This window comes from Lissotriton helveticus, chromosome 7, assembly GCF_964261635.1.
Source record: "Lissotriton helveticus chromosome 7, aLisHel1.1, whole genome shotgun sequence".
Classification (NCBI taxonomy): domain Eukaryota; kingdom Metazoa; phylum Chordata; class Amphibia; order Caudata; family Salamandridae; genus Lissotriton; species Lissotriton helveticus.
This window is the reverse complement of record NC_136068.1, coordinates 401,367,365-401,881,556: the sequence shown is the minus strand read 5'-3', so window position 1 is coordinate 401,881,556 and position 514,192 is coordinate 401,367,365. Positions and strand designations below refer to the sequence as shown.

The following is a 514,192-nucleotide window of genomic DNA, read 5'->3' as shown; positions in this document are numbered from 1 at the left end:
TCTCCAACATTTGATGTTTTGGAGATTCATAACAGCGATAGTAGTGCACCTTGAGACTGATGCACCGTGTGGACACCAGCTTTAGGTAGTAGTTGTACTTCTGCTTATGGGTCCTGTTAGTCGGAGTTTTTTTATATGGTTTGTACGTCACCACAATAGAAGAGCGCCTGCCTCATACTCTACTGCTAGGAGTGTGTTACCCGAATACTTTTAATGCTGGGGCCTCCACATCCACCACTAGAAATGACTCCAGCTCCTCAGTCTCCCCTCTACTCTTACCTGCCTTTATTGTTGTTTGCTTAAGTACATGATCCAACATCTTTTTTGTGCTTTTACTATCTGTTGCTTCACAGCACGGCTTTCACTCTAGAAATATCAGTTCACAAATCGAGTGGCCTCTCAAGACTCTGAATTTATGCACTGCCCATTCATGGGGGGCCATCAAAAAAGCTCAAAGTTCATTCACCAAGATCACATTGCGGAAAGCTGCATGTCTTGTGACTTGATCACATCTTTAAATCTCCGGAATAATGGTGAGGCATGTCACTCTGTGCTTGTGGCACCCTAGCGTGAAGTTTTGGAAATCCTCTATGGAAAGGACTTTAAAGCCTATTTTGGTGCTATGGGCAGAGTAGTATTTGGCCTCTTACACAGGTCTCTTCAGACATGAAACTATACAGCATCACATTAGATTATAGATTGCTTTTGTTTTCTGCATCTTACTTTAATGTTATGTGATAAACTAACCTAAAAGTCGTGTTAGTTTGGACATAGGTATGTAACGATTTCAGGTTTGCGATCGTTTTTCCAGGAAAAGATGATAATGAATCAGTCAAACCTGAGACAGAATAAGTGTACTCCAACGACAATAATGGGTACTGTATACATACATGTATGAGAGCACAAGGTGTGTCCTTTGGTGATACTTAATAGAGACCTATTAACCCATACCTCACCACTCACCCAATACAGTCTCATCCAGCAAACAACCTGCCACAATTCTTACTGTTAGGTCCAACTTACTCAATATATCAGCACAAAAACCTAAACGGTTCAATATATAACAACTCAATTCATTAAAACGTTTTTTACAAAGTTAAAAACATTGCAGACAGTAATCATATAGTTTGCGCAAAATTTATATAATGAAAAAAGAACATGACGAGAGTTTAAAAAACAAACCAAAAAAAATTAATCTCTGTCATCACAGACCATATCCGTCTATTCAGATTGTTCAGATGAACCCTGATACTAAACAAACATTCAGCATCTAGGGAAACATCAATTTGACGGATTAATGGAAGACGGGCTTCGACACGTTTCGATGGTTATGTTGTTTCGACCATCTTTATCAAGACTACACTGGATAAGCTCTCGGATCAAACACATTCAAAAGCCACTTTCAGTGGTAGTATGTCTACTTAGGAAGCTGCTGCAATGATCCAGTTCCCAGCCAATAATTAAAAGACATGATAGGCACCTTTTATGAATACGTATAACAGATCTTGACAGATTTCTGCTCATCCATAAAGACTGCGTAAGTACATAACAAATCTCGTATTAATGCTACTTTAGGCCTCCTTGATTGGCTCCAAATAGGGCAAGATGTTTAAAAAAAAAATAATAATGAGGGACTACTCCTCTGATGAACACGATATGTTCTGGTCCTCTACGTATGAAGATTATATGCCTCGCAGTGACTGTATCTGAGGAAAGCGGCGGCGTTCCTTTGCGTCTGTCCTTATCTTCTAGTGATCGATGATGTATGTACTATACACAGAAACGGAACACGGTGGCAGAAGTAATGAATTGTAAGCAATAACTCTGAAGTCCTACATTGTGCAGTGGTTCGCTGTTGCTACGTTAGACATCTCGGTCATGTACAGTGATTCATTCCAGGACAATATATTGGTATCACAGAGCACAGTTTATTGGCCTAGTGAAAGAAGGTATTATTTATGTGTGAGATTTGTATTTAGTTTTTCTAATTTAAAAAACATCAAACACATACAATAAGCATTGAGATGAATGCACATGTTCATAGCTGTCAAGTTTTCAGATTGCATTTGTGTGACATTTCCATTGCTTCAGTGTACTTATGAGTGACATTCAACTGCCAAATAAGAGTGTCACTTTCTCACGAATAAAACCAAGCATTTAAGTCTATGGAAAGAGCGAAATAGCAGAAATAAGGCCCTTTTGGCCAATAAGAAGCTGTAAAAGAAGCTGTAAAAGATCCAAACTGCTGCAGAACTGGTTCATTGTAAAGTGACTGGCCTACTGCCCCTTTCTAAGACAATAGACACAGGGAGGGCATCCAAGCAGTATTTCATGATGTCAAAAGACAACTTTTACAACTGCATAGGGCTTGAAACTGCCACTGATCATTTGTCGCAATTAAAATATTTACAATCATTAAATGCGAATTGTAATGCCCACTTTTTACAAGCTGCACACCAGGTTGCAGCAGACCAGGGCAGTGATTATAGCTCGTTAGGTACGGCCTGCAGCTGATGATGAATCTTTATTTGCAGTGGGCTTTATCAGCCCCTTTGTGATCCTTCCATTCTTCTGCAGTGGTCCTTAATCGGCACCTTTGTGATATTTCCATTTTTCTGCTGTGGGCCTTAATCTGCACCTTTGTGATCCTTCTATTCTGCTGTGGGCCTCAATCAGCACCTTTGTGATCCTTCCATTCTTCTGCAGTGGGCCTTAATCGGCACCTTTGTGATATTGCCATTTTTCTGCTGTGGGCCTTAATCTGCACCTTTGTGATCCTTCTATTCTTCTGCAGTGGGCCTTAATCGGCACCTTTGTGATCCTTCCATTCTTCTGCTGTGGGCCTCAATCAGCACCTTTGTGATCTTTCTATTCTTCTGCTGTAGGCCTTAATCGGCACCTTTGTGATCCTTCTATTCTTCTGCAGCCGGTCATCCACTACTGTGGCCCTGGATAGCCGGGACTCAGTGCATTGGGCCAGTCTATGGGGCGTACTTCATGTCTGAGATGGCCGGCACTGAGGGCGCTTTCCCAGAATAGACAGAGCACCCGAGGGATGCCCCCTCATGGCGCACATGTGGCAGTGCTATTGTTGTTGGTTTAATTGGGGTGACCAAATGTAATTCCCAGGAGGCTGTAGGGTAAACATTCTGCACTGTAATGTGCCACACACACCGCTTCCTCCGACCACCACACAACATCACTAAGGGGTTAACGGCGCCACTTGTCTGATGCCGCCTGAACCAATTATTAATCGGAAAACAGGAGGGCTCTGCTAGACCAAACCCAAGCTGGACAGACTCGCTGCACTTCTGTAAGGAGCAAAAAATGCTTAATTCTGTCACTGTGAGTGACTGATCAACCCTCTCCGAGGATCCAAATGAGACATCCCAGAGAGCCTGTGTCTGTTAGTAGATTTGTTTGCACGCTACTGTGGAAACAATATATTACCAGTCAAACTACTGGTGTAGCCACCATAGCAACGAGTCCAGGCCAACAGCGCCCAAGTAAATTCATTGTCTAGGGAAGGCTGCAGAACAGTGAAGCCGGGCTCCTTTTGTTCATTCCTGTAGTGCCTCAAAACCGCACAGTCACAAGAGAACTGAAATGCCTGCCTCTTGCATTTTAGTGCGGTGATGCGAACACCAGCATTAAAATGTTATTCTAACCCCTGATGCTTGCGTATTTATCAATTTATTCTGGAATTACTTTTGTTAAAATATATATGTATGTCCACTTATAACTTCTTCTGCCTCCGTCCTTCATAGTTGAGTTTAGAACTTGGCTATCACGCACTCGGAAGTGAACTGAGCAGGCAAGTGACTGCTCAAAACCTAACAGCCTCTCAAGGAAGAAGTATGCCCTTTTAGCTTACTCAGAGCACAGCAGTAGGGAACACCCTGTGTGCGACAGGCAGGACTTAGCTAAAGCCCATACCTTGTATTTCCGATGCTGCTGAACACTGAAGACCCCACCGTGTTCTGATTGTGGAATAAGTAGGGCTTGGCCTCAGATATTTTTTGAAGTTTTGAGGCATAACCATAACACCACTGCAACAGTTTTTTTTATCTAGGAAAGCCGCTCGCAGCCTCGGACTGCTGAACCTGTCCCTGGATTCCTGTCTTAGTTCCTTTTCCCGGTTTGCCGTGCCTGAGGACCATCCACTCACTGGAGTTTGACTGCTGCTGACGGGGCCGGGACTGCGAGACCCAGGGTGCACAGCGCTCTGACATCATAGCGCACCTGGTGTCTCTTCCCGCCCCCAACTCCCTCTTATAGGCACCATTATCCCCGCGCACGCGGGACTGAGCCCGGGGCTAAGCCCGGGCAAAGGGCAGGCGGTTTGAGGCCGTTCGAGGACGGGAGAGACCGGACCGGGCCACCTCCCTAAAACTCCCATCTCCCGGAATCCACACTGAAATCGTATGTACTGTTTCTCTATTGAGTTTGCATTTGTGAGCTCTTAAAGACCCAGCTTTATTGACTTTCTGCTCATGCAAGACACTAACTTCCTGTATCGGTCTAATAGGTACAATGGTATTAACTAGAGGAAACAAAACCAAGGTATCGGGGGGTGGGGGCAAACTGCTAGGCCCCATGGATGACTTCATAACCAAGGCAAATATATTTATTGACCAAAGCATCACTTTGATGGAAGGTAGGGTGTCCTTGGACTTAGCGCATGCTAAGAGATCCTCTATGGGTAACCTAGCAGACGCAAGAACCCCTGTAACAGACAGCAATTTTGTGCAAAGGACCCTCTGTGAGGGTAGACGTAGCCTACCAAACAATGTGGACCTGTCGGTTTCCCAGCTCTCGGATGCCCAGATAAGTTCAGATTTAGAAAGGACTCCAGAGCTGCTACCCCAAATCACACCGGATGAAATAAGGCAAGCAAGAGGGAGGAGGGAGGGCGCCATAAGGAAAAGAAAGAACGATCATAAAAATTCCATCCTCAATGAGATCGGAGCTACGGCTAGTATGATAGAGAATGCACCTCCTAGAGCTGAACAGGTAGTAGTCTCTGCGATTATAAACCAGTCAGCACATGATTCTTCTGACCCTATTAGCTTGGAATCCCCTATCCATCTATCCTGTAGTAATGAAATGACTGATAGCAATAACTCACAGCTGCTAAATAACATCGCAGGCATACTGAAATCCTTTCTTGAGCCAGTAGAAGCATGACTAGCGCACATAGAGAACCAGTTATCTAATCTCACAAATCTTATAAAACCCACGCAAGTCCCGGGGGCCCAAAAAACGGGGGGAAATAAACATAACAAACAGAGCATTCCCAATCACTCCGTTACACAAAACAACGTTCCTATACCAACAAATGTAATATGTAAACCAACACCGCCTGAATCACTAAACAATAATAGACCAGTGAAACCCTCCACAAATGTTGCCATAACTCTACCCCAGGGTAATGCCCCGCCAGTAACAACATCCCCGCCAGTAACAACATTGGCGCCTAAGACATCGGCGCCCAAAAAATCGGCGCCTAAAACTCCGGCGCCCAAAACTCCTGCTTCTAAAACTCCGTTTTTTAAAACCCCGGCTCAAAAAACCTCGGCCCCAGTATCCAACAGAGGTAGCCCTAGAGGACCTCCCGAAGTTAGATTCCCTGTTGAGATGCCACCGGAAGCGTCTCCCTTCGTGGTGGTAATGTTAGGTGTCCCCGAGTTAGTGGATTACAATGCAGAACCTACGTGGTCATTGAAAAATAAGGCCCAACATTGGCTAAATACCAATCGCCCTATCCCACCAACCTGGCCATCCAGGATTCTGATGGTACGTAGGACTCCCTGGGTGGGAAACGGCAGAAAACCAATTCCGGGAGATTGTATTGTGATTACATTCGAAGACCCCCGAGTAGTAGACTATATTTGCTCTTGGGAGTACTCGAATGTAAATGGAGGTATAAGCACCAAGCCACTTTCCTTTTTTTACCCCGCAAGACAATGCAATGGTCCCTTCAACGATCATGACACCCCCTGGGAAGTAGCAGCTCCCGTCTCTTTGAATATGGTAACACAAGGCAAATAGCGGACCCTCGTCGCCATGATTATGATAGCTCCTGGCATACAGTGGGCCCACGCCATCGGGGAGGTGGATGGGACGATTGGGGTCCGCATACGCAGAGGACGGCCTATAGAGAGCTGCCTCGCTGGGATACTTGGTTCAGTGTCCCGACGAGGAATAGATTCAGTGGCCTCGAAATGGTCGACTGAACACTAACAGCGACCGAATCTATTAATCTTAGCCCACCCCAATTAATGCCAAAAATAAAAACAACTTGTTCAGTAAATGAAGCTGCGGCGGTTAATCCAGAACCACCGCCCCTACCTATCCTCTTCTGGAATGTTGCGGGTCTCCGTCCTAAAATTGAGGATGGGACTGCCTTGTACTTTTTGGAGCAGGGTAAAATTATCTGCCTCCAGGAGACATGGTCCACGACGGAGCTCCACCTCCTGGGTTATAAAACATACTTCATTCCAGCTCTGGCCAGTAGTGTAGGAAGACCTAAGGGAGGGCTGACCACGTATATTGCAAACACTGTGAACCACCTAAAAGTGTCGATAGTCGATTCTAACCCAAATTTCCATTTATTTTCCCTTTCCTTCAAGAACAAGGACTCTATCCTTTTAATTAACCTTTATAACAACTTAGAAGAGGGCCAATTTTTGACCCTTCTCTCTAATATACAGGAGAAACTAACCCAGTTTCATCAATCTAAGGCAAGCAAAGGGGCGATTCATCTTCTATGGGGAGGGGATTTTAATCTGCATCCATGCCCCCATGCTGAGAAAAATCGATGTGGGATAGTGGATGAACATGACGCTCCACTCATGCATTGTGCCCATACTAAGATGGGGATTGCTATGAACAATATGTTATCGGACTTAGATCTCGTAATAGCTAATAGGTTAAGCTCAGGCTCATACTTCCTGCAACCAACATATGTGGGAAGGGGTTGCCAAACGACAGTTGACTACATCCTTCTGTCGCCTGGATTGTTACGTATAGCTAGATCTTTTGAGGTCATGATCAACACACTAAGTGATCATTCTGCCCCAAGGATGGATCTTTACTTAATTAATTCCAAACCCCTAACTACAGCTATAGCGAAAACTCTTGCCCAGAATAAACTGGAGATAGGTAAACAAAACGGATACACATTAAAATGGGGGAAGATAAATCCGGCCGAAATTACCGGAAAATTGGTAAAAGCGGCATACCCAAATATAATTAAATGTCTGGATTTACTAGAAACGTATTAAGAAGTCCTAAATAATTTTATCAAGATATTAGAGATAACTAAGGGACTTCTTACAGTAAAACCCAGGAGCTTGAACCCAACCACCAAAGGGTGGTTTAACCATAGTTGTAACGGTGGAGCAGGCCCTTAATCTTAGCCTGATAGTGGGCAAATATACCCAAGCAAAGAAGGACACGATCTATATGGTGTACGTACACCTGTCCGCCGCTTTTGACTGCGTCTCGCACGCTAAACTCTGGATAGTTTTGAGACAAATGGGAGTGGATCCCCCTCTCCTAGATTTTTTGAGAGAGCTTTATTCCAAAGCCTCTGCGAGGGTGTGCTTCGAAGTGAGGGGGTAGTTGACAGCATCTTTTGGAGTGGAGCGTGGAGTCAGGCAGGGGTGTGTCCTGGCCCCCTTCCTATTCTCATTGTATACGAACGGCCTGGAGGAAGAGATGTTGAGGGGAGGCCAGGATCTCCCGCGGGTAAAAAAGCGCCTGATCCCCGCTCTGCTTTACGCAGACGATGCTGTCATTCTGGCACGCACTCCGCGTGAATTACAGAAGTCTCTGAATAGGTATACGGACTTCATGGGTGGTCTGGACCTACATGTGAATGTCAAAAAAACATTCGTCATGGTAGCAGGCAGTGGGAAAAAACGAGCAAAGGATATCTATCTCAAAGACCAAAAACTTGAGGTAACTGCCCAGTACCCGTATTTGGGTATTATGATTGACGAAAGGCTGAACTGGAGGCCAGCAGTAGAGGCAAGGTGTCATCTTTTTAAAAGAGCTATAGTGGCCCTGATGAACTTCTCTCAGAGACTGGGGAGGAGGGCACCAGTGGAGCTATTAAAAATTTATAGTGCAAAGTGTCAGGCGATTGCAGTATATGGGGCGGGAGTCTGGGGTCACGTAGATGTTAGCCCCCTCCAGGTGGCAGAAAACTCTTTCCTCAGATTCCTCCTAGCAACACCGAGATGCACCTCAATCTATGCATCCCATTTGGAACTTGGCATCCCCTATGTAGAGGATTTGTTAAAGATTCAACCATTATTGCTTTGGTGGCGCATCTGGACCTAAAAAAAAACGCGCTGACACAGACAATCGTGGCAGACTCAATGGCCCTTGATCAAACTTTAAAAATAACATGGCTTCGGTATATTAGAAATTTCTTCAAGGACCTTGGCATTGAGAAGTATTATCTCCAACCCGAAGGCATCATCGATCTATCAAAGAGAGCGCTGAAACAACTGGCTCTAAGCCACCTAGAGCCCTGAGGCTGACCTCTGAGTCTACAAAACCCTCGGTCCTCCACGCCAACATGATCCAGGTTACATACCTTATCCAGCCTTATTTAACATTACAGATTAGTACGTACGATAGAATGCTACTGACAAGATTCAGGTTAGATTTTTTTCATAGATTAGTAGCTTTCCCCGACAGAAATAGGTGGGACTCCACTCTCCCTGCCTGCCCCTGTGATGAGGAATCAATACAGACGAATTTACATACAACATTGTTTTGTAAATTCCATCATCCACATCGGAAAATCTGGCTACTTCCACTATTAAGGCGATGGGGACTTAGACAATGTCGCCCTGCAATGCTACGTCTCCAATTGCTAGAATCTGAACCTGTTTGTTTTCATGTCTTGAACTTTCTAAAATGCGTTATGAAGCATACGAAAAATCTGTAAAATCCATGCTGGATGTAGTTCTAGATGACGCAATGAAATAATTTGATTTTTTGTCCTAAACATATTAATTTGCCTCTGTCTGAATTTTAACCTGTAATATGATCACTTTTAATTCTTTTTTAATATGAAATTGTCGCTTTTATGGATTTCCAATGTGTAAAGCCGAATAAAGAAATTTATATATATATTATCTTGGAAAGGTATAAGCTTTTTGTAGTTACATAACATACATTGGTAAAGTATCTTAGTACAAAACCATAAAGGGCCATATGTAGGTGGCCAAATACCGGTCGGTAACACCAAAAATGGGTCGTTTTTGGCGTTACCGACCGGTATTTAGCCATGTGAGATCTACGTAATACCAAATTGAATCGATAATAACGAATCGGTAAAAAATTACCGATTCCTTATTTACCGATTGGAGAATACCGAAACAATGAATACCGTTTCGGAAATAACGATTCGCTAAAAACCCCAAAAATGCGATGTAGCAAACCTCGTTATTACCGAATATGACAAAATTCGGTAATAACGATTCGATATTTACCACTTTTCCAGAGCAGGTGGTAATCAGGTGCAGTGCATAAAAACAGGCCCAAAATGCATCTGTGTGAACACAATGGCGGCCCTCTACCTCATAGCAAGGCGGCTACGCTTGAGAGCAGCAAGAGTGAGAATCTGGAGACAGGAAGAGCGGGTGTACAGACTACGCATCACATTGTTCCAATTGCTTGAACCTGAAATCCATGAAAGGTACAGACTGCACCCAGATAGCATCCTTGATCTAATATGGGACCTAAAACCCTATCTGGAGCATCAGACACCAAGGGCCCACGCAATCCCCACCCATGTCCAGGTACTCTGTTGCCTGCACCTCCTTGCATCAGGAAGTTTCGAGGGTGTGATAGCCGCAGTGGGTGGTGTGTCACAGAGCTGTCTATCCCGTTTCTTCAACACCTTCCTGGATGCCATGATGGACAGAATGGAACATTACATTACCTTCCCCAGTACACAGGCGGAGCTGCAGAGAACCAAGTTGGAGCTCTACCAACTTGCGCAGTTCCCACATGTAATTGGCTGCATCGATGAGACCCATATACCCATCTGCCCACCTGCAGCAAGTGAATACATCTACAGAAAACGCAAATCCACCCACTCCATCAATGTGCAGGTGATATGTAATGGCAATTACATTATAACTGACATCGTGGCCAAATTCCCCAGGAGTAGCCACGACTCGTACATCTTCCGGAACAGTGGCATCCATACACGTCTGCTTGCTGATGAATTTGGAGACGGATACCTACTAGGTAAGTCAATTTTTTTTTTCCCTCAAAATGCTTTATTCGGTATATAAAATATAACCATATAGCAGACAAGATAAGATTATACATTGTAATACATTTGAAGAAAATACAATTACCATACTGTAGAAGGCATGAGATTAGTCTCCGCAGACAAAATAAATTTAAAACATTTTACAAGTGTGCACATTTCACAATATAGTCGATCTTACCATTGTAGGGATAGTTTATTTAATTAATTCGAAAAGTGCAATATTAAAGTGACCTGTGCTGATAACAATATATAGACTCATTTCTCTTGCTAAAATATTACAGAGGAATCATATAATTCATAATCATATAATAATAGATTTCCTTCTCGAAAAGCATTTTAAAATATAGGTAGCTACGTAAAAACATATCCGTACTATTCAGTTCAAACATTAACCGCAGAGCATCTTTAGTTGTTCTTTTGTTATATTTTAAAAATATGGGCTTTAAGTACAATTTCCTTAAAAAGATATAAAATTTACAAAAAAGCATAAAATGGCAACAACTCTGTTTAGATATTCCATCACATGGGCAAGGTAAGATGCTATTCCGTCCGATATAAGGGAAGGACACTAGGTGGTGCACAGTGCCTAATCTCAACCGTGTCAATACAAAGCGGTGGGAACTTCTTGTAACGACTGTCAGATATTGCTGGAAACCTTCTTTAACATTATGTTCCTGATAAAATGCATATGTACGTTGATTTGCATATTCAACAGCCCTGGCCTTCTCTACATGTTCTAGAAAGGATTCCTTCAACTCTTTTTTTGAGAAGGGAACACCCAGTTCCATATTTAGAAAAGGGTCCAAATCAAAAACTGACTTGTACCAGAACCGGATGTGCCTGAGCCAAGGGATACGCATACAATGTTCCAATTTTAGGCAATCCTTAATTACGCCTTGGGTGAATTCAGTTTCGGATTTGGACCATATGGACAGTGGGCGCAGGGCAGCTAGATCCCTGATATAATGTAAGCCCACTTCCTTATGAATGATCTCAATGGAAGCAGATGCAGGGGTACATAGTAAGCGGTTTAGAAAAAGATTTTCATGGTGTTGAATCAACCTGCAGCTATTGGTATTATGTCCCCACACACCTGCCCCATACAGTGCAGATGACAAGCACCTCATAATGTAAATATTGATCATCTCTTTTATTCTGCGGTTCCCCAATTTGGCAGCAAATCTGAAAACACTGTTAGTGTTCCTAATCATTTTTAACTGGACACTCTCCTGTTCACTGGTCCATCCCCCATCACCAGAGAAAGTAATCCCAAGGTAACACAATTTCTTAACGGGTTCTAACCTAGCATTTTCTAAAAAGAAGATCCTGTTTTGTTTAGTCTTCTTCCCACATGTCATTGTAAAAGTTTTATCTTTGTTAATTAACAATTTCGGTTTGGCTATAAACGTATGAAAATTGTCAATTAGACGTTGCAGGCCATTTTGGGTGCGTGATAATAAAACCTCATCATCTGCATAGAGCAGAATTGGGATAGGCTTACCATCAATTAGAGGTGCATCCACGGCGGACGTTATAAGTATTGCATCTATCTCATTAATAAACAAAGAAAACAAAAGTGGTGCTAAAACGCATCCTTGCCTTATGCCTCTGTTAACTTTAAAATACGGGGTGCACTCACCGGCCATCCCATAGCGCAACTTGCATGTCAATGTTTCATATAGTCTGGCCAGGAAATATATAATCTCTTTTGGTGCACCCATTTCTAATAAAACAGGCCATAAAAGTGAGTGTTCAACCAAATCAATTACTAGGTAAGTCAATGTGACACACCCTGATGTACACCCTGGCTCAAGCTGTTGGTCACACAAATTAATGCCACTTTCTTCTGTACATAGGTGACAGCGCATATGCCCTCCGGCCTTATCTACTCACACCATATCTCAACCCAACCACCCCAAGAGAGAGGAGATACAATGTGGCACATAGGAGCACACGCAACGTGGTGGAGCGCACATTTGGATTGCTCAAAAGCAGATTCCGTTGCCTCCACAAAACTGGAGGTGCACGTCTGTACAACCCCATGAAATGTTGCAAGATAATTGCTACATGTGCAATGCTACACAATCTGGCCACAAAAAAAGGAACAGAAAAGGGGGTGGTGATGAACAGAGTAGCTGAATTAAGCAGACCACTCTTACCCAGTCCAAAGATCAGGGCTTGATCCATCACCGTTTTTTAGCTCACTGCACCATCCCAGCTCAGAACTTGGCTATATGCAAATTAGTCTGTTCCTGTCCCAGTGCATGATGGGAACAGGGCAAACCAAACTACCAAGCCAATTCTTGTACTGGGAAGGAAACAAGCTTCCGGGGACCGGTTTCTGCCATTTCAGGCGTCGTCGGCCCGTCTTGCTTGAATCCTGATCAAGCCCTGATCTTTGGACTGGGTAAGAGTGGTCTGCTTAATTCAGACACTCTGTTCATCACCACCCCCTTTTCTGAATCATTTTGTCCACCATAAGCGTGGAAGGGTATACTCAGACATGAGCCCCTTGCTCAATGCTCCATCAGGATTCAAGCAAGACGGGCCGACGACGCCTGGAATGGCAGAAACCGGTCCCCGGAAGCTTGTCTCCTTTCTGGTGAAGAATTGGCTTGGTAGTTTGGTCTGCCCTGTTCCCATGATGCACTGGGCCAGGGACAGACTAATTTGCATATAGCCAGGTTCTGAGCTGGGATGGGGCAGTGAGCTAAATAACGGTGATGGATCAAGCCCTGATCTTTGGACTGGGTAAGAGTGGTCTGCTTAATTCAGACACTCTGTTCATCACCACCCCCTTTTCTGAATCATTTTGTCCACCATAAGCGTGGAAGGGTATACTCAGACATGAGTCCCTTCCTCACTGCTCCATCAGGATTCAAGCAAGCCGGGCCGACGACGCCTGGAATGGCAGAAACCGGTCCCCGGAAGCTTGTCTCCTTTCTGGTGAAGAATTGGCTTGGTAGTTTGGTCTGCCCTGTTCCCATGATGCACTGGGCCAGGGACAGACTAATTTGCATATAGCCAGGTTCTGAGCTGGGATGGGGCAGTGAGCTAAATAACGGTGATGGATCAAGCCCTGATCTTTGGACTGGGTAAGAGTGGTCTGCTTAATTCAGACACTCTGTTCATCACCACCCCCTTTTCTGAATCATTTTGTCCACCATAAGCGTGGAAGGGTATACTCATACATGAGTCCCTTGCTCACTGCTCCATCAGGATTCAAGCAAGCCGGGCCGACGACGCCTGGAATGGCAGAAACCGGTCCCCGGAAGCTTGTCTCCTTTCTGGTGAAGAATTGGCTTGGTAGTTTGGTCTGCCCTGTTCCCTTGATGCACTGGGCCAGGGACAGACTAATTTGCATATAGCCAGGTTCTGAGCTGGGATGGTGCAGTGAGCTAAATAACGGTGATGGATCAAGCCCTGATCTTTGGACTGGGTAAGAGTGGTCTGCTTAATTCAGACACTCTGTTCATCACCACCCCCTTTTCTGAATCACAAAAAAAGGAACAGCAGTGGAACTAACTGACTCAGAGGACGAGGACAACCCTCAGCCTGAGCCCTGCGCAGCTGGTGTTGCAAATGAACATGATGTGAGACAGAGACGGGCAGAGATTACGTCAAACTATTTCTGAGTGAGTAACGAGACAGAGCCAGTAACAGTTACATGTTAAGGTGTTTATTAAGCACACCTCCAGTATTGTGATCAATGTCCAATCGGACATGGGTTACATTACCCATCTCATGTATGGCAACAGGCATAGGTCTCTACTTCCTGCGTCCACGCGCTGCACGTGCACGTTCCATATCAACGCTGCCTGGTGTGTTGGACTGTTCCTGTGCAGCCCGTGGCGTTCACTGCGCCTCCTGCACTCGGTGGGTGAGGGCGTAATGCTACCACGGCTGGCAGCCTCCTCACTGTCCTCCCCCTTCCATTGTGGCCGCCTTAGCATTTTGCAGGAGCTCTAAAGCTGAGGTCATAGACACCATCCCCCTGGCCACATCCCTGCTGCAATGTGCAATCTCCTCCTGCATGGCGATGGACCTGCGACACATCAGTGATGTTGCAGTGGCCAGCCGGTTCACGGACTTGGTATAGGCCTGGAGCCTCTGCCTCTCCCTGCGCCTGCCAAGACGGTCCTGCTCCAGCTGGCTGCAGAGGTTGTCCACAGAGGTTGCTACTCTCTCCATTCCCGCACACAAGTTATCTCCCATTGCACTGATGCCCTTTTCCATCCTGTGCATGTGCTTGTTGATGTGTGCCACCTCCCTGTGGATTGATTTAATCTCCCTCCATTGCAGGCGCTGGACCTTCAGCATGTTGCCTTCCAGTCCAGCAAACACACTTTCACCCTGCTCGGATGCTTCTGGACTGTCCGGCCTTGCCCTGCGGCATCTGGATGAAATGTGGGCGCCCTCGGATGGAGTGCCAGCCCTCTCCCTGTTGGATCTCTCATGTATTGGACTTTGTTCGCCCACTGTGCCCTCCTCTGACGACTCCTCCATCTGCTGGAGGGTGGCCACGGCATGCCTCCTGCCTGACTGTGGTGGTGGTGGTGGTGTTGGTGATCGTCGCAGTGGGGACTGGGTGAGAGGGGATTGCGGCCTTCCCTGGTGCTGTGGTGATGGCTGTGGTGGAGGATTTGATGGCTGTGTTGGTGCCGAGCTTGTGGTCCCTGCAGGCATGCTGTCATCCTCATTTTGCCTCCCCTCTGGCCTGGCTGACTTAGCTCTGCTGCACTGCGAGATGACTCGCCTGGAATGACACACATGTAGATATACTCACGGCTCTGTCTGCAATGGAATTACATTAAACATCATGCCTACAGTGCACAGTGATTGTCCTGACGTAGCCAATTACTTTACCATGCTATTGTGTTTGCTAGCCTGACTGTCCTATACATAAGTTCCCTCTGACTACATCACCCATAATGCATTGCAGGTAATCAGTAAGGCATGGAGTGGAGTGGGAGCCCCTATGCCACTATGGGGATTTTGGTTGGGGAGGGGGTAGCACAGCATGCTGGGCATGCTTCTTACCTTGTTTTCTTGCTGCTCTGGCGGAGCTGTCTGCGTCTCCCACGCCACTCACTCTCTCCGGCTGGATGGTGGACTACACCATCAGTTCCAGTGGTGTTGGTGCTGGGGCTCGTATTTTTCCTCCACCTGTTTTGGCAGCCTGCCTCTGTCTCTCTGCCATCCTTAGTTTTGCTGTCTTCCTGAGGTCGTACCACCTCTTCCTGATGTCCTCTATGGTGTGCTGGGTCACACCTATGGCATTGATTTTGTCCCGAATGCCACTCCAGATTTGCCTCTTCTGTGACTCGGGCACTTGGTGGGACTGGGCTCCAAAAAGCTTGTGATGGTCTTGGCTGACATCCTGGATCAGTACCTCCAGCTCCTTGTCACTGAACTTCAGTTTTCTTTTCCTATCACCTCCCTCCGTCTCCCTGTCCTGGCTTGCCTTTTCAATGCTTGTTATCTTGTTTTTTTTCTTGCTTGTAGCTGTGAGGCTCTGTTGCTGCTGGCTCCTCAGCTCACCTGCCTGCCTGCCTGCCTCACAGTGAGCTCCAGGTCCTGTGCACCTGCCTGGGTGTGGCCACTTCCTGTTTGGGAGGTAATTGGGTGATACAGGATTGGCTGATTCAACGAATTACGAATTTTTGAATTACCGAATCGGTATTTACCGAATCGGTAATGTATTCTGTAACTCCGATTCGGTATTTGTCTTTCGGTATTTTTATTTTTTACCGATACATTCACATTCGGTATTTATTACCGAATTTTAACGAATCGGTTATGTTTACCGATTTTTTTATCTACAACGCGTTTACCGAATTCTTAATACCGATTCGGTATTAAGGATTCGGTATTCTTGATTTACCTACATATGGCCCAAAGTCTCTAAAATAGAGGTTTTCTTCAGTGTTTTTTATGATGTACTTTTGCTCCTGCCAGCAGTGTACAGGTGGCCTTGCATGGCTTGATAAATCAAACGTAAAAGTTGTGTTGCTCTTGGGCCCCGTTACAATGGTGCAAAAGCGACGCAACCCTTTGATAAATATGTCCCTGAATTTCAGATAGCTTCTTAGGAGAGGTTTGTGCCAAGTCTTCACAGGGGTTACAAGTATAAACAATCCAAAATACCTTTTGCTGTGGTTTAACCAGTGGATGTGAGGTGCACTCTGATTTATTGAATTATGTAATATATTTATAATCATTCAATTCAAAGAAACTTTATTTGGTCAATAGACCATTGAAGTGCATATGCATAATAACATTTCATTAATACAGTAAAACAAATCCTTAATAGCACAGGGTCGAACCCCCACAACCACATTTATAAATAGCGTCGTTTGGTGCCTGTGCCCCATACATTATACAACAATAAATACAAATTTAAATGTTAATAAAAACAAATATGTGGCATAATACAAATATTAAAAAAGGACTTAAAATGTGTGTGTATTTCAGCAGTCTGAATTCCTCTGCACAGTGCTGTGTGCCTTAGTTTCTACATAGCTGTAGCAACCAGCGATGCCTAGCATTCCTGTAACCAGCACAGAAAAAGAGTATGTGATATTTGGTCTCCTCTGCAATACTGCATGCCGGGCAACCTAAAGAAATTGTGCCAGCCCATTTGTTAGTGAAGGCACGCAACAGGAGAACCCCATGCCTGAATTGCAAGTATAACTTCCTAGCTAGGGCAGGTTGAATATCATCCAAAACAGGCTCTAAATTTGTACTGGTCATTAATTCTCAGGAACACAGCAGTTAATGAGCCTGCTGCTTGGCTCCCCAGTAGCTGTGCAAATTTACTCTCGCTATAGCTCCAGGCCAGTTCCTTCCTAGAAATCGTGGGACAGACTGCTTCTGCGTTATATCAAAGATGTGCTCTACCCATGGCCAAAGTGTGTCCCTGACGTGCTATCCAAAGTAATTTTCCTGCACCATGTAGGCTCAGAACCACACCGAGCCTATTCTCTCTGGACCTCATAGTCCATTAACACCTTGGCTGCTACAGGGTTTTCCCCTCCTGCGCTGAGCTTTGATGTTTCCCATTATACATGACGAGTTGACCTTGTCATGAGCACAGCTCCAGTGTGCCTCATGACGAGTTCACCTTGTCATTAGCATGGAAAAGGTTAAGATCACATGACCGTGAATATTTTACCACAGCCCGATTTTGCAGTCTGTTGTACATTTTGCTCATCTACATATAATCTTGCATCAGACCTCTCATGAGCCTTTGTGAGTTATGCACTGAGCCCATTTAAATGAGCGAACACAGGACAACACTCCCATCGCTCCAAAAAAGGTTTTACTTTTCGCTGTTCCTCATCTCATTTGGAGTGTGAGGCAAAATGGCAGATATAATGCTGGAAACTGCATCTGCATCCCCATTGTAGCCATGCATGCAGGAAAGGAACCTGCTGAAGCTGATTGAGAATTGGCTGCCAATTTAGGTTAACCTGTCTGCCACCATTTTGATGCTTCACCTTCGTGACAGACCATCATAAAAGCCTGTGGTGGCCTGTCATGGATGTAAAGCAACGTTTATGGCATGCTGTTTGAAAATTCCAAACATGGCATGGAACGCTACATTGTTGGCCCCGGAAATGTTCTCTAAATTTGGGAGTAAATTTCCAAAATGTACATTTAGTGTAGGGATTGACTAAGCAGGTGGCATCAGACACGTGAGTCAAGAGGGGCAGGACATGGGTGTGTCTGGATGCTACAGACACCGGGGGAAGGATGTGTTGGCAAGGAGACAAAGAATCCGACTCAAGAAGTGTGAAAAAGGTGACAAAAGAGAAGGAATTTGAAAAGCCGCCAAAGGGGCAGGATAGGTTTGGTTTCAAAAGCTAAAGAAAAGTTTCATTCACCCACGTCCCTGCAAGAATGTGACGGTAAAGGTACTGACCAACCTGGTGCTATGCTCCAGAGTTGGCTCCCTACCCTCGGCCTGAACTGTCGAGGCAGTGCTTTCTCTAGACCACCATAAGAGACAAACCTCCGTGGCGTCAGCCATGTGCAGTGAGGGTTGGGTGCAGAGTGCCAACCCCTGCTTAGCATGCCCTTTGGCTGCCTGCATGACTTTTCTCCATTTATTTACTCATTTATTTTTTATATTTAGTGGAAATTTGCATAATGTTTTTTAATTTTGATTTTCAAAATGGGTAAAAAAAACTTCTTGATCAATCACATTTGAGGAAAAAGTATCTGGCGTAAATCTATCTAGTATTTTTGGATGTAGGTTTGAGCAACATTTCCTATAGGAGTTAAAATAGGAAAACACGTTTTATTCCACTGCCCCTGTAACGCTTTTCCTCTGCACAGACATACACACACATTCATTTTTTTTTAACATATCTTTAGTGACATTTTATAGTATACAACACAGTGACATGATCTCCGCACTTTGCAGAGTCAGGTTCAACAAGGTCCTAACATTGCAACAACTGGTGAAGAGTCGATATTGGGGGCACACGTGTACAATGCGGTTAAAGTTACATTCCCCTATAAATCAAGTAATCATTCCATAATATCCACACTGCCCTTCCCTACTGGATTGTCCCGTTCACTTATCTGGATGGATTGTGCATGTCGACCCAGATACCCCTCTTGCTCAGTCGTCATGCCCTCACTGTCAGCTTCTCCCTCCACTACTGCTCCCAGGTCCTACCCCAGTGTATCTGCAGTCCGAGCAGGTCTCTCCCTGAACTCGCAGGGCTTGTCAAAAGCTTTCAGATGGACATTTGTAGTGGCCATTGTAAATAAACACAGTACAACCACTAAAACGTAACCGAACTGTCTCTGAAGTGTTGCCACTAATCAATATAGGGCTTTGGTTCAAAGGCAGATGTCTACGTCTCCCCGACAGTCCCCCCAAAAAGGAGATCTCCCTCGCAGGGGTGTGACCAGGGACACATGGTGTAGAATCAATGCCCGTGGGAGAGATCCCCAAGGTCCTAGAAGGGGTGGTTTTTAACACCCCAGGTACAAGGACAGACTCCCTGGTAAGTCTCCTCTTTTTCGCGTCCTCTGTAACCGTCGTGTGTTGCAGAGGATCCTCTCCCTCTATGCCACTCCCCCCTCCTAAGTTTGCATCCCAACACAATCCCGATATGGGGTGCATACCTATGTCCCTAGCAACTTCCTGAAGAAGGGCCCTCTTCTCATCTCTAACAGAGAACGTTACATGTCTTACCCACATCTCTATCTTAGGCACCATTTCCATGCTAGCGCTATACGTCGTTTGCTAGGGTCAGTGCTAAATCTAGGAACTTGGTCTTACCTTCTTCGCCTTCGGTCTAGGGAATCGTCCCCGAAGACCTATGTCTAATATGCAGACAAGTGTGCGAACCATTGCCGTGTTCAGTGCATGCATGTACTACTCCCATTCAGAATGGCCTCAATCTGGGACAGCTCCAAGTCATATGCCCAAAGTCAGCATTTGGACGTGTGCATCTGGGACACAGGCGCTACGCCCACCATAAATGACCTGAATCCTGTGCGGTGTTAAATGGGTCATATGTACATAATTAAATTGGGTACATTTCAGCCTCTTATTTCTTGATACCCATTTGGGATATGCTAGTACCCTAGCCCACTCTCTGTCCTATAGGTTTCGTCCCAGCAAAGCCCCCACCAGGTGGCGTGCAGTGCCCAAGATCAACAGGAGCTGAAGTATTGCATGTGATTCGGGTTCCTGTCCACCACTAGACCACAAATCCCCAAATGATCGCGTCAATGCTACCTAAGTCAGGAACTGACCTGGGAGTTGGTCATATTATATTAAGTCCTCCAGTGGGATCAATGTTCCCAACTGGAAACAGTTGCCCATTGTAATTAAATCTGTGTCCGCCCATGCCGTAATCTGTTTGACTGTATTAAAGGTGAGCGGATCTCTATGGAGGAGTCCAACCAATGGCAATGCCGGAGCATACAGTGGAGTCCCTGAAGTTCTTTGTAAGCATCTTCTCCAAAACTTTAGTGCTACAGACCGCAGCACTCCTGGCCATGGAATCTCAACTTTCTGGGACAAGAGCTTCGCCAGCAAAGCACCTTGATGGGCAGACAGTTTCACATGACCTAGTTCCTCCTGATTGAGCTGTAGAGTAGAGCTCGAAATCAAGGGCCCCCAGGCCACCTTTATCAGGGGGATGCCTGAGAATCTCCAATGACACTCTTTGGTGGCAGCCATCCCACACAAGTTCCCTAAGCAGGGCATCCGAGTGTTTAAACCAGGAGCCGGGAATTTTGACTGGGAGATTAGTAAAGAAATGTGACAATTGTGTCAACATGACCATCTAAGACAGAGGTACCTGGGCAATGACCGGTAATTTCAAGGAACGCCGAAAATGTACACCGGATTTAAGCGACCGAAGAGCACCCTCCAAATACCTTAATGTCGGCTGAGACCAACTCAGGCCGTGTGGCATATGAGCAGGTCTCAGGGCGTCAGCCATGACCGGAAATAGCCATTATGAAGTATTGGGGTAACCCAATAAGTGTCCTTGGACCTGCGTATCGAGTGTACAGAAAATAATTTCTCATGGACCTTTCTTTTTACAAATCAAGCAATTTCTGGGGAAATGTATAGTTTAGAAATAACTTAATGCATGCATACAGTCAGCAAAAGGTTATTAAATCCAAGCAAAAAAATCTTTGATGTGCATCAGGCCTAAAAACATACTTGGCATCTGTTAGTTTTTATAAAACATATATTTATTGTTTACCAATTCATTTCAACAAATGGTAGACACTCTAACATGCTCATTGTTAAGGAAGAGAGGTTGCTCCAAAGGAGGAGTGCAGGGTAAATGTGCTCAAGAGTGAAGTGAGTAAAAGTAAAAGAAAGGAAATTGAAAGTCAAAAAAGGATTAAAAATCCATCGCTAAAGTTGTTCTAGACAAAACTGATAACAAAACCAGTTACATGAAGCCTGTCCAACATAAATTAATTTTCAAATAATTATTTCAATTAATTTACAAACAGCACAGAGAGCTATCATCTGTAGCTCAGGCAGGGTAATGGGGACGTGTGGTACAGGCATACTAGGGGGGGAAGGCGTTGACGTTTCGACCCGACTTAGAAACATGGAGGGTAATTGGTTCCTCCGCTGGCGGGTCTTCCTCAGGACAAAGGACAGGGGGGAGACAACCATTTCAAGGTGTTCGTAGATCAAGGCTCCCGGGGTAGCAACCCCTACTCATGTTGCGGTTTAGGGGCCCAATGTTCCAAAATTCGAAAAAGATGGGATCATCCTCATAGGTCCATTTAAAAGATAGGTGAAACCATCGCCATCCGCACTCGCGTTGTGGTCTGGAGACAAAATATCAGGAGGTCTTTAGCCGATGGTGAACTGCTAATTGAAGCGAATCAATCGCCACCTAAATTTACTGCAGCCCGGGGCGAAGTCAGCGCCTTGCATGACAGTGTAGAATTGACTCGAGCAAAGAAGAGTCTCTACCTAATGCTGTCTGCTCAATTGGTGATCCAGGCATTGAACTTTTTCCCTACCTGTTCTAGGTAGGTGGTAGTAGCAGGGTTGGAGGTGTTGAGGGTGTTTTAGCCCAGCTGGTCTATGAGATTTTATTCCACCTCCGGTGTAAGGTGTTGGTATCTTGGGGGTGATACCCAAGGGGATTATGGACGGAGCGTTTGAGCAAATCAAACACTCACCCCCAGTAAACTGATATGAGTTTAATCCGTCATCATTCTTTAGCTCACTCCACCACCCCAGTTCAGACATGGCCATATGCAAATCAGTCAGACCCTGTGCCTCATGGTAACAGTCCAGCCCGAACTGCCAAGCCATGTCTTCTCTGGACCGGAAACAAGAATCCTGCGGCCGGTTTCGGATTCATAATCCTCATCAGCCAGGCTATCTTGAATCCAGTGGTAGAGTGAGCAAGGGACCTACGTCTGGGCATACCCTGCCAACTCAGGGTGAACAAAGCGATACCAAAGGGGATGATGGACGAAACCGGTCCCAGGATGCTGGTTTCCGGTCCAGGGAAGACATGGCTTGGCAGTTCGGGCTGGACTGTTCCCATGAGGCACAGGGTCAGACTGATTTGCATATGGCCATGTCTGAACTGTGGTGGTGGAGTGAGCTAAAGAATGATGATGAATTAAACCCAGATCAGTTGACTGGGGGTGAGTGTTTGATTTGCTCAAGCACTCCGTCCATCATCCCCTTTGGTATCGGTATCTTGGGGGTAGCGGTCCAAGGGCTGGAGATACTGAAGTGTACGATGGAGTGATCAGTCCGTGTGAGTTCTGTGACATGGCTGTATATGACGCGGTTGCTGGAGGTGAAAGTTGGGTACAGTGTGTGTCCTGCAGTTTGTAGAGTCGTGAACGATCTGAGTCAATCGGAGCCTGCTCATACTGTTGAGGAGTTGTGCAGTGTTTTTGTCAGTGGGGCTGTAGATGTGGAAATTTAGGTTGGTGAGGAAGAAATAGACATTGAAGTCTAAGGCTATGGGTGCAGTGAAGTCTGAGATGGTATTGCAGAAACTGGAGCACAGGCCTTGGTGTCTGTATGCAAGGGTGACTGATGGCTGTCTTGTAGTCCTTGCCGTCCTTGAAGTTGAGATGTTCCATGGGGCTGGTGGTACACTGTATGGTCTCTTTGTGGATGATTGCTGTTCCTCCTCCCAGATTGTTGGTGCGGTCCCAATTAGTGATTTTATATCCGTCGGGGTTTGCAGTGGTAATGTCTGGGGCAGATGTGAGGGTTGAGCCAGGTCTCGATGAGGAAGACAGTTGGGTGCGAGGGTGGTGATGAGGTCCCATAACACACTTTAATTATAGTCTTTAATTACACACTTTAATTATAGCCTTCTTGTAAATTCTTACATTTAATGTGCTACCTTGGAATTTTGGGGCCACTTATCCTCTTGCACCCCTCCTCTAGGCTCTGCCATATAATACTATCAGTTTTCTTTTCTTTAAGATTTTCCAAACCATTTTATGTTTTTATTTTCATTCTGGCACCAAACTGTTCTCAACGTGTGCGAGAAGACTGAGTCTCCAGGAGGGCGTTTTTATACCAAAAACACTGGCTCTTCCCATTGCATAGTAAGTTAGTTAAAGAGTTTATGATTACACCAGTATTGGAGCTTTCATAGATTCACATGCCTGAATCATTCCCTGTTGTCGAGATGGGAGTCTCCGGTATATAAAAAAGCAATGCTTAGTGTATAGCAAACTGAAAAGAGGCCTAGGCCCATTTCCTTTTTGCAACCCTTCGTTATCTAAAAGAGACCAAACTTGTCTCAAGACCAATCAGATCTCATCGCCCTCTAAAACACCCCTGAGAGAACCTTTTGCCCCTCAGATTTTCTACTGCACGTTGTGCCAGGGAGTCTCCTTTGAGCTCTGCTCAAACTCTGCTTTTTCCTCAGCCTTTTTGAGGAACTTTTTTCCTTCATCTTCAGTTGGATTTGGTAATACTTTGGACTGTCTTCAGGTACATTCTTTTAGGAATGTCTGGGAAAGAGAAGAAAGGTCTATTTAGAGCCTGTGCCACTTGTTCAGAGAAGACGCTCTACACAGATGAACTTCATGTAGACTGCATTTACTGTCTATACCCGGATCACCAGGCCAAAGACTGCAAGATATGTCGCACTTTCTCTAGTAAGACTCTGAGAGATCGTGAGGGACGCCTTTTGATATGGCTTCAGAAGCTAAAGGCCAGAAAGGAGGTTATCTCTAGTGACAGCGATGAGGCATCCTCTTCAACATCTAGGAGACCTCAAAAGAGAAGAAAATCTCCTCATACTCATTCCTCAGAGGAACGTCTTGAGAAGGCCCTCAAAAATACCACTTGTGGGTGTTCTGGGCGTAGTCCTTCAAAATCTCCTCAACCTAAGGAAAAGGAGAGTAAAGGACACACTTCTGGTGAAAAATTGTCAAATAAATCTACTTCTGAGCCATCAGTCACCTCCTCAGGTCAGAGCCCTTCAGAAAGCTGTCTTCTATGCCTCCTGAGGAGAAATCTAAAAAACCTACGTCGTTGACGGGATCGTCGAAGAAGAAACCATAATCATCTATGACGAAGATAGCGGTGAAGAAAATTTCAAAGTCACCATCATTGCCTATTGCGGTGTCTTCTCCGTCGGCACCGGTAACATTGACGATGACAGCAGCGTTGACGACGACCATGTCGACGACTGGGTAGTCGACGGGAACATCGACGACGGTTACTATGTCGTCAACGAAGGAGAGCGCTCTACGCCTGGTGTTGACGACGGCATCGACGACAGTACTGTCGGAGATCTCGACGATGGGCTCTTCGACGAGAGAAATTCCAGAAAAACAGCTGTAAGAAGGGGATTACGCCAGAGGTCACCTCCCCAAGCAAAATTACTCCTCTGGTGCCATCACACCTACTGGAGGAGGAGGATTCAGAAGAGGAGGAGGATGGCGGACCCTTTGGTTATGCAAGTAGTCCATCACAACTACATGTAAAATATCAGGAGGATGATTACGAAGAGAGATATAGAGATTACCAGAACCCCTCGCAGCAACACTATCGCCAAGGGTACCAGGAGGAAATGGTTGGTATGCCAACCTCCATGATGATGGATCTGCAGTTTATTTATGCTGGCAGATTATAAAAAGAGATTTCCGCCGACAATAGTCTCTCAGGAAATCCCCATTTCACATCCACGTTCCATCCCTGCTACTCCACTCAGAAGCAGAGGGTCACTACAGGACATTATGCCTCCAACTCCTCAAACTCAGCACCACCAGGATCCGGCTACCACGGACAGTGATAACCAGGAAGAGTGAGAAATAACGGATCCCAACAAGGAATGGGATGACTACCTGGTCCCATCTCCAGCATCGCCCACACCAGTACCTGCTGATTCCCCGCCAGTGGATATCGGTGGATTCCATAATTTAATGGAAAGAGCTGCGAAGAGATTCCAGCTTCCAATGGCTACTACACAGACTGAATGCTTCCTCTATGATTTTAAAGAGCCATACCATAAATCGGTTCGATCTATACCAATTGTTAATCATGTGTGGGAAGAAGGCTTAAAGGTGATGAAGACACCGGTGACAGTTACACCTGTGCTCGCTAGACTGGAAAAGAAATATAAGGCCCCTTCGGACGCACCAGCGTGTTTACTGGGCCATCCTAAGCCGGATTCGGTAATTTCCCAGGTGACGCAACAAAAATCTAAGAATCCATCGGCGCCTATATCTGCAGTTCCTGACAGGGAGGGAAGACGTTTAGACAATGCGGAAAAGAGGTTTTCCTCCATGTTGGCTCTCCTCGTTAGAGCAGCGAATGCCCTTGCCGTTCTGGGCAGATACAACAGACAGATGTGGTGTGATATGGCCCCATACATGGACCTCATTCCGGAAGGCAACAGACAAGAAGCGAAAAAAGTTCTTCAGGAAGGAGAGAGGACTTCGGCTGAAGTCATTGACTGTGCAATGGACATCGCAACCACAGCCTTTCGCTCCCTGGTAGGTGCAGCAGTCCTGTGACGCCCTGGTTGGTTAAGAGCGACTGCCTTTAGACCGGAGGTCCAAAATAAGATTCTAGATCTCCCTTTCGACTGAGAAGATTTGTTTGGAAGGCAGGTAGGTAAGGCCCTTCAGGGTATCAAGAAGGATACAGATACGGCGAAGGCCCTTGGTACATTACAATATCGTAAGGTGCCCTTCTGAGGCGCCCGAGGAAGAGGCCAACCATTCTACAGAGGTGGTTACCAACAGGGAAGATACCCCTCTTATTCATCATCTTCACAACAATACCATCAACAGTACGGGCAGAGACAGTCAGGGAGCTAAACTAAGTCTGCTCCTAGAGGACGAGGAGGTCATCAAGGAAAATATAATAAAAGAAGACAATGACAACCTCCGGTATCATGTATTCCTTCCCCTCCACAAGTTCCCCTGGGTGGAAGAGTGACTTCCCATCTATATCATTGGCAGACAATAACAACGGACAAATGGGTCTTCAATATCATACAATTCAGACATACTCTAGAATTTCTTCAGTCCCCCCCCCTTGCACTCTACCTACAGGTCGATAGATCAAACATTTATCTCAAAGGCGCCGGGAGATTCGGACAATGCTCCGAACGGGAGCAATAGAACCGGTGCCGATCTCCCAGAAGGGGAAGGGATTTTATTCCTGTTTCTTCCTGGTCCGGAAGAATGCTCTCCAATGGCATCCAATATTAGACCTAAGATCTCTGAATACTTACCTCAAAAAACAGTCATTCCGGATGGTGACCCTCCAATACATTCTACTGCTCTTAAACCCAGGGGAACGTATGACTGCCCTATACTTGCAAGATGCATATTTTCATCTCCACATTCAACCTTCCCACAGAAAGTATCTTCGGTTTACAGTGGCCGGAGATCATTACCAGTTCAAAGTGCTGCCATTTGGCCTCAAGTCTGCCCGAGAATGTTTACGAAATGTCTGGCGCCAGTGGCAGCCTTTCTCCGAAAACGAAAACACCTAGTATTTCTATACCTGGACGATTGGTTGATAAAAGCACCATCGGAAACTTCAGCTCAGACTTCAACTATGGCATGCATACAGTTGTTTGCCGTACTGGGGCTGACTTTGAATATGGAAAAATCATCCCTTCAGCCTTCAAGAAAGGTCAGATTCCTAGGGGCGATTCTAGACACCTTAAAGAACAAAGCATTTCCCTCCACAGAGAGGCAACTGGGACTTGTAACTCTGGCCAAAGAGTTCAAGAGAAAAAGTGTCTTTCAGTACGCAAATACAAATCGCTTCTAGGGACGATGTCCTCGTGCATAACTATCCATTCTTTAGATGTTCAACATTGTCTGAAGTTTTACTTACAAAGAATGAAACCTTTCAGGAAGTCTACCCAATTATTCGTGGCTTTTATTACCCCCAGGAAGGGGTTCCCGTTGTCAAAACGGGGAATTGCCCGATGGATTTCAAGTGCAATACAGTACTGGGAAGCCGTTAAATGCACCTTTTCGTGCACATTCCACAAGAGCAGTATCCACCTCCACTGCTTTATTTTTGGGCGTACCTATCCAGGATATCTACAGGGCTTCTACCTGGAAGAGTATGTATGCTTTCACCAGACATTACTGCCTTGATGCATCTGCGGAGAAGGATGTGGCAGTGGGACAAGCAGTACTGAGTAACCTTTTCCAGTAATGGTGAGCCTTCTTTACCATTCCTCCTTCCTTGGTTGGTGATATAAGCACATTTTATTGTCACATGCTGTATTATATATGATTTATGAACATTTAACTATATGTATTTATGTCTGGATACTACTATTGTTAGATGACGTATGTTCAATTTATTTGATTTATGATTCTGGAACTCAGATGAGATCCACATAAAAAGAAACACAAAGGATAAAACATACATTTTGAACAATAGAATAAGATATAAAAATATACATAATCATGTAAAACGTCAAGTAAAATCACTGATGATAGTCCTAACATCCTTTAGAAATTTTAGTATAGATCTAAAAAACATTTAAAAAAGTTAAAAATCCTGTGGCAAAACATTTCATTAGGAGGATTATAAATGGCATCCATAAATGCAGTGGCGGACAAAATGGATAGTTGCAGGCAGATTGGCCTCATCCACTTACGTTGATACATTAAAAGAGCCGGACAAACAAAGAGCACATGTGTAACATCCTGGGTGGAATTATTGCACAAATTACACATAGGGGAGGAACCGTACCATTTGGATAATACATTGTTAAGTGGAAGAGAACCCTGCCTCAATAAAAGCCAAAAACGACGCACTCCATGAGGGAGGTTCCAAGTAATATAAGACTGTACTTTGTTTATCAGGCAAGAATCGATAACTGGATGAGTGCCTCTCTTTGAAATACGCGCTTCCCTGTCCATAGTAAAACTTAATTTCCAGGTGGCCTGCTTCAAAGTTGCCTTAAGCTGATATGAAGATAAAGTAAAAAGTACCGATTCATCCAATTGAAGCAACTCCACCGCAGTTCTAAATATTTTTACAACTAATGATTGCTCATTTAGGGTTCCTAATAATTCTTTCTGAATAAAGGATCTTAATGTACCAGGATCACCCTTTACAAGGCTTGAGACCCAGCGCACTATCCCTGCGAGACCCTGTACCCAACTACTGCGCAGCCCAAATTCCAGCCTAAGAGCCGCAACAGAACAGGCAGAGTTAACTGAGGCTAGATTCCGAAATTTTTTACCATCTGTTGTATTTAAAAAGCCCCATTTTTTTATATCGAGTAGTTCGATACCATACAACATGGACGCTGGGATTTTAGCACGGAAAACCTCTAGTAGAAGTGCGAAGTGTCTTCTGCCTGTGGATCTGTAAAGGGAGATTAAGCTTTTACCTTGTACCATTGCTTTCCTAATATTATTTCCTATATGAGCATTTTCACTTAAGTTTCCACACACTATTTTTCCTAGGAAGACATATAAATTTACCACTTCCAATTTTTGTCCACAAACAGACCAAACATTGTTCCCAAACTTCAAGGGCGTGGCTTGGACGCCGATGGCGGAGGTCGCCTAGCGTCTTAGCTCCACGGCCGAGCTCCTATTTATCCTGTTGTAGGGGATCCTTGGAGACACCATTGCCCCTCCGGCACACTTCAGGAGACCCGCTTGCCCTCCCACGACCTTGGTGGCCCGCGGGGACCCCTGGACGGAGTAAAAAGCCGAGAGAAGACAGCGGCGAAGGAAAGCCCAAGACCGGGACCCCGAGATACGCGGTAGCCCTGCCGCGTCGAGCGTTACCCACCCCCGCTAGGACAGACCGTCGCCTGCTACCCCGAAGATCCCCATGCCGGGGGCCTGAGGCTGGGACCGGGTGAGAGGCGGAGGCGCGGGGGAGGGGCGGCGCGACCCGACCGCGACCGGGAGGAGGTTCGGACTACTGCCGGCGGCGGAAGCGTGACCGCCTGACCAGGAGCTCGCCGAGTGGCGTTGGCAAACCGGCTGTGAGCATTGCGGGACACCCCTGGGCCCCTGGCAGCACTGATTACGTGCCGATAGGCTCCATGATGTGGCGCTGAGCTGCGGCGGACGGGGGAGGAGCGGTGAAGACGGAGGGCCCATTGGTGAGGCCGCCCTTCCTACCAGGACATTACGTGAGGGAAAACGTGGCCCACTGATAGCCTGAGGAGGGCGCCTGAAGACGATGCCCAGGAGCTGGCACAGCCCCCTATACTCGCAGAAGAGAGTCCTACGCCAAGCGTTATGAGGGAGTGGGGATGCTGTTGACCTGCGGGGACCTCCAGTGGACCTGAGATCCAGGAGTACAACCCCAGAACTCTGGAAGCGTTTCTACTATTACCCCCGCCGGCCTCCTGTGCGGACATGTGCTTCCTGTCCAGAAAGTGACCGCGCACAGCCACGGTCGGCGCCCCGTGAGCTTGCTCCGGCCCGACATCGGGCGGCCGCCCTGCCTATCATCCGCCGCCCTACTGACCTGACTGGAGGCGGCGCAGTGGGGAGCGACACCGGCATAAGCTTGACCGGCCCCGATTCAGTGGTGCTTGACCGCCGCACACCTCCAGCCATGGGGAAACCGAAAGGCCCGAAGGGGGGTGCCCACGCGACATCGGACGCTGAACCGCCGGACAACGAGGACCGAACTCACATGGGCAATCCAGGGGACCCCCCTATCCAAGCGCAGCTGGATAAGATCCTGCAGGCGATCACGGAGACCAGGTCAGCCTTACGAGAGGACATTGCGCAGGTGGCGACGGGATTGGGTCTCCTACGGGCGGATCATGGCAAGCTCTCTGACCGAGTGAAGGAAGTTGAAGGGTCGGTGAGGCACTTGGAGCCGGCGCAGAAAGTTCTGGACGCAACGATGAAGGACGCCTTGACCCGCATAGAAGCGCTGGAAAAGCGAGCGGAGGATGCGGAAGGGAGGAACAGGAGAAATAACATTCGCGTGGTTGGCCTTCCCGAAAAAATTGAAGGCGGGGACATGGTGGAGTACCTGGAAAACTGGCTGCGGGCAACAGTGGCGCTGGAGGGATTGTCCCCTTTCTACACATTAGAGCGGGCGCACAGAGTACCAGCCCGACCCCCGCTACAGGGCCGACCCCCCCGTCCGGTGGTGGCGCGGCTGCTCCATTTCCGAGACAGGGACCTTATACTCCAAGCTGCCAGACAGAACGGTCCTTATCAGGTGGACAACAGCCGAGTGAACATTTTCCCGGACTACACCTATGAAACGCAAAGGCGTCGGTCATCCATCCTGGCCGTCAAGCAAGAACTACGAACTGAAGGCATCCAGTACTCTCTACTATTCCCGGCGCGACTTCGTGTCATCGTGGATGGCACCACCAAGTTTTTTGCCACCCCGGATGAGGTATGCGATTGGCTGGAACTGTACAGAGCGGGCAAAGACGGTTTTGGAACTTCATCTCAAACCGTGACGGATGTTGCACCACCGAAGAGATCAAAGAGGTTCCGACTCCGAAGGGGCAGGACTACTGGACCGTCCACGCTGGAGACTGCGGCAGAACGGCGTGGAGCATTGGAAATGGTTTCTTCCATGTCTGGCCCTGCGACGGAGCGTGGTGCGGCTCCTTCGGAACCGGGAGAGAGTGGTGGCCAATCGGACACGGAGGGCTCCGAGACGGACAGCGTGAGACTTCCGGTGGTTACCCCCGAGACAGCTGAAGGACTACTGGATGAACAATAAAGATATGGGGTGAGGAGGTTCTAGGTGGGGGACTGCGGGGGGGGGGGCATGCGTGGGGGTCGAGGAGCTCAGGAGGGTAAATGTTATACTCGCTAGCTGCGGGAGGGGGGTTGTAGGGATTCCCCTATACACGTTCTGATATTGTAGAGTTCGGCCGCGCCGCGACCTGCGGAGGGATCCCGCATCGGCGCTCGGTCCCCCACATTGCCCTTAAGGCACGCCTACGGTGACTACCGGAAGGATAGAGGGAGGGGAGGTTTTGGAAACTACAGTTTGGATGGGGACTAGATGGTGCCATTTGGAACCTGTTCTGGGGGGGGTGGCTGGGGGTTCATGTTTACAAGTTGAGTTAAAGTTGGTGAGGGAGGGACTCGTCATCGGGGAGGATGTTGTTGAGCATTTACCCTTAGCTGTGCAGAGGGCGGAGAGACTGAGGCATGCGATATGGGACAATGGCTGATTTCTCAAACCTGAAATGCGTCACCTGGAATGTGCGGGGCCTGCACACCATGTCAAGACGTCACAAGGTCCATGCTTATTTAGTGCGTAGAGGGGTACAGATCGCTTTGCTACAAGAAACGCATCTCAATAAAGCAGAGGGTCTTGCGCTACAGCGCAGATGGCGGGGACAGTTATACTGCACTTCATACTCGGCTTATGCGAGAGGCGCGCTGATCTGGATAAAGGCGGGAGTACCCTTGCAGGTAGATGATCACACTATAGATCCTGAGGGGAGGTATGTCGCGCTAGCAGGGAAGCTAGGGGGCAGGGATTTGAGCATCTGCTGCATTTATGCGCCCAATACGGACCAGCTCGCCTTTTTTAATGCACTATCGGGTACTCTAGCTCGTTATTTGTCGGGACCAGTCCTGATGGGTGGGGACTTTAACTCGGTGCTCGACGTTGACTTAGACAGATCACATCCTCCCCTCCCGGACTCCCCGGCCCATAGAGTGGCGAAGGGTAGACTGACTTGGCAGACTCAGTGGGGACTAACGGATATATGGCGGGCGCATAACCCGGGTTCTCGAGATTACTCACACTTTTCGGGACTGCATGAATTACATGTGAGGTTGGACAGCTTCCTAGGGTCTAGGGAGGTGGCCGCTGCGGCGGTACGCTCCGAATTCCTGACGAGGACGATCTCTGACCACAACCCTCTATTGCTAGACCTTAGATGGATTCATGGGACCCCTTGTGTGCCTTCCTGGAAATTGCGGCCGGAGTTGCTAGAGGATCAGGTGTTTCGCGGAGACCTGGAGGATAAGATAGCAAGCTATTTTGCGATTAACGAGGGTACGACGTCGGAGCGAGCCACGGAGTGGGATGCCTTTAAGGTCGTGGTGAGAGGTTATTGCATAACGCAAAAGGTGGGAGTGCGCCGCGTACTTCTGGAAGACCTGACCAAAGCTGACCGGGCCCTCCGTGACCTGGAGCTTTCCCGCCCTGGCCGCCCGGAGCTTCAGCAGCAGATCCTAGCGGCTAAAGAAGCGGTAGCGGTTGAGGTTGAGCGACTACGTAGCTACGACTATAAGACCTACCTATCTAGATCACTGGCGGAAGGCGACAAATCAAGTGCGTTGTTAGCTTGGCTTGCTAACCCTGCTAGGCGCTCCCCTCCCACCGTGGCGATGAGGACGGACGGAAATGGGGAAGTTTACACTCCGACTGCAATCCTTCATTGCTTCCGGAGTTACTACGAGCGGCTGTATCGTAGCCGACTACAACCGGACACTTCCCCGACGGATGCTTTCCTGAGGGACCTGCCTATCCCCACTCTTGAATCGGAACAGGCGAAGGCCCTGGGTCGCGATGTGGAACTAGGCGAGATTAAAGGTGCGATCAAAAGAATGGCGCGTAACAAAACGCCGGGCCTTGACGGCCTGCCTGTGGAATTTTATTCCGCATACTCGGATATCCTAGCCCCAAAGCTCCTGCAGGTTTACAAGGAAGCGAAGTCCTTGGGAAGATTACCGGGCTCGATGCGGGAAGCACTGGTGATACCTCTCCTGAAACCGGGTCGTGAGGGAACGGACCCGGCCTCTTATAGACCACTGTCGATGCTCACGGTCGACTACAAGATCTTGAGCAGCATATTAGCCGAGCGTTTGCTGGAACACATGGGCTCCCTGGTACACGCCGACCAGGCGGGCTTCATCCCCAAACGCAACACGACAATGAACATTCGACGACTTTTCAGACTATTAGAGATGGAGCACGAGGATGCTCCCGACCCTATGATTCTCTCGATCGACCTGGAAAAGGCCTTCGACAGCCTAGAATGGGTCTACCTTCGCAGGGTTCTTGAGAGATTTGGATTGGGAGAGGGATTCCTGAAGTGGACCGAAGTGCTGTATGCCGCGGCGGTGGCCAGAGTGAAATCGGGCCGGCTGGTGTCCCAGCAGTACCCGGTAGAAAGAGGCACGAGGCAGGGTTGCTCGTTGTCCCCATTGTTGTTTGCTCTAGCTGTAGAACCGCTGGCTATCTCAATCCGCACAGGGGCCTACTATAGGGGACTACAGACTCCGCTGGGTCCTCAATACATTTCCCTATACTCTGATGACCTGTTGCTCTTTCTCGAGGACGCTGATGCGGCCCTGACGGGAGCAGACTCGGTACTCACGTTTTTTGGGGAGTTATCGGGACTTCGGGTAAATTGGGCTAAGACCTGCCTATTTCCGGTGCGTCAGGATGGCCCTCAACCGGACACTCACAGAGAAATCAGATGGGAACCGTCCTGCTTTAAGTACCTGGGGGTACATGTTTATCATCGCCCGATCGATATCCTGGAGGGCAATATCTCCAGGGGCATCCGAGCACTCAAAGGCAGCATGGCCTTCTGGTCTACCCTGCCCCTGTCGTTGGCGGGGCGTATCGCTCTCTTAAAAATGGTGGCACTGCCCCGATTGCTGTACTGCTTTCGAACGCTCCCGGTATGGATCCCCAGGTCGGTTTTTAGGGGCCTCGACTCCATAATAGTGTCGTTCCTATGGGGAGCGGCCCGCCGTAGGGTTGCGCTCGGGACTTTGCTGCGACCGAGAGCGGAAGGAGGGTGGGCGGCTCCGGACTTTGAGACGTATTATTTGGCGGCCCAGTTGCAGTTCTACACCCAAGAAGTCGCGCGTGAGTTCCGAGGCCCGGAAGAGCTGAGGGGCAGTGGCACACCCAGGCATGTTTTATCATATATTGCGCTGCAACAGACATTGGAGCTGAAACACCTCACTCAAGAGGACCGCACCGTACGTTCCTGCTGGAACCGTATACACCGCAGGCTCGGTAGATCGCGACCCTATGCCCCGGAGATCCCACTGGGAATGCTTACTGCATTGCCCCACGGCGGAGACTGGTCTCGTCTCAGTGTTTGGGAAGACATGGGGATACAGACGATGGGCGACCTCTACGAGGATGGGGGGCTGCTACCCTTCCAGACCCTTTTGGATCGCTACGACATCCCTAGAGGGGATTTTTTGATCCACGCGGCACTCACGAGAGCGATACAGGCTCACTGGAGGACCGGTCACGAGGAACCGCGACTGTCAACGACGTGTCAATATGTCATGATGTCTGCGGGGACAGTTAGGGCGGTGTCGTGCCTCTACTCCAGAATGGTGGAGGAGAAATTAACCCCCTTGACGGCCCTTAAGTCCAAATGGGAGACGGACATAGGTAAGGAAATTCCAGAGACCACATGGTCCCAGCTGCTGCAGAGGGCCTGGAAGGGGACGAGGAATGCACGCTTCCAGTTGGTCCATTTCTATGTGTTGCATAGAGCCTATCTGACCCCGGCGAAACTACAGCAGTATTTTGGTCTGGAGGTGGCAGCCTGTCCTAGATGTAGAGCACCCGGAGCGGACCTTATACACATGCTATGGTCCTGCTCTGAGCTGACCTCCTTTTGGTCGATAGTAGGGGACACGCTGACCGCAGTAACTGGTAGATCGTTACGGATGGACGTGGAGGTGGGACTTCTACACTGGTTCCCGCATACCCCTAAGACTAAAATTACCAGTAAGTTCATCGATTTGGGTTTACTATTAGCCAAACGGGAAATTACCAGACACTGGAAGGCGCGAGTTGGTCCGTCGGACGATAAATGGCGCAATGAACTGCTTAAATGGGCGGGGAGTGAGAGCACGCTGAGATTCCAACAGGCGAAGCGAAGACGAGATGAACGGGCGTTAGAGGCGGCGCAGGCTTGGGAAACGATAGTGCAGACCCTGCGCGACCATGACACACATGCTGACACAGACAGTACGGAGGGAGACGGCCTGAATCCCACTGTCGTGCCATGATAAAGTAGGGCGGCGCTACCGCGGCAGACTCACGGCCACTTTATCCTCAGATGACCACACACAGGTTGACCTACCGATGACGAGTGGGGGAGGGGGGGGGGTAGGGGTTAGGGGAAGTGAGATGTCTCTGATCCTTTGTAGCACTGAGACGATGAGTAGTGGTGAACAACCCCGTCTTCCACTGGGGGGGAAAGGCGAGGGGTGGGAGGGAGGGGGGATAGTTTTGAGGCAGTTGAATAAAAGCAGATGGGATTTACTCTAGTACCTGTGATTTGTTATGCGATTGGGGAGAAACACGCTTTATGGACATGACATACGCCGCCCGACCCCCGGGTTGTGGGCTAAATGGCCGTGTATGAAGACTAAGTGGATCCCACCCACACTGGATTGCGTACTAATACAGGTGGCAACGTTGTACTTACTTACATTTCCTGCAATAAAAATATATTTACACAAAAAAAAATAGTTCCCAAACTTCAACTTTTTCCTTCCCCGCATGCACATTATTTTACTTTTAGACACATTTATCTTTAAGTAATGGTGCCTCTGTATATTCATGTAATACCTGCAGACGACTATTTAATCCCCTCGGTGTTAAATCCAGTATTAATATGTCGTCGGCATATAGCAAACAGACTATCGATTTCCCCCCCAATAATGGGGCGATACCTTCACTTAAGGACAGGGCATAGGGTAGATCAGATATATATAAAGAAAATAATAGGGGGGCCAACAAGCAACCTTGTTTTAGGCCGTTTGTTGTAGAAATAACTTGGGATAGGCCTCTTTCCCCCCCCATCAAGACTGTACACCAGGTGTCAGTATGGAGAGCTCGAACCAACTCCAGAAGGGTGGCTGGCATGCTGAGGTCCGATAGTTTTCTCCACAGCAAAGGGCGATCTACTTTGTCGAATGCTGTGGAGAAATCTATGAAAGCTGCGTACACTTTCCCTCCTCGGACTTTAACATATTTTTCAGTTATTACTTGCAATGCCGTTAGATTATCCATGGTTTCGCCTAAATCCGGTCTGTTCAAATGGAAGAATTTCACCCGAGTCCACCCAGACATTGATTTGCATCAGGAGGCATTTGGCGAAGACTTTACCCACGGCATCCAAGAGTGCAATTTGTCTGTAATTGTGTGGGGCGTCACGGTCTCCCTTCTTGAAGAGGGGGACTAAAATACTCCCTTTCCAAGATGGGAGAACGGTTTTATTTGCAAAGCAGAATCTAAAGACCGGGAAAAGGATTTTACTCCACATTGCACAGTTTTGTTTCAAGACCGAGATTGGGAGTTCATCCGGGCCCATCGCCCCAGAGGAGCGCATACCCTTGATGGCCAGTTCAATATCTTTTTCGGAAGGTGGTTCATATGGAGACGGGTCTTCACTTACTCTGCTACAATCAATCACATTCCCGTTACTTGCATAAAGGTTCTGGATATAGCCAACCCATATAAGCTCCTCAATAGGAACTGGTATTGGACTTGATCTAACTCCATAACCCTCCCCGATAAGAGACCAGAATGTTGACTTATGTTGCCTAGTTCATGGTCTTAGGTGACATAACAAAATGTGCTATGGTTTACTGCTCACTATTCTGATTCAGGCATGTGAATCTATGAAAGCTCCAATACTGGAGTAAGTAAACAAGTTACTTACCTGTAACTGTAGTTCTCCAGTATTGGAAGCTTTCATAGATTCACATGTGACCCACCCTCCTCCCCTTTGAGGCTCACCTTGGATTTAGCACGAAAGGTATCTATGGCACAAGTGCGCGAAAATCTGAGGGGAAAAGGTTCTCTCAGGAGTGTTCTAGAGGGTGATGAGATCTGATTGGTCTGGAGACAAGTTTGGTCTCTTTTACATAACGAAGGTCAGGGGTTGCAAAAGGGAAATGGGCCTAGGCCTCTTTTCAGTTTGCTATACACTAAGCATTGCTTTTTTATATATCGGAGACTCCCATCTCAACGACGGGGAATGATTCAGGCATGTGAATCTATGGAAGCTTCCAATACTGGAGAACTACAGTTACAGGTAAGTAACTTGTTTTCTTCTGGAAGTTAGGAATTCTACTTCCTGTTGTACTTAGGAATTTTAAGTGTATTTTCTTGCAAACACATTTTGAAAATGTTTTCTCTTGCAGTAATTTTCCCTGTTAGAATCCACTGACACTGCTTTTGCTCAGCACTGCCGTAGCATACGATTAAATGGCAGGCCATACGGTTAAATGACATGCTGCCCTGGTAGAAAAGAGTATTGAAACATCACTCCTAAACATTGTAATTACAGAGTGTCTGAATCTCTCAGTGAGAGGATGTCATGGGGCAGAGGATGACTTGTTGAAATGCCAAATGTGGGGTATGTCGTGTTGCATGTTTGTTAAAACTGGTGTAAAGATGTAAAAGACCCAGAAGAGGTTGTCCATGTTCTAAACTATCATATAAGAGGGATAAGACTAGTTTTTTTTCCGTATTCTATCCTATTTCTACACACATAAAATATAATACAGTGAGCTAAAGTAACGCAGCCAAGTGTAGTTCACAGATGAAGCCTTGTTCAAAACTAGTTGATGAAGTTCATTTGTGGTATCTCATGGGACGTTCTACACAGAACCTTCTCCCACTGCACTTATCTAGAGCCAGCTCTTGGTGATGATGTGAGTAGTTAATATTGCCCTTGAGATAATTCCTCATTGAAAACAAACACCTATTAGTTTTCAGATTTTTGTGAAGATCTACCCGTGACGTTCACCACCATTACTAGTAAATGTGAGTTTTAAAAGTCATACGCAAGCTTTTCCATATATTCCCTTTGCAGATTGTTTGATGGTATATTAAGCCACTCAGGTATTTTTTGTGAGAACTGAAGGCCTCTGGGACTATGAATATAAACCCCGTCTTTGCAAGACTGATGATTGTAGGGCCCTTTCGGAACTGATAAATGTATTAATAATTTTTGATTTATTACTACGAGCAAAATAATGGGACAACTGCAAGCATATTTTGCACATGCTGTACACTGAGTGATCACTACATATGTAAATTAAAATAATTGTGACTAGGTTTATCAATTTTTGAAATTCAGAATAAAGTATTACTTGATATTGCTATCTAGTTTGAAGGGAATGTTGTATCATATTGCTTTTAGGTTAACACCCAACCCACAACAATGAGAATAGTTCTATGATCTCAAATGTTTGATCTGGTATTAACAGTTGGCACTAATTTTGTATTGTGTTTGTATTTGCATATAACCCCATAAGCTCATATAAAATTCAGTCAATTTCTATGAAGCCATTAATATTCAGCCATTTCATGTAGATCCTTATTGAAGTTTAAGGTTCTTGATTTAAGGACTTTATTTTTAATACTGTAGTATCATCTGCTCAAAAGAACTAACAGTTCTATCTTCAACTTTAACCTTCCTCCCCTCGCCCCAAATAGTTTTTGGTGTAAAATATTTGTATTCTCTTTTTCAGCAGCTCACAACTTTCCACCATCCACTGTGCATTAACATTATGCAGTTGACCTTGTTGGTTAGAAAGAGTTGCACGCAGAGCAAATACAGGAGCAACATCGTCAATGACTCGGACCCCCTTGCTGTGCTCCCCCGTCAGGGGTATCAAGAGTCAAATTCACATTCCCCCAACCTGGGTGATCTACATAGACATCTCTCAATCCCATGGGTAACTTGGACAGTCGGGCCTCCCCCTCCAGGCCCCCCACATCTTTCAGAATTTCACTGGGCAATCCCCTTGCTGCCTACACTGCCCTTTCTGCCACCATGCAGTGTGTCTTACCAATCGTCCCCTGTTCCCTGGTTGGAGGTTGGGGAGATTCCCCATTTCCTGGCCATGTCTTACTTCGCCAGGATAAACCCCAATGAGCAGTAGAGTAATTGCTTCCTGGCCAGATCCATGTCACATGGTAGGCCCATTATGGCAAACTGCGGGTTGTCTGGGACTCTGACCTCCTGGATCGTGGTAAATTCTGCAATTAACCTTTTACCAATATGTTTTTACTTGGGGGCATTCCCATATCGTGTGGCAGAAGGAACTATTCCCCTCTCCGCATCTAAGGCAGTTAGGAGTCATGGACCTGCCCATCCGGACCAGCCTACTTCTTTTGTAGTAAACTGTGTGTAGGATTTTTAGTTGAATGAGACTCAGGATGGTTTTGATTGTTACCTCCCATGGGTACATCAGTGCTGCCTCCCAGTTTATATCTTCCATGTGGCCCAAATCTGCCTCCCACAGGCTCGGAGTGGGCTCAGGTTATCTGGTATGTTGTTTCAGTGTTTGGTGTGTATGAGGGACAGCCTGACAGGTCATCCTCACCGTTAGTACTCAGGACAAAAACAATCAATTTGGGAAAAGGTCTTGTAGCCTCACAGAAAAAGGAGTTCTTCCTAGCTGCGGGGTGTTTAGTTCTCCACACATCTAGAAGGCTCAATGAGTATGTAAATTGTGCCCGTGGGGACTGAGTGCAGGTGGGAATTACTCCTGGGAAGGATCTGTCCAACATCCTGTCCATTATGTTTTTGAAGTCGCAACCTATGATATAAATATCAGCAGTGGAGTCTAGAAGCTTAGGACTCAGTGTGTCTAATATGGATTGTTTAAGTTTATGTGAGGGCAGATATACCAATGACTGCATCGACTTCTGCACCCTTGATTCGCGCACCCCTGCAACGCTGCTCATTGGGTCCAACCACATTTTCTTGCTCTGAAAGGGGGATTCTTCTTGCAGGTATTGCAACACCTCATGCCCGCTGTGCATAACTAGCATGTTCCGGGCCCTGTTTTGACTCCTGTTGAGGCAAGCGCAATGGTTTCCTGCCTGGTGTTTCCTGAAGCAGTACCAAGTGTGGGGCTTGTCATCTAATGTATTGTATGACGACTTGCTTAAGCTTACTGATGAGGCCGGTCTCGTACGCTCTGTGTACACTGTACATCGAGCTCCTACTGTGTGCGGTTCATGACACAGTAGGAGCTCGCGGTACAGTGTGCACAGAGCGTACGAGACCGGACACAGGGGAGAGTGAGAGATTCGATGCAGATTGGTGCGCGAGGAAATGCGCGCGCTGCTAGATGCGAGGAGTGCACAACATGCAAAAGTTAGAATATGAAGGATGTGCACAAGAGGTGCCGTATATAAGAGGGATGCTGGAAGAAACACACTGGACGAGTGAGAGGAATTATAAAGGGCAGCACGAGGGAAGGCACAGAAGGTGCACACCTGAGAGGAATTATAAAGGGCAGCACGAGGGATATATGTATATATATTCACTTCTGCGTTAGGGAGTTCCAGCATGGTGCAAGGGTGCATAGAGCCCGATAGTGTATCAGCGTGGTGCAGGGATCAGACGGTCTCGATCAGCACGGCGTTACGGAAAAAACCAAGCGCTGCCTTTTGTCTTTTAGCCCCGTCCTTTTCAGACTGGGCTCCCGGACTTCCTGCTGGGGTAAAAGGTTCCTTATCTTCTTTATGGGGCCATCTGGACCCATAAAGAAGATAAGAAATCTTTTACTTCTGCAGGAAGTCAAGGAACCCAATCTGAAAAGGACGGGCTTAAAGAGAAAGAAGAGTGTCACTAGGACCTCTTCTCCAATGGCTGGCCACCGTTTAGGAGGTCAGCCAATGGAGAAGAGGGGCGGGGCTTAACCTCGCTAGTGATATTCTCTCTATCTCATTAAATCTCGCCAGCGAGACTGCGCAAACGCAGCCATCACAGGCTGAGACCTAAAAAGAAAAGCAGAGCGGTGTCTTACTCCCCCCACACCCCCCCTCCCACCAGGCCCCAGTTACAGGCCTGAAATGGTGCAAGGACACTGAGTGCTCCTGTGTCTTTGGATTAGGCCCCAAGCAATACTCTGCACACCATCCATCCATTTATGGGTGGTGTGGCTGCGTCCTCCAGCATCAGAAGGCCACAGAGCAGTTCAGTCATTGAGGCCCTTGATGTGTCCGTCTTTGGAGAGGCATCACTTTCAATTGAGGCCCCATGTTCGATGGGTGAGGCAGAGCTAGCGGCATCTGAATGCTCTCCCTTGGATAACGACGAGCCCCTCTACCTGTCTGTTTCATCTAAAGGACACTGACCGGGTTCGGCCATGAAGTTTGTGGCATCTGGGCCTGGGTGGGAGAATCCAGCCGTCTGCTTCCCTGGCATGTTGGCTGCCTCCGGCGGCACTCAGTGGTGTTTCTTTTTTTTTTCTTTCAAACTTTATTTATTATGTTTTTCAGTTTTCATCTCCAGTACAGTAGATCCAGCAAGGTACAAAGTTACATTGTAAGCGCTCTAGTCATGGAAAAATCCTCTTAACAATTCTAGCAACCGGTCAGTTGCATAACAGTAACGAGGATATTGTAGTCCCCATCTGCCCCTTGTGTAGTCACTGTGTAGTTACATGTCGCTTAAATCTTATTAAACTCAATGAAAACTCCCTCCACCCCTCCTTCCCCCACTCAGTGGTGTCTCTTGATCCATCTCCAGGTTGCCTCCACATCCTCAAAAAAGTGTAAAACTATTCAGACAGAGACAATCCTTAAGGCAGCCCAGACTTAGCAAATAAGAATGCTGCAATCATGTAAAGGCGTGAACTTCCCAGGTTATATAGCGAGAGTCTAACAGAGATGAATGTTTGGAGAGTTGAAAATGAAATTCAGAGCTACTCATGCAGTATAGTCTCAGTGGTGGACGAGTACCCCCAAACTGTTCACCGGACACAATACTATGTCTAATGGTAAACTTGTCAGGAAATAGAAGTCCGGACAGACAGTTTGTGTATATTTCGTCTTTTTGGGGATCTGTATACCCTGAAACACTGTCTAGAACCAGGAAGTGCCAATAATAGAATCCAGAGTGCAGCCTTGTCTAACATTGTTCCACCAGATCACCTCCGGGGTAATGCTCACTAGTGTGTGTGTGTATACATATATATATATATATATTTATTCACAGAAAAAAACATAGGTTTCAGGGGCGTTAAAGTTAGCTGGACATTTCACTCGTACAAAACCAGTGAAATTCCCCTGTTGTAGTTAGTTCAGCTAACTATAATTTGCGCGCCCGCAATGCACTGCTGAATACGACACATATTACATCTCTCATGACATGGTCAGTGACATCACTCGTGACATCACTGATGACATCTCAAGGTTTTTTAAATGCTAATTCCTAAATATAACTTATCTGAAACCTATGGTTTTTTCAGTGAATTTCAAAGGTTTTTTAAATGCTAATTTCTAACTGCCTACAGAGGTAGGACGTGTGAAGAAAAACACACAGAAAGAAGAAAAACAAATGCAGAAAGAAGCAACAGAAGTCCTCAAAAATGAAGAAAAGTGCAGGAAGAAGGAAGACGTGCAGACAGAACAAACAGAGGAGCAGAAAGAGGCCTTGTTGCAAAATCATCCTGTACACTCAACTTTTTCAGATGGGTACTGGTGGTAACTGACTGACTAACCAGTCCTAGAGCCAGTGCTATGCTAAAACACACTTAGAATACAGTTGAAACACCTGCATACACTAGGGAACACTATGCGTTGGGGGCACCCCTGTTATTAGCATGACCTCCTCTGTAAGCCCCTAGTTGAAAGCCCCTAGTATCTAATAGGGCAGGGGGATTAAAACTACCTCTTAAAACGCGCCACAGGGCGCGTTTGCACACTGGTGAAGGGACGGGGTGGCTGAGCTGACGTGTGCAAACACGCCCTGTGGCCGTTTAAATTTGGGGGATAAAGTCACCTTGAATCCTGAGTGTCCCTTTGGTACAACTAGCCCATCAGGTATCTCTAGTTAGCACTACAGAGCTGTATTACAGAAAAAATGGGCACGGCCTGGACCACCTCTCTGCAACGTAGCGCAGTGGTGCTTTCTGGAAGCACCTGGTGGACTAGTTGGCCCCTCAGGATTGAAGGGGAATTATTTCCCCAATTTAAAACACGCCATAGGTTGTCTCTGCACACGTCACCTCAGGCCCTGTCCGCTTCCTTCCCCAATGTGTAAACATGCCCTGTGGTCGTTTTAAGTTGGGAGATTAACTCCCCTTGAATCCTGAGGGTCCCTAGGTGCAAATTAGCCCACTAGGTACGTCCAGTAAGCACCATTGCAGAGAGGTGTAAAAAGAGGCACGGCCTGCACCACCCAGGGCCGGACTGGGAACCACAACCGGCAAAGTGCTCGGCCGTCCCCCTCCCCACTCGGGGGTGCTGGAGGTGCCGCCGAGCTCTTTGCCGGGGCAGGTTTTCGGCCGATTTTGGTACAGGGCCGATTTTGCTGCGAAAACGGCCCTGTGACAAAAACGGCCCCCAGGGGCACAAAACCGGCCCCACCCGTGCTGCGCACCCGGGGATTGCCAAGTGCCCGCTATGGCCAGTCCGGCCCTGGCACCACCTCTCTGCAACGCTGTGCAGTGGCGCTTACTGAAGGTTCCTGGTGGGCTAGTTGGCCCCCAGGGACCCTCAGGATGGACGAGGAATTAATTCCCCAACTTAAACCGTGCCACAGGGTGTGTTTGCACACATGTGAACTCAGGCCCCGCCCCCTTCCTTCACCACTGTGCAAACGCACGCCGTGGCACGTTTTAATTTGGGAGATTAACTCCCCTTGAATCCTGAGGGTCCCTGGGGTGCAACTAGCCCACCAGCTACCTCCACTAAGCGCCACAGAGCTGCGTGGCAGAGAGGTGTAAAAAGGGGTGTGGCATCTGAACACTTCTCTGCAACACAGCTCCCTGGCGCGTACTGGAGATACCTGTTGGGCTTGTTGGCCCTCAGGGACCCTCAGTATTGAAAGAGAATTAATTCCCCAACTTAAAACGCGCCACAGGGCGCGTTTGCACAGTGGTGAAGGAAGGGGGCATGGCCTGAGGTGACATGTCTGCAAACACGCCCTGTGGCGTGTTTTAACTTAAAGAATTAATTCCTCCTCAATCCTGTGGGTACCTGGGGGCCAACTAGCCCACCAGGTACCTCCAGTATGCGCCAGGGGGCTATGTTGCAGAGAGGTTTTCAGAGGCCACGCCCCTTTTTACAACACTCTGCAACGCAGCTCCGTGGCGCTTACTGGAGGTACCTGGTAGGCTAGTGAGTGTTTGATTGGTTGGTTCAGATGCTCCGTCCATCACCACCCCCTTTTGTAGCTCTCAGCAACTGGTCCTGGCCCCCACTTTGGGGGGGGGACAACCGGCAGGAAAAACAAGTGAGGAAGAGAGGTATGCCTACCTCTGTCAACTCCACCCCTCAGGTGGGGGAGATGAGGTGAAGTACAACTCTGTCCATGCCACAACCCACGTAAGGGTGGCATAATAGGGGGTGTACCCACCCTATGGAAGGGACTCATTGGTCTCTACCTTTTACCTACCTCTAACGCCCCTAAATATAGTATTTAGGGGCACCACTGAACCTTGCATCCTCAGACAAGAACCTGCAAGAAGAAGGAGGACCGAACAACCGTGCAGCAGCTAACCAGAGGAAGACGCCAACTGACTTGACCCCAGCCCTAATGGCCTGTCTCCCCCTCGAACCTGCTCCTGCAAAATCCCGGTGTGTCCTGGTGCCAGCAATCTCAAAAACCCCGTTGGACCTGCCTGCCTTCAAGCACAAAGACTTTGTCTCCCGTGAACACTGGATTTGTTCACCTGCAACCTCTGGCTCCGGCCGGACACCGCAAATCCGCCCCACTTTGTGCCCGCCGTCCGCGGCCCGAGCTTGAGTGGGTCAACACCACGAGGTCACCCGGGCGATCCTGACCTAAGATCTGGCGACCCCTGACCCGCCAAAGCCTCCAGCCGATGCCGGCAGCCTAAATCCAGAAGGCCCCCTAACCGTGACCAGGAGCTGGAAAGAAGATCCGTCCCTAAAAGGCACCCCAGCCCTCGACGCCCCATGGCCTTGTGTGCCTAAACAGTGCCTAACCAACCCCTAACTTCCCAACTTACCTCTCAAAGTGGAGGTAGCACCCAGAAGAGCTTCGTCCCCAAGCCTTCAGTGTCTTTCCAAACTGGAGGTTCCCTATTGAAAACAACAGGGCGTCCGACGTCAAAACAGCACTCTCCATCCGGCCACCCTAGTGCCGCTGAGGGAGCACCTTTGGTGCTACTTTGTTTCCCCATTTGCCCTAAGCTAAAGTCCAGGAGCTTTGCTCCCACAGCCAAGTGGCCTGCTAGTCAGCAGCCACCAACCAGGGGCCCCCTATCCCCTATTGGATAACATTGGGCCTCAGTACCCTGCACCCGGCCTCCCTAGTGCCACTGAGGGTGTAACTAGAGTGCATCCTTGACCCTGGGGGGCCACTGAGTCTACCCCCAGAACCTCAACTCCCACTACCAAATACTTACCTCAAACCCAATAAAACTATTTTCCTCCACAGGTTAACATTGACTGTTTTTCTGTGAAAAGTTCTAAAGTGTGGTGTTTGAGAAACTAAAGAAATTCGTTAAAATTGCATAATCTAACAAAAACAATTTTACTTACCTGTTTTCAGGAAATATCCCAGAGTAGTATCTAGGTATACTACTCTTTGTAAGCCTAGTACTCTCAAAAGTTAATTACCTTCTATTTTACTAAAAAGCGTATTTAAGTCTATGTACTGCATTTGCTTAGTATTGCATTTCTCTGCATCCATACTGTAAATCAAAACAAAGTGCATATACAATTATCATTCAAACTGTATTTCAATTACATTACTACTGTAAAGTATGTATTGCTTACCTTTGTCAGGCTTGCTTAGTTCTAGAATATAAAATAACAAAAAACATTTCATACAAAAACAATTGGTCTGAAGTTCAGTCTTTGAGTGTGAATTCATTTGCTGATTGAGTGTGTACAACAAATGCTTAACACTGTCCTCTGATACTGCCTTACTGCTGGCCCACACTACCACAAATAGAGAGTGAGGTGCTGTTTAACTTTACCTCTGCCTCCCTTTGGGGATCCACTGGACTCTGTGCACACTATACCTCACGTTGGTATAGTAGTAATAGCAACATCTTTATTTGATTTTACATTAAAACCATAAAAGCACATCATATACAGTTCATTAAAAAGATAAAGTATCCCCAAGCAGCTATGTTTAGAGTAACCAGAGACCATATATTATTCCAGTAACAACCATACATATTTTAGAGTTTGATAAAGTGTATAGTGCGGATATCATTTAACATCTACAATCAAATTATACTAAGGTTGAAATATTTACAAGTATAAAATGTAATTTATAATATATTGCAATGTCAATTTAACCTAAACATGCCATACATCTGTAGGCAGTTTATATTCTACCTTTAACATATTTGATCAAGTTAATAACAATAACATTTACATGATATAAATTCCATCAATTGTAATGCCATATAAGATGCCTTCTACATACTATTTTCATCTTCCATTCACTATAGTCGTTTCAGCCTGGCCTAATTATTTTTTTAATTCATAATTTTACTTATCCTGCTTCTTGTAACCCATGCATGAAGAACGTATCTATATAGGGCAAAGACCAAATATTCTGAGGTATCACTTTCCAGGATTCTGGTAATCTCACTTAATCGGGTTGTTGCTAGAATCTGGCAAATCAGGATTAGCCATATTCTTCTTGTCTCCTGGTACATGGGACAGAAGAATGAAAAGTGTGTTACTGAGTGCTGATTCACACGCTGGGCAGCAAGGCGAAATATCAATCCCATTCTAGTTGCTGACAAAACTAATAATTGGAAGAATACCATACCTAAATTTAAGGAATAATGTTTTAGCAAGGGGCGGCTCTATTCGATTTAAGAATTCCTCTTATTGCATGTTATCTTTAATGTTGAGGAACCTACATGTCAATTCCCCTGCAGTACTCTTATTGAGACAGCTATCCATAACATATTCCAGTAATTATTTTTGAGGTGGTTTACCAAGCTTTTTAGAATTTTGCCAGGGGATTGTCAAAGGTCAGACATGCCAAGTTTGTTCAGCCATATCTTGATATGGTTGACCCACTCGATACTCCCTTTAGTGTCTAATAGTAGTATGTCTTGAATTGTCTCTTTCAATGGGAGTGGTGAGTCATTCACACATATGCGCATCCAGTAGATTAGTGGTCGAGGAGCAATTGCATGGGTAACGCTCGTTATTCATAGGTTTAAACGCATGGGTGTGAGTGGTGCGTTGTGGGAAAGTTCCATTACCGATCTGATTAAATTAATTTCAACCTTCTCAAAGGCTGCTACATTTGCGTGCCCCCATTGCTCTGTGCCATACAGCGCTGCCCCTAGTCCCTTTGCCTGATACTTGAGTGACTGGGATCAATGGTCAGTAACTTGACTTTTTTAACTTTTTACACAGGGCAGATCCCACGTGTTGTAGTGAGAATTGGCTTTTTTGTATTTGGGGTGACCACGATGATGTATTAATAAACCTCACCCCTAAATAGTCAAATTGTTTGACGCCCTCCAGTATAACTAAGCCTAATTTTATGCTTTGGTTAAAAGACTTATGGCGATTAAAAACCATGAATTTTGTTTTTAGGTGATTAATTTCCAGTCCTTGTTCTTCACAACCCCTCCCAAATTGGTGCACTAGATTCTGGAGCCTCACACCCTGCTAGCTTAGGGGATCAGCCCTACAATCCATTAGCTGATCAATCAAACCATTTATATAGAGTGTGAATAGGGTTGGTGCTAAGACGCATCCCTGCCTTACTCCGCGACTCACCACTATCCGACTAGTTAGGCCTCTTCCATTTCCCCATCTAATTTGGGCATAGTTGTTTGTGTGGAGTCCGATAATAATTTGCAAGAGGTTTGATGGCATCCCAAGTTTGGTCAGAGCTATCCAGAGTTTTTCCTTCTGTTCTAGATCAAACGCGGTCGAGAGATCTACAAAGACCATGTACAGAGAGCGTTTACCTATTTTTAGGTCTCGTCCAAGCCATCCCGTAGTGCTTTCGAAAAGTCTACCCAAACTGTGGATTAGGTACAGTTCATGTGAGCTGGGCACGTGCACGTCGGTCGCCAGCCAGCCTCGGCATCAGACTTCAAAGGAATCGGCTCTCCCGCCCCCCCCGCCCCCCCATCAGACTTCAAAGAAATCCGTGTTGCACTGTCAGCGCTCGCCCATACACCTCCCACTCAGTTTGTTCCACCACCTCCCTGGCTTCTCTCCCGCCGTGCTTTCACGCCTGCTCTGTTTATTCCGACCCCTCCCTGGCCTCTCTTCTGCCGTGATTTCACTTCCTTCCAGTCCGGCAAATCATTATTCATTTGTAGTGAATGCCAGTCTGTTGTGGCACACGCAATGTTTTTTTTAATATTATTGACATTGATATACGTTGTTCCAATAAACTGATTTTAAACCCTCTAACACAGGCTTCTTGCAATTAAAGGCGCACTCCTTTTACTCTCTCTCACTTGAAGTGGCCTCCCCTCGACATTAATTGTTGGCTTAGTCTGTGTTCCACGTATGTGGCTGCAGCGAGGTCCACTTTCAGAACAGTCAGTTACATATTTATCATGTGGGAATATCACATACGTACGTTTCAATTTATTAGAAATGCAAAAGTGAGCAAACTTATTTTTTTTGCTTATACCGGTGCACTATATAAAGTAACCCATTCATGGTTGTTCTTCGTCCTTTATTAATATCAGTGTTAACCTCTCCTGCATGTTTGAAGCACGCCCACTGTATTTGAAATAATCAATGACTATTTCCACCCTGTACTAAATATAGTTAAAAGAGCCATGTGTTTTTGATCTGGAGTCAAAGCACTCCTCTCTCGGTCCATCAGGCCGTTCAATAGGGACCTTTACTGAAAAAACAAGCAACCACAAACTAAGAGACATCACTCACTGACGGGGCGGGCGGGGTGGGAGTCAGGTGACGGGGCGGAGATGGCTCGTTAGTCTGCAGACTGCGGAGATGCGCGCTACCTTTCTTATGCAGCGTTTCTGTAATCGGTCTAGGATGGGCTAGGATGATACAGTGTTCTACGCAAGTTCTCTCAGGCTAATGGCCCTCGCCCGGCCCTCCCCTCCCCCAGCACAGAGCGCGCATCGCTTGTCTGTTTTTATCGCGTGTTCCTTCTTTGATCTTTCCCCTTCCTTATTTTCCTCTTGTCCCTTTGCATTTCCCTTCTGTTTATTCACCATTCTCCTTTAGCTCTAATTTCTTCTCCATTCTTTCTTTCATCTTTACCGATTTTGCTATTATCTTTGGAACCAATTGTGTGTATCAGATGCGTGGAAAATCGCAATTTTTTGTTTTTACATCTCCCTCACCCCCTCAATTCGCAGCCCGATCAGTGCTCCCTTCACACCTCGCCATAGCCTTGTGCCCCAAAACGCTTGTATTGGTCATCACGAGTTCAAACTGTGTGATCCTGGACACACCGCCCACCCCTCCTTTGTCCCCGTTCTCTGGCGAAGGTGGGAGCGCTTAGAAGCAAGCCGTATACCTGTGTTAAGCAGCATATATGGAACTGGGCTGTTACATTGGCAACTGCGGCTAGCGCCCCCCTCCAACACCCCCACAGCGCCCCCATCCCAGATGTAAGTCTCTCGCGCCCAGTATTGGCTACTTTACATGTCTCTCCCTATGAGTTCACTCCGTATGGACCCGGGCTCACTTAGCTGACGTCTCAGGGCAGGGAAGGATGTGCGCTGCCACGATGCCACCCACTCCCCCCCCTGCTCTCATATAACACATGTAAATATATGCCTGCGGATGGCCCTGTCTTTACATTCCTATTTGCATACGGTGCTCTTGCAAGGACATTTCATACTCCCACAATTTAAATCATCCCTCATGGTAGAGCTTTGTGAGTTATCAGGAGGCTGGGAAAGGGTACCAGAATGCCACAATAGAAGTCGGACAACTCAGTGGGTCGAGTGCCTGCAACAGAGATCTGAGTAACCTGCAGGGCTAATATTCGAATATAGACTGGGGCAACTTAGACTTTCATCCTTTGGAAGTTGATGATATAAGAGTCGTTAGATTTTACAATAGAAAAAAAACCTTTGTTAGCAGGACTGCAACAATGGCAAGTTGTGCGGCAGCAGGGGTTCTATGAACGCACACTTTGTTGCTGTTACAACCACAGAAAGACTGCGGGGGTTCTCGCAGAGTGAACGCCGACATGGCCATGTTTAACTGTGTATTTCGCAGCACATTTCACTGTTGTAACCCATGTGTGCAGAACCAGTACTATGAGCCTCGGGTGCTCAGCGCCACAAAGGCTGCAGCACAGTAACTTGCTACAGTACAGAAATCCAAGCTTGTGCGCACGATGCTGCGGTCCAGTCCTAGATATTCTTACCAGCCTGCCAGTCCTCTTCAGACAGCAGCTCCTTTTCTCCCCCACTGGAGATCTAATGTAAGTATTGCACCTGCCGCTGTCCATGGACTTCCGGCCGTGCTTGCCTTCACCCCTGCCCTCTAGCCCCACTGGCAAACCTGTTAATTACCATTTACACATACAAATCTGACCCCCCTGGCCAACCAAACGCCTGAGTAATTCATCGCACCAGCCCCCTGCTTTGAATTCGCGCCACTCCCCGCGCAGTCATATTTATATGCTTATTGTCTGTGGAGCTCGCGGCCATGAGTGAACTCCTCACTAAAGTAAAACCCTCCCTCAAACTTCAGAGGTCTCAAGAGGCGGTCCACCATCTCCCTGATAAAAAATTGTAGTCCAAAATCCCATCCTAATATTGACAAGAGTACACAATGAAAGTGAGTTTTAACCTTGAAAACACTGCCCATTGTTATAGCGCTCAACGCCCTCTTGGCGCTTGAATAATGCACGTCATTCGCACCCGCTGGTATGTGCCTTGCAGTGATCTCAGAAGGATGCTTGCACCCATTTAAATAGTTGTTCTTGTTCCATTGACCCCCCACTTCATTTACCCCTCCCCATTAGCCACCCTTTCCATCTCCTCCGCTCTCTCCTTCCCTGCTTTACCACCCCCGATTGTTTGCCCCTACCACCTCATCCTGCTGCCCTGCTCCACTGTCATAATACCTCCTAAATACTGCTCCTCTCCTCTCCTCCTCCTCCCTTACCCCTCCCCTTCCTCCTCCATCTTCTTCTGCTTCTTCTCTTCTACCCCACTGCTACCATGCCCTCTCCACTCCTTCCCCACTTCTGCTCTTCACTGTCCTCTCCCCTGGTAAACTGCCCCTAAGATCCCTCCCCATCTTCCCCGATGTTGCTATGTCCTCAGATCCCTCTTCTGACTTGCTCCCCTGTTCTCCACCCCGTCCTGCTCCACTGATGCACTGCTCCCTCCTCCCTCCTGACTGATTATTTGCTCTCTCACTAACTCACTCTCTCACTAACTAACTTACGTCCACCACCACCACATCCACCACCACCACACCCACCACCACCACCACGTCCACCACCACCACATCCACCACCACCACACCCTCCACCACCACCACGTCCACCACCACCACGTCCACCACCACCACGTCCACCACCACCACATCCACCACCACCACCACCACGTCCACAACCACCACCACCACCACCACCACTACGTCCACCAACACCTTGACAGCCACCACCACGTCCACCACCACCACACCCACCTCCACCACCAAATCCACCACCAACATGTCCACCACGGGGCCACTACCACGTCCACCACCACGTCTACCTCCACCACCACCAGATCCACCACCACGTCCACCTCCAAGTCCACCACCACATCCACTACCACCACGTCCACCACCACCACATCCACCACCACCACATCCACCACCACCATGTCCACCACCACCACATCCACCACCACCACGTCCACAACCACCACCACGTCCACAACCACGTCCACAACCACCACCACTACATCCACCACCACTACGTCCACCACCACCACGTCCACCACCACCACGTCCACCACCACCACCACACCCACCTCCACCACCACCATGTCCACCACCACGTCCACCACCATATCCACCACCACGGCCACCACGAGGCCACTACCACGTCTACCTCCACCACCACCACTTCCACCACCACCAAGTCCACCACTACATCTACCACCACCACATCCACTAGGCACCACGTCCACCACCATGTCCACCACCATGTCCACCACCACCACGTCCACCTTCACGTCCACCACCACCACGTCCACCACCACCATGTCCACCACCACCACCACGTCCACCACCACCACCACATCCACCACCACCACGTCCACCTCCACCACCACATCCCCCACCACAACATCCACCACCACCACGTCCACCACCACCACGTCCACCACTACCACATCCACCACCACCACCGCGTCCTCCGCCACCACCGCGTCCTCCACCACCACCACCACCATGTCTATCTATCGCCCTCACTCGATCGCCATCACTCTATCTATTGATCGCCTTCACTCTATCTATATATCGCCCTCACTCTATCTATCACCCTCACTCTATCTATCTATCGCACTCACTCTATCGCACTCACTCTATCGCATCACCACAGCATCACTCAGCACCACCACAGCATCACTCAGGGGCACCACAACATCACTATGCGCTACCACAGCATCACTGAACGCCACAGCATCACTCAGCGCCACCACAGCATCAATCTGTGCAACCATTCGACAACAACTGGTTCAAATATGTTCTCTAAATGTTTCAAGCTTTATTAAAAATTTCACAAAAATATGTTAATATTTCACTTCGGTTCTTGTATTTTCGTCACAATAAAATACACTGAACATAATCTTCACAAAAGTTATTTACAAAAGTTTAAGCTTTCGCCATTATAAATTACAATAACTTTTATTTAAGTATTAATTATTAAAAATAAATAAAAGCCATTGTTATTTGTATTATCAATACACGTAAATACAACACATATTGCATTACAAATGCTATAGGTGTCAAATTTGTGAAAGTTAAAACTATTGGCATTGTAAATGACAAAGCTACTAATTTCGCTATTTTCAAAACCAACAGATGAATAAAAAATGTATCATTTACAATACCAATAGCTCAAACTTTCCTAAGACATATTAAATTGCAAATGCTTGTTACATATTTCCATAGGATCAGGAGGAAGTGAAGCAACTGGTCTACAGTGCTGGTCTTCTCTTGAAATCCTGCCTGTAGGGGCGATAATAAATCTGCCTCGCTAATCCATTTGTTAACTCTCTTCAACAATTGCGACAGAATATTTTCTGTGATATGTCGATGAGGCTAATCGGCCTATAGTTTATCGGGTCACTTTTGCCTCCTTTTTTTAGGTCTCGCCTGAGCAAGCACATGCGCTACTTTCCGAGACATTTAGTAATTGGCTTTTGAAAGTGCCACCACAGGCTTTTGGTGGCCTCAAGCTTGCTTGCATGCACGCGTGCAGCCGCCATCTGTCTTTTCTCCGTCACACAACTCCCGCTTCTCCCCCTCCCCCACCACAGACTGCTTCTCGCGGCCGCTCGCACAGCAGCCTATGCTTGCATCGCTCGCCGCACTTGATCGCGATCACTTTCACGCCGCGTGGCTAATGCTTGTTTCCATGCTGGAAGTTTGCCGCTCCAAGTTTTGTTATTCTCAAGTTCCCACCCGTGCCCTCAGGCAGCGCCGTTTAATCCCTCAGAGACCTTGTATCTTCTAAACCGGGAGGAGGACTACAATGTTCACCTTTTGGGATGTCTCTCTTCTCTGCCTCTTTTTGTAATGTAAGCCGACAACTGCTTAACTGCCCCTATTTTAAATATTTCTTGTTTGCAAGGTCGTCTGCCCGATTAGCTGCATTCTGTGAGGCGCAGCATTTATAAGTTAAGGTCACAGAAAATGTTACTTTAAATTTATGAGACCTTCCATATTTCATCTGTTATCCTGTTGACCTGCTGGCTCTCTTCCATTAATCGGTTTGGGCTTTGTTGTGACAGCGCTGTCAGATGTTGTAAAACAGTTTTCAAGGCTTAAAAATAGTATTGCACTGAGGCGAGGCTTATTTTAAAGCTGTTGGTTTACATGAAACATGCCCAGCTCCACGAACGGGTCCCTGCGTCAGGCTGCTTGTATTCTTGGGAGCTTATCGCCCAGCTTTATATCTCTGAGTTGTTCTTTGAGTGAGTCCTGTCTCATGAAGATCAAACCAGCCTGGTCAGTTTTTGTTATCTAATTGTGTGCCGTGACATCATAATCGCACAATTCTATTTCTATTGTTCAGCTATCAACTGAATTTAATCTTCAACAACTGAATAAAGGTATTTGCAAGGTCACTGGAAATATGCGGCAGGGGAGGGACACATTATGCGATCTTCTTCCCCCCTCCCTTGAACTCCCCCATCCTTGCTGTCTACCTCGTCTCCACCCTCGCACGCTTCCTTCTTTCCTTCACCCTTGCACTATTACTTTTTCTCATGCCCTTGCACTCTTCCTTCTCTCGACCATGCACTCTTCTTTCTCTCGCCCTTGCACTCTTCCTTCTCTCGCCCACTTCCTTCTGTCTCCCGCCCTTGCACTTTCTTCTATCACCCACCCATACACACTTTCTTCTCTCCCCCAACCTTGCACTCTTTCTTTTCTCCCCCAACCTTGCACTTTTTCTTTCCCCGCCCCTTGGACTCTTTCTTCTTTACCCCAACTTTTGCTTGCTTTCCCCCTCTCACCCCTGTGCTTTTCTCCCTTCTCTTCTCCCTCCCACCCCTACTCTGCCACCCCTTTTCCCTTCCAGTCTTACTCTGTTCCCCTTTTCTCTTCTATCTCCCATCCGTGCTCTATTCGCCCCTTCTTTTTTCTCACCTAAGCATTTGCTGTTCTTTTTTCCCTCTTTGCTGTAGCTCTTTTGCCCTTCCCCGTGGCCCTCTTTGGACTCAGCACAGGGTCCTGCGAGACGCTACAAGGCTTCTGCAGACATTGTGCCTCATGCAGTAATTTGGAGTTCCCAAGGCAGGCACAGTGTTCTCCTCGCAGTACTAGTCCTATCCTGTGGACCTGATTCCATTGCATGTGCAGTGCCATCATTCATTGGCTGTAACTGTGAAATTAGCACTTTTTAGAGTGAATGATCGTCTGTGACTATGTTTTTGAAGCATTAGTTGAAGGCTGTTTTAGCAAAGAGTACTGGCATTCTCTGTGTACAACAACACCCAGGTATCTTCTTTCTCTTTGCCAGCTCTCACATTGCTGTCTTTGCTTGCTGTAAATTTTGGGACCCAAGTCACTGTGCCCGCTCCAAAATACATTTGTCTTACCACTATCCATGCTTCAGACCATGAACCTTGAAGAATTTTATAGTTATACAAAATTAAATAATACCTGTCATCATTGCCCGTTTCTCATATGTCGGCATTGTTTTAACTCAGTTTCGCAATCCCTTTTGCTCTCTCAACTCTAGTCATTCGTGTTACTTCCACCACCCCCGCCGTATATGTTGCTTCTGACCCGTGCCCTCCGTGTTGCTTTTTTCCACTTGCGCCCACCATGCTGCTTCCACCCCATGCCCTCCTGTTGTTTCCCAGACCCGCTTAATAAAAATAAACACTTTTGCGCTGCTTTTTTTCTTTTTATTTAGATTCAAGATCAGGGACACTAAAAACCATTGTCAATGCTACCGGGGCCCAAAGGCGAGACCCATTGCCAATGCTTTTTTCATTACAAGGTTGGGAAAATCCAACACATCTACCATGCGACGCCTAAGGCAATGTGCCAATATGCTGTTTAGACACTTCGCATGTGTTTTTAAGTTATTTGAAACGTGGGTCTTTGTTATTTGAAACTTATTTCTTCATAGTTTTGCACTAAGGTGAAAACGTGCCACACCTCTATCGTGTTGCGCCTCTGGCAATGTACTGTTTTTTACACTACGTGTGTTTCTTTAAGTTATTTGAAACCGATCTTTCATGTTTTGTACGATGTTGAAAACGCACAGCACATCTACCATTCTGCGCTTTCTGGCAATGGGTCAATGTGCTAGTTATACAGTACTTGTGTGTTCGTTCAGTCATTTGAAACAGGGCCGGACTGAGAACCAAAACCGGCCCTGGCAAAGTGCTCGACCGGTCCCCTGGGGGTGCGACCGAGCTCTTTGCGGGGGCCGATTTTGTTACAGGGCCGATTTTGCAGCTATGCTGCAAAAACGGACCTGTAACAAAAACGGCCCCCAGGGCAAAAAAACGGCCCCCACCCTTGCGGCGCACCGGGGGATTGCCCGGTGCCCGCAATGGCCAGTCCGGGCCTGATTTGAAACCAACTATCATAGAAATTTTGTACTATGCTTGAAACGCACAACAGTGCCGCTTCCAGACACAACAAGTCTAGGAACAATTGGTGCCCCAATCTTCTTTCCGCTACTAACAGGGCTGGAGCTCAAATACGCACTAAGCTTACAAGGGAAAAAAAATAAGCAAAGGGATACAGGGGTATTTTTTCTTTACTTGAAACAGGATTTAAAGTATATTGTGAACAATATCCAGGCTTTCACGTCAGGATTAACTCCAAAGAATGTTTCCCATATCAACGGAGGAAACAGGCAAAAAGCCAACAGATATTATTAGGACTCCCAGAAATACAAGCCTTTGTTGATCACAACCAGTAAATAACTTGGCTCAACACTTTTAATGCGGCACCAGATGCAGCTCACGTCTACAAAAGGTTTCTAAGCAAACGGCCGGAGGGGTCATAAAACTCCCGCCCCCCACTTCACTTCAAAAGCAAACCCAAGGAATTCTTCTGGTCGAGCAAAGGGAGCCCCATAACACTTGTGCTTATCTCAAGGAAACACATTCCTCAAAACGCTCGCAAAAAACAGGCAGAAAGAAGAGTGAGGCCCCAGGAACAACCCGGGTCATTCGTTAGCTATTACCAGGGCTCTCATACATGGTACAATATGCACTACAAGGGGGAAAAATTCAACAGTTTGCATTCCCTATAGCCGTCCAAACATTCAATTTCAATGCACAGCATTTAATGTTTATAAAGCGACAGTTCACAACTACCCTATCGAGGTGCATCATACACGCACTAACACGTGGAACAATGCTACATTTACCATTTTTCATTGATAAAAAAACAAGCATGGCACAGCCAATAGGTCTTGCTTTTGGGACCTTATAAGTATTTAGTTATGCAGCACAATATCGTTGGTGCAACAACATCAACTGTTGCATGGCTAAACACTTATAAGGTACAAGGTATAGCCATGCAACAGCTGACGTTGTTGCACCAAGGATATTGTGCTGCAAAACTAAATACTTATAAGATCCCAAAAGCTAGACCTATTGGCTATGCCAATGCTTGTTATAGATGGGCATAACTTCCACGCCAAGCCATGAGTGTGGTATCTCTGTTCCTTCTAATATGGCATTGAATGTATAGTTTAATATTACACTCCATATTTGGGGCTCAGAGAGGTAGAGGTCGCCCCGTGTAAGATCTAGACCTGGAGCTTTCCCCCACTGCATGGTTGTGATTGCCTCATCAGTTTCATCTACTAAGAATGAAAAACATTCAGTGTCGGCTCCCTGACTAGATGGTTCCCTAAATGCTACCTCGCTTTCCACTGGTCCTGCGTATAGTCTTGAAAGATGATCCCCCAAGGATGTGGAAGCTATCTTCCACAACTAAACTTTTTGTCCCTTTCGCAATTAAGTGCCAGAATTCTGTAAAGTTTTTAGTTGGAGCCGCAACAAGTAGATATTCCTACTGCCCTGGGTGCCAGTTCCTCTGTGCCTAATGTTGGACATTTTTATAGGCCTTTCTATAGGTAAATTATAAGTTATCTTTGGTCAGACTTGATTGCACCCATCAGGGACTGGCGTGCTAATTTGCAATTTTCATTAAACCACACATTTGATTTGGACCTTTTAGTTGTATTCTTACTAGAGGATTTGTGAAAAAATAAATTTATGTTATTTAATAAAGTCCTAAATACATTTTCATTCACTTGTGACTCCATATTATCAGACCATAAGGACACCAAGAAATTGGCACTGATGGTGTATGCTTTTGATAAGGTCTCAACATTGTTCTTCATTTGTGGCCACTTAATCCTTTTTTTGTTATTGCTAGGAACAATATAGTTCAAGGGTCTTGGGTCCCCAGATAGACACCGGGAGCCAACTACCTCTTTTATTCCAAGGAGAGAGCAATATGATCACTGTCTTGCCTCTCTATAACCCACATGTCAACAAGGTTTGGCCATAATTGTATGTCAATCAGGAAGTAGTCTATTCTTGTTTTGGAGTTCACCCGCAAATAGGTGTGGTGTATTCCAAGGTTTGAGATCAAGCGACCATTCACAGCTCGCAACCCATGTTTGTAGGTAAGGGAAGTGACTTGAAGAACCACTCTCACGTTCTTGGCTAGCTTCTCGTAGCCCAATGACGGGATGACTAGTTCCATGTATTCTTCATCAGTGATGTTTTTGGTGACTTCTAGGGGCTCGAATGTTACATTGAAGCCCCCTGCTATAACTATGTGATGAGAAGCCCTTTCCTTCTCAATTATTTTATCTTAGTGTGTAATAGTTAGAGAGACATGGTGTTGTGAGGCAAACCTGTTGTAGATATTCTCTAATAGAATGCACCTATTCGAGCTGGTGTCTAACAACCAGGGCCATTAAGTTAGGATTATCAAGTTGGATTTTTAATATGAATCCCCAAATTAATTTTAGTCAAGATTATTAATCCACCGGCTGGACAACCTTTTTTTGATGGAATATTTTCTATACTATAGTTGGTGAATCCCACTCTCTGAAATGTATCAATTGCCCATGTCTCCTGGAAGAGGCAGATATCATAACTGTCTATCAGTCTCCCCAGTCGTCACAAGCAATCTTCGGCCTCAGTCCTGCTAGGTTCAAAGACAAAAACCTGAGTCCCCCACCATTCTCTTTAATTGGTTGCTGGGCTCTTGCCTTGTTAAATGTCAATTGAGTTGCTAGGTAGGGTTGTTTGGTTACTTCATTCAGGGACCGTTTCCCCTCAACGCTACCCATATTAGGCCCTGATGATTCATTAGGGATACAATGAAGATTGCCTTTGTGTCGCAGAGTTAAGATAGCGCTGTGTGGAAACAATCCCTCAACCCGTCAGATGGACCTGTTCACAGGGGTTACGTTGGTAGAAGCATGGGCATTGCTGTTAGTGAGGTTAGTTGATGGATGCACCTGGCTTTGACCAATGCAGGGGGCATTTCTTGGAGGTGAGAACCTGAACTGGATGTGCGATTTAATTAGGGGCAGGGAGCGTTGCTCCAAGTCAACCAATCACATGACCAAGTCGTTAAGAGAGCAGATCCAAATCTATGTGGTCAAAGTCTTGATTTGTGGGGTAGTGCTTGGCAGTCTGGATATCAGATCTTATGATAGAGCAGCAATGCCTCACCTGCCTTATCCAGTGGATGGCGTTGTTCAACAAGGCGTCCCTTGAGTCTCTTTGGTCAGTGGTTAGTTTTGGTACATTTATCAAGTACACTCTACTGCTAGCCTCCTTGGGGTAACTGTTGGACCTGGCCCTTTTGGCAGGTTCACCCCGAAACTTTTTGCTTTTTCCTAGCCTGTTTCTGTGGCCTGGTGTTGGTGATTTTAGGCGTTTGCGCACTTTTTCACTGTGGTACAGTGTAAAGTGCTTGTGCTCTCTGTGTATGTATGGTGAGTGACCTGCCCTCCCATAGGAATGAATGGGGAATATGTATGCCCATGGTAGTTCCTGATGTGTGGGGAGTGCAGGGTCGAGTTTGATGTGTGAACTCGTGAGATTGAATGCTGCGTAATGGTGTATGCGGCATGGTTGTGTCTAGTCTAGAAGTGCCACTTTGAGAAGTTGGCATATTTGTGTAATTTGTGCCTGGCGTGTGATTGGCTGGTGAGCCTGGCCCAGAGTGTCTGGGCCTGCTTGTGGATTGACTGTCTGGTTTGAGGGTGACAGGGGCTGCAGAGCCCCCAGGAGGTTGTCTAAGTCAGCCCGTGGATGAAAGGCAGCATCTGCTGCCAAGGAAGTGGGAGGAGATAGCACCTGGGAGTGAATGAGATTGTGCCTGCCTGCCACAATGCTGGCTCCACCTCCCCGCTGGGCGACTGCCACCTCTGTCCCTGATACTGAAAGGGCTTCCCTATAACCAGTTCTAGCTGGTTCTCACACTGCCTGCACAAAGACTTCAAAGACTTTTCTCTGTATAAGAAGGGGCTGTGTCCCCTTCCAAAATGTTCTTGTTTCTGACTTGAATCTGCCAGGGGCGTGCTGCTGCTTGGGCCCAGGGGAATCCCTGGGCCCTGCCCAGCCCCTGGACACCTGATGGACTTTCCTGGATGCCTGGAGGACTTCTGGGGGATCTGCCTTGCTTGGGCTGATTGGGGGGACTCTGCTTTGCCCCTTGGAATCTCTGGGACCTTTGGCAGCATGGAGAAGCTGCATTTTCCTGCAGGGAGCGCTGTTTTCCTGTCCTAAGCACCTGGGAGTGCTTTCTGCTGTTATAGCGCTTGGGAGCGCTTTAACTGTCCTTCTAGCGCTTGGGAGCGCTTTATGGTGCTTTTTGCCTGGTTTCGGGCGTTTCTTCGCCCCGCATTTTGCGTGAGAGAGGGCCGGTGCCCACCCGGCATTTGCCCCGTATTGCTGATCGGATCGAGTGCCCACCTCGATTGGTTTATTTTTAAACGAGCCGGTGCCCACCCGGCATTTGCTGCTTCGTCCCCCCGCCGGGTCGCCACGCTGCCTGCGGCGACCCGGAAGCATTGCCGGCCCAACCAGAAGTCCCGCCTGCCGCCGCGCTGGGATTGCAGGGGAGTCCCAGGTGAAGAAAGAAGGCGGGGGCGGCCGCCGAAGGCCTGCCCGGGGCTCCCAAGTGAAAGGAGAGCCCTGGACCTCTCGCTAGCCCCAGAGGAGGGAGAGAGCCCTGCCGCCGCCGACCAGAGGCCGAGGAGAACCTGCACCGAGCCTCGCGGGCTCCACCCGGAAGGGAAGCCTGTCTCTGCTGTTCCAGGGTGCGGGGCTCTCAGAGTGAGGAAAGATCCCCGCGGAGCAGGCCCCCTACGCCTGGAGAGTCCCCCGAGGATAGCCCGGTAAGTGTAGAAGGGCTGGGGGACTCCCTCTGGGTATTTGTTCGTGTCGGCAGGGAGGAGTGAGGAGCCCAGAGGGGCTCAGGTGGCATCATTGTTAGAGAGCCCACGAGGGCTCCGGGCGGCCAACTGGTGCTGCCATTGAAACCCCAGGATAGTTGGGGTAGTTCGGGCGGTCCCGGATGGCAGTGGGCCGCCCCACCGTTCTACCCGAGCCCAGATGGCTCCAACGAAGGGGCAAGTTGTTTTTCGAGCCCAGCGAGGCTCGAGGGCCATTTTGTGTTTAGAGCCACGGAGGCTCTAGGGGGCATATTTGATTTACGAGCCCAGCGAGGCTCGAGGGCCATTTGGTGTTTAGAGCCACGGAGGCTCTAGGGGCCACAGTTGTTTTCAGAGCCTGAGGGCTCCATGGGCCTATTTGTTTTAGAGCCTGAGTGGCTCCAACGTTTGACTGTGCAGTTTCAGAGCCTGTGTGGCTCCCACGTTCTGCGCAGTGTTGTGGCAGAGCCTGTGTGGCTCCAACAGTTGGCGCAGTTCTGTTCAAGGGTCAGTGAGGACCCTGTCACAGTTTGTTTCCCAGCTGCCCAGCAATTAGTGGGCAGCTGCACCGTTTAGGTCTTGGGATGTTCCCAGGTGCCCAGCAAGTAGTGGGCACCTGCACCGTTTAGGCCCCTGACTTTTGGACTACAGGGCATCCTAGCCCCAACAAGGCCAGTTGGCCTAGGGACTGCCACAGGTGGTGGCTTATGTAGGTTTTGCGCAATTGTGTGGTTTTTCCTTGCACCTCTGAATGTTTTAGGCATCATGTGTCTTTGCGGTATTGAGTTGTGTTTTCCTTCCTGGCACCTCTGAATGTTTTTGATGCATCATGTGTCCTGTTATTACACCGCTGAATGTTTTAGGCATCATGTGTTTTCTTTCCCTGCACCTCTGAATGTATTTTTATGCATCATGTGTTCTTTCTTTCCTTACACCTCTGAATGTTTTATGCATCATGTGTTTACCTTTTTCCCTACACCGCTGAATGTGTTTTTGATGCATCATGTGTAATGTGTTCTTGCTTCTACCCCTAAATGTATTTTATTCTTAGGTGGTTGTGTTTTGCCTAGTAGTTCAAGTTCAAGTTATGTTATGTTATGTTATGTTACTGTTTGTTTTATAGAGCACTCAGCTGCTCCGAAGAGCGTCCCGGCGCTAAAGATCATCACACCAAATACCAGCAACTAACATACCTCCGTAACGGCACAACAATAACCATAATGGCATTACAGGCCAAAAAGGTGGGTCTTAAGTCCCTTTCTAAAGGCCGAAAGATTGGAACATGACCGCAGCGCCAGGGGCAGCGCGTTTCAGAGACGGGGTGCGAGGTAACTGAAGGAGCGACCTCCACAGCGAGCACGTTTCACTGTTGGGACGATGGCATTTGCCTGGGCAGCAGACCTCAAAGGTCTTGATGGAAAATAAAAGTTGACCCTTCTCTGCAGATATCCAGCGCCGACATTGTGAAGCGCCTTAAAAGCTGTAGTTAGAGTCTTGAAAAAAATGCGCTTACGAATAGGCAGCCAATGCAGGGAGACAAGGAGGTTGCTAGCCCTGGCTTTTCTAGTTAGACCAAAGTATAGTTTATACTAGAGAGGTTATGTGTCCATGCGTGATCTAGGCCTATGGTTATTAGTATTGCGTAGTGTGTACCTACCTTTACCAGTAGTTACTAGATGTGATCTATAATTGTTATTTTGTGCTATACTTGCTAATTTTTGCTATAGTGATTTTATATCCTTTTATTCTAATTTCTGACAGTAGTTCTATTTCTAAAAGTGTTGATTCTGACAGTGGCCTATGTGGCCCTGTCTTGTAAATAATCCCTTATGAATATTGCCCGTGCCAGTTGGCACAATGTACATGTGTGATTTCTATCTGATGGGTTTTGACAATACAAAAGTTATTTTAATATAACCTTGTGTGGAGTTCCTTTTGTGATGTGCCTAGGATGTTGTTGCTGTTGTGGACTGGCGCAAATGCTTTACACATTGCCTCCGAGTTTAGCCTCACTGCTCGTGCCAAGCTACCAAGGGGGTGAGCAGGGGTTATCTTGGCGTGTGACTCCCTCGCCCTGACTAGAATGGTGGTTTCTGCCTGGCTTTGGCGTCAGCCTTAGCCTACCAGAAATAGCCAGTTCTAACAGTAACTTTTATTCTTACCCAAGGTTCCACCTCACGTGATCCATCCCTCTCCTTTTCTATAACCAGAAATCTCTATGTAAGAGGTTAAAGTCAGGATCCCTTGGCCCGGTGTTACTGAATAAAGGAGCCCTTGAGTTGGATGATTCTCCAGAGTGCCTAACATAGGACCCATTTTGCCTCTAGTCCCCCGCCGGGCCATAGTGGCAGCCCATCTTAGATGGATTATAACGCATTGTGGCTTGATCTAAGGTGTTTCCTTGGGTAGGCAACAGGGACGTAGGTGCTTGGTAGTACATTTGGGGGTTGGTGTACTGCTGACAGTTTGGGCCTCTAAGATGCATAGTATGGCTCCTGCTTCTTTTGAGACGAGTCTCCCCATTATTACTATGGTGGTACATGCGACTAGGCTCAACACCCTCGCCTTGAGTTGTGTTAGGGAGCATCGTACTGGGATAAATCATATCAGGATGCACCCCATTAAGCTGATTCATCAGGTCCCTTATGATTCCCCTAAGTACAGACGCTTCAGATGAGAAGTCCTTGACATTAATCTTAAGGTCATGTAATTCGAAGTGTACGGATTTAATGCCTCCATTCGACAGAACTTCCACTCCTTCCCCTTCAGACCTAGCCACAATGCAATCCATGCGAGGGCCTAGGACCAATTTATTGTTAGTGTCATTAGAATCTGGGTCTTCAGTAACCAGGAGATCAAAGCGGTTAGAGCACGCAATGTTCACAGTAACAATTCCTTCCGCCGTGTTGTTGGGTGGGACGGGGGCTGAATCACTCGACTTGCTTCCTGGTGAACTTGGTGGTTTGTATTACTAATAGGTGGTTTGTATTACTAATAGGCGCTTGGCATGTTACAATATCCTTTGGTAATGAACCTGAGCGTGTACCTTTCCGCTTAGGGTAATTTTGTGAGAAGACGGATGCCATTTTGGTACCTGCTTGTAGATACTTATTTTGGCCACTTAACAGTCTCTACTTCCTCAATTAGTAAGTCTATGTCGTCTGCTATACAGCAGTAGCGCTTGCTGGTGGTCTCTTAGCCTGTTCGGTCACTCCATTTGGACTTCCTTTGGCCTTTTGTTACCTCATCCTGCCACGTTCTCCCCACAATTCCAGTGCACATACTAGTAATTATTTGAGACCAAAGACAGTACCTGGGTGGTGGTGGGTGTTCGTTTCCCTTGCACCAGCTTGTGGTCAGCAGTTCAGAGGGGTTGCCCAGCACTGCCTCTTCCATGCTTTGACGGGCCTGCGCTTGACCCTGCCCGCGCTGCGGGACACCTGGCTGGTATTTATGCGCCTCCTGGCACGTAACGACGCTGGGCGGGCAGCGCGACTACCACGATGGTCCCTGGGGGTTGAAGTCCTCCCCTTCAGCAGGCACGAAAGGTCTCCCACGCAACGGGACACCAGGCTGGTGTTTATGCGCCTCCTGGTGCTTAGTGTTGCTGGGCGTACGGCGCGACTCCTGCTATGGTCCCTGGGGGTTAAAGTCCTCCCCTTCAGCAGGCACAAACGGTCTCCCGCACTGCAGGACACCTGGCTGGTATCCATGCGCATTCTGGCGCGTAAAGAGGTTAGGCGGTTGGCGCAACTGCCGTGATGGTCCCTGGGGGTTGAAGTCCTCCCCTTCAGCTGGCACAAACGGTCTGAAGTTCAGTCTTTGAGTATGTGAATTCATTTCCTGACCGAGTGTGTACAACAAATGCTTAACACTGTCCTCCGATACTGCCTTACTGCTCGACCACACAACCACAAATAGAGAGTGAGGTGCTATCTAACTTTACCTCTGCCTACCGTAGGGGATCCACTGGACTCTGTGCACACTATACCTCACTTTGGTATAGTACATACAGAGCCAGCCTCCTAGATTGGTAATTCAGCGGTCGGATATACAACTTTGCATTTGTTGGACTACTTGGTTACCACCTGATCACACAACAGAACTCTTAAATTCTCTTTAGAATTGCGATTTTTTTCAAATTGGCATTTTTGCAAAATTAATAAAAGACTGGTTAGGGCCTTGGTTAAGTCCCTTTAGAATTTTAGAAAACTAAAAGTCACTTTAGATAGGGTTAGACTTTTTTTTTTAATAATGTCTCAAAACAAGAACCCAGCTGTAGGTGAAAATAACCACAATGACATAGAGGACTTGGTTGAGGAGCTCGACCTCACCCCCTACCTTCACTTGTCTTTCAAGGAGGTAAGGTCCCTATGTAAACTTAAAAACATAGCCATGGGTCCCCATCCCACCAAAGAAAAAGTTACAGGAGCTGTTGGCTGGGTATGCTAAGGACAACCCATCTGAAAATAGTGAAGACCAGACAGATGGAGAAGGAGGGGAAGGGGATGACCTGGTAGATCAACAACCTCCACTTCCTAGGGAGAAAAGGGTCCAATTACCCCTGACTCGAAGAATCAACTCCTCAGTACCTGGATCACACACAGGTGGTCAAGCACTACTGAGGACATTGAGGACAGCCTCAATGAGGAGGACAGCCTTTTAGCAAGCTTGACCAAAAGACTGGATCTAGAGACCAGGTTGCCTGCTCTAGAAAGAGAGAGAGCAAAGATGATGGCAGCAATTTACTTAATAAAGATAAAGATAAAGAGCAATCTTATGATCCCCAAAGGGATTGTCTCTAAATACGAAGAGAGTGATGATATCACAAAATGGTTCACAGACATTGAGAGGGCTTGTGAAATGAGAAAAGTGAAGAAGTTACACTGGGGGGTACTCCTTTGGGAACTGCAGAGACAGACTCCTGACACTTACAGGGGCAGATGCGGGGTCTTAAGACCTTATTACGAGAACTCTGATTGAGGGATTTGGACTCACAACTGAGGAATACAGAATTAGATTCAGGGGGGCTCACAAGACCCAAAACCAATCCTGGATTGACTTTGCAGACTACTCAGTTAAAATAGTAGATGGTTGGTTAACTGGACACGATGTGCATGATTTCAATGGACTTTACAATCTGTTTATGAAAGAACATATTTTAAGTAATTGCACTAATGAAAAGTTAAATCAGCATTTGGTAGACCTAGGTCTAATTTCTCCCCAAGAACTGGGAAAGAAGGCAGACCGCTGGGTCAAGAAAAGGGTGACACAAACGACCAAAAGAAAGGGGTTACCTGGGAAAGGTAGTGAGAAGCCCCACAGCTTGACCATTACCAGATTGAACTCTTAGGAACAGGGGGACCCTCTAGGGAAGAGCTGTGCCTTGGACAGCAGGTCTGTCCAACTCTTGAAAGCCTGAGGCAGCAAGTTGCTGCACAGGAAAAGGGAGATGGAAAAGGGAGATGTCAGTGGTACCCACAGAGTTTATTGGGAAGAGGGACTACTGTACGCTGAGGTCAGAGACCCCAACCTTGGAGGCACTAGGAGAGTGGTAGTGCCTCAGAAGTACAGGGAGTTCCTCCTAACTTTAGCTCACGACAACCCCCTAGCTGGACATCTGTGCCAAACCAAGACTTGGGAAAGGCTAGTTAGCCACTTTTACTGGCCCCGATGCACTAAAAGGTAAAGGAGTTTGTCAGCTCCTGTGTCACCTGTCAGGCGAGTGGCAAGAAAGGTGGCCCCTCAAAGGGGGTGGGGGTTCCCTTTGAAAGGGTAGGTGTGGACATAGTGGGTCCGCTTGAACCTCCCACAGCATCAGGGAACAAATTAATTCTCTTGGTAGTGGATCATGCCACTAGGTACCCCAGGCAATTCCCCTTAGGACTACTACAGCTCATGCAGTAGCCAAGGCCCTCATTTGTGTCTTCACCAGGGCAGGGTTTCCTAAGGAGGTGATTTCAGACAGAGGTTCCTACTTCATGTCTGCTTACCTAAAACACATGTGGAAAGAGTGTGGAGTGCAGTACAAGTTTACTACACCCTATCACCCACAAACTACTGGCCTTGTTGAAAGATTCAACATTGTATTGAATGGCATGATTACGGGGCTCCCTGAAAAACTCAAAAGGAGATGTGATGAACGCTTACCCTGCCTGCTTTATGCTAACAGAGAATTGCCAGGGTTTTCCCCCCTTAGAACTTCTGTTTGGCCATTCTGTGAGGGGACCACTCTGTCTTGTAAAAAAGGGTTGTGAAAAGCCTCTCCAAGATCTCAAATAAGATATTGTGGACTATGTGCTTGGCCTAAGGTTCAGAATGGCTGAGTACATTGAAAAGGCAACCACAAATATTGAGGCCAGCCAGGCGCTTCAGAACCACTGTTATGACCAAAAAGCAGCTCTGGTTGAATTTCAACCTGGGCAAAGGGTGTGGGTTTTGGAGCCAGTGGCACCAAGGGCACTCCAGGACAGGTGGAGTGGCCCTTACCCTATCCTAGAGAAAAAGAGTGTGGTCACCATTCTTGGTTGACCTGGGCACAGGCAGGACACCCAAAAGGGTAATCAATGTGAACTGCCTAAAGCTCTTTCATGACCGGGCTGACATCACCATGCTGATGGTGACTGACGAGGATCAGGAGACAGAGAGTGAACCTCTCCCTGACCTCCTCTTATACTGCCCAAAAGATGGGTCAGTGGATGGAGTTGTCTTTTCAGACACCCTCTCCGCCCAACAGCAGACTGATTGCAAGCAAGTCTTGCAGCAGTATGCTAAGCTCTTTTCCTTGACCCCATGTCAGGCAAACTGGTATACCCATGATGTGGACACTGGTGACAGTTCACCTGTCAAAAACAAAACCTACTGACAGTCTGATGAAGTCAAATAAAGCATTAGAGCTGAAGTCAGCAAGAGTTAGGGGTTATTGAACCCTCTGAGAGCCCCTGGGCAAGCCCAGTGGTTCAAGTTCCCAAACCTCACCCACAGGGTGGAAAGAGAGAAAAGAGGTTTTGTGTGGACTATAGAGGGCTCAACTCTGTCACCAAGACAGATGCTCACTCTATCCCAAGAGCGGATGAGTTGATAGACAAATTGGGTGCAGCCAAATTTCTAAGTACCTTTGTCTTAACTGCACGGTACTGGCAAATTGGCATGGCCCCATGAGCAAAAGAAAAGACTGCATTCTCCACACCTGATGGGCATTATCAGTTTATTGTTATGCCCTTTGGTTTAAAGAATGCCCCTGCCACCTTCCAGAGGTTGGTGAACCAAGTCCTTGCTGGATTGGAGTCCTTTAGTGCAGCTTATCTAGATGAAATTGCTGTTTTTAGCTCCACCTGGCAGATCACCTGATCCACCTTGGGAAGGTTTTAAATGCCCTGCAAACTGCAGGCCTAACTATCAAGGCATCCAAATGCCAGACAGGGCGGGGAACTGTGGTGACTTGGGCCACCTTGTTGGTGGAGGCCAGGTACAACCCTTACAGCCCAAGATCCAGGCCATCCTGGAATAGGCAGCTCCAACAACCCAAACCCAAGCCAGGGCATTCATTGGCTTGACTGGGTACTGAAGGAGGTTTGTGAAGGGATATGGGTCCATTGTGGCTCCCCTCACAGAACTCACCTCCAAGAAGATGCCTAGAATGGTAAACTGGACAGTTAGTTGTCAAATGGCTGTTGACAACCTGAAAGAGGCTATGTGCTCAGCACCAATTCTCAAAGCTCCAGACTATGTCAAGTAGTTCATTGTGCAGAACGATGCCTCTGAGCTAGGGATAAGAGTGGTCCTATCCCAGACCAATGATGAAGGCCAAGACTAACCTGTTGCTTTTATAAGCAGTAGGCTTCTCCCCAGGGAGCAGCGTTGGAGTGCCATTAAGAGGGAGGCCTTTGCTGCGGTGTGGTCCCTGAAGAAGCTGAGACCATACTTGTTTGGTACTCACTTCCTAGTTCAAACTGTTCGCAGACCTCTCAGATGGCTAATGCAGATGAAAGGTGAACATCCTAAACTGCTGAGGTGGTCCATCTCTCTACAGGGAATGGACTTGGAGGTGGAATATAGACCTGGGAATGCCACTGCAGATGGACTTTCAACGTTCTTCCACTTAGAAAATGAAGACTCACTAGGGAAAGGTTAGTCTCAGCCGCTTTCTTTTTTTTGGGGGGGGGGGGGGGGGTTGTGTGAGAAAGTGCCCTCTTTCTGCATGGTTGTCCTGACTTTTAGCTGAATTACTGATGTACTTTGACTGAGTGTGCCCTGGGCTCCTGCTAATCAGGTACCCAGGGCTCATGTTCTTTCCCTAAAACTACATTAACGCCTAAAGCCAATTGGCATCTCTGGCCACAGGTCAGCCACTAGTAAAAGGCACCACAGGTACCCAGGGCACTGTGACCAGAGAAGGTCCCTAAGGGCTGCAGCACTTATTGTGCCACCCTTAGAGTAGAGGTCCTGTTCCCTGACACTCACACACTGCCTTTGCAGGCTGCGTGTCTTGGTGCAGAACAAAGTGAAGAGTCGACATGGCACACATTCCTGTGTGCCATGCTTACAACCCACTGCCCTGGCATAGATCAGTCACCCCTCTAGCTGGGTGCACTATACCAGTGGTGCGGGTACAGGTGCATGAGCCCTGTACCCCTACAGTGTCTAAGTCCATTCTTAGGCATTGTAAGTGCAGTGCTGCCATTAAGGGTATATGGTGCTGGGAGTCTGCTTTTACGAACTCCACAGCACCAGAATGGGTACACTGAAAACTGAGAAGTTTGGTATCAAACTTCTCAGCACATCAAACCCACACTGATGCCAGTGTGGGATTTAATGAAAAATGCACACAGAGGGCATCTTAGAGATGCCCCCTGAAAACCAACCTAGCACTAGTGTCCAGGCTGAGTGGCTACTTTCAGCAGGCCCTGGACCCCTGGGTCCAGGGCCTGCTGCTCTCTGGGGCCTGAAACAATGCACATCCTGGGACGAGGTGCCAAGCCTTCTCCCCCAGGATGGGCAGGTTTCACGAAGGGAAGCTTCAAAGGCTTGCTGCCTTTGTGAGATTCCCAGGCCACTTGCTGCTCTCAGTAACTGGTACCCACTGGTTCTGACCCCCACTTTGGGCGGGAGAACTGGCGGGATCTGAGGAAGAGAGTTGTGCCCACCTCTGCCAACCCCACCCCTCAGGTGGGGGAGGTGAGGTGAAGCGCAACTCTCAGTCCACGCCATCTTGAAGATGGGGGTACTCAGCCAACCAGGGACATGCTCATGCCCCCTCCCACTGAAGGGTGGCATAATAGGGGGAGTACCCACCCAAGGGAAGGGACCAATTGGTCCTTGCTTTTTACCTACCTGTAACACCCCTAGATCTAGTATTAGGGGCACCCCTGAACCTTGCTTCCTCAGACAAGAACCTGCAACAAGAAGAAGGACCGAACAGCTGTGCAGCAGCTAAACAGAGGAAGACCCCCACTGACTTGGCCCCAGCCCTACCAGTCTGTCTCCCCCTCGAACCTGCTCCTGGGAAATCCCGGTGTGTCCTGCAACCAGCAACCTCAAAAACCCTTGAGGACCTGCCTGCCTTCAAGCACAAAGACTGTCTCCTGTGAACACCGGATTTGTTCACCTGCAACCTCTGGCTCCGGCCGGGCACAACGAATCTGCCCCACTCTGCACCCGCTGTCCACGGCCCGAGCTGGCAAACACCATGAGGAGGTCACCCCGGTGATCCTGACCCGTGCAACCCCATAGCTGCCTCAAGCCTCCAGGCGACGCCTGCAGCCTAAATCCAGATGCCCCCCTAACCGTGACCAGGAGCTGGTAGGAAGATCCGAACCCAAAAGGCACCCATGCACCCGAGGCCCCACAGCCTTGTGTACCCAAACCGAAAGTGCCTAACCGACCCCTAACTTCCCAACTTACCCCTAGAAGTGGTGGTCGCTCCCAGAAGACCTTCGTCCCCAAGCCTGCAGTGTCTTTCCAAACCGAAGGTTCTCCATTGAAAACAACAGGGCGCCTGACGTTGAAAGAGCACTCTGCCCCCGGCCGCCCTAGTGCCGCTGAGGGAGCACCTTTGGTGCACTTTGGTTCCCCATTTGCCCTGAGCTAAAGTCCAGGAGCTTTGCTCCCACAGCCAAGTGGCCTGCTAGTCAGCAGCCACCAACCGGAGGACCCCTATCCCCCATTGGATAACATTGTAATTGTATTGTATTGTAATTGCATTTATATAGCGCTTACTACCCCATACGAGGCGTCGAAGCGCTTTTTCGGCGGGTAGCACGCTACTCCGGGACCCACAGAGGATTAGTGTTGAATTAGTATAGTGAACATGCAAGTACATTTTAAGTGGTGGATAGGTTAGGCAGTTATTTGGATTTGGAATGATAGCAGGATAGAGTAGGACAAAGGTCTGTATTTATTTATCGCTCGCTTGTTGACGCATGCTATTCAGGGAGCCTATAAAGGAATAGTGGTGAATTAATATGGTGAAATAGGAGGTAATTTCAGTGGTGGATATTAGTCTGTTACTTGGAGTGGAAGGATAGCGGATGGGTAAAAGGGGAAGAAAGATTTGCATTCATATAGCACTTGTTACCCCCCTGATGGGTGTTGAAGCGCTTTTCTGGCGAGTAGCACGCCACTCCGGAACCCATAAAGGATTAGTGTTCAAAATTAGTATAGTATAAGCACAGAGCAAAGTAGAAATTTGGAGGGAAAACAGATTTGTCACCAAGGAATGAGAGGGACAAACTACAGAGGTTGGACTGCAAATCCCACAATTCAACACACTAAATGAAGGCAATCATGGGCAGGGAAAAACCACACATTTAAAACACGTTTTCAAATATGCAATTACAGGCAGGCTAAAACTACAATTTTTAACTGTAACAACCACAGGCATAGATAGTAAACACAGAAAGTGAAAATCGTTTTTTAGACAACTTTTTGTCTTGGGAAGAGACCGCACTAGTCTGCCTCCTTACCACTTCCTGGACTCCTCTCACTGCAATCGTTGGCTTCTGGCTGAATGGGAAGAGTGTGTGCCAGCTTGTTTCTGCAAATAATAATGGCTGTTGTATTGTCCCTCTTGAGGAAGACTTCCTTCTCCTCACCGACCTGGAAGGCAGCTTAGAGAACAATGCGTATGGAAGGTAGTTATAGGTAACTGAAGTGGCAATCGGAGTGCTGAGGAGTCTACACTACTTGCAAAACTTTGGCACCAAGAGGGAAGCGTCCATGATAAAGGTCACCTTCTCCAGGAGGTTCGAGAAAGGCCTGCCCTACAACAAGTTGTTGCTGTTCCACCAATGCAAAGAGAGGTGAGTGTTGACCTTAACCAACACTAGATCTTCCCAAAGACTCTCTCCCGTTACCACAACCTCTCAAGGCACTTTTTAAGGGGACATGTGTGAAACATGACGTGCAGTACAATGTGAATGTATGAGGTCATCACTTCTAGAAGAAGCTGATGACTGGACTGAAAATGAGCAGAAGCTGTGTGAATACCAACACTTTCTGGTGGTGGGGGTAAGTCTTCCTTGTAACTACAGTCAACAAAGTACCAGTAAGGGCAGCATCTGTTGAGGATAACATTGACTGTTTTTCTGTAAAAAGTTTCCAAAGTGTGGAGTTTGAGAAACTAAAGAAATCCTTTAAAATTGCAAAGGAACTGTAATTCACACTTATGCAAGGGTTCAAATGGAGGAACCATAAGTCTAGTGAGAACAATGTTTAGATTCCATACAGGGGCTGGTGGTACCCTGGGAGGAATTATTCTTTTGAGTCCTTCCATGAATGCTTTGATGGCAGGTACTCTGGATAATGGCAGATGTTGTCTGTTTTGAAGATAAGCTGCTATAGCAGCAAGTTGTAACCTGATTGAGGAGTATGCTAAACTACATATTTGTAGATGGAGCAGGTAACATATGATGTTTTGGATGAAAACCATCTAGTGGGTTAATGTTGTTATTTGTGCAATACACAACAAACCTTTTCCACTTGGCTGCAAAACATGCCCTAGTGGTGGGACGCCTAGCTTCTTTTATAACATTCATGCAATAAGGCGGGAGATTGAGATATCTAAATTCTAAGACCTCAGCAGCCAAATCGCTAGGTTGAGCTGCATGGGGTCGGGATGCATGATCTCTCCATGGCTCTGTGTCAGTAGGTGTGGAAAGTTTTAATTTTTGATGTGGTACTACTGAGAGCTCCAGTAGCGTGGTGTACCACGGTTGTCTTGCCAACGTTGGTGCAATGAGGATCAATGTGAGGAAGTGTTGCTGTAGCTTGCGTACCACTAACGGAATCAGTGGGAGAGGCGGAAAAGCGTACGGAAATCTGTTTGACCAACTCATCCATATCGCATTGCCTTTAGACAATGGGTTTGGATACCTGGCGGCGAAGCTTGGGCATTCGGAGTTGAGGTGTGTGGCGAACAGATCTATGTCTGGTTGGCCCCATTTATGAAAGAAAGGTTGAAGAACTTGATGATGAAGTTCCCACTCGTATCTGTTGACTTTGACGACTTAACAGATCTGCAACTTGATTGTGAACTCCTGGTAGATGCTCTGTTAAGAGAAAGGTTTTTGAGGAATGGCCCACCTCCATGTGCTCTGCACCAGCCGGGAGAACTGTAAGGAGTGTGTTCCTCCCTGTTTTTGGATGTAGTACATGGCTGTCATATGGTCTGTGCGGACTAATACAGCCTTCCCTGACAGGTAATGTTGGAATGACTTTAGAGCTGGAAAAATGGAAAGCAACTCCAGATGGTTTATGTGGAGTAGCTTTTGTTGTGGTGTCCACGTGCCCTGTACTGTGTGCTCTGCTAAATGAGCTCCCCATTCTGTAAGGGATGCGTCTGTGGATAGCACCACTTGTGGAACTGGTTTTTGGTGTTCCACCACTGCAGAGAGCGATGTGTCCGGTCGCCCACCACTACCAGAACTGTTAATTGTTGTTGAGCTTGGTTCCACTGGTTTGCTAAGCACTCTTACAGGGGGTGCATTTGGAGTCTTGCGTATGGCACTATGAAGATGCAAGATGCCATCATTCCAATTAATTGCATGAACACTTGAGCTGGTAGTGAGCGTTGCGGTTGAAATTTTTGTATAAGAGCTTGCATACTTTATATCCTTACCAGATTGGGGGATGCAAGCGCTTTGGAGGTATCTATTGTGGCACCCAGATACTGCTGAGACAGGGCTGGTTGGAGATGCGACTTTGTTTGATTTATTGTGAAGCCTAACTTGTGCAGCAGGTAGATGGTTTGATGCGTGTGCACGCACTGGTGGTATGACTTGGCTTTTATTAGCCAGTCATCGAGGTACGGGAAGACATGTATGCTGTCCCTTCTCAAGTGTGCTGCTACTACTGCGAGACACTTTGTGAAAACTCGAGGTGCTGTAGTCACACCGAAAGGGAGTACCTTGAACTGGTAATGTTGACCATCCAGTACGAACCGAAGGTACTTTCTGTTAGCTTGGTGGATGGGAATGTGGAAGTAGGCCTCCTTGAGATCTAGGGTGGTAAGGAAGTCGCCTTGTTTTAACAGAGGAAGGACCTGCTGTAATGTGACCATATGGAAGTGGTCGGATTGTATGTAAAGATTTAGGGGTCTCGGGTCTAGTATAGGTCTGAGGGAGCCGTCCTTTTTGTGGTTGAGAAAATATAGGGAGTAAACTCCTGTGTTTTTATGGTGTGCTGGAACTGGTTCTATTGCATTCTTTTGCAGTAGAGAGGCAACTTCTTGTTTTAGGAGTGTGAGATGCTCTTGTGACATGGGACGCTGTCTGGGTGGTATTGTTGGAGGAGTGGAAGTGAGCTCCAAGCAATATCCTGACTGAACTATTTGTCTCACCCACCTGTCTGTGCTGATGGAGTTCCAGACAGGTAGGAACTGTTGTAATCTCCCCCGACAGGAGTGGAATTGTCTGGGGGGAGGGGAGGAAAGTCACTGCTTGGGAGTGGAGGCATTGCGGTTGTTATTGCCTCTACCTTTAGTGTCATTTCCTATATATCCTCCTCTGTAATAACCTCTATTGGGCGAGTATTGGGTGGTTGCCTTGTAAGAAGAGGAGGCGTTCTCTGTTTTAACATTTTTGGAGGCGCCCCTGTTAAGAGGAGCTACGAAAGGAAGCTCTGGGAGTTTGAGTTTGCAAAGCTCCTATGGATTTTGCTGTGTCCGTATCTTTTTTCATTTTTTCGAGTGCATTATCAACTGTAGGACCAAAAAGATGTTGCTGGTCAAAAGGTTGATTAAGGATGCTGGTTTGTACCTCTGGTTTGAAACCAGATTAAAGCAACCAGGCATGCCTACGTAACAGTACGCCTGTATTTACTGCTCTTGAGGCTGTGTCAGCAGTATCTAAAGCACAACGCATTGAGGTATTAGTAATGACCTTACCTTCTTGTATCAAGTCAGAAGCCCTGGTCTCATATTTGATTTGGCAAATGTTGCATAAGGGTTTCAAGCTCATCATAGTGAGCTCGGTCATATCTTGCTAATAGGGCTTGAGTGTTAGCAATTCTCCAAACGTTGGCCGATTGCGAGATGGTGCGTTTGCCTGAAGCATCTAAAAGTTTGGACTCTTTATCAGGGGTTGGAGCATCCCCTGTTGTCTGTAAATTAGCTCTTTTCCTGGCGTTTGAGACTATTAATGAGTCTAATGGCAACTGGCCTTTGATGTATACTGGGTCAGTTGGAGCTGCTTTATACTTTTTCTCTAATCTGGGATTAATCACCCTGGCTCTGACGGGGTCTTGAATACCTCTGGTGCGTGTTTAACCACTCCCTTAAGCATTGGTAATGTGGTTTTGGTTTTATGTGATGGCAATAGTGTGTCCATAAGGAAGTCTTCTTCTAATGGATCAGTGTGTAGATCTACCCCATGAAAGGTTGCTGCCCTATGAATAAGTTGTGTAAACCCTATAGTGTCATCTGGAGGAGATGGCCTGGAATGGTATGCGTCATCTTGTGGCAGATCTGGGGCATTATAATCTTCCCAGGGATCATCTGATCGACCAGGAATGTTGTCTGGGTCATCTATGGGTTGCTCATCTTCTACCCCCCCTGAATAGTCATCCTCATCCCCATCATCATCTGGTGGTGCAGGGCTGTGTGTGGTGGATGGTGAATGTGCAGGGGAAATCTCTAAATTGGGTAGTTCTAGCAGTGGTGAAGGTATTCTTATAGGAAAAAGTTTGAGCATGTTTCTTGAGGGGAACTGGAGGTATTTTAGGAGGGACCAGCTTCCTTTTTTCAGGCACTGTAATATGTCCAGTCTTTGGTTGAATAAGAAGGGGCTTTTGTTTTGGATCTAGCCAAAAAAGCTCTTCTGAGGAAGTATCCTTCTTCTGCACTGACTTGTTTTGTTGTTTAGCAGTGTCCATTACAGTCTTTGGAGCAGATATTGGTTTTGGTTCCGAAGTCTTGCAGTCGTAATCTTTCTCAATGCTGTGTCTTTTGTTCGGATCGGATGTTTTCGGATCCGGAATTTTTGGTTCCGAAGCACGTTTCGGGTCAACAACTTTAGGTGCCAAAGTGTGTTTCTGTGCCGAAGTTGCTTACGTCGACTGTTTTCGGCACTGGAGTTGGCTTTCGTTCGATATGTTTCGGTGCGGAGCTTGTTTTCGGCTCGACTGGTTTTGGTACCGAGGGTTGCTTCGGTGCCGGAGGCAGTTTTAATTTAAGGACTTTTTGTTTGTCTGGACCGACATACTGACTCGAGCCTGAGTCGCCTAGAGGCTTTTTGGTTATTCTTCGTTGCCGAGCCGGAAGGCGGGGCGTCAGACGTTTTTGGCCAGTGTGCACCTGGACCCGAAGGTGGAGGTGGAACCGAAGCCTGGCCCAGTATGGTGGTGGGAACAGGGTCGACGCTTGTACTCACGACCTGTTGACCAGCTGGAAGAAGATCGTCATCGTCTGATTGTCCTTCTGCTCCAGAAGCTGAATCCTCTGCTTCGGAAGCGACGTCGTCCTGCTGTTGTTCTTCGGACTCTAGATCGATTGGAGCTTTGTCTATGAGGAGATCTGGTGTCGATGAAGAGGACTGCGCCATGACTCTTCGAGCTTGACGGTCTCTGATAGTTTTCTTGGACCGGAACGAATAGCAGGCCTGGCAATCTCGGCTCTCGTGCTCTGGGGACAAGCACAGATTGCACACCTCATGTAGATCAGTGTGGGGAAATTTGTGTCCACACAGAGCACTTCTTGAAGGGTGTTCTTTCCATGAGCCAAAGGCCCAATGGCGCAGTTGGGCCCAACGGCCCGACGAACGCTGGAATTGAGAAGCGCAAAGTTTTTCGACACGAGTAACAGGGAAATCGCGACTGAAGACGATACCGACCATATGATGGAGGAATGGAAGTCGAAAGGAGATCGGTAATGGGACCGAATGATAAGCACATCCGAGCCCGATGGCAGAAGCTCTACAGGAGGAGTCATCTACCAAACAAAGACTCTTCCAAGACAACAACAAAGTGTAATCATCCGAGCCCACCACCAGATGGCGATCTATGCACTAGTGTGTGATCTGCAGCCCATATGCCTCGAACACAATTTTACATACCTGTTTTCAGAAAATGTCCCAGAGTAGTATCTAGGTATACTACTCTCTGTAAGCCTAGTAATCTCAAAAGTTACTTACCTGCTATTTTACTAAAAAGCCATTTCAAGTCTATGTACTGCATTTACTAAGCATTGCATTTCTCTGCATCCGTACTGTAAATCAAAAGTAAGTGCATATACAATTATCATTCAAACTGTATTTCAATTACATTACTACTGTAATGTATTTATTGCTTACATGTGCCAGGCTTGCTTGGTTCTAGAAAGGAATATGCTACTTACCAGTATGCATCTGTTCTTGGCATGTAGGGCTGCTGACATTCATATTTGTGCATAGATCGCCGCCTAGTGTTGGGTCCGGATGATTGCACATTGTTGTCCTGGAAGAGTCTTCGAAGTATCACGAGATAGGTGGCTCCTCCCTCGGACTACAGTGCGCATGGGCATCCTCAGATTGTTTTTCGCCATTGTGGCAGAGATGGAGTATAGTACAGTAAGAGATGTCCATGCAAAGAGTGAATGCTGCAGCTGCGACAGACACCGGGGAGGTGGGTGGGCGATATGAATGTCAGCAGCCCTACATGCCAAGAACAGATGCATACTGGTAAGTAGCATATTCCGTTTGAGGCATGTGGGCTGCTGAATTCATATCTGTGTATAGAATGTATAGCAGTATCTCCCTTAGCGGTGGCTAACTGTGCCAGCTGCAGCAGTCTGGAAAAGAGTTTTGAGAACAGCCTGTCCTACAGCAGCTTGCTGTTTTGAGTGTACATCTACACAATAGTGTTTTGTAAATGTATGTGTGGTTGACCATGTGGCTGCTCTACAAATTTCGTGTAAAGGAATATTTCCTAGGAAAGCCAAGGATGCCCCTAGCTTGCGTGTGGAATGCGGTCTAGGGGGGACTGTTAAGGTGCGTTTTGCCTTCAAATAACATATTTGGATGCACTTAACTATCCATATGGCTATACCTGGTTTTGAAATAGGGTTACCCTTGTGTTGTGGTGAGAAGGCAACAAACAATTGTTTTGTCTTTTGAAATGTTTTAGTTCTGTCAATGTAATATGGCAGAGCTCTTTTGACATTTAGGGTATGCAAGGCCCTTTCAGCTACTGTTTGTGGGTTCTGAAAGAACACTGGCAGTTCTATAGTTTGAGTTATATGGAAATGGGATACCACCTTTGGCATGAATTTAGGGTTTGTTCTAAGAACTACTCTATTTGCATGTACTTGAATGAATGGCTCTTGAATAGTTAGGGCTTGCAGCTCACTAACTCTTCGAAGCGAAGTAATGGCAATAAGGAAAGCCACTTTCCAAGTAAGAAATTGTAGCTCGCATGAGTGCAGTGGTTCAAAAGGTGGTTCCATTAGTCTGGTTAAGACAACGTTTAGATTCCAGACTGGTGAAGGTGGGTGTCTTGGAGGAATTACGCGTTTAAGTCCTTCCATAAACGCTTTAATTGCTGGCACTTTAAATAGTGAAAGGTGTTGCCTGTTTTGCAGATATGCTGCCAACGCAGCTAGGTGTATCCTGATGGAAGTGAAGGCTAAATTGCACTGTTGGAGGTGCAATAGGTAGCAGATGATGTTTTGAGTGGAAGCATCAAGTGGGTTAATGTCATTGTTGTTACAGTAAATGACGAAACATTTCCACTTTGCTGCATAGCATGCTCTGGTAGTGGGTTTTCTTGCCTCTTTGATAATATTCATGCAGTCTGGAGGCAAGTTGAGGTATCCAAATTCTAGGATTTCAGGAGCCAGATTGCTAGGTTCAGCTGTTGCGGATCTGGGTGTTGGATTTCGCCATGGTTCTGAGTTAGAAGACTGGGTGTGAGTCGCAGTCTTTGATGAGGCACCACTGATAGTTCTAGGAACGTTGTGTACCATGGTTGCCTCGCCCACATGGGAGCAACTAGCATCAGAGAATGTTGGCGCATTTTGCGTGCCACCAGCGGTATTAATGGAGCTGGGGGAAAAGCGTACGCAAACTTGCCAGACCAGTTCATCCATATCGCATTGCCCTGCGACTGCGGATGTGGGAACCTAGCGGCAAAGTACTGGCATTTTGCGTTTTCGCTTGTGGCAAACAGGTCTATTTCCGGGAGTCCCCACTTCCGGAAGAATGGTTGGAGCACTTTGGGGTGAATTTCCCATTCGTGCATCTGTTGGCTGTGCCTGCTTATCAGGTCGGCAACGCGGTTGTCCTTGCCTGGGAGGTGTTCTGCCATGAGGAAATGTTCCTTTGAATGGCCCATTTCCACATTGCTTGAGCTAGGTGCGACAGCTGTGGCGAGTGTGTTCCTACCTGCTTTAGAATGTAATACATAGCTGTCATGTTGTCCATCCGGATCAACACAGCTTTGTTGCGCAAGTGTTTCGCGAAAGCTTTTAGTGCTAGAAAGATGGCCATCAACTCTAGAAGGTTGATATGCATTTTCTTTTGCTGTATAGTCCAGAGTCCCTGTACTGTGTAGTGTAGGACATGGGCTCCCCATCCTAGTAGGGATGCGTCCGCTGCTAAGTTTATTTGTGGGACAGGCTCTTGGAACAGTCGCCCTTTGCAAAGGTTTTGTGGATTCCACCAATGCAGAGAGTTGTATGCCTGACTGGTCAACAACACTGTCTTTTAATTGCCCGTGAGCCTGGTTCCACTGCCTTGCTAGGCATTCTTGTAGCGGACGCATATGTAGTCTGGCGTGAGGGACTATGAATATGCACGAGGCCATCATGCCTATTAGCTGCATAAACACTCGAGCTGGTAGTGAGTGTTGTGGTCTGAACTTTTGTATCAGCGTCTGCATTCCCTGGACCCGTGCTGTGTTGGGATATGCTTTTGCTGACAGTGTATCTATTGTCGCTCCCAGGTACTGTTGGACGTGGGAGGGTTGTAGGTGTGACTTTGGGTAGTTCAGTGAGAATCCTAAACTGTGCAGTAGGTGTATGGTCTTTGACATGTTGTCGGCACATTGCTGGGCTGTTGGCGCGTGTATTAGCCAGTCGTCCAGATAAGGGTACACATGGATGTGTTGCCTTCTGAGATGTGCTGCCACTGTAGCTAGACATTTGGTGAACACTCTTGGAGCTGTTGTCACCCCAAATGGCAGGACCTTGAATTGGTAGTGTTGCCCTTGAATGGTGAACCTCAAATACTTTCTGTGAGCAGGGTGTATTGGTATATGAAAGTATGCATCTTTGAGGTCTAAGGTTGCTAGGAAGTCTCCCTGGCGAAGCAGTGGTAAGACTTGCTGGAGAGTGAGCATGTGAAAATGCTCCGACAAAATGTACAGGTTGAGGGGCCTGCGGTCCAATATTGGTCTGAGAGACCCGTCCTTCTTTGGAATTAGGGAGTAGGGATTATACTCCTGTTCCCTGATGTTGCAGTGGGACTGGTTCTATGGCCCCCTTTTGCAGCATACTGATGACCTCTTGCTGAAGTAGCGTTATATGTTCCTGTGACATGGGACGGTGCACGGGTGGTATGTTGGGTGGTTGAGGTGAATTCGAGGCAATAGCCATGTTGGATAATTTGCCTGACCCACTTGTCTGTGGTTATATTTAACTAGACTGGCAGAAATTGTTGTATTCTTCCCCCGACTGGTGTTATGTGGTGTGGGGGTAGTGTCAAGAAGTCACTGCTTTGTGTTAGTGGAGGATCTATTTGCATTGCCTCCACGACCTCTACCCTTGGTATGGTTTCCTCTATAACCACACCTGCTGGTGTTTTTGTTATATGTGGATTGTGTGTTAGTTTTGTAGTAGGAGGATTGCTGTGATGTTCCTCGTGCTCCTCTATAATTGGAGCGACGAAAGGAGCCCCGGTGTTGTTGGGACTGAAAAGCTCCCATAGACTTTGCAGTCTCTGCATCCTTTTTCATTTTGTCCAGAATTGAATCAACTGCTGGACCAAATAAAAAGTCTGGGTTGATTGGCTGATTAAGAATTGTAGATTGGACTGCATTCTTAAAGCCTGATATACGAAGCCATGCATGGCGCCTTAGCAGCACGCTTGTATTGATGGATCTGGCAGCTGTGTCTGCCGCGTCTAGGGCACATTTAATGGATGCATTGGTGATGAGCTTTCCCTCTTGTATAAGTTCATCTGCCTGCTGTTTGTATGGATCAGGTAAGTGTTGGAGAATTTCTTCCAAACTGTCGTAGTGCGCTCTATCATACCTGGCTAGCAAGGCCTGTGTATTGGCTATTCTCAAGGAGTTTTCTGCCTGAGCCGCCACTCTTTTGCCTGATGCCTTAAAGATTTTAGACTCCTTGTCTGGTGGTGCGGCCTCACCAGTAGTCTGTGAGTTTGCACACTTACGTGCGCTGGATACCACTAAGGAATCTAGGGGTAGCTGCCCTTTGATGTATGTAGGATCTGTAGGTGCAGCCCTGTATTTTTTCTCAATTCTAGGGTTTATGACCCGTGCCCTAGAGGTGTCTTTAAAAATGTCACTTGCATGTTTTAATACCCCTTTTAACATTGGGAGTGTCTTAACGTGTCTCTCAGATGTTGTCAGTGTATCAAAGAGGAAGTCTTCCTCAACAGCATCAGAGTGCATCTCTACATTGTGGTAGGTTGCTGCTCTATCTAGTAGTGAATTAAATGCTACTGTATCCTCTGTGGGTTATGGCTTAGTAGGGTATACTGCAGGGTCTGTAATGGGCAGAGTCCCTTCAGTGTCCGGTTCCCCACCTCCACCCTATGGCTGTGTGTTTGGCTCTGAAAGAGGGTTTTGTGGATACCCAAAACCTACATCTGCGTCCTGATCTTCATCAGGGGGTGTAGTCAGAGCGTGCAGGTGAGGTTGGGGCATAAGAAATAGTAGGCATAGCAGGAGTGATAGGTTCAAAGAATATAGGAGAGGTAGTACAGTCTCTTTTCTTCTTTAGGGGGATCCTAGAAAGGTCTTCAGTTGGTAGAGGCCTTTTCTTTTTGGTATAAACAGTCACTTTACCAGTTTTTGGGTCAATGTAGATTTTTGACTGGTTCTCTGCGGAGGGGTCTGGGTGAAGAAGTTCCTCTTCCACAGTTTTTGTTTTTGGTGCTGTAACCTTTTGTTTTTGTGTCTTAGGCTCGAGGCTTTTTGTGGCTTCGACCGTTTTCGGTGGTTGGATTCGTTTTGGGCGTTTCTCAACCGGTTTTGTTGTTTGAACGTCCTTGGCTGGCTTCACAACTTGTTTCGGACCGAGTGGCTTTGTCGGTTCGGCAGTATCTTTATGTTGTTTTGGAGCCTGCTGTTTCTGCTCGATGCCCTTTTTCTGATCGATGGGCTTCGGCTCATCCGTTTTCTTTTCGTCCACCTTCGCTTTCGGTTTCGGGTCGACGGTAGTTTTGGGCGTAGGCCTTGTTTTGTCGTCGACTGGTTTCTTCCCCTTGTCGATACCCGAGGCTGATTTGCTCGATTCGACGTGCTTTTTGGGGGTCGATTCGACGTGCTTTTGTTTTTGTGTCGAATCGACGTGTTTTGGCTTCGAGGTTGACTCGACGGCCTTCGACTTCGAGCTCGACTGGACTGGCTTGCTCTTCGATATCAACTCGACGGTCTTTGTTTTCGAAGGTTGTAACGGTACTGGGGCCCTCGGTTCGACACCTTTGGTTCGACATAATTCGGTCCGAAGACTGTATTGTCGATTAGTTTCGGTTTCGATGGAACCGATGTCTTGTGATGTGTCTCAGAGGGCTCTTTTGATATGTTCTTAGCCGGGCGGTATAGCGGGGCTGTAAAACGAGGAGGTTGATCTTGGCTAAGGCCTGCTGGCGATGCCTCGACCTGAGTCTCTGATAGAGGTGTAGTGTCTATATGGGGTGGTGTACTCACGGTTCGCCCCTCGTTGTCATCGGAGTCGTCTTCAACTGCTACGATGTCCTATCATAGTCCTCGAGATCAACGATCAGTTCTCCCTCTTCGGGTAATATTCGGAGTCGGGCTCCGAGTATTGTCTGTCGCCTTGAACCGAGTCTTCGGCGCTCGCTAGATATTCTTCGTCATCGAAGATGTTATCGGGCTCTTGCGCCGATCGTTGCATTTCTTGCCTTGCCGCCCGTCGATTACGAATAGTCTTTTTTGATCGGAACTGGGCACAGGCTAGGCAACTATCTTCATTGTGATCTGGAGATAGGCATTTGTTGCACACTGGATGCTTGTCTGTGTGCGGGAACTTCGAGTTGCACTGAGGGCAGAACTTGAATGGACTTTGTTCCATCGACGGTCGGTCCACGTGGTGTCGAGAAGGCCTCACGGCCCGATTCGACGACCGGAGTGCAACAAAGTTGTAAAAAGTGTATCGGCACCTATCGCTGAACAATACCGACAGATCCGAAGGCCTTTTGAAAAGTTTTTCTTGATTCCGAACTTGGAGTAGGAAAGTACATCCGAACCCAATGGCGGAGAAAAACAATCTGAGGATGGAGAGGATGCCCATGCGCACTGTAGTCCGAGGGAGGAGCCACCTATCTCGTGATACTTCGAAGACTCTTCCAGGACAACAATGTGCAATCATCCGGACCCAACACTATGCGGCGATCTATGCACAGATATGAATTCAGCAGCCCACATGCCTCGAACATAAAATAACTAAAAGAATATTTTTATAAAAAAACAAGTGGTCTGAAGTTCAGTCTTTAAGTGTGTGGATTCATTTGCTGACTGAGTGTGTACAACAAATGCTTAACACTGTCCTCTGATACTGCCTTACTGCTCAACCACACTACCACAAATAGAGCGTGAGGTGCTATTTAACTTTACCTCTGCCTACCTGTGGGGATCCACTGGACTCTGTGCACACTATACCTCACTTTGGTATAGTTTACACAGAGCCAGCTTCCAACAGCCAGGTCTTGAGATCCTTCCTGAATTAGGTCAGCAACGGGGATAGCCTGAGGTGTCTTTGTTGTCGCAGTCTAAATAAATCTAAATCCAGTATTTATAAAGCGTGAACTACTCACCCCTAAGGTCTGTAGGTGCTAGGGGCTGTCAGGGAGATTAAGTGAGCTATTGACCAGAGTCACAAGGTGCTGAGCTGCTGCCGGGAGCCTGAACTGTGAGCCCTGCGGTCTGGAGTCAGTAGCCCTGGTCGCTGCACCATACCCCTCCCTCATTTCCTGAATTGTCCGATGTGCTCCCGCTGCCTTTCAATTAGCTTGATATACTTGCCCTCTGTTGACGGAGTCTATGCTCCTTTCATTGCCCTCCTGCTTAGCCTCCGTGCTTAGCTTGCTGCTCCCTACCCTCCTTCCCTTTGCCCTTCGATGCATGTGTGCATGCCCCTGCTCCCTCCCTTTTGCCCAACATGTTCCATGGACTTGCCATTGCCCTTCCTGTCTACAAGTGTTCTGTTGAGCTGCCAATGCCCCTTCCACCTTCCTAGCATGGTCAGATGGCTGCCACCTCTTTCAGCCTCCTCCACCCTACTTTCCATTGTCCAGGTTCCATGCCCATATTCCCTCCCTCCTGTGCTCTATGGTTCTTTTTGCGGTCACTACCTTTAGCCTTCCATGCTCTGTTGAGCTGTAACTGCTACTCCTGCGTGGTCTGTTTTGAAGTATCTGTCCCCTATCCCTGCCTTCTCTTGCCTGTGTCCAGCCCCTACCCCTCACTTCTGCCCTTCATGGTCATCTGTGCATGCCCCTTCCCCCTCCCTCTTGCCCACCAGGGTCATTGTGATGCCTCTAACCCTCCCACTTGCCATGCATGGTCTTTTGTGCCGACACTGCCCACCCCACCAGCCCAGTGAGGTCAGCTTGCAATGGCACTCTTGTAGTTTCACGACCATTTTTACTGTTAGAGGCTGGCCCGTTTGAAAAAGAGGTAGCAGCTATTAGAATGCCATACCCACTGCCCATTGGGGTATGCTTTCAGCTAATGGCTTTTAGGATGGAGCCTAGAAAGGGCTAGATTAGTTGGGGTTGGAGGTGTAACTTTTTTTACATTGACAGTGAACCCTAGATTGTGCCGTTTAGACACTGCCCTTTGAATGTGTACTAGCCATTGTTGCTAGCTGCTGCTCATAATCAGCCAGTCGTCGAAGCACAAAAAGAAGTGGAAGGTGTTTTTGCACAGATGTGTGGCAACAACCACCAGGCACTCTGTAAACAACCTTGTGGCCATAGTGACTCGGAACGGCAGAACCTTGAACTGGCAGGATTGTCCTCTTACCACAAAGCAAAGGCACTAGTGGTGCACTGGCTGGATGGGCATATGGAAGTAGACATCTTTTAGGTCCAACGCTGTCAAAGTCTCTTTGTCAGAGCAGAAGAATTACATCCTGGAGGATGGTCATGTGCAAGTGTTGCAACAGCATGTAGGGAGGGGGCACTCGTTTTGTGTCGGCCAAAGGAACCATCTTTTTTGGCAATCAAGAGGTAACAGGAGTACACTCCTTGGCTTCACTGGTGTGGACAGTTCTATGGCGTCCTTCGTGCCTGTACTACGGTTTCCAGAAGCTGGAGGTGCTTTCAGCTGAGGATATGACATAGTGGCAGGGTGGGATGTTGGGGAGTAGCTGTGGAACTTGAAGCAGGAGCTATGCCCTACCACGATGAGAACCTACTGATCCGAGCTGATTCCATCCCAAAGTTGAAGGAAATCCTAGTCTCATGCCCACCTTTGCCCCCTTATTGCCCTTCAAACTACCACTGATTTAGAACTTGCCTGTCTGGTAATCCTTGACGGACGGCTGCTGGCGCTGGTAACCTTGCACCTGACCAGGTGGAGTGGTCTTCGCTTCACCTCAGGTTGTTGCTGAACTGCAGTTGAAAAGTTAGTGACCTGGTGATGATCCATAGACTGGGTGCCTTGAAAGTAAGCTCCTCCTCGAAGCTGAGCTTGTGTTTCTTGGGTATGCTTGGTGAGGATCTTTCTGGTGTCTGGGTGGAGGAAGAAAGCCTTCCGCTTGGTGGCGCGGACCTCGAGTAGCGGTAAGAACATCAGGGCCTCGACAGAGTCCAATCTCAGCACTGAATGTGGTTTCAGGGCCAAGTTTGGCAAAGCTTTCAGCATCAATGTGCGTTTTGATGGAGGATGCTTGATGACTTGGAGTGGAGTTGCCTGCCACCAAGGCTAAACACTGTTGGCGGGGGATGAGGCTTGGACTCAAGGTCGACTGGTAACAGATGTTGGAGTCGGACTTGTAGGACACAGCCTTTTCTAGTTCAGTTCAGAGCTCCACACCAGACTCCTGTGGTCTAGGCATTCTGTTAGGAACAAAGATTCATTGGGCATCAGCACTTGAGTTGCAGACCTAGACTTGAATCTGGTTTGAAGGCCAAAAGGTTTTGGAGCTGAAGCCTTAGATTTATTGCGCTTGCCATCAGAGAGGTTTGAGGAAATGGTCTTGGGGCTGCGTGTACCCTCTGCTAACGGAACGCCAGAGTGGGCTGCTTCTTTTTCTCTGCCTCGAAAGGATTATTTTCCCCAAAGATATTGGGGGTCTCAAATGACTGTTGCCACTATTTCTTGTAATGCTTCCGTAGCTCTTCCACTGTTACCCAATGTTGTTCTTGTAGTGGAAGACAGTCTAGAAGTCGCAGGTGTTGTGGTGGTCAAGGTAAAGATTGAAGACAATGAAGACACAATGCTGGTCTTACTACAGGTATTTGGTGTTGCACCTAGAGCAGAATTGGAAGGGTGTTCGTTCCATATCCTCCCCTAAGCTTTCTCTGATAATACAATGTGTGTTTGGTCGAAGATCATCAGCTGGTGTGCAAGTATTGGTCATGGGTATCAAAGGTCATTGACTGTGTGTTGCCAAGAAAGAGAATGTGCGGAAAAGGTTCCGCAGTTGTCTTTCGAATTGGAGTTGGCAAGCTAGGCCTAAAAAGTCAGAGTAAACGCATTGTTTTGAAGTTGAACTTCTGAGCACAAAACTAGAACGCAGAACATGCAGAGCAGGTGAATATACAGCCACAAATGCTATGAACATCGATTTCTACCCACCCTAGTTTTTCCCCGGTACTTGCATTACAGTTGGCTTTACCTGGCCTCTATAATGTGGTTTCCCTTCCTAAATCCATCCGTCTGTATTGACAAGATCCTTTGAAGTTAATCTGCAGTTTGCATGGTCTCAAACTCAAAGAGAATTTCCTGAAGGGATTCATAGCAGAATATGTTTAGATATTCGGCTTCACAAATATAATGGAGCAGCTATATAAATTACAATGGAATAACCTCAGGTCAGGACACTTGTATCAAGTACAATTACTGAAGGAACGTTTAATGTCCGGGTTCCTTGAACATCAAAAACAATGCGGACAGTAAATGTGCGGAAAAGGAACTGAACAGAAAACGCTTTTTAGTTTGCTGCAGATAACCTACTTTATCATCATGTCAAGGAAATATGGACGAAAAACTATCCCACTTACAATAAAGCCACACACAAACAACACAATTAAAAAAATATTTAATTAAAAATTGTAATCGTCTAGAAAACAATTTTTTTCAAAACAAAAGTAAACCATCAATTACTGCAAAAACCTGGCAAATGCTAAAATGAATAGGTTTAAGGGGACTATGGCGAATATGCTGTGCAGCCAGAAGAGTGGGCAATAGAGCACCCACGCACCAGCAACAACAGAGGGGAGAAATCTGCAAAGGGTCCTGTGCACCCCAGGTGACTGCGGGATCTTAACAGAGGGGCAGAGCACCACTGAAATAAGGCGTGAGTGATATTAATGCTATACAGATCAGACAGTGCAGGGTAGACATATGGCTGTTGTGTGAAAGTACCATCCTTTTTTTCATTGTCTACGTTCAGTTTATTTGAACCACATCTTGCGGCCTTTTAAAATGACTGCTGTCATCTTATCGGTGGCCTTCCACTGTATCACTTGACTGTGCATTAAAACATTTGACAGAATATCATTGGTTTATTGGACTGCACGGTTACAACATTTCACCATATTATTACAATGCTTCACTTTAAAAAGTATGATTGAATGCAGCTGTAATGAATTCAGGGGATTCCACATACCGCCTGCCAAAGAACAGTGCTGTGCTAAGGGATTTGTATGCAGCTGCTGTAATGAATTCAGGAGATTTCACACTGTCTGCCAAGGAACAGTGCTGTGCCAAGGGATTACCTACATACAACACAAACACTTCAGGAATTTCTATTTTAAAATAATTGTACATCTATCTTATATTGCATCTCTTTTTTATTTCTCCCTGACATTGTCTTCAAACTACGAGAGATAGGATGATTCCTACTCCCCAGTAAAATTCCCTGTTTCTTCACATGGCAGTCCACCTCCAAACCTATGTGTTTAGCAGCTGTAACATACTGAAATGGACACGTAGGCGAACATATCTCCTCACTGCAGTGCAGCTTCCCCTTAAAGAAGAGTGGTGTCGATGGAGGCCCCGGAGGCAGGGGTGGAGGAACGGGATGTGGCTGTGGATGTCTTCGCTAAGGGAGGGCTTGACACCTGCTCGAAGAGCTTCGGACCATCCGATCTCCCGGTGTTCGCAGGAGGAGCTTTGGTCAGGCCTTGCCAACCCTGCCCACAGATCCGATGATGCTTTTCCCAGTCTTTATGCTGGCAGAAAGAGCCACAGTATCTGGCAATGTTGCACCCACTGCATGTCTCGCTGGCCTTACGACCACAATTCCAGCAATTCTGAAACAGATTAAAATCAGCATAATTATTATACCAGTATGTAAATAGCTTGCACAGTTCGATAGTACATTCAATTTCAAAAGAAGCCCATCTCACGAGTCGGTGGGGTCCAAAAAGAATGAAGTGAATTACTTACCTGGTAAACTAGCTCTGCAGCTTGCTAGTAGGTGGTTTTAGATGGTTCTGTTTCAGAAATTATGGGCACTGACCATGGACCTCTCTCTAAAATGACTTTACTACGATGACTGCCAGAAACCAAAGTGTAACGCCACTGCAAAAACACTACCATGAAACCCCTAAAACTACTGTGGAAGTGGTGCAGTTTGCATGGAAACTAAAAACGTACTTACCAGTAGGAGCAGTTTTGCAGCTTTTTTTTTCTTTTTTTCGGAGTTTTATATAGCGCGAACTAGAACCGAACCGAATCAGTTATCAGAGCGCTTTACATAGCACCAGTTACGGTACGTTACATGAGGACACACTTTCATTTTTTTTTTAAGGCACGGGGAGATTAAGTGATTTGCCCAGAATCACAGGGGTTTTTTGGTGTCGTTACCGAGACTCGAACCCAGATCCCCAGGTCCGAGGTCGAGCGCCTTAGCCGTTAGGCCAACCCCTCTTGAAGAACTTTTTGAATTCATATTCTGTGCATTATTCCGCCATCTATTGGTTGGGTCCTGAATTATTTTGCTAGTCCTCTTTTTAGGTTCTGTCTGCACAGCGCTTGTGAAAACTCTTGTAATGAAGAAAAAAATCAATCTTAAAAGTGCTTAAGCCCACCCATTACTTACTTCTACTTAACAGTGCATGGCTCCCAAGTCACTCATTTCCTTTCTTCCTGATGGTCAGCATCTCCTCCTGCCTCCATCTTTCTTACTTTCCAGGGTAGCACTCCATAAGAGTGTATCATTTTGCAGGCCTTCTCTATCCTCTGCATTCTGTTCATTGCTTACCTGCCCCTCCCACCACCTCTCTCACATAGCTGTATGCCCCTTCCCATCGCTAGTGAATTCCCCCTCCTACCACCAGCATAGCTTGTTTTATATAGAGCAAAGTCTTGGGGCAATTTACATGAGCACCAGTTACATTACACCAGGACATATTCATTTTTGGTAGGCACGGGCAGATTAAGTGATTTGATCAGAATCACAGAATGTTGAGCCGATGTAGAGACTCACACCTGGCTCCTCAGCTCAAAAGTCGGCAGTTGTTGCCATTATACCACATCCCATCTTTGTTTACATGTTTTCAGGAGGGTGACCTCCAGGTGTAGTCAGTAATGACCTGAGTGTTCTTTGAGTTTAGAAGTAAAACAAACAAAAAAAGCATTGGCAAAGCCAATAGGTTTGGTCTATGCGAAATCTATTGGCTTTGTCAATGTGTTTCTACATGTTGCACAGCAGTTGAGCTGCTGTGCAACATGGCTTAAACAAAAAAAAAGAAACCCGCTATGACATGGTCAATGCTGGCCGCGTCATAGTGCTTTTGAATTTTTTTTTAACTTTAACCATGGTGCACAGCAGCTCAACAGCTGTGCAACATGTAGAAATATTGAAAACAAAGATTGTTTGCTTTCTGGTGGATCTGACAACCTTGGAATAGTTTCCCCCAACTTGTTGTCTTTCAGACTCCTTTTAGCTTTAGGACTCACGGTCCAGGTGCAACGTGCCTCTCATCGAGTGCGACACATCTCTGTCTATACATTGCTCGGGTGGTGCACGAGACATGGTAGCCCCACGTCAGCTCTCACTTGCAGGGTGGGTGGTCGGGTGGGTAAGTGCAGTCCGGGGGGACAATTCTGATGGTGCAAGATGCACCATTCTTGCTGGGTTCTTTGGTGTCCTGGGAAGGCAGTGCCATCTTGGTGTTTCCATTTGACCAATTAAAGATGGCGCCTTTCCTATTTTGTCCTATGGGCGAATTCACAATCCAAGATGACGGCCATTTGCTTCCTGTAGTTCTTTTCCTGTATCTGGTAATTTTACAGTATATAAGGCTGTTCGACCTTGCCAGATGTGCGTCGCAAACATCCTTGTTCTGTGTTACCTAGTTAGTTCCTGGTGTTCTTACTAGTCATTCTGATGGTGTCCTTGTTCCACGTTATTCTTCTCAGTGTCTCCAGCCCTTCTGGATTCTTCTTGGAGGTTTCAGTGCCTTTGGCTTTTACCCCCACAGAAGTGGTTCTTTTTCTTGGGCATCTGCTAACCTGGGATATCACCATGTTGGCAGGGTGGCTTTAAAAGGGATTGCGCTTTCTTCAATGCAAAGGTCTCCAGGATCCAAAGTCGACCACCAGGACGATTGACAGGTTGCAACGCCAACAACAATCCTTCCAGCCTGTGGTTATGAATCCAATGCAACAACTACAAGAGACCATCCAGCAACAAAATTTGTCTTGTTGGTGATGCTCTTGCCTGGTGGATGCCTTTGGACTTCTATTTGAATCCTTGTTTGGATAATTATGCATTGTTTCTGGAAACGTTTCGAAAAAGGTTGTGTTGCCCAAATTTAGAATACTCAGCTGACGATGCCCCATGCGATATTCAGCAGGGATCCCAAGATGTTATGGCATATGTAACTCGCTTCAGAACACTAGGGGCGGAAACTCAGTGAGCTGAGCTGTCCCTTCTCACCTTGTCTCAGCAGGGTCTACAAGAAGAAATGAAGGATGAGTTAGTACAAGTCCCTTGGCCACCCTCTCTAAATATGGGCATTGAAACAGCATTGTATATCACATTTCAACTGAAGGAATGGAAAAGGGAGAGGTAGAATAAACAAGGTGGTTACTCTTCCACCAAGTCAAGATAGAGGTCTGCCACCCTTACAGAAGTGCTAAAGTCTACTGAGCCCTCAAAGGAACAAATGCAAATCAAATCTGTGTAGGGCCCCTTGAAGGAAGAAGAAAAACAAAGGTGTCATCAAAGGAGTCTTTGCTTATACTGTGGTGAACAAGGTCATCTTGTAAGAGAATGCCCAGTTCACCCACCCAAATCATTGGGAAACGCCTAGGTACAACTCTGGAGAGAAAGGAGAGGTTGGAGAGGAGTTGGCCTAACGGCTAAGGCGCTCGACCTCGGAATCTGGGTTCGAGCCTCGGTAACGACGCCAACAACCTCCTGTGATTCTGGGCAAATCACTTAATCGCCCCGTGCCTAAAAAAAAAAAAAAATGAAAGTGTGTCCTCATGAAACGTAACTGGTGCTATGTAAAGCACTCTGATACCTGATTCGGTTCGGGTCTAGTTCGCGCTATATAAAACTCTGCAAAAAAATAAAAATAAAATGTACGTCTTCTTCAAATATCCGTCTCAAATTTTGTTCCAGAAACCGGGACTTAGTTATACCTTCTACCTATAATTTTACAATGGGACCCAGAAAGATCGGTATCAACGATGGCCTTGTTGGAGTCAGGAGCCATGGCAATTTTGTAGACACAACTTGGGCATCAGCTTATCAGATTCCTAGGAGGTAAAAGGATAAGGTTGAGATTATCCACACCATTGATGGCACTCCTTTGATTTCAGGTCCAGACACTGAATGTTCATCCAAGTTGCGGATGTTGATATTCAATCGTCAAAAATAAATATATTTTGATATGATTATGTAACCTAATCATCCTGTCATTCTAGGTCTTCCCCGGTTGTGCCTACATAACACTTCACTGAATTGGGCAAACTGTACCCTTTCCTCAAGATTAAGACATTCCAGCAAGTACTGCTTGAAGGGATCTCAAGAACCAGTAGACTGTGTCATACCAAGCAAAGACAGGCAGACTCCCCTTGTGGCTACTGTAACAACAGTTCCAAAGCCCTATCAGAAGTGCCTTGGCATGTTTTTGTCACCTAAGACCAAAGAGTTGCCTCCACACTGGCCGTATGACTATGCCATCGATCTAAAGCCGGGATTTCAGATTCCCTTTAGCCGTGAGTATTCTTTATCAGAATCCTAAAAAGATGTTCTACGCCAGTATTTGAAGAAATATCTAGAAAATGTACTCATCATGCCCTCTACCTCACCTGCAGGAACCCTTCTATTCTTTGTTCCCATGAAAACAAAGGATCTTAGGCACTGTATAGACTTCCGAAGATTAAACGAGATAACCATTAAGGATTGATATCCGCTTCTCAGAGACATTTTAGAAACTGTGGATTCATCAAGTTGTATCTTAAATGGGTGTTTCATATATTAAGGATGAAAGAGGGCGATTCATTAAATACAGCATTCCGTAACCTGTTTGGACACTATAAATACAGTGATGGCTTTTTGACTCCATAACGTCCCTTTGGTATTTCAACAATTCATGGATAGTATTTTTGCAGACATACTTAATCTATTAGTCATGACATATCTGGCCATCATGTATTCGAGGTATTACACAGACTCCTGTAAACCCAAACAGCATACCTTTGAAGTGCTTTAAGTACAGCATTTGCGTTTTATCAGAAATTCTACTGGGGTCGCCAAGGACCCAAGTAAAGACGCAGCAGTACATGAATGGCCATCTCTATCCACCGTCAAAGAACACCAAACATTTTTGGAGATTTGCTACTTTCTATAGACAGTTTATTGAGAATTTTTCAACCAACTTTCAAAATTTCTCGTCTCTTAGAGAAGGAACAGTTGGCCCAAGGGTTTAAATGGGATTCCAGGGCTGGAGAGGCTTTCCAGTTTCTCAAAAGACCTTTACTTGTGCCCCAGTCCTTTGTCATCCAGAACCAAGGAAACCGTTTGTAGTGGAAACAGACACCTCTGAGAATGCTTTAAGGGCAATCCTCCTAAATGAACAAGATAATTCCCAGTGAGCATCCTGTTTTTCACTATTCTCGTTCTTTGACAGCTGCAGAACAAAATTATTCCATTTTGGCGCAAGAATTATTGGCAATGAAAGAGGCATGTACTGAAAGGAGACATCTATTTCTGAGGGCCAAGTACCCTTTAGAAATTAGAACAGCCCATTGAAATCTTTCAGGCGTTAAAAAACAATTAAATGTTGAAATAGTTGTCAAGCTTAATGGGCCTATTTCTTCTCTCAATTCGATTTTCACGTTACATATGAATCAGGAACTGCAAATAGAATTGCGGTTTCATGGTCTCTTGGATATCCTGAAGACAAAGCGATAACACAGCAAACAACCCTGTCTCCCAGGACAGGGTAAATACAAGCATAACCTCTTTCAATCAAAAGATGCATGTGTCAACAAGAACTTCCACCACAGGAAATAAGTAAACTTCTTTTAAACATAAAAAATTTGATATATTTCCACAGGGACTGCCTTTTTTAACCCACTACAGACTTACAAAAAACTGTTCTTCAACTGTGTCATGACACCAAATTCGCAGGTCACAGAGATGGCCCTCCATGGTACAGGATACCAACAGTTATGTTTCTTGTTCCTCTTTTTTACACATAAGCCAAGGTATCACATCAAAGACCACCGTTACCGTTACCAGTTGCCCGGCTACCATGGTGTTCCACTGGGTTAGACTTCATTGTGGAACTACCCCCATCTGAAGGAAAGACAACTGTCAAAGTTGTATTGGACTCTCTTTCCAGGATGCCTCACTCATATGCCTTACCTAAATCACCTAGTATTAAAGAAACAGCCTAATACTACCTTTGGGATGTATACAGGTTACATGGCTGTCCATAAAAGATATAGTCAAATTGTGGACCACATTTTGTGTCAAATTTTTGGAAAGGTTTTTGCTTCGTCTTGGGAATAACCAGAGCCTTATCTTCTGGTTTTCACCCGCAGACCAATGGACTCACTGAGAGGACCAACGAAACATTAGAAGAATACTTAAGGTGTGTTTGCAGTCCCACTGGTGATATTTGGGTGTTCCTTCTTCTCTTTTCTGAATGTGCCTTTAATAATCGTGTTCATAGTGCCACCAAGGTTATCTACCTTCTTTAATTTACAAGTTTTCCATCTGAGATCATGCCCTGAGTTGGTGAACGACCAAATATCTGTCCCTGCAGTTTCTGACTTGTTTAGCCTATAAGTCAAAACAAGAAAGCAGGTAGCTAAGAATCTACAAATGGCCCTAGAAAGAACAAAGAGGTATTCTGACAAAAACCGATGCCTTGAGCCCAATTATCAGGTATGAGATCAGTTATGGTTCTCCTCCCAGTTTCTAGCTATTAAATGTGGGAAATCTAAAGTCAGCCCCTGATTACTGAGTCCCTTTTCCATTACGCAAAAAATGAATCCTGTCACTGTGTGTTTACTTCTTCCCAGTATTTGGAAGGTCCATCCCATGTGTCCCAATTGAAACCTTATGTGCCTGACCGGTTTTTAAGGGTTCCCCCAAACCCCTCCACTCATTTTGGTAAAAGGACAGCCTAAATTTGAGGTATCTGATATTTTGGATTCCTGCATCTTCCAGGATAAATTGCAATATCTTGTTAGGTGGAAAGGTGTATCCTGTTTCTGAACAGTCCAGGGAACCTGCCTCAGCAGTCCACCCTCCTACTTTTATCTGTAAGCTCTATCTCCATCACCCCACCAAGCCAGGGCCTTCTGGGAGGGGGAATACTGTTGGGCATGCCGCGCTCCGGGTACAACACACCTCACATCAAGCGCCTCTGTCTACGCACTGCTCGGGCAGCGCACAAGACCGGTAGCCCCACTTCGGCTCTCATCTGAACGGTGTATGGTCAGGGGGTAAGTGCAGGCCGGGGGGACAACTCCGATGGTGCATGAGTCACCATACTTTTTTAAAATAAACATTTTTATTTTGTAAATTAAACAGCGTCAAATAAAGCATGAATACACGATACACATTGAATGTCAGTCTAGAACATTCTTGAAGGGCAAATATAATAGCAATATTTCTTTTGCAGTTGAGTCTGTAGATGGGTGCTAACGACATGAGTGTACAACTATAGATGGTCACATTTATGTTATTCGCAGTTATCAACAGTAGGGTCAAACATTAGATTATTCAAGGCTCTTCCCCCAATCTTCCCGGCAGCAGTGCCCTTCCCTCATTCTTCCCCCTCCTTCTTCCAAACCATAGTATTTTATCCTCGGAGGCCATATCTTCCAGAATTCTCAAGTTCAAACCCGAGCCTTGTATGTCACTTGTTCAGCATAAATCAAGACTTGTTCTCCATTCATTGAGTGTAGGGAGTTGTTGGGCACCCCAGTATATGGCTACATCCGGTTTGGCTACCCCCAACCCCAAGTTAGGTAATGGGAGTTTGCATCACTTCCGTAGGGATTCCCAGGAGGAGAAAGGAAAATGCTACTTACCAGTATACATCTGTTCTTGGCATGTAGAGCTGTAGATTCGTACACTTGTGCATGGATCGCCATCTGGTGTTGGGCTCGGATGTTTGCACTTTGTTTTTGTCTTGGAAGAAGTCTTTGTAGTCACAAGTTAGGTGACTCCTCCTTAGGACGATAGTGCGCATGGGCATCGACTCAATCTCCAGATTGTTTTGCCATGGAGGCATACGATGGGAGTTAGTAAGAAATAGAAAAAGTATGTCCATGTGTAATATATCTAAGTAAGATAGTACTGGAACAGATAGAGGCATCCGGGGAGGTGGGTGGGCGTATTGAATATGCTACTTACTAGTATGCATCTGTTCTTGGCATGTAGGGCTGCTGACATTCATATCTATAGCATAGATCGCCGCCTAGTGTTGGGTCCGGATGATTGCACATTGTTGTCCTGGAAGAGTCTTCGAAGTATCACAAGATAGGTGGCTCCTTCCCTGGACTACAGTGCGCATGGGCATCGACTCCATCCCCAGATTGTTTTTAGCCATTGTGGCGAAGATGGAGTGTAACAGTGTGAGCGATGACCATGCTAAGAATAAGTGTAAATTCTGCAGCCGCTACAGGCGCCGGGGAGGAGGGCGGGCGATATGAATGTCAGCAGCCCTACATGCCAAGAACAGATGCATACTGGTAAGTAGCATATTCAGGTCGAGGCACGTGGGCTGCGGAATTCATATCTATAGCATAGAATAAATAGCAGTCCCTCCATTAACGGCGGCTGCCTGTGCCAGCTGCAGATGTCTGAAACAGTGTCTTTAGAACAGCCTGCCCTACAGCTGCTTGGAGTGCACATCTACACAGTAGTGTTTAGTAAATGTGTGTGGGGTAGACCATGTGGCTGCTCTACAAATGTCTTCCAAAGGGATATTACCAAGGAAAGCCATTAAGGCCCCCAACTTGCGGGTGGAGTGGGCTCTAGGGGGGACCGTTAAAGTGCTCTTAGCCTTGTGATAGCAAATCTGAATACACTCAACGATCCACCTGGCTATACCTGCTTTGGAAATGGGGTTGCCTTTGTGCTGGGCTGAAAAGGCAACAAAGAGTTGTTGTGTCTTCCTAAAATCCTTTGTCCTATCGATGTAGTACATTAAAGCTGGTTTGACATCAAGAGTGTGGAGCATTCTTTTTGCCACTGTCTCTGGGTTTTGAAAGAACGCGGGCAGCTCAATCGTCTGATTGACATGGAACTGCGAAACCACTTTAGGAAGAAATTTAGGGTTAGTGCGCAGCACCACCCTGTTGGAGTGAATCTGTATGAATGGCTCTTGTACAGTGAGCGCCTGCAGCTCACTAACACGTCGCAGAGACGTAATGGCAATGAGAAACGCCACTTTCCATGTTAAGAACTGAATCTCACAGGAATGCAGAGGCTCAAAAGGTGGGCCCATCAACCTGGTGAGGACCACATTGAGGTTCCATACAGGAGCTGGAGGGGTCCTGGGAGGGATGACCCGTTTAACTCCTTCTAGGAAGGCTTTGATGGCAGGCACTCTGAAAACGGAGAGATGCTGCCTGTTTTGGAGATAAGCCGCTATGGCGGATAAGTGTATCCGAATGGAAGCATATGCTAGATTACATTTGTAAAGATGTAACAAATAACAGATGATGTTGGGAATGGATGCATCTAGCGGGTTGATGTTGTGTTCAGTACAGTAAATGACAAACCGCTTCCATTTGGCTGCATAGCAGGCCCTGGTGGTGGGCCTTCTAGCCTCCCGTATGATATCCATGCATTCAGGAGGCAAGTCAAGGTAGCCAAACTCTAAGACGTCAGGAGCCAGATCGCCAGGTTGAGCTGTTGCGGGTCTGGATGCTGAATGTCGCCACGGCTCTGCGTCAAAAGCCTGGGTGTGAGGTGCAGCCTTTGATGCGGTACCACGGAGAGTTCTAGAAACGTGGTGTACCATGGTTGGCGTGCCCACGTTGGAGCAACCAGGATGAGTGTCATCGAGTGTTGCTTTAGCTTTCGTGCCACCAGCGGTATGAGAGGTGCTGGGGAAAAGCGTACGCAAATCTGCCTGACCAGTTCATCCATATCGCATTGCCCTGCGACTGTGGGTGAGGGAACCTGGCGGCAAAGCTTTGGCATTTTGCGTTTTCCCTTGTGGCAAACAGGTCTATCTCTGGATGACCCCACTGCTGGAAGTACGGGCGGAGTACTGATGGATGTATCTCCCACTCGTGCATCTGGTGGCTGTACCTGCTGAGCAGATCCGCCATCTGATTGTCCTTGCCCGGGAGGTGTTCCGCCATGAGGAAGATGTTCCTCTGAATGGCCCACTTCCACATGCTCTGAGCCAGATGAGACAACTGCGGAGAGTGTGTACCTCCCTGCTTTTGAATGTAGTACATGGCCGTCATGTTGTCCGTCCGGATCAACACGACTTTGTTGCACAGATGTACTTTGAATGCCTTCAATGCCATGAAGATTGCCATCAGTTCTAGGTAGTTGATGTGCATCTTTTTCTGCTGCGTTGCCCATAGTCCCTGCACTGTGTAGTGGAGTACATGAGCTCCCCATCCCTGGAGAGATGCGTCTGTTGTCAGGATAATCTGTGGCACAGGCTCTTGGAACGGTCGGCCCTTGCAAAGGTTGTGTGGATTCCACCAATGCAGAGAGCTGTATGCCCGACCGGTCACCAACACTAGGTCGTTCAACTGTCCCTGAGCCTGAGTCCACTGATGAGCCAAGCATTCCTGGAGCGGACGCATATGTAGTCTCGCGTGCGGGACTATGAAGATGTAGGAGGCCATCATGCCTATCAACTGCATGAACACTCTTGCTGGAAGCGAGTGTTGCGGTCTGAACTTCCGGATCAGCGACTGAATGCTGTCGATCCTCACAGAAGTAGGCTGAGCTGTGGCTGCCAGAGTATCGATTGTCGCACCCAGATAGTGCCGCATATGGGCCGGCTGAAGGTGCGACTTGGGATAATTTAGTGAGAATCCCAGATTGTGAAGGAGGTGAATGGTGTGGGACATGTTGGCGGCGCACTGCTGGGCCGACTTTGCTTGGACAAGCCAGTCGTCCAGATAAGGGTAAACGTGAACGTTCTGCCTCCTGAGGTGCGCAGCTACTGTCGCCAGACATTTTGTGAACACCCTGGGCGCTGTGGTCACCCCGAAGGGCAGGACCTTGAACTGATAATGCCGACCCTGAATAGTGAACCTGAGGTATTTCCTGTGTGATGGATGCAGTGGAATGTGGAAATAGGCATCCTTGAGATCCAAGGTTGCGAGGAAGTCTCCCCGATTGAGCAACGGGAGAACCTGCTGCAGTGTGAGCATATGAAAGTGTTCTGATAGAATGTACTGATTGAGGGGTCTGAGGTCCAGTATGGGTCTGAGGGATCCGTCCTTTTTTGGGATTAAGAAGTACAGGGAGTACACCCCCGTGCCTTCTTCCCCCAACGGCACGAGCTCGATTGCCCCTTTTTGCAGCATGACTAGTACCTTCTGCTGCAATAAGTGCAAATGCTCTGTGGACATAGGACGGTGTTTTGGTGGCATGTTGGGTGGAGTGGATGTTAACTCCAGACAATAACCGAACTGGATAAGTTTCCTGACCCACCTGTCCGTGGTGATGGATTTCCAGACGGGCAGGAACTGCTGGAGTCTCCGCCCGACAGGTGTAGTATGGTCGGGGGGCAGTGACAGGGCGTCACTGTTTACTGGTGGCGGAGGAGCGGGAGTTGTTGTTTCCTCGACCTCTGCCCTTGGTGCTGTTACCCCGATAGCCACCTCTACTCTGCTTGGTGTAAGAGGACTGCGCCCCACTTTTATTGTACTGCGTTTGCTGGGACATCTGGCCTCTGGAAACACCTCTATTGCCTGAGCGACGAAAAGTGCTGCCCCGAAACTGCTGGGACTGGAGAGCCCCCATGGATTTTGCAGTTTCGGTATCCTTTTTTATCTTTAGCAAGGTGGTATCCACCTCAGGACCAAATAACCTGCCTGGGTTCACTGGCTGATTGAGGATGGTAGTTTGTATCTCCGGCTTGAAACCGGAGATTCTGAGCCAGGCCGGACGTCTCAACATGACACTGGTATTAATGGCTCTGGCCGCGGTGTCCGCCACGTCCAGTGCACACTTAATTGAAGCGTTGGAGATAAGCTTCCCTTCCTGAATAAGCATCTCAGCTGCCTCTTTATACTGATCTGGAAGATGTTGCAACAGGGTCTCTAGGGTGTCATAGTGCGCCCTGTCATATCTGGCCAGTAGCGCCTGAGTGTTAGAGATACGCCAGATATTGGCCGCTTGAGCCGCCACCCTCTTCCCTGATGCCTCCAGCACTTTAGATTCCTTGTCGGGGGGAGGAGCATCACCAGTGGTTTGTGAGTTCGCCCTCTTCCGGGCATTAGAGACGACCAGAGAGTCCAATGGAAACTGGCCTCTGATGTAGGTGGGGTCGCCAGGCGCCGGCCTATATTTCTTTTCAATCCTAGGGTTGACCACCCTGGCCCGTGTGGGTTCCTTAAAAATGTCTGCAGCATGTTTGAGAACCCCTTTGAGCATGGGGAGAGTTTTGACAGTTTTTTCTGCAGTGGAAAAGGTATCAAAAAGGAAGTCCACTTCGATAGGGTCAGTGAGGAGGTCCACGTCGTGGTTTTTAGCCGCCCTCTCAATTAGAGCATTAAATGCAGCCGAATCCTCGGTAGGAGAGGTCTTGACAGCGTACACTTGAGGGTCTTGGGCAGCTTGCTGATCCCCTGGGTCACCTACAACTTTCCATGAGTCGTGGTGATCCTCAGGATCAGTGTTGGCAGGAAAGCCATACTCCTCGTCATCACCATCCCCACCCTCCACATCCGAATAAGTGGGTGAGGGTGTAGCCACTCGTGGAGTCCATGTAGCAAGAGGCTCCACTAGAACAGGGGATTCCGCAGCAGGCTTCTTGGGCTTCAGCGGAATGGTGTAGGACTCCAAAGGCTGGGTCGGGGTGAGTTTCCCGGTGTCGGCGTCGATATAGTGTTCCGACTGCTCCTCCACTGAGGGTTGTCGAGGTTTCAAGCTCACAAGCGGCTGAGAAGGCTTCTGCGCACTGGTACGGGCGTTTCGGTGACCGACCGTGGAGCGAAGGACTTTGGTGCCACCTTTGGCGGCAACGTAAACAGGAGTGGCGCCGAAGACTTTGGCGTCGAGGCAGCTGGCTTCGCGGCGGAAGCATCCTTCGGTGCGGACACGGAAGCTTTGTTCCTGATGCGTTGAAGAGAATCCGACACCTGCTTCGTAAAGGAAGCGGACGGCTTCGTCGATCCGACAGACGTCTTCGGTCCAGCAGCGAGTGAAGACTCGAGCGTCGATGCCTTATGTTTATCCGGCACCGGATCAGCCTGCTTCTGCGCGCTGTGTACCCCTGCCGTTCCGACGGCCTTCTGCGTCGACTGCTTCGTGCCGGCGGCCTTGACTACGGGGTGTGGGGCCCCAGTCTTCGGTTCGACGCCCTTAGCCGATTTTGGGTCGACGGCATTGACCGACTTTGACTCGGCGCCCTTGACCGACTTCGGATTGGCGCCCTTGGCCGACTTTGGATCGGCGCCCTTGGCCGACTTTGGATCGGCGCCCTTGGCCGACTTTGGATCGGCGCCCTTGGCCGACTTCCCCGGGTCGACAGCCTTCTTCGGCTTCGGCTGCCCCGACGTGTCCGAAGACGAGGAGGCGGCCGGAGGGGCAGACGTCCTCAGTTTCGATGGCGTCTCAATTACTTTCGCTTTCGTCGACACCGAAGGTTTTGTTTTGACCAACGTCGGCTCCGCAGAAGTGTCCTTAGCCGGGCCCATAGGCGAGGCCGTGGATCTGGGTGGAAGGTCTTGGGTAAGGCCGCGTGGCGATCCCTCGACCTGAGCCGTAGTAATTTCTCTTTCGGGGCCTAGCTCTTCACACGAGCTATCTTCCGTGGCCCCGTAGGCCTCATTGTCGTCTCCTACCTCGTCGACGACTTCTGCTGCCTCGACCACCTCGACGTCTGCGTCGTATCCGTAGTCGATCTCCTCAGTTGGAGGGGAAACTTGCAGATGAACTTCTTGCTCGTCTACTTCTTCTCTGTCAAAGATGTCCGCCGGGGCCGACTGCCGGGCCTCCTGGCGCGCCACGCGCCGAAGTCGAATCGTCTTCTTCGATCGAAACCTGGAACAAGCCATACAGTTGGCTTCATCGTGGTCCGGCGACAGGCACTTGTTGCACACAGGGTGGACGTCGATGTGCGGGTACTTCGATCCGCACACGGGACATTTCTTGAACGGACTCCGTTCCATGATGGCGTCGTAAGTCTTGCTGCGTCGACTGGGCCCCGAGTACCGAAGAGCCACGCGACTCCTCTGGACGTCCGACTCGGGAACTGAGCCGGAACAGAGTTGGGACCGAACGCAAACAATACCGACGTATAAGAGAAGGCCTTCGGGCCGTAAGAAAAGTCTATATCGATTCCGAACTGGAGATGTCGAATATACATCCGAACCCAATGGCGGAAAAAACCAATCTGGGGATGGAGTCGATGCCAATGCGCACTGTAGTCCAGGGGAGGAGCCACCTATCTCGTAATACTTCGAAGACTCTTCCAGGACAACAATGTGCAATCATCCGGACCCAACACTAGGCGGAGATCTATGCTATAGATATGAATTCAGCAGCCCACATGCCTCGAACACAAATCTACAGCTCTACATGCCAAGAACAGATACGTACTGGTAAGTAGCATTTTCCGTTCGAGGCATATGAGCTGTAGATCGTATACTTGTGCAAATATGTTCTTAATACAGCTTGGCAAACACTAGCTTGTTAGTTTGCTTGCATGTCAACACAATAGTGTTTTGTGAACATGTGTGGTGTAGACCAAGTTGCTGCTTTGCAGATGTCATCTAGGGGAATGTTCCCTAAGAATGCCATAGATTCCCCTAGTTTACGTGTGGAGTGAGCCCTAGGGGGAAAGGTTAAGATGCGTTTGGCTTTAGCATAGCAAATTTGGAAGCATTTATCAATCCACCTTGCAATCCCTGTTTTTGAGATAGGATTACCTTTATGAAGTAGGGAGCAAGACACAAAAAGTTGTTTAGTCTTTCTAAAGGATTATGTTATTTCAATGTAGTAAAGTATCGCTCTTTTAACGTCTAGTGTGTGAAGAGCCCGTTCTGCTACTGAGTCTGGTAGAGGGGAAAAACACGGAGTTCTACAGACTGATTAAGGTGGAAAGTAGAGACAACTTTAGGTAGAAATGTTGGGTTAGTCCTAAGAACCACTTTGTTATGATGGATTTGCAGAAATGGTTCCCGTATGGTTAATGCCTGGAGTTCACTGACTCTTCGGAGAAAGGTGATCGCAACCAGGAAAGCTATTTTCCAGGTGAGAAATTGTAATTCACATTTATGCATATTTATTTATTTATTTATTTATTAATGAAATTTGTTTAGCGCAAACAAATGCCCAAGGGCGTCTCGGCGCTGTAGACAGAGGCAGACCAAAGAGATGGTGATGGAAGTTTATTGGTTAAATAACCAGGTTTTTATTTTTCTTCTAAAAACAGTAAGAGTGGGGCAGGATGTGATGTCCGTATCAAGGGAGTTCCACAGTTTAGCTGTTGCGACAGTAAAACGACGGTCACCCCATGAGACTGTTCTGGTCCGAGGCACCGACATCAACAGAGCATTTGTGGAACGTAATGTTCTATTGGGGGTGTAGAATGCCAGGGATTTCATGAGAAAAAGGGGCCCTAGTTTACGGGATGCTTTATAGGCTAAGCAAAGTGCCTTAAATTTAACTCGATTCTTCACCGCCAACCAGTGATAGTTTTTGATCACGTGAGTGATTGGTTGGAATTTTGGGGTGCCAGAAAGCATTCTTGCAGCTGCGTTTTGTACAGACTGTAACTTGTGAATGACTTTCTGTTGAGCATTGATAAAAAGTCCATTGCAATAGTCAAGAGATGACATGACAAAAGCAGTGACCAGAGTTTTACCTGAGTTGGGGGGAAGGAAGGCAAGTATTTTTTTAATGGACTTAGTTTATAAAACGCGGTTGAGACAATGGAATTTGCATGTGCAGCAAATGTTAGTTTATCGTCTAACAATATTCCCAGGTTTTTTACTTTGGTAACTGGTATGGGCGGGGGGGGGGGCTAGTTCAATGGGCCACCATACTCCTGGCCAATTAGGGGAAAGGTTTCCAAATATCATTACTTCCGTTTTACTGGAATTCAACTTGAGACAGTTAGTTGTCATCCAGTTACTGATGGTTGTCATGCCGTGATGAAAATTGGCCGCAATTTTATCTCCGTTGTTTTTTATTGCTAAAATCAGCTGGGTGTCATCCGCGTAAGATGTTAGGCTCATCCCAAAGTCCTTGATGACCCTTGCTAGATCTGTCACATAGACATTAAATAGCGTTGGGCTTAGGTTCAAATGGGGGACCCTTGAGCCTGGTAAGTACCACATTTAGGTTCCATACTGGAGAGGGTGGAACTCTAGGTGGAATTATTCTTTTAAGTCCTTCCATAAATGCCTAGAAAGCTGGTACCCTAAACAAAGACAAGTGTTGTCTGTTTTGGAGATAGGCTTCTATTGCCGCAAGATGTAGTCTAATGGATGTATATGCTAGGTTACATTGTTGCAAATGCAAAAAGTAACAGATGAAGTTTTGATTAGAAGCATCTAGTGGGTCGATTTTGTTATTTGTACAATAAATTACAAATCTTTTCCACTTTGCGGCATAGCAAGCTCTAGTGGTAGGAAATCTTGCCTCTTTAATGATGTTCATGCAGTCTGGCAGGAGATTAAGGTAGCCAAACTCAAAGATGACTGGGATCTGGAAGCCTCATCTCTCCATGGTTCTGAGTGAGAAGCTTGGGTGAGAGGCGTAGGTTTTGATTAGGAACTACTGACAGTTCCAAGAGGGTTGTGAACCATGGCTGTCGGGCCCATATTGGAGCAATCAGGATCATTGTGAGGGAATGCTGTTTGAGTTTCCGAACCACTAGCGGAATGAGTGGAAGAGGCTGAAAAGCATAAGCAAATTTGTCTGACCAGGTCATCCACAGCGCATTGCCTTTAGACAATGGGTGTGGATACCTGGATGCGAAGCTTGGGCATTTTGCGTTTTGGTGTGTGGCGAACAGGTCTATTTCTGGGTGGCACCATATTTGAAATAATGGAAGGAGAACTTGAGGATGAAGTTCCCATTCGTAGATATGCTGTGTTTGACAACTGAGCAGATCTGCAATCTGATTGTGTACTCCTGAGAGGTGTTCTGTAAGGAGATATATGTTTTGAGGAATGGCCCATCTCCATATGCTTTGAGCTAGGTCTGAAAGCTGTAGAGTGGGTGTGTCCCCCTGTTTTTGTATGTAATACAGTCATGTTGTATGTACGGACCAGGACAGCTTTGTTTACGAGGTGGAGTTGAAAAGATTTCAACGCTAGGAAGATTGCCAACAATTCCAGGTAATTTATGTGGAATTGTTTTTGTTGAGGGGTCCATATGCCCTGAATGGTATGGGTTTGAAGATGAGCTCCCCAGCCGGTGAGCGATGCGTCTGCTGTTAGCACTATCTGTTGAACCAGGTCGAGGGACGGCCGCCCTTTGGAAAGGTTTTGTGTGTTCTACCATTGCAGAGAGCGATGGGTGCGATCGTCTACCAACACCAGATCTGTTAGCTGACCTTGAGCCTGGTTCCACTGACGTGCCAAAAACTCCTGTAAGGGACGCATTTAGAGTCGTGCATACGGGATTGATGAGAATGCAAGAGGCCATCATCCCGATTAGCTGCATGAACACTCGCGCTGGTAGTGAGTGTTAAGGCTGAAATTTTGCAATTAGAGGTTGTATGGTGCTTATCCTGACTGGATTAGGGTATGCTAGAGCTTTTGAAGTGTCTATTGCAGCCCCTAGATACTGTTGTATGCTGGACGGTTGGAGATGGGATTTGGTGAGGTTTACTGCGAATCCCAAGTCGTGAAGCAGTTGGATTGTTGTGTGTGTGTTGCATACAGCTGCTGTGTGACTTGGCTTTTATGAGCCAGTCGTCCAGATAAGGGAAGACATGAATGGCCTGTCTTCTTAAGTGGGCCGCAACTACTGCGAGGCACTTGTTGAAGACTCGGGGTGCTGTTGTCACCCCGAATGGGAGGACCTTGAATTGGTAGTATTGACCATCTACCACAAACCTGAGATATTTCCTGTGAGCGGGGTGAATGGGAATATGAAAGTAGGCGTCCTTTAAATCCAGAGTGGAGAGAAAGTCTCCCTGTTGAAGTAGTGGAAGCACCTGTTAGAGAGTGACCATGTGGAAGTGATCCGATTGAATGTAGAGGTTTAGCAGTCTGAGGTCCAATATGGGCCTGAGAGATCCGTCCTTTTTTGGAATTAGGAAACAGAGGGAATAAACCCCTGTGCCTTGGTGAGGCAAGGGGACTGGTTCAATTGAATGTTTTTGTAATAGAGAGAGAACCTCTTGTTTGAGAAGTGTTAGATGTTCCGAGGACATTGGACGTTGTCTGGGAGGAATGTTTGGGGGTAGAGGTGAGTTCCAGGCAGTAACCATACTGGATAATTTGTCTTACCCACTTGTCTGTGGTGATTGAATTCCAGACAGATAGGAACTGTGAGAGACGTCCCCCGAAAGGAGTGGGATGATCGGGGGGAAGTGCAGGGAAGTCACTGTTTGTAGGTAGGGGAAGTACGGTTATTGTTGCTGCGACCTCTTCCCTTACCATTGTTGCCTCTGTAACCTCCGCGAAAATATCCTTTAGAGGACGTTTAAGTGGGGCTCTCATAGGACGAAGAGGGATGGTTTGAGCCAATGCTTTTGGAGCCAGCTCTGTAGAAGGAGCAGCGAAAAGAGCCTCTAGGGGAAGGAACTTGTAAGGCCCCTATGGACTTAGCAGTTTCCGTATCTTTTTTCATCTTTTCTAAATATGTGTCAACTGAGGGCCCGAAAAGATGCTCTTGATCAAAGGGCTGATAAAGAATAGCAGATTGTACCTCCTGTTTGAATCCTGAGACTCGGAGCCAAGCGTGCCTGTGCAACAAAACGCTAGTGTTAATGGCGCAAGATGCGGTATCAGCCGCGTCAAGCGCACATTTAATTGAGGTGTTTGTGATCAATTTCCCCTCTTGTATAAGGTCATTGGCCTTTTGTTTGTACTGGTCAGTAAGGTGCTCCATGAGCTTTTCAAGCTCATCATTGTGAGCTCTGTCGTACCTGGCCAATAAAGCTTGGGCATTGGCAATCTGCCAATGATTTTCAGCCTGTGGCGCAATACGTTTACCAGATGCGTCTATTAGTTTGGACTCCTATCAGGAGGGGGGGCGGGGGGGGGGTCGCCTGTACTCGGAGTTTGCCCTCTTACGTGCATTAGACACCACAAGAGAATCAAATGGGACCTGACCTTTAATGTAAATTGGGTCATTGGGAACTGCCGTACACTTTTTATCTATCCTGGTGTTTAGAAGCCTGGCTCTGACAGGGTCCTTAAAAACTTCTGGGGCATGTTTGAGCATGCCTTTTAACATTGGCAGCGTGTACGTGGACTTTTGCGAGGGTGTAAAGGTTTCAAGTAAAAAATTATCCTCTAAAGGATCAGAATGTAACTGTACCCCGTGGTATTGGGCAGCCCTATTGATAAGTTGCATAAACCCAATATTGTCATCTGGTGGTGATGGCCTAGATGGATAGAGGTCCGGGTTTTATGTGGGTCGGGATCTGTGTTGTAGTCATCCCAAGGGTATACGTCGTGTGGGATAGTATGTGCACCATCATCCCAATGTGGATCTACATTCCCACCCCCATCGGTAGGATCATCCTCAGTATCTGATATTTGAGGTGAAACAACATGTTGTGGGGAGTGTGGTGGAGAATGAATATGCTACTTACCAGTATGCATCTGTTCTTGGCATGTAGGGCTGCTAATATTCATATCTATTGCATAGATCGCCGCCTAGTGTTGGGTCCGGATGATTGCACATTGTTGTCCTGGAAGAGTCTTCGAAGTATCACAAGATAGGTGGCTCCTCCCCTGGACTACAGTGCGCATGGGCATCGACTCCATCCCCAGATTGTTTTTAGCCATTGTGGCAGAGATGGAGTGAAATAGTGTAAATGATGTCCATGCTAATGATTGAATGCAAGAAAATATCTGCAGCCGCTACGGGCACCGGGGAGGAGGGCGGGCGATATGAATGTTAGCAGCCCTACATGCCAAGAACAGATGCATACTGGTAAGTAGCATATTCAGTTCGAGGCATGTGGGCTGCTAAATTCATATCTATTGCATAGAATACATAGCAGTCCCTCAATTAACGGCGGCCGCCCGTGCCAGCTGCAGAAGTCTGAAAAAGAGTTTTGAGAACAGCCTGTCCAACAGCTGCCTGCTGTTTGGAGTGCACATCTACACAGTAATGCTTGGTAAACGTGTGTGGTGTAGACCATGTGGCTGCTCTACAAATGTCTTCCAAAGGAATGTTCCCTAGGAAAGCCATGGAGGCTCCCAACTTGCGTGTGGAGTGTGCTCTTGGGGGGATCGTTAAGGTACGTTTAGCTTTTTGATAACAGATCTGAATACATTTAACGATCCACCTGGCTATTCCTGCTTTGGAAATAGGGTTGCCTTTGTGCTGGGCTGAGAAGGCAACAAAAAGTTGCTGTGTCTTTCTAAATTGTTGTGTTCTGTCAATGTAGTACATCAATGCCCTTTTTACGTCTAATGTATGGAGCATTCTCTCTGCTACAGTCTGTGGGTTCTGAAAGAATGCGGGCAGTTCAATAGTTTGATTGACATGAAACTGTGACACCACCTTTGGAAGGAACTTGGGGTTAGTGCGGAGCACTACCCTGTTTGAATGAATTTGTATAAATGGCTCTTGTATTGTGAGCGCCTGCAGCTCACTAACACGCCTGAGAGATGTAATAGCAATGAGAAAAGCCACTTTCCATGTTAAGAACTGAATCTCACATGAATGTAGAGGCTCAAAAGGTGGGCCCATCAGTCTAGTGAGAACCACATTGAGGTTCCACACAGGAGCTGGTGGTGTTCTGGGAGGAATGACTCGCTTCAGTCCCTCCAGGAAGGCTTTAATGGCAGGCACCCTGAAAACAGAGAGATGCTGCCTGTTCTGGAGATATTCTGGAGATAAGCCGCTTTGGCGGATAAGTGTATCCGAATGGAAGCGTAAGCTAGATTGCATTTGTAAAGATGTAACAAATAGCAGATGATGTTAGGAATGGATGCATCTAGCGGGTTAATGTGATGTTCTGTACAGTAAATGACAAACCGCTTCCACTTTGCAGCATAGCAAGCTCTTGTAGTGGGCTTCCTGGCCTCCCTGATAATGTCCATGCTTTCAGGAGGCAGGTTGAGGTAGCCAAACTCTAAGACCTCAGGAGCCAGATCGCCAGATTGAGCTGTTGCGGATCTGGATGCTGAATGTCTCCATGGTTCTCAGCAAGAGCCTGGGTGTGAGATGCAGCCTTTGATGCGGTACCACGGAAAGGTCTAGAAACGTGGTGTACCATGGTTGGCGTGCCCACGTTGGAGCAACCAGGATGAGCGTCATCGAGTGTTGCTTTAGCTTTCTTGCCACCAGCGGTATGAGAGGTGCTGGGGGAAAAGCGTACGCAAATCTGCCTGACCAGTTCATCCATATCGCATTGCCCTGCGACTGTGGGTGAGGGAACCTGACGGCAAAGTTTTGGCATTTTGCGTTTTCCCTTGTGGCAAACAGGTCGATCTCCGGATGACCCCACTGCTGGAAGTACGGGCGGAGTACTGATGGATGTATCTCCCACTCGTGCATTTGATGGCTGTACCTGCTGAGCAGATCCGCCATCTGATTGTCCTTGCCCGGGAGGTGTTCCGCCATGAGGAAGATGTTCCTCTGAATGGCCCACTTCCACATGCTCTGAGCCAGATGAGACAGCTGTGGAGAGTGCGTACCTCCCTGTTTCTGGATGTAGTACATGGCTGTCATGTTGTCCGTCCGGATCAACACGACTTTGTTGCACAGATGTACTTTGAAGGATTTGAGCGCCATGAAGATCGCCAGCAACTCTAGGTAGTTGATGTGCATCCTCTGTTGCTGCGTCAACCACAGGCCCTGCACCGTGTAGTGGAGCACATGAGCTCCCCATCCCTGGAGAGAGGCGTCCGTCGTCATGATGACTTGCGGCACAGGCTCTTGGAACGGTCGGCCCTTGCAAAGGTTGTGTGGAGTCCACCAATGCAGAGAGTTGTATGCCCGACCGGTCACCAACACTAGGTCTGTCAGTTGTCCTTGAGCCTGTTTCCACTGATTCGCCAAGCATTCTTGGAGCGGACGCATATGCAACCTTGCGTGCGGGACTATGGAGATGCAGGAGGCCATCATGCCTATCAACTGCATGAACACTCTCGCTGGTAGTGAGTGTTGCGGTCTGAACCGTTGGATGAGCGACTGAATGTTGTCGATCCTCACAGAGTTTGGCTGCGCCATGGCAGTCAGGGTATTGATCGTCGCGCCCAGATATTGCCGCACATGGGCCGGCTGAAGGTGCGACTTGGGGTAGTTCAGCGAGAACCCCAGACTGTGAAGGAGGTGAATGGTGTGGGACATGTCTGCGGCGCACTGCCGTTCCGACTTTGCTTGAACGAGCCAGTCGTCTAGGTAAGGGTAGACATGTATGTTCTGTCTCCTGAGGTGCGCCGCTACTGTCGCCAGACACTTGGTGAACACTCTGGGGGCAGTGGTCACTCCGAAGGGTAGGACTTTGAACTGATAATGCCTGTTTTGTATGGTGAACCTGAGGTACTTTCTGTGGGAAGGGTGGAGTGGTATGTGAAAATAAGCATCCTTGAGGTCCAAGGTTGCTAGGAAGTCCCCTTGGTTTAACAGTGGGAGAATTTGCTGCAGTGTTAGCATATGAAAATGTTCTGAGAGGATATACAGGTTGAGGGGGCGTAGATCCAGAATGGGTCTGAGGCATCCGTCCTTTTTTGGGATGAGGAAGTATAGGGAATAAACCCCTGTTCCTACCTCCTCCACTGGTACGAGCTCTATTGCGCCTTTTTGCAGCATCACAAGAACCTCTTGCTGCAATAAGAGCAAGTGCTCTGCTGACATAGGACGTTGTCTTGGGGGTATGTTGGGTGGAGTGGACGTCAACTCCAAACAATAACCGTACTGGATAAGTTTCCTCACCCACCTGTCTGTGGTGATGGACGTCCAGACTGGCAGGAACTGCTGGAGTCTCCCCCAGACAGGTGTTGGATGGTCAGGGGGCAGTGACAGAGAGTCACTGTTTGTTGGCGGCAGAGGAACGGGAGCTGTTGTTGCCTCTGCCTCTGCCCTTGGCACTGTTTCCTCTGTAACCCCCTCTACCCTGCTTGGGGTACGAGGATTGTGCGCCACCTCTAGTGAATTGCGTCTGCTGTGGCAAGTGTCCTCTGTTAACACCACGTGCACCTGAGCGACGAAAAGTGCTCCCTCTGAATTGCTGAGACTGAAGCGCCCCCATAGATTTAGCTGTCTCATTGTCTTTTTTGATCTTCTCGAGGGTGGTGTCAACGTCTGGGCCAAACAGTCTGTTGGGATTAACGGGCTGGTTGAGTATAGTTGTTTGTATGTCAAGCTTGAACCCTGAGATGCGAAGCCATGCTTGACGCCTCAACATCACGCTAGTGTTAATCGCTCTAGCCGCTGTATCTGCAACGTCAAGCGCACACTTGATTGCAGCGTTTGAAATAAGCTTGCCCTCCTGTATTAGCATCTCAGCTGCCTCCTTAAACTCATCTGGAAGGTGTTGTAGGAGCTGCTCTAGGGTGTCGCAATGCGCCCTATCATATCGTGCCAACAGGGCCTGTGTGTTCGATATGCGCCAGATATTGGCTGCCTGTGCAGCCACCCTTTTCCCCGATGCCTCCAGCACTTTCCACTCTTTGTCTGGGGGAGGAGCTTCACCCGTTGTCTGCGAGTTCGCCCTCTTGCGGGCATTGGCGACCACCAAAGAGTCCAGAGGCAGCTGGCCCCGTATATATGCGGAGTCCCCAGGTGCCGGTCTGTATTTTTTTTCTATTTGTGGGTTGACCACCCTTGCCCTTGTGGGTTCCTTGAAGATGTCAGTGGCATGCTTTAGGACCCCTTTTAGCATTGGAAGTGTTTTTACAGTCTTTTCTGCGGCAGAGAAAGTGTCAAACAAAAAGTCTTCTTCCACAGGGTCGGCATGCATGTCCACCTTATGATTAGCAGCCGCCCGTGCAATTAAGGCATTAAATGCCGCTGAGTCTTCAGTTGGGGATGTCCTTACACCATAAACCTGTGGATCCTGTACCACGTGTTGGTCCCCCTGGTCACCAGTGTCCACCCATGAGTCCTGCTGCTCCTCAGGGTCATTGTTATCTGGGAAGTTGTACTGTTCATCCTGGTCACCTTCATCTCCCCCTGAAGCATTGGGTGAAGGTGTTGGGCTCCTCCTTGGTTGTGGATGAAGAGGTTCAACAAGGGCAGGAAAGTCCTGTGCTGGCTTTTTCTTCTTCAGAGGTATCACATACGATTCTAATGGCTGGGAAGTAATTTTTCGCTTATAGAGCGTTAATTTTCCCGTGTCGGCGTCGATATACTGCTCAGATTGCTCTTCTGACGCTTGTTGTCGACCCAAACGTCCACTTAGCATCGAGTGTTCCGAAGCTTCAGTGTCCTTTGGCACCGACCGGGGTGTAAAGGCCTTCGGTGCCACCTTCGGCGGCAGAGTGTAGAGGATCGGCGTTGAAGTCTTCCTCGGTGCCTCCACTAATTATGTAACCGACGGCTTGTGAGTCGTCGACGGCAAACTCTTCTCCCGAATTCTCTTGAGGGAGTCGGTGACTTGTTTAGTGAAGGAAGCGGAGGGTTTAGTCGGCCCGACCGATGATCTCTGTCCGTCACCATGGGAGGACCCCAGTGTCAACAAGGTGTCCGTGCGTGTCGTAGACTCAGACGCATCCTCGACCCCAATGGTCCGGGCCTCCTTCCCAGCCTTAGGCGCAGAGGCCGTTGGCTTCGGACCGGCAGTTTTGTGCTTTTGCGTAGGGCCTCCGGACTTCGGCTCGGGGCCCTTTGTCGACTGCGCTTCAACCGGGCGTTTGCCTGTTGGCGCCGTAGTCGTGTCCGATGGTGGGTCGACAGTCTTCCTGGACTTCGATTGAGCCACCGTGCTCGACACGTGCTCGACGACCTTCTTCGAGCTTGGCTCCTTGGCCACCGTATGTAGCGGATCCGGCTCGACAGCCTTCTTCGGCTTCGGAGCCACTGAAGTCGACGGCGTCGATGATGTAGCAGGCGTCTTCAGTTTCGATGGTACGTCAGACATCTTTGTTGTTGTCGATTCCGAAGGTTTCGGTTTCGATATGCTCAATGGCGGCTCCGCTGGTGTGTCCGTAGCCGGGCCAGAAGGCGGGGCCGGGGATTGCGGTGTAGGGTCGTGGGTAAGGCCGAGTGGCGATCCCGTGACCCGAGCCTGAGTCATGTTACTTTCGGGGCATAGCTCTTCCTCCGAGCTATCTTCCGCGGCCCCATAAACTTCTTCGACGTCCCCTACCTCCTCGACGTTTTCCTCTAGGTCCTGGCCCACGACGGGTTCTCCGGATTCGGCCCCGACCTCCGTCGATGGTGGTGAAATTTGCAGATGATGGCTTGGGCCTTCTGCCTCGGGGTCGTCGAAGATGTCGACTGGTGCCGGAGCCGCTCGCCGGGCCTCAAGGCGCGCCGCGCGCCGAAGCTTGAGCGTCTTCTTCGACCTGAACTTCGAACAGGCCATACAGTTGGCCTCGTTGTGGTCCGGCGAGAGGCATTTGTTACAAACTGGATGCACGTCGATGTGTGGGTACTTCGAACCACACACAGGGCAGAATTTGAACGGGCTCTGTTCCATCGTAGTATCGTCGGGGTCTTGCTGCGACGACAGGGCCTCGATGTCCGAAGAGTCACTCGACTCCGCAGAAGACCAACTCGTAGAGTCGGAAGAAACACGAGACCGAACGCGAACAATACCGACGAGGTAACGAAGGCCTTTTGGCCTTAAAGAAGTAGTTTTTTCGATTCCGAACAGGAGACGTCGAAATCACATCCGAACCCAATGGCGGAAAAAAACAATTTGGGGATGGAGTCGATGCCCATGCGCACTGTAGTCCAGGGGAGGAGCCACCTATCTCGTGATACTTCGAAGACTCTTCCAGGACAACAATGTGCAATCATCCGGACCCAACACTAGGCGGCGATCTATGCAATAGATATGAATTTAGCAGCCCACATGCCTCGAACATTAGAAGATTTAGATCAACTGGTGGAGAAGGAGGTTTTAGTACTCCTCTCCTTTCTTTTCAAGGGTATTTTAGATTCCTCTGAAGTGTCCAGTTTCCTCTTTTTTGGAGGCTTGGCGACGACTTTGCCAGTCTCTGGAATAGAAAGAGTTTTTTGTTTTGGATCCACAAAATCAGGTCCAGGTTGCGTGGGTAAAATGTCTTTTCTCTGTGCCGAAGATTTTGGGTCAAAATGTTGATTGGACCGAATCTCTGAGGCTTTGTGTGGGGTCTTGGACTCTTTAGGTTTCGTTCTAGGAGTTTGTGGCTTAGATGATTTTTTGGGTTCTGAAGCAGTTTTTGGCTCCGAAGATTTTTTCGGATCCAAATGTTTGTCTTTGGTATGTTTCGATGTTGAGGGCTTCGGCATCGAGGCTACCTTTGGCGTCGACGAAGGAGGGCGTGGCACCTCCTTGGTCTGCTGCTTTGGTGTCGAAGTTGACTTTTTGGTGCCAGAATGGGGTTGGCTCGAGCCCAGGCCAGAAAGCTTATCTTTCGGTTTCATAGCTGGGCCGAAGGAGGGGTATCTGAGACATGTTGCCGGTGTCGACCCGAGGGCGAGGGTGTTACCAGAGGCTTAGGTTTGGGAGAGATGTTTCGGTACTCACGGACCGCTGAGCCGACTGTCTCCCCTTCGACATCAGAGTCATCTGCTTCGGAGACGGAGATTTCTTCTTCATCACCTTATTGCTCCAGCTGGACATTGGGATCTGCTCCGAAGATGTCCGGAATGCAGCTGCTACCGGGAGACATTTCATGACATTGAGCCCGACTATCACGGATGGTTTTCTTCAACCTGAACGATGCACAGGCCTTGCAGTTCTTGTATTCGTGCTCTGGGGAGGGGCAAGATTACATACCTCGTGCAAGTCCGTGTGTGGGAACTTAGCACCACACCCGGGGCATTTTTTGTAAGCAGTCCTTCCCAATTACTGCAGGCCTGGTCGGCGCGGAGAGGCCCATTGGCCTGCGTCAAAGATTGAGGAGTTTGTTTTAAAGTTGCGCTTCGCAAGGGAAATGCGATCAAGACAATACCATTGAGTGGAGAGGGATTGCACGTCGAAGGGAGATTCGAATGCGATTTCGACCCGGAGCACAGCAAATCACATCCGAACCCGATGGCGGAAAAAAAAATCTGGAGATGAAGTTGATGCCCATGCACACTATCGTCCTTAGAAGGAGTCACCTACATTGTGACTACAAAGACTTCTTCCAAGAAAAAAACAAAGTGCAAACATCCAAGCCCAACACCAGATGGCGAGCTATGTACAAGTATATGATCTATAGCTCATATGCCTCGAACCTTTAGTTCCAACTCAAGTTGGACTTCCAGTATATTATTGAGCTCTCTCACAATCTTTCCCCAGTAGGTCTGAATCCTGTCGCATTCCCAAAGGGTTTGCAGCTTTCCCTATTTTATGTAACCTTGCTCTATCAAAGTAAGTCCAATTTAAAATGTTTTATTGAATGATACACAACCTTAGTTTAATTGCCACTTGACGTGGGTGCATGAGAATGGCCTCCCAGTCAATGTTGTCCATTACACCAGTGGTTCTCTCCCATCTAGCTCAGAGCGGACCCAATTTGTCGGGCATGTTATTGAGTAATATATTATAGGTGAACGAAATGGCTTTGGCTGGAATCTCCTACTGTGAGAGTCAACCATCTTGCGGGAATATTCCGGTATTGTCTTCCTATCTAACCCCTCCGCAACCCATGCATGCTTCAATCGGAGGTATGCTTATGCCAGAGTATGGTGGAGCTGATATCTTGCTTGGAGTGTGTTGAATTAGGCCTATGCGCCTTCCTCAAAGACATTGCCTATTTTAGAATTGCCAATTAAGTCCCATTGCCCAAAGCCTCTCAGTGTTCCAATCTCAACTAATCTAGTTCCCTCCCATAATAGGGTCTCTCTGGTAGGTTTTTGGTCCCATTTCATTTGCTGCTCAGCACTTTTCCATGCCTCCAATGCCCTTTAAGTCGCTTGTAATAGCCGGCTACTTCACTTGCCACCACAGAATGAGTCACCGTTCTTGCTGGGTTCTTAGGCGTCCTGGACTGAGGGCGCCATCTTGGTTTTATCTTTTGCCGAATCTAAGATGGCACCTTCCATATTATGTCCTATGGGCGAATTCCCAAACCAACATAGCACCATTTGGTTTCTGAATTTTGTTTCTTATGCCTGATCATTTTACAGTATACAGGGCTGTCAGGCCTTGTCAGTAGTGTTTCACAAACATCCTTGTTCTGTGTTCAAGGTCCTAGTTAGTTACTTGAGTTCTTATTAGTAATTCTGCTTGTGTCCTTGCTCCAGGTTGGTCTTCTCAGTGTTTCCAGGCGTTCTGAATTCTTCTTAAGAGGTTTTTGCGCCTTTGGCTTTTCCTCCTTCAGAAGTGGTTCCTTTTCTTGGGCATCCGCTGACTTGGGATATCTCCTGTGGTAGGTTGGCTTTAGGAAGGGATGGCCCTTTTTTTAACGCCAAGGTCTCCAGGTTCCAAAGTTGACCACCACGACTGGCGATTTGACAGCTAACCAGTGCAAAAGTGCTTGTGCTCTCTCCTTTAAACATGGCAACATTGGTTTACGCCCAATTGGCACATTTAATTTACTTGTAAGTCCCTAGTAACGTGGTATTATGTGTACCCAGGGCCTGTAAACTAAATGATATTAGTGGGCCTGCAGCACTCATTGTGCCACCTACTTATATGGCGCTTATTGACACGTTTGCTAGGAATGCTAAAGCGGCCACTTTTTACCTTGTAGAATGAGCTCTAGCCCTTGCTTCTAATTATGTGCCTGCTTGGCAGTTCGGGCTGGACTGTTCCCATGAGGCACAGGGTCAGACTGATTTACATATGGCCATGTCTGAACTGGGGTGGCAGAGTGGGCTAAAGAACGGTGATGGATTAAACCCAGATCTGTTGACTGGGTGTGAGCGTTTGATTGGTTCAGATGCTCCGTCCATCACCACCCCCTTTTGTACCGCTTTGTTCGCCATAAGTTGGCAGGGTATGCTCAGACGTGAGTCCCTTGCTAACTTTGCCACTGGATTCAAGCAAGCCTAGCTGAAGATGGCTGTAATGCCAGAAATCGGTCCTAGGAAGCTTGAATCTGGTCCAGGGAAGGCATGGCTTGGCAGTTCGGGCTGGACTGTTCCCATGAGGCACAGGGTCAGACTGATTTGCATATGGCCATGTCTGAACTGGGGTGGCAGAGTGGGCTAAAGAACGGTGATGGATTAAACCCAGATCTGTTGACTGGGTGTGAGTGTTTGATTGGTTCAGATGCTCCGTCCATCACCACCCCCTTTTGTACTGCTTCCTAGAAGCAGCGCTTTATGGTTTGCACTATCAATCTTGAAATGGTGCTTTTTTGTTACGGACGATCCTCTGCCTGAATATGCAAATGATAGGAAGAACGGATTTACCTTTCTGATCTCCTTTGATCTTTCCATGTAATACATCACTTCCCTCAGCACGTCCACCGGGTGTAGGGCTCTTTTGGCCTAGTTTTTTGGCTGTTGGAAAATGGCTGGGTGATGGATTGTTAATTCAAGTGGAACTGTAATATCACTATGGAGAGCAAGTGCAAGTTTCTATACATGACAATCCTGTCTGTTTATTTGTAGGTGGGGTTCCTGAGTGGATAGCGCTTGCAACTCGCTCACCCTACGTGATGATGTGATCGCAATTATGAAGGCGTTTTTCTAAAATCAGAAACCCAGTTCTGCCTTGTGCAGTGGTTCAAAGGTTGACTTCATTAGTTGTGTTAGTACCAGGATGAGGTTCCACATTGGTGTGGATTCTGACCTGGGGGGAGCTAGTATCTTTGCCTCTTCTAGAAATGCTCAAATCACTAGCGTTGTGAAGAGACTTCTTCCTAGGTGTCCTCTTGTGTAGGCTGCTATGGCCGCTAAGTGTACTTCTAGCGAGGCGTATGTTTAATTGTTGTCTAGTAGGTGTATGAGATATCTAACCACTGTGGTGTTCCTAGTTCTGTGTTAGAAATAGTCCTTGTCCCTACACCACAGGCTGTATCTCTGCCATTTTGCGGAGTAACACCTTCTTGTACTTGACCTTCTTGCTCCTTTTAAGATTTCCATGGACTGTTGTGAGAGATTTAAGTGGCCAGACTCTATGCCCTCAGAAGTCAGGCCACCAGGGTCAAGATGCTTGCTTTTGGGTGGTGGACCCTTCCCCTTACATGGGGAGAAGGTCGTGCCTTGTTGGCAACTTTATTACATTCCCTTGTGCCATCTCCACCAGGTCCGAGAACCATGTCCGGATCATTGTCATGTGCGCCTGTTTGCACTAACTTAAGTTTGCATGGAATTGGAGGAAAAGCGAGGCAAATCTCCCTGACCAGTTTATCGACAGTACATTCCCCTTGGAGCGATATTGTGGGTGCCTGGATGCAAAGTCTTGGTATTTTTCATTTTCTGGTGTTGCAAACAGGTCGATATCTGGGGTGCCCCAGTGCATGAAGAGTTCTTGGAGCACCTGTGCGTTTAGTTCCTATTTGTATGTTATGGATGCTGTTTACTTAGCCAGTCTGCCTCTGTTTTGCAGTCCTACCAGGTGTATTGTTATTAAAGTTACTGTTGGCACAGAAATGTCCTCTGCATGGTTAAAGACATGTACCCGTGCCCAGTGTACCCAACTGTACTGCTGTCTGGATCTCTAATGCTGATTTGTGATGTCATAGGCAAACACGGATCAACCTTGTCCTGTTGGACTGTGGAAGGCTAATGCCTTCATCAAAGAGTTAAGTAGCACAAGCGCAGGGGTGACAGCATACCGTGCAGTGTCAGTAGGAGTGAACGGGTCCTTCTTGCCCTGTGCAACTGGAGTGAGACCTACTGGCTCGCTCACCAACTGGATGTAAAGTGCTGCGCAGTGCAGGAGCAGTGACTGTGGGGATGTATTTGTGCCTGGGAAGCGTACAGGTCAGGGATATAGCAGAGCTGTGCAGTACATTCATGGCGAGTATGTGCACTGGCTGGAGGGATACATTACATGAGAGATGTAGTGCTGTACAGTGCATGTGTAATAAAAGCATGTGCTGGGTGTATGTGTGCTTGCGAGAAGTGCAATACATCAAGGGTCGAGTGTTGTGCAGCGTATACATTGTCAGTGTGGGTGCTGACTGTCTGTGCTTGCAAATACAACGCCATGGCACAATACACAGAAGCTACAGAACTTAACAGTGCACAGAATTTGAAAGTGTGTGCTGAATGCAGGGATGTCATTGGTTGCACTATACATGGAGGTAATAGTGCTGGACAGTGTGTGTGATGTATGTGTACACTGAGTGAAAGTGTGCCTGCAATAGTAGATTACATGGAGGATCCTGGGTTCCATTTTGGGACGCTCAAGCCTGCCTGGTGAAAACATCCTCCTAGATAGATGTGTATTGCTGCAGTCCTGTGAGCTGGGTGGGAAACACTAGAGGAAGGGAGAAAGAAACTCACCTTTTACACTTCAGAAGAATGCTCTTTGATTCTGTGACAGATCACAAGAAGGGGGTCTGGAAACATCTCATGCTAGCAAAATAAGGGAAGGTGCTGCAACGCCGCTGGAGGGATCAGGCATATTACACCACATACTGCGCCTTTGCGAGAGGAGTGTTGATATGGATACGGCTGGTGTCCCATTCCAATGCACAACACAAATGATTAACCCAGATGGCAGGTATGTGGTGGTGGTGTTGTGGAGGCTTGAAGAAAGGGACCTCACAATTGGTAGTATTTATGCGTCCAACTCAGATCAACTGGCCTTCTTCTCTCTCCTATTGGGGAAGCTGGCGTCCGTCCTCACAGGGCCGATGCTGTTGGGGGGCGACTTTATTTGTACCTCTGATGTTGCACTTGACCGCTCTCACCCTCCACTCCCTAATGCACCTGCACACAAACTGGAAGACTCGCACCATAACTGTCAACAGAAATGGGGCTTTATTGATACCTGGAGGGCGCAGCATCCCATGACCCGAGATTACTCCTTCTCGGCCCTCCACAAACTACATGTTAGACTAGACGCCATTCTATGTTCAACTGATGTCCATGAGGGGGTTGACCATAGCGTATACCTGACCAGGACATTATCAGACCACAACCCTGTCCTGGTACAATTACAATGGTCACGTGCATGCCCGAAAATCCCCGCCTGCGTCCAGAGGCAATAGACGACCAAGCGTTCCACACCACAATAGGTACAGCTATGACTATTTCCAAGACAACAAAGGTACAGCCACCTCCTCCCTCGTGGAATGGGATGCCTGGAAATGGTCCTTAGGGGGAGGTGCATTTCTGAGATGGGTGGGGTTAGGAAAACTCTCCTCCAAGATATAAAAAGAGACGATGAGCGCCTGCGGGCCCTGTAAAAAGATAGACCTGAAAACCCAGCCAAGCAACAGGAGCTATTAGAAGCCAGGGAGGTGGTTGCCATGCAAGTAGAGCGGCTGCGATGCTTTGATTACAAACATTACATAACTCGAGCGCACTCGGAGAGGGATAAATCAGGGGCCCTTTTGGCCTGGTAGGCAAACCCGGCTAGGCGCGGATCAGTCATATTGGAAATCAGGGACCAGAATGGGGCAGCCAGATACGACCAACAAGGGATCAATGGCCTATTCTTAGAATATTATACTGAGCTCTATCGAAGTCAGTTGTCCCCAACGGATGAGGAACTGCAGGGGTTCACACAAGAGGTTGACCTAATTGTACTAAAGAGGACACAGCAACCTTGCTAGGATGAGAGATCGAAATAAGAGGTGCGTGGAACCATCAAGGTATCCGCTGCGAATAAGTTCTCTCTGCTGGAGGTCCCAAGAATTAAGTTATCTAAATATTACCAGAAATCTTGGGACTTGCATGGCGCCAGCAGCTTGAAGATCGTTGGCCATTTCCCTCTGTGGCTTCCCGTTTTAATTTCCAAACAAATTGTGTGTGGCTCTTTGCTGCTGATTTCAGCTGCTTTATAGCGGCTTCCCTGTTTCATGAGGTGTTGCATGGGCTGCTCTGGGTCATAAGCAATGCGTCACAAGTACTCTCTGAAATGGTTGATGGAAGTAGCATGCTAGCGACACCAATCTCGACAAAGCACTCCAGGCCTGAATTGTTCTTTTCTCCATAACGTTTGAAGCTATCAAAAGGTATTGCCATAAGAGATACATGCATGTCCACAGAAAATCATGAGGTCCACAATGTGTGACATTGGATAACAACATTGGTGTCCACGGCAAGTCCCATGCAACCTTCTTCAGGAATGGCTGCCCAGATTTTGCTGGCCGTACCACAGAAGGCAAATGTATAGTGCCACAGGAAGCATACTGCATTCAGGGAACACAATACCATAAAACCTCCATAGGAAACAAAAAACTTCTAACAAAATGAGTTAATGCGGTTTGATTTCCTGTCCAGCAGGGCCTTGGGAAACACAGTAGCTTTGTCTTTGCTGGTAGAAACCTGAACTCCAAGTCCTAAGGGTTAGTACTGGGTCACGAAGGCATGGCCTCCTGGAGAAAGACTAATATTTTGCTAAGGGGGGAGGGAGAAATTGGTTAGTTGGTAACGGTCTTTTTCAAAGACTCCTCAAAAGGCAGCAAAATCTCCTAAGACACAACTTGCGTTTTGGTCCTGGACAGCACCAGGATCTGAACCAAAAATGGATCAATTCTTCAATAGTACTGGCTTTGAGGTAATCGCACTGCCAGGGTATCACCCCGGTGCTAGATCCGCTTTTGGGGATTAGAGAGTTCTTAATGCAATTCTCAAAGTTGGTCTCAGAACTAAGCATATTACCAATGCAGTTTGCCATCATTAACATGATCCTCTTTTCAATGACAATTTCCAACTGGGGTCGATCTTTTCAAGGTAGTTAGGAGACTAGACAGACATTCCTCTTTACACGATAGATCTCCAAGTCTAGCCTGATCTTTTCTGTTGTCTACAGCAGTTTGTATTGAACGCGCATTACTTAGATCTGGTATCTGACCTTTACTTTGTTTGTTTCTAGGGAGATTCAAGAGTTATATTTGCTCCGGCACTTGATGCCTTGGACTCAAAATTTCGGAGCTTTGATCTGATTCAACTTAGTCTGTTACCCTGGATGGATCATATTTGTCCTCTTCACGTGTTTCAGTGTCTTCCTCAGTTATTGCAGTTACTCAAAAGACCTTCTTTGTGATACTGTGGTGTAATATGCTTAGCATATACCTCTCCTTCACTAAATTGTCTATTTGCTACTAAACACTTGCAATGCTGAACACCTATATTGATGAAAACAAAAAAGGTGATGGGTGGAAAGCTTGAATAACTTGCAGTGCTAATTACTTGTGGCTGCATTCCAGTCCATCTTTTGTTGGCCCACTTTACTCGTTCACATGGCAAATCAATCTGTGTCCTGCGCCAATAGAACATTCCAGCCTAAAATGCCAGGCCTAAAGCCTGAAAAGGTTACCATGTTCAACTAAACCATGTTAAACTAAATCAGTTACTCAGGATGGATCATAGTTTTCCGGTTTCAAAGTCTTCCTTAAATTCTTCTAATACCCCTGCAGTGACTGACTCAACGGATACATTCTGTGACATTTCGGCCAACGTCTAGCCCTCCTTTGCAAAATTACCTATTTGCACTCTAAATACTTGTCTAAAACCCTCAATGTACAAGTTTCAGATTTTATAGTGGTATATGTAAGAATATTTTGTATAAGTCTTTCTCACAGGTGACATGACCTGGAACGTCAGTGTGGAAGTTGAACGCAGTGTTTAAAAACAATCTTTCAAAACTAGACTTCTGCTGTCCAACTGCATGCAGTTGTCCATTTGTCAAAATTCTCCCTCTCTGCCCTGTTTCTCGAGGAGCACCATCAAGCACTCTGAAAAAGAACATACATGACAACAGGCCCAATCCAGACAAAAAAATGGCTACATTTTAGCTGTCTCCAGTCTGAATTCCCTTTTGCTTCAATGTACGTCAAGGTGAGAAATCAAGTCCCATGTTTAAAAAAAAAAAAAAAATCTCCCCGTCTTGGTTTAAATGAATGCAGGATGCCTGAAAGAAAACGGTCTTTGGTGGAGCCTGTGTCCTGATGCATCGTGGATTTCAGCGTATACAGCCGTGAGTCATTCCATGTACAGTCAAACCGAAATGGACTTCGAAGATTAACAAATTACACTTATCATAACCCAACAATTTATGGCAGGAGTATATGCAGGATGTGATAACAAAAGAAGACCTGCTGCAAACATATCATTACTTCTTCTGAAATGTACTGCAGAATCTAATCGAGAAGAAAAGGTGCCCGGCAAGAGTATCGTTGGGCGGCAGGTCACCAAAAGCTCCTTTTTTTTAACCTGTGTATTAGTTAAAGGCTAGGTGTCTCCACTAACGCGGTTAAATCATAGGTGTCTCCACTAACGACAGAGAGCATCTCTCAGAAACCTTCTCATCTCTTCTGCCTTTGGGAGCACAACTTGATGTTGATCGCACTGCCAGAGCAAGGAGCTCATGGACCGGTGGACCTGTAAATATTCCTTTGCCAGCTATTTCTCAACTTGGAATGGGTATAACTAGGCTTTCCTGTTTTCAGTTTCTATTTTTGGTAAATTCTGGTGGTGTTTTTTCAGTGTTTTCCAGTGAGTGCTTTTCAGTGGTTACTCATTTTCGCGCCAATCAAATCAACTGAAACAGTGTTTTATCAGTGTTTATGGAACGCTTCGCTTTTATTATTGCTTTTTCCATTTTCTTCAGAAATTGTATACTGCTCTACATTTCAGAAGTTAATACAGTCATGAAATACTTTCCATTTTCCTTTGATTCTGCAGCTCAGATTTAACAAGCATTTGCAATGCAATGGGTCTCGCATTTATGCGAATTTAAGCTATTGGCATTGTAAATGACAAAGCATTTTATTAATGTTTTGAAAACGAAAACAAAAATAAAAGGCATGGTTATTTGCAATGTCAACAGCTCAAACTCACGTAAATTCGAGATCTATTGCATTGCAAATGCTTGTTTTAAATGAAAGCGTGAATTGGTCACTCGGCGTTTGTCAATAAATATACGTAGAGAATTTTTTTAAATGCTGTGATGAAATTGCAGTGTGGCCAAAGGGGCATATGCAAGCCCCAAAAAAATGGGGTTAAGAAAAAGACTTCCTCTGGCAAAAAAAAAAAAGTATTTGGGGCTTTGTTATTGCACTTGATTTTTTTTTTGTCTGACAGAGATGGTAGCTTTTTCTCTTTTGACTGCTCTCCAACAGGATTGTGTAGCAAGTGCTGAAATACAATAAGGTACTGTTAGGTGCACCATGCCAATAGGTCTCACCTTATTAGTGTTTAGTTATGCAGCACAATATCCTTGGCGCAACAACATTAACTGTTGCATGGCTAAACACTTATAAGTCCCAAAAGCGAGACCTATTGGCTATGCCAATGCTATTTTTTAAACCCATGTTCTTGTTTCTTGCCCAGTCGTTTTCTGGCTGCCGATTTACGTTGAATGTTATACATGGAGATGTTACTTTTGAGCCAAAGTCAAATATGATGTAACACAACATACTTATAAAATCCTGCTGCCTACCTCATTTGCTACCAACACTAATCTATCAATAACACATTAATTTGTGAATCTCAGAAAGAAAAAACAAAATAATTTATAACTGTACACAAATAAAACGACTTGAATGTTAAAAAAACACATTGCAATTTACGTGGTGCTTGTTTGTGTAATTAGCCATTTTTTTAAAGCAGAAAGTAGCCAATGTAATCACATCGGCCCAACTGAACAGTGCCCATGTTATCGATTTCAGAAGGATGAAGGGTGGAATCTGCCTTGTGGTGGTTGCTGCTGTGGCCTGTAGGCTACCCCGAGAACCTGCGTGGGAGCGTTTAACTGAGCTTTCTTTCTTGCCTGTGTTGCAGTTTGCATTCCTATCAATAACAATTATAATCCCTTAAAACGTTAGTTACATTTAAACACTCACACTTAGAGTTGCAGGAGCACTGTTCGTTTGATTCCAAATGTGACCCTTTCTGTTCAATCATATAGCAAACCCTCTTTATTTTTAAGTCCTCTTCCCCACGGTCGCTTTAAATAGCACCAGTTGCGTTACATGAGGACAAATTCATCATTTTGTTAGGCATGGGGAGATTAAGTGATTTGCCCAGGATTTTCAGTGTAGAGCAAAATGTGGAAACCACAAAGTATAGTCAAGGCTTCTGCCATGACTCTGCTCTAGTATGCTAATGCCGGCTCGCTATCACAGATACTCAAATGTTCTCACTGCCAACACATTAGCTGCAGAAACTGGGAATTTTTGCTGAAACCTAAAGATATTGCAGTTGTTAACTTCTTTTTGCTCTGGTTGTGCCGTGTAGTTGTTTTGGAGGCAGACTGACCATTGCACTCCAGAAATCTAGTATCCAAAGCTCCTCTCTGTGAAAACGGAATTCTCAACATTGGAGCACAGAGTATCTTGATTTCACACAAACCAGGCGTGGACTTAAAACCACTTCAACCCCTAGGGAGAAGAAAATGCAGGCAGGGATTGGCTGAAACTATGTAATGAGATTAACGATAATCAACTGTTTAGCTTTTCAGGTCGGAGACAAATTTGCCCTCACAAACATATTCTGGGTCTGCTTTATGACACCTCGGTGCTCTCCGTGACCCCCAACACTGCTGCAGTTTAGCCTAAAGGGGTGGGAGTGCGTCAAAGGGAGGGGAGGTCGGGTAGGTTAGCGGTGCCACACATCGAAAGGGGCGCGCTTTTGTTCCTGCCTCTGGCATTTATGCGCAAATACATCTTCTTAATAGCACCCTGCCAGGAAGTGTTAAACCTGCCAAATGCAGACAATTACAGGCTGGCTCACCAGCGAAATGCAGGCAGGGCGACGACTGACGCAAGGCCTCCGAGCTAAAGGGGAAGCGTTTGCATTTCTTTTGGCTTGCAAATATTTTGTGTTTCCTATAAATGCAATGGGGGGGCGGGGCTTAAGTCCATTGGTATCCGGAATAGAGGCAAGTTCTTCTTATTCTTCCTCAGCCCCTTGTGCGTCGAATTCGTGCTCGGATCCTTAACCGAAGATGTACGGCGTGCATTCGACGTTTTGACTCTGCATTTTGCAACGTCGCTCCCGGAGCGTTTTCTGCGATCGAAACGATCGTCATGCGTCGCAGTGCTGTTCATTGTGCCCAGGGGACCAGCACAAGTTGCACACTTTGTGAGAATCGGTGCGTGGATGCTTCGCGTGGCACAGAGGACAGAATTTGAATGGAGTCTGTTCCACTGACTGCGAGGTGGACCGACACGGTCAGGCCAGACGACCTTCTCAAAGTTTTACGATCGAAATAGAGGTTTTCCTCGACTGATACGGTACACGGAGGAGTGGGATACGCGTTCTAAACAATACCGACGCAGGTAGCATGGATTGCGCACTGAGGGGGACCCGAAGAATGGTTTCAAACTGTTGTGCAGAAATAAATGTCCAAGCGCACTATCACCGAAAGAAGGAGTCACCTTACCTCATGACTGGGAAGACTTCTTTGAAGACAAACAACTTGCAAACATTCAGACCCAACACTAGATGGCAGGAGTATGCAAAGCATGTGACCTGCAGCTCACATGCCTCGAACACCTCCCATTAGGGGCTACGCCATGAGCCAAATTAGGGAAATGGAACGGAATCATTCTCAACAATTAGCTCGCTCGGTAGCCCGGGCCCTTCGGTTGGAAAAACACCTGGCTGCTGACCCTGTGGAAGAGACAATCCAGCAATCAGCCGGTGCGTGAGGAGATTTGCCTCCAATCACTTGAAACGACGAAAAAAATATGGTGTGCCTCGACGGCCAGAGAGTACAGACATGGGAAAATAACTGCAAGCTATTGTACTGGCTTGCCTTCCGCCTACAGGCTAATACCTGAAGTTATAGACCAACAGGGACAAATCCACCTGGCCCTCCGCAGTATCGCACAAACATTTGTAGACTACTATAGAAGTTTATATATGGCAGCCTCCAAACTGGAAGGGAATCTGTCCCCCATTACTTACACAAGTACCCCTCCCTTGACTGTCTCCTTCAGAGATACAACTACTGGAACAGCCACTCTCGCCTGAGGAAGTGGGTGAGGCGGTTCCGGCTTTGGCCTCCGGGAAAACCCCTAGCCCTGACCAAATACTACACCAAGTTTCAGGAAAGCCTAAGGCCCGGCTTCTGGCACTCTACAATGAAGTGTCAACGGATGGACCTTTCTGCCCGAACTGGATACTGCCACTATTGTGGTAATTCTAAAGACACAACCCCCTTCAACATCCTACTTAGACGATCGTCCGATCTCCCTTATTAACAGGGAGGTTAAAATATTTGCCACACTTCTAGCTGCCCTTCTCAAAAGGGTCCTCTGCATTCTTATACACACCCAGACCAGTGCAGCTTTATGCTGGGCAGAAGCGCAAGTCTTTGACGCCTCCACATTGCTCTGGCCCACCGTCACTTGCTTTCCTTTCAGTTAGCTTTACTTCTTATTGCCTGTGAGAAGGCGTTTGACACAGTGGACTGGGCATACCTGGAGCAATTGTTGCAGAGAGCTGGCTTCAGAGATCGCTTCTGTGGATTCGCCTGTGCACTGTACTCCAACCCCACTGCATAGGTCCAGATAAACAACGGGATTTCCATTGCAATTCCTAACAGAAGAAGGACTCAACAGGGTTGCCCCCTGTCCCCCCTCCCTTTTGCATTGGCAATTGAGCTGCTGGTCCACCTCCTCCGCAATGACACCAAGAGGTGGGAGTGGCACAGGGAGGAAGGACATGAAGATCGTATTGCGCTTTACACAGACTATGTCCTGCTCCTCCTAGCAGACCATGCAACCAGCGGCCCCCTCGGTCTCCAAATTCTCCAGCTCTTTGAGGAAGCCTCGGGTCTCTAAATTAACCCGGCAAGTCGGTCCTAGTGGCCTTGGATCCGGCCCGGGACTGCGTAGCCTGGCAGACTGATATCCCAGTGCATCGCTTTAGTTTCAAATATTTAGGAATTTGGGTAGCGCTTCACCCCGAACCCACTTGGTCCTTTAATCTTGTACCCTTAACACAGAAAGCTAAGCAAGACCTCGGTAGGGGGCAATCCCTTCTGTTGAACGTGATGGGTAGGATAGTTCTTTAAAAAATGATGGTGTTACCAAGGTTCCTTTATGTCTTCCAGAATCTCTCAATCCATTTACCTCAACGATGGTTCCAAGAGATGGACACATTGTGTCCTCGTTCCTCTGGCATAAGTCTAGACCTCAATTGGCTATAACCAGCACGCCCCATACGAGGGGGGCCTGGGTATGACCAACCTTTACCTCAAGCTGCTCAGCTATTGGTGATCAACTATTGGCTCACCAGGGGATGGTCTGACATGCCTACCAGCTGGAATTGGCATCCCTGGGGTTTCCACAGATAATGGCTATGCTTTATTGCTCCACGGTCCAGGTCATGAGACCAATGATGACTAGGGTGGGTTTTCTCACTTGGAGGGCTCTGAAACACCAAATGGGACAATGCAATCATGCTTCAAACTCCTTAATGGCACAGTACATGGTTGCATGAAGTGTCGACATTGGAAGGGTTTAGGAAATGGGACCTTATTGGTATAACGCAAATTAATGACATGTGGACTGGGACCCACATGCACTCCTTCCAAAAGCTACAGGACACCTATGCTCTCACACAATTCCATAAATACCTGCAGCTACGTCAACTCTCTATGCCCACATCATGCAACGCCTCTCCACCCGAATTCAGTCCTTTAGAGGTCAAACTCTTCAAGGAGGCCCTAAGCAGGGGCGGTATCTCCCAGATCTATTGCACCGTCATCATTAATGCCCCTGGTACACTGGATCATCTTAGGACCCATTGGTAGGGGTGGTTGGGTCCCCTTGAAGACGACGGCTGGCGAGACGCAATGAAGTCCCCTCTTTTTATAACAATTTCATCCAGACTGCACCTGATTCAGACATACTATCTTTACAGTGCCTACCTCACTCCCACCAGACTTCATTAAGCCAGCCATCTCCTCACCCATACATGTCCCTGCTATTTGTGAGCTTGTGCCGTCTTCTATGGTAAGCAATTTAGTACAAAAAACTTGCAGAGGGAGCCGTTTATCCTTGATCTCTGCAAGTAGAGAAAAGAAAAGCAGGTAGGACCTAGCTAAGTGATAAAGGTATGGAATCGGGTACTAGGAAAAGGCACTAATAATCAGGCTTCTAATGCTCAGCTTTCAAAGTTGTTAAAGTGCAATGCACCTGCACCAGCATGGTGCTTTTGGAGGACCTCCGATTTATAGAGCTCAAAGGAGAGGGACTAGGGAAAAGGATTGATTAGCTTGTGCTGAACATTGCAGAGTACATGTTAAGTATGATGTAAATGGTAGATGGTGCTGGAATGGGTGTATTGGATTTGACCTTGTTTAGGGTTCCCGCCATCAATACAGAGATTGCTGCTGGGAAGTCTGCCATTACCGTTAGCTTTTTCTCTGGGTCCAAGTGATCAAGCTGGTGGAGATCTATTGGTTCAATATCAAGGTAGAGGATGTATGGTAGCCTCATTCAGGCAGCACTCTGAGTGTTTGGAGAGGGCACTGTACAGTGAAGACAGAAGGGTAAAGCTGAGCAAACAACATAGATTACTTTGTGAAGTGTGAGACCCTTTAACTCGCAGGGACATGACAATGTGCAACCTCCAACTCTTCTCTGTTCACTTGAGCATACCGTATGGCAGTGCTACTTTAGACTGATGTGAAGTTGTGCTTAGAATCTGCTAGCATTTAATGTTACCATGTTCTTCATTATAAACTACATTAACGGCAAAGCTTCATCCAGAGACATATGAATCAAGCATTTGTCTGGACTTTGGAATAGAAGACACCTAGGGGCCCGAGTAAGGCACGTCTCCAATTTTGAAAGGGGTAACCATAATGAACACTCCTTTGGCACACCTGCTGCACTCAAAATAAAATACAAAAACCACAACAAAAATGTGAGGGATGGAATGCTTGAATTTATCTCAGTCACTGGCAATCACTCACACGCATCCCAATCCATCACTTTTCGACCACCATGCGACCTCAGTTTGGACAAAGCCAGGCCAGGCCAGCCACCCCTGAACCGGAACACAAGCAATCTAGGACACATTTTGCACAAGTTAGGGCTCAACAGCCAGGTATAGCTTAGTTTCCGTGGCACAGTGAGCCCGGGACCCATATCTGGGCATACATAGAGCACTTGGGGCGCCAAATACATAAACAAAGTGATGGATGGAATACTTGAATTAATCTCAGCCACCGGCAATCGCTTAGCCGCATCCCAATCTATAGTGTTTCACCTACCATGACACCTCATTTTGGACCATCGCCATATGCAAAACAGTCTTGACCCTGCTTCTCATGGGATCAGTCCACTCAGAATCAAAGCACTGCTAGGCAAAACAGTAAAAAAAATGTATACACTGGCCAATCGGCACTGCAACAGACCCAAAAGAGCGAAGATAACGTCTGTAAAAATTAACCATAATACATCAGGTGAACAAGAGCGTGCTCTGGCACAGCATCAGTTGATGGACAGTGCAAGTGCTCCTTGCTGCTGAACTGATAAAATTACATTTGTGGCTTTATGAGGTGCTCTCCTAAAGACCCTTTCTCTTCCAACTCTCCATAATTCTCAGCATTGGGATTCTTTGGTATAGTCTCAAAGAATAAGGTAACAAGGAAGAGAGTGATAATCAGGGACGAGATGGAGAGAGGTTTTGCTTAAGTAGTGATGTTCTGTTGCTAAAGCCAATGCCTCAACAAATTAGCCATCATCTAAAGGCATGGGCATTTAATGACACCTACCGCCGTAGACTCCTCCTGCTCGTTTATGATTATGAAGGCATTCTCAGTGGCATGCCGCTTTGCATCTGCAATGGTCTGCTCCATCCTAGCCCTTTCAGAGGCGATCATTTCAAATGCCTTCTGCTCTGCCTCCCCCACAGCCCTCTGTACCTCGGACAATGCCTGGCGCTTTACATCATTAACAGCTTCCTCTGCAAAAACAAAAAAACAAAAAAAAACAACAAAAAAAAGAACAAGCAAATTTAAGAAAGAGAACAGAATACATTTGTATTCACGTTTTTCGAAAGATAGCTCCCAATTTATGTGCATGCATTCTGCCTCCATTGCCTGCCATGGTGCACGCCTGCAAGTGCTGTGTCTCACTGCAAGACCCATGTGCTGGCTTCTGTATTATCCTACCATCTAGTGTCTGAAAACAAATTAATCTCACGAAGCGTGAAAAATAGCCCAATGAGTGCCAAATGAAGAGTATGTCCAAAGAGATATTTGTTGCAGTATATGCTTAACTGTAGCACGGTACAAAGTGAGCAATTTGTGCTGTACTGAAATATGGAAAGTTGTTCTGTTTTCTGGAGCACCGGGCCAATGACTCACTGCACCAACAAGGTGATTCAGCTCCTCAGCTATATGTTTTTCTTGCATATTGGGATAAATTCAACTAAGCAGTATATTACATCTGAGGATATGTAAAAATACAATATGCTTATACCATGAAAATCTGCACAACAGTAGGAATTTATTTTACACAGGATTAAGAATACCACATGTAGAAAAATGTCCCTTACTGCATGGTTACCCCCTAACTTTTTTCCAGATACCTGATGCCAACTTGAGAGAGTGAGTGCTGGGATGCTGCTAACCAGGCCCCAGAACCTGTGTGTTCTTTCCCAAAAATGTACCTATGTTACCCACAATTAGCACATCTCTGGGCCACCTGTAAGTCCCTTGTAAAAGGTACCCCTTGTACCAAGGGCCTTGTGATCAGAAGGGCCTCTGAGGACTGCAGTATGAATTGTGCCACCCTCAGAGACCCCTCAGCTTAACACCCACACACTGTCATTGCAGGCTGCGTGTTTTGATGCAGACAAAACTGAAGAGTCTACATGGCACCCCTGTATGCCATGCCCACATACATTGCCTGTGGCATGGGTAAGTCACCCACCTAGCAGGCCTTACAGCCCTAAAGGCAGGGTGCACCATACCACAGGTGAGGACATAGTCGCATGAGCAATATGCCCCTACAGTGTCTGTGCCATTCAGACATTGTAAGTGCAGTGAAGACATTTTGAGTACATGGGCTGGGAGTTTGGCGACACAAACTACACAGCTCCAAGATGCCTTTACTGAAATCTGGGAAGTTTGGTATCAAATGTCCCAGCACATTAAACCTACACAGATGCCAGTGATGGATTTTATGAAAAATGCAAAAAGAGGGCATCTTAGAGATGCCCCTTGGAAATGACCAACTCTGTTGTGGTTCCTGACGGCTCCCAGCCATCTGCCACCACCAGACAGGTTTCAATCAATACGGCACAGATACAAAGGAGCCCATGGTTCTGGTCCATCATGTCAAAGTTACTCCTAAGCAGCTTTTTAGGAGTTTCACATCCTTTACCAAGGAACTCGGCACAGTAGCCACTCCGATTATCTGTAAGGAGCAGAACCACTGTTGCCATCTCCCAATGAGCACAGGGATTGCAGGACAACAGGCATATACCATTACATGAAAAGGGGGCCATGACACCTGACAGGAACACCTTCTTCCCAATTGTTTACTTCCATTTCACATCCAACGGGGCAGATGAAAATGAAGAGAGGGGCTGTCAACACTACTGTGCCCAATGACTATCGCCATGCAAAACTATCAAACTCACCACTAGAAGAGAGAATCAGGGTCACTAAAGCTAGGCAATTGCACCGGTAACTCTACCACTGACCCCTGGAGAAGAGGTTGGCCCATTCTGAATACACTTTATAAGTTCCATTAGAGTTTCATTAAAAGGCACCAATGGCTCTAATGAGAATGGACCAGAGTAGGGGATTTTCATTTAAGAAATTAAACCATCATCATGAGTATTAGAAAATCCAGGAATTCTGCAGTCTCACTTTAATAAGGCTCATTTAAAAAGGAAATGTCTTCAAAAGAAAGACTAGGGGCGCATTTAAGGTCCACCTCAGGATCTCATACACTGGCACCCTTAAGAGCCCAATAGAAACCTCAGACAACCCAGAGAAGATGCGCAAAATGCATCCTTGATGCCATCAACATCCTTACACACCTTCCCCAACACCATTATGGAGTAAGCAGAAGACCTGGAAGATCAAGCAGAGTCTCCAGGTTTCTAAGATTGAGATCATGAGACACAGGGATACACAGTGCCAGGATCTGGCTGATGGAAATATCAGGAGATGGCCCAGCATCAACACCAGCCACTGCGCCATGAACAGTATAAACAGTAAAGAAATTGAACGGACCTTTAGCGGTAGAGTGAAACATGCTGATTCTGAGATGGAGAATACCAGCTGTTTGAAATGGACTGGCAACAGGGAGAGACCGACAACAGCGGGGCATTCAAATTGGCCCAGAAGCTTCTTCGGTCTTCCACCGCAACACAACCCAATACTAACAACCACTACTGTGTCATTGAAAATGACCCACAACCCCGATCCCCCTCCGCAATGTGGCACCAGTGTGGCGCAATGTCATCCTCCACACTGCAGGAGACCTTTTCTACTGAGCGAGCGGGAACACTCATGGGGTGCTGCAGATCAACTAATTTATTGGTGAGGGTACTCTCAAACCATTCCCAATACTCAAGAGAGAATTTAACCTCACCTAGGCAGACTATGGAAAACACTTCCTTTGCAAAATGTGTGTCCCCAGTGAATGGTCTATTGATGACGGAGGTTTGAACCTCCTGTTTGACACCTGATATTCTGAGCCAGGCATGTCTTTTCAGGATGGTGCCTGTGCACATTTGCCTACTAGCAGTGTCTGCTACATCATGAGCTGACTTAAGGTATGTATTTGTCACGTTTTGGCCTTCCTGGACAACAGACCTTGCTCTTTTCTTGTCCTCTTCGGGGAGTTTGTTAAGAGGCTCCTCTATGTCGTCCCACTGTTGGTGGCTGTATCTGTTTAGAAGGGCATTGGAATTTACGATGCCCCACTATGTTGCCACTTTTTTTCCATTCTTCTCCCCACCATGTCCATTCTCTTACTCTCCTTCTCTGGTGGAGGGCCGGTATTGGAGACTGCATTAGCTCTCCTTCTGGCTGTGGTGACAATAATTGAATCAGGCCCTGTGTTCCCTGAATATATTTAGGATCCTTTGAGGAGGTCTTGTATTTCTTCTCTACACTGGGTGTTACACCCTTGCTTGAAGCTGGTTCCTCAAAGGCTTCTTTACCTTGAGCCAGAATACTAGGAAGCATTGGTAGGTATTGGGTCTCCTTGGTGGCAGGGGCTAGGGTTTTCAGGAGGAAACGTGTCTCCTTTTGTTTCCTTGAGGGTGACTCTGAATTGGTTTGCTGCTCTCTTGACTAGGCCATTGTAGAAAGCTATGATGTGTGGTGGAGATGCTTTCAAAGGATAACTGCATACCTCCTCAACGGGGCTTTCTGTGTCGAGATCGTTCCAGGAATCCTCAAAATTTTCAGAGCTTTCCTCCTCTTCAGGTAAGTCCCCGTATTCCTCGGGATCTTTGTCGCGAGGTTCTGGGGTTGGGGGTGATTCGAAGATACCTTCTTCTCCCTCGCCGTCTTCCACCTCTTCAGCGTTGGCGTTTTCTTGTTTCAGCAACCGGGGCTTTGGGGATTCGGAAATCCTTCAGAAACGCGTCAAACTCCTCCTTTTGGAGGAGCGTCTCCATTTCGTACTCAAGTCTGTTTCTTTTCGACTTCGAGAGCCCTCTTTGCGTCAGAGACCGGGGATTTCCTCTTTTTACTAGTGTCAACGTCAGATTTCAACCGTGTATCGCTTTTCTTCGCGGAATTGTGCTCGACCCTTGGCTTCGGCATCTTACACGATTTTCCCTCCTCGGTAACCTTTGGTTGGGTTACATGGGGTTCTCCTAATTGCAGCTGACCTGTGATCACCTTTTTGCTCGTCGTTGGTGCTGCCATAAGATTGCGCCTCATGTTTGTGGCACTTCGGTATCGATGGATGTTTATGGTGTATTACCTTACCTGTCTTCTTCATTGGTTCACTCGACTTCTTCTGGGCGTGGATTTTTCCGGAGTCCCCTTCTAGAATTTTGATGTCCGATCCCTCGTGCGTCGATTCTGCTAGTACTTTATGTTCTTCCTCGTCGGTGGACAAACCCAGGTCTCTGAGGGAAGTTTTCTTCCCGGTCTGCGTCATTGTGGCGTAGTGGGCCTCTCTTTGTTTTCAACGTTTTCTGAGTGTTTTCGACAGGAACGCCATGCAGGCCTCACAGTCCTTGGGCAGGCGGAGTTTGCAGACGTCATGTGGGTCGTGCTGAGTGCACTTGTGGTGTGTGCATAAAGTACACAGGAACCCAATTTGGATCAGTCAGGAAACTTGGGAGCTAACTTATTTTAAGAGACAGTGGTCTCTGAGTAAGTAAAGAACAGAGATGAAATCAATATAGCCCCAATCAGTTCTATATTTTAGCCGTTATGTAGCTGGATAAGGGCAGTTTAATATGCAAATAAATGAAATAAGAAAAACATGTGAATTAATTACAGTGGGACACAAGCCTGTATACAGGAAGTCACATAACAAAGGAACAGGGAGAAAGGCTCAGGCGGCTTGTAGTTGTCTGTATCAAATAATTACAATAAAACAAACAACAATTGCAGAGGGGTCACCTTTACACATGGTATAGTATACAAATCACTGTGTATAAGGTTGACAACTTTGTCAATGGCGTTTCGATCCTTAACCAAGGGATATAGGATAATAATCAGGACTTTCAAAATATAGTGCCTGAAAAAAATTCATGTAGTTTACTGAATAATGAAAGGGTAGAGTTGGGGAAAAAAGAGGAAAAAACTCATAAGACAGTGAGTCAAGGCTATAATCAGTAACGTCTCATAGTCCGCCAAGAATAGAGTAGGGTCAGTTAATATTTTATGCGTGAAATCATTGATCGATATCCAGGTAAAGATGTTGCGAACTAATAGGTTGTGCTTTAAACGAGTGAGCAGAGGAGAGCCACAAAAATGTGGGTGCGAGGCATCTTCTATCAAAAGTGAGTGAAAAGACTGGGTTGGCAACTAGCGGTCTAGGCATGGTTAAAGGCGAAGAGGTTGCCTTGTGTGGCTAATAAGTGGAGGTATAAGACAGAGGAATAGCCGTAAATTAAGTGTAGAAAAGCCGTGGGGGTGAAGCAGTATGCGATGGAAATGACGACTTGGTGATACGGGGATTACCAGTAGCAATGTTCTAATCTGGTGGAACAAGGCGGTAATAATGAGGGAGCTGGCAGTGGTGACCGAGCAGTCGCATAGACACAGAGGCAAGGGTGCTTACCTAATAGGGTATAGCCTGTGTACCGAAGGCAGTCCATACTGCTCACTGTGCAATCGGCCGCGGGGGTAATGATGACCTGGACACAGGATTATGAGGTCTGTGTTGTTAGTGGCAGCGTAGGTCCCGTTCAATGCGGAATGGTGTTATGAAAGCCGGGGCACAAGGGATACTATTAATTACTGCAGGGACTACAGATGGAATGAGTGGGAGAGGCGAAAAAGCGTAGGCAAATATCCCTGACCAGTTCATCTATAGTGCATTGCCTTTAGAGAGCGGGTGTGGATACCTGGAGGCAAAGTTTGTCCTTTAGGCATTTTCGTGTGTGGCGAAAAGATCTAGTCGAGGAAACCCCCGACTTTGAAAGTACAGGAAGAGAACTTGAGGGTGAAGTTCCCAACCATGCATTTGCTGCCTCGGTCTGCTGAGAAGGTTGGAAATCTGATTGTTCACTCCTGGGAGTTGTACTGCTAGGAGACAGATTTTGTTGTGTATGTCCCATTTCCAAATGTTATTAAGTTAGGTGTGACGGGTGGAGAGAGGGTCACCTCACCCTGTTTTTGTATATAATACATACCTATCATGTTGTCGGTGCAAACTAGGACAGCTTTGCCTACAAGGTAAATTTGAAAGGCTTTGAGCGCTAGAAACACTGCTAGCAGCTCTAGATGATTTATGTTGAGAGGTTTTGGCTTTTTACTCCACAAGCCTTGAATTGTGTGTTTCTGGAGATGCGCTCCTCAACCAGTGAATGGTGACTCTGCTGTAAGCACGGTCTTTTGACAAATTGTTTGAGTTTCACCACTTCAGAGAGCGAGGAGTATGGCCGTTTACCAACACTAGCTCGGTTAAGAGACCCTGCGACTAGTTCCACTGGCTTGCTGAGCATTCCTGAAGAGGACGCATGTGAAGTCTGGCATGGGGAGCAATCATGATGCAAGAGTCAGCTGTATATACACTCGAGCTGGAAGTGAGTGAGTGAGCTGAAACTGAAGAATCAGAGCCTGAATATTGTGAATTCTGGCTGCATTGGGAAAAGCCATAGCTTTTTGAGTATCTAAAGTGGCTCCTAGATAGTTTTGAGTGTTGAAGGTGGAAGATGGGATTTCAACACATTGAATGTAAACCCCAGTTGGTGCAGTAACTGCATTGTTATGTGAGTGTGCTGGAGACACTTAGGGTATGTTCTGGCTTTGATGAGCTAGTCGTCCAAGTACGGGAAGACATGAATGTGTTGTCTTCGTAGGTGAGCAGTGACTACTGACAGACATTTCGTAAAGACTCTGAGAGAAGTGGTGACTCCGAATTGGAGTACCTTGAACTGGTAATGCTGTCCAGCTACCACAAATCTGAGAAATTTGTGATGAGCGGGATGTCCTGGAATGTGGAAATACGTGCCTTTAAGTCTAGAGTAGACAAAGTCGCCCTTTTATAACAGTGAGAGCACTTGTTGAAGCGTCACCATGTGAAAGTGGTCTGATTGTATGTAAAAGTTTAATTATGACGTCTAAAATAGGTCTGAGAGAACCATCCGTTTTGGTTAAGAGAAAGAACAGAGAGTATACGCCCGGCCCCGGATACTGTAATGGTACAGGCTCTATGGCTCCCTTCTAAAGGTGAGATTGACCTCTTGTTTGAAGAGGTTTAAATGGTCAGGTAACATTTTGTGTGAACGTGGAAGAATGTTTGAAGAATTGTTAGTACGCTTTAGGCAATAACCCGAACTGATAATTTCTAGAACTCATTTGTCTGTTATGGATTTCCAGACAGGTAGGAATTGTGAAAGACGTCTCCCGACAGATGTTAAATGATTGGGGGGAGGAATTAATTGGAGTGTAGGCAAGTCACTGTTTGGTACTGGAGGGTGAGGTGCGTGTGTTGGAACCTCTACCTTTGCCATTGTTGCCTCTGTAGCCCCCTCTGAAAAAACCCTTGGAAGCAGAGGGCTGATTGCCCTTGTACGGTGTAGAGGCAGAGAGGAGGTATTCCTGGACCCCCTCCAAGATAGAAGGAGCGCCGAAAGAAGCCCCGGCCATAGGGGGACTGTAGGGCTCCCATAGATTTTACCACGTCTGTGTCCTTTTTCATCTTTTCTAGGGATGTATCTACAACAGGACCAAAGAGGTGTTGTTTGTCACATGGCTTGTTAAGAATAGAAGCTTGGTTTAAAGCCAGAAATTCTTAACCATGCATGCCTTTTTAGTAGCACACTGGTGTTGACAGCTCTAGTCGCACTGTCAGCTGCATCTAACGCACACCTAATGGAATTGTTAGAGATGAGCTTTGCCTCTTGCACTAGGTCTTGAGCTGTGGACTTGTGCTCATAAGGCAGGAATTGGAGCAATTGCTACATTTCATCCCAATGTGCCCTATCTTGTTTGGCTGAAAAGACTTGGGTGCTAGAAATGTGCCAGAAATTTGCAGCTTGGGAGGCTACTCTTTTTCCCAGAAGCTTCTATCAACTTAGACTCTTTGTCCGGAGGTGGAGCATCTCCGGACGGTTGAGAATTGGCCCGTTTACGGGCTTTAGAAACTACTAAAAAATCTAAGGGTAACTGGCCCTTGATGTAAACTGGATCTGACAGTGCAGATTTATACTTTTTGTCTATCCTTAGGGTGAGAATGCATTCCCGAACAGGATCCTTAAATATGTCATCCTCATGTCTTGGCATACCTTTGAGCATGGGGAGAGTGTGAGTGGATCTTTGGGAACTGCTAAGTTTTTCAAATTGAAATCCTCTTCTAGAGATTCTTTGAGTAATTGAACCCAGTGATAATCAGCAGCTCTGCTTAATAGTTCTATATAGCCTATGTTGTCATCGGTGGAGAAGGTTTAGTAGGGTAAAGATCAGAATCGTTACCTGTGGGAGAATCTGTGTAGTAATCCTTCCAGGGGTCTACAGGATCATTGTATCCATCCCCGTCATCCTGATCCTCCGGTATGTATGGTGGTGATGAACTAGTAGGAGTAATCACCAAGTGTTGTGTTTCCGGGGAAGGAAGTGATGAAGGAGGAGAAGGGTTAGTACCCACATGTTTCTTCTTTAAAGAGTGTGATGGGCTTCCCCGGAGTCAGATTTGCGTTTGAGTGGCAATTTGGTCGCAATATGTTCAGTTTTTGGATTGATGTACATTTCCATTTGTTTCAGGTCTGGTTTTGGAGGCAGGACATTGAAACAGGGCTACTTCGATGGTATCAGAGCTTTTTATGTTTCAGTGTTGAAGTTTTCGGTGCCAGTGTCTTTGGGGGGCAAGGATTTTGCTTCCGAAGACAATTTCGGCATTAAAGGATGTGGGCCCAAGTAGGGGTTTGGCTTCGACCCCGAAGGTTTGGGCTCGGTGCCCGAGTGTGGACGACTCGACACCGAGCCAGAAGGCTTTGACGTATGTTTTGATGCCAAGCCCGAAGGCGGGGAGTTGGAAACATGTTCTCGGTTCCCTGCAGAAGGCAGAGGTGGATGAGTTGGACTTTGGGGCAAGGGAGGATCGGTATTCCAGATACGCTGACCTTGCGGAATATCTTCGTCCACAACGTAGCCGGACTCTGAAACGGAGACAGGGTCCTCTGGTTCTTCCTTGGCCTCTATGGCATATCTGGTTTCTTGTTCGGAATCTTCTCCGAAGAGGGCCAGAATAGAGCCTGCATTCTGATTCTGCATGTCGCGATGTTGAGCTCGATGGTCGCAGAGCGTTTTCTTGGTGCGGAAAAATGTACACGCTTTGCAGTCTTGTTCGTTGTGCTCCGGAGATAAGCACAGGTTGCACACTTCATGTGAGTCGGTGCGCGGGAACTACATGTGGCACCGAGGGCAGAATTTGAATGGAGTCCGTTTCCATCGTCTGCAAGGCGGACCAACAAGTGTAGGCTTGACAGCCTTCCACGAGTTTCCCCAATCAAAACTATTTTTTTCTACTAATGCTATATGCGCAGAAAGGGAATGCATGATCGAAAACAATACCGTTGAGGGTAAGTGGTTTGCGCAACAATGTGAACCATAAAAAATGGCGTTGAACCATAGCGCAGCAATTCACGTCTAAACCCGATGGCGGAAAAAAATAATCTAACAATGGAGTCGATGCCCATGCGCACTATCACCGAAAGGAGGAGTCACCTACCTCGTGACTGGAAAGACTTCTTCATGGGGTACAGGGTCAAGACTGATTTGCATATTGCTGGGTTCAAACTGGAATGGCATGGTGAGCAAAAAAACGATGGATTTAGGCCCAGATCTCTGTACTGGGGTGAATGTATGACATTGTTCTGCATTCTATCCATCAACTATTGTTTTTGCATTTACAACCCCTTTAAGCATTGGTAATGTGGTTGAGGCTTTATGTGATGGTAATAGTGTGTCCATAAGGAAGTCGTCTTCTACTGGGTCAGTGTGTAGATCGACCCCATAAGAGGTTGCTGCTCTGTGAATGAGTTGTGTAAACCTATAGTGTCATCTGGAGGAGATGGCCTAGAAGGGTATGCGTCATCTTGTGGCAGAACTGGAACATCTGGCGCATTATAATCGTCCCAAGGAGCATCTGAGGGTCCAGGAATATCCTCTGGGTCATCTATGGGTTGCTCATCTTCTATCCCCCTGAATAATCATCCTCATCATCAACTGCTGGTGCAGGGCTGTGTTGGATGAATGGTGAATGTGCAGGGGAAATGTCAAGGTCTGGTACTTCTGGAAGTGGTGAAGGTACCCTTATGAGAAGTCTGAGCATGCTATTTGAGAGGGACTGGAGGTTTGGTGGGAGGGTCCAGTTTTTTTTTCAGGCACAGTCTTTGGATGAATAAGAAGAGTCTTTTATTTTGGGTCTGGACGGAAAAGCTCTTCTGTGGAACTATCCTTTTTGGGCACTGACTTTTCTTGCTTGGGGCAGAGTTGTTTACAAGGTATAGCAGTGTCTATTACAGTCTTTCGAGCAGATTTTGGTTTAGATTCCGAAGACTTGTGGTCAGAAGCTTTCTTTGTGTCGTGTTTTTTGTTCGGATCGGATGTTTACGGATCCGGAGTTTTTGGTTCCGAAACATGTTTCGGTTCGACAGCTTTAGGTGCTGAAGTGTGTTCTCGGTGCCAAAGTGGACTCTGGTTTGACTTGTTTCGGTACCGGAGTTGGCTTCGGTTCAATAGTCTTTGGTGTGGAAATGTTTTCGGTGATGAGCTTGTTTTCAGGTCGACCGGTTTGGGTACCGAGGTTTGCTTCGGTGCCGGAGTTAGTTTTGATTTAAGGACTTTTTGTTTATCTGGACCGACAGGCTGACTCGAGCCAGAGGCGCCTAGAGGCTTTTTAGTAGTCTTCATTGCCGAGCCGGACGGCAGGAAGTCGGACGTTTGTGATCGGTGTGCACCTGGACCCGAAGGTGGAGGTGGAACCGAAACTTGGCCCGGTATGGGGGTGTGAACAGGGTCGACGTTTGTACTCACGAACTGTGGACCAGCTGGAAGGGGATCGTCATCGTCCGATTGTCCTACGGCTCCGGAAGCTGAATCCTCTGCTCAGGAAATGACAACTTCTTCCTGCTGTTTTTCTTCGGACTATAGATCGACTTAAGTATCTTCGACGATGATGTCTGGTGCCGATGAAGAGGATTGTGCCATGAAACTTCGAGCTCGACGGTCTCTGATCGTTTACTTCGACCGGAGCGAAGCACAGGCCTGGCAATCTCGGCTCTCGTGCTCTGGGAACAAGCACAGGTTGCACACCTCATGTAGATCAGTGTGGGGAAATTTGTGTCCACACTGGAGGGCACTTCTTGAAAGATGTTCTTTATATGAGCCAATGGCGCAGTTGGGCCCAACATTCGCCAGAATCGAGAAATGCAAGATTTAACGCAAGTAATAAGGAAATCGTGATCAAAGCCGATGCAGACTGTAGAATCAAGGAATGGGAGTGGAAAGGAGATCGGTAACGGGACCGAGCGATAAGCACATCCGAGCCCGATGGCAGAAAAAAACAATCTGAAGATGGAGTCAATGCCCATGCGCACTATGCTTCACAGGAGGAGTCATCTACCAAACAAACACTCTTCCAGGACAACAACAAAGTGTAATCATCCGGACCCACCACCAGATGGCGATCTATGCACTAGTGTGTGATCTGCAGCCCATATGCCTCGAACATTCAAGTTACTGGTAAGTACGGTTAAAATTAATTTTCAGGGTCAGTGCTGGGCTAACAGATGCAGCACTGGGTTCTCCCCTGATAACAGGTGAGTAAATCGGAATTCGTAGTTCGGCAGATTTTAGATGAATATTTTAAAGTTTCAAAACTCCACACTTAGAAGAATTTTCAAGTGAAACCAGCCCATGTTACTCTATGGAAGCAAAGTGAGTTACCGGCTTTTGGGTAAGTACTCAACTGGCAGAGTTATGGTTCTGGGCATAGAATCAGGGGTCTCCCAGCGTCAGGTAGGTACAGTTGGTACACGCTCAGCAGGATAGGGGCAGCAGGGTGCAGAGGTAGTTAGGCCCAATGTTATCCAATGAGAGGCAGGGGGGCCTTTGGTTGGTGGCTGCTGGCAAGCAGGTCACGTGGCTGTGGGAGCTGGGCTCCTGGTCACTTGCTCAGGGCAAATAGGGAAGTAGGTTAGGACCAAGGTTGCACTGCCAGGGGCACTCGGGCGGCTGGGTGCAGGGTGCTTTTGAGCCATCAGGCACTCAATGTTATTCAATTAGACATATAAGACAAGTGATGGATGCAGGAGGCAGAGCCGCCCTGATCCTGCTAGACCTGTCCGCGGCCTTCGATACGGTCCACCACAGGTTGTTGGTGGACCGGTTGGGGGCCTGCGGGATTCAGGGAAAAGCCCTCAAGATCTTGCAGGCCTTTCTCTCCAGTAGGACCCAGGTGGTGGCACTGGGAGACTTTGAATCGGCCCATTTTGTACTCCCTGTCGAGTCCCTCAGGGCTCATCCCTGAGTTCGACTCTTTTTAATGTGTACGCCTCCACCCTGGCGCCAGTTATTAGATCTTTCGGCTTTAACTTAACATCGTACGCAGACGACACGCAGATTGTAGTGTCGCTGCTACCGGGTGGAGTGGAATACACAGCCAACAAGTTTAGGGACTGCATGCGCGAGGTCAGCAACTGGATGGCAGAAAACGAATAGTTTTCTTACCTGTCGGTGTAGTTTTGCAGCTTGAAGATCTTTCTGGATTCACTATGCTGTGCATTATTCCGCGGTCTTGTGGTTGGGTCCGGATTCGTAGTCTTTTCTTTTTTAGGGCTCGGGCCTACGTCACACGAAGTGGGGCGGGGCTTCCGAGCTCTAATGTTATAAAAAAAAAAGAGTTCAGAAAGGGCTGTGGGCTGCCGCATTCCAGAAAGCGCGCGGTTTTTGCGTGTGGTATTCTGCCATGTGAACGGTAATTGGTCCAGGCAAGGCTGTGTTTAAGTAAGGCAGCACGCCATAGGGCTTTGGAATTTTTGCAATGTCCACTTCCTGCATAAAGTGTTCGGACACGCGCAGAAGAATACATAAATCCTCAATTACCAGCTGTCCGAGGTGCCGGTAATTGAAGGCAGATGGTGCTGGGAGCGTGTGCACTGCTGTGTTTTTTTTCCCTTGAGCTCTGTGTGCGCGCCGGCAAACCCGCGCCTGCTCTTTGACTGAGGTAGGCTAAACAAGCATTGGCAAAGCAAATAGGACTCTCCTATACAAAATCTGTTGGTTTTGTGGCGGTGCAGAGTGGCGGTGCAGAGTGGCGGTGCAGAGTGGCGGTGCAGTGCAGCAGAGTGGCGGTGCAGAGTGGCGGTGCAGAGTGGCGGTGCAGAGTGCAGAGTGGCGGTGCAGAGTGGCGGTGCAGAGTGGCGGTGCAGAGTGGCAGTACGGTGGTGCAGAGTGGCGGTGCAGAGTGGCGGTGCAGAGTGGCGGTGCAGAGTGCAGAGTGGCGGTGCAGAGTGGCGGTGCAGAGTGCAGAGTGGCGGTGCAGAGTGGCAGTGCAGAGTGGCGGTGCAGAGTGGCGGTGCAGAGTGGCGGTGCGGTGGTGCAGAGTGGCAGTGCAGAGTGGCGGTGCAGAGTGGCGGTGCAGAGTGGCGGTGCAGAGTGGCGGTGCAGAGTGGCGGTGCAGAGTGGCGGTGCAGAGTGGCGGTGCAGAGTGGCGGTGCAGAGTGGCAGTGCAGAGTGGCAGTGCAGAGTGGCAGTGCAGAGTGGCAGTGCAGAGTGGCAGTGCAGAGTGCAGAGTGGCAGTGCAGAGTGGCAGTGCAGAGTGCAGAGTGGCGGTGCAGAGTGCAGAGTGGCGGTGCAGAGTGGCGGTGCAGAGTGCAGAGTGGCGGTGCAGAGTGGCGGTGCAGAGTGGCGGTGCAGAGTGGCGGTGCAGAGTGGCGGTGCAGAGTGGCGGTACAGAGTGGCAGTACGGTGGTGCAGAGTGGCGGTGCAGAGTGGCAGAGTGGCGGTGCAGAGTGGCGGTGCAGAGTGCAGAGTGGCGGTGCAGAGTGGCGGTGCAGAGGGGCGGTGCAGAGTGGCGGTGCGGTGGTGCAGAGTGGCAGTGCAGAGTGGCAGTGCAGAGTGGCTGTTGGACTTGGGCCTTCTGGCAGGGTCACCCCTGAACTTTTTGCCTTGAAATTATAGTGATCTCTGGTCTTTGCGCACTTTGACACTGTGGCGCAGTGTAAAGTGCGTGCTCTCCCTGAGTGCGTGTGTGAGATTGGCCTGCCCTCCCATAGGAATGCATGGGGAATGTCTGTGTCCCTGGTAGTTCCTGGTGCGTGAGGTGTGCATGGTCAAGTTTGGTATGTGTGAACTCGGGGGAGTGAATGCTGCGAGATGGTGTATGCCGCATGTATGTGTCTAGTAGCGAAGCGCCATTTCTAGACATGGCTGTACGTGTGCTGTGAGGGTGCTGACGCATGATTGGCTGGAGCTGGCTGGCATGCCAGGCTCCAGGAAGTCTGGATGGGTCTGCCCCGGTGGTGAGTGGGAGATTAGCATGAGTGATGTGTGGGAGGAGTGTACCTGTGTCCTGGATGGGCTGGGTTTTCCCCACACAATGCTGGCTCCGCCCCCCTGTGGTGTGTCTGATGACCCTAGCCCTGCCTGTGAATAGAGTGGGTGGTTGGGCCATCAACAGTGCTCCAGAACCAGCTGCGACTGGTTCTGCCCCCACCCTGCACCTAAAGACAAAGGGAAAAGGTGTATAAAAGAGGGGCTGTGACCCCATGGAAATGTTCTTGTTCCCAACTTGAATCTGACCAGGGGCATGCTGCTGCTGAGGCCCGGGGGAAGGCTTGCCTCCCTGGGCCCTGCCCAGCCCCTGGACTCCTAATGGACTTTTGCTGGACTGTGGAATGCCCTAAAGCGCCTGGGAGCGCTTGTTCTTTGCCCTAGCGCTGTGGAGCGCTGTGTCTTGCTCTTATAGCGCCTGGAAGCGCTGGATTTCTACCTATAGCGCCTGGGAGCGCTTGTTCTTTGCCCTAGCGCTGTGGAGCGCTGTGTCTTGCTCTTATAGCGCCTGGAAGCGCTGGATTTCTACCTATAGCGCTTGGGAGCGCTTGATCAGCTGTTAGAGCGCTTGGGAGCGCTGTATTCTTGGAAGCCGGTGCCCACCCGGCATTGGCCCAGAGGTTGCCGCTGTTTTTGCCGAGCGAGTGCCCACCTCGCTTTATTGTTATTTGGAAACCGGAGCCCACCCGGCGTTTGCCCCGCTCCGTGACGAGTCTTGAGCCCCCTGGCAGGTGCCCACCCTGCCGGGGACATTGCCGCCGTTCGAGCGCGTGCCCACCGCGCTTTATGGTAATTAAGGCCGGTGCCCACCCGGCATTGCCCAGGACTTCACCGCCGCAGCCCGGAGTGTTTAGAAAACGTTGCCGGGCCGCTGCCAAGTGCGACCCGGAAGTGCTTGGCCGGCCGGCCAATCAGAGCGCGGCCGGCCGGAAGTCCCGCCCCCGCAGTCCGCGAAGGAGTGATGGCCGCCCGGGGATCCCGTGAGCTGGGGAGAGCCCCGGGCCAGCCAGGAAGCAGTCGCCGGATGTCGAGGGGCTCCCAGGACCAGGAGGGAGCCCCGGTGGGAGGAGAGCGCCGCCGAGCACCAGAGACCCGGTGAGTGCGTGCGGAAGGGAGGGGGCGTCGGGGCACTTTGCCGGTGCCCGCCCCTCCCCTCCAGAGCGAGGCTCGTTGTGTGCAGAGGCCCGTGGGGCCTCACCTAATGCCGAGTCCCCCGAGAGGGACTCCGCCTGTGTTCTGAGCCCGAGAGGCTCTTGGGCCCCATAACTGCTCCGAGTCCCCCGAGAGGGACTCTGCCTACTCTGCCTGTTGTCCCGAGTCCCCCGAGAGGGACTCCAACGTGCCCACATTTGTTTATTGAATCCTGAGAGGCTCAGAGCCCTGAGAGGGGCACCAGGCGCCCTAAGTGTTCCTGGGTCCCCCGTGAGGGACCCCCCTGCCTAGTGAGGCGGAATTCCTGTTGGAGAGCCTGAGAGAGGCTCAGAGGGACATTCTTTTTGTGCAAAGAGCCCAGCGAGGCTCAAAGGGGCCAGTTGGTTTGTTCAGAGCCTGAGAGGCTCCAACGTTGTCCCCACCAGCATTGCTCCCCAGTTGCCCAGCACTTTGTGGGCAACTGCAACGTTTAGGACCCTGACTTTGGGACACACGGCGTCCTAGCCCTAGAGAGGCCAGTTGGCCTGAGGGACATTTTGAGTGTTGTGCTACATGCACCCTGCGCATTGTGATTTCTTTGCTAATGTGATTTTGCGCAATTGTTCTTACACCTCTGAATGTATTGTGATGCATCATGTGTTTTCCTCCTTTACACCTCTGAATGAATGTTATGCATTGCATCATGTGTTTTCCTCTTACACCCCTACAGGTATTGTGATACATAGGTGGTTGTTTTCTCCCTAGTACAGGTGGTGCTAGTGAGATCCTGGTTACCAGTGATTACTGGTTGTGTGCTATTTTGTGCTATATTCTATGTACTAAGTGCTATTTCTGAAAGTGCTACTTCTGATTCCTGACAGTGGTCCAGGTGGCCCTGTCTTGTAAATATCCCCTTGTAACTTCTGCCCGTGCCTCTGGCACATTGTAAAGTGTGTTTTATCTAATGTGTTTTGGTGTAATACAAAGGCTATTTTTATATAACCTTGTGTGGAGTTTCCTTTGTGGTGGGCCTTTGGTTGTTGTTGCTGGGGTGCGTGCGCAAATACTTAGCCTACATCGCCTCCAAGTTTAGCCTTGCTGCTCGCGCCACGTTACCTAGAGGGTGAGTAGGGGTTATCTTGGCGTGTAACTCCCTTGCCCTGAGATGGGGGTGGTGGTCTCTGACTGACTTTGGCGAAAGCCCTGGCCAGCCGGGGATCCCATTTCCAACAGTGGCGGTGCAGAGTGGTGGTGCAGAGTGGCGGTGCAGAGTGGCGGTGCAGAGTGGCGGTGCAGAGTGGCAGTGCAGAGTGGCAGTGCAGAGTGCAGAGTGGCGGTGCAGAGTGGAGGTGCAGAGTGGCGGTGCAGAGTGCAGAGTGGCGGTGCAGAGTGGCGGTGCAGAGTGGCGGTGCAGTGGTGCAGAGTGGCGGTGCGGAGTGGCGGTGCAGAGGGGCGGTGCAGAGGGGCGGTGCAGAGGGGCGGTGCAGAGTGGCGGTGCAGAGTGGCGGTGCGGTGGTGCAGAGTGGCAGTGCAGAGTGGTAGTGCAGAGTGGTGGTGCAGAGTGGCGGTGCAGAGTGGCGGTGCAGAGTGGCGGTGCAGAGTGGCGGTGCAGAGTGGCGGTGCAGAGTGCAGAGTGGCGGTGCAGAGTGGCGGTGCAGAGTGGCGGTGCAGAGTGGCGGTGCAGAGTGGCGGTGCAGAGTGCAGAGTGGCGGTGCAGTGCAGAGTGGCGGTGCAGTGGTGCAGAGTGGCGGTGCATAGTGGCGGTGCAGAGTGGCGGTGCAGAGTGGCGGTGCAGAGTGGCGGTGCAGAGTGGCGGTGCAGAGTGGCGGTGCAGAGTGGGGGTGCAGAGTGGGGGTGCGGTGGTGCAGAGTGGCGGTGCAGAGTGGCGGTGCAGAGTGGCGGTGCAGAGTGGCGGTGCAGAGTGGCGGTGCAGAGTGGCGGTGCAGAGTGGCGGTGCAGAGGTGCAGAGTGGCGGTGCAGTGGTGCAGAGTGGCGGTGCAGTGGTGCAGAGTGGCGGTGCAGAGTGGCGGTGCAGAGTGGCGGTGCAGAGTGGCGGTGCAGTGGTGCAGAGTGGCGGTGCAGAGTGCAGAGTGGCGGTGCAGAGTGGCGGTGCAGAGTGCAGAGTGGCGGTGCAGAGTGGCGGTGCAGAGTGGCGGTGCAGAGTGGCGGTGCGGTGGTGCAGAGTGGCAGTGCAGAGTGGCAGTGCAGAGTGGCAGTGCAGAGTGGCGGTGCAGAGTGGCGGTGCAGAGTGGCGGTGCAGAGTGGCGGTGCAGAGTGGCGGTGCAGAGTGGCGGTGCAGAGTGGCGGTGCAGAGTGGCGGTGCGGTGGTGCAGAGTGGCGGTGCAGAGTGGCGGTGCAGAGTGGCGGTGCAGAGTGGCGGTGCAGAGTGGCAGTGCAGAGTGGCAGTGCAGAGTGGCGGTGCAGAGTGGCGGTGCAGAGTGGCGGTGCAGAGTGCAGAGTGGCGGTGCAGAGTGGCGGTGCAGAGTGCAGAGTGGCGGTGCAGAGTGGCGGTGCAGAGTGGCGGTGCAGAGTGGCTGTGCAGAGTGGCGGTGCAGAGTGCAGAGTGGCGGTGCAGAGTGGCGGTGCAGAGTGGCGGTGCAGAGTGCAGAGTGGCGGTGCAGAGTGGCGGTGCAGAGTGGCGGTGCAGAGTGGCGGTGCAGTGCAGCAGAGTGGCGGTGCAGAGTGGCGGTGCAGAGTGCAGAGTGGCGGTGCAGAGTGGCGGTGCAGAGTGGCGGTGCAGAGTGCAGAGTGGCGGTGCATAGTGGCGGTGCAGAGTTGTGGTGCAGAGTTGTGGTGCAGAGTTGTGGTGCAGAGTTGTGGTGCAGAGTTGTGGTGCAGAGTGGCGGTGCAGAGTGGCGGTGCGGTGGTGCAGAGTGGCAGTGCAGAGTGGCAGAGCGGCGGTGCAGAGTGGCGGTGCAGAGTGGCAGTGCGGTGGTGCAAAGTGGCGGTGCAGAGTGGCGGTGCAGAGTGGCGGTGCAGAGTGGCGGTGCAGAGTGGCGGTGCATAAGAAGGACATCACAGGCAAGTGGTGCAATATTCGCACATTCACAAGGAGATCACTAGCAGTACAGTACACACCACATGAACACACTCCATAACACATAGCAACAATACATTGGCATTTACAATGCCATTAGCTCAAACTCAAATAAATCCGAGCCCGATTGCATTTCTAATGCTTGTTTTTTTTTTTTGTAGCCCAGATGGGCGTCGGCGTCACACCCCCTTGGGTGTATTTCCGGTGACGTCGGCATGCTTCCTGCGGAAGCTCCCACTCTTGGGCGCCATCTTCGGGTTCTTTTTTTCCGTGTTTCTTTCGTTTCCGAAGTAATGGCAATGTTCTATTCAGGTGATATTTTACCGCTTTGTACCTTCAAAGTATTTTCCACTTGTTCTATTTCCACCTCTTCTCTCTCCAGCCTCATCTTTCTGGCGGAGGTGGGTGGGTTCGCTAGTGAGTCCAGAAAGATCTTCAAGCTGCAAAACTACACCGACAGGTAAGAAAACTATTCGTTTTGCAGCGTGAATCTTTCTGGATTCACTATGCTGTGCATAGATTTTGTAGCGGTTTCTCATCTCTGTGGCGGTTGGGTGGAAGATGAGCGTTGGGTATTGAATATGTGCTGTAGCACCTTCTGTCCAACTTGAGCTTCCTTGTTCATCTGTATGTCCACACAGTAGTGCTTCGTGAACGTGTGCACCGAAGCCCATGTTGCCGCCAGGCATATGTCTTGTATGGGTGTGTTAGCCAGGAAGGCTATTGTAGCGCCCTTTTTCCTAGTGGAGTGGGCACGTGTCCCCTCTGCTAGCTCTTGTCCTGCACGCTTGTGGCAGAGTTGGATTGTCTGTGCGATCCATCGTGCAATGGTCTTTTTGGTTACTGCTTTTCCCATGTAACTGTTGGCGAATGACACAAAGAACTGTTTTGTTTTCCTGTGTCCCTTCGTCCTTTCGATGTAGTGCATGACTGCCCTTCTGGCGTCCAGGGTGTGCAGAGCTCGCTCTGCGGCAGTTGTTGGTTTTTGGAAAAAACTCGGTATCTGTATAGACTGGTTCATGTGAAATTTAGATACCACCTTCGGCATGAAGTTTGGGTCAGTCCTCATCACAACCCTATCATTGTGTATTTTTATGTAGGGTTCAGAGTGGCGGTGCAGAGTGGTGGTGCAGAGTGGCGGTGCAGTGCAGAGTGGCGGTGCAGTGCAGAGTGGCGGTGCAGTGGTGCAGAGTGGCGGTGCAGAGTGGCGGTGCAGAGTGCAGAGTGGCGGTGCAGAGTGCAGAGTGGCGGTGCAGAGTGGCGGTGCAGAGTGCAGAGTGGCGGTGCAGAGTGGCGGTGCAGAGTGCAGAGTGGCGGTGCAGAGTGGCGGTGCAGAGTGCAGAGTGGCAGTGCAGAGTGGCAGTGTGGCGGTGCAGAGTGGCGGTGCAGAGTGGCGGTGCAGAGTGGTGGTGCAGAGTGGTGGTGCAGAGTGGCGGTGCAGAGTGGCGGTGCAGAGTGGCGGTGCAGAGTGGCGGTGCAGAGTGCAGAGTGGCGGTGCAGAGTGGCGGTGCAGAGTGGCGGTGCAGAGTGCAGAGTGGCGGTGCAGAGTGCAGAGTGGCGGTGCAGAGTGGCGGTGCAGAGTGGCGGTGCAGAGTGTCGGTGCAGAGTGCAGAGTGGCGGTGCAGAGTGGCGGTGCAGAGTGGCGGTGCAGAGTGGCGGTGCAGAGTGGCAGTGCAGAGTGGCAGTGCAGAGTGGCAGAGTGGCGGTGCAGAGTGGCAGAGTGGCGGTGCAGAGTGGCGGTGCAGAGTGGCGGTGCAGAGTGGCGGTGCAGAGTGGCAGTGCAGAGTGGCAGTGCAGAGTGGCAGAGTGGCGGTGCAGAGTGGCAGAGTGGCGGTGCAGAGTGGCGGTGCAGAGTGGCGGTGCAGAGTGGCGGTGCAGAGTGGCGGTGCGGTGGTGCAGAGTGGCGGTGCAGAGTGGCGGTGCAGAGTGCAGAGTGGCGGTGCAGAGTGCAGAGTGGCGGTGCAGAGTGCAGAGTGGCGGTGCAGAGTGGCGGTGCAGAGTGGCGGTGCAGTGGTGCAGAGTGGCGGTGCAGTGGTGCAGTGTGGCGGTGCAGTGGTGCAGAGTGGCGGTGCAGAGTGGCGGTGCAGAGTGGCGGTGCAGAGTGGCGGTGCAGAGTGACGGTGCAGAGTGGCGGTGCAGAGTGCAGAGTGGCGGTGCAGAGTGGCGGTGCAGAGTGGCGGTGCAGAGTGGCGGTGCAGAGTGCAGAGTGGCGGTGCAGAGTGGCGGTGCGGTGGTGCAGAGTGGCAGTGCAGAGTGCAGAGTTGCAGTGCAGAGTGGCAGTGCAGAGTGGCGGTGCAGAGTGGCGGTGCAGAGTGGCGGTGCAGAGTGGCGGTGCAGAGTGGCGGTGCAGAGTGGCGGTGCAGAGTGGCGGTGCGGTGCAGAGTGGCGGTGCAGTGGTGCAGAGTGGCGGTGCAGAGTGCAGAGTGGCGGTGCATAGTGGCGGTGCATAGTGGCGGTGCATAGTGGCGGTGCATAGTGGCGGTGCAGAGTGGCGGTGCAGAGTGGCGGTGCAGAGTGGCGGTGCAGAGTGGCGGTGCAGAGTGGCGGTGCAGAGTGGCAGTGCGGTGGTGCAGTGCGGTGGTGCAGAGTGGCGGTGCAGAGTGGCGGTGCAGAGTGCAGAGTGGCGGTGCAGAGTGGCGGTGCAGAGTGCAGAGTGGCGGTGCAGAGTGGCGGTGCAGAGTGGCGGTGCAGAGTGGCGGTGCAGAGTGGCGGTGCAGAGTGCAGAGTGGCGGTGCATAGTGGCGGTGCAGAGTTGTGGTGCAGAGTTGTGGTGCAGAGTTGTGGTGCAGAGTTGTGGTGCAGAGTTGTGGTGCAGAGTGGTGGTGCAGAGTGGCGGTGCAGAGTGGCGGTGCGGTGGTGCAGAGTGGCAGTGCAGAGTGGCAGAGCGGCGGTGCAGAGTGGCGGTGCAGAGTGGCGGTGCAGAGTGGCAAAGTGGCGGTGCAGAGTGGCGGTGCAGAGTGGCGGTGCATAAGAAGGACATCACAGGCAAGTGGTGCAATATTCGCACATTCACAAGGAGATCACTAGCAGTACAGTACACACCACATGAACACACTCCATAACACATAGCAACAATACATTGGCATTTACAATGCCATTAGCTCAAACTCAAATAAATCCGAGCCCGATTGCATTTCTAATGCTTGTTTTTTTTTTTTGTAGCCCAGATGGGCGTCGGCGTCACACCCCCTTGGGTGTATTTCCGGTGACGTCGGCATGCTTCCTGCGGAAGCTCCCACTCTTGGGCGCCATCTTCGGGTTCTTTTTTTCCGTGTTTCTTTCGTTTCCGAAGTAATGGCAATGTTCTATTCAGGTGATATTTTACCGCTTTGTACCTTCAAAGTATTTTCCACTTGTTCTATTTCCACCTCTTCTCTCTCCAGCCTCATCTTTCTGGCGGAGGTGGGTGGGTTCGCTAGTGAGTCCAGAAAGATCTTCAAGCTGCAAAACTACACCGACAGGTAAGAAAACTATTCGTTTTGCAGCGTGAATCTTTCTGGATTCACTATGCTGTGCATAGATTTTGTAGCGGTTTCTCATCTCTGTGGCGGTTGGGTGTGGAAGATGAGCGTTGGGTATTGAATATGTGCTGTAGCACCTTCTGTCCAACTTGAGCTTCCTTGTTCATCTGTATGTCCACACAGTAGTGCTTCGTGAACGTGTGCACCGAAGCCCATGTTGCCGCCAGGCATATGTCTTGTATGGGTGTGTTAGCCAGGAAGGCTATTGTAGCGCCCTTTTTCCTAGTGGAGTGGGCACGTGTCCCCTCTGCTAGCTCTTGTCCTGCACGCTTGTGGCAGAGTTGGATTGTCTGTGCGATCCATCGTGCAATGGTCTTTTTGGTTACTGCTTTTCCCATGTAACTGTTGGCGAATGACACAAAGAACTGTTTTGTTTTCCTGTGTCCCTTCGTCCTTTCGATGTAGTGCATGACTGCCCTTCTGGCGTCCAGGGTGTGCAGAGCTCGCTCTGCGGCAGTTGTTGGTTTTTGGAAAAAACTCGGTATCTGTATAGACTGGTTCATGTGAAATTTAGATACCACCTTCGGCATGAAGTTTGGGTCAGTCCTCATCACAACCCTATCATTGTGTATTTTTATGTAGGGTTCTTGTAGCGTCAGAGCCTGAAGCTCGCTTACTCTGCGTAAGGACGTTATTGCAACCAGGAAAGCTGTTTTCATAGTTAGCATCTTTAAGGACGCCTTGTGGAGCGGTTCAAAGGGCTCTTTCATGAGTTCCGTTAGGACTATGTTCAAGTTCCATGCAGGTGGCGGCACCCGCTTGGGTGGTGCGATCCTTTTCGCACCTTCTAGGAATCTCTTCACCACCTGTGATGTGAAGAAACTCCTGCAAGTTTCTCCCCTTGTGTAGGCGACTATCGCTGCCAAGTGAACTCTCAAGGAGGATGAGCAAAGGTTCTTCTCTAGCAAGTGCGTCAGGTACTTTAGCACTGTGGAGTCCTTCTTCATTTTATTGTGAAGTCTTTCTTGTCTGCACCATATTGTGAACCTTTTCCATTTCGCAACATAGCACTTCCGAGTGCTAGGCCTTCTTGCCTCCCGCAGGACCTTCAGGGTACTTTCTGGCAATCTTAAATGTGCGAACTCTATGTCCTCAGGAGCCACGCTACTAGGCTCATGCTCTCTGGCTCTGGGTGTAGCACCTCTCCGTTCTGCATGGAGAGTAAGTCTTTCCTCCTGCTGAATCTGTGGGGTGCACACTGTGTCATCTCCATGATCTGCGAGTACCATGTCTGCCTCGCCCACTGTGGTGCGACCAGTATCAGTGTCATGTTGCTCGCTCTGCACTTGCTCAGTACTCTGTGCATCAGTGGTATCGGGGGAAAGGCGTAGGCAAATGTCCTTGACCAATCTATCCATAGGGCATTCCCTAGTGACCCTTCCTCGGGCTGCCTGGATGCGAAGTTTTGGCATTTTGCATTCTGGCGTGTGGCAAACAGGTCCACCGATGGAGTTCCCCATCTGTCGAATAGGCGCCTTGTCTCCTGAGCATTGAGCTCCCACTCGTGGGATGCCGATGTCTGCCTGCTGAGCCAATCTGCTTGTATGTTGTCCTTCCCTGGCAGGTGTATGGCCAGCAGGTCTATCTTGAGAGGGATGGCCCATCTCCATATCTCCTGCGCTAGCGTTGAAAGCGGGGCTGACTATGTGCCCCCCTGCTTGTTGATGTAGAACATCGCAGTGGTATTGTCTGTTTGTATCAACACCTTGTGTTTGTACAGTCTTGTTTGGAAGGCTTTCAGTGCAAGGAAGATTGTCTTCAATTCTAAGTAATTGATGTGCTTTGTCGCATCTGTCGGTGTCCACAGTCCCCTCACCTTGAGCTCCTCCATGTGAGCGCCCCATCCCTTCAGGGATGCGTCTGTGGTGATGGTCACTGTTGGCGTTGGGGGCGTTAGAGGCTTTCCCCTTGCTATGTTCTCCATGGTCCACCATGTCATCTCCTTCTGCACTGCGTGCGTTACAACCACTAGATCCTCCCAACTGCCTGTAGCTTGTGACCATTGCTCCTGTAGCCATTCTTGAATGGGTCTCATGTGGAGTCGTACATTCGGTACCAGGTGGATGCATGATGCCATCATCCCCATGATCTTGCTCGCAGTCCTCACTGTCCGAGCTTGTCCCTTCCGGTAGAGGCGAGTTTCCTTCACCAGCGCCCTCGCCCTCTTCTCGCTGGGGAACACCTTGCCCTGTAAGGTGTTGATCTGTGCTCCCAGGAAGATCTTCACTTGTTCTGGCTCCATTGATGATTTCTTCCAATGGATGGAGAACCCCAGGTTTATGAGCGTGCTTGTCACTGTATGTGCGTGCAGCTTGCATTTCTGGTATGAGTTTGCTTTCACCAGCCAGTCGTCCAGGTAAGGGTATACGTGTATTCCTTGCCTTCTTAGGTGCGCTGCGACTGCTGCGAGGCACTTTGTGAAAACTCTTGGTGCTGATTTTAGACCGAAGGCCAGTGTCGTGAACTGGTAGTGGCTTTCTCCGACGGTGAACCTGAGCATGTGTTTGTGCTTTCTGTTCATTGGAATGTGCAGGTATGCGTCTTTGAGGTCTATTGTGACCATGAAGTCCCCGATCTGCGATTGCGGGAGCACCTCTTGCAGGGAGGCCATTTTGAATTTTTGCGTTCTTATGAATTTGTTCATGAACCGTAAGTCGAGAATGGGTCTCATTGTTTCGTCTACTTTTGGTACCAGGAAGTACGTTGAGTATACTCCTGTGTTTCTTTCCTTGAAGGGTACCCGTTCTATGGCCTGCTTCTGCAGGAGTTCCTTTGCCTCCTCCTGCAGACACTGCAGCTGCTTGCCTGCTAGTGGCTTTCTTTTTGGTTTTCTGCTTGTTGGCCTCCCCTCCAACTCTATGCAGTATCCGAACTGGATAATGTTGAGGATCCATTTGTCTGATGTGATTTCTCTCCACTCTCGGAGGTGGAATCTTAATCTTCCTCCCACTGGTGTCATGTGGTCGTAGGTGTCTAGTTTGTCTTGACCCATCTGTACGTGCTACCCCCTGGGATCTTTTTTGTGGGCGGGCACACGGAGTTTTTTGAAGTCACTTGGAGGTGGGCTGCTGCCCCCCTCTTCTATTTTGTCCCCGTCCATTTCTCCCTCGAAAGGACTGGCCTCTTTGTTGGTACTGCCAGGACTGCTTCTGATGACCATGCTGAGTCCACGAGTCTGCCTGGTGCGTTTGCTGGAAAGCCTGGTGTGATGTACCTGGCTGGTTTCCGCCTCTACCGCCGGGCCTCCGTGACGGGATGCCCCTCTTGTTCCCTCTGAACTGCAATGCTCCCATGGACCTTGCTGTTTCGTTATCTTTCTTCAGTTGGCTGAGCGTTTCATCAACTGTTGTTCCGAAAAGCGTGCTGCCGTTGAACGGTGTGTTCAGGATGCTGTGTTGCACCTCCGGTTTGAAACCGGATATCCTGAGCCAGGCGTGCCTCCTTTCCGTGACGCCCATCATCATGAGCCTGCTGGCGGTGTCTGCCCCATCCAGGGCCGTCTTAAGGCAAGAATTTGCCGCGTTCTTTCCCTCTTCAACCAGCTTTTCTGCTTTCTGCCTGGCATCCTGGGGCAAGTCCTTCACCAACTGCCCTAGTCCCTCCATGATTTGGTACATGTGCCTGTTTATCAGGGCGTTGGAATTAGCCATGCGCCAGTGGGTCGCGGCATTCCGTTCGATCCTTCTGCCCACCAGATCCATCCTTTTCCTCTCCTTATCCGGTGGTGGGCCCGAGGTAGTGGGTACGTTAGCCCTCCTCCTTGCTGTGGCCGTGATAATGGAGTCTGCGGAGACCGTGCCCTGAATGTAGGCCGGGTCCTTTGTGGCATGCTTGTACTTCTTCTCAGTTCTGGGAGTTACTGCCTTGCATGTTGCGGGCTCCCTGAAAGCTTCCTTCCCCTGAGCCAAGACGCTCTCGAGCATTGGAAGGAACTGGCTCCTCGTTTGTGTTGGGAGCAATGTTTCTAGAAGGAAGTCTGCTTTCTGCTTCTCTTCGTCGAGCTTGAGCTTGAAAGCTGCTGCGGCAGCTTGTATCACCGAGTTGTAGGCCCCGATGTCGTCCGGCGGCGAGGGCCTCGAGGGGTAAGTGTCGACCACCTCCTCCGGGCTGTCGGTGTCGACATCTATGTAATCTACCTCCTGTAGGTCAGAGGGTGTCGAGTCTGCGTCTGTCCTGCTTTCTTCCTCCCCATAGTTGTAACTATCGTAGGGATTCTCGTACTCCTCCTGGTCGTCTATCACCTCAACGTCCTGGTCTTGTTCCTCGACGACTTCGGCGATCTCTTCCTCCTCCTCGACTGCCTCCATCACCGGTGGCTTGGTCTTGTGAGGGATCGTGAAGGCCTTCATCTTTGCATCGAAATCTTTCTTCCGCTGCATGATGTTCTCCATTTCGGCCTCGAGGCGCCTTCTCTTCTTCTCCATCTCTGCCGCGTGTTCCGCGTCGGATGGGTCGGCCGTTCTTTTTGGCGGATGGTTCGTCGCCGTACCTTTCGGCGTCGAAGTTTTCGACGTCGGACCAGGTCTTGGGTCTCTGGTCGTCGTCGTCAGTTTTGGGTCTTTCTCCCTCGGCGTCGATCGATCCTTTTCGGGGACGATTTTCGACGTTTTCTGCTGATCAGCAGCCCTCGGCGCCGGGGACTCCTTCTCGGAGGATCCGCTGGGCCTGGGAGTAGTCGCGGACGCCGCCCTTTTTGGCGTCGGCGTTTTCGGGGTCTTACCCTCGATTTTTCTAGACTCAGGGTTTCTCGGGTTCTTGGGGGCCGAAGAGTCTCCTACCTTGTCAGAAGTCTTCGTGTAATCGGTCTCTACGACCGTGTAGCTGTCGTCTTCGGCGGCAGCGTTGTCTTCTTCCTCGGAGGACATCCCCAGCTCGTAGAGGGACGGAGTCGGGGCCTTCCCCTGCAGGGTGGCATGTGCTACCCTCTGCCTCTCTCTCACACGAAGGGTCTTCGGGGCGAAGGCGGAACAGGCGTTGCAGTCTCCGCTTTCGTGGTCCACCGGTAGGCAAAGGTTGCATACCGGGTGCTGGTCCTTCTGCGCGTACTTGTGGTGGCAGTTACGGCAGAACTTGAACGGCGTGTTGTCCATCATCGAGCGTCCCGGGCCTCTCTGGTCGCGTGTTCGTCGACGGTCGTCGATGATTTCGATGAAAAAACGCCTTCTCCTTGCCGGCTTTTCGTCGATGAAGTCCCCTGCAGTCTTCAGATGACTTCTCCTCGTCTTTTCTGTATTTTCTTTCTTCTTTCTCCAAAAATGTCTGGAGCCCAAACGGGAACGATCCAGACCCGACCGCGGAAAAAAAGAATCTGAAGATGGCGCCCAAGAGTGGGAGCTTCCGCAGGAAGCATGCCGACGTCACCGGAAATACACCCAAGGGGGTGTGACGCCGACGCCCACCTGGGATACAAAAAAAAAAAAAAAAAGAAAAGACTACGAATCCGGACCCAACCACAAGACCGCGGAATAATGCACAGCATAGTGAATCCAGAAAGATTCACGCTGCAAAACTGTCTTAAATTGAACTCGACAAAGACTGAAGTCCTGCTGTTCGGGGCCAAAGATAACTTTTGGTCCCCAAGATGGTGGCCCGAGGAAATGGGGATAGCCCCCTCTCCAGTTACAAAGGTCAAAAACCTGGGGGTACTGATGGACGATACACTCTCCTTTAGACCCCAAGTTAACGCCCTGTCCTCATCAACTCACTATGTCTTAAAAACAATACGAAAAGTTCTGCCTTTTCTCCCTGATGAGCATAGAAAGACAGTGGTAACGGGATTAGTGATATCCCGGTTAGACTACTGTAATAGCTTGCTGCTGAATGCCCAACAGGGGCTGCTAAACAAACGTCATTTCTTGCAGAACGCAGCTGCCCGCCTGATCACGGGCACACCTAAATTTGCTTCGGTAGCACAGGATCTGGTAAAGCTACACTGGCTACCAGTACGCAAAACAATAGCTTTTAAGACACTTTGTGTAGTTTTCAAAGCATTAAAAGGGCTGGGCCCCCACTGCATGACCCCGCTCTTCCAGTGGTATAAACCTATAAGATCACTAAGGTCTGCCGATCAAGGACTGATTGTAGTCCCTAGAGTCAGGAAGGCTCGTTGGGGGGGGAAGGAGTTTCTCCCTAGGAGCAGCTAAGGCCTGGAACGCTCTGCCACTGGCCCTCAGGCAGACTTCAGACCTGCTGCCCTTTAGGAGGGCCTTGAAGACATGGCTCTTCACACATTAATCTTCCTGTCATGCACACCAGCGGTCATACAGCGCCAGAACACCGTTTGGTAACAGTGCGCTTTACAAATGTGAAAAATAAAAAAATAAAAATGGAGATCTTGGAAAGTGAACCAAGGCTGCAGGCTTGGGGACAGAAATTCTTCAGGAGCGGCCAACACTTCAAGAGGTAAGTTGCGATCTTGGAGGATAGGTAGGCACCCAGGAGTTGGGCACAGGGGGCCGTGGGGCGCCGGGTGCAGGGGTGTCTTTTGACGTCGGGAAATATTACTCTCTGCTGGTCGCGGTTGGAGGGGTCCCTTGCTGCAGGCGTCGTCTGGGTCGTCGAGGAGGGTCCTTGGGCACTAGATTCCAGGTCAGAATTGCCGGGAGGACGTCCTCAGATTCTTTGTCCACTCAGGCACAGGTCGGGCTCGGTGGGTGCGGAGTGTGCTGGATTCGCGGTTCCTGGCTGGCACCAGGGCTATTGCTGTTTGAGCAGAACCACTGCTCATGGGAGTCCCCGTCTTTAAGAGGTTCAAGGCAGGCAGGTCCTCCGGGGTTTTCAAGGTTGCTGTCCGCAGGAGTCGCTGAGATTTAGCAGGAGCAGGTTCAAGGATCTACAGGCCTGTAGGGATGGGGCCAAATCAGATGGTGTTGTCCTCTTGTTAGCAGTTGCACAGCGGGTCTTCTTCTTCTTGATCTTCTTTCTTGTTTTCGAATCGGGACCTGCCGAAGGAAGGTTCAGGGTGCTCCTAAATTCTGAATTATGGGGCGTTACAGGTAGGGTAAGGGCAGGTACCAGTGGGTCCCTGTCCTGGGGTGAGTACACCCCCTATCCTGCTCCTCTCCTGTGGGAGGGGGCAGGAGCCTATCTCTTATTGGGCAGGGCTCCCCATCCTCAAGATGGCGGGAGCCCGGAGATGTGCTTCACCTCGCCTCCCCCACCTGAGGGGTGGGGTTGGCAGAGGCTGGCACACCCCCTTCCCTTCCTTTGTTTTTCCTGCCTGTCTTCCCGTCAGAGTGGGGGTCAGAACCAGTGGGGGCCAGTTGCTGAGTACAGCAAGAGGCCTGGAGAAGCTTACAAAGGTGGCATGCCTTTGAAGCTCCCCCTGCCCATCCTGGGGAAGGAGACCTAGCACCTCATCCCAGGATGTGCATTGTTGCAGGCCCAGGAGAGCGGATGGCTCTCGACCCATGGGTCCAGCAACATGTCTGCTGTGTGGCAGCCTAGGCAGCCTCTCATTGAGGACACTGGTAGTTGGTTAGGTTTCAGGGGGCATCTTTAAGATGCTGTCTGTAGTGCTTTCTACATTAAATCCCACACTGGCATCAGTGTGGGTTTAATGTGCTGAGAGGTTTGATACCAAACTTCTCAGTCTTCAGAGTAGCCATCATGGTGCTGTGGAGTTAGTAATGACAACCTCCCAGCACCATATACTCTTAATGGCATCACTGCACTTATAGTGCCCAGGAGTGGCCCCGAGTACTGTAGGGGCACAGGGCTCATGCACCTGTGCCCACACCACTGGCATAGGGCACCCAGCTAGAGGGGTGACTGAAATATGCCAGGGCTGTGTGTTTGTGGGCATGGCACACAGGGATGTGTGTGTGCCATGTCGACTCTGTTTAGTTTTGTGCCAAGACACTCAGCCTGCCAAGGCAGTGTATGGGTGTCAGGGTACAGGGCCCTTAAGGGTGGCACAATAAGTGTTGCAGCCCTTAGGGGTCTTCCCTGGTCACATTGCCCTGGGTACCTAGGGTTACCATTTACCAGGGGCTGACCTGTGGCCAGAGATGCTAATTGGGTTTAGGCTTTAGTGTAGTTTTTAGGGAAGGAACACAGGCCCTGGGTACCTGATTGACAGGGACCCAGGGCACACCAAGGAAAAGTCCATCAGGTATCAGGCAAAAAGTGTGTGTGTGTGGGGGAGGGGGTGGAGGGGGGGTTACTGCAACAGAAACCCACTTCCCTTCAAGGGTTAGGTATGTTAGTACTGTGGTGCTTTTGGTTCTATTGTCGATGAGACCTTATTTTTTGCACCAATGGATATATTGAATCCACTCTGCACTGCAACACTTGTTTGTGCTTGGTCTTCTTGCATCCTTGAAGATCTCCATGGTTCTGTGTGTGAGGTGGCCGGATTCCAGGTACTCAGGAGCCTGGCCGCCAAGCATACAGTGGTGGTTTCGAGTTGGAAGCACCGTCCCCTATACCCCTTGCATTGCATGTCTTGCTCTGCTGGGAGGCTAATCTTTGCTCCTTGCAAGATCTCCATTATCTCTGAGAACAGCATGTGCCTGGCCCCCAGTATGGCTATCAGGATACAGCTTATATCCTAGTGCCTGAACTGGTTTATTAACACTTTGATCATTGGGTCGTGGTAAAGCGTATGCAAACATCCCTGATCTCTTGGATCGACTGTGTGGATACCTGAACGAAACGTTTCTGCATGTTGTGTTCTCGTGGCTTACAAATAGATCTACGTCTAGGGTGTCCCAGGTGCGAAAAATTTTGTCTAGTGTTTTTGATTTATCTCACACTCATAGGATGCATTTTCCTGTCTGTTTCAATGTTTTCAATGCCTGGTAGATGCACCGCTACCAGATTTGTTTTTGTTTGAAGTGACCATTTCCATGTGTCTTGGGCTTATTTAGACAGCTAGAAAGACCCTGCTTGATTATGTAAAACATTGCAGTTGTATTGTTTGTTTGGATCAGCACTGTTTTGCCCTTTGCTTATGCTTGGAAGGCCTTTATCGCAAGGAAAAGAGTCTTGAGTTTTAACAGATTTATGTATTTGACTGTCTCTTCGAACTTCATAGGCCTCTGATTTTGAGATTACCCATGTGTACCCCATCATCCTGTGTAATAGTCACTGTTGGAGTTGGTAGCTTGAAAGGTCTTCCTACGGTAACGTGCTCTGTTCTCCACCACTTTAACACGTTTTGAATCCCTTCTGTGACATCCACTAGATCTTCCATACTCCCCGTGTGTTGTAAAACCATACCTGGATTGGGTGCATTCGTAGCCTGGCTTGTGGAAACATTGGGGTGCAGGTGGTCATCAAACCCATCAGTTTAATTATTGTCCTCATTGTCAGAGACTGCCTCTTAGGAAGGACCTCGTTGTTCTTGAATTTAGTGTCGCTCCCAAGAACACCTTCTCCTGTTCTGGAAACGGAGAGGATTTTTCTGGTTCATCGCAGTAGGCATGTTCTGCTGACTTAGCCGCTTCATACACTTTTACCAGCCAATTTCCTAGGTAGGAACAAAAGTGTATGTAAACCGCCCCAGGTGTTCGGCAACCGCCGATAGGCATTTCGTAAAAACCTGTTGTTTCGCAGAGTTTATGCCAAAGGTTAACACTTTCAACCTTTAGTGTACCTTGTTTATGATTAATTGCCTACCATAACCATGTAATACTCTACGTTTAGGAGTAGAATGATTTCTTGTAACATTGTCATTTTGAAATATTGAGTTCAAATGCACTAGTTTAGTTGTCAGACATCAAGGATGGGTTTCAAAGTCTGATCTTGCTTTGGCACAAGAAAGTATGACAAGTATAGCTTATTTTGAGTTCTCTTAGGGGAACTCTTTCTATGGCTTGTTTTTTGAGGAGTTTTTACTTCCTATTGCAGTTGGAGTAACTCTTCCCTTGTAAATGACCTTTTCCTTGGTATCGAAATAGGCTTTTTGAAAAGTTTGCTTCAGTAGCCATGCTTTATTATGTTTAGTATCCATTTTTCTGTGGTGATTGACTCCCATTTGTGAAGTAATCCTGCCCCACAAGGTTGTTTTGCGCTGGGGTATGATTCATGGGAGTCACTTGTTTGCTGGCTCCTCGCTCCTTGGGGCTTGACTTTTTCCTCTGCCTCTCCACCAAAAGGGATGCCTTGGAGGATACTGCCACTGTTGTGTTGCAGCCAGTGGTGCTGCTGATTTGCTAAACCCCACTTGTTCTTGGCCTGATCCGTACTGGAAACCCTCTCTGCTTGACGGTCTTCTGGCCAGCATGGCTCACCTCTCGAAGGGCCCTCAAAACTCCAATGCTCCCAGTGCTTTGGCCATCTCATTGTCCGCTTTTATCTTTTGCAGTACCTCATCCACTTCTGGACTGAAGAGGGCATCGCCTGTGAAGGACATGTTGTTGAACCCGGAGATTCTCGGGTAGCCTTCACATTGTTGTTCATGTGCAAATTTGCCTGCTGGCTGTTTCCGCTGCATCGAGGACTGACTTGAGCCAGGTGTTAGAGATGGTTTTAACCTTCTATGCGCCGTCTTTCATTGCATGAGCTTTCCACTGGTGATGGCCATAGTGGTTGATTACGGCATTTGAGTTTGAGATTCCATCTTTCTGTCCACCATACATTTATTCTCCTTGTCTTGTGGGGGTCCTGGTTGACGTTACCTCTCTTCTTTGAGATTGCTACAATGATTGAATCCACAGCTACAATTACCTTAATGTAGATGGGGTCTTATGAGCAATGTATGTTCTACTACTCTACTTGCAAAGTTCCAGCCTTCAAGGTGGCTTGCTCTTGAATGGCCTCCATCCTCCAGTCGATGACGTCCAGAAGCATGGGCAAGTCCTGGTTCCTCTTCTGCGAAGGCATCAGTGTCTCAAGCAGAAAGCATGATTCTGCCTGCAGTTCCTGGAGGTGCACTCAGTAGGTATCTGCCACCCTCTTTAGGACTGCATTGTAGAATAGGAATTCATGTGGCTAAGTCCTTGTCAGATGTGTGTCAACACCTTCCTGGAGAGGATCGGCAATTAGGTCTTACCAGGCCTCCTCTTGTGTCTCCTGTTCTTCGGTGACTGTGGTGTCTTTGTAGCTGAAGAACTCTTCCTGTTCCTCCCCATGTGACTCCAGCTTTGAGGGTGGCTCAATGTCTGCCTTCTTGTCCTCAACTGTTTGACTTAGACCGTCTAGCTCTAATACTAAATCCCTTTAATGAGTCAGTCTTTCTTCCTCTGGAAGAGTGCTGCCCTTAAGGCCTCGATACAGTGATGCTTTCCCTCTACCACAAGCTCTCATAGTTTGACATCGGGTGTCGGCAGACTCTTTTTGGAGTAGGTGGTTTTTAGCCTTAGGCTCCTCTTTCTTTGCCCTTTCTTGAAGATTGTCCCAAAGGTTTGCCGTATCGGTGTCCTTGTGCAGCTCCTTCTGTTTCTGCAGTTCTTCAACTGTTTCGACATTGAGGCGGTTTTCAAGAACTGTGAATCCGTGCCTTTGACTGAATAATTACCTTCTGCCATTTCTTTGAATCGTCTTCCTTCAATGTTCTCGTAATGGCTGCCAGCCTCTTGACGTTGATCAGAATTTCTTCCGCAACCAACTTTTCTTCCTGGGCCAGCCCAGTGTCATCGATGTTTTCTGAGTCACTGGACAGGGACAGCTCTTTGAGTGAGAACTTATTATTATTATCGACCATGGCATAATGTTCCCAATGTTGTCTCTCGCTCACCTTCAGTGTCTTGGACTGAAATTCTGCTCAGGCCTCGCATCCTCTAACACTGTGTTCTCTAGGGAGGCCAAAATCAGCTGTCCAGTGATTGGATCTTTAGCTAGAGTCTTTTGAGCAGGGTCTGCATAAAGTATGTCCTCTGCAAGAGGCAATCTTTTGGTGCGGAAAGCTTTTTTCAGTTCCGAGGATTTTTTCGGCTCCAGTATGTTTTTTGGATCCAATGGTTTTTTCGGTTCCGGTTGTTTTTTCGAATCCGAAGCGGGCTTGCTTGGTTCCGACCTGGGTGTCGGTGCCGAAGGAGTAGTGGTTTGTTTCAGCGCCGATGGTTTGGATGCCGGCGTGGCCAGTGAAGTTGTCTTTTTCAGTGCCGGTAAGTGTGCGCCGGCACCGTGCGAAGGCCGACTCGAGCCTGAGTCGCCTGAAGGCTTGATTAGCTTCTTAGCCGGGCCCGAAGGTGGGGCAGTAGAAGCAGTGTGTCGGTGTGCACCCGAGCCCGAGGGCAAGGGTGTGACTGGGGCCTTCTTTGGGTGTGTCGAGGAAGGGTCGGGGTCGACGTTCTTAATTACGACCCACTGTGCTGGAGTGATGTCCTCGACTTCGGAGTCTTCTGCCTCGGAATTGCTGTCGACGTCATGTTGTTCTGGAACATTGACGCCTTCATCGAAGATGTCGTCGAGAATCGAAGCAGAAGATCGAGCCATTGTTCGCCTCGCTCTTCGGTCCCGGATAGTCTTCTTGGAGCGGAAAGAGACACAAGCAGGACAGTCTTTGGCCTCGTGCTCCGGGGAGAGGCACAGGTTACACACTTCATGAAGGTCGATGTGGGGAAACTTTGACCCACATTGAGGACACTTTTTAAATGGCGTCCTTTCCATGAGCTGGAGTCGAGGCCCGAAGGCCGTCGACGACGACTGGAATCGAAGTTTTCGGTGTTGAAGGGTAGCGTCGACTGGAAAAGCATTTGAAACTTAAGTTCTGTAAGTTGGTGAGGATTGCGCGCCAAAGGAATCGGTTCCAACACGGAGCGCTGGAAACACATCCGAGCCCGGTGGCGGAAAAAAACAATCTGGGGATGGAGCCGATGCCCATGCGCAGTATCATCCAAAGGAGGAGTCACCTATCCCGTGACTTCCAAAGACTTTTCTACAACAAAACAAACTGCAAACATCCGGGCACAACACTAGGTGGCCATCTATGTATAGTGTGCAATCTGCAGCTCATATGCCTCGAACATATACTTTTCTCGATATAAGTACTCATGTAATTACTTTGCAAAGAGGCAATAAACTTTGTGAACACAATAGATACAGGGGTTGCAGTAGGCAACAGAATTCTAAACAGACTATAGCATTGAGCTTAATGGGTTTTCATCATATCTGTACAGTTGATTACTTTGGTAGTTCCAGGACTGGATCCTAGGTTCAGTCCTGGGGTCTAAGCTGAAACCAATTTAGTAAAATCGTTTTAGTTATGGTAGTGATTTTTCAGGAATATAAAGCGGTTTTAAAAGTTCACACTTAGAAACTTTTCAATGAAAAACTGGCAATGTTATCCAATGGGAGAAAATTCAGGTTGCAGGTAAAGTATGATCTTGTTACTTTTGAAACCAGGACTGAGCTACTGGGTCCAGCACTGGGGTCTCAACTTAAAACAGGTGAGTAATTGCGTTTCAGTATTTTGTATGATTTTTACAGAATATTTCAAGTTTTCAAAAGTAGACACTTGGAAGAAATTTCATAGAAAAGCAGACAATGGATTCCTATGGAGGAAATACAGATTACTAGTAAACCCGGTAAGGATTACCTTTGCGGTTCAGTACTGAGCTAAAAGGTACAGTACTGCCTTCTCCCCTGATCACAGGTGAGTACTTCGGAATTCGGGTGATTTTATATGAATATGTTTAGTTTCCAAAACCGTCAGGCGCTCAATGTTATTCAATGAGGAACTTGAAAAGGGAACAAAGGCTGCAGGCTCGGGGACGAAGGATCTTCTGGAGTGACCACCACTTCGAGGGGTAAGTTGGGGTCTTGGAGGATAGGTATGCACCCAGGAGTTGGGCACAGGGGGCCGTGAAGCGCCGGGTGCAGGGGTGTCTTTTGAGGTCGGGAAATCTTACCCCCTGCTGGTCGCGGTCGGAGGGGTCCTCTGTCCTGAGGCTGCAGGCGTTGTCGGGGTTGTCGAAGAGGGTCTTTGAGCACTGGACTTCTGGTCCCAGTCACCGGGGGGATGTCCTCGTGGTCCTGGATCACTCGGGCACGGGCCGGGCACGGCGGGTGCAGAGTGGGTTGGTCCGGCGCTTCCTGGCTGGCACCAGGGGTGTTGCAGCAGAGCCTCTGCTGATGAGTCCCAGGCTTTAAGAGAGTCCAGGCAGGCAGGTTCTCTGGGTGTCCCAAGGTTGCTGTCCGCAGGAGTCGTCGGGATTAGGCAGGAGCAGGTTCCAGGCTCAACAGGCCGGTAGGGCTGGGGCCAAGTCAGTTGTTGTCGTCCTGTTAGCAGCTGTACAGCAGGTCTTCTTCCTCTTGATCTTCGTTCTTCTTTTCTTATCGGGATCTGAGGAAGGTTGGTTCATGGAGCCCCTAAATACTGAATTATGGGGCGTTACAGGTAGGGCAAGGACAGGGACCAATGGGTCCCTGTCCTGGGGTGAGTACACCCCCTATCCTGCTCCTCTCCTGTTGGAGAGGGGCAGGAGCCTAGCTATCATTGGGCAGGGCTCCCCATCTAAAAGATGGCCGGAGCCCGGGGTCGTGCTCCACCTCGTCTCCCCCGCCTAAGGAATTGCGTTGGCACAGGCTGGCACACCCCCCTTCCTGACGTAGTATTTCCCGCCAGTCTTCCCGCCAGAGTGGGGGCCAGCTGCTGGGTACAACAAATGGTCTGGAGAAGCTCACAGAGGCGGCACGCCTTTGAAGCTTCCTCCTGCCCATCCTGGGGGAGGAGACCTAGCACCTCATCCAGGATGTGCATGGTTGCAGGCCCAGGAGAGCAGGGAGCTCTCCACCCAGGGGTCCAGCAACATGTCTGCTGTGTGGCAGCCTCTGCAGCCACTCAGCCCAGACGCGGATTGTAGGTTAGGTTTCAGGGGGCATCTCTAAGATGCCCTCTGCTGCATTTTACATTAAATCCCACACTGGCATCAGTGCGGGCTTAATGTGCTGAGAAGTTTGACACCAAATTTGTCAGTCTTCAGTGTGGCTATTATGGTGCTGTGGAGTTCGTAATGACAACCTCCCAGCACCATATACTCTTAATGGCATCACTGCACTTACAGTGCCCAGGAATGGCCCTGGGTACTGTAGGGGCACAGGGCTCATGCACCTGTGCCCAGGCCTCTGGCATAGGGCACCCAGCTAGAGGGGTGACTGAAGTATGCCAGGGCAGTGGGTTCTGTGGGCATGGCACACAGGGATGTGTGCCATGTCGACTCTTTGTTTGGTTCTGTACTTAGACACTCTGCCTGCAAAGGCAGTGTGTGGGTGTCAGGGTACAGGGCCCCTAAGTGCTGCAGACCTCAGGGGTCTTCTCTGGTCACCATGCCCTGGGTACCTAGCGTATCATTTACTAGGGGCTGAGAGGTGGCCAGAGATGTCAATTGGGTTTTAGTTGTAACACAGTTTTAGGGAAGGAACACAGGCCCTGGGTACCTGGTTGGCAGGAGCCCAGGGCACACTCAGTCAACGCACATCAGCAGTCATAAAACAAGTGAGGGCATACCAATGCAAGAAGGATGGCACTTTCTCACACAACCTCAAGATGGCAGAGTAATTCACAGCATGTGTAACCCTAAAAGATTCATGCTGCAAAACTGAAAATTATCTATTGCTAGATAACCCATCACCTCACATTTAACATGGCTCCCCGATGGAGGTAAGTAGTGTACAGTATAGCGATCCCCCACCCCCTCTGATGAGCACAGTAAACTAGCATCAAGGGTCGCCCCCTTTCTCTTGAATCTTTCCTTTATAGTAGTTCTCAATGATAAGAATCAGCCAATCCACCCGCTTCCTACAGGGCTTTCACTTAAAATGACAGTAATCTTATCCTTACCAGCCTTCTTCCAGATCTCCTCTGTGACGTAGCCATTTCCGGGTCTACTGCTGAACTCCCGCTGGGAATCTGCAGAAATGAGGAACAGGATTTTTTAAATACTAGGCACTCACAAATAGGCATTCCTTTTTCACTCAGAAGTTTAATTAGGTTTCCTATAACAAGGCACTAGTTGTCTTTCTTCAAACATATTGCACCATATGTTGTCTCAGGAGGAAGGTAACAAAATCTACCACAAAACCTAACTGACACCATACTGTTACCAAAAATAGATGCTGTAGTGTGAAACAATATAACAAAAACGGGCCTGACTCTAATCAGTAAGGCTGAGTCCACTAAACCAAAAGCCAAACAAACTGCCAATACTGATGGACATTTTAGACAACTGAATAAATAGTGCAAGGATAACCAAGACAAGCAACAATACGCTTATTAATTGCTTTCATTTTCAGTATTCAAAAAATGTTTCATTTGAGAAATATATAAGGGATATATACATACATATGGTACAGAACAAATACATATTTACTACACACTATTACTTCCAATCATTACCCATTCAATTGTTCAAACAAACACTCACAAACATTCCAACTGCACTCGGCCAGGGCGACTGACGCTGGAATCTGGGGATCAGGGTTCGATCCCCGGCTCCGGCGGCAGGTTAGCCCAGCACCATGTGACTCTGGGCAATAGTTTGCTTAATCTTCCCGACGGCCCCCAGCGCCTAGAGACCCTTATGGGTGATTGTTTAATAATCCACATTTGTAAAGCGCACAATCACCACACTTGACAGACACCACAAAGTCCTAGTAGGCCAATCTAGATTTTTGAAAAAAAGGCCAAGCCACTAACCAAACAAAGTACTACTTGGAGTATTTTAAAATTTGCACCAGTTTTTCATAATATCTATGTTTTAAGTGGATTGAATAAAATAAATGGACTTAAGTCTCTGTATCTCTCAACGCTTGTCATGCATATCCACTAGTGTTCTCGTTATCACCTTTATTCTGAGTAAGTACAGCAACCAAACCCTGATTGCTCGCATCAACAGTGATGCAACACTGCAGGCTAGCGTCGTCAAGACATGGGCTTTGAGCTCACCAACTGTAACTTAACCTTGACCAAGTCAAATGGCTCTTGATACAACTCATCCCACTCGAAGGGAACAGTTTTCCTCAGCATAGATGTTAAGGGTTCGGCATGAGACATGAAATCGGGAATAAACTGTGCATTAAGTTTGCACAAGTTCACAAAAGGCTTGGGACCTGTACTGTCCGTTGACAGAGGGGCATCACCGATGGCTCACACCAAAGCCCGCCTGGGTTCAATACCAGCGCCTGAGACAACAGGTCCCAGGTACTGGGCTTTGTCCGTGAAAAATTCAGTTTTCTGCCTCTAATGCCACCCCATGTAAGATTGTCAGCATGCGTTCCAAAACATCATCATGCTCCTTCTTCGTATTGGTGTATACAACACATCTTGAAAAATGGCAACATCTATCACTCTTCTCAACATGCAGAACAGGACTCCTATCAAAACTCAAAAAGCGAAAGCAAGTCTAAACGGAATGCAACAGTACTGGAATGTTCCAACAGGGGAAATGAAAACAGTGTAGTGCCAAGATTCTGGCTCTAGTACAACCCAGAGGTAAGCAGAGCTAAGTTTAGTTTTGTGAAACACTTGAGGACAACCAGCATTGCTAAAAATTCAAGCTTTATTAAGACTATGCTGGTCAACACAAACCCCACTGTGCTTACGCGCGACATCCAAAGCGACTACTCAATGGGTTCAATGAAGGCCTTATCAAAGGGACCCAAAAGTTCCTTTAAAGGTCTTCTATTTGAAAGGGTGCACTGCCCAATTTATGCTTGATAGAGATGGCATCATCCTTGACCCCAATCTTATGTCTAAAACCAGTAACAGTGCCCAACTAACTGTCAAAGAGCGAAGGAAATGTGTTGACCATTTCTTCAGTACTATTGTCTGGGGCCGTATTAATGGTACACCCGGCGCAATGAAGGAAAATGCGCCGTAATATGATGAATGCGCTTCCCCAGGGCAGCCACGAACTTATGCTGCCTTGAGGCAGCGCATTTGTGTGAAAAACGGGGCAGCTGCTTTCAAGCCACTCTGTTTTCACAGTGCAGGAGGCAACCTGTCTGCACTTTGAAAGGGAAATAGAGATCCCCTTACAGGCAGGTGAAGTGAATGACTGCACCCGTCCGCAAAGGTATGGCTGGGGTGTCCATGGGACCCCCTTTCCCCTCTCCAGAGGGTTGCCATCTAGGGGTGCACTGACTGTGCACCAACTTGTAGGTCGTGCACTGTCAGGGCGCCTCCGGAGATAATTTTTGCCTCTGTGCCCACATTTGTAATACTGCGTGGGCGCAGGGGCAAGGGTATTCCCTCATTTGCATGGGAAACGCCCCCATGCAAAAGGCGCCCCCATGCAAATGAGGGAACGTCTTCTGAAGATAGTGCTGTTGCTTTACGTGCGCTAGCGCTAATGGTATTACAGAAGGGGCCGCACAAGAGTCTGCAGCCATTTCTGTAATACCAAAATGCCACGGCGGTGCGCAAAGTAGGTGCAAATGCCCATTGCGCCCCCAGGGCACTTGCTTAACACAGCCCGTGGTCTCTAGTCTCTGCTCTTAAAACAGTCCTCGATGAAACCATCTGAGGATGCAAAGCCCCAGACCAGCTAAAACATAAAATTTGGTAAAAAAATCTCCCTATCCCTGAACTCACGGATATCATCAAAATAACCGGAGAGTTCAATTTTCTGTCCTTCATAGGACACAGGCTTATACTTCTGCTGCGATCTTCGTATGGTGTGTGTGTCAACGTAACACGCAACTCGCTATTAATAAATAAGTGTAATGCTTAATGCAGCTTGGTAGTCTATTTTGTTACTGTGTGCGTTTTCTGTAGAGAACTGTCCACCTGCACAACTTTCAAGACTGCAGCACAAAGAAGAAGCAGCACAGAGAACATTGATAAATCAGCAAGGTGCCTCTTGCTAGTCCAGCTCACCATCGACCGCCTCCAAAGCTGCTGTAGGCCCGGTCATCGTAAGCATCGTAATCCGCCATTGCTGTCTCCTCTCAGACCAAGCAGGTCCAGACCGAAGGACCCTCGATATAGCACCATAGACGGGCTGCCCTGCGCACTGCCGGACTGCTGTGCAGACAGCACTTATCACAGGGGTGGAGGGTCGCCTTATGAAGCCAAGCTCCACATCTACACCCCATGGCAAACATTGGAAGCCTTTGAAAATAGGAACAAAGCTGATGGAAGAAAAACAATGCCAAGAAACTACAAAGAGACGAAAAATAACACTGGCGGGGTATTATCGACACCACGCCCCCTCTGGACAGGGGGCGGGGGGCGGTAGGGGAGAGAAAAACATCTTTGTGCGAGAGACCCTATTCCTTCCTTAAACCTCTGAACATCACTGGTGGGCGGGCCCATTCAGGATAGTCTAGTATTGCCCCAGCGCAAGAGCAGAGCATTGACTGAGTGGCTCTGGAGACCCGGTCCACGTTTAAGAGCTTTGAGTAGGCAACGCCGATGGTGGAGAGCGGCTCCTCCATGCAGCCATGGTCCTGTTACCACTGTGCCCATTCACAACCACAATACAATAGCACCCCTGTGACCTGACATCGCAGACTGAAGCTATGCTCGATGTTAGCAATACCACAGGCCTGAAACAGCTGGGTGCATACACCAAGGTTCAATGGCTATGGAAAGGGCCTCATGCGTATTCAGCAGGGCCAGAGTCCACGGACTATATTATGGATGGAGCAGGGGAGGGGGAAGTATGCTTTCAAAATGTTTAATGGGATGGCATGCATTAACGAGTAAAAAGAAGCAAGTGAGTGTTGAATATCGGGTGGAGAAACCAATTTCACTTACATTAAGACGGGGTGGGGTAAATCACTAAAGAGCAGGCTCAGGTGATAAAAAAAAAAAAATGCCAGCTATTTATGAAGGGATGGGGGCGCGGACCAAACTAAAAACTAGAGCTGTCAGTCCAGAATATCAAGTGACGTGTGGTTGGGGAGGGGCTGTATTTTCAGGTGCCGGGGGCAGAAAGCGTGGCTCTGACATTGCAGGTTGACAGGGCAGGCGCAAGATGAAAGGTTACCATTGTTTGTTGTACCTTGGTCCCTGGACCTGAGAACAAACGGAGTCTCATACACAGAGAGATCAACATTCTACTTCCTCGCGGCACAAAGAATACAGCGTTCTGCCTCCCACCTCTTAAAGGTGGGACTTCCAGTTGCACTCACTTCTGCCAAAGATGGGTCACTTGCTGTTTGAGTTAATGGGACCCCGTTCCAGTGCCCAGTTCCCCCACAGCAGACCGTGACAGGAAGCACCCTCCTCCTCTCTTTTCTCTCCAGTCTGAGAGCAGCCTCGGTCCAAGCGGGGATGTCACCCGGAGAGTTGTCAACCCCTCCCCCTCTTCAGCCTCTCATCCTCCGTTGCCCTGCTCAAGTATCCTCCCTCCTGGGGGAGACCTAGCCTGGAACGGTTAGTGGGAGGGCACCCCTCCTATGATTATTTGAGTACGAGTGCTAACCCCCAAACCCTTCGGACTGTTCTGATTGGACAGACTAAGGATACACAGGTGGGTGTATCCTACACCGGATGGCTCAATCGTTGGATTAACTGTTTGAAGGGGTACATTCCTCTGTCTCGCTGTGGTGGATTGCTTCGCCCTAGGCAGCAGCTGTTTTTGCACTGAAAATCAGTAGGACCTGGCTTACACTCCAGAGCTTTTAACAAGCGCTCGCCATTGGTCTCTAAGCCTCGTCCTTTTCAGACTGGGCGCCCGACTTCCTGCTGGGGTAAAAGGTTCCTTATCTTCTTTATGGGGCCATCTGGACCCATAAAGAAGATAAGAAACCTTTTACTTCAACAGTAAGTCAAGGAACCCAATCTGAAAAGGACGGGGCTTAAAGAGAAAAAACGTCACTAGGACCTCTTCTCCAATGGCTGGCCACCGTTTAGGAGGCCAGCCAATGGAGAAGAGGGGCGGGGCTTAACCCTCGCTAGTGAAGTTCACTTGGAGACATAAAATCTCGTGAGCTCGACTGCGCATGTGTGCAGTACGCCACGCGAGACCTAAAAACAGATAAGACGCAGGCGCTCAATACAATGTGCTAGCACAAAAAGACAATGTGTATTACAAACCAGACAAATGGCCAACGAAAAAATGTCATAAAGAGGGAACAACATGAAACAAAATAATGTGTCCTTCGTTAATTTTCCGGCCACATATGCGTTTACGGCGTTTAGACCGCTCTACAATCATGCTGTCATCATCAGGACTGGAAAAGTCAGTTGAGCTTCCAAAATTCTATTTCTAAAAGCACTCCAACGCTTTATTTCTTTCAAGCGTTCGAACAGTGTTCACAAATGTTCATAGAAATAAATGCTGGGCAAACATGGTATAAATATGCCACAGGGAAGAGAGATTTTCAGGCTGGCTACATCTGTCCGAAAAATTCCGCAGATCATGCCACAGAACAGGTGAGTAAATCACGAATATCGCACAACAATTTGGCCGAAGAATTCCCCTCTGACTCCTGTTGTGGGCACTTGTAGCAAAGGTTTGGCATTTAGCGTTTTCTTTTTTTGCGAAGAGGTGTAGTCTGTTGTTCCCCACCTGTGGGAAATGTTGTACACAATTTGTTTTTCGAGTTACCATTCATGGGAGTTCTCTTGTCTGCTTATATTTTCCGCTTCTGAATTCTGCACTCCTGACAGGTGAATGGCTATCACTGTTATGTTCCCCAGGGTGGCCCATCTCTAGATGTCTTGTGCCAGCAGGAAAAATGGGTGTGACCCCCCCCCCCCATTTGCTGAGGTTAGGTAGAACATTGTGGTAGTGTTGTCCATCTGTATTTTGACCTCTTGTTCCTTAATGCTTTTCTCGAAGCCTTCAATGCTAGGAAAACTATTTATAGTTCCAGTTTATTCATCTACTGCACTGCTTCCTCCAAGTTCCACAGGCCCCTGATATGATGTCCGTTATGATGGTCACTGAAGGAGTTGGGTTTTTGAAGGCAGGAGCGGCCAGTGCATGTAAGCGCTGTGGGTTGGGGTGAGTCACCAGACATCAAGGGAATATAACATTACAAAAAAAGAAAAAAGACTTACCATGCGCTGGTCTTCATGAAACTGAAGAGGACATGGTAAATAAGACTTAAAAGCTGAAGTATTGTACAGAAACTACGGATGCTGACAGCTTAAAGTACATTTCCAGTAGGAAGTGTTCACAGGAAAAGCACAATTGTCCACAAGAAAGCAAGGAGTTGTTTACTGAAAAGCATAAGTGTCCACAAGAAATCAAAGAAACTGGATCTCCACACCACGCAGCTACACCAGTGTCCTCTACAGCGGACAGCACCAGTCTAGGTGTGCGGCACTTATTCACATCATCTGAACAATAAACTTTCACCAGCATGCTACAACATGCTGGTGTATGCTTACTGCATTAAGAATAATAGCTACTTAATCTCTACAAGATACAGCTTGCCACTGTCATAGTGCTTTTTATAGTGCCTTGTGAATGAGTCTGCCACTACGGTGCATCGGAGTGATAAGAAATGAGTGGCTACACAGAAGCGGCATATGAATCCATTTTTCTTTGCTTTCAGGCAAGAGGTCAACTGCTGTGTCTGTGTCGCAGCTATATTCCGGCTCAGAGTAAGGATATGTGAGGGGTCACTGGGGAGTTAAAACATTTTTTATATACAAGTCAGCTAATTTTTTTTTTCCTATTTAGTCTTGATGCACCATTAGTACTATGAACGTTTGGCACAACTATTCTTGACATTTGAAATATTGTGTGAATCCAGTGTGCACTTTACCTTATGCATTGAGACGTGTGGAGCAACTGAGAGATCTTCTGTGACGTCGTCCTTTCTGTACGCCTTCCGAACTGCTGTGGGACGCTTTGCAGCCCGGTCCAACTCAGAGCCACATATCTTTCTTTTGTAAGATTCAATAAAGTCCTGAAATGTATTATACCAACAATTCTCAGCCGCCACAGCCTGGACATTATTGCTTCTAACAACTGGTGTAACTAACCAATGGTCTTGATTAAAGATGTAGGTGGTCCATCTCATCCCTTCAGGTCTGTTTCACGAGTACCCACTGGAGCGGCATTCTTGGTTTGAACTCTTTAGCGGAGCATTCACAATACAGATTGGTGAGTCAATTTCGCTTTTTGCTAATTGATCGTTGCTACACGCCGGCCCCACACTACTCATGTGGTTATAGAGGGTGATTCCTGAGGCTCACGTAATTATTATTTTATTTAAACTTTTTTTTTTATTAAACAATTGTTACAATCAACAGGTGTAGTAAATTACATCGGCATCATAAGCATACAGAGCAAGTGAGGAATCTCCACATATAAAACAGAGGTGGTAATGTTTGGTCACCTTAGTCCTAGCTGGTCCCCGGCATGGTGGCCACCATCTTTTGGAGCCGTGCCTAAACCAACTACGAAGGTGAGAAACCTAGGTGTCACCTTCGACGATAACCTGAACTTTATGGCTCATGCCAACCAGACAACCTCGGCAGCTTTTTATAAACTACGCCTGGTAAGAAAGATCCTACCATTTCTCCCTGAATCTGTGGGTAGAACCCTGATAAGTGCCCTTGTTTTGTCGGCACTAGACTATTGTAATGGCTTGTTTGCCAACGCTCAAATTAGAGTTATTAAAAAAATGCAACTAGTACAGAACGCGGCGGCCAGGTTACTCTCGGGTGTTCCGAGATTTAAGCCAATAACTAACACCCTAAGAGATCTTCACTGGCTGCCTGTAAAAAACCGAATAAAGTTTAAAACCTTGTGCATTGTATATAAAACACTACACCAACAAGCCCCACAATTTCTGAGAGATCATCTTACCCCATATCAGCCTTCTCGGCCACTTCGGTCCGCAAAGATGAACGATCTGGTAGTACCACGCACTAGATTGGTTAACTGGGGAGACAGACGCTTCTTGGTGGCTGCCCCGAAATTGTGGAACACACTCCCGCAAACCATAAGATCCAGCCCTAATTTGCTGGTATTCAGGAAGCAGCTGAAAACATGGCTGTTTAACCTCTAGAGCCCAGAAGCCAAAGTTAGGAGAGCCTGCAGTTTACAGCGCCGAGACGCCTCCGGGCATTTGTTCGCGCTATACTAAATGTTAAAAAATAAATAAATAAATAAATAAAAGTCAGGGACCACAAAAAACAACATGGTACATCATAGTCGTCCGGTAACAGCAGGATAAATGATGGCGTAACATTCCGTATACATTGGCATATGTAGCATGACAAAGCTGGGTTTCCCACCAGAGACAGTGCAGGAGCAGAAGAATAGAGAGGGGAGTGGGGTGCCCTCGGACCGAGCATCAAACATGGGGACTCAGGAGTCAGCATCAATAGGATGTTCAGAAAATATGTCTGCAGCGGGCCCCGAATGTCCCGGGGTTGTGAGGTGCAGGGGAGCAAGTCTGTATATGTACAAATTTGGTCTTGCCAAAGAATCATATCGCCTAACCACTCCTTAAATTTAGGTGCACGCCCGCAGCCCCATTTGCAGGCTACACAGCGCTTTGCCAGCACTAAACCGGAGGAAACTAATCTTCTGTGAGTGGCAGGGATATTTGCAGTATAGCCTAAGAGCGCAGTGAGTGGAGATCGGGGGATGGATGTAGCGATCATGGAGTCGAGGGCCCCGAAAACCTGCTGCCAGTATTCATACACCCCAGGGCACGCCCAGGCAAGGTGAAGGAAATCTGCCTGTCTCGCCTGGCACCTATCGCAACTATCAGATTCGCGTAGGCCATACCTGTGTAGCCGCACTGGTGTGTGGTAATAACGTTGGGAGGTACCTATAATGAATGATACGCAGTCTGCTATTTGAAGAGACCCCTGCAGTTTGTTTACAACAGTATGTCCACTGGTCATCAGTTAACTCCTGATCTAACTCCAACCCCCATTTGGCCCGGGAAGTACAAGGCGAGTATTCATGATCAACATACAGTGAATGAAAAAGGGTAGACACTAAGGGCCAGATGTAGGTAATTTCCATTTACCAATTCTAAAATACCGAATTTTACAGATTCGGTATTTCAGAATCGATAAATGGTATGTAGATAAAAATTCGGTAACATTTACCGATTTGGAAAAAAAAAAAAAAAAAAAAAAAAATCGGAAAATTAATCTGAATCAGTATTTACCGAATCGGTAAATACCAAATCGGTAAATACCGAATCGGAGATTCAAAATACAAGCAATTGAGGATTCAACCAATCCTGTGCATCCACCCCACCCCACAACCAAGCAACTGAGGAATCAACCAATCCTGTGCATCACCCCACCCCACAACCAGGAAGTGGCCACACCCATGCAGGTGCAGACAATCAGAACCTTCTGGAGAGCTGTAAGCAACTGAGCCACTGGGTGAACTGTGCTGAGCAGAACTGCAGGATGGCATCCCAAGAATCACAGAGGGAAGGAGCAGACAGAAAAAGAAAGTTGAAGTTCAGTACAAGTGAGCTTCAGGTTCTCGTGGAGGAGTTGGTGAAACACCACACCCAGCTTTTTGGGAAGCAGTCCCTGCAGGTAGCAGAGGCTGTGAAAAGGAAGACCTGGCTGGCAATCCAGGCGAAGGTGAACGCCATAGGGGTGAGCCCACGAGAGATTGATAATTTAAAAAAAAAAAAAAGGTGGTAGGAACATTACCAAGAAGAAGCTGGCTGCACAGAGGAAAGAGGAAGGAGCAGGGCACCTGCCCTCACTGACCTGGAGCAGCTGGTGGAGTCGACCCTGGAGCCCGAGTGTGTGTTTGGGATCGGGGATGCAGACAGCTCAGCCAGAGCTGCCACAAAACAAGGTAAGGAGCATGCCCAGCAATCCTCCCCCCCTTCCCTAATGTGGCTTTGTGGCTCACACTCCAGTACAGGTTTTGTAATGCATCATGGGAGATGTAGTCATTGAAACACCCATCATGACAGTCATCACACAAAACAACAAGGCATGCCATACACATCAGTCAGAAGCAGTAGAGGACATTGAGATAGTGTGATAGGAATGTAATTTAATACTGAAATACAGGGTTGCAGGACCACTGAGCTAATGTCCATATCTGTCCACAGGAGAGTCATCGCGCAGGACAGCGCAGGAGAAGGAGGGAAGGGCACCCCCTAAGGGAAGGACTGAGGATGCCAGCACGAGTGCAGGCCATAGCACTGAACCACCACCCGCACCAACACCACAGGCAGCTTCAACACCAGAGCCAGCCACAACAGCAGAGCCAGCATTGTCACTGCTGATTGAATCACCACAGCAGGACTCACAAGGACAGTCAGCCTCACCAGCTTCAACTTCATCTGTAGTGGTAAGGCCCAGGAGGCATGCTGTACCCACTCTCCATGTGATGGAGTCGTCCTCTAACGACACAGGGGAGGGTGACATGCCAAATGCTCCACTGGAGGAAACCAATGCTGGGCTGCAGTTCACCTCTGAGGGTGTGCGCACAGATGGAAGACGCCGTAGGGTCCGTGAGCGCAGCACAACTCGGCAGGGTGACTGGGTCTTCGGAGGGCTGGAGGCTACAATGGTTAAAGTGCAGCGCCTGCAGGGGAAGGCCATACAATCAGTGCAAAGACAAATGTGGCATTAAACCAAAACATGGGCAATATAGACCGGGGCATCAGCTCCATGGCGGAGGGCATCAGGGAAATGGCAGAGGGAATGCGGGACATGTCCCAGCCCTTGATGGTAGTCTGCGACAAACTGGATGAGGATAGGGCAAGAAGGCGCAGGGAGAGGCAGTACATGCAGCAGCACACCAAGGCGGTGAACTGTCTGGCAACTGCCACTTCCCTGCTCTGCAGGCGCTCTGTGCCAATGCAGGAGGGGCTTGTGCACTGCTGCACTGATGTATCCAGGGGGATGGGGAGGGTGACATCCGCAATGGAACTGCTGCTGACCAACCAGTCAGCCAACGCTGGTGCTCTAGGTGTGGGGGAGAGTGAAGAGACCACCAGAAGGAGCAGCAATAGCACACCTGTACCAGAAACACGGAGGAGCAGCAGGCCCCATTCTGCGGACCCTGGCTCAACAGCCAGTGTGGGAAGCCAACTGCAGGCATTCAGCACTGTTGTGCGTGGGCGCAGACATTAATGCTGTCCACACCTTTAAGAACATATTTAGGTTGAAGTAACCTGTGACTACCTAGTAAGGTTGTCACCAATTGGACTGCCATTTGTTAATTGTCGTAGTGCCCAGTCATTAAACTAAGTCATGCACATGCAACGCCTGGCTGTGTCTCCTTACTTACTTAAAAATAGTTGTGTGTGATCTCTGCCCGTCTCACTCTCCCATCTGTTGCTGGCGCTACTCCTGCTGCGTAGAGCTCTGGCTGTTCAAGTCCATCATCAATGTCTCATGATAAGTTATTTCAATTTCTGTACCTTTCTTGGTGGCAAGGTTGTGCAGCATAGCACAGGTTGCAATGATTTTACAGCAGATGATGGGTGTGTACTGACGTGCACCTCCGCTTTTGTGGAGGCAGCGGAACCTGCTTTTCAAAAGTCCAAAGGTGCGTTCCACAACGATGCATGTTGATTTGTGTGCCACATTGTAACGTCTCTCACTCCGGGTTGATGGGTTCAGGTAGGGAGTGAGGGCAAAAGACCGCACAGCATAAGCGCTATCGCCTAGGTGGGAAAGAGAGTGCCATTAGTTACATACCAAAGAAAAACATTCAGCTGCAGTATCTATCAGGGTGTGTCACAGTGATTTACCTAGCAAGTATCCTTCCCCAAATTCTCCAGCAGCCAGGCGTGTGTAGATCCAACTGTTCCGGAATATGTACGAGTCGTGGGTGCTCCCAGGAAATGTGGCCACAATGTCCGTAATTATGTTGCCAGCGTCGCAGATCACCTGCACATTTATTAAGTGGGTGCACTTTCTGTTCCTGTATATGTATTCAGTGGCTGCAGGAGGGCAGATTGGAATGTGTGTCCCATAAATACAGCCTATGACGTGAGGGAACTGTGCCATCAGGTAAAAGTTTGTCTTAGTTTTCTGCAGTTCCGCCTGTGTGTTTGGGAAGCTGATGTAGTGGTGCATTCTCTGCATCATGGTATCCAGGAACTTTCTAAAGAAACGGGACAGGCAACTCTGAGACACCCGGCCTACCGCAGCTATCACCTCCTGGTAACTGCCAGATGCAAGGAGATGTAGGCTACAGAGCACCTGCACATGTGGTGGTATGGCGTGCGCCCTTGGTGTTCGGTGCTCAGGAGTGGGTGCAAGTCCCTTATCAAGTCCAGGATGGTGTGGGGGTGTAGCCTGTACCTTTGTTAGATCTCTGCCTCAGTAAGTTGGAAGAGTGTGATCTGCTATCTGTAGACTTGCTCCTCCCGTCTCCAGATCCTCTCTCCTGCTGCCTGTAGCCGTAGCCGCCTTGCAATGACGTAGAAAGCCGCCATAGTGATCACACTGTTACATTTTGGGATTGCTTACATACCATGTGGCTGTTTACCACCTGCTTCCAGTTGGTGTTAATTACAGACTCTTAAATACCGAATTTCATCAAATTCGGTATTTCAGAGTTTACCTACATATCTTTTCTCATTTTACCGTTTCTTATTTACCGATTCGGTAAATAAGAATTCGGTAAATACCGATTCGGTAAATATGAATTTGGTAATGATGAATCTGTATTTACCGATTCATATTTACCGAATCCTTACATTTTGCCCTCCTACATCTCGATGGCCTAAACGGTAACAGACGAAATTCGGTAAATTAGCCGTTACCGACCGGTATTGGGCTACCTACATCTGGCCTCATGTGACCAGGGGTATCTGCCTGGAGCACAAGGTGTAGAGGCATCAGAGTGGGCGGTTCTGAGGGAACGTGGGATGACAAGCTCGCACCCCGTGTCGTAGGCTAGTACATAGAAATGTGTTAATGGTGGATGGCGGGGGGTCTTGACAACTGTTGGAGGGTATGAAATTTACCCTTAACAAAGAGGTCTCCCCATGTATGAATTTTCCGGGAGCGCGCCATTGTTTCTAAAAAATACCTTCTTGCAACAATGCCAAATCAATGATGGTAGGTTAATGGGAGACGAGGGGAATAGACACTGGATGTTGCCATGTATTCCAAGATGCAGGTCCAGGCCATATTTGTGCAGCCCACGGAAGTGGGTTCTTTAGCACAGAGGTGCAACTCTGGAGAGTATTACACCATGCAATGGGAGTGGGTCTGTTATCCAGTGTTCAGTGGCCACATGGGGGGTGTATGGGGGGGATGGAACCCGTAGTGAACTAAGTGTGCCTGTGCACTTAGGTAATATTAACTCAAAGTTTGGAATGTCCAACCCTTCTTGTTCATAAGGCCGTGTGAGCATGTCCCATTGGATACGGGGTTGTTTACCACCCCATACTAATCTAATCAATTCAGAACGGAGAGTACAAAAGAAGTGTTGCCCAGGATCGTAGTGGATATTGAGGAATAAATAAAGGAATTTTGGCAATATGACCATTTTAATAAGGGATATGCGTCCCGCCTTAGTTAGAGGCAATGCTATCCAGCGGGTGATGCAGCCAGCGATACGCTCCATGGCACATCCATAATTAAGACGCATGAGTTTCACGGTCCGTTGTGACCCTGATTCCCAGATACTTGACCTCATCATCGCACCATACAAGAGGATAATCCATCTCAAAGGGAGTAGCAGCAGTAGTCAGAGGGAAGATTAGCGATTTAGACCAGTTTATATTAATGTCCGAAAGGCCTCCAAATCTAACAAATTCCAGCATGAGCGGATTTAAGTTGTGGCGGGGCTCTTTTACATAGAGTGACGTCATCCGCATAGACCATAGAGGGATATAAGGACAGGGTGAAGGAATCTGCGGAGACCTACATGCTGGTAGTGTTGCCTAATCGTGGCCGCTAATGATTCCATTACAAGGGCAAAGAGGAAAGAGGACATCCCTGGCGGGTGCCACGGGAAAGGAAAAAGGAAGATGAGGCGTGCCCATTGATCAACTTTCTTGCTGTAGGCGCCGTATACAACAAACGGATCCAGGAAAGGAAACCAATAGGGAGTCCCATACACTGAAGAACAGTGAACAGTTAAATCTCATTCCACAGAGTCGAACGCCTTGGAGGCGTCTAAAAAAAACGCCGCCAGTGCCAGCTTGGGATCGACTGTCTGTAAGATGGAAAAAAGGGTGCGGAGGTTATGGGATGTCGCCCTGCCTGGCATAAAACCCGCCTGATCGAGAAGGACTAACTTGTCTAATAGGAGACACAGTCCATTTGCCAGTACTTTGGCAAGAATCTTGGTATCGGTGTTCAATAAGGACAGCGGGCGATAGGATTCACATCAGTCAGCAGGTTTGTCCGGCTTCAATAATGACGCGGTTAGAGTTTCCCTCATTGAGGGTGGAAGGATTTGAAACTCATGGGCTTCAAGAAAGACTTCTGTCAACACGGGGAGCAGTTGATCAATATATAATTTGTAAAAATCAACAGGTAGGCCATCAGAGCCAGGGGCCTTGCCTGAACTCATCTGCATAATGGCGTCTCGTAACTAGTCGTCTTCGAATAGCGCGGCCAGAAATTCCCGTTGCGTGTCCCCTAACCGCCCCCGGGTAATATCGCCAAAAAAAGATGTGAAGTCTGGGGGAGAGGTGCGTTGTGTCTTGTATAACTGATTGTAGAATGAGGTGAATGTGCCAGTATGTCCTGGCTATCTGGGTGTCGTGTGCCATCATCCTCAACTATCTCGAACACAAAACTAGAGAAGCGAGGCTGTTTAATATCATTGGCTAAGGGCCGACCGGGCTGCCCCCCTCCCCGTAGCAGCGAGCAGTTAAGTATTTGACACGGAATTTTACTTGGCGATCAGCCGTGGTCACATAGTCAGTCATTTTTTCCCGGAGTAGCGCTCTGCGTGTGCCAGTTCCATCTCTCCACATGTCAATCTCTAGTTGCCGGATCTCAACCTCCAGGCGTTGTAAGTTACGTCTAATATCCCGAAGGACCCCAAAACTCTTGGACATGCCTATACCCCGGACAGTGACCGTAAAAGCCTCCCTAGCAAGTCTAGGGATCCCTTGTTTCTGTCCAAAAAATCTTTGATTTCTTTCCCGAGTTCAGCTTGGAAGACCGTATCCAAAAGCGACTCTGGTAGCAGCCGCCAGAAATGGGGGGAGGCCATGGCGGTGGGAAGGGCTATTTCGAGCCACACCGGGGCATGGACCAGGTATGTGCGGGCAAAGCCGTGAACAGAGCCAAAAGTCAATGCGAGACCACATGACGTGTCCCGAGGCGTAGTGCGTACCCTCTCTCCCAGTGGGATGCGTGTACCTCCAGGCATCTACCAGCCGGTGTTCTTCTGAAATGCCTAATAAAACCTTGCATGCCCTGGTATAATGGTGGGACTGGGGTTTGGAGCGGTCCTCTGCCAAGTTAAAATCACCTCCCCATAGCACGTGTGAGGAGCCTGTATCTAGTATGCGTCCCCATAGAGTGGGGAAGTAGTTTGGGTCGTCATGATTAGGACCATAGCTACACACTAGGGTAACCGACTGCGTGCCCAAGGTGCCCCACATCATGCAACTACAACCAGAATTGTCGCTGTATGTGCCGCCTAATCTAAATGGTGTATTTCTTTTTATCAGAATAAGAGTACCCCAAGAATAAGTAGAGTAAGAGGAAAAAGCACGGGCGGAGGCCCATCTATTGCCATAGTTTGGGGGTAAGGGGGGGTCCATCTGAGTTTCTTCAAGCATTGCAATTTGCACCTGGTGCCGATCTAAATACGCCAAAATCTGTCTCTGCTTTCAAGGGTCTCGGAGACCCCTGACGTTCCATGTGAGCAGCTTTACCCTAGAGGCTGTAGGATGTGTCATCGTCGGGAACCAGATGAAGAGGAAGTATTGTGTGTGTATTGGTATACCCTTGTTGCAAATCCCTGTGCTCTGATCAACATAGTGAGAAAAGCGTATCGTACACATGACGGAACAATAAATAAAAATCGAAAACTTATTTCAGCAAACTTGACATATGAAAATCCAGGAGTACATGAACGCCTCTCCGCCCACAACGGCACCCCAATCGCGCCGGTAACTGACCTCCCCCCAAAGAATCCCAATGAGGCAATAAAAGTTTGTAAGTCCAGTAAGTCTGGCATAAGACCACATGATACAGATAAGATCCCAGCCCAGAAGGCAACTATACAAAGGGGAGCTCCCATAAGGGGGGCACCAGGTGGGCAACAAAACCACTCCCATGACCTATCACCGCTGTACTGCAGACCCATAGGGTCAGCACAGAAGAAGGAAAAGAAGGCCCCCTGAGGGGGGGTGCCAGCGGTGGGAAGGGGGGGGGGGGGGGGGGGGTTGGGCCAGGTAAAATATCGGATTTATCTACCAATCGTAAAAGCAGCATATATTCAAAGACATAGCATTAGAAGGAAAAAGAAGTAGGAAAAAGATAACAAATAAGCCCTCAGGGCACTTATCTAACCAAGCCTGATCGACAAGCATAGTTACGCCTCCAGCCTGGCGTCAACGTTCGTGCACAGCAATAAACTATTTCATGTCCAAATGGAATCGACAGAGTCTTTTCAGGGGGTCAGATCGCAATCATCATGTTGCTGGTCAGCTACCGGAAGGAGAGGGTGACCTGGAGAACGGGTCTCGTCGTGGAGAGTTTTTTGCCATCTTCTTCAGGAAGTCGTCAACTTGCTGTGCACTTGTAAAGATGTTTTGCTTGCCTCCATGAAAGATACAGAGCTTGGCGGGATACAGAAGGGCGTACTCAATGTTGGCTTTATGCAGTTTTTGTTTTGCTGGAAGAAATTTCCGATGCGCCTCCTGAACTGCCTGGGTAAAATCTAGGTAAATAGAAAACGCAGTTCCCTTAAATTGTAGCGGCTTGGTTTCACTGGCTTTTTGCAGCACAGTCTCTCGGTTTCTGTAGTCAAGAAGCCTGGCAACAATGGGCCTCGGAGGGGTACCAGGTGGAGGACGGGGCTCCAGGGAGCGGTGTGCACGCTCCACCACAAGGTGGGGGGAGGAGTCCGCTCCAAAAGTGGTCTTCAAAAGGCGCTCCACATAATCCTCCATCCTGCCTGTATTGGTGGTCTCTGGAATTCTCACGAGGCGAATGTTGTTTCGACGACTTCGGGCTTCGATGTCCTCGTTCTTGGCCGAGATTACTTTCAGCAACTTGCCTATGCTTGTGACGTGTTCCCGTAAATGAGATGTGGTATCCTCGGTTTCGGACACGTGTCTTTCAGCCTCCTTAATCTGGCCGTCACGTTTGTCCATTTTGTGAAGCAAGAAGTCTAGGCGGTTGTTCATCGTGTCCATTTTCCCGGACAGGTCTGTCAGGCTGTGCTGGACGGCTAATAGTAATGTCTTAACATCATCCACAGGTGCCGGTGAGGACTGACTGGGATCAACGTCCGGGGACGCGGAATCCATCGAGGCGGTGCGCGTCGCGGCCTTCTTGTTCTCAAATGTCAGTCGAGGCTGGCGATTATCAATTTTCCCCATGGCATTATGGTTATGAAGCAGAACACTAGTTTATGTCGCAAGTGCCGCCAACCAGGATCGCCCAAAGCGGACTCCCCCCGTCCGCAGGTGTAAGCTTGTAGGTCGCAGCCCAAAGATGACTAAGTTAAAGGCGTAGTTAGCTCCAGCAATGCGAATGGGTAGGCCGTAAACTGCGAGATATCCAGGGAGGGACAGTATGTGGATGCCGCAAGGAGCCACAGCGACTGTGTGTAGATGTAGGTAGGAACCCAACAGCAAAATTGTGTGCAGAGAAATCTGTAGCAAGTTCAGCCAGTACAGTCACGTGGTGTATTCCACAAGCAGTAATCAAACACAGCATCCAGTGTCTGCATCAATCGCCAGGTGTGTTAAATAGGTAGCCACAGTCCATTCAGGGACACAAATGCCAGTATATACAAATCAGGGCAGAGGGGGGCCTCAAAGCGCTTGTGTTCCCTTAGTAGCAGGAAATGCGTGCCGTGTTGAGTGGAGCAGACAGACGTGGCAGATCACAGCCGCCGGGATAACAGAATTAGAAATACCTGCCGGGAGGAGGGGGGGGGGGGGGGGGGGGGGGGTTGGCAGTGACGGAGACCCGCAGGGAAACGGGGCCTCCAGCAGGTGAGAAGGATCCCGGAGCGGGCGCAAGCCAGTCCCGCCGCCCGATGGTGAGCACCACCGGCACTGTACAGCCCAGCGCCCGCCTCACGTATCGGTGCACTCCCTGAGGTAAAGGGCGGCCAGCAGCATAGAAGGGTGTAAGGCTCCCCACCTTGGACGGAGCTCACAGTGGGAGGATGTAGAGAAGCCCCGGCCTATGAACACAAGGAGAGCTGGGGTGCTCGTGTGGATACAGATACCCAGCTGGGAACCGGCAGGGAGACCCGCAGCAGCGCCAGTTCACAGCGGGGCAGTGCAGGAGCGTCAGAGTTCACCCGGAGCACTGATTTTTGCACCACCGCAGCACAGGTTTCAGGAGCAATCGGATGGCAGCAACAGTCAAAAGAGGTAGATAAGCGGATTAATGACGGATTTGTTCACCAGGTCTCCGGAGCCTCACAGGTGTGCGGCCATATTGAACATGCGCCACCTAGCGCCTCTGAGGCTCACGGAAATCTACATGGTTCTGTGGTGTTTGTTTCAGCCTGCCACTGAACATTTTATCAAGCTGCAGTTTAATGTCACAATGTTTTTGACGTACTGTGGTAGTTGTGCAAATGGACGCAAGCACTTTGCTTGCACTTGAGTGGTTGTCCAATTTGGTGATGTCTTCTGACAGCAAATCCAGAGTGACTTTAAACGGCCTCTTTAGTAACACTCAAGTTTTTAAATCATGCCATGCAATGAGGCTTTTGGTACAGTCCTTTTGGGGTCACTACACTTGGTCAGATCACTACTTCTGGGGTGAACCAGACTAGAGTGTGCCCAGACTGGTTTACTCTGGTGAGAGGTCGCTCACTGGTGAAGTGTTTTCTGGCCACTAAGTCATCATTTAAAGTCATTGTTCTTTATCTTTGCCTGTTATATTGTTGATTCTGGAGCTATGTTCATAACTGGCATATTTGTTTTCTTTGCAATGTCAATTTACTACATTTGTTTTAGGTCAAACCTGATGGAGGTACAGCAAGCCGAGAACTCCATATTCTACAGACGGTGTTTCGTGAGGCAACTTATTTGTGTGGTTTTACTAGTCGTCCATTACTTTTGCGTAGTTGACATTCTTGCTGTGCTTACTGTAAGTTTCACTTCACTTTACACCTTACTCTACATTTTCGAATTGGAATGTTACTTTTCTCTTACTTGTGGTTGTGCTATGGGAGTGTACTAGGGTGTCCTAGGGTCTGAGTGGGTGTTTTTCACCCATTCTCCGCTTACACGTTACAGTCCCTTACAAGAGGACGGGCTTAATGTTATTGTGGGTGGTGGTCACCCATCTCTAGGTGTGTAGTTACACACATTTCCTGGAGTGATCGTCATATAGGTCGATTTGGCCTGTATTTGCATTGCATTACATCACATGACCCTTACATGAGGGGTGGCTCTATGGATGTACCATTTAAACAGTTTACTCTAAAAAGCCTTACACAGGAAATGTATTTATGAGCTACAGTCCCATTTCTGCTAGTTTGTTACCCCTACATGAGGGGTGTGTCAATTGGTGTCAGTCCCATTTACACAGTTTACATCAATAAAAAATTACACAAGGTATGTCTTCATGCATTACAGTCCCATTTCTCCTAGTTCGTTCATTACATTAAGTGTGTCAAGATGGGTTTTAGTCTAATTTTTTCCAGCTTACATTTCAATTCCTTATATGAGGAATTCCTGTGTAGCCAGGCATGTGGTACTAGTGGAATGCAAAATGCCATCATTGCCATTATTCCCCGCACTGTCCTCACGGTCATAGACAGTCCTTTTCTGGTAATTCTGGTAGAGGTGATCTTGCTGCATTAGTACCAATGCTCTCCTGTGGGTTGGGAATGCCTTGGCTTTGGTGCTGAGTTCAATGTAGCACCCATGAAAGACTTTTCCTTTTGTGGCATTTAAAATGACTTTTTGGGGGGGGTTATAGTGAAGCCCAGGTTGCTTGTATAACTGTCCTTCCGTTCCTCTGGCACTGGCCGAACTAATCCGATTTTACCATGGGGTGGGTAGAAGGGGGGTCTGCGCTAAAAAAGTGGTGGGTAGTTTATTTATTTAGTTGAGGTTTTATATAGCACAAAGACACGTATCGGAGCGCTTTACAGGGATAAACATGTTGTGTACAGTAAAGGCACAGGCAAAATAAAAGGATGGGGTTAGGGAATTGACTACAGTAGGATGAAAGTCAGAGCTACATACAGTTCAGTTAATAACTTTATTTCGGCCAACTTGGATCATAAAAGTGCATTACAAATATCAATCGACATAGAAATAAATAAATAACAGTAGACTGTACAATCATATATCTACATTCATTACAAAATAAAAATAATGGTGAACCATTATCCTAAAATCAAATAAAAACAATTGTAAAATTCATTTAAGGCTAGTGATTACTAGGGTAGGGGGAATAATAAAGCTAAAATGTAATACAGATTTCCCCTTTTAACTGGACCTACAGAAAATTGTTAAAAATAGCATACAAAAACCTCTCCACAGAGTCACCTCAGGAAGCCCCTGCGCCTATGCCACATACCATTTAAAAAGCACGAGACAGCAAAAACAATAGGGGGATGGGTGTCGTATTTTAAAATTCTATAGGCCTCATGACAGTGCCTGAACCCTAGGTTTCTGCATATTGGGGCTAGCCATCGTTTGCGGGATAAATGGTATGCGGGGCAGACAAAGAACACATGGGTTTCAGACTCTACCCTATATTTACACGCCGGGCATTCTTCCTTGTTTTCTATGGCCCATTTACTGGAAAGGGCCATCAGCGGGAGAGTCCCCATTCTGAATTGCATGTAAAGTTTCCTAGCCAAGGGGTGGAAGATCACATCCAGGCAATGTCCTTTTCTATACTCAGCCTTTACTTGGAGAAACTCTAATGTCAGTCGACCACAGCTGGCACTTTCTTGGATGGTTATTAGTTTGTAATGCCTAGAACGCTGCACAAAACCTAGCCTGGATATTAGTGGGCACGCTGACTCAGGGGTTTTCCAGAGGGCCTGTCTACCTAGCTTAGCACAGAGATCCCTAATGTGGATAAGCCACGGTATTTTCTTATTAGTTAGATTAGATTGGACCTCCCTGAGCTCGGCTCTGTAGCACGACAACTCTGGCGTCGCCCATAGCCTACGCCAGAATGTAACAGGCCTTAGGGCAATCTCTTCATCAATGGGTTGCAAACCCAAGTCCATGGGTAGGGGGACTAAAGGAGTGCTACAAGGAAGGCCCAACAATTGTCTCATGAAATTATGTTCTATTTTCATGAGGTTAGAGGGCCTACAGTGGCCCCACAGTTCAGCCTCATATAGTGTGGCCCCCATGGCCTGGGCTTTATATATTTCAATGACAGGGGCAGCTGGCTTGAACAATGAGGTTCTGTGCATTTTCATAATCCCCCCCACCGTCTGTGTTAACTTGAGACTTGCCTTGGCCAATTGGGTTTCCCACTCAAGATGTTCTGATAATATAATACCCAGGTACTCTAACGTCCTCACTCTCTCCAGAGGTATGCCCTCTAGGGAGGGATTTGGGCGGGCGGTTTTGGGGGATTGAAGATCATAAAATTGGTCTTGGTTAAATTGAACTCCAAGCCCCTCAAATTGCAAAATTCTGCAAAACCATCCAAAGTACGTTGTATGCCCGTTGATGTTTTGGACAGCAACAAAGTGTCGTCCGCGAACATCAACGCAGGAACCCTCCCCGAGACTAACCTTGGAGCATCGCTGTCTTTAACACTGTTTAGATGTTCAATATGCCCATTTATGTAAAGACAAAATAGTGTAGGGGCAAGCACGCATCCCTGGCGTACCCCCTTTTTGACAGGGAAGCGTGCAGAGAGTTCCCCATACTTTCCACATCTTACTTGAGCATAATTCCCTGTGTGTAGCCTTATTAACACATCAAGGAGGTAAGAAGGAATCCTAAGGTCGCGTAGTACTTACCAGAGTTTTTCCCTGGGAACTAAGTCAAAGGCTACATGCAATATACTGTACAGTACCAAAGTCAGCAAGTGACATGTAGTTGGTCGTGATCCCACCTTTCTTGCTGGTTTCCTCCATTTTGCCTGTCCTCCTCCGAAGGTCCCTTTGAACTGCAGTGCCCCCATCGCCTTCATTATGCCACTATGTTTTTTCATTTTTTGTATGAACTCATCCATTGCCATTCCAAACAAGTCGCCTCTTGTGAGGGTTATGTTTAGTACATCTGATTATACTTCCTGCTTAAAGCCTGAGAACCTGAGCCATGCAAGTGTCCATAGTGTTGAGCCCCGCATAGCTGCCTGCTGGCCATGTCGGCAGCATCTAAGGCTGATTTAAGACAGGTGTTAGCAATGCTGTTGTCTTTCTCCGCTATGGTCATCTCTCTTGCTTGGTAATGCTTTGGGGGGTGCTAAATGAGAGCCTCCATTTCTTCCCACTGCTGCTGTTGAAAATAGTTGAGGCCCTTCGAGATGGCAATGTGCCACTGTGCTGCTGCTGATCTCTCTGCCTTCCGGCCCACCATTTCTATTCTCTTGCTCTCTCAGTCAGGGTTGGATTGGGATTAAAAATCGCCACGGGCACGCTAAAAAGAAAAGTGGGCCAAATTTGCATATTCCCTTTCCGCAAAACACCGCTTTGGTGGAATTTTATAAAAAAGGTGGGGGAGCATTACAAAAAATGCACCGATTTATTCGCACTAGTGAAACATACCTGAAAACAAGTGAGGCCACTTCTGCTCAGGCCCCCTGCTCCCGCTCAGTGTGCACGCATTAATGGGCCGGCCCAGCAGGAGAAAGGGAATGACACCTCTGCCATTGAAAAAAAGGGCAGTAATGGACGCCCATCTGCCTCCAGAAAGTCCACTCTGGCACCCACTGGGCCGCTGGCGGCATTAAACAAGGCAGAAACCACCCAAATTGGCCCTCCAGGCTGCTCAAAAAAGCAGCCCACAGCTGGAACTGGACACCGCCCCCTCGGGCCCGCGTTACCAATCCGACGCCGCTCTCAGTCCGGTAGGGGGCCTGTGGTCGTGGGTGCATTCACCCTATTGCATGCCATTGCCACAATGATTGAGTCTGCACCCATGTTACCCCTACTGTATCGTGGATCTTTTGCGATGTATTTATATTTTTTGTCCACTAGGGGTGTAACGGCCTTCGCCGTGGCTGGCTCTTTGAAGACCTCTCAACCCTGGTCTAAGACACTTGGGAGCATGAGCAAAAACGGGTTCTTCCTTCCCATAGGTAGTAGAACCACTAACAATTAGTAGGACGTAATCTGCTCCTCCAACTGTACCCCATAGGTGTCTGCTGGCTTCTTTATTAGCGTATTGTACATGGCAATATCAAATGATGGGGATGCTCTGGTCGGGTAGTGTGGTATGGGCAGTATGGGGGCCGGAATTCACAAAAATTTCAAGATGGCACCCAAATGTGCACAGCCCGAGGGGAAGGTCAACAGTGCAGCCGAGCACGGAATGACATCACCGGGAGACTCCGAGGGGGGAGAAAAGACGGAACACTAGCGACGGAGGGGGTCGTGAGTGGAGAGCGAGGAGAAGCACGACGAGGACAGAGTGACCGGACGCCAACCATGAGGAGCAGCAGAGGACGGCGCCGAAGAGGAGCGCTGGAACACAGAGGACAGAGGAATAACGCCACCAACCACTGCCTCAGTATTAAAACGTCCCCAAGAGACAGGACGCCGAGATACCTTGCGCTACCGTCCCGAAGGGCCATAGCTCCAGGCAAGTGTCCCTTTTGGATTCTTGGAGAAGGTTTGCTGGGAAGAGGTTAAAGGGGTTTTTGGCATGAGTAAAACGGGGCACATTTTTTCCACTAAACCCTATCACTGTGTCCCTTCCTGCCCCTCTCCTCGCCAAACCTCAGGTTATACACAGACACTGGTGAAGGGATAGCACCATAGTAGAGATAAGGACTGACCAGTGACGGTATTGTGTTTTCTGTTTCTCTTTTGGGGACGCCGGGCCCGTTGCGGGTAAATGACTGGAGGAGTACTGACCTGAGAACGAAGGCATCTCAAGTGAAGACTGAAAGCCGGAGACGCTCTTATCAAGCGCTTTGTTCTCCTTTTCTTTCTCCGTTGTTGCTTTGATTAATCCTTCAACACCTGAACAGACTTATGGACTAAAATCCCAATAAAGTCTTACCTTCAACCCTACAGAACTTTATGTGATCCAGTATTCTGCCTCTATAGAGACCCTAAATTCCTAGATAATCCCTGGTGCTAGTAGGAGCCAATACCACAGGTAGGTGTCCACTCCCTCCAAATTTTTCTGCCCCTCCTTGAAGGAAACCCTGGTCAAATTGGTCTTGCTCCTCTTCCAAGAAGATGTCCTCCTCCTCTTCCAAGAAGATGTCCTCCTCCTCTTCCTGTGGTTCTGGGTCTGTTGGGGGTTACAGCTCTATCACTTTAGTTTCGCCCTGTCTGTGGTTTCAGAGAATTTCTGAATTCCTTCAGGGATTCGTCGCTATCCCTTTTCCCTCTTAGCAGGCCTCCATTTCAGCCACGAGCCTCTGTCTCTTCCTCTCGATGTCAAGTGTCTTTTGGTTGACGTTGAAGCCTTTCTGTTCAGCACTGAGGCTTCCTTTCCTCGAGGCACTGAGGCTTCCTTCCCTCGAGGCTCGTTATCCCTTCAGTGCTCTTGATTGGTTTTCTACAACAAGACCAGATTTGAGGGTCTTTCAGCTTCGACCAGTGTGGTTCCCTAGGTTTTAACCTCCCCTCGATCACCTTTGGTTTTGGTTTAGAATCTAAAGATGGTGACCAAACAAACAGACTTCCGGGGCAGTCTCCTCAGTCATTGGGGAAGTACCTAGAACATAAAATGGTCCACGGACACTGTCCAGCAGTAAAACAAAAGGAAACAAAACTTAAAAAAGCGGTAAGGAGAATGCCGGGCCCAACCAATACATGTGAATTTGAATGTAATTTCTAATGCGCAAACTTCTGCCCGATTGTGTCTTGGTGCCAATAGATAGCGGAATAATGCACAACTTATGAATCCAGAAACAGTTGACGCTACAAAATGAATAGTTTCTTACCGGTCGGTGTAGTTTTGCAGCTTGATGACTTTCTGGATTCACTATTCTGTGCATTATTCCGCGGTCTAGTGGTTGGGTCCGGAATTGTAGTATTTTTTCTCTTTTTTTTTGTGGCCCAGGTGGGCGCCATCTTCAGATTCTTTTTTCCTTGCCTTTGTGCTATCTTGTATTATCTTCTACCATTTTTCTAAAGTCTTTTTCCATCTTTGTACGGAATTTTTTTTTTCATTCTCTTTTTTTTTCTTTCCTCCTGTCTCATCTTTCTGGCGGAGGTGGGTGGGTTCGCTAGTGATTCCAGAAAGTCTTCAAGCTGCAAAACTACACTGACTGGTAAGAAACTATTCATTTTGCAGCGTGAATCTTTCTGGGTGACTTTGTAGCAGTTTTCTAGGTTCGTGGCGGCTGGGTGGAAGATGCGCGTTGGTTGTTGAATATATGTTGAAGCACTTTTTGTCCTACTTGTGCTTCCTTCTTCATCTGTATATCCACGCAATAGTGCTTAGTGAACGTGTGCACTGAGGCCCATGTTGCCGCCAGGCAAATGTCCTGGATGGGTGCGTTTGCCAGGAAGGCTATTATTGGTCCCTTTTTCCTGGTAGAGTGGGCTTGTGCCCCTCCTTGTAGTTCTTGGGCTGCCTGCTTGTGGCAGAATTGGATAGTCTGTGCGATCCATCGTGCGATGGTGCCTTTTGTTACTGGTCTTCCCGGGAAACTGTTTGCGAAGGACACAAAGAATTGCTTTGTTTTCCTATGATCTTTAGTTCTTTCAATGTAATGCATTAATGCCCTTCTAGCGTCCAGAGTGTGCAGTGCCCTCTCTGCGCTTGTGGATGGCTTCTGGAAGAAACCTGGTATCTGTATTGTTTGGTTTATGTGGCACTTTGACACCACCTTTGGCATAAAGTGTGGGTCTGTTCTCATTACCACCCAGTCATTGTGAATTTGAATGTAGTGTTCTTGTAGTGTTAGCGCTTGCAGCTCGCTTACCCTGCCTAGCGAGGTGATTGCTACCAAAAACGCTGTCTTTATTGTGAGCATCTGTAGTGAGGCCTTGTGGATTGGTTCGAAAGGTGCTTTCATAAGTTCTGTTAGAACTATATTAAGGTTCCATGCCGGCGGTGGCATTCTTTTTGGTGGGGCGATTCGCTTGGCCCCCTCCAGGAATCTTTTTATCACGTGGGATGTAAAGAAGCTTTTCCCAGTCTCTCCTCTTGCATAGGCTACTATAACAGCTAGGTGTACACTTAGCGAGCTACAGCTTAGGTTTGTTTTTAGCAAGTGCGTTAGGAATTTTAGCACTGGTGATTCCCTGGTGATTTTCTTGTGGAGCTTTTTCCTTATACACCACTGTGTGAACCGTCTCCATTTTGCTACATAACACTTTTGTGTGGTAGGTCTACTTGACTCTCGCAGCACCCGCAGTGTGCTCTCTGGGAGTTTTTAGGTAAGCGAACTCTAAGTCTTCAGGAGCCAGGCTGCTAGGCAGAGGGTCTCTGGTTCTGGGTGCAGCACCTCCCCGCTCTGCATGGAGAGCAAGTCTTTTCTTCTTGCGAACTTGTGTGGTGGCCCTTGCGCCATCTCCACTATTTTTGAGACCCAGGACTGCCTGGCCCATTATGGTGCCACCAGTATCAGTGTCATGTTGCTGCTTCTGCATTTGCTGAACACTCTGTGTATCAATGGTATCGGGGGAAAAGCGTAGGCAAATGTCTTCGACCAGCTTATCCATAGGGCATTTTCCAGGGACTGCTCCCCTGGCTGTCTGGATGCGAAGTATTGCATTTTGCATTCTGGTGTGTTGCAAACAGGTCTATTTGTGGGGGCCCCCACCTCTTGAATAGCTTTCGCATTTCCTGTGTATTGAGCTCCCACTCGTGGGATGCTGATGTCTGTCTGCTGAGCCTGTCTGCTTCCACGTTGTCTTTTCCTGGTAGGTGTATCGCCAGGAGGTCTATTTGTAGTGGGATGGCCCATTTCCAGATTTCCTGCGCTAGGTTTGATAGCGCCACTGATTGTGTTCCTCCCTGTTTGTTGATGTAGAACATCGTTGTGGTGTTGTCGGTTTGTATCAACACTCTCTGCCTGTACAGTTCTTTCTGGAAGGCTTTTAGAGCAAGGAACACGGTCTTTAGTTCCAGGTAGTTTATGTGTCTGATTGCATCTGTTGGTGCCCACAGGCCCCTCACCTTGAGCTGGCCCATGTGCGCTCCCCTTACCATCTGGGGTGCGTCTGTGGTGATGGTCACTGTTGGAGTTGGTGGTGTAAATGGTTTCCCCTTTGTAATGTTCTCTTTGTCCCACCATGTGATCTCCTCTTGCACTGCGTGTGTTACAACCACTAGATCTTCCCAACTCCCTGTTGCTTGTGACCATTGCTGTTGTAGCCATTCCTGGAATGGTCTCATGTGTAGTCGTACATTGGGGACTAGGTGTATGCAGGACGCCATCATCCCCATGAGCTTGCTCCCTGTCCTCACTGTCAGAGCTATCCCCTTCTGGTATCGATGTGTCTCCTTCAGCAGGGCAAGTGTTCTTTTCTCGCTGGGGAACACCCTTCTCTGAATGCTGCTGATCTGTGGGCCCAGGAAGATCTTCACCTGTTCTGGTTCCATTGAGGATTTCCCCCAGTGTATAGAAAATCCCAGTTCCGTCAGTGTCTGTGTGACCCGCTGTGCATGTAGTTGGCATTGTTTGTAGGAACTTGCCTTTATCAGCCAGTCGTCAAAGTAGGGGTATACATGGATCTCCTTCGTCCGTCGGTGAGCCGCTACAGCTGCGAGGCACTTTGTGAAGACCTTTGGAGCGGACTTTAGTCCGAAGGCCAGGGTTGTGAACTGGTAGTGCTCAGTAGATGTTTGTGTCGTTTGTTCATGAGAATGTGTAGGTAGGCGTACTTGAGATCTATAGCGGACATGATATCCCCGTCCCTTATTTGAGGAATAACCTCCTGTAGGGACGTCATTTTGAATTTTTGAGTCTTTATGTATTGGTTTAGGAACCGTAGATCCAGTATGGGTCTTAACGTTTCATCCACTTATGGTACGAGGAAGTAATTGGAGTACACTCCTTTGCTTCCGTCTTTGAACGGCACTCTCTCTATTGCCTTCTTGCGTAGGAGTTCTTGTGCTTCCTAAGGGAGGAGCGAGAGTTCTTTTGCTGGTCAAGTTTTGCTCTTTGGCCTCCTGTTTGGTGGCTTCCTTTCTAGTTCCATACAGTATCCGAACTGTATGATGTTCAGTATCCATTAGTGTGTTGTTATTTTCTTCCATTCTTGGAAGTAGTATTTTAGTCTGCCTCCTACAGGTGTTATATGGTCGCTCATCTCTCTTTTGTGTGCGTCTAATTGCTTTTTTAGTCTTTGGGTGTGCCGACCCCATACAGGTGTTGTATGGGTGGGCACGATCAGTGTAGCGAAGTCACTTGGAGGTGGTTTGCTGGCCCACTCTTCTTGTTTGTCCCCGTCCATTCGGTCGTCCCCGAAAGAACTGGCCCCTGGGTTGGTACTGCCAGGTTTGCTGTTGTTGCCGTTCCTGCGCTTGGTTGTTGCCCTGGTAGGTCTGCTGAAAGGTCTGGTGGAACGCTCCCGGCTGGTTTCCTCCTCTGCCGTTCGGTTTCCTTTGGGGGGGTGCCCCTTCTCATACCCCTGAACTGCAGCGCTCCCATGGACCTTGCAGTTTAATTCTCTTTCTTGAGCTGCGTCAGTTTCTCATCTACTGGCGCACCGAACAGCGTTTCCCCATTGAAGGGTGTGTTTAGATTGTTATTCTGGACTTCCGGCTTGAAACCTGAAATCCTCAGCCAGGCAGGTCTCCTCTCGGTTACCCCAATCATCATGAGCCTGCTGGATGTGTCTTCCGCGTCCAGGGCTGATTTCAGGCAGGAGTTGGCCATGTTCTTACCTTCCTCCACTAGGTGCGTTGCCCTCTGCTGATATTGTTTCGGGAGATGTTTGAGCAGTTGTCCTACCTCCTCCCAATGTTGATACGTATGCCTGTTTGCAATGCGCCAGTGAATTGCTGCATTCCTCTCTATTTTCCTTCCTGTGAGGTCTATCCTCTTGCTCTCTTTGTCTGGGGGTGCCCCAGAGTTTGTGGGAATGTTGGCCCTCTTTCTGGCTGTTGCTGTAATGATAGAATCAGCTGGTACAGAACTCTGGATGTATGCTGGGTCCTTAGAGGAATGTTTATATTTTTTCTCAGTTCGAGGGGTGACAGACCTGCAGGTTGATAGCTCCTTGAAGGCTTCCCTGCCCTGGTCCAGGACACTTGGAAGCATGGGCAGGAATTGGCTCCTGGTTTGAGTGGGGAGCAGGGTCTCTAAGAGGAAGCAGGCTTTGGGTTTTTCTTCCTCTAATTTTACCCCATATGTTGCTGCAGCATTTTTTATGACCATATTATAGATGCCAATGTTGTCTGGCGGGGAAGGCCTCTAGGGGTATGATTCTACGGCCTCTTCCGGGCTTTTGGCATTGAGTTCCTGCCAATCCAGGTCCTGCGCCACAGAGGATGTCGACCCCAAGTTCGTTTGTTGGTCTACCTCGCCTTCTCCCTCGTAGCAATATAGGCCATCCTCGTCCTGCTGTTCTGTAGGTTCTGGAGTTTACGGCGGATCTTCGGCGTCAAACTCCTCTTCTTCTACATCGATAACTGTTAATGGCTTCGACAGGATGGTGTATCTGCTTTCTCTGGGGGATACTGTCCATTTTGGCCTCCAGTCTCCTTTTCTTCCTCTCCATTTCGGCCCCCTGGTCGGCGTCGAGGGTTTCGACGTTTCTCTTCGATGTCGTCGATGTTGACGTCGAAGTCGCCTTCGGCTCTTTTTTCTTCGGCGCCGAGTGTGCCTTTTCGGCGGCGTGCTTAGATGACTTAGGTTTCTCTTGAGCTTTCGCCGGCTGGGAGTCCTTTTCGAAGGATCCGCTGGGCTATTTGTCCGTGGACGCAGCTGTGGCTGTCTATTGCTTCGAAGCCAGTGCTCCTTTTGAGGACTTTGGCTCTGTTTTTCGAGAGTCTGTCGGGGTTTTAGGGGTCAACGTCTCTCTTACCTCCTTTGTCGACTTCAAATCAGTCTCTACGACCGTGTAGCCCTCCGGTTTCCCGGCGATGTTGTCCTCTTCTCCACTAGAGAGGCCCAAGTCCTGGAGCGATGGAGGTTGTCCTTGGCCCTGCATGTTGTAGTTCGCTCTCCTCGGTCTTTCCCTTACTCTGACGGTCTTCTGGGTAAATGCCGAGCAGGCATTGCAATCCTTGCTTTCATGGTCGCTTGGCAGGCAGAGGATGCAAACCGGGTGCTGGTCCTTCAGCGCGTACTGTTGGTGGCAATTACGGCAGAATTTGAAGGGTGTTTTGTCCATTCCTGCGCTCAGGTGGCCCCCTGTATGCGCATTCTCCGTTGGACGTCGAAGTTTCTCGTCTTCCTCTCCTTCTTCGTCCCGGCTCTGGCTCTGTGTACTTGATTGCGATGTTGAAAACTCCAATTTTTCTGTGGTTTTCTCCTTGATTCTCTCTTCTTCTCTCCAAAAACTCTGGAATCTCTCGGTGACGATCCATCCAGAATCTGAAGATGGCGCCCAAAGGTGGGATCTTCCAGAGTAAGCACGCAGAAGTCATCGGAGGACACCAAATGGTGGGACGTCAACGCCCACGAAAAAAAAAGAGAAAAAAATACTACGATTCCGGACCCAACCTCTAGACCGCGGAATAACGCACAGCATAGTGAATCCAGTAAGTTTCACGCTGCAAAACAGCTATTTACAGAATGCATTTTAGTTCATCTGGCATCATTTAGTTCATCTAATGAAGACATATGCATGACCCAAAGGAAGCAGATTCCTGAGAATTTTTGAGTTGGATTTGTTTACATGTTTGGAATCCAGCTTGTGGGTTTGACAGAGAATACGTGATCATGCCTGTACCATCTTTAATGAAGCCTGGGCTGGTGGTAACTTCTATTCAGGAAGCCAAATTGTGCACAGAGTGCTCTTCATGGCACTGACATAACTGTTTCTATGGGCCATACGACCAAGCTCCTAGCATCAGGTGTTTGTTGAGTTAGGTTTCAACCTGGCCTGCAGTATCCCCTAAAAGAATGTGGCACGGCACAGCAAGACCCCGTCCCACACCATTCATTGCGCATGTAGTCTGCTCTCTAACCAGCCGGCATAACCAGGTCTTTATGTGGAGTTAGTAAGGCCTGTCCCAGCCCTGTACCTTACCACGAGCTCTGAATGCAGGTTATAGCCAGTCGCAACACCCACACACAGCCCACTAGGTGCACATTCTGAAGCCTTGCACCTAGTTCGTACACTTCCTTAGGCCTGTCCCAGCCCTGCACCCCAACACACGATGTGCATGCAGTCTGAGGCCAGTCCCAACACCACACAAATCCAGTGTGTGCACATTCTGCCGACTTGACCCTGCCACAACAACCAGTTGCCTCTGTGTTTCATCAGGCCTGTCTCAGCCCTGCACTTCAACACGAGCTGTGCATGCAGATGGAGGCCAGTCCCAGCCCTGCACCAGTCCAACACCAACACCATCCACTGTCTGCGTAGTCTGAATCCTTGTGACCGGCTCACACGAAAGGTGCATCTGCTGATAATAAAATCTGCCCCAGTCTGCAGCCCATCACAAGCTGTATGTGCCGACTGAGGACAGTCCGTCTACCCTGGGAACTTTCTGAAGCTTTGCGGGGAGCTCACACAGCTTGTGCCTCTATAGTTCACAAGGCCTGCTCCACCCCTGGACTCCAAAATGAGCTGTGTGCAGACTGAGGCCAGTCCCAGTAATGCCCCAGCCCCACAGCCTCCACTTTGTGTGAAGTCTGACGCCTTGCACCCAGCTCACATGAAAAAGTACTTCTCTTGTTATCAAGGCATGTACTGCCCACCAACATGAGCTGCATGTGCAGAGGGGGGCCAGTGCCAGCACCACGCCTGTCCCACACCATTTACTGGGTGTGCAGTCTGAAGACATTCAACAATCCCACATCTAGGCCCCACTGTGGTAAATAAGGCCAGTCCCCATCCTCAAACACGAGCTGTGTGTGCAGGCAGACACCAGATTGACTCCCGTAAAGGGGCTCTAGGACTCACCACCCCTTGCACAAACTCTTGTTGCCACATAGAGCTCTTTCTTACGGACCATTTCATTTCTTACCACCATGTCTGTACCATACATGCATGCACAGTGACAGAGTTGCTCTATGAATTGGGATGCAGCAGACCTATGGCCACCTATGGTTGCAATGTGTGGGGTTATAAAGATGGCATTGAACTGCAGGCTTCTCGCTGTCCCCACTTGCAGCCCCTCTCTTATGATTTATTTATTTATTCAGAGTTTTATATAGCGCGAACAAGATCTTTACAGATATCAGAGCGCTTCACAGAAACAGGGGGTGACGATAGCATGAGGGTGACGCAACATAATATTGGGTGCAATATAAAATTCAGTAGCATGATCGGATAGCAGTCATGTTCTAATAAAATGTCAGTAAACAATCAAATAAGCGATAATATAAGCCGAAACTGAGTCTATTATGCAACTACGATAAAAATCAGTAGAACTTATGCTAAAGGGATGGCTTATGCCAGTATCTAAAAGTTACAGGGAGCAAGGGGAACGGGCATCGATATTCAGTAGGCTAACATGAATAGTCTAATAATAGATATTTAGTGAGTAGCATAAGAGGATCGACTAACCATCGTGGTATTATGGCAAACAAGAAGAATAAACGAATCTAGATCATGAATAATATGACATTATTTGACGTTAGACAAACATGTAACCAGTAGTACCCTGGCGGTGCGAAGTCTCTGAGCAACAGACATTAAAGTTCAGGTGAACTTAGCCATGAGGATGGCTTTCACCTCTTTCTTAAAGAAGGCCGTGGAGGAGATAAGCCTGGTTTCGGGAGGGAGTGCGTTCCAGATTCTCGGTGCCATTCCTGAGAAGGAGCGTTTGTATGTTTTTTCCTTCCGGAATCTGCGAGGTTTCAAGAGTAGATTTTTGTACTTCTATTGGATCTCGACCCTCCTGATATAGTCAGCTTTTGATTGAGGTAGTTAGGTGCTTTGTGGTGTACGGCCGCGTGTGTCATCACAGCAATTTTCAATTGTATTCTGGCTTCAAAGGGCAGCCATTTCAGAGATTTCAAGTCAGGGGTTATATGAGAGTGTTTTCTTGAGCCCGTAATGAGTCTCGCGGCAGCGTTCAAGGAGGCTCTTAGGGGTGCAGTTGTTGCTAGAGGGAGACCACTGAGGGTCACAATTCCATAGTCTATGCGGGGGATGACGAGGGCTTGTACTGCATTTTGGAAGTCTTTGGCTGGGAGGAAGGGATTCAGCTTCCTCAATGTGTTGATTTGGAAATTAGCTCCTTTCGTTGCTTTGCTAATGTGCTGTTGCATGTTGAAGGATTTCGCGGAATCCACGATGGTGGGCCGGACATTGAGTGCTGTTAGGTGGTTGAGCCAAAGTTGGGTGGTGGTAGATTTCGCAGGGGGTGCTATCAAAAGGAACTCAGTTTTCAGAGCATTTAGTTTGAGGTGATTGTCGGCCAACCACGATTGGGTCTTTATAAGAGTGTAGTTCAGGAGTTTGATATCATCCGGGGATTGTACCTTTAGGTAGAGTTGAGTGTCATCGGCATACATATGGAAGTATACATTGGATGCTTGGAGCAAGGTGGCAAGTGGTTCCATGATGAGGTTGAACAGTGTGGGTGAAAGGGAGGATCCTTGTGGAACGCCTAAGTCTACTGGCACAGGCGAGGACAACACATTGTTGATCTTGAACTTCCGGTTATGTAGGAAGGAGGTGAACCATTTGAGAACAGACCCGGATAAACCCATTCTAGTGTTTAGCAGCTCAAGGAGGTTCTCGTGTTTGACCGTGTCAAAAGCTGATGAAAGGTCGAGGAGGATGAGGAGGCATGAATCATTGCGATCAAGGATTTGGAGGGCGTCATCAATTATGTGAGTCATGGCCGTTTCCGTGCTGTGTTTCGCTCGGAAGCCTGATTGATGAGGGTTGAGGAGATCAAACTTGTCAATGTGATTTGTTAGTTGAAGTTGTACACATTTTTCCAGCAGTTTGGCCAAGGTGGGGATGTTTGTGATGGGGCGGTAATTGTTTAGGTCAGACGGGTCAGCTGTAGGTTTCTTGAGTATGGGCGTGACTTGCCCCACCTTGAGTGAGTCAGGGATGAGACCTTGTTGAAGGGAGCTGTTAATGATTTTAGTCCAGAGTGGGAGGAGCATGGTGGTGAAGTCTTTTACCGCGTTAGCAGGCAGGGGGTCTGTGAGGTGATTAGAGGGCTTCAGGGTACCGAGCAGTCTGAGTATTGCATCTTCAGAGTAGATGTCGAAGGAAGCCCACGATGCGCTGTTTTTTGGCTGAGCGTTAGGCATTCTGATGTGCACAGGGTGTTGGCTTACATCATTGAGGAGATCATTTCTTATGTTGTCTGTCTTAAGCTTGAAGAAGGCGGAAAAGTCTTCACTGTGTGGGATATCGCTTGTTGGGTTGTTTGATAGCAAGGGTTGCGGCTTTGTTTGACTTTTGACTAGTTCGAACAATTTTCTTGGTCGGTTTTTCGCTTGGTCAAGCTGGAGGCGGAAGAAGTCAGATTTCGCACGCTTGATTTTCCTAAAATAGGCATTTCTCTTGTTCTTTAGCTTTTTGCGATGTAGTGATGAGGGGTCAGTTCTCCAAATGCGCTCTGCTGAACGCATAGCACGCCTGTCTTCGTTGAGTCTGCCGTCATACCAAGGGTTCGAGCTCTTGGTGGAGACTCTCTTTAGTTGCAGTGGGGCGGCTTCGTTGGTTATAGAGGTCATAGAGTCGAGGTAGAGGTCGGTCAGTGTTTGAACATCAGAGACGCCAGCAGGGGGAAGGAGGAGCTTGTAGGTGTGGGGAGGTAGGGAGTTAGGGTTGAGATTCTTCATGTCCCTTTTCCAGATCTTGCATTTGGTGGGTTGAGCCGGGGAGGGTTTGATTTTTTCATTGATAAAGAAGGTGATGACGTGGTCATCTGACCAATCACAGGGTTGGATTGACCCCAGTTGGGTAGTGTCCTCTTTGGCGATGATGAGATCGAGTATGGAGCCTTTATCATGTGTTGGGCTGTTGCATATTTGGGTGAGGTCAAGCGCATTAAGGAAAGATTTAAGACTATGCACCACTGCGTCTTTCTGGTCGTTCCAGTGGAGATTAAAGTCACCCCGGTAGATTTGAGTGATCTGCCGACCGGCGTTGGAAGTAATAGTGTCCATGAGTTGTTGAGAGAAGATGAGGTTGTCCCCCGGCGGGTGATAGATGAGGTGTAGAGCACATACTGGTTTGCCCTCACTGGAGATATCGAGGCAGAAGAGTTCACAGGAAGTGAGGGAGGGGGAGGTGACTTTGGTGACTGATAGATTGCTCCTGAAAATGAATGCGATTCCCCCGCCCGTCTTGCCGGTCCTGTCGAGTCTGATGATGTGGTAATTGGGGGGAACTAGTATGTCCATAATGGGCGTGGAGGCTTCAGTTAGCCATGTTTCCGTCAATATGGCTAGGTCAAGATCCATTGATGTGACGAGATCTGCAATGTCGGAGGAGTGTCTCTGGGCCGATCTGCAGTTGAGAAGGATGCATTTGAGTCTGGGGGTGAGAAGGGAGGTCGAGTGTTCTAGCGATAAGGGGACTCTTCTGAGGTTGTTTGGGACCGAACTTCTGATGCTTAGTGTTGGGTGCCTGAGGGGATTTGAGAGAATAGTAGGTATGGGGAGGTGCGTGGGGGTTATGTGTTTTACCGGTCCTGGGCCAAAAGAGCGGAGGAGGGTGCATAAGTCGTGGTCCGACAGGGAGTTAAGGGCACGCCGGGGACGGTGGGTGTTGTTGCGGACGGGGATAGAGGGCCAGTGTGGAGAGCGTTGAGTGCGAGGGACTGTGGGGAGAGTGCGTCGTTTGTTGGATACGGTGGTGATCGTTGTGGGTCGATGTTGTCTGGAGGGTGTGTGAAGAAACTCTTTGATGGTGCGGAGCTCGTCTTTGAGTTGTAGGAGTGTGGATAGAATCAGGTCGAGAGGTGTCTTGGTGTTAGTGTTCGTGATGTGGGCCATGGGCGAGGTGTTGAGAGGGGAGTTAGAGGGCGAATTTGGGGCGGGGAGGTGGGGTATGCTAACGTTAGTGGATGTCATTCCGATGTTGCAGTGGGCAAGGCGGGATATTTTGAGTATTGGAGTTGGGGGAAGTTGTGTAGCTTGATGTGTGTGGAATGGAGGTCCGCCGTTTGGCGATGTGTTCTAAGAAGGTAGGGAATAAGTTGTCTAGTCGGTCAAGGTTCATATCAGTGGCTTGGAGTAGAATGGTCCCATTGTTGTAGATGGTGATTGTGGCTCTGCCTGGGAAGACTAGGGATGGTGTGATAGAAAGAGTTAGGCCATGAGCTGATTTATTGGTGGTGTGAATAGTGAGAGTGGAGAGGAACGCTTTCCTCCATTGTGCTCTCCGTGTAGTGTAAAAGATGATATCGTTGTTTGTGTCTCCGTTGGTCAATGAAAAGTAGGTGTCCACACACGGTAATTCGGGGTGTGCCTTCAGGAAATTGTGTTTGTGGCGTTTGGCGTTTTTTTTGGTGAGCTCAGGTGGGTATATGATTTTGTAGGTGTGCTTGCCCAAGAGTTCCATGGCGGAAGAGGCGTGGGTAGAAGAGGTGGGGAGCTTGTGTGGTTGCGGGGCATTAAGCCTAAATGGTAGAGTGTGGGCAGTAGGTATGGTTGACTAGTCTAAGATGGCCGCTCCAGTGGTGAACTATTCAAAGATGGCCACCAGGGTGGCATATAGGGAGCCAGAAGTAGTCCTATCTCTATTGTTGCTGTGCCTTAGGGAGCTAGTTTCCCTTTCCGGGGCAGGTCGAGTTAGTCCATCCTCTGTGTTGTTAGGAGGGGAGGGGAGAGATTAGGTTTCAAACTGTTCAGGAGGTGAGGAGGAAGCCTTATCTCTGTTAAGGTGACCTGTGACCACGTTGGAATGCAGCTTCACGGTCATTTGGTGGGCAGTGGAGATACATCAGGATCTGGGGCAGGATTACATTTCTGACTTCAATGCAATGCCCCTATAACGCGATGGCTTAAAATCTGGTCAAGCCCCTTTCCTACACTAAATCAGTGCGTTTTGGAGGACTGTTTGGGGCTTGAGGGGGCCTTGAATATTCCTTGGTTGGGCTACGTCCTGGAACAGTTAAAGAGTTTAGGGAGGCCTGAGCTGTTCACGCACCATAGGCAGCTTTGCCCTAGAGAGAGGAGTGATGTTAAGGTAGACACCAGGAGCCAGGATGTATTTTCAAGTCTTCTTGATTTAGTCTTAGGTTCAAGTTACATCAGTCTTGAATCCAGCCAGCACTGGTGTGGTACCAGCCCCACCAGGAGCAGCCTGCCTAGCTGCTCAGCCCATCTCTAACTGTCACCACTCATCCACTCAGGCCTTCCAGGCATCACAGGCACACCAACATTCCATGACCATCTCACACTCTGGATGAGCAGCTAGGGGCAGCAGGGCTGGAGTACATGCAAATACAACTTAGTAGGGTATAACACATATGTTCTTGGCTAGGAGGATGGGAGCAAGGGAAGATGAGGAATTTACCAAGCCTACAATAAGACAATATATGATATTGAGTGCAGGCCCCTCAGGGCAACCCTATTGGTCTTATATTAATAATCCCCACCAGTGTTTCCTCCTAACTAGGTTTAGATATAACTTTATTCATTGGTGCCTAGCAGTCCCCAGAGGTTTAGCACAGCCAGGTGCCCTACAGCCCTGCCCCTGTGATTATTTTTCAGAACAAGATGCTCTACATTTTATTTTCTTCTGTGATTTTTACCGTTATTCGCGCAAAAAAATATATTCTCCGGCCAGTAGTGTAACAAAACTTGAGGGGGCCTCCCTGCATGGTACATGGAGGGGCCCCCTCCGGACTCAATCTGGAGCTCTCCTGCCGAAGAGCGGTGCTGAAGCGCCGCCCTGGAGTTTATTGCCCCCCCCCCCCCCGCAACGTGGGGGCCTGTGTTACGCCCCTGTATCCGGCTGCCAAAGAATTGCAATTTTGCACAAGTTAGGCCCGCCCTCATTTACTTACAAATGCTTTCTTCGCCCTTGATCTGTGTTGGAGTTCCCAACTCCTTTACTGGCGTACTTAGACAGAGGAAGAAGCTGTTAAGGATCAATGTGCCCCCTTCTGTTTCTATGCTGACAGGAACTATATATGTTTTAATCATGGTTTGTTCATAGATATTTGTATGTAATGGCTCTGCACATAACCACTTGAACTTTACATGCTTCTTGTACAACTCAGAATTTGCATTCTTGTTGCATTATAATTTATGCCCTGTATGATCGTTTTTACTGAAGGTTTAGACGGTTTTATATAATCTTAATATGGAACTTGTAGAGGGCATGCTAGTTTGTTCTATTTAACCGTCACACACTGATGGTGGTTTTAGTATTTACCTTTTTTATGTGGTTTTATGGCCTTTGTTGGCCGAATAGATTCTTTGATTGATCGATTGATTGATTGGGACGCAGCAGAGGTCTATACATGGTGTTGGGGTGGAGCTCAAGGAAGCACCACACCAACCTTATGACTATGAGGAGGGTTGGGACTGTCCATCCAAGCTTTGAGCTGAAACCACAAGCTGTTCTCCAGGGAGGGGTTATGGAGAAGCTTGGTGGCTGAGGATGGAATCCGTTGCAGAGGCAGTGATGTTTCGGCAATAGCTGTGGGATACTATACTGGAATCCTGCACCAACATGTTACCAGTAGAGATCAGCTAGTGGTTTAACCTGGCATGCACAGCTGATGTCCTGATTCGATAGAGTCGCTAATGGACAATGATGTGTAGCATGGTAGCTGTAACCCAGACAGACTCTTCTGTCGAGGGCTGCCTTTCACTTACCGCTGCTGAGTGAATCCGAGCTCGCCGGGCTGTGCTGTCGTATGAGGAGCTCGCAACCCTTCCTCGCCTCAGCACTCTCGCTGCACCGCCGCTTCCAATGGGTGAGCTCCTCGCGATCAGACTCCTGGCAGCGACGCAGGGCAGCCATTGAGCGTCTCGTCTTCTCTACCATTTCCAGGATGCAGTTCAGCGCCTGTGCGGAATCAATACATGGAAGTCGTATGAAAAAATTTTGCCTCTGCTCACTGAGAGAAAAGTTCAGATTCAATATCGAGATACTCTGCATTTCTGTGGCTTATGGGGAAAGGCAGAAGTCAAGACCCAAAAGAAAAGAGCTTGCTTTCTCTCTCGTACTGTTCCCTAACCCTTAGACTACCAGCATATCTCCGAAGACATTAGCTCCTTGAGTAACTCCACAAAAAAGATGCTGCTAATCCATACAATCCATTGGATTGCCACCCAAACTCTTAAACATGCATACATCAGACACCCATGTAAACTAGAATTTACACAGGTGGAAGGACACTGTGTGTGTAAAGTCTAACAGGTTTAAACTATATGTAATCCAGCATCATTAAGTAACTGCAGTTAAACATCAAGGGGGAGGGCACTTGTGTTTCCACAGCGGGCCCAACTTGGCCCAGGATGGACTATTGGCTCACGTAGCGTGGTGTAGACGCATGGACGCTCACTGCCACCCACCTGGCCTGGTCTCTCTCTGACCATGCGCCAGTGCTACTGAATCTCATATTGCCGGTAGCAGCGCATAGGTCCTTTAGCTGGAGGCTCCACCCTGGAGCTATCCGGGACCAGGTTTTTAGAGAATCAATCCATGCTGATATCACAGAATACTTTGAATCAAACAGCGGGACTGTGGATTTTCCCTCGGAGTTATGGTAAGCCTTCAAGGCGGGTATTAGGGGCAAGTGCATAGCTAAGCAGGCAGGGGTACTGCGCTCGCTCAGGGCAGACCTCTAGCGTTAGGAGGGGGATTTGTTTTTAAAAAAACGTCAATGTGAATTCTTTGAAATTCACAAATTCTACAGTGTTTTTGTGAGTGGGTAATCACTTGGAATGCTGCTGGGTTAAAGTCAACTCTTCATTCCAAATCAGCAGTGGACTATCTGAGCAACAGTCATATTATCTGTTTTCAAGAGACCTGGTGTCTGTTTCCATCGGCTATTCATGGCTACTATGAACTTTTTCAACCAGCATCCCAGTCTAATTCTTATGGTAGACCTTCTGGGGTCTCTCCATTTTCATTAAACACAGGTGTAAGATCGCAGCTACCCCTGTCTATCGGAACTTTACAGCAGGGCAAATTGTATTAATCACTGGTCTTTCAACTCCAAGCAGGGCTTTCCCTTTGCTTTTAATCAACTGTTAGCACAACACAGCCAAAACATCAAAGTCACTCGCAACAGCTCTTCTGGACTAGCATCTGGAAGAGATTTTGCTTGAGTTCGCTTCTGCTGAAGTTTTGTTATTAGGCGACTTTAACATCAGAGATCTGGGATCCAACGCTCATTTAGTCACCACAACCAAAGAGCAAGAAGCCATGATCACTTTTTTAACCAAGTACAATTTACATTCTGTGAAGCAAATGACATTGGAACAGGAGCCAAGTGCCCATCTATCTCCAACATTTAAGAACCTCTCGATCATTGATTATATTTTCTCATCACCATTTCTGGCAGGTCAGTTAGTTAAAATGGAGACCCCCTCACTCGAACGGAGAGCGACCACAACCCTTTGACCGTAATAATGGACCTGCAAGTTCCTGTTGCTGCCAAAATAAATGAAGTGGGGCATTCAATGTAGATCGAACTGCACACACTAGTCAGAAGTATCAAATGGGACTCTTTAGGCGCAGACAAAGTGGGCACTTGGCTCATGGAAATAAACCAAAATTTCACTCACTACTCTCTCACAGACTATCATCACTGGTGGGACAATGCCATTGCTAAATTACGAGACCTTCTAATAGGCTCTGAAGTCCATCACAGACTCCCCAGACCTCTCCTGCAGCGGATTTTCGATCCAGTCTTAGTCACCCAAAGAAGAGCCTTAAGGAGGGCTATGCGCCTGCATAAATTGAAAGGAACAGAGCTTTCTGCTTACTATGTAAAACCTATAAAAAAATCAACATGGGAAGCTAAGAAACGAAAAGAACAGACTACTGGCTAAAAACATTCGCCCTGTTAAAGGAAAAAAAACTTGACACACTTCTGGAACCATATAAACAAACTTAGTTTCTCCAACAAGAGCAGGGGGAACACAGTTTGTGAAGAAGCCTGGTCTCAGTATGTGACTCAACAATACTGCTGCGATACCCTGGACCTTGCTGAAGTCGAAATCAGAGATCCTGACAGTACTACGCGGATGGATACCCATGAGCTGACCACCTCGGCCCAGGTCTGTAAGTTCCTGAAATCCATGAAAATCGACGGTGCTCCAGGGCCCAACGGCCTTCCAACTGCTGTATTCAAATGTGCCCTGGAAGATTGGGCTAAGCTATTAGCTCCCTTATACAACTATACGTTTACTACCTATCCGATACCAGACTCATGCAAAGGCTTGATCTTATGCCCAATTTTCAAGAAAGGAGATCCCTCCCTTCCAGCTAACTACCGACTCATTGCCCTATTAGATCTTTAGGCTAAGGTATACGCTTGGTGTCTCCTCAGGTCGCTAGAAAAATGGGTAGCGGAAAGGAAAATGCTACTTACCAGTATGCATCTGTTCTTGGCATGTAGAGCTGTAGAGTAGTACTCTTAGCATTAGATCGTCACCTGCTGTTGGGCTCGAATGATTGCATGTTGTTGTCTTCTTGGTAGAAGTCTTTGTAGTCACGAGATAGGTGACTCCTCCCTTGGACAATAGTGCGCATGGGCATCGGCTCCATCCTTACATTGTTTTTCGCCATGATGGGAAATGATGGAGTTAGTAGAAGTAAAGAAAAGATGTCCATGCGTGTGCATCTAAGTAAGATAAAACTGGAACAGATACAGGTCCCGGGGAGGCGGGAGGGCGTTTACTACTTTGCAGCTCTACATGCCAAGAACAGATGCATACTGGTAAGTAGCATTTTCCGTTCAAGGCATATGAGCTGCAGATTGTACACTTAGCATCGATTGTGCAGCAGTGTCTCCCCTAGCGGTGGTCACCTGTATCTGTTGCAGTTGTTTGAAAAAGAGTTTTAAGGACAGCTTGGCCTACTGCAGCTTGCTGCTTGGCCTGCACATCAACACAGTAGTGTTTAGTGAAGGTGTGTGTTGTAGACCATGTTGCTGCTTTGCCTTATATGTCCTCTAGGGGGATGTTTCCTAAGAAAGCCATAGAGGCTCCTAGTTTGCGTGTTCAGTGCGCTCCAGGAGGAACTGTTAACGTACGTTTTGCTTTTTGATAGCATATTTGTATACATTTTACAATCCATCTTGCAATTCCACCTTTAGAGATGGGGTTGTCTTTGTGCGGTGGAGAGAAAGACACAAACAGTTGTTTTGTTTTTCTAAAAGACTTAGTTATATCTATATAGTAGAGAAGAGCTCTTTAATATCTAATGTGTGTAGAGCCCTTTCTGACACAGAGTCTGGGTTTTGGAAAAACACAGGTAACTCGACAGATTGGTTTAAATGAAAAGGAGTTCTGATTTTTGGAAGGAATTTTGTATTAGTTCGTAAGACCACTTTGTTACGATGTAGTTGTAAAAAGGGTTCTTGTAGTGTAAATGCTTGTATCTCACTTACTCTTCTAAGGGAGGTAATAGCAATAAGGAAAGCTGTTTTCCATGTAAGGAATTGCAGTTCACATTTATGTAAAGGCTCGAAAGGGGGTCCCATGAGTCTTGTAAGAACAACGTTTAGGTTCCATACTGGAGAAGGTGGCAACCTGGGAGGAATGATTCTTTTTAATCCTTCCATAAATGCTTTAATTGCAGGCACTCTGAAAAGAGACAAATGTTGTCTATTTTGTAAATATGCGGCAATCGCTGCAAGATGTAAGCGTATGGATGAATATGCCAAGTTACACCTTTGTAAATGTAAAAGGTAACAAATGATATTCTGGATGGAAGCATCCAGGGGATATATTTGGTTATTGTTGCAGTAAATGGCAAACCTCTTCCATTTAGCGGCATAGCAAGCTCTGGTAGTAGGTCTCCTGGCCTCTTTAATAATGTTCATACAGTCTGGTGGTAGGTTAAGATAAACGAACTCTAAGACTTCAGGAGCCAGATCGCCAAATTCAGTTGATTTGGGTCTGGATGTCTGACATCTCCACAGTTCTGTGTTAGCAGGGATGGAGTCAGTGGTAGCTTATGGTGTGGAACTAGAGACAGTTCTAGTAGTGTGGTGAACCACGGTTGGCGTGCCCATGTGGGATCTACTAGTATTAGTTTGAGAGACTGTTGTCTGAGCTAGAGTACTACTAGTGGTATTAGTGGTATTGCCGGAAAAGTGTATGCAAATCTGCCTGACCAGTTCATCCATATTGCATTGCCCTTGGACTGCGGGTGTGGAAACCTGGCGGCGAAGGTTGGGCATTTTGCGTTTTCTTGTGTGGCGAACAGATCTAGGTCTGGATGACCCCACTTGCAAAAGAATGGTTGAAGAACCTGTGGATGTAGTTCCCATTCATGAATTTGTTGTGTCTGCCGGCTCAACAGATCTGCTATCTGATTGTGAACTCCTGGAAGGTGCTCTGCCAACAGATATATGTTTTGTGGAAAGGCCCATCTCCAAATGTCTTGTGCAAGCTGGGACAGTGGTAGAGAGTGTGTCCCTCCTTATTTTTGTATACAATACATGGCTGTCATGTTGTCCGTCCGGATCAAGACAGCTTTGTTCTGTACTTGTACTTGGAATGTTTTGAGTGCTAAGAATATTGCTAGCAGCTCTAGATGGTTGATATGGAACAATTTGTGTTTACTGTTCCATTGTCTTTGAGTTGTATGATGTAGGAGATGGGCTCCCCATCCTGTGAGGGATGCGTCTGCTGTGAGCACTAGTTGTGGAACAGGTTCGAGGAACGGCCGCCCTATTGTCAAGTTTTTGGTGTTCCACCACTGCAGAGAGCGATGAGTGCGGCTGTGTACCAAAACCAGGTCTGTTAATTGACCTTGAGCCTGGTTCCACTGTTGTGCTAGGCATTCCTGTAACGGACACATTGGCAGTCTTGCATATGGCACTATGAAGATGCAAGATGCCATCATGCCTATTAGTCTCATGAACACTCTGGCTTGCAGAGAGTGTTGCTGTTGAAAGACTGTGACTAAGGCTTGAATGCTCTGTATCCTTGCTGGACTGGGATACGCTAGAGCTGTAGACTTGTTTATTGTAGCCCCTAGATACTGATGTATATGAAAGGGTTGCAGATGCGACTTGGTGTTTTTGATTGTGAACCCTAAGTCATGCAATGTTTAAATTGTCTGGTGTGTGTGTTGAACACACTGGTTGAATGATTTTGCTTTTATGAGCCAGTCGTCCAGATAAGGGAAGACATGTATTTGTTGTCTTCTGAGATGTGCTGCTACTAATGCTAGACACTTTGTGAATACTCGTGGTGCGGTTGTCACTCCGAATGGAAGGACCTTGAGCTGATAATGTAGTCCTTCCAGTACAAACCTTAGATACTTCCTGTGAGCAGGATGTATAGGAATGTGGAAATAGGCATCCTTTAGGTCTAGTGTTGTGAGGAAATCGCCTGTTGCAGCAGTGGGAGCACTTGTTGCAAAGTGATCATATGAAAATGATCTGACTGAATGTAATGGTTGAGGGGCCTGAGGTCGAGAATTGGTCTTAGTGTCCCGTCCTTCTTGGGAATTAGAAAGTACAGCGAGTAAACCCCCGTTCCTTGTTCTTGTAAAGGAACTAATTGTATTGCGTCCTTTTGTAGAAGTGACAGAACTTCTTGTTTGAGCAGAGTAAGGTGTTCTGCAGACATTGGACACTGTCTGGGTGGTATGTGTGGAGGGGTTGCTGTAAGTTCTAGGCAGTAGCCATACTGGATAATCTGTCTTACCCACTTGTCTGATGTGATGGAGTTCCAGAGAGGCAGGAATTGCGTTAATCTGCCCCCCACAGGAGTGGAATGCTGTTGGGGGAGCAGAGGAAAGTCACTGTTTTGAGGCGGAAGAGGTTTGATTACTGTTGTTACCACAACCTCTTCCTTTGTTGTTATTCCCTCTATATCCTCCTCTAAAGTATCACTTGTAAGAGGATGTTTGTGTGTTAGACTTGAAGGATGTTGTATTATCTGCACTTGTTTGTTTGGAGCCCCCTCTATAAAAGGAGCGACAAAAGGAACCTCTAGTTTGTGTGGACTGTAGAGCCCCCATAGATTTGGCGGTGTCTGTATCCTAAGTACGACACTGATATTTACAGCTCTAGATGCAGTATCTGCTACATCTAGTGCTCACTTGATTGAGGCATTTGAGATAAGCTTGCCTTCCTGTATAAGATCATTTGCCCTTGTCCTATATTGGTCAGGTAGATGTTCTAGCAGTTTCTCTAACTGGTCATAATGAGCTCTATCATACCGGGAAAGTAGGGCTTGTGTATTAGCTATACGCCATATGTTGGTAGCTTGCGCAGCTATTCTTTTGCCTGAGGCATTTATGACCTTGGATTCTTTGTCAGGTGGGGGTGCTTCACCTGAAGTTTGTGAGTTTGCTCTCTTCCTAGCATTTGATACAACTAATGAATCTAATGGGAGTTGTCCCTTAATGTAGGTAGGATCTGTAGGTGCAGGCCTATATTTTTACTCCATTCTAGGGTTTAAAATCCAAGTACGTACAGGGTCTTTAAAAACTTCTGTAGCATGTTTGATGACGCTTTGATCATGGGAAGAATTTGAACAGATCTTTGCGATTGTTCGAATGTGTCTAACAGAACATCCTCCTCTGCCTCATCAGAATGTATAGTGACCTTATGGTATATGGCAGCTCTGTTCAACAGGTGCCCAAAGCCAATGTTATCTTCTGGGGGAGAAGGTATTGATGGGTATGACTGTCGGTCAGGAATGTCTGGTATATCCTGTGGGTTTGGGTACTCCCAGTCTGTATCATGTGTAGGGTATGGGAAAGGCTCATCTGTGTCTAGCCCTCCTCCTAAACTATACTCATCATCATTTTGAGGTGAGTGTGGAGGTAACAGAGGAGAATGAGAAGGAGACATTTGTGGTGAAATGTTAAGAGGAGCAGGAGATGAAGGAGAAGGAAGTATTGGTGAAGAAGGGTGCATAGGGGATGTGGCAGAGTCCTTCTTCTTGGCAGGAACCACAGGTGTGGGTGTGTCATCTGCCTTCCCTTCTTGTGTGGTGTAGTGGACACGTGTCCTGTCTTTGGGTCAATGTAGATCTTCTTTTGGAGAGGATCTGGCTGGAAGAGTTCTTCTCCTTGAGAAACCTTTGTCGACCTCGATTTTTTCGGAACCGGACGAGATTGCTGCTTGTCTTTAGCCTTAGGAGTGGTTACAGTGTCCTTTGGCGTAATTTTTGGCACAAGGGTGTTGTTTTCAGTGTGGTAGGCTGTTTTGAGGGCTTTGGCGCATCGGAATCAGGCCTTGTCGGTTTCGGAATCGAAGACGATGTCTTCGGAGTGGAAGCTGGTCTCGTCGGCTTCGAGGCGTCGGACTCTAGCTTCGTACGCTTGTCTTTAGAAGGCGACGGTTTCGGACCCGAGACTTCTTTCAGTTTCGGTGCCGAGGGAGCTGGTGGGATCGGCACGTGTGGCTTGCTCGGAACAGAGCTACCGGAAGGCTTAGTTATTTTCTTCGGAGCCGGGATCGATGGCGGGGCTGTCGAAGTGGATTTTTGGTCGCGACTGGGCCCCGGAGGCAGAATGTTGACCTTTGCCTTTGATCTGGGTGCTGTGTGTGGTGCAGGGTCAGTAGTTCTCACGCGGTGACCCGATGGTATGGAGTCATTTGAGTCGTCAGCCTCTGATACCATCTGGAGATCATCGGAATCTTCTTCGGGAACGAGCGGAACCTCCTCGTCGAAGATATCCACCAGTTCCGGAGCTGATCTCTGCATGTCGTGTCGACGGGCTCTCCGATCTCAGATGGTTTTCTTGGATCGAAAGGACGCGCAGGCCGTACAGCTGGATTTGTCGTGTTCTAGCGATAAGCACAGGTTACAGACCTCATGGTGGTCACTGTGTGGAAACTTTGCTCCACACCCGGGGCATTTCTTGAATGGCGTCCTTTCCATGTGGTGTAGGTCTCACAGCGTGGATAGGCCCAACGGCCGACGTCGACGACCGGAATAGAGCTGATGGAGTCGAAACTATGTTAGTCGATATCGAGAGTAATTTGTCGAGTTTTGGTAAAAATTTTTGCGCTTCCAAGTGCTTGAAAAGTCTATTTCTAACCGGAGCGGAAAACTTTCATCCGAACCCAGTGGCGGAAAAAAACAATCCAAGGATGGAGCCGATGCCCATGCACACTATTGTCCAAGTGAGGAGTCACCTATCTCGTGACTACAAAGACTTCTTCCAAGAAGACAACATGCAATCATCCGAGCCCAACACCAGGTGGCGATCTAATGCTAAGTGTACAATCTGCAGCTCATATTCCTCGAACATAACATCTTACCATACTTTCAAACTGGGTTCCGATCTTCTGCCTACACAATTGACAACATCACCGCCCTAACCGTCCTGAGTCAACAAGCAGCGCGAAAAAATCAACTCCCCCTCTATTGCCGCTTTATAGACAACAGCTCCGCCTTCGACAAAGTGTCTCGTAACACTTTATGGAATAAATTGGATAAGTGGGGGATTCCACAGACCCTGCTCAGAGCCCTTATCTCCTTGCATAAGAACACATGGGTACGAGTTAGAACTGGCTCAATGATAGTCTCCGCAAAAATTCCAACTTCTGACAGCCTAAAGCAAGGATGTGTTCTTGCTCCTTTCTTGTTCAACCTCTACACCACTGACCTGGGGAGATTCCTGGAGACAAGTAGTCTCCTGCTGCCAAAACTGGGCCTCACAAAAACGAACTTGCACATTCTGCAATACGCCGATGACATTGTTATAATGGACCAGGCAAAGTCTGGCCTCCAAATAACCTTATGCACGTTGCACAATTACTAAACAGCTAATGCTCTTAAAATTAACCAGGAAAAGACAAAGGTCTTGATTTTCGGCCGTTGCAAGAAAAAGAAAACTTTAACAATGGAACATCGGGCCCGCAAAGATTAAATCAAGATACAACTACCTGGGGGTTTGGTTTAGCGAGTCTTCCAGACCAACGGTCCATCTGGCGGTCTTGAAAAAGGGAGCCTGAGCAACGACAGACAGTCTGACTCGACTTAACAAAACCATTAACAAACCCATTCTTAAGGTGACTAAAGCTACTCTACTTTCCGCCCTAATTTACGGGCACCAGGCCTTTCCTGGCGCATGCTCGGCCAGTCTCGACCACGCCAAGGTTACCATTTATAAAAAAATATTCCATCTCCCGAACTACATCCACAGGGCTAGACTACGACTGGAGCTGGGCCTTCAAAGACAATCGATTTTCTGTGAGGATGACACCCTGAAGTAATATAAAAGGGCATTAAAAGCCGCAGCCAACACGCTTAAAGCCCGGTTAAAAGAAACCCTCGCCAGCCCGGGAATCCATGGAACCGTCAAATTTTAAAAGCCGTAAGAATGCTACATATTTACGAAACATCACTAACTGCAGACCATAATCCATACACAGCCTGGAAAAGCGTTATCAACAAGCAGGTTAGACAAATTTCCTACCAGATGGACATTCTGGTCCTAAAAACATCAACTATCCTGCTTCCCTTGAACGACTCGTACCTCAACTGCACCTTCTTGATAGTCTGAACGCAGTGGCCCGCAAAAATTTAATATTTATGGGTCTCCTACCTCTGCGCTCCACGGCTTTCAACCGATGGGCTCCAACTAATGAGGCGGGGGCCTGCAGACTGCAATTATAGGTCTAAATCATGGCTGCACCTTCTGTGCTGTTGTTCCTCCCTGACGCTCTCAGAAGACTTCTCTTAAAACCCCTATATCTAAAAGGGGCATCAGCACATGTTGGGTGGCATCTGCCCTGTGCTTTACATTCCCAGATATGCAAGTGCTTGCAAGGTCTGGGAAGTATGTGAGACTCTTGGACAATCTGCTTTCTCCCCCTCCTGCCCCCGCCCTACCAGCTCCTCCTCCCCAAAAACTTATCACAGACTATTTCTGCACTTTGCCCTAATGTCTCTGCCCTAAAGTATTTTATACTTGGTTTTAGAAGCCTGTCATGTGATTACAACAGTAACTACTAGACTGCCTCATCAGTAATATGTGTATGAATTAAATTTGATGGTCTGCTCCGCTTTGCTTTTAATGTGGTAGCAGTGCTACAATGACATTTTAATGCAATGGTTTTAATTAAACTGTGCCAATTTAATAAACCATGAGTGGGTAATCACTTGGCTTGATTAATTTTAAAATATCGAACCAAGCATGTTTTACAAGTTCAGCATTGTCTGCTGCAACCCACAGACACATGTTTTCATGATAGCAGTTTTCCTGCCTAAGGCAAGGGCACGACCCTCAATCCCCCCTCCCCCCCCCCCCTCCCCAAGAGATCCCAAAGGGCAAGAATAACAGAGTAAATCCTTCCACTTTTAAAGTATGGATTTCTTACAGTTTACATGGATAGTAAATAAAACGGAACTTACATCACTAATGGGCATCTGTGCAGACTACAATGAATGCAGTCTGGTAAGGGTACATACACGCTAACTACTAAGCACACTACATAGCTTTCTGAACACCAATGTGACTCATCATGCACATCTGGATTGGCATTCAAGAAAAAACAAGCATTTGGAATGCAATAGGTCTCGCATTAGGAAAGTTTGAGTTATTGGTATTGTAAATGACATTTTTTATTCATGTTTTGTTTTAGAAAATAGCGAAACTAATAGCTCTGTCATTTACAATGCCAATAGTTATAACTTTCGCAAATGTGACACCTATAGCATTTGTAATGCAATATGTGTTGTATTTACGTGACTTACATGTATTGATATTACAAATAACAATGGCTTTTAATTTTTTTTCAATAATTAATACTTAAATACAAGTTTTTGTAATTTATAATGGCAATAGATTAAAGTTTTGTAAATAACTTTTGTGAAGATTATGTTCGGTGTATTTTATTGTGACGAAAATCCAAGAACAGAAGTGTAATATTAACATCATTTTGTTACATTTGTAATAAAGCTTGAAACATTGAGAGAACATATTTGAACCAGGTGTTGTTGAATGGTTGCACAGATTGATGCTGTGGTGGCGCTGAGTGATGTTGTGATGGCGAACGAGTGATGCTGTGGCGTTCAGGGATGCTGTGGTGCCCCTGAGTGAAGCTGTGGTGGTGCGGAGTGATGCTGTATGCTATGCTATGTTTTGTTTTGCTATCCTATGTTTTGTTTTGTTATGCTATGCTATGTTTTGCTATCCTATGCTTTGATTTGTTATGCTATGCTGTGTTTTGTTATGCTATGTTTTGTTATGCTATGCTATGTTTTGTTGTGTTTTGTTAAGCTATGCTTTGTTGTGCTTTGCTGTTTTGTTATGCTGTTTTGTTATGCTATGCTATGTTTTGCTATCCTATGCTTTGTTTTGTTATGTTACTCTATGTTTAGTTTTGCTATCCTATGCTTTGTTTTGTTATGCTATGTTTTGTTTTGTTATGCTAGGCTATGTTTTGTTTTGTTATGCTATGCTATGCTATGTTTTGTTTTGTTATGCTATGCTATGTTTTGTTGTGTTTTGCTATGCTATGCTTTGTTTTGCTATACTATGTTTTGTTAAGCTATGCTATGTTTTGTTGTGTTTTATTATGCTATGCTTTGTTTTGCTATGCTATGTTTTGTTATGGTATGCTTTGTTATGCTATGCTTTATTATGCTATGCTTTGTTATGCTATGCTAAGCTTTGCTTTGTTATGCTATGCTATGTTTTGTTGTGTTTTGTTATGCTATGTTTTGCTATGCTTTGGAATGCTATGTTTTGTTATGTATGCTATGTTTTGTTATGCTACGTTATGTTTTGTTGTGTTTTGCTATGCTATGCTGTTTTGTTATGCTATGCTGGTGAGGAGGGGTGTGAGTGTGTGGGGGTGAGGGGGTGTGAGGGAGTGTGAGGGTGGGTGAGGGAGTGTGAGGGTGTGTGAGGGAGTGAGGGTGTGTGAAGGTGAGTGAGGGTGTGTGAGGGTGAGTGAGGGGGTGTGAGGGTGAGTGAGGGGGTGTGAGGGTGAGTGAGGGTGAGTGAGTGGGTGAGGGTGGACGAGGGGGTGTGAGGGTGAGGGGTGTGAGGGGGTGTGAGGGTGAGGGGGTATGAGGGGGTGTGAGGGAGGGTGAGGGGGGGTGAGGGGGTGTGAGAGTGAGGGGGTGTGAGAGTAAGGGGGTGTGAGGGTGAGGGGGTGTGAGGGTGAGAGAGGGGTGTGAGAGTGAGGGGGTGTGAGGGTGAGGGGGTGTGAGGGTGAGGGGGTGTGGGGGGGTGAGGGGGTGGGTGAAGGGTGCAAGGGTGAGGGGGTGTTAGGGTGTGTGTAGGGGAGGGTGTGGGGTGGTGTGGGGTTGTGAGGGGGTGAGGGTGAGGAGGTGTGAGGGTGAGGGAGGGTGACGGGTGAGGGGGTGTGTGAGGGTGAGTGAGGGTGAGTGAGGGTGAGTGAGGGTGTGTGAGGGTGTGTGAGGGGAGGGTGTGGGGTTGTGAGGGTGAGGTTGTGGGGTTGTGAGGGTGAAGGGGTGTGGGGTGTGAGGAGGTCTGAGGGTGAGGGAGGGTGACGGGAGTGAGGGTGAAGGGGTGAGGGTGTGTGAGGGTGAGGAGGTGTGAGGGTCCGAAGAAAAGGGTGGCAGGGCAGACATCATAAGACAGAGAGAAGAGACTGCGTGGTGACTGCGTTGGTCAGTTTCAGGATCAGGAGGGGCAGTCAGCACAGTCTGCGAGGGATCAACGTGTCTCGAGGCAAAGCATAGCGGTTGTAGCATTGCAGCTAGCAAGTCGAGTGTTTTCAAGCTGAGTGTCCCTAGAGAGATGGCAACACAGCAACAGCATTTGAGGAGCAAGGCTACTGTAAACAAGCACTGTAGGCTTTCATTTTCGTCCAGAAAAAAAAACGAGAAAGGTGCAGAGAACGCCGAACAAACACGGCTTCCCTGCGAAATGGATGCAAAAAAAACCAAAAACCAAGCTCTCGGCATTGCTGTGGCCGGGGCGGGGGAGTGCATTCCTTTGAAGTCTGATGCCAAGGTTCAGACAAATGGTGGTGTGCCATGTGCACGCCGGGGGGGCGGGGTAGCGGCAGCCTTTGAAGTCTGATGCCGAGGCACAGACAAATGGTGGTGTGTGATGTGGCTGGCGATGATGTGCACGCGCATAGCTCACATGAACTGTACGCGATCCGCAGCTAGGTAGACTTTTCTTTTCCGCTTACTATAATCTCGCCTATTTATCCCTGCGGGATAGAATAGGCGAGACCTAAAAACTAATACTGGGATTGGGATAGCCATCCATCGGCGCTGCCATAAATGCATCTGGACAGGCATCGTTGCTCACTAGTGACCACTTCTGGATGGAGACCCTTGAACATAAGAAACGTGTTACATACCTCTAACAATAGCTTTGAAACTTGAAAGTTTTCTAGGTGCACATGAAGTAATATACTGAGCACCATGTCGCAATTCAATGTTTGGGTTTTCAGTTGTATCTGAATTTCTCGAAGTTTTAGTTTTGGAAGTTAACCATGAATGAAGTTATGATGACTCACTAGGACGTCAACCGTAAGTCTATAATGCCCCAATACATTACCACCATTTTTTAGGTTGAGCCTAGTGCTCATGCGTTGTTCTAGGAGATGACCTTTAGAAATTGGTCTGCTCTTTTCCACACACTCATGCATGTGGCGGCATCCACCTTGCAGGAGCGAGCAACGGTGCGCTAGCGCTTGGCTTCCGGACTGGATATCTGAACAGCTTAATTTTTGGGGGGGTCCACCCGATTAGCCTTCAGCCGAACATGCTTCAAAATTCATTTAAAAATGGCAGGACTCTTTCGAGTTGCATATTGATTATCGAATGTTTATTTAAGCCGATTTTGTGCATATACACACACAAACTAATGACTGATATGCAGATTGTTAATCAGATGTGCTTCTCATTCCTTGTTCTCAGTGCCAAAGGTCGATATTGAGGCAACATCTGCAAATGATTCACCTGTCTGCAGCACAGTTTGCCATGGACTCCGACACTGTTATAAGCTCCAAAGTGCCCCTTTTCACACCCACACCTAGTGCTGTGCTGCTGTTACAGCCACCAGCAGCTTGCAGCGTGAGAAGTGTAACCACACGTTTCCCATCACAAGTAGGCTTTACAGCCTGGCGGCATACAAAGCTCTCAGGTGTATGCCTGAGCCACGCATGGCATGGACCCAGTTGGCAGCGCTGCACAGACACTCCCGTCTGCTTTGCTGATTAAACTGTGACATACTGCCGCCAAAACAGGCTTGCACTCGGACTTCGTACCTTAATAGCAATCGTCTTGTGGGTGGGTGCAAACACTTTGTAAAGCAGTATGCCCAGGGATTGTGACCGGAATAACTACAGCCACGTCACAGGCATCATCGACTCCTGAATACTCACAGAGAATATCCTCCACTATGCATAGCCATTATTATGCAAACCAGAGATGGTCCCAACGTTGACCACAATATACCAACGTTTATTTACCAGAGACAGCATTGTACCAATTATGACTGCAAGATGCCAACGATGCCAATAATTGCCTCGTTATGACATACGTGGGTTCCATCATGCCAAAGATAGCACTTAAGGGTACAAGATGTACTTTAGTTAAAGTAATATGGCCAGTAAAAGCGAAAGACAAAAGTAACACATTTTCGTAGCGCTGTTACATGTCATAAATATTTTTTTAATTTTAGACCACATTTCACTTTCGAAGCACGCACACTTTAATGTAAAAAAAAAAGGACAGTATCAATAATAACAAATTACAGGATTTATTGGACTTCACCATTCAGGTCATTAATCCTACCGAGAGCCAACTTAAATACAGTTTCCAAATTGTGCATGCGCCATAGGCTATAGCGCAAGCTTTATATTCCTACCACCCTCCTGTTGTTTTTCGATTATGTGTTTCCAAAGTCTTACTTTGAGCACGTAAATGTTCCAGCAGGCCCATTTGCTTCATCCAGATTCCCAACCAGATAGTGCTGTCATCGAGACATACACTTTAGGAACCTCTGATCGGCTTTTACTAAAGCAGCCAGAGTCCAAGAAGGGCTGAGTGCGTGGTGTGCTAAAGCTGTACTTTAAGGTCGACTATGACTGCATTTTAAAGTGAGTTTTGCAGCGATTCATGAAGGGAAGCATGCAAGCGAGATCAGATATGCATATAAATTCTTTTAAATTGTTTGCACATAAAGTTCACTTTAAAATCTATATGTATATTATAATTTAAAGAGTCCGGAAATTGGATTGCAAATGAGGTAATACCTCATCACAACGGGAAATAAAACTGCCTGTTTCTACATTCTTTTTGCTGCTGATTACGTTGCACAAATAGATGTTCAATAATGTGTGAAAATTGTATTTCTGCAAGTTAGTTTCTTTCCAGAATGTTGTGAAGTGTCAAGAGGAATCAAAACCTTGAGGGCATCTGTGCTTTCGAATATTTTTTCCACAGACCCTGGCCTGACATTTTTGGAACGGACAGAGGCCTGCCATTTCACCAGTCTTTTTCCAAGTGACTAGATTTTAATTGTTCTTGGAATTAACACCTTCTCCGCCATCTATATCAGCTCCTAGAGTTAAGGCTCCTTGGGGCATGATGGTGATTTAAGAATAATTCAGATGTGCCTTTCCCTACTTTTCTAACATGCTTTCCTTGTTAACCCTCACAATATTGCGTAGTGGTAAATATGGGGACTTATATGGGGACTTAAATGAAGTGATGAAAATCTCAGACATTTTGTTAACGGCACGGTGAATTCCTGTAATTGTAGAGGTCTGGATATAAGACCTTCTGAATGTTTGCTTTTTTGTATTTAAGGCCTACAGATATGCTGCCTTTTGTACTCTCTGATGGTAGTTTCTTCTTCTGTCAGCCTGGGTACCTCTTTGTATGATAAGTGTATATTTATGTGTTCTAAGGAACAAGGGAAACCAAAGGGTATTTAATGGACCATGGGTATCAGTGTTTTAAGGAACAGTCGTCCCTAACTATAAAATCTCTTAAACCATATTACATATACAATTAAACCTATGTTAGTTTTCCTAATGGAATAGCAAATGCTTTTATTAATGCATATAGCATAACATTGAAGTAGGAAACACAACAGAAAAAAGGTCAAGAACCTTTAGAACTCAGACATTTTACATGTAACTATAATTAAGACTTGCAAAACAGGTCACATATTGCAGAAAGTTCCAATGCTCACATATCAAATTATATATCAATGATAGGAGTCATGATAGTGTTTGTCGATGATGTTTCAATCCCATTATAGAGTATTGGCACCATCATCAGGGCATAAGGAATTATGGCTAGAACTCAAAATGTCAATAGGTCTCGCCTCTGGGACCGTATAAGCGTTTAGCCATGCAACGGTTAATGTTGTTGCACCAAGGATATTGTGCTGCATAACTAAATACTTATAAGGTCCCAAAAGCGAGACCTATGATTATGCCAATGCTTGTTATTTTTATGTTTTAGAACACTAACATTCATCAGGTAGGTGGGATGTTCACATATGAATCGAGAAGACTTTCAAACCACAAAACTACTGTTATAGGTAACTATTCACGTGATCTGCATTGATTATGTAGTGGTATTTTTCCCCTGTGGAAACGGTATGGAAGGGAGAATAGTGCAAAAAAGAAGTTCTAACATTATCTGACCCATTTGAGCCTCCTTATTTGATTGAATATTCACACAACAATATTTTGTGAGGTAATGATTTTAGGGCCATGTAGCGTCTACGCATATACCATTTAAAGAAAGATTCCCATAAATGCTAGAACAGCTAATTTTTCAGAGTTAGAATGTGCTTTAGGTTTTCAGTTTCAAGTCTAGGGGCTACAATTGGCCCAACTGCACAGTATGCAACACATTTTTTTACATTGCCCTTGCACACAGGGGAGACAATAGCTTGTGCACCACGTGTGTAGGAAGCTGGCTTTGTATTTACTATACCAAAATGAGGTATAATGTGTAGAGTCCAGTGGAACTCCAAAGGTAGGCAGCGATAAAAGTAAATAGAACCTTACTCTATTTGTGGTAGTGTGGGCGAGCAGTAAGTAGTGTTAAGCATTTGTTGTACAAACTCAATCAGCAAATTATGTCACACAAAGACTACACTCACACCTATTTGATTTGTATAAAAATGTTATTTAGTTATATTTATTTTCTAGAACCAAGTAAGCCTGGTACAGGTAAGCGTAAATGGTACTTTTCAAAGCAGGTTAAACAATACAAGAAAGCTGAATGAAAATGACTTTGTTACAGATTTGTAAATGCTTTCAATCCAGTGGAAATTACTGTTCGAATATTTTACAGATCAGTTTATGGATTACGTTTTCTACTCAGTGTGAAATGCTTAGATATCTACTGGGACATTTCCAAGAGAAAAGGTAGGTTAAACAGTTTTTACTTATTTGCAGTTTTTTAATGTTTCATACAAGTCAGTTTTTCTCTGCAGTATTCTCTGCTGGGCGTCTTCTTTCGCCCTTCTTAGGTTGCGAGAATTTTTTTGGGGGGTTCAGGGCTACCCCCTAAATACTGTATTTAGTTTTTTGTTTTAGGGGTCTTGAGGTCAGTAGCCAATGTGCTACTGACCTTAGGGTTACTGCACCACCCTTTGTGTGCTCACCCCACGTTGAGGAGTAGGCACAATCCCTAGTCCTGATTCGAGAGTGTCTGCCATCTGCAAGATGGCTGGCACTGAAGAGAAGGCTGCACCTCGCCTCCCCCTCCTGAGGGGTGGGGTTGGCAGAGGTGGAGACACCTTCTGGGCTGTGCTAATTTTTCACACCTGTTTTCCTGTCAGAAAGGAGGGGAGTAAAGAAGGGTACCTGTCCTATTAGCAGGAGACGCTGTGGGTCGCATTACAAAGGCGGCAAGACATTTGAAGCGCCAATGCCTCAGATGGCTCTTCTTGGCATGGGGGAGGTGTGACCACCTCCGCCCAGGAAATGCTTTGTTTCTGGGCTCACGAGCGAAGGTTCCCACACCAGGGGTCCAGAAACATGTCTCGTGGTGGCAGGCCGGGGTGTACCAATAAGGGAATCCACCCGAGGCTGATCGATTTTCAGGGAGGCATCTCTAAGATGCCGTCTGAGTGCATTTCTTTTATTAAATCCAACACTGGTATCAGTGTGGGTTTAATGTGCTGAGAAGCCTGATACCAAACTTCCTAGTTTTCAGTAAAGCCATTATGGTGCTGTGGAGTTTGTAATGACAAACTCCCAGCACCATACACTCTTAATGGCATTACTGCACTCACAGTGCCTAAGAATTGGTCCAGACACTGTAGGGGTACAGAGCTCATGCACCTGAACCCTCACCACCAGTATAGTGTACCAACCTAGAGGGGCCGCTGACCTATGCCATGGCAGAGGTTTATAGGCATGGCACACAGGGATGTGAGCCATGTCAACTCTTCACTTTGTTCTGCACCAAAACTTGCAGCCTGCTATGGCAGTGTGTGACTGTAAAGGTACAGGGCCTCTAAGGGTGGCACAATAAGTGCTGCAGCCCTTAGAGGTCTTCCCTGGCCACAGTGCCCTTGGTATACCCATGGTACCTTTTGTGAGAAGTTGGCCTGATATATAATGTTCACTATTCTAGTGAGCACTTTGTATCAGTCCAAACAACCCTTATTGATGATTGGTTGTAAGTCAACCTTATAGACCAGCTATCCTAGTAGCATGGATACGAGCAGTCTAAGGCTAAACTCTAGAGGGCGTGTTAAGCCAGCTGTTTTACCATCACATATACCCCTTGAACACCAAGTGAAAGGACACCACACAAGTTGTTATGAAAATAAACGTATATTTATTTATAACAAGACTACCCTGGCTCTTTATGAGACAGGGAGCTAAGCACACAACAAAACTCTTAAAGAAATACTGAAAGTCGCACAATTTACACAAATGCCCGAGGGGCACGAAAAACCATATACTACAAAAGTGGAATGCGAAATTACTAGCAGGTAAGTACTATTCTCATAGGCTTTAGAATCGCTAGGACTAATCTCCTGTACCTTCAGATTGCAAGGGGGAGGCCTAGGGACGTCGTGTGCAGAGTGGGAACTCTCACGCGTAAGGCGGGAAAAAGTCTATGGAGGCTAGTAAAGACAAAGTTAGTGTTCTCGGGCGAACCCGACTAAGTAGAGCTGAAACGACAGTGGATCCTGACACTTAGATAGTTAGACTATGCTGGAGCACCGAAATGCTCAGGTTACCTAGCCCAGGGGCTGCGGCTGCATAGGGCTGAAAAGACGTCGGGGATCCTCGTTGCAGTCTATGGAGCCTGAAGAAAGAAGTTGCTGGCAGGCGACCAGTGAAGAAGTTCGTGGTGATCCAAGCCTGGATCAGGGAAGATGGATACCTGAAAGCAGAGGGGACTAAGTTCTGAATCACTAGCCAGTGACTAGATGGGCACCAGGATGGCACCGGGCAAAGTCACCTCGACCAGGTGAGTGGGCGACGCTGGGCTCTGCAGTCTCTCGGACCAGGAGGCGTTGTCGGCGACCAGGATGGAGGTGCGAGCTGTCCCACGGTGGTATCTGCTGTAGACGTCGCTGGACCCGGGATTGGGGCAACAAGTCTTGGCAAATGCAAGCCCACGCGGTGGACTTAAAATGGCGTCTGGAGTGGACCAGGAGGGTCCAGGGTACTTCTCTGATGGAGGGAAGCAAGGGCCAGTCTGGAGCAACCAGACCAGCGGTGTTGTCGTCGAAGTTCGTCGTCAGGAGGGCCACTAGCCAACGGGCAAGTGACCTGGACAACGCGGTGAGCAGCAAAGAGCAGAAGGGCCCCACGCAGATCTCGTTGATGCAAGGGGGCTGGACTTCGGTGCTGGAGCTGCTCAGGGTCAGGGCTTCTCTTACCCCAAAGCACTCAGTCGAGGGTCACTCGGTGGTCGTGCTGGACAGGCGTCGTGCAGTCTTGGAAGATGGCCGGTCCCTCGAGGTCTCGTCACACCCACGAATCACAGCTGGGCTGATGATGCAGGTAGAGGTCAGAGGTGCCAGGGAAGCCGGTTCTCGTCGAGCTGGGCAGTCTTGATCCGGTGAGGAGACTTACAGCAGACCGCGATGCTTGGATGGTGCCTGCTGCTGCAGGGTGACTACTCCTTAGTCACAAGGGAGAAATCTTAGGAAGAAGTCGAGAGTTCCTTTCGTGGAAAGTAGTTTCAGGATTCAAAGATGATCTAATTTGGAAGGGGGTCAGCTCCTACCTTTATCCTGCAAAAGGGGGCTGGCACGCGACTAAGTCCTGCCCTATGGGTGGGACTAGGAGGGGGGTGGTTACACCCCTCTCCTTTGGCGGGCTTTCCCCAGATCAGGGGCTGGAGTGCCCCTGGAACTGGTTCAAGCCGGCCTATGCACAGTGAGCACCGGGGTGCCACTTGCAGTCACCTTCCTCTAAAGCCCTGCCTATCTTGGATACACAAAATCCTGTCTGGGACGGTGCTGGCACCGCCCCCGACAGGAAACCCTTTGTCCAGGCCTCCGTTTGCTGGGAGGACTCCCAGCAGCAGGAGGGCAGACTTGTGTCTCGGTGGCAGCATCCATTTTGTGGAGCTGAGGCTATGTCTGACTTTAACCGGGGTTACAGGTTACCAACATGTCTTCTCCCTCTAGAGGGGTGGAATGCTACCCCCGTCGCCAGAATTGGCGAGGGGGTAGTATTCCAAAGCGTATGACACCTTACACGACATGTTTAGATAATGTCAGTCCAAAGTTACCATAACCGCGAGGATTATAAGGCACTTAAGAGTATATGGTCTGACGCTATCATGGAAACGGCTAAGGGATAGATCTCGAAAGCCGCAGACAGGCTCAGCTCATGCCAGAGCACCATCTCACACGATTCCAAGCACTCTGCCTTCAGGATTGTTAAGGCCTGCCATAGGAGTGACTGATAGGAGATCTGTGTGTCCATTTGAGGGTTAGATATAGGTATACTATATCTAAAGCAAAGGGTGATTACACCACCTTGCCCCAGCTGTCAAGCAGCCAGTTGTGTCTGTTTAGTTAGTCAACCCAGGGGTGGCATAATACATGCTGCAGCCCCTGGGAGACTTCTGGGTGCACCTCAGCCCTGGGTACAGGGACTTGGAGAGGGCCCAGTGCCAATTCAGTACCTGGGTACAATTTGGAATAGAGAGAACAGCTAGGCTGTGGGTCTGCTTAGCAGGCCCACAGCCAGGGAAAGTCGCAAACCAGTGAAGCAAAAAGCAAAAATCTGGGTGATCATAGGATTGCAGACCCTACTCTCCTACACCTTTTACAAGGGACTGACATGTGGCCAGAGAGGTGCCAACCTGGGGTACAAGGTACAGTCTTGGGAAAAAACACAGTCCCTGGGAACCTGATTGGCAGGGACCCAGGGCACATCAAGTCAAAGTGCATCAGAAATATGGCAAAAAAGTGGAGGGTTACTGCAACTGAAGCGTAGCTTCCTAAAGGGGCACATTCCTATTCCTATTGGGTCTAATTCTCCAATTCAAGATGGAGAATTTCTAAGAGAGGAGTTTACTTCAGCTCCTGGCAACCCTAGGGGTGTGCCAGGCTAAGCTGACACTCCCACTCAGCTTACTAATCTTCCTGCCTGCCCTGCTGCCAAAAGTGGGGCTGGGGTAGGGGGGTATGAATCTCCACCAGTTGAAGCTGCCCAAATAAGCACAACACAAGGGGAGTGCCTTTGAGGCTCACCACCAAGTGTTGCTGTTCCTGCAAGAGGGAGGTGTGAAGCACCTCCACCCAATGCAGGCTTTGTTTCTGAACTCTGAGAGCACAAAGGCTCTCACCCCGTGGGGTCAGAAACCGGTCAGTTGGTGCCTGGCTGGAAGGTACCAGTAAGTCAGTACATTAGTAGTTGGTCATTTTTCAGGGGGCATCTCCAAGATGCCCTCTGAGTGCATTATAGAATACATTCAACACTGGAATCAGTGTGGGTTTATTATGCTGAGAAGTGTGATACCAAATGTCTCAGCCTGAAGATGGGAAGTTCGTGCTGACAAACTCCCAGCCCATATACTCAAAATGGCTTCACTGTACTTACAATGTCTATGAATGGCACAGACATTGAAGGGGCATACTGATCATGCAGCAATGCCCTAAACTGCGGTATGGTGCACCCTGCCTTAGGGCTGTGAGGCCTGCTACAGAGGTGAGTTATCCATGCCATAGGCAGTGAGGTGTAGGCATGGCACCTAAGAAGGTATGCCATGTCACCTTAGTTTAGCCACACCGCAACACATAGCCTGCAATGGCATTGTGTATGTGTTGGGTCCTTTAGGGCGGTACAATACATGCTACAGCCCTGACGGACCCTCTCTGGTCACTGGCCCTTGATATCACTAGTACCTTTTACAAGGGACTTATATGTGGGTCATAGGTGTGCCAATTGTGGAAACAATGGTACAGTTTAGGGAAAGAACACAGGCACTGGGAACCTGATCATCAGGGACCCAGTGCACACTCAGTCTAAGTGCATCAGAAATCTGGCAAAAAGTGGGGGGTTTATTGCAACAGAAACCCACTTTCCTACACCCCTAAATTATAATGCTTCAGCAGCTCTGGGTGTTTCATTTGTTTTCATAAACTTTTCAAGGTTTTAATGAACCAGGAGCCCACAAACATGCTCTCCTCTAAGAGGCATGTGAATAATGTTGAACTAAATCTCAGGTTTTAAACTGGAAAAACTCAACCAAGGCATGCCTACGTAATTGAGTAAAAGAGAATGTTTGCGAGCTGTCTCGGCTGAAGCTAATGAAGACTTAATAAGTATTAGTTATCGTTTTCCATTCTTCTACAACACCTGTAGTTTATTTCTTAAATTCTTCAGGAAGTTGTTGTGCTAACTCTTCAATCTCCTCCCATTGGTGTTATGCATACATATTCAGAAATACATTCAAGTTAGCTCTGCACCTTTCTGTGATGGTCACCACTTCAACCAAATTCAAATATTTTACTGTCCGTCAGATAGTGGGCCTTATGGAGGAATTATTAAAAAACAGTTCTCTTGCTGTAGCCACAACTGTGTACACTTCCTTATGTACCTTAATGAAGAGTAGGTTTAGTGGAGGTCAAGATTTCCTTTCAAAACGTGGAGTCACAAGCTTTTCTGTCATTTTTTAAAATCTTCCCATCGTTGCTGAATAATACTGGGAAGCAGAGGTCGAAACTAAATTCTGCTGTAGGTAGGGTTTAAGTTCCTTATAAGAAACCTGACACCTAGTGTTCAATTACTGTACGACTCCCCTAGGTTTCAGTTGCTATTTTAATCTCCCCATGTTATAAAATGAAATCAACTGCAGAAGTCTAAGCAGGATATAAGTCTATCCCATGTTATGGATAGGCTTCCTACAGTTAGTTTATTGGTCAACTGTAGCTGGTATTTCAAAAGCTCAATTTTCTGCAAAAACATAAATCTTCTCCTCTCTCCCTTATGTTCTACAATGGAAAGCAGGTGTGTAAGAAACTGTATTATTATTTGAGGTGGGAGACTACCCACCTTAAGGAATAATAACAAACCTTCCGAGATAGTATACACCAGGTAGGAATCTGCGCTCAGGCTACGCAAAAAAATCTAGTGGTTCCACCTTTCCAGCGTATCTTTTATGATGAGAAAAGTTTCTTCAGGTCTGCCGCATTACACTGGAACCGCCACCCCCTGGAGCTGAAATCAGCTCAGTCGCTTGGCTTGTTCAGAAAGGGCCTGAAAACCAGGCTTTCTGAACAGATTTAAGAAGCTATGGGTCACCTACTCTCGGTCTTATGTAGCGGCTAGATAGCTCCAGATTGCTGTTTGTGCTTAATAATATTTTTGTTCATTCAACCCCTTTAAGGGTGCATCGAGGAAGTCACTAAATTAATCTGAGCTCAATTTCCTGGTAGCTATGACACAGAGCAGACAGGCTTAACTTAGGGCAATGTGTAAAATATTTAGGCAGAACCATAATAGTAATGAAGTTAAAATACAAAACAATAAAAATCTCAAACCAAATTATATAAATAGAGTAAAATGTAATAGTAAACGAAATGGCAAAAATTCAATAAATGGGAGTGGAGATATGAATTTTAGGAGTTTTAAGTAGAAAGCACAAAGCGTCAATGCTTGCAGTAACCCAGGATCTAGGAGAAGTTTAAGGCTGACCGCGATGGAGCGCGGGTCAGATACACTAACCAGGTTAGTCCTGGTCCAACAATTTATCTTCTGGCTTACTTTTTAAGTCCCAATCCACCACAAGACTATACTTTTAAAGCCCCCCAGGACCTCAGGAGAGGCACTTAGAGACAGACGCACAGGGTGTCAGACAGAGGGCATCAGCAGGGTCCAGTCTAGTATCAGTTGTCCCTGATCAGCTAGGTACTTCAGAAAAAAGGCCTCTTGTAGTTTGTTGTATCCCTGTATCTTGAACAGGATGGCAGGGTTTTGACACTTGGAGTCCACTTCTTTGTCCTGGGTACAAAAGTAAGCAGGACCAGTCCTTCAGGGCTCCTTTTAGCTCTTGGACAGCAAATAGAGTCCTCTTCTAATATTCTGCAGGAAGTGTTCTGAAGTGGGTGCCTGAAGGTGCCACTTTCAGGTCTTGCACTAGCTAGGTGTCTGACACCTGAGCCCATTCAAACCAATGAGGTAAAAGTTCAGGGCCGAACCTATGCATTTTAGATATTTTTTAAATGGCAAAAGTCTTTGGCCACACTAAACTTGTGTGGGGAGTGGTCCGTGTGATATTTGGGGTCCTCCCACATCAAACACTACTGTACCCACAATAAACTAAAAGACAAAAGGCTGGTAGGGTTAACGCAGAGTCCTTCAGCAACCAGCCAGTGGATCAGCAAGAATTGTCTTGGCAACCTGTTCTCTCCTCTTTCAGGTGTGCCCCAGGTGCTATACATAAATCCTGAGACACAAGTCTGGCAGGACGAAAGCAGCGTCCTTCAGCAACCAGACGGTGGATCTCAAAGCATTGTTTTGACATCCTGTTCTCCCCCCTCTTAAGTGAGCCCCATGGATTATAAGCAAACTCAGAAGATCTATCAAGCAGGATTTGACACTCAAGCGGGATTTGACACTGTGGTGTCAAAAGGATGCCCACGGCTCCAACCATACATATTCTGTGGGGTCATATCAGGCCAGCCTATTTTTGCTCCTGGGAGGCATTTCACAACTGTTCACACTGATACTAGACTAATTACTAGCGGAGATCTAACAGAGGCTTAGGTTAATTAGCTTTCTGACAGCTCAGGAATGTAAGGGGTACATTTCTAAAGGTTACTTTTCCTTAATAATTATTAAAAATCCAACTTCATCACTAAATTTGATTCTTAAAGACTATTAAACATAGCTGTTAAATTATTTTTCTAGCTGGCCCCTTCACAGAGAAAAATAATTAGTATTTTAATCTGTACTCTGGTTTTCTACATAGGTCAGCTAGGCTTGCCACCAACATTTTTGGGTGCTAGTCACAATATGGACATGTTCACATCAACTTTTTACATATACTACTTTAAAAAAAAAACTTGCACCCTGCCTGTGATAGAACTCTGTAAACTTTAACCTTACACTGTGGCAAAGTGCCTGTGCTCCCCCTTTAAACATGATTGAACTGGCACTCAGAATTACCAATACCTGAGACTGGTCCATGCGCTGCGCACACACATCCACAGTGGCACTCTGTCCCAGAATACTCCCCACTGGAGGACAGAGTGCTATTTGACCCCATTGCTGAGAAACCAACATCCACGATTTATCGCAAGTAAATAACATGGCAGATCCCCTGACGATTCTCCGAAACGTATGGGTAAAGGAGCTAGGGCCGATTGACGAGGAGGAGTGGCAAGAGGCGTTTCAGAGCCCCAGAGAAATAGAGATGCGCCCCCGCTTTAGACTGGTTTAACTTAAGATACTGCACCGCACCTACTACCCGTGCACTCACCTTTACACATGGGGCAAGGTCACTGATGTGAAGTGTGTTAGGGGATGTCAGGGGGAGGGAACCTTCCTGCACATCCTACGGGAATGTCCTGAGATTGCACCGTACTGGCACGGGGTCACAGATATTATGTCTAGGGTAATGGGAATAACAGTCCTCCGTGATGCAAAGTGGCTACTGTTGATGATTACAACGGACGCTGACTGGTTCAGATATGAGGGCTTGTGGCTGGCTCTTGCGGCAGGGGTTGCAAAGCGGAAAATTGCCAGAAAGTGGGGGCGCCTCTACCTCCAACACTGCAGGAATGGAAATGGGACCTTGACTGGTGCCAACGCGCTGAAAAAACGGTTTACAAAAGCAGGGGAGCTGCTTAGAATTGGGGGAAAATCTGGGTGCCCTGGCAGAAATATAGAGGGTGAACTAGAGAAACTGACCCATGCAGAAGGTGTTGTATACTGCCTACCTTTAAGTGAATGTCTCATTCTTGTAAAATGGTGTCTGCTTATTGTGTAACCTTCACTATGCATACTGTGTCTACAATTCTCTTGAGCTTTGTTAATAAAAAGATTTTTTTTTTAAATGATTGAACTGGCATACTCCTACTTGGTATACTTTACTTGATAAGTCCCTAGTATAAGGTGTAAAAATTACCAGTAGTGGATTAAAGCACTTATTCCATCCACTATAGTGGCAGTACAAACATGGCTTCAGGCCTACCACTTTAGTCTGACTGTAAAGGTGCAAAACATGCACTGTAACCTGTTAAAATAAACCCTTTCTGACTTTCCTTAATACCAGCGCCCTTGTTAAAGGCCCAAGCCGAAGGTCTTTTAATGGCGGGCTGGTCCTGCTACGTCAGGCTCCAAAGCCATAATAAGTCAACCCTATTTAGGCTTTGAAGCCCACAAGAACAAGTTAATTACCTTCTGTAACACTCTTTCTGGTGCAGACTCAATCTAACCGCAGGTTACTCACCTTTCCAATATTCCCAAAGCGTCAGTCTGATTGCAGAAACTTTTCAGCAGTACCTCTGCATGCCAGTAGGTGACGCAGTGCTGCTCCACATTGACACTTTCCTACTCAGAAAATGATGTGTGGGCCCCATATACACTCCACTTAAGCATGCTGTCATACCCTTTTTTTCGGCACCAACAAATCTAGAACTACCTCTCCTCTACTTGAGACACTTTACCCCACAGCATTTCAGTGTGCGAGGGAAAGGTTTCCACCCAAGTTGACAGGTTGACAAATGTTTGTGATAGATCCTCATCAGGTTTGCCTATTGTGTCTAGGGCAAGCCAGGACTCTAAGGCCTGCAGTGACTGCGCTGAGATGATTCCGAAGGCTATTCCAGACCGCGAGGCGAAACTATGTTGCCAAGCAATGTACTCCGGAGTGAGACCAGTCCAAATAGAAGGGTCGGTTCCCAGTCCAAAAGTCTTTCCTGAGGTCAGTCATCATCAAGGTCCAAGTCTTTGGCTAAGTCGAAGGAAAATACATTAAAAAGAAAATCAACAACAAAAAAAATCATCGAAGCAGGACTTGGCCCTTTCCTGTCACTCCATTTTTAGGTCGAGGCTACCGTCCCACAGCGAAGCTGTGGGGGGCGGAGCCGAAGATTTAATGAGTTCAACAGTGGTGCTTCAACACGCCTCTCTCTTCCATTGGCTAGCTTCGTAAATAGAGGCTAGCCATTGAAAGAGATGTGTGTCAATTACTATTTTCCCCACCTTGATGCGATTCGGGGGCGTTTGTCTCTTTTTTTAAGTCCCGCCCCTTTTTCATCGTCATTCGGAGGTGGGTGTTTATTCTTTTTTTTTTTTTTTTTTGCCGGCGCTTTTGTTTTGCCATTTTCCCCGACCGCCACTGGAGGAAGGTTGTGCTGTCCGCCCGCCCCCCGCCCTCTCGCTGTGCTTGTTCTCTTTCGGTATCACTTTTATTATTTCGTTCTTTCTCTCCCTCTTTCTATTATCTCTTTAACTTATCCTTCTCACTAGTTCCTTCTTTTTCTCTATCTCTCCTTCACACTTTCTTCATGTATCACTATCTCTTGCTCTATCTTTCTGCCTCTGCTTTGTATCCTTCTTCCACTCTCCCCTTTTACTTTCACTATCGCTCGTTTTTCTTCTCGCCTACCTCCACTCCCTCACACCGGATGTGCGCATTCGGGCGCACACGCTGTGCATTTCTAAAATTTCTATCACCTCTATGGCTTCCCTCTGATGCAGTCCTTTGCTCCGCCTCTCCTTGTGGGTCTTGTTCGGTGTATCTAATCACTGCCCGGATGACGGATGCCAGCACCACCGGGACGGTGACGCTGGCGGGACGGATGCCAGCACCACCGGGACAGGTGACGTGACGCTGGCGGGAAGAGTTAGCTGTCATCTGACCCCCGAGCTCCGTGCCACGTCGGTCTGTCTAACACAATGGCAGAGCAGGCCGGGAGTGACGGCTCCTGCCTCCTTATCAATGGCACCCCGTCGATGAATGTACTTCATTTCAGAAATTGAAGGCTCTATCAATGGGCAAATAATTGCCGAGCCAATATCGATCCCACAACTCACTTAACGAGAGACAGCGGAGGCCAGCGGGGATGGCAAACATGTCTTCATCGATGTAGGGCAAACACGGGGCTTTTGCGTAAGCAAACTGGAGGAAACCTCGATTTCAGTCGCACCGCAAAGAAAGCGGGGACCACTCTAGTCTGGGCGCCCTGCTGCGTGGGTGTATTAACAGCAACTAGGATTTCACCTTCGGGCAGAATGGGTGAAGTTGCGTGACTTAAAGTCACTTCACCCGAAGGTGGTGGTACCTTCGATTTTGCGCCCACATTACAATTGGTACGTACTTGCTGCTTCTAAAAACAAAATAAGGAATATAGCGCCCCCTGCTGCTGGCACCCTACAATGTGGCCTACAATTGCCATTCTAGAGAACAGGCCCTGATTGACAGCTGACCTTAAAGACTGAAGTTGGTGGGTTGTGGGGACGAATCACGAAGGCACTGCTTCAGTATAGGGGCGTGCAACGCTAAGGTTTTTTTAAAAATATTTTTCAAACTAAGAGCCGTCGTGAAGTTCAATGGACATTTATGCACACTGCATGAATTTGAAAAGCTTTGTGCTTGCCCATATGTGCATGACGAATTATGCTTTTTTGCAACATTCAATGATGCTAACGATAAACTTGCTGAGACGAACTTTACATATATTTGCTACTGTGCATAGAAATGCTCTGCAAAAAGTAATCTTGCAGAAAAAAATCCCGTGTGCACTGTATCTTTGCACAGTTTGATAAGAGTAAAGATTATATTGCACTGTACAGAAAACATTATCGTGCAATGCATAAAAAACTGCATGGCCGAAAGCAAATGTAAACCAGGACATTTCACAAACTTCGTGAAATGGAACCATTGCAAACGTCAGGCAAAAAACGTATTCACGTCTCTATCAAATTGCACAAATCTGGTTGATTACACGCCTATAATAGATTATAACTTTTAGTTCATGTTTATGTATTTCACAGGATGAGCAGGCCCTAATAAACAGGAGCATGTATGGTACTCCCAGACAATAGTGCCTTACACGCATGTTTCTAATAATATGTGCATGCAATGTAGTCATCACACACATCAAGCATTTCCTGAGTTAAGACAAACAATTTCTATCATATTTTAAGTAAATTATTGTTTAGAAATACATATTCCAAACAAGCATCCCCTTCAAATTCACATATCTTGAGCGAAGCAACTGTTCCACTATTCGTCACTTTTGCAATGATGCCGAGACCATTGCATTGTAAATGCTTGTTCTGAGATGGTGCGACAGCGTCCCCATGCCTCTTGATTTCATTTTTGAAGTCGGTCGACCTCAGAGCCCATCCCGCAGGGCACAACCAGAGTACCCAGGACCGTCTGGGACTACATAGCAGTTTGTAGAGTTTTTCAAGGCCATGCTCCATCATTTCAGGTCGTTCTGGAAGCCCTCTGGCACATCTACAGGCTCCAAGCAGCTGACAGGCCCTCTATCTGGGACACCACCTTCTGGTTCATCTTCAGTGCCAGTCGGACCCTCCAAATCCACAAATTCCCCTGACTCCTGCACCGACTCTGCCGCCATCCTCCATGCCTGTTCCCAGAGCCTCGATGCAGACTCCATCGATGTCAGAGGACACGATGGAGTCTGAGATCACTATTGTGCTGTGCGACTCTGGGTCGGCACTGCTACAATGCTGCCCAAGGCTGTTCTCTACTTTTGTCAAGGCACCACCCCTGACTTGACTTACCACCTCCACAAGGAAGAACACATAAGTTGTATTACTTTTTTGTTACGGATTCAGACAATGACTATGATGTGGGTTATGAGATTGGGCAACAAAATGGTTACTTACCAGTAGGAGTAGCTTTGCTGTGCATTATTACACCATCTAGTGGTTGAATCTGGAAAGTTTTTTTTTTACGTCGATCATTTGGCTGTAGGTCACACTTTGATTATGTCAAACGTACCATCTAGAATCTTCTGTGATAGCTATTTTCAGATTCTTTTTCTTCTTCTTCTTCTCTGGTCCCTGTTACACAGTCTCTTATTTTTGGGAGGTGGGGAGGTCGCATGTGAATCTAGAAACTCTTCAAAATGCAAAACTACTCTTACTGTTAAGTAACCATTAAGTTTTGCAGCGTGAATCATTTTTGGATTAACACGCTGTGAATTGACTAACAGTTTTGTGTTCTTTTGGGGGGGGGAGTTTGCATGAGCTGTGTAAGTACAATGTTGAAATTCCACATAGAATAGCACCCCTAAGATCCGTTCCTAAACCTCTTTCCTCCTTCTACAAATCTTTTGATGACCAGGGTTTAAAAGAAACATCTGCCTACTACTCCTCTGGATTATGCGGACATAGCTGATAGGTGCACCTCGAGTGAGATGTATGCTAATCCTTTGTCGAGTGGATGGGTGAGGTATTCTTCCAAGGTTGCGCATGTGCCCAGTCGTGATAAGGTGTCATTGTGAGGTGCCACTGTTTGAACAATTTCCAATTTGTAGCGTAGCACTGCCTCGTGGACTGTCTTCTGGCTTCCCGTAGCACTTCCATGGTCCTTTCTGTTATCTTAGGTTACATTGATTTGTATACCGCACTAATTACCCAAGAGGCTATCCAGGTACTTGGGCAAGGTGTGAGGTTCCAAGGTGTTTATATGAAGAGTGTGGTCTTCAGTTTCTTGCGGAACTCAAGAAGTGAGGAGGAGGCTCTAATTTTTTTACACAAGAAAGAGTCAACAAACACAACAGAGTATGAAAAAACAGCCTAAATCAAAACTCACCAAAGTCACTTTGGTAGATTTTTCTTCTTTATTTAAATTTCTTCAACCACACTATAAACACACACCCAATGCATTTCGCCTTACAAAGGCTTCATCAGGGTTCAAGGTAAAAGCAGTTCACCACTGTCAATCGTAGATATATTTCAGTCAGAACGTCCCATTATGGCATTCTTAGACATCTCAGAGTCCAACACCGCACCGCGATCCCACGGTCAATCCTCACAGGCACTCATTAAATGGATTAAAAAAACGGGGGGAATTTCTACAGTTGAGAACAGTTGAATACGACGAGCAGCGCCTCAAATCAAGGCACGATGAGTCAGCAAATGGCTGTGTACGGCTTCAACTGGGTTGAGTCCCACAGTCTTCTACCAAGTATCAAAGAGCTCTGATCTGTTGATGGAGGTTGTTCCAGGCCTTGGGTCCGATGTAGGAGAATGAGCAACCTCCAGTTTTGCTTTTGCAGAAGCACTGCATGTATAAGGGAGCCAGAGCGTAGTTGTCTGGTGGGTTGGTGAAAGTGTATGCAGACGTCTAGGTATTCTGGTCCTGCTTTTGTGTGGGGTTTTGTATGTGTGCGTGAGAAGTTTGAATTGGCTATGCTTGTGAATGGGGAGCCAGAGAAGCTTCCGGAGGTGCAGTGTGATGTGGGTGTGGCGTGGGAGGTAGAGTATGAGTCTTTCAGCTGCGCTCTGAACGGTCTGGAGTCTGTACAGGAGTTGTTTGGAGATTCCGGCGTAGACAGTGTTGCCGTAGTCCATGCTGCTGGTGATGAGTGCTTGTGTGACATTACATTTGGTTTCCTGAGGCAACCATTTGAAGATCTTTAGCAGCATGCATAGGACGTGAGCCGCCATGTGCAGCTTGTCATTTAGGATGATCCCTAGATTTCTTGCATGGTCCGAGGGTGTGGGTGTTGGTCCTAGCTCCGACGGCCACCAGGTGGAATCCTATGGATTGGTCTTGTTGCCGGAGACCAGTACTTCTGTCTTGTTGTAGCTGAGCTTCAGGCAGTTGATTCGCATCCATTCTACTACCAAGGTCATGCAGTTAATGAAGATAGTTCTGGTGGTGTTTGTCTTGTACATCAGGGAGAGGATGAGTCGGGTGTCAATGGCGTAAGAGATGACGATGATGTCTTGTGATCGCATATTGTCGGTGAGCGACGTCATGTATATGTTGAAAAGAGTGCGGCTGAGGGATGAGCCCTGTGGGACACTGCATATCAGTTTCTTGGTACTTGATGTGAAGGGTGTTAGCCTGAATCCATTTGAGAGCAGACCCTTGTATGTCAATCTCATATTCAAAAGGTGTGGAATCTACAGATAGATTGAGTCTCTCCCAGAAAGAGCATTATCTAAAGTAAATAACTTGTTCTTATGGGCTACAATAGTACAACAAAAATGGGGTGACCCTGTGTCCCTCAGAACCTGGGTATAATTGGTAAACAAGAAATGTTTCTGCCGGGTATGAGTCAATTTCTTTTCAGTACACTTAATGTCACACGCATCTTATTATTACAAATTCTCAACCACCTGAGTAGAGCGGCTTCAGTATATACAATTGTGAACAGTGTGACATATGTGCTCAGTGCTCCACAAGTGTACAATATATACAGTGATAAGGACTTTTATATAGAAAGGGGGGAGAGGGAGGGGGTGGGGGGGCTGAGGTTTAGGCCAGACGAGAATGTTTAGACTAATGGCTCTGTTGGTTGATCCTGCTCATTTATGTGTGCAGAGCCTTTGTCAAGCTGGGCCTTGTGTAATTGTTGTCGACGTTTCAACCCGTTGTGTGTTCCATTAGGTAGTCATGTTGGGTCTTCATCAGGACAGGGCGGGGACAGGAATGGCAGCCCTCAGTAGGCCAGACGAAGTTTTGGCTACGTAAGCCTCAATGAGGTTGCGCCAATTGGTTAAGCAGACAACCGTCCTGCGTTGTGACAGCATCTAGTCAGCGACTAGATGTTGCCACAACGCAGGACGGTTGCCTGCTTGACCAATTCATCACAAGATACCTTAAGAAATCCTACGCCCAGGCGCCCCCGGATTCCTCCAAGTGGCGCGAACACTTTGGGTTATATACTGTATCGTCTCTTGGCAGCCTAGATCTACTACATATGTGAATATTGATGGATGATTTGACTCTGTTACAACGTAAACAGTAGACACTACTTTTGAGTCACGGCCTCAATTATTTGTATAGTCGCTCTACTCAGGTGGTTGAGAACTTGTATTAATAAGATGCGTGTGACATTAAGTGTACTGAAAATAAATTGACTCATACCCGAATTATGGGCTACAAGGCCTAAATAGGAGGGACCAATTATTATTTACAAGGGAAGTAGATTTTTACTTTGTGGCAGGTTGCTGAACATATTTTGCACCGTTTCAGTCAGGCTAAAATGATAGGCCTGATGCCATGTTTGCACTGCCACGATATTGGATGGCAATAGGTGTTGCAGTCGTCTAGTGGCTTTGAACATCCAGGCCACTGGGATACATTTTGTACCATATACTAGGGACTTACCGTCAAGTTAAGTAGACCAAGTAGGAGTGAGTATGCCAATTCTACCATGTTTAAACGGGGAGCTGAGGCAATTTGCCATTGTACAAGGTTGAAGTGCACAGAATTCTAAAGCCAGCAAAAATATAGGGTCCACCAAAAGACAAAAAAATTGGGGTGACCACGGAGACAGGCAGATTTCCAACAAGGTACATGTATTATTCCCTTACCTCTTTGTGTAAGCTTTTCAGTATCTCTTCTTGGCCTTTTTGTACTATAGACCTTGGTTGTTTGAGCCTGATGAAATGATAGTTCTTTTCTTCTTGTATACACTATGTCTGTTTCTAGCTACTTTTTTTTCGTGGTTGTCTCAACATCTTTCTGTGTGTTTTTGGCACCGACGGCCTTCAAAGGTTTTCAGAGCTTTTCAACTTTCAGAGACTTTACAAACCTTCTACTTCCCAGTAATTTTTTCAATATAGCTGTGCTTAGATGTCTGGTTGATGTATTTGGCCATGTTTTTTGTTACAACTCTTAGGCTGATGAGTGTTTGATGCTGGAGGTTTCTCCTTTGACTTGGAAGCCTCCTTTTTGGACTCTAATAAGATAAGTTTGATGCATTGACGGTTTACAGTCTATTGAGGGCGTAGTGAGAATTTTTTCTTGTGGCATATTACATGGATTTAGTTACTTTACATTTTTAATACTGTAGGTGTGAAACATAAACGAGCATAACTATCTTCTAACGGGGATTATTGGGAAAATAAAGCAAAAATAAAACAATATTCATCTTTAGCTGTGAGCATGCAAGAACTAGGAAGAATTTTAATGAAGTATTCTCCATTTCCACTAAGATGTCGACCAATCAGTCTCTGATGCTGTAAACAGATGCCACTGTTGCTCTCATCAACAAACATCGTCTCACTTAGTTTTCTACTCAGTGTTGTAGTCAAATACTCTGAAATCTCTGCAGCTCACCATCTTGCTTCTGATCCTACAATATGGGAAAATAAATAACCTGAACTGCTGGTCACACATTGGGGTATTATGGGCTTACAGTTGACATCATAGTGGATCATCATGACTCCACATAAGTTTGATGCCTAAATGTAAAACTTTAAGAAATGTAGATGCAAGTCCAGACGCCCCACTAGGAGGAGGAATAATGCATAGCATGTGAATCTAGAATAGGTTCATACTGCAAAACCATGCACATGCTCAAGGGGCTCCAATAAGCACCAGAAGGACTAATGTTGTTGGAAATGCACAGTATCATTCTTGACTTTCAATGAGCATGCATGCACACTAGCAGGCTTTGCTTTCTAGAGAGAGTTTCCCTAGAGAGAAGACGGACTCTTACGTGATCCAGATGCTTCCACTCGTCTGCCCATTCGCGCTCTGTGAGACGATGATCCACAGGCTCATCCTGGTAGCTTTCATTCACACCTGAAAGAAAATGATTCAAGCATTAGATACCAGACCAACTTCCTTCACTCAAAAGGAACCCCTTTCTCGAAATAGGTAGCAACCTGTCACAGATGCTTGCATTTAGCCGGTTACGGATTTGCGAGCTGTTATCTATGCCATAATAAAATAATCTACTCGCATCACATCTTTGCCTTGTGGAGAAGCCGAGAAGGTTACAGAATATTCTATGGTAGATGTCAAACAGCATAGTCGGTGTTAAAAGAGTCAAGTAACTATATTGTAGCATGCATTTATTATAGTTTGATCAAATCTTTGATGCAGGGGCGTAGCTTTATCAATAATATTAGGTGGGTGTGGGTACAAGAATCCCCAAAAAGCGACACAGTGTACCAAACTTAAAAGGACATGGGTTGGGCAAAGTTAAGGAAATGAGTTTGGAGCTTGAAAAATTAAGGAATATTTTTGGTAGAACAAATACATAGATAGAATCATCCATTGGCAACAACAAATTTGCACACCCCTAAGTAATAACATGCTACAAAACCTTGTTGCATAATGAAGAAATGCTAGACCATACAATAGGCCAAGCACATGACGATGTTTTATATTTTTGCACTATTTTTTAGTATAAAATGTGTCCCCATGTCAAAATTGACATAAGGACGCATATCGTGATAAAATGTAGTGCAAAAGGGCAGTCCTGCCTTTCGCCTAGTTTCTCCAAAAATGTCATTTAAATATGCAAAATCAAATTATGTGAATTCCGCACCCCCTAAATTTGGCATACACACTGGTACTCTACCAATGCACATAAAACCCATCCTGGAGAAGCCATTCATTTAGCTATTTGAGAATGCCGCTCGTGCAGAGGAGTCCTTTCCTAATACTTTGACCGTGCTACAGGAGTTGCCACTAACCGTATCCAGCCCATCATCTTGCCAGCGTGAGGAGGAGTCAGCTGCGAGGCCGCAGAGGAGGCGAGAGGCGCGGCCCCGGGACTGCGAGGACCAGCCTGCAACATCCACAGCTGTGTCCTCTTCCCGGGTGAGCCGCGCCCCCTCCCAGTGCCCGCCCCCACCAAAGCGCTCTTCACTCGTGCAGAGGAGTCCTTTCCTGATAATTTGACCGTGCTACAGGAGTAGCCACTAACCGTATCCAGCCCATCATCTTGCCAGCGTGAGGAGGAGTCAGCCGCGAGGCCGCAGAGGAGGCGAGAGGCGCGGCCCCGGGACTGCGAGGACCAGCCTGCAACATCCACAGCTGTGTCCTCTTCCCGGGTGAGCCGCGCCCCCTCCCAGTGCCCGCCCCCACCAAAGCGCTCTTCACTCCTCGCGGCCCCCGCTTCGCGGGAGCCGCTCGTGCAGAGGAGTCCTTTCCTAATACTTTGACCGTGCTACAGGAGTAGCCACTAACCGTATCCAGCCCATCATCTTGCCAGCGTGAGGAAGAGTCAGCCGCGAGGCCGCAGAGGAGGTGAGAGGCACGGCCCCGGGACTGCGAGGACCAGCCTGCAACATCCACAGCGGTGTCCTCTTCCCGGGTGAGCCGCGCCCCCTCCCAGTGCCACGCCCCCTATTTCAAGAAGGCCGGTGACGCGCACCGCGGGACGCGCGCGGGGCACATCCCGGGGCTAAGACAGGGCAAAGAGCGGGCTGTTTGAGGCCGTTCGAGAACGTGAGAGTCCGGTCCGGGCCCTAGCTCTAAGCTTATTATTTGCGGTCTTCAAATTACAGGTATTTACCCTCTCCCTGAAGTTAGCTACGACTTACCATTACTAACAAAAAACTTTGGCATATCCCATCTACAGAAAATGAATACGCGAGCAAGTAAGCAAAAAAAATCTAAAAAAAACATTGGAGTAGGTGAAAAACTGCTAGGTCCGATGGATGACTTTATTTCTAAAGCAAATACATTCATTGACCAAAGTATAAGCCTGATTGAGGGCAGAGTTTCAACTGAACTTGCAATTGCAAGGCGATCGTCTATGGGACTACTAGCAATTGCAAGAACCCCAGATACACAGTTTGCTCCAACACAAACAACAGTGCCTTCAAACAGACTTAGTCTTCCAAATAATGTAAATCTTTCGGCCTCCCAACTTTCAGTATCATTTTCAGAAAATGAGCTAGAAAAAACTCCAGATATTTTTCCGGATAATACCCCGGAAGATGTAAGGCAAGCCAGAGGGAGGAGGAAGGGAGCGATAAAGAAAAGGAAGGACAGGGAAAAATTAGATAACACCTCTAACACAAGAATGGGTGGCGACATAGATTTGATCGATACTATAAACCCGGAAGGATCATCCCATCATACTGCTGATCCACACAATAATGTGATATCGATCCATTGTTCGCCACAGAACCTTCGCGATAACACCATCTTAGAATCCCCCCCACCACTAATAACGAGCAAGGAAAGAGAAACATCAAGGCTAATAAAGGAGATAGCTTCCCTCCTAGATTCCTTTATTCGCCCAATAGAGTCCAGACTCCTTAATATAGAGGCTCAACTGATTAAAATCGCTAGTTGCCCCAAGACAATCTCTCTACAGGGACTGCCAAAAGAAGGGACAAACACCTCGGCCACACTGTCTACACATAAAAAACCGGTAATTCCAGCCTGCCCTCCGCCTAAACAGCAACCCCCAGTAAAGGCCCCTATTCCACCAAAGGCTCCCCCTGCACAGAAACCCACGCCCAAGGTCCTTACTATTCCCCCGCACACCAACATTACACTAAATACATCTAAAATAAATACGCCAACCACAATTACACCGGCCCCTAAAACTCCCGCCACCAAAAAGCCATATTCTACAAATAACAAAGGAGCCCTGAGAGGGACCAATGATAACAGGCACCCTCTAAACATGCCACCTGAGGCATGTCCTTATGTGGTAGTGATGACGGGGGTGCCCGAACTAACGGGAGAGGGGAAGGAACCCAATTGGTCGCTCAAAAATAAAGTACAGTATTGGCTGAACACAAATCGACCTGCTCCGCCAACCTGGAAAAGCACGATAATATCAGTTTGTAGGACCCCCTGGGTGGGGCATAGGAAGAAAAACATTCGGGGAGACTGTATAGTGATCACTTTCGAAGATTCGAGTATAGCTGACTATATCTGTTCTTGGGAACAAAATAATACAACTGGAGGGATCGCTACAAGATCCCTCTCTTACTTCTACCCAACAAGATATAATAATAACCACGCAAATGAATCCGATAACATCTGGCGAAAAGCAATCCCCCAACCATGGGAATTAGATCTCGCTGGGCCTAAAACATCTCAGCGATACAGTGATCCTGACAATACTTGGTGGTCAACAAATCTGAATTATCACCAACATGAGGCCCCGTGGCAGACGGTGGGACCACAAAACAGAGCTAGAAACTGGGAACAGTGGGACAGACTGCTCTATCGATCATACAGATCCAATTATAGAGATATGCCATATGGGCAAAATTGGCAAGGCATACCGACTATGAACCGGTTTAACAGCCTGGAAATGGTCGATTGACCACGAGTCAAATCCCCGAATCCCATACATGCAACTTCGGTTACATCTAATGATCCCCCTTTTCTATCAGAACCAAAAATGGCAGAAACAGAAAAGGAAATCTTACAGCTCCAGGTGATTTTCTGGAATATTGCAGGTCTCCGATCGAAAATAGAGGATGGTTCCGCCGCTAGATTTCTGGAGGATGCCAAAATTATATGCTTACAAGAGACATGGGTCACGATGCCCATACACCTTGTGGGATATAAGACATACTCATCTCCTGCCCTTCCAAGCAGCTCGGGCAGATCTAGGGGGGGGCTGGCAACCTATATAGCGAACACTATAACAGACCTGAGTGTATTAGAGGCAGACCCTTTTCCAAACTTTCAGTTGCTCACTCTCACAACAGGGAAAAAATATACCATTATATTAATCAACCTATACAATAATTTAGATGATGATAACTTCATAACCACCCTCCTTCTAATTCAAGAAAAAATTACACATCATCGGCACCTTTATGAGAGAAAGGGTACCGTTCATATAATTTGGGGAGGGGATTTTAACCTACATCCCTGTATGAACAATCAGACCTGTGGAATGATGGATGAACATGAGAACCCTCTCGTCCACTTCCTCCACTCGCGAACGGGGTCAGCTATGAACGAGATCCTCTTAGACCTGGAACTCTTAATAATAAATCCTACTTTATCACAAGATAACCAATTAGAACCTACCTATCGAGGAAGAGGGCACGAGACCACAGTGGACTACATAATGATCACAGAAGGTCTAAGAGACCAAATTAGTAATATCACAATTCTGGAAAACACTCTAAGTGACCACTCTGCTCTAAGTTTTAACCTACAGATGAAACAACCAAGATCTCTTATGACAACAATAGCAAGCACCCTATCACAAAACAGGCTTGAATTAGGAAAAAACAACGGATACACTTTAAGATGGGAAAAAGTGGATCCGAATAAGCTTACCAATATGTTAGTAAAGACCGCTCACAACAATATATCGATATGTCTGGATTCCCAAGCAGACCCAAAGCAAATCTTGGAAAATTTTCAGACGATATTAGAACAAGTAAAAACACTCCTGACCAGAGTACCCAAACAAAATAAATCAAGTACCACAGGCTGGTTTAACCATGAATGTACTAAGGCACAGACCAACCTTAGAAAAGCAATTGGGAAATCAAACAGAGATCCAATAGAGATCCAACAACTCCGGCGAAACTATAACAACGCCAGAAGGGCAAGGAAGAAGGAGCTGAAACTGTCCTTGTGGACCGCTCTGCACAAAAGTGCACTACTTAAAGATAGTCAGTCATTTTGGAGAATCGTTAAGTCACCCTTGTTATCGGACTCTAATACCCCACAGATCGATGTGGCTATCGACGAGGAAACTTGGGTGAACCACTTTTCAAAAATATTTCAACTACCATCTTTGACTGAAGAATGTAATTTTAATCTCTCACCTGTAGTATTTCCAATACCGATTGATTTCGAACTACAAGATGTCGAAATGGCACTGCTGATGAGCAAGAGCGGCAAAGCACCCGGCCCCGATGGGGTCCCTGTGGATCTATTCAAACACCTTCCTGATCTTTGGGCACCAATACTCACTAGAGTTTGCACAGCAGCAGCGAATCTCGGCCTGCTGGAGTCATGGTCATGTTCCATCATGGTCCCCATCTTTAAAAAGGGGGACCGTCAGGATACGAAATGTTATCGTCCTATATCCCTGCTTGACTCCCTAGGTAAAGTAGTCGGCAGAGTTGTCCTAGAAAAACTTCAGCACTGGGCAAGAGACAAAGATATCCTTTCGGATCTTCAGTTTGGATTTAGGGAAGGCCTTGGAACAGTCGAACAGGCCCTAAATCTAAGCATGTTAGTTTCGAAATACATACATGCAAAGCCAGGGACAATTTATATGGTTTACGTGGACCTGTCCTCCGCGTTTGACTGTGTGTCGCATGCGAAGCTCTGGTCATTGCGGATCTCATTAGGGGTTGATCCTCCCCTCCTGGACTTCTTGAGGGAGCTATATGGTGAAGCCTCAGCTAGAGTGAGATATGGGACAAAAGGAGAGTTAACGGCGCCGTTTAGGGTAGAGCGAGGAGTAAGGCAAGGATGCGTCCTAGCCCCCTTCCTCTTCTCCCTGTATACCAACGGCCTAGAGGAGATCATGTTTAGGGGGGGGCAGGATCTGCCCAGACTGAAACATCGCCTGATCCCCGCTCTGCTCTATGCGGATGACGCAGTTATTCTAGCACGCACTCCGATTGAGTTACAGAAATCCCTATCTAAGTATGCTGACTTCATGGGTGCTTTGGATCTACATATCAACGTAAAAAAAACATTTGTTATGGTAGCGGGAGGAAAACGAAAAGTTAGCAAGAACATTTATTTAAAAGACCAAAAAATTGAAAAGATCTCGCAATATCCATACTTAGGCATCATGATTGATGACAGCTTAAACTGGAAAGCAGCTGTTGAGGCCAGGAGACACCTTTTTAAACGCGCAATTCTAGCACTGATGAACTTCTCAAATAAACTCGGAAAAAGACCATCAGTAGAGTTGTTACTGATCTATGCTGCAAAATGCCAAGCCATCGCCCTATATGGGGCAGGGATTTGGGGACACACAGCTACTGGTTCTTTGCAAAAAGAAGAAAACATCTTCATGAGATTCCTTTTGTCCACGCCAAAAGGCACTTCCATCTATGCCTCGCATATGGAATTGGGAATCCCATACATTGAAGATCTGATAAAGATCCAGCCACTTTTACTTTGGAGGCGCGTCTGGCTGTCGGATGAGAATCAGCTGACCAAAAACATCTTGCAGGACTCTATGGATTTGGATCATGCACATAAAATAGTGTGGCTCTCCTATATCAGAAATTTCTTCTCCGATCTAGGATTACAAAAGTATTATTTTACTCCAGAAAAGTTAAATGAAATATCCAAGAAAGATCTGAAACAAATCGCGTTGAGCCACCTAGAGTCCTTGAGACTGACTTTGCTGACGACCAAAAAATCTGCGATTCACGCGAATATGATACAGCATTCCCCGAAAATCCAGCTTTATTTGACCCTGGAATTTTCAGCATATGAAAAAATGCTCCTAACAAGGTTCAGACTGAATCTTTTTTACAGACTAGTGACTTTTCCTGATAAAAATAATTGGAATCCTAACTTGGCCCCCTGTCCGTGTGACGATTTGTCCCAACAGTCTACTATCCATACAATCTTGTTTTGTAAATTTTTCCAAATCCACCGAAAAATCTGGATAACCCCGCTATTAAAAAGATGGGGCTATAGACAATGTCGCCCAGCCATGTTAGCATTACAGTTGCTGGATTCTGAATGTACCTGTTATCACGTACTGAATTTTTTAAAGAGTATTATGAGGCATAGGAGCAACCTTTGATTGTCTTATTATCTACATAATTTGTACACAACTTGATCATATGTTTTAAAAAATTGTGTGCAATATTTGTTTTTATTAATACGTGTGTATTTTGTATGTTGCGATAACTTTTATGGTTTTGCGCTGCTAAAAAAACGAATAAAGATTATTATTATTATTATTTGAGAATGACAAACTAATGCTTTTGTCTATGAACTCAATTTGAAATGCTGGGTGCTGCTTCAACCGTTGTAACACAAACCGACACAGATACTTGTGCACATACTTACAGATACAACACTCATGTGTACATTCACATGCACACATAATATACGTGTTTATGAAAGAGCAAGATCACCACTTGGGATATCTTGCCACAGAGCAACAAAATGGTTCTTACCAGCAGGACTCATTTTGCAGCCTGAAGAGATTTCTGGATTCACATGCTATGCATTATTCTGCCATCTAGTGGATGGGTATGGAATTGTTTTGGTTTCTTTTCTTTATTTTCGTGGGCATCGCCAACCCCCATTTGGCACTAGGTCCGTTGCTTTTGTGATGCAAAACGACGCCCCAGAGTTCCTGTGCGTGGTCGCCATCTTCAGATTCTTTTTTCCTTTCTTTCTTTTGTAAATAAGGGTATGCCTTTATTTTTCTTGTTTTAAGTTCTTTCTTTTACGTGATCTATTCTCCCACTTGTTTGTTTTCCTCATCTCTGAGAAGGTAGGTGGGTCGCATGTGAATCCAGAAAACACTTCAAGCTGCAAAACTACTCCTACTGGTAAGTAACCATTTTGTTTTTCAGCATTAATCCATGTCTGGGTTCACATGCTGTCCATTAAACATCTGTTATTCAGCGCCACAATGCCTACGGGTGAACGTGCTCTTTACAAATACACGTTATGTTATGTTTAGGTTATTAGATTATGTAGCCGTTTCCCCTCCCTTGGGATGGTTGGGGTAAGATGTGGAAGACTTTGCGAACAGGTGTTAAAGTAAGCTTTGTACCACCTGAGCTTCTTTTGTCATCTGTATATACACACAATAATGCTTGGTAGAGGTGTGTGGAGATGGCCATGTAACAGCTGCACATATACTGTCTATTGGCACATTGGCAATAAAGGCTAGGGTTGCCACTTCTTTTTCCTTATTGAGTGAGCTTTTGGAAGGGAGGTTAATGTGTTTCCTGCTGTGGAATAGCATACCTGAATTGCCTCTACAATCCAACGTGCAATTGTCCCCTATGTCACAGGTGCTCCTTTGTTGGACTTAGAGTAAGAGACGAGCAATTCATTCCCTTTACATAATTGTTTTGTCCCCTGTAGATAGTAAAGTAAGGATCTTCTCACATCCAGGGAATGAAGGCTTCTTTCTAGTCATGTCTGTGGGATTTTGAAGAAAACTGCAAGCTGCATGCTTTGATTATTGTGGAATTTGCTTACTACCTTAAGAAGGAACTGAGGGTTGGTCCTTAGGACAATTTTGTCCTTGTGGATTTGCATGTATGGTTCCTCAATAATTAGTTGACTTACTCTCCGTAGAGATGTTATAGCAATTAAGAATGCAGTCTTTATTGTGATATACTGGAGTTCTCCTTTGTGCATAGGTTTGAATGGTTCCATCATTAGCGGTGTTAGAACGGTGTTCACGCTCAACATAGGGACTAAAGCCTTTCTTGGGGGTGCAATTCTTATGGAACCTTCTGATGACTGGTGATGTGAAAAAACGTTTACAAGATGCTCCCCTGGTGTAAGCTAAAATCGCTGCTAAGTGCACCTTGGGGCTTGAGTAGTTGATTTTACTGTCTAGCAAGTGGGTAAGATATAGTAGCACTATTACCTGTGTAGATATTGAATTTAGGGCATTGTTCTCCGTACACCATATGAGGTACCTTTCCCACTTAGCTGTGTAGCATTGTCTTGTGGTTGTCTTTCTTGCCTCTTTTAGTATCTCCAAAATTCTTTGTGGCGAGTTCAAATGTCCAAACTCTATGTACTCAGGTACAGGCTGTAAGGCTGCGTGTTGTTGGTCCTGGTTGAAATACTTGACCCTTTTACATTATGAGAAGGTTCTTTTCTGCCTTCAATTTCAGTATATGCCCTTTGGACAGTTCGAGTAGACTAGAGTACCAGGTTTACCTTGCCTATAAGGGCTATGAGAATTAAGTTTGTTCCTGGTTGTCTGATCTTCTCCAGTAACCTTTGTAGAGGAGGAATTGGAGGAAAAGCGTACACAAATGTCCCTGACCAGTTTAGCGACAGGGCATTCCCTTTTGATAGGTAGTGTTGAAACCTTGAGGTAAAAATGTGGCAATTCCTGTTCTCCACTGTTGTGAATAGGTCTATTATTGGTGTCCCCCAGAGGCTGAATACCTTTTGCAGAGTCCTTTGCGTTGTCTCATTTGTGTGAGATGCTGTTCTGCCTATTGAGATGATCTGCTTCTGTTTTGTCTGCAGACTGATGCGGTTTGGTATAGCTCATTGCCATATTTTCTGAGCTAGGTTCCTTAGGGTAAAATATTTAGTTCCTCCCTATTTGTTGAGGTAAAACATTGTTGTTGTATTGTCCGTTTGGATTAATCTGGTCTTCCCCACTATGTGGGCTTGAAATGCTTTTAGTACCAGAAACACAGTCTTCATCGCTAGGAAGTTGAAACGTTTTATGGAGTTTGCATAGTTCCCTTGATCCACATACCTTTAAGCTTCCTGAAGGCGCTCCCCAACCCTTGGGGGACTCGTCTGTTGTGATAGTCACTGAGGGAGTTGGTGATTTGAATGGTCTGCCTAGTGTTTTGTTCCTGGATTCCCACCATTGTATCTCCTTCTGTACCCGGTCTGTTACAACCACTAGACTCTGTTGTGTTAAACAAAAGGAGGGACTAGGGGCTAGTTTACCGAGGTCCAGCGTACATGCCCCTGGAGTCTGTGATGCAAGATGAGTACGAAGTTCCTCTGTGTTAGGATGTTCAGAGAGGTTGGAGAATGAAAAAGGTAGTAGGATCACTGAAGGACCACTAATGTGTGAGGGAAGGAGGGGGAGTTCTCCTTGTTGGAACTAGGGCTCTCGCACACCCAGCAAGCTAGGTGTCATGCTTCATCATTTGAGCCTGCCCATCGTCAGGTCGCCGCTGCAATACCCGACGGGCACCCTAAACCGGGGCTCTTTATCGGGGATCTTTTGTTCCTGCCGGTGGGTGCAGTGGGGGTGAGGGGCTTAGTGTGTGTAGATGTAGGGAACTCCCTCTGCTTCCCTCACACATTATTGGTCCTTCAGTGACCCTACTACCTTTTCCTTCTCCAACCTCTCTAAACATCCTAACACAGAGGAACTTCGTACCCATCTTGCATCACAACCACTAGACCCTCCCAACTCCCTGTGATTTGTGACCAACTGGTGCATAGCCATTCCTGTATAGGGTACATGTGTAGACGTGCATAGGTAAAGCGGGGGATGCATGATGCCCATTAGTTTCATACCTCTCCTCACTGTCAGACTGTCCCTTCTGGTAAAGGTGAGTTTGCTCTTTGATTGCTTGTACCCTCCTTTGGGTCGGGTATGTCCATGCCATTTTGGAGTTTAATCTTGATCCTATGAAGAATTTTTCCTGTTCCAGTTTTGGTGATGATTTTTTTGTGGTTTAGGGAGAAACCCAATCCTTGTAGCGTTGTGATCACCTGTTGAACATGTGTGTAACATCTTTGTTTTTAATTTGCCTTCACAAACCAGTCGTATAGATCGGGATAGAGATGGGTTACCCTCTTTCTTAGGGATGCTGCTACTGCTGCTAAGCACTTTGTGAAAACTCTTGGTGCCGATTTTATTCCAAAAGGCAAGACCTTGAACTGGTAGTTTGTTTTCCTTGTGGATGAACCTAAGGTATCTTTTGTGTGCTTGATTCATGGGGATGGTCAAATAGGAATCTAAGTCTATTGTTGCCATGTAGTTCCCTTTTTAGGTTTCGGCTACCGTCCCACTGCGTTAAGCAGTGGGTGGGCGGAGCCGAAATCTTTTGTTAGTAGTATGGGGCCTGAACACGCCCCTCTTCTCCATTGGCTGGCCTCGTAAATGCTGGCCAGCCATTGGAGGAGAGGAGCGTCACTGAGTTCAGGGCCCGCCTTGACGCGATTCGGGGGCGTTTGTGAGTTTTTTTAAGCCCCGCCCCCCCACACCTTCCCTCTCGCCGTCCCGTTGTCTGTGCCTTCTCCCTCCCGCCCACTCTCCGTGCCGCCTCCCTCCCGCCCACTCTCCGTGGCCCTTTTTCACCCTCCCACCAGCCAGAGCACCTTCACATCCGAACGCTCCTCTCGCCCGTGCCTTCTCCCTCCCTCCCGTCCACTGTCCGTGGCCCTTTTTCACCCTCCCACCCGCCCTATCCCAACCCCAGCCAGAGCACCTTCACATCAAACGCTGCCTTATCTGGGTTTAAAATGCGGCAGGACAGCGGCCGGCGGCCTTTGTCACGGAAATCAGCGGTAATGTAAAAGCGGTTACACCAGACCTGGTAGATGGAGGGAACAGCAATATATTGAACACCAACACAGATCACCCCCTCCTACAATGAGGGGTGCGCTTTGAGGCTCTGGGGTGCAGAAACAGCCGTCCTGTCCCTTGAACGTGAAACCCACAGGTGGCCGCGCTTGGACTGAAAATCCTGCCCAGTCCCCGGTGATAATTATCGACGCGGCATTGGTGGGTCCGGAGGCTGCTGCTCTTTCAGGGTTGAGCCCTCCTTTTCTTCTACTGTTACCTCAATTTAAACCAAACAAGGGGTCGTTAGCAGGGCCTAATTGGCTCTTTATCTTCCATTGTGCCCGGTACCTGGCCTTCGTTAATCCCCTGTGGGCCTCCCAGGATGGAACCTGCCCTGTTCTCACCAGCCCTAACCCCTGGGCCTCATTGTCCTGCCGGAGGCTTCAAAACAAAGGGGATTTAAATCGCAAATTGAAAAAAGCTTCGAATACAATTGCCACCAAGAGTAATCTGTGAAAAGCAACAGAAAGCAAGCATTTTCTACACGTATTGTTTTAGTTTCGCTACAATTATATGAAGCCGGTATTATTTTCCTGTGGGGCGGCGCGTAGATCCGAAAAACTACCCAGATCGGTGTAAAGAACAGGAAGCGAGGTACCTACACAGAACAATATGGTTTCAGATAAAGTTATATACATTAGGATGTGATGGGGGGGGGGGGGGGGGGGGGCGCAGGATTATGCAGTCCTGTGCAGGCTTTTTTAAAACGCAGTGCAATGGGATTTTCCTTAGCCTAGAATCACACGGTTTGTTTGGGTTAGGTAGCGCCGAGATTAGAGCGCAGATCCTCACTTGAATGTAAATATAGAACTTGTCGGAGTGACGGTCATTACGAATTTCCGAGCAAGCCGGGGTTAGATTGTTTAAATAAACAAAACAGAAAGGTTATATTCTCCGGATACGCAACACATGTAATTGAACAAAAGGAACATTAGCGAGTTTTAAAAATGAACACCTCGTTAAAACCATTCTGGAATTGATTACTAAACATTCATCGTTCGATTTGTATGGCGGCGGTACCGTGGGTTCAGCACCAGGTGACCCTATGTAATGCTCCTGACGGGGGCTGTTGTTAAAGAGAAAATGCATTCTGGTACTTGTAGTTTTGATGTCATCAATGAGCCCAATAGACTGAACTACCAGATTTCAAACGTCTGAAGGAAGAGGCGGGCCTGGAGCATCGTGTCCTTGTGGTAGTCACTAAGAAGTCTGAGGCCAAAGTCCAGATTTTGCCATTCGTATGTTTTGCATAATTTCTTGTTTTTGGTGTTACGATAAGAACACTCAAGACTTTGGTCTCTTCAGAATACCTCTTGTCGCTCCCTTAGTGGACATTTTGGCACCACAGTCCTTTTGTAGGTTCCCGTCTGTCTCTTTTTGTAACTGTCCCTGTGTCTGTCTCCGAGTGCCTCTCTCTACTCCTCTAAGTGGATGTTGCGGCTGCTCCATCTTCTTCCGGATCCTAATCTGCCTTTTTAGTGCCTGTCTCAGTTTCTGGTTCATAATGTCTCTTGCCACTCCTTTAGTGAATGTTGCGGTGGCTTTGTCTTTACATCCTAGTCTGTCTCTTTTTGTGTTTATCTCTGTGTCTCTCGTCGCTCTCTTAGTCTTACAATGTCACTCTCAAGATGTCTCCTGCTGCTTCCTTAGTGGACGTTGTGGTGACTCTCTCTATTTGTAGTTCCTCATCTGTCTCTTTTTGTGTCTTTTTGGCTTTTCCCTTTAGGTGGTACAATGAGAACTTTCAGTACTTTGATTGGTCCCACAGTGCCTCACACTGCTCCCCAGACACAGATGCTTTCACATACACAGGCAAACACACATACACACATACAGATGCTTTCACATACACAGGCAAACACACACAGATGCGCACACACACCCAGGCATTCACACACACACTGATGCGCACACACACACTATTGGCAATGTAAATGACAATGCCATTTATTTACCTGTTTTCAAAACCAACACATAAATACAAATTTTGTCATTTACAATGCCAATAGCTCTAACTTTTCCAAAGGCGAAACCGTTGCATTGTAAATGCTTGTTGTACCTGTGGGATTACTTTTTGTAGGGGTGACATCTTGAAACGCTGCATGCAAATGCATTTGTTTATGAATCTGAGATTTAAGATTGGTCTTAACGTGAGATCTTGCTTTGGTACCAAGAGATAAGGTGAATAGTTTTCCTTGTAGTGCTCTCTTGTTGGAACTTTCTCTATTGCTCGTTTTTCTACGAGTTCCTTTATTTCCTCCAATTTTAAGAGTTCTGTTCTCTGGAACTTTTTCTAATTTGGTGGAGGTTTCTATGTTAGTTCAATCTAACCTGGCTGATGAGGGGGAAATACCCCAAAACCAGTCACAGGATGCTTGTTTTCGGTCCAGGGAGGACCTGGCTTGGCAGTTCGGTCTGGACTGTTCCCATGAGGCACAGGGTCAAGACCGATTTGCATATGGCTGGGTCTAAAATGGGGTGGCATGGTGAGCAAAAGAACGATGGATTTAACCCAGATCTCTTGACTGGGGGTGAATGTATGATTCATTCAGCATTCCATCCATCATTTGTTTGCGTAGCACAAGGGCATATTGAGCAGTAGACCGCATATCCGAGTTGCAATTAAGCAATTTGTTTATTTATCACTTCACTTTTTAGCCTGGTACTTCATATTCTTTGACCTTGGTACTATTTTAGCACGCTTTACATTTGGTGCCGGTGATTTCTGCCTTTTTCAAAGGCCTGTCCACAGGATTGTGGACCAAGATTTCTTTCAAGGACACACTCTTCCTATGTGTTACATCGGGTTTGCTTGGTAGCACAGTCATTCCCTAATATCACATCTGTTTGGAGAATGCTCCAATGTTTCTGAACAGCTCCATGGATCGGATTAGACTCAGTGGAGAAACTGATTATCAACCTTACTTTTCCATCCGCACTTCTTTTGTTTGGGAGTTAGGATATCTTTTCTTTCTTTCTTATGGACTTTCTCACTAGTACCCTTCAATACTACACTCGAGAATCCGCTTTCCCTGAATCTCATAAGAGACTCCCTTTCTTCTATGATGTAAACAGTTGGTAGAGAGCAGCTGCGCTTGATTCATAGGAGCTCTCCAAATGGAATGCTAGTAATGAGACTGCGTGGGTGTTGACTTTACATGTGCAATACTGTGTTACTGGCGGTGAGTATTTTAAACGACCTGGTACATAATCTGTTGTTGGAGATAAACACTGTATGATCTAACAAGCATTGGCATAGCCAATCGGTCTCGCCTTTGGAACATTATAAGTGTTTAGCAATGCAGCACATTCACCTGGGTACTGTGCCACCTAGAATTGAAGAGCTATACAATTGCTTCACACTGTGTACCCTTTATAAACAGTAGCCATCTGCATCTGGTCTGAATTACCAATTAATTTCAAGACAGATGGTACCCTAAACTAGTATGATATACACAGTCTACACACCTGACACTGATAGGTTGGGTTGGAAGGTTCTACCCTCTCCTTTTACAAAAGACCTGGGTAAAGGAAATACGTTGTACGAGAATCTTGAATTACACTGTAGTATGACGTCTGCACAAATAGCCAAACGGCTAAGTAATTGGCATATATATAAGAGTGAGTAGAAGCTGTCCAATGGCGAATAGCCAGACTATTTCAATAAGATCTTGGGACTTTTAAGAAGAAATGACCAGTTAAACATATTTATGATATGAAAGGGACAATTCTTTGAGGTGAATGATATTGCACCCAAGAACAGAGAAGGCAACACCATACCAACAGTGCTCATTCTCGAATGCATGCTCAGGGAAGAGATGCCAAGCCCTTTGTTTTAGCCAAACGTACGTATACTGTGTATTCCATTAAAGGTGGTATAATATCAGCATTTGGGAAGGGTCTCCCTTTTTCAGAACATCATATTACACTGCCTTCTTTATTGTATGGGGTACAGGAAAGCACAAACTGTGTATAATAAGATAAAGGTATTTGAAAAAGTAATGCTCACCGACTGTAAATACAACATACCAAGTAACACAGTAAAATGTCCAGTTCTCATGGGAGCTTACAAATGCAGACAGAACGTATACTGAGGAACTACTAAGGTTATTCACAAATCAAAAAGTACCATTTAGAAAGGACAGTAACAGGAGCCAATTGAATACACTTTTCTTTGTAGGGTGGCACCGTGGTTTTCTTCAGGCAATCTAGAAGACTCACAAGACTGTTCAACTGGCAAGTCCTTGACAGATGTCCTACTACTGCCGTCTCTAAGTGGTCCCTTTAAATGATATGCCTAAGATCAGACATTGTAGTGCTGCGAGAATGCAGAGCCATGTTTATTTATTTATTTATTGTAAAGTCTGTCTTCTAGGATCTGAAATGCCAAAAGAAAATGGAAATCTCAGAAGTCTGAAACAAATCGGATTTCACTTCCTTAATTGATGGGAAGTTGAGCGTTCGACGAAGGCAAAATATACATAAAAGTGAATCGCTGCACAGGTTTCTATTAATTTAATTGGGAGGTTTTGTAACACACTACAATCCACCATAAGGAGGCCCCGTAGCTCCTAAAATGTATGTCTATCAGTCTGTGGCTTTCTAGAAATCCACTCACTATCAAACGCACATTGACAGAGTAGATTAGACTTCTCCGCTACCAATGCATTTAGATTCATTCAGGAGATTCCCTGCCACAAACCCCACCCGCCCCATGACGGAGTTGATGATTCACCAGCATGGATTAAAATAATTATTGCAAAATGTTTATATCATGTTCATATCAATAACGTAACTTTTCAAACAGAAGGAATTGTGCCCATGAATTACGCTGAAAAGGCGTGATAAGAAGCTACTTTTAATTCTATACGGTTCAGAGCCATGCCCACATGCCGGTCCTGTGGATCTGTGCATGCCCATGCTTGTTAAAGAAATGAAGGCACGGCCATGGAATAAATTACTCCGATATCATTCTATTGGAAATATTTGTTAAAATCATCAAGATGTTTACCATAAAAGTACAAAACTAACGAGCACCGCTATACTGCTAGTATACTGGCATTCATTTCCATAATCTATTTTTATAATGTTTTTACTGTGGTTGCTCCCAGATTTCCTTATATGCAAAACTGTGCCTTTCTGGGGGACATGGTCATGTGCTTAGACACCGAACGTGCACTAGTGCACGCAAAGCAACTAAGTGCAAAGAAGCATGAATCCGTTTCAAATGGCAAGTCAAACATGCAAAGGTGAAAACAAGCAGCGGAAGGACTAAAGCAACCAGCGCATCGCGAACCTCATTCGCTCCAGCAGTTCATTATCTTGTAGCCTTAATCAATGTGCTACAATTATGCATTTCAGCGTCACTTCCAAGCCACTAAATTGAGCTGCTCTGCTCCAGATCCTAATCAAGCACACGAGTACCTGTGTTTTTCAACTCATTGCACAAATCCATTGATTCCATCCATTTCCAGCAATAGATTTGTGCAATGAGCTGAAAAACATAGGTAAAACACTAACGTGCACCGCTACACTACTAGTATACTGGCATTAATTTCCGTAATCGATTTTTGATTTGTTTTTACTGCGGTTGCTTCCAGATTTGCATCACATGCAAAACTGTGCCTTTCTGGCAAACATGATTATGTGCTTAGACACACAAGGAGCACAGTAAAAACCAACCACAGCCAGAGATTTGTGTTGCAAACCCCAGACAACTAAGAAATAAAAGCAGTTGGAAATCAAATAAACCATTTTAAACCTGGGTGGTTTCTTGAGAGCATTTTTCAAGGAAGTGAACAGAGAGCTGTTATTGTTGTTACAAAAGTATCATTTTCCTCACAGTCTAGTTGGGTTTCGGAATGTAATGAGTGGGCGGCCTCCCTTCTGGATAGCTTTCTGGTGTTATCACTGGCTCTCGGTGCTGAGCGGTAAACCGAGCCTAGGGGGTTGGGGGCACGAAGCAGCTGCTTAGGGCTTTAACAGGGACAAAAGGCTCATGTACTCCGTAGTAACTCAGCTCACTTAGGCTCCAGAAAATAGAGTCCCCAGAGGCCCCAGGCATAGATAAATTGGCCTGAGTGTCAGCCATGACTTTATCAATGTGGGATCTTGTTGTCCCGAGCCAGGGGATTAGCTGATGTCGCCACTCAAGCATTTCCGTGCAACCAAGCCAAAATGATGCTCATCCCGATGTACCCGATACAAGACAGAAACCTTGTCCTGAGTTATCAGCAGCCCTGCCCTGCCCACACAGGCTCGGCGTATCTGTGCCAGCTGCCGTGATTTGTTGGGGTACAATGAGCTGAAAGCCAGGCCCGGGGCTAAGTGGAAGTAGAATGTTACAAAACGATACTACCAGGAACAATATTTAATTTTGCACATTAGAAGGGCGTGCGCATGATGTCTCAGTTTGAAGATAATGGAACGTCTTTGTTTCTGCCGGAGTATCTAACAGGGTAATAGCAATAAAGTGCTCTATGAGTTTCGAAAGAGAGAGGCCTGCTCTATGGAAATAAGCGTTTGCGATTATCCCGGCAGCTTAGAAAGTGAAAGCGCGCACAGCGCGCGTAATATAAACAAAGCACTTCATCCTGCCCGAACTAGGACAAACTCAATAAAGAAAATAGTGCTTACAACACTAAAAATAACACGTACAGTAAGAACCGAAGCAAAGGTGCCAGTAGCCATGGGAGGTTACAAATGAAAACACAGTGCTACTAAGGAGGGACTAACAAGCCTATTAAGGAATCAGAAGTCAGTCTTTACGAAGGACAAAGCCACAAGCCAATGAAAAATATGGGCAAGGCTTCTCCTCCGTACTCTACCTACAACAGATAGCCAGAGCAGCACTTGCGCTCTGGCTCAGGCTCAACCTAAAAATGGTACCTCAGTTTTGCCTATTTGACTAGTAAATTTCAAGTTCAAAGCATTCTTATTCAAAATTGATATATATTCTTCCGCCTCCAAACGGGGTGCCTCGCCCAACACTAAAAAGATCATAAATGTATCTCGCGCAAAGGGTTATTTTCTCTACCACTTCTCATAGGGCTCTGCCCAGGCCACGTGCTTCTCCCACCAGCCTACAAAAAGATTTGCATAACTGGTGGCGAAGCATGTGCCCATGGCAGTCCCTTGTGTTTGCAAAAAAAGTAGCCCAGAAAACAAAAAGATGGTATTATTCAAGCAAAAAGGTAGCACATTGTAGCAACATCACATTGTGTTCCCGATACTTTAGCGGCATGCTTTAAAGAAAATATTTCAATGCTGAAAGCCCTTTTTCATGTATTGCACATGTGTATAAGCTAGTAATGTCAAATGTGTTGAGCAAAAAGTAGTCTTCCAACTGAATGTCTTGTACTACTTGTATTAATCTGATGAAATTGAATAGTTTCTTACCTGTCGGTGTAGTTTTGCAGCTTGAAGATCTTTCTGGATTCCCTATGCTGTGCATTATTCCGCGGTCTGGTGGTTGGGTCCGGAATCGTAGTCTTTTCTTTGTTTTGTTTTTTTTCGTAGCCCAGGTGGCGTCGACGTCCCACCTTTTGGTGTACTTCCTGTGACATCGGCACGCTTCCTGCGGAAGCTCCCACCCTTGGGCGCCATCTTCGGATTCTTTTTTCTCGTGTCTGTTTTGTTTCCGAATCCATGGCAATGTTCAAGTACGTTATTCACCGCTTTACCTTTAAGGCGTTTAGCTTCAGTATTGTTTCTGTTTTCAACCACCTTTTTTCTCCAGCCTCATCTTTCTGGCGGAGGTGGGTGGGTTCGCTAGTGAATCCAGAAAGATCTTCAAGCTGCAAAACTACACCGACAGGTAAGAAACTATTCGTTTTGCAGCATGAATCTTTCTGGATTCACTATGCTGTGCATAGACTTTGTAGCGGTTTCTCAATTTTGTGGCGGCTGGGTGGAAGATGAGCGTTGGTTATTGAATATGTGTTGAAGCACCTTTTGTCCTACTTGTGCTTCCTTGTTCATCTGTATATCCACACAGTAGTGTTTCGTGAACGTGTGTACAGAAGCCCATGTTGCCGCCAGGCATATGTCCTTAATGGGTGTGTTAGCTAGCAAAGCTATTGTAGCCCCCTTCTTCCTGGTAGAGTGGGCTCGTGTCCCCTCTGCTAGTTCCTGTCCTGCTTGTTTGTGGCAGAACTGAATTGTTTGAGCGATCCATCGCGCAATCGTTCCTTTAGTTACTGGTTGTCCCATGAAACTATTTGCAAAGAACACAAAGAACTGTTTTGTTTTCCTGTGTTCCTTTGTTCTCTCTATGTAGTGCATGACTGCCCTTCTGGCGCCCAGAGTGTGCAGCGCTCTCTCTGCGCTTGTTGTTGGCTTTTGGAAGAAGCTTGGTATTTTTATAGTCTGGTTGATGTGGAACCTTGACACCACCTTTGGCATGAAGTGTGGGTCCGTTCTCATCACCACCCTATCATTGTGTATCTGGATGTAGGGTTCTTGTAGTGTTAGCGCCTGTAGATCGCTCACCCTGCGCAGTGAGGTGATTGCCACCAGGAAAGCTGTTTTCATGGTCAGCATCTGCAGGGAGGCCTTGTGGATCAGCTCAAAGGGCTCTTTCATGAGTTTCGTTAGGACTAGATTAAGGTTCCATGCTGGTGGCGGCACCCTCTTTGGTGGTGCGATCCTTTTTGCTCCTTCTAGGAATCTCTTTACTATCTGTGATGTAAAGAAGCTCTTGCCTGTTTCTCCTCTTGTGTAAGCGACTATCGCTGCCAAGTGAACCCTTAGTGGGGATGAGCTCAGATTCTTGTCGAGCAGGTGCGTGAGGTATTTCAGCACTGTAGAGTCCTTCTGCATCTTATTGTGCAGTTTTTCCTTCCTGCACCAGTGTGAACCTCTTCCATTTTGACACGTAGCACTTTCGTGTGCTGGGTCTTCTCGCCTCCCGTAATACCCTCAGGGTGCTTTCCGGCAATTTCAGGTGCACGAACTCTATGTCCTCAGGAGCCATGCTACCAGGCTGAGGCTCTCTGGCTCTGGGTGCAGCACCTCTCCGTTTTGCATGGAGAGTAGGTCTTTCCTTCTCCTGAATTTGTGGGGTGCACTCTGTCATCTCCATTATCTGTGAGTACCATGTCTGCCTGGCCCACTGCGGTGCGACCAGTATCAGGGTCATGTTGCTGGTTCTGCACTTGCCGAGTACCTTGCGTATCAGAGGTATTGGGGGAAAAGCGTAAGCAAATGTCTTTGACCAGTCTATCCATAGGGCATTCCCTAGGGACCCTTCCCCTGGTTGCGAAGTTTCGGCATTTTGCATTTTGGCGTGTTGAAACAGGTCTACTGACGGTGTCCCCCACCTGTTGAACAGCCTCCTTGTTTCCTGAGCATTGAGCTCCCATTCTGGGATGCTGATGTCTGCTGAGCCAGTCTGCTTCTACCTTGTCCTTCCATGGTAGGTGTATGGCTAGCAGGTCTATCTTGAGTGGGATGGCCCATCTCCACATTTCTTGCGCTAGCTTTGAAAGTGGGGTTGATTGTGTGCCTCCCTGCTTGTTTATGTAGAACAGTGCTGTTGTGTTGTCTGTCTGGATCAACACTCTCTGGTTGTACAGCTTTGTCTGGAAGGCCTTTATTGCGAGGAAAATGGTCTTCAACTCCAGGTAATTGAGGTGTCTGACCGCATCTGCTGGCGTCCACAGACCCCTCACTCTGAGTTTCTCCATGTGAGCGCCCCATCCTTTCTGGGATGAGTCTGTGTTGATGGTCACTGTTGGTGTTGGTGGCGTCAGAGGCTTCCCCCTATGTTCTTCATGTTCCACCATGCCATCTCTTCCTGCACTGAGTGCATTACAACCACTAGATCCTCCCAACGACCTGTAGCTTGTGACCATTGCTCCTGTAGCCATTCCTGGAAAGGTCTCATGTGCGGCCGTACATTTGGCACTAGGTGTATGCATGATGCCATCATGCCCATGACCTTGCTCGCCGTCCTCACTGTCAGAGCTCGCCCCTTCTGGTTGAGTTGCGTCTCCTTCAACAGTGCCAACGTTCTCTTCTCGCTGGGGAACACCTTGCTTTGTAAGGTGTTGATTTGCATGTTCTGTATGAGCTTGCTTTTATTAGCCAGTCGTTCAGGTAAGGGTATACGTGTATCCCTTCCCTTCTTAGATGTGCTGCGACTGTTGCGAGGCACTTTGTGAAGACCTGTGGTGCCGACTTTAGTCAGAACGCCAGGGTTGTGAACTGGTAGTGGTCTTTGTTGATGGTGAATCTGAGCAGATGTTTGTGCCCTCTGTTCATTGGGATGTACAGGTAGGCATCTTTGAGGTCTATGGTGACCATGAAGTCTCCGCCTTTTAATTGAGGAAGTACCTCAGTCTTGCAAGGATGTCATCTTGAACTTTTGCGTTCTTATGAATTTGTTCAAGAACCTTAGGTCCGGGATGGGCCTCATTGTCTCGTCTACTTTTGGTACCAAGAAGTATGTTGAGTACACTCCTTTGTTCCTTTCTATGTAAGGTACTGGTTCTATGGCCTGCTTCTGCAGGAGCTCTTTTGCTTCCTCTTGAAGTAGCTCTAGTTCTTTCTAAGCGTTCTTCTCCTTGGTTTTTTGTTTGGGGGTTTTCTCTCCAACTCTATGCAGTACCCAAACTGTATGATGTTGAGCACCCATTTGTCTGAGGTTATTTTCTTCCACTCCTGGAAGAAAAGGTTTAGTCTTCCTCCCACTGGTGTTACATGTTCGCAGGTGTTTATTTCGCGTAACTCCTGGCTGTTGTATCTGTGCTCCACCCTGAGAGTTTTTGCATGGGTGGGCACGTGGAGCTTGACCAAGTCACTTAGAGGAGGGTTGTGGGCCCCCTCTTTTATTTTGTCCACGTTCATTTCCTCTCCCGCAAAAGGACTGGCCTTTTTGTTGGTACTGCCAGGACTGCGTCTGATGCCCCTGTTGTGTCTGTGTGTCGGCCTGGTGCGACTGTTGGAAAGCCTGGTGTGATGTTCCCGGCTGGTTTCCACCCCGCCCGTTAGGTCTTCGTGACGGGTTGCCTCTCTTAGTGCCTCTGAACTGCAATGCCCCCATGGATCTTGCAGTCTCGTTGTCCTTCGTCAGCTGAGTGAGTTTCTCATCCACTGGAGCCCCGAACAGTGTCTCACCGTTGAACGGGGTGTTCAGGATGCTGTGTTGCACCTCTGGCTTAAAGCCTGAAATCCTGAGCCAGGCTTGCCTTCTTTCAGTGATGCCCATCATCATGAGTCTGCTGGCGGTGTCCGCTCCGCCCAAGGCAGTTTTGAGGCAAGTGTTTGCCACATTCTTCCCTTCCTCCACGAGGTGTTCAGCCATTTGCTTGTACTCCTGAGGGAGGTGCTTGGTTAGCTGGCCCAGTTCATCTATGACCTGGTGCAGGTGCCTGTTGAGCAGCGCATTGGAATTCGCCATGCGCCAGTGCATTGCGGCGTTCCGTTCTATTCGTCTCCCAGTCAGGTCCATCCTCCTGCTCTCCTTGTCTGGGGGTGGGCCTGAAGTAGTTGGCACATTAGCGCTCTTTCTTGCAGTGGCTGCGATGATGGAGTCTGCTGTGACCGACCCCTCGATGTAGGGTGGGTCCTTTGAGGAGTGCTTATACTTTTTCTCCGTCCTGGGTGTGACTGCTTTACATGTTGCAGGCTCCTTGAAAGCCTTTCTACCCTGCGCCTTCACGCTTTCGAGCATGAGCAGGTACTGGCTCTTGGTTTGTGTGGGTAGCAGTGTCTCTAGAAGGAAATCGCCTTCTGTTTTTCTTCGTCGAGTTTTACCCCAAAAAACATTGCTGCATTCCTGATGACCGTGTTGTAAATCCCGATGTCATCAGGTGGCGATGGCCTCGAAGGGTACGTGTCAACGTTCTCCTCCGGGCTCTCGGTGTCTATGTCCTGCAAATCTATTCCTTGAAGTCTCCTAGAATGCAGAACCGAGGAACGTCCTCTGGAAGTCATCCCCTTCATCTTCGAAGTAGTAGGAGGTTTCCTCTTCAGGAACTTTGAGCCCCTCGGGGCTTCCCGACTGTTCTTCGACGTCGTAGTCCTCCTCCTCCTCCATTATCTAGACAACCTGTGGCTTCGGGATCAAGAAGTCTTTCATCCTGGCGTCAAATTCTTTCTTCCGCTGCAGGATGTTCTCCATTTCGGCCTCGAGCCGTCTCTTCTTTTCCATTTCGGCGGCATGTTCTGCGTCGAATGGTTCGGCCACTCTCTTCGGCAGATATGTCGGCGCCGAGCCGATCTTCGGCATCGAGGTGGGTTTCGGCGACGAGCTGGCTTTCGGGTCTTTCATCGGCGCCGAAGTACTCTTTGGGTCCTTTTCTTTCGGCGTCGAACGTTCCTTTTCGGGGACGCTTTCGACGTCTTTAGCTGTTCTCCAGCTTTCGGTGCCTGGGAGTCCTTCTCTGAGGATCCGCTGTGCCTTGGTGCAGCCGTTGATGCCGAAGCTTTCGGTGTCGGCGCTTTCGAGGACTTGGCCTCGTTTCTCCAACACAGTTTAAGCATGTACTAACGTAGTACAAGCAACAGCTGCACTACCATCCACGCGCAATTAAGCACAGCAGCACCAGCACTGTGCAAGCAACCCCTACACTACCAACACAGTGAAAGCATCTCCTGCACTACCAAAGCAGCACAAGCATTTCCTAAACTGCCAACACAGATCAAGCATTCCATGAGCTACCAAAACAGAGCAAGCATCCTGTACCACCAACCAAGTGGAAGCAAACACTGCACTACCAACACAAGCACCCCCAACACAGAACAAGTATCCACTATACTGCCTACCCTGTGTAAGCATTCCCCTGCACTGCTGCCACAGTGCAAGTATCCAATTTTGGACACCTTAGTCTACAAACCAATGCTTGAAGCTGCATAGTAATCTCATTCCACCCCACCCATGTGTTGCCTATATCACAACTTTTTGGCCTACCCCCCAATGGACTTACCCAGGTGAGGGTGCTTGTCACACAGCTCCCGATTCTCTAGCATCTTGTTGGAGTCTCTGTATAGTTGCGAGGCTGTGATATCCTCCAGGCTGTAGTGCTGCAGCGGGGGTGGTGTGGGATTGTAGTGTGCCCCAGGGTTCAAGAGGGGATGAATGAGGGCTGGGCTGTGTCGTGGAGCAGGACTGATGCTGCATACAAGCTTGGCTGGTGGCTCCAATGGCATGGAGCTTTGCTCAAAATTGCTCTCTTCCATTTGGCTAAAAAATAAAAGGTATTTTTGTTTTACTCTTGGCAGAACAAGAATATTAAATGCAAAGAACCACACAGGCATTGGCAGCGAAATATTGGTTTCTCAGGACTTCCGGAAGATCGTAGTCCATCATGACCAGACATCACTGCGATCAGCAGCAAGCCTGCTGATCATTTCTATTCTCAGGACTAGAATTCCATGAAAGAAATACTCAGACTGGTTAACAAAATGCATGAGCACCTATCCCCTGTTAAGCTACTGCAGCATAGAAGGGCCCATATTGGGCATCCAACTACATCCATTTAACTATTCATCGGAGGGTTACACCATAAGCTAAATGGAATCTTTTACAAGTGTACTTATGCAGTTTCTCTTGCAGCTTCTATGCCTCTGAAGCCCTTCTATTTATAGTAAAAAGTTTCAAGCAATTCCATTAAAGAGTGTAGAACATCGCTTGGACAGAAGTGCTGAGGTTTTTGCATACAGTCACTCTCATGAAGGTACCAGAAATAACTAGTGGCCACACATTCTGTGGCAAAATGCGGGTAAAGGGGTCATACTGTGCTGTAACTGCAACCCATTCAGTTCTCAATGCAACCCCTTCTAGGAAGCCAGCTCTGTATGATATTATCACTAGGTGGTACTACCGTGCACATGTTCCAGGGGTTCCCCAAAAATGTACAGGGCTCAATGCTAACCCAAAGAGCTCTATTAGTGGTAGTGTTGGCGAACAGCCATACGCCTAAAACAGAGGGTTTAACATTTATTGCACACACATGATCAATATTGGCCACACGACTCAACAAGGCGATCCAGACCAATTTTATAAAATGATACTTTGTTTGTACTTTATTTTAAGACCCAGGTCTTCGTAATAAGGTAAGTACGTTTTTAATTAAAAAGACTTGTCACTTTGAAAAATCGACACAAAAACGTTTTCACACAATCCAATGTTATCCTACGGGGAAAAAAATATCGTGGTTAAACAGGTAGTTATTGAACTTACAATTTCAGTCTTTGGAGCCAAAGGTCAGCAAGGGCCAGGGGTCAGGTAAGTATCAAAACTGCACAACCAGAGGTATAGGGGCAGCCGGGTCCAGAGGTCAAAATCGAAGTTCAACCCAATGCTTTCCAATGGAGACAGAGGGTGCTTGGAGCCACACTGCTTGCACTTAAGTAGCTCAGTTGCAGGGGCCAAGCTTTGCAGATTAGGTGAAGCACAAGGGGGACCACAAAGCAGGACCATACACCACCACCGGCAGAGGGGTGGCCGGGTGAAAATTCGACGTCGGGCGCCCAATGCTTTTCAATGAGGATGTTCCTAATTGCAAAGAGGCTTCAAGCCTGGCACCGGAAGTTGCAGAACAAAGACCAAACAGCAGAGGTAAGTAGGGATGTAGGGGGTCATAGGGGCTCCGCCGGTTCAGTTAACCAAGGCCCAGGGGCTTCGGTGCAGGGGAGCCTTTCGACATCGGATTCTTCTTACCGGAGCCGGTTGCGGTCAGAGGGAGCCTCTGGATTCACACTGCAGGTGCCATCGTGGAGGACAGGAGAGGTCAGCCAATGCTGGACACGAGGTCAGCCAATGCTGGACGCGAGGTCAGGATCGCCGGGGCGACTAACTCCCATAGGTGAGCCACTCAGACTGTGGGCATCGGGAGCAGAGTGGGCAGGTGACGTGGATCTGTCTGGATCAGGAGTCCTTAGAGTCAGTTTCTTCTGGACAGGTCCGTTGTCCCCGGGAAACTGCAGGCTTTATTGAAGGCAACAGTCCTATGGGTTTTGGAGGTCGCTGTTGCAAAAAAGGTTGCACATCGTCGAACCTGGACACAGGCAGGCAGGACTGGGGCCAAGGCAGTTGCAGTTTTCTGGCTTCATCTTTCTTCTCAGGTTGTCGCAGATTTGATTTCCTCGTTTGGGGAAGCCACCTAAATTCTAAATTTAGGAGGAGTCTTAGGAGAGTAGCAGGTAGGGCCAATGGGCGGCTTACCTGGGGTGACTACAACGCCTATTATGCCACCTTCTTATGGAGGGGGCAAAGACCTAATCCTGATTGGAAAGGTCCCCCATCTTCAGGATGGCAGGCACTGAAATTTGTGCATCACCTCACTTAGGGGTGGGGTTGGCAGAGGTGGGCACACCTCCTGTCTTTTTTAATTTTTCCGACTGTTTCCCTCCCAAAGGAGGGTGTAAACCAGGGGCTGCCATCTGCTGCTAGCAGAAGAGGCTGGAAGTTACACTATAAAGGCGGAAGGCCTTTGAAGCTTCCCTCTTAGAGCACTGGCCCATCCTAGGGGGAGGAGGCATGACACGTCTGCCCAGCAAATGAATTGTTTCTGGTCCCAGAAAGCATGGGGCTCCCTACCGACGGGTCCAGAAACATGTCAGGCTGTGGCTGGCTGCCCACAGCCAGTCAGAGACCACACCAGGGTTGGTAGTGATTCAGGGGGCACCTCTAGGTTGCCCTCTGGGTACATGGTACAGTAAATCCCACACTGGCATCAGTGTGGATTTATAAACAGGAGTAGTTTGGTACCAAACACTAGTATTTTCAGTAAAGCCAACATGGTGCTGTGTAACTAGAGTTGTCGAGTTCCCAGCCCATGTACTTCCTATGGCTTCACTGGCACCTACAATATTGGGAAATGGTGCCCAATATTGTTGGGGCACATTTGCTCATGTATATATACCACGCCTGGAGTATAGTGCACCCTGCCTTAGGGCTGTGAGGCCTGTTACAGGGCTGACTTTCCTAGACTGTCAGGCAGTGTAAGAAAGGGGTTCTATATATACTGGACCAAAGTAAGGTAGAGTGTGTATAGAGTCCCCAGTACCCAGAGGTATCACAGAGGTTAAAGTTAGATCTAACCGTACTCTTCAAAGCGGTAGCTTGGTCGAGCAGTAAGGCCGTCCCAGGATGTGCATTGTTTCAGGCCCCAGAGAGCTGCAGGCTCTTGACCGAGGGGTCCAGAATTGTCTGGTGGTGGCAGCCTCGGCAGCCACACAGTTGGTTAGGTTTCAGGGGGCATCTCTAAGATGCCCTCTGTCGTGCATTTTACATTAAATCCCACACTGGCATCAGTGCAGGTTTAATGTGCTGAGAAGTTTGATATCAAACTTCTCAGTCTTCAGTGAAGCAATCATGGTAATGTGGAGTTCGTAATGACGACCTCCCAACCCCATATACTCTTAATGGTAGCACTGTACTTACAGTGGCCAGGAATGGCCCTGGGTACTGTAGGGGCACAGGGCTCAGGCACCTGTGCCCACACCTCTGGCATAGGGCACCCAGCTAGAGGGGTGACTGAAGGATGCCAGGGCAGGCAGCATGGCACACAGGGATGTGTGCCAGGTCGACTCTGTTTAGTTCTGTACTTAGGCACTTCGCCTGTAAGGGTAGTGTGTGAGTGGCAGGGTACAAGGCGCCTAAGGGTGGCACAATGTGCTGCAGCCCTTAGGGGTCATCTCTGGTCACCATGCCTGTGTACTGGGGCACCATTTACTAGGGGCTGAAAGGTGGCCAGAGAAGCCAATTGGGTTTTAGTTTCAACACAGTTTTAGGGAAGGAACACAGGCCCTGGGCACCTGGTGGGCAGGAGCCCAGGGCACACTCAGTCAAAGCACATCAGCAATTCAGCAAAAAGTGGGGGCATACCCATGCAAGAAAGATGGCACTTTCTCACAGGCAGTGCTAGCTGGAATGGCAGACATGCAGGGTGCCATGTCGACTTTGCTGTTTTATCCCTAACATGGGTATGCAGGCTGCTAGGAAAGTGGCATTGTCCCAGTGATAGGAGTTCCAAGGGACCCTCTTCAGCTTCCAGGCCCTAGGAACCCAGGGTATCATTTATTAGGGACTTACAGGAGGCAGATGTACCATTTGGGGGGTTTTGTTTTAGAGAAGGAGCGCTGGCACAGGAGACCTGGATGGCAGGCATCCTGTTCACTACATTTGAAAGCACATTAAAACCAGGCAAAAAGTAGGGTGCTAACCATTCAAAAGAGGCACTTTCTCACATGACCCCCTAAACCCCAAATGAAAGAGGATGAAACTAAACTTGCCCGGACAGTCTTCATCTTCTAAGTGGAAGAACCTGGAAAGGCCATCTGCATTGGAAAACCCAGGTCTGTGTTACATTGTAAACTCCATTCCCTGTAAGGATATGGATCACCTTAGCAGTTTGGGGTTCTCACCTTTCATTTGTTGTAACCACCTGAGAGGCCTGTGGTCTGTCTGAACTAGAAATGAGTGCCAAACAGGTATGGCCTCAACTTCTTCAGGGCCCAGACCTCAGCAAAGGCTTCTCTATCTATGGCACTCCAACATTGTTGTCAAGGGAGTAGTCTTCTGCTTATATAAGCAACAGGGTGGCCATGTCCCTCATCATTTGTTTGGGCTTGGACTGCACCTATCCCATGCTAAGAGGCATCTGTCTGCCCAATTAACTGCTTGGTATAGTCTGGAACTTTCAGGACTGGGGCAGAGCACATTGCATCCTTCAGAGTGTCAAAAGCCATTTGACAGCCCACTGTCAGTTTACTTTCATTGACATCCTATTAGAGGTATGTTCTGTGAGGAGTCACTATGGACCCATAGTCCTTCACAAACCTCCTATAATTACCAGTCAAGTCAAGGAATGCCCTGCCTTGGGTCTGGGTTGTTGGAGCTACCCAGTCCAGATTAGTATGGATCTTGGGTTGTAGTGGCTGAACTTGGCTTTCCCCTACCAGGTGACCCAAGTACACAACCTTTATCTCCCCTATCTGGCACAAGCTTGCCTTGATAGTGAGGCCTGAGCCAAGGTACATCAGGTGATCCTGCCAGGTGGATCAGTAGACAGCAAGTAGACAGCAATATCATCAATATAAGCTGCACTAAAGGATTCCAACCCAGCAAGGCCTTTGTTTACCTCCCATTGGAAGGTGTCTGTGGCACTCTTTAATCCAAAAGGCATCACAGTAAACTGGAAGTGCCCACTGGGGGGTGGAGAATGTAGATTTTTATTTTGTTTTCCAGGGGTCAGACCTATCTGCCAGTACACTGATGTGGGATCAAAGGTACTGAGATATTTGGGTGCTCCTAAGCTGTCAATTAGTTGATCTGCTCTAGGATTAGGTGAGCATCCATTTTGTCACAGGATCAGGGCCTCTCGAGTCCCCACAAAACCTAATTTCTTTTTTTTCACCGTTGGAGTGAGGTTTGTGGAGTATGACAACTGGGCTTCCCAATTCCAGCATCTTGCTAACTTCAGCTTGAATGCTCTCTCTGAGATTAGCAGACTGCCTGTCACTAGTGTCTGCATCATGGGTACACCAGCTAGTCTGACCAGGGGTCAGTGAGAAGAGCTCAGCATGCCAACTTAGGACTTGCCTGCAGTCAGCTTACTGTTGGGCAGTGAGGGTGTCCGAAAAAACAACTACATCCACAGACCCATCTTGGGGAATACTGGAGAGGAGATCAGGGAGACGTTCACTCTCACTTTCCTGTCCCTCATCTAGGACCATGAGCATGGTCATGTGAGCTCTGTCATAATAGGGCTTCAGGCAGTTCATATGTGTTATTACCCTTTTGGGGTATTTGCAACTGCTAAGCTCCACCAGATAGGTGACCTCCCCTTTTCTTTTAAGGACAGGGTAGGGCCAATTCCACTTGTCTTGGAGGGCCCTAGGGGCCACAGGCTCCTTTACCAATACATTCTGCCCTAGTTTCAATTGTACCAGAGCAGCCTTTTGGTCATAACACTGCTTTTGCAGTTCTTGACTGGCCTAAAGGTTTTGGCTTGCATTCTCCATGTACTCACCCATCCTGGACCAAAGGCCAAGCACATAGTCCACTATGTCTTCTTTACGAGGTTTTCCACAACCTTCTCTGGCCAGACTTAAAGGACCTCTAACAGAGTACCCAAACAAAATGTTCCCTGAGGCTATTTAACGGTAAAGGTGGTCAACAATGTTGACCCCTACCATTTAAAAGGGTACCCGGACCACTGTAAGTGGAATTAAGGGGGCCTTTCTTTCAGTGGCCTCCTGCCTTGCCACTAGCTTGCCAGGTGACACAGGTCTGGTGAAAGTCCTTCATCTTTTGAGATGTCCCTAGAAAGTAGATGTCGTTAACTAACCTATTCCAAGTTTTATCCTGGCAAAGATGCCCAGCTAAGGGGATATCATGGGCCAAAGTATGGAGAAACTCTCTACAACTCTGATGCCCTACCACACTCCTGGTTGCACCAGGTTTGGGGTCTCTAGCCACAGTGTATAGGAGCCCATCCTCCCAATCAACCCTGTTGGGTACCACTGATATAACTCTTTTCCTGTGAAGCAGCTTGATGCCGCAGGCTTTCAAGAGCAGAACCGGTTTCTTGTCCATGACACCGAACCATCTTAGAGGGTCACCCTGAGCCCAGGAGATCTGCCTGGTAAGGCCTAATCTCTCCAGGCTCAGTCCTCTTCCTGGGAAGGATTCTGACTTGAGATTTTTTTTTAACTTTATTTTTCCATTATTTTAGAACAGATAAAACGTATAGTTTCTTACCTGTCGGTGTAGTTTTGAAGCTTGAAGACTTTCTGGATTCACTGTGCTGTGCATTATTCCGCCATCTAGTGGTTAGGTCCGGAATTGTAGTCATTTTTCTCTTTTTCTTTTTTTTTGGTGGCCCAGGTGGGCGTCGACATACCACCATTTGGTGTCCTTCGTGACGTTGACGCACTTCCTCCGGAGGCTCCCACCTTTCGTCGCCATCTTCGGGTTCTTTTTTCTTGTCTTGGGTTACTTTTCCTTTTATCCTTTAAAGTCTTAGTTTTAATCCCTTTCCTCCGGTCTCAACTTTCTGGAGGAGGAGGGTGGGATCGCTAGTGAATCTTCAAGCTGCAAAACTACACCGACAAGTAAGAAACTATACGTTTTGCAGCGTGAATCTTTCTGGATTCACTATGCTGTGCATAGACTTTGTAGCAGTTTGTCCTTATTTTGGTGGCTGGGCGGAAGATGAGCTCTGGTTACTGAATATGTATTGCAAGATCTTCTGTCCCAATTGCGCTTCCTTGTTCATTTGGATATCTGCGCAGTAGTGCTTAGGGAACGTGTGCACTGAAGACCATGTTGCAGCTTGGCAAATGTCTTGAATTGGTGTGTTAGCTAGAAACGCAATTGTTGCTCCTTTCTTCCTTGTTGAGTGAACATGAGCTGCTCCTTGTAACAGTTGTCCTGCTGGTCTGTGGCAGAGTTGTATGGTTTGTGCTATCCACTGTGAAATGGTATTTTTGGTAACTGGTCGTCCCAAAAAACTGCTGGCAAAGGAAACCAAGAACTGCGTTGTCTTTCTGCACTCCTTTGTCCTTTCCATATAGTGCATTAAAGCCCTCCTGGTGTACAGTGTGTGTAGCGTCCTTTCTGTGCTTGTGGCTGGTTTTGGGAAAAAACTCGGTATTTGAATTGTTTGATTGATGTGGAACCATTACACCACCTTTGTCATGAAGTGTGGGTCTGTTCTCATTACAATCCTATCATTGTGTATTTGCAGGTAGGGCTCTTGAAGAAGTGTTAGCACTTGCAATTCATTTACTCTTCGTAGTGATGTGATAGCTACTAAGAAGGCTGTCTTTAGTGTGAGCATGTGCAGTGTAGCCTTGTGAATAGGCTCAAATGGTGCCTTCATCAATTGAGTTAGCACTACGTTGAGGTTCCGTGCTGGCATTCTGTTTGGAGGTGTGATTCTCTTTGCTCCTTCTAGAAATCTTTGTACTACTTGGGAGGTGAAGAAACTTTTCCCTGTTTCTCCTCTTGTGTAAGTCACTATTGCCGCTAAGTGCACCCTTAGGGAGGTATAGCTTAGTTTATTTTATAGTAGATGCGTTAAGTATTTTAGTACTGTTGATTCCATTGTGATCTTCCTTTGTAGTTTCTCCCTAATGTACCATTCGGAGAACCTTTTCCACTTTGCTACGTAGCACATTCTTGTGGTAGGTCTTCTTGCCTCCCTAAGCACTGCCATTGTGCTTGCTGGCAGTTTGAGGTGTGAAAATTCTAGGTCTTCAGGAACCATGCTGCTAGGCTGAGGCTCTCTGGCTCTGGGTGTAGCACCCTTCCATACTGCATTGTTAACAGGTCCCTTCTTCTTGGGAACCTGTGCGCTGGTGCTTGCGCCATTTCCACTATTTTTGTGAACCTGGACTGCCTGGCTCACTGAGGTGCTATTAGTATTAGTGACATGTTGCTGGTCCTGCATTTGTTGAGTACCCTGTGTATCAGTGGTATCGGGGTAAAAGCGTATGCAAATGTCTTTGACCAGCTCATTTCCTTGTGACCGATGGTCTGGTTGTCTGGATGCGAAGTGTTGGCATTTTGCAATTTGGTGTATTGCAAATAGGTCTACTTGCGGTGTGCCCCACTTCCGGAATACTTGGTCTATTTCCTGTTGGTTGATCTCCCATTCGTGGGATGCTGACGTCTGCCTGCTGAGTCTGTCTGCTTCCACATTGTCCTTCCCTGGGAGATATATTGCTAGTAGGTCTACTTTTAGTGGAATGGCCCATGTCCATATTTCCTGTGCTAGCCCTGATAGTGCTACTGATTGTGTTCCTCCTTGTTTGTTGATGTAGAACATGGTGGTTGTGTTGTCCGTTTGGATCAACACCCTGTTTCCGTACAGCTCCTTCTGAAAGGCTTTTATGGCTAGGAACACAGTTTTAGTTCTAGGCAGTTTATGTGTTTGACCGCATCCTGCTGCGACCATTACCCCCTCACCTTGAGTTTGTTCATGTGCGCACCCCACCCTAGCTGGGAGGAGTCTGTTGTGATGGTCACTGTTGGAGTTGGCTGTGTGAATGGTTTCCCCTGTGATATGTTTTGCTTGTTCCACCATGCTATTTCCTGATGCACAGTGTGTGTGACAACCACTAGATCTTCCCAACTCCCTGTTGCCTGAGACCATTGCTGCTGTATCCATTCCTGGAATGGTCTCATGGGGAGTCGAATATTTGGGAGCAGGTGTAAGCATGACGCCATCATTCCCATTAGTTTGATCACCGTCCTCACTGTCAGAACTTGCCCCTTGCGGTAAAGACGTGTTTCCTTCAGTATTGCCAAAGTTCCCTTTGTGCTGGGGAACACCTTGAGCACTCTGAACTGGCAGTTAAGTCTTACTGATCACGAATATTAGCAAGCGTTTGTGTCCTTTGTTGATGGGGATGTGTAAGTATGCGTCCTTTGAGTCTATAGTTGCCATGTAATCCCCTTCCTGTACCTGGGGTATTACTTCTTGCAGAGATGTAATTTTGAATTCTTGTGTCCTTATGAACTTGTTAAAGAACCTTAGGTCCAGGATAGATCTTAGCGTTTCGTCCACTTTTGGCACAAGGAAGTAGTTGGAATAAACCCCCTTATTTCTTTCCTTGTACGGTACTATCTCGATTGCCTCGTTGTTGAGCAGTTCCTGTGCCTCTAGTAGCAAGAGTGAAAGTTCTTTTGCCGAATGCGCCTTGTTGTTTGGAGGTGGTTTCAGTAGCTCTATACCATAGCCCAGTGCTTCCCAAACTTTAACCCGTGGCTCCCTTGACCTAATTGGCAGTTGGCCGTGGCTCCCCACCATTTTTTTACCGGTGGGCGGGTGGGGGGTAAGTAAGCAAGACCAGCCTCCAAGCTTTCTTGCACTTTGTCTGTCGTTTCCCAATCATCTCAATCTCCCCCTTTCACTCTCCTGTGTCCTCTATGTCCTTCCTCCACTCTTTCTTGCACTTTTTCTGTAGTTTCTCCCTCATTTCAAGCTCCCCCTTAAGTCTCCTTTTGGGTCTTTCCTCCGTTTATTACCCTCATCTCAATCCCCCCTTTCACTCTCGTGTCCTGTGTCATTCCTCCAATCTTTCCTGCACTTTTTTTGTTGTTTCCCAATCATTTCAAGATCTCCCTTCACTCTCCTTCTGTGTCTTTCCTCCGTTTATCACTCGTATTTTACCCTCATTTCAATCTTCCCCTTTCACTCTTCTGTGTCCCCTGTGTCTTTCCTCCACTCTTTCTTGCACTTTTCTGTTGTTTCCCCCTCATTTTAAGCTCCCCCTTCACTCTCCCATAAATATAAGAGTAAACAAACCAATGAGTACCAAAATTCAAAGTTATGATGGCTTAAAAGCTAAGATTGACTAAAGGTTCCATATTACATGAGGCGCTTGGAGTTGTTGCATGGTTACATGCAATAGCTCTATACAAAGTGTCAGCCTCCCGCTCTTAAATGTGATAATTAAAATGCAAATACCGAACATAGAAACTCTCAGGCAGGCTTCATGTGCTGGGCAGTTCAATTATAATGAAAATTCCTGTTTTTACCTGAACAATATAGTTGTATCAGCTTTGACGTACAGCTATTAGTAATCTGCAGGATTCTATTGGTTCATAAAAAAAAAAATATATATTTTCTGTGGCTCATTTAACTGAAGTAAAAACTAATTATAGTTAGCAGAGGGTACCATGGGAAAAAGGCCATTGGTGCGCTATAAAAGGAGACGAAAGACAGGGGTAGCGAAACACAAGGGCAAAGAAAAGTGTATAAAGAGAGAACTGAAAGAGAGAGAACGAGAAACAAAAGAGATAAAGTGAGTGAAGGGGTGAGAGTAAAAGACAGCACGGGGAGAAAAACAGTGGGAGGAGGAAGTGAAGCGAGAAGGAAAAGATAAGGGGAGAGAAAAAATGAGAAAGGTGGAGACCAAAGGCTCAGAGCCCGTCCTCTGTGCGAAGGCCAGGAGGTTGCACTACAGTTACTAGGGCAGATGAATTTTCTTCATGCAGGAGAAACTAAGCATCTTTCTCTTACACGTGGCCCGCACCTCAGCCTCCTCTTTTGTCCTTTTAATCCTCTCAGAAAAGGAAGGAGAAGACTGCGCCCTGCAAAGGGGCTGACACATGACAGATTTATTCCCAAAGCAGCGGCGCCCCTGGCTACTGATAATGGCGCACCAGGGCGCCGCGGCGCACAGTTTGGGAACCACAGCCGTAGCCGTATTGTATGAGGTTTAGTATCCATTTGTCCGTTGTGACCTTCTTCCATTCCTGGAGGAAGTTCCTTATTCTGCCTCCTACTGGTGTTATTTGTTCAGGGAACTGTTTGTTTTGTGAAATCTGTTCTTGGACTGTTCTTCTATTTTGATGCTCCCCTAGAGGTGTTATCTGGGTGGGCGTTTGCCTTTCGGCGAAGTCACTTGGAGGCGGGTAGTTGCCCTTCTATCCGGCCCGGTCCTCGCCCGTTTTAGCGACCTCGAAAGGACTGGCCTCGTGGCTGGTACTGCCAGTTCTGCTGCTGCTGGCCTTGGCGGCGTCCCTGATAACCTTGTTGGAAGGTTTGGTGCAAGGTACTTGGTTGGTTACCTCCCCTACCATTTGGCCTTCTTGCGGGTGTACCCCTTCTTATCCCTCTGAACTGCAGTGCTCCCATGGACCTTGCAGTTTCGTTATCTTTTTTGAGTTGAGTTAACTTTTCATCAACTGGTGTCCCAAAAAGTTGTTCTCCGTTGAAGGGTGTGTTCAGGATGTTGTTCTGTACCTCAGGCTTGAAGCCTGAAATCCTAAGCCATGCATGCCTTCTCTCGGCTACCCCAATAATCATCTGCCTGCAGGACGTCTCCGCTGCGTCCAAGGCCGACTTTAAACATGTGTTCGCCATGTTTTCCCTTCCTCTACCAGGCGGGCTGCCCTTTGCTAGTACTGATCCGGTAGTGCTTTAGGAGTTGACCCACTTCCTCCCAGTGCTGGTATGCATGTCTGTTGATTAGGGCATTTGAGTTGGCAACGCGCCATTAAATTGCCGCACTCTGTTCTAATTTCCTTCCCATGAGGTCCTTTCTCCTACTCTCCTTGTCAGGAGGTGGTCCGGCATTTGTGGGCACATTGGCCCTTTTCCTAGCTGTTGCAGTAATTATTGAATCAGCTGGCACTGATCTCTGAATGTGTGCAGGGTCCTTACAGGAGTGCTTGTACTTCTTTTCAGTTCTCGGGGTCACTGATTTACATACAGCAGGATCCCTGAAAGCCTCTCTGCCCTGGTCCAGCACACTAGGGAGCATGGGCAGGAATTGACTCCTTGTTTGTGTAGGTAAAAGGGTCTCCAGCAGAAAACAAGCCTTGGGCTTCTCCTCCTCCAATTTTACTCCATATGTCTGTGCAGCATTCTTCACCACCATATTATAGATCCCTATATCGTCTGGTGGTGAAGGCCTCGAAGGGTATGTGTCTACTCCTTCTTCCGGTATCTCGGCGCCGACGTTATGCCACTCTAAGTCTTGTGCCTCCGAGGACGTAGAGTCATGGTAGGTTAGTTGTTCCTCCTCGCCTTCTCCCTCAAAGTAATACAGGGCCTCTTCCTCCTGATCTTCGACCGGTTCAGGCGTTTTCGGCGGTTCAGGGTCTTTCGATCTCGGCAGTGGGCTTCGGCGAGATGGTGTACTGGCTCATCTTGTCGCCGAAGTCCATTTTCCGCTGAAGGATGCTCGACATTTCGGCCTCGAGTCTCCTCTTCTTCCTCTCCATCTCGGCAGCTTGTTCGGCGTCAAGAGTTTGAGCGCTTCGCTTCGAGGTCGTTGACGACGCAGTTGTTGACCCTTCTTTTCTAGGCATCAAGGAATCCTTTTCGGGGGCTTCTTTAGACAACCTTGATTTTTCATGGGTCTTCGCCGTCTGGGAGTCCTTTTCGAAGGATCCGCCGGGCCGTTTGTCCCTAGGTGCTGTTGCTTTCCTTGAGTGCTTCGACGGCAATGCTCCCTTCGAGGACTTTGTTTCACTCTTTCGAGTGTTGGTTGAGTGTTTGGGGGTCATCGACTCTCTTACCTCCTTCGACGTTTTCTTTTGGATTTCGACCACAGTGCAGTCCTCCTGTTCTTCAGCGATGTTGACCTCCTCCCCACTGGAGAGGCCCAGGTCTCAGAGCGATGGAGGTGGCCCCTGCCCCTGCATGGTGTAGTTAGCTTTTCTCTGCCTCTATCTTACTCTGAGGGTTTTGGGTGTGAATGCCGAGCACATGTTGTAGTCCTTGCTGTTGTGGTCGAGCGGCAGGCAGAGGTTGCAGACTGGATGCTGGTCCTTCTGGGCGTATTTGTGGTGGCAATTTGGCGCAACACTTGAAGGGAGTTTTGTCCCTTCCTGCGCTCAGGGAGTTCCGTGTGTGCGCATTCTCGGGTGAACGTCGAGATCTCTTGAGAAATTCTTCTACTTCGTATAGTCCCGGTTACCTGACTCATAGTCGGGTGTGATGAAAACCTGTGATTTCGTCGATTTTCCCAATTTTTGTCGATTCCTTTTCCAAATAACTATGGAACTCTCCGGTAACGATCCACACAACGGCGGAAAAAAGAATCTGAAGATGGAGACCAAAGGTGAGAGCTTCCGGAGGAAGAGCTTCGACGTCACGGAGGACACCAAATGGTGGTATGTCAACGCCCACCTGGGCCACAGAAAAAAAAAAAAAGACTACAATTCTGGACCCAACCACTAGATGGGGGAATAATGCACAGCATAGTGACTCCAGAAAGATTCACGCTGCAAAACAAACATTACAGCATACAGTTATGTATAAAAGTCTTGGGTACGGTTCTCCAATGCGCAGCACGACATGTGTTATTTTAGAATCCACAGTAAGATTAGGCAATAGGGTCTCATCATACAGGACAACCTTATTGACATTTGCCATGGGGCCAGCATTCTTGGCATCTCTCCATTCTTTCCTTCCCTCCCTTGGTGCTCCTCTCATGTTGTGCCACTCCCGCGGCTCACAGAGTCAGTTTGCTCCGTTTCTCCCTCCCCTGATGCAAGCTGCACAGTTGCTGCACAGTTCTCTCCATTCCGTCAGGTCTGTAAGAAAGTGGCTCTGTATATACTGGACCAAAGTAAGGAACAGAGTACACAGTCCCCAGAGGTTTGGCAGAGGTTAAAGTTAGATATAAGTTTCCTCTCTAAAGTGATAGCTTGGTCGAGCAGTAAAGCAGTATCAGAGGACAGTGTAAAGCATTTGTTGTACACAGTCAGCAAATGGTTTCACACACTCATGAATTGAACTCTAGGCCAATTGTTTTGTATATACAAATATATTGTTTTATTTTAGAACTACAAGTAGTAGGTATAAAAATACTTTCTCAGAACGAGATGCTACAATTGAATACTTTCAAATAGCAATAGTCTTTTCAATGCAATAGATACAGTTGTTGCAATATGCAACACAAGTTAAACACAATTATAACATTGAGCTTAATGGGAAATTTTCAAGTAAATGCTATTTCAATTACTTTGCATAGGTTTTTCTTACTCAGGGCTGGATCCTGGATTCAGCCCTGGTGCATTTCCTGTAAACAGTTGAAAGAAATATTTTTTGTAAAACAGGCGATTTTTAAGGAATATTTGTAGGTTTCATAAATCGACACTTAGAAGAACTTCTGGCAAAAACCAGCCAATGTAGCAGGACCCGGACTTGGATGTTTGAGCGAGCTGTGCCACTGATTGTGTGTATACGGATGGTCGGAATTATCTGAGACCGTGCAGGCGGGGGGGAGGGATCCGGGCGGGTTGGGGGTAGTTGGGGGTAGTTGGGGGGGGGGGGGGGGTTCATTATTTGCAATAATACTACATGTTAAAATCACGATGAATTGCATTGCTATATATATGTACTTGTGACTGGCAGATGCCTCTGGGGTACAGAGTTCTGCGATTTTTGTGTGATCTATCAATAAAATAAGTTTTGAAAGAAAAAAACAGCCAATGTTATCCTACAGAGGAAAATAAAGTTATCTGAAAATCACAGTTGTAAGTACTTTTTAGGGTCAGGACAACGCACACAATAGCAAGGAGCTCTTCAACATCGTGAAGGAACTCTCCAAACCCATCTTCAACACCAACGACATCCCACAGTCGCAAGCCCTGTGCGACTCCCTTGCCACCTTCTTCCACCGCAAGATAGCAGACATCGACGACAGCTTCAACACCCAGACAGCCCCAACAGACAGCAACACAACAGACCCTCCGCACACCATCGACCACGACCCCCTGCTTGCCTGGGCCAGCATGAGCATCGATGACACCATCAAGACCATGCGCACAATCCACTCCGGCTCTCTGTCAGACCCATTCCCGCACCACCTCTTCAACAGAGCAAGCAGAACTCATCCTCCTAGACCTCTCTGCCGCCTTCGACACCGTCTGCCACCGCACACTACGCGCACGCCTCCATGCCGCAGGGATCCGAGACAAGACTCTGGATTGAACCACCTCCTTCCTCTCCGGCAGAACCCAGAACGTCCGCCTCCCCCCATTCCGTTCCAAAGCCTCCGAGATCATCTACGGCGTACCCCAGGGATCTTCCCTCAGCCCGACACTCTTTAACATTTACAATGCCCCGCTTGCACACGTAGCCTGACAGCACGACCTCAACATAATCTTCTACGCCAACGACACTCAGCTGATCCTTTCCCTCAACAACGATCCCATCATCACCAAAGCCAACCTCCACGAAGGAATGAAGGCTGTCGCCGACTGAATGAAGACCAGCTGTCTGAAGCTGAACTCGGACAAGACGGAGGTCCTCATCCTCGGCTCCAAACCTTCAGCCTGAGACGACTCCTGGTGGCCGACGGCACTGGGGGCAGCCCCAACACCCACCGACCACGCACGCAACCTGGTCATCATCCTCGACTCAATGACCAAGCAAGTCAACGCCGTCTCCTCCTCCTGCTTCAACACCCTCCGCATGCTGCGCAAGATCTACAGATGGATCCCGACAGATACAGGAAAGACAGTCATCCAGGCCCTCATCAGCACCAGACTCTACTACGGAAACGCCTCTACGCGGGAGCCCCGACAAAGCTCATCAAACGACTACAACGCATCCAAAAGGTCTCGGCTTGACTGATCCTCGACGTACCACGCCAAGGCCACATCACCCCCCACCAGAGAAACCTGCAATGGCTCCCCGTCAACAAGAGGATATCCTTCAAGCTCCTCACCGACGCACACAAGGCACTCCACAAGACCTGCCCAGCCTACCTCAACAGACGGCTCTCCTTCTAACACCCCCTACCGCCAGCTACGTTCCACCGACCTCTCACTTGCCACTGTCCCGCGCAACTATAGAACACCACACACACACAACCAGACACACACCACACACACAACCACACACTCACAACCACAAGAACACACACAACCACACACGCACACACAACCACACAACACACACACACAACCACAAGCGCACACAACCACACACACCACACCCAACCACACATCCAACCACACACACAACCACACACACAACCACAACCACACAAACCACACAAACCACACGCACAAACCACACACACAACCACACACCCAACCACAACCACACGTACACAACCACACACAACCACACCCAACCACCCACACAACCACAAGCGAACACCCAACCACACAACCACCCACACACCACACCCAACCACACACACACAACCACGCACACAACCACCCAACCACACACACACAAACCAAACACACACACACAACCACACACCACACACACACAACCACAAACATAAAACACCCAACCACAAACACAACACACCCAACCACAAACACAACACACCCAACCACAAACACACCCAACCACAACCACACACACACACAACCACGCACAAACACAACCACGCACAAACACAACCACGCACACACACAAACATACACACACACACAAACATACACACAAACACCCACACAACCACACACACACAACCACACACTCACAACCACAAGAACACACACAACCACAAGAACACACACACACACAACCACACACGCAAACACAACCACACCCAACCACACACACAACCACAAGCACACACACAACCACACACCACACCCACACAACCACACGCACAAACCACACACACAACCACAACCACACCCAACCACCCACACACCACACCCAACCACACACACACACAACCACACACAACCACAAACACAAGCCAAACACACACACACAAACCAAACACAAACACAAACCAAACACACACATAACGCACAACCACATACAACCACACACACCACACAACACCCAACCACAAACACAACACACCCAACCACAAACACAACACACCCAACCACACACACAACTCACAACCACACCCACACAACCACACACCCACACAACCACACACACACACAACCACACACGCACACAACCACACACACAACCACACAACCACACCACACACCCAACCACAACTACAAACACACACAACTACAAACACACACAACCACAAACACACACAACCAAACACACACCCAACCAAACACACACCCAACCAAACACACACACAACCAGAACCACACACTCACAACCACACACACACACACACACACAGAAGAAAACACATAAGCACACAACCACACCCAACCACACAACCACAACCACACACACAACCACACCACACACAACCACACACAACCACAAGCACACACACAACCACAACACCACACCACACAACATCAAGCACACACAACCACACGCACACACACTACAAACACACAACCAGAACCACACACTCAACCAAACACACACACAATCACACACAACCAGAACCAGAACCACACACACAACCACACACACACAGAAGCAAACACACAAGCACACAAAAACACACAACCACAACCACACACACAACCACATAACCACAACCACACACACAACCACATACACAAACCAAACACACAACTCAAAACCACAAACACAACCACAACCACACACAACCACACATGCACACAGTCAAGCAAACAACCACACAAACCCACACACACACCACACAACCACACACACCACACAAGCACACACACAACCACACTACCACACACAAGCACACACACAACCACACACACACAACCACAAGCACACAACCACAACCATACCCAACCTCACAAACAACCACACACACACAACCACACACACAACCACACACAACCACACGCACAACCACATGCATACACAACCACACACAACACACCCAACCACAAACACAACACACCCAACCACAAACACAACACACCCAACCACACACACAACCACACACAAACAACCACACACCACACACACACACAACCACACACACAACCAACACCTCCACCACAACCAACACAACCACACACAACTACAGCCAACCACACACACATATCCACAAGCACACACACAACCACAACCACACCCACAACCACAAAACCCCACACACCACAACCCCACACCACAACCCCACACACACCCCCACACCACAACCCCACACACACAACCCCACACACACAACCCCACACACACAACCCCACACACACACACACAACCCCACTCAACCACAACCACACACAACCACACACACCACACACAACCACACATGCACACAGACAAGCAAACACACAACCACGCATGCACACAACCACACAACCCCACACACACAACCACACACACACAACCATAACCACGGAGGTCCTCATCCTGGGACCCTCACCCTCCGCCTGGGACGACTCCTGGTGGCCTCCCGCCCTGGGCTCCGCACCCAAACCAACAGACCATGCACGCAACCTGGGCTTCATACTGGACTCCTCCCTCTCCATGACCAGGCAAGTCAACAACGTCTCCTCGGCGTGCTTCAACACCCTACGCATGCTACGGAAGATCTTCTGGTGGATCCCCACCGAGACCAGGAGGACCGTCACCCAGGCCCTCGTCACCAGCCGACTGGACTACGGCAACGCCCTCTACGCCGGTACCACCGCCAAGCTCCAGAAGAGACTCCAGCGGATCCAGAACGCCTCAGCCAGACTCATCCTCGACATCCCACGAACCAGTCACATCTCCGGACATCTCAGAGACCTTCACTGGCTCCCCGTCAGCAAAAGAATCACCTTCCGCCTCCTCACCCACGCACACAAAGCCCTACACGACCAAGGCCCGAGCTACCTCAACAGCCGAGTCAACTTCTACGCTCCCAAACGCCACCTTCGATCAGCCAACCACGCCCTCGCCGCCGTCCCCCGCATCCGAAGAGCGACTACAGGAGGAAGGTCCTTCTCCTACCTGGCTGCCAAGACCTGGAACTCCCTCCCGACCGACCTGCGCCTGACCCAAGACCACCTCTCCTTCAGGAGGAAGCTGAAGACCTGGCTGTTCGAGCAGTAGCGGCACCCCCCCCCCCAGCGCCTTGAGACCCTACGGGTATGTAGCGCGCTTTACAAATGTCATTGATTGATTGATTGATTGAACCACACACGCAACCACACACACAACCACAACATCAGTGCACACTTTCACCAGGCACAGACATCAGTCGTCAGTGCACGATTCTACCGGCCACAAACACCACTAGCCATCAGTGCACGCATTCACCAGGCACAAACACCACCAGCCGTCAGGGCACACTTCCACCAGGCACACACCACCAGCCGTCAGTGCACACTTTCACCAGGCACACACACACCACCAGCCGTCAGTGCACGCTTTCACCAGGCACACACCACCAGCCGTCAGTGGACGCTTTCACCAGGCACACACACCAACAGCCATCAGTGCACGCTTTCACCAGGCACACACACCAACAGCCATCAGTGCACAATTTCTACAGGCACACACACCACCAGCCATCAGTGCACACATCAATTGTTAACGCATCCACAATTAACTATTGTAGCAATCGCAGTATGGCGCACTTTACTTTTAAGCATATTCATCTAAAGCGTAGCATGCCACCATTGCCCAAAAAAAAATACACCTTTTTTTGGCCTACAATTTATAGACTTTTGTTGCAATTGGTGTTGCAATATTTAGCAATGCCAATAGCTCAAACTTAATTAATGCGAGCCCTATTGCATTGCAAATGCTTGTTGTAATGGCATCCTACTCATTGGGCTATGGTATGCTAATGCTCCATTCTCAACCAGGAGAGAAGACTCATCCTACTTGTTGGGGTGTGCTGGATTCCACCACGACTTATCTTAATGTAAGCTCGTGGGCGAAAGCCATTTTACCTGTTAAGCATCTGTCTACTGGTAGGACTGCCCCAAACTGCAGTCTCCAGCTGAGACCATGAGTGAAGACCATCTTACTTGTCAGGCTGTGCATTGCTTCCCTCTCACTCAGAAAAAAGACTCTCTAGGCATGGTGGGACTGCAGGGATTTTCAAAGTCCTTGATGTGTCATTGATTCGACTGGTCGGTTTGTGCTTGGCTCCATTGGTACGTTTCTGAAGTAAAAAATAAATTAATACTCTTCCTACCTCTCAGAGCTGTGCCGCTTTCCATAGCCATTCACCTCCATGAGCAACTCGGAGGAGTCGGTGGGGGATGTTGTGTTCAGCAGCAGGTGCTCGTGCTGGGCCAGGTACTGTGCGGGAGTCTGCTTAGCTGCACGCGCACAGTGAATGAGCTCTCTCTGCAATAATGGCAAGTTGGCCTGCAAGAAAGCATCAGACAGGAAAATCGCTAGACAAGGAATGCAGTTAACTTACAGCAAATAGAGAAATGAGATTGCACAAAGAAATGATGTGTAACATTCAACAGTTAATTACAATCAGGCAGCAGAAGAGTTCAGCATATGCTCAGATGGCAAATAGAGAAGAGAATACTGGATAGCAGCTCCTCAGATTCTAAATAAAGAGAAGGTCTGGAAGGAAAAAACTTAACATACACAAAGGTATCTTTAACCAAACTAATGGGTAAGTCAGCAAGGCACAGCCACATCACAGATACAGCAAACTGGGATCACAGTGCTTCCTTAGTTCACACCAGCATTTGGTGGTTTTACAATACAGCAACATATCTGCAGGTGGTGGTTTTGGGTGGAAAGCGACTCCAAATAACACACCAACACAAAAAAATGAATGCCATTCAAACAGATTTTTTATAGGAAAAAGTTATTTTGATCAAAGATGAAAAAGATACCTACCTTTGGTAATGCTGTTTCTGGTGGATACTCCAACTGCAGATTGCTCATCTTGGAAGACCTCAGGTGCCATACTGGATCTGGAGACTTTTTTCCTCAGCAGTTCCCTCGCGCACCAGTAGGTGGTGTTGTGCGACTTCACCTCTGGTCTGTCCCACCCAGGAAGTGAGGTTGGGGCCGCAATATAAACGCCACCTCAGTGTGCCAAACTAGGTTTCTTTTTTATATCTGTGTACACTATTGGACGAGGAGCCTTCAATAATTAATTGCGCCAATGTGCAGATCTCTAAATGTAATCTTTTCAAATATGAATCAAAGGAGAACATTCCATAGAGCGGGGAAGAGGATGGGCAAGTGAGGAATCTGTGGCAAAAGTAGCCAGAAGAAAGAGCATTACAGAAGGTAAATAATTTGTTCTTCTGATCGATCCTTCTAAGCGCAGATTCAGCACTTTGTGAATAGATACCAACGCAGTACCTCCCCAGGTGGTGAGTCTGGAGTGGCTCAGACCAGAAAATCCTGCAGGACTGACTGTCCCTCCCACCAGACCTGGATATCTAAGCAGTAGTGTTCAGTAGATTTTGTGGGCAGACACCCACATGCCTGACCGATGTCCAAGATCGGCACTCCTCTGTGCCAGAACAATGGCTGCAGTCAAGGCTCTGGTGTTATGAGCCTATGACTTTTCCAGAGGCTGTTTCTTGACCAATCCATAGCAGATTTTTATACAAACGACAATCCATCTGGAGTTAAGTCTATTTCTGCACTGCCCTACAATTCTTTGCTCCAGACAACCTAATGAAGAGCATACCGTCCACCCGGTGATGTGTGGTGAGATCGATGTCAAAGCTCAGAGCTCTTAGGGTCTAAGAGATTGAGTCTCTCCTACTCCCTGGATGGACAAGAGGTGCAAAGAATACCGACATAGTGATAGACTGTCTGATGAGGAAAAGGCATGACAACTTTTATAAGGATCGCCACCTACGTCCGTAGCTCTAGCATGTTCAGGAAGAAGGTGGTTTAAGTTTGCTGGACGGAATGCTTGTCTCTCACTCATGCGACAAGCTTACATGATCAATATGAGGGAGAAGGTCATCGGGGTTAGTAACCTAAGAGGACAACAGAGCATTGTTTCAAATAGAGTGCACATCAGAAATGTGAGAATCAAATTCAGCTCCATTCAAACCAAAAGGCAGATCCTAGGAAGAATTGCCTTGGGAACTCCATCTTGCTAAAGTTTGGACACCATGCATTCTTGAAACCGAGACAAAGTTCTCCCCATTGATGGAAGATGCCCTGCGCCATTTCTGAGAGTAGCCGCAATTCGTGATTCGCTAGGCACCACCGGCTGACTTCATTCACCCGGGTGTATAAAGATCCTGCCTGGTGTTGTATGCCCAGAGGCGCCCTGATGACTCAGCCTGTTCCAGAGGCATAGAACCTGTTGGCAAAGGATCCACCACCCAACCTTGCTTCTTGCAGTGCCACACAGTAGTGGTGTGGTCTATAAGAACCTGGAAACCCCGTCACCCTTTATGGGTGGGAGGAAGGCCTTTTTTAGTGTCAAGCGAATTACCCCCAGGTTGAACCACCGCTGCACTTTCCTCAGACACCAGGATTTAATCCAAAAGGTTCCCTTGGTGCTGAGCCCACTGAGACTTCAGATTCCATTGCAGAGCATGTATGTGACACCTGACGTGGTCCACTAGCAGGATACAGGAGACCAAGAAGCTAAGAAAACTCAGAATCACTCTCATCGAGACCCAGGAATAGAGTTGAAACATCGGGATCATACCTCTAATCTCATGGACTCGTTGAGGCAGAGAGCAGGCTCAAAACAGCACATTTATACAGCATTGCTCCAAAGAAAGATAGCTTCTGTGAAGGGGTCAGGTGTGAGATTGGCACATTGATGTAAAACCCCAGGGATTTCAACAGGTCAGCAAATGTCTGGTGATGATTGCCATCTGTTTGGGGTCAGCTCGCCTCAAACAACCAGTCATCGCAGTATGAGAAGACTGGTACTCCCAGCTGTAGGAAGCTGGCTCTGTATATACTATACCAAAGTAAGGTATACAGTACACAAGAGTCAAGTGGAACACCAAAGATAGGCAGAGGTAAAAGTAGATAATACCTTACTCTCTATTTGTGGTAATGTGGGTGAGCAGTAAATCTTTATCAGAGGGTAGTGTTAAGCATTTATTGTACACACTATACACGCAATAAATTATGTCTCACGCTCAAAGACTGAACTCAGACCAATTTAATTTGTATAAAAATATTATTTAGGTATTTTATTTCTAGAACCAAGCCAGGCCTGGTGCAGGTAAGTGAAATAATACTTTGCAGGTATATCGCACTTGAACTACAATTAAAATGCAGTTGGATACAATTGGTTTGTTTATAGAGAAAGTCAACAGTTACACTTACTTTACAGTTACTTTTTAGATTACTTTGTGCATTACTTTTCAGATTCCTTTTTTAAGTAACTTTTTCTACTCAGTGTGATATGCCTAGATATTACCCTGGGACATTTCCTGGAGAAAAGGTAAGTGAAATAGTTTTTGTACATTTGCAGTTTTTCAAGGTTTAATACAAACCAAATCCACACTTAAAAGAATTTTCAAAGTAAAGCAGTCAATGCAATCCTATGGGAGAAAATGAAGTTATCGGTTTGCAGGTAAGTACTTGTGGGAGTTGGGTTTCACAGGTTAGAACCAGGGTCCCCCCAGGGTCAAGGATGCACTTTCAAAGTACCTTCAGCGGCACTAGGGCGGCCAAGTGCAGAGTGCTGAGGACCAATGTTATCCAATGTGGGGATAGGGGGCCTCCGGTTGGTGGCTGCTCAAGAGAAGGCCACAAGGTTGTGGGAGCAAAGCTTCTGGTGTTAGGCTCAGGGTAAAGGGGGATCCGAGTTAGCAAACAAGGTGCACCCATAGCGGCACAAGGGCGGTTGGGTGCAGGGTGCTGTTGTGGAGTCGGGTGCCCTGTTTTTTATGGGGATTCCCAGTTTGGTTTTTGACTGCAGGCTCGGTCCAGGAAGAATACTGGGAGGAACCAACAGCTGGGCAGGTAAGTTGTAGGGCTCGGACATAGGTGAACCTCGGATTCTCTTCTCCAGGACTGTGGGCGGCTGGATACAGGGGTGTCTTTTGAGATTTGGATTTCACCTTACCAGGCCACTCGCGGTTAGGGAGGGTCTCCGTGCAGAGACTGCAGATGACGTAAGGGACTCCTGGAGGGGTCAACCCATAGTGGACTCGGACTCTGGAGCGCTGGGGAAAATCGATGGGACTGGTGGGCCACCCAGAATCGTGCCGTAGGCGTCGGGTGCAGTGGTGGTTCCAGGCGTTGGGTTTCTTTGGCCTCAGCAGGCTCAGTCTATCTTGGGAGTTTCTTTTAAACAGAGCTGCTGTTCACAGGAGATCCGGTCTTTGTTGAAGGCAGTCAGTCCACCCAGGGGTTCTGGAGCTCGCTGGCTGCAGGACAAGGTGACTTTTGGCACAGGATCTCTGCATACTGCAGACGGGTGGTAGGGCTGGGGCCAAGTCAGTTCTTCTCTGCAGTCTCCTGTTCTGGGCATCGTCTTTCGTCCTTCTTAGGTTGCGAGAATCTCCCCTTCTTGGTTTAGGGCTACCCCTAAATACTGCCTTTAGGGAGTGTTTTAGGGGCCCTGAGGTCAGTATCCCATTGGCTACTGACCTTAGGGTGACTACACCCTTGGTGTGCCTGTCCCACGTGGGAGAGTGTGCACAATCCCTAGTCCTGATTGGAGAGTGCCTGACTTCTGCAAGATGGTGGGCACTGAAGAGTGAGCTTCATCTCGCCTCCCCCACCAGGGGGTGGGGTTGGCAGAGGTGGGAACACCTTCTGGGCTGTGCCTGTCTTCCCACTGAAAAAGAAGAGAGACAGAAAAGGAGCCTGCTCCTAATAGCATGAGAGGCTGGGAGTCGCTTTACAACGGCGGCAAGACCTTTAAAGCTCCCCTGCCACCAATGTTCCCTCTAATTTATTTCCTCTGTGTGAGGCAATGGAGGGTCTCTGTGCACTGCAACCATGGCTATGTGCACCAGGAACCAGACCACGTGCATGTGCAGCGCCAAATGTCACTCTAAACGTTTACTTAAAAAAATGAAAAGATGGTGCATTTTCACACATACAGCGCCACGTTAAGGGTCTTAAGGCCGGTTTGCAAATTGGCTGTTAAACAGGATTTCTATTTTTAATGCATTCCTACATATTTAACTGTAAACTGGCATAGACTAGGCTTTGCTTCATTTAGCAGAAGTGAATAGGGTTAATAATGTTCACAGCGGGCCATATTTTGTTTTCTAGTGAACCTCTGATTTCCAAGAACTATTAACACGCCCAAGTGAAGAAATGTAAGTAGGACCCATGCTGTGCTCTCCTCTACAGACTCTGCAGCCCTATCGGACCTCTGAGGATTGCACGACAACTTTACAAACCTCATTGGACGCTGGGTGTCTGCTCATGAAGCAGAACTCAAACTATGGGGCATGATGCTGTTCATTATTATGATAGTGTCAGCCCTGCCAAGTATCACGCATGCATCATGCGTTAGACTAACGCATTTCAGTGTGGTGGTCCGCATCACCGCACTGAAATGCAATGTCACGCATTATAGTGCCTCCTCAGCTTTCAAGCAGCGCTCTTAAGGACCACTGACTATTTGGTATTAGAGGGCAGCCTTTGTTGTGCTGTGGCATGCATGGGGGCTTGCTCAGGTAGCTCGCTCTGTAGCTGGCAGGGATGGCTACATTGTTTCAATTACCAAGCAGTACGGCAAAAATATTGACTTCATCGTCATGGAGGCTGAGTCTCAGCCAGAGTTTAATTTGGCAAATCAACATAGTCTGACTAGATACCGGGTGGGCAGGGCCACGTTTGCAGCTATTACAGCGGAAACTACAGTTGAGCTCGCTCTGCGCCGCGCCTATATGGTTCAGAGTGAACTTGTTGAGTTCTTACTGTTCTGCGCAAAGTAAGAATCCCAGCAGTGCAGCACTGTTATCGGAGAATCTGACAATTTCTGTTTATTTTCGCAGTAGGAATTTACAACTCCGAAGAGCCCTGCTGTGAACTATGTAGCGGCTCAACCATCTGCGACATACCACCTAAGGTACCGGCACATTTCTTTCTCCACAAGCTCTAGGGTCCCCTCCGGCACTGTGCACTGGCGGTGGACCCCTGGCCTGGGAACTCCTGAGTGGCTCGGGGGTAAGAAGGATTCAGCAGTGTGGATAGAAGCATCGATTGAGTGCGCCTTTCCATCAAGGAAAAAACTAAGAGAGCGACGATTAGTGGGCGTGTGATCGTTTTCACCCAGTATCATGTGAACACCCCACCCCCCCACAAAAGCATCTGAATGGCTGTACCGAGTCCAGTAACAGTGCCAAAAACAATGCGCAGGCAGCGAGGAACTTCCCACCCATTACCCCTTTTATGCTGCCAATGATAGTAGCCACACAACTACTGACCATCACACTCATAGAAGTTTGACAATTGTGGGGCAGAATTATTTGTGTGTCCTAGAGTTTTCATGCACCAATAAAAACGTCAAGATCACTCTTGTGAATAATGGAGTGCTGGAGCAAGATTAGCATTTTGTTTAGTAACAGTTTTCACGAAAGAGCATGAGCCCTGCATATTCTCAAAACTGTATTTAATGCGAATTAGCTGTGAGTTACTGCTTTTAACTAGGTTAGTGCCCATCAATTTCTGGTGATTTAAAACAGTTTTAAGATCTTGTAAGAGTTTCTTGTTGCTCAAAAGGGTGTGATTTACGATATTTATATGTTGCCCTTGTCTTCATTTCTTGATTATGCTCGTGAAAAAATGTCACTCATGATGGTCAAATGTCACTCGTAATTAGAATAAAATTATGAAAATGTCACACATATGCAATTTGAAACCTTGGCAGTGTCGGGTTTTTTATTACCGCAAATCTCTGTGGAACACTGAATAACACTGACAGCTGGGCAGAGGGAACGTGATCCCGCCTGAGTTTAAAATGTCTGACATATTTGCAGCTCTTGCTCAGCCTCTCAGAACGTGAGTCTGCTCCAGTGATGGAAATACATTAAGAGAAGTAATAATTCTCAGATGGCAATCTGGCGATTCACTAGGCACCTCCCCGAGGCATTTTAATGTTGGGGTCTGATATTTGAGACATTTTGCATGTCCCCATTGCCAGTAAAAGCACTCTATCTCCCCTCGCGTTAGTACCAAACCATATACAGTAAATATAAAAACACCATGTATTTCTAGGCTAATCTGCCTTGTTTGCAGACTTGCTGTATTGTTTTGTAGTAACGCGAGGCTGCGAGGGAGATGGAGTGCTTGTATTTAAGAATCCATGTTAATTGCAGCCCCTTCACGAGCGGCGATTAACATGGATATTTAAATAAAAGCACTACATCTCCCCCGCAGCCTTGCGTTACTATCAAAACAATACAGCAAGGCTGCAAACAAGGCAGATTAGCCTAGAAATACACGCAGTGTTTTTAAACTTGCTGTATTGTTCTGATAGTAACGCAAGGCGGAGATGGAGTGCTTTTATTTAAATATCCATGTTAATCGCAGCTCGTGAAGGTGCTGCAATTAACATGGATTCTTAAATAAAAGCACTCCATCTCCCCCGTAGCCTCGCGTTACTACTAAAACATTACAGCAAAGAAAGGTGCTTCAGGGAAATACATAACGCAAGTGGCCACATGGAAACACCTCTGCTCCTTTTGCCGCCGTCTCCTGCCGTCTGGAAATGCCCGCTTCTCGTGCGCCTTTTAAAAGCAGCAGTGGCACAGAATACTCTCACGGGATGTGCCTGCCCTCTGTGCGTGCTCCACACATGGGACTGCGCGCTCGGGGGTAGAGAAGTGCGCGCGGCTTCTTGGGAACAGTACCTGCCACAGATGGCTCGTCCTGGCCTGGGGGAGGTGTGACCACCTCCACCCAGGAAAGGCTTTGTTTCGGGGCTCACAGAGCTAAGGCTCCCACCCCAGGGGTCCAGAAACATGTCTTGTGGTGGCAGGCTGGTGTGTACCAGTCAGGGAACCTGCCAGAGACTGGTCGTTTTTCAAGTGGCATCTCTAAGATGCCATCTGAGAGCATTGTATAATAAATCTCACACTGGCATCAGTGTGGGTTTATTATGCTGAGAAGTCTGATACCAAACTTCCCAGAATTCAGTAAAGCCATTATAGTCTGTGGAGTTTGTAATGACAAACTCCCAGACCATATACTCTTTTATGGCTTTACTGCACTTACAATATCTAAGAATAAAGTGAGACACTGTAGGGGTACAATGGTCATGCAACTGGTCTCAACTAATGACTCTTTGCTGGACTGTTTGCAGGTAGTCAAGAACACAGCAGCTCGTTTAGTCCTAAATGTCCCTTATAGAACTGCCTCCCTTCCACTTCTCCAACAGCTTCACTGGCTCCCGGTGCGCAAACGCATTAAGTGCAAAATTTGTTGCACCGTCCATAAAGCTGTGTATGGGAGAGACCCTGCCTACCTCGCAGCGAAATGTAAGCGTTATACCCCTGTCAGGGATCTTCACTCCGGAACCAAATCCCTTCTTGTAGTTCCTCGGATAAAGAAGGCGAGATCGGTGGGAAAGCTTTTTCATACCTCGCTCCCTTGTATTGGAATCAGCTCCCTATCCCGCTGAGACAATGTTCATACAATCTTCAATTTAGAAGGCTTCTTAAAACTGTTCTGATTTAGACTCGCATTGTGTCAGCTACCTCTGTATGTCCGCAGTGCAGAGAGACCCCTTTGGGGGTGATTCAGGCACTATACAAAAATCATGAATAAATAAAACACCCTCGCCAGTGGTATAGTGCACCCAGCTGGAGGGGTGTCTTAGCTATACCATAGGCAGTGGGTTGCAGGCATGGCACACAGGTATGTGTGCCATGTTGACTTCACTTTTCTCTGCATCAAAACACGCAACCTGCAATGGCAGTGTGTGTGTGTGTTAAGGTCCAGGACCTCTAAGGGTGGCACAATATGTTCTGCAGCCCTTACAGGCCTTCCCGGATCACAGTGCCCTTGGTACCCATGGTACCTTTTACAAGGGACTTTCAAGTGACCAGAGAGGTGCCAATTGAGGGTACAAAGGTACAGTTTTGGAAAGAAACACATGCTCTGACAGTCTCATTGGCAAGGACCCAGGGCACATCAAGTCAAAGTGCATCAGAAAGCTGTCAAAACATGGGGGGGGGGGTTTACTACAACAGAAAGCCAGCTTCCTACATCAGCCTCCTCAGGTAGGAGGCAGCCACCACCATCACTTACATGAACACCCAAGGGGGCAGGTTATTACTGCAGGCACACGGTCAGGACCAAGTTTAAGTGTAAGACTACACTGGTATATTTAGGTATGCCACAAGATGTAATGTATTTACTAAACTGTGTCTCGCCAAAGCTTCATCCTGAAACAATTTCAGGCTAATAGGCTGGACGCGTGCTGAGTTTCCGCACCCTGCAAAATCACAAAAGGGGTAAGTGTAGGAAGCTAGCTCTGTAAATACTATACCAAAGGTATAGTGTGCACAGAGTCCAGTGGGTACCCAAAGGCCTTAGAGAAGCTAAAGTAGATAATACTAATGCTCTCTTTTGTGGTAGTGTGGGTGAGCAGTTAGGCTTATCAGAGTGCTGTGTTAAGCATTTGTTGTACACATTCAGGCAAGAAATGATTACATACACTCAATAACTAAATCCGGGGTCAATTGCTTCTAAAAAGATTACTTTTTGTATGTTTATTACTTAGAACCAAAGATACGGTGTTGCGGAAAAATATGTTTTGCGATATCAGTTTTTCAGTATAGAAAGCGGACACTGCATTTTTCAAGCAGTTCAATGTTAACTTATGGAAGGAAAACAATAATACAATTTCACAGGTAAGTACACGACTTACAATTCTAGTCTTTGGGATTTATGATCAACCTTGGCTAAGAGTCGGGTAATTGTAGAGACTGCACCGCCAGCTGCACTGGGGCAGCCAGGTGGAGAGGTCAAATTTGGTTATTGGGCCCAATGTTAATCAATGGAGACTGGGAGTACTCAAAGAGGTGCTAGTTGAAGGTAGCTAAAATCAGAGTTAGGGGTCAATCTCCTATATCGACCGCCATCTTGGGATCATGCAACTGACGTGAGCATCCCTGTATCGGTGACTGGTGGCTCCCGGGGGTCCCAAAAACTGATACGGGGAGGGCCTCATCTAGGGCTGCCGCTGCCCAGTTGGACTCGGGCCCCAGGGTGTAAAAACCCAGGAACATAAACACTCACTCCTCATACTAAGGTCGATGTATAAAAGCTATCGAAAAAGCAAACCGGCTATTATCGAGAGAGAGAAAAAAAAAAAAGATTAAAAAATGACTATTAAAATCATCTAAAAGCAAGCTTGCCTTTAAAATATTCTACTATTGTTATACTATTTGAAATTCCACGCACTCAAAGCCATGGTGCCGAGTAAAAGCAGAAAGCAGTTTTGATTCATTTGGTTTAAAAAGCAGTCCAATTGTTCACACACGAAAAAAAACAATTGTTTATGTGCTCAGAGTGGTAGACACAACATTGCTGTTGCAAACAACCACAGATGATGGTCCCAGAAGTGCACCTCGAAGCAGATTTATGGAGCAAAGGTGATTCCATCCAGTTCTCACAGCAGCCTCTAAGGGAGGGACTGCATCCTGCAAGTGTATTGTAGAGCCGGTTTCCGTTTTACTAGGAGCCAAAGCCTCCCAGGGTGGCTTAAAGAATGCACTCATCAGCAATGGAATACACTGGGGACAATAATACCAATTAGCCTTTAAGTGGTCCATCAGTACTTCAATGTCCAGTGGTGCAACCAATTGGGGTGGGCTCCCCAAAAAGTAAAGGCAAACTTAAAATTAATGCAAGCTGCAGGGGGTATTTTAAAAGTACAAAAAAAAGTGTTGAAAAAAAAATAAGTGCCCCTCTTGAAATTTGTAGTGTCCAGGCAAGGTCCTCGTCCCTTTATGGGGCAGAACTCTGGGGTCACACAACATCAAATGACCTAACTTGCACAGAAAATAAGTTTATTAGGCAAATCATGTACCTCCCAACTAATACGCCGCTTGTGCCGCTAAGGCTGGACTTAAATATACGTCCAATTTCTGATGTTATAGCGTCGCGGCCCTTGTTAACCTGGAGGAGACTTTGGAGCACGCCGGAGTTGCCGAGCTATAAAAACGAACTTATGGTAGTTCTAGGATCCTTAGGTGCTAACAAGATTCCCTGGATATTATTTGTTAGACATTCTTTGTTTGCGATCGGGCTGGAGAAACTCTGGACGAGCCCCGCAGACCCCAGCGCGGTTATTTCTAAGAAAACACTAGCCGTAACAATAAAGGATCACAATCTTGCTAAAGTTCTTGGTGCCGCCAAAATTCCTAGCCTAACCTATGAGTTCCTTGAATCTAAGCCCCATTATGGCTTCTTGACTGAGCTAGATGTCATACAACCCACTCTAGCCAAGAAGCTATTTTTACAATTCAGATATGGGACACTCCCCTTATATGCTTTTTCTGATAGGTGGACGGTAGGTCCCCACCGCCCATGTCCCAGTTGCAGGAAGGAGGAGGAATCTCCTCTCCACGTTTTACTTTTCTGCCCAAGATATGCCGTAATTCGGAGTTATGTAAAAATCTGGGCATTAGAAAGTACCTTGTTTTTTACAGGATTTTGAGAACTGATACTAGTCCTGTGATAGTCGCTGTAGTTGCCAAGTTCTTGTTCTTAATGTGGCAATTGCGAAGGAAACTGATTAGTTAAATTATGTAGTCCTTCTGTATTAATTGAACTCAGGAATGAATTTGTGTAAACATGTAATTTTTTATGTTCTCTTATCATTTTTAGACCCAACTTAAAATTTTTATAAATCTTAAACCTCTCTTTCCCATTTCTGATATCTTGTAATGTTGATGTATTTTAAAGTAAATAGATTGTGAGGAAACGTACTTCTGATTAAAAAAAAATTATGAAGATTGATTATGCGGATGTATTGTTTTTAACATGCATGTACTTTTATGGTTATATCTAACCGAAATAAAGCTTTTTGGAATTGGAATTGGCAACCAATTGTGATTCGAGGCATAGATCCAAAACGCATTTAAAGCTGAAAAGCAGGCAATGGAATACAGGTTGTACGAAGTGAAGCCAAACAGGCCTGAATGACAAGAACCAGTACTCATTTAGTTCTCAAAGCAGAGGTATGCCAAAGCAGTGTCCCATGCTCTCACGGCATTGCAGCACAAGCAGTGCTGTCTCCGTTCCGGGTTGAATTAGGACATCTATTGCGGAGCAGAAAATCTAAAATCAGGATTCACACCACAGGTAGCAGGACCCCATCAAAAACGGTTCCCAGCACGGAATGAAGGATGATATAACTCCAAAAATCATCTGAAAGGTGCTAACCAGTCCAGTGCTGATACATTTTAAAAAGTGCACTATTCTCTTCGTATTAGACATATTAAAGATACAGTATACTAGCTCCCCAAAATGCAGCAGGAAGTTACTATGGAGTAGTGTCTGTATCTCAGATGAGGACCTTGCATCCTGGAGATCACTCTGGCCTCTCTGTCTAAAGTTAAGGCCACATACTTTTGAAAAAGTATTTCTTACCATTTGCTCAGAGATTCAAAGTGTATGTTGGAAACATTTATTGAAAGCCATAGCGTTGCCACCCTAACTGTGCAGGCAGGTGGAAACAGTACTTCTGTGCAACAAGAGACTATGGAATTAACAGTCACCAGAAAGCGTTCCATTCCACAGCAACCCTGATCATTCAGCATTAAATAGCTCCCATTCAAGAGCAGCTTGAAGACAGGATGAATCACAGCAGCAGGGGAGACCTTCAGATAACAGTACAAGTTTGTAACAGAAGCATTGCATGCCCCATGGATAGAAAAGTCCTTGCAAACTAGGGACCCGCTTAGAGCATCCTCACAGTCTGAACCACAAAAGGAAAAAATCTGTGTCCCCATTCCTGCATCTAAACCTGAATGGTAACTCTCAGTACTCATGCACAAAACCCTTCCTTAGCACTTCATATATGCCTACCTGCTGGTATTGGAGACAATATTGGAACTGGAAAATTGTAACCAGTAGGTTGATATAACCATGGATTATCCAGTCTATGGATGGTGTTTCTGCCACGGTGAAAGATAATTGGTCTAACTTTTCAATGTGCAACATCGTATATTTCGCATCTCTGCATGCCATTACTTTCTGTCTTTCCGTTAGATCATATGCAGAAAGCACACTTGTACTATTGATGTAAAGCCATGGCAATTGGCCAGAATATAGCGTTTGCAACGTCCAGCTCAGTCGTACAATGAACCATAATTGTGACTGTCCATGCTGTAAAATAGACCTGTCTTGCTGTATAATGTCAATTGCAGAAGACACAATATTACCCAGTAAATAAATTCTAGATGATAATGTGGTCATACCGTTGTCAATTACAGCCAAAGCCTTCTCTAAATTAACCCTGCCGTTCTACCGTAATGTCTCACAGATTCCTGTTGAGAAATTTTACACAGCTCGTTGTATAATCCGTACAAGCGCTTTCGACGTGGGTTTTTAACCTAATAGAAAATCCCTGAGATCCATGTCATCAGAAAGAAGGGAAAAGTGTTGCTTCACCTGAGAGAGTGTTAAGGTTTTTAGCTACTTCACAATAATATATGATGTCATCACCCCAGAGTGTTCTGTTTGTACATATCGCTGATCAGTCCTATTGATCCTAAAACCTTCGATGTTGGCCAGGAATATAGATTGACACCCCATTATGTCCACAACCGAAAACCAACCATTCCTTCCAATTGGGGTCTGATGAATTAAAAGAACCATTACGTATCATGGTGTCTAATGTATCCCCACTGGAGTGTGTGAAGTGCTGCCAGTTCTCATAGCGTGAAAACATTGGAATGCAAGGCGTGTTCAAATCCTTAATTTTGGCTATCTCAAGACAGGAAGTTTGATGCACTGTCATATTCACGAAAAGTATTTGATGTAGTATGAGGCATGCTCTTTTCCCTGAACCTGCCAATCATTTGTCCCCCAGACAGATTGTGTCTATAGTGTCTTTCCAAAAGTCAAAACTGTGAACTGGCAAATGAGAAATAAAGGAAGCAGAGTCTATCAGCTTGGTGGTTGTTAATATATTTTTCTTCGCAGGTGCAGGTGCAAGCCTATAATAATAATAATAAGAGGCTGGGTCTGATGTATCAAAACAAGAAAAAAAGCAAATGTTTGTGCAAACAAGTTTAAACTACCTTTTGGCATTGCTGGGTTATGTTCCCATTGAGTGCGTTTGTAAACAGCGCGTGGGATACTAGCTTTGTGTACAAAATGGTGACCATAATGTTGAGAACAGAACGTGTCGCCAAAATCAGATTTACTATCATACAATTCTTCATTTGAAATTGCAGCGGATTGTTCTAGATTTGCAAGCAAATAATGCACAGTTTCAATGTCCTAATCATCAGAAAAAGTACTAGAGGTGATATCATTTAAGGAAATTTAAAGCAAATATGGTATTGGTAAAAGTTCAGTAGGACCATATACATCATCCGATACCCTACCCCATACTATTCCTTCTGGAATTGGAACTGCTGTGATGTTCACCAGGGACAGGTGCACAGTATGGTGATGCATGGGGTTTCAGAACCAAGTTTGTTAGTTATACTGCAGAGCGTCCTGGGAGATAGTGCCCGTTCAGGAGTAGAAAAAAGACAGTTACCACAACAATCCATAGGACCAAGAAAAGTAATCCAATTGTAATCCATAGGTGTAGCCAAGGAGCAACAAAGTATGTAATTTTCAGCCAAAGATAAAGAGTATACACTCGTACCCTGAAAGGAAAAGGCAGTGATGGCAGCTCAAGTTCACTTGAATCCACTGAGAAGTCACCATAATGCTCGAAGTAGAAAGAGGCCATCTGGTCTATTTTAAACAGCTCAGCAGGTTTTGTAGAACTGGGAGATGACTCAATCTGTGGCATATTCACATAGATGTCGTCAATTTTTCAAATTGAGACTTCTGTGTTTGTGGACTGTACAGTTGTAGTTGTTTCAACAGTAAAAAGTATCACTTCAGTGTTGTTCATAGCTTCTCTTTGCAGAGGGAAATCTTGTGTCGTTAATAAAGACTTCATGTGAACTTCCTGAACTGTATCGAGAGGAGTGCAGGGGTTACTCAGGAGACCACGCAGCCTACTGTCGAGAATCGCCCACATAGTGTGGTTTGATCAGATCAGTAGAGACAAACCTTTTGTCTCTATGACCGGCAAGGGGTAGAAGAAGTACAGTTCTGGTACCTTCGACAGTCAGCACATGTACAGGCGCTTTGTAAGATGGACCAAATTCTTTCTTGTACACACACTTTTTTTCTGACTAGGTCCCCAATCTTCTGCAACCCAGGCTGATCTTGCCGGTACTACCTTCACTTCTCCAGTGGCGCTGCATTTTAGTTGGAGTGGAAAACCTCTCAGCAGGTGGGTATTGTTGCGAGCAGCATTGACCACCACCATGATGTATCTGCCTATTCTCGGACTTGAACGAGTGATTGCAACAAAGGCAGCAGTTCGGATTCTTGCTTTAGTGGCCTCATCGGCCATGGAATTCCCTTCAACGTGAACACCAACACGCTGATGACTCAATGTGTAAATACCATGAGCCTGTGGCAAGTATTCTTTCAGCTTTGCCACCTGTTCCCAAAGCATCTTGTGCTTGATTGTGCAACCCGTGGAATCTCGAAATCCATTCTGGGCCCAATAGTGAAGATATTCATTAAAGGACTGGACACAGTAGTATGAATCACACACTAGAAGTGTGGGGAATTTGGGGATCCGTACTTTGTAGTGCCAGTATCAGGGCTTTTAGTTCTGCCAGCTGTGCTGTAGGACTGTGTGTGTGTTTATTCGGGTTGGAACTTTCTGTCATACATGCACCCCATTAGGAGTGTGCATGCCGCGTGAGAAAACAAGTTACGTACCAGTAACTGTAGTTCTCCAATATTGGAAGCTTTCATAGATTCACATGCCCGAATCATTACCAGTCGTCGTGACGGGAGTCTCCGGTACATAAAAAAGCAATGCTTAGTAGTATAGCAAACTGAAAAGAGGCCTAGGCCCATTTTCCTTTTGCAACCCATAACCTTTGTTATGTAAAAGAGACCAAACTTGTCCCTGGACCAATCAGAGCCCCTCACCCTCTAGAACACTCCCAGAGAACCTTTTGTCCCTCATATTTTCGTGCACTTGTGCCATAAACACTTTTTGTGCTAAATCCGAGGTGAGCCTCTATGGGGAGGAGCATGGGTGCATGTGAATCTATGAAAGCTTCCAATACTGGAGAACTACAGTTACAGGTAAGTAACTTGTTTTCTTACTCCAGTATTGTACCTTTCATAGATTCACATGCCTGAATCAGAATAGCGAGCAGTAAGTCATAGCACATTTTTTTTGTCACCCAAGATCTCGAATTAGGCAACATATGTAATCTGATAATAGCAGTGATTTATATATATATATATATATATATATATATATATATATATATATATATATATATATATATATATATATATATATATATATTGTCCAACAAACACCCGAAAGCTTGGAAGGGCACACGGCAGGGAGCCAGCCATCTGGCTTTCACTCGCTTTCTCCTTTCACCATCACGATAAATATTCCATTTGCCTGACGCGTTTCGATGTTTGGCACATCTCATCAGAGGCTTGTTAAGAAGCATAACAGGCGAGGCTCTCTTTTATTTCATTTTTCTGCATGCTTTGATTGGTTCACATCCCTCAGTGGGCTCTGCATAGTACTGGATTTAAAATACTGCATGCTGGGAATTATAGTTCCACTCTGAGCGCAAATCATCCCTAAGTGGGTGTCTGTTAGCTTACTGTTTTAAAAGCATTTTGTCTCCTTGGTAGGATTCGTGTAGCTGAAGGGAGTCTTTTTACACGGCTGTACCGCCGTGGGAAGGTGCACCATCTCTTCAATTTAAAAGAGAGGCTGCAGTCGGAACGATTTCCAGAACTGAACAGCGCAGGAAGTCTGACAAAAAAGTGTGACTCCCTTCAGCTACACGAATCACTGGCGCCAGACACTTTGTAAAGATTATCAGGGCTGATTTACGACCAAATAGTAAGTAAAGTCCACATTTGTAAAGCGCACAATCACCCGTAAGGGTCTCTAGGCGCTGGGGGGCCGTCGGGAAGATTAAGCGAGCTATTGCCCAGAGTCACATGGTGCTGGGCTGACCTGCCGCCGGAGCCGGGGATCGAACCGTGGTCCCCAGATTCCAGCGTCAGTCGCCCTGGCCGCGGCGCCACACCTCTTCCACTGGTAGTACTTTGAACTGGTAATGATCCCCGGCTACCGCAAATCGAAGATACAGTCTAAGGGAAGGATGAATGGGGATGTAAATATATGCATCCTGTAAGTCTAGAGTGGTTATATAATCCCCTGGGTTTAAGAGTAGCCGAATGCCTATGAGGGTCACCACTTGGAAAAATTGCTTCTTAAGGTAAGTATTCAGAGCTCTTAGGTCTAGAATAGGACGCCATTGGAGAGTATTCTTCCGGACTAGGAAGAAACAGGAGTAAAACCCTTTTTGTTTTTGGAAGATCGGCACCGGTTCAATTGCTCCCTTTCGGAGCATTGTCCGAATCTCTGAACGCATCCGAGATAGATGTTTAATTTCTTGACTTATCGGTGGCGTTGAAGGAGGGAATTGAAGAAAAACTCAAGAGTGTGTGCGAATTGTATTTTATGGAAGGCCCATCTGTCCGTCGTTATTTTCTGTCAATAATGTAGATGGGAAGCAACTCTACCACCCATGGGAACTTGTCGAGAGGAAGAGCAATATGTAGCTAGATACAGGAGGTTGTCATTGTCTTTCATCATTGTTTTTCCTTTGACAACCTCCTCGTCCTCTAGGAGCAGACTTTGTATAGCTTCTTGTTTGTTTTTTACCCTATTGCTGACAATATGGTTGTGATGATGAGGAATAAAAGGGGTTATCTTCCCTTGTTGATAACTCCCTTTGTAGGATGACTGGCCTCTTTCCCATGCGCCTCGGAAAGGCACCTTATGGTATCATAGTGTACCCAGGGCATTTGTAGTATCTGTATCTTTTTTGATACCTTGAAATGCCTCATCCACTTGTTTCCCAAAAAATCTTCTCCATCGAAGGGGAGATTCAGGATCTTAGTTTTGGACATCCGGTCTAAAGGCAGTCGCCCTTAACCACCCTTGATGCCTTAGCACCACCGCTCGCCTCCTGTCTATTGTCCTCTGGGAAGAGGTCCATGTTTGGTGCCATATCGCACCACATATGCCGGTCTTATCTGTCCAGAATAGCAAGGGCATTATCTGCTTTGACCATGAGAGCAGACATGGATGAGAATCTCTGTCCTGCGATGTCCAAGCATCACCCCTCTCTGTCAGGAGGTGTTGATATTGGCACACAGGGATTCTTAGATTTTTGTTGTGCCGCTTGCGAAAACACTGAATCAGGCTTTGGATGGCCCAGTAAACATGCTGGTGCATCTTAAGGAGCTTTATATTGTTTCTCCAACCTAGCGAGCACAGGCGTAATGGTCGCCGGTGTCTTCATCACTTTTAAACCTTCTTCCCACATATGGCTAACAATTGGGGATAAAATCGATTTTGGAAAAAGGGGGTGGTGATGGACAGAGTTTCTGAATGATGCAGAATACTCTTACCAAGTCAAGAGATCATGGTTTTAATCCATCACCTGTTAGAAACCGGTCCCTGGAAGCTTGTTTCCTTCCCAGTGAAAGAATTGGCTATTGTAGTCTGGTCTGCCCTGTTCCCATGATGCACTGGGCCAGGGACAGACTAATTTGCATACAGCCAGGTTCTGAAACTGGGATGGTGCAATGAGCTAAAAAACGGTGTTGGATCTAGCCCTGATCTCTTGACTGGGTGAGAGATTCTGCTTAATTCAGAAACTCTGTCCATCACCACCCCCTGTTTAATTATTTTGTCCACCATAAGCGTGGAAGGGTATACTCAGACGTGAGTCCCTTGCTCATTGCACCATCAGGATTCAAGCAAGCCGGGCCGAAGACGGCTGTAATGCCAGAAACCGGTCCCCGGAAGCTTGTTTCCTTCCCAGTGAAAGAATTGGCTATTGTAGTCTGGTCTGCCCTGTTCCCATGATGCACTGGGCCAGGGACAGACTAATTTGCATACAGCCAGGTTCTGAAACTGGGATGGTGCAATGAGCTAAAAAACGGTGTTGGATCTAGCCCTGATCTCTTGACTGGGTGAGAGATTCTGCTTAATTCAGAAACTCTGTCCATCACCACCCCCTGTTGTTTAATTATTTTGTCCACCATAAGCGTGGAAGGGTATACTCAGACGTGAGTCCCTTGCTCATTGCACCATCAGGATTCAAGCAAGCCGGGCCGAAGACGGCTGTGATGCCAGAAACCGGTCCCCGGAAGCTTGTTTCCTTCCCAGTGAAAGAATTGGCTATTGTAGTCTGGTCTGCCCTGTTCCCATGATGTACTGGGCCAGGGACAGACTAATTTGCATACAGCCAGGTTCTGAAACTGGGATGGTGCAATGAGCTAAAAAACGGTGTTGGATCTAGCCCTGATCTCTTGACTGGGTGAGAGATTCTGCTTAATTCAGAAACTCTGTCCATCACCACCCCCTGTTGTTTAATTAACAATTGGGGATAGCCTGGACTGACTTTTGGAATGGCTCCTTGAAATCGTATAGGAAGCATTCTGTTTGTATCGTCGCTATAGGAAGCTGGAACCTCTCGCAGCTCTCTCCATTATATTATGGAATCTGCGGAGAATCCACCGGTCCTGGTGAGGGAGATGCCGGAGATGGATTCAAGAAATCATCCCATTTTTTGTTGGGATCTGTTATTTCTCCCTCTTCCTGGTCATCATCATCCGTGGTGACCAGGTTCTGGTGGTGTATTATTTGAGGAGTTGCCGGCCTAACTTCTTGTTGTGGCTCCCCGTTGCAAACTGGAGTAGTAGGGATGGGATTTCCAGAGAAGCTGGTGTCGGGGAAATCTCTTTCCATAGTCTGCCAGCATAAACTGCAGATCTATCATCATGGAGGATGGCATACCAACCATTCCTTCCTGGTACTCTTGGCGATAGTGCTATTGCTGAGGATAATGGTACTGTCCATATCCCTCCTCATAGTCATTCTCCTCATACTTCACATGTAATTGTGAGGGACTACTGGCGTATCCAAAGGGTCCATCCTTCTCTTCCTATGAATCCTGCTCTTCAAGCAGGTGCGTTCCTGATGATTTCTAATTTTGGAATTTCCCTAGTCGATGAGCCCGTCGACAAGATCGTCGTCGACACCACTGTCGTCGATGCCAACGTCGACACTAGGCTCAGAGCTATCCGTCGTCGACGACATAGTCATCGTCGTCTATGTTCCCGTAGACGAACCCCGTCGTCGTCACTGTCGACGATGATTCCGTTGTGGTCATCGTTGGCGCCGCCGATGTAACCGGCGTGGACACCACCGTCAACGACCACTGCCGTCGACGACCACCGAAGACGTCGACGATGCCACCGTAGACGATGCCGCTGTAGACTCCGCCGCCGTAGACGACCCCGCAGTCGACAGAGGCTGTAATAGGCAATATTGGTGTTTTTGATATGAGTTTCACCTCAATCCTCGTCGACGACGATGATGGTGGTGGTTTCTTCGTCGACGATCCCGTTGACGATGTTGGTTTCTTAGTCTTTACCTCAGGAGGTATAGAAGACGGCTTCCTGAAGGGTTCTTTGATCAGAGGAGGTGATTTTGACGGCTCAGAAGTCGTCTCTTTAACATGATTTTCCCCCAAAAGCATGACCTTTACTCTCCTTTTCCACAGAGTGAGGAGATTTTAAAGGACTGCGCCCAGAAGACCCATGAGTGATCTTTTTGAGGGCCTTCTCAGGACGTTCCCCTAAGGAATGAGTTTGAGGAGATTTTCTTCTCTTTTGAGATCTACTAGATGGTGAGAACGACGCCTCATCACTGTCACTGGAGAAAATCTCCTTTCTGGCCTTAGCGTTTGACACCATGTTGAAAGGCGCCCTTCACGACCTCCCAGAAACTTACTTGAGAAAGTGCAACATACCTTGCAGTCTTTGGCCTGCGGGTATAGACAGTAAATGCAGTCAGTGTGAGGATCATCAGTGTAGAGCAACCTCTAGGAACAAGTTGCACAGGCTCTAAATGATCCTTTCTTCTCCTTTCCAGACATTCTTTAAAGAATGTATTTGAAGATAATCCACAGTAGAACAGAATACAGTAGAATTCTTAAGAACAAAGTTCTTTAATGTAGTTAAAAATACAGAGTTTGAGCAGAGCTCAAAGGAGACTCCCTAGCACAACGTGCGGTAGAAAATCTGAGGGGCAAAGGTTCTCTTGGGAGTGTTCTAGAGGGTGAGGGGCTCTGATTGGTTCAGGGACAAGTCTGGTCTCTTTTACATAACGAAGGTTATGGGTTGCAAAAGGAAAATGGGCCTAGGCCTCTTTTCAGTTTGCTATACTACTAAGCATTGCTTTTTTATGTACCGGAGACTCCCGTCTGGACGACAGGGTATGATTCAGGCATGTGAATCTATGAAAGCACCAATACTGGAGTAATATTGGTGTCATAACCCTAAGGCAGGCTGAGCAGATCCATCGGTATAAATGATGTATTCGTATCGATCTAGAGCAGTGGTCTTCAAACCTTTTGATGTCGAGACCCCCTTGTCAAACCGTTTTAGGCGTAAGGACCCCCTTCTGACAAAATTTTCTAGAAACTGGTTCTTCTCGTCATCAACATATATCGATAACTATAAATGCCCCTGTTATACCTGCCATCTTTTGGCATGTTTCTCCTGTTTTTTTCCTTTCTGTCCTAGTTTTGATTGTTTTTGCTGGTTCAGTGTCACTGCGCACTTCCTCATTGCTGTTCAGTATTATAGTGCAAGTGCTCCTATTATAAATTGTAATATGTATTGGTGTTTCCATGATTGGCATGTTAGACTTACTGTTAAGTCCCTAGTAAAGTGCACTGAGGGTGCCAGAACCTGTAAATCAAATGGTGCTGGTGGTCCTGCAGTATGGATTGTGCCGCTCACCCAAGCAGCCCTTAAAAGGATTATCAGAACTGCCACTGCAGTGTCTGCGTGAAGTTTGTAACCCCCATGTCGACCTGGCAAGTGCACCCACTTGCCAAGCCCTAATCTTCACTTTTCTTACATGTAAGTCACCCCTAAGGTAGGCCCAAGGTACCCCTGTGGGCAGGGTGTTGTGTACGTTATAGGTAAGACATGTACTGGTGTGTGTGACATGTTCTGGTAGTGAATTACAGTGTGTTCAATTTTTCACTATGGAAAGGCTATCTGTCCCATAGGATTGAATGGTTGTATACTTATATGAGCATATCCAAACCAAAGGTCATTGACCGCAGGGGTGCAGCCAAAGGTGTAGCTAAAAAGAAAGGGCCTTATTTATGAGGAATTGGCGAAGGACAGCGCTGCAAGTCTTCTTGCGGCGCTGCCCAATGCCAATGTGAAAGGGCAGGATTAATCTGTAATTATGACATACTGTGCATTCCAGTTCTTTTCCCCTTCACAAATTGCTGCCTAGCACTAACGTAGGCAGAATTGTTTTTGTACGGGAAGAGGCGCCTTCCTTCACCAAAACAATCCCGAGGGTCTTTTTCCTATTTCTATGAGAGCTGCAGAATGCAGCACACATGGAAAGAGGTAAAAACAAGGAGAAATTAGAACATTTCTCCTCGTTACGCCTGCACTGGAGAGGCGTCAGTTTTTGGAGGTGCCCCAGGTTTACATGATTTTATAAATATGGGGCAGCAACAAAATACATGTGCTTTGTGTGGGAATCCGACGCAAAGCCCATGAAATACCTCCTTGATGCAGAGTAAAGCAACGCAGTGACTTGCGCTGCTAGGTCTTACTGATTACTCCATATGAGGCAATGGAAAGCCATGCAGGGTGACTTTGCACTGCCTCATAGGTATAGTTGAGATGGTTGCACCACCGGAGCATCAAAAAAAGTGATGCTCTGGCGATGCAAGCCTCTCATAAATAAGCCTAAAATATTCTTACGTTTTTTTAGGTATTTCACCTTCAGGTATTATTATAAAATATTGGGCAGTGTAAATAAAAAATTAATAAAATAAGTTATTGCTCAGTGGGAAATGCACTGTATTACATTATGAAACATCTATTAGTTAATACATGGCAGAGGTCTGTGTGTAACCAGAGACTCCCAGAATTAAATCTTGATTGCGGCAGTGGAGAATAGTGATGTGTATTTTTAGTGCTACAAAGTCACAGCCTGTGACAGAAAGCACTGTAAATATACAAGTCAATTGTTTATACTTTCATTACACACAGGGTAAGATACAATGCTGCAAAACGTGTGAATAGTTATACAATAAAATGGTGCTTTCAAAATGTAGGTTTTAATAATACCAGACCATATGTAATGCAGTTTTCTTTTTTTTTACATAACTGTCCCTTCAACACCTCTTTAGGGGCGCAAAGGGTTGTGTAAATGCAGTTAAAATTAAAAGAAAAAACTTCCCAGGCCAGTAGTCCACTCTTTGCACTTCAACTCAAAAAAACACACATCACATCTTTGTCTTCACAAAGAGCCAGAACTGCTCCCAAGCATCCTTTACACTTGCATATTACCAGCGCATTTGCCTTTCATTCAGGCAAACAGCTGATAACGATCACAATTAGCTGTCCCAGGACGGCAGACGGCTGTCTTTTTACAGGGACAAGTGAAGCTGGGGAATCTGCGACCCCCTTTCTAGGACTCCAGGACCCCCCTGGGGGTCGCCCCCCACGGTTTGAAGACCTCTGATCTAGAGGCATTATTTAATTTGGTGGAGGATATTCTTGTTCATACTGCAGGAATGTTTGTGTTTGTAATTTAGAATTGTGAGAAAGTGCCCTCTTTCTGCATGGTAGCCCCCACTTTTTGCTGAACTGCTGATGTGCTTTGACTGAGTGTGCCCTGGGCTCCTGCCAATCAGGTACAGGGCCTTTGTTCTTTCCTTTAAGCTGTATTAAAAACCAAACCCAATTGGCATCTCTCACTTATTGTGCCACCCTTAGAGGAGCTGTACCTTTACACTCACACCCTGTCTTTGCAGGCTGTGTGTCTTGGTGCAGAACAAAGTGAAGAGTCTACATGGCACACATCCTTATGTGCCATGCCTACAACCGACTGCCCTGGAATAGATCAGCCACCCCTCTAGCTGGGTGCACTATACCAGTGGTGTGGGTACAGGTGCATGAGCCCTGTACCCTTACAGTATCTAAGTCCATTCTTAGACATTGTAAGTGCAGTGCTACCATTAAGAGTACATGGTGCTGGGAATGTATCATCACGAACTCCACAGCCCCATAATGACTACACTAAAAACTGAAAAGTTTGGCATCAAACTTCTCAGCACATTTAACCCACACTGATGCCAAAGTGGGATTTCACAAATAATGCACATAGATGGAATCTTAGAGATGCATCCTGAAAAATGACCTACCACTAGTGTCCAGGCTGAGTGGCTGCTTTGAGCTGCCACCACCAGACATGTTTCTGGACCCATGGGTCGAGAGCCTGCTGCTCTCGGGGGCTTGAAACAATGCACATCCTGGGACGAGGTGCCAAGCCTCCTCCCCCAAGATGGGCAGGGTCCACGAAGGGGAAGTTTCAAAGGCTTGCCGCCTTTGTGAGCTTCCCCAGGCCACTTGCTGATTTCAGCAACTGGTCCCCACTGGTTCTGACCTCCACTTTAGGCGGGAGAATTGGCAGAAATAACAAGTGAGGAAGAGAGGTGTGCCCACCTATGCCAACTCCACCCCCACAGGTGGGGGAGGCGAGGTGAAGCACAACTCTCAGTCCCCGCCATCTTGCAGATGGGGAGACCCAGTGAACCAGGGTGAGGCATATGTCCCCCTCCCACTGGAGGAGGACATAATAGGGTGTGTATTCTTTCCAGGAAAAGGACCTATTGGTCTCAACTTTTTACCTACCTGTAACACCCCTAAATCTAGAATTAAGGGCACCCCTGAACCTTGCTTCCTCAGATAAGAAACGAGAAGAAGAAAAGAAGAAGGACCGAACACCAGTGCCGTAGCTAACAAGAGGAGGACGCCCACTGACTTGGCCCTAGCCCTACCGGCCTGTCCCCACCTCGAACCTGCTCCAGTGAAATCCCAGTGTATCCTGTAGCCAGCAACCTCGGGAAACCCGGATGGCCTGCCTGCCTTCCATCCCATTTGTTCAACAACAGACTCCAGCACCGCAAGGATCAGCGAGTTTGCACCACTCTGCATCCGACGCCCAAGGCCCGAGTTCGAGTGGCTTAACACCAAGAGGAGGTCTTCCCGGTGATCCTGACCCGAGATCCGCCAACCCCTGACCTGCCTTAAGCCTCCATCCAACACCTGCAGCCTCAAACGGGAAGATTCCCACAACCGCGACCAGGGGCTGGTAAGAAGATCCGACCCTAAAAGGCACCCCGGCACCCCACAGCCTTAGGTGGCCCAACCGACGGGGCCTAACCAACCCCCAACATCCCAACTTACCTCTCCAAGTTTGGTCGCACCCAGAGGACATTCGGGCAGAGCCTGCAGTGTGTTTGCAAACCGAGACTCCCCGTTGAAAATGCCAAAACAGTCCTTTGCACCGTCCCAGTGCCGCTGAGGGTGCATCTTTTGTGCTGGCCTAAACCCCCATTTGCTGTGAGCTTAAGTCCAGGAACTTTGCTCCCACACCCCAGTGGCTTGCTCATCAACAGCTACAAACTGGGGCCCCCTTTCCCCCCCAATAGATATCATTAGGCCTCAGCGGGGGCGTGGCATGGAGCTCGGCATGATGGCTGCACAGTAGTGCTGCTCTGCCGGGCCGCCAGACATTATCCTTCAGGTATCCTGACCCCACCGTGCCATCTGAAGGTGAAAGTGGTGGAAATGCGATGAGCATCTAGCGAGCCATACGGACAGTGGCTTACCTGGTCAAAGAGCAGCGGAGAAGCGTCCGACCACACGAGAGAAGCCTGGGCCGGGTGGTAATGGTGGCGCTGTGACCGGGCGAGATCGGCTGTGCTGGGCTCCTCTCTCACTTTGAGCCCATCTGTCGGGACCCCCGGGGCGCTGCTGTAAGGGGCTGCACCTGCAGGCGGCAAGAAGACGCGGCCCCGTGACAGCCGCGGCAGTCTGTGTCTGGAACCAACACTGCGGCGGGGACGGAAGTGAGTGACGCCGCGACAGGGGGCGCGGTAACAACTAAAGCACCCGGCTTCAGACTGTGTTGCAGGCCGCGGAATCCATCCTCGTGCTGCCGCGGCCTGCCCGCGCTGAGACCACCCAAGACTCCCTGCACATCGCGCGCCCACACGAGGAGAGATAACAACGTGCACACAGTGAGCCCCTTTGCTGCCGGCCGCTGCCTGCTGGATACTGCCGCATGGTGCTGGGGACCTCTGGAACTAACTGTAATGGCGGCGGGGGCCTGCTGAAAACTGCGTCGCTGGAGGCGGCTTACTCTAGACTGCGAGGCATATGATCGCATCTTTGGGGGCACTGCACACCGCTTTGCTCGGGCCTGTGACCTGTTGGGAAGGAGCTATTGTGCGTGAAGTGGGCCTGTGACAGCGGGGCGCAGGGAGCTGGTGAGAGGGCGCCCTCCTTACTCCGGCCCCAGAGGACTCTGCTGCTTGTTCACATCACGGTGGCTTGCTGCATAGTGGGGCTATTATTACATGCCAGGATTTGCGTGGCGGGCGCACACCACAGGAGCCTCTTAAATATCCAAAGGGCCCCTGAACACGACTCACACTTGTGTGGGGTGGCAGACAAATTTGGTTTGGCACTGGACTCCCTGACAGGCTGGGCCCCCATATTGCGCACCAAAAGGACTGCACTGCTGACACATCACAACATCGTCAGACCGCGCTTTGTCTAGTAAAAATATACTCTGCGGAGGGCGCGCCCTGCTGGCTGTCTGTGTGCTACGTGAGGTCATATTGGGGAAGCCGGCGAAGAACCAGCCGCGGTTGAACTTCGAACAGCGGAATGGCAGCAGGTCGTCGCAATCTGCGCCCTCGGATTCTGAACTGGAGGCGGCGTCTCAAGGGCCTACAACACTGGAGAAATCACTGGCAGCCATTCAATCTAGCCTGCAGGCCATAGATGGGAAGATGGAAGCCCTGAACAGTAGGATGGACCAATTCTCAGCGAAGCTCGACAAGCAGGCCACGAGACTTGGCGAGGCAGAACAACGCATCTCGGACGCAGAGGATGGACAGCAGCAAGTGACATCCAAGACAGAGGATATTACGAAGATACTCGCGGTAATACAAGCCAAGAAAGAGGACATCGAAGCGTGCTCGAGGCGCAACAATATTCGCATTTTGGGCCTTCCAGAGTCGACAAATGTGGGGCATCTGGAAGACTACATGGAGGCAATGCTCCGAGACATTTGTCGTAGCGAGGAATTGCCGCCTTTATTTGCAGTCGAGCCTGCACACCGTTCCTTGGCATCCCGACCACCGCACGGCGCCTCGCCGAGACCTATTATTGCGAAACTCTTTAACTTTTGGGACCGGGACACTATCCTGCGTGTCACACGCCAGAGAGGCACCATCACTTATCAAAACAATATATTGTCGTTTTACCAGGATTTCACGGCAACTGTTGAAGCAGCCAGAAAGGAGTTTCAAAATGTCAAAAAAGTCTTGATAAAGGAGCAGATTCCATATGCAATGCTCTGTCCTGCGCGGCTGCGCATAGGAGACGCTGAGGGCGTCAAAATCTTCACAACACCCAAGCAGGCGATGGATCATGTGAAATCGTTTCGACGACGCAGAAAGCCGCAAGACCACACATCAGATGTTGACGACTGAACAATAATGAGCACGTGCACCCCTATCCTGTCTTTGGGTGCGATCCAGGTGTTGTGAGTAGTGGGGAGTATACAATGGGACTGTGGGGATGCCACGGATGGGACAGTCTTTGGTATATTTCGCTATGCTGTGCACTGATATAATACCAACCACCACTACTCATTTTTGCTGGCTGGGTTTTCTGTCCTTTCTGGAGCGGTGGTGGGGGTAAACCAAGTTAGTCTGCAGTTGTGGGAAATCTTCCCCTATTCTTACGATGTATGTCCGCTGTTTGATGCTTTTCGCTTAACTTGTGCAAGGGGGCGGATGGCTCTACTGGTGGGGTGAGGTCTATAGGTTGGCGGCCTCCTCCCTAATCGATCTGGGAGCAGATTGTGCCACTACGTTCCCCCATTATTCCCCATCAGCTGTATTTTCCTATTTTGTTCTGGTTGAAAGGGCAATGTTTTGGGGTCAGGTCTTTGGCAATGTTGGGATGCCGAAGTGGGTGGGGGGAGGCGGGGGCTGGTTTTCCGATAGCTTCAGACACATGTACTACAAAGGCTGGGGTGCTAATGTAACGCAATGGAATGCAGGAATGTCGTCCTACACTGAGATGGTAGCTAGGTTGATCGATACTATACCTGTAAACCTATGAAGGGGGCTCTGTATAAATGCATAACGTGGAATGTCCGCGGGCTAAACTATCCTAAAAAGACAAGACAGATGCTGGCACAATTAGACAGTCATGGGGTACAGATTGCCCTACTTCAAGAGACGCATCTGAGCAAATTCGCTGAGGGTATTGTGGCGCGAAGGTGGGCGGCGTTCCGGTTGGCCTCTTCCTATTCCACCTATGCCAGGGGGTCCTCATTCTTATTAAGAGGGGGTATTTTTCCAGCCCATTGAGTCATGTGTGGATGCAGAAGGGAGATGGGCAATGGTACATGGTGAGCTGGGACTCACAAAGGTCACGTTAGTAAATATCTACGGCCCGGTGGTGGATGACCCAACACCTTTCCTACAAGTGTTTAATGTGCTGCACACTTGGCCTGAGGCTGCGATCATCTGTGGAGGTGACTTAAACACACACCTAGATCCCCTAGTTGACAAGTCCAATCCTGTTGGTGCACGCATGGTTAAGGTGGCGCAGTGTATACGAGATTTCATGCTGGAGATGGGGCTCATAGATGTCTGGAGTTCCCGCAACGTAGGTGTTCTGGAAGGCACACATGTCACACCTGCTTTTAATAGTTGGTCTAGACTGGACTACTGGCTTCTGTGTGGTGAGGCGAATGGGTGGGTGGATAAAGTGCAGACACTCCCGCGCACCTTGTCTGATCACAACCCAGTGGTCCTAGACCTGGCACTCCCTGCTAACCTGCGTCTAAACTTAGGGACAAAGCTGATAATCCCCCGATAGAACAGATAACTGACGACTCAGGAACGAGTCATCACACCCAGCATGACATTGTGGAACAGTTCCGTACTTTCTATGAAACCCTGTACACGTCTCGAGGGGGAATGCCGGAGGCGGCTATGAGCGAATACCTGGAATATATAGCCTGTGCGTGGCTCTTGGATGTACATTGGAAGTACTTAGAACTGCCTATAACGGAAGAAGATGTCAAAGAGGCCATCCTGTCTCTCCCGAACAACAAAGCTCTAGGCCCAGATTGCCTGACGGTGGAGTTTTATAAAGCGTTTGCGGATATTCTGATACTGCATATTCTGGAAATGTATGCGGAGGTACATGATACAGGCAGCCTTCCCCTGTCTTTGCGCCAAGCGCTGATCATCACCCTACTAAAGAAGGACAAAACCCCTTCTAGTTGTGATTCATATCGCCCTTTATCGTTGATTAATTTGGATGCAAAAATACTTGCGAAAATTCTAGCCACTAAATTGCAGCCCTTAATGCCACGCACGATTTGCGATGTTTCATGTGCTGAACCCTGCTTTGCCGGCCACCGCATTTCTTCTAGACGCTGCAAAAGTGTTCCACTCTGTCGAATGGAAATATATGTTCTACATTTTGGGCAGAATGGGCTTCCCCCCAGTCTTTATCTGGTGGATTCAGGTGCTATACACAGATGCCTCTGCAAGGGGGCGGGTGGGGGGCCTGACCTCTGAACCGTTTGCTATAACTCGCGGGACTCGTCAGGGCTGTCCCCTTTTCTTTCTGCCATTGAGCTGGAGCCTTTGGCGTGCAAGATAAGACAGACGCACAGAGCCGCTGCACTGAACTTTCATAATCGCCCGGTGGGAATCTCATTGTACGCGGACGACATAGTTCTTTACGTCCGAGAAACTCAGCGTTATTTATCCCAGATTATACGGGAATATATTAAGTTTGGTCTCTTCTCTGGGCTTCAGATCAACTGGGAGAAGTCGGTACTTATCCCGCTGGCAGCTACCACATCCCCGCCCCAGGTGAACTATCCATTACTGTGGTCCGCTGACCCGGTTGAGTATCTTGGAGTGTGGATACACAGAGATCCTGAGGTGGTAATTCGTGAAAATGATGGCAGCGCATACGCAGCATTGGTACAACAGGTAGATCGGTGGGTCTCATTGCCTCTTTCGCTGGCGGATAGAATTGCAGTAATCAAGATGGTGATTCTCCCGAAGTTTATGTATTTATTTTGCAACATTCCCATTAAATTGACGAAACACTTCAAGACAATCCGGACACAATGGCTGCGCCTTGTGTGGGGGAATAAACAGCCAAGGATTAGCTGGGCAACTCCGACGTCAGCATATGAGAGGGGGGTGTTCAATGCGCCTGATTTTTATGTCTATTATTTATGTGGGCAGGCCCAATATGCCTATTTCTGGTTCCGGTCTCACAACTTCATCCCTCATGTGGCGGTGGAGGAGGGTGATGCGCACCCAGTTCCGCTGCGCAGTCTTCTCACACATACCAGTAGACATACTCCAAGGTCAGATATCAACCCTATAGATACTACTATACAGGCATGGCAGGAAATCGGGAGAAGGGCACAATAGCTTCCTATATATGCACCGGCTCTACCTATTGAGGGACATGCAGCGCTGTCAGTGGCGGGCTAATCGGGCTCCGTCAAAGCTCTTAAAGAAACTGGCCTACTGCTCATGGGAGACCTATACCCGGAGGGGAAGTACATTTCCAGGGATGAGCTGAACTACATACAAAATCCCACGCCACTCTTTCTATTCACCTGCTAAAGGCTCCAACGGGCTGTGAGGGATCACTATCTTAGTTTTCCCGAGGAGCCGGAGACCTTGCGATCGCTTCAAATGCTGCTCGTAACTCCCTCAAGGAAGAAGCTGCTAACAAGGTTATATAAAGCGGTACAGGAGGAAACGGTACATGGGGTGAGTAGCAGCAGAGACAGCTGGAATGCGGTCCTAGACACACAGCTCACAGACGATATGTGGGAACAAATCTGCATGTTGACATCTAACAGCAACTTGCGAATTATCCATCTAAAGTACTTACACCAGGTCTATCACACACCAGATAAATTACACAAAATGGGATTGAGGGAGTCCGATAGATGTTGGCGGTGTGGTCACAATGGGGCAGATTTCCTCCACCTCGCATGGAACTGTCAGAAGGTTGCACAATACTGGGTGGAGGTAGTTAACAGACTTCACGTCATGACGGGCCTGACGATCACCTGCACACCTTTAGAATGCTTATTGGCGTATGTGCCAAGGTTAAAAACTGCAGTGGGTCGATTTGTGACTCTGCTACTGGCGAAGCGGCGACTATTGTTTACATGGGATGGCAAGTTGTACCCACAACCTTATTTGTGGGTCAAGAACATGGTATATTACAGGGAACAATTGGAACTTAATGCGGAAGAACTACCGGTATCCTCCCGCCCGAGGGATATCTGGGCTCCCCTACGGGAATATTTACTTGCCACCAACAAACAATCAGATGAATAAGGCAATGACGGATTGGGACAGAATACTTTCCTATAAGTGAACATTGCTGGTATAAGATATGAAGTTAATATACATTGCCAATGCATTCCACTGTTATGATTGCAGACTACCTGTGTTCTTTCTTACTATTGGTCCTGTGTCATAAGTAGCCATGGATGTTTTCTCTTTGTTTACCTTTGTTTTAGTTGCTCAAACCACGATGATGTTTGGCAGATTCCCGAACACTGTCGGTTCATGTAGATTGTTATTCTGGAATTGTGTATGCTATGTGATATGAAATGTTTAATAAAAATTTTTTAACAAAAAAACATTAGGCCACAGCAGTCTGCACCCGGCCACCCTATTGCAGCTGAGGGTGTTAAAAGAGTAACGTGTTGTTCTTAGCTGTGGCCTCTCGTTTGTTCCGTGTACCCGTCCAAATATTTTTAAGCTGCATGAGGATCTTTTCTCTTTCTTCAGAAAGGTCAGTTTAAAAAATAAAAATTCTGGATTGGCCCATTGACCCTACTGAAAAAAATCAGTCTCATTGTAAAGCTCCGTCCCAATTTACACCAACTCTGGATATGGTGGGACCGGAGGTGAAGATATTTGAACAGAATGGGACTAGAGAAATTTCTCGCATTGATAAAATTCCCCTGACTACACGTGGTAACTTATCACATGATGAAAATATGGCATTAAATATCATCAAACAGAATAAAGAACTGATTGTAAAGCCCTGTGATAAGGGTGGTGGGATAGTTGTAATGAACCAGTCGGACTACAATGACAAAATGTTGGCTATCCCAGAACATTATAAAAGATCACACCCTAGAGAACTGACGAAATTGAAAACAACAATCGAAGAGATGAAGGGGAGAGCACTAGATTTGGCCTTGAGATAGTGCTTATGAACAACTTTTTTTACTTTAATGGCACTATATACCAGCAGACGAAGGGGACTAGCATGGGAGCATCTTGTGCTCCCAGCGCAGCAAACACATACATGGGCGAGTGGGAGATCAAGAATGTGTTCAATGAGGCGCCTCCATTTTTCGACCAGGTCGGAACATGGAGACGCTTCACTGATGACATCTTTTTTTGTCTGGAAGGGAGACAGTGACTCACTACAAGACTACATACTTTGGCTACACGCAAGTGATAACAATTTGAAGTTTACTGCGAAGAGTAGCCCTACTTGTGTGGAATATTTGGATATTTTGATCTTAGGGGCAAAGGGCACCCTTTAAGTGAGTCTGTTCAGGAAGCCCACTGCACAAAACACCATATTGCAATACCAGAGTTCCCATCTGACCTGTCAGAAGGCCTCTATTCCCTTTGGAGAGTTCTTGAGAGTAAGACGGAACTGTACCAATATGGTGGATTTTCACAAACATGGAGATGCCCTAAGGACACGCTTATTGGCCAGAGGTTACCCTTGGAGATTAGTGAGACATGCATACAAAAGGGCAAAATACTACAATCGTGATGCCCTTCTAGAGGGAACACGTCGCACGCCTCAAGATCGAGTTGTGTGTGTTGTCAACCATTCTCCTTTGAATTTTAAATTTAAGAACATCATTCATAAGAATTGGACAATTCTGAACAGTTATGAAAACGAAACAGTTGGAAAGACCTTTGGTGGCTTATCGTAGGAATCGGAATTTGCGTGACATCTTGGTCCACACTAGACACATTGTAAATAACTCCCTACGACTACCACTATCACAGGATTACCAGTGATACTAGGCAACCACAAGTGTGGTTCTTGCCATGCTTGTGAGGCTGTGATTGTTACTGGTTCCCTTTGTTATCATGGGCGTAATATCAAACTAAATGATCTCACAAATTGTAAAAGTCAGAACATTATAGATTTGCTGATGTGTCCGTGCGAATTAGCATATATTGGTGAGACTGCGTGAGAGTTTCGCATACGTTTTAGCGAACATAAATCTGCCATACGCACAAGGAAGATTACAGCCCCTCTTGTCCAACATTGTTTGGATAAAGGTCACTCTGAGAGTGATATTAGATGGTGTATCTTGGAAAAGATTAAAAGTAAGGTAGGGTCACCTATTGACATTATCTGCAAAAAGAGGGACACCTTCTAGATTTTTACATTGGACAGGGTTAAACAGTGTTTGAATGAAGACATTCAGTGGTATGTCACTCAACCCTGGTAGAACTCCGCTTGCAATCACTAGACAGATTATGATGAGACACGTGCAGCCCTTCCTCACAGGATTTGGGTACTTTGAGTGAATATGGGGCTAGTGGACTAGATTCATTGCCCCCTGTTTTTGTGGAGTCTGGATTGGCTGATCCTTGCAAAGAAATATTCTTATGTCAGATCATTATTGTTTTTTTTCCATTGTAGACGTCACATGTCCTTGGCTGTGTGGCATTGCGGGGCCGTTTCCTCTTTGCACTTTCTAGCGTAACCCTTATTGGAAAGTCTCTTCCCTTCTTGTGAGTAGGTGGTTATTCACAGTTTCCTTAATGTAATTGAATAGGACCATGGGATGCTCCATATTTGTATTACGACCAATGTGAGACTGATTTTTCATCCAGTGATATGGAGGGGTAGATTCTTTGTAGTATGCATAAAGGGCATCAGTATTGGTTGTGGTTTCACCTATTGTGCCACTTACATTTCTGGAGCAAATACTATAATTGTGGTAATAAAAGAAGTGTTGGGGGTAAGCTCATGATAAATGTACTTTATCATGCTGCCTAATGGTAAATACAGTAACCTGCTTCAGTTGGGGTTTGCGACAGAATACAGGTGGATCTATGTCATCATACAATGCATTTTGATGCATTGCTTTACTAGGGATGGGTGTTTTGACTTGGAAAGAGTAATTGCAGTAATTATGTCCCGCAGTAGACATTTTACTATGGGAGTGGGGTAAACGGGGCCTCCGGTATGAAGTGCAGTGGTTACACTGATTATTGATAAGATTTTGCCTTTTTGAGATGGCAGCTTTCTAAATGGTGATGTACTCCCTTTATTATGTCGATCCGGGAACCTTCATAAACAAAACATTTCACGCTTTAAAGTTGGCGGCATCATATTGGTAACACGAGTCCCGCTACAGTGTTGATTACACACTCATGTAGAGGTGATTAAGGTGCGGGCGGTTTTTGTGGCGTCCGGGCGACGTGTTTAAATACCGCCGCCCTTGGTGTAGCGGGCTACATTGTCGGATTCATGGCATTGGGCTCTCATTCACGGCGTTGGGCTCTCATCGAGGGTATGTGGAGAGAGGCAAACATCATAATGAAGGTAAGGATGGGGCTGGTTGTCTACTATAACATTTATTGTCGAAGGGCTGGGTGGTTAAAACCTGACATTGTGGTCATGAGATATGCTTGGTAGTGGTGTGCACGACCACTTACGGAAGTATTGAAGCGCATGTATGTTAGTAGGAAAATAAGACACAGGCATATTTGTATTAAGGAGTGAGGGGGATCAATGGAACTGGAGAGGTGGTAATATGGTTTGACTCTTCCCCCCCTAGTGTGTGTTATATAAAGCATTATGTGCTAGATACTGGACGAAGGTCTGACACAGTGTAGGCTCTGGATGTTTTTCATGCCTCAATTAATGAGATATGCGTAATGGACATTATTTATGTCTCACACAGCGCTGAGAAAAATATACCGAGGCAAACAGAGAAATAATCATTGCCCAACACTGCCGCACGACACTCATTACTAAGAGGAGTGAGTGCAAAACCGAACATCGCTATAAAAGGTACCCTTGATGTAAATATATCAATCAGCATATTTAGAGTACCATTGTGCTTCGACATGGTGGTCAATGGACTGTCTTCTAGTGACAGCAATTCCTTCTTATTTGTCCTCAGCTACGGAAAATATATGCTGCCCAAAACTGATGCACCAGGTGCACAATGAGGAGGAGCAAGCGCATAATCTAATTTCGCCCCCCAAAAAAAGGTACTATTGCTGTAAACCAGAGTTCTTCAATCTGTGGGGCGCGCACCCCCAGGGGGCCGCGACACCATTTCAGGTGGGGCGCGCACTCCACACGAAGATCTTACCTTTCAGAGTCTCGAGGTGTCACAAGTTCAAATAGGAATTCTCCTGTAATGGAGGGCTGGAGGGAGAGGGAGGGGAAATAGATCAGGCAGGACGTGTGCTTTTGTCACGTTAAGAACTAACAGTTAACCTTCCCAGGAGGGGGTTCATTGGTAGAGGAGCTTGGATGCTTCAGCTGCAGTGGGAGGCAGGGTCTCCTCTGCTAAAAAAAAAAAAACGAACAGACAGTCCTGTTCCTTTGCATTGGATTTCAAAGCAGAGGAGACTCCTTGCCTCCCACTGCAGCTGAAAGGACGGTCTTTCCTTGCTTTCAGTTTTAGCAAAGCAGACATCCTGCCTCCCAAAGCAGCGGAAGCATTTCAGCTTTGCCAGTTGAACCCCGTCCTGGGAGGAAGCTCTTAGTAGAAAGGAGACAAAGTTTCTTTTACATTTACACAGGCAGGCGCTGCAACACCCACAGGGCTTCAAGTTACCAACAGAAAAATGAGCCACGTGTGTTTTTTAAACAGTGGAAACAATGTGGACTAGCCCACTGGGATTGTAGAATATAAATTAATATTCAGGGTCACTGTTGGCCGAAGGCCTTGGTGCTAGATCCAACAGGTCTTGTTTATAAACCCCTCACACACCAACCTGGTTGGTGTCATGCTTCATCATTGGGCTCCAACCAGGCAGCCGAATGCCGCCTGGTTGTGCTACTACACCTGACTACAGCGGAGCGGGTGTCGTGCAGTGTGTGATGTGGATGAAGGAGACCACCACCACATAGTCAACTCGTAGATATATTTTTTCTATTAGTAGTTGCACCACATAGTTTTTATCTTGGCACTCTGGGCCGCCATAAATAAATTATTAGGCAAGGATTCCCAGAAGTGCATTTTATCATTCACCTTCATCCACATCACACACTGCACGACACCCGCTCCGCTGTAGTCAGGCATAGTAGCACAACCAGGCGGCATTCGGCTGCCTGGTTGGAACCCAATGATGAAGCAGGACACCAACCAGGTTGGTGTGTGAGGGGTTTATAAACAAGACCTGTTGGGTCTAGCACCAAGGCCTTTGGCCAACAGTGACCCTGAATATTAATTTATATTCTACAATCCCAGTGGGCTAGTCCACATTGTTTCCACAGTATACACTATGGGAAAGGACCAGCCCCTTAAAACCCTTGCTCTCCACTTTGTTTAGCTGTTTTTTAAACAGCCTGCTTGTCTTGACACCAAATATGCTTATAAACAAACATTTGTAATGTGATGTTTCTGTCTTTGTTCCATTTTATTATCAGTCATGGACCATTCAGGCAGCTATAGAACACACTTAAAAGTGCTACTCTTTATATTTGCTGCTCAAAGTATGCACAGACAAGTGCTGACAATACAGCTTCAGGTGACTGTTATTTTTGTACCAACTAGGCCATCAAAATAATGAGCTGGCAACCCTAACCATAAAACTGGAAGTTTGTTGGAAGATCAGCACATTTATTTCGTCCACCCTGATCCCTGGTTAATGCCATAATAGCAATAGTTTAACTTATCTGAAACCCTACGCTGCCGTCAATAACCTGCTGAGTTAGTTCAAGTGTCTGGGAATGCACCCTGCATTCAGACAACTCACTCTCATGCTCACCCTTCACTTTCATGCTCACCCTGCACGCACAGTGATCTCCATGCACTCACACTGATCACCATGCCCTCACACCATTTACCCTCACACCCTGCACTCACAGCGATCAAAATGCACTCACACTGATCAAAATGCACTCACACTGATCAAAATGCACTCACACTGATCACAATGCACTCACACTGATCACAATGCACTCACACTGATCACAATGCACTCACACTGATCACAATGCACTCACACTGATCACCATGCACTCACACTGATCACCATGCACTCACACTGATCACCATGCACTCACACTGATCACCATGCACTCACACTGATCACCATGCACTCACACTGATCACCATGCACTCACAACATTCACCCTCTCACCCTGCACTCACAGCGATCACCCTGCACTCACAGCGATCACCCTGCACTCACAGCGATCACCCTGCACTCACAGCGATCACCCTGCACCCACACCGATCACCCTGCACTCACACCGATCACCCTGCACTCACAGCGATAACAATGCACTCACACTGATCACCATGCACTCACACCATTCACCCTCTCACCCTGCACACGCAGCGATCACCATAGCTGCCAAGGTTTCAGATTGGTTATGTGTGACATGTTAATTATTTCAGTGTAATCATGAGTGACATTCAACGACTATGAGTGACACTTTCTCGAGAACCAAAAATCAAGCAATTAAGACGAGAGAATCATATAGCATTTTTTTTTTAAATTACACCCATTTGAGCAACTAGGAACTCCAAGATCTTTAAACTGCTGCACAGCACCAGAATTTGCTGTCCAAAAATTCAGCTCATACGCTAAACCTTTCACACCTACACTTCAGGTTCTGTACTGGGAGACATTGTGCACATGTGAGTTTACTGCAGGAAAGTTTGTGGTTTTATCAGAAAAATCAAGAGTAAAAGCCAGTGCAGCAGGCTGATCCGGATGACCGCTGGGCATTTTTAAATGCATAAAGTTGAAGTACAACTAAAAGAATAAGTCAGTCAGTACCTTATTTCTTTGTGAAGCGTCAGTGACTGTAGCTGCAGGCTCTGTGTGCTCTCTCCGCACTGCACGCAGATCCCGATGCAGCCAGGCCTCTCATGATGATGCCGCGTCGGCGCTGTTACCTGCATGCTGATTGTGAAATAGAGTTTCACGGCCGGGTGACACGCATTCGACGCGATGCTAGGGACTGCAGACTTGACTCAGTTACTTCACAGTGCCCCCGTGAGTGTGACTGACCTCGCCCCGGCCGCGCCGGTGTCGAACGCACCGGGCAGGGTATTTACCGCGCACCACCACAGCACACAGTCAGGCTGGCTGCGGCCACTGCCAGTGCCTGACAGAGACTCAGTCCGAGACTCTATGGGATGGCCGTCAGCGGCAGACGGGGACGACATGATCATCGCTGAGACGACTCAAACCTCGCTCCCTACTTTCTGTAACATAGGACGTAAGGTCACGCACGACTTCTGCAGGCCCCGCCGGATCTCATTGGACAGGTGGTGAGTCTGTCAGAGTCATGGCTCATTGCAGTCAGCGCGCCGTGGGTGCCGGAAATGATTCAGAGCCAGCAGCCTGCACGCTGGCGCCCCATATTTAATTTTGCAACATTGTAGCAAGCAATATTCTCTGAGAGCAGAAATATGTCAATTACTCTCTCTGTCTCATGGAGTGCTGGCCAGTCTGCGGGAAGAGGAGCTGAGCACTCTGCAGAGCAACCGGCGCACACACAGGTCAGAGGCACTAGGCAGCGGACGCCACACGCTAGCACCCTGGCGTTATGGTTTAGCCAGTTTAAGCGCTGTCAGTAGAGGGAACAAAATGCGTGACAATGCATTTCAGTGCGGTGATGTGGAACACCACACTGAAATGCATTAAGAGTCAAGCCGGATGTGTGATACTTGGCAGAACTGGATCACAATGCACTCACACTGATCACCTGCTCATCCTGAACTCACAGTGATCACTCTGCACTCACAATGCACTTGTGCTGTTCACCCTGTACCACACACTGCAGTCACACATGCACACTACTCACCCTGCACTCATGAAACACTTCACTCACATGTCTCCCTTTCTGCTCAATATGCATACTCACTCAGATAAGACAATCACTAACCATACATTCATTTGTCCGACTCTGCACTGACATCCACACCCAAATTCATATGGTCACCTCACTCACCCTGCAGTCACTCTTCTTACCCTTCTCTCACACTGTCGCATAACTCACCGTGCACTCACATGGGCACTCCTAGCACCCAAAAAGTGCAGAGGGTTAATGTGCCTGCTATAAAGAATGTGTACCATGCAGATCAAAGAACTGAGTGTGGGTAAACTAGGAGTAGCGCTATAAAAAAATGAAATGTTTGCCAGAAAGGTGCTATAGAGAGATGGGGTGCATTGTTGGTGAGTGGTAGTGAGGAAATTCAGGGATAAGGAGGAAATGGGAGGCAAAACAGACCGTTGCACTATGTGCATCCAGCGCTAGGGCCAGCCCTGGATGGGAGTGTTAGCCCCCCCCAAGTTTGGGTCTAGTTGCGCCCCTGTACACAAGTATGGGCATGTCGTGCCCCATCAAAGAATATGTAGTGTACCAGATTCCAGAAATTTCTGTCAGGTGGTGAGGGGGCCCAACTTCTAAAAAAAAAATCATCTGGGGGCTTCAACCTACAAATGTTTGTAAACAACTCTGCTGTAAACTAATTAGTTAACAGGTTGAGAGCACCATCGTGCCTTGACATGGTGGTAAATGGGCAGCCCTTTTGTGACAGCAACTCCCTTTTAATATTGGAGCCTTTATCATTAGAAGTTGTCGCACATTGCTTTGGATGTGGTCGAGGTAAGGAGTACGTTCTCATTGGCGTCAACCAAGTAGTGAAACAGGGTATCTGGAGATAGACGATCCTTTGAATTGTCTCTTGTTTATTTCCGACAGAAGGCAGAACATTTTAAAAAAACTAGGCACAGGGACGTCTATTAATCAAGTGTCAATGGGGAAGAATTAGTAGTACGTTTCCAAACAGAAATCCTTGTCCTAATGTATGTGATCTTTGGATAGTTGGTCATAATGTATAAGTGTTGCTGTTAGCATCCTGTCTTTCTCACTGAAAATGACAAATTGGTGGTGGCGATAGGTTCTTCGGGTTGTTTGTTGACTCATCACTAGCCCTTAGTAAGTAGGGGCAAGATGACTACACTGTTCTGTGGTGTTGGTGATTGGCACAGCATGATTGACACAGATTGTGTTTTTTTAACATGATGTCAAAGTGAAAGTAATTATAAGACAGTTATTCTGTAAATACAGTATTGTGGTCCAATCAACATATTATTGTGAAAATATATATACCTTGGGGGCTGTATTCTTAACATACCTATACCCTTGTAGGTTTTTCCACCCCGGTTGAGCGGGGCTTTTTGATCGGATATCTGGCAGGACCTGACGAAGGTGGCGTCCTATTCCATTACAAGCCACCGAAACGCGACAACCAATGCTTTTCAGATCCTGCTTTATGCAGTTATTGTATTTGGTCACTAAGACTATTATGTCATCCTTGGTCGTGTACTTCCCAGATATATGAAATGATGAGTGTGGTGTGAAGGGAGTGTACGAGTTTTGTATGAATGAGAGGTTGTTGTTAGGTTGTTTATTATCTATCTACCTGGGGTTATTCACTATTTATTGTTTTTTTGATTCTCCATCGATATGCGATTCTATAACTTTTTGGACAATAATAATGTGTAGAGTTTCTTATGTATAGTATTTAAAAAGAAAAAATTATGAAAACAATTTTGATAAAAGAAATAAAATAAAAATATATATCTAAATAAGATGAAAATCGTTGTATCATGTTGTTGTTAATTAATAGTTAGCCCACTTTTTGAATTTGTGCTAAATCAGTCAAAAGAAATATAGGTCGAGAGGGAGACTTTTCTTGTTGTGTAACAAGAGTGCATCCTTGACCCTGGGGGACCCCTGAGTCTAACTCCAGAATACCAACTCCCAAAACAAAGTGCTTACCTGTTAACCGATAACACTATTTTTCTCCATAGGATAACATTGACTGTTTATCTATGAAAAAGTTGGAGTTAGAAAATCAATGAAAACATTTACAACTGTACTAAATAACAAAAACGCTTTTACTTACCTGTTTACAGGAAATGTCCCAGTGTAGTATCCAGGTATACTACACTCTATAAGAAAATTAATCTGAAAGCAATGTACTGGTCATTTTACTAAAAAGCCCATTCAAAGTATATATACTGTATTTCCAAAGCATTGCATTTCTCAGTAACAGTACTGTAAATCAAAACAAAGTCCATATACAATTGCAATCCAAACTGTGTTACAACTGCATTATTACTGTAAAGTATTTATTGCTTAACTGTGCAGATTTGCTTGGTTCTAGAAAATAAAATAACTAAAATAGTATTTTTATACAAAAACAATTGGTCTGAAGTTCAGTCTTTGAGTGTGTGAATTCATTTGCTGACTGAGTGTGTACAACAAATGCTCAACCCTGTCCTCTGATAAACCCTTACTACTCGGCCACACTACCACAAACAGAGAGCGAGGTGCTATCTACTTTACCTCTGCCTACCTTTTGGGGTCTACTGGACTCTGTGCACACTATACCTCATGGTATATACAGAGCCAGCTTCCTACAAGAATCAAATCTGTAATATACATCTGCTGCAGTGAGAGAATTAGCCCATTGAATCCAACATGGATGTAATGCTTTGCCATTTGAAACGCTTGCTTGAGTAACGGGCCTCTAAGTTCGGTTCTGAGGTAATGAAAAATATGCGCTTACCCAGAGCCAGTGCTCTCTCTCACTAAGTGGGCTAAAGAATGGTGATGGATTAAACCCAGATCAGTTGACTGGGGGAGAGTGTTTGATTTGCTCGAACGCTCCGTCCATCATCCCCTTTTGTATCGCTTTGTTCGCCCTAAGTGTGGCAGGGTATGCTCAGACGTGAGTCCCTTGCTCACTTGGCCACTGGATTCAAGATAGCCTGGCTGATGAGGATTATGAATCCGAAACCGGTCCCAGGATGCTTGTTTCCGGTCCATGGAAGACATGGCTTGGCAGTTCGGGCTGGACTGTTCCCATGAGAAACAGGGTCAGACTGATTTGCATATAGCCATGTCTGAAATGGGGTGGCTGAGTGGGCTAAAGAATGGTGATGGATTAAACCCAGATCAGTTGACTGGGGGTGAGTGTTTGATTTGCTCGAACGCTCCGTCCATCATCCCCTTTTGTATCGCTTTGTTCGCCCTAAGTGTGGCAGGGTATGCTCAGACGTGAGTCCCTTGCTCACTTGGCCACTGGATTCAAGATAGCCTGGCTGATGAGGATTATGAATCCGAAACCGGTCCCAGGATGCTGGTTTCCGGTCCATGGAAGACATGGCTTGGCAGTTCGGGCTGGACTGTTCCCATGAGAAACTGCACTTAAAAACGCTGAAGAAAAAGAGAAATGCCTACTTCAGGAAAATAAAACGCTCAAAATCAGATTTCTTCAGCCGTCAGCTCGACCAAGCCAAAAACCGTCCGAGAAAGCTGTTTGAGCTAATCAGAACACAATCCAAGGAACAACCACAACCACTCAGCACTTTGGGCGAAGCGCCCTCATGTGAAGACTTCGCCTCTTTCTTTATCCAAAAAACGACAACATAAAGAACGATCTCCTCATTGACGCAAGTCTCTACCCCAAACCCCACTGCACAGCACCCACTGAACCAAAAAACAATGCTACATGGTCATCCTTTGTCACCTATTCAGAAGAAGAAATTGGTAGACTGCTCAGCACTGTGAAACCAGCCAATCACCTCACGGACCCCCTTCCTGCCAACGCTGTCAAAGACCTTACCCCGTCGCTTCTCCCACTCTGGACTAAAATTATCAACAGCTCACTTCAACAAGGGACCATCCCCGACTCCCTCAAAGTTGGACAAGTCACACCTCTACTAAAGAAACCTACAGCCGACCCCTCTGATCTAAATAATTACCGTCCCATTACCAATATTCCGACTCTTGCCAAGTTGTTGGAAAAATGCGCACAAACTCAATTGACTAAACACATTAATCAGTTTGATCTACTCAACCCTCATCAATCAGGCTTCAGAGCAGACCACAGTACAGAAACTGCTATGACTCACATAATGGACGACGCCCTGCAAATCCTAGATCAAAACGATACCTGCCTCCTTATCCTTCTTGATCTCTCTTCTGCATTCGACACCGTCAAACATGAGAACTTACTTGATCTATTAAACACAAGAATGGGTATATCTGGAACTGTGCTCAAGTGGTTCACGTCCTTTCTACACAACAGATCGCAGAAATTCAAGAGTAACAACTTGATGTCTTCGCCAATACCGGTATCGCTAGGCGTCCCACAAGGATCCTCCCTATCCCCAACTTTGTTTAACCTAGTTATGGAACCGCTCACCACCTTGCTACAAGCATCCAATGTTCACTTCCACATGTACGCCGATGACACCCAACTTTATCTCAAATTACAATCACCCAAAGACATTATGCACTTGAATTCAACGATCAGAAGCACCCAAACATGGCTGGCCGCTAATCATCTCAAACTCAATGCTCTTAAAACAGAGTTCCTCTTGATCTCACCTCCCGCGAAGCTCACTACCACTCAAATCTGGCTTAAACACCTAACCGCACTCAATGTTCATCCCACCATCGTGGACTCAGCAAAATCTCTAGGCATAACACTTGACACCAACCTCAACATGCAGGAACACATCAACAAAGCAACTAAGGGTGCGAACTACCAGATCAATACCTTAAGGAAACTCAAACCCTTCCTTCCAGCCAAAGATTTCCAAACTGCGGTACAAGCTCTAGTCATCCCTCGAATAGATTACGGCAGGATCGCCCTCTGCGGTCTCCCCCTAACTACTACGGCACCCATAAGAGCTTCTCTAAACGCCGCAGCGAGACTCATCACTGGATCAAAAAAACAACTCACACATTTCCCCTGACCTGAAAGCCCTGAATTGGCTGCCTTTTGAAGCCAGAATACATCTGAAAATCGCCTGCATGACGCACAAGGCTGTCCACCTGAGCTCACCCGGATACCGCGCCCAGAAGCTGACGATTTCTGGAGGCTCCAGAAACACCAGAGGCACAAACAATCTCTTGCTAAAGCCCCAAAGATTCCGCAAGGAAAAAACCTATAAACGCTCCTTCTCAGGAATGGCGCCCAGGATCTGGAACTCACTCCCCCCTGAAATCAGGTTCATCTCCTCTACCATACTCTTTAAGAAAGAAGTAAAAGCTATCCTCATGGCTAAATACACTTGAATTATTACTGGGGATGATATTTACAGTCGCTGTACCATTCAGTTCTACTGATCTTTTTTTTGCATTTTTGTATGACTCGTGTTATGGACCTACCTGAGTGTCTACGCTACCACTTATTTGTACTTGTATCATTATTGATGTAACTGTATGACTATGCTCCCTCATGTACCTTCCCCCCGATTGTTATTTACTCATACGTTGTACCTTTCGTCTGTAAAGCGCTCTGATATCTGCAAAGATCTTGTTTGCGCTATATAAAACTTTCAAAATAAAATAAATAAATAAATAAAAAATAAAATGAGGCACAGGGTCAAACTGATTTGCATATAGCCATGTCTGAAATGGGGTGGCTGAGTGGGCTAAAGAATGGTGATGGATTAAACCCAGATCAGTTGACTGGGGGTGAGTGTTTGATTTGCTCGAACGCTCCGTCCATCATCCCCTTTTGTATCGCTCTCTCACTACAGCAGTCATAACCGATGTGAAAATTTTGCCAGTAGGTGCAAAAAGCATTTCAGCGTTTGTGTACAAATGTGATTTGTATGCAATGGGTACTGTCTCACCTTCATTGAAAGTTTTATAGGTGTACCCGGTGGTTCCAGTGACTACACGACCACCAGGTTAGGTGTATTTACACGTGTGGAAATGTTTGCAAGCTATCATATCAGCTGGTACGGAACGTAAAATCTTTGTGTTTTCCTCTGTCCAATGGTTGATTGCATAATCTAAAATGGATGTTCTGCCAAAATGTAAAAATCCTAAAATGGATTGTAGTCTCTTCAGAGTCATTGGAGGTTGGATCAATGTGCATTTTAAAAAGAAAATTGTGCCACTAGGCTTTTCCCTTGACTTTACAACTCCTATCCTAGAAACTGGACATTGAGATTGGCAAATTTAGATTTTTTTTAAATTGAACTTTTAACCCAGGTGATGGAACACAAGAATTATGTGGTTTGACATGGTTTTGCATATTCACAAATGAGGACACAAAAAAAAAAAGAATTATGTGGTTCACTCTAGCCAAGTGTTGCATTAATTCATACTCCGTCAAAGGAATATCCTCTACCTAGGACAAATGCCTCCTCATCAAATGTTTTAAGTAACTCTGTTAACCTGGCTGAGAACTGCCCAGGGCTGTTCTTATACCCTTAAGGTAAATGACAAAATTGACGCTGCAAACCCAGCGCTGAAAATGCGGCAAAATATCAGCTTCCAGGCGGTATATTATGGTCGCAAAATCCATTTGAAATATCTAGTGTTTTGTATTTCTTTTGCACAACGTTATTGATTAGTGCAGAATTATGTGAATTTTGTGCTGCAAATGTGAGTGTGGAAGTGTTTAAATGTCTGTAGTCTAGGACTAGACAGTATGAATTATCAGTTTTGATTACGAGAAACATGGGATTATTCATGAACGAGGTGAAATTCTTTATTACACCATGGCACTCAAGTTGTTCTTGGATTTTCACAACTTATTTTGTAGCTTCGTGTTTTACTGGGTACTGTCTCTGGGGTTAAGGAGTTGGTTCTAATGAGATTTTGTCTAGAGGTGACTCATCATCCCATCCAACATGATTGCGGTAAAGTGCAGGTGCTGGCACTAACGCGCACTCCTGCACGTATGAAAGTTTAATTGATTCTGGAACGAGGTCAGAGAAAGCAGGTAAAATGAGTGTTTCTCCCAGTGGGCAATTCATTACGAACTCATGTGGCCAATCCTTTTCAGCCAAAAGAATGTCTTAACCCTATGTCAGGCTCTCCCGAAAGAGAGCCTTAATGTTTCTGGGTATGTCCCCCTCCATTTGGAGCATTATTTTGTATAAACAATGGTGGACACTTACCCTTGTATCTGGTGTTTCCGCGCGGATATGCTCATTCAGCGCCACCACCACCAGATAATCCATCAGGTCCCGGCGAGCTATTGGGACTTCTGCTGCGCTGTCCAGCATCGTCACTGCTCACTCCCCATTCAGAAGCAGAGTCCTCTGTAGTCTGGGCATGTCTTTTTTTAATGCCTTGTACCTTTTTTTTTTAATTGAGGTTTTTGAGTCAAATAACTCATTTACCTGGCGGGAGAGAATAAAGGACCCCATCTTGGTCACATATTGGACACCCCTCACAGAGATATCACACTGAAGCGTGGTGAAGTCTCAGCATCTTGGGACCCTCGGTGTCAGCTGAAGTGCCTCCTCGGCTACTCTATCGGGATGCTCATTATTTAGAATAGAAAGCAGCCTTGCGATGTGCGGTTAAGCAACGTTATGGATCTGTAGATAGCTCTGTCGCCCCATTGGATAAAGATAGAACAATATTTGTACATAGTGCATGAAGAGGCATGTACATGATGTTCGAGGCATCGGTTAATGTTGTGCAAAGCTAGATGTGTAAACAAAGTAGTTTCAGAGAAACTAACCTAACATTGTGGTGCATGCAAATATGTTCAAAAGTTCATGGCAGAAATGTTATTGTGAAAAAGAGGGCAATGTAAGAAATTAGCAGTTTTGCTACATGGAACTAACTAGGGAATATAACAAGGGTGTGGACTCTTCGGGTACTAGCGCCCCATTGGGGGGACTGCCCCACTATTCGTCCGTTCTGGACTGAGATCCTTGCTCAAATCAAGGATATTTAAGGATACTCCGTTCCGGAGACACCGGGGTTCGCACTCTTGGGTTTATGGGAAACCATACTGAAACGACAAGCACGTAGCGATAGAACTATTAAGGGGATTTGCTTCAGAGCTGCCAAGATGGTAATAGCCACAGCTTGGAAAAAGCAAGAGGCCCGGCTTTAATGCAGTGGCACGCCCGCTTACGGCAAGCCTTCACAAAGGAGAGATTAACTGATATTTCCGGAGATCGTTTTAAGAATTTTGAGTGAGGTCCCTTGGTATCATACCTGCCCATAGGTCTCCCACTGACTGCATGCTCTCCATGAGCTAGGTAACTACATCTCTTTCAATTCTAATGCTGAATCCCGGCCACCTGTTAGCCCACCACCCCCCTTTCTATGATGGCCTCCACAACGGAATATAAGCCTACACTGATACTGACCACCAGCTTTCAACAGATAACACCTCCTCAAAGTACAGAGATTCTCTTAGCGGTTGATGTCTCCTGGTGTACCCCAGCCCCCCACCTTCCCTGCTAGTCTGACGGAAGGAATTTAAGGGGGGCAGTATTGCATCAGAGAGAGAGGACTATTGGAGACTTGTTGTCGATAGTAGGTTTTGCCTATTTTTAACAGCATCTTCACAATGCGAATGTACTGAATTCTAGCGAGATCCCTTAATGTAACGGACTCTATACTATGCAATAGCTTGTGATTAAGGTAAGGGGGATCGGCTGTGGAATATTGTGCTGTTATCTGTTGCCTTTGTAAAAATCAATAAAAAAGAACTTTGACAAAAAACATATTATGCCTGCCCTACCTTGAGCTCTCACATACTTTGTATTCCTCTCTAAGCATGTCCCTAAACTTTGGCCTAACTTCTATTCCCCAAATTTTCCCTTTCTGTATCCACCCCTTTCTGCCTCAACTATTTATAGTTAAGCCCTTCTCTTGTACAGCACTGTGATGCACTATAAACTCAGTTCAGCTACATGATTTGCATAAATCCATTCTTAAAATTTCAAAAAGACACAACATACCACCTATCAAAGTCTACACCCCAGAGCACATTTAATAGAAAGTTTAAATATAACAAACCTTGTCAGGAAAAAAGAATAAAGAAATTCAAGATTATGTAGATTCAACATAATTTTTCACCTCCATGCAGTTTTTGAAGGTGGCCGTGAAGTGCTTCAATTAAGTCCCTGCCACAAAATGATCTTCAAGAACAACACAGTAACAAAAAGGACCTAAAACATAAGGGACTGTATCACAGTAGCCTCACTGTATGCATTTCCAGAATGAGCTCAGACAGGGAGGGGATCATAATGTACGGATCTTTCAGACAGGGGCTCACACAGCCTCACTGTATTAATATACAGACTGGCATAATGCACAGAATCACCAAGAATCTAAAGTACCGGAGGAGGAGCTTGGCGGGTATCCGTGATGGCCGCGTGAGCACAGCGCTCTCCGGACCCCCGCCACTCCCGGCATGATATCCTGAACATATCCTGATTCTTCACGAGGATTTGTGTAGAGGACGCTGGGCTGATCTTCCTGGGATTTTTGGAATTTGATTTGGACCCGGGGCGCCGAAGATACGACGACTCGAACTTTCGGGGTCCGCCCTTGAGGTGCGCCCGGGACTGGGTACGGCACTGTGGCCGTCTTGGAGTTGAACAACAGCGGCAGGGGGATTGGACTTGTGGGTCCCCCTCTTAAGTTTCGGTTTCGATTCTGCCTCAGACTGAGACAACTGGCAGGGGAGTCTGGCCTTTGCTGGGTCCGGCGCACGAGACGGCTGTCGGGCCTTTGACTAGCTTATTCTCCTTCCAGGCTAGTTCACTCCTAGTGGTACCCTCGCCGCTGCTTTTTGGTCCCGACGCCTTATTTTCCTGCGGCCATTTCCATCGGGTCGAGTGAGTCTCCTGGTGACGCAGTCTCCGACATGGCGGGCAGAGGGGACCGAGAGACTCGGAAGACCAAGACGCCCCTGCGTGGGGGCCCGGTCCAGTCCAATGTTATGGACCGTTACACCCATTCGAAGGGGTCCCCTGGAGCCGCCCTGCCTGGCCCAAGTGTGGTTGACCACATTGTGGACGCGTCAACGGAGCCGTCCTTGCAGGACATCATGGGCGCCATTTCTGGCATGAAGGAAACAATAGGCCAACAGTATGAAGCTTTGGCCCACAAAATCGACACCGTGGCCATTGATGTGAACTTGATTCGGGCCGACCTATCTAAAACCAATGAGAAGGTGAAGTCGTTGGATCTCAAGTCATCCAGCCTCACGGCAGACGTCTCGGAGATACAGACGGAGATTGGCAATCTCCGTAGGGTAAACGATTTCATGACCCAGCGCCTGGAGGACTTTGAGAACAGGGCACGTTGCTGTAATGTGCGTGTGGTTGGCGTTCCGGAGAATCCAGACCCGCACTCTGTTGATCTCCTGGTCGAGGACCTGATCCAGAACTACCTCTCTCCGTCTGGGTTGAGTAAATTCTTTGCAGTGGAACGTGCCCATCGTGTTCCGGGAGGCCAGGGTAAGCCGGGCGCCCCGCCGAGGCCTATTGTTGCGAAACTCTTCCACTATAGGGATCGGGACGCTATCCTGCAGGCATCGCGCGTGAAGGGCCCGGTGGCCTTTGAGAATGCCACGGTGAACTTTTACCCGGACTTTTCTCAACAGGTGCAGAAACAGCGTATGGGCTTCCGTGGAGTCAAGAAGCGCCTCCGGGACATGGGATTGCGCTATGCTATGCTTTTTCCGACCAGGCTGCGAGTTGAGTACAATGACCGAACCTTTTTCTTTGATCGGCCTGATTCAGTGAATGACTGGCTGGACTCTCTGCCGGACCGACCTCCTGCGACTGAGCCCGCCGACCACCCGGGTGGTGCTGAGGGTGGTGTAGAGAGCTGAACTACTTGTCTATGCCCGGGTCTTCGTGTAGAGTAACTTCTTCTGGGATTTTATGCCTAAGTACCTCTACTGTCTGTGTGTTCTCCTCGTTATGTGTCTTGATCGGGGTGGCGGGTGGGCCAGGGCCTTTCCTCCTCCGGGGTCTTTTTGTAGAATGGGGGTTCTTGGGCGACAGGCACACTGCATGTTGGGGTGGCTTTTTAGCTTCTTGCAGGGGTGCAGGGTGGGGGGTGTTTCCTTGATTGTTGGGGGGTGGGTGGATGGGAAGTTTGATGTTTGTGTTTTGTTTTATCAAGGCGATTCTATCTTGCTAATGATGTTTTTGATGTCATGCTCATTGGGGGAGGGTTTCGGCGTTGCTGTGTGGGGTGGGGGGTAGCGGGTTGAGATTTATTTCGTGGAATGTCAATGGTCTGGGGGATCGTATTAAGCGGGGTGTGGTGTTGCGATGTCTACGACGTTTGTCTCCGGATATTGTTTTTCTACAGGAGACTCATTTGGTGGGCAATACATGTCGTGCAATGAATAGGTGGGGCTATCGCCTCGCCGCACACTCGGGGTTTACCACGGGTTCCAGGGGGGTGGGTATCCTTGTTCGGGCTTCCCTCCCCCTGGCTATTGATGATGTGATCCTTGATGATTGGGGGCGTTACGCCGTCCTCGTGGGACGCTATGAGGGTCGGACCCTTTCCTTGTTTGCAGTTTATGTGCCCCCCGGTCTACAGACCTCTACCTTTTCCGATTTGGGCCGGGTGTTGTTGAACCTCCCTGATAGTACTCTTTTCATAGCAGGGGACTTTAATTCTGTGTTCTCCGGTCTATGCGATCGTCACCCCCCTAGGGACACTCCTTCGGCCCAACAGTGGCTGGGCGGGTTTCTGGATACGTTTGGCTTGGTGGATTGCTGGAGGCTTATGCATCCTACTCAGCTTCAATACACTTTCCATTCTGGGGCCCATGGGAGTTTGTCTAGACTGGATTATTTCCTGATGCCTGCGGCGCAGTCGCCGGCGGTTCGCGAGATTAGACACCTCCCCCGGGGCATCTCTGATCATTCACCGCTCTGGCTTTGTTTTGAGGTGGGGGTGGAGGCGGCGGGCCGGGTGGCTCCTATCAACCCATGGTACCTCACCTCCCCCGAGACCCGCAGTCTCTTGATTAAGTCTTTGGACAACTATTTTCTAGACAACGAGGGGTCCGTCTCCTCTGCGATATCCCTGTGGGAGGCCTTTAAGACAGTGATTCGCGGGCAGGCCCTTTCCCTTATTGCTGAATCTAAAAAGGCGAGGAATCGGGAGGTGGTGGACCTTGAGAGGGAGATTGCTGAGATAGAGGCTGCCCTGGAGTCGGATGTTACACCTGGTAAACTCCACGCCCTGGGTCTGAAACAATTTGCTTATAGGTCTTTGGTTACAGATGCGGCTAAACTGATGTTTCGAGAGCAACAGGGTCGCTTGTATGATGTGGGGGACAAAGCGGGTAAGTTGCTGGCATGGTTGGATAAGAAAGAGAGGGCGAGTCGTGTGGTGCCTGTGATTCAGACTTTGAGTGGTGTGAGAGTGACCGACCCGGTTGGAATAGTTGAATGTTTTGCGGACTATTTTCGTGTGGTTTCTTCCCCTGTGTCTGAACGGGATGTTGATGACTCTCGCCTTTTGTTGCGTGATATAGCTCTGCCCAGTGTTTCCGATTTAGACCGAGTCTCTTTGGAGTCCCCTTTCACTACGGACGAGATAGCGACGGCCATTCGCTCACTCCGGTCGGGCAAAGCTTTGGGCCCGAATGGATTGCCAATTGAATTGTACAAGCTACGTCCTGATAAGGTGGCGCCCTATCTTCGCACCATGTTTTTGGAATCCCGGGAGCGTGGTATTCTCCCATATGATCAGCGTCTGGCCACGATTGTTGTTATTCCCAAAGAAGGTAAACCTCGGGACCTTTGTTCGTCTTATAGGCCCATTTCCCTGTTGAATGTTGAACTCAAGGTTCTGGCTAAGCTTCTGGCTACCCGCCTCTTGACGGTCATCGGTGGCTTGGTTCATCCGGATCAATCCGGATTTATCCCGCATCGCAACACGGCTCTTAACCTACGTCGTCTCCACGGTGCTGTTGCGAGGGCGGGGCTTCTGACGGAGCCGGCCATTTTGGCTTCGCTAGACGCTTCGATGGCCTTTGATACGGTAGAGTGGCCCTATCTTTGGGCAGCTCTTGAGAAATTTGGTTTCGGACCTGAGTTTATTGGTTGAGTGAAATTGTTATACGCCGAACCCTTGGCACAGGTAGTGGTAAACGCTCGGGTTTCTGTCCCCTTCTGCCTTGGTAGAGGGACCCGTCAGGGATGCCCCTTGTCTCCGTTGCTTTTCGCGCTTGCCCTGGAACCGTTAGCTGCGTGGCTTCGATGGGAACCTTCACTCAAGGGGATCCGTTGGTCACCAGATTTTGAAGACCGCGTCTCGCTTTACGCGGATGACATTCTTCTGTATCTAACTTCCCCGCGTAAATCTTTAAATGTCTTATTTGACGTTCTTACTTCGTTTGGTGCTAACTCAGGTCTGGTTATTAATTGGGCTAAGTCCTGTGTGTATGTTCTCTCGGGTGTTTTGCCCCCATTACCGGACAGATTTCCTATCCAGGTCGTCCAGTCTGGCTTCAAGTATTTGGGGATCTTTATTACGCTGGACTCTTCACTCCGGTTCGAGCGTAATCTCCTCCCCCCGCTTCTTAGACTGCGACTGGATGTGGCCCGCTGGCGTAAACTACCCCTGTCTCCTCTGGGCAGGGCTGCCCTTTTTAAAATGATGTCTTTGCCACGATTCCTATACGCACTTCAAAATTCTTTTGACGACGTTCCCGCTACCTATTTCCGAGAGATCGAGAGTCTTCAGAGGCAACTGATCTGGGACGGGCGTCCACGTATCGCCCTTGCGAAACTTACTATCCCTTGGTACGACGGGGGCATGGCGCTCCCCGATATCAAGAGATATTATTGGGCTACCCAGCTGTCTGCCATTAACCACGCAATGTATTCCCCGGGTCGAGATCCGGCCTTTGAGATGGATAGACTCCAGCTGCCGGGAGGGGATTTTAATAGAGCGCTTTATTCCAGATCGGCTGGGCGCCATCTTACGGGCCCGTCCAGGACCGCAGTCAATGTGTGGCGCGCCGCGAATGTGAGTTTGGGATGGGAGAACCGACTGACAATGGCGACTCCGCTTTATGCTTCTGAACGTTTGGGATGTCTCTGGTCTACTAAGGGCTTTGACCGCTGGGATATGATTGGGATATGTAAAGTGGGTGATGTCTGTGTGAAGGGTAGAGTGAAGTCTTTCCAGGCCCTTAAGGCCGAATATGACTTGAGTGATAGAGAGTTTTTTCGATATCTGCAGGTCCGGCATGCTCTGGCCTCAGTTCTGACTCCTGATGTGACCCTACCCGAGTCCTCCCCCCTTGAGGATCGCATACTGGGACACCTGCCCGATAGCACTATCTCCCTGATTTATAAGAAACTGATTAACAATCGCGCTGACTTACTGCTCCGACTTCGGGAGGTTTGGGTCGGTGATGGGTTGGACTTGGATGACGAGGATTGGCAGTCGGCACTCTCTTCTCCGAAAGAGGTCGCCATTCCCGCCCGTCTTCGTTTGGTTCAACTTAAGATCCTCCACCGGGTGTATGTAACTGGTCCGCGTCTGGTTGTAATGGGTTTTTCCCCGGATGGCTTATGCAAACGTGGTTGTGGGATGAGTGCTACATTTCTGCATATTCTTTGGGAGTGCCCGGTGGTAGCAGCCTACTGGATTGATGTGCTTGCGGTGATGACTGTTGTGACTGGTATTACCCTGCGGCCCGACGATGCCTGTTGAATGTGTGGGAACCCACCGACTATTCTGTGGCCCAGACCAGATGGGCGACCTTGGGATACATGGTCGCGAAGCGGGACATTGCGCAGCTCTGGGGCGCATCCAGACCTCCCGACGTTTCGGTGTGGGAGGATAACATGGACTGGTCCATGTTCCGAGAGAAGACCGTTTATGTAGCTAGGGGCAGACCCAGGGCGTGGACAAAGATTTGGGGTCAGTGGAACGAATATCGTGGAGACATTTGTACCCCTCCCTTGGTTGACACTCCCGATGTTACCCTATCTCCCTAGGCTGGCGTTCCCGAAGTTTTTCATACTGTTCTAGGATTTTCCTGTCCTCCCCGCTGTCCCCCCCCCAGCCTTGCCGAGTCCCATTGATTGTGCTTTCGTCTTCCTGATTAGTGGCTTTCCCCTCCGCCTTCTGGGCTGACCTTGATTAATGTGCATTCGCCTTGTTTAGAGTTTGTTGTTGTTTTTTATGTTTAATATAGAAAATTGTTATGTCCTGTCCTATGTTTTGAGCAATATTTGGTATCTGATTTGTGCCTGGCCACGGAAGTGATCGTTTGCTTCTTATGTTGTGCGTTGCTCTTAGCGGCCAGCCCGTGTGGTTGTAGGCCCATCTTCGTAATTTTTATTTGATTGCTCAATAAAAGTTTTTCACCAAAAAAAAAAAAAAAGAATCTACAGTACCTTCATGAATGTAGTGCTAGAGGCACTTGTGCGGTCTGACAACCTGTGATGACCTTTGACTACCATTATTTTAATTGACTTTGGTGTGTTATTTTATATGAGAGACAGAGAGAGACAGAGAGGGACAGAGAGAGACAGAGAGAGACAGAGAGAGACAGAGAGAGACAGAGAGAGACAGAGAGAGACAGAGAGAGACAGAGAGAGACAGAGAGAGACAGAGAGAGACAGAGAGAGACAGAGAGACAGAGAGAGACAGAGAGAGACAGAGAGAGAGAGAGAGAGAGAGAGAGAGAGAGAGACAGAGAGAGAGAGAGAGAGAGAGAGAGAGAGAGAGAGAGACAGAGAGAGAGAGAGAGAGAGAGAGAGATATGTACATTGGTAGAAATATGAAGTTCTTACTATTGGCTTTGACATAGCCTCATGTCATCCTGAATTCTGACTCTGCCTGGCTTGAACTTTATCTGCGTGCACAGCCATGCTTGCAAGTTGTTTGGGTTAATCACTTTCAAGGATTATTTTGGTGAGAGATTGTTTAATGTACCCTGGAAGGCCTTTGTGAGCTTCGTCAAAATAAAGGCTGGAACATGTGAGATTGTAGAGGTAACGTGGAAACTACTTCCCGCCATGGAATGCTTGCTTGGAAGCTGGCCAGTCCTGGTAAGATTCCGCTGGCGTGGGTGGGAAGGTTTCTCGAACCTTCTGGTGCGAGTTTTGAGACTATAAAGCTGGTGTTTGTTGACAGTTGGGTTGAGTGCTCACTTACAGAGTAGACGTACTGCTGTAAGACAAACGGAACTAGAGTACCGGTCGAAAGTCCAAGCCAGCTGTGAACGAGACCTCCAGCGAGAATTGGCAAGGTAGAAGCGTGAACGATCGGGTGAGGTCATTTCTTTCTGACTAGTGCCATTGCGATGCGTGGTTCCAGTGGCTGTGGTCATTTGAGGTGTTTTCTTTGATGTGTGACTGAGTGAAGTGCACATCCAAAGTAATAATTTGATGTAACTAGTGTATATATATCTTTCTGTTCTCTTGCAGAACGGCCAGCATATTATATTTTCTTGAGTGTTATCTCATATTATTTGCTGCTTGTTTATTCATGGTATTATTCGTGCATTTAACTGTTGCACTTACCAAGTGTCTTATTATTGCTTGTATACAAACATATATATATATATATATCTATGTGTATTTGAATGTTCTGCATTTGGCATCTGGGAAAGTCTTTCTGTTAGAGAGCATTGTGTAAAATAAAAACCCAAGTCTTTTTCTAAAAAGAGAGTCTTTGCATTTTGTAAAATAAAACCCTTTTCTAAAGGTGTTAGTCATTATGTTATGTCTCCTGCTTCGCCGAGTGTTGAGCCATCATGTGTGAGATTCTGTATTATCGGAAAGGTGAAGCAAGACGATGAAGGAGATCACAACAGGCCAGACGATATTAATATCCAGACTGGGATAAAATTAAAAGAACACTACCTTTAGAAGTGGATCAGAAAGGGCCTCATTGTGTGTGTATCCAGAATGAGATCAGACAGGGAAGCACAGGATCACAAACAATCTACAGTACCTTCAGGAAGGGGATCACAAAGGGCCGCAGAGGAAAGTTTGTGGACTCCTGCAGCTTGCAGTGGAACTCTTCAATTGTAACTTGGGAATTCTGAAAAAGAAATTTGCAAGTTTTAGAAATCAAAACTGCCAGACTATCACAGCACCTCAACGTATATGCAATGGCAGTTAAAGCTAAATATAAGGGTGCACTGGTGTGTTATAAAGACAAGTTAAGTTCTTACACCTCCACGCTCCAACTTTAAGTGGCCCTACTGCACCTGGGCCACGTTTCATATAAAGTCAGACTTTAAAAAATAAATAAAAAAGGCGCGTGTCCAAAGAGTCTCTTGTGTTCGGACATCATCAGGGTCTTAGTTAGCGGGAGCACACTGCACATAGAACGCAGCATGTCATGCTGACACAATGATGCGTTCCCAGAATGCTTAGAGCAAGTTCCTCCTATAAGACCTCCTCTAGCCAAATACGCTTGTGTCTGCTGTACGCTGCCTATGCGCTCAAACTTATCCATTTAACTGTACTCCATGCACAGTGTGCTCCCACTAACTCAAACCCTGATGACGTCCGCATGGACAAAATGCGTTGGCTGGGTTGCATAGAAAATTCGACTATCACAGCACCTCCATTGTAAAATTTCATCCACCAACAACGAAAGACAATTACAAGTTACTTTTCTTAAAGCTGCAGGATTTTAAGCATTCCCTGGCAGAGGTAATCTAGAGGCACCGTTTTAACATTACGTACGCAGATGACATTCAACTCATGATCACCCTGTCAATATGGCGATCACATTGAAACTTTGCCACACGGAAGTTGCCCAGTGGATGGATCTCAACTGTATCAAGTTGAACTCAGAGAAAACCAAGATTCTCATCATGGGCAAACGACCCTCCATCTGGTCCACCACATGGTGACCAACTCTCTTGGCCCTTTACCCAAGTCCATGGCTAAAAACTTACGCATATGATTTGACAAGAAGCGCATTTTCGACTGCCAAATCATGGCTCTGGCAGGGAAATGTTTCTTAAACACCCTTAAAAAATGTTTTTTGTTTTCTGCCAGAGTCTGCAAAAAAAAGCAGTAGTCCAGGCACTGGTTATGATCAGGCTGGAGTACTTCAATGTCCTGTACCTGGGGGTGTCTAAAACCTGCCACGAAGAGACTTCAATGAGTACAAAATGCAGCGGCCTGCCTTCTGTTGGATCTTCCCAGAAGACATGCTGCTACGGGGGCTGCACTCTCCAAGCTGCACTGGTTGCTTCTGAAACAGAGAGTCTTCTTTAAATCCCTGTGCATCTGTTGCAGGACTTCTGCAAACAAGGGTCCCCGCTATCTACATTGCAAAATCAAGTCTTACCTCCCTGCCAGGAATCTTAGATCTTCTGGGGCTCTGCTGGCCAGCACTCCCACAATAAATAGAGTGCTTATCAGGGGCTCCTCATTTAGTTACTTAGCTCCTAAATTGTGGAACTCTGTGCCCCTTCAGATTTAGCAGGCTCCGTCGTATTCTCTTTTCTGACATAGTCACCCCCACTTTTTGATCGGTAAATGATGTAATTTTGACAGAAGTGCACTGCGTTCCTGCTATCCAGGACCCCAGTGCCAGATCTCTTTCCCTAAAACTGTACAATTGTTCCCCCAATGGGCAATACCTTTAGCACCCCTGTAAGTCTCTGGTAAATGCTACCCCTGGTACCTAGGGCATGGATACTCAAAAGGGTCCCTAAGGGCTGCAGCCAGTATTGTGCCACCCTAAGGGACCCCTCACCACACCGCATGACATGGTGCAGACCCACGTGATGACATGACATAGCTTACCTTCTGTGTTCCATGTCTGCAGACTATGCATGCGATATATGTACGCCACCCTACAGCAGGCCTTCCAGACCTAAGGCAGGGTGCATTATATTACATATGAGGACATATCTGCAAGAGCAGATATTTATTTAATGTGATTTTATATATCGCAAACTTTACCCGAAAGTGTCAGAGCACTTTACATAAGAATCAGTTGCAAAACATAAGGACTCAGGATTATAAGCGTTACATAAAAGATACAAACAAAAAAAATTGCAAATGTACAAGATGTAAAGTCACATAAGGAAGAGATACAAACAGAAAGAAAAATTGCAAATGTACAAATAGTAGTCACTCAAGGAAGAGATACAAATGGATATCCTCTAAGAGTCACATAGGAATGGTAGAGAGTACAAAGGTCTACTGCATATACTAGTGATTAGTTATCTCTATATACATATACTTAGCTGCCCGTCCCGACTTTGTCCGGGTATTAAAAAGATTTACCTGAAGGACGGCAAAGTTTACCGAACGCTACCCCACCGCTTTCCAATGCAGCAGGCGTCTTAGAATGCACACGCCCACACACAACGCTGAAGGGCAGGCACACCTCACGACGTGCACGAACGCTAATCTCATCACAGTGAGAGTAGCGTTCGTGCACGTCGTGAGGTGTGCGTGCTGTTCAGCGTTGTCATGTGTGGGCGTGTGCATTCTGAGACGTGTGGACGTGTGCATTCTGAGATGCCTGCGTTTATCCCCGGTTGAGATCGGTAACGCTTATACCCACAAAGGTTGCTTCGCAACATATGTTATTAACGCCGCCTGAATGGCAATGTGCGTGAATGCGGCCCACCTTGTGTCTTCTATACGGACGTGTGAGAAGTGATTATAACTCGTGAATGGAAAGGCGCGCTACTGAATGATGCGCCCATTTTTTTGTTATAAAATTTGTGGCACGCCCCTCTGAGAACGCTGTTGTGGTATGCCCCTCTCACAAAGTATAATGTGTGTCCTTAGACACGGCTACCACCACGCCCCCGACACGCCCACGGCCCTCTGAGTGTGTAGTTTGACACGCCCACACCCCTCTGACAACGGTTACGGCCACAAAGTAAAATGTGTGTAGTTTGACACGCCCACGAACACGCCCCCGACACTCCCACGCCCACAAGGGACTACTTTACCCCTAAGGATCTTTGACGTTTCTAATGTATATGGTGGCCACCTGTATAGCCTATGTCCATCTGCTGCAACTCCCCTCAATGCTGTATTGGGTGTTGTGATTGGTGCTGTACTTCTTGAGTTTACCCGCCTCAAAGGTTTCAGCTCTCTCTTTATAATGGTAGTATGGATGGATATATAGATAGATTATATATATATATATATATATATATTATATATATATATATATATATATATACACACACATAGTAGAAGTTCTCCGGTCAAGACCCAAAAAAAAAAACAGAAGAGCAGAGTTCCATTAAGTGGGGTCGGAGGGGGCACACAGTCACGGCACCAAGGAAGTGTGGGAGGGATACAAGGGTATGGAGAAAAGGCAAATCAGAAAAGGGAAGAAGCATTTGAGGATCGTCAAGGGGGAAAGGAGGGAAAAGGGTAAAGGACAAGGGAATGGACAAGATGGCGGGTCGGGGTCCCGATAAGAGAGGCCGAGAACAGCAGCAAAATGTAAGGTCCAAGTCGATTCTTGGACATAAGCATTGAACAGGGAAGCCATCTTGAGAATACGCACTGGTGATTACCAGTTCCCCAGCTACATGATGGCTTCACTGAAACCAAAGATATCAAACATCTCATATTAATAAACCCACACTGATTCCAGTGATGGATTTATTGATACATGCACCAAGAGGGTACCTTGAGGTACCCACTGAGAACCTACCAACCTCTAGTGTGTTGGCTGGTTCACTGACAGAATATCGACCGCCCAAATATCACCATACAAAAATAGTCAAAAATATCGTAATCCTATACTTCTAATGGTAAGAACAAAAATATTGAGAGACAAAATATTGAGGTCATTAATAGTTACATTAAATATTGTTTTATATATATATATATAAAAATTATAAATATTAAATATATCAAATAACATTGATTTAAAAGAAAATTGAATATATATTTTAACAAATATAACAAATAAACTTAATTTAAAAAAAGTTAAATATATACCAATATATATTTACATATATCTACTTACAAATAATTTTTCAACAAATTATAATTTCAATTTTTTTTAATATAATATACCAAATATATATATATTACATTAAATTCATCTCTCCTAATATTTTGTGGGGAAAAAACCAAATAGTATGTTGTTGAGATCTATGATTGTATTTATCAGCACTTGTCACTTTAAGAAAATGGGTTAAAATGGTAGATTGAAGCTGCGGCGCTTGTCATGTGATCAAGGCCCTGAGAGGGCTGAAACACAATGGCAGACTACGAATAAACATTCTGTGCACCTATTTTGTGGTGTGTGCTCTGGTTTCGCCACCAATAATTGGAAGACGGTGGTGAACTATTTTTTTTATATATACATATATATCAATAAAATAACGTTTTTTTAAAAATAATCAGTTCTAATAAAATTAAAAAAGTAAACAACTTAAAATTTGGTACAAAATATTTTACACATTAAAAACATCAATAATTAAAAAGATTATAATTTGAAATAAATTCTAACAATATAAAATAGGATATCAAATATACATTTTAATACATATACTCTAACTACTACTATTTATGCAAAACTAAGCAAACTATTATAATAAATGTATTAAAAAACGTACAACTCCCACTTCACTCAACGCAAAAATAATAAAACTTACAAATTTCCCTCCAGTAAATGCAACAGTAGTGAAAATGATTGCCGATAGGTAATATTTAGTATAACCATTCCAGACAGTACAACAGTAGGGAAACTGTTCAATTGCAGATGAGTAAAATGTACTATTCCCACTCCAGTGAGTCCAAAAATAGGGAAAGTGTTGCATAGCGGAAAAGTAAAATTTACTATTCCCACTCCAGTCAGCACAACAGTAGAGAAAGCCCTAGATTGCAGAGCGGTAAAATTGTCAATTTCCGCTCCAATGAGCGCAACAGTAGGTAAAGTGTTGGATCGCAGAGGGGTAAAATATACTATTCCCACTTCAGTCAATACAACAGTAGGGAAAGTATTACATAGCGGAGGGGTAAAATGTACTATTCCGACTTCAATAACTGCAACAGTAGGGAAAGTGTTAGTTAGCGGAGCGATAAAATGTACTATTCCCACGCCACTCAGTACAATAGCAGGGAAAGTGTCGGATAGCGGAGGGGTACAATTTACTATACCCACTCCAGTCAGTATAAAAGTAGGGAAAATGTTGGATCTAAGAGGGGTAAAATTTTAAATTTCCACTACAATCAGTGCAACGATAAAAACAAACAAAATGTCTTGAACAAAAAAATGTACTTCAAAAGTAATAGAAAAAAAATAATATGAAAATAAATACACATATAGTTATTAAAAAAATGTTAAATACAAACATATTAGAAGGTTAAATACATAACACATACCAACAAATTATAATAAATAAAATACAAAAATTAATTTCATACAAAAAAATGAATATATATATATATATATATATATATATATATATATATATATATATTACATAAATTCAATTTAAGTTACTTCCCACCCTATAATGACACAAAACTCTCAACATGAACCTAAAACAGAACGTTAAAAAAATATGTGCACTATTAATATAAATATTTATCAACAAGGGGGCGTGGCTTGAGGTGTCAAGATGGTGGACGCACTCTAAGGGGTCCATTAAAATGGCGGGCACCCTAGCGGCAATCGGGACCGCCCGCCTAAAGGGCGGGGGTCCTGACATCACAATTATGATGCGCCTGCCACAGTGGCGGGCGCATTTCACGATTTAACATTGTGGCGGGCGGTGCTCACTGCACCGCCCGCCACAATGTTAAAATAAAACAGCACGCCTTTGCACAATAGAAGCGGCAGGCACCGCGCGGTGCCTGCCTCTTCTATTATGCAAAGGCAGGGGGGTAGCACAGGTAACCCCCTGTGTGCCACCCCCCTTTGGCCTTCACTCTGGGGGCCCACAGGGGGCCCCCAGAGTGAACACCGCCTGCCTCTCCGGAAAGGCATTGAAGTATGCCCATTGTAATATGGCGGGCGGTGTCTTACAGACACCGTCACCATATTACTCGTTTACAGGCGGGCCGTGTTTTGCACCGCCGCGGTCCCCCCGCCTTTGTAATATGGTGGGGGGGGAATGGGCAGTGGATGTCGTGCGGATTGCCTCCGCCAGGCCGGTGGTGGCCACAGCCAGCTGGCGGAGGCAATCCGCACGACATCCTAATGGACCCCTAAGAGGGCTTCAGGACCCCCATCCATCATCCGCCTTTCATCCACCGGCAACAGCCGCAAGTCACCTCTCCTGGCTGTCTACGGTGCCATGACAACAATTATATCTAGGAGTCAAGACAAACGAAACTCACTGTGGAAAGCAAAACCTCAACATGGAAAAACAATAAGTATGAAAGCTAAGGTGGAGACCCAAGTATGCACCCAAGTGTGACAAAAGTAAATATGTGAGCTAAAGCTCGAGGGCATGGGTAAATTTTCCCATCAGTAGCCGCTCTGTACCGCCCTTTTGACATCATTTGGGTTTCTCCTTGCCCAGGAGACAAAGGGAAACAGCCTATTGGTGTTATTAAGGCTGCTCAAAAAACCTCCAACGTGATGTGATGTCAGTACTAGATCTTATGAAGGATATTTTAAGTGTAAGTGGTGACTGAAAAAGCAGTGCAAGAGAAAAAAATGTGTGAGTGCAAAATAGATTAAAATTGGATAATACTGAGTAGATGTTAGACTTTAATTTTTCTCTCAGTTTTCCAAATCTAAAAAATAAAGTGCAAAAACAGATTTAACATAATATCCGTGCGCAATGGTGGTCGACATGTTTCAGCATTCTTATGGTATAGTACCAATGCTTTCTTCAGGACCCGATGTTAACTACTGCTTAATATAAAGTGAAATAAAAATGGTCACCTGCAAAATCCAGGTCAAGACAATCCACCACAGACTTTTGTCACATCATGTTGAAGAAACGTGCCTCCTGAGGTCACGGGCTCAGCTTCAGTCCCTTCCGCATCTGGATCGGTGCTCTGGCAGCACGAGGAGGCACCTCTTCCACTGGCGGCCTCGGTGCCACGAAATGGCGGACCTGCAGCGACCCTGATCCCGGACCAGCAGATACCCTTGAGCGCCCCGGCCTGCGGCGGAGCGGGGGCGGTGTCTGGGGCCCCTTCACTCGCCCCCAACGATCGATGAAGGTGAGCCCTCGGCGCGCGGGCTGCTGGGAGGGGGGGGGGGGGGGAGAGGGGAGGAGAGACCGCGCACTTCATCTGCCGCCCCGTGTGTGCCCCGTGGTGTGCCATGCATCTCGGCCGCTGTGGTCGACGGCGGTGCGGGGGCTGGAGCTGTCATCGGGCCCCCTTGTGTGTGTCTACTCCCCCTGTGACTGTTCCCATGAGGGCTGGACCTGACGGAGGTGCCGCATCTGGGCCTATTGGAGCCGCCTGAGGTGTGGTGGGCCCGCGACTCAGTGTCCTGTGGCGGGGACCTCTACATCTGTCCTGGGACCGGCCATCTTGTCGGGTGGCAGGCGGGAGGCGGCCTGGTGCCCCCGCCCCCCCCTCACCCCCCCCTCACCCCCCCCAGCCTTCATCACTCTCCAGACTCCTCGCCAGGACTCTGGGCCTGTTCCCTCGTATCGTCCTCGCTGTCTGCCACGGGTGAGGTGGCGTCGCTGTGCCGGTGAGGCGGCCGGGGTGGGGGACCGGCCATCTTGTCGGGTGGCAGGGCGGAAGGCAGCCTGGTGCCCCCGCGCCCCCTCCCCCCCCAGCCTTCATCAATCTCGCCAGGGCTCTGGACCGGTTCCCTCAGACCACCCAACCCTCACTGTGCTCCTGCCTCACACCCACAGTTCTGGGCCTGATCCTCTGGACCATCCCCCTTACGGGCCACGGACCTTCCGGTGGCGGGCGGCGTTGGACGCGACCCACCTCTCCGCCTACCCTCCGAGGACATAGCTGCTTCCCTGTTGCCGACGAGGCGGCCTGGCCCCGGTACGGGTGGGGACCCCCTGTCGTCGGTCCGCCGCTTGTGGCTGTAGATACTGCCTTTCATTGGCGTGCCCCGTGCAGACCCGCCAACGGCCCAGAGGCGCGGAATCCCTCTTCCTCTTCACGGAGGGCTGGACCTGGGCCCCCGGACCGGAGTATTGACGGCCTGAGTGATCAGAGACCCCCTCCCCTCTGCAGGACCCCTGTGTTCTCCCCCTAACTGAGCTGAGGCCGAATCTTTCCTTGGGGCAATAGGGCGGAACCGCGCCGAGCAGAACCCTGCCACTCCAGCCCAAACCACAATGGTCCGCTTCACCACGACAGACCGGGATCCTGGAGGTGGGGCTTCCAGGGCACCTGCCCCCGCAGGGGATGATCTCGCCACCATCCTTCAGGCGATAGGCGCCTCGCAGGCTTCCGTTGAGACCAAGATCAGCGATGTGAGGTGGATGTAGCTCTGATCCGCCAAGACCTGCGCAACGCTACGGCACGAATCCCAGAAGCAGAGTCCCGCATCTCCACGGCGGAGGACGACATTGGCCAGCTTAAACCGCAGGTGGCCCGACTCCAGACCCAGACCTCGGAACTCCACCGGCGGGCAGAGGACGCCGAAAACAGATCACGAAGGAACAACCTGCGCCTCATAGGCTTTCCCGAGGGAACGGAGAAAGGTCATGCGGACACGTTCTTGGATTTATGGGTGCGCTCATGGATGCCCAGGGAGTCCCTTTCGCCCTGGTTTGTCATTGAGCGGGCACATCGCTCCCTGGCCCCCAAGCCTCCCGCCCGGGCTCCTGGCAGACCCATCATCCTGAGGGTTCTCAATTTCTGGGATAGAGATGCCATCCTCCGGGAGGCCAGGGCCCAGGGCCCTCTGATGTTTCAGAAGAGTAAAATTATGGTCTTTCCGGATTACACCACGGAGGTTCAGGCACAGCGTTGAACCTACGACGGGGTCAGGCAGAAGCTCCGCAACCTGGGTCTTGGGTACAGTCTTCTCTTCCCGGCCCGGCTCAGGGTGGTCTTTCAAGACAAGACATTCTTCTTAGATACCCCTCAGGCGGCATGGACCTTGCTCATGGAAGACCGCCCCCTCCTGAATCCGCCGACCCCCCTCTTCCCGACCCGGCGGGAGGAGGCGTCCCATTCCCTGGGTGCGCCGTCTCTGCGCCCTTCTTCACATGTTGCAACTCAGAGGTCCGTCACTTCGAGCCCTACTAACTCTCTGATCAATTTGAGCCCTATCCCGGACATTCCCACGGCTTTGCGCCCCTCCCTCTCCGACTCAGACCTGTCTAGGAGCCCTGTGCTTCACAGATCCGGAGATGATGGGGAGAGTTAGAACTGGGGCAAAAGTACATACTTTTCACCTTGTTCCCAACAAGGCACCTATATTTACGAATGCCTGCCAACCGCTATAGCAGGTGCAAATTCATCTTCACTGTGACCAAGGCTCGGTGATGCGTTTCCTATTCCAACTCATGTATTTACATGTATTTCTGGACGCAGATTAGCTCAAACGTAATTAACAGCTGTTGACAAATCTCTTAACCGGCTCTATGGATGGGGGTCCTTCTATGCCACGTTCACGTTCAGTTAACTGTTTTAGCTTAGCAGTACGACTCGCTAGTGGGTGTTTTGAATGTTTTCCTTTTCAGGGCGATAGATGCTTCGTTTTCAGAAGTGTAGGGTGGGGGGAGTTGGGGGGCGAAGGAGGGTGGGTAGACCGTTGTCTCCCGATTGTTTGTTGTTTTTAGCCGCCTACGGGCCGCTGTTTATTGTTTTTCTTGATAGCACCTCGGGCATGTATGCCACAGACGACGCCAGGAGAGTAACCACAATACATGCTCTTTACCCAAAGACACCGGTCAGGACACACTACTTCCCTTGGGACCCAGGCCGATCTAAGTGTACCCTGCCTCCTCCACGCTCTTCCCACCCCAATGACGTCCCCCTTGCATAGACCTCTCCACATTCACTCGTGGAATGTCAACTGCCTGCTGTCCTTCGGAGCGCTCAGCGACACACGTCAGATATCTTGTTTCTACAAGAAACACACCTTATGGGCACCCAATGCATGAGTCTTAGTATCCGGGCCCCATTCACGCATCCGGCACTAGCGTCCTGGACAGAGCTCCCCTCCAGGGTCACCCCCTCACCCGAGACAAACCACTAGGATGACAGTCATGTTACAGCAGGGGTGTATCCTTGCGCCTCCTGTCCTGGAATGTCAATGGTCTCCTTGATCGTCTCAAGCGATCAGTAGTACTTCGATATGCGCAGCGTCAGAAGTCCTAATGCTGCAAGAAACACACCTATTGAGTAACCACTGCCCCTTCCTAGCGAGATATGGGTAAGACAGGGTCTGGCACTCGGGCTTCGTACACGGGTCCTGCGGGGTTGCGATTCTGGTGCAGCGCTCCCTCCCGTTTGTGGCGACACGAGTGGTTCACAACGACCAGGGCACCTTTGTGGCACTGTCCGGTACCCTGAATGGAGCACCCCTTAACTTGGTGTCGTACTCCCCTCCCCATCACGGCTGACTGCAAACCTGCCCGCCGCCGCGGGACTCCTGGCTTCCTTGCCTACGGGCCCAATCTTCCTGGGGGGTGACTTCAACGCAGCCCCCCTCCTACGCTCAACGCAACTGTGCCCCCTTCCCATGGCAGACTGGCGCATGCGAAACACCTAACGGACTGGGCTGCTCCCCTGGGTCTCTGCGATGCCTGGCGTGCGTGGCACCCGTGGACTAGACAGTTCAGCCACACTTCGGCCGCGCACCACACGCACGCACGTATTGACACCTTTTACATTCCTTCAATCGACTGCCTCTTGCTGCCGGAAGTCGCTATCCTCCCTAGGGGTATATTGGACCATTCCACAGTGCTACTCACTGTGGGTAGCCCTCCCCCCCCCCCGCCTCTATGCGTCAGACATGGAGAATGAACGCGTGGGTTCTCCAGGATAAGGACTTCCGCGAGGTGGTGGGGTGGGAGCTAAAACAATACTTCCAGACAAATGAGGGGTCGGTGTCATCTCCGGGCGTCTTGTGGGAGGCAGGTAAGGCAACGATACCCGGGGCTGCAAAGGGGCAACTCAAAACCCAGCGGCGTGCACAGCTGGAACAGCTCACCTCACGTGAAGCACAGGCCCTGCGCCTCGAACGATCCACCGCCCTGAATCCAGACGCCTCCGAAGTGAGGCTCCTTGCCCACATTCTGGAGGAGATTCGCCAATTGTCGCTGGACGCAGCTAAGCTTCTCTGGCGCTCGTCTGTCGCCAGGGTGTACGGATGGGGAGACAAGAACGGTGCTCTCCTCCACAGACTAATCACCTCCCCAGAGCGAATCGAATAATTCCAGAAATAGAGGATCAGGATTACTCGGTGCATCATTCCCCGGCCGACATGGCCCAGGCCTTTGCCATGTACTACCATCAGCTTTATACGACCAGGGCTCCCTTCCTTACCCTTACAGATTTGTTGCAGGCTGGTACCTGTAGCCTCCCTCAATTGGACTCCGATGCCCGGGGCGATCTAGACCATCCCATCACCCCTGCAGAAATTGGCGACGCGATTACCCTCGTCTCGTCCGGTAAGACGTCGGGACCAGAAGACCTCCCCCAGGAATTCTACACCCAGTATAGAGAGACATTGACTCCATATCTCGCCCAATTATTTAAGGAGGCGACAGAGACAGGTTCCTTTCCCTTAGAAATCGATATGGCTACCATTGTGGTCCTTCCCAAGTCCCAACCATCCTCAACTCGATGCGCGGACTATCGTCCCATCTCCCTCATTAACACGGAGCTGAAGTTGTACGCTACAATACTCGCCCAGCGTCTTAAGCCCTTTTACGTAAATTGGTCCACCCGGACCAATGTGGTTTCATGCCGGCGCGTGGCACCCGTCATTGTTTGCGGAGGCTTCATACCGCTTTGGCCTACCGCAACTTGCTCACCCCTTACCTCGCTCTCCTCTTGGTAGACTTTGAGAAAGCCTTCGACTCGGTGGACTGGGGGTTCTTGGACGACGTTCTGGAAACGATGGGATTCGGTCCCGGCTTCCGAGGTTACATCCGACTATTATACGCTGGACCAAGGGCGCGCGTCCTTGTGAATGGTGTTCTCTCAGACCCCTTTCCGATCCGAAGGGGAACGAGGCAGGGATGGCCCCTTTCTCCCCTGCTCTTTGTCCTGGTGATGGAACCTCTGGCAGCTCTGATAAGTTCCAGCAGGCGGGTGCGGGGCTGGGATTGGCCCAACACGGAGGCAGATAAAATCGCCCTTTACGCAGACTATGTCCTGCTCTACTTGGCGGATCCCGCCAACACGGGCCCTCAATGCTGTCCTGATTTTTGCACCCTCAACTGGCGAGACTGACAAGCGCAAGGACCTGTGACGCATCAGCCCAGGGGACATAACTGCTCTGCACTAGAGTGACCCGGCCCATACTCTCGAGAACCGACTATGCTGCCTTGCTCCCAGGACCCCTGTGAACTGAGCCCCCCGTTAGAAGCTCTTTGATTTATACCCAAGTCCCCCTGCAGACCGTTTTTAGGTGGCCCCTCCTCTCCATCAGTGTAACGTGTAAGCCTACCAACCTCACCCAGATGCCCCAGGGTAGGTAAACTCACTGCTGGTAGTACTTTGAATCTTATCCCTCATCACCTTAAGTCCTGAAGGGGACCTCAGAAAACCTACAGTAAGTACCTGTATGCTGTAGATGTCTTTCTCCCACAGGAAAGCATTACACAAAGATTAATTTAAGTGAACATTTACTTAATTGTGAAAGTCGGTATTTCACTTACTTGTCTACAAAGTTCCTGGTATCAAATTTATATAAAAATACACGTTATTTTTTTTAATTGGTCTCGGATTTGTTCTCTGAGAGCGTGTCTCATTTATTGCCTTGGGGTACAACAAATGCTTAGCACTACCCTCTGATAAGCCTAAACGTGTTGCCCACACTACCATAAAAGAGAGCATTTAGTGTTGTCATTGTAGCTTTTGTAAACCAATAAGGGTTGCCTGGACACTGCACAGTGTACCTCGTTTTGGTGCCCAATATAGAGACATATTCCTCCAGTATTGCAAGGGAGTTACCAACTGAGCTGTGAAGTGTGTGCTTAAAAGGAAGGTTATAAAAAATTGGACTATGTATAGTCTGGGTATTTCTAAAATCTATATTTTGGAAGCATTTTGTTATTCTTAAACTTTTTTGCACATTTTTTAGCAGCCTATATTATACTGTGTGTAATGCAAGTTTAAAATATAAACTTGCATATTCACAATATTTCCGGTCACAAACTGGGACCTCGTAGCACTAAACATGCACAAGTCACTATTCTTCATTGATCCAACCATCTAATTCTGTGGCTCTCTGGGTATAGTCAAGTCAAGTCAAATCATATATATAGACACAGAACTCTGCAGTGCATTAACTAATAGAGGTTTCATAATGTAAGATTGTGCATTTCCCACTGCTTAACTCCTATATATTTTTCATTTAAGCTGTACATTATTTTATATGTAGTTGCTTGAAGGTGAAAGACTGAAAAAAACTACAGAATATTTTAGTTTTTTTGGGAGCCACACCTTTGACTCCGCCCCTACGATCACTCACTCCACTCCCTATGAGCACAGCATCAGACCGTAAAGAACAAAAATGTTATTGTAGTAGACCCAGTACACATCGGTAATCACACCGGGGGAGATTAAATCAGCCCTTACCCAACCCCACGCTGGACATGATTATGTCCACCCTCCTCCAAGTGAGAGAAGAACTCCACACACTCAAAGAGTTACTCCTCACACACCCCAGACACCCCCTTCCCTCCACCACTTCTCCACCTAACATATCCCCCCTCACATCCTACTCACCCCCCACATTGGACCTCTATCCCCTCTAACAATACCTCCAACCACCCCCGACGCACTATCAATACACTTTCGGACCTCGACATACACACCCTACTCCGCACATATGTCCCGGTTCGCCAAAACCACTTAGCCACCACGCCCCTGTCCATTCCTACGATTCTCTCCAACCCCCTCAGGCACCCCACGCAAAACAACAGAGGCTCCGTCCCCAACAACCTCACAAAAGTCCCCCTCACTCTAGATCCCTCCTCCTCCCTCTGCACCCCCAGACTCAAATGCACACTTCTCAACTGCAGATCGGCCCAAAGACACTCCTCGGAGGTCGCTGATCTCATCATTACTTTGAACCTTGACCTAGCCATCCTAACTGAAACATGGTTAACTGAATCTTCCACGCCTATCATGGATATCCTAGTCCCCCCCAACTACTGCATCATTAGACTTGACAGGTCCAGCAAGACAGGCGGTGGAATCGCATGCATTTACAGGAGCAACCTTTCAGTTAATAAAGTCACCGCCCCCTCTTTTACCTCCTGTGAATACATCTGCCTTGATGTCATCAGCGAAAACAAACCTGTATGTTCACTACACATCATCTACCACCCACCTGGGGACAACCTCACCTTCTCCCAATAACTCATGGACACAATCTCAACCAATTCAGGTCGGCAAAACACTCAAATTTTCCTTGGAGATTACAATCTTCATTGGAATGATTGCAGTGACGCAGTGGTAAATAGCCTCAAAAACTTCCTTAACGCTGTTGACCTCACCCAAATATGCAACAGTCCGACCCATGACAAAGGCTCTATCCTCGACCTTATCATCTCCAAAGAAGGCACTATTCAACTTGATTCAATCCAACCCTGTGACTGGTCAGATCACCATATTGTCACATTCTTCATCAATGAAAAAGTTAAACTTAACCCGGTCCAATCCTCCAAGCCCAAAGTTTGGAAAAGAGACCTGAAGAAACTCAACCCAAACTCTTTACCCCCTAACAGCTGCAATCTCCTACTTCCCCCTACCGGCGTTACTGACGTTCAAAACTTAACTGACCACTATCTCAACGCTATGACCTCAATAATCAATGAGGCTACACCGATGCAACTGAAAAGAGTCTCCACTAAGATCTCCAACCCATGGTACGACGGGAGGCTCAATGAAGATAGACGGGACATGGGAATGGCAGAGCGCACCTGGAGATCTGCTCCCTCGGCGCTGCACATAAAAATTCTGAAGAAAAAAAGAAACGCCTACTTCAGGAAAATAAAACGCTCAAAATCAGATTTCTTCAGACTCCAGCTCGACCAAGCAAAAAACCGTCCAAGAAAACTGTTTGAGCTAATCAGAACACAATCCAAGGAACAACCCCAATCAGTCAGCATTATGGGCGATGCACCTTCCTGTGAAGACTTCTCTGCTTTCTTTAATCAAAAAACTGACAACATAAGGAGCGATCTCCTCATTGACGCAAGACTTTACTCCAAATCCCACTGCATAACACCCACTGAACCAAAAAACAATGCGACATGGTCATCCTTTGACACTTACTCTGAAGATGAAATTGACAGACTACTCAGCACCTTGAAACCATCCAATCACCTCACTGACCCTCTTCCTGCTAGCGCTGTAAAAGACTTCACCCCTTTGCTCCTCCCACTCTGGACTAAAATTATCAACAGCTCACTTCAACAAGGAACCATCCCTGACTCCCTCAAAGTTGGACAAGTCACACCTTTACTAAAGAAACCAACAGCCGACCCCACTGCTCTAAACAATTACCGTCCTATTACCAACATTCCCACTCTCGCCAAACTGTTGGGAAAATGCGTTCAACTACAATTGACAAAGCACATAGAACAGTTTGATCTCCTCAACCCTCATCAATCAGGCTTCCGAGCAGGGCACAGTACCGAAACTGCTATGACTCACATAATTGACGACGCTCTCCAAATTTTAGATCAAAACGATACCTGCCTCCTCATCCTTCTTGATCTCTCTTCAGCATTCGACACTGTTAAACATGAGAACTTACTCGAACTCTTAAACACAAGAATGGGTCTTTCTGGGACTGTTCTCCAGTGGTTCACTTCCTTTCTACACAACCGGTCTCAGAAATTCAAGAGCAACAACTTGATGTCCTCTCCAGTACCTGTATCGTTAGGTGTCCCCCAAGGATCCTCCCTATCCCCAACGTTGTTCAACCTAGTTATGGAACCTCTCACCACCTTGCTACAAGCATCCAATGTACACTTTCACATGTACGCCGATGACACACAACTATATCTCAAATTACAATCCCCCAAAGACATTATGCTTCTGAACTCAACGATCAGAAGCACCCAATCCTGGCTTGCCGATAACCACCTCAAACTCAATGCTCTGAAAACGGAGTTCCTTCTGATCTCACCTCCCACGAAAATCTCTACCACTCAAACTTGGCTTAAGCACCTAACTGCACTCAATGTCCAACCGACCATCGTGGATTCAGCAAAATCTTTAGTCATAACACTTGACGCCAATCTCAACATGCAGCAGCATATCAGCAAGGCAACTAAGGGAGCGAACTTCCAAATAAATACCTTGAGGAAACTTAAACCCTTCCTCCCAGCCAAAGACTTCCAAACTGCAGTACAAGCACTAGTCATCCCTCGCATAGACTACGGCAGCATCGCCCTCTGCGGTCTCCCCCTAACTACAACTGCACCCCTAAGAGCTTCACTAAACGCGGCAGCGAGACTCATCACTGGATCTAAAAAACACTCACATATTTCCCCTGACTTTAAATCCCTGAACTGGCTGCCTTTTGAAGCCAGAATTCATCTGAAAATTGCCTGCATGACGCACAAGGCTGTACACCTGAACTCACCCGGCTACCTCACGCAGAAGCTGACAATTTCTGGCGGCTCCAGAACCACCAGAAGCACAAAATCTTCTGCTGAAGCCTCGAAGATTTCGGAAGGAAAAAAATTACAAACGCTCCTTCTCAGGAATGGCGCCTAGGATCTGGAACTCACTCCCTCCTGAAACCAGGCTCATCTCCTCCACTCCTCTTTTTAAGAAAGAAGTAAAAGCTATCCTCATGGCTAAATACACGTGAACTATTACTTTGGACCTTTTAAGACTCTGCATCGATCTGTACTACTTGTTTGATCTCTTTGCCCATTTGTATTATCGTTTTACCTGATTGTCCATGCTCCCCCTTATTTGTACTATTTGTATTACTGACTTACCTGCCTAACTATGCTCCCTCGTGTACCTACCCTACACCACTCACTTACTACCTACAATTACGCTATGCCCAAATGCCTGTTAGGCACTCTCCTGTTCTTACCCCTTGCCTTTGTAAAGCGCTCTGATATCTGCAAAGATCTTGTTCGCGCTATATAAAACTTTCAAATAAATAAAAAAAGTAGTAATGGAAAGGTAGCCTGCCCGGATGGGGTACCTATTGATGTATTTAAACGCAACATTGATTTATGGACATCCATCTTAGTAAATGTTTTTAACACCGCTCTGGGGGGGCATTGCCAGCCTCCTGGGTGGAAGGGGACATGGGGAAGGCGAACTGTTACCGACCCATATCCCTCCTAGACTGCACTTCCAAAATTTTGGGAAGAATACTGTTGGGAAGACTAGAACAATGGGCTGATGAAAACATCCTCTCCAATGCACAGTATGGGTTTAGGAGGGGTATAGGTACAGTGGAACAGTGCCTAAACCAGGAGTTATTAATAGGAAAGTATACTATAGCTAAGGATGGAGTGTTACACCTATGCTTCATAGACCTCCCAAGTGGGTTTGACCTTGTCAATCACGCTAAATTGTGGGAAACCTTGAAAGAGCTAGGAGCTTTCATAGACATCATAATATACCTATCCCAGATCTATTATTATTATTATTTAGAGGTTTTATATAGCGCTGGCTGGACCCGGGGGTATCAGAGCGCTTTACATTTTTGAGACAAGAAGGTCAGTAAGACATGGGTCATACATAGCATAAATGAGTATAAACAACATATAAGTCTCCGCCAGACATATTTCAAAATGATAAATATGGGAAATAAGAACACCGAAAAGTGGGAGATGTGATAATCAAAAATAACCAGGCATACATTGAAAATTGCAGAGGAGCATAGGGAGGTTGATGGTCAGAACTGGGTTTGTAAGGACGAGAGCAGGAGGGGCAGAAATGAGGCAGACGGAGGACAAGGGAAGGGGGGGGTGCAGGGAGGAGTGGAGGTGGTAAACAGGGAGGTGGAAGTGACGAGGAGGAAGGGCGAAGTAAGGCTGAAAAGAAGGGGGGCAGATGTATCTGAGGTCGGACAGAAGTGGCCAGTGGAAGATAGCAGATATGGATTATGCTCCCCAATATTCATTGAGGAGATGTAGTTTGAGTTCTTTTTTGAAGCAAGGGTAGGAAGGGTTGCAACGAAGGTCAGTTGGAAGGGCATTCCAAATGCATGGAGCGTTGCCGGAAAAGGACCGAGACTGGGTGGTTTTCTTTTTTTGAATAGGGGGGATAAGAAGGAAGGTGTTTGTGCTTCTCAAGGAACGGCAGCAACCGGCTTTTGGGAGTTTGTTAGCGAGGTAGGTCGGTGTATTCTGATGGAGAATTTTGTGTGTAATGCAGGCTGTTTTGTACGTGGATCTACCTTCAATGGGGAGCCATTTAAGGATTTTAAGGGTAGGGGAGATGTGGTCGAATCGCTTGCAGTCAGAGGTAAGCCTAGCTGCAAGGTACAGCACAGATTTAAGCGGTGCGAGGTGGATCTTGGGAATTCCGGTGAGAATGGCATTGCCATAGTCAATGCGAGAAAGAACAAGGGATTGGACTGCTAGTTTGAAATCATCGATAGGGATGAAGGGCTTGATTTTCTTAAGGTGGCGGAGAGTGAAGAGAGCTCCTTTGGCAGAATTATTGATGTGTGTCTTGAGGGTTAGGAGGTCGTCAAGTGAGATACCTAGTGATTTGACTGAGGAGGACAAAGATAAGGAGCAGTTGAGGGCATTAAGGTCAGAGATCCAATTCTGAATAGGGAGCTGGTTGTTTTTAGGGGAAAAAAGAATGATTTCAGTTTTTTTAGGGTTGAGTTTGAGGTGGTTAGTGTGGAACCAGGCTTGAATCTTGATGAGTGTTGTTGAGGTGAAGGATGTCAGCATGGGTTTTAATCTTATAATAGAGTTGGGTGTCATCGGCATAGAGATGGTAGTTGATCCCGGCTTGTTTAAGAATGAGTGTGAGGGGTTCCATGAAAAGGTTAAAGAGAGAGGGAGAGAGGATGGATCCTTGCGGAACTCCTAAGGAGATGGAGGTAGGGTTAGATAGGCAATTTTGGATTTTGATTTGTTGAGAACGGTGTTGTAGGTATGAGACGAACCATTTGTGTGTCATACCATTTAGGCCGAATCGATCTCTAAGAACATTGAGTAGAGTAGAGTGGTTAACAGTATCAAACGCTGCAGAGAGATCAAGGAGGATCAGAAGGCTAGATTCACCATTGTCGAGTGAGTGGTGGATGTCATCAACAATGTTTAGCATGGCGGTTTCAGTGCTGCATCCTTTCCTAAAGCCAGATTGGAAGGGGTCTAGTAAGTTAAAGTGTTCAATGTGTCTCTCTAGTTGGAGAAGAACACATTTTTCCAGGGCTTTAGAAAGAAGGGGAAGGTTGGAGATGGGACGAAGGTTATTGAGGTCGTTTGGGTCTGCCAAAGGATTTTTGATAATGGGGGTGATTTGGCCTAGTTGCAATGAGTTGGGGACACAACCGGTGGCAAGGGAGCTGTTGATAATAGAGGTCCAGGTAGGGGTGATGATATGTTTGAGGTTTTGGACAAGTTTGGATGGAAGAGGGTCTTTGGTGTGGGAGGAAGGCTTGAGTTTGGAAATTATGTTAAAGACGTCTCTTTCCGTGACTGGCTGGAAGTTAAGCCAAGCGGCATTATTTTTAGTAAGAGAGTTAGGATGATTGGAGTCCAGGAAATTGGGGGGTAAGGGAGATCAGAGTTATGATGGGCCGTAGAGGGTGTAGGGGGAGTTCTGATGGAGGGTGGGATATTAAGAGAGGTGTTCGGATTGGTGGTAGGGATCGCAGTAGAGAGGAAGGATTGCTCAATTAGTTTAATTTTGTCTGAAAAAAAGAGGGCTATTTATTCACATCTAGTCTTCGACATCTATGCCCTATTAACCTCTAGAGTACAGTTTGGAAAAATGGGGGAATGTACCCAGGATTTTAGGGTCACTAGGGGAATACGCCAAGGATGTGTGTTGGCACCTCTCCTTTTTTGCCTATACATTAATAACGTGGATACCTTTTTACAAAAACAAAATGAAAATGCCCCTAAAATTGGAACACGCATAACTCCAGTACTTCTCTACGCAGATGACGCAGTGTTGTTGTCAAGGACAGCAAATGGGCTACAACTCTTAATAGAAAATGTTGATAAATACATGTTCGATAAAAAATCTCCAGTTAAACCTTAGTAAAACCTTTGTCATGGCATGGTAATAACAAATTGAAGCATAAAACACATCATGTGGGAGGAACGGAGAAAAGTAGAGTTCCAACTTTTTTGTTATTTGGGTTTACTTTTTAACAGAAAAGGTACTTGGGATTCTCATATTAAATCGTGTGAATTAAAAAAAATTAAGAGTTATTGAGAGCATTTTTAGATTCTCAGTTAAGTTAGGAAATAAGCCAATCAGGGAAATTCTTACTTTATATAGAAGTAAATGTGTGACAGGAACCTGCTATGGGGCAGCTATATGGGGAGGACGAACTTTGTGCCCTTACAAATTAAAGAAAATACATTCAAGAGAGTGTTGGCAGTTCAAAGTCGAAAGCTAATGTTATAGTGCATAAAGAGTTGTCTGTACCATACATAAGCGATTTTATTAATACAATGGGGCTCATATTCTGGAGAGGGCTCTGGGTGAAAGAAGAAACCGAGTTGACGAAGGACCTAATAAGAGACTGTCTGTCTTCGGACAAAGGCAGAAAAATCATGTGGATAGAGTATATTCTTAACCTGCTAGAATACTGTAAGATAGATTTTGATAAGGTGAAGCCCGAGCTTATTCAGAATGTTAGCAAATGCGATTTAAAGTTGAGATATGCCACCAAAAAGGAACATGATAGAATGGAAAACATAAGTCACAAACAAAGGGTTATCAACTATTGAGAAATCCCCTTCATACAGAGTACCCAAATAGATCTGTCTCTTGTAAGCAAGACTCCATACAGATTTTACTTAACAAGACTTAGACTTGGTACTTTACACTATATAGTAGCGTTTCCAAGTAGGGAAAAGTGGTCGTATAAATTCCCCAATTGCTCATGTGATGGAAAAACTCCAGACTACTTTGCATTTTTTATTGTTCTGTAATATTATGTATTCTTCTGCTCATGTGGAATTTTAAGAAAGTGTTCTTTTAATCTGATTAAGAGAAAGACATGAATTATTGATATTTTTAACATTGTAAAGATTTGGAATTGTATTTTATTCTCATTTTTAATTGATTAGTGTATTTGTCGAACGCTTTTATGGATGTAAAATTACTCAGAATAATGTCGACTTGACGTGAGCACAGCATCACAGTTCCCATACTTTTCTAATGCACATCGACCACTGACTAGACCCATGTGATCATATGAGTAATTACAACTTTCCCCTGCATTGCATTCGGAATAAGAGAAACTCAGCTCTTTTTGCTTACAATTTAGACCATTTCCATGGCACTTTCGTATGCCATGATAGAAGACCCTGATGGACTGACTAATGGGGAAGAGCACCCGTTCGGGGGGGCAATTATTGGGCACCGAAAGAGGGTCTGGGTTTGTGTGGTCTCCTGGGCCAATTAAATACACCCCACAGATTGTACTGCCATCTACCAAAATTCCTTGAAGTTCTCTCCTTTACAGTAAACTTTAAATAACTAATATCGCTATGTAATAACAATAGAAACATATTTTTATAAAGCAGTTCAATAGTTCTCAATGTTGTTACCCTTAAAGGATGGAAGGGTAAATCAGCCTTCCGCCTGCTGCTCAGCCCAAATGTCAGCAGTAAGCGTTCAATCAGCAAGTCATCTTGCAACTTTCCTTTAATCCGCCTTTAATATGAGACAAAATGATAGAGCAAAGTAGAACAGAATTAAAAACGATTGTACGGTGCTTTTATAAAGTCTGATCCTCTGACAGCATAGACCATCTTCCTAGAGTGTCCAAACAATAGAGTCACGGTGTTAGAAAACTAGTCAATAGATCACATTTTTACGATTATGAAGCGAAAGGACAGGTCGTTCATAGTATTGTTAAGAGTGAGGACACCGGGTTGTATTCTTTGGCGTGTATATCATGTAACTGGCGTGTATATCATGTAACTGGCTCCGAGAGCCACAGAATTTAATATTAGGTTGTAGCTTGACGAAACTTCCAACAAGCATCACTTGTATCCGTGTCTATCAAGTGCTTTACTCAACGTCATTTTGAGAAAAAATATAATAGGCTCCAAAGTTAAAGCATTTTTAAGGACAGTAGACGTTATCATCAGAGTGTTTGAGGAATTCTTGTAAAATGAGAGAGTAGCTGGTAATTTCGGCTCAGTGGACACTCCGCAAGCTTGGCTGTACAGTAAGCCCATACAAAGGTAAGAAGAGGCCCAACAGAGTCACACAACATAAAACACATATGACCTCACCAAAAACAAGCATTTGCAATGCAATAGGTCTCGCATTTAGGCGAGTTTGAGCTATTGACATTGCAAATAACAATGCCTTTTTTTGTTTTCGTTTTCTAAACATAAGTAAAAGGCATTTTCATTTAGAATGCAAATAGCTTAAACTTGCGTAAATGCGACATGTGTTGCATTGCATTCTTTGGAAAGACGAGTTGGCAATTTGCAGAAATGTAATAATAGAAGTTAAGGCAAACGTGATGGAGTAGTCTGTGTTTAGAGAAATAAGGTGTAAGGTGATGAAAAGTATGAAAATGTCAGGAAAAAAGGAGAGGAGACAATCTTAGGTTTTAAGTCGTGGTGGGTTTATGCAGGGTTTTAGGAATATAGAGGAGGCTTTTTCATTTAGTATGCAATATGAGGATGCAATACTGTAGGAAGAAGCATTATTATTTGCATGGAATATAGCGCTGTATTCGATACTTTGGACAGGCACTAGATTCAGGTGAACAGTAGTCCCACTGCTGAGATACCACTAGAGCACTGCCTGAGCTGATCAGCCCCGGACTTCACAGAACACTGGGGCATTTTATCAAGGCGGGCGATATGAAATTATCGCCGCTTTTGCGGCCGTTTTTCGGCCGCAAAGCGGCAAGAATTTCATCGCGCTATTGGCAAGCTGTCGCTAACATCATTTAGCGACAGCTTTGAGGCGATAGCGAGCGGTTTGGGGCACACTTTGCATGTCAGCGATATTTATCGCTAATGACATGCAAAGTGGGCGTACCTAACCTGTTAGCGACTGAAAGCAGTCGCTAACATCGCTATCGCCTATTATCAACGCAGGCGTAGCGATAAAAAAAATTGCGCTAAGCGCGAATATCGCTAAAACCAACGCCTGCTCAGACCACTTCTTAACCTGTATATCCAATGGGAGTTGGATATTCAGGTTAAGACCCTATTAGCATTAATGCCTGAATATCGCTTGATTTCCAGCGATATTCACGCATTTCGCCGGATATTTTATCGCATTTGAGATAAACGTTGCTAATAGCACGTTATCTCAGCGATAAAATCCGGCGATGCTCGGCAATAAAAAAAAATGTCGCTAAGCTCATTTAGCGTAAAATATCGCCAGTTGTTGATAATATGACCCTCTTTTGTTGGATCATTGGGGGAGGGGCTGTGGTTTCTGTTCAAGCTGGGATGTTTTTTGGCCAGGCCTGTTCTTTTGTCTTTCTCTGATTGCTGTGTCTGGAGGGTTGGGGTGTAGAGATTCCACACCTCCTCCTGCTTCTGTTATGGGCACTCCTGCTTGGAGGCAGCCCTGTGCTCCCTGCTGGCTGAGGCATAATTTACACAAAGGCTGTGTGTGGGAGGAGGGGGTGGGTGGCTCTAAGATGGACACAAAAGAGAACAGCCCTAAATTGGTCTGCAGCAGATTTAAACAAGGGAAGGAAAAAACGATTCTTCAAATAGAAGTGAGGTGCGTTCATCAGTATAATCGGTTTCCGCTCTGTGGTCTCTGTTCCTCACAGGTTATTTGTAGCTTTTAGTTGCTGGAATACAGCAGATAGAGGGTTAAATGGACTTGGGACTGCTCACCTACAGCAGCAAAGTCAGGGAGCAACAGGCTTTCTAAATATGCATCAACACAGTCCAAACTGCTGCCCACAGACTCCCATAGCGCTTGTGGATACAAAACAGCAGGAGGGAAGGGCGACATCGCATGTCTGGCCCACGCTGTGCAGTGTAAAAAGTGGAACTACGAATTCCAGAATGCCAGCTGCTTTTGACTTTTAAAAAACGAAAAAGAAAGTGGCTCCAAGTGTCACTCGTGGTACACGGGCAGCTGAGCACTCGCTCAACATCTGTGCAAGGCCCTCGGAATTGTGTTACCGTAACCGGTAATGGCCTTTCTGGTGTATAGCGCCCAGAGAACACTGCCCGGGATTTGCCATTGACCTGATTTCTTCAGGGTCTATGCATCAAGCAATACATTGTTTAGGTGTACTGCTTGTGTTTTTAATCAATGTCAGTCTGTCTGTCCCTTTAAGTGTTTGTGAAAGATTTATGAATCTGTTGAAATCAGAGCTTCCGCCCCCAAGCGGAACAAAACGCACACTGGTCCTGTTAACTGCAAGTTCACACACTGCTCATTCAATTGGTGGCCCCATTGCTGAGGCAGCGAGTGGAAACGCCATTTAGAATTAATTTGTATTAGCGCAGAAATTAGAAGAGCACCGAGTAGTGAGAACACCCAATCATGCTCACCCGTTGCCAAGTAGGGAAACACTCCCATTCTGAGCTTATTAACTATCTGCCCGCCCACTGCTTGGTCCTGATAAAGAGGGTGCCTGCCTGTGCCGAGGAAAACAATAGTCACAAATGTATGTTCACGCGCTGCTTGAGTGTGGATTAGGAGAATTTTAAAAATAATTTTTAAGGAGATAAACGTTCTATTAAAGCACATCGCAGATGCTGCCTGTAGCCTTGCAAGTCGCTAGTCCCAGAGGAGTGGAAGGTGATTGGATGGGGACATATCCTGCTAAGATGTGCTTTAAGTAGGCAGCTGTTAAAACGAAATTACTACATACGCATGACCACAAAAAAAAATGTTTTACACTCACGACAGAACGCGCACCAAAAGCGATTTCCAAACTTCTCTGTAGAGCATATCTCTACAGAAATAGACGTCAAGGAATATTATCTCGCACAACAATCATGGATTGAACCTTTATTATGTTAAGCAAAATAGGTTCGGATGCAAGAGTTTAAAATATTGCCTCAAAAGTCAGCGTGAAATATCAAGCAAAATAAAATAAGCAAATAAGGAAATTATGCCGATGTCCTCGGTACACTGACTCTACACCCACAGGAACGCCCGAGACCATCCGTTATTATGAAATTCCAGCCCCTTGCTGTTAAACTATGGACAGGCAAACGTTCACAATAATTAAATACATAATAGAGCTGTGCTGAACCATGCGATGCCAGAAGCAAGACCTAAAAGTTGTCTCAGATGAGGTGGGCACCAAATTGCACGCCATGGCAGGAAATTTAGAGCGGCAGTGTTAAGGCATCTCCTAGTTTTCGGGAGGTGCCCTTTCAATGGGCTAATCAGAGCTGCTGAAATGAATTGCAAGATGGACGGGCATCTGGACACATCTTCAAAGAGCCCGACCTAAAAGTTGTCACATTGCCTGTTTGCCTAGCAACAGTGGGAAGTAAAACGGGGAGGGTAGTGATATCGCGTGAGACAAGCTGTCTCTGTGGAGCCGACCGGGGGAGGGAAAGTAGCATGCTGGGATGGAGGAATGCTGCCATTCTATAGCGAACACGGGGAGTGCGTCTTAAATAAACAAGCCGGGCAGTGAATAATTAGGGGAGGAGAAATGCCTGAGGCAGAGCGCACGCTGGGGGATGCCTGTGGGAGGGAGGCAGATGGCTTTGATTTGCACGCGCTTTTCACGGGCACAGCATGGAATCGCCCGATGGTTAAGCTCTGGTTAAGCCCCAATATCTCTCACAAGCTCAATGTGCAAGCGCATTGACAGGCGAGACCTAAAAAGGAAAATGCTGCTTACCAGTATGCATCTGTTCTTGGCATGTAGAGCTGCAGAGTTGCACACTATGCATAGATTGCCACCTAGTGTTGGGCCCGGATGTTTGCAGTTTGTTTTGTTGTAGAAAAGTCTTTGGAAGTCACGGGATAGGTGACTCCTCCTTTGGATGATACTGCGCATGGTCATCGGCTCCATCCCCAGATTGTTTTTCGCTATTAGGGAAGTGATAGAGCTGTATAAGAGATAGTGATGCCCATGTGATATGTATCTGGAGAAGCGTGGCTCAGTGGTTAGAGGCAGCAGACCCGGAAGCTGAGATCGACCGTGGACCAGGGTTCGATTCCCCGCCTCGGCGGGTCTCGGGCTCAAAATTCCACGGACTCGACAATTCTCGCTCCGGCGCCTACTCGAATCACGGGGTCACACTCTGCAACTCTGGGCAATAGCTTGCTTAATCTCCACTACGGCCCCTCGCGGCGGGATGCCTGGCTTTCACCTTGTAGACACCCTGCCGGGGTTTCTCACAGGGGAATACCAGGACGGGTTCCCTAAGCAAGCGCCAGGATGCCCTTTGGGTGACAGGTTTGCGCTATATAAGTACACCTACATTTACATTTTTACACATTTACATCTAATTAAGATAATACTGGAACAGATAAAAGGTAGCCGGGGAGGCGGGTGGGCGTGGCAACTCTGCAGCTCTACATGCCAAGAACAGATGCATACTGGTAAGTAGCATTTTCCGTTCGAGGCATATGAGCTGCAGATTGCACACTATGCATAGATTACATAGCAGTTCCCAAACCTAGCGACAACCACCAGTATCTGTTGCAGTTGTTTGAAACAGCGTTTTAGTAAAGCCTGGCCCACAGTGGCTTGTTGTTTAGTTTGCACATCTACACAGTAATGCTTTGTGAATGTGTGCGGTGTAGACCATGTAGCTGCTTTGCATAGGTGATCTAGGGGAACGTTCCCTAAGAATGCCATTGAAGCCCCTATCTTCCTGGTAGAATGGGCTTTTGGTGGGATTGTTAATGTGCGTTTGGCTCTTTGAGAACATATTTGAATACATTTAACAAGCCACATAGCGATCCCTGACTTTGAAATAGGATTGCCTTTATGTGGCGGTGAGAAAGACACAAAAAGTTGTTTTGTCTTACGAAAAGTTTGTGTCCTTTCATTGTAGTACAGTAATGCTCTCTTGACGTCTAAAGTGTGTAGAGCTCTTTCTGTGACTGTTTGAGGCTGCGAGAAAAATACAGGCAGCTCAGATTGATTTAGATGAAAAGGGGAAATGACTTTTGGATTAGTACGAAGAACCACTTTGTTATGATGCATTTGCAGAAAGGGTTCCTGAATGGTAAATGTTTGTAGTTCACTAACCCTTTTGAGAGACGCAATGGCTACTAGGAAAGCTACTTTCCAGGTTAGAAATTGCAATTCACATTTATGTAATGGTTCAAAGGGAGGTCCCATTAACCTTGTGAGAACCACATTTAGATTCCACACTGGTGCAGGTGGTGTTTTGGCAGGAATTATTCATTGGAGTCCTTCCATGAAAGCTTTAATAGCTGGCACTCTAAAAATAGATAGCCTATTATGCAAGTATGCCACAATGGCCGCAAAGTATAACCGGATAGACGTGTAGGCTAAGTTACACTTTTGAAGGTGCAATAAATATCCGATGATGTGTTGAATAGACACGTCTAAAGGATTAATTTGGTTGTTCTGGCAGTATATGACAAACCTTTTCCACTTAGCAGCGTAACATGCTCTAGTGGTGGGGCGTCTAGCTTCTTTGATAACGTTCATACATTCTGGGGGAAGGTTGAGGTAACAAAACTCTATGACCTCAGGAGCCAGATCGCTAGGTTGAGCTGAGCTGGGTCCGGGTGTCTGATCTCTCCATGGTTCTGTGTTAATAGGCGTGGAGATAGGTTTAGTTTTTGGTGTGGTACTACCGACATCTGCAAAAGCGTGGTGTACCACGGTTGTCTGGCCCAAGTTGGAGAGATTAGGATGAGCGTTAGGGAATGTTGCTGTAGCTTGCGTACCACTAATGGAAGTAGTGGGAGAGGAGGAAAAGCGTACGCAAATAGTTTTGACCAGTTCATCCATATCGCATTGCCTTTGGACAATGGGTGTGGGTATCTGGCGGCAAAGTTTGGGCATTTTACGTTTTCGTGGGTGGCAAAGAGGTCTATTTGAGGTTGTCCACACATTTGAAAGAACGGATGAAGAACTTGTGGATGAAGTTCCCATTCATGGATTTGCTGAGTTTGTCGACTTAGCAGATCTGCCATAGTGTTTTGTACTCCTGGGAAGTGTTGGGCTAATAGGAAGATCTTTAGCGGTATAGCCCATCTCCATATCTGCTGTGCTAACAGAGAGCTGCAGAGAGTGTGTCCCTCCTTGTTTATTTATGTAGTACACAGCTGTCATATTGTCTGTGCGGACTAAGACAGTTATGCCTGACACTTGAGTTTGAAAAGCTTTTAGGGCTAGAAACACAGCTAGTAACTCTAGGTGGTTGATGTGGAGTAGCTTTTGTTGTGGTGTCCACCTGCCTTGCATGGTGTGATGCAGGAGGTGGGCTCCCAAGCCGGAGAGCAATGTGTCCGCTGTCATGACTATTTGAGGAACTGGCTCTAGAAACAGTCGCCCTTTGGAAAGGTTTTTGGTGTTCCACCATTGCAGGAGTCCGACCGTCTACCAACACTAGGTCTGTCAGTTGACCTTGAGCCTGGTTCCATTGACGTGCTAGGCACTCTTGAAGTGGACGCATTTGCAATCTTGCGTGAGGTACTACAAATATGCAAGATGCCATAATTCCTATGAGCTGCATGAACACTCGAGCTGGTAGCGAGTGTTGCGGCTTGAATTTTCTTAGGATAGTTTGTACGCTTGTTATCCTTGCTGGAGAGGGATACGCTAGCGTTAGTTGGGTGTTTATTGTAGCGCCGAGATACTGTTGCATGTGTGAGGGTTGTAGACGCGACTTGGTGTGATTTACTGTGAATCCCAAGTCGTGAAGCAGTTGAATGGTAGCTTGAGTGTGTTGTACACACTGGCTGTATGAGCTGGCTTTTATGAGCCAGTCGTCCAGATATGGGAAGACATGAATATGCTGTCTTCTTAAGTGTGCTACTACTACTGCTAGGCATTTGGTAAACACCCGTGGCGCTGTTGTGACTCCGAATGGGAGCACTTTGAACTGGTAGTGCTGCCCGTCTAGCACAAATTTGAGATATTTTCTGTGTGCTGCGTGGATGGGAATATGGAAGTAGGCATCCTTGAGATGTAGAGTGGCAAGGAACTAGTTTAGTACCAGTAGTGGAAGGACCTGTTGAAGTGTGACCATATGGAAATGGTCAGACTGAATGTAAACGTTTAGAGGTCTGAGGTCTAGGATGGGTCTTGGGGATCTGTCCTTTTTTGGTATTAGGAAATATAGTGAGTATACTCCTTTGTTTTTCTGGTGCTCTGGAAATATTTCTATTGCATTTTTCTGCAGGAGGGATATTACCTCTTGTCTGAGCAATGTTAAATGTTCCTGTGACATTGGACGCTGCTTGGGTGGTATGTTTGGGGGGGTAGATTTTAGTACCAGAGAGTAACCTGATTGAATAATTTGTAACACCCACCTGTCTGATGTGATGTTTTCCCAGGCTGGCAGGTATTGTTGGAGTCTTCCCCTGAAAGGAGTGGAATGGGACGGGGAAAGGGGTAGGGAGTCATTGAGCAGGGGTAGAGGCAGAGTGGGAGTTGTTATTTTTACCTCTGCCCTGGTTATTGTTACCTCTGTACCCACCCCTTTGGTAGCCCTTGCCGTAAGTGGACTGTGTGGGGGCTTTGTACGAGGCGGAAGCTGTGTCCGAGGAATATCCTCTGGTGGCACCTCTATAGGATGAGCGACAAAAAGAACGTCTGGGAGCCTGCGACTGCAGGGCTCCCATAGATTTGGCGGTATCTGTATCTTTTTTCATTTTTTCAAGAGATACATCCACATTGGGTCCAAATAGCTGTTGCTCATCAAAAGGTTGATTAAGAATGGCACTTTGTACCTCAGGTTTGAATCCCGATATACGTAGCCAGGCGTGTCTGCGTAGTAAAACGCTGGTGTTAACTGCTCTAGACGCAGTATCCGCTGCGTCAAGGGCACACCTGATGGAGGTGTTTGTAATGTTTTTACCCTCTTGGATGAGTTTGTGCGCTCTATCCTTGTACTTGTCAGGGAGGTGTCTCATTAGTGACTAACTCATCATAATGTGCTCTATCATATCTGGCTAGCAATGCCTGTGTGATGGCGATACGCCACATGTTTGCTGCTTGAGACGCAGTTCTCTTCCCTGATGCGTCCAGTAACTTAGACTCTTTATCTGGTGGGGCAGCATCACCTGATGTTTGCGAGTTTGCTCTCTTGCGTGCGTTGGAAACTACAAGTGAGTCTAGTGGTACTGGCCCTTTAATATATGCCGGGTCTGAAGGGGCGACTATATATTTCTTCTCTATACGAGGGTTAATGATTCGAGTTCTAACTGGGTCTTTGAAGACTTCAGAAGTGTGTTTAATTACTCCCTTAAGCATTGGTAAAATGGATGTAGACCTTTGTGCGTTATCAAAGGTATCCCTCAGCAGGGGCGGATTGGCAAGGCGGGCATTCGGGCATGGGCCGAAGGGCCGGTGCCTCAGTGCCCTCTGTGGGCCGTTTTTTTCTCCCCTGTCCCAGTCCACAGAGAGTGGACTAGGAAAGGGGAGGAAAAAAAACGGCCCACAGAGGGCACTGAGGCAGAGACAGAGAAAATTAAAGCAGCCTCGCTGTGCGGCCGGACAGCGATTGTCAGCTCTGGCCTCTCCTTTACCCCTGCCCTGCCAAGCAATCAAGCTGAGGCTGGGCTGGGGAGGGGTGATTGTTTGCAAGAATCGGCCTCCCTGGGGGCCAGGTGTTTCTCAGGCCTTTGAGCCATTTTAACCTCGGCCCCCCTGGGGCCCATGCAGCCCAGAAACGGTGTTAGTCTTAACACCTCGCCCACAGCCCTTCACATTCAGGGCATAGTGGGCGAGGAAGAATGGGTCTTGCTGTGGGGGCCAGGTGATGTTTGGAATTTTTTTATTTTATTTATTTATGCGATTTTATATAGTGCGGACTTTACCCGAAGGTGTAAGAGCGCTTCACACTAGGAACAGCAATAATAGAGGAGGAGAAAAATTACAAGTGGACAAATTACAAAAGCAAACGTTAAGTTACATGAATCAAAAGTGACAATAGTGAGCAACCAAAATACATGAGGTAGCAATCGGTACATTACAGGAGGAAAAGCGATATGTGTGCAGGTTACAAAAGCGTACAAAGTACAAGTAGAGGTATAATACTGCAATAAATGGCAGACACTCCAGCACAAGAACAAACGTTACGTAGGCAATGGTGGCACTTGTGCAAGTATCTAAAGCAAACAAAAGTGAGAGGTAGCATACAGTGTGATACCAGAGAAAAGTGATGTGTGCAAGTTACAAAAGGGTACCATACACAGGTACAAGGGTAATACTACAGTCAATGGTAAACACTCAAACTGCCAGAACACACTGGGAAGGCACTTCCCATGCACCAGCTTCACCTCAGCCTCCCCCCTGGCTACCTGGCTACCTTGGATGACCCAGAAAGCTGTGTTTTGTGCTCCCCTGCCAGGACATTTTCCTGAGGCCTGGAGGGCTGATTATTTACTAATTGCAGGGGCCGTACCTCTGTTCATGTGCTCCTGGGCTGAAGGTCTGGGGAGGGCTAAGTAGGTTAGTAATAGCAGGGGCTTTGCTGCTTTTCAGGTGCTCCTGTGCTGGAGGGCTGGAATAATTTTGTGACAGAAAGGGGCCGTGCTATTTTTTTTAGTTGCTCAGCATGTAGGCCATTGTCACCTTGGCCCTGTGTCCTGTGCAAGAACAGTATCCTCCCACTTTCATTCCTTGTCTGTGCAAATGGGGTTTCATGAAAGGGCACGCCCCTTGAATGTGGGCCACGCCCCTTGAATGTGGGCCACGCCTCTTGAATGTGGGCCACTTTTTTCGTCAGTGCCCGGGCCGAATTGTGATCCCAATCCGACCCTGGCCTGTCCATCAGGAAGTCTTCGTCTACAGGGTCTGTATGTATGTCTACCCCGTGATAGTGTGCAGCCCGGTGTATCAATTTGTTAAACCCTATAGTGTCTTCTGGTGGGTAAGGCCTTGTGGGGTATAAGTCATCCTGAGGGACATTTGGGACATCTGGAGTGGTATAATCATCCCATGGGTCAGGTGATCCTGTAGGTGTGGCTGAATCAGGCATGTTACCCCCCATATCATCAGAGCTATCATCCCTATGGTCTATAGAGGATGCTGAGGAATGCTGTGGTATGGGAGCATGTGGTGATGGCATAGGTGGAGGAGAAGGGGAAGGCAGTCTTAAAGGCGAGGTAGCCATGTCCTTCTTTGCATGCGGAGCTGGACCTGGTTTGTCCAGTGGTCGCTTCTTTGAGGCCAAAATCAACTATCCAGTGATTGGGTCTCTAGCGAGAGTCTTTTGAGCAGGGTCTGGATAAGGTAAGTCTTCTGCCGGAGGCCGATCTTTTGGTGCTGGAGAAGGTTTCGGCACCGAAGCGGCTTGCTTTGGTTTTTTGACAATGTCCTTTGTTGGAGAAGCAGGAGTCTCTCGGCTCCGAAGGTTTTCTCGGCTCCGAATGATTTTTCGGTTCCAAAGGTTTTTTCGGGTCGGGTGTTTTTGGATTCGACTCTCTTTGGATCCGATGGTTTTTTCGGTTCCGGTGGTTTTTTGGAATACGAAGCTTTGCTTGGTTCCGACCTGGGTTTCGGCGCCGATGGTTCAGACGTCGGAGTAGCCGGTGTCGATGTCTTTTTCGGTGTCAGTAAGTTGGCACCATGCGAAGGCTGACTCGAGCCCGAGTCGCCTGAAGGCTTAATTGGCTTCTTAGCCGGGCCCGAAGGTGGGGCAGTAGAAGCGGAGTGTCGGTGTGCACCCGAGGGCGGGGGTGTAACCGGGGCCTTCTTTGGGAGTGTCGAGGAAGGGTCGGGGTCGACGGTCTTACTTACGACCCGCTGCGCTGGAGTGATGTCCTCGACATCCGAATCTTCTTCCTGTTCGGAACCGCTGTCGACGTCTTGTTGTTCTGGGACATTGAGGCCTTCCTCAAAGATGTCGTCCGGAATGGAAGTTGAAGATCGAGCCATTGTTATTCTCGCTCTTCGGTCCCGGATAGTCTTTTTGGAGCGGAAAGAGGCACAAGCTGAACAATCCTTTGCCTCGTTCTCCGGAGAAAGGCAGAGGTTACACAGCTCATGAAGGTTGGTGTGGGGAAACTTCGACCCACATTGAGGACACTTCTTGAATGGCGTCTTTTCCATGAGCTGGATTGAGGCCTAGTTAGGCCCAAAGGCCGTCGACGACGACCGGAATCGAAGTATTCGACATTGAAGAATAGCGTAGAGTGGAAAAGCGCTCGAAACTTATTTTTTGAAAGTTGGTGAGGATTGCGCGCCGAAGGAATTCGGTTTCAACACGGAGCGCTGGAAACACATCCGAGCCCAGTGGCGGAAAAAAACAATCTGGGGATTGAGCCGATGACCATGCACAGTATCATCCAAAGGAGGAGTCACCTATCCCGTGACTTCCAAAGACTTTTCTACAACAAAACAAACTGCAAACATCCGGGCCCAACACTAGGTGGCAATCTATGCATAGTGTGCAATCTGCAGCTCATATGCCTCAAACAAACATAACCATGCCCAATACAAGCATACGGCACCCCAAACACACAAAACCCAATGCTCATTAAAGGGAGATGCTCAACACAGCATAAGTGACAAGCATGTCTATGCACAAGCCTAAAACAGACAAGCATGTACGACAGGCATGTACATGCAACTCATGCAAGTGGTCCTACAAAGGAGATTTGGGTGGGGTGGGGGAGGGGGGGGGGGAACGCTGCCGACTGCAGGGACGTCTGCCACCTCGGGAGGGTGGTGCAGCCCAGGATTGCCATTTTGTATTTGGGTTATTTTTTAGAGTCCATTTGGGCTCCCTACCACCATTTTAGATACAGGTGACCTTTAGATTGGTGGCAGTCTATTACTGTGGTAATCTTCTTGATAGATGAGGGCAAGAATACAGAGGCGACACGGCTTCGGGAGGCTGGGTGCCTCAATACAGAGCTGTTGGGGAGATCGTATGGCATGTGCTTGCCGCTGCCACTGAGCTACTCGGGCATCACTTTAGTACATAGGGAGCGGCAGGGCAGAGGAGGTGAGGGTTCGGGCCGCTCTAAGATGAAGTGAATAGCCCGCGTATTGTATTTTTTATTTTACAGAGTTTTATATAGCGCGAACTTGACCCGAATCGGGGATCAGTGAGCTTTGCATAGCACCAGTTGCATTACATGAGGACACATTCATTTTTGTTTGTTTTTTTGTTAGGCACAGGGAGATTAAGTGATTTGCCCAGAATCACAGGATGTTCAGCGTCATTGCCTTGCCAAGACTCAAACTCGGTTCCCTAGATTCGAGGCCAACTCCTCTCCTAGGAAGGAGTGGGGCATCCATTACAAGGGAAGGCCGGGCTGTAGCGAGTTTAGGAGACCAAGCCGTGGAGCATAGAGGGCACTCAGGGGGCATGGGGAGGTCAGTGAAGCGCCCGCTACTGTGGCCGTGACCCCAGATAAGGCAGGAATTACAGGGTCAACCACACAGGGTGGGGACCGCTGCTGGGGGCCTCGGTGAGAAGTGGGAGGCCTTGCAGGAACCGTCCAGGGATGGTAAATCAAAGTACAGCATGAGTATCGCAGGTTGGAGGGGCACGCTGTGACGTGATTATTGGGAGCCCCAAGAATATGGGCCCCTGGTATTAGGCAGGAAGAGGCAGGGGCCACCACAGATATGGGGCGGGATACATGGCTGAGATACTGGGAATGGCGGCAGACAGCCGAGCAAGGCCTGTGTGCCCACTGGGCTGCAGGTGGTCCGTGGGAGGAGGGCCCAGCTTAGCACCAGGCGGTAGCGGGGCAGGGCTGAATGTAATGGGTAAGGTCTCACTATGGAGAGAGGGGCCCCTGTAGTTTAAGGGCCAACATCTGCCCTGGGGGCAGCCATGTGGGAATGGCATACTGAGTAGAGTGACCAGAATTTTAAAGCTAAAAACCTGGACATTTCACAAAAATAGAAGGACTATAATGTTGCTTTAATCGAGTCACAGAATGACAGTGCACCTCAGCAGAGAGTTACAGAAAAGGCACTAAAACATAAATAAAATGCCATTTTTAAAGCCAGTAGAATGCCTGTTAATTTAAGTGCTTTCTTATAAAAGCTGCTAACTATCTCTGTTTTGGAATACATAAAAAAAGGCATCTCCCACCGTTTTCAGTCAACTCTCTCTAACAAGCATTTGCAATGCAATAGGTCTCGCATTAGGAAAGTTTGAGCTATTGGTATTGTAAATGGCAAAGTTTTTATTTATGTTTCTTTTTTTTTAAATAGCTAAATTAATAGCTTCGTCATTTACAATGCCAATAGTTATAACTTTCGCAAATGTGATACCTATAGCATTTGTAATGCAATATGTTTTGTATTTACAAACCGCGAGAGGACAAAAAAAAGCTCCGGACCACCGCCTCCTCCCAGGCCTTTAAAAGGGACCTCAAAGTTCTCCTCCTCCAGAGACACCTCCAAAAGTAATTCACGTCCTCTTGCTATTTGTGAGGAAGACTTCCCACTACTGATAATTTCTACTTTCCATGACCATGGAAGTGCCTTCCCAGTGTATGCCTGTGATTGGAGGGTCTGCCTTTTTGCAGTATTTTCCATGTACTGGTGTTCGGTGCCCTTTTGTAACATGCACACACCACTCTGCCCTTGCAACACACGGCTGCTACCTCTCACATGTCTTTACCTTTGATACTTGCACAAGTGCCACCTTGCCCATGTAACGCTTGTTCCTGAGCCTGAGTGTCTAGCACTTATTGCAGGACTATACCTCTAATTATACTCTGTTTTCTCTTATAACTGCACACTTGTCACTTTCATTTCCTCTTGTGCACTTTTGACTACCTCATGTATTTTGGTTGCTCACAATTTTTACTCAAGTATTTTGTTTGCTCACGATTGTCACTATTACCTTTACTACCTCATGTATTTTGGTTGCTCACAATTTTTACTCAAGTATTTTGTTTGCTCACCATTGTCACTATTACCTTTACTACCTCATGTATTTTTGGTTGCTCATAGTTTTTACTACCTCATGTATTTTGTTTGCTCACAATTGTCACTATTACCTTATGTAAGTAACGTATGTTTTTGCAACCTGTTCTTTTGTAATGTTTCTCATTAGGTTTCATTTCTGTTCCTAATGTGAAGCTCTCTGACGCCTTCGGGTAAAGTCCGCGCTATATAAAAATGCATAAATACATGAATACATAAATACCGCCTTCGGGTAAAGTCCGCGCTATATAAAAATGCATAAATAACTAAATAAATAAATACCGCAAATCACCGCCGTCACTCTGCCGGCCTGCGACCAGGAAGTCAGGCAGGCCGGCGCGACAACCGGAAACAGGAAGTAGGAGGGCGGGAGCCTACCCCGCCTCCCACGGAAGAGCCGCGATTGGAGCCGTGTTTGGAGCACCGGAGCAGGCAGGAGCCTACCCTGCGCCCCGGTGCCGAAGGAGGGAAGAAGAGTCCTGCTGCCGGGCCCTGCAGCTGAGGAGAGCCGCCGCACGAAGGAAGCCGGTGAGTGGGTTGCTGAGCTGCAGGGAGGGGGGGGGGGGAGGGAGAGAGAGCATGTGTGTGTGTGTGCGCGCGCGCGGGGGGGGCCGCGGGCTGTGTATGTGTGTATGTGTGTGTGCGTGCGTGTGTGCGTGTGTGTATGTGTCTTGGAGTGCGTGTATGTGACTATGAGCGAGTGTCTGTCTGCGCGCGCATGTGTATGGCGCGGGACGCGACGTGCGCGCACACGAATCCAAGCAATCCAAGCTCGTACACCCTCTTGTCCTCCTTCCCCCCACACTGATCGCTATTGGTCTCCAGCTGGACAAATGCATCCTTGCGGATGCATTGCCAGCGAGACCCAAAAACCAGGACATGCGCTAAATTTCCCAGAATCTGCCGGGACAGCTGTTGGAAAACCAGGGCCGAACCGGCAAATCCGCGATGCCTGGTCACCCTAATACTGAGGCAGTGTAAGGGGGCTTGAGCTGCAGGAGAACGGGGTGTACAGAGGTGCAGAGGGGAGGGGTTGGGGTAATGAGCGGGCGTATGAGTTACAAGGGGTCGCTCGACCCGGACCCGGGATGGAAGGGAACCAAGCCTGATGGACGCAGGGCACTAGTACAACAGTCCGGCTCGTCTCTTGCATCGCAGTTTTCCTGATTTGGGAGAGCTGGGTGTGGCTCACGTGTCTCGAGGATGGCAGGACCAAGTGTGGTTTGCCAGACATCATCGTGAAGATAAGGGGTACACGATTAAGCAGTTGCTTTATTTGATGAAGCACATGGGGGCGCACGGTTCATTGGAGACAAAAGGAGAGCTTTGAGGGAGAATAAGCAGGGAGCTGTGCTACAACGACACGTGCTCGCTTTCAAATGTTTGTAATTGAAGCTGGGAGCCATCGATGTGTTTACTCTCAGAGTGGTTTGTGGAGATATTTGGGAAAATGAACATCGTTTTGGTGGATGTATTTGCATGCGTGAAGAAGTTCAATTTGAAAATAAACATGGAACGGTTGGAGAGTTCTTACTCACGCGTCTCCTGAACCCGTCTTCTTCATGGTTCCATTCTTCGTCTATATTGATGTCAGAGGAGGGGTGTTCGCGTGAACTGTAGGGGATGTCTTTACGCTGTCTACATCACGTGACTGGTCTACGTGAAAGTATTGTTCTTTAAAGCTAGTGCGTTTCTCACCAAAATTTTCCAAGCAAACTTTGCGTGTCATTCGTAACCCAGCGACACGCACGCTTTACTCCGAAGCGTCCTTCATCAAGCAGTCCTCAGCAGCTTTTGTGTGTCGTTTGGATCACAGCGACACGAACACTTTACTTTGAAAGGTCTTCCACCAAGCAGCTCCCAGAAGTCTTTGTGTGTCGTTTCATCCTTCATACGCAGCAACAAGCGCGCTTTGCTTCTAAGCTTCTCAGAAGGTATTTACTCATCATCTAATTATTTTTTGCGTGTCATTTTATTTTAAACAGTGACGCGCACGCTTTGCTTACAAATGTACTGGGTAAACTTTGTTTTTAAAGATTTAAAAACAACTACATTTACTTTGGAATACCCTACTGCGATGCACACGTTTGCTCAGTCTCTTTTTTTTTTGTTACATACAACTACTGCAATACGCACGCATTGTCATCTCAACATTAAATTTTGCGTATCATTTTCTTCTTTCAGCAGTACGCACGCTTCATGGTATGACTATGTACAAATTGTCCAATTGAAAAAAAAATTATATATAATTATAAGTCTGTACAAGTAGTGCTCATCTCAAAGCTTAAAGACATATACTCTATTTAAAATATTGAGTCTTTAAAGGCTGTATTCTTAATTTAGCACATCTTTCATGTCATGTGTGACTTGCTTTTAATACTATTAATTTTAATAACTCCTTTGCTTTTTATCTAGGTACTATGATTAAGGTACATAAGTGATAGGTACATTTTATGTTCAGCCCACAATTTGTATTTTCTCATTCAAATTTTACTGCTCATGTTTGGTGCAATGCAAATTGTTACTGCTGCCCCATTTTTCTTAGCTTCTCCTGGTGAGCCTCCGATAAAGTGGAAGAAATGATAGATGTCCTGCACTCAGTAACATATGTAGTAAGTGCAAAAAAAAAAGGGTCACTATCCATCTGTATGTAAATCTAAACCTCCTCCAAGGGTGAAGAAAGTTGATATACATGATAATGAAGGAGGAAATTCTAGTTTAGATGAATTTGAAAGTGGTCAAATTGTTTCTGAGATTGAAAGTGGTTCTGTCAAAAAGTCATGTCCCTTTGATGACATATTGGTGGGTGGTGCCTGCACATGTGTGTTGTTTGATTCGGGTGCTAAAATCACCATAGTCTCAATTGATTTATATGTTAATAAGCTCAAACATAAAATCAAGTTGTTTAAGCCGGACATCACCCCTCTAGCCTATGGTGTAGAACCAATAAAGTTGCATGGTTATTTTATGGGTTAATTGAATATCGAGGCAAGATGATTTCATGTAAGATCTATGTGTCAAAAAAAGGTGACAGTCTGATAAGTTGGATACATCAGGGTGACCTAGGTGTATACTTGGACCCGAATTTTAATCCTCAAATTCTGTTAAAAGATCCAATTTGTGCCATGAATGAAAGTGATGATAGTGAGTTTACAAATAGGCTGAAGTTGAAATTTCCAAAGGTTTTCAGGGATGGACTTGGTTGCTTGAAGGGCTACCAACATAGAATTAAATTTAAAAACAATTCTGTTCCGGTCACTTGTAAGGTCAGAGGTGGGCCTTTGTCAATAAGAGAGGAGGTGGAAAAGGAGATAAATAAGCTGAAAATGAATGGCATAATTGAAGAAGTGGAAGGAACTGAATGGCTATCTCCGGTTGTGGCTGCACACAAAGTCAATGGGGATTTGCGCCTATGTATAGATTTGCGCCAGTTGAACAAGAGTGTTGTCGTGAACAAATACCCTCTTCCTAACATAAGTGAATTGTTGGTGTTATTGTGAGGTGCAAACATTTTTAGCACCATTGATTTGACATCAGCATATCACCAGATTGAGTTTGAACCATCTTGCAGAGATCTTACCGCGTTCATCACTCCTTTTGGCACTTTCCGTTTTATCAGGATGCCCTTTGGACTCGTTTCTGCATCGTCTGTTTTCCAGAGGGTGATGGAAGGTATGCTCAAGGGTGTTGATGGTATGTGCATCTATCAAGATGACATACTGGTCTATGGTGATGACATGGAGCAGCATGATGCTCGTCTCAAGAGTGTCCTTGCTAGATTGAGCGATGGCAACCTAACGGTTACAATTTAAAAATGTTAGTTCAGATCAGATTCTCTTAACATATCTGGTAATGGTGTTAGATCCCAAAGAAGATTTGGTTAGCACCCTTCGTAATTTGGCTTCCCCTAGGTCGAAAGAAGAACTTATGAGTTTTCTTGGGATGATAGAGTATTATTGGAAATTCATTAAAGGATTTGCTGAGTTGACTTCAAATATGAGCTCTCTCTTGAAAAAAGGAGTCAGTTTTTATTGGTCTGATTTGTGTCAAAAAGAATTTTCCATCATCAAGGAGAAATTATCCAATGCCCCGTTTTTGCAGAGTTTTGATACAAAACTCAAATCTGTCCTGACTACAGATGCGAGTGAAAAAGGCCTTGGTGCCGTTTTGCAACAATTTGATTCACACGGTATGAGAACTGTTATGTTCCTTTCTCATAGTTTAAGGGACCCTGAAACGAGATACTCTGTTGTAGAGAGGGAATCTTTGGCCATTTACTGGGCAGAAAGCTGAAGAGATTTTTATGGGGGGTTGAGTTTGAGATAAGATCTGATCACAAACCTTTGGTGGAGATTTTTGAGAGTAAGGGACTAGATATGATTTCTAACCGCATCACCAAATGGATTATTGGTCTTCAAGAGTATTCATTTTCGCTTAAATATATTCCAGGTGCTCTTGGGGCTGAAGGGGGGCACCGACGAAGAAAGGCTGGATGCGAAGTATGGTAACTTGTTCAACACAGATCGATACGTACGCCAGTACTATTCCGGTATCCTCCAGGCCTAGGGATGTTTGGGGGCCTCTCCGGACGTTTCTGACCTCGCAGCAGCATCCCTCCCCTATGCAACACAGTCAGGGCAAAGAACCTGCAGGGATAGGCTGAGAGAGTTTTCTTATCCATAACTATGACCCTGTATACCGCTGGATGGCCCAAAGCAACATATTGCACCAACAGATACAGATTAATGATCTTCTGGAGACTTAATGGGGTTGCTCATGACTGTAAACTGGTTCTGCCTATTGTCGAATGTATCATTTTCATTTTTGGCTTTGTTGAATTGTATCTGCTGTATTGTGACCAGGCTGCACTGTCATACTGTGCAATGGGAAAAAAATACTGAGCAGCCACTGTCAAGATGTCTCTGTTACATGATAACATTGAACTCTGTGCTTTGCTTTGTATCTTCACAAAAAATGCAAAATAAAGTTAAAAAATATATATATATATTCCAGGTGCTGATAATAAAATTGCTGATGTTTTTTCACAATTAGTTTCAGGTGATTGTGGCGAGGGTGATGAAGTTGATGAAAGTAGTGAGTGGGTTTGCGCTGTTGATCTCAATCATATTTCTGAAGAAAAATGGTCTAATGAAGTAGCTCAAGATGATATACTCAAGCAAGTTATGACTTTGATCCATGGCAACTGGTCAAGTGTAAAATGTGGGTCTGATGCGACCAAACCTTTTTGGTGTGTTAAAGATGAACTTTCGGTTGACAGAAACATTCTGTTTCGTGGATCTAGATTAATTCCCCCATCAAGCCTCAGGAAAGAGTTCACCCCTGATCTACCTCTGTGAATTCTCGGGTTTGTCAAGTTCTGACCTGACGCCTACCGCCGCCTGATCACGATGCTGTTGGTCCTTGCTAGGCGTAGGGTGGCCAAGTGTTGGGGTCGCAGGCCGGCTCCCAAGGTTGAGAGTTGGCTGGAGGATGCCTCTCGATGTCAGACTCTCTTGTCGGAGTTCTGGGATCTGATGCCTTCTAGGTCCCGACCTGTTGACGTCTGGGGCCCTTTGATTGCCTACCTCCTTTCCCATCAGTGACTGCGTCTCCCCCCTGCTTTGTGTGCTTCTGCCCCTTCTCCTTAGCCCTTCATTGCTGACAACGCTCAATCTGTGTTTTCCCTTGAGGGAGAGTCCTTGCTGTGATGGAGTTGTGACATTCTCTTCATGTTAATCTACTGTGTTGACAGTTGACACCTATATATAATGACGCGCATATTGCACTGCGTTATTGCACGATGTACTGTGTCTGCCGTGATTTTTTTTTTCAATAAAGGTTTTTGAAAAAGAAAAAAAAAAGCCTCAGGAAAGAGTTAATAAATCTAGCACATGATAGCTATCCTGGTATCACAAAAACCAAGGAAAGGTTAAGTTCATCGTACTGGTGGCCAGGTATGGACAAACTCATTGAGAGGGAAATCCGCGATTGTCTCATGTTTAGTTTGAGTGACAAATGAAAATCATCTAGGGTACAACCGATGATTGTTAGAGGTCGACCTAAATCTCCATGGGATGATATTGCTCTCGATATTTTGGGACCCATTAATAGCTCTGGTTCTCATTTTTTTCTATTAGTCATTGTTGATATGTATTCTCTTTGGCCCGAGGTATTTTTCTTGTCCAACACTGATTCTGCAAATATTATCAAATGTTTGAGATAATTGTTTTCAAGAGAAGGAATGCCAAAGTCTATCCTATCTGACAATGGCGTACAATTTACCTCTAAGGAAATGAAAGAATTTTTAACTTCATGTGGCATTTTACATAAAAAATATTCTCTCTACCATCCCGAGGCTAATGGGATGGTGGAGAGGTTTAATAGGGTTCTAAAAGAGACTATTGTTCTTGCTAAATCTCTGTTGTTAGATTGGAAAAGTGAAGTTTTCAAAAAAGTTGAGTAATATAGGAGAACACCCCATTCTACCACTGGAAAGACGCAATTTTTTATTTTCCGCAAAATAATTCCTAACACGCATCTTGAACCTTGTTGGGTTCATCATTATAGTCTGAGTAAGGGTAAAGAATGTGTGTGTAATGTTAATGATCTTAAGGAAAAAGAAGAGTATAAAGCTATGCAAAGAAAATTTCATTTTGATAAGAGAAAATCTGTTAAAATGTTAAAAGTTAATGTCTGAGATTTGGTGGCGATCAAAAAACCTGGGATGGTTGGAAATGTATGTCCTAAATATTTTAGACCAATGCTAGTCATTAAGATTTTTAGGAATGCTGTTAAGACACAAGATCATCGTGTGTGGAACCTTAAAAGAGTTGTTGTTTTGAAGAATGGACATTCTGACTTGGATGATAAGAAGTTTCCTCTTGCTTCTGAAGATTTTGGTAATTCAAAAAAAAGAGAGGACGATTACTGCTGGTTGTGATCTCCGGCGGTCTTCTAGAATATCCAAACGACCTTGTCATTTTAAGGATTTTGTGCAGCATTCATTCTGGTTATCATTTTATATTTACCATAGGTTTTAGATTTGTTTAATTTTCCTCATTGTAGTTTCATTTTTTTTATTTTGAGGAAGGGAGATGTGTGGTATTCTCCTCTTTCTCATTCATTACATAGTAAAGTGTAAGACCCAGTGGAATGTCATTAAGCCATTAGAATGTTGTGAGATCATAGTGTTATGTGTTGAACTGGGACAGTTGCTGTCCATCTGGGAAGCAGGATGGATGGGATCTTTTGTTGAGAATAAAACTACTATCAAAACTACTTTAACTGATGCCTGCATCTTGAATGTCACAGAACTGTTACATTCCGTATTTATGCAAGGGTACATGGGAGGGGTTTAATGAGCGCTGCGTGGCATTATTGAAGTATATGGATAATCTGCGCGAAGCGCAATTCAATTTTGGCAAGTGTGGGTGCAAGATGTCGAGGAATTCTGGGCGCGCTGGCCATGGAATCCAGAAGCAAGGGGGGGGGGGGGGGAGACTGGTCGCAGACTTCTGGCGGGTAGCAGGGACAGAGTGCAAACAAGGGCCGCCTTATGCTGGTGGTTTACGGACACATCAACAGCAGCAATTATTCAGCAACAGAGGGGGTAAAAAAGCACAGGCTTAAAGTGCAATAAAGGCTTATATTTTGGGTACGGTGGAAAAGTCGGAGTACTAGTGGGTGGGTTGATGGTTCACCCAGGTGCAACAGGGGTTTTTGTGGGATGTTCCGAAGGGGTCTCTGTAGCAGGCATAAAGACCACTGGGTTTAGATAGGGGTTGACAATTTGCAGGCCGAGAGAGAACACAGACAGGCAGTGCAGGACGAGGTGAACATGGAGGTTGTGGATGATAGGATGACTGTCCCTATGACGACTGGCTTTTGGGGGCTTTGATTGGGTCACCAATGGGAATGCTGCCCTGAAAGGACAAAGGTCAGTTACGAATGATGCAGCAATTATCTCGGCCAGAAGAGGGGCCAGCAAATACCTTCATTTTTGGAGGACATGGCATCTGTGTCATATTCCCCAGTGGAAATGACCATGTCAATTGGTGGAGACAGTGGCCCCAGGAGCACAAATGGTTAACAGCAGGGTGTGGCCATGTCACTGGTGGTGATGGCGGGCCCCGGAGCAAAATGGCAAAGTGAGAGGTGGCCATGTCACAGGTGTTGACAGAGGACCCAGGACCAAAATGGCAAAGTGAGAGGTGGCCAAGTCACTTGTGGTGACATTGGGTCCAGGAGCACAAATGGCAAAGTGTGCGATGAATAACAGGGGTGTGGCCATGTCAAACAAGTTACTTACCTTCGGTAACAATGCATCTGTAAGAGACATATATTAGTTATAGATTCCTCACCTTAGAATTACCCCCAGGCATCGGTCTGGATCTGGAGATTTTTTTTCGTAGCAGTACCCTTGCTCGTCGGTAGGTGGCGTTGGTCGACTGGGTCTGTCATCAGCGCCGTGGTCACCAGATTGACGTTGCGGTGTCTACTTAGATGCCGCCCCAACGCGGTTATCTCAGTTATGGCATGACTTTCCATGCCAGAAGTGCAGCGTCATGCAAGACACTGACCACTGGTGCACAAAACTAGGGCCTTATAAGGGAGTCCCTATCCATAAAAGTCAGTTCGCCGAACGGGGAGGATGGGTAGGGCGTTAAGGAATCAATAACTAATATAGGTCTCTTACAGATACATCGTTACCGAAGGTAAGTAACTTGTCCATCTGAAAGAGACTATTAGTTCTAGATTCCTTATCATAGAATAGATACCCCAGCAATACCAACCCCGTAGGTGGGTCTGCGAACTAAGTTCACACCAGGAAGTCCTGGAGAACAGAACAGTGGAAGAAGCCATTCTCTCCGGCTATCCAGGCAATAATGCTTTGTAAACGTGTGCAAGGATGCCCACGTGGCTGCCTGGCAGATGTCAAGTAAGGGAGCTCCACATCCCAAAGCAGTAGTGTCTTCCGTCGCCCTGGCAGAGTGAGCGCGCAGTCCCACTGGAGGTTCCTGTATTTGCTAAAGAATAGTAGATTTTAATGCATAAGACAAATCATCAAGAGATCCCGTTCCCCAGTTAGTTCCTACACCCGCTGAGGTAGATACTACCACGTAACGAGCCCCTTCTCTTGCATAATGCAACGGACACTCCCACACAACTTTGCGCCTTGCCACCCTATGGGTTTGTCGTATGGACGGATGTATTGCATCAGGAGCGGAACTTTAGGGCGGGGATTGCCGGTTGATCTATCATCCTTAATATGTCATGGTTTCATTGTAATGTTCTGATGGGAATTAAGACATGGAGTCATTGTGTATTTGCACATATTGTGATGTGTATACTGTGGTACCTTGTGTATGTTGTCTGTTGCAAAAAAAAATTATAAAAACATTTTAAAAATTAAAAATCATCAAGAGATGGTACGTTTGTGCACTACCTGACCTCTCTTGGAACCCACAAACCCACTAAGAGTTGATCGTCCACCCGAAAGTCTTTAGTGTGGTCAAGATCGAAACACAGCGCACGTTAGGGGTCCAGACAGTGGAGTCTCTCCTCTTTGGAAGGGTGCAGAGGTGGGAAGAAGGTAGGCACTGTGATGGTCTGACCTATGTGGAAATGGAAAGAGGTAACTACTTTGGGCAAGAAAAGAGGGCTTAGTACGGAGGACTACTTTGTCCGGATGGGCAGCGAGAAAGGGAGGCCTGGAAGATAAGGCCTGGAGCTCACTCACCCTGCGAGCAGAGGTGATGGCAAGCAAGAAAGCAGTCTTCAAAGAAAGGAGACGAAAAGGGCAATTATGTAGTGCCTCGAAGGGAGCACACATAAGGTAAGTGAGAACAAGGTTCAAGTCCCACTGGGGTATTACAAAAGGAGAAGGAGGAAAGAGATGAGTAATGCCCTTCAGAAATCTGTTAACTATTGGGGCCTTGAAAAGAGAAGGTTGATCAGGAAGGCGAAGAAAGGCCCAAATGGTCGAAAGATAGCCTTTAAGAGTGCCCAGAGCAGAGCCCGGCTGGGCCAAAGAAAGAACGAAGAGGAAAACCTACGAAAGAGGGGCAGAAAGGGGAACCACAGCCTTTGCTGTGCACAATGTCACACGTTTATTTAATCTACAACCATATACCGTTTTAGTGGAGGGACGCCTGGCTACCAAGATGCCATTACAGACTTCGGGAGAAAGGTTGAATGCTGTCAACTGTTGTCACTCAATCTCCACGCAAGGAGGTGGAGGCTGGATAGGTTCGCGTGGAGGACTGTCCCCTGCTGCTGCAACAGAAGATCCTCCTGAAGAGGCAGTGCCATCGGAGGATCAATGGCCATGCTCAAGAGCTAGGGTACCAAACTCTTCGTGCCCAGTCCGGAGACACAAGAAGGACTTGGGCCTGGTTGCGCTTGATCTTCTTCAGCCCTCTGGGTAGAAGTGGTACATGTGGAAAGGTGTACAGGAGGCTGTAACTCCACTCACGACGAAAACCGTCGCCTAGCGAGTGCCGCCTTGGAAACTCCAACTTGCAGAACTGCTGACATTGCGCCTTCTCTTTAGTGGCAAATAGATCTAACCAAGGCTCTCCTCACTGCTGAAAGAGATCTTGGACCACCTCTGAGTGAAGACGCCATTCGTGATCCATCATGCACCGGCAGCTGAGTTTGTCAGCCCTGGAATTCAGGGAACCTGCCAGTTGTTGAATCACCAGAGTTATGCCCTGATGTTCCAGACATGCCCAAAGGCAAAGAGCCTCTTGACATAGGGTCCACAACCCCACCCCACCCTGCTTGTTGCAGTACCAGTTGTCCGTGAACACCTGCACACACTTACTTTGACAGAAGGAAGGAATGCCTTCAGTGCAAGACGAATTGCCTGGAGCTCCAGAAGGTTGATGTGTAGGCCAGACTCCGCCGGAGACACAAGACCTCTGATCTTCGCCTCTCCCATTTGGCCGCCCCATCCCAGGAGTGATGCATCTGTTACTACGGTGAACTCCAGTGAGGAGAGGGATCTGCCGCTGACCTAATCCTGGTTCATTAGCCACCACTGCAACTGACTTGCCCCCTGGGAGATCTGGATGACATCGGAAAGATTCCCTGATGCTGCACCCACTGGAACTTCAGGTCCCACTGCAGAGCCCACATACCCCACCTGGCATGATCCATCAGCAGGATGCAGGAGGTCATGAGCCCCAGCAGCCTCAGGGTCAGTCTCACCAATATCCAGGATAGAGGCTGAAACATCAGTATCATAGCCCGAATATCCCAGGCTCGCTGCTCGGGAGGATAAATCCCAAACTGCGCTGTATCCAGAACAGCTCCGATGAAAAGGAGCTTCTGAGAGGGAATCAGCACGTTGATAGTGAACCCCTGCGAATGCAGGAGATCTGCCGCAGTCTGGAGGTGTAAGACAGTCTCGGGCAAGCTCGCCTTCAACAGCCTGTTGTCGAGATAGGGGAAAACTAGAACCCCTGATCTGCGACCACCACCATCACTTTCGTGAACACCCGAGTGGCGCTGGTAAGGCTAAAGGGGAGCACGGTAATCTGAAAATGCTCATGGCCTACCGTGTACCATAGGTAACGTTGGAGGGCAGGCAAGACGGGCATGTGAAAGAAGCGTTCCGCAAGTCCAACGCTACCATCCAGTGTCCAGAGTCGAGGGCAGACTAGACCTGAGCTAAAGTTAACATTTTTAACTTCTCCTTCCAGAGGAAGCGGTTGACGTCCCTGAGGTCTAAGATGGGACGCAGGCCTTTGTCCTTCTTGGGTACCAGGAAGTAGACTGGAGTAGCAACCACAACCTACTCCTGGCACAGGGATGCGTTCGATAGCTCCCTTGGCCAAGAGCCGCAACTTCCTGGCGGAGAAGGGCCAAATGATCCTCCGACATGCAATGGAGTGTTGGTGGCATGGAGGGAGGGGGTGTGTTTAAGGGGAGGGAGTAGCCCCTTTGGACAATTTGGAAAACCCACCTGTTCAACGTGATATTGCACCAGTGGGGGAGGTGATGGCGAATCCTACCGCCCACTGGCAACTGGTGGCCCTGGAAGGTCGGACTAGGAAGGTTTAGAGGCTGCTGCAGGGGTGGCATTGGTGGACTGGCCCGCCCATTGGGCCCCAAACTCACGACGCTGGGTCCCACGTCCCCAGCCGCGCAGAGGCTGGGTAGCTTGTGCAGGCCTGTGGCTCTGGGTGGAATATGATGGGAGCACCCCTTCTGTAGCCATGAAAGGGGCGAAAGGCAGATTGCAAGAGGAAAGAGGTGGCAGCGAGGCTCAAGGATCTGGCCATAGCCCTAGAGTCCTTGAAAAGCTTAAGCACATTGTCCGCCTTGTTGCCAAACAGGAGACGGCCATCAAAGGGCATGTCCAAATGTGTTGATTGGACATCCCCAGAGAAGCCAGTGGACCTCAGCCAGACATAGCACCTCAGGGTTACTTACGTTGAAATCATCCTACCCAGCAAGTCAGCGGTATCCAGCCACACCGGATGGCGAACTTTGCTGCGTCTCTACCCTCTGAGACCGCGCGGGTGAGCACAGCTTGGGCCTCCTCCGGGCAATGTGGCAGCACTTGCGCACCCGTGACCCACACAAAGTGTGGAAACCGGCCCTAGAGAAATGCGGTGTTCACCGACCGCAGTCCTAAGATGGCGACAGAAAACATCTTCTTCCCAAGATGGTCCAACTTTTTGGATTCCCTATCTGGGGGGAGCAGTAGGGAACCCGCCTTTGGATGTTGTGGCTTGGACCACCAAGCTCTCGGAGGTAGGGTGTTGGGAGAGGAAAAGTGAGTCACCAGGGGCCTTGCGGTAGTGTTGGGCAATCATTCTATCCACAGGTACTCCTGTACTGGGCTTGGACCAAGTGCCCAGAAAGATGTCAGTGAGGGCTTCATTAAAAGGCAGCAGGGGCTCCGAAGAGGCCACTGAGGGCTGAAGCACCTCAGTCAGGAGGTTAGTCCTGACTGCCACCGTAGGAAGCTCAAGGCCTAAGGCCTCAGCCGCCCTATGCAACGCCACACCATAGGAGGCTCCCTCCTCCTTGGCCACGGTAGGGGGAGAAGCATACTAAGGTCTAGGGAGGTATCCAGACCACTGGCATCGCCCAACTCCTCTCGCCAATCCGGCTCCTCCAGTTGGTCAGCGCCCTCCCAGTCCTCCTCACGCTCATGTGGCTGCCACTCGGGCGGTAGGGAAGGCCAGGGATGAACAGCGGTACAAAAATACCCTCGGGTGAGGTTGGGGTCGATGCCGGCTGGGGGCACAGCTGGCATTGGCACTGGGATCGGTGCTGGGGAAGGTACCGTGAGGTCAACTGGCACCGATCCGGATCCCGGCCTGGATCTATGGGGGCCCTGCGGCACCGGAGTCGCCGACATCAAAGGCCTAGAGCCCTCAGCAGAGTCCGCGGGCCCCGAAGGTGCGCCAGCAAAGTCTGGCTGTCCAAAGATGGAGTGGAGAGCTTCGTAAAAGACACGAAGCTGGGCAGGGGACACTCCAGCTCCCGGAAAGGGAGGGAAGCGTGTAGCCGAGGGAGCGGCAGACGGATGGGGAGAAGGCAAAGAGCGACGATTCATCTTCGCCTTCTTCTTGTGCTTTAACTTACCAGAGGAGTGCGGAGACTTCGGCGACAAATGGCAATGGTTCCGCGATCAGTACCACGACCATCCCCTCGACCGGGACTTCGAGCCGCCCAGAGTGTACTCCAAAAGCTTTCGGGACCGCTCCTGCAAAGACTTTGGGTTCAGGGCCCGACAGTCGGAGCACGACTTTGGGTCGTGGTGGCGCTCCAGGGACCAAAAGGCATACAAGGTGCGGATTGGGTACCAACATCAACTTGTGACAGGAGTCACAGGGCTTGAAACCGGACTGTTGGCTGGACATCCCTCGTGCACCAGGCGTCGTTGGTTGCAAAAAAGGGGTCGACAAAAGTAGAAAAATAATTTCTCAAAAAGTCAATAAGAGCACGCTCTGTCCGGATCTGCGCTGGCTGGCACAGAAAAGAAAGAACTGACGTCAGCGCGCAGGGGGGGCAACTAAGTAGACACCACAACATCGTCCCGGCGACCATAATGCCGACGGCAGATGCGGAGTCGACTAATGGCACCTACCGAAGTACAAGGGTACTGCTACGAAAACCTTTCTCCGGATCCCGTCTGACGCCTGGGGGTAATTGTAAGGTAAGGAATCTATAACTAACAGTCTCTTTCAGATACCTGTGGTGAGAGCGGGATCATGAGCACAATTAGCAAAATGAGGTGTGGCCATGTCACGGGTGTTGACGGTGCGTCCAGCACCAAAATGGCAAAGTGAGAGGTGGCCAAGTCACCAGTGGTGACAGCGGGCCTAGGAGCACAAAAGGCAAAGCGTGATGGGAAGTCAGATTTTCCACTGCTTCCAGTACATCCAGAAGGTTTTCTGCTATTAGACATACAATTTGAACAATACAATTGTACATGGATGAGACACTACTGACGGGATGCTACGGTATGGTGTTTAGTGTTTCACTTCATTCATGCAGAGGATTTTGTAGGGAGTTCCGGCCATAAGCTGGGGACACACTACTTGGAGGATTTCCTTTTGTGGGGGAACCCAGCTCAGCGGACTGCCAGCAGACGCTAGTAATTGTTCTAGAGTTCATAGGTGACAGTGGGGGTTCCTTTAGGTCCAGCGAAAATCTGGCATAATATGGTCCACACAGAGATTGTAACAGATCAGCAAACAATGGCAGAGAGCCTGCCACAGGACAAAAGGGAGGAGAGGTAGGAATTGCTAGCTAGCAGGATGGTGATAGAGAAGGTGAAGTTGGAGGAGATTTAAGGGTTGCTGAAGGACATAAAAACTTGCAGGGGGTCAGGGAAGGGAGAACAATTGTAGGAGGCTAGGTGGGCGCTTTTGGATTTATCGCTGCTACCTAATCATGTGCGCATATCTGCAGGGGTTAAAGATGATTCCAGGTTAGGAAGGTTTTTCCTCGAATGCCCTCAAGGGGCTTCCATTTGTCAAGCAGGAGGATCTAACTTGGGGCATTTAGATGTTCTCTGAGGCGGAAGAAGGTGTTGGATTTGGCTTGCATTGGCAAGGGTAGTGGAAGGCAAGGGGTAGTTATGGTGGTTGTCAGAATGTGCAGAGCAGAGTTGGCGCCCTAAAAGGTGCGTTTCGGGGTGGCAAACAAGAACGTGGTTCAGGTCGTTAAAAGTCCACATTTGTAAAGTAAAGTCCACATTTGTAAAGCGCACAATCACCCGTAAGGGTCTCTAGGCGCTGGGGGCCGTCGGGAAGATTAAGCGAGCTATTGCCCAGAGTCACATGATGCTGGGCTAACCTGCCACCGGAGCCGGGGATCGAACCGTGGTCCCCAGATTCCAGCGTCAGTCGCCCTGGCCGCGGCGCCACACCTCTCAATAGTCAGTATGAGGGCAGAGCCATTGAGAAGAGCTTATGAACAGGCATGGGCAGACTTTTCGGTACTGGCACGCAGAGCAGGTCGACATGGCAAGAGACTTAGGGTGCGTGGGTAGACGTAGGCAGTCGCTGACGGGGGTAGCCATTTTGCAAGGTGCTGCTCCATTTGTCGCTGTTTCGCCGGGGGGAGAGGGGGGGGGGTTGGTTAGCAGGCATGTTTGTTGTTTAGTGGAGGCCGGGGACATTGTTTGGCACGTGTCAGAACTGTTGGGTTGTATTTGGCCTATTTGTTAGAGCCCATTCGTAGCCAAAATGCTATATGTGGACTATTTATGGGCTCCCTGCTACCATTTTAGGTACAGGTGAAATGGTGACAAGGAGTCTCTCTGTGGTTATCTTTTTTTGCCTGCCTACCAGTGCCCAAATATTTAGCTTTCGGGGGATTTGGTAGGTTATTCGATCTTATTGGGACAGGTGCGCAAGGGAGGGTCATTAATGTACAGTCGTCGCTTGAGACAGGTGCTTGGCTGTGGCCTTGAAAGTTTTGCATGTGTTTACAGAAGTTTGATTGCCATTGCCATTGGTGAACGGGAGGGTAGGCAGGAAGTTCAAGGTTAAGTATAGGAAACTGGGTTGCTTGGAGGTTAATACCTGCAGTCATAGGCTATAGGGTAAAGTAAAAGTTGCTTAATGTTTCAATGCACTAAATAGGAACGAGTTAGTTGCGGGTGGAGTATGTGGGTGGGACAGTAGGGATGGGGGTAGGATATTGGATAGTTCATTTGATTTTACTAATAGCGAGGTAGTTGTTTTGTAGGCGGATTGCCCAGGTAAAGTTTGTGATGTGCACCTGTTTCACTAAAGCGGTCTTTTTCACACAATATAAATGGTCTGTGCTGTGCCCATATCTCCCAAAGGCACAAGTAAGCCAACCCCAGGAACTGCATGTAGACCCCTACGTAGTACAGGCAAACAACTGAAAAAAAGGGAGGGGAGATGCAGGGTGACCTCTGTGCCTCTGGGCTGGTCACTCCTCCACGCACTGCGCACACTCCCCGTGGGTGTGCCCTGCTGCCCGTTCCCGCCGCTTTTTGCAGCTGTGCCCCTGACCACGAGGCGTGGTCTCTGCTTCTGAAGCGCAGCGCCGCCTCTGCTGCCTGCGTGACCTTTTCTTTTCCTGCCTCTGCACTCTGGTCTGTCCCCCCTGTGTTGGGACTGCTTTCCCCCCGCTTTTGCCCAGCTTTTTTCTTCCTGCCAGTCTCTTGCCCAGTCCGCCGCTTTTCCCGCCGCTTTTCCCGCCGTTTTTACTCCCGCTGTGCCCCCGCCACATCCCCGCCGCTGATCCCCTGCGGCCCCGCCCCCCTCCACCAGGAGCCTTCCCATTCGCCGCCCCGCTCCCGCCTCCCAGCTGCCCCTCCCTCCCACTGGAGCATATAGGGAGGAGTGCACGCAGTGGTGACCTGTGACCTCTGTGCCGGTCACTCCTCCACGCACTGCGCACACTCCCCGTGGGTGTGCCCTGCTGCCCGTTCCCGCCGCTGCTCGCAGCTGTGCCCCTGACCACGAGGCGTGGTCTCTGCTTCTGAAGCGCAGCGCCGCCTCTGCTGCCTGCGTGACCTTTTCTTTTCCTGCCTCTGCCTCTGCACTCTGGTCTGTCCCCCCTGTGTTGGGACTGCTTTCCCCCGCTTTTGCCCAGCTTTTTTCTTCCTGCCAGTCTCTTGCCCAGTCCGCCGCTTTTCCCGCCGCTTTTCCCGCCGTTTTTACTCCCGCTGTGCCCCCGCCACATCCCCGCTCCCCGCCGCTGATCCCCTGCGGCCCCGCCCCCTCCACCAGGAGCCTTCCCATTCGCCGCCCCGCTCCCGCCTCCCAGCTGCCCCTCCCTCGCTCCGCCCCCCCCACTCTCCTCTTATGGCAGAGTGGCCAACGCGCAGCGGGCGCGCCGATTGTGCGCCGAAGGCACGCCAAAGGTAAGCCCGTCTGCGCCCGTCCGCGCCTGGACCGCGCCCAGTGCCAGGAACCTTGGCCCTCGCAGACCCCAGCCCTCCCGCCGGACCTACGACGCCGCCACCATCAACGCACTCAACACCGGCCGAATCCCAGGCTGCTACCGAGCCACCCCGAAACGGACCCACGGACCCTTCAGCTGCCACGCCTGCAAGTTCACCTGCATCCTGACCTGCCCCGCACCAACACCCGCCAAGCCGAACAGCAGCAGCAACCACCTGAAGTGCATCCTCCTCAACACCCGCTCCGTCCACAGACACGCCATCGAACTCTGGAACCTCCTCGACACCACAGCTCCTGACGTCGCCTTCCTCACGGAAACCTGGATGAACGACTCCTCAGCGCCCGACATCGCCATCGCCATCCCAGAGGGCTACAAGATCATCCGAAGGGATCGCATCAACAACACAGGAGGAGGCATCGCCATCATCCACAGGGACACCATCCGCATCACGACCAACACCGACGACACCCTGACAACCGCCGAACACCTGCACTTCCAGATCCACACCGACCCGAAGACCACCCTCAGAGGCACCCTGATCTACCGACCCCCGGGACCACGCACACAATTCAGCGAGGACATCGCCGACTTCATCAGCCCGCAGGCCCTCCCCTCCGCTGACTACATCCTCCTGGGGGACATCAACTTCCACCTGGAGAACAACAACGACCGCAACACCATCACCCTGCTCGACAACCTAGCCAACCTCGGCCTCAAGCAGCTGGTGTCCACCCCCACCCACCTCGCCGGACACACACTCGACGCTGTCTTCTCATCCAGCAAAGACATCGCCTTCAGCCACGCCACCGGACTCCACTGGACGGACCACAGCTGCGTCCACTTCACCTTCAAAAGAACGACGATCCACCACCACCTGCAACAGGTTGCTCGAAGAAGCTGGAACAAGATCACAGCCGACCAGCTCGCCGCGTCCCTGAGCCAGCACCCTCCCTCCAGCTCAGCGAACCCCAGCCAGGCCGCCGACAACCTCACGAAGTGGATCAGCAACTGCGCGGACGAACTCGCCCCACTGAGGAGCCCGCCCAGCAGACCCGGCAGCAAGAAGGCCCCATGGTTCACCGACGAACTCAAGAGCTCCAAGAAGAACTGCCGAGCCCTCGAGAAAGCCTGGAGAAGAGAACCAACACCGGACAACATGACCACCCTCAAGCTTGCCACCCGGAAGCACCACCAACTGATCCGCGCCACCAAGAAAACTGCATTCAAGGACCGGCTGGACAACAACGCACACAACAGCAAGGAACTCTTCAACATCGTGAAAGAGCTCTCCAACCCCAACGCCGGAAACAACGACATCACCCCATCGCAAGACCTCTGCAACTCCCTCGCCTCCTACTTCCACAACAAGATCGCGGACATACACAACAGCTTCAGCACCCAACCGACGCACGCCACGACCGAACCACCGCCCCCCCACCACCACCCTCCGCGCCTGGACTCCGATCAGCACCGATGACACCGTCCGCATGATGAACTCTATCCACTCCGGATCTCCAACTGACCCATGCCCTCACCACGTCTTCAACAAGGCCGACGCCGTCATCGCACCCCACCTGCGGGACATCATCAACACCTCCTTCGACACCGCCACCTTCCCGGAGAGCTGGAAGCACGCCAAACTCAGCGCCCTACTCAAGAAACCTACAGCGGACCCCACCGAACTCAAGAATTACCGCCCCATCTCGCTCCTCCCGTTTCCAGCCAAAGTCATCGAGAAGACCGTCAACAAACAGCTGGCCGCCTTCCTCGAGACGAATGGATCCCTCGACCCCTCCCAGTCTGGCTTCCGAGACAACCACAGCACCGAGACCGCCCTCATCGCTGCCACCGATGACATCCGAGCCCTGATGGACAACGGAGAAACAGCGGCCCTCATCCTCCTAGACCTCTCCGCGGCTTTCGACACTGTCTGCCACCGCACCCTAGTGCAGCGCCTCAGCAACATCGGAATCCAGGAGAAAGCACTGGAATGGATCATCTCCTTCCTCGACGGAAGAACACAGAGAGTCCGCCTACCACCGTACAAGTCAGAGGCCACCGAAGTCATCTGCGGCGTCCCTCAAGGATCCTCGCTGAGCCCCACCCTCTTCAACGTCTACATGAGCCCCCTCGCGGCCATCGCACGCCAGCACAACCTCAACATCATCTCCTACGCGGACGACACCCAGCTGATCCTCTCCCTGACCAACGACCCCGCCGCCGCCAGAGCCAACCTTCACGAAGGGATGAAAGACGTAGCCGAGTGGATGACGACCAGCCGCCTGAAACTGAACTCAGACAAGACGGAAGTCCTCATCCTGGGCTCCTCGCCCTCCGCCTGGGACGACTCCTGGTGGCCCCCCGCCCTGGGCACCGCACCCAAACCGACAGACCACGCACGCAACCTGGGCTTCATCCTGGACTCCTCCCTCTCCATGACCAGACAAGTCAACGCCGTCTCCTCGTCGTGCTTCAACATCCTGCGCATGCTACGGAAGATCTTCCAATGGATCCCCACCGAGACCAGGAAGACGGTCACCCAGGCCCTCGTCACCAGCCGTCTGGACTACGGCAACGCCCTCTACGCCGGAACCACCGCCAAGCTCCAGAAGAGACTCCAGCGGATCCAGAACACCTCAGCCAGACTCATCCTCGACATCCCACGACACAGCCACATCTCCGGACATCTGAGAGACCTCCATTGGCTCCCCGTCAACAAAAGAATCACCTTCCGTCTCCTAACCCACGCACACAAAGCCCTTCACGATCAGAGCCCGAGCTACCTCAACAACCGCATCAACTTCTACGCTCCCAAACGCCACCTCCGATCAGCCAGTCACGCCCTCGCCGCCGTTCCCCGCGTCCGAAGAGCGACAACAGGAGGAAGGTCCTTCTCCTACCTGGCCGCCAAGACCTGGAACTCCCTCCCGACCGACCTGCGCCTGACCCAAGACCACCTCTCCTTCAGGAAGAAGCTCAAGACCTGGCTGTTCGAGCAGTAGCAGCACCCCCCCCCCCTCCCCCAAGCGCCTTGAGACCCTCCGGGTAAGTAGTGCGCTCTACAAATGTCTTGATTGATTGATTGATTGATTGTTTGAAAGTACCAATAAATATAAAATATTTTTTCTGTTAAGGATTTCACCTACTGGTAATGTGCACATTTTAATATGATTGCTAAAGCATGCTCTAAAGCTCTGGTAAATGAGAAAAAGATTTGCGTACATAAGAACTGCCTTACTTACCACCAGCGCTAGAACCAGGGTGCGCACCTTCTCCCCAATCTCAGGAGAGATGTCATTTCCGAACTGTTGCAGGGTGGTGAGGAAGCGCTTCAGCTTGCTGAGCTGCCGGGCCCCACAGGTGGCAGGGAGCTGTTGATTTGTCACCATGCAGGACGAGGCCTGTCCATTGCTGACGCGCTGCGGTGGCGAGGGAGCTCCATTCAGTGTGGGAGGGGAATGGTTAATGCCATTCCCATTGGACACTAGATAGAATCAGAAAAGGAAGAGAGTAAAGCCATGGCAGGCAGTGTACATTTATAAAATAGTGAGAAATTAGGGAACATCTGACTTAGAAATGTTGGGATCCAAGCTCTTTACAAGGACCAGTCCACAGCACTTAACTATGCCTAGTGAGTCTTCACAAGCCATTGAAACACATCTAATGTTTACTCTCGCTAGTCTATCCTAGTTTCATACCCATCTAAGGCAATCCCAACAAACCAGACAGCTAGCCATATCAATAGTGAACACCGAGGCGCATGCCTATCCCATCCAGTCTACCCGTACACCTGCCCCACATCTTCCCGTAACACAAGCCCTTTATCACCTCGTCCCGTTCAGCATGTACTGTTCCTAAAGCCCAACCAACATTACACCAGGTAAAGTCCAACATCTGCTCCAGTCCCACCCCAGGAACCAGTACCACATCCATAATCCATCCAGGCCCATACACAGTCTATTCTTACACTACTTCACTACCTATGGTCCCTATTATACCAGAATCCCCTGCAGTTGCTCGTGTAGAAGCACAATTTCTATTTCTTTATGTCATTTTTTTTTACTTGTGTTTGATTTTGTGCCAAACAGGAAATATACACTGTTAGAAATTAGTACTGCAGGATGTGAAGCCTGTGCAAGTAATCAGTAAAACATTTCCCCTTAATGGGAACAAAGCACCCCATTGTAACACGAGGTGTGGGCTAGTAATCACCATGACTCTCCACAATCACAGTATTCCACCCCAATACCAAATAGAATATCACAATAAAAGGGGTGTATAACTTTAAATAAAGCAACCAGGCCTACTGGCTTTGTCAGGAGGTCATCACAACAACATACAAGGCCTGCCTATTGGCTTCGTCTATGGATCTTCACAATAAAACGACCAAAAGCAACATGTTAAAATCACCAATGTGTAAATGCAACCATTAATGTCAATAAAGCATTTCAACATTGATCAAAATACACGGTCAGCATCATACTAATCAATAATGCATTTGAAACAAACATAACGTGTCTCAGTCTTTTATACACCTTCAGGCAACATGAAATGCAGCCACAGGACCAACCCCTAGAGAGTGCTGCACTACCAGGTGAAGAGCCAAAGATCTAGCCTGAGGAATGCTTCAAAAACGGATGAATATCTTGGGGGGGGTGGGGGGGGATTCATAATTTCCTGGACCCCGCAAACGAAGGGTAACTTATCAAAATTACATGTTTGGGAGCTGTTGCAACTCCTACAGCTCCCCACAACAATTCTTAAGCTTGTTAGTGGTGCCCCTGTCCATCACAAACAGCAACATTTATGCAAATGAGAACAGCCCCACAAGGCATAATGGAGGAGCAGTGAGCATTCAGTGAGAAGCTCTACTGCAGCTTCAGGAGAGCGCCAATCCTTTTTCTTCTGCTTTCTTGTTTTAAATCCCGGGTGTATCATGTGTTGGGAAACACTGGGAGTTCACTCCCAACTCCCCCATCCAGCACTCCTTGTTGCCAGCGCGAAAGTCGGGAGCGGTCTTCTCCCTGCCTACTCTGTGCAGCAGGGTAGTGGCATAGCCCCTATCGCTCCTACCTGCGCTGTCATGAGGGCCTGTAAAAGCAGGAATCCCCCCCCCCCCTGCTCTTTCATGCAGCCACCACAGGCAGCAAACACAGGCGAGGCTAAAGGGGAGAGGAGTTGGCCTAACGGCTAGGGCGGTCGACCTCAAATCTAGGGAACTGGGTTTGAGTCTTGGCAATGACATTGAACATCCTGTGGTTCTGAACAAATCGCTTAATTTTCCTTTGTCTAACAAAAATGAATGTGTTCTCATGTAATGCAACTGGTGCTATGTAAGGCGCTCTGATACGCGATTCGGGTCAAGTTTGCGCTATATAAAACTCTGTAAAATAACATTTAAAAAAATAAAGGGACTAGCTACACCACTGAGGCAGGGTGTTGCTTTTCTAGTGGCCGTGGAGCCCCATGCATTTCATTTTTTCCCAGGGGTCAAAGGTCAATTTTTTTAAAAGGCAATAACTCTGGCCCTGTTGGGCCGATTTAGAAGAGCCTGGTCTCATTTTACTCCTGGTGGGAGCAGTTTAGCAGGGCTCCTGGCCTCAGCTTTGCAGAGAGCTGGTTCTACTGGATCCCTGCACCAGCATTTCGCCTGGTTGTTGTCTCTTGTGCTTCTCTCCACCTTTTGCGACACAGAAGTCCAGATCTTCCCCCAACTGGTCCTTAGGAGTGGAAGGGAACCAGCTTCCCTAGTCCAGGAAGGAACCACTGGTCATGGGGTCAACTGTGGGCAGTCTATAGTCCATTAGGGATCCAGGGAGTTTGCTCTTCCAGCTTTCAATGCTGTTGCCTCCGTTGCAATCCAGTTTCTGGGAGCTTCAGCGCCACTGCTATCTGACATCGCGGTCACCGACTTTCAAACAAAAACTTCAAAGGAGAGCCCCCTCCTCTTTAGCTCCAATTGTGTGATCTTCCTTCTTTGTTCAATGGGCTGGGCTGTCTCTACCCTGATACAGTGTGACAGCTAATTGACAGCTGCAGATATTCTTGCTCACACCTTCCTCCTCAGGTGCTGATTGAAGTACTGGTAATTGCTCCTTGTGTGTGAGGAGACCTTTGTTCCCTCTGCTAGTGAGCAGGATAATTAACTTGGCCCAGCAGGGTGACAAAAGACTTCACACTCCGATGTACATAGGACCCGGATACCAATTCCAGGTCCTGGAAGCAAAGAGGACGGAGAAGCACCGCCACGCTCCGCCCAACAGTGTTGAGCTGCCCGCTTCTAGTACCAGTGTCTGGGGGAAGCGGTGGCAACTACCAATGCGAGCTCCATACCCGTAGGAGCGGGCAGGGGGAGAAGGGCACTGTGGGCATATTCCTGAAAGGCTAAAATACTTTATTAAAGATAATGTGAGAACTGACTGCAATGCTTTAATATTCATAACAAGGGCAGAAGAGTATGTCATGCTTTATTAATGATAATCAGAGCATGTTTGCAATGCTTGATTATTAATAAGTACAGAGGGATTATGGTTACTGAAGTCCGTCATGGACTGAAGTAGTACCATGAAATTTGATTCGGATTTTGAAGGGTGGGGACATTGACCTGATGTAAACTTACACCTTCATATACGTTTATGTGCTGTGCTGTACTGTACTGTACTGTACGTGGAGGGAGGTACTTTGAATTTTGGGGTCATGACCCTTTAGGGATCAAATGTAATGTGGCCAAAGGTATTTCGACCAGCCTTATGCAAAGGTGTACATTGCTGGGTAGTATTAAGTAGTATGCGCATAGTAAATGTACTTTCCTTTTTCTAAAGAAAAAGCACAAACTGGACAATGATTTACTCAGCGTTATTAGTATATGCCAGCAAATGGGGATTACTAGCCCTCACCACCTCCCTTGAGTAGGCCTTGGACGGCAATGCTACGCTACCCTGAGAGAGTCAAGCACTACATTTCAGTGTTTGGTTCCCAGTGGAATGGTTCATATGGACCCACTACTTGTGCAGGCCACACAACAAATGGCCCGCATCCTTACCATTTGTGGTGGTTAAACTAGCACATTCCTAGTTCTAGTCCCAGCTATAGCACCATTTTATGGCACCAGTTATAAGGGATGGGAACAGAACAATTCAAAGATTATTATTACTGGTCTATCGAAAGAAGCATTGTGCTTCCCAAGTCGCCATCCATGCATACAGCATATGTTTATAGGAAGATCTAACAAGTGCCCTATGCTGACAGCGGCAAAGACAACCGACCACTGATAAGACCAGAAAGCACGGAAATATTAGAAAAAAGAAGCATGAACATATTAAGGGGATACGGAACGTGGGTTCAGCCTGTCCTTGTTGCTATTTGGTCCTACAGACTCTGTACCTTGCTGCAGTAGAAGAAACTGTATGACTAAAAAAAACAGGTGATCTTGTGATCAAACATCAATCAATCAATCACCTTGAAACATGCACAGGATGCAAGCTAAACTGCAAGGTGGCAGTGTGGATTTGGTCCACACTGTGCAACAAATAGTAAGGGTGGGTGAAATTGTGTAAATTTTTCTGCTGTATTCCGAGGAATATCAACATTTTGCAAAATTAAGATTTTAAAGCAAAATGCCGCTTACCAGTATGTCACATGAAAGTTTTATGTGAGTGCACACTTCAGGCAAAACATTTCTTGCAAGATACCAGGAGACTGGTTTAAGCAAAAACAATTATCTTTGTGAACTATTTCTATGTGAACAAGTCTCTTGCGTGTAAAAATTATATTTCAACTCATTTTGTGATTGCACGCAATATGAAATTCAGGATTTACTCCAATTTCACAAGTATAATTAAAAATTCTCCGACTAGTTTTAGAGCAGCTAACAGTCTGGCTTCATGGAACAGCTGTTGTATGACCTTATGTGAGCAACAGAAAAAGAGCTTTAATAAGATGCACTGAGAAAGGAGCTTAGGCCCCCACCCACGTCCTCGCTACAAGCTTTTGATTGGGTAGAAGGCGAGTTACTTCACTGAAAAAGACTGCTTGATTTGCCTTTTGAGAAAACTTAGGGGCCGATTACGATGTCAATCAGAAAGCCTCCGACCACTAGTCGGAAGCTTTCCGTCCGCAGTCGGAAGTATTCCGACCGACACGGTCGGTTTGCGGTCCGATCACGCAACTATGATGTCAGAGGTTGGAATGTAAATCAGCCGGTCACTCCGACTCGGTTCTGACCGGCTCTCAGAGTCTTCCAGCCGGTCGGTACTGCACCATAATCCCCTATGAACGGTGTTTCAGCCATTGGGATTGCAATGTCAGTTTCCCACAGCCTTTCCGTGCTGGCCTTCCCGACACGGAAATGCTATCGCAAAGTGAGTGTGAGGGCCCCTAGAAGGCACCCCTTCACCCTGTGACCTATGGTTACCCCCTGTAAAACCATGTACTGTGTGGCAGAAACATGGGGTTCCTGCCACAGGGCACAGGGTTTTACACACACCCTCATTTCTCCATAGAAGCCTGTATTACGGACGGTTTACGGTCGTGACACAAGCTCCCATAGAGAAAAGTGAGTATGCAACCGAACAATGTTTCTCGCATCGTAAACAGGCAGTCCGAACCACCAACCTAAGGTCGTCAATCCAGAGTCAAAGTCGGTGTCAGTAAGAGGTAACTCCGACCAACACCGACCAACACCGTAATAAGGCCCTTAATTCTCAACACACTAGACCCAAGCTGGTCAATGATCAAGATGGCGCCTCGATGCGATACTTCTCTCAATGATCAAAATGGCGTCTTGGTTACAATGCGACAACCTTGATGCGAAGCGTGCACGCCAGATGGCTGTGTGGCGACTCGATGATCTTCTGAGCCGTGACAGACCCTGCGACACGCTTCTCCGGTGATGCAACGGCGACCCCTGCAGCTGCAACAATCTTCTCCGGTGATGCGAAGCACTTCAGCGATGCGATGGCGACAGCGGCAGCACGCTTCCTTGGTGATGCGACGGCAACTGCTGCAACAGTAGGCACTTCAATTCCCAGCAAGGGAATTCAGGGGGGAGCAGGTTGGTGAAGTCTTGTATCCCTGAGACTTCAGGCCCTTGGAGATTCTTCTTCAAGTTGATGAAAAGCACACTCAGTCCTCTTCTCCTTTCTTTGGCAATGAAGCAACCACTGCAGGCCAACCCCCAAACACACAGCACAGGGGTAGTCTCCTCCTTCAGCTTCCTGGTTCTTCTCCTCAGCAAAGGTTTGTCTTGATTCCCAGAAGTGATCTAGAAGTTCTGGGGTCTGGGTCCCCCTTTTTAGTACCAAAATCCTCGGTCTCTGAAGGCAGAGTGTATCTGTACCTAGTCCAAACCAGTTCTGGGTGCATTCTGCCAGTGTACACTGGCAGAATGGATTCACATGCTGTGCATTAGATTTAAGTAACCATTTTGCTTTGCAGCATGAATCACTTTCTAGATTCACATGATGTGCATTAGAATACGTAGTAGCTTCCCTCTCCTTGGGATGGCAGTGGTGAGATGAGGAAGAATTTGCAAACAGGTGTTGAAGTACTTTCTGTCCCACCGCAGCTTCCTTGGTCATCTGTATATCCACAAAATAATGTTTGGTAAAAGTATGTGGGGATGCCCATGTTGTGGCTGCGCATATAGTCGCTACTGGCACATTTTTCATAAAGGCTAGAGTTGCACCCTTTTTCCTTGTTGAATGTGCTTTTGGGCATACGGTTCGTGTTTTTCCTGCTGAGGAGTAGCATGTCTGAATTGCCTCCACAATCCATTCTGCAATTGTACCTTTTATAACAGGTGACCCTTTGCTGGACTTTCCCTGAAAGATAATTAATTCCCCTTACGAAACTGTTTTGTCTCCTGTAGATAATACAGTAATGCTCTCCTTACTTCCAGGGTATGTAGTCTTCTTTCCAGCTGTGTTTGAGGGTTTTTAAAGAAAACTGATAACTGAATACTTTGAGTCAGATTAAATTAGCTCACCACATTGGGTAGGAATTGGGGATTAGTTCTCAGAACTATTTTGCCCTTGTGGATTTGCATATATTGTTCCTCAACAGTTAACGCTTGGAGATCGCTTATTCTCCGTAGTGATGATATTACTATTAAGAAGGCCCTTTTAATTGTTATATACCGTAGTTCTACTTTTTGTATAGGCTTGAAAGGCTCCGTCATAAGCTGTGCTAGTACAGTGTACAAATTCCACATAGGAGGAGGAGCCTACCTTGGAGGAGCTATCCTTTTGTAATCTTCTCGGAACCTTTTGATGACTGGTGATGTGAAATAGCTCTTACATGATGGTCCTCTGCTGTGTACCACAACTGTCGCCATGTGCACCTTGAGGGTTGAATAGTTGAGGGTTGAATAGTTAACTGCACTGTCCAGCAAGTGGGTGAGATAGATTATCGCTGTCTTCTGTGTAGAAATTGAATCTAGGACATTGTTGCCCTTGCACCAAATGAGATACCTACTCCACTTAGCTTTGTAGCATGGTCTTGTTGTTGGCTTTCTTGTCTTCCTTAGTACCTCGATTGTTCTTTGGGGCAAGCTTAGGTATCCAAATTCTATGTGCTCAGGCACCCAGCTGCTAGTCTTGGTGTTGCTGGTTCTGAGTGGAACACTTGTCCCCTTTACATTGTAGGAAGGTCTTGCTCTTCCGTGATCTTGACCATCCGGCCCTTGGACAGTTTGTGCAGGTTTGGGTACCAGGTTTGTCTCGCCTATTGAGGGGGTATGAGGATTAGATTTGTTCCTGGTTGCCTGGCCTTCTCCAGTACCTTGTGTAGTAGAGGTTATGGGGAGAAGGAGTAAGCAAATCTCCCTGACCAATTGAGTTTCAAGGCATTCCCTTCTGACTGGTGGTGTTGAAACCTGTAGATGAGGAGTTGGCTTTTCCTTTTCTCCGCTGTTGCAAACAGATCTATTGTTGGTGTTCCCCCAGAGCAAGGAAATGTTGTCTAGGCTCTTTTGTTTATTTTCCATTCGTAAGGGCTTGTGTTCTGTCTGCTGAGTTGATCAGCTTCTGTGGGGTCTTTCCCTAGTAGATGGATTGTTTGCAGATTGATCCTTCATGTATAGCCCATTGCCATATGTCTTGTGCTAATTTGCTTAGGATGAATGGCTTTGTTCATCCTGCTTTGTTCAGGTAAAACACTGTTGTATTGTCTGTTTGGATCAATGCTGTCCTCCCTGTAATGTGAGCTTGAACAGCTTTCCGTGCTAGGAGCACTGTTTTCTACTCTAGGAAATTGATGTGCTTTAGGGAGTCAGAACGCTTACTGTTGCCCTCATTTTTAAGTTTCCTGTATGCGCTCCCCATCCTTTGTGAGATACATCGGTTTTGAGGTCACAGATGGAGTTGTCATCTTGAAAGGTCTGCCTAGGGTTCTGTTATTGGATGCCTATCATTGTGTCTCCTTTTGTACCTTTCCTGTTACAAAATTACATGAAACAAGCATTCGCAAAGCAATAGGTCTCGCATTGTTGAAAGTTAGAGCAATTGGTGTTGTTAATCTACTTAAGAAATAGAAACCGTACTTTCAGAAGCGTTGCTTGTGCACGGTATGAGAGGCTGGCCTGGTATATGCTGTCCACTAATGTAAGTGGGCTCCTTGCACCAGTCCAGACAACCCTTATGGTGATTTAAGAGGCCTTCGACAACCTCAGAAGGCTCTCTAAGTGATAACTGGGGAGAGCAGCCTTCAGGCTTAGTCCAGAAGGAGTGTAAAGCAGCTTGCTTTACCAGAATGCAATCTTATAGTATAGATTAAGTGAAAAGAACCACACCAAGTATTTATAAAACAAGCATTGGCATAGCCAATAGATCTCGCCTTTGAGACCTTATAAGTGTTTAGCCATGCAACAGTTGATGTTGTTGCACCAAGGATATTGTGCTGCACAACTAAATACTTATAAGGACCCAAAAGCAAGACCTATTGGCTATGGTTGTATGTGAGGATCATCCAGCTAGTCAGGAGGGAACATGCACTCATGCTCAATCTTTAACCACGGGACTCCTCATTCACGTGCATGAAACATTCCTAAGGGGTGCATTGACGGACCCTGCAAAACACTGTCTGGCTGCAAGCACCAGCAGTGTAGGGTGATGACCCCAAGTATGACTCTGTGCTGCAGTTGCCATAAGAACGATTGGGGTACTAAAACTGCCACTTTAGTGCTCTTTCTGGGTTGAGCGCAGAACTAGAAGGTGAACCCCTCTAGCAGCCTTGGCGTTACAGATGTGTTTCTGTGCACACGTTCCGCTCTTAAAATGAGGAATTACATCAGCAGAAGAACCAGGTGCCTTACAGCATTTATATGTATGCCCTCCAATGCGCACCAGCCATTTCATTTGTTGGCTTGAAACAATGTTTCCATCCTCTCTGGGTGACCAGTCTACACTGTAACGGCAAAATGCCTATTCAGGGGTTAAGTGGGATGAAAAATGTGTGTTGGGGGTGGGTCCCTAAAATGGGTGTGGCTTGTAGAATTAAGGTGTGGCTTAAACATGTGAACAAAAATTTCCGGAGTCACCCTACACGCACATTTGTACAATATTGTAACTAGAATAGATGCCCACTCCTCTGTGCACTTTGCAGAGGCCAAGGATTGTATGAGCAAATATTTGTTTGTAATAACTTTATCTCGATCTTCAATATCATAAAAGTACACAGTATATAAAAGACACATAAAAACATCCTCACAAAGCATACAAAGTGTCATCAGAGATCAAAAAGAAATGTACAAAAGTAAAGAAAATCTGTAAAGTAACCAATCTTAATATGCATGTTATTATGGAATTAAAAACAGACTTCATAGTTTAGTGCAATAATACAATGTTGGGTCACAAAAAGTGCAAGTTCTGTTTAAGGTGTCTTTGAAAATGTAAAAAGAGGGTAAAATAGGACGAGAAAACAGCGGACTTGCTCTATAGCAAGGTGTGCAGAATTGCAATAAAGTTCTAGGCAGTAAGAGGATTAACTCCCTCTAACAAACCGCTCTCTTTTCAGGGATTTACAAAGGCTCTACCCTTTCCCGAACTGCTTGAATACGCATTGGTGCGCAAAATTCAGACGATATCGGTCTGGAAATTGAGGAGAAAAAAACCCCATTGCTTAAGTCAGTTGAGTGGATTCTATATGCCTCCATATAGCCGGCCTGTGCCCAAATTCCTACTCAAGGAAAGTATTCTGAAAACTACTTTGACCCTCTGAAAGAAACTCGCACTGGCTACAGAAACATCTCCATTGTGGCCGTTATACACGCACAGATGGGACTACATACTCCAGCCGGAAGGGAGGGGGCTGCTGATCTAACGGGAACGGCCCTAGTAAGGTGGGAGAAAAAGACAACGTAGGCAAGGTCACTCGTGACTGACTAAAGTAAAAATAATTGCCACCGCAGTGAAGCTATAGTCAAGTGGCAGTAAGTGAGAACATATGGTGGCATTTTACAAATTAGAACAAATCGGATTAAAGAATAAAATATAGTTTATTTACATACAACTATCTGCGCAGCTATGCCCCCTGCAGAGAGGGATTACCACGGGTACAGCCCCTCAGAGCACCGCCATTCTACAAACATCTGGAGCTAACAGGCACACTGGCAGGCCTCACCACCCTCCGAGCAGTGGCGTAACGAAACTGGAGGGGGCCCCCCTGCAAAACACATGGAGGGGGCCCCCTCCCCGGCGACCCGGCCCACCTCCTACAACTTTGCCCTACCGCCCAAACTTCTGTCATATTTTGATTTGAAACCTCCAACATTTTAATGAAATGCCTCTATATTCTCTTTCTCAAAGTTTCTAATGAGAACGAGGGAAACCCTTTTAACATATAAGCTACGCCATTTGTAACAATAATGTCGAAAGCAGATTATTTAACTGAGGCAGCAATCAGAACAATGCCAAGGAGCGATCCTATTGTCTCAGGAGCTGCAGCAATAAGAACAATGCCAAGAAGTGATCCTATTGTCTCAGGAATGGCAGCAATCAAAACAATGCCAAAGAGCAGTCCTATTGTCACATGAACTGCCTATGGCTGAAGAATAACTACGAAGGGTCTGAATTAGAATTGATATTAATGGACAATATCATGAAACTTTGAAAGACAAACCCAAACCTGCAAGTCCATCAAAACTCAACTGACAATTAGTGGTGGGTGGTGACATTTGAAAGAGGTGTAGCATAAACGAAAAAGTAAAGGGGGGTTTGCGGGATTCTCCCCCTGAGAGAATTTTGAAAAAAGAGTGGGTAAATGGTGCATTTTCAAGCAAATGTGAGAATCAAGAAGGTTAATAAAGCAATTGTGAAAGTGGAGTTATTACATTAATAAAGGGATGTCATATAACAACAACATGGTAGCTGCTTATTCAGTATAACGACAGAGCTTCATAACAGACTTCAAGATACAATGCTGAGAACCTCACTGATTTTAAATTTAGATTGTAAACAAACAACTAAACAGGTCCCAAACTAGCAGCATTCAAGAAGAAATGTTATGATTAATGTATTGTTCACTTTCTGTAGACAAAATCTACGGAAGTAGTCACTCTGCACTTCAAAAAGTGTTAATGTTTATATAACAGGAACACAATCCGAGAGTATTTGTGGCTGGCTTTACATGAGCGTGCCAGTCAGTACACACAGAGGACACAATCGGTATCAGTCAGTGTCCTCTCTCCAGTTCTCATACACACAGAGTCAAGCACTGACTGACGCGCTCATGTAAAGCCAGCCGCGCTAATACTTTTGTGTCGCATTCCCGCTATATAAACATTAACACTTTTTGAAGCACTTCAAAGAGTGTGTTAACAAAAAAGTATGTTGTTCGTTTCATCATGGACTTTGCGAACTCACTAACAGTGTTAACAGTGAGTTTGCAACGTCCATGATGGAACGAACTACAGTAGGACTCACTGAAAAGAACTACATACTTTTTTTGTTAGGCACAGGGAGATTAATAATTTTCCCCAATCCCCAGTATCACATAATGTTAAGCCAACGACGCCACGCCGACCTGCTCAAACCACACATCACCAATATTGAAAAAAAGCGAATGAAAGTTGTATTAAAACAATCTGTTCAAGAATCATTTAATGCCATCAGGACAAGACTCTACAGAAAAGAGCTGGTTTTATCAGGGGGCCCCCTGAAAGTCTGGGGCCCTGAGCTGGAGCCCACTTTGCCCATGCCTCAAAAAGTCTCTAGATGGCACCCCCCCCCCCCATTTCCTCCTTTTCCATGAACTCCCTCACTACCACTCACCAACAATGCACCTCATCTCTCTATAGCACCATTCTGACAAACATTTAATTTTTTTATAGCGCTACTCATAGTTTACTCACACTCAGTTCTGTGATGTGCATGATACACGTTCTTTGTAGTAGGCACATTAACCTTCTGCACTTTGTGGGTGGTAGGAGTACCCATATGAGTGCACGGTGAGTGATGAAACAGTGTGAGAGTAGGGTAAGAGGAGTGACTGCAGGGTGAGTGAGGTGACCACATGAATTTGGGTGCAGGTGTAAGTGTAGAGTGGGACGGAAGAATGCATGGTTAGTGATGGACTTGTTTAAGTGAGATTGCAGATTAAGCAGTGAGGGGGACAGAAGAGCATAGTGTGACATAAGTGCAGGGTGAGTAGTGTGCTTGTGTGACTGCAGGGTGAACAGCAAAAATGTATTGTGATCACTGTGAGTGCAGGGTGAGCAGGTGAATGATGGGAGTACATGGTGATCCGTGTGAGTGCATTGTGACCGCTGTGAGTGCAGGGTGAGCGCAAAAGTGAAGGGCGAGAATGAGGAGTGAGTTGTCTTAATCCAGAGTGCCTACCCAAACACTTGAAGTAACTCAGCATGTTATTGACAGCGGCGTAGGGTTTTTAGATATAAATTAAACTACTGCTATTATGGCGCTACTCAGGGATCGAGGATGGAAGAAATAAATAACGTGCTGATTCTGCAACAAACTTCCAGTCTTATGATTAGGGTTGCCAGCTCATTATTTTGATGTCCCAGAATTGACAAAAATAAGCATCACCTAAAGCCGTAGTTTCAGCACTGACCTTTGCATACTTCGAACAACAAATATAAATAGAAAGCACTTTTGTGTTCTACCGCTGCCTGAATGATCCTGGACTGATAATTAAAGTCAACAAAGATAGAAAAGTCACATTGCAAATCAATACATACTTTATTTATAACCCTATTTGGTGTCAACACTTTAAACAACATATTGCTGGCATTTTTATTTTGGCAACCATACTTTATATTCCTTTTCATGAAATGCATTCTTACACTACAGCAGTAAATGTACATTTCAAGTGTAAGGAATAGGCGGCCCAGGGGGTACTGGCACCAGAAAAGAACTAAGCCTTGGTAACCAGTTTACAAAGGTATGTAAATATGCAAATGGCCTCTGGCCTGAAGGCAGTTGCCTTCAACCCCCTTGCTGCTGGGCCTGGAAGCTCAGGTCACCTGCACCCACCGCACTCATTTAAAAAAAACAATTATTCGAATTTCAGCATCTAGGAACATTTAGCTACATTGCTGAATAATGGCTCTGTTTCTAAAGATAGACTTATCCCAAATATCTGATAGATAAGTTAATAAATAACAGCCCTTCCAAGTTGCACTCAACAGGCAGTAAACTAAAACAAATGCATTACTATCAGCATCTTCCCACATTAAAATAAATTGTTATGCAGTTCAGAGCATCAGCAGTTGATCAACGCACTCTTCCCATAAACTTTTTTAGCCAGTGTTACAGTGAACATGGAGAATGGTGCAGTCTGTGTTCATCCAGTGTTCAGCTTCCACTGCAGCACTGTGAATATACCCAGGGTAGTGCAAGGTATATTCAGGGTTATTATCAGGCTTACCGGTTTGCTGCCAAACTACTGACAACACATGTCCAGTTGAGGTATATACAGGTGTGGTGGATGCTAGGGGGGGTTTAGTGAGCCACCCAGCTTGTACACAAGGGACCTTCACCCCTTACAGATGGGTGCGGAGAAGGGGTCAAATAAACCAGAGAGAACCAATTGTGGTTCTTCACTCAGACCAGGGCAAATATCCTTTTATTGCTGTGCTGTTCACGCTAGGGCGGGGCACATTACAATGCAGACTAGGATGTGTCGTGGCGACTAGTGCCCAAAATCAATGGAGTACCAGCCCCTCTCCCAACTCACCCACGCAGCAAACCATTGTGCAAGATACAAACCTTCTCGGTGGCCACACCAGTGCGATGTGCTGCCACGCGCACTTTTAATTGTGCCGCGCGGGATGTGCATGACAATCGTCACCAGGCCAGCCCCACCCTAAAGGTGAAGACCGCACAGCTGCAGACATGGTGAAGACATCTGTGAACCAATATGAAGAGGCCACGGTGAGGTGCTGTCAGCTGGTGCAACGAACGACGGTGATGCTTGTAGGCTGTAGTCTTTTAATGATCAAATAAATACCTGACAAATCTGTAGTGCCACTGCTTGCAGGCTCAGCTGAGGGGGCTCCAGAAGCACGGGGCCTGTGTTACGCCCCTGCTTTCCATCCTCCCTCCCTTTCTTCCTTCATTCCATCTAGTCCTGCCCTAACTGCATCCTACTGAATGTGTAACACACATAGATGTCGGGACTTGCCTGTGAGATAGCGCAGCGGGCGAATGGTCATTTCTGGCATCACCATTAATGTCATGAGTTTGAACTCAGCCACAGCAAACCTAGCATTGAGTTCAGTAAAAAGAACAGTTATTATTATTATTATTGCAACAACTATTAGTTTACAGTGCTTAGAAAAGGCAGAAGTGCGCTATTGAGCACTATATAAAACACACTAGCATTATCAGTGAAAGTAATGGTTAATTCGTTGGTTCCTTCAGCATTACTCCAGGATAAACCACACAGGTTCCATTTCCTCCTCCCAAAAAAAAAAGAGGCAGCGCCACTGCGGAATCAGCTCAGCACTAACTTCCAGCCTGTGCTCACGAGATTTACAGTGGAATCTGACCTACTCTACCTCACCTGAAAGCGAAAGCAGCTGATTTCAGAAATGAGCTTCCTGTTCGCCAGAAGTAAGGGGAACAACTATGGAATGTTCCAGGACCTCTCCGCCGGACATATTTTTATTACCACTCTTACTGGCCTCTAGCAAAGCTGAAGGGGTCGAGTGTGGCCTGGCCAGTCGTGCGCACCACCATTGAATTAGAAGAGCCTCTGGGGCCCGACCGGGCCCAGGCGAACCTGCTGAGTAGTGCCGTGAGCAACTTAATTTATTGAGAAGGGCATGCAGTGTGCCGTGCACACTGCGCACCATTTAATTAATGATTAATAAAGTGAGGGGCCCGAGGGGCCCCTGGAGCGCAGGGGCCCCCGCAACGCCCCTGGATATATGCCATGTGCATTTGTGAGTGCACTGAGCAATATCTGATTATGGCAGTCAAGCACTCGCAATGCGTTTTAGGGATCAATAAGTCGTAAAACCTGTGCCAGTTATTTTGAGGTTTTAGCGGGAATCACGGGATGCACGACCAAAGTTCCTTTGCTTTTCAAAGCTCATTTGAATAGCTTTGGTCTTCAGAAGAACCTTAAGATGTCGCTGAGGCTGATTTAATTATGGCGTACTGAAATTAATGCATTCCGGTGGGAAAATAAAATTTAAATCAACTTCTGTTTAGGACTTTTCAAAAAGGCACTGTATCGAGGCTTGCGGTGATGAGAGGCAGGCATATTGGCTTTTGCAATATCTATTTATTTAGGCCCATAATTATGAGGCATTTGCAGTGTCCTTATGCCACACAAGGCTATGCAAGAGCCACACAAAGGCTTCAGTCATGTTTACAAAGCCACGTACAGTGGCGTAGCGAGATGGGGGTTGGGGTTGTCCTGCTGTCTCAGCATTTGCCGCAGGCTTCAAATAAATAATAATTTCATCCTCCAAGAGTCAGTCCGACCTGAGCAGCAGCCGGACGACACACGACGTCACACACATACTACTCATCGCTCTCACGCACGATCCTCACCTCCTTAGGCCTGGGATGGCCTGCAGCTTTGAAGGAGAGCGGGCGGGCTGAGATGCGGGCAACAGAACAGTAGACAGCAGAGCGACTGGCGACACTGGGGCCTGGGCGAGGCTAGCCACCAGGGCAGGGCCAGGCAGGGGCTAATACTCTTCTTCTCGCCTTCTAGTACTGTACAACAACAACGCGGCGTCCGCACCCTTAGTTCTTCTTCTGTTGTCACCAGCCCCGCCCCCACCCTGAAGACCGCGGCACCGCGGCGCGCAGACTCATCAGACTACAACTACGCGCCGCCACCCCACGGACCATTACGAAGACAACAAGAGAGCTACTGCGCAGTGGGCACCAAATATTAATTAATGAAAAAAGGCTCTGGCACAGCGCACACAGCACCATAATTCATTTTTAAAATAGAGGCCCCCGAGGCACATCTCACCGTCCAGTAGTGTGTGCTCACTGGTTATAGGCTTGCTTGCCTCTGCCCTCAGCCGAGACTAGTGAGGGGCCCCTGGAGCGTGGTGGGGCCCCCTACGGGGGCCTGTGTTAATACCGCCCAACGTGAAAATAGAGACAGAGAAGCCGTCACGTCACCATCCTGGTGTGCGCGCGCACAGTTTAAAGGCCCCTAGCTCTGCCGAGAGTGAGGGTTGGGGGCTGGAGCGTGGGGGCCTGAGGGGTCCCCCTACGGGTACCTGTGTTGTTACGCCCGTGTAATTTAAACGTTTTTAAATAGAGGCTGTCACCGTAATTTACATGCCGTGCGTGTGCGCACTGTTTAATGTAGACTTGCCGCCTTTCTTACAGCAGTCTTCCTCTGCTAGGACTGAGCAGGGGGGCCGGGGCCCCTGGAGGGGTTGGGGCCCCCCCGCACCGCGGGGGCTGCGGGGGCCTGTGTTACGCCCCTGCCTCCGAGGCCCCGATTATAGGGACTGCTGCCGGCCGCAGTGCGGCACCAGGGGGTATAGCCGGGCACCGGTTAAACAGACAAGCCTTTGGAGCAGTCGATAGCTCAGCCCTACAGTACGTAGCCGAATCCGGTGCCAGCCCTAACACAGGGCCTCACGCCGCCTTGTTTATTTTGCTCTCCGGAGGCACTCTAGAGATTGCAATCAGAGAAAAGCTGCAAAGCTGGGTAGCGACGTGCAAACACCCCAGTACTGTCTGACGGTGCACGAGAAGAGCGGAGGATGGCAACCGAGCGGGGGGCTTTGATAACACAGCAAGACAAGTGGGCCATGTGACAGCATACGGGTGGGAGGCCACCTGAAAAAATTACAAATAGACGGCCCCTGCACGCCGCTGCTCGCGGGAGCCTGAAACTTAAGATGCAGGAAAATCATGTAAGCATTTAAGACAGGCAAGGCTAATGTATCAAGCGCGGCCGCACCGCCAGGCTAATTACAAACAGATGGCCCCTGTGCGCCGATGCCCGCTCCCGCAAGGTGGATGCAGTGGCATACACAAGTTTCTAAAAAAGTGCAGACAGATTCCAAAAGGTCATCGCCTAGAGCAGCCCATGCGCGCTGCACTAGGGGGTTCAACCTAAAAAATATGTATTTACTATAGAATAGTCTCTAGAATGTTCAAGTATCTCCAACACAGAGATAAACACAATGCACACAATACTTTAGCAAAGAAACACAGTAAATAGCATGAAATACACAGTGGCTCCAGGGGGACCAAACCATATACTAAGGAAGTGGTATAAGAACCAGGACTCGAGTCAGGAAGATGTCGAGAGGACGTTAAATTGCTGAGGACCCACAGTCCCACCCAAGGTAAGTAGATAGGGAACCCACGGAGAGCATGTGCAGTGTGGGAACACGACTGCGTGCTCCGTACAAGTCTATGCGCAAGTCGCGGTTGGATTTTTAAAGATTATGGATCTTTCCCAGTGGACCCTAAAGAAACCCTGTGGAAGACAGAAGGTTGAAGAACCCCTCACCTGTGGAATCCCTAGTATCCACATTACCTACTCCAAGGAAGCCACATGCATACGTGTGAAGTGGTGTAGGAAACTGCTGTGGAACCCAATGGAGGACTTCAGGAAAGTGCTGCTGCTGGAAGAGGAGAAAGTGTCTATGGGAATCCAAACGTGGATTCTTGAAAAGGAGTACCTGAAAGCAGAGGGGATAGAGACTATGTCAATCAGGGATGACCAGGAGGCTTGGAAAACGAATGCCCTCTAATGTCAGGTGCTTCAGGAAAGATGAGGACCTTGACTTTGCAGCTGTGAGGACCAGGCGACGATGAGAAAGAAGGACCTGGTGACGCGGAGGAAGACCAGGACCCGGATACAAGCTGTCCGACAAAGAGTGCTGAGAGGTCTGTTCCCGGCGGAAACACCAACAAGCCTTGGCAAAGGCAAGCCACGCAGGAATCAAAGAAGGTGCAACATCGGGACCAGCAAGGTCCAGGGGACTCACCAAAGGCAGGGGAGTAGGGTAGACCCTGAGCAATCAGGGGAGCCCAAATAAAACAAGTGTGACCCTCAAGTTGACCCACAGGACAGAGGCACTGGAGTCGCGAGAAGACTCAAGCAGCTCACCAAAAGATGCAGGCCACAGTGCACACGATGCGGTGTGGATAAAGATTCTGGTCACAGGAGATGCTCAAGGTTGGGGCTACTTGGAGCCCGAAGATCTTTATGCAAAGAAGCAAACAAGCCTTTGCAATTTCAAGATGGAAGCGGTACACAGGGGTTTGGTTATTGCAACCCCCACAAGGAATACTGTCCTCAAACCCGGTGAGAGGGTAGATTAGGCCTCGGGAGCTGTGGAAAACCACCACCTGTGTTGCAGAGCCCGCGAAGTCCGGAGGAGCACAGGATCTGCATACCGGTTGACTTAGTTGCAGTACCTGCAAATGCAGGGGGAGTGAGTCCTTCACTCCAAGGGAGATTATTTCAGTTGTCTTTGATGCTGCAAAGGCTTTGGAGGTTCCTGTATGATGCACAGGCACAGATAATGCAGCAGACTGGAAGGGAGACGAAGTCAGGCCCCAGCGAAGTCCAGGGTGCCCAGATGGTAGAAGTGCAGTGGTGCTTGTTCTGAATCTTATCGACGAATCTAGGGACCTACACCCAAGTAAGCCCTTAAGTACCCTAATGAAAGGGTTGGGAAGATTCAAGGAACCCTCCTAGGGGAAGGTCTGGCCAGGGGTGGAGGTTACTCCCATGTCCTTTGTCCGTCCAGTTCGCGCCAGAGCGGGAGCCAACTGCTTCCAGAACTGGTTTGAACTGGACTATGCACAGGGACACCTATTGGTCCCTGCCCTCTACCTACCTGTAACGCCCCTAAACGTTTCCTCCATAGTGTGGAAAAGTAAATTTTGCCATGTTCTGTGTCCCTACGTGTCATCCATCATATGTTATGTGTGCATGATTAAATATGCATATGTATTCCCCATGTCCGATTAATGACGCAATTACAGTTGTGTCCACTTCTAGTATGCCAGTTTCCAGTCCTCGTGAATACTACGAATATCAGGCCTATGTAAAGCTACGTTGCCACGTTTCTCAGTGTGCACGTTATTCTATTATAAAGTCCCCGTTTCTAGGCCTCAAAAGGGCCCGGACACCAGATTCAGCTCCTGTCTCCTGAAACCTCGCTGAGGAGCGATACAGCCCCCACCTGTATCCTCGACCCTTCACTTACTTCCTGCCTCGCAGTGCCCGGTTCAGCTGGCTCTGCCTCTGAGTCTGCCAAAAGTATGTTATAGTTCCAGTTATCAGTTCAGTCCTCCTTCTCTGCATTCCTAAGTTACTGAACTGCATCAATAGTTTCCGTCATTGTCTAGCCTTTCCGGCTCCATGTAAGAGAAATACTGCATTTAATGGTCATTTAATATTCTTCAACACGCACTACATGTAGAATAATGCATGGTCCAGTCTTAGAATCAAGTTAGCCTTTCCCCTCCTGACTTCTAGTTTATATCAACATGTTCTCTAAACATCAGATACTAGATTCTGTTTAGGTACATGTCGCCCTGACTCTCCAGACTTCAGTCTCTGCTCCTAGCACAGAGTTCATAGCCCCCAGCTTCTCCTAGTGATACGTCATTGCTAGTTTGCGCGCACCATCAGGTTAGAGGTCCCGGCTCCTCAGGTAGCCCCCTCCATGGTTTCCGCCCCATTCATGACACATTCTGTTACGTTTGCATCACATGTCTATGTATACGCCCTGTTACACCTCTTTTCCCCCTTATCTTTCGCGACTGCTACGCGTCACGCCTTTTGCTCCACCCCCTGCTACGCCTATTGCAATGTAATGCTATGTGTTTGCGCTATGTATATATGCTCATGTACTGTTATTAAAAAGTTATCCTTTTCCTTGTCCCGATCCTGTCCCCAGCAGCGCTGCTGGGCCCTGCCATCCTATTCCTATGCAGGTTGTCCTGTTCCTGTCCTTTATGCTGTAATAAACCTGCAAAACTCCTACTACCTCGAATTTTGACTCTTATTTATTGAGCTATCTGTTATTCATTTATACATTCAAAAATAGGGTATTATTTATTTATTTACCACATAATGGCGCCCGAATAGGGACTTGCCCTTTCCCCACGCGTCGGTGAAGCCACGCCGACCCCCTGACCCTCTGCAGTCGTGACGGAACTCTTCTGTGCACCGGCAGATATTTCTGCTTCAAGTATCCCTCAGGCCCACGGAGGAGACGGAGGAGGCGGTCCAGCATCCAAACGAGACGGTGGAGGAACGCGGCGAGTCCCGACCAGAGCCCAAGCCGAGAGTCCAAGGTCCGAGGTATCCGGAGGTCCACCCGTAACTAAAGTCCGAAGTTCGTCGTCCGTCGTCGTAGCAGTCCAGTCCAGTCCGAGGCCTTCCGTTCTTGCTGCCCGGTGAGTACCATTACTGGGGTAGTATCTAGACAGGGTCAATCTAAATTGACTCTGGTCCATGGGTTGGTGGTACACAGACTCACAAACGAAGTGTTCACCTAGGTGGATACGGGTCTTGATGGGTCCCTTTATGGGACCGGTATGTTCCGTACTGTTTCAGCAGTGCATCCAGTAACTCTAGTCTGTTCCGTTCTCGAGAAATTCTTGTGTTTCTGCTTTCAGTATTCCAGGTAATATTCTGTCCGAACTGTTATGTTATGATGTTGTTCAATGTATTTCCAATGTCGTGGTATGCCTGAATTGTTCTCCCAATTGTTATTGTTTCTCGTGTATTGTATTGTGTTCCGATTCAAGTTTACAATGTCTCTCTTTTCGAGATTACGTCAGCTAAAAACTAGAAAAGGTTTGTTAGAAGAAGCAGTTCCTGTTCCGCCGAGGGACAGTCCAGGTCACTTTATGTATCAGAAGCATGGCATAAGCGCCATATTGTATCTAGATTTATGGGTAGATTATACCAAACAGTTAGAAGAAAAGTATAGATGGCCCGTATCGGGTACATGGGATGCCGAATGCATCATGCGAGTAGAAGAAGCATTATGGAAAAAGAAAGCCAGACAGTCACAGAAAGATGCCATCGAGTTATGGCGTAAAGAAGCTCATAAAAGAACTGAAAAGGAAATCAGAAAGTCAGAATTAAGTAGAGAATCCTTAGAACGAGCACAAGAAAAAGAACTAATCGAGATAGGTGAACAAGTCAAAGCCGAACAGTCAGACAGACAGAGGCATGCCCTTATTAGGGGTATGTATCCTCTCCTTGCCGAGGGCTTGCCAAAAGCGACCCCAGAGGCATCCAGTAATTTCCCGCCACCGTTAGTTCCGACCAAGCTACGTCACAAACAGACCGCAGCTGATATTTTTATTTCGTCCTATTTGGACGACACAGTCCCAGAATATGCAAATCCTGTTCGCGCTCCGCCAGTCCCTGTAAATCAGGCACTTCCCGCTCCTCCAGACACCGGAGTACCTGTTACGGTACCCCCGGTCCAGCCCGCCACACAAGTCCAGCCTACATTTCCATTTCCCACTCTGCCAGGACGAAGAGCCTCAGTAGACGACTCTAGTTTAGGGGCCGCAGGGGGAGGTACTCCTCAAACCCCGCCGCCACACAAGCGTTTAACGACAGCCGAATTACATGCACAAGCGTCACAGCGTACGCCCAGACATCAGACTGTAGCAGAAATAAGAAAATCCCTTGCCGAATGCTGTTATGATCCAGTCCCAGGCGAGGATAATATGGTTTTATATTCATTCCGCGTAAGAAAGGTGGCCGAGTATCTAGTCACCTTACCGAATATGAAAGAAGATCTAGACAGAATATATCGTTTCATCCGTACAGGGGATGATCCAGAAAGTATTAGCGAGGCCATGTCTCAAAGGAAAGCCGAGATCCAGCTCATGATATTAAAGTTTCTGATCAATTGTCTAATAAGAGAACAAGATTACCCGTCTAAAGATCCAGCGGAAATGAAAATCCTGACAAGGTGGAGTGATAATATAGCCGAGGGTAAGCACAAGACCGTCGGTGCTATGGAGAGTATGTACAAGAAAATCCGTAGAGAAATAATAAAGATACACGAACAACGTAAAGCAGCACAAGTAAGCGAGAAAGAAAGTAATTCTGATACTGAAGAGGTAGAAGACGAGAATCCCTCCAGAATAGCGTATGTAGGAAAATCTAGATTTCCAGATCGCCATTTACGCCTAGAACACAAGTCAATTTTTCATTCTCCAGCACCAGAACAAGGTTCACTAGAACAAGTGTTTCAAGCTACCGATCACATTCTGAAATCACGAATCGGTTACAGTGAGTTAAGTACTATGCATGAACAAGAACTAGCCCGATCAGCAGTCCGATGGATTACTGATTCTACCACTTTTCCAGACGAAATAGTGGCACAAATGTTTCTGAAAATGCCCCCAGCCGAACAACGACTGGCGGGTATGTATATGATTCAGCACCTCATTACTTTGTATGAGGGTCAACACTCTGATCCAGGTCCGTTACATGATGTCCTGAACGAGTTACTCCAGTATAGATGGAAAGGTCTAGGTACCGATTTAATTAGTGTCATTCTAGAACAGCGTCACAAATATAGAACGTTTTTTAATCCGCATTTTGTTCCTGCCTCACCCCCAGAAAGTAAACCATTTTACATGGAGAGACAGAATCCGTTACGAGAAGTCCACCCAGTTAGAGGAACGGGTGGCGAACTAGAACGAGTGTTTGTTTACACTCCGATTACAAAGATGGAACTCCTCGAGATGAAGAAATTAATTCCCTGTCATGACAAAGATCCAGCAGGGTTCCATAGAGAATTAAAAGACATGCTCCGTATGGGAGAATACACGTATCCAGATATAATTAAAATGTTAAAGGTTCTGCTGCCCGCAGGGGTGTATGAAAAGCTCAAGGAAAAAGAATGGGAGGTGGGAGAGAAAAAGATCGATTGGGCAGTTCTAGAAGCTGAAGACAAGGCACGAGTACCAGGTACCGGTCTTGGAGATAAATGTAAAGAATTACCGGAATTATTAATACAAGTTTTACCCAGATTATTGACAACTAGAAAAGAAGACTGGGATGCAATCTCAGCCTGTAAACAGAAGCAAGACGAGGATATTAGTGATTTTTATTCTAGATTTGAAAAGTGTTTTAGTATCAACAGTGGCCTCAAGACAAGTAGTGAGTCATACCCTCACCTTTTTGTTACTAAATTAGTCGAGAATTCAAGTCCACAAATAAAAAATCGAGTTCTGAAAGTCGAAAGTACCTGGCAAGCTAATACCCCGTCCCAGATGTTGCAAATGCTCCAATACCACCAGAATAGAATCAGAGAAGAGCAAGAACACGAAAGAAAACGTATGAAAGACACGAAAATGAAAGTACTAGTTGCACAATCTGTTCCTCAAGACAGTCAGAAGAGGGGTCCGAATCAAGCCAGTCATCCTGCAGCTCCCGTTAAAGGGAACTGCAATTATTGTAAACAGCCAGGTCATTTTATAAATGAGTGTGCAGTTCTGAAACACAACATAGCTACCGGTAAGACTAAAGAAAGACCACGTCCGCCTAGACCAGGACAAGTTTCACAGACTCCTCAGTCACAGAATGCACAACAGACAGTTCCAGCACCGCAGCCTATTGCTGCAACACAGCATGTTACATCGCAGATGTACCAGTATGCACAGTCTGAGTATCCAGAGTACCAACAGTATTCATGAAACAGCCTAGAGAGGGAGGTAGGCTTGCCTCTCATCGAGATACCTGTAGATCAAGAAGGTCCCTATGTTCACAGTCAAGTATTAGGGAAAGACAGAAAGTTTTTGATTGATACAGGGGCAAGTAGGACCACAATTAGTCACGCCGAAGTTCCAGGGGCTCCGCTCTCAGGCTCAAGAAATGTTTCCCTTGGATTTTCAGGAAAACCTATCGTAAATGAGATTTCAAAACCAGTTACTCTAGAAGTAGGTCCATTGTCCCGCACTACTGATCTGTTACTTACTAAATCATGTCCAGAAAATCTATTAGGCATTAAAACACTGAAAGAGTTAGGTGCAGTTATATGCTGTTCCCCAGAGGGAATACGACTGTTCCTACGTGACTTCAAGGGTCACTATGTATTACGAGATTTTGATTCAAGACTGTCTAATGTTCCGCAGCACTTATGGGCGCAAGGTCCAACTGATGTTGGTTATATGCAAATCACACCCTATCGTGTGACTCTCAAGCCAAGTGTAGTGTTACCACGAATCAGACAGTACAGATTGCCACCTGAGGCTGTAGCAGCCTTATCCAAAATTATTGACGAGCTCATGGCTCAAGGAGTGGTTGTAGAAACTGACTCCAATGTATGTAATTCTCCGATCATTCCAGTCATGAAACGTACTGATCCAAATGCACCCCCAGTATATCGATTAGTGATTGACCTACGAGAGCTTAATAAATGTATTATTCCGCAGTACCCAGTTGTCCCAGACATCTCTTCCCTATTGACAGCCATTGATTCCGAAGCCACGTTCTTCACTGTCATAGACCTCAAGAACGCATTTTTCAGTGTCCCTATTCATCCAGACAGCCAGTTCCTTTTCGGATTTTGTTTAAATGGAAGGAGCTATATGTTCACACGAGCTCCTCAAGGTTTCACAGAAAGTCCTAGTATTTACAGTCAAGCACTCAAGAGACAACTAGACAACATTCACGTGCCAACTGACACTGCCCTGCTCCAGTATGTCGATGATCTACTGATCACAGCCCGTTCTGAACGTGCTTGCGAGCGAGCATCACTGACAGTTCTGTATTTCCTGGCCGAGATGGGGCACAAGGTGTCCCCTTCTAAGCTTCAATTCTGTGTCCAGCAAGTGGTATACTTAGGACACTTACTGTCCAAGAGGGGTAGGCAGTTGACACCAGACCGTATCCAGTTAATAGCGAGTCTTCCCCAGCCCAAGACCCAGAAGGAGGTACGTGCTTTTATTGGCCTTACTTCTTATTGCAGACAATGGATTCCTCAGTATGCATTTCTAGCTAAACCACTGATACAGTTAACGACACAGGAGGCAGCCGTATCGACTGTCCTCCCTTGGACATCTGAACATACACTTAGTTTCAATGAGTTAAAGAAAGCCCTATGCCAAGCTCCAGTTCTAGCAACACCGAACTACAGTAAGCCTTTTACACTTTTCGTTACTGAACGCGAAGGTACAGCATTATCTGTTCTCACACAAGATCAGGCAGGACAATACAAGCCCTGTGCTTATTTTTCGAGCACATTAGATCCTGTAGCCCAGGCTCTGCCTGCGTGCCTCAAGTCAGTTGCAGCCACAGCACTAGCTATCAGACAAAGTGATTCCATAGTCTTAGGACACTCCTTGACAGTACAAGTTCCACATTCCGTGGAAGTTCTTTTAAACCGAACACAAACTCAGCACTTGACAATTGCACGTTTAACTGGTTATGAATTGACACTGTTCCAGCCACACATAGAAATCAGACGCTGCAACATCCTGAATCCTGCTACACTGTTACCATCAGTTAATTCAAATCCAGCCACACATGATTGCGTGGAAGTAGTTAACATTACGACAAAGCCAAGACAAGATCTGACAGATACTCCGTTACCAGACCCCGACCTGACACTTTATGTGGATGGTTCATGTATGAGAACAAGTACAGGAGAACTAGTCGCCGCGTATGCAGTGACTACTGACACTGAAGTTATTGAAACACACCGTATTGATACCCTGTCCGCTCAAGCAGCAGAGCTAGTTGCTCTGACCCAAGCCTGCATACACGCCAAGAACTTGAAAGTTAATGTTTACACAGATTCACGTTACGCATTTGGAGTTGTACACGACTTCGGAGTGCTCTGGCAGGAGAGGGGTTTCATGACTTCTCATGGAACCAAGATTCAGCATGGTCTCCTTATTCAAGCTCTGTTAGATGCCATACATTTACCGACATCTATCGCCATCATGAAGTGCAAAGCACATACGAAAGTTACTGACATTATTTCTCAAGGTAACGATTTAGCAGATCGCACAGCCAAGCTTACAGCACAGACTCCAGACATTCCAGTTAATCAGACACATACTCCAGATCCGACCACATGCATGACAGTTAAGGACCCTACACAAGATGTCATAGATATCCAGTTACATGCTACTCCCGATGAAATCAAGAAATGGTCCGAACAAGGAGGGGTCCAGACAGATCAAGGATGGTTAACGAAGGGTAGAGCCACATGGTTTCTCCCCGACTCCATGGTTCAAGTCATTATTAATACCGCACATAGTCCAGCACATTTAGGAGAAAAAGCTATGTTAGACAGTATCCAGAACATTTGGTTCAACAAGCATTTACGAGCTGCAGCCAAGCAGAAAGTCCGTACCTGTATGATATGTTGCCAGTTTAATCCAGGTAAAAGTGTCCCGGTGGAACAAGGTGGATTCCAGCCCCCTGACCACCCTTTTGAAGTCCTCCAGATGGATTATATTCAGATGGAGCGATGCCGAGGTTTCAAGTATGTCCTTGTAGTTGTATGCGCTTTGTCCAGGTGGACAGAAGCATATCCAGTCCCAGATTACACAGCCGCGACCACTGCCAAGCAGTTGGTTCGTGAGTTCTTCCCCCGTTATGGACTCCCTAGAGTCGTATATTCTGACAACGGCCAGCCATTCTCATCTGAACTCATGAAGCACGTTTCCCTGTTATTAGGGTACCAGTGGAAGTTTCATTGTGTACGCCATCCTGAAGCAGCCGGTCTTGTAGAGAGACATAACCAGACTCTGAAAATCCGAATTGCCAAAGTGTGTAAAGAGAAAGGTGTGGACTGGCTGGTAGCTCTGCCAGTTGCTTTGTTTTATATGCGCATGGTCGCACATTCCAGATCAGGTCTGTCCCCGTATGAGGTCGTTTTCGGCCGCCCCCCAAATATGTGGGGTACTCCTAGACCCCGAAGTATTACCGATGTTTCAAGTAATATGCTGACAGATTACCTAGCTTCCTTGATGTCTGCCCTCAACTCATGTCGTTCACAGGTTGCCGCCGCATTTCCAGACAATACCGAGGTGGCACCGCACGAAATCGTTCCAGGATCCATGGTGATGGTCAGGAATTTTGACAGATCGAGTCCGCTGGAGCCTCGTTGGAAAGAGCCCCGACAGGTCCTCCTCACCACCCGTACAGCCGTGAAGTTGGAAGGACGCAAAGGCTGGGTGCACCTTTCTCATATTAAACTTTTTAATGGACTGAAACCAGTCTTAAAGAACATTTCCCAGGATTTGAAGGATTGCCAAAATATTGTTCTCAAGGACTGTCCCGCAAAAGACATTGCTACAACCCCTCCCCTGTTAGAGAAAACTCCACAACAGGAGTATAAACTAAAACTCCGGTCTAGTAAAATAAGTCAGTCAGTTTGATTGTCCAAGTCCTCCCCTAGGTGAAACGGTTAGACTGTTTCTGACATGTATAAAATAGACCCCCATAGTGAGAGAGTTAGTCAAAACTCAATCCGATGTATCGTTTTTCTAGGTTTCATATTATTTCTCAGCATTATGATTTCCTGCACCAGTTATGCATTTTTCTTGTATTTCCCAGTTCTTCATGTAAATAAGTCTGCTAATGCTACAGTAGAGCACACGTTTAGTGATCTGCCTCCTCATGAACTCTCTTACCGCCTCGCTATGCGAAATAACTCATTCATCCGCATGTTACATTACTCACATCAGACCAGCAATACCACTAATTGTTGGGTGTGTGGTCGACTCCCCCGACACCGAAGGGAGTTCTGCCACTTTTTCCTTATCCATTCTCACATAATGGTTCGTGTGGAGCATGGTCCACGTTAACGTCATCCTCAACAGATATGTCTTTTCTTAACAGTACATGTTTTCCAGACAAGCAAGGTCTCCCCCACAGAACCGGGTTAGATCTGGAAAATGAAGTGTATAATTTAGGTAATTATTCGTCGAATTTCATGGTCCTGAATGTTCAGTCTGATACTACTCCAGACTTACCTGCTATTTCAGTACTACCAGTCAAAGGCGAATTATGTGTCCGAAATTATGGTTCCGTACATGTAGGACATAGTGATTGTATTACTATTGTCAAATATAGTGACAGTGGGAAATCTGTTTTCAAAGCTTCACGTCATTCTTATTTTATTTGTGGTCAAACTGCATATGTTCGTCTGCCCCTCGATTGGGAGGGAACCTGTTACATTGCCTTCCTACTGCCACCTGTTTTTCTAGCCCCACCTGATTATCATAGGAATACACATCTAGTACACATTAGACATAGAAGGGAGTCCCCAATTGTCGATTATACTGAAACTGCTCTAGAACAGTATACAGATTTCAACAGAGGGTTCTTCTTCTTTATAGGACCTATCCAGAATAGTAAACTGATCCGTAGGTTAACCAGAACCCTCGAAGCTGTAGTAAATGAGACTGCCTCTGCTCTAGGTAACTTAACCGAAGAGCAATCTGCTATGAGATTTGTCGTTTTACAGAATCGTCTCGTCCTTGACGTCATACTGGCCGATAGGGGCGGGGCCTGTAGAGTCATCGGATCCAGTTGCTGCATTTTCATTCCAAATAACGCGCCGTCTGTTTATTCAGCTATAACCAGACTCCATAAAATTGCCCATCTGATACACCAAGACCCAGGCACCTGGACATGGTCCGGTTGGTTCTGGAATATAATTTCCGCATGGGGATGGAAAGTCTTGTCCCTTCTAGGTATTGCAGTAGCGATCATGTTCAGCTGCTGTCTCTGTATACAATGTGGCCCTGCGATTTGCGGCATTTGTGCTACCTCTTGTATTCCTAGTCCCAAGCCCCGTTCTAAATCCCGTTCCAGGATAATTCGAGACGAGCAAATGATACTGTATGAGATGATAGATGGTATCATGAATATTGATGTTTCCTGATGGAAACGTAGTGACAAGGAGGGAATGTGGAAAAGTAAATTTTGCCATGTTCTGTGTCCCTACGTGTCATCCATCATATGTTATGTGTGCATGATTAAATATGCATATGTATTCCCCATGTCCGATTAATGACGCAATTACAGTTGTGTCCACTTCTAGTATGCCAGTTTCCAGTCCTCGTGAATACTACGAATATCAGGCCTATGTAAAGCTACGTTGCCACGTTTCTCAGTGTGCACGTTATTCTATTATAAAGTCCCCGTTTCTAGGCCTCAAAAGGGCCCGGACACCAGATTCAGCTCCTGTCTCCTGAAACCTCGCTGAGGAGCGATACAGCCCCCACCTGTATCCTCGACCCTTCACTTACTTCCTGCCTCGCAGTGCCCGGTTCAGCTGGCTCTGCCTCTGAGTCTGCCAAAAGTATGTTATAGTTCCAGTTATCAGTTCAGTCCTCCTTCTCTGCATTCCTAAGTTACTGAACTGCATCAATAGTTTCCGTCATTGTCTAGCCTTTCCGGCTCCATGTAAGAGAAATACTGCATTTAATGGTCATTTAATATTCTTCAACACGCACTACATGTAGAATAATGCATGGTCCAGTCTTAGAATCAAGTTAGCCTTTCCCCTCCTGACTTCTAGTTTATATCAACATGTTCTCTAAACATCAGATACTAGATACTGTTTAGGTACATGTCGCCCTGACTCTCCAGACTTCAGTCTCTGCTCCTAGCACAGAGTTCATAGCCCCCAGCTTCTCCTAGTGATACGTCATTGCTAGTTTGCGCGCACCATCAGGTTAGAGGTCCCGGCTCCTCAGGTAGCCCCCTCCATGGTTTCCGCCCCATTCATGACACATTCTGTTACGTTTGCATCACATGTCTATGTATACGCCCTGTTACACCTCTTTTCCCCCTTATCTTTCGCGACTGCTACGCGTCACGCCTTTTGCTCCACCCCCTGCTACGCCTATTGCAATGTAATGCTATGTGTTTGCGCTATGTATATATGCTCATGTACTGTTATTAAAAAGTTATCCTTTTCCTTGTCCCGATCCTGTCCCCAGCAGCGCTGCTGGGCCCTGCCATCCTATTCCTATGCAGGTTGTCCTGTTCCTGTCCTTTATGCTGTAATAAACCTGCGAAACTCCTACTACCTCGAATTTTGACTCTTATTTATTGAGCTATCTGTTATTCATTTATACATTCAAAAATAGGGTATTATTTATTTATTTACCACAATAGGATAACATTGTCAATGTTCCCTCCAAAAAACGACTAAGTGTGGAGTTTTGAAAACGAAAGATATTCTTTAAAAATCGTACAAATAACCAAAATGTGTTTTCTCACCTGTTTGCAGGACATGTCCCAGTGCTGAATCTAGGCATCCAGCACTGAGTTAGAAAAAGTAACTAAACTCCAATGGCATTCACAAACTTTTATGTTCCAAAGCATATATCTCTGTGCATTGCTAAAGCTGGCAGCTGAACTACGCACCAGATAAACACATTAATGCAAATAGCAGGGAAGCTTGCAGCCATTTATATTTCTAAGGTATTTGACTTAACAAAGAGTTATGACCAAGGACAGCACAGTGATGTATTGATCCATTTTATGGTACAGCCATTCTGAACATGAGGCCCTATACGTAAAAAATATGACATGTGTCTGTTTGTTTGAGATAAGATTACAGAAAACGGAATGCAACAAGAGAGCTAGCAGGACTAGAACAACGGTCGCCATTGGTATAGATGAAGCGCGGCATGCCGCGCTCCCAAACATTTTCTAAATAAATGGTTGGGCGAGCCACACACAACAAAAGAAAAGACGTGCAACCGCACTTGGTAAAGATGAAGCGCGGCATGCCGAGCTCCAAAAGTAATTAGAAAACTAGTTAAAGATGAAGTGAGGCATGCAGCACTTGGGAAAAATCTATTACCTTGCACGTTACGGTGTGTAGCTGTTTAGCCTGCAACGGATGTCACACCGAAGAAGTCAATAACAAAGGAGTGCTAACAAATTGTAAATGAGACATACCGAGTAACAACACATGTAATAGGGGCAGTCCTTATTGGAGATTACAAGAGTAGAAAAGGAGGGACTAAGAAGGAACTAGTAAGCGAAGTAAGCAAACACAATAAAGCATTTAGAAAGGACAGTCACAGGACAAGAACCTATTGAAAACATGGCCGGGCAATGGGCATAGCTTCAAGCCCATATCCTGAACACGATTTACAACAAGGGGTGGTGATGGACAGTCTCTGAATTAAGCAGAGTACTCTCACCCAGTCAAGAGATCAGGGCTGGATCCAACACCGTTTTTTAGCTCATTGCACCATCCCAGTTTCAGAACCTGGCTGTATGCAAATTAGTCTGTCCCTGGCCCAGTGCATCATGGGAACAGGGCAGACCAGACTACAAAAGCCAATTCTTACACTGGGAAGGAAACAAGCTTCCGGGGACCGGTTTCTGGCATTTCAGCCGTCTTCGGCCCGGCTTGCTTGAATCCTGATGGTGCAATGAGCAAGGGACTCACATCTGAGTATACCCTTCCACGCTTAGGGTGGACAAAATGATTTACAACAAGGGGTGGTGATGGACAGAGTCTCTGAATTAAGCAGAGTACTCTCACCCAGTCAAGAGATCAGGGCTGGATCCAACACCGTAGGTGTGGCAGGGTATACTCAGACATGAGTCCCTTGCTCACTGCTCCATCAGGATTCAAGCAAGCCGGGCCGACGAGGCTGAAATGCCAGAAACCGGTCCCCGGTAGCTTGTATCCTTTCTGGTGAAGAATTGGCTTGGTAGTTTGGTCTGCCCTGTTCCCATGATGCACTGGGCCAGGGACAGACTAATTTGCATATAGCCAGGTTCTGAGCTGGGATGGGGCAGTGAGCTAAATAACGGTGATGGATCAAGCCCTGATCTTTGGACTGGGTAAGAGTGGTCTGCTTAATTCAGACACTCTGTTCATCACCACCCCCTTTTCTGAATCATATCCTGAACACAGCATGCCTCGAAGAGAAAGCCTAAGCTCTGCCTAGCTGACACCTCAAAAGAGGGGGAACCAGGAGCAATAAAGGTTCAGCATACATGCACCTTATAATCAAATTATAAATAGAGTATGCCGTTCCTAGTGTGAGAGGGTTAAGAAAGATGATTCCATGGACAAGAGAATGCTCCAATAGGAGCACGGACGCTCACACACTCGAATGAGTGTCACACTTCATCATTGGGCTAGCTTTTTGTTGTACCAAAGCTGGAATGCCCAACGGGCACACATGAGGGGACACTTTGCCAGAGATCTTTTCAAAATACCTGTATGATGAAGTGGGGGATGTGGGCTATAAATGTGGTGTAGATTAGTGAGAAAAGTGAATTAAAATAGGCGAGTGGTACTCGATAAATAATCTATTTAGTGAATGAGATCACTGGCCAATTTAAAATCGTGTAAGCTACCTCGAGATATAATGATCCTAGACAGTCTGATGGAGTTATTTGGTCAAGCTACCGCGGGATACAATGATCCTGGATAATCTGGTAAGTTATCTGGTCCGTATGTTTCTCGCCTTGTTAGGTCAGGAGTGATCAAGAAGCCAGTCAGTCATTCAAACTTTATTTCGGTCTTAGGACCATAAAAGTAAGAATACAAATATTTCATTAAAAGAAAGTTATTAGATACATGCTGAATTGGCAACGAAAATTTGTGCTAAATATACAAGTGGTACAAAGCAGTAAAGCCCAAAATACAGCTGGCCCATAACGAAAAAGTAATATTTAGCAAGGCCCATCATAAAACAGTTAATTCATTATTTATATAGAGCTAAAATTGTAAAGACCATAAAGACATGACTTGCACATTAAAACAAGAAATAGATATGTAAAAATGTAAGAACATTAAAAGGTACATTAAAAGAGAATATATTAACAATATCCATAATTGTAATGTTATAGCTTCAGGACAGACCTTCTAATAGACCACATGGTGCCAAGGAATTTTGCTACAGCGCCGACAACTACAAAGCTAGCGTCAGATTTTAAAGATGCGCAGCGCCTCTAGGTGGTACCGGATACCAAAGCGTTTGCATGTGGGAGCTAACCATTTGGCTCTTGGCAGTTTGTACAGAGGGCAAGCAAAAAATATATGACATATCGATTCCACAGCACGAGGACAGCCTGGACAATATTGTAAATCTGTGGAAACATAAGTGCTAAGAAGCCATAAAAGCGTTCATTTGGGAGCAAACCAAATCTAAATTGCATAAACAGTTTCCTGTCCTGAGGAATTGTAATAGCATCCAAGTCATATTCATATGCAGCAACCGGTTTGAACTCCATGAACTCAGTAGTTAGGTGGCCCCAGGACAAATATGAAACAGAAGACTGGACCACCCAATGCCAATAATATTTCTCAAGTAATTCCTTGGTAGACAGCCCTACGCAATCCCTGGATTCCGACAGTCCCTCTAGGATAACAGCAGTGATAAGGGATTTCACTTCCTGCAGCCAGGGGATATTCTTGAATTGATCAAGTGCCTGGAATTCGTAAAGGGCAGCCATTTATGAAGACAACTCTTGAGTTGATTTTAAACGAAGCCAGAATCACAAAGGGCGTAGCTTGGCCTTTTTGACAATGGTAGCTCGTCCAATATCCGGTCTTAGCGGGTGGAGAGGGGTGCTCTGCAGGAGCGAAACTACGGCCCTCAGAGGCTTGTTCACTGTGGTCAGTAAACCTTTCATCATCTCAATTCCCCACATATCCTCTCCATACAATGCTAAACTTGATGCCTTGCAGTCGTATAAATGGAGAGGAGCTGCTACTGGTTTACTATGAGAGGACCTACGCTCGTTAATCAAGGACCCCATTATCTGTCTATGCTGCCGAGTGCGTTTCAGTATCTGGGGCTTCCAGGACATGTCGTCGGAGAGAGTTATCCCTAGATAATCAATGGTGCTCACTCTCTCTAACGAGACTTCGCCCAGAGTTAACTTCCCTTTATATCACTTGTGTGGGTTCAACATTAGAAGTTTTGTCTTTGATGTATTGATCTACAGGCCCAGAGAGTCACAAAAGGCCTTGAATCGGTCTAGAAGCAATTGCAGGCCTCTGGAAGTCTTAGAAACCAGCACAGTGTGGTATGCAAACAGCAAGGTAACCACTTTATCACCTCCTAGAGATGGGCCATCTGCGGGGACCTCAGAGAGGTACTGGACAACCCCCTTTATGAATCGCGAAAACAGTGTGGGTGCAGGTACACAACCTTGCTGGACACTATTGTTGACTTTAATTTGGTCAGTAAGTTGCCCTTGGTTACCCCAGCGAACCCTTGCATAGTTAGACTCATGAAGGCGAATGACTAGTGCTAAAATCATGGGAAGAAGGTCCATCTCTGAGAGTAGTCCAAAGCTTATCTCTGGGTACAAGGTCAAAGAGCAGACCTTAAATCAATAAAAGCTACATAAAGACTACCCTGCCCGATGGTCACCGTTTTCCAGGTCAGTAAAAGAAAACAAAATGCCTGGTCAATAGTGCTTGTTTTTTGCCTGAACCCAGATTGGTATACAGACAAAATATTGTGGTCGATGATACAGGCCTGTATTTTCAGGAGGAGTGCGCATGCAAAAACCTTCTGTACACAATTAATAAGGCTAATAGGCCTATAATGAGAGGGTGCGGATCTATCTCCCTTCTTGTGTACAGGAATTACCTCCGCTCCCTTCCATAAAGATGGAACTTAGGCCCCTGCTGATATCCCGTTGGCTAGGGCTAAGATGTAAGCTGCCCAATTCTCCGGGTAATTGACAAAAACATCACCTGGGACACCATCCGGGCCGGGGGCTTTGGACCGGACGATAGAGTTCACACTGGAAATAATTTCATCTCTTGTGAGGAAGTCAGTGGCAGTGGGATGGATTCTATTGTTGGTAGTATCATCACTGTCAGTGGTGCAAGACCCAGAGTAGAGTGATGAGAAATGGTCAACCCATGCCAATGTTGGGATGTGATTAGTCGGCGGGAGTGGTCTACTAGCATCCCCTCTGGTCACAAGGAGCCAAAAATGTTTGGAATCTTTATTAGTGCTCAAGAAGAGATTCTTGTTGTTGCTGATGCTGCCCTGCAGAGAAAGAATCACAAGAATGTGATAAGGAGCACGTATGCTGGACCTTCATCGCTCCTAGTTCCCCCTTTTTATGGCCTTGCCAAGCAGCGCTTGCGTCACCCCAAGGGTGGAGGAGAAATTCAGACTCTCTTCAAAGTACCCCAAGTACATACAGGGAATACAGTGGCAGAGTCCATCATTGTCACCACAGCATTAAGAAGGAGAAATACTCATTCTTCCACTTGTCCACCCTCCAAGAGGAAAAGCAAAAGAAAATTTGTGATGGGTAAGAAGATGGAGAGAGGGGCAGCAACGCAATGGCATATTAACAATTCTGATGCCCTCCTCAATCGCAAGGAAAGAGCAAAATCAATCATTCAAGAGGGAAAAAATATTGCAAACACGAGCTTAAAGTCAGCCATAAATGCGGCCTATACAGCCACTAGACAAATGTGTAGAGGTACAACCCTCAGAAGACACACCTGGCTGAGGATTTCGGGCTTTAAACAGGAGATCACAACCACAATAATTAATAAGCCTTTTACAGGAGACGCTTTGTTCAGCCAAGAAGTAGACAAGTCCTTACTACAGATAATTGAAAAAAAGATAATGAAACAGCAAGAGTGATGGGTGCTCTGCAGTACAGAGGAACCTTCAAATGGGAAGAAAGCCATCTCAGAAAATCCGCAGGAAGCGGATATTTCTCCGTGTTTGTTTTTGCTGATGTTTCTTTCTCGGAGATATTGTTACTCCTCTTTAAACATAATCCTGTTGAATCACATTACATCGCTGATGTGCGCTGGGATTCTCCAGGTCGGTTTTGAGACAAAAACACATTGAAGAGGAAGAGACTGCTCTCGAAGCACCAACAACTCCCGAACCTCACAGGGAGGAAGCCGAAGAGGAGTTCGACAGCCCGGAAGAGGCAGCAGGGAACGACCTCGATTCAGAGTCCAGAGGTGTAGGTTTGTGTTAGACTTGGCCCTTTGTAGCTAAAGTTCCTTAAACTTTTTGCCTTCCTCCTAGACCTTTTCTGACATAATGTTGTCGACTTAGATGCTTTGGGCACTTTGCCATTGCTGATCAGTGTCAAAGTGCAAGTGCTCCCTGTTAAAATTGTTATGGTAATTGGTTGTCCATAACTAGTATGTTTGCCTTACTACAGAAGTCCCTTGTAAAGTGCACTAGGAGTGCCAGGGCTGTTAATGTAAATGCTACTCGTGGACCTGCAGCACTAGATGTGCCACCCACACATGTAGCCCTAAAGAGAGAACTCAGGCCTGCCACTGCAGTTTCTGCGCGCAGTTTGCTAACTGCCATGTTGTCCTGACAAGTGCACCCACTTTCCAGGCCTTACCCTTCCCTTTCCATGCATATCAGACACCCCTATGGTAGGTCCAGGGTACCCGCCCCCCCAGAGGCAGGGTGCAGTGTCTGTGAAAGGTAGGACATGTACTGAGGTGTGTACTATGTCCTGGCAGTGAAATACTCTCCATTTTGTTTTTCACTGACTGTTGCAAGGCTATCCTGCCCATAGGACAGAATGGGGAAGGCTATGTAATATGTTTCCAGCCCATCTTCCCATAGGCTTAAGATGGTGAGGTAAAGCTTAGTGTGCCTGAACTCACAATTTAACACCACATCTTTTTGTGAAGGTGGTTTTTGCATTGTGTGTTTAGAAACCACACTTTTAGAAGTGGCTGGTTTCTTTGTTCTAACAATTCTGTGTGTCTCTGCTTGGTTGTAGACTGACTGTCTGGATTTGAATGCGATAGAATCTGGGAAAAGTCTTGACCCAGGGGAGGAGGTGAGACAGCAAAAGGCTGACTTGCATCTGGAGTGTAGGGGGAGGAGTAGTCTCTGGAGGTGAAGAGGCCTGGGCTGCAGCCATAAAACGACGCCTCTACCTCACGCTGAGTGATTGAGGAACCAGACCCCCCACTATTCAAAGGAAGAAGGTGTCACTGGCAGGGAGACACCGAGAACTGGTTTGGACAGGGGTCAGTGCCCCCCTGAACACAAAGACTTCAAAGACATTTAGGGGTATAACTATGAGAGCCGAAACCCCAGAATGTTGGACTGATCAAGACTGAAAAGGATTGAAACTACTTCGTGGTCAAGAAGAACCTCTGCGAAGGAAGAACAGCTGAAGAGACTGAAGAAAAGGACTGACCCTTGCTGTGTGTTCTAGGGCTGGCCTGCAGTTTGCAGATTTAACTAAGGGGAGTCTAAGAGACTTTGCTGTGTGCTGTGTCCCCCTGCTTGAAAGGACTTTGCTGTGTGTTGTGTCCTGAAGTAACTTGTCCCCAAGGGCCCTAGGAAAGGTGGCTCCCTGTTGTGGAAACTCAGGAACATAAAAGTTTCCAAGTTTGTCTCAGCAGCGCTTTGTGCGTGTGCTTTTTGCAGCCCGAGACCTTCGTAAGCATTCCCCCGGGACTATGTGGCCCGAAACCAAACTGAGTCTCAACGACGCTTTGTGCGTGTGCAGACTGAGACTGTTGTGGGTGTCCGTGGTGCTAGTTGGAAAGTGCCCTGTGACTGCAGCGCCCCCACAGCGTGAATCATCGTCCACGCTGTTGTGAAGTTGTTTGTGGACCGAGCCGTCATCTGTGGATCAAGATCGCCGCTGCCGGCCCCAGCTGCAATGTGCTGAAGAATTTCGTTAAGCTAAGCAAGTTGTGAGGTAATCGAGATTGTTGTTCGCAAGAGTAATCTGCCCAAGATCATCAGCAACAGAGAAGGCAGCACCGTAACCTGTCCGGCTGCAGCGTCGCCTTGCATCGGAGCTGCGTCATCATCTGAAGCGCCCAGCAGGACGTCCGAAGAGCGGGGAGAGAGAGAGCAAGGCAGCACATTCCCCGGTTAAGGATTGGACTCCGGTCGGGAGCTGCAAGCGTGTGCAGCCCGGAGAGGGCAGGAGGAGAGCAGGAGTGCTCCTATCTCTCTCCGGTTGCATCGCGTTAGATGCGCTGAGTTGTCGAGCGGCCCGGAAAAAACCAAACACCTAAGCACACATAAAAAGTAAAATCGGTATGATAAACACAAGTATAAGTACTACAATAAGGTATTCTTCAGACGGAAGGAACAGTCCTCAAATGCTGTTAGTATAAAGTTCAGTCTTTTAAATCCTTGCAGGATTCAATGAACGGCGAACAAACCAGCCGACACGTGTTTCGTCGCGTTAAGGAGAATTGCTCCGCGACTTCTTCAGGGCTGTACAAAGACGAAGTGGGTCTGGATAGTCGCTCAGCTGCTGATAATTCCAACCCGTCCGGGCTCTTCCAGTCAAGGCAAATTGGGATATCCTAGTGTGTCAGGAACGCGGTAAAAAATGCATCCCACAAGGGTAGATCGGGTTCGATCAGTCAATCAACTTGAGACATCAGGCCAAAAGGGCTGTACGCCGTGGGGGAGTTCAGTAACTCGAAGAAATAACCAATAATTTCAATGACACGATTCAGAAGCTCTCAAATCTTGTTTCCTAAATATTCTGGAGCCCCCACAGCGGATCACTCCGTTCCAGGTGGTGGTTGTCGAGCAGCCCGGATATGCCTGGCAGCACCGGGGCCGCCCTCGGAAGTTCAGGACTGTTGTCTGGGGCTGTGGCCTAGTGGTGCCCTTGCTAATTGCGTCGATTGGCCTGGTATTATTCCTGCATTACGAACTGCCTTATTACTTGCATTGAGGATTGTATTATTCCTGCATTACACACTGCCTTATTACTTGCATTGAGGATTGTATTATCCCTGCAATACGAACTGCCGTATGTGTGCATTGGGGATTGAATTATTCTCACATGACGAACAGCCTTATTACTTGCATTAAGGAGGGCGTTATATGTGCATTACAAACTGCCGGATTACGTGCATTGAGGATTGCATTATTCTTGCTTTACGAACTGCCTGATTACTTGCATTGAGGATTGCATTATTCTTACATTAAGGACTACATTAGTCTAACGATACAGATCGCATTACGAACTGCATAGGACTGCATTTGAAAATCGTGATCTGCTCATTAATACCGCAAGAACCTATAAGTGTTTGTGGCCTAATAACCGGCAATGTGAAATATAATGAATTCGCATATGTTGGTTTTTTATCTTGTCGTCTTACCATATTTTTCTTCTCGATAAAGACACTGTTATTTTCATGCATCAGTGTGGTGTCCATTTGTGGTGTTATCACTGTGTCAATCCTTTACACATTGCCTAAAAGATAAGCCTGGCTGTTCGTGCCAAGCTACAATGGGGTGAGCGGAGGTTATCAAAAAGAGGTCCCTTCTTTTCCTGACTAGAAGCAAGGGTCCCAGTTCTAACCGTTTGTAGTTACCCCTCGAAGGCTTAGCCGCCAGATGACATGGCCTTCTATAACAGTCTGGTGAAAAGAGCAGCAGACACTTTAGGGGTTCCCTTAGAGGAGGAGAAAGGAGAGTCATGTTTTCTCCTCGAGACACTAATGTCATCTGCAAAGGGCAGCCACTTCCTCCCAATGCTACCAAGTACACTGGATCAGAGCAAAGAAGCCATCAAGGAGCCAGCCTCAACAAAGGGCCTCACACTCCCAAATGAGTGTCCTGCTTCATCAAGGCTTGGTGTTTTCCTTCTTGGCCTCTCGACCCGAGCTGGTTTTTGTCAATTTCGATGATTTGCCCTCATTGGTACCCTGGTATGGGATCTGTGGGACTCCTTTGGTCGGGCTGACCCTCGGTCGTTGTTTTCTTTGACACCTGGGTTGCCTTTTGTGCTATTTTCTTCTGGCCCTTAATAACAAAGGGATGAGGGAGTTTTATTAACTCTACAGGTATCTTCTTGACATCCTTCATTGCCTTCATCGCAGCATATTTTCTCTCGCGTCCCTCTCGAGGATTTCGATGTTGATCCTCCGTGAGCTGACTCAGCAGCCCCAACATGTTCATCTTCGTCGCTTGGGAGACCCAAGTCGTTCAACGATAACAGTTGCTTCTGGCTGATGGACATTGCTATGTGATCTTCATCTCTCTGCTTTCTGAGGGCCTTAAGAATTTTCAACACAAATATGGTCCAGGCCTTGCAGTCCTTGTCCCAGTGGTCCCTTGGTAGGCAGAGTTTACAGACTATGTGCGGGTTGCATTGTGCAAACTTGTGATGGCAGTTTGGACAAAAACTTAGAGGGTATTTTCCATGACCCCTATAATGCCTCATTTTATGAACATGTACGTCATGTGATATTCTGATGGGTTTTCCCGTCAGGTTTTACAGAAAGGTCTCCTTCCTCCTCCAGTACCTTACTGTCCTTCATTTGTTTTTTGCCCCCAAAAATAGGCCACATTTGCGGAAGTCTCCTCCAAAACTTCGGAGCTTCTTCCTTTGCTTCCAGACTCAACAGCAAAAAAAAGAGAGAATCTGAAGATGGCTACCACACAAAGGCCCTTCCAGGGGCCTTGTCCGATATCAAACAAGGGACAGACCTAGCAGGAAATGGGGGTCGACGAAAAGAGATAAACAAAGACATTTCTTGTACGAGTTGTAGAAAGCGTGGCAGCTTCATTTGCTGAATAACCTGTACAAAAGCTTTGTTTGTTGCATAAACAGATTTGAGAATGGCCTACCTTTTGATCTTACAGGTTTCGTTTTTGTCAACAGGTTTAAGCTCTATGGTAGATCTTGTTTCTATCCTCTGGTGAGAACAGATAAGTCAGTCGCAATGAAAATACATAAGTCTCGACAGGAGGGAGTTACATAGCATCAATGGATTTGTTTGTGTAGTGTCATGAGGTATCAGGGCATTGTTCAAATACTGTAATTCAAATAGAACATTAACATGGCCTTTAATATAGGGAGAAGAGGAAGGGTTAAATATGCAGCAGGCACAAAAATACATATTTAAAACTTCTAAAAACTTGTCTAAATCAACTCCCTTAGCAATGCAATTACCAACAGTACACAGAGCAGGAAACTTACCAGCACCAGCAGGGAAGGAGACTGGCCGAGGGCCGCTGAGATGGGCTGGCGGAGGAGGTGGCATACTGGTAGGAATGGACCGAGTATGTATTTTCACCTCCACGGGGGGTCTTGGCATCACTAGCACTTTCTTCTCACAGGAAGCTGCTGATAAAAATAAAACCATGTATGGCTAAAACTGAGGTGTGAACAAAGAGCAGAATATCAGTGCACTGCAGTCATATTATATTATGCTACATAGGGGCAGGGAGAATAACAGTTACCACAAGCACAGTTACCTAATGGGTAAACCCCTATTGCTAACAGCTGGGAATATTTTGTTCTCAGCCCTTAGGGTCCTGCACAACCCACTCGCGCCTCTTTCCCTACAGGGACTCTAGCCTTATCGGGGTTCTGTATCATGGTTCATGACGTAATGAGAACAACTCATTTGTAATAATGGATCAGATGGCACAGTTACCCAATATGTATCCTAGAATGATAAACAGAAACTTCAATACAATTTAATGAGATTGACATGAAACAAACAGATGAGAAGCAGACAAATGAAGACCTAACAATGAATATTAAATACACACACATAATGTTGCTATTTTCTAGTGGATTTGGCAGCATGCTTTAACTTTTAATAGCTAAAAGTATACTTAATATTGGGCCTCCCAGTTGACTCCCATTAATGACTAGATCTTTGGAGGCTGAGATGACCCAGCAATCAGAATAGAAATGGTCTTGCTGGATAAATGTGGGCTTTAGTCAATACTGTATGTGTCAAGAGGTCCCTGGGCATTGTCCTCGGTGGCAGCCATGCTCATAGAATGCTGGTACTTCGCTCTGAGATGGATGGGCTGGCTGCACGTTCATCCCAGGGAATGACATGGACAATGGGACCCACACGCTTGCCATTCAAGCACTGCATAATTTACAAAGAAACATGGTTGAAGAGGGAGGTGCCCCTGAGCAACAGCGGTTTTCAAATTGGTTTTCATGGCTGCCACAATGGATATCTGGTTTATGTAAATCACTGTTGCCAATTATATTTATGTTGCTATTGGTATGCGGGGTTATACAATTGGGGATCTCCTGCTATCAAGCAGGCCCTAAGACCCAGGCACGGGATTGCTGAATGATAGGCCACAGATGGAAGGGTGCGTAGCTGTCGGGCAAACACTCAAGCAGGACATTTTTTTATCAATCCCACAGATAGATGCAGCGACATTACAATGGTAAACGAAGATTGCCCAAAAGAAAAACTCCCATGGCCGGAGGGGGTACGCATGCTCCTAAAAACACCCTGAAATGTCAGAATCCACATGAGTTAGGAACACATAAGCAACCAGGACTCAGTACACGTAGTGTTCACGCGCTCCCTATGCCGGACATCTGGACACATTATCTACTGATCACATTGTGTCAACGCAAGGTCGAGATCCACTTATAGTAATCATTAGACAGTTAATTTAGGACTCCAAAGCAGCAACCAACATTCCTCACCATGTATGGTACGCCAGAAACTTTAACAATCCATTATGTTTTGTATAAAAGAAGGACATATACGGATAATAAATTGACAGTCCTCAGCTCTCGTGCCCATAACTGTTCTCCGTGCCGTACTGTTTAATTAAACAATTTTTTCTGTTTTGCCAAACGCCTCTTGTCTTCTGTTTTTAAAGGATTTCAACCTAAAGAAACACTAGTATGGGTACCCACAAATTCATAGATGTACAAACAGCCACTGCACCTAAACTCCATATCTTGTGCCCATTTAAGAAATGCATAGGTTTCCTATAAAACCCATTTTTTACTCAACTTATTTCACCATATAAATTGGTCTACACTCGGTACTCAATCAAAAACCCTTGTACGGTGCAGGTCAGTTGTTGGCTCTGGGTACCGTGGGGTCTTGGAGAACCTACAAACCCTGTACAGCCACGAAACCAGATGTAGGGCATATAAAGGTTTAGTATTCCAAAAGTTCTTACAGTGAAAAAGTCTTAACTCATGGGGGTGGCATGACGGGACTACATATCTCAGTTTTCACGCCGCCAGGAAAGGCGCAGGCGTCAACATACGCCCTGACCGCAGCAAAAATGATTTTAAGCGAACCATCTTCCCCCGGAGCGATGGACGCTTAACTCAGTGGGGGCAGCATGAAGGGATTACATAGTCCAGTATTCACATGTCAGGAGAGGTGATGATGCCAGCATCAGCCCTACCCACAGCAATAGCACTTTTAAGCACACCAACTTTCCAGCAGCGGAGGACACACATAGGTGCCGCACGGGCCTATCCACGCCTGTCAGAGCCCAGAGGAATCTGGGCTGGGCCACCCCTCTAACATCTGCATAAAGCCATGGACATTGTCCTTGCGCTTCCCTCTATAGTGTCCATGCCACTAAGTACTCACTGACATATGGATTGATAGACCCGAAGCCTCATTTGGATTACTACAATCATATCTTTTTAATCTTTTATGGGCTGTGTAGGTTATATCTGGTTTTAATTAATTAATTAAGGTAGGAGACCGCGGTTAGCTGGATATTTGCATCAGTAATTCTAGTGCCAGTTTATTTTTGTTATTCTTCTTTTTCCCTTTGAAGTAGAAGCAGAGTGCCCGAATCTGTTGTGGCAGGTCCAGCCCTTCCATTGTGGTTGCTAAGCAATTAAGATGGGAAAAGAAAGGCACCTAGTGTTGCTGTTGGTTCTACCGTAGCTAAAACAACCTCTCAAGTCTGCAGTGGAAAATTGTGTGATGAGTAGAATTGACAATTTACTGGAGGAAGTTAAATAAATCTTAAAACCTACTGTCCCCACAGCACCTTGAACTATACCCCATGCCTATATCCAATCAAAGAAGCAAAGCATGTTCCGAAAATGTTTGAGAATTCAAAGGTACCTGCTTTAGCCCCGCATAAACCCCAATCAGGGAATTCTCACCGGGTACTTATCCCAGATACTACTACGCGGGGGTCAGTGCTTGAGCATGTTAACCCTGTTATCCAATGCCAATTCAGATACTCCACCTTATATGTAGAAGAGGTGGGCAGAGTTGGCTTGGATGGGGCGAAAGATATTTACCCAATGTGATATTTAGTGACAAACCAGGTGACTCACTGATTGTGAACAACCTGGTAGACATTATAATTGGTTTAAGAGGGGGCATGGCCACGACCGCCACCAAGATGGACGTACTCTTGTGAGGCTCTGGCGGCGCTGGCACTAATTTACCTTTAGTCACTACCATCATTATCTCATTTTGTAACTTCTTGATCCCTGTGGCGATTTAGGAGGGCGGGGGCTGCTACAGAGTGGTGGCACCCCGCCTGGAATCTCGGATTGGAGGAAGGTCATTCCAGGTTCAAGCGGCGCGTTTGTGGAATAAATTACCTCCCTATCTGAGGCAAGCTCAGGACCTGATATATTTCAGAAAACAACTTAAAACGTGGCTGTTCCAACAAGAATTACTGGTGGGGTGACTCCAAATGAGGTTTCTGTCTCGAGATTAGCACCGGGACACTCCTTGTGACTATACGCGCGCTTTAGAAATATGTCATTTCATGACTCCTGAGGGGTGACGCAGCCCAGCACTGCCTTCGAGGCCCCTCCATGAAAGGGGCTGCGGGTGAGCCTGATGTCGAGTCCACTGTTGTAATGTTATGCTTTTCTATGAGTCGCGTGCTACCACGCGACTCATGGTTATGGTTGTGTACATTCGTGTTTGACATTCTCGAGGGTGGCCGCTCAGTTGCGAAGAATCTTAGCAACACCAGTGGTGGCGTTGGATTCTCCATGGCTGGATGGCTCTGGTCATGGGTGGGTTGCTCCGGAAATAAATCCTCAAAGAAAACCTTAAAGCTCTCCTGTTCATTCTTCAATAACTTGGAGACGAGAGGGAACTTCCGCACTCACTGCCTCCCAAATTGCTTGGGAGCAACTTCACTTCCCTACACCACCGATACTGCGCAAATCGTACTTGCCCAAGTGGCACTCTGCACAAATTCACAGGAATTACGCTTGAACAATTTTTATTACCTTTCTCTTCCTTCATTTCTACTTTGCACACAGTTTCGCTTAAGCAGCAGTTTGGCTTCGCTCAAGCTTTAGCGCGTCCTTTGAATGTGCATGCACGCTTGTCTTACTTTGTCACTTTGACGCAGCAAGCCTGAAGCAGTGCAAGCCCACCAGCTGTAGAAACCTACGCACAACCTTCACCCTGGTTATGGAGTCAGGCGGCCACTTTTTCTTCTAAAAAATAAATAAATAATTAAATAGGCGATTTCACGATCGTACCTAACTTTACCGCACAGTGATAGGCACACTTTTAGACATATCTTGCCTATTGTGCTTTCAGCGGCAGGCACGCTTCCACATATACTCTACCCATCGTATTTCACAGCAATAGGCACGCTCCTGTTCGCAACTTCCAAAGCCTATCACAGCTATAATTTTCAGCTATAGGCACGCTTGTAACACCTTCAAGCTATAGGGAGCCTTTGTCACATTCCTCAGCGATAGGTACACTTCAACCACTTTGTATACAAGTCTATTGCATATCCATTTCTCAGCAATAGGCAGCCTTTAATAAAGCGTACACATTTATTCTTCAAATCTCATAAGTAGCGTCTACATGTGAATTTGGTGCAAGTACAGCTTTGTGTATAAGAGACCAATGTATTTTTTCCTGCTTTTCAAAGAAAAATCAGGAACGTTTACTGAGTTGCAAAAATCCTACGCTGGCTGAAACCGTAGACAATGCCAAGAGTATAGAACGTGCAACCATTTCTAAAAAGATTTCACAAGAAAGGCAGTCACAACCAAGCGTTTACATGGTCAATGAATGTTCTTCCTCCTCTTGCTCTGTAAACCTTGTTAATAATTAGTCTAGACAGTTCTCCAGGAAACCAACAATTTATTACAGATGCGGCTCAAAGAACCCTCTTGGAAACACCCCCAATTGTTTTGCTTCCGGCAAAAGATGTTCATCTTGTAAAAAAAATTGGACATCTGCAAGCCGTAGGCAGGGGCAGTAAGAGATTCACCAGGGTCAACAATATTGAATTCAATGAGAATCTAGAGTTGTGCTCTGAAACACTTAATGTCCAATTATCCATTGAATGTGAATCTATTTATCTTTCCAAGGTCAACGGCCCAAGGTGTGAGCTATTGGTCGCAATTCCACTACACGTGAAAGCTGACTCAGGTTCTCCTATCACGATATGGTCAGATTCAACATTTTATGCAAACTGGGGTAGTCATGTTTCCCTTACTAAATTTGATGTCAACCCAAAAGCGTAGGGTGAAAAAGAAATAAATATTTTACGGTACTTTCGTTCCAAGTTTGAATGTCTTGGCAGATGCACTTTTACCAAAGTTTATGTTGTCCTTAAGGGTAGAAACATTTTGGGTTGGCTAGATGTAGCCAAAATGGGTTTGTATCTCAAACATGGTTCAGATAAACCTGTCACTTTGGGAGATATTCCAGCGGATTACCATAGCTACCATTAATTTGAAAATATTAATGTTTCCAATCTGTCGGTTTCAGATTACAATGTTAACACTTTACTTAGTCAATTTCCTTTTGTGTTTGAAAATAAGGTTGGCAATGTCTTAGGTTTCGTGCATGAAATTCGCCTCAAAACTAATGCACAACCCATCGTCCACAAAGTTCTACCTCTTCCCTTGAGTGCAAGAGATTAATTCAAAAAAGTTCTGAAGGACTTATGTGACGAGCGAATTATCACATCTTGCAATTCCTCCGAGTGGATTTCTCCCATAGTTTTAGTCCGCAAAAAATCAGGCGAGGTCAGGTTTTGTGTCGACTTGTGCTACCTTATTAACAATATTATTGTGGATTGCCATCCACTACCAAAGATCCACAATTTGCTATCTAATTTGGGTGGGGCGAAGTGCTTCTCTTTATTAGATCTAAAGTCCGCATATCACCAAATTCCACTTTCAGAAAAATCAAGGTTTTGGAAACACTGAAGAAAGTTGGAATGACTGTCAGACATGACAAGACCACGTTTGCAGTACAAGAGTTAGATTATTTAGGTCATACTCTTTCACCTAGTGGCATAAAACCCAAGTTTTCCCTTATAAAAGCGATCAGAGATGCCACACCTCCCAATGATAGATATTCCTTGCACTAATTCCTTGGACTAGCAGAATATTATGCTAGATTTGTGCAATGTTATGCTCAAATTGTGGAATCTCAGAGAGCTCTTCTAAGAAAGGGTGTAAAGTTTGCATGGTCAGATTTACAAAAAGTGTCTGACCGGGTAAAAAAAAAAAAACTCATTGAGGACTCCCCAGCTTTGCATCCTTTTTTAGATGCTTATAAGTGTTTTCTTACTGTTGAGGCCAGCCTTAATGGTTTAGGAGCGGTGTTAGGACAATGGGTGGCAGGCAAAGAACATACCATTGCTTTTGCCTCCAGAGCGCTTCAGTCAGCTGACACCAGGTGCAGCACTATCGAGAGGGAAGCCCTGGCTTGTTTTTGGGTTATTCACAAGTTTAAGACATATATTTGGGGTCATGAGTTTGAGATCAATACCGACCATAAGCCACTCACGCACATGCTTTCAAATAGCTCCTAAAATAAAGCATCCGTCAGATTAGTCCGGCTACTTTCTAAACTTCAGGAGCTTCATTTAATCATTAAACACATTCCTGGAGGAAATAATTTCAGGGCTGACTGTTTATCAAGGATGTACTTGAACGAAGCTCCTGAGGCAGCTGATGATATTGTGTGCCTGGTTGCATCCATTTATGCTATTTCTGAATGTTTACCTATCTCCGAGTGTGAGTGGAACACAGAATACGATAACGACACCACACTTATAATGTTATTACAAACAAATGGCCTGAGCGTAGAGTTTTATCCTCGGAGCTTAGATTCTTTGTAAACGTGTCTGATGAGTTATCTGTAGTTGGTAATTTTGTCATGTGACACGACTTGTTTGTCCCACCCAAATCTTTACGCAATGTTATCATTCAAACTGCTCATCAGGGGCACCCGCGGGTTACTAAAACTTGTCAAAGGATTAAACAGTTTTATTGGTGGCCCTCCATGGACGCACAGGACAGAAAATTAATTGATAGTTGGGCAGAATACCTCTTATCGGACAAACATTGGAAGACCCTCTCTACTCCTCTGCATCCTGTTCCACTTCTTGAGAATCCTTGGGATTAAGTGGGGTTAGATTTTTCTGGTCCTTACGAGTACTTGTCCAGTGAAAACAAGTATTTAATTTTATTGGTTGATTACCACTCCAAATGGCTTTACTATTGCTTTTGTAATGGAGCTACAACTGAGAATGCGATTACATTTTTGCAAACTGTATTTGTTGTTAAAGGTTTTCCCAAACTTATTGTGACGAAAATGTGTTCTTTTCTCAAAAAGCACAACATTTCCCATCTCAAAGTTGATTTGTACTCACCTTACTCTAATGGTTTGGTTGAAAGAGGAAACCGGATCATTAAGGTGGGTATACAAACTACGATCTCTTCTAGGCAAGACCCTTTGGCTTTTGTACACGACAAAGTGTTGTCATATAACTCTACTCCACACACGACTATGGGTGTTGCACCTTTCACTCTTCTTAGAAGAAGAAAGGTCCACACTCATTTAAATCCTAGTTGGCTGTATGAGAAAAACAAGCAGAGTTCTTTTTCTACACATGACTCTTACGTCTTTTAAAGAATAAGTAAAAGTCAATCAAGATTCCATGAAAGCACGCTTTAATGCTGGTAAACACTCTGTGGACCAACCTTTAAAAACAAGGAGATTGGGTTCTCATTAAAAACCTCAGAAAGGTGGTTAAATGTTGTTCTCCTCACCAATTTTGGTTATACAAGAGAGTAAAGGTTCTTCTCTTCTTGACAACAAGGGATGGTGGAACAAAAGGGCGCTTGAAAAGGTTACCCCCTTCCAGGCGGACGTGATCAGAAAACATACCACTTCAGAGTCTGAACATTGTGACTGGTTTAATTTATGTCAGGGAAAAGAGGAGAGTACTAATGTTGGTTTGGAGCCAGTTACCGTCCAAACAGCTCAGCCTCTGGTCACAGTTATTAGAGACTCGCCAGAGGCATCTAGCAAGAGGGCCTCACGTCTTAGGCAAATTTCTTGTAAATTAAGGGATTATGTATTGGAATAGCATCATTTTTCCCTTTCCCTTCTGGTTCTTCATGTACTTACCCTGTTGTACTTACATACTTCTTGCAATGCATAAGCAACATCTGATTGTGTACTTTTTTTTACCATTTTATGTTTCTTCATCATACTCCTGTACAAATGTTTCCATGTTCCATTTTGTAGTTTTTGCACTCCTTCTTTCCCCTTCTATGGGGGAATATGTTGTAATGTTATAATGTTATAATGATATGCTATTATGCTTTTCTATGAGTCGCGTGCTACAACGCGACTCATGGTTATGGTTGTGTACATTTGTGTTTGACATTCTCGAGCGTGGCTGCTCTGTTGCGAAGAATCATAGCAACGCGTGTTGGCGTTGGATTCTCTGGGGCTGGATGGCTCCTGTCGTGGGTGCATTGCTCCAGAAATAAATCCTCAAAGAAAACCTTAAAGCTCTCCTGTTCATTCTTCAATATCCACCCAGAATCACTGGGACCCCTCACTTTGACCTGCTTAAAATCCTGTTGGCTGACAGGATAGTTCAAGGGCTGTAGTTAGTGCCTGCCCTTATGTGCCTGCGGGCTCTGGGGCTGCAGTGCTGCCCGCGGTGGCCCGTTTCAGTGGTTGCGGTTCCCTCGCCCCCTGGGCGAGAGAGACGGCTGCCGCATCGTCGGCTGGCGGGTCTGCATCTGTGGCCCTTTCCCCATGCCCTTACGGGTGAGGAGCTTGGTTGCTGCGGCCCAGCCCTGGGCAGATTTCTGATGCTGGAAGCTCGCCACGCTTGGAGAGGAAATTGGCTATGGTAGGTGCCCCGGTGGCTTGTTGGAGGCCTGATACTCATGTAAATATGCCTTTGCTGGGCCTCATTCCTCTTCCTGCTGTGATTTTGCTCTCTGGGGCCCTGCTGGCTCCAGCCTGCTGCATAATACACCTGCCCGCATCTGCTGGGTGGCAAATGCCAGGTCCTTGGCTTGGCCTCTCTGGTGCACCTCTCGTCCTGGACTTCTACGTTTGCCTAATCACTCATTTACGCTACACTACTGCGTCACCTCCTGTGATGTCCCCATCTTCAGTCTCCACGCTCCTTCGCGCGCTTTTCCCCTGCTATTGTATGCCACCTACCCAAAGAAATAGGTCAGTGGACCTTACCTTCATCACCGGGGATATTCGTGGTATTAACAATTCCAGGAAGGGGAAACAGGTTCTGTAGTACTTAAACAAGCATGGCGTTAAAATAGCCTTTTTCCCTGAGACGCATTTGCTTCCCACAGTCGACTGCCCTTACGACAGGCCTTTGGGTGTGCACAGATATTTCTCTTGCTATAGTACTTGTGTTATCATTCATAAAAGTGTCCTTTTCACTCTTCAACCCAGTTACTTAGACCCGGATGGTGAGTTCGCATTACTCCAGGGTGTCCTTGCCGATAAACGGGTGCGCTTGCTGAATGTTTACACTCCCAACGTGGATGATCCTGAATTTTTTTTTTTAATCTTTTGCTGCATACAGACCCCGCTCAGATGCAGACTGCGTGATATTGGGCACAGACTTAAATATGCCATTGTGACCCCAAATTGACTCCTCTAGCACACACCTTAGTGGTAAGCCTCGGGCATGAGATGAGCTGTGACACATTGTGGGTGCCTATGTGATACGCGATGCCCGGCGCTCTAGTTACCCCTCTGTTTTAGGATTCACTTTTTATTCCGCCCCTCATTCTGTTTGGACCAGACTATACTATTGGTTATTCTGGGCCAATGTTGGCCCCTGGTTACGAGAAGTCACGATCTTACCAAGCATGTTGTCGGACCATAGCCCGATTCTTCCTTATCTGCAGGTCCCATATGGCCTCGGTGCAGAAGTCACTCTCTTGTGAGACCCTTCAAGAACCGGGTGTTCCGTGGGGAAGCGCTCGCAGCTATCTCCGTATATTTCGAGCTAAATGTGGGATTGATTGGGTCACAGGCCACACTTTGGGAAGCCTTTAATGCCTTTATCCATGGAGTGTGCATCTCCAAGCACACTGGAATTTTACGAGCCATACGCACACATCTGCGCATGATCGAATCCACCTTACGCAACATTGACGAAGGGGCTGCAGCGGGCAGGGACACTTGCTTGCATCGACATTCAACCTTGTTAACAGAGTTTCATGAGCTGGCCGACGGAGAGGTCGTCCATATGGGGAGGAATGCTAGGACTCACCTGTACAGGGAGTGGGGGGAGTGCCCTAATCACACCACCTTTTGAGGCCAAATTTTTCACAGAATTACAACACGGAGCTGTGCTCGGTATCTGGGCAATGGGTGATTGAATGAAGAGAGGGATGGCGGAACTTCATCAGTAGTATCGGAATTTATATTCCTCATGTGCCCCGACCTCTCTTCTGAAATAGCCTTCTACCCTGATGAGGTGGCGATGGTCTGGCTCACCGATGGCCAACATCAATTCCTTGCTGAGCCTATTACCACTGAAAAAAATAGTACAGGCATGGACACTTTTGACGGGTCCAAGGCTCCTGGATCGGACGCCTTGACCGAGGCATTCTACAAGTCCTTCAAGCATGCACTTTACTGGCGCGGCACATCGATTTCTTAGCCACCGGCGTCCTACCCATCCTTTCGGGGGCCATTCTTGTTCTCTTACCAAAGCCAGGAAAGGACCTTCTCTTGTGGTCCTCCTATCTCTTTTGAACCTGGACAACACAATTCTCACCAAGGTCCTTGCCACTAGGTCGTCACTTGTAATGGAACACATCATGTCGCCGGTGCAATCGGGCTTTGTTCCAGATGGTTTCACCTCCCTCAATCTCCGCAACATTTATGCCGTCCTTAACAAGCTTTCACGATCTAGCCCGCGGTTGTGGCCTTGCTGGATGCGGAGAAAGCTTTTTATTCTCTTGAGTGGCCTTTTCTCAGAGCTGTTTTTGGTCAACTGGGTACACCTCTGATTTTCATTTCCCCAATTATGGTATTGTACACCAACCCTGTGGCTCGCCTTCGTGTCAATGGTTCGATTTCTGAGACACTCCAGATCATGCGGGGGACCAAACTGGGCTGCCATCTTTCCCTCCCTCTTTTCATCCCTGCTATGGATCCCCTGGTCCCATCTGCACTGCGTCCTTCAACTCACCCATTGTCCGTTCTTACTTTCCTAATACCCGGATGCTATTTTGCTTTTCACTTGGCACCCATCTGAGAACCTGCCCCTTTGGTGCGGGAGGTAGTCTGGTTTGGAGAACTGCCAGGGCTTCGATTCAATTGGGCTGATTCAGAGTTGTTTCCGTTGACTGACATCACACAGTCGCCTATGACTGATTATTCATTTACTTGGGCTGTGGAAAGCACTGTACCTTGGCATATAGCTTCACAGGTGCAAGGATCAAGTTCTCCAGCTAAATTATGGACCGGTAATGGCTAAGCTTGCTTCTCAAGTAGATCGCTGGATTAAGTTGCCGCTAACCATTACTGGTCATGTATCATACACATGGTCATAGTCCCCTATTTTCTATATTTATTTTTTAACATACCCATCCCATTACCCCAGGCTTTTTTCCGCTCACTGTTTGTTTCCTCCTACACATCGTGGGGTCTGGTGGTCGCCATTGTGTCCGCTGAGACACTCTTACTCTCCCGTATGAGCATGGCAGGCTTGGAGTCCCCAACCTTGATTTATACTATAAAGTTGCTCAGTGCCAGTATTATCGGTGGTACCATCCGGATGCTCGTATCCCCTATAGGAGACCAGAACGGTCCCATCTTGGTGGTCTTCCACACTCCTGAATCCTGCCGAAGGGCATTCCATTAGATGTCACAGACAACTAGGCAATGCCCACGACCTGTTGGCCGTGACGTAGATTGAGGCAGTTATTAGGGGGACCTCTTTATTCCCCTGCTCTTCCTCCTACTGGTAATTCCTGGCTCCTGCTGAGCGGAGAGAAGCTCATACAGAAACTGTTCCCTCTGCATAACCTTCTTACCCTGGGGTATTTATTCTCAGACAGCCATGTGGTGCAGTTGACTGCGCATCCTCCTTCACATGACTTACCCTTTCTGGACCATTTAATTAGTCGGAGACTCAATAATACATTACGTTCTGTGCGCTCCACTTTTCCCCTGACAATTTCCCCTCTTGTTACAGTTAATTGGGATGGTGCTCAATTAGTCTCACAACTATATCGCATTTGCATTTTACTCGTCAGGGTTCGAGGGGTGTGGGCTGAGGAGCTGGGAGTCCCCCTCCTAAAATCATAGACAAATTATTGCACTTTAAATTTCTCCACCGCACCTGCCTTTCACACTCGGACATCACTAACTAGATTGGACTCCTCCAGATCCAACGCATGTGTCAAATGCTGCGCCCCTGGTGCAGATTTGTGCATCTAGCTAGGAGCTGCCCTGTGATTTACACATACTGGACCTCTGTCTTTGTGCACATCTCTACAATGGCTAACATGGTGCTATCCCCGGACCCCCTTCTTGTACTTTTGGGCTACACCAAAGACATACCACGCTCCCTAATCAGCCTTGTTTCCATGTGTTTCCTTTTGGCTAAACGTGAGACAGCGCTCCACTGGGGCGGCGCTGTGGCTCCCTCCACTCCCGCCTGGCTCAAAAGCATGTCATTTTGTGAAATTGTTAGTGAAGACTATGCAGACATGCAACCTCACTCTTCCCGCCCCAAAGATATTTGGGGGCTGCTGCACGATTACCTTTGCACATTGGAACCGGACACCCTCCCCAATCCTAGCTACTGCCCCTTCTTGAAGCATAACACCCCCTGTTTCCTATACTCCTATCCCTCCATGGTATGGTCATTGTTTTGGTGCTTTTAACCATCTTGATTATATTTCCTGTACATTCATGCTTGATGACACATTGATATTTGTGTATACAAGCAGTGTATTTCCATCACTTTGTTTTTTTGCTTTGTTTTTCTTGAAAATCAATAAAGAAATAAATAAAAAATGGTTTAAGGGATGAGGTCCATGATGTTAAGAAGGCCATAAATGCTCTGTAGGAAAAACCTGAAAAAGCATTGGGACTAAATGAATCTAGGGAGGATGGGCTGGTAATTATGGCGATCTGCGGTATGCCCCCAAAAAGGCATCATAGTGAAAATTCGGCCCAAAGCCTTAATGTAATCCAACCCCTGCCCCAGAAACAGTACACATCCCCATACCTTAAAAAGGCAGATGGAGCCATCCTGTAAGCAGTATGAGGTACCTGGAGGGGAGGGGGGGGGGGGGAAGGAAAGATCTCCTCAAGATGGAACACAAGGCCCGAAGCACCTATGGGGTTGGAAACTCACAGTGGAGTAACACGAGATACCTGGCCCATCCCTGTAATACTTTAATACTTAATTTACACTGCTTTCAATTGCATACAAAGAGGGAGAGTGCAAAAGGGAATATATATATACGGGCTTCGGCTAGACCGAACCAAACGCAAATTATTTTAACACGGGTCCCAAAGATCACATCTGGTGTAGGGAATGTCAGGCTCCCTAATAAACAAAGTTACTCATTTGTTTCGGAATGTCAGGAATTGCTGTTCAATTACATGGAGCAATATCTTAAGCACTAAGATGACTGAAACCCCTGAGACCCCTATAACTCGGTGAGAGTTGTTTTTAAGCATAAAGACTTAGCGGATGGCCTTTTGTCTATTGATGAACATAAAATATGTAGTGCCAATACCCAAACACAGATCAAATGTAATATTCAAGCCCAGGAACCATCTCAGGGAGAACAGTTGCATACTATAAACCAAGACAATCAGAGGTCATCCAGGGCTAGGGGGATCAGGGATACTGACTGACTGTGTGTAGATAGTAAACTCAGAGATAATATGATAGGGGCAGTACTGGGGATGTTCAAGGATATAGAGCCTGGAGCTAGGAGTAGGTCTTTGGTAATACACAGAGAATCGAAGTACTACTTTGTACAAAAAATGGAGGTAGAAGTAAATTCCCTTATGAATGATGATGAGGAATACCTTTTGGTGAAGATTAACAGGGCAACTAGCAGTGATGGTTGGGGTGGGGCTTCTATTTTAAGCGACCCTTTCATACCAATAGACAGCCTGTCTAAAAACATCTAAGTTCTGTGCCAGGAATGTGGCCGGGGTTAGCTAGAACCTGGCTGAAACGGAATGGGGGCCACTCACATATGGCCACGGCATATGTCTTTCATGAGTATAGTTCCTATGTTAAAAATAATGTTATGTTAAAAATAATTTGTTAAGCGCACTGCCACCGATTGGTTTCCTGGCGCTGATAAGAGACAGAGCGAGGCCTGAGGTCATGAAGTATGCTAGGATTATTGATATGCTTGTCTGAAGAGCCAGGTCTTTAATGCTTTCCTAAATGACATGAGAACCGGGGGAAGGTATTCCACAGACGGGGTGCCAAAATAGCAAATCTGCAGCCCCCAGCACGCTTGCGTTTAAAAGCAGGTATCTGGAGGAGGGTCAGATGGGCTGAGCGCAGATTGCGGGAAGGAATATGTTTCGTGATGAGTTTATCAATAAATTTAGGGCTTTTGCAGTGGAGGGATTTAAAAATCATGCAGCCAGTTTTGAAGGAGCAACGTTTGGCCCTGGGGAGCCAGTGGAGGTTCCTAAGTAATGGAGTGGCTGATTGCCATCTAGGTTGTGCCGTAATCAATCTAGCCGCGTAGTTCTGCACCATCTGAAGGCGCCTCAGCAGATAGAGGGGTAGGCCTAAGTAGATGGAGTTTGCATAATCCAGGTGGGAGAGCACAGTGGCGATCACCACCTGGATGATGGCCTCTGGGGTGAAAAAGCGTCGCACCTTCCGGATTTTCCTGAGCTGGAAGAAACACTTGGAGACCACCTGACCCACTTGCGCTTTTAGTGAGAGATCACTATTCAGGGTGACTCCAAGTGTCTTTGCTGAGGAGGAGGGGATTGGGGCTTGGCCCATATCTGATGGCCAATAATGCGGGCCCCAATGTTTAGTGCTGTCTCCTGTAAGCACAGCTCAGTTTTTCCAGGGTTTAATTTTAAATGATTTTGGTTCATCCATGCTTGGATGAACCTCATAGTGGACTAAAAGTGAGAAATGGAAGATTCAGAGTTATCGATGGTGAAGAGTAATTGCAGGTCGTCTGCATATTTGAACACCGTCACCTGTTTATCTCTTAGGGCCTGGATTAGAGGAAGAATATAGAGATTAAACAGGTGGGGTGACAGCGAGGAGCCCTGTGGTACTCCGCATGTGATGGTCTGTTTAGTTCCGGCCAGATCTCCAAGACGGACTGCCTGGAATCGGTTCTCTAAGAAGGACTTCAGCCAGCAGGCAGCTATGCCCCCAATGCCGGCCCGGTTGACACGGTTGATCAGGATGTTATGGTCGACCGTGTCAAACGCGGCCGACAGATCGAGCAGCACCAAAGCCTTAGTGGGGAACGCCTGTCAGCGCAATCCCGGAGAGTATCTAGAACCGTGACTACCACTGCCTCTGTTGAGTGGGCAGGACGAAACCCTGCCTGATGGGGTTCCAGGTAGTTTGATACCTCCAAAAAATTGGACAGGCATCTCACGACGTGGGCCTCCATTACTTTTGCTAAGAAAGGAAGCAGAGAGATAGGGCGAACACCAGATTTAACTCTTACTAGCAGCTCCTGGAATTGCTCTGGGGTAATAGTGGGAAAACTATTAAGTAAGACGGTGTTGGTAGTGATACGAGTTTCAGAGGACGTATTAATGAGGGATTTTGGGATGCTATCTTTGATGTCCGTAATTTTATCGATAAAATAGACATTAAGTGCATCACAAAAGGTCTGGGTTGGAGTGACACTAGGACAGACACTGTCTAAGTTCGTCAGATCATTCAGAATTGAAAAAATGTCCTTAGGTCTATCTGACGAGTTGAGGATGCGGGAGGAAAAATAAGCAGCTTTTGTGGAAAGGATGGCCTTCATGTAATCTTTCCTGGCCGTGATAAATCTGGATTTTAGGTCAGGGGAATAGCTGCGACGCCAATGTCGCTCCAGTTGGCGCAAGGACAGTTTCTTTACTTTTAATTCTTGCAAAAACCATAGTTGGGCGTCTGCGCGCCGAGCCAACTTGATTTCCTTATAAGGTACATGAATGTCGCTTGCTGCTTGAAGCCAACCAGCAAGGTTGGATTTGGATAGATTAATGGCAGGGTGAGGAAGTGGAACAGTGTTAGCTAATGTATGTAGAAACTCTGTTCTATCTAATGAATTCCATTTCCTTGCTCTACTACCAGCTGGAGTGGCGGTTGACTTAATGGGGAAGCAAGTAAGCTTAAATTTGAGAAGAAAGTGGTTCCAACCAAAGGCAAGGAATAGTTGCCGGGATTGTGGTTAAGGAAAAGTTGGACCAAATCTGGTCCAAGATGTGTCCTTTGCAATGGGTTGGCGAGGGCACTTGTTGTGAAAAGTTCAAGTTCGTAAGAAGCTCTGTGAGCTCACTTGAGTGGGGTCCTTCCAAGGGGTCATTAAACCAATAATTAAAATCGCCTACCAGAAAAATCCTGGCATGTTCCATAGCCAAATTAGCAATTTGCTCACTAAACATTAGAGGGAAGGATGGCATGGAATTAGGGGGTCTGTACAGAAGTACACAAGAAATGGTAGTATAAAGTGTTTCGAGTTTTAGTACTAAATTTTCCGTGTCCGGTAAATTGAGGCATGTGAGGGTGGTAACTTTTAAGGTAGAATGAATAATTGCTGGCACTCCCCTGCCAGATTTGCCTGATGCACGGTCCGCGTGTATAATGTAGTAATTCGGGGGGGGGGGGGGGGGGGACTGCTATTATATCAGGGGCAGAGTCTGGGGTCAGCCAGGTCTCAGTTAATAAAAGAATATCAGGATTACCAGTGGCCAACAATAAAAAAATGTCCTGCTGATGTTTCACGAGAGAACGGGTGTTTAAATAAAAGATGGTCAAGGAGTGAGGGTGGGAAGCAGGCTCCACCTGGCTGTAGGGGCCAATGCACGGTGTAGTATGGATTTCTCCGAGGGTAGTGCAGTCTGCCAAGATCCCTTGTTTCCTAGCCCTGCTGCACGTATCCCTTGATATGTGACCATGGCCTTCATTGTAATTCAGAAGATCATGACGGGAATATGAGATCAGACGGGCAGCATGCCTGGCCCCGGGTCCTATCTGGTCGCGGACGGGCGCAGACGGGCTCGCCTTTGGCGAGCTTTCGGCGCGCCACCTGCGCGCCCGCTGCGCTTCAGAAACGGGGATCCATTTTATGCCTGTGAGGGCGGGAGGGGCCGAGCACTAGACCGCTCGCCTGCTCCTCACCTCACCCAAAATGGCGCCTGAAATGATAGACCCCAAGCAGCACCTAATCGGCTTCCTATATTCAGGAATGGGTTTACATCATTTTACATAAATGATGCTCAGCCAGGAAGGGAATACCATCAAAGGCTCTAGAGAATTGCGTCAAGACATCACTCCAACGTTATACAAGACCTATCCCTGTTGACTCTCTAGATGTACTAGTGGTTTGAATGGACCTCCTTTCAGGCAACTCTGTCTATTTTTAATGTATACAACAGGGCAGATGTTTGTATTCTTGAGTCCAAGGTTATAAACGTGCTCGAGAACATGATCCTTGAACTAATTGGGACGGGAACCGAATAGTAACAGGAGATTTAAATTCAACTATTGAACCACTGGTGGCTGTCCCCTCAGACTTACCATCTGATCAAGATATTAAGTAGAGAATCCCTCTGTTAGAGCTGCCTTCAGTGAAATGGAAGGCAAGGGCAGCACAATTGATGGCATTGGCATCAAGATGTGACCTAAGAGTAGCAAAGGAGAGAACCAACTCAGACAGTGTAGGTAGACATACCTTAAATAGATCGGTCACTGCAGCCGAACTGACTATTTTTCAATTGAGGTAAAGTTATGGCCTTTCCTATTTGATATCACTGTAATAGGTAAGGCTGACAGTGACCAGATCGCCCTGAGCCTGACTCGATTGGGGAATATTATGAAGTTTACAACCTCCGACTATAGGTAGAACATCCATCTATAAGGGACATTTCTCAAACCAATAATGGAAAATCCATGTGGTGGGAATGGGTAGTTAAGACCCCAGAGATTCTGGGGGCTTTCACCAGTAAGGCGGAGGAGGAGGTAGGGAAACTAAATGACATTAGCCTCGCGGAAAGAGTAACAGCCCTATAGGAAGATCATGTAGCACTCTTTTCATTGATTAAAGATTTTCTAGCCGAAAAAAACAGAAGGGGTGATACAAAAAGCCAAAGGAAGCACCATGGAACAACAAAGCATATTGGATAGCAAAATAGGCTTAATAACTGCTGTTAAATCTAAGTGAAGGAGTCGCCTGATAATGTGTAGGGCAGACTACAGGGGGGGAACTGGCCAAAGCTAAGAGAGCTTGGAAAAACTCTCTTTGGGAAAACTTGCATTCCGGCATGAACAACAGAGATGACAAAGCTTTTTGGAAAATAGCTGCAATGAGAGTCAATGGTATCCGGAAGAAACTGGAATATTTTCTTCAACCTCAGGAACAGGTGGCCCTCTTTAGTAACTTATACTCTGGATTAGAGGATCCATGTGGGGATGTTGTAAATCAGTCTTTGGCCCTAAAATTGGAAAACCAGAACACTCTGGAATTTGATCTAAGTGAAACTTTGGAGGCCATTAAGACTCACCTAGTGTCAAAAGCACCAGAGCCTGATAAGATCCCTAATGACCTCTACCTGGCCCATCCGAATGTGTGAGGTCCGTATATTTACCATCTATTTAATTTAATTTTGAAAGCCATGGAGATACCATTACCCTGGCAGTCAGCAAAGATCATACCCATCAATAAATAAAAAGGGCCAACACAATGATCCTAGTAACTATCGGCCAATATGTTCAGTAGATGTGCCGCAGAAAGTTTTCTGCAAACAGGTGCTAGCCATCTACAAGAGTGGATAAAGTATAATGACTTGTATCGGATATGCAGGCAGGCTTTAGAAGTGGCTTAAGTATCATCGGTCAGGTCTTTTGATTTCACTGTATCTACTGGAAGAATACAGAAATCAGCAGGGGCAGACTTCATCGCTTTTGTGGATTTGAGTGCGGCTCTTGACCTGGTTCCCGAGTCAAAGTTGTGGACGGTTTAGGGTAGGATGGATATTCCCCTAACCTGCTGGCCATTCTTTTGTGTCTTCGTGCAGAAAATTACGCACAAGTCAGGTGGGGAGACTAGGGACAACTAACTGACCCAATAAGGATCAAGCGCGTAGATAGACAAGGTTGTGTCCTGGCACTAACCCTGTTCTCATTGTAGATTAATTAGGTTGTGGAATGGCTGGCCATGGATGGGTGTTATTCACCAAAAATGGCAGGGTGGAAGGTGCCCACCCTGTTTTTTGACGATGGCACCCTATTGCTTTCCAGGATCCCAAAGGGCCTACAGAAGTGTACTAATTGTAACGCATTTTGTGCAGAGCGCAGATTAGAGCTAAATAGCCTGAACACCAAATTTAAAATTTTTAGCCCTGCAAAGTCAAGGAACTGCAAACTGAATATGTATGTGGGAAAATAGTCAATTAACTAGTTTCCATTTTTTATAATCTGGGACTAAGATTAACCCCAAACCTAAATCGGGCTTCAAAAGAAATTCATTAAAAAAACTATATCCAAGAGTGTTGCCCTGGAGATCTATAATGTTATGGCTCTGGAAGCAGCCTTATAGAGCTCGGAAATTTGGGGTTAAGTAAATTCAAGCATATCGTCAGTGGTAGAAAATACATTTATTATATCACTTTTGGCACCCCCACAGAGTACTCCATTGACTCCAGTGTATCTCAGTTTGGCAATTAAGAAAATCGCACAGAAAGTGGAGGCTAGACCTTTAATTTATTGGCCCGCTTATGGATCTCAACTGCTCTAGGGGTATATCGAGAGGGTCTAAGCGATCAAATGTCCCCTGCTTGTGGATGGAAAATATAATGTTGAGCTTTGTTCAGGTTTACTGGGAAAATTGGACCTGGAGAGATTTGGGGTTTTCACAGAGGAATGAAGCACTCGCTCTAATGTGGCTTTAAAAGTATTGCACGGAGAATATTTGTTGGTTCAAAATATTTGCAGCTGCATAGGTTCACTGACAGTGGCGTTTGTTGATTTTAAGCTGTTTCCTGTGCATGAGAGCACTACTGATGAAATGACTCATTTGCTTGTAAATTTTATATGCAAACTAGATACAAATGCCTTCCCACAAGAGCCTTTTGCAGCAAGTGCGACAATGTCTATGGATGATGATTGTCCTTCTTATGAAGGAGTACCAGAGTCAATCATCCATATATTATCCTTTTGTGCGGTTTATGGATACCAACGAGCAAAATGGGCAGCTCTCCGGTGTAGGAAAATGGGCACAAGTCGACATAATGAGACCGATAGAATTCTCAGCACTGACACTACTAACTGTGGGACATGGTCTCTCGAGATTCCTTTTTGTCATCTTGGATTCGGCAAAGCAAGTGTATTCAAGCTAGAGACTAGATAATGTTTTTATTTCTATTATAAAAGTGTTTTGAACTATTCTGATTTTGCATATATGGTTAGGTTCGAAATGAACTGGCAATTTGAGCGGTTATGAAAAATGTGCACTTTATTTATAAATTGTTATTTTGCACTTGTTTTCAAGCTAGAGTGTAGCTCATGGTGCTATTTTTTATCGTAAGATTGCCTTGAACTTTGCTGATTTGGCACATATTGTTAGATTCTATTTAAACTGGCAATCTGAACCGTTATGAAAAATTGCATTATATTGCTAAGCGGACTAATGCTATTTTGCACGTTTTTTGGGTCAAAATGAATTGATAGTCTGAGCTTTTATGAGGAACATATGAGGAATGTGCACTCTATTGTTATTTTTGCACAGGTCCCTCTTCAGGACAGGGGTAGTGGGATGTATTGCATGTGACCAATCTGCCCCTACTGTAGAACGATTACATTACTGATGCTTTGATTTGTGTGGATTTTTTTTATATAGAATGATTGATGGTCTTATTGTGTTTTTATGTGTACTTTTATGATCCTTGGTGATCGAAATAAATTTATTATGAACTAAAAGCAATTTTCAGTGTTGCAAGGCTGGCAGCTACCCTAGAAAAGCAATGAACCACATTGTTCCACCTTATAATGATAATTTCAGCTTGGGGAAAAAATAGAAAAATATTTCAGGGATTTTTTTTAATAGGTAAAGAAAACTTTTTTTAATGGTAAAGTCTAATTGTGTCCAATTAGTAAAGAAAAGGTACATTTGAAAAGTTACCTATTCCCTGCCTAAAGCCTCTAGGGCCTTTCTGTCACTTACAACTGTCACCTTGCTGCTGATGGCGCCAACATTTGAGAGGTGGCAAATGCTGCCCTGACCGGGACAATGGGTTTTGGGTGTGTTCCTCCCCATGAGAGGATGGCCATTGGGCTGTCCCCAGACCCTTAGGGAACTTCAAAGAGGGTTAGCTACACTGTCACAAGCAGAAGCACGCACCATTCTTCTGCTCCTTAAGCCAAACGGGCCGCCATCACAGTGGGCCTCTTTTTGAAGTCACAGTGCAGATCTGGCAAGAGTTCAGAGGCCTGCTTGATAGGTTGGCTTTGGTTTTACATATAGCATCTGGGGCACACTTCAACAGAGTGCAACATAATGTCATAACACACTTTGGGTGTATTCACTGTCTAGTTGCTGAGAACCTAGCTTTTGTTTTACCAAACTTCTGTTTCAGAGTTTGTTGGGGGTATAGGGACTGCCTAAAACTGGATTGTAGTGTTCGATGTGGGAGGACACTAAGATTTCCGCAGTACACTGTCCCCCCCCCCCCACCCCCCACCCCCTCGAGCACCCCGCCCGCGCTCTGAGACCAATCTTAGTATGGCCAAAGACTTTGGCCATTATTAAAATGTCCAAAGTGGGTATGGGTATTTCGGAGAACTTTTACTCCATTGGTTAGGGTGAACCCAGGGGTCATTCCCATCCACTAGCTCGTGCCAGGCATGAATAAGGGACTTTCAGGCACCCACTTCAGAACGCTTGGGGAGAGGAGTTGGCCTAACGGCTAGGGCGCTCGACCTCGGACCTGGGGATCTGGGTTCGAGTCTCGGTAACGACGCCAAAAACCTCCTGTGATTCTGGGCAAATCACTTAATCTCCCCGTGCCTAAAATGAATGTGTGTCCGTCCTCATGTAACGTAACTGGTGCTATGTAAAGCGCTCCGATACCTGATTTGGTTCGGGTCTAGTTCGCGCTATATAAAACTCTGCAAAAAAAAAAAAAACGCTCCTGGACCTATGAAAGATCAAAAACAGTCTGACACCTCTTGTACAGAGGACAAAGAAGTGGACTCCAAGGGCCATAAGGTTGATCTCCTGTTAAAGCTACATGGACACAAGCTACAAGAGGTCTTTTCCCGAAACTACCCACCTGATCAGTGGCAAATGGACCAGAATTGGGCCCTACTGGTTGTCCACTGCCTGCCTCCCTGTGGTCTATTAGTGCCTCGCCTGAGGCCCTGGGGGCTTTAGAAGTGCCCATTTGTGGTGGATTAGTAATTAAATGACAAACCAAAGGTAAAATATTTTGGCTAATTTGGATGTTTCTGTCCCTTGTTCCATGGTAGTGAGAGTCAAAGTGTGCCTAGGTCCTGTTCTACCACAACCATTGACTATCATTACACATTCTGCTTCTTGGCGCAGATTCATTTTAATCTTCAAAAATTCGTTTCTATGGTTTCCTTTACTGGATTTTTGTGTATTAAATCTTACTCTATATTTGTAATGTGTTTTGGGGTGTTTATTGTTTTGCATTATGACTATTACGGTTCTTGTACTTCATAAATACTTTACACATTGCCTCCAAGATAAGCCAGTCTTCTCTTTGCCATAGCTATCAGGGGGCTGAGCTCAGGTAACTAAGTGACTTTGAGGGTTCACCCAGAAAAGGATTGTGGCGATTATTTGAGGTGAGTACCTACCCCCCTCAACTAATAAACCAATTTCTTATATTAGTGTTCAGTGGTGGAACTTGCGTTGTGCAGTACCACTCAGTCATTTAAGTTAAATCCAAACATCCCTTTTTATAATCTGATGTCATAATTGAATTTTGTTTTTTTAATTCTCCTTTTATTTATAACTGGTTATGTTGAGATTTGTCATAAATTCTATTCCTACCCTTCTATTTTGCACCTGCAATTTTTGAACGAATGGGGGTGGATCTCAGCAATATGGAGAGCTTTGGCATAGCAGCGTGGATTAAGCTGTGCAAAGAGAGATGGCTAAAGCCAACCGAGGGGTCCAAGAAAGAGGACTACTAGATATCACACAGAGCTTGTGAGGAAGTCTGCAGGCTGTAGTCAGTCAGTCAGTCAAACTGTATTCCGCAATACTGCCAAAAAACGACATCATAGAAAATTAAAAACAATTAGTGCAAACCACAATTAAAATGTATAAAATCACACAATACCTAGATAAAAACACTCTAATCCCAAATAAACTGACTTAAAAAAAACTTGTCGCTAAAACTATAAAGTGGAAATAATAAGTCAAGACAGTTTGACAGGTGCTGGTTAAGAATATCTTTTTCTGAGGGTAAGTGACCCTCTAATAAAACTAATTAAGGCGCTGCATACTTCCAGCAAAGCAAGTTGCAGTAAATTCTGAAAGCCCTTTATATACAAATTGGCATTTAAAGGACGTAAGACTAGGATTATAAAAGGGTACTCTGTTGTGAACAATTATCACAGGGGCATATAGGGAAGTTTTTGAACCAGGCACCTTGTTGAGGAAAGGCTAAAAGAAAGTGCAAAGAGTCCAAGCATAACCTGGTTAAAAATAGTCTGTTCTGGGTATTGCCCGCATAAGTTAGATAAAACTCTACTTGATGTCTAGGAGGTAGGGCATGGTAATTTTCCATGGAAGACAACGGGAGGGCTTCTGTTTAGTGCACACTGGTCATAAAAGAGAAATCTCATTCAGGTTCTCGCAGAAGACCCTAATAGTTCTGAGTTGGAGAAGTACTCTGGTACCACCAATCTTACAAATGTGCTCTTGGCATAAGCTAATCAGGGGATGCTAGCCCACTTTTCAAAAGCCACACAGTCTAGAAGGATAGTTTTAGTAATGCCTAACTCAGGCATTGCCAAATGTTCAACCATAGAAGGAGGAGGGTCAGCCCTAGAAGATCTTCCATATAGCCAAACCCACCTAGAATTGCAAAAGAAAATGGGCAGAGGATGGACTGCTAATAATCCAAACACAAATCTATAGCTTTTAGAGATTGTCAGGGTGGCAATACCACCAAACTGCAGCCCCATAAGTGGCAACCGAAATGCACTTGGATTTATAAAGAGTTACTATCTCCTTCACTGGCCTGCAACCCAGTTTGAACGGAAAACTGCTTCAGCCGTACTAGAAGGTTGTTGTGATCTCAACACCAACAAGGGGTCCCAGTTTTGCCTAGATATTTGAAGCTATATACTCTGGAGACAGTAACTCCATCAATATAATGTGCTTTCTTTTTGTTGCCTTTACGCCCACAGACCATTATGAAAGACTTAGAATGGTTTACCTTCAAATCTAGAGAAGCCATGACCTCAGAAAATGCATCCATTAACCTATGTGGGCCGTTTGCAATCCTTGGTACAAGGACTGCGTTGTCAGCAAAAAGAAGAGTAGAAATGTACCGATTGCCCAACTTTGGGTTGTAAGTGCCCCTTCGAGACCGTTTCTATAAATGAAAAATAAAAACGACACTAAGATGCAACCGTGGCATACGCCCTGGTTTCTGCATTGAGATGATGTGCATTCCCCCTTAGGCTGAAACACTTTTTAGCCGAAGTGTCCCATTGGAGGAGGTATAGAAGAGTAACTAAAGCTTTTTCTGCCGCAAGATTTCTAAAATTGCCCAAAATCTAAAAAGGTTCAGATGTTGAAAGTGCACAACAAACTCATGAAAGCTAAATGCAATGAGCTTTTCTGTGCTTGGATGTATTTGCCAATTGGGAGAGAGAAGTTCAAACGTGGTTCAACAGTGCCAGTTTCTTGTCTAAAAACATAGAGAACCTCTGAGAAATCATTATTTTTCTCAGACCAATCCTCCAATCTCGCACGAAGAACGCTACCCAAGATCTTCACCGTGGAGTCCAACAGAGATATTGGGCAGTAGCATGCTGGGCTATTTCTATCACCTTTTTTGAAGATTGGAATGATAATTGCTTCTTTCCATGTCAGAATTAAAGGGCCAGTGATTGCTGTTATAAAAACAATTGTCAGGGGGTGGGGGGTCACAGATCGGTTGCTTGCTTTAAAAATATCCAGAGGGACTCCGTCCGGGCCTGGTGCCCTTGCCACCATGGCTTTCTTGACAGCTACAGTGATGTCCTTGACCCCAATGATATTACTGAACTGCAGGGCCGACTCCCTATCTAGCGTTAAGAATTTTCTGTCATCTTGATCTATACGAGGTAGGTTGCCAGATTTGAGCACTTGGTTAAAATGTGAGACACAAGAGTCAGCTTAAGTTAAAACAATCTATCTTCGAGGGAGGCCCTTCTGTAAATGAGGGGCTTTTTACAACCTTCAAAAAAAGAGACTGGGGTCCCTAGAGCTCTCTGCCGCTAATAGGTCGACCCAAGCTAGATTTCAAAGTTCTAACTTTCTGTCCCCGAGCACAGCTTTATAAATCTTGTGTGCCGATTTAACATTCACCCAATTTTTAGGACGCAATTTAACATTGCCTTAAGCTGTTTATATGCTTCAGAACAGACTGTGTTAAACCAATGCTCCAGGGGTTTGGAACTAGGTGGCCTGCATTTAGGTGAATGATTGGGAGATAGAGTGACAGATGGTAACAAAACTATCCATGATGGAGCGATCTGATGTGCAGACGGAAAAGCACCAGGTTTTGAGACACTAAGGTTGCGGGAAACTTTATTGGATCAACAGAATCCCATCTAATTTGGAGGCCCTTAATTACAGAAAAAGCAACTGGGGCCAATTCCGGATTAACCTTCACTATATAGTGATCAACATTCAAAAAGAGATCCTGGGGATTGTGATCACTAAAAATACAACTTGGGGTAATTATAAAATCCAGAAGTAAGAAACTGAATTCCTTTGAGATCAATATAAAATAAATTGTACTAAGATTACCACCACCTATGAAAGTTGGGTGGACATTTAAATGGGCAGTACCACACTCACTCACAAAAATAAGATCATTTTAAAGAACCATTGTGTTCAGGGCGTCCCCATACTTTGTATACTTAAAGTGAACCATTTTCTGGCCATCAGTATTCTCTAACCCACAAACCTGTGTCCCACTAAAAGTACATAAGGCACAGTCTACCACTCCTAAAAGACAACATGCATATTTTTTTATTTAAATTTTGTGAAAGATTCATCTAACATGTCCACACGATCCGAGCAGTGATGATCGAATAGTTTATGATAAAAGTTGATAATCAACAAATCAATATGTCCTGCTCCGGACAATGAATGACTATGGAGGGGGTCTCTCCGCTTCCGCACTTGAGCTGACTCTGGGGCTTTGCATTCTAACTGCTCCAATCCATTTGCCACATTTTAAGAAACAGAAGGGATGAAGGATTGCAATGTGGCTACTGGGCAATAATGTGCAAGCTGTACTTTCCTTATTGTACCGATGTTTGAAGATGTGTGTACTACTTGTCTGCTTATGTTATGTTACGTTATGTTGGGGAGAGGGGTTGGCCTAACGGCTAAGGCGCTCGATCTCGGCCCTACGGATCTGGGTTCGAGTCTCGGTAACGACGCCAATAACCCCCTGTGATTCTGGGCAAATCACTTAATCTCCCCGTGCCTAAATAAAAATGAAAGTGTGTCCTCATGTAACGTAACTGGTGCTATGTAAAGCGCTCTGATAACTGATTCGGTTCGGTTCTAGTTCGCGCTATATAAAACTCTACAAATAAATAAATAAAAATACGTGATTTGTAAAGCGCTTGGCTCCCCAGCAACGGGGCATCCCAGTGCTTATCCCAGACACCAACAGAGAGAAAAGAAGGTGACAGGGTTAGGATGAGGGATTAACTTGAGAGAGCTAGGTCTTTATTGCCTTCTGGAAAGACCCATGATTTTGGATGCTTCGGATATTGCCAGGGAGGGCATTCCAGATTGAGGGAATGAGGGCACGGAAAGAGCAACCTCCGGCCCGTGCTCTTTTGACACGAGGGACACATGCAAAGTGTTGGTCAGAGGAGCGCAGCAAGCGGTTTAGAGAGTAAGGAGATTGGTTAAGAAGGCGGGAGCTTGGTTGTTCAAGATTCTGCGGGTAATGCACTGTACTTAAAAGTTGATTATTTTCTCCACCGGAACCCAATGGAGCCTTCGTGGGAGTTTGGAAACTGTACAAGATTTGGGAAAGCCGAAGAGCATCAGAGCAGCGGCATTTAGAAGAACTCCTGCATTGTTCCAAGATAAGTTAGAGGCCAAGGAGAAGAATGGGACCCGTGGTCTAGCTTTAACTTTAGAGGCGGCCCCATGCGCAACCCCAAGGTGGTCAGTGAGATCCAAAAGGGGTGGGGGGGTGGCCCGGAGTCTCGGTTGGCACAAAGCATCAGTCAATATACTGAAAAATGCCCCCTTCTTGAGTGCGCGTTTGATGCCCTGGCCTGGGTAATTCTATTGACCCCTTGAGACTTGCAATGAGTGGCCTTATAGAAAAACCCCAAGCAGAAGGCTATTATTCAGGCTTGAGAGCCAGCCAGGTGGCTCAAAGCTGCATGTAATTTTTCCGCCAGCAAGGACCTTCTACAGTGAATGACAACACAATCGCCAGTTGAGGATTTTGGTTTTCGTCCCACCCATGACTCACTCCTCACTATCATGATCCCACAAGGGAGATCGCCTGTCCACCCTGAACTTGCCTTAATCCAATTGATTGCCTTGCTTGTGTTTCAAATTCAACCTACCCTCCCTCTTGTTGCTGCAGTCAACCCCACAGGAGCAAGGGGATGATCAGGAGGAGGCAGAAAAGTTGAAGGGAAAATAAGAGAATAATCTTGCAGTGCCCCAGAGTCAGATGAGGAGGAGCCCCTAAAAATTAATCCACCTACATTGTCCAGAGCTGGGAACAGTGTGTCCTCCTTCAGATTGACCCAGCGATGGAGGTTAGACAAGCGGAGAGGGCCCTAATGTTGCAACTAACCACCTTGGCTATAACTACTGAGGAGAGGAAGGCAGAAACCACTCTGGTCCTGGAGGAGAAAAAGTGGGCACTGGAGGAAAAGAAGATTCTGCTGTCCCATGAGAGGAGCTGGACTTGAAGGCAAAGACGTCTTGTGAGTCCAGTGATGATAGTGGCAGCAACAGTGAAGTGTCTATGAGAGGTGAAAGAGTCCACATCCCCAAAGACCTGATGCCTAGCTTTGTGGAGGGGGTGACGCTGGTAAGTAGTTTGCAGCACAGGAGGTGGTCCTGTGTTTCATAGAGTCCCAGAGGAGGAAGGTGGGGGCTAGTCTGTGGAAGCACATGCCAGCTGCTTGGATGATACGAAATTGGTCCTAGAGGTACCGCCTGAAATTCAGGGGTAGGCAGATGCAGTCACGGGTCGATTTATGGATTCTTACCATAAGGCACTGGATGGCTGGGTGAATGGGGGAATCCTCTTGTCCCAGGAAACCACCCACAGGTGGACACTCAGGTGAACTAGAGGCTATGGCCCCCATGAGGAGAGGGCAGAGGGCGAGCCACTGAAAACTCAGGCTTAGCTCGAACCCAAGCCTGGCTCTGCTTGAGATCTTGTTGGAATCTCGACTGCCATAATGAGCCAAAATTTTATGTGGCTTCTGCTAGCCACCCTCTCTCTACCCAAGATGTGGCCTTATAGCCAGATCTGGCAACTTTGGAACTGGGGAAACATGTTTGAGTCTCACCGTTTACTCAACATCCTGAGCAAATTACTTAATTTCCCCATGCTTATAAGCAATGCATGAGTTTTTGTGTAATGTAAGTGGGGCTCATGTAAAGTGCTACAATACCTTTGGTGTGCTATATTTTTAAAAAAAATGCATTAAAAAATGCATGAAGGAAAAAACAAATAGTCTTAACATATGGAAAAACAAACCGATATTCATCTACTGGCTGATTTGTAAAAGTAAAAACCAGAAAATCTGGATAAATCTCATCTTCCTGCGTAAATGTTAAAGAAATACCGTTTTTTTCTAATTTTGAGTAGACTTTTCTGGTCTAATGTCATGTTTGATGTAGGATATATATAGCAAATATTTCCAGGGCTTGGCGCGAGCATGGGCCGATCCAGACCCTTAGCTTGGTTCAGCTCTTCTGGTTAATCTGTTGGTTTGCCCACCTCTGGTAGAACATCCCCTCATGTCTCTTAGTTGGGGGGTGGACCCAGAAGGTAAGCTGGTGGGACCCAATGATGGGAGCTGTGACTTTTACCAGGTAACAGGGAATGGACTTGTCTGTCAGACACAACAAGCTACAGTAGGTCTTTCTTGCAACTGCTCAGCTGACCAGTGGTGACTGGACCTGAACTGAACCCTGCTGTTTGGCCTCTGACAGCTACCTTGTGCATCTCCAAGTATATCCCCATCATTTATAGAAGCTTTAGAAGTGTACTCCTCTAGTGGTATGGGACTAAAAAGGATTTAAATCTGAAGGTTAAATGTATTTCCCCAGTGAGAACCTAGTTTATTGTTCTGACACGCGATCTATCGCAGGCATTGTCAAACTGTGCCTAAGTCCTGTTCTACAGCAACCATTGACTATCATTAGCCCTTTTTGTTTCTTGGCACCATTTCCATTTAAAACTTTTTTTAATTCATATCTCCGGATCCCCCTATTGGCTTTTTGTAATTTTGTTTATTAAACTTTAATCTATTTTCCTAATTCATTTTGAGATCTTTATTGTTTTGCTTTTCGACTTTATTACTGATTTAGCATAAATACTTTAAACATTGCCTCCAAGTTAAGCCGGTCTGCTCTTTGCCTTAGCTACCAAGGGTTAGATCTCAGGGAAATGTAGTGGCATTGGGGGGGGGGGGATCACCCTGACGAGGAATGTGGTCATTACCTGAAGTATGTACCTACCCCTTCAACTAAAGACCCAATTTCTTACAATAATGATCTAAATAAAATTGGCTGGAAGTGCCACACAATTCAATTTAATTCAAGATTTGGAACTCACTTATTCACAAAATGGGTAGAGGGAATACCCCGCTCTGTCTGTGAGAATGTGGACAAGAAGGTACTTTCTTTCATATCCTATAGGCGTGCCCATCAATATAAATCTTCTGGGCGAGTGTCTTACAGGTTATGACCGATGTCCTGGGCCAGTTAGTTCCCCTTGATGCCAAACTGCTCATTTTAAATGTTTCTGGGGAAGAGGTGTGGGCAAGATATCAGAAGATCTGGTTGATAACTGCTGCAATTGTGGCCAAGTGCAACATAGAGTGTGTCTGGGGTGCAGGGTCCCCTCCCCGGTTGGAGGAGTGGAAGCCCAACCTGTAACTGGTGCCAGAGGGCTGAACAAATGGTCTATCAAAAGTAGAGGCTGCCCGAAAAGATGGGTCATGGTGTTGGGCAATCGGTGCACTTATCATGGCAAATGTAAGAGATGGGGGACAGGAGGGGAGCAGGTAAATTTGGTGTAACTGTCCAGATTTATTGCGTTAGTCTGCTACTGTCAGATGCATCAGCGTTGTGCTTAATTAACTACCCATACCACACCAATGACTCCATTGTTGTCTTTATTCTTCCCATGGATAATGAGAAATGCTTTAATTGCTACACCTATTGTTCTATGAGCATATGTTTTCTCTAGTTTACAATAAAAGGATTCCCCCCTCACCCCAAAAAATGACTTCATTTTTAAGACAAAATGAAAATTGCAGAGCCTCAGCAGCCATCTTATTAGATTTCAAAAACATCTGCCTTCAAATATGACGGAAAGGAAAGTGAAGTGCAGGACAAACAAATAATACATGATTAAAATCCTGCACACCGATATTACAAAAATTACACAGTTTATCCTTAGAGTTGGACCAGTTCGCTGTCAAAACATTTAAAAGAAGTCAATCTTGTGTAATAATGCCCAATAACAACGGATTCCATGCTCTAGGTTACAAGACAGATACTGTTGAGCGTCCCATAACCGACACAATGCTGTTATCACCTCACATTTTCCCTTCAATTTGCTGTATTTTACATCTAACCGCTGACTTATAATACTGGTCGACTGATTTTAAGTTGAATATAGGAGAAAGAGTCCAGCAATACCAGTTTTAGATCAATTCATATTTAGCGCATAATTAAAATCCCTAAAAAAATGTATGTATTTTCATGGTATTGACTCAAATATTTCCACGCACATAAGACCTCTCAATGAATTCTCCTAACCCTTCATAAGCTGGTAACCTCACTGGATCATACTAGCCAAGCCTTGCAAATGATAAACAAACTTCTAATCTAAGAGCAGGTACAAGGACAGACTTATTAAAGTTGTATAACTTATGCAATATTTGGCCTTCCATCTTCTCTATGAAATCACACTTTAGCATGTTGATTGAGTCTAAGGCATACAGTAAAGTCGGGGAATATTTACCTTACATACCGATAACACATGTAAGAAATGCCTACAACATTATAACATGCTCTTAAACCATTAGCATGAAACAGGCCTTGGTTGAACAATGGTTGAAATGGTCCTTCTCGCCAGACATAATTTTCCTTAGATACGGATATTATTTTACTACCTCCAGCTTCTCTGAACCCAGAAACCAACAGTAGTTACAATATTTCCTAACATTGCTTCCTTTAGAAATCTAAACTTTGTTTTTTTAAATATTGCTTTAAAAAAAATGGTCAGTAACTAACTACTGTGTGCCAGCCGATTATTCAGAACCTTGGGAGTCAAGTTCAAAATGACAAAATCATCAGTGTATATCAAACATAGGAAAGAGCAGCCACCAATATCAGGAAACTCTCCATTACTAATGAATAAACTTTCAAGGAGGTCTAAAACAAAGAGAGAAACGAATAAGAGTCAAGAGACAACCTTGTTTCAAACCATTTGCAGTTGGAATTATAGAAGAGAGCCCTGATCTCTGCCCATAACACCGGACATCAAGTGGAGGAGTAGATGGCAATGATTAATGAAAGAAGAATTTCAGGCATGCCTAGCTTCTTCAATTTTTTCCACAAAGTTTGGCAATCCACTCTACTGGATGGTGCAGAAAAATCTGTGAAAGCAGTACATACATACATTGAGTCCTCAACTAGACACATACTTTGCCACAATTACTTTCAACATAAAGATGTAGTCTAGCATGCTATGATTCTTCCAAAAACCGGCTTGTTCTATTGGGAGAATCGACTCCTACTCAACCCACACTGAAAGGTGATCGAGCATACTTTTGGCAAATATTTTTCCTACTGCATCAAGTAGGGCAATTTGGCAGTAATTAGAGGGGAGATTTTGGGGTCCCTTTTTATTATATATAGGAAATAAAAAGACCAGGAAAGGGGAATTACGCCACAGTGGTAACAGTGTACAAAAACAGGTGTGCAAAAAATAGCTCACAGCGAGGACTCTCTCAATTACGGAGATGGGAATCTAATCATGCCCCATCACCTCAAAGGCTCTCCTTCTCCGAGCAATAGCTTGAATCTACTTCATGGATGGAGGGCCAAATACTGATGGTGAAGAAAGGGAGGGAACCAGTGGAACCATATGCAACTCTACATCATCATTGGGTGCACAAAGATCCCTTATGTATCCTAATGTAATGTAAGATTTTGCTCTTGTAATTGCTCCATTCATCTTCCTTACTTCGCATTGGAAGAGATTTTTTTAAAACAAACACAGCTGTCAGAAATAATTTCCAAAAACCTCTCTGTGTCCTTTCAGGATCCAATTTCTTGTAGCTCAAACCATTTATGATCATACTCCTTCTTGAACGCAACTTTTAATCTCTGCCTTCTTTTCAGGAGATTAACTATTTTGTCTCCTTCCACAGAGAAAGAAGCAAATTGGCGTCTCACAAATCTATCTCCCAATTTAAGTAGTCAACAGAATTATAATGTAGTATCCTTAGGGAAACCAACTTGTTTAATTTTGGTTTAGCCACCAGGGACTTCATACAGTTTACATATGTAAATAGTGGGTTTGTGTACAGAAAATGGGACTCCACAGCTAATTGAAAGGAATCAAAAATCCAATTTAGATTTAGGCCCAAATCATTCTGTTTATTACTCGGTTTTACCCGTCACTTGCCCACAAATTGTGAACCATTATTATTGTGTAAAGAAAGACATTTTGTACGATGCGGTTTAAATGTGTGGTTAAAAGTACATGTTTAAGTTGTACAGTTTATCTGGTAATAACCTACAGCCAGCTTTCAAAAAAAGGTCTAAATATGGTCTGACTTAAGTAGTTTTCCTCCAATTGTATGTTTGCTGGGAACCTTTCTGACTTGAATATGCTGCAGAGAATTCAGAGCAGCAAAAGATGTTCCACTTATAGTCTGTATAGGTAGCGTGACTTCTAGTCACGAGCCCACGAAATGTGTGCAATCTGGATGGGACATAACAGCTTTTTCTATTGTTAACATTGTTTTGAAGTTATGGCTATTTGCCAAAATTAGTATTATAATGATTGACTCACAGCCTGTGTACTTCTCTCACGGTACGGTCACTCTCCCAGCTGTTTTAGTCTGAGCATATGTCAAACAACAGAAGAGTGTCGTGAGAGATAAATATATTAAGCACAGTAGCAGATTAGAACAAAATCAACCTTTTAGTTCGCATTGGAGGTCATTTAGGGATTTCTTTTAGAAGCCCTCACTCACCACCCTGGGTGGTGACATGCTTCATCATCGGGCCCACCAGGAGAAACCAAATGCCTCCCTGGTGTGCTACAACGCCAGATTACTGCGGAGCTGGTTCTTTGTGACAATGGTGTGAAAAGAATGTGAATTAAAAATGTCTAAGTTGTACCAAGCAAAAATACTTTATTCTGTGGTCAACCTGACATAATTAAAATATATGTGTTGGGAAATTTACCAACTAATGTGTTGGGTATTTCCACTTAAAGTGGGGTCGACATGTTTCTGCCCATCTATGTGTAAATTTACTGGGCTTTCATCAGGACTGTTAGTAATGTACCTCGGTGGTGTGGGCGCGCTAAGGCCCACCCTTACCAGAGGACGTGAAAGTTAAAATCAGGTGTAAAAATGGGTGCAAAAGAACAAACCGAAAAAAGTGAGTGTTACCTCGGATTGAGGAACCTGTGCGGTTTGTTAGTTAAAAGATCCACGCCCCATAGGTCTCGGGAGGGGGGTGGAGGCGACAACGGCACACCGCCCGCAACGCCAAACACCCGCTCGACACCTAGCGTTTCCTGATCCACGGGGTCCGTTGTTTGACAAATACTGACCCAGGAGACTGAGAGTGTCTTTTCTCTTCCCTCTCTCTCAAGTTGTTGAATCTCTCCCCACTTAGTCTGAGCATATGCAATAAATCTGTTTGTACTCCCTTTGTTGCAGATGTGGTGATTAAATGATTTTATCTGCTTAAAGGATTTGAGGAGGATCACAGACGCCCGTTGAGATAAAAGATCTGTTTTTAGGACAAAAAGGGGTACCGGTCTGGGGGACGTCTGCAGCAGCCTGATAAGTAGGAAAAAAGAGTGATAGTTGAATCTTTGTGTATTAGAGACAGAGATATAGAGAGAGAGAAAGATAGAAAAAGAGAGAGAGAGAGGGACAGAGAAAGAGAGACAGAGAAAGAGAGACACAGAGAGAGACCGAGACACAGAGAGAGACAGAGACACAGAGACACAGAGCGAGACAGAGACACAGAGCGAGACAGAGACACAGAGACACAGAGAGAGACAGAGACACAGAGACAGACAGAGAGACACAGAGAGAGACAGACAGAGAGAGAGACACAGAGAGAGAGAGAGAGAGAGAGAGAGACACACAGAGAGAGAGACACAGAGAGAGAGACACAGAGAGAGAGAGAGAGAGAGAGACAGAGAGAGAGAGAGACACATGATGGATGAATTAAATAAAAGCTGGTTTATCCCTAATCTAGGACCATTAGTTGGTGTATTCTTAGCTTCATGTCATGCATTTTATCAGTACTCTAATAGGAGATCACCAAAAATACCTTCATCCTCCATTCCAAGACCAATAGGTCCTTTCATAAAGCTACACATAGACGTTGTAGATATGATACAAAACTGTAACAGATATAGGTACTTGTTAGCAGTGGAGTGTCCATTTTCACGAGGGATTGAAGCAGGACCCTGCTCCAGGTGTGATGCTGACCAGGCAGCCAAATTCATGGTGAGAGAGGTCATACCAAAGTGGTGGGATCCAGCGGCAATACGCATTGATAATGGCAAACACTTAGCTAACGCAGTACTTCAGCAAATAACAAAACTATTAGGAGAAGAACACCAGTTTACCACCCACAGAGTAATGGAATAGTTGAGAGGATGAATGGCTTATTAAAAAGCAAAATGTCAAAAATTTGAGAGACACCGAAAAATAATTTGCTTTACTGCCTTCCCCTTGCTCTGTATGCATTGAGAAATGCCCCTTCAAAGGATCATCATTTGACCCCTTACTAAGTAGTAACAGGTAGGCGTTCTAATTTTTTCTTTAAACAAAATCAAATGATTCGTTCCGAAACTAAGTCTGCATCAGAACGTGTTTGGCAAGAAATGAATGCATACGTGTATGCCTTAACAAAAGCTGTACAAGTTTATTCTAAACAGGTTCAGCTGCAACAGGCCAACAGTACTGCACAACACCTGCCTTTGTCTACAGCCATCAGCATAGATTCCTGGGTCTTCGTGCGTAACTTAGTGAGAACATGAAACAACCCCAAGTTTCTAGGCCCCTACCAAATAAAACAAAGCACGCCAACAGCAGTAAAAGTGGAGGGGATGAGGAACTGGGTGCAGGTAACAGACCGTATTCCATTTTGGCCTCACTCCCGCCGAGAAGGGAGGAGCAATGGTTCCAGACTAAAGGACACAATGCAGACACAGTTAACGGATATTTTTCATAGTATAACAATGAGTTCAGTGGTTATGATTATTAGTCTGATAATTTGCTATTGTATTATGTGTTATGTAGATGCAAAAGACCCCACCCATAGGGAAGAATTATTGCGTTTTCGTACATCCTTTGCATAATTCTTTACTTGATCATTTGTGGCATAGAAATGTGTATGATATAGGTACCAATACACAAAATGATAGCTGTAATATTTGTTTTCTTATGCCCCATGCCTTAGAAACACAACCTTTAGTGTATCCTAAAGAAATGCCTGTTAATATAACAAAGTGTTTATTTGTGTAAGATAAAAGCAGTTACAACTAACTCATGTTAAGCCTATGACTGCCCGAGTTAATACAACTAGATTTGATACAACCCCTGAAATTTTACAAATTCTGACAGATAGAGCTAATGAAAGAGATATCAAAAATGAAGGGAGCAGGGCAGAAATATAGTTAAGTAAATTGGGGGAAGAAGAATTGGAACAAGGTATTCTAGGGAGATCTAAGCGACCATCCACCTGTAAAAATTTGTAATTATTCTGCCAAACCACTGCCCGGAGATTGTGCAGCCATACCAGTATTAAGTATTTAGGCATTAGTATATGCCAATAATAAATGGTTTACTGGAGCTAGGTTTTCATGTAGTGCCATATCTTTATGGAATGGCACAGACACAAAAAGTAATTTGACATTTGATTATATAAAAGCAGCAAGTATGGGAGGAAAACAGATATACATGGACTGGAACTTAACGTCATCCCAAGCTGGCTTTGAACCAAATGAGATTTGCTCTTTGCTTTCAGGGAAATGGGATTGTTCAAGTGCGATGGACTGCCAATTGTAGCTCAACTATTTACAAGAACATGCAGGGCGGTACCACTAGCCTTATGGATTTTTTCTGGCAGTGTGGTGCTCGAATATACATTCAGCTATCCCCCCCCACCCTGTCTGGAGCGGAATCTGTGCTCTGGTGACTTTGCATACCCCATCTACGGTAATATCAGAAAAATAAATAAAAGATTTGTATTTGCATTCCATGAGTGAAGCATCAACTTTGCTGCATCATCACAGAAGAATAAGGATAGCGAAGTACTGTGGAACTTCAGTGTGGCAGGATGTTCCCAAGAGTATAGGTTGTTCAATGATGCCCAAACATTTTTGGGGAGTCTGTTATCTATGTTTCAAGCAAAAGCAACCACCCGCTGGGTTCAAATCACCCGGTGGGAGCTCATGAAGACCATTAATGCAACTGAAGACGGCTTAAACGTCAATAAAGTTCAGTTCAAACGTCTTTATTTCGGGGTTTTTTAAACCATAAAAGACTTCATAAACAATACATACATTATTCTTAAAATACAGAACAGTATAAATATTAACGTCAATAAAGAATTGTGTTCAATCAGACTTATGGTAATCAGTGAAGTGGGTACAAGTAAAGTGTCATGAATGGACGATTGTGGTCACAGCTGTGTGAATTTTATGAAAACCCTGATACATCAATGTGGGAAAATCAATTAGAGTATAGTGGGATATTAGGATGTAATAGGAGGAAAAAAAACAAATTTATGGAATTGAATGAGACTTTTGAGCTATAAGGTTGGAAGTAGATCTTAAGATAAAACTAAATGTGGAGGAGAGAAATGTGTTGTTTTTTTTTAAACAATGTACATTTGTATGTAGGAATATATTAGGTTTTTTATTTACTTTTATGTTTCTTTATAAAGGCAAATTTGTTTTCAATTAGACTGTGGGAGAAATCTATTTATTCTGAAGGTGACCTTGAATACTGGGTCCCCACCGAAGCGCATTGATGCACATTTAACACCAAATCTGGAAGACTTTGAAAAACACAGTAGCTATTAATGCTTTGATGAAACTGATCTGGAAAGATTGCTGACTGTAAAGACTTATGAGACTGTCCTCTCCTTGTCTATATCTATATGTTTGTGCTATGAGCCATTTTGTACTGTAAAATAGAGCTCCGCTCTTTTGCTAGAACAGAGTACACAATGAAGGATTCTTAAATGTTTTTATTTATGTTAATTACTAATGAGAACCAGATGAACAGTTCCTTACTTGAATCCACATGTTCGACAACCAGTTCTGAAGAAACTGCAAAAGATCTCCTCCCACCTTCTCTATTTGGGGTTGGAGGGGGGAGAGGTAGTTTTAGCCAATGATACCCTTTCATCCTGGAAAGTTAATATGGTCAGGAGAGAGCCTAAAATATGGTCTGAATTGTAGATTGATTTCTCAAAAAAAGTCAAAATAGAGGACAAGATTCTCTCAAACACCGCAATGATTTAGTGTACTGTTGGCAGTTCCCCGGGAAATTACATGATGAATGTAGATTTAGTTCCAATTCTTTCAGATGTCCTAGAAGTGGTAAAAAGATTCTTAGTAGGAGTACTGCTAAAGAGCTGCATCCTACTTTGCAGGAAGTAGCCAGAAGAAGGGCCTTCACAGGGAAGAGTGCCCCTCCAACTCTTCCCGGTGAAGGCCCTTCTTTTCAACTGTGTTGTGGACAATCAGCTTTGGAGCTGTGCCAGCTGTGGCAGACTTCTTTCATTAAAGAAGATGAAAAAGAGAAGTGCCAATTCAAAAGAAGCAGAAGCCCAACTTAAAATTTAAAGACCCAGACCCTAAATTATATTTGGAATCTGGAAAAGAACTATAGGAAGGAGAGTTTGAGTCCCCAAAAAACTGTCATCTGCCAAGCAGCCTGTTGAAAAAGGACTGTCTTCATTCTTGTCAGAGAACACAAGGACAGTGTCCTCTTTTCCTGCTCTACAGCGGTCAGCTGCCCCCCTCTTCTCCCCTTTCTTTCTGTCTGTCTCGCTCCTCCCCACCTTATTGAATGAAAATTGTGAATACAAAAAAATAACTAAATAAAGCAAAGGACAGTGGTCGCAAAATGGCCAGATTGGTTTCATTCACACCCAAACCCATAAGCGCCACCGCTACCGTAGTGAAGCACTATTTTTGTGTTCTTGTCTTTCTTTGAACAGCATTGTTTTCCCAGGTGGGGAAGTTCACCATTCTTGGGTGAACTGTAATACTTGCTTGATGCGTGGTGTGGAAAACGTTTAACGTGATCCTTACCGGCTGTTTTCCTTATTTTAGTTTATAAAATATGTACTACAGCTCTTTGTTCGGGGGAAAGGATTTTTTTTAGTCATTTCCTTAACTTTTCAGACAAAACACTAATTGGTTTCTGAATAATGAGTGTAAAAGCATTAAGGTAACCATGCTGTTCGTGCTTACATTTTACACGCTTTACTCAATCTTTCATTACCTACGAATGTTTGCTCTTCCCAGGATGTTACTGTTTTTTCCAGGCAGAATAATACTCTTTTCTAGTGCATAATTTGATTTGAGTTGCTTCCAGCATATCTGAAAAGATTTTGCCTTAATAATACCAGTGTAACGTGCAAATGCATAAGTGAGAGAGGTGACCAGTAAACCTTTGCAAAGGGCCCTCCACTTCACAACAACACACGTCAATTTTTTTTTTACTTTTCATTTGTTTGAACGACAATTTGTTAGTTAAAACTGTCAGATTAAGCAGCAGATGATGCATTTATTATGTGGCAGAGCGATAATTATGCGGAAAACAATTGCGAACTAGGATATTTTGCCATTCATGTTCGAACTGGTCTTGTGTAAAAAGGGAGAAGTACTGATGACAGAAACTGCCCGGCTCTGAGACAAATGGCTTGTGATTCCACTTTTGGCGTATTTTGGGGCATTCTGTGATTGGAAACACATCCCACTTTGTGAATGTATTTGAATGTCAGTAGCTCATATTAAACCTTAAATAAAGAAGTGTACCCATTGGTTGAATTAAATAACTCAGTGAAATGCCTAACAAATATTTAAAATTGGGAGGTTTTGCTCTTTCTGGCCACACCTCTGACTCCGCCCACTGACCCAATTTTCAAGTTATTCCACACTCTGATTCTCCGCCCACAGTTCCACTACTTTTTTCCCCACCCACTTCGGCCGCTGTTTGCAGGGTGCCTACACGCTCCCAAAAAACACATGGTGGAGAACTGCATGAGCATAACGGTCAATACGAGAGAGTCTTACACTCCCCGCGTTTCACTGCACGAAAAGGGCGTTGGCTTTACTCACTTTTCTGGGTTTGCACTGAGACTCCACTTTCGAAGATGCTTTCAATACCTGCACTGCAAGGGGTTGCTCACAGCCCCTGCTCCGTGCCTACGTTGCCACGGGAGATGCACCCCGACCATGTTGCACACAGGGGAGAGATAGGTGGAAAGCGTACACTGACTGATATGGGTACAATCAATCGCTTCTGGTTTTCATTGCGCACACTGGACGGGGAGGTCACACTGCATGAGGGGATTGCTACTCTGTCCACGAGACCCATGGGGGGGGGGCTACCCTTCTCATACTGCATATGATCGATTTTCAACACATCTAGTTGTATTTCAACACAATGCACCGTGAGAATCACGCTGCATGAACCCTCAGAATGAAACGGCGATGGGCACGCTAGTGGCCGTGGGGAAACCCACTGACTACGTATTTAACACTTCGGTATATGTGATTTAACTCCAACCTCAGACATAAGAAACACGGTTCATTCGGCCTTTACAATCAATCGCAAACACAGACGGGTGAACAACCCGAGTACACAAACTAGCGTCCAGAACTACCAGGGATATTTCATTCTTCGTAGGAGTCCGAGCTCCCCAGTGAACGGTTCACGGGCAAGGCTTGTTGATTCATTCACGACTTTCACCCGCAGCTCACCTACTTCCGCTCTCCTCGAACCGGAACCAATAGGGATAGATGGTCCTCTCCGGTGCTGCGGAAGAAATCGCTCGCAGACTCCTCAATGTCGACGAAGGATAACTCCACGGGCCCTCGGAGGCCACGAACGATTTAATATCTTCAAGACCCGGAGCCCTGGCCAGAGAAGAGAGAGATTCCGAGCCCTGAGTGTCGAAGAACTGTTAATGCCAGACCCTTCGTGCTGGAGAAAGGCTCAGAAATCCCAGGGCTGGAGGAAAAAACAGTTAACAGACCATTCTCGTTTTCTATGTCTGTTCCCGCTGTTCCACACTCCTTTCAAACTGGTACTTCACTTCTTTGCCCGCACAATCTCTTTCACAGACCAGGCTACCACCGTCCGTCCCCTTTCCTTGGCAGAGCTCTCTTAAAGCCCGCCCCCTCCAACCGCCCTTCTCCCTTGGACTCTCCTCCATCTGCGCCCTCCCCCAGTCCGGCTGGCTCCTGGCAAGCGCAGATGGCTACCAGATGGGAGCGAGCTACAAAAGAGCTACCCTACCCCCATTAGACCCCCGCTCTGTTACTAAGGCGCCATGCTAGTTGATGTCACTGCGCGTGTACACGCACTCTTGCACCAACACAGTCATCCACGCCCTCCGTCTGCAGAGCCCACCTGCATGCAATCCCTTGCATACTGCTAGAAGGCTACAGCCTGTTCACCGTTTATCGCCCAAGCTCTTTGGCTAAGTCTACTCTACAGTGTTCATATTTCACCAATTTAATTGCAAAATATTTAGGGATTTTTTTTCTTTCCAAAACATTCCAGGATTTGATTTAGAGTAGACAAGAAGTCTCCTGCCGTATTTAGAGGAACGTTTTATTTACTTCCTGGGACTGTAATTATAGTAAAACTATCCCTCCCGGCGTCCACAAACCCTGCTGCCAGGCAAGTCAAACTTGGGAACATTTTGATCAATTATAAGAACCAATGGGCACCCAGGGGTTACTGAGCCCAACTGAGGTGGGGTATTTATTTAGATATGCAATTTTTTATAGCGCGGACTGAGGAGATTTACAAACTTCCATCGTTACAGGTACAAACGGTAAAGTTGAAAAAGTAAAATAAATAAGAGGTGGCAAACACAGCAATAAAACAACAAGCATTTACAATGCAACGGTTTTGCCTTTGTAAAAGTTAGAGCTATTGGCATTGTAAATGACAAATTTTTTATTTATTTGTTCCTTTTGAAAACAGATAAATAAATGGCATTGTCATTTACAATGGCAATAGCCTAATCTCTCGCAAATGCCACACACACACACCCACAGAGAGCCCCTCCACACAGAGCCCCTCCACACAGAGCCTCCCCACACACACACACACACAGGGCCCCCCACACACACACACACAGGGCCCCCCCCACACACACCCACACAGAGCCCACCCACACACACCCACACAGAGCCCCCCCACACACACCCACACAGAGCCCCCCCACACACACCCACAGAGCCCCCCACACACACACCCACAGAGCCCCCCCACACACTGCGAGCCCCCCCCACACACAGAGCACCCCCTCACACTGCGAGCCCCCCCACACACTGCGAGTCCCCATCCACGCGCTGCGAGCCCCCATCCACACACTGCGAGCCCCCATCCACACACTGCGAGCTCCTAGAGAGTAAAATGCATAGGGCCTGTGCAATGAGTAAACAACACCAACTCCCCCCCCCCCCCTTCCAGAAAGATGCCACGGAGGTGTTATCTGTTAGCAAATGCCCCGGATCGAACCAGGGACCGTGGCTCTAAAGGAAAACGCTTTCCTTGGCTTTGCTACACTTGGATTTTCCAAATCCCTATGATTTAGGTGATGTAACAATAATGGTGGCACGCCTCCCCCCTGCCCCCACTGCTACGGGCTACCCAGGTCTGAGGGACGCACAATGCAGTATACTACTGTCGCAAGAGGTGTAATATATCGTGGCAGATAATCCCGGCCACCTCTGCTGGCCACGAGTCAAGCAGAGCTTCTCGACAGCAGGTTGCTCACGAGTTAGCACTCAAGGCAAGTATCAGGTAACAGGACACTTTGTTGTGTGTACACGCCTGTCCTCCCGCACCACGAACACAAATGATCGAGTAAAGCAGCACTGTGACACGTCACGCTGCTCCCTGTGAGTGCTAGGTCGTGGGGTGCCGCCCAGGCGTTATAGCCACGAAGGAACTAACGTGGGAAAGGGGGAGGGGGGGCGGAGGGGGAGGGTGCAAAGCAGAAGACAGACTGAAAATGTGGGGCGTATAAAACAGATGGAAGGGGCAAAGGAGAGTGGGAGACTGGTGGGAGAAAGGGGTGACATGTTAAGACAACAGGCAGATGGTGTTAAAAGTGGACTCGGTCAGAAAGAGAAGAAGGCTGATAGGGGTGCTGTAGACGGAGGGTGGGGGTTCACTTGAAGCAGGAATAAATAATACAGGGAGTAGAGGGTACTATCTGAAATTAATGGGTGAATCCCTGAAAGCGGGGTGAGATTATTTATATGACGAGAATTAGGGTGCAAGGTGCGACGGGCTGAGAGCGGGGGAGAGATTCCATGCTGGGAGTGCGGATGGCCCTGAGAAACGGTAATTAGAGCATGGCAGGCTGAGAAAAGGGGCAGTTTACAACCTCTGAGAGAGACGAAGATGTGGGGTGACAAACAAAGTGTGGGGCGTGAATAGCGGTATCAAGCTTAGAGGGAGGGGTGAGGAGATGCTAACAATTGGGCACAACGATGATCTACAAATAAAAGGACACGACGGGGTGGGCATGCTGAACCTGAGAGAAGGGGGAAAGCGGAACGGACACACGGGGAGGGGGCGGAACGGCACAGACAACATGACGGGGTGGGCATGCTGAACCTGAGAGAAGGGGGAAAGCGGAACGGATACACGGGGAGGGGGCGGAACGGCACAGACGCATGAGAGGTGGGCGGGGGGGCATCTCATTTAATTTACAGGTAAATGTAGCCTTTGAAGGGTGTGCTTACCTTACATGTTGCTAAGAACTGAAGCCTAAAAACTGAGTGGGGGGAAAAGTGAAAGCTTGCAGCAGCTTCCAAGTAAGTGTACAGTAGTATGAATGGTCAAAGAGGATTTATTTTTACCTGTCTCGGTTCGTTAATCATGGAAGATGCCTCCAATAGCACTCGACAACTTGTACTAAATTATTCAACGAGATTACTAGAGTGGTAGTTTAATGACGGCACACCTGTGCACCGACTCATGGAGGAGCGATACATTCCAACTAATTGAACCAAAAAAGAAAAAAGTTGCAATTAACACTTGAGACGGTGCTAATGAGATGGAGTGGGCGAGAAAGCAGAGTGCTTTACCTTTAATAATCCATGTGGAAAATACTCCCAGAAGAATCCCCTGCCCCTATGTGCACAACTGGATTCAAATGGCGTTTAACCTGACCCTTTACACGCTGCTTTTCTGCAGACCTGAAATACCAGAGCTGCTGGAACCAAGAAAGAAAAAAAAACTGTTAATATCAACTGGCATTGCCAGCCACATTCAAGTACATAATACACACAAACCTGGAATAGCTAAAAATTCAATTTATTTTTATTTCTTTATTGTCAAAGAAGCCGTTTCAGTCCTGAAAACATGAGCATTAGTAAAGGCGTGTGCACATTTTGAACAACAAACATGGCAGATCGAGTACCCTTTAGTCATATCCGTTCTGTTTCTATTCCCTTTAATCGCCTTAGACAGCCAAACGGGTGGACCAACGAGATTGTCAGGATATTTATGAAGGATGATTAGGGTGAAGGGATCTGGGGAAATGTGGAAGCAGGTAGAAGATGGGAAACAGGCAACCTGTTACATAGCAAGGGCAAACAAAGCGAGACACTGAGTCTAAACATTGCATTTTTCGAAAAGATGCATGCTTGGTGGGTGCTGAAACCTACACAAGAGAACTTAACTTGTTCAAGTGTTTTATGGGGTCCTGACTCTGAAGGCAACGAACACACGTCCATGTTTTTATTGGTCCTTTTTAGTAGCTAGTCCGGGATTCACCACTGTGATCGATGATGCAGTCAGTCTCCCAACATTGCCTGATCACGTTAAGAGTCCTGCAAACGGCAAATGTTAGGTGAATATCTTTCTTGAAAAGCGATTCCCACCCCTCCCCCTTCAGTGTCTGATGGCGGAATGAGAGGGAATCAGCACACTGCCACAATACCCCAGGGCGGCCTCCATGAACATGTCCATCTCCATCAGATTGATTAGTCACACGGGCCAAGGCTGCAGCCTGTGAGTCCACGCATCAGCGACCGTGGCCTTCGAGGCTCTTGAGCAGGGTCCAGTCTGCAGCTGCGGGGTCCGTGTTTGTCCGCCGGTGCAGGGCGGAAGTGGGTCGGAGGGTGCGTGCTCGGCTTGGAGCCCCCTCCCCCCCCCCTACATTCCCTGGTGTACCAGTCACTTCCCTGCCAGCCAGGGCTGCACATCTTACAACACCGCCCGCCCAGATCATGACCACCCGGACCCGCCAGTCACACGACCCACCGCAATACCCCGGAACAGTCAGTCACACGCCCTACCCCGGTCACACCACCCCCGTACCCGACGCAATACCCCGGAACCTCCAGCCACACGACCCTCGTACCCGCCCTACCCCGGTCACACCACCCTCCGTTCCAAGCCTACCCCCGGTCACACTCCGTTCCAGCCCTACCCCGGAGCAGCCAGTCACACGACCCCGTACCCGACGCAATACCCGGGAACCTCCAGCCACATGACATGCCCTACACCTCGGAGCAGCCAGTCACACGGCCGGCAGTACCCGGTTACACTCCGTTCCAGCCCTACCCCCGTCACACTACCCTCCGTACCCGCCAATCGTACCACCCTCCGGTCCAGCCCCGGTCACACGATACTCTGTACCGCCATATACCACGGAGCCGCCCGTCGCACGGCCTTCCGTCACCGCGAAGCCACCGTTCAACTATCCATCATACCCGCCTCAGAAACACGCCCGTCACACGGCCTCCCGTCACCGCCGCCCGACTCCCATGTCACAGTACCGCGACCCTCCGCCACGTACCCGACAGTCACTCACACTAATTGACCCGAGGAGACTATAAGGGCACACCCCGGGCTTTTCAGTTAAGAACCAAAGTGGAGCTGTCGACATTATACAAGATTGCCCCCCGCCCCCACTCCCGCCGAGGCCCACGCGAGCGATCACCCCGATGACGCACAGAACGACCCAGCCTGCCACGGCTAACTCCGCAGCCCTGCGGTCCTCCAGCCGACCCCGAAGACCCTTACACTCCGGAGGACACCAGCCGCCGCCATCTTACCGGCCGCCCATCGAACCCTCTCACTCGGCACCGTCCGTTAAAGTCGGTATCGATTGCGCAGCCTCAACCCTCGAGCGGCTCTTTAGAAAACGCACCCGTCTACACCACCCGGCCCGCTCTCCCTCCCAATGTCCCAAAAAACCTCCGCTCCTCGTCTCCTCCCGCCATCTCAGAACACCCGCAAGCAGACCCCCGAGCACAGCACTCACCGCAAACCGAGGGAAAAAAGGCAGCCAATCACCGCGCAGGTCGCCCGGCGAGCCTCCCGCAGCCTGAACCAATGGCAGCGCGGCTCCCGGGTGACGTCAGCGGTTGTTCCCTCTGCTTCTCCGCGGCCCCGGGGCTGCGGCGGTGATTTTCACGGGCAAAACGGCTGTGCACACGACGGCCGGAGCAGGAAGGCGGGCATCAGGAAACAAGCGGGAGGGGGCGGGAAAGGGGGAGGAGAGACGCAGCGCCATTGCGAGGCCAGCATCAGGCAACAAGCGGGAGGGGGCGGGAAAGGGGGGTGGAGAGACGCAGAAGTGCCGGCAATGCCGGACCAGATTCGGGGGCGTTCCCGGCTTTCGCGTGACGTCGGCAAAAGCCAAAGAATGTCGGGAACGCCCCCGAATCTGGTCCGGCATTGACGGACAGGCCCCTCGTCCAATGGCTAGGCTCCATTTATGGAGCCAGCCAATGAATGACGAGGGCCGACCCAAAGCCACACTACAGAACTCATCAGGATTTCGCCTGCGCGAAAAAGATGCGCAGAGCGCATCTTTTCGCCAGGCAAAACCTAAAAACATTGGGATTAGGTTAGCACAAGCATAGAAAACATATTTCTAGCATTGTAAGAACTTAGAACAAGAGAATGACAAGCGGCCCTGAGGAACATTCAAAGGGATGTATTAGTTCTGGAAGTGTCTTTGGAAGAGAAGAGATTTGAGTTCCGTTTTGAAAGTCCGGGTAGAGGTGGTGGTACAGAGAAATGGAGGAAGCGAGTTCCAGATTCTAACTGCATTGCCTGAGAAGGATTCAGCCATCAATCTTTCTTTTTTAAAGGTAGGGGTCTCAAGCAGTAAGTTTTCAGCATTACGTTAAGGTCTAGAACCTCCAGAGATTTTAAGTTTATTTGCCCGGTATCGAGAGGAGGAAGTGTGCGGGGCTTTTGGGTGATACAGGCAGTCTTGTATATTGACCTTGCTTCAATGGGAAGCCATTGAAGAGAAGACAGTATGGTTGTGATGTGATAATTTCTTTTTGCCCCAAAAACAAAACGAGCCGCTGAATGGAGTACGGATTTGAGGTGGGATTTCAGGAGGCCAGCAAGGAGAGAATTGCAATAGTACAATCTAGAGAGAACCAGAGATTGGACCAAGGTTTTTAGGTCTTGCTCCGGAAAAAAATGTTGAATTCCCCAGAGAAGGCGCAGTTGATAACATGCATTCTTTGCAATGGAATTGATGTGTAAGTGTAGATTGAGCCTTTTGTCTAGTATGACACCAAGAGATTTAGAACCGTCGACAACGATAGGTTTGTTGTCAAGTAAATTCAGTTTATCCATCCAAGATTAAACAGGGGAAGAGAAAGTGAGGTAGAGAGAAGGAGAAATCCAGTTTGGAAGGATTCAGAAGGAGTTGATGAGCTGATATCCAGTTCTGGATTGAGTTCTGAGTAGTGTTGAGGATTGAGATGTTGTGTGCGGAAGACACCTTACGGTAGATTTGGGTGTCATCAGCATAGAGGTGGTAACGGAACCCAGATTTACTAAGGAGATTTCCCAAAGGCTCCAAATAAAGATTGAACAAAGTGGTTGCATCCTTTTACTCTTGATGACCAGCCAGAGCTGCCAAGGTTTCAGATTATTTATGTGTAACATTTTTATAGTTTCAGTGTACTTCTGAGTGACATTCAAATCCAAATGTGTGACACTTTCTCACAAGCAAAATCAAGCAATGATATCCATGGACACAGATACATATCACATAGCTTCCAAGTTTTCGATCTGATTATGTATGACATTTTCATGTAGTTAAGATGCTGATGTGTGACATTTCTGTGCCTTTTGTGTGATGAGGGACATTTCAGCTATTGCTACCTAAAGTGAAATCATGTCCTTTAGATATGGACTTAAAATAGCGACGGGTTCCGGGAACTAGTTTTTTATTTTTTTGTTTTTATTATTTTTATTGAGGTTTTATACCATGTGATACAAACATGTCAAGCGATATCAATACAGTATAGTGGAGGATATAACAACTACGCTTGAATCAAAAAATTGAAAGAAAGAGACAAAATAAAAAAAATAAAAACCATAAAAGAACCACTTCAGTGACAGTGACATCATTGCCTCATTTCCTGCTGACCAGACGCTGGGCTGCTGCGTTGCCGCATTTGCTGGGCTTTTCTGCCTCCTTTGTTCTACAGCTCGCGGTACCCGCTGCGCGGGTCCCGCTTCGCCGGAGGCCTTTCCTGCACAGCGCTACTGCTGTAAATTATCTTTTGGGCACTGAGACCTGCAGGGCTGCGAGCGTGTTGTGGGCGCAGGACTCCAAGTCCCAGGAGCGCCCACAACTCCCAATTGCCAACACCTGGGACGCTCTCCCTGCAGGCTCCTCCCCTGGCTTCTGAACACGGAGAAAAGTCGCCTCCTCACCGGCTTTGACGGATTCCTTGCCTCATTTCCTGCTGACCAGACGCTGGGCTGCTGCGTTGCCGCATTTGCTGGGCTTTTCTGCCTCCTTTGTTCTACAGCTCGCGGTACCCGCTGCGCGGGTCCCGCTTCGCCGGAGGCCTTTCCTGCACAGCGCTACTGCTGTAAATTATCTTTTGGGCACTGAGACCTGCAGGGCTGCGAGCGTGTTGTGGGCGCAGGACTCCAAGTCCCAGGAGCGCCCACAACTCCCAATTGCCAACACCTGGGACGCTCTCCCTGCAGGCTCCTCCCCTTCCTTTGCAGGCAGCTTAATTTTGATGTGAGTGTCCCGCTGCGCGGGAGCGCCGGGAGAAGCCCGGGATAAGGGCGGGACCGTCTGTTGCCGTCAGGGGCCGAAGGAGGCCGGGCCGGGCCACCTCTCTTACATCTCACTTTGAACAAACTAAGGTACTGTGTTGAACGAGGACAATCGTTTTTATTGACACTGACTGTTACTGATTTCTCCGACACAGGAAAGGGGTTAGACCTTGCTTATTTCAATTAACGCAGGTTCTTGCTGACTAATTGAATCTGTTTTATGTTGTATAGCTTTGTTATGATTTACTTTACATAATAGCTCTGTTAATATTGTGTCCTAGTTTTACCATACTTTCCACACTATTGAGTGCCATATTTGACCCTTGCTAGTATTCTTGAGCTTTATAAACATGCCTAGAAAATCGGCCCCTGTGACGTCAGAACCACTTAATACTTTAGATTCCTTCCTAGTTCAACTGGTGAAGAAAAAAAATAACGAAAGAAGGGAATCCCTAGGCTTGAGTCAATCTCCAATTTTGCTTCCACTAAGTCCTGCCCCTGATGCACAATTGTCTGGGACTCGTTCTCCTGATCCCACAATCTTGATTCCTGATATAAATTCCCAAGCTATTAGCAACGTGATAGAAAATTCTGATTTGTTAATTGATCTCTCACTACATGTAGTGTCTGATTCCGAGCAACAGCACAATACCACAGCGGAAGCCCTGCCACCTCCGTCGCCTGTTGCCCGGCCAGTGAGAAACTGTAGAAAGTCACAAGCTAAACGTGGGGCCAAGCAGACAGGAAAGAAAAAGGCTACCCCGCCACCTAGACATAAAGTGAAAAATGTGGAGCATGAAGACCCAGAAGAGCTTAGGCAAATCATTGACGATGACCTATTTAATAGGATCTCGGAAATGATAGACATTAAAATTAGGACCATCATTAAGCCACTCATTGGGAAAATAGATAAATTAACAGCTGAAGTGAAAAAGATGGGTGGGTCGCAAACTAAGGTGGTCAACGATTTGGAAAATTTAGCCACCCATGTTATTAAACCAGTAGTCACAGCAGAGGTGGGTACGGGTCCTGATACATGCCTCATGGAAGGCAAAGTACAGCCCACTTTAGCAGGGCAGTTAACATCATCTGAGCCCAGCCAGGTTGTAATGAGAGAGTCGCCAACTTTAGTACCTGCTGTGCCAGCACTATTGAACTTAGGGGAGGATTCAACACAATTTATTATGGCAGCCTCACCCCTAGTCCTAGTATTAGCGAACGTTCCTGTCCTATCCCCCGAGCAAAAAGAAACCCCTCAAGGATTAAAAGACAAAGCCCTACATTGGCTTTCCAATAATATGTATATGGCATCCCAGGGAGTTGACCAGCTAGCAGGGGAAATTGTCACGTCAAGGAGGGTACCATGGATTGGGAATAAACAAAAGAAATTTAAAGGGGACTGCGTAGTTTTAAATTTTGCCAGCGCGGAAGTACTCCCAAATATCCTTGCTAACATCTTCCCACCACAACGTAGAAGCGGCTCAATAATTCCGCTTACCCTGAAATTCTTTCTTAATAGAAATCATAATGTCATTTCCCCTAATATTCCCAGGCCTAGAAGGCACGTAAGAGCCACTTATTGGGGTGGGGAAAACAAATCTAGATTCAACAACGACCGTTCACACCCGATGATTAGCCATGGGACAGGGCAATATAACTTCCCGACTGGGCAAATGGCCAGAACCCCGGGGCCAAATTGGCCCAACACAAACACAAATAGGTGGGGAGTAAGCACCCCGGGATTTGATAACAGAGGATATGGACATGGCTTTATGGTTAGGCCGGGAAACGAACAGTTTTTGATGCGCCCCAACACTCCACAGCCTATGTGGAACACAGTAGTGAATGGTTGGGGTCAGCCAGCTACCCCATTTGATTGGGGCTTTGGAACAGGGAACAGGTACGGAGTCCTGTCCAACTTAAACGACTGCGACTGACATATAGAGCTCACTAATTTGGGAAATAATGATTTAAACCAACAATTAGATAGGAATAGTCCACATATTAAGGGCTTATATCCTGACGAGTTCATCCCTCAGACGGGGCAGGGAGACCAAATCAGACCTAGACATGTCCACCCTCCTATGTCACATCAGCCCGAGCACCGCGTGAATCAGCGCATTGCCGGAGACAAGCCACAGAGCCAACAATTAGATAGGAATAGTCCACATATTAAGGGCTTATATCCTGACGAGTTCATCCCTCAGACGGGGCAGGGAGACCAAATCAGACCTAGACATGTCCACCCTCCTATGTCACATCAGCCCGAGCACCGCGTGAATCAGCGCATTGCCGGAGACAAGCCACAGAGCCTAGCAAAAGCAGGTTCAAACGATTTAACTCAACCACCACATAGCAATGCAGGGGTATTGGTGGGGTATTCTGAACCTAAGTTATCCAGAGACTCGTGCAAGTTGATAAGTTGGAATATAGCAGAGTTAAGCAGTAAGCGACAGGATAAGTTATGGTTAAACTTTGTTTTAGGTCACCATATTATTGCCCTCCAGGAAACCTGGGACATCTCTGCCAACCTTTGGTGGGACGGGTTTATTAGCTTTACTAAACCAGCTGTCCCTAGTCGTATGGGGAGGGCAAAGGGAGGCCTGCTGATTTTGTTCTCATTAGACTTAAAGGGCAGCTGTAGGCAGATTAGCACCAACTCGCCAAACATTTTGATGGTTGAAAGAGTGACTAATAACATTAGCAGGACTATTTTTATAAATTTTTATAACTCAGGGAACTGCGACCACAGAGGTCAAAACATTACTGATTTAGACAATATTTTAAATTTGGTCAGTCAGAATACTAAATTTGATACTGAATACATTTTATTAGGTGATTTTAATATTCATCCGTGTAACCTAATTTGTACGAAAAGCAGTATGGAACGGGATGATGGTTTAGAGGGACCCCATTTCGAACACACTGCAGAGGGAGAGGAATTGGAAGATCTTCTCGCTAACTTTGATCTGTATGAACCAGATGGGGGCACTAGATTGCCAACCTTTACTGGCATTCCACAAGGTACAATCATAGATTACATATTTATATCCTTGGGAATCTTAAACCGGGCGATTTCTTATCGCACAGTACAATCACACTTTAGTGATCATAACCCGGTAGAATTAGAAGTAGCGTGGGGAGGCCACATGGGTTCATCCCCGTTGATAATCAGGCCTGCCCGTCCTCTGAAGATTTCAGATCAAGGTAGACGCTTGAAATGGGCCAAGGTGGTACCGGAGAAATTTTACGCAGAAAATTATGTTAAAATTAAGGACCAGGTTGAGATCTGTAAAAATCCATGTGCCCAGGGTCAAGAAATTGTCAAGGCATTTGAAGGAATATGCGGACAGGTATCACAGGATCTTATAGCAAAGACAAAAAAAGGTACCCCAGGAATTAAGCGTTGGTTTGATTCAGCTTGCTCTAAAGCACATAGATCACTGCTGGTAGCCCTAAAAAATACCCCTAGGGTAAAAAGTGAGATCACCAGATTGAGGAAGATCTACAAGCTAGCTGTCAAAAAACGAAAGGACACTATTAAACAAGAAGCATGGGACAGTCTCCTTTCGGTGGCAGTCCTGAAAGATAGTAAAAAAATTTGGGAGACCATTAAACAGCCCTTTTTTTCGGACGACAGCAATGAATCTATGGACTGTGTCGTCTCCGATGATAAATGGCTGTCACACTTTAAAAATGTCTATGGGGACACTGCTGATGCGACTAATGATGTTCCGTTGAATACCTCAGTCATCCACCCCATCTTTTTTAATCGAAATGAGGTGGAAAAAGCTATTTTGGCCACTAAAAAGCATAAGGCACCTGGCCCTGACGGTGTGCCCGCTGACTTTTTCTTGTACTCACCTAAACTATGGGCTGAAGTTCTGGCAAACGTGTTTAACGCCGTTAATGGTAATTCTGCACCCGCTTCTTGGGACACCTCTACTATTGTTCCAATTTTTAAAAAGGGTTTGCGGGATGATCCAGCCTGTTATAGGCCTATATCCCTCCTGGATTTGTCAGTAAAAATTTTAGGTAGAGTTCTTCTAACCAGGTTGAGGGAGAATGTTGAGTACTGTGGGGGGTTGGCTGAAATTCAATATGGCTTTAGGGAAAGAAAGGGCACCATTGAACAGTGCGTAAATTTACATCTGCTCATCTCCAAATATACTGTGGCCAAGGAGGGGTCCGTATATCTTGCATTTATGGACCTCTCCTCGGCTTTTGACCTAGTCAACAGGTCGAAGTTGTGGGCCATCTTACTGGAGATGGGGATTGGCGAGGCCTTGGTCACTTTTATAGCTACCCTGCATCAAGAACTCTCTTCCAGTGTACGCGTGACAAATGAGGGCAGGTGTACCACTCCCTTTAGATCATTAAGGGGGTGCGGCAAGGCTGTATCTTAGCCCCCCTGCTCTTCACCATCTATATTAACGGCCTGGGCGCACACCTGGGGGGACAGGAAGCCGACGTCCCGCGTGTGGGAGCAATTAAGATCCCGGCGCTCCTATACGCGGATGACGCCGTGCTGATTGCCCGCATGGGTGTCGGCCTCCAGTGCCTTTTGAACGCCTTTGGTTTGTTTATGGAGCAATTAGATCTTAAGATAAACGTAACCAAGTCACACACAATGGTGGTGGGCCGAGAATGTCGTAAGAAGAGAAATAAAACATTCACATGCAGGGGGGACACAGTTTCTAGGGTATCTACATTCCCCTATTTAGGTGTACTGTTCGACCAGAAAGAGTCCTGGGGTCCGCAGGTAAGAGCTAAGAGGTTGGCTGTTATCAGATCATCATCAGCGCTTCTGGGCTTCGCCGGCAGGCTAGGGGCTAGGCCCATGGAGGCTTTATTAAAAATCTATAACAGTAAACCCGTAGCCATTGCCTTATATGGGTCCGCATTGTGGGGTTATGTAAATGTGGAACCAATCCAAAAAGCGGAAAATAGATTTATCAGAACCCTACTCTCTGTTCCCCAGTCGACCCCAACGTATTCGATCCATAAGGAAGTGGGCCTACAGTTTCTCTCTGATAAACTGAGCATGGCCCCCCTGATACTTTGGCTGAAAATGTGGATGAATGAAGAACTCCCACTGAACCACAAGATTATGTCTGACGTACTGTCCTTGGACAGATCCAAAAAGATCCCTTGGGTGGCTTACTTGAGTTGGGCATTTTCAGATCTTGGTCGTCCGGATCTTTTTTCCTCCCCCGAGGTTATTAAGATCCAAGATATTGAATTTGTAAAAAAGTCATTTCTGGAAAGGAAGGAAGCATGCCGTGAAGAACGCGAATTGGTAAAACCGGCAGTGAGGGACCACTGTTTATTGGTCAACTCGTTATCACTTGCACCCTACCTTGGTTTTGTAACAATCCCCTTCCATAGGTTTCTTTTAACCAAATTTAGATTTAATTTGTTACATTTTTATCTAGGTTCTTTTAAAAACTGGCAGAAACCAGAATTAGCCCCGCCCTGTAGCTGTGACCAGTTCTCAGTGCAGGACACGATGCATTTTGTTATGTTTTGCGGGCTGTTTTCAGAACCCCGGAAAAAATATTTGCTGCCCATTCTCAAAAAGGCCGGCTTCACTCAAGTAAGACCGGCTTTGTTTTATTTACAATTATTACCCAATCCCCATGTTACCTTCTGCATTGCTAGTTTTCTGGTAGCCGCCTCAAGGGCGAAAGCTGTTTGCCAAGATTAGTTTTAGAGTTAAATGTTTTTTTCTTCTTTATACCCATGTGTAAATGATATACTTTTTAATTGTATGTTAAATTGCTATTCATTTAATGTTTTTTGTGTGATTATGATAATTTTATATGAAATGTATTTTATTTTTCCTGCTTTGTATGGCTTTTGAGTAAGCCGAATAAAGTTATTCTGACTGACTGACAGTGACATCATATCTCGTACACATCAGTAAATTGTACCTACAATAGATCTTATCCATAGCTATAAGCATAAGTGACATCATATGGCAGTGTCTGGTTCATGGGGCAGTGATACAACTTCTGGAAAACTAGTTACAATCTCTTGTTAGGAGTCAGCTAGGGTCGAGTAGTGCAATACAATGGGCTTAAACTGATGTACACAGGGGACAAACAATATAGTTCTAAGAGAATCACGTCTATATCAGTCAGTCAGAACAACTTTTTTTACCAACACAATTAAGGCATAAAAAGTATACTACAGTTAAAACAAAGACATTTCACAGCATTACAATAAAGTATAAAAATTATTACATTAAAAGCTAAATTCATAGTTATTTACACAATACAATACATTTATTCATTATTCAGAATATAATTTTAGCAGATTGAACGCCTCTTTTTAAGGCAGATAACAGAAAGGACGCCAAAGAGAAACAGATGAAAGGGTCAGGTAATAGTTGCAGGTAATAAAGGGCTACACAACACTGTTTGAAGTTCATTTAATGCATAATGGGAATAATACATAGTTTCCTTTCTTCGGAATAAAATTTACAGAAAAACAAAAAGTGTAAATCATTCTGTAAAGATCGTTGATCACAGATATAAAATGGGAGGTCAGAGACAATTTAAACATTACTGGGGGGGGGGCACAACATAAGTGGAATATAATTTAATCAAAATCTCACCAGAATGTACCTGTGCTGTAAAGTAGCGACGAAGGAAAGATATATTGTATTTTTGTCCATTTGCGTAATACTCGGAGAAGCCAAGTATGGTTTTGCTGTTGACAAATTGATGTTTTTAATTTCCCTTCTTATCTGCTTGCTAGAAAGTAATTGCGCTTTTAGATCATTTTTAGAGATGGAACAACAAGTAGTAGGATCCAAAAAAAGACGATGTAGCCCAACTGCTTTCAATGTGGTTTCAACATAAGTTAACCAACTGATATTACCTACCCCATCTAGTTTTAAAACATCCTTTATAATCTCTCTTGTTAAAGCAAGGGTCTCCTTTCGCCATACGGAGTGCCACATGAGAATCGGGGTGACTGCAATTTTATCTGTAATATAGGGTGCTCCCAATTCCATGTGGCACTTATAGTTGGAACATGACTTTGGTAAAGAAAGGACCCTTTTTAAGAAGTTATCTTCAAGAATCTGTAGTTTTGAGCAATCTCTCATTCCCCAGACAGCTGCTCCATAGGTGGCAGCAGAGATGGTCTTAGCTTGATACACTGTTTTTATTACATCTATCGGTTTTAAGCCAGTTTTTAATACATTTGGTTAGTGCCTCAATATTCTTTTCCATCTGTGACCCTCTATTAGTAATCATCTTTTGCCAATTAGCTTGGGGGTCAAACATTATCCCTAAGTAATTAAAACAGTCAACAGCTTTCAATTTTCCCCCTTCAGTAATAATTTGCTGATGATTTCGCTGCTTAGTACCTGCTAGAATAAAAGACTTTGTATAATTAACTTTCATATCAAAGTTATTCATAAATTTCGTATATTTCAGGACTAGGCGACGCAATTACGAGCTTAAAGCACAGCATCATCCGCATATAATAAAATTGGGACCTGTGCTGAATTACTATAAGGGACATCCGTAGTGGAATCTAACAATGCAGATTCCACACCGGTGGTATAGAGTGCAAATAAAACAGGGGCACGAACACAGCCCTGTGTCACGCCTCTTGTAATTTTAAAAGATCTGGTGAACTCAGCATCCCTTCCATAGCGAACACAAGCTGAGGCACCTGAGTACAGGTCACGGATGATGTTGATAATATTCAAGTCAATTCCCATCGCCTCCATGATCTGCCACAGACTAGGCTGTGCCACACAGTCAAAGGCTGCAGACAGATCCATGAAGGCTAAATGGAGATGACCTTTTTTTGCAGCTGTGTTTTGTTATGATTAGACTCAAGTTCAGACACTGATCCACAGTGCCTTTCCCTTTTCTAAAACCAAACTGGCATGGGGTAATGATATTTTTTTCCAAGGCCCAATCCTCTAGTCTATTTAAAATCAGTCGGCCCATTAGCTTTGCAGTAGAATCTATCAGAGAGATAGGTCTGTAGTTTTTCTCAATCGACCTATCCCCCTTTTTAGGTCGAAGCCTGCGTTGCAGCGCATGCGCTGTTGCAGGCGAGAGTTCTTGTAAGGAAGAAGGGGCATGAAACCACGCTCCTTCTGCCATTGGCCGGCCTCGCGAAATGGAGGCCTGCCATTGAACAATGCCCCTGTTTGGATGATTTGTCCGCTATACTCCCTCCTTTTGAGGACTCCGTGACCTGACTTCTGGTGTCGCAAGCCGATTTCCTGAAACATTGCTATGGCAACCAAAAGGCCGGTCACGGAGACCTGGAGGAAAGGGATTCAGTAGCTGTTTCCGCCCCTTTTTTTTTTTTTGTGCGTGCGGTTTTCTCTCATTGTTACCTCGTTCTCCTTGCTGGAAGGAGGCCTTGCAGTGGTTGTATATACATATTATTCCCTTTAGGAGTTAGTGGATGGACCCTCCTTGTTTTTTAATTAAATTACTGGGGGGATGCATATTTTTAAAGATTCAACGGTATGTTGTGCATTTGTAAGCATATGCTCCACGGAATTGGGCAGTGAAAAAATGTACTTTCAGAAATGAGAAACTGACCGCAAATACAGAAAGGTCGGACCTGCCCAACGACGCATGCTCGAAAGCTGTCGATATTTACTGAAATCCAAACAAGGGGACATTTGCCGTGTATGCAGCTCCAGGAATCTAAACGCGGGATTTGCAAAAGATTCAAGTTTGAAATGTTTCAGAAAGTGATCCGATAGCAACTGTCTGATAGCCCTCTCTCTGCTTGGAGATTCTCTCTGGAGGCGTTTTCACCAGCAGTTTAGTAACTCGGGACTAACCATCGCTTTCCGTGTCTCTATTCTGGTGTTAAATCAGTGCTGATGAAATTTTCAAACACAGTGCTTATATTACCTCCCCTAGCGCTAATCTGCCCTTGTTTTGGCTGGTTATCACGCTGTCCTGCGTACTGTACTCTCTCCAATAATATATTTTAATAAGTGGGTCCAGGACAAGTTTCTTTTATCGATCCGAGGCCGACCCAGATAGCCCGACAGCAAGCAGAGGTGATTTTGGTGACCTCCCTGTGAAAGTCGCAGCCCTAGCTCCCGATACTATTGGAGATGAGTTGCAACTTCTCCAGGATGCTCCCTTGGTCTCAGACGATGCTCCGGGACCCTCACGGAGCACTGCATCCGATGGTGACATCGGGCCAGTTCTCCCTGATGGCATGGAGGCTTTCCAGAAACAATGGGAAATACCAGGAATTTCTAACAAAGCTTCAGAATTCCTTAAGCAATCCTGGGCCCCTTACATACAGAAGAGATGTTCATCATGCTTGGAAATGCTGGGTGCGTTGGTGCTTGGAACGGCACGTGGATCCCATGGGGGCAGAGTTACCCATTGTTTTTTTTTTGTTTTTTTTTGTAAAGACCTTTATTGTCCAACATACACTGTACACAGAATGTAGCTTACAACCCAGCCGGGCCAGCTGCGATTAATGAAGATTGCATTAGTTAGAATAAGTGAACACAGCTTCAAGGCCGACAACCCTGGGGTTCGGCAGCACATTTCAACATGTCACGACACTGCGCAATCATACAATCATTCGGCGTCGCGAAAGTGTGTGGTCTATGGATTTTTCTTTATAGAGCCTGTAAGGTCAGGGTTGCTATGTTGGGCTGGCTCTCATCAACATCTTCAGTTTCGGTCGAGCCCACCATGTCTTTTGTATAGCGTTGGGAAGGGTATCAGTGTGGGTCGTCCTTCAAGCGAGTATGGTGTTATAGTAATGAGTGACGAGGTTGCTCAGTGCCCAAGCGTGTTGGGAGCGTGTGGTCGCCCTGCTCGCCCACCCTGACGAGAGTGACTGCTACGTATCTCGGCACTCAGGCGGTACGCCCAGGCCCTAGCTGTCACACCCGAAGGCTTCGGAATGCATGAAGTGCAGAGTCGTAACTGTATGGGCATGGTCCAAAAGGAGGTAAAACCAAAATAATAATGAACTATACAACAGTAACATAGGGTATGTAAGAAGCAAGTAGGGGTGGATAGGGGTAGAGAATGCCATACTGTCGGGAGGGGGGTGCGGAGTCAGTGTGTCAGTCGTGTCCTACGGGGTGGGCAGGTGGGAGACCGGGGGGGGGGGGGCCGGCGTCCCGCGCGTCTAGTCCACAGGGGGGGCCCACCATGAGGGTCCGTTGGGCGCAGCATTTCAGCGCAATCTCTCGATGTCAGGGCTTATGTTGCAGCGCTGCGTGTGGTGATGTATGTTTGGGAGGGGCTAGACAATCGCCAGCGTGAAATAGCCAAGCACGCGGCACACAGTGGGCAGAGTACGGTGGTCGCGTAGGTGGCGGTCGGTGCATCGCTCGGGACTCGCAGGGACCGATGAGGGGGGGGGGTAGCATACAGGTCTTTACGTGATCCCCTGTTCCACACATTTCTGCTGAAAGGAGTGCAGGATGTCATCCCACTGCTGTGCGATAGGAAATTTTCTGAGCCCCGCTGTTTCCTCTCGTCTCAGGACAGAGCTCTCTGCCCGTGCCCAATTTGTCAGCGACAGGCTCCAGTGACGGACGTGTGGGGGTGTATCAGCCTTCCACCGCTTGGTAAGCAGTCTCTTGGCTGTGATGAGTCCGAGATCCCAGTACCTGGCCTGGACTTTGTTTAGTCGCGTACGCTTGTACAATCCCAGTACACAGGCTTCCCACGTTTTCGGCACTCGTTCCTTGGTGCAATGTTGGAGCAGCATGGTCACCCCATCCCAATACTGTTGGAGGGCAGGACAGAGCCAGAGCATGTGGAGGAGGTCCGCACCCAGAAGGGAGCAGCGTCCGCAGGCAGTGTCTGTGACTGAAAAATACTTATTTATATTGTCCGGGGTGAGATATGCGCGATGTAATATGTAAAGCTGTATGATTTTGAAGCGAGGGTTGCGGGGGATGTTCACTGGGCCTGCCAGGATCATAGCCCACTCTTTGTCCGTCCAGTCCCTCCCCCTGTCTGTCGCCCACTTCTCCCTCAGCTGCGCAGTCGTGGGATGTGTGTGGAGGAGGAGTGCTTGTGCTATCCAATGAATGATGTGCGTGCCGTTGCTCATGACATGAAGGTATTGTATGAAGTGATGTGTTGGTGGTTCACCAGACATGTCTCCCCAAGTGGCAGTCAGCGTGTGAATGAGAGATGCGTGTAATAGGAACTGCCCAGCCGGGAGGGATGCGTCTCTTACGAGATCCGCGAAGGGTAGGAGAACGCCATCAGAGTATAGGTCACCCAGTGTTTCCACTCCCGCGGTGGTCCAGCTACCCAAGTTTACAGCCGTTAGGGTCCCCACCGTTGTCGGGGTGCCCAGCAGTGGCAGTATCGGTGCATATGGTACTGTTGCCCGGGTCAGGCGCAAGCAACGGAGAAAGCATCTGCGCGCCACCGCGAGCAGTAGTTGTGGCGGTCGGGGAGTCCGTGTCAGTGGATGAAACAACGCGTGGACCTGCAACAGGGACCAGATAGCGGTGTCCGTGGCCGTGTCTCCTAGGTGCTTACCACCTAGCCAGCCTGACACCCACTGTATTTGCGCCGCTAGATAATATAATTCCATGTGGGGAACAGCTAGGCCGCCCTCTGTAGTGGGCATGTAGAGTTTTGTCAATGCAACTCGTGGCCGGCCCTTATTCCAAATCAGGTCACGCATCAGGACCTCGAGGTCTCGGAACACCCGGGCAGGGACATAAGTTGGTATGTTCGCAAAGTAGTACAGTAGCCTCGGTAGGACTATCATCTTTGCAAGGGCTATGCGGCTAGGAACAGTCAGTGGCAGCGTCTTCCAGAACCCAACCTGCGTCCGGGTTGATGCAATCGCTCTCATTAGGTTTCCTTCCAAGATATCTGTAGGGTCACGATAGATGTGTATCCCGAGGTATCTGAACGTGGTGGGGTACCACTGCAATCTCTCACCCCCGATGCGTATGTCGCACTCAGGAACGTTCGGGTTGAAGGAGTAGGCCCCCGATTTGGCCCAGTTTACCCGCAACCCCGACATTTCCTCGAAGGTGCCGAAGATGGCAGTTAGGGATGCCGGGACATTGCTCAGGTCATTGACGTACAAAAGAAGGTCATCAGCATACAATGACACCACATGAAGTCCATCTGTCATCGGTATACCCCAATCCATTCCCTGTGATCGAAGTTTCGCAGCTAGGGGTTCCACTGCTAAGGAGAACAACAGGGGCGATAGGGGGCAACCTTGCCTGGTGCCTCTCCGCACATAAACAGGGTCGGAGAGCAACGTTCCAGAACGGACTCGGACCGTGGGTCTGCGGTATAAGAGTCCAACCATAGTCTGATAGTCGTCCCCCAGCTCGAATTTGTCCATGACCGCTCGCAGGTAGGGCCATTCCACCGAGTCGAACGCCTTCTCCAGGTCCAGCACTAGGCACCCGGCTCGCGGCCACTGTCACGTGGCGTATTCTTGCAAGCGGAATAGGCGGCGGATGTTGTGGGACGTGTGTCTTGTCGGTACGAACCCATTCTGGTCATGATGTACCAGCGCGGGAACCATAGGGGCTAATCTGCGTGCAAGTGCGGAGGCGAGGATTTTGTAGTCCGTGTTGAGGAGTGCTAGAGGGCGGTAGGAGCCCATCTGTGTGTCCTCTCTGCCAGGTTTGAGTAGCGATACTAGTGTAGCCTCATTAAGTGTTGGGGGCAAGGCGAAGTCATCTATAGCTGCGGAGTACATCTTTACCAGGTGCGGGATTAGGATGTCTGAGGCTGCCTTATAGAATTCGGCTGGTAAGCCATCCGGTCCCGGAGACTTGCCATTTGATAGGTTAAAGATGGTATCCCGAAGTTCCTCGGAGTCCAGTGGTGCTCCGAGGTCATTCTGCTGTGCCGCCGTCAGGACAGGTAATTGTATGTCAGAGAGATACTCAGTGATAGCAGCCAGTGGGACGCGTAATCGGGAGCAGTACAGTCCCGAGTAGTGACCCGTGAATGCCTCGTGTATTTGACGTTGGGAGTAGAGTAATCTACCGTCTCTTTCCTGTATGGTCGATACAGGGGCCGAGCGATCCTCCCGCGCGATCAGCCAGGCCAACAGTTTGCCAGGTCTATCACCCTGTCTGTGGACCCGGGCGGAGTGCGCTGCGAAGTTGACGCTTCGCAGACGGTCTAGCAGGCGGTCGTGTTTCGCCTTGGCTGCCGTCAGTCGGGCGGTCGCATCCCCCCCCACAGCGCCCTCGAGGTCCAGTAACTCAGTTTCCAGCCGTGTCAGGTCCTGCTCAAGTCGGCGTCGCATGTGCCCCTGCGTTCCCAAGCAGAGACCCCGGGTCACCACCTTGAAAGCATCCCATTCGGTTTGGGGAGAGGACGCTGTGCCAGCATTGAGATCAAAGTATTGAGCCGTCTGCGTAAGTAGGGAGTCGCGGAAGGTCGCGTCAAGTAAGAGGTCTGGTTGGAGGCGCCAGGTGGGAATGGGAGGATGTGGGTCGTCCCAAGCGATGACCAGTGTGTGTGGATTATGATCTGAGTGGGTGCGGCCCATATACTGCGTGTCGTGGACCAATGGAAGGAGATCGGAGGAGACCATGTATCTGTCTAAGCGTACGTGGAGTGCGTGCGCACCCGACCAGTAGGAATACGTGCGTGTTGTGGGGTTGCGTGACCTCCATGCGTCATGTAGGTCCCAGTGCTGGGCCCAGTTGAGGAGGGCCTTCGCGGTGACGTGTGTCTGAGCATTAGCTGGGGGTGCGGTAGATCTATCCAAATTCACATCTAGGACACAATTGTAGTCGCCTCCAAGGATCCACGGGAGCCCATGCCAGGGCGCCAGTGTCATGGAGAGGCACTCAAGGAAGCCGCCCTGCTTAGTGTTTGGGGAGTATAGGGAGGTAAGTACGACAGGGTGCCCATCGAGTCTGCCTCGTGCCATCGCATACCGACCCTCCGAATCTATCTGCGTGTCAATGACTGCCCAGGGAGTGCCCGGCCGTATCCATATGAGTGTCCCACGAGCATAGGAGGAGTACTCCGTGGCATAGAGTTGTCGGCGCCACCGTCGGTGTAGTGCGTGTACCTCAGTCTTGTTTAGGTGTGTTTCCTGTAACAGCACTACATGAAATTTATGACGTCGTATATAAGAATAGATTTGGTAACGTCTCAACGGTGTGTGCACGCCCCTCACATTCCACGTGCATATCCTAATCTCAGCCATATTCACTGTCATGGTAAGAAACACCCACCTCACCCGCCACTCGCCTCCCTGGCGAGCACCTCCACAAGGCCCCCGGCCCCCCCACCCACCCCAGACACAGACATCAGCATAGCATTGAAGGGTATAGGCAATTCTCTGAGGTTGAGGGTGGGAAATGTAACAGGGTGCGTTAACAGTGCTAAACAGCAATAGATACCAAAAGGTCGGCAACGTAACATGTCGCCGTCCAAACGCGCCAAGAGGGCAATAGAACAGTATTTAAGTCTAGGGGGTAACGTGAGCTAGGTACAGTTTTGGTAGTTCTCCAATTCTAACCAAGAGAAGGCGGTCAGTGGCCCTTCCCCGGGCCATATGTCACACACACCATGTATTCAAAAGCAATGTTCAGGTAGGAAGCGTCATCTCCTGTAGTGTAGTCATATGGGTGACCATGCGTGCACAAGGGAGAGAGGCAAGGTCCACTCCCCAAGTTTCCGGAGTAGGAATGTTTCCAGGCAATATGGGCGGGTGACATGGGTCAGTGAGAAGGGGAAGCCCTGCAGCTAGGTCTCACCACATTATCACCTTCACAGCGTTTATATGTCTGGGTGAGTACTCACTGTGTCAAGGCCTCTCTCCCCGACTCCAGGGCGGCGAGGGACATCTCCGGCGACGGCTCCCAGCCGTAGCAACTCAGCTATTGTCTGGCCTGCGGTCCCTTCCCCGCCGCCCCGGTAGCATCCGATAGTTTTGCATGTGTTGCTTCAATGGAGCAAGTCAGCCGTTTGCGGCGTGATGTCCGGTTGCTCCACAGACAGTTGGGAGTTTGGTATCCCGTAGATAGCTTCATCGTCCCTCGGAACCATCCGTGGGCTAGTGACTTGGATGTTGTCTGAGGTTGGTGAAGCGCTTAGCTGGGAGACTCTTCGGAGCGCATCTCATTGCTCCTGGATCATTTGGTCCGCCGGCGGGGAATGGCGTGCCGCTTCCTCCGGACGGCCGGTCCTGCGGTCCCTGTTTCGGCGTCGGTGTCGTGGCCCACGGTTCCGGGGTCTTGTCTCGGAGTTCTGCGCTTGCCGGGGTGCTGTGTCCGTGCCACTGTCCAGCCAGTCACTGACTTCCACAGGAGCACTAAAGAAGTAGGTCTTGTCCCGCGCCACTACTCTCAGTTTTGCAGGGAAGAGTAGGGAGTACTTGAGGCCTGCCTCGCGTAGACGTCGTTTCACTTCCAAGAAATCGTGCCTCTGACGTTGCACCTGAATGGTGTAATCTGGGAAGAACATCACGGTAGCATTGTCAATGCGGACTTCCCCGAGACTTCTGGTTTCTCTCAGTATAGTGTCCCTGTCTCGATAGTCCAGGACCCTAAAGAATAGTGGCCTCGGGTTGGAGCCGGTGGTGTGAGGTCTCGTGGGTACTCGATGCGCCCGTTCCACCACAAAATGGGGCGAAAGCGTGTCTTCTGCTAATAGATCTCTCAGCCAGTCCTCCACTCGTTGAGCCGGACGGTTGCCTTCCCATTTCTCCAGGACCCCGACGAGTCTGATGTTGTTGCGTCTCGCTCTCCCTTCCGCATCCTCAGCGCGATCTTCTAGGAACTCCACCCTGTTCAGGAGATCTTGAACTTGTTTGTCAGTTTGTGTGACTTTGGGGCCAAGTTCCTCCACTGTTCCCGCCAGCGACCTGGTCCGATCCGCCAGCTTCTTGTGGTCCTCTCGTAGGTGGGTGAGGTCTATGGCAACACTGTCTATTTTGGATTCCAGAGATGTCCTGGTCAGTTGGAGCGACTGTTCCATGCGTTCCATGGCGGCTAGCACGTTGTCCAACCTCGCGGTCACCTGATCAGCAGCCATCTTGTGTAGTGACTTGTCGGATTTTCCCTTCGGCGGGGCCCCTCCAGTTCCAGTGCGAGTTCTCACCCCTCCGGACATGTGCAAGACGGCTTGGCCAACAGTGTATTCCGATGGGGCCGGGGGATGTGGCGGGTGTAGTTGCTCAGCTCCGGTAGTGTCTGCGGTCCGCGGTGGGCTATCACCTGTGCCCGGCGTCGTGTGGTGGAGTAGTCGGCCCTTCGTACGCCCTCCGTGCTGGTGGCAGATCTGCGTAGTAGGGCGTCGCTGCAAGCGTGTGACAACAGTTACGGGGGTGTGCGTTCACTACAACTAACCGACCTCTCAGTCGTGGAGTGTCTCGCGGGCGCGAGGGGCTCAGTCCTTCCCAGGGCAGGCGGCGCGGGCCAGCTGTCGCCGCGCGGTCGCCGGAGAGCGTAGGGTCAGCAGGTCGCAGCCACTGTGTATCTCCAAGCGTCGCTGGGGGGGTAGGATTCTGCAATTGTTTGCGCCTGTGTCGCAGTGGCTCCTCGTGAGTTCGCGGCTCTGTCCCCTACCCTGGGTCTGTAACCTTTGCACCGCACTACCCGCGGCCTCTATGGGGCCGGATCCTCACTGGGGACATCGGCTGGCAGCCGCCACCATGTGCCGCAGACTCTTCTGTCCCGAGGGGGCCCAGGGGGTGGGGAAGTCTCAGCAGCCGGGTCTAGATATTGCCTCTCCCTGCGGAAGTCGTCCCGCGATGGGTGTAGGACGTCGATGGGGTCTCAGCACTGCCAACACGTGGGTTAGGGCGTTGGATGCGGGCCTCTACGTGTGACCGCCCCCCTCAAGTCTGCCACATTCGCCAGGAGATGGCGTCTCGGCGGGGGAGGGGCCCTCTCACCTCGTTCTCTGGTCTCGCCAGTATGCCGCCGGCTGCGCCTCCTGGGTCGCGCCACCTTCGGGCGCACGAGCAAGCAGTCCGGCAGCCACGTCTCAGGCCTGGGCCGCCGTCAGTTGTGTGGCTGCGTCACGCCGGCTATGTCCCCACAATCCTCGGGTCGGGCCCCCCGTGATCACCCTGGAGCGGGGGGGGAGAAGCAGGGGCCAGTGTGTCCAGATGGCCCTCCGGTCCCGGTCCCGTTGTGTGTTGGATTCGTGGAGGTCAGGCCTCGGGCCTCGCGACGGGGCCCAGGTGTTAGGCCCGAGCCGCGGTCCCCCGTAGTTGCCTCCGCCGACCAGATGGTTGCAGACCCTCCGGGACTGCGTCGTCCTCAGGCGCACTAGCAGGTAGCTCGGCAGTCACGCCCCAGGCCCGGGTCGCCGCCAGTGCAGTGGTAGCGGCCCGCCGGCCATGCCCCGGCAGTCCCCGAGTCGGACTTCACTCTCGATCTCCCTGGAGCGGGGGGGAAGCAGGGGCCAGATCGTCTATATGGCCCTCAGGCCCTGTTCCGATGTATGCGTGGGAGTCGCGGAGGCCGGGCCGCGGGCCGTGATGGGGCCCAGATGGTAGGCCCGAGCCGCGGTCTCTCGTAGCTGCTCTCACCGACCGGGTGACGGCAAGCCCCGCCAGGAGGTCTCAGGAGAGTCCGGTGTCGCTGTGTCGGTTCTCCAATTTTGAAAATCGGCCAGGATGCCGAGAACAGTTCTCTGCTGGGTCGCCTGCAGTTTCGGGCGGTTCCGAGGAGAAATGTCGGAGAATTGGCCCGGGGAAGGGGAGCTCAGCTCGGAGCTCTACCCGGTTGCAACCTCCACCATTGCACGCCTAGCCACGCCCCCATGGGGGCAGAGTTACCCATATTGTAAATTTCCTATGTGATAAAGCTACAGAAGGTTTAGCATATCAGTCAGTAAATAATTTCAGATCAGCCATATCTGCAGGACATACACAGGTGGACGGAAAACCAGTAGGTATGCACCCAGTGGTGTGTAAGTTACTTAAAGGAATTAGTATGGTTAATCCTCTGAAACTGAAATATTCATGTTTGAGGGATGTATCACTGATCATATCCCTATTTGACAAATGGCTGAATAATGCTTTGCTATCCAGGAAGCAGCTATCAGCTAAACTAGCTATGCTTTTGTGCTTATTTATTTATTTATTTTATTTGCAATGTTTTATATAATGCTGGCTAGACCCGGAGGTATTAGAGTACTTTCTGCCTGCAGACGCTCTTCAGATGTTAGAGCTCCGGACATTACAAGTAGAGTATTCACTCCGGAAGGGGTTTCCTTTAACATTACTGGAAGGAAAATACATTGTCACGTACTATTGAATATAATGCTTTCCCCAGTAATGTTAAGTTGTGTGTGGTGCAATGCCTAAAGGCCTATGAAGAATGTACACGCACCTTGCGACCAGAGGGTTCAACACAACTATTGATTGCTTTGCAAAAAACGTTTAAGCCAGTATCTACAGCAACCATAGCCAGATGGTTAAAGTCAGTTATGAAAGAAGCTGGTATTGATATCCAGATATTTGGGGCACATTCTGTTTGTGGTGCCATGGCATTCAAAACTTTTATGTTGGGTTCAACTATTCAGGACATTATGAAGTCTGCTGATTGGCCATCAGAGTCTATGTTTAACAATTTTATTATAAACCGGTGGTGATATAAATACTGTGGTATTTGATAAGCATTAAACGAGCAATAATCTGCAGCCTCCGGTCGTGTAATAGAATAAAAAAATTGCTAGCATTCGCACCAAGAATTTTCAATTCTATTAAGGACACGGAGGCGAGGATTATCCCACCCGGTTGTATTTCAATAATTCTTGTAATAAAGTACCCACCCGTATGTAATATGAATTCTGTTCAACAGAGATTACAGGTTTTTTCAGTTTTATTTATTTCAGGTTCTGAGCAGAATAAGAGTTTTTCTGGTTGAAGAGGTTGGACGACATCCCAGTTCTTGGTTAAAGTTCTTCCACGTTGGAGGATAACGCTAGTGGATTTTGAATTAAAGTACGCACTTGGAATAAAAGACTCGAGCAAAGAAAGAGGCTCATGGGAAGGAGGTGATGGCTCTTATAGGATCTGATGAGCCATGATTAATGCAAGAGCATCATGGGTAATGTTGTTATGTTGAAACGTTTTTTCATTGGCTGCTGTGATTTTAACAGTAAAGAAAGAAAAGCAATAATCCTCGCCTCCGTGTCGTTAATAGAATTGATAATTCTTGGCACGAATGCTAGCACATTTTTTATTCCTAGCTAGCCATGCTTTCCCCTTTCCTCTTGCTTTCACTTTTGAGAGCTTTCAAAGCGCTAGCCACAGCCTGTAACCATGGCAACCACCACCCCACGCCTTTCCGGCAGTAGCTAAATGCTAATCAAGCTCAGCACAGGATTAATTTAACCAGATTGTTGGTCAAGATGGCGGTCTGGCCGTAGACCGCGTTGCAGCACTACGCTTGAGCTCCGCTTCGCTTCAAACTTCAACTCGTAGCAGAGAACACCTTACACCCTCGGCTTGCGCTACATGAAAAACTGGGGTGAGATAAGATATTCGGAAACTAGTAATGGTACTAGTAACGCACCCTGATACACAATGGCGCTGAGCTAAAACGAGCGAGAAAACAAGAAATGGTGAAAGGTGAAGACTGAAATGGAGCATTAAGAAGCAGCAAAAGGTGATATAGAAAAAAAGGGAAAAGTTCGAGAAGGTCATCTTATTGCCGGTAAAGCTGAACGAAACGAAAATTCAAAGGAAACTGAACTTAAAATTTTAAAGTGAACTGGGATGAAATTACCTTACGTGGGTTTAGAAAAGCCACATCCTGATGAGCAAACATGGGAAACAACGGACTCGCTCGAGGGCTTGCAGGCACTGCTTGGCTGGGTCGTCAGTAGGATTGGGGCCGGAATCACACACCGGTGTTCTCAGTCACAACGCCAGCGTCAGCAGGACTCCAGCGCCTCCTGTGCCTCTGAGATCAAGACAGAGGCGGAGGCAGAGGCGCTCTCCGCGCTTTTCGTTTTCCTCACTCATTCACAAGACTGCAGGAATATTCCTCGGAGGGGGCTGTATACATTGCTGGGACAGACGGTGTGCAGACTCATATTTGCACCTTCTGCCGCGGCAGCTTGGTGCGAGATCGTCGGGTTAACAGGCATCAATATGCCATCCAAATCCGCATCTGCAGCGGCAGCCCGTTCGAGGCTAGCGTAGGCTGCCAGAGCCCTTCCCGAAGCAGAATTGGAAGAACAACAGCAACAACAAGATGTACCATCAAACGGAGCAGGACCTATATCTGGTAACAGCACTTCAACGAAAACAAGGAACAAGAAATAGCCTACTATCTCAACCGACTGCTCACCACGACAGGAGGTGCTGGCATCCAAACGTAAAATAAACAAGGATAACATGCCAACAATAGCTACTCCAGGAAATACAGTTATCGACTTACTGATGAGTAAGCAAGGAGCTATAGTGAGCGTATCTCCGAATCCCCAACCTCTTCCGCTGCAGAGCCTGGAAGCCGCCGCTAACTCTTCGGATTCGCCTAAACATATACAGCCTGCTATGACTGCTAAAACTGTGAGTATACAAGTCATTGGGGAGCTTAAGGAAGCAGAAACTTTTGATTCACCTGACCCTTCTAGCGTTGCTGCCAGCCAAGAAACAACTGCGGGGAAACATAGTATGTCTTTCTCTGGGGCTGGTGAGAACATTATGGGTGTTACTGAACAAGCCGAACAAGCCGAAGGGCAAGATATGCAGATCTCCTCAGAAAATACAGTAAATACTCCTAGCCAGGAGATAGTTGAGGTTGTGCGTGTTAAGACGAATATGCTACCACCTATTCCAGCCATTATAGCTCACGGACAGATAGCTACTGACCCTCTGCCTCAGATAACTGATACTAGTCTTAAAGTTGGAGAACAACCAATGTGTGATCCTGACCCGAAAACTAAAGACCATACCTGCTCGACATTTCCTGAAGGCGATAAAGAGTTAAATGTATTTTACTCATTCTAAGATGAGACAGGAGTAGAGGCAGAGTCAGAGTCTGGATCACTTGAAGAGGGAAAAGAAAAGCTCAGTGATGAATCCGAAGATGAAGATGAGGAATCTCTGCTCTTTTCTAATACCTCGGAGGAAGG

At 47.2% G+C, this 514,192-nt stretch overlaps 1 protein-coding gene and 1 long non-coding RNA gene across 7 annotated transcripts; one reads left to right on the top strand and one right to left on the bottom strand.

The window, feature by feature from the left end:
• Window positions 1-24,858: 24,858 nt before the first annotated feature.
• Window positions 24,859-38,411, top strand: LOC144768528 (uncharacterized). Its single transcript, XR_013598560.1, has 2 exons — window positions 24,859-28,810; window positions 35,769-38,411. It is a non-coding gene; the product is annotated as an uncharacterized LOC144768528 (long non-coding RNA).
• Window positions 38,412-88,078: 49,667 nt separating this feature from the next.
• On the bottom strand, window positions 88,079-485,193 carry CBFA2T2 (CBFA2/RUNX1 partner transcriptional co-repressor 2). 6 transcript variants are annotated; one of them, XM_078652269.1, is made up of 11 exons: window positions 484,775-485,189; window positions 443,770-443,913; window positions 402,624-402,865; window positions 345,643-345,732; window positions 289,391-289,566; window positions 268,882-269,138; window positions 244,433-244,518; window positions 209,047-209,239; window positions 169,813-169,881; window positions 131,961-132,151; window positions 88,079-89,501 (listed from the first exon to the last, which is right to left on the bottom strand). In XM_078652269.1, the coding sequence occupies exons 2-11, from the start codon at window positions 443,885-443,887 to the stop codon at window positions 89,217-89,219; spliced, it is 1,707 nt and encodes a 568-aa protein (XP_078508395.1). In that variant the 5' UTR covers window positions 443,888-443,913; window positions 484,775-485,189; the 3' UTR covers window positions 88,079-89,216. The 6 variants fall into 6 exon arrangements, with proteins under 6 accessions (XP_078508395.1, XP_078508396.1, XP_078508397.1 ...); XM_078652270.1 differs by having other exon boundaries at window positions 443,770-443,916; window positions 484,779-485,189; XM_078652271.1 differs by having other exon boundaries at window positions 443,770-443,916; window positions 484,678-484,778.
• Between the last annotated feature and the right edge of the window lie 28,999 nt (window positions 485,194-514,192).

What these genes read in the sequence shown, in the direction of transcription:
- CBFA2T2 (XM_078652273.1), bottom strand. Translation starts at nt 443,887, where the DNA reads ATGCCAAGACCCCCCGTGGAGGTGAAAATACATACTCGGTCCATTCCT. An exon ending in CTCGGATTCACTCAGCAGCG is followed by an intron (nt 169,882 to 209,046) that starts GTAAGTGAAAGG and finishes TCATTTCTGCAG; the next exon opens with ATTCCCAGCGGGAGTTCAGC. An exon ending in GGAGATCTGGAAGAAGGCTG is followed by an intron (nt 132,152 to 169,812) that starts GTAAGGATAAGA and finishes TTGTTTTTGCAG; the next exon opens with AGGAAGCTGTTAATGATGTA.